General features: G+C 39.4%; 2 protein-coding genes, 3 long non-coding RNA genes and 1 pseudogene across 11 annotated transcripts in view; 3 read left to right on the forward strand and 3 right to left on the reverse strand.

Annotated features, from left to right (window-relative positions):
* Window positions 1-17,012: 17,012 nt before the first annotated feature.
* On the reverse strand, window positions 17,013-18,289 carry LOC119877454 (annotated as a pseudogene).
* Window positions 18,290-32,065: 13,776 nt separating this feature from the next.
* On the reverse strand, window positions 32,066-71,428 carry MRPL3 (mitochondrial ribosomal protein L3). Of its 4 annotated transcripts, XM_038570849.1 has the most exons (11): window positions 71,167-71,427; window positions 69,989-70,173; window positions 68,601-68,692; window positions 66,204-66,302; window positions 57,482-57,581; window positions 54,874-54,934; window positions 43,113-43,221; window positions 38,351-38,428; window positions 36,638-36,715; window positions 35,179-35,221; window positions 32,370-32,527 (listed from the first exon to the last, which is right to left on the reverse strand). In XM_038570849.1, the coding sequence occupies exons 1-11, from the start codon at window positions 71,256-71,258 to the stop codon at window positions 32,514-32,516; spliced, it is 951 nt and encodes a 316-aa protein (XP_038426777.1). In that variant the 5' UTR covers window positions 71,259-71,427; the 3' UTR covers window positions 32,370-32,513. The 4 variants fall into 4 exon arrangements, with proteins under 4 accessions (XP_038426776.1, XP_038426775.1, XP_038426777.1 ...); XM_038570847.1 differs by lacking the exon at window positions 35,179-35,221 and having other exon boundaries at window positions 32,073-32,527; window positions 71,167-71,426; XM_038570850.1 differs by lacking the exon at window positions 38,351-38,428 and having other exon boundaries at window positions 71,167-71,428.
* A 16,015-nt stretch (window positions 71,429-87,443) lies between these two features.
* On the reverse strand, window positions 87,444-416,461 carry CPNE4 (copine 4). The gene is given in 17 exon segments (XM_038570851.1): window positions 87,444-89,204; window positions 95,163-95,399; window positions 101,157-101,290; window positions 102,421-102,472; window positions 105,708-105,762; window positions 114,857-114,990; window positions 124,729-124,788; window positions 127,582-127,668; window positions 133,484-133,582; window positions 199,479-199,568; window positions 202,625-202,708; window positions 212,634-212,708; window positions 219,401-219,472; window positions 245,185-245,211; window positions 245,213-245,365; window positions 415,694-415,874; window positions 416,338-416,461. Coding segments are annotated over 17 exon segments (1,791 nt in total). The 5' UTR covers window positions 416,454-416,461; the 3' UTR covers window positions 87,444-89,069.
* Window positions 116,430-120,192, forward strand: LOC111091932. 2 transcript variants are annotated; one of them, XR_005377024.1, is made up of 4 exons: window positions 116,430-116,631; window positions 117,662-117,828; window positions 117,913-118,448; window positions 120,144-120,192. It is a non-coding gene; the product is annotated as an uncharacterized LOC111091932 (long non-coding RNA). The 2 variants fall into 2 exon arrangements; XR_005377023.1 differs by having other exon boundaries at window positions 116,432-116,631; window positions 117,913-120,181.
* On the forward strand, window positions 330,662-332,586 carry LOC111091933. Its single transcript, XR_005377025.1, has 2 exons — window positions 330,662-330,866; window positions 332,137-332,586. It is a non-coding gene; the product is annotated as an uncharacterized LOC111091933 (long non-coding RNA).
* A 149,791-nt stretch (window positions 416,462-566,252) lies between the features above and the next one.
* LOC106557647 overlaps window positions 566,253-576,716 on the forward strand; it is a 23,876-nt gene continuing 13,412 nt past the window's right edge. For 2 of the 3 annotated variants that reach the window (XR_005376722.1, XR_005376724.1), the window contains exons 1-3: window positions 566,253-566,373; window positions 572,357-572,499; window positions 573,112-573,225. This is a non-coding gene — a long non-coding RNA (uncharacterized LOC106557647). Of the gene's footprint in view, window positions 566,374-572,356; window positions 572,500-573,111; window positions 573,226-575,804; window positions 575,931-576,716 lie in introns of all 3 variants that reach the window. The other variant, XR_005376723.1, reaches the window with a different exon arrangement.

Below are 576,716 nucleotides of genomic sequence, written 5' to 3' on the forward strand. Positions count from 1 at the left end.
CTTGGGCTTGCTCTGCAAATCTAGAGCCAGGCAGTTTGGGCAACTCTACTGAAGGAATTGCAACTGGACTTTGAAAATTATTATTTTCTTTCCTACGTTGAGGCTTGGGAACCAAGCCAAGAAAGTCTACCCACCACATTTAACCTAGAGAACCTGTAAATGTGGTAAATTCTTCTCTCTTTGACGTCCTTTCAATGTTTTAGATGTCCTGGCTTGCCAGAATGTGAGCTTGGTTACCACCTGGGAGCCTGAGACGTCATCAACCAAGCAGCAGGCCAGTCTGCCTAGAGCTTTGAGGGTGCTGGCTCACATGGAAAGCCAAACCTTAGCAAAGTGTCTGTTGTATGTGACTGGGTATAGAAATGGCTTCGAGGCATACTAGTGTGATAATTCTTTACAGATTATGCAGGAAAGCCTGATGTGCCTCGAAATCTCCCAGTTTTCAAAACTCAAGAGGTGTTTTCAACTTTAAGTAGCTCCTGTTTTGGGGGATGCCTAGATGGCTCAGTGGTTGTGAGCGTCTGCCTTCAGCTCAGGGCGTGATCCTGGGGTCCTGGGATGGAGTCCCCACATCAGGCTCCCCACAGCCTCCCCTCTGCCTGTTTCTCTGCTGCTCTCTCTGTGTCTCTCATGAATAAATAAATAAAATCTTTAAAAAAAAAAAAAAAGAGTAGCTCCTGTTTTCTCCTCTGTCTACAATAATCCCTGAGGCAAGGAAATGTTGAGGATCTAGACACCAGTTTAAAACTGGAGGAGAGGCTTGTAGAATCCACAAACTATTACCTAAAAGACCCTGTTGAGGGCTACAGCGGTGCTCAGATTGTTTCAATGGTCCCATTGTATCAGTCTTTGACTGTAACTAGGTGACATTTACATAAATTACATCATAATATAAATCATGTCTCGAGTCAAGGGGAAGGGGTTGCAATACCCATGTAGTGCTATAGTGACCCAGGTCACTATAACTTGCTTATATGAGACATTCCACATCACTGCTCTTCAGAGAGCCAGAGGAAACACCAGGAACTCCAGCAAATTCTGGGGTCCATGCCCCCTGCTGCTGTATGTTCCAGATGGCAACATAAATAGCAATAGAAAAGGAGTGTTCAAATGAGAGATCTGAGAACTGGTCATTTGAAGAGACACGGCAAAGGTCTTCCGCTATTTTCTAGAATTTTGCATCCACCTCGGAGAGAAGTCAGCATGGCATCTGCAATCTGCCTTATAGTAGGGGAACAAATTAGTACTATACCGTCAGAGGCAGTGTGGTTTGAATTCCCTCTGTGCACTTACTTTCTTTATCCCAGCTACATCTGTACCCTCTTTGCTGTGGAACAACATAAGTAACGACTGGGTTTCAGAGACAGGTGACAATATTCAGTGTATTCTCAGCTCATTTTCAGTCAAGATTTCAGCCTGAAAATGGTTTTCCTTCTCCCTGTCACAACAACACTCAGAAACGGATTTTGCTGAAAGCCATCTATTTTCATCACTCTGATTGCTTTATTTATGTTGCAAATCACTGATTTGGTGTTTGGGAAATTCCCATGTTTGGGCAGCAACATTTTTAGTTAATGGATAGATGAGTTTCAAGCTTATTTATAAAATACATTTTTTTTTTTTTAAGAGATCCTTAGAGTTCTAAGTCATCATTCAGGGTAGTGATATGTTCAGGATGGTGATAAACAGTGACCTCTTTTATCATTTCCTTCAACTCTTGGTGTCAAATAAAAACTGAAGACCGTATTTACCTAATAGCCACTCATGAACATCCTGGTATTTGCCTTAATAACCAGTTTGGATAAACTCATCTTCTCTCTAAATCAAAATCTGAATACCTTCTTCGCTGAATACCTGATCTTGTTGAATGGGATGTAATGAGATAGAAATCAGAGTTGAGTGCTGATTTTGGTTCTGCCATGACTTGGTTATTTCACCACATCTTGACATTTTGTGGCTCTGTTTCTTATCAATGGATTAAGAAGTTGGATTAGATGGTTGCTTTACAAACTCTCTTGTTTGCTGTTGTTTTGTTTTATGCAAAAGAGTTTTTCAAATGAATTTTTACTTGGAATTGTACTATGTAAAAGAGTGTATTGGTTTTCTATTGCTGCATAACAAATGTCCCCGAAACTTGGTGGCTTAAAGCAACAGTAATAATTTTATTATCAGTTTCCACAGGCTGAGAGAATCTGGAGGCACCTTGGCTGAGCTGTTCTGGCTTGATGTACTGAAGGCTTGATTGGGGCAGCAAGATACAAGGATTCCACTTCTAAGGTGGCTTACTCCTGCAGCTGGCAGGGTGAGTGGCTGTTGGCCAAGGGCCTCAGTTCAACCCATTTCACATGGGTTGCTTGAGTGTTTCCACAGCATGGCAGCTACCTTCCCCTCAAGACTGTTTCAGCCCTACCTTCTTCCACCTACCTTCTTCCAACCTTCCCCTAGATACAAATGGTCTGTGTGCCCGGGGCAGCAGGCTTTCAGGCCCACCCCCAGTAGGGTGAGGTGGGGGGTGGAGAGCACAGGTTGGTCTTGGGTGGCTGGGCTCCTTTTAGGATCTCCCACACATTTACTCTTTGGTTTCAGGAAAGCCCTCAGCCCCTGTTGGATCCTTGGGAGGTACTTTCAAATACTTCTCTTCCTTGAGATCACATTCTGCTCCTCCTGCTTGCCTTTCTAGTTGACTCAGGCAAAAGAACAAATTGTGGGGAAGGGCTTGGGGTTCTTTCAAATGTAGCCTGCCATCAGCCGAGAGCACATTTTCCGTTCCAAGCACTTTGTGCTCACCCTCTCCTCCCTCCTTTAGGACTTGCCTGTATGCACAGGCCTGCCATCCCCATCTTGCTGGGGAGGAAACGGTTCCTGCTTATACACAGTCTCCCACCTTGCAGGTGCTGGCGGCAGCCTTTGGACCCAAGGCTGTCTCGTCTTTCCACTCTAGGCTGCTCCCTCGGAGCCAGGGCAAAGGAGTGCAAGAGCACCTGGCTCCCAGGGCCCCAGACACACCTAGTTCAGTCGCTCGCCACTGAAGAAATCCAAAGACAGAGAAATGAGAGGTGGTGAAACAAGAAAGGCATTTATTTCAGTGAAACCAACACCAGAAGACAGGGGACTGATGTCTCAAAGACTGTCTTCACAGTGCTGAGAATACTTCCAGGCTTACATGAGGAAAAGGTGGGGCAAAGGTGAGTGGGCAGCAAAGGCCGAACCAGTCACTGTCTTGGGGTCAGTCTCGGGTGGGGTTTGGCCGGCTCGGGGCAGTCTGTGTTGCTTGAGAGGGTAGTTTTGGTTCCCAGCAGAGGATATTTTACCCTCAGAGTCTCCTGCCAAGAGAACCAACTAGAAAGTTCGAGGTCAAAATGGAGGCAGTCGAAGGCCTCCTCATGTCCCGCACCTTGGAAGACCACATTCAGGGGGGGACCAGGGTGGTGTTCGCTGTGAAAACTGGGAATAACCTGTTTAGTTTTTCTGTGCTGTCAGGGGCAGGGGGGCAGGGGGGCAGGGGGCCAGGGGCAAGGGTCTGACCACCTTGGGCCATCCCTCAGCCAAACAGACACCCCTCCCCTACCTGCCTCTTCCCCACACGCAGGAATAACTAAACAGGTTCATTTCCAGGAGGAGGATGTGAGGCTCTCCCTGCCTGGCAGACCAGGCCTTTGGGGGACCCGTGGTCTTGCAGCTTGAGGGTTAATAAATCCCCTTGTTTTTTTCCCTCCAGGTGGCTGCTCTGCAGAGATTTTCATCAGCATGCAAGGCCTGCTCCCATTAAGTATTGATGTCAGGAGCTTTTATTTTTATCGTTGTCAGAGAAGGGAAAAGGTTAGGTCCAGGCAGAGTTCATTCATATGCATGGTTCCCTCCAGCCCTGGGCAGCTGGCCAAGGCTGGTCCTAAGGGGAGGGGGAGGTTGAGGCAGCCCCAGGCCTGGAGAATTTTCCCTGCCTGCGCACACAGGCGCACACGAGCCCCCAGGTGACGGGGTGAGGATGTGTCTCTCCCTCATTTAGGGGACCTGGTTGGAGGAAGCCCAGGCTGTGCTTGTCCCGGGGCCTGGCTCTCCTGTTGCAGGGACGTGAGCACCGAGGAGGAGGCCACTTACCAGTTTCCCGCCAGCCTTTGCCAGCACCCCCTGGATGGCTCACGTCCTCCAAAATCCTGACCTCCTCCATACATGGGGAGGATTTTAAATGCACGTGTCTCTCCTGGTTATCACTTACTCTGATTTCCTGCTTCTCCTGATGTCTAGATCCCATTTTGGCTCTTGTGGCCGTTTCCTTCTCTCTGGCCTTGCATTTGTCCGAACATCCCATGGGCTTCCCTCCTCTGCCTCCCCCAGCACCACTCACACCGTGTGCAATCTTTTCTACTGAAGGTTTGCAGATGACCATAGGTCAGGTTGGGGGCACTTGGACCCGCAGAGCAGGTCGGTTAATACCAGATACTGGGCATCCCTGTCCCCAGAAGTCCCTCAGCCACACCTGGCCCCTGTGCCTCGCCTCTCACTGTCTCTTCTGAGCCCCATTGCCTTCTTGCTCGGCTTCCAATCAGCTCGTCCAGTTTCTCCAGTTCCATTCCTTTCTCTCCCTCCCTCTGGGGCTCCCACAGAAGCTCACAGTTCTTCCAACTTCACGAGCAGTGCAAGCTCATTCTTCAGTCGTGCCCTAGTTTGGTCTAGAGTAGGCACTGAGGGTTCTCTTTCCACGGTGGATATAAATTTTTTTTTTAAAGATTTTATTTATTTATTCATGAGAGACAGAGAGAGAGAGAGAGGCAGAGACACAGGCAGATGGAGAAGCAGGCTCCATGCAGGGAGCCGGATGCGGGACTCGATCCCGGGACTCCAAGATCAGGCCCTGGGCCTAAGGCAGGCGCTAAACCGCTGAGCCACCCAGGGATCCCCTAAATTTTAAAATATATAAATATATAAGTAAATATCTAAATCTGTGTTCTCCCCGAGACCCCCCCCCCAAAACCTCCAGTTGCTAATATTAAATTAGTAATTCTTATTTTAGCCCTTGCTGCTTTCGTAAGGGTTTGATGTCAGAGAAGGAGCCACAGGACAGAAGGCTGTGCCCTGACGTAGTTAAAACTCTGGCTTCCCATTCAGGAAGAGCACACTCCTGGGTCTGTCCTTTAAGACTCTGTTCTCTGTGAGTTGTAAAGAGCACTGCATTTCTGGCCCTTCTGGCCACCGCATGTGGGGGTTTCCCCCAAGCCAACCAATTCTCTGTGACCCCAGGTGGGTGTCCTACAATTCAATTCCATTCTGACGGAATCAGTGCTGACCCCGCAGGTTAAGGGCTCAGTCCCCCAGGGCAGCCTTCATTTCAGATGTCAGTGGCACCCAAGTAGTAGTCCCCAGGTCACCCACAACTTCTGTCCAACTTTCCTTCTTATTGGAGGTTCCCATGATCCCCTTCTTGGATTCCATCATTTTGCTAGAACAGCTCACAAAACTCAGGGAAACACGTTTGCTAGTTTATTATATAATAGAAGATATGATAACAGATATAGATGAACAGCCAGTGACACAGGTTAAGGTCTGAAAGGGTCTCAAGAGTAGGTGCTTTTGTCTCTGTGGATTTGGGGTGTGCTACCTTCCCGTAAGTAGAAGTGTCCACCAACCCCTAAAGCTTCCCAAGCCTGTACCATGGAGGTTTTTATGGAGCTTGATCACATGGGTGTGATGGAACATGAACTCCATTTCCATCCCCTACCCCCTCTCCTGAGAATGGGGGGTGGCATTAAAAGTTCCAAGCTTCTAATCACCATTTGTGATAACACGTCTATCTGGTGACCAGCCCCCATCCAGGAGCCCACCACGAGTCATTAGAACAAAATTAGAACAAAATTCATTAGAATTTTGAACATTAGAACAAAATTCTAGTGAAGGGAAATTCTGAGCTCAATGTCAGGAACTGGGGCCAAAGACGAAATATTAGAACAAAAGATTTTCCTAGCACCCCTATTTATAAGGGTCTTAGGCGCTCTGTGTCAGGAACCAAGGGCAGAGATCAATACATATATTTCTTGTTATTTCACACTTCTGGATACAGAGAGACCAAATTTGTTTTTTTTTTTGTTTTGTTTTTTGTTTTTTGAGAGACCAAATTTGAATCTTGGCTCCACTACTTGCTGTGTGAACTTGGGCAAGTTATTTAATCTATCTGAGCCTCAACTTCCTCAACTATAAAATGGTGATATTAGTGATAACCACCTTGTAGGGTTCCCCTGAAGATTAAAAGGGAAAATACATATACATCCCACTGTCTGCTGTTTAATGAGCACTCCGTATGTAGCTCCTTTCTACGAATCACTGTGCAAAGCTGAATGGACAATGAGATTTTTGCCAAAGGAAGTTATAATAATACTATTAGCATATGCCGTTAGAAGTCCCGGATGCTTTCCATGCACTAGCTCACTGAATCCACACAATAACTCCGAAGGAGAGGTGGTTATTTGCCTCTCATAGATGTAAAAATTCAAGTCGTTTATCGAATGCCACACAGCTGGGAAGCAGGAAGACTCAGACTGTGTTTATTTAACTCTCATGATGTTTATCAGCTCAAGGCCTGCTGAAGCAGGGGAAGGAAGCAGGATAGGACAGCAGAAGATCTTTGGTGTATGACTGATAAAGCTGCAGCCAGCCTGGTCCCTGGGAGCTCTGGAGCATCTGTGGCGCTGGAAACATAATTTTCAACAGAGCAAACCTGAACCAATGTTACCCCAGGATGGAGATCAGTATTAAGAGGGTTGTATCAGTTAAGAACTGTATTCTCTAAGTATCAGAGACCACTCTTCCCGTCCCCCTCTCCCTACACTGCAGGAACAAATTAGAGTCTGGATTTTTCCCTCACATAAAAGAGACCCGAAAATCAGCAATATCCATTCCTATACTCCACAATCTAATCAGGATACTTCCCTCTCTCCTAGCTCCTGGTCTCCAGCCTCAGAATCCCTTCAGGTTCTAAGATGGTTGCTGAAGCTCCGGCCATTACATCCATGTTTCAGAAAAGAAGAAAAAGAAGAAGGGAAGGATTAAAAGAAAAGATGTGTCCCCTACAGAACCAGTCCCTCTTAAAAAGGATTTCTCAGAAATACCACCAGCTCGTCCCTGGACTCCAACCCCCTGATCATTTGGTCTTTCTGGTCACCAGCCCCATTGTCAGGCTGTCTAGGGACCTCACCCTAGACACCATATTCACAGGAACTCAGATGTCACCAAAAAAGACTCATTGAGGATAATTTGCAAGAGTATCTCTATCAGTATTTATAAGTCAAATGTGTATTTGTTGTGACCCAAACCAAGTAACATTTTCCTTTTTTGATTCTGCATTTGTAAACAGCACTGTTTGAAGCTGAATTGCATCATATGAATTTGCTATACTTCTATTATATGAAAATTGTAAAAAAAAAAAAAAGAAAGAAAGAAAATAAAAACAAAGCAGAAAGCTGTTATTTATTCTGCTGTTCCATGCCCATTGCTAGCGGGCATACATACAGACTGGGGACATAGTGCTTCTCTACAAAAAACTTTATATTCTCAACCATGAGCTTATAGTTGCCTACCCTGTAAGTCATCCCCCTGTCGAAGGATTGTCATGTCAGCATGATATTGAAGTGTGTATAGTAATTTGCTAAGTGATAATTTAGTAATTTATTTATTTAGCAATTATTCTTGTAGCTATTTCATGGTAATATCAATAAAGATGCCTTTATTTTCTGGGTGCCTGGGTGGCTCAGCCTGTTAAGCATCTGCCTTTGGCTCAGGTCATGATCTCAGGGTCCTGGGATAGAGCCCTGCATCGGTCTCCGTGCTCAGCAGGGAGTCTGTTTCTCCTGCTCCCCCTACTTGTGCTCTCTGTCAAAAAGAGAGAGAGAGAGAGAGAGAGAGATACCTTTTTTTCTTTTCTTTTCTTTCTTTTTTTTTTCCTAGTAATCTCTACACCAAGTGTGGGGCTCGAACTATAAGCCAGAGATCAAGAGACACCACTCCACCAACTGAGCCAGCTAGCACCCCAATAAAGATATCTGTAACTAACCCCCTCAAAAAACCCCAGGTACTTTACATACATAATCTTATTTCACCTTTACAACCAGGAGGAGACGGTGTCTCCAGGATAATGATGGCACAGAGGTGCAGAGAAGTTAAGTTACTTACTCGAGATCTCACAGCAGCAGAATTGGGATTGGAAACCAGGCTTTACCACGATGGTAAAGCCCCGTGTCCAGTCTACTCTACTGTATGATTTCTGATTCCTTTCAGGCCTTGTCTTCATTTCCTTGTCCTCAGTCTGCCTTTGCAGCTTCTCCCCTCCACCTCCTTGATGATGCCTTGGGTTTTATTTTTAAAAAAAATTTTTTTAAAGACTTTTATTTATTTATTCATGAGAGACACAGAGAGGGAAGCAGAGGGAGAAGCAGGCTCCATGCAGGGAGCCTGATGTGGGACTCGATTCCGGGTCTCGGATCACGCCCTGGGCTGAAGGTGGCACTAAACCGCTGAGCCACCCAGGGATCCCTGCCTTGGGTTTTTTTTTAAATGCAGGGTAAATAAGAGGGACAGATGGAGAAACACTGTGGCCAGACAATGCTTGGACACCAGGCTTTGATTTATGTTTTTCAGAGGAAACTGCATTTTTAGTCATATTTCCTGTAGGTCCAACAACTATAGGCAGAAGAAAAATAAGACACAATTTTTCTGTAAAAGGAAACAGTTAAAAGGAAAGAGAATATAGAGAATTTATCCATCCATCCAATTAACACATGGCACATGTATTTGGGACAGGCAACTCTTCTAGGTCCCAGACACGGTCCGGTGTGGGGCTCAGGACAGAGTCCCCAGGGAGCCAAGGGGACGAGGCTTTAAGTGGATGAGGGGGGTGATAATATCACGTGGACTTTTAGATCATGATGAGGACAATGAACACAGGCAGGGCAAAATACGAAGGTCGGGTCTTTCCAGGTTGGGCCGGCAGGCACGAGCCCTCAGGAGAGGGGTGGTGTGGAGCCCTATTGCTCTGATCGCAGCTTCCTGAAACCAACGAGAAAATGTGAGGAAAGAAATACTCTGAAATCCTAATGGTGGGTGGGTCCATTCAAGTGAAGAGTATATGAATTTTTTTCTTCTTCTAGTCTTGATTTTACAAAGTTTCTGTAAAATGCTTACGTATTTTTTTTTTAAGATTTTATTTATTCATAAGAGACCCAGAGAGAGAGGCAAAGACATAGGGAGGGAGGGAAGCAGGGTCCCCATGGGGAGCCTGATGCGGAACTTAATCCCAGGACTCTGGGATCATGACCTGAGCCAAAGGCAGACGCTTAACCACTGAGCCACCCAGGTGCCCCAGGCTTATGTATTTCAACTATGAAAAACAACTGCTTGAAAGAGAACAGTTGGTTTAAGGGATCCCAGACTCCTTCAGGGCATGGCAGGACGTCCTGGGAAGGACCTCTTGGCTGTCTGCACTAGGAGTAGGTCTCAAAGGCACAAAGTGTTTTTATTCTGTTGGAAGTTTAGGTGAACTCGGGGATTGTTTGAGAAAAGGAAGGGGCTTTTTGCAAAAGATTTCAGGCTAGACCCCAGTGCTTCCAGCTTCTTCTAAACTGACAGCTCTCAGGAAGTAATGTCAACTTACCCTGGGCCAGCCTTGGATAGGTACTTCCCCCGCTGGGCCTTCCTCTCCTGTCAGCCCCAGGTGCCATGTTTGCCTCACCGAACACTGAAAGTTTGCATAGGCCATGATATTTCAGGAAAGGTCACTTCCCTGAAGGCATTCCCTGAAAATGACTTCTACTCCAAAAATGGTCCCCCCAACCCTATCAGGAAATGCTAGTGTGTAGCTGAGGGCTTCTGGGCTCATGCGAAGCCACGAACTTTCTGCCTCCCATTGGGTAGTGACCCACATGACCCAAGGCCAGGTCAAGAGTAGAAATGCTGGCAAAGACCTGCCTAGAATCTGCTTTGCTGCTCCACACTCTTTTATTTGTCTTTCTGTGTCTCGCCCCCATTCATGTGCTTCTTGGTGGGCTGCCCACCAGCTCCCTCAACTCTGTGACCCAACAGGAAAGAAGTTGGGAAGGCACTTTCTCAACTCCACATCCCACTTCTGGTGGAAGCCACAGCCAGGGGAGAGAAAGGTGCCCCCGTACCCTGTGCATCAGTGTCCTAGGGCTGCCGTAACGAGTTACCACAGAGCTGGGGGCTTCTACAGAAGTGCATTCTCTCACAGTTCTGGGGCCACGGTCCAAGGTGACAGCAGGGCTGTGCTTCCTCTGGAACCTCTAGGAGAGGATCTGTTCCTTGCCTCTTCCAGCTTCTGGGGTCTATTGGTGTTCCTTGCCTTGTGGCTACATCCCTCTGGTCCCTACCTCTGTGGTCACAATGCCTTCTCCTCCTCTGCCTCCCTCTTTTGTGTGTGTGTGTGTGTGTGTGTGTTTTATTATTTATTCATGAAAAAAAAAAAAACAGAGAGAGACAGAGGGAGAGGGAGAAGCAGGCTCCCCGAGGGAAGCCCGATGTGGAACTTGATCCCAAGACCCCAGGATCATGACCTGAGCTGAGGGCAGACGCTCAACCACTGAGCCACCAGGTGCCCCCTCTTATAAATGCACACATGATTGCATTTAGGGTTCACTAAGACAATTCAGGAGAATCCCCTCATCTCAAGATCTTTACTGTAATCACATCTGCAAAGTCCTTTTTGGCCATGTAAGGTAACATTCACAAATTGCAGAGATGAGGACTCCTGTGTGCAGGAGTACATATGTCAAGCATATATATATGCATTTAAGATTAAGACTTATTTGAGAGAAACAGAGAGAGAGAGATAGTGCGAGCAAGAGCTGGGGCAGGGCAGGGGGAGAGGGAGAAGCAGACTTCCCATTGAGCAGGGAGCCCTACACAGGGTCCCATGCCAGGATCCCGGGATCATGACCTGAGCTGAAGGCAGACACCGAAGTGACTGAGCCACCTAGGTGCCCCGGGACCCCTGTATCTTTTGAGGCACTGTTTTTTGGTCTACCACACCCCCCAAGAAAGAATGCGTCCCTACTACTGAGTGGAAGCATTAACACTAGGTGCTCTGAGGCTCTGCCTTGAGCAGAAAGGCTTCCTTTATGAACACTGAAGGTATATTTAGGGAAAAGGCTGGGGACAGGGCTGGCAGGGAGGGTGGGGGTGGTGCTCAGAAAGCAGGCATCTCTTGGGAGAAGATTCTAGAATGTCTCAAGGTAGGAGGGAAAAATAGGAGAGGTGGGAGCCAAGGACAGAACAAAGGATGTGGCGGAGGACTTATGGGACAGGGGGGAGGAAGATTCCACGCCTGCCCACGGCCTTGGTAACAGCGAGGCAGGGCTCTCCAGAGACTAGGCCACTCCCCCTGCATGCAAACCACAGCACTAAGCTAGTTGGTGGCACTTTTTTGTTAAATGAACCTCCTTCTGAAATATCATAAAAGGGCTCATAAATAGGATGACTGGGATCCTGGGGGATGGGTTGTAAAAGGTCATGCTCCAGACAGGGATTTGCTCCTTTCTGTTCCAGAGACATTCAAAATACCACTTTCTTCCACTAGAAGCCAGTGCTTCTGAAGATGACATCCTCATTCCTGATTCCTCCTTTGTTCCTTATTTTCTCCCTCAGGACCTCTCAATTCTACCTCAAACTGCTCTTCCCATCCTTAGATTTTGAGGCCGCTTGGGGTCACCACCAGGAAACGCCCCCTGCTCCATCTGTCCCATACCCTGAAGCCACGTGTGAGCGGCCGCTGACGTTGGTGACCCCGAACTTCAGGGGGAGCGATCAACCCAGCGCGGTGATTTTCTCCAGCAACGTGCAGCGGCTGAGGCCAGGCCTGGGGAAGATGGAAAGCCCAGCCCTGCCGCCACGGGATCGATGCCTCTGAGATAAGGTGTCTGAGCTGGAATAGGAAGTCGTGGTCAGGGGATCCCTGGGTGGCTCAGCAGTTTAGCACCTGCCTTTGGCCCAGGGCATGATCTTGGAGACCCGGGACTGAGTCCCACATCGGGCTCCCTGCGGGGAGCCTGCTTCTCCCTCTGCCTGTGTCTCTGCCTCCCTCTCTGTGTCTCTCATGAATAAATAAATAAAATCTTTAAAAAAAAAAAAAAAAGGAAGTCATGGTCAGAGAAGAAGGGATATGAAATCAGGAATGTGGGGGGCTCATCAACTGTCAGCGGCTACTAGGCACTAGGGGCATTCTACGGTCAGATGCCTTAATAAATCTTATCTAGAAGGAAGGCTAATAATGCAGGACTTGGCAACGAGGCAGAGGTCGCTCCTCTCAGCCAGGATAGCGGGATGTGTGGTCATCTCTGTGGTTTGGACAGTGTTCCTGTTCTGTGTGTGTTCAGACGTGTTTGTAGAACGTTCTCGTTTTTGCCTCTATCCATCAGGGTCACGGAGAGGCACCGTGTGGTGCAATGTTCTGTGCACCAGGCCAGCCTTCGGGTGTCAAGGACTGCTTTTCTCCTTTTCACCCCACACAACTGACCAAACATTAAGAGAAAGAAAATCCCAGCTTTCAAGAAACTGGTTCTGCGATTCTGACATTCCGGGGAAGGGTTAACAAATCTCCCAAGCTCCCAGCAGCAGACATACGATGACTTTTGAAGACAAATTAAAATTTCATGTCAAAACCATTCAAATGCAAGAGCAGTGAAACATTTGAGTTTCACTTATTATAAGTATGGTCTAGAGACACGTCCCCAGAAGCTGACCTACTTTAAAACTGTGATAATCTTTGGGGGGATTATCTCCTGGATGCTAAATAATTTACTTTTAAATTCTATTACAGTTGCTGGTCTTTTATTAACAACAAACTTCCTGTTCTCATAACCTCGAATATGTTGTGGCCTCCCAACATGACAGTTACTTTAGCAAATGAATACATCTGGAATAAATCTATGATTTCCAAATTCCTACTATTTAGGGTAAAAATAAAATAACACAACGCTGAAGACCAAAGGGAAGATATCAGGGTCCTGATCGCCAACATCACCAAGCTAGAGTAGAAGTAGGGCCCTAGGTCCCTAAACTCAACTCCCGGCTTCAACTGCACGTGATACTTCCCTCTGAGTCCCTAGAACGTCAGCTCACATGGGTAGAGACACGTCCTGTCTGGTTCATGACTGGAACCCCAACAGCCAGCACAGCGCTTAATGAATTATAGGTGCTCTATAAATGCATAAATAAGTTTTGTTTTTTTTTTTAAATAGAGAAACAAAGCACATTTCTGGAAAAACAGCTCTAAGGGACTTCTAGACCTTGTGATTCAAAATACAGTCTTTGGAACAGCAGCATCAGCATCTACTGGGATCTTGTTAGGAATGCAGAATCTCGAGTTCCACCTCAAATTACTGAGTCAAAATCTGCATTTTAACAAGATTTCCCAGGGGATCAATGAACATGTTAAAGTTTGAGATGTGCTGCGGTAGGCGTATCTCCACCAACGTTTCTCAACTTTGGCTGGCTAACACGGTGGGGAGCTTTTGAATACATCCTAATTCTTGGGTGTGATGTTCAGAGATCCCGATATACGAGCGGGGTGGAAGAGGAGCGATGGTAGCCCTGTAACCTGCGTGACTTTAAATGAGCTACTTAGTCTCTCAGTGCCTCAATCTGCTGGAGGCCAAGGACCCTCCAGCTAACGGCCATCAGGAATAGGCTGTTGGTGAACACAGTTAATTTAGTGGATTAGCAGCAAGGAGAGAAATAGCACTCCACACAGGGCCAGGAGGCATCTCGGCAAAGGGTATTAGGAGGCGGTTGTCGCAGGATTTGAACTCTGGTCGATGGTTTGGGAGAGAATTCAAAGAAGTACGGTTTTCGCTGGTGGCTGTGGTTGGGCAGGAGCGAGAGCAGGAGACCAGGGCTGGAGGCAAAACTGGAAAGGGTGAGGGGGGGCAAGAGCTGGGCTACAGGGTCCCGTGGGCCACACCAGGGGCCACGGAAGGGGTGGCCGCTGCTGCCTGCACAGCCACGCACAGCCACGCCAGCTGAAGTGCCTCACTACCGTCCCGTGGGTTGTGGGTTGGCGGCTGAGGCCTGCACCATCTCAGAGCAAAGCTGATCACCCCGGTGGTGAGGCTCAGATTCCCTTCCCAAGGCTTCCGTGGCCGGGGTGTGGCCGGGGGTGGCGTGAACTGTCACCTCCATGAATCAATGATTGAGAAGAGGGGTCAGCAGAGAACTGCTTAAGGAGTTGTTTTAACCAATCCTCTTCCTTCCTGTGAGTGGGACAGAGGGCTCATGGGGACATGCGGATTTTTAAAAACAGTTAAATGGAAAAGCATAGTTACTGCAGATGTGATAAAAGAAACATTTGCATGTTCTTTGAATGGAAATTTGATGAAAACACCTTCCCATGTGGCAGCAGTTGTGTGTTGATTGGGTTACTCCCATCTGTTTTATACATAAAATGGAAATGATAAACCATTTCTTAAAAAAAAAAAAAGAAAGAAAGGGCAGCCCTGGTGGCTCAGCGGTTTAGCGCCGCCTTCAGCCCAGGACCTGATCCTGGAGACCCGGGATCGAGTCCCACATCGGGCTCCCTGCATGGAGCCTGCTTCTCTCTCTGCCTCTCTCTCTCTCTGTCTCTCATGAATAAATAAAATCTTAAAAAAAGAAAAAGTGTGGTTTTGTTCTGTTGGATGCTGAGACTGAGAGTGATTCTCACCTTTATAATCTTTATCACTCAGAGGTGAGAGGAACAAAAATTAATAAAGAACAAAAATTATTTGAGCTGGGAGAGGTAAATACTTATGTTTATTTTTATTTGTTCTCAGACACAATTTTAGAAGGATCTTGTTTTTTTTTTTGCCTTGCTCCATGATAGTCACAGAGTAAGTAGCCTGGTGTGTTTGGGCAGATGAAGTTGTCTGTGCCCATAAATACTATTAATGGTTAGCTTTTTTGTTGTTGCTGGTACTAAGTTTTAGAACTCCAGTGTGTTTTTTATGTTTAAACCCCATCTCAATTGAGACCAGTCACATTTCAACTATTCAAGGGTCACATTTGGCCAGTAGCTTCCATTTTGGAAAGTTACAACCTTTGAGAGTTTGAAGATTAAGTTAGCCAACGAGGTAGTTAGTCCTTGGCCTGGCTCAGTAAATTTTAGCTATTCTTATTGGCACTGATGCAGGAAAGGGAGAAATGGCAGGACCCTCATCTAGACTAAAGCTGGAATGAATTTCCCAAAAGAGAGTAAAATATTCATTAACGCCAAGAGGAGTCCAGAGGGAGTTTTGTGCTGCCGAGGAGTAATGGCTCTATAAACATCCATTAGATTAAACTCGTTCATTGTGTTGCTCAAATCTCCTGTGTCCTTCATGATTTTTGTTTGCTTCTTTATCAGTTTAACATACCTGATAGAAATACGTTCAAATTTTGTCATTTTGTACTATGATCACAGATCTGTGATTTTCCCCTTTGTAATTCTATTTGTATGTGCTTTACATACTTTGAGTTAAATTGTGAGGAGCACACCATGCCATGACAGAGCAATCCATTCTCGTTTCCCTTCCGTCTGTTTCCGTGTTGAATAGAATTTAAATTTTAGTCATCTCATTGAGCATGCTGGATGCATTAATGTTCAGATTTTTGTTGTACTGTTTATAACTTTAATTTCCTTTTGGGGGGATTCATTCTGATTGTTGATCGCATTGGCTTTTTCTTAGTATTTGATTTCTTGTGTTTTTTAGAATTTTGGTTTTGAAAGGGAGACATTTTATTTCCTCTTAAAAATGTATTTTCTCTTTCTATCTTTACCTCATTGCTCACCTGTCTTCATCTGATGGTTTTGTAGTTGCTTCTACTTCATTTCTGGGGTTTTAGTCTGAAATGATTTCAAGGGACGCCTGGGTGGCTCAGTGGTTGAGCATCTGCGTTTGGCTCAGGTCATGATCCTAGAGTCCTGGGATCGAGTCCCACATCAGGCTCCCCTGGGGAGCCTGCTTTTCCCTCTACCTGTGTCTCTGCCTCTCTCTCTATGTCTCTCATGAATAAATACATAGAATCTTTAAATGATTTCAAAAGATCCTAATCTCTGGAGATGTTGCACATCCAGGTACTGGGCCAGGGGGAATTTGGTATATCTCTTGGTTATAAAACTTAGGCTGTAATCTCTGACACATAAAATGCCATAGACAACATAGTTTTGTTTTTATTTCTTTTCCCCTGTCTTCATTTGAAGAGGATATTGAAATGGTAAAGGCCTTCTTCTAGCTTCAGGTAACAAGTTCCATTTTGGTCTCCCTTCTTGGTCCAAGCATTTTGGTCCCTGTAACCCCATGCTCTCAGTTTCTTTCTTATCCATGTCTTAAGAGACTTATGCTTCGGTTTGTTCTCTGTTTTATGTTGTTCACTTCTTCCCTCTTTTCTGGTTTATTTGTTGCAGAACCAGGCTATACCAATTTACTGTATTTTGACTATCATTGCTATGTGTTGGAGCAGAGGGGGTGAAAAAAATGTGATCTCATTTAACTTTGCTGATGAGAGGTCCCAACTGGCCATTTGTGATATGCCTCTTTGTTACATAAGCCCATGAGTGTTTCGGCAATTCAAGGGCAGGTGCTGGGAGCAGCACACTTGGTGTCTCCAGAGTTAGCACAGTGTTGAGGACATGGGAGAGGCTCCTCCAGAAGCGTAGATCTAATGAAGTATGCTGACATGGGTCTTGCCAGCCTTCTCTTGCAGCCCCAGGTTTTGAGAATCTATCATCATAGTCCTTTTAAAAACCTTCTTTTTAAAAAAGATTTTATCTATTTATTCATGAGAGACACACAGAGAGAGAGAGAGGCAGAGACACAGGCAGAGGGAAAAGCAGGCTCCCCGAGGGGAGCCTGATGTGAGACTCGATCCCAGGACCCCGGGATCACGATCTGAGCTGAAGGCAGATGCTCAACCACTGAGCCACCCAGGAGTCCCTTAAGAAACTTCTCCTCAGGGAGATGACATACACTCACTTATTTCTTTGTCCCATAGGTACGGCTTTCTTCAGTTCTGTATCTGTGCATTAAAAAAGACCAACCAGTTTCAGAGAAAGGCCTCACAAATGTAAACTTACATAAATGGTCAAAGAAGGGAAATTAGGAAGATGTATAGTGTACACTCTTCTCCAATTCCCACATTTCGGGCCAAGCCTCAGTTCAAGTTCCCTGGAGTTTTTCCTAACCCACCTCCTTGCGGATCTTTCTGACCTGAATTCCTTCAGCGGGGATGGGTAAGTTATAGCCTCCTATTGCATGTGGTTCTGTGGAACTCTAAGATCGTTTAGTTGTTTCATGTGTGAAGGCTCTGAGGCAAATTTTGAAGCTATTTCCTGGTATCATGCCTACCTCCTTCAGTGCGTCCTTCACTTCCTGGTTCTATCCTTTCTTGTACAGGTTTCTTGCTCTCAACTCCCAATCACATTTTTAAAAATTTAATTTATAATCAAGGTATAATGTGTATAAGTACACACATTTTGAGTCAACAATTCACACATTTTTACATATAGATATATGCACTCACATAGCCATTACTGAGATCGAGATATGAGATGTTTCCAGCACCACAGATGGCTCCTGTGAGCTCGTTTGCAGTTGGTATCCTCTCCCCTCTCTGCAGAGGTAACCTCCAGGTTTTGTTTTGTTTTTTTGCAATCTCAGTCTTTACTGGCTGCAGGGCCTCGCACACCCAGGCCCAGTGCTGGGGCTCAGATCTTGTTGAAAGCAGCAACGTCCACACTCTGCACGTGCCCCTGGAACTTGGTGATCTCCTCCTCCAGCAGGTCTGTCCCCACCTTGTCGTGCTGCACACACTGGATCTGCAGCTTGGGGATGCCATAGCTCACCGGCACCAGCTTGGAGGACACCCCCCCACCCCCCAAGGTCAGCCAGTCTAACTGGATGGCGCACGCAGGCCTCCAGCTGGGCCATGTCTGTCTCATCGTCCCAGGAGGATGGAGGACTTGGCCACCAGCGCCGCCTCCTCGTCCTCGTCCTCGTCCTCCTCCTCCTCACTGCCAAACAGGCTGATGGCATCGTCCTGGTCGTCCCAGGAAGGCAGTGGCCGCCTTCCTGGCCGGGGGCTCCGCTTGGCTGTGGGGGACACTGCTGGGTCTGAGGGGCTGCGCCCGGTGGGTGGGTGGGTGAGCGGTCTCAGCTCTTCTCCAGGCGCTCGGCCGGGCCTGCGGCTTGGAAACCGCCCCCTGCAGATGCTGCGCGACGCCTCGACGCCTGCAGGCTGCTGTCACCCCGGCCTGGGCTGCTCTTCTCTCTGGCTCCTGCCACCCCCGGGGTCACACGGGCCGCTCTCCTGGCTGAGGAGCCGGCCTCCCGCTCCGCAGCTCCTACAACTTCCTTTCTGCATCCTCGTGTTTGAACTTGTCAAACCAGATCTTCTCGTGTACCGAGAAGTTCGTGGCCATCTCCCTGGTGGCCAGGGCTGCGGCCACCAAGGCAGAAGGCTCCGGCCGGGCAGCTGGGGAAAGGCCCAGATTTCTGTCCTGACCTCTTACATCATCTCTGAGTTTTGCATATTCCTGAACCTCACATAAATGGAACTATAACTGTGTATACTCTTTTAAAAAAAAGCCTTTTTATTTGGAAAGAATTTCAAATTTATGGGGAAGTTACAATAATGGTACAAAGAACATCCATGTGCCTTTTACCCAGATTTAGCTATTGCTGATTTTCTCTATCATCATCTATCATCTATCCATCATCTATCATGATGTTGTATCTTCTATCATCTATCTATCATCTATCATCTATCTATCATCATCTATCTATCGTCTATCTACCACCTAGCTGTCATCTAGCTATCATCTATATAAGTATTTTCTCCTGAACCTTTTCATGAACAGTTAAGAGTAAGTTGTATTCCCCGTGGCTCTTTATCTCCAGATACTTTAGTGTGCATTTCCTAGAAATAGAGAAAAAAGAAGAAAAAGGAAAAGGGAAAGAAAAAAAGGTTGAAAAAGGGGGAAAAAATTTCTCCTACATTACTACAGTAGGGTGATCCATTAATGTAAATCTGACATTGACCCAATATCGTAAAGTTCATATTCCAATTTTACCAATTGGCTCAGTATTTCCTCTTTCCAACATAGGGTTCAGTCTAGCATCAGGTATTACATTTGGTTGTCATGTCTCTTAATCTCTTAATTGTGGTATTTGTACTCAGTCTTTTTCCTCTTTCATCTTTTATAAAACTAGACATTTTGTGAAGAATTCAGTCCTTTTGCTCATTTGGAGGCAATTGCCTGACATTCCTTAATGATTAGATTCAGGTTAGGCCTTCTCAGCTGGGCTATTACACAACGGACATTATGTCCTATGTATTATAGCTGGTGATACATGATGTTCATCTGTCCCTCATTGGCGATGTTAATTTTGATCACTGGCAATCACTCTACAGTTGGTATTTTTCCTTTCAACTAATAATCTCCGGGGAGCTACTCTGTCATGCATATATCTTGTTCTCCATCAAAATATATCCTCCCCTCCTTTGATTTAGTGTCTATTGACAAGATCTTATCCAAAACAGTCTTTATCATGTTGGTCTTAAAATGATAAGGTTCCGGGATCCCTGGGTGGCGCAGCAGTTTGGCGCCTGCCTTTGGCCCAGGGCGTGATCCTGGAGACCCGGGATCGAATCCCACATCGGACTCCAGGTGCATGGAGCCTGCTTCTCCCTCTGCCTATGTCTCTGCCTGTCTCTCTCTGTGTGACTATCATGAATAAATAAATAAAATCTAAAAAAAAATGATAATGTTCCACCTCTGGCACTCCTGCCCTACTCCCTGAACGTTGCCATTCTACATTCTATTGCAAGTAACCGTTTTCCCTTCTCTCATTTACTTATTTTATTATTGGTTTGGACTCATGGATTCCTCTGTCTTCAAATGGTTTAAAATTAATAAGCTGACTTTCAAAAACATCTTTCTATGCTTGTTTTAATAAAAAAGAAAACCTGTTTATATCTTTTGTCAGTATCACAAGGACATTGTTCATTCTTTTTTTTTTTCCTAAGATTTATTTATTTTAGAGAGAAAGAGAGAGAGCAAGTGCACACAAATTGGGGGAGGAGTAGAGGGAGAGAATCTTTCAAGCAGACTCCCTACTGAGTCCAGAGCCTGATGCAGGGCTCAATCTCATGAACCATGAGATTATGATCTGAGCTGAAACCAAGAGCTTAACTGACTAAGCTACCCAGGCACCTCAGGGCTTTGTTCATTCTTAAAGCAGTGTCTATGGTTTAGAGTCTGGAAAGATAAATTTTTCCATTATTCATTATCTAGATTTTTAAAAATATTTCCTCCAATTTATTACTCTGGATGAATTTTAGAAACTTTCTTTCTCTTTCTTTTTTTTTTGAATTTTAGAAACTTTCTTACAAAATTTTGCTAACTATGCCTTTTCTCCTCACTGACTTCCCTCAACTCTGGTGGCATTATGATAGAACCGCAGTGGACTTGCAAATCAATTTAGAAATAACAGCCAACTTTGTGATACATAGTCCTTTTACCATGAACAAGTCTGCTCTCCATTTATTCAAGCTTTAATCTGACCAATAACATTTATAATGAACACATTTTCTATAAACATAGGGTACACAGATGTGCTATTGCTCTTGTGTTTTCTCAAATGATTTTAGATTTTTATAAGTTTGTCACTATGGTACTGGAGTCAAACGAGAGAAAAACAAATAAAATAATCAAGGACATGTAGACAGAGAGACAGAGAGGGAGGGGGGAGGGAGAGAGGATACTCTTCAATATGTCAATTTTATTCATTTACCAAATAAGCCTTCTGAAGGAGGTTCTACTTGTCACCTGCCAGGCACTGTGCTAGACATGGGGACACAGAGGGGAAGCCAGACCAGAGAAAAGCAAATGAAGTCAAATGGATAGAAGGAAAAACTAAGTCTTCAACATGCTCATTTCATTCCCTTCTTGTATAGCGCCTTTTGGAGGCCCAACATGTCACCTATGAGACACTGTCACCTGTGGGGACACAGAAATGAGCAAACCACAGACCTTTCCTTTGAGAGTTCACAGGAGACTAAGGAGCTACAGGGTTGACACCTAATGAAGTGGGGATGGAATGATAATGAACTTGTCTATCAAATTTCAAAAATCTTGACTACAGTGCCCCTTCCTGGAGCTTGAAGTCAGTGGTCTTAGGCAGGTAATAGGATACCCTGCTTGACACAGCAGGTGGTAAAGTGCTGGCTGGAAAATTAGTAATGTAGTCTGATGATGAGCTTCAATAAAATGTTATATGACTAATTCATAATGTGTTAACTTACAGCCTGGGGAAACTGCACACATGCCAAATAAGAACATATGAGGCAGAGAAAAGCAAGGAGAGTATATCTGATGACTTTTTTTAAAAACATCTTCTTGAGAAAAATATAATTTAAAATCTGGAAACTTTTCCTGAGAGCTTCACTCTACATCCTGTCCCAAGGGACAAAACTGTCCAGGAAGGGCAAGGACTTCCAGTGACATTACTTGAAAGCATTCAGACCTCTGCTTTCTGTGCTCTGCAATATATAATTAAGATCATTGGACACCACTGGACGTTACAATGAAGGGGTCTGAAAAATACTCAGCAAATTTCTTTAGGCTTTATTAGCTTCTCAGCACCTTTTAGGCAGCTGTCAACTCCTGAGATGTGGCCTGGATCACTTGTCGCTCTGCCAGTCTAGGCCTGAGCCTCCCAATGCCAGTATTATGCACCTGGTGGGGAGAATTGGCCAGGGTCACTACACAGCGGTTATTCTAGGCTTAGGCTCTACCTGTGGTTTAAAGTGATGTCCTTAGGCCATAACTTACTTCTCGTTCCTTCTTTTCTTCTTCTGTCCTCCTTCCTTCCCCTTCTCCTTCCCTCCCTCCCACAGTATTTGGGAAACACTCTAGTGTCTTTTTAACTTCTGTACTGAACTCTTCAGCAAACAAATTTTAACATTTATTTTGTCCATCCAGTTCTAGGTAAGGGGAAGGGAGTAAATCCTTTCAATTATTTAAGTAAATCAGAGTGGAACTTGAGCCTCACAGTTCAGCTTCGAATTAACCTCTCAGGAAATCCTCCAGCTTAACTCTTCTTTCCTTGCTTTGAGAGGGTGGTATGACTTACCCTAAGAGATGTATTCGGAGTAGGACTGTATATATCTGCAAGTATAGACCTAAATGTTGATTGCCACACAACATTTGATTGCCATAGGAAGATGGGGGGGGGGTGGTGGGGTGAAGAGAGATAGCTATCCCAGAAACCAGGCTAAAAATAGTTCACTTTTACTCTTTTTTGGGGAGTCAAGGTAGAGGTGCAGGAAGGATAAAGCCTACCTTTGCCTGATTCAAGGGATCATGGTCATTTTGACTGGAGAGAAATGGATCTTTCTAGTATTACTCCCTGAGAGGATGTATCATGCTGTCCCCTGTATGAGGAATGTGGACCAATGTGCTCAGCAGCAGGGCTTGCTACAACACTTGCTCTCTTTGGGCCTCACAGACATGGTTTACTGCACATACACCCCATGGTTGTCCAGTGTAAATGCCATTCCAATACTGCCAGCCTGAACACCGCCTTTCACCAGGCAGGCCTGTGAAGCCAGCCTCCTTCCTCCCTTGCTAGGCAATGGCACATTCTTCCTGGGGCTCTCTGACGGAGATTCTTGGATACACCCAATATCACAAGTTGAAATGATATGTGCTTTTGCATTCCTCTCTTCTTGCCATGCAGTGGCCTAATAACATCACTCAGGCATGAGCTCTTCCTAGAGATTCTGGAAATTCCAAACCGGTGTTAAGAGATCTCATGTGGCTCACTGAGGAGGTAGATCCTTAGGGGTGGAGGGAGAAACATGAAATAAAGTGAGGTTGGGCTCTGGCCACTCTGGAACTTGGGAAATGGAAGGATAAAAGCAACATTCCCAGGTGAACCCAGGAGAGAAATAGTAGGGCAACTGCTTGAGGAGGACACCCACGCACACTTCATGTCAGGAAGTGAGGGATTGGCCATTTTTGTCTTAAGTAAATAGAAGATATTTTGAACATATTTAACGTGAAACAATGTTTCTGAGGGGCAGTTTGATGTTACATATCCTTTGAACCAGTGATTTCGCTTCCAGTAATTTACTTAAGAAAATAATTAATGATGTCAACAAAGATTTAATTATAAAGATGTCCATCGTCACAGTGCTTCCAGTTGCAAAACAAACAAAAACCCCAAACCTCCTAAACCTTGATGACATGAAAAGATATATTATCAACTGAAAAAAACCACTATGAAATAGCATGCAGTGTATAATCCTATTACACAAACATACACATATGCAGGCAGGGAAATTCTAGAAGATGTCAACAGTCTCAGTAACTCTGCAAGATGGGATCATGAAGTGCTTTTCTCATTTTCTAAGTCTGCACAATAAACAAATATTACTGCTATAATGCAAAATAAGCACTTTATTTTTTAGTTTAAAAACTCTTAATAATCATTTTCTTTGGTGTACTCATAAAATCAAACTGAATGATCCATCCATAATGATCTTTTCCAATATTTACTCATTCAGTTCTCTGAATGTCTCTTTAACATTTAAGTCAAAACAGGAAACTAAGTCTGATTCAATATAGACTCAACAAACCAAGAGGCCAGGAAGTAACAAAGACAATTCCACACAGAGACCAGCAAAGACAAAACAGTGGAATTTCCATGCTGTGGGGAGCACCAAGGTCCAGAAAGTTCAGATGTTTTCCCATTTGATGGTGAAAGAAAATGATCACTAGAACATTCTTAAAAATCTGCCAGATTCTTGACCTTCTATGGTGGATAAATTAGGTCAGCTCAACTTACCAAATAAGTAGGAGAAATGACTTCCACAGACATCCTTCCAAACCTGCCCACCCATGAAAAGGAGTCCAATTCACCTTACCACCCATGAGATGGAGAAAAAGTTGGGATAGGGTCCATAAAAAGCTGTAAGAGGTCCCTTTTCAATTATAATTTTAATCAATGCTTATTTGCTTATTTTTTTAAAAGTTGGTTCAACAGTTTTAGTTGGTGTGACCTCTTAGACATTCTGGAAACTCAACGATTTTTTTTTTTTTTTTTAAGATTTCATACTTCTTTACTGTCTGAAGTTATTTATAGTTCTAATCAGTATCTGTTAGGCTTAAGACCCTTGCTCAGTTAAAAATAATCATTTTGGAGCTGACTGAGAGGGTAATATGGTTGTCTTGACCAGTGCTGGGAGTAAAAGGGCAGAGCTCTCATGCCCCCAACCCCTCGTCCCTCTTTCCCTTTGAGAATGGAGAAGATAACCTTGCTGGAAGAGCAATTTCACTCCATTGTGAATAGGAGGGGCCTCCACCAAAGTTTCATGGTCTGGTGTCAAGAGACCCCACACTCATGCCCCATTCTTCCTCTTGCACTGACTTCTACCCTATGTGGGAGAAACTACCCCTCAGAAAATTTATCTAAACATATCTACAGATGCATCAAGGAGGCACAGGGCTCCTATCTCCTCACAGTGGAAGAGTGGGTGAACTCAGTGGTATCCACCAGAATGCTTAGGAAACTCAGGTGCCTGGAAGGTGCAGCTCTGCCTAGAATGCATGAGTTGGAGTCCAGGGGTAATCTTCATTTCCTGTCCCAGTTCAGTCATTTACTGGATATTGGACTTGGAAACGCTACATAATCTCTGAGTCTCAATTTCCTTGTGTATAAAGTAGAGGTGATAACAAATACCTGGCAGCGTGGCTCAGGACTGAACGAGACCCCATGTGTAAAACATCTGACACTTAATGGGTGTTCAATACGTGTCTCATAGCTCTGACTGTTAACCTTCAGGTCATGAGGAGGAGGAGCCCTGATGTGGCCTGAGGGGCAGGAATCACTGACCAGTATGTCAACCCTTAAGGAATATGCTGGCACAGCTTTACCCATCTCCACGTCAGCTTCTCTGGAGTTGTTCTGAAACATCCAGCCATGAAAAGAAGTTTTGATCTATCCCAGTTTGCAGAAAAAGAAACTATACATAAAATTGTCTTCCTTTTTTTAGATTTTCTGTCAGTAATTTTTCTGGAAACTTGATACTTGCTGTAGGTGCAGGGCAAGTGAAATAAAGAAAACTAGCAGATATTGACAACAGCAATAACTAACTCAAACATTCAGACATGCTGAGATTGACAGCTTGTTTCATCTGTGATTTTTTTATCATTGAGGTGAGACACTAAAGTAACACATTTTCCAAAGCAACCTGAAACAATTTAATATGTATTTGTGTATGAGGCTGAATCACAGTTCATAATAGAGGAAACCAAATGTATCAACATTTTAGGTTCCCTTTAAAGATAGTCATGAATCTCAGTTGTGTAGAGGGATGAGGGGCAATCAGGAGCCCTGATTTTAGTACAAGATTTGCCAGGCACTTGTTTAGTGAGGTCCTACACAAGTCTTAGATTTCTCACTCTGCTTATTTTCTCAGTTATAGGAGATTGATGATATCTAACATTTGAATAGTTTTACAAGCTATTAAGCATTTTCCCAGGACAGTACTTTCATAAGAGCATAAAAACACAAATTTTATGTTCAAATACAAAGTACTAGACACATAAAATATTACTATTATTACGTTTTTATAAACATTTCTCCCATGTGAAAGGCTTTAAGGGGGGTTCACAAATAACTGGCCTGGGTATCACAAATGACTTGCTTGTCTATATACATCACGTTATTCTAGGCCAGTGGTTCTGAACCTTGACTGGGCATTGGTATTACCTGAGGAGCTTTAAAAAAGTAACAGATGTATGGGGTTGTGGAGCCCCAGAGATTCCTAGAATGTTGGACTAGGGTTCTCAAAGCCCTCTGCATGGTTCAGATTTGCAGCTAGGGTTGATGGGCATATGTTAGGTGAAGGTAAGACCTGTCTTTGTAAACCACTGTGAGAATTACCTATACCTGATGAACTCCCTTCCAGGGCCCTGTGGCTTGGGTGGGCTTCACCATCCATCAGCAGTTCAAGGGTTCCTGGGCCACAGCATTTTGAGCTTCTTTCTTTAGCGGTGTCTCACAAAGTGCTTTGGATCATTAAAACGCAACCTACTTCCCATGGCAGAGGTGCCCTAATAAGTTTCTGGCAAGGGAATTGAACATGCACGCTGGAAAGAGATACTCTCTGTTCTAATTTTACAGGTAGAAAAAGGTTCGAGTTTTAATAGAACAGATCTTTTCCTGTTTACTTTGTTTTTACCAGTTTTTGGTTTTTTTTTTTTTTCCTTTGCTTACTTCCTCAGCTTTGACTCATGTTCTCTGGAATACCCATTTTTCTCTATGGATACTGTTGCCTTGGTTCTCCTTCACAGATACCTTAGCAGGAGGCTGGCTGTTATCAGCAGCTTGTGAAACTCCCTGAGGAGAGGCAGGATGCCCTTCGTATAGGCCCCAGTACTCCTGCATGAGGGGAGGCATCACTTCTGTGTTTCTGCAGATAGCAGAACAAAATGGACCATCAGCCATCCGCTGTTATGCCATCTTTGCTTCATCACTGAAACACATCATTTTAGATGAGGAAATTTATGCTGGATGTCCAAGAAAGCCATTTATTATTATTTATTCTGACACGGTCCCTTTTATACGGTCATCCAAGCCTCTTTGTCAGGATTTGTGATGCAGTATTTAGTTAGTTCCTTCTCAAATAAAGCAGATTTGATGCACAGTCAGAACTTGTTATCTTATCCTTTTTCTTTAGAAACAATGGGCTTGGGACACCTGGGTGGCTCAGTGGTTGAGTGTCTGCCTTTGGCTCAGGTCATGATCCTGGGGTCCTGGGATGGGATCCCACATCGGGCTTCCTGCAGGGAGCCTGTTTCTCCCTTTGCCTATATCTCTGACTCTCTCTCTCTCTCTCTGTGTGTGTGTCTCTCATAAATAAATAAATAAAATCATTAAAACACACACACACACACACACACACACACACACGGGCTTTTACCCTAACATATAACTGATGCTCGTATAAAATTGGCTTTAGGAGGATGGAGGTCACAACTGTCACTTTCACTCCTCCGGTCAAATGACAGCAAAGAACAATGATGCACCTCCCATGCCAAGAAGATGCTCTGGCTAGCTGAGTTAAAGTCATCTATTTGCTTTTATGGTGTTATGAGTTGCATTTGTTGAGATTAATTTGGCTTGTCTAACTTGCATGGGCCACCTCATTAGTCTAAAAAGAGTGAAAAAGAAGGCATGGGGTGGACTCCTCTAAGTTCCGTAGAACAACATTTAAAAGCATAAAACCAAATGATGAAATGAAGCCTGGCAACCTGTGCACTCAGGACTCTCTGGCTGTTTGCTGGAGGGGTGAGGACACCCTGAGTCCTCTAATTTCTGGGAATCCCAGGCAATAGCTAGAGGTAGAATCTGGAATGGCAGGCACATTTGTCTTGTAAGGCATGCTCTAAGAGACCATAGCCAGTTCCGGGGCCAACCTCTCACCTGCTCTGCTAGGAATTATCACCAGAAGCTGGCAGGTGAGGTCATAAAGCATATAGGGCACTAAAACTGGGAACTGAGGGGGAAATGTCTGTTGTTACAGTAGAGTCCACTTGGTAGGAAATTCCCAAAAGTGGAAGAAAACCATCATCAGTCAAAAAAGCTCTTATGTGAGGAACTTCTTTCTACATAGAAAATAGGTGGCCATGAAGTGACACGTATGATTATAAAGTCCCTGAAAATGTTTGCCCAGGGGGGCCTCACAGCACCATGACCTACCTCTCTGTATTTAAATGCTCGCTGTTGGATTAGCAAAACTGAAATCAGCGACATGCCCTTCCCTGTCAGGAAAGTGTTCCACTACAGAACTATTTATAAAAACAAGGTAAGAGGGGCAGTCCTGGTGGCTCAGCGGTTTAGTGCCGCCTTCAGTCCAGGGCATGATCCTGGAGACGTGGGATCGAGTCCTGCATCAGGCTTCCTGCATGGAGCCTGCTTCTCCCTCTGCCTGTGTGTGTCTTTGCCTCTGTGTGTGTCTCTCTCGTGAATTAATAAATAAAATCTTTAAAAAAATAAAATAAAAACAAAGTAAGGGACGCCAGGGTGGTTGAGAGCCTGCCTTTGGCCCAGGGTGTGATCCTGGAGACCTGGGATCAAGTCCCTGCATGGAGCCTGCATGGAGCCTGCTTCTCCCTCTGCCTGTGTCTCTGCCTCTCTGTGTGTGTCTCTCATGAATAAATAAATACAATTTAAAAAAATAAATAAAAACAAGGGAAGCAGTAGAAGTCTGTTCTCCTGCCATGCTTCCTGCAAGAATGGAGAGAACTTCCAAAGTACTGAGTGCTGGCGACACAGGCAGTAATGGAGCATTTTGAGTAATAACAAGAGGAAGAACTCAGCCAGGGAAAAGCAAACGACAAAGTAGCTGATGGAAGGCGTCGCACTGCAGGCTGGACCACGCTGCAAGGCGGGACGGCCCGAGAGGCCTGGCCCTGTACTTACTTCTACTGAGGAGCGATAGAGACATTTCAAGGCCTTCACGCGGGCATCCGGCCCAGAGCCCAGCAGCGACCTCACGGCAGCCGTCTGAGCGCTGCTCTTCCCCCGCAGGGCGGTTACTGTGACACAGCCAGCACCATCTCTTTGGGCAGTGACGTAGGACCCAGGTCCAGTTTCACTGCAAAAAGGAGAGGCTCTCATTTGGACAATTTTTTTTTTCCCTCAAAGGACTAAAACAGAAGTTGCTGAACGTAAGACAGTGCTCCCCGCCCCCCCCCCCCCCCCCACCCCGACTGGTGAAACTTAGCCTGCAGTATCAGGAGCCCTGACTGGCTGCTTCAACTAGTGTGTGTCCTAACACTTCACATTACAACAGCAAAACCCCACCCCAAACCGCATAGTTGGTACATACCTAACCATACATTCTCAGGGGCACTCAAGTTCCATCCACATATTTACCTTTGAAATAAGCCGTGAAAGTCCTCCTTAAATTCTGCCCCTTGTGAAAATTTGAAAAGCGGGTCTGTATCTCAGCACCAAAGGTTACAGAAAGCACTATTCATTGACTTTGTAAAACTTAATCTCCTTGCAAATTATATCCGTACATCTGCCGTGGGTAAGAAATGCTTTCGTTGACATTTTAGTGTTTGTGACAGCTTGTCACTGTCCAATTTTCACCCCATGCCAGGGCCCACTGTGGAGACAGGACTAATCGGCATTAACATTTCAGCTTCAGCTACTCTAATAAGGTTAGGGTCCTGGAAAGGAAGCAGGACAACCAATGCTTAATGTAATTCTTAAGGCAGATGTTCCTCGACCAGTTGGCCTTCCTGAGGCCTATACAATTTATACAAGGTTTAGCATTTATCAATTTTGTAACTAATAGTACCAACTAAAAGGCTGGAACAAAGGTCTAATTTGAATGAAGTTTAGTAATAAAAAGGTTCCCAATTCAAAACAAAGCTAAAGTAGTAAATCAAGTTCCAGCCCAAATCAGGACTGGAGCGGGCCCCACTGCTGAGAAGGAAATTGTGTCCATATCCATTCAGTGGCCAGTACTGCTCAGGAGAGGGCCCCTTTAGCCTGGACTCCAAACAGTGAGGTGAGCGGCCAGTGTCCACACTGTGCACTCCTTATCTTTGGTAGGCTGAGTTCTATTTTCCTCAAGCTGAGCCTTTGATGACAGGCACTGTAGCCAAAGAATGACCCAAGGTTCTTAGCAAATTACCTGTCCTGCTGGATCAGGCTGACTCTGGCTTATGTATTCCATAACTGTTGAGGCTTCCTCCTTTTCGACCTGGGTCCGTAGAACACAACTCTTCTGGGCTACTGAAATAAGTTTGCAGGAATGATCTTCCTCAATAGGTAGGTACTGGTACAAGACCCTGGCAATGGGGAGTAGGTGAATGAATGAGAGGAAGTGGGATGCTTTGCTTCCTGACTCTAGAAGATGGGGTTCACACTCATTATCCTAAAAGGTGATCAGAAATTTTCTCCTTAAAATTCAAATGCAGAGCCAGTGGCCACTTGGAAGACTCTATAGACAAATGGTGATGGTTCTAGGGTTGGCCCTCTCGTGGAGAGGGCTCCCTGCCTTCTTCAAAACATTGCATGCCCCAGGCAAATGACTGCTAAACAGCTCCTTGGTCTCCGGTCATCTCCTTAACTTCAGGTGCTAGGATTCCTTTCTACCACTGCACTTTATACAGAAATAAGATTTTATGTTCTCCCACCAATAATTGTTCATTTGTCTTACAAGGTAACAACTTAATTTATTATTAGTTTATTAGCAAATTTCAAACATCTCTAAGTTCATTAAAATTCTTCTCCACTATTTCTTTTATATCCTTCAACAAAGTTTTATCGTTTCCGTAAGACCCCAGTGTTTGTTAGGCCTTTTACCCCCTAGGTAACTGCTACTGTGAATGATATCCATCCTCCCACAAACACACCCCATAAAATTTCTCAGTTAAATATTGATGTTTATAAATCTTGTTTTCAGTCACCTTTCTGAACTGTCTTCATTGGTTCTGATGCTTTGTCAGTTGGTTGTCTTTAATTTTCTAGGTAGGTATTTCTTACAAATAATATTCTCACTTCCTACTATTTATATCTTTACTTTTTCTTGTCTTAGTAACTGTACTGACAAGGACCTCCAAGAACATTGCTGAACAGCAGTAGTAAAGGGTATCCTTGTTTGATCTCTGATAGGACTGTGTTTAATATCTTATCCCTGAATATGTTCGAGATAATCTTTTAATAAGTCCAGGAATTTCTAGTTTGAGAAGTTATTTCTGTTAATTAAAAAAAAAAAATGGTACAGTTACCAAGACTTACTTCAGTTTAAAACATTTCCTCTTGAGTAACTCATGATTAAAATATATAAAAGACCAATGTTCTACTTTGGTACCCACACAGCTCAAACTGAGTATAACTGTATGTCATATTCTGCTTGTCTATATTGTATTGTCACTATTCTTTCCCAGCTTCCCACTAATTTTTTTTAAAGGTTTATTTTAGAGAGAGAGAGAGAGAGAGAGAGAGAGAGCACCCATGAGCAAGTGAAGGGGGGTGGTGGGCAGAGGGAGAGGGACAAGCAGACACCACGCTGAATGCAGAGCCCAATGCAGGGCTTGATGGCATGACCCTGAGATCATGATCTGAGCCAAAACCAAAAGTCTGACACTCAATTGAGCCACCCAGGCACCCCTTCCCACCTATTCTGGTTTATATTATTCTTTGTGTTTTCCTCTTCGTTTACTTTTTACTGTATGGATTTCCTGTCATTTGCAACAAATCTTAATGGAATTAGGTGAAGAATAAATAAAAACCTTAAAAAAGATGTGACTACATTTGGGTTTAAAACGAAAGAAATAAGCAAAAAAAAAAAAAAAAGTACTGTTGGATTTTCAAAAACAAATCCATTAGCTATCAGGAAATTATATGGAGATCTAACAGTATGATTAATAGGTCTCTTCGGGTGACCATATAAATCAAGTCTCAGAAAACACCTGTAGTTAAGTTGGATTCTGTGGGTCCTCAGGAATCTGGTCCAGAGGAAATCTAGTAATTCAAGGAGGCCTGCTTATACCTTCATTGTTAAGCTTGATTATATGATCTAAGTAGCCATTCGTAAGCACATTTAATTTCATACACTGAAGGAAAAGCCAGGGGCCATTCACATTTCAGAAATAGATGATTCTCAAGTTTGTTGGCTGTACAATCCCAGGCCATTTCAATCCTTCTAAGAAGGTATCAAGGAAAAACGATTAAACCTATCTATAGTTGAGTGATCAAACTAAAAATATTCTTCCCAACAGAAATATAAACAGGATCCAAAATTTATAATTTTGTTGTTTTTCCTTTGTCAGGCCTTTAACTATGACAAACATACTTCTGTAATTTAAATAAAAATCTTACTTCATTTCTCTGTTTTAGAGCTCTAAAAACTGCAAGAATGATAACAATGAATTTTAGAAAATGGCTTCTTTTTCTGAATAGGTTACACCATAATTCCCGAATGGTTTGCCACTGTTCCACAACCACCCCTTCACAAAGACAGACAAATCTTTAATAAAAGAAGTTTAATTTATAAGCATCTTAAGATAACTTGGTAAAAAAAGAATGAAGCTCACAATTACAAAGATTTTGCTCATATGCAAACTGCCGGTCCATTTAAATTTGGCATAACTGATCTGGTTAATGTGGTAATTTTTTTTTTAACATAATTTAGTTTGGAGGATGAATGATGTATTTATGCCCTTGACAAAGGGGATAAGTATGGTATTGTGATTAAGAAAATATATTTCCTGGTTATATTATTGTTCTGGCTCACCAAAGCTCATAAAATAAATTAAAGTTTGCCATGTCCAATGAGGTTAGGTAAATGTAATAGAAGGTGCGCTGGGTTGACACACATTTTCATCATACAAATCTTCTGGTAGTTCTTCTTCATCTCCATCAGGAAAGTATGTAGGGAATGGTAGATTTTTACAGAAGTCCTTATATGCAGGCAGATTAGAATCTCTGATCTGGAGGGAGAAGACAAAGGTCTTATTAATCAATATTACCAATTAAGTTGCTTAAAGTCTGCTTTAATTATTAATAATTAAAGAATATCTATTCCCACAGTTTCTAATGCAAATAACACAATTGTTATATGAGGTAAAAGGAATTCAATGTATTCTTTTTATTCTAATAAATTTAATTAATTCAGTGACAGAAATACAGCCTTCCTCAAGTTAATCATCTACTCATAATAAAATTACTCTGGTTATTAGTTTATATCTTATCCATAACTTATAAATCTCTAGAATGGCCCAAAAGGATAAACTGTATTTTACAATTACTAGTTATCAATTGTATCCAAACTATGTACCTAAAGCTATTAGTACCTAATTATTGATTTTATTATCTACTCATTATGTATTTTTATTATTTTATTCTCTACTATAGATTTTTTTTTGAGTTGCAGTTTAAAAAAATAACACCTAGTATTTTTGTTAGTCTTAAATGAAAAGGGCATATAACCAAAAAATCAAGTTTTATTTATTTTTAAAAAGTTTTTATTTATTTATTCATGAGAGACACAGAGAGAGAGATAGAGGGAGAGACACAGGCAGAGGGAGAAGCAGGCTCCATGCAGGGAGCCTGACGTGGGACTCGACCCCGGGCTGAAGGCGGCGCTAAACTGCTGAGCCACCAGGGCTGCCCAACATCAAGTTTTATTAAAGAAATAAACTTACATTTAACAAGTACCACTATCATTGAGAAATTAAGGACAAGATGATATTTAGCAAAAACAGTAACAATCAATCCACAAGCTCTATTAATTCTTTATATTCTAAAATATGCTAATTATATCTGTGAATTCATAAACCAAGGAATAGTTCAGATATTGATATGATCTAAAATGTTGGGCTTTATTTTTGGAAAACATTATTGGATTCCTCAAAGCTTCTGACTCATTCTACGGCTTTCATTCAGGGAGAAATAAAAAAAATTACATGTAATTATACACACAGAGTAAAATAACGCATAATCATTTTGGCAATAAGAAACGAATAATTTGGTTTAAATAAGTACACAGCTGCTAGGAATAGCTAAGTACAGAAAAACATCTATTTTAATCTCTCCCATTAAAATTGTACCAAGAAATTTTTCAGTAAGTTGCTGAGAAGAAATAAACTCGTTTAATTTTTTTTTTCCAATTCACTAATCTTGGGTTGAACTGTAGCTTAAGAAAGTCATTTTCTTACCAATTTAAACTGTCTCAGAACTTAGAACTCAAGATAAAATCCAAGCAAATAAATAACAAAACCAACAACAGCAAAATTTTGTGCTAATTTGATAAATGTGAAAATTTGGTCATAAGTGATCTAATTAGCAAATTCTCAGTTGCTTTTACATTTTGATAGATCTATCATCCCCAAGGAACATTCCAGACAAAAGCACTGCTTACATATTCTAACTGTAAATGCTATAGTACTATATATTCATTGATTTGAAACATAAATGATGACATTTGGTGGCTCTAAAGCTGAGGGCCAAGAACTTGCATCTCATCCTTAACAAATGTGTGAGACTCCATAGTATGTATTTCTGTGCACTTAATCTAACCTCTGGCTTCATTATTTCCCTCCCTTCACCAAAACTCCTTTAATATCCAGCTCATTCTTTTTATATTTCTGTACTGGCAAACCAGTTCAAGTCCTTTGAGGAAAGGTGAGGGGTGGGACACACACACACACACACACACACACACACACACACAAACTAGGAAATCTAGAATAAACTTAGATTATAAATTAGGATATAGGAATGAGCACACATAAATAATAAAACATACACTACACAATGCTGTAAACAGGTTCTTTCTTTAGGCTCTCTTAATACATTTAGTGAATCCAACAACGACATAAACACTTAGAGTGATTAAACAGGCTGGTCATCCCTAAGACTATCTTTACTAACTGGAGAACAAAAAAAAGTTATTGGTAGATCTGTAACCTGCAGAGTGCGTGTGTGTGCATGTGCGTGTGCACAAAAGCTCTTATGGGATGAGAGAATGTTAAAGAGGCCATCTATTTGGGCCTCAATCCCCATGGGCAAGGGGGCTCTTTCACTTGCTATGGAATCAGCTGGAAGAATAGAAAAAGCAGAGTGAATATTTTCAAAAAGTGTACCACACTTCTGACGTTTAAAACACAAGCCCACAAAACACTCCCCAGACCCATTCTTAATGTTTGGGATAGACATTTGTGTAAGGTTACAAAAGACACTTATTTAGACACATTATATTTTAGAGATTTTTTTTTCAAGATGAGTTTTTTAAATCAAAATATGTTTCTTGCAAATACATTCATTAGTGTGTTAATAATTCAAAAATTCAAAGTGGACTAGATATTCTTTGATGCTAGTTTCTTGAAATATACTTGGGACTCTTCTTTTGGAACTGCCTTTGGTATACCTTCTCAATGTCTTCAGTAATGGTAAGCCATGATACTTTCAGAGAGTCGAGTTTTGGGAGGCAAGTTTTTTGTTGAAGTAGGTGGAAGAGTACCAAATGTTGTTGACTCTAAACTGTTTATAACAACCAGTGAGAATATCACTGTACAAACAGTTTTTCAAGACAGTTGACCTGTTCATCTATAATAGCATCCAAGAAAATGCTGAGGTGTACCTGAGAAGTCATAGCAGCAGTAAGGTTCAGCTGGAAAGCCAGTCTAGAATTGTATATGCAGTAAAATGGGGAGAAAAGGGAGATTTGATAATATTTTGTCAAAATTTAAAAGTTAATCTGCTATACAATATAATTTTATTATGGAAAATAAACATTTCCCTCTTTTCTCTTTTATTAGGTTGTAGTATTAGTAAACATGTATTAAACCTGGAATGTGGAGGGATACATTTAATTATTCAAAAGCCAAAATGTTTTACGAAGTAGAATGACAACCTGCCAGCCTCAGCAACCCGTCATTGTGTATATGACTAGGCCACTTGGAGACTAGGAACCTATTTAAATCTAAAAATATGCGAAGTAAAAAAAACAACGAAGAAAAAAAACAAAAAACCTGCAAAAATTAATAAGATGTATTTTTTAAGAAAAATGAGAATAATCCAGTCAAAAAGTTAACTGCAGAAAGGGAATTTTAATTACTGTAAGATTAAAGTAAGTATATACTTTATGCTAGTAATGGAACCTATTTTAAGAAATGAAAAGAATAAAGACCCAATCTGAAAAATCTGAGATTTAAATTTCAACCTATTTTTGTTGTTACTGTTGGAAAATTAATAAAGAATACATTTCTGGGAACAGCTAGTATCACTTCTACTATAAATTTATTTTCAGAACGGAAGACTCAAAATTCAAAAGTGATTTCTCATGTTGTATTATGTTGGCCTCAATCCCAGGAAGAATATTTATTTTCTATTTTATTTGATAGAAGTAAGACTGTGAGAGTGTAAGAGGTTTTTTTTCATATTTATCCTATACATTTGTTTCCTTCTTTTACTTGTTTTTGAACATTAAAATGAACATGTATACTTTTAAGAAAGACACTAAAAAGTATAATCAGAGCAATGCTAACAACAATAAGGAATCCCTCCTTAAAATGTCTACCTTCTACCACCTTTTTAAAAAATTTAATTTTTTAGTAATCTCTATACCCAATGTGGAGCTTGAACTCATGACCCCCAAATCAAGAGTCATGTGCCCTTCCAACTGAGACGGCCAGGGCCCCTTTATCACCTACCTTGTTGATTCTCTCACTGAATTTCCATTTCATGTATTTCTAGTGCCTGTGTCAAACTATTTTTAAAAAAATTAAAAGTTCTTTTTTGGAAAAATATTGATATTTTGGCAATAGTTATCCCATTATCCTTTTTGTATTTCTAAAGAGCCTCTATTTATTGATCCTATCCTTTTTGTAGGTTCGTGATTTTATAAACATCGGTTTTGGCTATTTTGTACAATTTTTTCAGTCAGGTGCTACTGAAAAATGGAAAAAAAAATTTAATTTAGCAGAGAATATAGAAAAACAGCCACTTATTTTCAAGCCACATTTATGGGTGAAAAAAGAATTTATGGCACACATTCATGTATCCAAACAATGGAAAATAAAGACAGTTTACATACATACCTTTACTAAGCAATTTCTATGTCCTGGTACAGAGCCATTTACATAGATTATATTGTTTTTTGTGTTTATTCTCCATACCTAAAGTAAGAAATGAAATCAAATTTTAAGGGTTAAAAACTTGAGAATAAACTTGAATTAAAACAAACAGTATGTTACTAAAAGCTGGGGCTATAAGTAGCCTATGAAGTAATCATCATATTAACCTTCAAAATGCTGAATGAGAATAGTAGGAAAAATTCATATCGTGTGGATGGCTTATAATATAAGATTATAACAGGTATGTCTTATGGAAGTGCTGGCATACTCTCATTTTTAAAGATTTATTTATTTTAGAGAGAGAGAGCATGAATGGGAGGGGCAGAGGAAGAGCAAGAGAGGCTCTCAAGCAGACTCCCCGTTTAGCACAGAGCTGGACTTGGGGCTCGATCCCACAACCCTGACATGATGACTTGAGCTGAAACCAAGAGTCAGATGCTTAACTGACTGTGCCACCAAGGCACCCCACAAACTCTCACTTTAAATATAAATGTGAGTGTAGAATAACCAAGACTGCTTGGATGTCTCAATGGACTCTGTTGGCACCATTAAAAAGTGGAAATTCAATTTTATTTTATTTTTATTTAATACTAGCTTGCTCCAACTAGAAATTGAAGAAGCCACAACCTCTCTGGGTCTGATTTTCAAAATAAGTGTGCTGAGCAGACGGCCCTCATGTGGGTGGCCTTTTATGTGAAGGAAAAAGCTTATACAAATGGGGGAGAATGGTCAAGAAATGGTAGTGAAAGAACAAATCATGTGGGGTGAAAATCAAGTCTGACTCTCATAGCTAAATGTTAAATACTACAGAAATTGAAATATCTCATACATATGCATGTGCAAATACACATGTGAAGAAAATACACACAAACAGGTAAGACTGGGTGATCTCCCATAGACGTAAAAGTAATAGAAGGGAAAAAAAATCTTAGATTTAATTACATAAAATTTAAAAAGCTCTGCTGGTCAAAATTTAAAATAAAATGTATCTAGAATAGAGGCTGGAAGAACATGCACCAAAATGCTAAGTGTTTATTATTGAGAGGAGCTATTTTCTTCTTTGTACTTTCTATACTTTGAAACATAAACATATCCATATACAAATGTTATTTGTCAAATTCCTCACATTAGTGAGGACTGAATTTAACTCCTCCCCCCCTTAAAATATATGTAATTATTTTATAATGATGGATACACACCATAGTCCCTTCTTTAGTACTATCTTTTCCCTCCTGTTTTGATGGTCCCCTCTTTTCTCCTCCACATTCACTTCTATCCACCCACACATTCCACATATAATCCAAAATACTCTGGCATGTAATTCCACTTTTCTCTGTGCTTATATAATGGCACATATAAGCAGGGAGCTTTTGTTCATTCTTTTATAAAAGGAGAGTATTATACATCATGCTCTAGAACTTTTTTCATGCACCCTCTTCTTGTGGAAATCTTCCAGATCAAACAGTAGGTAGGTGCCTTTTTCTTTTCAATGGCTACACATTCCATAGCTTGGGCGTTAAATGAACATACTACCATCGTTATGGCTACAACACACACACATACATTTCAGGTATTGGAACGATTCTCTGCAGACACAAATGCAGTACATCCTCTGGTTCCTTCACATTCAAGTATTAATTTGACTATTCCTAAAAAAGAGCCACTTCAGAAACTTACTTTCAGTCCATACTCTGTCCTATCTTTGTTTCCCATTTGTCCAGGCATTTTAGTTCCAGGCCAGACTCTAGCAACATCCTACATAAGAAAACCAAAATCAGCACTTTTAAGTACTCTCAATTTCCAATAGCACTGATCAAAGCAAAATACAACGTGAGATAGGAGTTATTAAAATGTTTTACTTTTTCCTCATTCTGCTCTGGCCCAAGGAACTACATATGGATTTAGATACAATTATCCCAGAGGATCTCCCTTCTAAATTAGATCAGAGCAACAAAGTAAATACAGACTACAAAACAGATGTAGGAGAAAAACTCAATAACAACAGAGTAGCAACTGCACTAATACTGGTTGAGAAGTAGAAAAGAAAAATTTTAGGACATAAACACACATCGTAGTATCACCACTCAAAGAACAAACTTGACTGCCTGGTCTGTTTTCATGAATCTTCTGTATTAATTCACTTAATGGACTCCATCTAAATTCCTGCTGCTGTTACTTTCCTTCTCCAGAATGATTAAAGGACAGAGTTAGTTACTAGAATACTGGGTTTGTTTGTCCAGCCCTGGTTGTCTCTGATTCACATAAATCAAACAGCTTCTCATAGTTTCTCTGATTTTGGCTTTGATAATGGATAATACTACATCTAAAGAAGCATATTTGAATTACATCTAAAATGGGAAAGCTTCTCATGACATATGAATTCCTGGAACACAAACACTTCTGTATCACTACTCCGACATTAACAGGCAAAACTCCCAGTGGAAGTAGCTCACCATAGCATTAGAGTTGGTAACCAAGTCAGATTAAAAGACAATTCTGCATGTCATAGACTAAATATCACTCTAATTTATTCTACTAACATAGTCTGTGATAGGCACACCTGGCTTAACATTACATTACTAAAAAAGGACTCTGCCCACCCCAATTAAATTTATATTCTCATTTAAAGTACACCCTCTTAGGATTATAAAAGTATTGACTAATACTTAATGACAGTATTTACAAACACAGAACGGTGCATTTCATGACCATAAACTGGAGTTATAACAACAGGTTCTTCTATATGCCTAATTTTTTAAAAAAAGATTTTATTTATTTATTCATGAGAGACACAGAGAGAGGCAGAGACATAAATAAAAGGGAGAAGTAGGCTCCTCGCAGGGAGCCTGATGCGGGACTTGATCCCCAGAGCAGGATCATGCCCTGAGCTGAAGGCATGATCACCTCAATCCCCAGAGCGGGATCATGCCCTGAGCTGAAGGCATGATCACCTGCTCACCTGCTGAGCCATCCAGGCATCCTTATATGCCTAATTTTTAAGAGAGTTTTATTGAGGTATAATTCACATACATATCTTATTCTTTTTAAAGTATACAATTTAAAGATCTTAGCATATACAAGGATTTGTGTATGACCACAATCTTAGAACGTATCTTTCCATCTAAAACAGAAATTCCAAATCCAGCTCCCCCAGCTCTATGCAACCACTAATCTTAACATCTTCACAGATTTGCCGAGGATGGACATTTCATGTAAACGGAAATCATACAATATGTAGTCTGTGACTGACTTCTGCCACTTAGCATGTTTTCAAGGTTTGTCCATGTTGCATGTATCAGTACCTCATTCTACTTTATTGCTAAATAATATTGCATTAATTTGCCACATTTTAATTATCTAATCAGCCAATTCATGAACATTTGGGTCATTTCTATGTTTTGGCTCTTATAAATAATGCTGCTATGCATGCACAAGTGTTTTGTTCATGTTTTCATTTCTTCTGGGCATACACTTAGGAGTGAATTGCTGGGTCCCATGGTGACTTTACACTTAACATTTCTGGCAACTGACAAACTTTCGCAAGGCAGCTGTTAATCATTTCCACATTCCCATAAACGTATGAGGGTTCCAATTTTTCCACATCCCTGCTAACATTTGTTATTATCCATCTATCTTTTAAATTATAGTCATCTCAGTGTGTGTGAAGTGCTACCTTATTGTGGTTTTGATCTGCGTTTCCCGAATGGCTAAAGGTGTTAAGCATTTATTCATATGGTAACTGGCCATTTATATATCTTCTATGGAAAAATATTTAAGTTCTTTGGATTGAATTGGATTATCTTTTTATTTTTTAAGATTTATTTATTTTTGAGAGAGAGAAAATCTCAAGCAGACTCCATGCTGAGCATGGAAGCCAACATAGAGCTCAATCTCAGAACCCTGAGATCATGACCTGAGCCAAAATCAAGAGTCAGACACTTAACCAACTGAACTACCTAGGCGCCCCAATGTGGGTTATCTTTTCATATTCTAGATTACCAACTTTAGCAGATTTATGATTTGCAAATATTTTCTTCCATTCTGTGAGCTGTCTTTTCATTTCCTTGACTGTATTGTTTGCAATAGTTTAAATTTTGATGAAGTCTAAGTTTTCTGTATTTTCTTTGTTACTTGTATTTTTGGTGTCCTATTTAAGGCTTCACTTAAGGTCATGAAGAGTTACTCCTACGTTTTCTTAAGAGACTTTTATAGTTAGCTCTTAAATTTGTGTCTATGATCTACCTAATTTTTATAACAACTTATTTTCATATAATTTATAACTGTGTAATTTCACATTTGTAAAAAAGTTATAAAAATAATACAAAAAACTCTCATACTCTTGACCCAAATTCACCAGGTGTTCACGTTATCCCATTTGTTCTACCATTCACTCTATCTCTATATATGCACATGTTCTTCTGTACTATCTAAAATTTGATGGTAGGCATGATGCTCCTTTACCTGCAAGTATTTCAGTGTACTTCTTAAGAACAAGAATATTCTCTTATATTACCACAGTACAATTATGAAACTCAAAAAATTTCCTATCTAATCTGTAGTTCACATTCTAAATTTTGCGCCAATAATCCCACCCCCGCCACCAAATCCAGGATCCACTTCAGAATTCTACAGTATAATTAGCTGTCATGCCTCTTTTGTTTCCTCAAATCTGGAGCAACGCCTCGGCCTTTGTCCTTCACAATCTTGACATTTTTGAAGCCAATTATTTTGTAGCCAATTATTTTGTAGATTATCACTCACTTTGGGTCTAATGCTTTCCCACAATCGGATTCAGGCGATGCATTTTTAGCAGGAATCACCACAGAAGTGATGATGTGTTCTTTTCTGTTCTTTTTGTGTTCACTAGGTTAACCCACTCTACAGGTATTATCTTTACCTTTATAATTAATCCAGGAGTTGTTTTGGGACTCTGTATATAACTTGTCTTCATCCAGTTTTCACCACTTGTTTCAGGATCCACTGAATTCTTGGCTCAATCAGTTATTCCTTTGATGGTTGTCAATAGTGAAATTCTAACTCCATCATTCCTTCTACATTTATTAGTTAAGATTATACTGCAAAGAGTAGTCCCCTTTCTCCCATTGTTAAACTAAACATTCACTTTATCCATCTGTATCTGAGTGAGATCATCAATTCTAATTTTATTCCATGAATTGTCATTTTTTTACATTTTTCAAATCAAATTGTTCCAAGTTTTACAAGTGGGAGCTCATTTTAACTAGCTGCTATGTCCTTTTCATGTGCTATCATTTTTAAAGCACTTTCTTTCTTCCTTATTTTAATTTCTAAAGGAATCTTTTTTTTATTGAGGTCTGATTGACATGTAGCATTTTATTAGGGTGTACAAAGTAATGATTTGATATTTGTATATACTGTGAAATGGTCACAATAACTCTAGTTAACATTCATTACCATATGTATTTACAAAAAACTTTTTGCCTTGTGATGAGAACTTTTAAGATCTATTCTCTTAGCAACATTCAAATATGTACTATAGCATTATTAACTATAGTCACCATGCTGTAAATTACATTCCTTGCTTTCTTGAACTAGCTATTTCGGGTTCATCTTGTACTCTTCCTGCCCCATGGATGAAATTCTCCACTTTTCCAAAGGGCCCAAAGTTCCTTTCAGTGGGTCAATGATATTTAGAAACCAAGATCTAGGTAGGCTCTAGGTGTGGCTCGCTGCTATAGATTATCTTTGCTTTTAGGTTCTTTCAGCAGAGAGAGCTAAGGAATAAATATATACACACATATCTATATCTATTTCTCTGTCTTTAAATACATGCATATAATAAACGTATACTGACACCTGCAATCTGAATTCAACACTACAGGGTTTATTCTAATATCCCTCCTTTTCATACCTGAATATCCTTTTCTAGTAGTGAGAAACTTGCTCCCATTATCAATATATTTACTTATCCACTCAATCCTACAACTTACAGAAAATTATTTCAGAATACAAAAGTCCTTCTCCATTTTCAATGCTCTTATTGTTTCCCCATTTCTTCTCTAACTACTTTTCCCTTGCACCATGGTACTGTCCTTGACAATCTTTCCCAACTGTCTGTGTTAAGGCAAAAATGAACCTGTAAAGGAACTGGTGGGCAGATGGAAGGGCATTCTAATCCCCAATTTCTTGCAGCTGAGGGAGACAAGATGGAAATGAGAAAGTAGGGAGGAAAATACTGAGAATAACTCCTAAACTTACAGTATAGGGGTTATTACTAAATGACTCAAGTCTGGCTCTGGAAAGTAAGTGAGGCCAGGACCCATAAAAATGTGATAAGTAGTGTGATCTACCTGCAGTCAGATTAAAATTATGTGACCTGACCCCAACGACAGACTAAAGCAATCTATATGTAGAAGCTGAATATTTAGTATTAAAAAGGGAACCACTAAGTTATACTTACACCAGTCGAAATAGCTCCAGGTCTCCTGTGGGTTTTTGTTTGACCATGAGTAGCAGGCTGGCCTTTAAATCCCCATCTTTTCATGACACCTTGAAAACCTTTACCAATACTGAACAAGATAAACATTAGAATTTACATAATAAACAGAACACAGAATATTCCCAATTGTGCATTTTCTTAATAGTACGTTAGAGTTTTAACAACGCTACTTACCTAAATACCTAGGAAAAGCTATGCAAGAAAAATTGCAAATGAACATTCCTTTATCTATGTCCTAGTCTGCACCCCTTCCTGGAGCCTCATGCCATATAAAATGATTAATTCAAGATAGTAAGACAAGAGCAAGTTAAGCAAAGCAAGTTCTATCTGAGCAGGAAGTTTTATCATCCTAATCCTGTGAAACAACACCGTAAAAGTGGTGAATTTTTAGAAATCCCCAAGTACTTATAAGCTATGGGGCAGGCAATCATTAAGATCCCCATCTCCTGGTATTCATGCCCTTGTGCCATTACCTCCCCTGGAGTCCGGGTGGACCTAGGAACTCATGCCTAAGGAATAAACTATGGCAAAATGATAAGATGTCACTTCTGACATTAGGTTATAAAAAAACCTATGGCTTCCAGCTTGGCACACTCTTCCTTTGAGGCTCTGAAGGAAGTCAATGGCCATTCCTATTGAGTGGAACATGGCACTCTATAGGAATGTCATATGGCAAAGATGTCTCCAGCCAACAGCTGTGGTCCTGAAGCTTGCCAAAGACCACGTTAGTGAGCTTGGAGGCAGTACTCCCCTAGTTGAACTGAGATGACTGGAGCCTTGATTGATGGCCTGACGGCAGTCCTGCGATAGCTACAAGCACTCGGTTGAGTTGTACTGGGATTCCTGACCGTGGACACTGTGAGGTAATAAATGTTTATTGTTTTAAGCTGTTATGTTTTGGAGTAATGTGTTAGGTGGCAATAGATAATATAACAATAAATAAAACAATAATAATGCCATAATGCTGGACAAGTTTTATAAGACATCAGAAACATTTTAGTCTCAAGGTTTGAATAGGAAGCTCACAGAAAAATGGAATCAGAGATTAGCAAATTTTTTAAAATCTAGTATTTCAAATTTAAATGAAACCACTCTATTTTCAAATTCCACTAACTGGAGAAACATTCTGTGTACAGGTAGAAAATGGAAAATACCTAAGGTTCGAGCATTAATAAAGTTTATCTCTGTCAAATATATCAGTACAAAGATACAATAAAAGGGCTAGAATGAATTGCACAACTGTACTGGACATATTTTTATACTCTTAAGGTAACACCTTAAGATAAAAACAGTATGAACTACATTTAGAACCTAACAGCAGAATTATCAAGTCACACACCAAAAGTTACTTGTATATGAGTAATTTAAATGTAACATACACCATTTTCTTCACATTAATCAACTGAACACGTCACTTATGGTATGCACATAATTATGCTTTGACTCAAAAACTCAAAATAATGCGTATTCCTGGTCAAAGAGCTAAAACAGTAATTTAACATATATTAAATGAAAAACCCACTATAAATTTTGCAAGGAGATTAACATCTAAGAACAGAAACTATGATAATCAAATATTTTACTGAAATTTTGCTTCAAAAACTTAAATATTTCTAGTTAACGCTGAATTTTAGAACACATTTGAAAAATAAAAAGCATGGCAATTTAAAAATAAGAAATAACTACAAAGTTATTTGAGTCTATGGATATTGTCTGGCAAATAACTTTTAAAGATAAAAAGAGAGGGGACTGGCAACACTAATCTAAACTGAACATGTCTTAAAAATACCACATTCTAACACTGGCCATTCTTAGTAGAAAGTGTACTAGCACCTTCTGAGTCCTAAAATTGATTCATCACTTATTTAAAAAGAAAGCGCTAATGTGTGCACCAATAAAACAAATGCCAGGTAAATTACAGAAGATAATTTAGCTCATTTTAAGAGTAAATGCTTATAAGATAAAAGTGGTATCCTGAAAGTGCTAATTATCTGTCAGCTAATTACAGACTGTTTTTCAATCTAGCTCTAGAATGCACCATGGTGTTATATTGTGTACAACGGGAACCTCTTCAATAAATAACCTTTAAACAAAAGGATAAATGCAAATGACATGACAAATTATTGGCTTAATTCAGATTATGGAGAATAGAGAGTGCACCTGTTGATCTACGGGTGGTTCAGGTATCTATTCTACTGTTCCTCTCCATTGTCACCCAACATGAGAACAAAAACAAAAGCTAAGAAGTGAACTGATCTATACTTAGCATAGCCAGGCACATTTTAAATATAAGGTTTTCACAGGTCACATAAAAGAAAACCTTTATTTTACTAAAAATGATACACAGCACATAATACACATACTTTATCTCCCTTACCCCTTTTCTGTTGCTGATTTTAGTTAGCAGGAAAAAAATCAAATAAAGGAAAATTCAAGTCATAAAGGACACAATGTGAGAAGTTCCACATTTAGTGAGACAAAACAGAAAATTAGGAAAACATAAAAATATATTTTATTTAGAGCATTTATACTTGATACAAAACCAACAATTCATTTAAAAACTCAGAGATTCTATTTAAATTTAGGAGACTCTACTGCTCTTGTTTCTCAGTCCATTATTCCCTTAGTGTACTTTAAGCTTATGAAGGGCAGGGGATTATTATTTAATCCAACCTAGAAAAGTCCGTGTTATTTTGTTACTGGCTATAGTTGTGTCTTCGGGAGATACCTAATTATTTTCTTTTATTTCGTTCTTTGGTTTCCAAATGTTATGTAATGGGTATGCTTTTTATAAAGTTTAAGAAGATGGTATTAAGGGTGGGAGGAGGTTTAACGGTATGACAGTCATAGGTATCTTACGGAAGAAAATGCATAATTTAATGTTACCAACTGAATTCTAGAAATCTTTTGAGATTACTGCTTGTGAATTTCATTCCCTTACTATACTGCATCAAAAGCACAAATGTATACCAGCAAACATATAGGTTTTAATACAAACTCATCATGTATTTCCCCATTTTGCAGGAGTCCCCTTGACTGCACGATTCTAGATATATTTGTATAGGGGATAAAACAAAATGTCCAAAGATGAGGAGTGCTCTCAATTCCATTCATTCTGAGTCCTTGGAATAACTTCCCCCCAAATTCTCATCATTGAGGCTTTCCCTCAACATGGGCTTCTATCTCTCTCCTTGGTAACCCTCTTTCTCCATTTTGGGAAACAAATTATGCTCCCTTAATTCCGAAATCCAAAGCCTTTTACTAAAATAATTTTTTATTATGGAAATTTAAAAAATACTCAAAAGCAGAGACCTAGTATAATGAATCCCTATGTATCCCACCACCTAAGGTCAAAACATTATCAACTGAAGGCCTATTCTGTTATATCTATTCTCCTCTTCTGCAACTCCAAAGGATTATTTTTAAACAAATTCCAGATATCATACTATTTCATCCCTAAATATTTTAACATGGCTCTCTTTTAAGGATCCTTTTTAAGAACAAAACCGCAATGTTATTATCGTAATCTAAAAAAGTTAGTAATTCTTTAATATTAAATACCTAGTCAGTATGCAAATTTCTAAGGCTTTTAAAAAAAATAGAATAGTCCTCTATCGTTCCTGTTTACCACCCTCCCTCCCACTACTCCCAATAATCATTTCCTCCCTATTTTCCTGCTTCTCTAATGCTCCTTGACATATTGCTTTCCCTTTGCTGCTACTTGAAAAGATGGTCTTAGAGACCTGTTGCTGACCCTCTTTTGGAGAGTTTATATCAGGGGTTGGCAAACTATGGCCTCTAGTGGCCACCTGTTTTATGTAAATAAAGTTTTACTGAAACACAGCCATGCACTTTTATTTACTTATTGCCTATGGTCGGTCCTATGGAGCTATAATGGTAGGGCTGAGTAGTTGCAACAAAGAACATAATGCTTGTAATTCTCAAATGTTTATTATCTGGCCCTTTGAGAAAAAGTCTGCTGACTCTTGAGCCTATTACTAATAAGCTGGAGTTCCACAAACCTGGCCCTCTGGCAAGAATTCTGCTACTATTCCATTCCACAGATGTACTGACTATATCCAACCAGAAGTATCCCAGCCATTCAATTATAATGTTCAGAAACTGAACGTTTCTCTTTAAGCTATCCTCCTTCATAGCCACAAGACTGACATTCCTAACAATTTTTTCACACAAGCTGTGCCTTGCTTTAAAAAGCAAAACAGGAACAACAAAAAGAAGCAAACAAACTAAACCATAACCTTAAGTGGTTCTCAGTAACTTCATTTGCTGGGGCATATAAAGGCCTTTTATAACTGGATCCAGTCTACCTTTCAAACACTGCTCATCACAAGTCCTTGTCACAGCAGATTATTCCGTGAATCCCTAAGTATGCCACTCTCTTTCTTGTCTTTGCTCATTCTGTTCCCGCCTCACACCCCCATCTCATTGCACTGTTTCTCTACTTACCATGAAAAAAGAACTAGAAGTATTTGTTATCAAGTGTCACATCAGCTACAAAATACTTCATTTTCTTTAATAAAAAAGAGTAAGAATCCATACTGCAAGTAGAGATTTTTGTATCAGAACCATTTCTAAATTGAGCTTTAATGTTCTCTCTTTAGCTGATTTATTAAAGCTGTAAAAAGTTCAAGTCACTTGTACATAATGTCTCAGAAAACCAGTAACTGAGTACTGAATGGAAGAGAGGACTCCTGACTTCTCTAGGGATGCCCCAAGATCAGGCTGTATTTTTAAGGAGGTGAGGATGGGAAGATGAAGAAATCGTTGGTTTAGAATCAGCTTCTCTATGGTTAAATGTTATGTATGAATACAGGGAAATGGAGACTCACATCAGGTTCTGGCTAAAATCACGACTGGGCTACTTCTTTATGAAGTTGAACCACTGAGAACAGATTAAGTAAGATGGTATCTTTACTTGTGAAAAAGCAATGTGAAATATAAAGGGATAATGTACAAATCAACAATCAAAAGAATTTCTTTTAGGATATAATTTAACATTACTTTGCTATGTTTTAGAGTCAAACCCCAAAAAGGTTTTTTTTTTTTTCCAAAAAGGTTTTAATTAAAAAAACTTTTTTCTAGTAAACAAAAAAGAAAATTTTTACTAAAATAAATTACATGCACATAAAAGGTCCTATTAGCTAATTCACTACCTCCATCAGGATAAGCTTTTAATTTATGATAAATTAATAAGGCACAAATGTTTTAATCTTTAATTATAGCTTCTCATTTCAACAAACTCATGCAGATAGATGTTATCTACCTACGTTCATCTCCACACATTCCAGGGATAAAGCATCTCTCTGAAGACTCCTATAAACTCTGGGAGTCAATTCCTACCCAATTCAGTGCTGTCTAGATCTATTTACATCTAGTGATGTACAGCTCCTGAGCCCATAAATAAGGCATGGTGGAATTTTTCAGTTGCTTTATGTTATATCACATTTAGTTAAAAGCTGGCATGGAATAGCTGTGTGGCTGTTACTCTCTAGAATGAGTTTGTGACAGCATGACCTGAAATGTAGAATGTATCCTGTTTCTGTCTAAAAACCATAAACCTCCTATCAATATCTGGGAACATTTTTATCAACAAATGACTGCTAAGAGTGTACTGCTTATAGCTTCCTGATTTCAAATCTAGCTTATTCAACAGTATAAAGAACCAGATGAACAGGATTCCTTTGAGTCCTCTTATGAAAGGGAGCATTTCCTGGCTGTCCTAATAAATAAACCCAGAAAACCACATTTGCTGTCCTAAGTTAAATGGGCATTTCTCAAAACAGAATGTCAAATAACTATATAATTTTACAATATCAAGGAAGAATGTAATAGTTTTCTGCAGGTCTTTAGCCACTTTCTTCAACAGACCAGGAGACCATTTTCTATATATTGTTGAAACTACTATTATGCCTTAGTTCTTCATTAATATAGATAAGAGTGAGCTATGTCATTTCGAAAACTGAGGGATTATTTTTTGTAAATAAATTTTTGGAACAAAAGGAATCTTAGAAACAACACAGTCCCATGCCCTTATAGTAAAGAAAATGAAATCTACACTCAGACAAGTTAAGCCCAAGGACAAATCCCTGGTAAATGGAAGCATCTGGTCATGCTCTCAACCCAGGTCATACTGCCTTTTGGGAAACAGAGGAGAGCAAAAATACAAACATATCCATAACATCAGAGTAGCAAGAGCTTCATTACTCTGTAAATTCTATATTTAGCAGTAGTATGTAATCTTACAATTACCCAGAGTGCTTTGCAAAGCTACAACTTTCCTAGACAAGTCAGTCTTAAGAAGGCAATAATTAGATGTATTAGAAAATGCCATAATACAATTCCTAATGACTTCACATTTTTTTCATTTTAAAACATATTTCCTTTTGAAAAAAAGATTTTTCTTTTTAAAATCTGAAACAAGTTGAAAAGTAGTAATATCGACAATAGTGATAGTAGCCAATACTCCTACTAAACATTTAATACATGCCAGGCCTTGAGCTAATAGCTTTCTGTGCATTATCTCATGTTAAAGATGAGCCAACAGAGAGGCTGAGAAAGCTATCTAGGTCACATAGTTACTGAGAAGCAAAGCTTATGCTTTTGGCAATTTCCTAGATTGTCTCATTAGGTCTTAATTTTGCTGGTTTTGAGTTAAAAAATGCTATTTCATAGAGGTAAAGTGAGGCAATCATAGATGACTACTAGATAAATTTTTAAAGCAACAAAATATAACTCTAAAACATCACCCTCACAACTCTTTATCTTGAAATATTCACTGACTAATTTAAGAGGGATTAGTCTTTAAAGAGATTATTCCTTCTAAAGTTTAATCACTCATTTTGAAAACTATTTCACTACTACGCTTAAAAATATACTGCTTTGAATAATAGTAAATAAAGTAACTTACTAAAAATGAGCTAAAATTGAAAATGTACATGGCCAAACAGCAGTTGTATACTGATGGGTAACACATGCCTTGTTTTCCCCTCCTAGAGTTCAGAGCACCCTCTAGAAAGAACAATGGGCTAGTGGAGAAAATTTCTGACAGAATGCAGGACTGGGCACAGAGCCCAAAAGTCTTTGCTCTTTTAAGAATCCATCTGTCATTTTAATCACCTTAAGACTGATGGGCAACCATATTTCTGTACATAATGTGATATTTTAAAGAAAGAACCCAAATTAACCAAATCTCAGTAAATGTCCAAAGGTACTCTACAGTCCTGTAATCTCCCCTACTCCTTTATTTCTACTACCAGGGATAACATCATCAAGGTAAGTGCCATTTTTTTCTATTTTGACACCAAAGGGCAATACGAATTGAAAGACTGACAACTTTAAAGTCCTAAGATTATGTCTGAAAATATATGGGTTGTTCTAATTAATTAGCCTAGACTTGTAGACAAGGTTGTTAGATTATCCAGAAAGAAAATTATCTTGTAAGTAGCTGAATAAAGTGTTCCTGACTTCAATCTAGGCTTCAGAATTTCAGTAAATAAGGGTATAAATAAATTACAGACAACCAGAAAAAAAACCTCTAACTTCAGTTATGCCACTGTCATGAAGTCAAAGCTTAATAAAACACTTGGCAGGAAAGTACACCATGCCCACTGTTACGGAGGTATCACCACTGTTGGGGTCCTTCAAGTCCTTTCAGACAAAGACCTAACCAATTTCCCTTAATAATGCAAAATACATTTTACAGTTTTCTTTTATTGTTTGTTTCATTCTTTGCTGGTTTCTTTCCTTTAAAAAAAAAAGCCCACAAAATATAAAAAGCACCATTAGGATTCACCAGAAAACAATGGGCTATGCTGAAGACAGAATCAACAGTCATACTGTATCTCACCCACTATTTATATATTATCCATAGCTGTTTCTTCCTTAAAACTGAGAGTGAAAGAAAAGGGAGAATGTTAGGCCCCAAAACATCATCTCTTAGAAGTTACAGTCGATTATAACCACCATTACAGAACAAGAATAGAAACTTTAAAAGGGTGCCAGGGCAGGGTGCAAGGAACACATTATGACGCACGCTAGTCTTAAAATTGTATTTAGAGTGAATTATACAAAACCATCAGGTTTCAAAGACAGGGCTTTCATAGCTGTTAAGAGCATAACACAACTAAAAAATTATCCTGCTAGAATAGTTTTATATATTAGATGTAAAAATCTTTCCATTAATCTAAATTGAAATTTAGATTCTCAAACCCACTGGACAAAAAACTATTTCTGGTATAAAAGTAAAAATTAAAATGAACTCTGGTAAATATGTATTTACCTCACATTCCAAAGTGACACTGGTAAATACTTTTCTGTATAGAAAATTACACCTAAATTCAGCACAGGTAAATGCAATGTATCTGTCAATGCAAGCAGATTTCCCAATGCAATTAACAGAGAAACATTTAAAAATTTTAAGAAAATCTTAAAGAAGCAGCTGTTGTTGGTCATTGGTCACTTAAAAAAATGCAGATAATTTCATTCTCAAAGTAAATAGATTCTATTAATACTTTATTTTCTTAAATTATATAGTATTTTGTTTTAAATTTTCTTACTTATTCCTAAAATATATTTAGTTGAGAAATTAAATTTGAAGGCATAAGGTAAAAAAGAACTTAAAATACTCAAAATATAAGTGTACATTTAACAATTATATATAATCATTATAGTACGAGAAAAATGAAGATTTTCAATTAGAATCTAATTTGAGATTTTTCTTTTCTAATGGAAAGATGATGATGAAGCCAAATGATTACTAAAGAGACCAATTTTCAGTTTTATGCTAACTAAAATGTGAGTACTAAATAGGCCTACTTTTATTGACACTGTTACTTGAAACTGGATTAAATTTGCTTGCTTTAAAACAGATATTTCAATGTTATAATTTGAGTACAGGTTTCGGGAAAGGAAGGGATTTGGATTCTAAGTTGGGTAAAGGAGTTGGAAGGAAAGCAGTTCCACTGGTGAGCCCTTGACTAGTCTCTAAGCCAGTGGTTTTCAAAGTGTGTTCCCTGGACTAGCATCATCCACATTAGCTGGGCAGTTGTTAGAAATGTAAATTCTCAGGTGTTACCCCTGATCTACTGAGAAAGAAGATTGGGGGGGAGGGGGTTGTTTCAGAAACCTACTCAAGCAAGACAACCACTGCTCCTGCCTGTAAATCCATATCCCTCATCATTTGACCTATCCAGTCACCATATAGTTTTTTCTAGCAGGATTATTGATCAGGAAGATGGGGCTCAGACATTTCAAAACATGTGAAACAGGGGCTGGAGATGGAGGACAAAGTAGTAAATTATTGGCTGTTAGTGAGCCACAGTAAGGGACTGAGAGTACTCGGGAGTCTATTCCCAAAGATGATGGTTCAATTTACAGTCAACAAGGAAAAGAACATTCTCACTGGCTGTGAAGAACTTCAACTCCCCAAAATGGGATGCATCAGGAAAAGGAGACAGAATTTAAAAAGGAAAAAGCAAAAGCAAATGCATGTGTGTGTTCGCTACAACCTGTGGGCAAAGAGAAGAGGCAGCAGCAACTAGGACTGTATGCAGCTGAGGATCCAATGCTGCCCTGGGAAGGAATTCAAAACAGCTTTCATGAGAAGGACAGAGTCCTACATATTTACAAACACAAACATCCTGAGGCCTTAATAACATGCTAGCTATAAGAGTCACTGGAAATCTTCATCTTTTAAAAAATCAAAGTCACCTGATCTCAGGTAATACCACATAAAAACATGCGTACCAGAATAAAGCACACCCATGTATGGGGCAACTCTCTCCCTGTTACACGGCAAAAGTCAAACAGAACACTGTACTGCAGTCCACACAATAGTGAGGATTTTCTCAAATGAAGGTCCTTCTTTTTACCAAGTTGAATGGCAACTACTTTAAGTCCCAGGGCTAGTTATTTTCCCAGCTCTTATCAGCCACCAGGTCCCAAGGCAGGCACCAGTCTTGTTTTCTAGGTACATGATCTTAAAACTAAAATACTTTCCTTTTCACTTTATAGTCAACAAGAAGGAAGTTTAAGTTAAAAATAACTTTTAAGAAGCCAATGAAACTCAACAGTAGCATATGCAATGAAGGCATTTGCTGAACACATGTATCTAAAAAGCCTGGCTCTAATCCAAGCTAGTCACAAATCCCACCACAAGGGATCTGCAAACAGAGGTCCCTGACTTTGTAGGACTTCTTGGAATATCCCATATAAAATGTAAACTAGGTAATAGAATTCGCACACTATTAACTTTGTGCAAATTAACGGAATTACGGAGGTATTTTATTATATGTAGTTAATTCAGAAATTAAAAAAGTAAAATCATCAGATTCACAATACACACATCTCCCCCCAACTAACCAAACCAAAGCTTTCCAGCTCTAACATTCTGAGTTCATGACAAGGGAAGGCAGAACAGAATTACCAACTGATTTTTTTTACCAAGTAAGTAGGAATGAGCCTGCAACAATCAGGACGCAGGGGAAAACAAGGGAGAAGTCCAGTTTCGCTAAGAGGTGGACCCACTGTACTGTCAATTTATCTGACTCCATTTCTGAAGAGCTAGTCAAAGGTAAAGCCATTTGCAATAGCTCATTTGAAAGCAGGCAATAATGGTGTGGAAATAAAGTATATCTAACTGACCCCATTAAGAAAACTAATGCTGGTGCTCATCTGGTTTCCTTGGATAAAAGCTCTTTGGCTCAGTCACTGTGACTGTAAGACTACCTAGAGCATATGTGGACCACTGTCAGAATGACATAGGCTGCAGACCTTATCGGATGACAAAAAAAGGAGGAAATCGAGGCACACAAAGAAGTAAAATCATCATCTGGGTTGACAGAACAAGAAACAGGAATAGCCAAGAGTTGATATTTGGGAGTTCGGTTTAGACTAGTCATGCAGATTCTATTAACATATACTGAACACTTTCTACATAAACATCTGTAAGGACTCAGTTACTTCATTCTACAGTGAAGTAACCTTAACCAAATTTAAAAAAAACTGCTTTTCTTCCCACTCTGGACATGACTCAAAGCCAGTATTTCTGTTAGTGTTAAAATTAAGTGTTGATTTCTACCAAATTAAACCCTTGTTGGGATATAAAACATTTCTGTTTTTATGAAGTCTCACTTGTCTAGTACTGAGAGACAACACCATCTAGTAGAGGCCTAAGGTGTAATACTACTTCTTCCTGTTTCTGATAGGCTTTTCACACAGTTAACAAAATGTTTTATAGTTACCCTAGGGGAACCTTAAGCAAAACAACCATCACAAACAGTATAAAATGTTTCTAATTTAACTGTTTCCTACAGTTGGAAAGAACCATCAATTACTAGAGGACACAATCTCAAAAGAACTCTGTAACATTGTTCATTTATATTTCACCATCAAACCATATATAGCCTTTGGTCTTAAAAATAGAAGTGGGCCCAAGCCACAAAGAACCTGAGTAATGTGACCTTTCTCGTAGTCCCATTTCAAGAAGCATTACATCCCAGTTTCAAACCTTGTAACTTGATGTTCACATACAACTAATCCAGTGCAATTTAAAATCCAGTATAGTGACATTATAGAATTACAGATGAGAATAACAGTTACTTAATCTTTATTCAATGACGTGAAAGACTATACTTAGCCTCACTCCACTACATTTTAATATATAAGGAAAACAAAAGGAAAAGAATCTGTTATATGGACCTACGTTTTGGCTGTGACATCCACATACTGTCCTGGGCGAAAGTGAGCAGCATAAAGAGGAGTGCCTTTATGAAAAGAAAACAATCAGTATGAAATTTGTCAGAGCAGAAACAACTTCACTAAATATAAACTACATCTAGGAAGCCTATCAGATTTAAAAAAAAGTAGAAGATTCTATTCTGCAATTATAATTCCTAAAACATCAACAATAAAGTAATAAAATTGTTCATCAAACATGCCTTGACTGTACATGGGCTGAAGAGCAATGTGTAATGTGTCCCAGGACAAGGCACATGGTGCTGGAGTGAGACCAACAGACCACAGGTGGCTCATGGGCTTGTACCCTTATGGAGGCCAATGTGGTACTGGCTGAAATGGGCAATTCACATCCTGATAAGCATAGTGTTCTTGTTGGTAAATACACGAGTTTGATAATTCTTTGTTGTTTTGGTGAATAATATAGTGACTTAAGATACCTTTCCGATTGCATATAACAAAATAAAAATAAAAGAATGACTCAAAAATGTTGTGGCTGGATCAAATCTTTTTTAAACATTAGAAATACATTATCCAAAAATAGGAACTTTGACTGTTTGATCCCAGGTCCATTGACACTGGGCAGTGATTACAGCATCTATGATATCACATAAAGCCCATATATGTCAGATTTTTGGTAGTTTGGTCACTGTGCCAATAAAATAGTTATTCCAGCACATGACTGGATAATTTGGAATTCTGAAAAAGTGTCATTATCAATACTCCCAGTTTTATAGACTAACATTTCCAAAACTAGTTGGTGTAAATAGAATCTTAGTTAAAATGCACAAGAAAAACATGTTATTTAGAGGAATTTTGTATGTGAAAGCCCTTTACAACATTTTGTTTGCATCAATTTGGAATTGACTCTATGAGAACTATCTGACAATCTGCAAATATTTATAGGGCACTTACCATATGTACAGTTAGAAATAAAATAGATAAGACATGGTCCTGACCTCAAACATTTATTATCTAGGTGAAGAATCAACATTAACATCAACAATTAAGAGACTTCTTTTTTCTTTGAAAAAAAAAAAAAAAAAAAAAGCCATAATAGTAGTAGTAGAAAATGCAACTGAATGCTAATTATGGCTTGTTTAAACAGCAAGTCAGGCAGCCCAGGTGGCTCAGCAGTTTAGCGCTGCCTTCAACCCAGGGCATGCTCCTGGAAACCCGGGATCGGGTCCCATGTCAGGCTCCCTGCATGGAGCCTGCTTCTCCCTCTGCCTGTGTGTCTCTGGGTCTCTTTCTCTCCGTGTTTCTCATGAATAAATAAATAAATAAAATTAAAACAAAACAAAACAAAACAAAAAAACCCCCAGGGAGTACAGTACTATGGAATTTCAGAAGGTAGTATCCTTTAATGTAGGACCTAACCTAGATTTGTATGGGCAAAGAAAAACCCTGAATTAAGAAAAAATAGGCGAGATTAACACTAACTGAATTTCTAGGAGGTTGAATGACCTGTACTGCTGATATTTGACCACTTTCACCCACTGAAACAATTTCACATGGCTTGAGCTACAACAAATATTAACAGGGACTTAATTTTTACATTTGTTACCTCAGTTCTGCTCACTTTAGCTTCAAATTACAAAACTTGCACTTCAAAAAATACTTTTAATTCTAGCTTATATCAAGACTGATCCTCTGTCACTCCAATTAAGAAGGCTTATTGCACTTATATTTTACTTCATGAAATTCTGTCCAGATATTAAAATACCAAATCTTAAAATATCCTTCTACTATCTACTTGTTAGAACTCAAATTCAAGAGATCAGGAAGCTTTTCTTAAGTTCAAAGATGTCAAAATGTTGTCAACTACACAAAACCAATGCAATAACCGTGTTGCCAAATCATACTTTTTGACATTTCAAGGAGTAGGGAAAATACTTTGGAATTTTTATTTTTTTTTAAAGATTTTATTTATTTGAGAGAGAAGGAGAACAAGTGACAGGTAGGGGAAGAGAGAGAGAGAGAGAGAAAAGGGGGCGGGGGGGGGGGGGGGAGGCAAACTCCCTGCTGAGCAGGAAGCTTGAGGTGGGGCTCAATCCTAGGACCTTGAGATCATGACCTGAGCTGAAAGCAGACACTTCACTGGTTGAGCCACCAAGGCGTCCCACTTTGGAATTTTTAAGTAAGAATCTCTACATCAAGGTGCTATGGTCACCTTCTTGTTTCCTATTTTCTCAAATTCTTCTATCTCAGTGAGAGTTTAGCTATTCTTCACTTATTAAAATGACAGCCTACACAGAGTGAACTTCACATTTTAAAGGTTTATTTTAAAGTTAAAAAAATAAGTTAGTGGCTTTTCCAAATGTGAAACTCTTTGTACATTAAAAACAAAAGTATTCCTCCCTCTTTAATGGAAAACAAAGTTCTCTATAGTTCTTCCCAGTCAAAAAAGAAAAAGACTTGTTTGTCCTAGTGATTAAATCAGATAACTGCTTTATATTTAAAAGTAAATGTTTGGGACTTTGTATTGTGGATTCAGCTTTACTGAAAGGCCTAACATTAAACAAATCATGTATTTGGGTATTTTTGCCTCCCTCCTCTCCCCAACCTCAGATTACCTGGCTTAATCACAGCATTATCTGTTACATGAAATATTTTAACTTTCTGTTTTGGCGGCAATCCAAGTTCTTGGTAAAATTCCAATACAGATGTAGATTTCTAGAGGAAAAGCAGTACACATAAGTAACCCATTATACTAAAGGTGGAGTACAATGCACAGAGATCTAAACCAAATTATTAACAACCGGAGAACAAATCATTAAAAGCATTCTGTTCCCCTAATGAACAAAGAGCACCATACTCCCCTTATTTAAGGGAGGTGAGATTTTGATCTATAATCCATTACACCTAGAATCTAACCAGAGGCATGGTGGAGCTCATACACACTACATAGTGAAAGATCTTTACTCTGCAGGAAAAGAAACAGAGTTGTGCTAAAATCTGAATTCTGAATGGGGACTATAAGTATCAAGAACCCCAATCCTGGGAAATTCAATTCTGTGTACTCTGCACCTGCTTCCGAGCAGCTGGAGGAAAATACACTGAGTCACGTTCAAATATATGACCACAAACTTCAAAGTGAGTCCCAAAGTGGTCTGGCCAAACTACGTTTCCCTATTTAAAATCCTTCTCACATTCTCCAAAGTCACAAAGTCATGACCTCTTTTAAACCCTCCTTCTCCCCTCTTTGAGCTTCAGATTTCACTAAAAACACAGAAGAACAGGAGCATTTCCCCAAGGTCTTATCACCCAATCAAACTGCCTGCATCAGCACTTACCTACTGTCATCCCCCATCCCACTCCAGACTGAATGAGATGCACATGGGGCACTTTTAGAAAGTGCCAATGCCAAGGGCCTTCTGCTTAGCTTCACTGGTCTAAGGTGTCATGTGGGTGTCAGTATGTTTTTTAAGTACTCTCTATGATTCTGATGTGAAACTGGGGCTGGAAATTACAATGGTAAGTGCACTGTCCACGCTCTTATTAGAAGCCAAATCCTTCACTGTGTACTCATCCCATCCCTCTCCCACCTATTTAATGGCTTTACTCTTGACTTGTCCCCATTGCCTTCTGAGTCACCAATTTCCCTTTCTACTGGAACTATCTTATCAGTATACAAAGATGTCACAATAACTCACATTAAAACAAAACTTTCCCTTGACCAGATAGTCTCCTTTAGGTCATCTTTCCATTCCCACTTACGACAATGCTCCTTGAAAGATTTCTGCTGAATCTACTTTCTATCTTCCCATTCTCTCAAACCCACTATAACAGGTGCCTGCAACCCCTAAACACTGAATGCAAAGTGCTTATCTAGGTCACCAACCATCTCTGTGTGGCTGAATACATTGGTCAATACTTATCTTAATGGCTCTATCAGCAATGCTTGGCATAGGTGACAGACAACTCTCTCGTTGAGACTTTCACTCTCTCAGTTCCTTCCTATGCTAATAACCCCACATTTCTAACCTCAATCACAAATTCTACTCTGAACTACAAATTCATTTGTCTAACCACTAACTCAGTATCTCACTTTGATGTCATACAGCGACTCAGGTCTGATATGTCTAAAATTGAATTCAACTTCCCCCTAGAAGCCTGCCTTCCCCCGGTTTCCCAAATCTCAATAAATGGCAACTCCATACCTCTGTTGGTTGGACCCAAAATCTTGTGGTCTCCTTTGACTCTTTTGTCACATCCCATGTCCCACTCATCAGCAGTTCCTACAGACACTACTTAAAAATAAAGCCCATATCAATTACTTCTCACGTGCACCCCAAATTTTGCCTGGATTATTTTAATAGCCTCCTAATTGGTCTCTAAAGTTCCACACACCTGACCCCATGATCTATTCTCCAGTCACAGGCTGGCATGATCCTTTTAAAATTCAAGCTAAAACATGTCTCCACATGGCTTCCATCTCATACAGAATCAACCCTAAATCCTTTAATGGTTTACAAGGTTCTATACCATCTGACCTAGACCACTCTCCTGGGTCATGCTGCTTCAGGTACAATGCACTCCTTACATTCCAAGAACACATTAAACAATGACCTCAGGTCCTTTGTACATACTATTTTCTCTGCCTAGAATGCTTTTCACATTTTTGCAGGACATGCTCCCTCAGGTTATTCAGGCCTCCATCTAAATATTACCTTTCCTGATTATTCCATCTAAAATAGCACCACTTTGTCACTCACAATCCCCTCAGCACACTTTATTAGTCTACAAAGCACTTCTGTTGTGATATACATTTTTTTTTTTTTTATTTATGAGACACACAGAGAGGCAGACATAGGCAGACGGAGAAGGAGGCTCCCTATGGGGAACTCAGGGCGGGACCCCATGATCACTCCTTGAGCCAAAGGCAGACACTCAACCACTGAACCACCCAGGCGTCCTGTGATACACATTTTTTTATTGTTTATCTTCTATGCCAGTCTCCCTGTTTCATTCCCAATCCCACCAAAATATAAGCTTTTTGAGAACAGAAGCTTTAGTTGCTGCTACATCCCTAGCTCCTGAAAGGTCCTGCTGCCTGCTCTTCCCTCTAACCCTGCCCGTTTTTCTGCTTCTGCAAATACCCTTGAATAATTCTTTTAAAAATATTTGAATAGAACACTTTATGAATATCTCATTTCCTTAAAATAATGTCCCGGGTCTTTTTTTCTTTTCTTAATTCTTAAGACTCTTGATACAGATATAGACACAAAAGATGGAAGGCAGACATCCATCCAGGTGTGAAGTCCTGGTTTGCCTCTCCAGGTACCTTTCCACTCTTGCTGCTGCATCAGTTCTTGGCACACAACATTACTGTGTTACAATATTATCTTCAAGTCCAATTATTAAAAAATTATAGGCCTAAAATAAAGATCATGACTTAGTCCGAGGATGAACAATCTTTAAGAAACTAAACTACTATGAAATCAAACCGAGAGCAATTTATAATCAAAAAAGAACAGCATCAATTGAAAGACCCTAACCAACTCAAGACAACGCTGATGATTTACTGTTAACCAAGCATCTTGGCTCCCAATCTGACAGATTATCTGTGCAGCCAGTCTTAACTACAGAATATGTGAATATGTAGCAAACTTCAGTTACTCCATGATTTTAGTTTAAAATGTAAATTGTTAGTGCCACTTTGTAACTTACTGAGAAGGCTGCCTTTGGTTGACATGAAATCGGGTGGCACTGGCCTATAAGCATAGAATGTGAATGTCTGGATTAGCCCACAAACCCTGGGAATGTCCCTGGGGCTCCCCAGAGGAACCGTGTGGCTGATGCTGGGAAGCCGTGCTCTGGACGCCCACAAAAAGTTGTTTTCTCAAGAAGCTATCCCTCCTCCTTTCCTCGAAGAGGGAGGACGTAATTTCATCCCAGTCATTCCCTATAGTTTTTCCCAGGTGGCTCAGCGGTTTAGTGCCGCCTTCAGCCCAGGGCATGATCCTGGAGACCCCGGATCGAGTCCCATGTCAGGCTCCCTGCATCAAGCCTGCTTCTCCCTCTGCCTGTGTCTCTGCCTCTCTCTGTCTCTCATGAATAAATAAATAAATAATCTTAATTAATTAAAATAAATAAATAAAAATATGCCTCTGGGCAGCCCGGGTGGCTCAGTGGTTTAGTGCCGTCTGCAGCCCAGGGTATGATCCTGGAGTCCTGGGATCGAGTCCCACATTGGGCACCCTACATGGAGCCTGCTTCTCCCTCTGCCTGTGTCTCTGCCTCTCTCTCCCTGTGTCTCTCATGAATAAATAAATAAAATCTTTTAAAAACAAATAAATAAATAAATAAAAATGTGCCTCCTTGCAATTATTTTCCTGATGTATCAAATTTAGATTTACTACATTTTAGAATGGACTTTAAATTTATTTCTGAGATTCACATATTCTATTTTATTTAAAAAGCATACTATTTTATTAATATCAGTTTCTAAGTACGGGAGGAAGCCTCTAAGAAAAAACTTTTACTTTTTTCAGGAACACAAAATAAGTAAGATAAACATCTTGACCTAAGTAACTACAGACTGAAACATACAAGGTAATAATACTTGATTATATTCCAGCGTCACTAAAATTGAATACTTTAATTCTTTCATTTAAAAATCAAAATATCATAAAACTAATTAGGCATCAGTCGTGAGAAGCGCTAAATGCTTGAGTTGAGTTGAAAGTAGCAGCAGTATAACAGAAGTGTTTTTTTTTTTTAACTTCCAAATAAATGATTTCAAAAGGCAATTTAAAAGACTGACAACAGTGTCACACTTGGATAATCCCATCTATGAGGCTGCATTTTTTTTCTCCTTCTTCAAAGTTCTCTGCAATTACCCTTCTCACAATGAAAATGCTTCTCTGCTCCTAAGATGAATTGATTTAATCAACTTTTAAGGCCACTTAACTTCCTATGTTTTTATTTATAAGAAGTTACAAAAATAGCGAAAGCAAAACAGTCTAATTTCTAGGGGGCCTAAATTCTTTAGAGAGTTAAAAAATAAAACAGTTCTAGCCCTACTATAAATTGATTCAATCAATTCATTTTAGAATCCTTAACTATTTGATATTTTATATTCATAGGTCTACTTGTTTTTAAAAACTATAACTGAATCTATTCTCAGTTTCTCTGAGGGTTACAACACACAAGAGGAAATTTGCATACTTTTAGTTTTGAAAATCCTTTTCTTTTCTGAACCCAAATTCTTTACTTATAAAGAATTTTTAAACCTCATTTTCACATCTTATTCTGAAGAAAGGTCATTCAAAGACAAAGCTTTTCTTTAATATTATAATACATGGCCTCTAGACCTAGAAAATTTATATTTCTTTTTTTCTTGAAAATTTATTTATTTATTTTAGAGAGAGAAAGAGAGAGGGAAAGAGAAAGAAAGAGTGATCATGGGTAAGAAGGGCAGAGAGAATCTTAAGCAGACTCTGCACTGAGGGCATAGCCTGATGTGGGGTTTGATCCTATAGCCCTGAGAACATGACTTGAGCCGAAACCAAGAGTCAGTCACTTAACCCAGGCACCCCTAGAACATTTTTATCTTGAAGAACAAAAAAGATCTTTATAGCATTTCCTATACCAGAGAAGTAAATTAAAAATGTGTGTAAGAGGGTGCAAGTCCACAACATAGTATAGGACCTGTATCACCTTGCTGCGTTCTATCACTGCATATATATATTCACTGAAGAGAATGAAGTTTAAAATGTGTAGACCACAGTCTCAAGTACGAAAATACTATCATTTCTGAATTTTTAGAGATTTAATTATTTGAGAGAGAGAGAGAATGAGAGAGAGCACAAGCAGGGGGAGGGGACTTGAAGGAGGAGAAGGAGACTGCCCACTGAGCAGGGAGCCAGACTTGGGCCTCCATCCCAGGATCCTGGGATCATGACCTGAGCCAAAGACAGACACTTAACTGACTGAGCCACCCAGGTGCCCCATTTCTGAAATATTTTAATCATTAGTATTATGTTAATAAAATCCGTAAGACACTTTTCTCAGTAAGTAAAATAGAGTAAACTGAGCTGCCAAATACATTTTTGGGTAGAACTTTAATTTTTTTTTTTTCTTGAGAACTAAGATACTAAAGAACCAGGGTGAGACGTTTAGAACTAAAAGAGGATTTAGCAACCATCAAGTCCAATTCCTGGTTTTCATGTGTAAGAGAATGGATGTTAGTAGAAGTCAGAATTAGAACTCAGCTCTTCTGACCCCACATCTACTCGTTTTTCCACTGTCTCATAGTTCTGGGAAGTAATGTTAACAGATCTGTTGGAGCAGAATGGACTATCCCAACATCATGTTTAATTTATAAATATCAAGGCAATAAAGTCATGAATTTACAAAATCAGTAAAGAAAATAAAGATGATGGTGCTGAACAACAAAAACACAGAAGTACAGTTAATGAGAAAACAGTAGCATCTATCAAATCAAAGAATTATTCACATGAGGACTGGCATGTATTTACCCATTTAAAAACTCAAACATTTGAAAAAATCTGACTTTTTAAAAAGTTTCCATAAATATCTCAGTTTGCTTCATTACTGTGAAATTACTTAAACCCTAAAATTATCAGCCAATAAACTGTCAAGATTTAATAGCAGAATTAAAATATATATAGACTATACTACTGTAATATGTAAAAGTAGCTACCTTCTCTAACACTTAAGAGACAGGACTAAATGGCCTCTAGTCCGATCAACCTATAGGACTCCCATGATTTTAACCACTTCGAACTCATTGATCAGTATACCCAACTATTTATAGTAAAACTCCACTTGAATTTTCCGTAAATACTTCACACATTTCTTTTGTCTATAACTTTCCTTTCCTTGTCACCATTTCAGGTTATAGCTTCTGCACTGAACCAAGTACTCAATAGGCTCCCTGCATGGAGCCTGCTTCTCCCTCTGCCTGTGTCTCTGCCTCTCTCTCTGGGTCTCTTGTGAATAAATGAACCAAGTACTCAGGAACTGCTGTAAGCCTGTGTCCCCTCACCACATATTCACCCAGTCTTGTACAAATCCCTCCCCTCTCCAAGTCCAATACAACTACCTTGGTTCAAAAGCCTTTTATTGACACTTCCCAGTGCTTAAAACAACTTCCTAAATGTCCTCCCTGCACACAGATTCTTCTCATTTAGTTAACCAAGTTAAGGATTTGACCACATCACTGTCCCAATTGGAGAATCCAGAAAAGCTCTTGGGAGTCTACAGGATGAAGTCTAAACTCTTCAGCACTCTACCCAACAGGTACACTTTGCACCTTTACTGTCTTCCCCCATTAGTCCCCCACATACTAAGATCTCACACACCACACTTCTCTTCCCAAGCACACAGGCTCTTTTCAATGTGTCTCGGCAGTAGCTACCTGGAACAAGTAATTTTACCCTCTAAGCTGCAGTTTTTGCCCATCTGCAAAATGGGGATAAAAATACTACTTATCTAAGAGATTTGTTACCAGGATGACATGAGATTTTTGCAATATGCCTGGTATGTTAACAGGTATTTCCTGCTGGTATGCTTTTAACACCCATTTTCTTTTCTGGTTTCCTTTGCGTGACAACTTCTGGGATCTCCCTAAGCACAACTGGCTCTTCCCCATTCCATGCTTGTTGCATGTGTAATACTATATAGTGATGGAGGATTTATTTGTTCATCTTCTCCATTAGCCTATGAGTACCCAGAGGGGTGTCAAGACACAAGAAATAAGTCTCTAAAATCTGATCGCCACTCTACCTCTCACCAGTGGGTGGCCCTGAACCTCTTTAGCCTCCTTAGCCTGTTTAGCTTCAGATGCTGAGAAGATTAAATAATAGGCTTAATGCTTATGTATCCTAGCATATAACAAGTGCATATAACAAAGTTAACTATGACAACAAAATAGGAGGCACACAACAAACACTTGCTAGTTTTGACAGTTGTATAGTATAGATCCTATTTATCATCCATGTTAATTTCATAAACAATTTACGACAGAAAAAAAATGTTTATCTTAAAAATAAGTAGTATGTTTTAGTAAACTAAAGATGTTTCATTACCTATTAGTGAAAAGGATCACCATTTCTAGAAAGATGTTCTCCGCCTTTAGTCATCCAATAAGGATACTAATTGAACAGATTTTTCAAATTTAAGCTACATACTCAGCACCCTAACAGTATTCTATGTGTGTGTGTGTGTGTGGGGGGAATGCTTTATTTGTAAAAACCTGATGTGGGTTTGAATACAGCTGTATCCAAAGTACTGAAGAAGTTCCTTCTAGGGAGGGTCTGAACTGGGTGCTTCCTGTGTGCTCTAGGGACTTAAAAAATTTTCAGGACTTAGGATTGTCATGTCATACTTTCTACCCACATTTGAAATGTTATCGATTCTCTTCACATTGCAGGGAATTATGCCGAGGGTATATAAAACATGGGATGGTTTAGGAAGGTTAGACCCAAAACAATGCTGTATGTGACACCAGTGAATTATTTATTATTAACGTTCTTGTTAAGATTATGAATATAGTTTACTCCTTCTTGTGGTTGTGACTGGAAAGGACTATGTTTTGCATCTTATGAAATATAGTGTTCGCAAAAATACTTGAATTGGTATAGAGAAAGCTGTAGAATTTGTAACTTATGTGGAATTTCAATGACTCTTTTAGTTTTCCATGTGTTTTTTAAAAAAATTACAAATTTTGATAGTGAAATATACTTAGGGAAATATGCACAGCAGTGAAGATAAAAATGACTCATTGATTGTATGATATACTGCACTGTATTTTCATAGTTATAGTGATTTCAGATTTAAGAAAATTGCACACACACAAAAAGAAAGTTCCTTCTAGTATATACAAATTAATCCTCACATGCTGCTGGAGTCAGGTATTAAGACAATTTAGAAAAAAAAAAAAGAGAAATTTAACAAAAACAACAAAACATAATAGCTACCACCTATTGAGTATCTTTGACATGCTAGGCATGTATGAAAAATCTCATTAATTCTGGTAACAGAGTTCTTAGGTTAAGTAGTATTTTTATCCCCACCATACAAATGGGCAAATACTCAAGTTTAGAGCAAAAAGTTGCTTGTTTCAAAAACTGAGAAGTACTAGAACAAACCCAAATTTCTCTCAGAATTTTGGGTTCAATGGCTTCACTAGACCACCGTCCCTCAAATCCACAATTTACCTCATGGACAAATACAAATTTGTGACTATGGAATAGCCTCAAAACTTAAAGAATTCAGATCTGAAACTAATGAACTGTACTACTCTAAAGAATGAAAATACATTCTTACATGGAAACGTGATACAGTTTTTCCGCCTACAGTTAGGGCTGCCATTTTTCCATTATGGTTTTCCTTTGGAGTATATTTTAGAACGTGACAGTCTTGTACCTAAGGAAACAAATATATAAAAAAAGTAAGTATGTGCTAAGATATATTTTAACATATCAGTCGTGTTGAAGCCGTATCACAATTAAGAATTCCCTAAAGTTAATTATCTCAATATTCCTCTAACACTAATCACAATCTTCAAATATAGAAGTAACTTTTAAAAAAAATGTCAAATACAGAGCATATAGACATCACATAGAGAAAAGTGCCGAGGGAATGCCTGAAGGGCTCAGCGGTTTGGCACCTGCCTTTGGCCCAGGGCATGATCCTGGAGTCCGGGGATCAAGTCCCACATCGGGCTCCCTGCATGGAACCTGCTTCTCCCGCTGTCTATGTCTCTGCCTCTCTCTCTTTCCCTCTCTCTCTCTGTGTCTCTCATGAATAAATAAATAAAACCTTAAAAAAAAAAGTGCCTAAAACATAAATCTACAACATGAGTATTTATGAAGAAAATATGCATTGACCACCACCCTGGTCAAGAAGTAGAATCCACAAAGCCTGTGTTTCTCCTTCCAATAATCTCCCTCCCCACTTTTTTTTTTTTTTTTTTTAACCCCTAGAGCAGAGCAGTGGTTCTCAAAGTGTGGTCCTCAAACAAGCAGCATCAACATCACCTGGGAACTTGGTGAAAATGCTGATCCTCACGCCCCAGGCCAGATCAACTGAATCAGAATCTCCTTTTTTTTAAATAAACCTTCTAGATGATAGAGGCTCATTAAATTTGAAAAGCACTGCCCTAGAAGTAACTACTATTCTTGACCCTTATGGTAGGTAATGCTTTACTTATTTTTCTTTACAACTGCTTTTTTTTTTTTAAAGATTTTATTTATTCATTCATGAGAGAACACAGAGGGACAGGCAGAGACACAGGTAGGCTCCTCATGGGGAGCACTATGTGGGACTTGATCCCAGGACCTGGGATCACGCCTTGAGCCAAAGGCAGACACTCAATCGCTGAGCCACCCAGGTGTCCCTACAATTGCTATTTTTGAAACCATCTAGTTTATTGTTGCCTGCTCTAGATTTTGTATAAACAGAATCAGACTGTATGTACTTGTCCATGTCTTTCTTCTTTCACTTGTTTATATTTCTAAGTTTCATCCATATTGTTGTGTGTAACACTCTTCTGTTCATTTTCATTGCTATCCAGCATTCCATTCTGTGAATACCATGACTTATTTATCCATTCTGCTGTTGGACATTAGGATTATTTCTAGTTTTGGAATATTAAGAGCAATACTGCTCTTTACTGTTGTAAAGTAATGAAGTTCAAATTTTCTACTGACACTCAGGAGTGGAACTGCTAGACTACAAGGTTCACCTATCTCAGCTTTACCACATTATTGTGCTAAATTGTTTTCCGAAGTGGTTGTACCAATGCACAATCTCACCAGTACTCCTGAAAGCTCCCAAAATTTCTTACAGTTTTAGAACCCATAATCTTCTTTGATCATTGAGTCAATAAAAATGTCCAAAGGCTTGCAGGCCCCCTGGGCCTATGTGCATGAGCTCTCATTTTAGTCACCAGTATCTGTCTAATCATTTTTCTAAGACTAGTCCCCAAAAATGAACTCAGGCATCCAAAGTGATTTGGGGAATAAGGATCTCCTAACTCAATCAGTGATCTTTCTCTAATAATAATTGTAATGACAACAGCAGCTAACGTATATTAAACATTTGACACTGTTTCAGAGTGTGTGACATTTATTACCTTGTACAACCCTCACAAAAACCTTAAAGGTAGGTAATATCTATTTCTTTTTACCAAATACAATTATATCTTTTGCAGAGGAGACACGGTTTTAAGGAACACAGTTGGAAGTGGTGGAACCAAGATATGAAGTCAGGTTTTCTGGTTCCAGGGCCCGCTTCTTAACCATTAGAGTTTGTCTTATCTCAGAGAACAAGATGCTCCCTCCCCAGACAAGAAATGTTACATTCTAAGTTAGGAAAGAGATCAAAATTTTAATTTTGGGTTGAAAGAATGAAAATAAGATGGGACTGAGATTTTTTTCCAATGATGAATTGAACTGGTACACCTGTGAGAAGCTAAGTTACAATCTTTTTTTAACTCATTGTTGTAGTTATCCCTATGCCAATACCAAGAAGGCCACCACACAGGCAAGAGTGAAATATTCACTGAAACACTCAGAAGTTCTTTAATAGTATTTATGCTTATCATTAGCCCATTCTTCATCACAGAGTTACATGTTTCAGGATACAAATATTGCCCATTCAGGTTTGCACTCAGATCTTGGCACATGTACACATCTGTTACATCTTCTGTTTCTTTCTTACCTGAAGTAATGTGACCACATGCCTTTTACCATCTTTGGTCCATAAAGGCATCATACCCAGCTTCAGTGCAATAAGTCCTACTCTAGAGGAACCTGATAATTAAAAACAAATCAATGTTATTACAAACTTTTTCAACATTTGCCAAAATGAAGCAACAGTATTTCCTATACTGTGGTTCCAATATGAGCAACAGGCAGGTAAGAAACATGCTAATATATTCAGAGTAAAACATTACTGTTCCTTAGAGATATAACAGACTTCAAGCATGGCTAGGTAACATATTGTTACTTAATAAATCTCTATATAATGAGTAAATATAGGAAAACTGTACAAAATAAAGAAAATAGGTAAACTGATATATTCTGGCTTTAAAATAATGGTATTAATGGAGGGCATGATAAATCCATCATTACAATTTGCTTTTCTAGTATCAATTCATATCTAAGTGCATTAATTAGAAAATATCTGCTCAAATTCTAAGAACTTAGCTGGTGTTACAGGGATGACACAAGTGGTCAAGTGGCTAAATATGTCAGCTTCCACCATGCCACTTAGATTTCTTGCACACGTTAGTAAAGTTGCTCCACTAAGAACTTTTTTTTTTTTAAAAAGATTTTATTAAAAAAAAAAAAAGATTTTATTTATTTATTCATGAGAGAGACACAGAGAGAGAGAGAGAGGCAGAGACACAGGCAGAGGGAGAAGCTCCATGCAGGGAGCCCAACGTGGGACTCGATCCCAGGTCTCCAGGATCATGCCCTGGGCTGAAGGCGGCGCTAAGCCACTGAGCCACCCAGGCTGCCCTCCACTAAGAACTTCAGATCACTATACAATTCAACTGTCACAATAAACTCCAACTAGAGACCACATTCTCAACAGTATAGGCCTTATTCTCAGTCTCACTACACATGGATTTAGTACTCTACTGGACACAAGGAGCTGATTCTGGGGTTAAGCTTGGCAAACCTGGAGTGCTTGGATATCCCAACTGAAAACATCTGTGTGACACACTGTAGTTTTATTTATTTATTTATTTATTTTTCACACTGTAGTTTTAGATCATACTCCTCTAACTTTTCTTCTCTGGTTTATTTTATACATTTTTTTTTTAATCTGAAGGAAACAAAAAACATATGCAGAATGATCTTCCCTTCACCTACGAAACAGTTTCTTGAAGAAGTCTTGATTACCATCGGATATTCACTAATAGTAAACCAGCATGCTAGACATAACCTTGCAAACCAAACCTCAATTAAACAGACACACTTAAGACATGAAAAGTAAATTCATGACATGATAAATTCATCAGGCAGTCACTATGATTTTGGATGTGCCAGCCACACACAGTAATTAGGAAAATGAGAGACTATCAAATATAAAATAACTACCTGGTTCCCAAGGATGTAGAGGCCAGGGTTCATCTTTCAAAGGACACAGTTTACTTGCTAACTGGGCTTTATTTTCATCAGAGGCCAACTGCTTAACAAATGTGACGTTTTCTTCCGAAAGATGCTCATCCCACCATGTACCACTTCTGCCATGGAGACTTCTAACCAAAAGCCAAATGTCTGTTCTATGAAAACAAAAATTAGAAAACCAAAACATAAAAGGCTTCCCCCATTTAATGCGGGGGAGGGAGGTCACATGAGTTAGAAAGTGTAGTCTGGGCCTTAGGAAAAGGATTTGGAGTCCGTGCAAGTCGCGCCCCCCCCCCCCCCCCCGGACATTCCTTATAATAATGGGCTTCACACTTAATTGTTTAAGGGATGACCCTAGAGTAAAAGGCCTTCATCCCCTCTGCTGTTATAAACCAACTTCTAACAGAACTGTCCTACCTAGACACAGGAAGCCCTGATCCATTTGTAGGTGGACCTTAATAGTTTAAGCCCAGCGGGGGTAACAATGTGGGATGCTGATCTCTCTCTCTCTCTCCCTCTGACAAGCCCACCTCTTCCCAGCAATGACAAGGCCTAGGCTCAGAAGATCCGTAAAAGACATGATCTCTCTGAGAACCTGAACGCAAGAAAGACCTTGTGTTGGGAAGGAGGTAAATTCTTGCACGGGAGGGTCAGAAAAGTTAAGACTCTCTGCTGTCTATCCACCTTTCGTGGTCGGGTACATCCAGGTCGGAGTCCCAGCTTTACACTAAGTTACTTCTCCAAGCTTCTGTTTTTATCTGCAAAATATCATCATGGCAGTGTCTGTAAAATGCATAAGGGCAGCAATTCTACCTCGTGAGGCTACTGAGCTAAGGCGGCGCCTAATACACCTATCAAAGCATTCGGTACATAGAAAACGCCCACTAATTGGTAGGTGTTAATCCTGTTGGTAATGCTCCCTGCCAGGCGCTGGCTCATAAATGTTAAACATTAAAAAAAAAAAAAAAAAAATCCCCCCTCACTCCTTCAATGGGCACTTGCTTGGAGTAACGCTCTGAGTCCCCTGCGCCTGTGGTCTGGACGGAGCCCCTTCCCCGTCCACCCAGGGCGCACCCGTCCGCACCGGGGGCCAAAGCTCGGCTCCAGGTGTGTTTTGCAGGGACCATACCTCCCCCTCCCCCACCCACCTGTTTGCCGAGCCCCGGGCAGCACCCGGGCCGCCCGCGCTGCAGCCCAGCACCTGGGCGCCGGCCTGGGCCAGCAGCCTCCAACCAGACATGGAGTGGCCGGGAGGGCTCGCCCCGCTACTCTTCCTGGCGTCCCGCCGCTCTGCTTTCAAGGCGTCCCCGCGCTGCAGCCGCCAGCCCGCCTCGAGCCTCCCAGGAACGTCCCGCCGGCTGCCTGCCGCTGCCCTCGGGGACCGGAAAGGAGCCGGAGGAGCCACTTCCGGTCCGCTTCCCAATGCGTCCCGGGCACTAGAGTCACCCCGGGAATTAGAGTTCCGCCTCGGGAGAGTCCTACTTTGGGTCTGAGTTAGAGTAGGGAGGGCAGGGACTGACTCACTTGTCTCTCCAGGGGTTTAAAAGAAAAAAAAAAAAAAGAATGTTTGGAGTTTAGACTTTGCAAGAATGAGGCGACCCGGGGACAGGCTCCTTAAGGAAGCGAAATCACTTAAAAATAATGCACACTGTGTGGCAGCTCCTTGTACTGAACAGCCCTTGATATTGTTCTACTGATTTATGTTCAAAACAGCCCCGAAAGGACATTATTTTTTATTTTTTCGTTTTTCTAAAAAAAAAAAAAAAAAAAAAAGATCATTTATTTATTCATGAGAGACACACAGAGAGAGGCAGAGGCAGGCTCCCCTTGGAGAGCCTGATTGGGACTCGAACCCAGGACCCTGGGAAGACGACCTGGGCCGAAGGTAGATGCTCAACCGCTGAGTCACCCAGGTGCCCTGGAAATTGTTATTTTTATATTACAAATGAGGGAACAGGGACTCAGAATTTTGGTGCTGGTCCACAGTAGTACATCTGGCAGAGGGACAGAGCTGGTACAGACACAGGGCCAGCATGTATTAATAATAGGGCATGGCCAAGGTGATGTTGTGTGACTTGCAGGGCAGGGTCATACAGGGTATTGCTACTTCTGTCTTGGTCTGTTGGAGTGCTCCCTATGGGGAAAGGCAGCGGTCCTGTCCTGCGGACACCCAAACAGCCCTGTAGAGAGGCTCCTTTCCAGCTGGAAGCGAGCCACCCAGAATTGGACCCTCAGGTCCCAGACCACCCTTCAGGTGACTGCATCTGCTGAAAGACCTTGAGCCTGAACTGCCCAGCTTGAGCCTGAACTCACAGGTTCCTGACCAGAAGAAATGCCAAAGAAAATAAATGATGACTCTTACTTTGAGTAAGTGTTAGGGTGTTTGTGATGCAGCAGTGCCTACCTCATAAATCTTCTCTACAAATAAAGCCTTGTCCTGCGTCCCAGACCCAGCCTAATCAGCATGTGTGTGCCTTGGGCACTCATTCTACTTCAAAAGTCCATTTCCTTATTTGCTTAATGGGTGTTGGTAGAAATTTGGGAATAAGAGCTTTAAAATTTAGCTATTTCAACAGCCTCTTTTTATTAGTGATCTGGCTAGCCTGGCTTAAGATATCCAGGCAATGATCAATTCCTGGTTACTACTTGGAATTAAGTAGGTTCAAAATCTTCGCTTTGCTTGCTTTTCTATTCAACCAATTGCTATTGTGTTTACCCTGGATACTTCCAAATAACACTTAATTAAACCCATGTATGTTGCTTTAAAATTCTTTGATGACTGAACAAAAGTGTTAGCAATAGACAGTGGAACATCACATGCCAGGGGACCAAATACTTTAAACCAAAGGCAGGATTCTTCTTCCTGGTCTTTCTCCTGATGCCAGTATAGTTCTGATGGCTGGAGTGTGGCTCTAGATCAGTGAGTATTCTTGTCACCTGGAACCATGGTCAGGGTGTCCCCTCTGATCCCAGAAGATAAAGTCTTGAGAAATTCCTGGAGACTGAGTTCATTTGGGATTTTGATTATTCTTGGAAAATGAATACCCAGAAAAATGAGAAATAGCTAACACCTCACTCTTGCTGAGTGGTAGGCACTCTCCTAAGTGCTTTACATACGTTAAGTCACTACTCACCTGTCATGTAGGTACTACTGTTCTCATGCTCACTTGCAGATGTGGAAGTTGAGGCACAAAGAAAACAAGCAGCTCATCCAGGTTCACAGACCTCAAGTTTGTTACGTTAAGTGGTAGTTTTAGGAGTTGATCCCAGGCAAGGTGACTCAGAGTCCAAGTGCCTTGACTGCTCCCAAGAAGAGAAAGCTGTACAGCACAATATTAGAACACCAAACTTGACATTCAGAGGTTGCCCCAGACAAAAGGGACTGGGAATGGTTGTGTTCAGTCTGCATCCTTAGAGGTTTAATCAGCCTGGATCAGAACCAGTTGGGCTCAGGAGAGAGTGATGTGGCCAAACTGCTTGAGATACTTACCCATTGATCGTGTACAATTTTCTTGTTAGGAAAGAAACAGGAGGCTCTATGATCTCCTAGATCAGTGCCTTTCAAACCTAAAGGTACTTAAAAATTACTTGGGGATCTTGATAGAAATGCAGAGACTGATGTCATAGGTCTGAGGTAAGGCCTGAGAGTCTACATTTCTAACAAGCTGGAGGTCATGTAGGTGATGGTAAGTGGGCCAACTTTGAGTAGCAGAAAGAATTCTGAGCTCAAAGTCAAGAGACTTGGGTGTCCAATCTCAGCTTGAAACTTAACCGGCAGTGTCACACTGAGTAAGTCACCTCTCTGTTTACCTCTCTGTTTCTTCATCCGTGAGATGGTAGAGGAGCAGGGTTTGTTCAGCTGAGGCACCTTCTAGGCTTCTTAAGTGAAGTTCTTTGTAGAAGACGGAATAATGCTCCCCAAAGTTTTCCATATCTGAATCCTTGGAACCTGTGACTGTGTTCTGGCACATGGCAAAAAGGACTTTGTAGATGTGATTAGGGTTAAAGGCCTCAAGATGTAGAAATTATCCTGGGTTGTCTAGGTGGGCCCTAAAGGTAATCACATGAATATCCCAATTTCAGTTCGGAGAACCTTCCTGGCTACAAGAATAGAAAAATTTTGCAAGACAGATGTAACGTGGAAAGGATACAGCCTGCCTCTGCTGGCTTGGAAGATGGAGAAAGGAGTCCACATGGCAAGGAATGTGAGTGGCCTCTAGAAGATAAAAAAGGCAAGGAGTGGGTGCTTTCATCCACAAATGAATGCAGCCCTGCCAACACCTTCAGATTAGCTCAGTAAAACCTGTGTTAGACTTCTGACCTCTAAAAATGTCAGATGATAAATTTGTGTCTTTTTATGCCACTAAGTTTGTGGTAATTTTTTATGGCAATGATAGAAAATGAATATAAACCTTTAAGCCCAAAGTCCTAGATGCTGGTAATTCATAGAATAAACAGACCTTGATTTTGGATCTTTTTGGGATATGACAAAAAGATAAAAAAGATAAAAGATAACTTGTATTTTCAAGTTTACTTTTGAGTTTGAGAAAAATAATTCTGGGGAAGAAACCTCATATCCATTGCTAATTGCATTATTTTGTACATACATATGTTAGAAATATTTATTGAATATCAACTATAAAATATATAGTGCTTGGCACATAGTGGGTGCTCGGCAAATATTGGCTGGCCTAGTAAATGAATTTGAATCACACTGTACTAAATGCAGTGATAAAATAGTAATAAAATAATAATGGTAATGCCTGCTCTTTAGGGGGCATTTTACATGCCAAACACTGGGCTCAGAATAGATACCGTCAAGATTGCTCCTGACAATAATGAAGATATGGTCACCATTTTACATTTTACAAGCAAGACAAAATAACTTCAGTCCTTAAGGAGCTTACAGTACAGCAGGCAAGGCAGGGGAGGTAAAGAACCAAAATGATAAGTGCCAAAGTAAAGGTATATGTACAAAGTTCCCCAGGTGGGATACAGAGAAGCTAATGTCTGAATTACACTTGAGAGGAGAATAAGAGTGCACAGAAACAGAGTAGGGAAAGGACATTCCAAGTAAAGGGAACATGGTTCCAGCTACTATTGCTGAGTAATAAACCACCTCAAAGTTTTTGGCTTAGAACAACCACCACTTTATTACTTGTGTGGCTTCTGCTGGTTAGGAATACAGAAAGGGCCCAGTGGGGATGGCTTGTTCCTGTGTTTGGGAGCTCAGCTGGGATGACTTAGAGACTGGAGGTGATGTCGGCTGAGGGGCTGAAATCATCTGAAGGCTCATTCGTTCCATGTCTGTTGCCTGATGCTGCCATCATCCAGGACCTCAACTAGGCTGTTCTCTGGAATATCTATATATGCTCTTTCCATGGGACTGCTTGGGCTTCTTCATAGCATGGCGGCTGGGTTCCAAAAGCAAGAATCTCAAGAGAACCAGATGTAAGCTATGTCGCCTTTTATAACCTACCTTCCTAAATTACATGGCACCACTTCAGATACAAGTCAGCCCAGATTCAAGGGGAAAGAACATAAACCTACCCTTCAGTGTGAACATGGCAAGATCACCTTGTAGGAAGAGCAGGTGGGATGGGAGACATTGTTATAGCCATCCTTAGAAAATATAATCTTTTTGCAAACACCATGTGCATTTAATTCCATGTGAAAGAAAGGAAGGCATCTCAGTAGTTGTAGGAATTGACCAGTTGCTGACACATTTACCATGACAACTTTACCCTGTAAAAAAAAAGGTCTAGATTATGTCTGGGTTGTTTTATAGGAAAGAAAAAGGGTTTATTCCAGATTTTCTTCTGCTCCCTAGTACAGCTTCTGGGTAAGTGTCTACTACATCCTCCATTCAGAGAGACAAAGGCCAGGCTTGTAGGACTGTGGGTGCCCAAGAGAACTTGAATATGGCCAGCGTGAACAACACACTCTGGAATGGAAGGGGAGACTGACCATCCAACAGGGTGAGCCACTGACCCTGAGGGCCATCCAGCTGTGCCTGTGCCCCCTAGTGGCAAGGACTGGGCAGCGAGTGCATCCAGGAGGAGAGGCAAACTGCAAGGGGCAGGGAGGGCCCTGACAGCCTGACTGCTCAGGAGTCAGGAAGTGACAGCCGTTCCTCTATCTGGTATTTCTACTCCAACCAGGCCTGGCAGGGTCGTCATGGCAACTCGCCTGTCTGCGCGGCTGAGCTGAGCCAGGATTCCCTTAGTAACCGAGGAGCCCAGGAGATGATGCTTAAAATAATCTTCGATGCCCAGGCAGAAATGCCTTTGCAGTTTTATTAGCCACGAAGCATCACGGGGCATGGCTTTCACTCCCACTTTATTTCTAAATGGAACAAAATGGCTTTTTAAAGCAGGAATTTCCAACCCAGGGCCAAATGCTGTCTTCAGTCCACGAGGCGCACATCCTGCTGCAACCAATGAGCGTCCCCGCCGAGTTTCTGAGAGGAGCTGCTGGTCACTATTACATAAATTACCTTCAAATAGAGCAGGCGATCTCTCGCTGAAATCACTGGGCTCCATCTAATCTCTTTTCTATTTCCTATTGAAGTCTCACACTGTCTTTCAGGAGGGCACATAGTTACGCTTGGCAAGACTTGAACACTTGGGCCCTTTAGCCCGACAGCCCTTACCTCTGACACCTTCCCAGCTCATGCGACCTCTTCCATTTTCCCTCATCTGCAAGGTCTGCTCCCCGCCCCCCCCCCCATGGTAATCTCCTCCTATGGGCAGCCGTGCCTGTGAATTCCTCTCCTCTCTTAGCATCGACCATATGCACACATCTTCTTACACGGTATTGTTCTCTTTATTGGTATAAGTAGTGAGAAGCCTCAAGTTAAGAAACCAGGTCTTCTTGACAAGACTGCAAACTCTTTAAGGGCAGGGTAATGGATATTGTCTCAGCTCTCCCAGAAATAGTTGGAAGTTTTAGCAGTGAGAGTTGCAAAACTTTGTGAATAGACCAAAGTGGACTGGTGTGTACACTTTGAAAGGGAGAATTCTCTCGTATGTGAACCAGACCTCCTGAACAAGACATTGAAAATGTATGGAAATCTGATGTGAAATCCTGAGAGTGGACACACAAAGCAGAGTACAGGCAATATCAGAGCCATTATTTTGTCCTGGCGTGCACAGCTGGGGTGAAAGAGCCTGAACTTGAGTCACCAAATGTCTAACAGGAGAAAAAGGGCTCTGGCTTGCTCACAGACGTGTTCCTTCTGCTTCCTCCTCCACTGGCAAGAGGAGAAGCAGAGGACTTGATACACCTGCATAATGGCTAGCAACAGTCTTGTTTGAGAAGTCGGACAGTCTGGGTTCAGATCCTGTTGCTGCTACTATTTCCATACACCCGGGGGAATCACTTGGATCCTCTGAGCTTCCTCATTCATAAAATGTGATTTAAAAAAAAGTGACTTCTTCTCCAGGCCACAGTATCAATTAAATGAAGTGATGCGCAGGGTGTGCTTAACACAGTACTTGGCACAGAGTAACAACTAAACAAGTGCTGACTACTTATGTTATTAAAAATGTTATATTCACTTTCTGTTAGATATTACAGTAATCGTGAAAAATCTTGACTCATCCTTTTTTTGACTTTCTCATTGGCATTTTCTCCATGAACAATTTCATCTTGATATGATCATGCCAGATTCCTAACAAGACATTAGGGGATCTCTTCATCATTCTTTGACCTCAGGTTCCTTTATCTCTATGTTTGCTGATGTCCTGTTAATACCACAGAGGTGCAACATGTATAAGAATAGTGTTACTGGGGATCCCTGGGTGGCTCAGCGGTTCAGCGCCAGCCGTTGGCCCAAGGCGTGATCCTGGAGTCCCGGGATCGAGTCCCACGTCGGGCTCCCGGCATGGAGCCTGCTTCTCCCTCCTCCTGTGTCTCTGCCTCTCTCTCTATATGTCTATCATAAATAAATAAATCTTAAAAAAAAGAATAGTGTTACCATTATTTGAAGACAACATCGTCGTCATCATATCAACACCGCCAGGATGGAACCAGGACTCCTTTCTGGACAAGACGTGCATGCTAAGCTCACTCATCTCTCCTCTTTTCATCTCCTTCTATTCCTTTCTTTCTTCTTGGAATTTGCAATCTCCAGTCCAGGACACTGCAGAGAATGCCAGGGGTAGGTCTGCAAACTTTGCCTTAAAGGAAAACAGTCTCCTTGAAGGGAGTCAGTCATGACGGAAACAGTCATTTGTTTGAGAGAACATGTGTCCTCTGGAAACTAACTGCTGTTATACCCTAACAGTAGCAATACTAGGAATGAAAGTGCTCGTAATAAATTTATTTTAAAGCTGTTTATATGGTGTCTAGTGTGACACTAAATGTTTTGCAAATATTATTTCATTTAATCCCCAGAGTAATCTATGAGGAAAGCACTGTGGCCAGAGAGGTTAGGTAAGTTGTCCAAGACCACATATGTAGTAAACATCCCTAGCAAGGCATGCACCTAGTTCAGTCTGGTTTCAGACCCAGGTTTCCCAATTCCCATTCTATTTTTCTAGTCTACATGATGCTGGGCCTTTGGTTTGATGTTTTGGATGAGTGAAAGGAGAAGTTATTTGTAAAATGTCTCCTTGCTTAAGTTGTGGCCAGCAGGATGGGGGGAAATGATCTTTAAAGTGAAATATCAACAGATTGGAAGTGTCTAATGTAAAATGTCATTTCAAGTATACAAGTCCTCTGCAAAAGGGAGTTTGGGACTTGGTCAGGCAACCAAATGGAATATATTAGAAATGGATTCCTGGGGGAGTTGATTCTGTGGAGGGATCTTCAGGGGAAGATCCCTGTGCTGGGCAGTAGGGAGGCCTCAAGCAGTAGAGCAGTTGCTAGTCATAATGGATACTTTCTTCGACTCACAAGTAAAGTGGCCTTCCTTGAGGAGAAAAAAGCCAACTTACAGGACAAGGAGTCATTCTCCCTCAAACTTTCCTCAGTTCCCCCCATCCCCGACTTCAAACTTCCAGCAAATTCAGAGAACACCTTCTTTACCATTTCCCTCCTGCTTCCAAGAATGTGAGAGGGATTTGATCTTCATCTCTCCATTGTTCCATGTATATACATCCAAGTAATCTCATTCCTAGTCTTGAAATGAAAAATGCAGTGACTCATCATATAATGAATGTCAAAGGGAAATTGTGAGTCGTGGTTAGAGACTATCAGGAAGGAACACAGTGGGTTTCCCAGAGATGGAGGAGAGACAGACACTATAATTGCCTGTCTTTTTGCCCTTTCCCTGCGGTGGCAGCTCAAATCATTTTGTCCAGTCTAGGAACAATTTATCTGTATCTCCTCTGTTTCTTTTCCATCTAATATAAGAAGGGCAGGAGAGGCTGGTTGAATGTTCATTTCATCCAACAAATATCCAAATACTTTCTATGTTCCATCTGCTATCTGTGTGCTATATCCTGCAAGGAAATAAAAGATGAAGTTGTTCTCCAAGGTCCTAAGGCAAATACTTACAATAAAATATTAATAGATAAGTAATATATTAATTTAGATACCTCTCAGCTCTACAAGAGTTCAGCGACCAGAAAAGAGTCGGGGAAGTGGGCTCTCTGTGTGGCTGGTAGGAAATAGAGAAGAATGGCCTTGTAGCACTGCCTACCCCTCCCCATGCCCTACCATCATTCCTGTCTGCCCAAGGTCGAGCTATGTTAGAAATCTTCAGTTGAGGGGCGCCTGGGTGGCTCAGTTGGTTAAGTCTCTGCCTTCAGCTCAGTTTATGATCCTGGCATCCTGGGATGAGTCTTGCATTGGGCTCCCCGCTCAGCGGAGAGTCTGCTTCTCCCTCTCCTTCTGCATGCCCCTCCCCCTGCTTTTGCTCTCTTGCCCTGTCAAATAAATAAATAAAAATCTTAAAAAAAAAAAAAAAAGAAATCTTTGGTTGCAACAAGAGAAATCCCACTTCAACTGAATTAAGTGAAGAGAGAATTTATGGACTTTGGTGGCCGAAAATTCCAGTAACAAGGTGGGTTTCAGTGGCTGAGAGAGGTTATCAAGTGGATATCTTAACTCTTTTTGCTATTTAAGCTCTTAAAGTTTCCTCTGTTTTGTCCTCATTCCCAAGAGGTGGAGGGAAGGCATCCTGCCCCTGCAGATTCATGCCCTCGCAGTGTAGCCACATCAAATGAAAGCTACTGTCTGCTGAGATCTCCAGCAAGTCCTGGGTTTGGATTTTCTGGCCTGGTGCAGGTCACATGCCTATCTCTAAGCCAGTCACTGTGATGAGGACCATTAAATGCTGCAGGGTTTTGCATTTTTTCAGCCTACATTAATTATTAACATTATTATTATTGCCATGCTTTTGTCTTCTAGCCTACACAACTTGCCTGGTATGCTACAAATAATGACTTGGCAACCACTTCCTGTGTGCCATCTACTGAGCCCGATGTCTCAGAGATGATCTCCTTAAGTCTTCACAAGCACTTTAAGTGGTAGAGGGTATTGCTTCCATTTACAGGTGAGGAATCTGAGCCTCAGAGAAGATAAACTCCATTTTATATTCTCTGGGAAACATATTTCTGCCTGACACCAAAGCTCTTGCTCCTAATCATCTGCCTTCTTTAGGAGGGTCAGGCCAGCTTTTTAACTCTCCTCGCTACAATGGATAAACGTACGTCCCAGGATGAACTGAGGTCTACACAATGGCAGCTCAGCTAAGCTGGTTCTGATCCTGTGGATATTAAATAAAGAGGCATAGACTGAATGTGTTGGTAATTTCTGGACTGCAGCTTTATTTAATGATATTTTTAGTCCTTTCAATTCATTTGATTCCTATTAAACTCTAAATGAATTAGTTTCAATTATGAAATTATTTTCTCAGCCTAATCCAGTCTCTCCGGGTGTACATATTTTTCATATCCCACACTCCGGTCCACCTGGGTTTGACATTTGGTGCTCTGATTGCTTTCCGTGATGCAAGGATTTCAATCCCAGTGGATCCCAGCGTGTTGCCAAGGATTTTCCTTTGGATCGTTAATGAATGCAGGAGGTCCTTCCTAGCATTTTTATGTTACTCAGAAAAATCATTCGGTATGTGAGAGAGAAGACAAGATCTTCCTTTTGAAAAACACCATGCCTTTTAATCATCTGCGAGAAAACTTCCTTTCTTAGTAATCTCACCCTGGCCGCCAGGATGGGAGCAATACAGGGGAAATCGTGTTTGTTCATTTTAGAGCAAGCCTGCCAACCTTGGGTTCTGCTTTCAATTTTACAAAATGGAAAGTTAATGAATATATGTACATATATGCATAGAGGGAAAGGGCACCCCCTATACTGTAAGAAACCAGTGTTTGTTTGAAGCTTTTTTTTTTTTTTTTCTTTCAGAAATTCTTGTCTAAGACTAGAGACATTATTCATCATGCCAGAACTTGAAGCTGTATTTACTTTCTGGGGAAAAGTATTTTTGTGTTCTGTCAACAATGCTGCAGTTTTTGGATACTCTTGTGCTCCCAGGAATTAGAGACACAGAGAGGAGTAGAATGGCAGCCTGGTACTCCTTTGTGAATCCACATTAGGCTTTTAAAATAGAAACCACTGTAAGTTTAATCAAATAGGAAATGCATACAAAACCTCAGTGTTCTTGGGCAAAAACTTCAGAGTTACATTATTCACCCCGAAGACCTGAAAAGATCAGGATCCCAAGCATAGTTACAAATCCCAACATTTCTTTGTGGTGCTCTGAGTAACTGCAAATGGCAGAAGAACTTTAAAGCCACAATGTGAAGAAGGCTCAGATGTATTTTGACACTGAGGAAGAAAGGAGAATGGGATTGTGGGTATAAATGCATGGCATTGTTAGTGAATATGAAATTTTTGTAAATATTTAATGAAGTGTTTCTTTTCCTCCAATGAGTTGTTAAATTAATGATGCATTTTATAATCCGTGAGTTCTCAGCGCAAACAAGGTATCCAGTTTTAAGTGTATCTCCTCGTTAAAATTTCCTTTGTTCAGTTAAAGTATTCAGGAAGGCTTCTGTTAAGTAAACTGCTCTGTGTTCTTGGCTTGACTTCAGGGAGTTCAGCGAGGGAACTGTGTCTGTGATGGGGGACGTGGCAGGGGGTGAAGTATGATTTAAAGAAAAATTCAGCAGCCCAGAAATGTGTTAATGAGATATGAGTGGCAGGAGGTGATTAGCAGAAGAATCTGGAGCCTGGTCCAAAGTGAGAAGTGAGGCTGGGTTTGGATGGGAAACCTGGTGAATGACTGGACTGCCTGGTAATCAAATAAGCTGGGGGTATTAAAGCGTGTTTTGTTTTGCTTTAAGCTGGGGTGAAATGCACATAGCATAACACAACAGAAAACCAGCCATCCTAAAGTGGACAACGCAGTGACGTTCACACTGTTGGATACCACCATCCCTACCAGTTCCAAGACGTTTCCATCATTCTGTCCTATTGTGGGTTTTAATGAAAAGCTGAAGAAGATTGGGAGACATCTGGATTATGGAATTATGGAATTATGGCACTGGCTACATTCTGTCATGTTCTAAGTTTGTTGTCCTTAATGGCCTTTGCCTGAAAATATTTGTGTTAAACTGAGAATTTCGGTGTAATGGAAGTTAATGCCCTGGAATCTGATTTGTGATCGGCGGCTGCATTTCTCAGGAGATGACAAGGTTTTATCATATACCTCACTCCCTCCCATCAGAATGTACCCCCCCGCTTCCTGATATATTCCTGCACATTCTCATCATGAATCGAGTGCCAATAGTAGGATGAGGAATGAAAAGGTGGATGAGACAGGGCTCTGCCCTGTAAGAGAGACTTAGTTCTAGTTGGAGAGAGAGGTTCTGACAGAGGCATGTACAGGCGAAAGGTGGGACTGGAAGGATGAATACTTGGCTGAGTCCAGAGGCTTCTGAGGGGAGCTGGAATCTGAGCTGAGACTTCAAAAATGAGTACAAGCCAACTGAGTGAAGGGATGGCAGGGGATATTTCAACAAATGCAACAAAACAAAACAAAACAAAACAAAACAACAACCCACAAACCCCAAAAAACAACCAAAACCCAAAAAAACCAAATGCGGTGTGAAGAGGTTGTTAGATCCCAGTGTGAGGTGGGGTGGCCAGAACAAATGGGCAAGGATTGGGCAGTGGAAATCAGATGTAAGATGTGTTCACACATGGAAAAACAGACTCGAGAGATAATCCAACCCTTAAGTAGCAAAGCTTGGATTTGGATCCACTTATCCTGGCTTGAAAACGCTAGGTATTTCCACTGAACCATGCTCAAGAGGAGGGCGCAGGGTATGGAAATATTTAGAAAGTAGAATTGTTGAGGACTAATTTGGAGATCCATTGCATGGTGGGGCAAAGCAGAGGATGCTGCTGTGAATGGCTGGCAGCCTTGCTGTTTCTTTTCACATGTGTCCCTACCTGTTACCTGTCTCCCTCGACTCTTCCACTTTCAATACTCAAGCACATCTTCTTGAGGAAGTCTTTAGATATTCTATGTCTTAAATGCTAAGGCATGTGTAATATGTGCAATAAGATTCCAAAGTCCTAGAACAAGAGAGCAGCTCTAGGTTGCAAGCACAGCAGACACCATGTATTTTTCCTCCTGCTTCTTCCAAGCCTAATCCCTGCCAACCCCCTCCCACTCCTCATCCTCATCCTCAAGCCTAGTGCAGAATTGGTATTTAGCAAGTGCTGGAAAGACTGAAAAAGGGAGGTATTCAAACAGATGTAGAATGAGCTCTCCCGGGCAGAGATTTGGAATCAGTGGATATTTTTACCACCACTCCTTGACCTCACTTATATTCTCTGTCTCCGTGGGTAGCCCTTTTACGGTTCTTGAACACACCACATTTCCTTTTAGAATCATCTGGCAATATGCTGCATTCTCTCTGTGGCAGGCAGAATGGCCACTCAAACATTTCCAACCGTTAATCCCCTGGAATCTATAAGCATGGGATATTTTAAGACAGCAGGGGCTTCCCTCACTGCACTCTACTCCTTTGAAGAAGGTAAAGGAACCGATCTCAGGCTAGTGAATCCTGGGTTACCTGGGTGGTCTAGTCTAATCACGTGAACCCTTAAAAGCAGAGCACTTTCTGTGGCTGGAGTCAGAAGGATGCCATAGAAGTTGGAGAGATTCAATGTTTAAGAGGTTTGGGACCTACTAGTGCTGGAAGGGCCATTTGGAAAGCATGAAAGGGATGTGGAAAGTCTCTAGGAGTAAAGACCACTCCCCCTCCTGCAACTGACAGCCTGTAAGGAAATGGGACCTCAGCTCTACAACCACACCCAACCCCCTGAATACACTTGGAGGCAGATTCTTTCCCAGAGCATCCAGTAGAATGCAATCCTTGATTTCAGCTTTATTGAGGCCTTAGCAAAGGACCTAGCTGTCTTCCTGAACTTGCGACCTACAGAAACTGTGGGATAATAAATATGTGTTGTTTCAAGTCACTAAGCTTGTGGTAATCCGTAATGCAAGAAATAGCAGACAAACATACTCTTTGTAAGCGGTCTAGAGCAAGCAGTTCTCAAAGTGTGGTTCTCAAAGGTCTCTGAGACCCTTTTAGGGGCAATGTGAGGTAAAAACTATTTTCATAATAACACGAAGATGTCATATACTTTTTTGCATTGTGTTGACATTTTCTCCAGTGGTGCTAAAGCATTGGTGGGCAAACTTTTGGAGTTTTAGCTCACATCAGGAAGGTGGCACTACACTTTACCAGTGGCCATTTTATTTTTCACTGCCACGCTTTTACAGGAAAGAATATGTGGTCTCACTTAAGGGTGGTCTTGATGGAGCAGAAAAATTAATACTTTTATTAAGTCTTGACCCTTGGGTCCATGTCTTTTTCCTAATTTGGGTGATAAAATGCAAGGCACCCATACAGCATGCCTACTGCAGTCCAACCAAAGATGGTTGCCTCCAACAAAGGCACATGTGCCCTTGTGTTGTGACATAAACTGGTTGCTTTTTTGTTTTTTCACAGAATACCATTTTTATTTGGAAAAAAGACTAATATAAACTAGTTATTCCAATGTGGGTATCTGAGAGATACTTTCTTGAAAATGAATGAAATGCATCTGTCACTTCAACAAAAACAACAAACAGTATTTGTTGCCAGTGAAAACATCTGAGCTTTCTAGCAAAGATTAAAAGTTTGGAAAACCAGAGTCTGCCACTATAATTTGACAGATTCTCAATACTTTGTCTGATGAGATAGGCAGTGATATTATGCAGCAAAAGAATGTGAGTTTTTTGATATTATAAAATAAACTAAGTACTTAGAACATCTAAATAAGTTAGTGGATCAATATTTTCCAAGTGACTAGTGCATGATGTTACAAAGTCATGCATGGGTAAAAGCACATTGAAAAATGCCAAGAAGGGTTTACTGGTATGATTTTGTATTCCACATTGCAACTAACCTCTAAGAAACTTGTCGAGATTTGGTGCAGTGGAAAGAATTAGCACAATTGTCTGAGAAGGCTGAAAATACTCTTCCCCTTACCATACAAGGCTAGATTCTCTTCATTGTACTTCAACCAAAACATCATTACACAACAGGATCAATGCAGAAGGAGATATGAGAATCCAGCTGGCTTTTATAATGCTGCTTGCCTCGTTATTTTTGGTTTTGAAAATTCATTCATTCATTCATTTGTAATCTCTACACCCAACGTGAGACTCAAACTCACGAACCTGAGATCAAGAGTTTCATGCTCTTCTGACTGAGCCAGCAGGCACCCCAGAAATATAGTTTTTAATTTAATTTTATTTTGAAATGTAGTTTTTTAAAGTAAAAATATTATATTTATGTTGGTGTGCAATGGGTTTGTTATTGTTAGGTAAACGAATTAATAAATATTTTCAGCTTCAATTTTGAATACAGCAAATATCGGTAGATATAAACCACAGAAATAAAATCTCTTTGTGATCCCCAAGAATTTTGGACTGTATGTTATCTACTGAGGCTCCGTGGAGGGCAGACCACACATAGATATAACTCAGTGGTTCCATATTTGCCCTCTAAGCCAATTTAAGCTCAGAGGTATTTTTCCTTTGGCCCTTGTGATATTTAAAACAATTGTTGAACTCTGAACGAATTTACCATATTTACAAATTGGTAGGTTTTATGTGAAATACCACATTTCCCAATTCTCTTGAGAAACTCATGGGCTGACTGCATTGGGCCCACACTCTTGCAGGGCCCCCAGAACTGGACCTTCTTTGGGACACATGCTTTCTGGTTTCTCTCCATCCTCACTCCACTCTACTCCTTATGTCCCTTGTTGAAACCTAGTCCTCCTCAGTCGCTCATATGGCTCACTCAGCTCCTGGGAGCATTGTGTTTGTAATGTCTGACCTCCTACCTTCATGGCAGGAAGTTGGGAAGAAATGGTTGAATTCCGGGGCTCTTTCCCTGCCCCCGGGGGGGTGTTAAGTCACAACAGGCCAAGAGCCCACATCAAAAAGCTGAGATCACCAGGTGAGAGAGAAATTTCTGAAATGGAGGCAAAGGTCATGTTTTAAGCCTCATTCTCTCAAATGGTCTAATTGTTTACTGTTTACTATGGCAAGTAGATGGGTATCGTGTCAGGAGGGCAGCTGAAATTGGGATTAGGAAATGGGCTCAGGAGCCAGGGTGTTCAAATTCTCGCTATGGCTTTTGATAGCTGTGTGACCTTGGGTCAGTTAACTAACCTCTCTATGTCTCAGTTTTCTCATCTGCAAAATGAGACTAATAATATTATCTACCTCATAGGGCCATTGGGAAATTAAATGAGATGGTATATAGCAAGAACTTGGAACAGTACCTGGCACCAATAAGCCCTCAATAATTATTAGCTACTATTTCTATTATTCTTTGAGCTGGGCTTCAGTCTGGGTATGAAAAGTTAAGTAATCTGCCATAAGGTTCTGGCCAGGCAAATTGGACTCTGTCTGTCACCCTATCTCACAGATCCCAGGGATCCTGACGTGAAAGTAATAGATCCCAACAGATATTTGGGGAATGACATAGTGCATCATTTTGATTGGCAACCATACACTTAATTCACCTGTTAAATCTACAATAGATTTGAAATCAATCATGAGGGACATTAACCACTCTACTCATTAATTAATTCACTTAATTAGCCATCTCTTTATTTTTTAAATACCTATTGAGTGCTTACTATGTTCCAGGCACATTGACTTGGAAACAGGTGTCTCGGTTTGGGATTAGAAACCACCATCAGGTAATTCTGTACAAGAGGGTCTAAATATTTTAATCCCTTGTTCGTTAAAAACAATATCCTTTTGTTTCTAGGGGACTGTGAAAGAGCTAGTCCTAATCCGAGGTCATGTTGTCTACATGAAAGAAATCACTATTAGTGAATTGCCTTGAAAAGAGAAACAAGACTATAACTCTCAAAAAAAAAGTTCTGTAAGTACCCAATTTATTAATAAAACAATACAGTTTAAATATTTATGATTTATTTTGGTCATACATTTTTTTTACCATCATTCCCAAAATGTTGTGCATTTGGCTGACATGTATTTGCAAGGTTAGGATCTATAATTATAACACTGGAAACCATACAAGGCATTTGATTTGCTTATTAATACTTCCTCCCACAACAAACAACAAACAGATCTATTTTGCCTTGTGATTTACTTCCCTATGTCTCTAAAAATAAATTCCTCCTAATGCCTTTTATACTTGCAAAACACTTGTCCATTTCTCTGTGAGAACACTATAAAAGCGAAACATTCATTCTTCTGGTTTAAGACTGGCCAGTTCATATCAAAATAAAACACCTCCATGCAAAACAATGATTCTAGGCATTTCTGCTGATAGAATTTGCTCTCAGGAGTGATACAAAGAGGCAATAGGAAGCCCCACGCTAAGCTTAAAGATCAACTTGGTGGACCAGGTTTCTGGGGAACCATACTGCATGGCCATTTGCCACTGACAAGTTTCTGTTGTTGCGATCCCACCAAAGACTCTTTGAGGTCATTCCTAGGGATTGACATAAAAGTGGGACCATTCCACTAGGGTTCTGTGATGCCTCCTTTAAGAGAACAGAGGCTGGCCAGGAGGAACACTCCCTAGTCTGTTTAAGGAAGAGGTGTGACTATAAAGCAGTGATACTGATTTGGGGTATGCAGCTTCTGGAATCAGTTTCACTACTTTCTATTCCCACCTCGGAGACTGGCGGGACTTTTGTGCTATTGGCAGGGGAGAAGTGCCCTTCTCAAGCAGACTAGGTGCTTCCCTGTGTCAGATGGTCTCTGGGGTGGTACCCTGGAGTCTAGAACCTCAGGACTCTTAGATGTGGACTGCAATGGCATCACCTGAGACCTAATTAGAGATGCGGAATCTCAGGCCCATGCATACCTGTTGCACCACAGTCCAGATTTTTAACAAGATGTCCAGGTAATTTGTGTGCACAGTAAAGTCTGAGAGGTACTGGGCTAGGTGCCCCAGACCCACTTCTAGAAGACTATGTCTAGGTGGATAAACCTCTTCTTCAATAAAGAGACCATTCTTAGCAGGGAGGGATTATAGATAACAATTGCAAAAACAGTGTGGGTTTTTTTTTTTTTTATTTTAAACATGCAAAATACAGTCCATGCATCTGCCATTTTGAAAAGTCTCTCATCCTGTAGCAGATAAAACCAAATTATGTTTTGGCTATCAACGTTCAATAAATGTGTCAAAATGCTTTACAGTGTAAAGATAATAAGAAATTTAGCAAAATTTCAACAAACCTGTATAAAAAACGGATACAGATAACATTTTATTTCAAGGCGACATGCTGTAATGTAAAGAGTAAGTTATAATTATCCATGTTTCTTTGTAAAAAGTCTTTAACAGTACAAGAGCTTAACAGATCCAGGCCTCAGGGCTACACATGCAAAAAAAATTGTCAGTTAGTTAAAAATCACCAAAACGTGCTATTTTTTAAATATGTATGTGTGTGTGTCTTTTTAAGTACAGGAGTAGTAGAAGTATTAAATATTAGCAGGTATAGTATTTCAGAACTCTGTAAAAGTATGTGGAGTTCATGGTGCCAGTGTCCGGGAAGACTCATACATTTCTGATGAACATTTTGGCTTAATCCCTTTGCCATTGTAATAGTCCACGACTTGATTTGGGACTTCAGCCAACACGCTCTTTGCCAGGGCAGCTGGAGATGCCTGCAGGGAAGAAGAAATCACCGTGACTTTGGCACCTGGCCACAGGAATCTGATCCAGAGTCAGCCTAAAAGACTGCAATCTTGCTCTGAGCACCCAGCCTCTCTCTCTCATTCATTCATTTAGTCATTCGATATTTGTTGAGCATCTACTCTAAGCAAGATTGTCAGATTGTTGGAAAGCGAACTTTTAATTTCATAATTATATTTTTCAATGTCTGTCTCAGAATATAAACTACTCACATCTGGGATCCCTGGGTGGCGCAGCGGTTTAGCGCCTGCCTTTGGCCCAGGGCGCGATCCTGGAGATCCGGGATCGAATCCCACGTCAGGCTCCTGGTGCATGGAGCCTGCTTCTCCCTCTGCCTGTGTCTCTGCCTCTCTCTCTCTCTCTCTCTGTGACTATCATAAATAAATAAAAATTTAAAAAATTAAAATAAACTACTCACATCTGAGGACGGGTGAAAGTTGGAGGGCAGAATGAATTTTCTTTAAGTTTTGTTCCCAATTTGGATTCAATTCCAAGCACTGTGCTAAGGGTTTATGAGTTTGTGGTTCTTGCCATTAAGGAGGGGAGCCTAGTGTGGCCAAGATGAACTTCACTGTGAGATTGATTGAACACAGTACATGCTACAGACCAGCAGTATCACTTCGCATGGGAGCTTAATAGAAATGTAAATGTTAGACCCCTTCTAGAGCCACTGAAGCATAATCTGCATTTTACCTTGATACCCTGGCATGATTCCTATGCATACTGAGATTTGAGAAGCACTGCTCTAGAGTCACAAACACCCTGGGACCAGAACACAGAAAATGAAAAGATGGCATCATTTTAGAGAAAATCACAGCAGGCTTCCAAGGGGAATGGCATTTGATCATTCTCAGCACAGTGAGTAATCTGATGGGGCTGAAGGAAGTGTGTGTGTGTGTGTGTGTGTGTGTGTGTGTGTTGGGGATGCAGGATTGTTGGAGTATTCCAGTTGGAAAATAAGCTTGAGGTTAGGTGATAGAGGGTCTTTAATACCACTAATTAATGTAGTCTTTATCCTATCAGCATTATGATCTCACTGTATGATTTGGGGTAGAGGAAGGTGGAGGTTGGTTTTCTGCATGGACTCTGGAGTCATATAGAGCTGGATCTGACTTCTGGCTCTGGGATTTGGTACTAACTTTCCAATCCCTGGGCGAGTAAAATTGCCGGAGCCTCATTATTAGCTATTATTGAAGTTGAAAACTTGAAACCAAGGAACCAGTTAATGAGTGTCTGAGATTCCTTAGCAAAGAAAAGAAAGGGCTAGACTCAATGTCGAATGACCTGGTTTCTTGCTCTTTCTTTCTTTATGTGGCTTGCCACTCAGCCATTAAACTTGGCTAAGCCCCAATGTTCCTAGAGACAAAATAGCAAAGGATAGGGATTGAGTTTATCTTACACAGTTTCTAGGAGGCTCAAAAGAGAGACATGTATCTTAAAGACAATCTGAAAACACGTCAAGGAGTTTTTCTAAAGTTACCTCTCACATTTTGAAGATGTCATGACATGTTAGGCACTTGGCATCCATGAATGCTCTTTTAGTTTATAAATGTCTATTCAGGGTTGTGTGTTAGAGCATGGTCCACATGTACACTGGGGTAGCTATGAAAGTCATTCCTATCGTTTTCTCTGGCCACAGTTCACATAAAGGCTAGAAAGTCAAATACTTAATTTCCCAGCCTCTCATGCATCTAGGGATGGCCATATGACCCAATTTCTTTGTTTCTTTTTAAATTTTTAATTTTAAATAAGTCCCATGCCCAACATGGGGCTTGAACTCCTGACCCTGAGATCAAGAGTCACATTCTCTGCCAACTGGGCCAGCCAGGCACCCCAATATGACCCAATTTCATCTTTGAAACATAAGGATTGTTTCTTGGAAAGCTTTTCTTTCATGGTTAGAGGGGACAGACATGTCTCCCTTTCCTCTTCATTTCTTCCTTGAACTAGAATGTAATTCTTGGAGCTATGGAAATTGTTTTATCATCTTGAGTGAATAGCAAAGAAAATCACCAAGTGCTGATACCATCAAATCTCTGAAAAAAAGATGTGGGCAGCTGCCAGTCCCTAACTTCTAGTTGCATAAGAACAACATATTTGTATTTATACAACCTAGGGTTTCTCACTTTTGGCTCTATTTCCATTTTGGGCCTGATAATTCTTTGGGTGGGGAACTGTCCTGTGCATTGTAGGATGATTACCAGCACTCCTGGCCTCTACCCACTACACGCAAATAGCATCCAAAGCTGCCACCATCATAAATGTCTCCAGACATTGCCAAAGTTGTCCCTGGTAAAGAACCACTTGTGCAATCCACTGTAAGATGGATTGGATTCTTAGGTGAAGCCAAAGATAACCCTGAACAGTGCTGTCAAATAGAACTTGGTATAATAATGGAAATCTCCTACATCTGCCATGTCCAATGTGGTAGTCACGAGACACGTGTGATTATCCAGCCCTTGAAAGGTGGCTGGAGTGACTGAAAAACTGAACTTTAAATTTTATTTAATTTAAATAGCCACATGTAGCTATTTGTTGCTGTATGTAGATGGCACATACATACAGTCCTTCTAAATGACTCTCCCAATTCCTTTGCATTATCTGGGTTGGTGGCTCTGGTGAGCAATTAGAGCTTTGGGGGCATTATCTGGTTGGGAAAGGGCCAAAAATGTGAAGGCAGCTGTATTTATTAACCCCCTACAAGGACCAGGTGCTGTGCTAAACTTTCTATAAGACCACCTTTATTCTTCCAAATGTGTGTGTCATCTGCCTCATTTTACAGACGAAAGTCTGTGGCACAGTGAGGTTAATTAACTTGCCTGGAGCCACACAGCTCAGAGTCTGTGCCCTGCCCCCTTCCAAGATCTGAGTTATCATGTAAAGGGAGGCAATTCATGGGTTACTCGCTCGTATGAAATGATGTCAGCTTACCTTCCATTTCGTTTACTGTGTATGAATTCAGAGTAGATACGTTCGGATAATGATATGGTTTTCAAGCTCTAATCTGAAATCCATGAAGATAAGGGGCATGATTTGCTTCTGGTGTTGTCTTTGTAACCCACAAAGCAGCTGGAGACCATGCAGCAGACACGTATGAGCAGTACCCCACTCCTTTGACCTGGTTAGCGCGCTTCCTTGTTTCTGAGGCCCCTTCAATTCCCTGCCCACTATGGATTTGTCCTTCCTCTTACCAGCTCAAGCTATGAGGCTTTCCTCAGGGCTGTTCCTCTCTGCTATGAAGTCCTACAGTGTAACATTTGAACCCCTTTCAACCACCCGCAGGTTGCTTAGCATGGCAGTTTCCTGCTGCCACCTATGTTCCAAACGTGTGATACTCCAGTAAATTCCTTGAGGCCTGGACCCGTGGTTTTATCATTTCACTGTGGTCCCAGTCTAGCATGTGCCGTACCCACAGCAGGTGAACAGGATGCGGCTGGGAGAGAGGCAGGAACTTGCATGGCTCTGTGGCACTGCTGTAGCACACAGATGTGTGTGTGTTTGCAGGTGTGTATGTATGCAGGGACAGGAAGAGGGTGGTTTGGGGAAGTGCGTGACTCTCCTAGGGGATGAGCTCTTTGACCCCTCTTCACTCGCACAAAGTTATGGGTGGTGGGCAGTAATGTGACTTTTTCAGTCTGGCTGACAAAATGGGGCAGGAAATGAAAATCTGGAAAAGCCACCCCCTCTCCCCACCTTGGGCAGTATGCAAGTAAGTAGCTTCATTGATGATCACAGTGCAGCAAATTGAGCCTGTTCTAGCACATTCGTCCAGGCAGTAGATACCACTTCTTGCTGTCTACATGCAGAACACCTGAGGGCTTGGTGAGCCTTTTTTATTTAGTAAGTGGTTTCATTTGGAAATACCCTCCTCAGGCAAACTGAAGGGGGGCTGTGGTAGCACAGCTAGCCCTCACCCACGCTATTGCCCATGTGCTTGTTGGGGGCTTGGAACTCCCTTTCCGCTCAACACTATAGCCAGGGATTGATTTTAGGCTTCTCTAATGATTCTAATTACACACAGTCCTCCTTAAAAAGAGAATTGCAACTGTGTGGCAGTACAGTTATGAGCAATACCTTATTGTGTGGGGAGCCCTGGCGTGTTCAAGGATCTCACTAAGTGGTCCCAGCAGGCCAAGAGATGTAGGGTTCACTGGAGGCTGCTGGGCTCACTATTTATCTGAATGTTTGCTTTAAAGCCTGTCCCCAAAAGGTGGCAAACAGCAGTTTATGAGAAGTATATGCCAAAGGCTCTGACACTGGCACTGGGACGTGTCGATAATAAATAATGATCCATCCATCCTTTCACTCCTATACTTGCCTTACCCAGTGTAGCTGGGGTCCCAGTGTGAGCCCAAATTGGGATTCAGATGTTTCTGGACATACCTGGTAAAATGGCTAGGAGAGTGAAAGCAATGCATCTGAATGAGGGCTTTTGGCTTGAGGAGAAAGGCTTTTCCAGAAAATGTCAGGAGGGAAAGCTCAAAGTGGATGGCACAGTGCCTATTCCTTCCTCACCCTGCCTCTAATAACTGACTTCAGGCCTGAACGTGGAGGAGCTGGACAGGAAGCTAAAGACACTTGTAGAAGGGATCCTGCAGGTGTAGGGACACAGATTTCACTGCATTAACGGTCCAGGTGACAGAGGGGTCTCTGTAGCATGAAAAGGAGGGGACTCCTGTCATTCCCAAGGGGACTGCAGGGTATTTGCAGGGCACTGAGGATTTTCGAGATTCCCTCCTGCTGGGGTAGCTCCAAGCCCTGGGAGCAGTATCACTGGCACCATACACACAGCAGAGGGCAAGGCCTCAATGGATAGCAGGGGGCAGGGATGCTCTGCCCTGGAGTGGCTTCCACAAGGGTCACAGAACAAAAGAACACAGACAACTGTCTGTGACAACCTACGTGAGTCACAGATACTGCTGGGGGAGGCTCTGAAGGGTTCCTCAGGGCCATGACCAGCACAGAAGGAGACTTTGTGTGTGAATCAGAGAAGAAAGCGTCACTTGGGGCAACTGCAGCCCTTCCAGGTACAGGGTTTGGTTATATTTTAAAGGTGCCTCTTCTTCTCTGCAGTTGGTAATTACCCCAAATTTGGAAATGCTGAAAAATTGGTACGGAGCAATTTCTCGATGTCACGCTAGAGCATTGTCTGATGGGCCTACTTTAGGGTCATCTTGGGACTGTCACACTGCTTGACCTACTCTTTGTTACTGGTGGAAATCCAAGAGTGTAAAGCTAAATGTTAACTTGCAGAAAACTAGTAAGATTTCTGCCCTGTAGAGAAGGTAATCTAAAGATGATGATGAAGAAGGTTTTTTACCCTTTGGGTCATTAACCAGTTTCAAATCTGCCTTAGGAAACCTGGTCTAGTATTCCCTCCCACTGACCATCAGCAACTATTTTATTATCCTCCTTTGAAGCAGCTTTGCCATCTTTCTGGTTCCCTCATTAATAAGGTAAAGAAATCTTTGATGCTGCTTAGTGTATACTTGTAGAGGATTTAGGTTTCTATCATTTCAAAAATAGACTTTTCCAAGGCAAACACAGGCTTCTCCTGGGGCACATGGCTTGACAAGGAGAACCTGGGCTGAATTTCAGCTTCTCTTTGTCACTTCAGCCGGGCACCCTTAAGCAGGGAGCAACCTGCCTAACTGTACATGGCAGCCCTGCATACACCAGAAAGCCTAAATTATACGGATGAGGGCAGTGCCAGTGAAATGCTGGCTGCCACAGTTAGCATGACTCCTCAGCCATTGCTGGAATTATGCATCTTGTTCCAAAGAGTGAAGCTCTCTACATATCCTGAGTGTGAGATGGCCCGGCCTGGGCACGGATGGCTGGCATTGCTTCCCCCCAGACATTGGTGGGAAGTGTGGGAGGTGCTCGCTTGGGCTCTGCTCTCCCACGGGAAGCCCCAGAGATATGCGTACGTGTTTGAAGTTCCTGAAGGGCACGAACTGGACGATGTCTCGAAGAACAGGCTCTCCCTTCGGTGACCTCAGAATGCCATCGTCACCGTCCAGCATCTGCATGTCACTGAAGTCAGCGTTGCCCACCCCGACGATGATGACCGACATGGGGAGGTGGGAGGCGTGGACAATGGCCTCCCTGGTGTCAGCCATGTCCGTGATGACACCGTCGGTGAGGATCAGCAGGATGAAGTATTGCTGCCATTGACCGGAGACCAGGTGAGCACGGGGACCGAGGGGTGGGGGAGACAAGGACAGTACCAGTTATGCACCGGGGCTGGCTTCTGTGCATACTGACCACGGTGACAGTGCTGACAGACTTTTAATGAGTCCTGTGTTGACGGCCCTAAAGACTGGAGGTGACAATGAATGGAGCTTCGATGCAGGGATAATAATTGTGGGTTAATTCTAAGAATCACCTTAATGGCAGTTACACAGTACAGTGTGGTGGACAGAGCAGCGGAGGGGAGGCAGGAGGGGCCGGCCTCGAAGCCTCCACTCTCTGAGCTCCTGGGAGAACTCCTTACCTCCTCTGGGTCTACACCCCTTCACCTCCTGAGGAGTGGAACTAGACTGTTTAACCCACCCTCTTCAGCTGGGGGATCTTTCAGAGCCTGTAGCTGTACTGCCCAATACAATAGCCACTAGCTCCACATGACTACTGAGCCCTTGAAAAGTGGCTAGAGTAATAAGATTTTAGTTTTATTTCATTTTAATGAATTCAAATTCAACCTTCAAAATGAAGACTTGATTTGGTTATTGGAAACCTTTTAAGTACGTTTGGAACAACTCAGGTATGTGAATCTAGTTTCTCAACTATTAATCCTATCAAGTATTTGCAGTGATTCTAGATCTACAAGTATTCTAGATCTACAATCTAGATCAAGTATTTGCAGTGATAATTTAGTATCCAGCTTAAGTTGATGTCAGTATAAAATACACATGGGTTTTGAAGACTGAGTACAAAAGAAAGAATGTAAAATATTTTATTAATAACTTTTTATATGGAACACATATTAAAATGAGGATATTGTGGTTGTATTGGGTTAGATAAAAACATATGATTAAAATTAATTCCCTTGATTCTTTTAACTTTTAAAAATGGGGCTATTAGAGAATTTAAAATTGCATATACAACTCCGTAACATTTCTGGTGGACAGCACTAGTCTAAAGCATTGCTAGCAGAAGGTGTGGGTTGCTGCCTCTTCCCCTGAAGGCCATGCACCATGGTCTAGTTTGAGTGTGCTTGTGGGTGCTGAGCTCCTGTGGCTTCTTGCTCCAAGTCCCAGCTCCCTGCATGCAGCCTGGCTGGCCTCCTTCCACCTGGGTAGGTTGGCAGGTGGCACATCTGAGAACAAGACTGGATAATATATTCTGTATTCATCAGCACAGGGAGGGCTTAGGACTTGCTATGGGGTCTGGAAAAGGCAGGCCATCAGAAGTCATCACTATTGTTAGTTGTGAGTGGCGTCATAATAGCATCTGCTGTGAGATGGGGGGGAAGCAGGGCACTGGGATGCTAACTCATGTCAATCTAATGTAATTTTTGCAAGATGCCCAACATCTGCAGGGAGTAAACGTAGGATTAGTAAGTCATTCCAAGTTGCCATTCTTCAAAGAAGAGAGGCTGGATAGAATAGCCACATTATGAAAACACCTGGTTCTGAGAATCATACTTAAAAGGTTGTGCATAGATTGTTAAAGGTTCCCGCTTCTCTCTGTAAATCTGAAAAAATATTTTAAACAAAATAACATGTCAAAAGTGCAACTGGAGGCACTGAACAGCAATTCACACTATGATGAAGATGGTCACATGTTCTAAATGTTTTCCATGTATTTAATATAAAGACTAATTCTGTTCCATGTCCATTAATTAACTACCCACCCCTAGTTCTAGGTGACCAACCAATTTTCAAATGCATTTGAGTTGTACATTTGTATCCATACCCATGCTCTTTGAGTCTTACATAGTCAGAAAAAAGGTGGCCTGGGAGTTTGGAGGAAGGTTTTAGTAGGATGACCTGATGGTGCAGCTAGGGGCAGTAGGAGGCAACTTGATGGTTGGGACAGAGGGAAGGAGTAGAGAATACACCAAATCATAAATCAACTCCCTAAGTTGTGCCCTGGAAGGCCAGGTGGATGCCACACTTGGAGGGAGACTGTTTCTTTTTTTTTTTTTTTTTTTTTTTTTTTTTTTTTTTTTAGGGAGACTGTTTCTGACTCAAAAGCAGATGGGCCTTTGTGTGAGTCACACTTTTGTGTCCTCCTCCTTCTTTCTCCACATCCCCCAACTCCCATTTGATCTGATCTTTGTGGACCAGAGGTTGGACCCCCCTACCTGCTCAATGCCTCCAGGAACAAAAACATCTGATAGCCACCTTACCACATCAAGAAGTTTTAGAGTTGAAATGGTCTAGAGACAGGGTTTGGAAAATATTTTCTGTAAAAGGACAATAATTAGTATCTTAGCCTTTGCAGGCCACAGTGATCTCTGTCCAACAACCTAACCCTGCTAGTAGAGTGTGAGAATAGCCATATAGCCATATTCAATATTTAATATGAACAGGCATGGTGATGTTCTGATAAAACTTTATTGATGGATACCAAAGTTTGAATGTCATATAATTTCCCTGTGCCATGAAGTTATTCTTCTTTTGATTTTTTTCAACCATTTAAAAATGTAAAAGCCATTCTTCGCTTGTAAGTCATTGAAATACACTGCAGAATGCAGTTTGTTGACTTTTTATATAGAGCAGGGATTTTATTTTATTTTTTAAAGATTTTATTTTTAAGTAATCTCTACACCCAACATGGGGTAGAATTATACAATCCCGAATTTACAACCCTGAGATCAAGAGATGCATGTTAGAACATGCATCTGAGCAAGCCTTGGGACCTTAGAGCAGGGATTCTTAACCTGGGCCTGTGGACTGCTGAAAGACTTCAGACAGTTTGTGAACTTCGGATAAATTACATTTTAGTTTCACCAACCGAAATTTATAATTTTTTCAATTATAACCAACAAATAGAATTAATTTTAACTGTACTCATGACTTAGTCACCAAAAGAAATCACAGAATATTTTCCTGTCATATTACAGCAACTGCAAATATCTTACTATATCATTTATATCAACACTACTTAGAATTTACAGAATTATTAGACTAGTTATTGGTTCTCATAATTTAATGTTAATAAAAGAAGCATTTTATTACTATATTTATCATGCTTCTTAGCCACACTTAAAAAATTTTGCTGAATGCATTTCAATATATTTGGTTTATTTTAATATATAGTTTATTTTGTGTACTCAAAAGCATTTCTGAGGAAGGGTCCTTGGGCTTCTCCAGCTGTTAATGGTGTTCAGGGAACAAAAAAGGTCCAGAACCTCTGATCTGAAAAGATTGTCAGGATTCGAGAATCTGATCCTTCAAGGTTCAATCTAGCTAAAGGTAATAGGCTGAAGACTGCTGGATCAAAATCCTGATGGAAATTTCCAATAAAGCAAGCAGTAGTTTCTTCCAAAGTCAGGCTAGAAAATGTTCACAGATGAAATATCATAGTCTCTGAATGAACTTGAACGAACTTTGTAAGGAGGGGATTTTTTTTTTTCAATTTGTGTAAGAGTTCCATAAAATTGAGAAGAAAGTCTGACAGCCATGGACTCCCTGCACAACTTGCCAAAGAGGTTCAAGGTTAGAACCCTTAGCAATCAGTGATAACAAGGGCCCCTAGACCATGCACTCTTCAAAGAACAGGGAAAATCTCTGGGAAAAAACATCAGTGTTTTTGGCCTATAGGATAAATTATTTGGGGCTATATGGATTAGATGCTTCCTCCACTGATTCATTATCTGTGCTTTCAGAGCAGACCCACCTGACCTTGGGAGAGTGAGTCATGGTCAAAAACTCATGCTGGCTTATATCAGGCCCAAATCCTGACCAATGTCAGTCATGTTCTCTTTTTATTCTTGTAGATCTCAGTATTCCAGAGGAGCTGGGATCATTACGTTTTCAAACTGGGCTCTGGGGAGCCCTGGGGATACCTTAGATGTTCTTGGGGATAAGGAGGTAAAGGAGAACAGACAAATTTGAATTTCATCCCTTAGTCCAGATTTAGCAAGAATAATCTATTTTCTTAAAATCTATTTTAAATGTTGGGTTTCTGAACAATTATCATTTGAAGAGTTTGAATTTGAAGTTCCAGTGATGAAAAAAAGTAAAAAAAAAAAAAAAGAAAAAAGAATAAAATGATATTACTCAGCCATTAGAAATAACAAATACCCACCATTTGCTTCGACGTGGATGGAACCTGGAGGGTATTATGCTGAGTGAAATAAGTCAATTGGAGAAGGACAAACATTATATGGTCTCATTCATTTGGGGAATATAAAAAATACTGAAAGGGAATAATGGGGAAAGGAGAAAAAATGAGTGGAAAATATCAGAAAGGGAGACAGAACATGAGAGACTCCTAACTCTGGGAAATGAACTAGGGGTGGTGGAAGGGGAGGTGGGCGGGGGGTGGGGGTGACTGGGTGACGGGCACTGAGGGGGACACCTGATGGGATGAGCACTGGGTGTTATTCTATATGTTGGCAAATTGAACACCAATAAAAATAAATTTATAAAAAAAAGAATAAAATGAAATACTGATCCTGTCCAACCCTTATACTTAAATCTTGCATCAGTGAGAATTCAAATTTGCTCCATGGCCTCTGTATGTTTGGCAAGATGGAGGTGCCATTGACTGTTAGAAGTATAATTTTCAGATGAATGTTGAGGAGGAAAATCTGACTGGCATGGGTGGATGGAGACAGTGAGATAGATTCCCTTTTGCTTTGAAGGAGAGTAAAGTAAGGGACGGTAGCTAAAGGGTAAAGTAGTGTCAAGGGAGAGATTTTAACTCAAATAGATATAGTCTGTTTTATTTGCTAATGGGAATGAGTCTGTTTTATTTGCTAATGGGAATGAGCCTTCAGTAGAAAGGGGAAATAGATGATAAGGAGAGAGGAGGAACATAACTGCTGGGTCAATGTCCTTGGATAATTGAGAGGAGATGTGTTCCAGTACACAAGAGGTTAACATCAGATATGAGCATGGTCATCCAGCTATTCTAATATGAGGAAGGCTGAGAACCTGGGTACAGTGCAAATAGCTTGGATGAGTTCATGTCAGCAGTATATGATATCTTCTTCATGCAAATGCAGTATCTTGGAACCCAGGATAAAATTAGAGAAAATTTCAGACATCAGCAACATTCTACTAAATCTGAAAAAAAAATTAAGAAAGCTAGAAAAGAAGTATATTGGTATCATCAAAAATGATATATAGAAAAGTTATTATGAAAAAAAAAAAAAGAAAAGTTATTATGGTAATATACTGAACTCTAAAATTTTAGGAGAAGAAACCAAATTCTGTTTGGCCTTGTTACCTTGATTTGCAATTTTCTTAAGAAAGCCATGAATAGAATGTGAAACAAATATTTGCCATGATATTTTGTGCTGTTGCATTTGACTACCAGGGTCAGATTTATCCATTGTTTTACTTCTGTTTAGCTTTTCTTTGATCTGTAGTATGGGTAGTATGGGTATATGGGGAAGAAGATTTTTGGATGTCCCCCACCCCCACCCCACCCCCAGGATCATGAGGTGGCTAATGACCCGTACTCTGGTGACTATAGTAGCTTCCACTGTTGAGTGTCTCCTGTGTTCAGTTCAGGTAATGTTGCAGACATTTGAGATGTGTCACCTCTAAGCCTCACAATAACCCAGCAGAGATGGGTATGATTATCTCTATTTTTCAGAAAAGGAGATTGAGGATAGGGGAAGGTTAAGGCATTTGTCCAAACTCACACAGGTAGAGAATGTTTGGATTTGTTGCCAGAGTGGGATGGATGCGATGGCCAATATCCAGGTAAATGCCCATTAGCAGGAGGACCAGCCCTCTCCTTACCGATGCCTCCTTGGTGTTAGTCTCCTCTGATGCTGACTTGGCAACCTTCTGAATGATGGGGGCGATGTTGGTAGGACCGTAAAGCTGGAGTTTAGGAAGGCAGCTCTGATAGGCTTCCACAACTCCTTGAATTCCTAAGGTGAAATTGGCAAAGATCAGAAGTTCAAGTAGTCCTCTCAAATACATGTGTAATCAAACACACAGAGAAATAAAGCGTTTAATTGCCCCTAGTCATCCTTATCAACATCACATTTATATCCATGAGGTAAAAAAGAAAACACCACATCCATGGTGGTGTTGCCTATCCTCCTGCCGAAGTCATTCTCTTTCAAAGCTCAAGTCAAGCAACCATTTCCACAAACTTTTCCCTAATGTTCTACTTCACACATACGATTTCATTAGATCCTCATAGCACAATGAAATAGATGTTATACCTCTTTTATATGTGAGAAAACTGAAGCTCAGGGAGGTTAAATGATCTGCCTTAGGTCACACAGCAAGTGAGTTGTAGTCTTAGGATTTAAGACCAGGTCTTGTCTGGCTCTATCTAGGGGCTGAACTATTAGCCACTAGGCAAGTCAGCTTTACTGTTTCTCTAGTTTTCATACCACCGACTGACTCTCCTCTAGTATACACCATCCTGGGCCACCCCTAGGAGTCATGTGTACATGGTTTCATCATCATTATTTAATGTAATATGCTGAGGAATTTTTGGCTGGAAATAATGCAACACTGACCAAAGCCTTTGAGAAGGCTCTTTCTGGCACAAAACCATAAAGGTACTTGTTTGAAGTCACTGAGGTCATATCCTTTGTCAGCACGTTGATAGTATCAAATGATTTCCATGTTTCCCCTTCTCCTTATTCTTTCACGGAGAGGAAGTTTTGAAAAAAAAATACCTAATGAAAACTTGGAAAGCAGAAAGAAGGGTAGCTAATCACTGCCCATGGGGTAAATTTCTCCCCCCTGTTTTTGTTTTGTTTTTTTTTTGGCCAGAGAAATCCAGAATTGGCATCAATACTCTTGGTGTAAGCTCAAGATCTCTTCTGCATTCTGTCTTTTATAACTATTTTTTTTTCTCTGTTATTGGCTTTTCATTGTCTTTGGAGTAGCACAGTTTATTTGGAACGAGGGAGCCTACTTCTCTGCTGTGGACAGATGACTGTGGATAACTGACACACTGCATCGGAGCAGAGAGACTAAAATAGGAAAGGTAAACACAGAAGGGCTGTGAGACCTCAGCTTTCTTTTATGTGTGATTTACCTGCACATTCTGGGTTGTCTTCATTAAAGTTGATTGCAAAGTCGTGAGAGACCTAGACACCAATTAAAATTTTAAAAAAGGAAGAAAGGAGAATTACAACTTTAATCCAGTAAGGAGGCACTGGGGTTTAGAGTTTGCAAACAAATGCCCATTACATTCATTATGTGTTAAGCAGCAGGAACCATTTTAAGCCTTTACACAATCAATCTGAGATGGAGGGTGAATTCTAAGCTCCCTGTGGTGTTGAGGTGACAGGAAGACTTTCCAGAATCAGATAAATGCTGGCAGGAGAGGAGAATAAGGCAAATAAAAAAGAAATCGAAGAAAAGATTTCTGAAAAATGTAACTCCAAATAGCTTCCAGATTGAACTGGCCACAGCCTAGAGGCTTAGATTTGGCTGAGCTCTATTTGGACCCAGTGATAAAAACAATGATAGCTCAATAACGCAAGCTGTCTGCCCAACATGGTGATGGTTATGAAGTCTCCAGCTAAGCTGTTGACATTTAAGAATCATTCTAACATGATATGCAGAAATATAGGGCAGGAGGATTTTCACATATACACAGTTAAAATAGACTCTACTCTTGGAAAAGTAATAAAGCAATACTTTTACTTTTCCAACACAAATTCCCTTACCTGGCAGGACCTATGCATAAGTCCGAAAAAGGTATTGTTTCCTTTTTTGTTTCTAAAACCTGATAAACAGGAGGGATGTTCTGGCATCTGGACATTTTTATTGGATCTTTTGAAATTATACAGAGATTTCCATTTCAAAGGTGATTTCCATGCCCTGACTCTTTTGGGGGCTAGAAGATAGGTCATCTATCTATAGGTGTTAAAAGATGCCTCTTTTCTTAGTGTTGGTGCCCTATCCCACATTTCCTTGTCCTGAGCACATCCAGGCAAGTCAGCTGACTTCCAACCATCTTACCTTCTCAGGCCTCCGGAGCCTGCTTTGGCTGCCTAGCTGAAAATGTTGAGAAACTAATGTTTTTGGGGAGCAGCCCTTAATCACTCAAGGGATGACAGGACATGGTGTATCAATACCCCAGCTCTCTTACCCCTTAGGGTCTGTGCATGCCCTACATTGTCTCCCTGGGGCCCCCAGAAGAATTAAGCTCTAGCTGCCCACAGTGGTAACTGGCTTCTTAGCACACCCTATGTTGACCTCCCCCCTCCATTCTTCCACCCTCTGTTGAGGTTTCTTCCACCTCTCAAATAAACAACTTGCAACCAAATCTTTCTTTCAAAGTCTATCCCCCAGAGAGTGCAAGCTAAGACATTAGTGCTTGTGGCTCAGTTTCAAGGCAAACTCAGATTTTATCCTAAAGAAGTCAATTGTGATAAACTTGCTGGATGTATCTGACAGACTGAGACCATTGGTGCCTGTCAGGGCAGAGGGGAAATTAGGCATGGAAAAGGGGCATTTGCATGACTTTTTGAGAGCAGCGATGAGGAAGTGAGAGGGATGCTCTTTAAGACAGCAGGAAGAATAAGTTAGCTGACAGGCAGTGTGGAGCCAAGGGATCAAATGAGCATGAGGACTTCAGGAAACAGCAAAAAGGATGAGTTACTCCAAAAGGGGGGCCAGGCAGGTGTCACAGATGAGAAAAGGCCTGAAATAAGTGTACTGCATACCTTTGGCCTTAGTCCTGCTGGCCAAGCTGAGACCAGAAGACTACCTGGTGGGGATGTGGTGAAAGATGCTCAAGCATCTCTGGATAATTGGACAGGTGATTGTTTTTTTGTTTTTGCTTTTTAAAAATATATTTATTTATTTGAAATAGAGAGAGGGAGGGGGGGAGAGGGCAAGGGAGAGAGACACAGAGAGAATCTCAAGCAGATTCCCTACTGAGTGTGGAGCCTGACACAGGGCTCTATCTCATGACCCTGAGGTCATGAACTGAGCTGAAATCAAGAGTTGGACGCTTAACCAACTGAGCCACCAAAGAAACCCATGGATTGGTGGTTATTGAGGCACATCTCATTTTCAAAGCTCAGGAACTCTGGGAAGAAGGTTGGTACCCATTTGCCCACATTCTGGAATTGATACCCCACTGAAGGGGCCAGCATCCTCAGTTTTAATTCTTGCATTTGTCATCTTTTAATCTTAGTGTTGCCAGGTCTTTTAGTTTTTCCAGAGAGGTGAGAAATCTGACATTGTATATGAAATTGTTTAATTCTTTAAAAAATTGTGTCCAATATAATACATTTGTGGCCTGAATAATGTCTACAGGTCACCAGCCAGTAACTCCTGTCCCATGTTCTTCCTCCCCATGTGCTCAATTTCCAACAAATACTTCTATAATTTTGTAGCCATGGCTAGCAGGGAAGATAGTGTGGGATATAAGGCAAACAAGAAAGAGGACAGGTCAGAGAGACACACCACTCCATCCACTGCTCTTCCAGCAGTAACAGGGGTATGGATTCTTTTCTTTCAAAAAAGTACACAAAAGGGAAAAGTGCTTGGTCTGGCAGCTCTGGTGTGGGAGAAAATGTCAGCATTTTTCTCCTGCCCTGTGACTCAATCAGTAAAAGGGAAACTGATGACTGAGCAGTATTGCTTCCACTTAGCTTGTACCTCAGAGGAATTGGTAAAGCTGGGGCAGGGACTTTTCTGTCTCTCCAAGGCCCTTCTACTTGTGGGAGCAGAGTTCTCTGGGGAGAGTGTCCCACAGGAGCATCTGGTATACCACAGCACAATGCCTCAGCTCCACTGCAGTGCAAATCTCTCTTCACAATCTTTGCCTTCCTTGTTTGTGAGAAATGACTATCAAATAGGACTCCAGTGTTTTCACAGAAACCTTTCAGCTTCCCAATACTTGAAGCCACAGTGGTTATCATTGGAACTTTCAGGACTTCTCTGTGTCTCTCCCTCACACAGGCCTGTTGCTCAGAGACTTGGAATGAGGGGCATCTGTAGACATTATTGTCACAGACTTTCACAGTTGGCATTGTTGGTAGGACTTTTATCTGGGGGATATCTGAATAGATAGGTTCTGAGCCAGTGGAGAGCAACTACCTGAGTGTTTTCTCAGTCTTTGACCATATCTGTTAAGAAGCTCAACATGACCCTTCATTTGGACCTCTGAGAAGACCTATCCAGAATACCAGGAGATTGAGTTTTATCAAAATATAGGCTCCAGTGAGCTAATCTCACTAGTTCTGAAGACCATTTCTGAGTTTTGGGGCTCTACTTACATAGTTTTATCAAGGGCCAAAAGTGAACTCCTGTGAGAAAAGTGCAAGTTATTCTTTGGCTACAGCAAAGGATCTGCTCACTCACCGTGTACTCTGGGGGTATCCTGGCACCAAACCCAAAGGCTGGGAACATCTTGTCACTGTAAAAAAAAAAAAAAAAAAAAAAGAAGTTGCTTCATTTGTTCATCTAATGAGGAAGAAAAACATGAACCTTCATTACCTCACTAGGACGTTACTATGTCAAATGCTGACTCATGCTTCTTGATTATCTATAGTAAAAAGGGATAGCAGCAGTAGCACGGGTAATTAAAATCAAGAAGGAATCCCCAAAGTTCATTACAGTCATTAGTCTGCAATGTCTTCCCATAACTTTTTGCTAGATTTGTTACTATGGAATAAAATGGCCCAGGATTGCCTCAACTCTCCTATGCCAATTTTCTTGAAAAGTGATCATGAGTTACATAACTCCAGTGGTTGACTGTTAGGGTTTTGATATATATTATCCTTTAAAATCTTTGTAGAGAGATATCATTATTCCCATTTCCCAGGGTGGGGAAATGCCTTGGGAGGTAAAGTGATTTATACAAGATCAGGCTGCTAGTTAGAGCCAGGGTTCAAATCCAGACAAGTCTAAATCCAAAGAGATATTAAAAAATCAGTGGGAAGCTTGTAAGGCTAGCTAACTGTCAGAGCTTGGTTCCTTCTACAGGACTCATTGTGTCCATTACTTTAACTCATACAAACAATGATACATTGTTTACATTTTTTTTTTGTCTCCTGAATGCAAAAGGATGCTGTTTCTTTTGGCATTAATATCTTTACATCTCCACTGCCTTTCTGTCTCAAACTGTCCCTTGCCCCTCTCTTCAGCATAATACTTGCCATAGAGTGTGTGCACAATAAATATTTAATGACTGGATAACTCATGATTTGAATCATGGCTTGGTTTATCTTATGCATATTGAAATTCTCTTAATTTACTCATTCATGTATGTTATATTAATTCCTTACTATACTATAGGTGAGATGATGGAGAGAAGAATTAACCTTAATTGCACATATAATGTGCTGGGTATGATGGTAGGCAATGTACATTTTTATTTGATTCTCATGCAATTCTTGAAGTTCCACTTACTTATTATTCCTGCTTATAGGTGAATAAACTGAATCTTGAGAAGTCTAAGAAAATGGCCTAAGGTGTTTACCAGGGAGGATTGTGTGATTCTAAAGGCCATGTCTTTTATGCTGTCCCATTATGGTTTAATGATTGTATATAGCATTAAATGTGACTTCCTTCTGGAACTTGCAGTAATGGGGTCCCTTGGCCAAACTATAAATAAGACTCTCCTTAGGCAAATTTTGTTTCAATGGGGCTCTGGAATTTTGCTCTTGGCAGAGGCATATCCTTCTCATGCCATCTTCCTTTTATTTTCTCTCCCATTAAAAATACAGCTGAGATTTATTCTTGGAACAATCCCTACATTTCTCTGTTCTTTGCAGAGTTAGCCAAAGAAAAAAGGAAATTCAGATTAGGTCTCACGGTCCCTGAATGGCTCTGTCAACAAAAGGGGACCCCCTCAAGGCTGACAGAGAAGTCAAAGTACAAAAACCAGATTTTTACTCATCACCATCAGATTTAGAGGTCTTTAGTAGCCAATGAAGGCTTTGATAAAACTTCACCAAAATGCAGCCAAGCTGAGCAGATTTGGGGTAAGGGTTAGGAGATACAAGGAAGCCAACATTCTTTAAAATTAGTCAAGTTTGCCAGAAAACCACCAGCTCTCTCTTTTCCTCACTGTTGTGTAGATACGAGCTTTGTGGTACATTGCATCTGGCATATAGTAGAAAAGGTATTAATACTGGTAAATAGAAAAACACAACAGCTTATAAAGGATTAGCCACAGCTCTGAGAAAAAATACTTCCGGTCCTTGGAAATACTGAAATACATTGCCTCAATAATTTCTCCTTAACCAAGACAAGGGGAGCAGGTATGGATAGGAATCTGTGAGGGGGAGTTCAGAGGTACTTTTGGGGTAAGTCTGGAAGAAAACTTTTCAGGGTGGCGAATGGGTCCTGGTTCTTCCAACCCGGAGATGTCTCAGAAGTCAAAACAGAAACCTGAGTCTCCACACCTTTTATTTTTTTTTCTTTGATGAGTTTAGGAAGGGTGAGATCTAATATTCCATCCCTTTCTAATCACCAAACCAATGTTCCAGCCTTAATGATATTCTTTTTATACCTTCTAAGCCACCCTTGGGGATTTGAAGTTTGCTGAGCATGATGCACTGTTATGTAATTGAGTTTCAAGAGCAAGGAGGTAGGGAAAATGCCTCACCTACAAGAAGAATAATTAATGACCCAGGAGGACATCAATTCTCTGAAGTTAGCCACCACAAAGTCTCTAACTAACAAACATACCAAAGAAAAAATTTTAAGCCTAAGCACAATGGATTTAAACATTCATTATTCCTGATTAAAAATAAAGTAGGTAAAAAAAATAATAAAGTAGGCAGATAGGAGTCTTATGCAAAAGGCAAGAGAAGGCAGGTTGAGCACATAAGCAAGCATTGGTATGCCAGCACATCAAAGAACTTGAGATTGAATCCACCTAGCACTGAGTAAAAGGGCCACTCAGCAACTACTGGGAAAATGATGGGGGGAACTTGCCAACTTGGAAAATTCAATATTACTACGTTGCTAAAGGCAATATTTCTTACTATTAGAATAAAATACTATAAAATACAATAAAAGAGCCCATGTTCTTCAATGGTAATGAGCATGTCGTCCTGAACTTGTTAGTTCAGGACTACTGGATACATGTTAGAGAATGACCTTGGTCAAATGATCACCAGATGGAAGATTCATTTTCAAATACCATTTTTACCCTCCTGTTAAGGAAGACTTTGAGATGAAGAAAGAGAGTAATAAAAATAAAGACAAATTACCTCATCCATAAGGGAACAGAGGCTGACTCATAGCAAAATGGCATTTCAGAACACCTAGACATTTAATTAAGACTATTCTTTAAGACAGTGGTCCTAACACTGGGGTACATGGAAATACAAAGCTCTTCTGGGGATAGGAGACCTGGTGTTTTTTTTTTTTTTTTAAAGGAAATCAGTATTCAGTTTCTCTACTTTCATATATATTCTCTGTTAAAATTGATCTTCTGGGAACACCTGTAATAGAAAGACCTGCTCTCAATTCACACCTTCCCTTTCACAATTATCCTTCTCCTTACCCATTCTGAATCTTAACCACAATGGTGCATTGTTCCAGAGTATAAAAACTCTGCAGTAGAAAATAAGAGAATTAGGAAACAAATCCTTTTGCAAGTCAGGTAGTTGCCAGTTTTTGCTTTGAAAAATTGTAGGAAGTGTTGATATTAGCTGGTAGATCATTAAAAATACATTTTGGTGATAAACCATTATGTGATTTTTTTGATCTATAAATTAGAACTGAAAGAAATGATAATACTGCTAGTCAAACTCTTTCCATTACCACGCACTTATTTACAAGAACAAGTTTCCTAGAATTTATATTTATAAAAACAAAAAATTAGATTATAATTGATGCTATTCTATTCTAGTATTAGCATTTTAGCATTTATTTACAGATATGTAAACTACTTGGGGGAAAAACTCCACTATTTTTTTCATTAAAAATTTTTTTTATTTTTCATAGACAATAACTAGATATTGACATTTCCAATATATTTATGTTATTTTGATCAATTATGCACTAACATTGGTTGTGATACTCAAACAGAAGATTTTTAAAAATATTTTGAAACTTTTCAACACAGAATTTTAGAAATTAGAAATTTTAAAATTTATATTCATATTTTTATTATAGAAATCAATAAAAATTTTGAGCCCAAATCTTAAAGATACATTAGGATGAAATTCTTTGGGGGAGGGGAGTGGAAATACAATTTCATGAAAAAGAAGAAATAATTAAAATTCTCAATTCCAGCTAAAGAGCTTGTTCATGCGTTTTTTAATGGATGATGGTGATTATCACAGAGCTATGGCATTTAGATCCTACTGGATGCATTTACAAGAATTATGTGAGAGTTTTATTTTTAATTGTCCATATTTACAATACACCAGGATTTTCAGTCTTTGTCATTGTTTAAACTCATGATAGAAAACACTGGATTTCAATGTAAGAATGTGTGAGATTACACATTTTTATAAAATTCTTTTCAGGGCTATGTGCTCAGAACCAAAAAGTAAAGGTCATTGGTCTACAATGTTCTTTAGATTCGACACTATAATCCCTTTTTCCTTTTGTGTTCAGTTTATTTTTTATTTTTTTTATTTTTTTTATTTTTATTTTTTTTGTTCAGTTTATTTTTAAAACTAATTAAGAGTATCCAAGATTATAGCTTCTATCATTTACTGACCATAACAGGCAGAGCATGTGCTAGCTAGCCATGTCATGTCTATCCCTACAACTGCTCTGCAAGGCAAGTTCGATAAATCTTCCATTTGAAATCAAGGACACCAAGGCCCATGGAATGGAAACCTCAGAATAGAGGTAGCAGGGCTGGGGGCTGAAACCAGGGTGTTCCTGTCACTAGGACCCCATGTTCTTTCATATTATTTTTAATAATTAATTAATTAAATAAATCAACGAGAGAGAGAGAGAGAGAGAAAGCAAGAGAGAGCACAAACACAAGCAGGGGGAGCAGCAGGTAGAGGGAGAGGGAGAAGCAGGCTCCCCATGGAGCAGGGAGCCCGATGTGAGGCTTGATCCCAGGATTCTGGGATCATGACCTGAGCCTAAGGCAGACACTTAACCCACTGACCCACCCAGGCACCCTAACCTGATGCTCTTTCTATTACCCCTGTTGACTCTGCCCTTCGTAGGAGGCTGGTCTGGACTACAGATTAAGAATAATAAAGGTAAGTCCATCCAAGTTCTAATGACAACAAAGGACAGATTCAGCAAAACTCTGAACATCCCAGAATTTGCCATCCCCAGAAGGCCCCCACCTTGACTACCTCTTCTCCCACAAAGGATAAAGTTTAATCCTTCTCTCTTGATGCAGTCCCCATCCTTACACAGGGCAAGGCTACCCTAACCTTGCCGGGCTGTGATTTATTTACATACATTTACATTCTCCCTGAGATGGTGAACCAACTGGGGGAACATTATGCTTTATTAATTTATCTCTGTCTTTACCATGTGAGGTGCCTGGCAGCCAACAGAGGCTACATAGGTCCTTAGCCATTCCATCTCACTCATCTCACTGATTTAACTCTGGATCTCACCTTGGGATGCCATTAGAAAAATGCCCATGAAAAAATCCTGATTCCTCAGGATGTACACCAGACTAATTAAATCAGGCTCTAGGACGGAGCCCAGGCATTGGCATATTTTAAGACTTCCCAAATGAGGGATCCCTGGGTGGCGCAGCGGTTTGGCGCCTGCCTTTGGCCCAGGGCGCGATCCTGGAGACCCGGAATCGAATCCCACATCGGGCTCCCGGTGAATGGAGCCTGCTTCTCCCTCTACCTGTGTCTCTGCCTCTCTCTCTCTCACTGTGTGCTTATCATAAATAAAATAAAATAAAGTAAAAAATTAAAAAAAAAAAAAAAGACTTCCCAAATGTTTCCAGGGTGCATCCAAGGCTGAGAACCACTGACTGGTGTTGGTAGAGTGGAGGAGGTAGCACTGTGATACAAACCTATCTTCTGATTCTAAACCCAATACCTGTCAGATTGGGCATCAGACCTAAGTCTGCCTCTTAGCACACCATGCAGGAAGACTCCTGCCTCCTTCACAGGTCGCTGACACCTGGGTGTCATTCTGGGGTGGCCACATCCATGAAATGGCAGTCTGTGCTTCCAAACAATGCATTCAGTATCTATACTCTCTTGAGAGCAGATAGACCAGCCTTTGGTTGGAGGATGTGGCAGGTGGTCAGAGACCCACATGTCTGCAGGGCCCAAGGAATGGATGTCACCTTGATCTTGAGCAGCTTGACCAGAACGTTCACGGGAGCTGGGCAAGTGCTACAACCAACAGGGAATACATGAGCTTGTGTGTGTGCATGTGTGTGTGTGTATGTGTGTGTGTGTACCTGTGTGCATGCTTGGGGAGTCCAAGGGGAGAGTATGGGCAGCGTTCTCTTTTTCAGAGGCTCAGGGACAGAGCGGGACTGTCTTCTAGGCTTAGAACCAGGTATTGTGGAAAAGCTTCCCCTTCAAGGCCACCCTGAGAGGGGCTTTGTGCATCTCACCAGCTGTTCTACTCCATTGATCACCTCGTGCTGACCCCTCAGCAATGACTGTACAAGGCAGAAAGAAAAACCCTGGGCTGTCAGAGGCTGGGAGCCATTCTAAGGCTCACGGGGATTAAACACCACGCTGTCGCTGCAGGGGGGGGAAAGACGCCTTCTGTCAGTTTTTATTCAAGTGTTTCTTTTGAACATCAACCTCAGTGACTTTGATGTGAGAATAAATTAATTCCAAAGCCCCAACTTGAAATTTCCTGACTCTGCCTGTCTATTGTCTATCCACCCACGCAGGGGGGGAACTGCCCAACCTTGTCAGTTCTCAAGCGAGCAGCTTGCATTACACGTTCTTCCTGGGAGGCTTTCACGAGAGGCCTGGGCTTCTCAGGCCTGGGCTTCCTTGGCTGTCTCCCCCTTTTAATGCTGAGCTGCCTTCCCTATACATATATGTATACGTATACGTAAAGCTCCACTGAGCCGCAGAAGCCTGATTTTCCTGGACAGTTGGGCCGATCGCTTCGGTATTATCCTATTAAAAAATTTTAAAAGAATCATTTACAATAACTCTTCATGTAGCCCCCAAGGTGTCAGATCTCATTTTTATATCGAATCTGTATTTCTGCATGAATACAAAATGCTCTCTAGGCTTTGCCTGGCTTTTGTTATAAGGAGACAATAGCTCTAAAAGATGCACGGGTCACCCGGATTGTAGTGTCCGCATGTTGCATGTGAGGTAACCAGGAAACGGAGGAAGTTCAGCAGCCAACTCGAGATCATCCCATAAATCTGCTGCAGAACCACAGCCAAGGCTCTGGGCTTTGGCATCTTAGTTTCTGGTCAATTCACCAATCTTTTCTTTGGAATTCAGCATTACACTGCCTTCTCCCCTGAAGAGTCAACTTTATTATTAAGCATGAATTTATTGTATTGTATCAAGTGATTTACCTACTTTATTTCTTTTATGAGCATTTCAAGATATAAAAGTTATTAGTAATCCAGTGGATATCCCTCCACTGCCTTCTTTCTTGCTTCTTATGCATTCACCAGTATACTAAATCATTTGTGTGTGTGTGTGTGTGTGTGTGTGTGTGTGTGTGTTAGAAAGGAGAGAATGACTGTTTTGGTGTCTTGTGGATGTCTGGAGAGTTTCTGGCAGTGGAGATGCGATTTGTCAGTTTTTTTCTTTCCTTGGTGGAACTCTCTATATGCTATATACCCTCTCTAGGAATACTCCCTGTATTTGGGCCAAAAGAAAGCAGAGCTGAAATTCAAGTTGTCTTCAGGGTCAATATCTCAAGGTTAAGTCTAAGAAGTATCACTTCAACAAGGTAATTTAAAATGCTATTGCCCTCTGTTCTAAATTTTTTAAAAATTTTTATTTATTTATGATAGTCACACACACACACACAGAGAGAGAGGCAGAGACGTAGGCAGAGGGAGAAGCAGGCTCCATGTACCGGGAGCCCCACGTGGGATTCGATCCCGGGTCTCCAGGATCGCGCCCTGGGCCAAAGGCAGGCGCTAAACTGCTGCGCCACCAAGGGTTCCCCTGCCCTCTGTTCTAAACATACAAGAAGGCAAGTGTCAGCAAGGGCCTGAGTGTTTAAAGCTGTTTGACTTTACTGGACCTGTTCATTCAGTCCCTGGTTGCCCTCATACCCAGTTGAGTTACTGGCAATGACCGAGCCGAATCCAGAAAATCACCAGCAAGAAGGATACTGATGAGACCTTGTGCATCACCTGTCCTGTTGGTTTCTCTGCACATTGTGGTCACTAGATTGTCTCATTCCTTATAGTGCCTGGGGCAACAGGTTTTGAATATAACTCCCATTAATCATGAGACTAGAAAAAACAGAAATCATGCTATCCCATACAATTTCTCTGAAACTGGAAGACAGAGCCACTTAATTTTCCTGATTTAAAGGGTTAGTTCGTTGCTTCTTATCACTAACTAGCCTTGTTTTACAATCATACTAAGGACTCAACTGAGATTTATCCATATTTATATTTACATTTATATTTACATTCTACCTCAAAGAACCTTCTCAGACAGGTGAACAACTTCACCTCAACCTAGAAATATTGAAAAGGCAAAGTAAATTCAGTTTAATGTAATTTATGTAAATCACAATTCTCTTGGTGGGAAAGGTCAATATTTACCATCAAGGAAAAATAAATGTAATACTTATCTGATCTCAAAATCATGTTTTCTGTATACACACCCCCACACACACATACACACACATACTTCCATGGGCACACACACACGCACATGGGCAGACACACACTCTGCTAGTATTACCAATAGCTTTGAAGTCAGTGAAACACTGTGGTTATGAGATTAAGCAGTGGAATGAATTAGATCTGAGTTCAAATCCTACCATGGGCTGATGCACAGCCACAATGCACAGCCACAATGCACAGATTACTTAACCTCCCTGTGCAGTTCTTTTCTGTTAAATAGTGCCTACTAGGTAAGGCATAATGTGAGGGTTAGATTCAGTACTGTCCAATAAACTGGTGCTTCTCAAACTCCAAAATACATACAAATCATTTGGGAATCTTGTTATCATGAAGATTCTAATTCAATAGGTCTGGGGTGGGGCTCACAATCCTGAATTCCTGGGTGGTGCTGTGCTGCTAGTCCATGGACCACTTTGAGTAGCAAGACATCCTGAAACTTCACAAAATGTAAAGTGGTTTTGCAAGCCAAATAAGAAAGTTGAGAAAGGGTGTGTGTGTGTGTGTGGTGTGTGGTGTGTGTGTGTGTGTGTGTGTGTGTGTGACCAAGGTGAACATGGCATGAACTCAAGTTTCTCTAGGTATGGAGAGGATAAAACATCTGGGGCAGCTTTTATCCTGTTCCTTCATGAGCCTCAGTATGGGTAGCTGCTGGGTTTCATTTCCGTTTTTCTGCCGAGGATCAGCCAGGGAACCATCAGAACCCACAGAGAGATGATAAGGCCTGAGCCAACTGGAAGTCTTGTACCTGTCATAGTCTTGGCAGATCTCCCCCACAGCCACCAAGGCTTTCAGATACTCGTTGGGCTGGTAAGGGTGGATGTAGTGCAGGGAACAGCTGTTCCTGGGGTCTCCGTTTGAGGCTGTGAAATCTATAGCTACCTGGAAGAGAAAATAGGAGAATGGGTGGATTTAAAGTGAATGCATCCTATAGGAATTGTAATCCGCCAACCACACAAAAGACATGGCTTGAGATGGAAAAAGCAGCACATCACATACCCTGCCAAGAAGGAAAGTAAGAGAAGTTACTAATTTGGTTGAGGCCACTTCTGTAGTCTTCCGTTCTCCTCTCCCCCAATGCCAAAACAGAATGTGAGATTGACACGCAGGTCAGAAAGCGCAGCCACTGTTTATCCACATCACCAGGCAGCAGGAGTAAGGGTGGAATATCTGCTCCCCAGGTCATAATTCACTAAGAAACCACTTCTCTGCTCTTCAGGCAGGACAATTCCATCTCAGAGGCAGAGGTAAAATCCCTTAAAACTAAATTCTGTGATAAAGATGTGGTCTATATAAAAATAAGCCATTGTCATGTTTTCATGTGTGGTGAGTTGCAGAGCAACGTGCTGAAGTGGTTATAATACATTTTCTGCAAGAAGCAGCTTCGGGTGAGGCATTCAGCTTTTGGTTTCCATTCATGTGGGAAGTCCTGCCTATAACAGAGAGGAAGCCTGAATGCTATGGCATCATGACTCGGAGGTAGAGAAGAAAAATATCTGTCTTGCTGCCAACTAGATATTATCCTTGAACTTCTTAATTTTTTTCTGACCCCCTAGCATCATTATCTAAATAAGAATTGACTCCTTAACACCCTTAGCAACACCAAATAACAACAAAAGCCTCAAGCCTGGAGAGTGCAAAAATGAGAAGGAACATTTCTTCTGTCTCCCAACATTATTACCGTTTAAATAAAAGTTAACCCAGCAAACACCTCTAAAAAAAAAAAAAAAAAAAAAAAAAAAGCTTTAGCTTGGGAGTGGGCAGAGGTAGGGAAAAGATAATGGGGATTAAAACAAAAGGAGTTGTAGGAAAAGAAAGAAATGTTCATGTTACGTCTTTTCTTTTTCTTTAGGGCCTGTCAGCATCCACTCACAGGCTTACTAATGTCAGAAAGGCTTTATTTTCTCTTATGATCTTGTGGGTGGGAAATGTTATTTGTACATCATGTGACAACATTCCACTATGCCACATAATTGGAGTGTCCCATTGGATTTATTGGGGGAGGGGATGTTACTTCTGGAAGAACAGAGAAAAGGTACTATGTGTTCTGTTTCTGCTCCTAAAAGATCAGCCTGCAAGAGTCAGGTTAATAAGGGACAATGTCCCCAATTCCTTATAATGCTGCCACCAAATCTAAGTGACTAGAAGAGGAAAAAGCTATAGGCTAACAGGAGTTCACTTATAATCTTTCTTTTTTTTCTTTCATAAATTTACTTTCTTCATCAGTGATTTTGTGTCCCCTTTTCTTCCTCACCCCTCCCCAGGATTGTGTGGAAACGGAATTTAAGCAGGATTCAAATTCTATTTTCAGAATACCCTGATGTTTTCAACAAAGGGAATACCAACTGATACAATGCTGGTACTAACAGTGTTTCAAAAGGAAAAAAGGTCATGTGGAGAGAAATCACACGGTATTTCCCTAACCCTGAGATGCCCTCACTCAGATAACAAAGGGAAGAAAGAGAAGAGTAACCTTTGTTAAAACCCTACTCTGTGTCAGACACTATGTTATCTGCTTTCCAGGTATTTTGTTATTTCATTTTCCCTAAAATCTCTGGTACGAAGAGATTGTCATTTCTTTTTATTGATGGAGATCCTGATGCCAAAGGTGATGAAGTTTGCTGGAGACAGAGCTGGGTTAAAACCCAGGTCTATATGGCTCTGAAGACTGCTCCTCTGTTATGCCATTATACATCTAAGAGAACATATGTGGCTGTGGCTAACATGCCAGGATGTCACATGGGTATGTTAGTTCCTATGAAGAATGGAGGGGTTTAGCCTGGAAGTAGTGAGACTAGCTAGAGGCAATAGAGTAACTTAGGAGAGATGAATGGCCTTGAGTGAAAGTTTTTTCTAATCAGAACAGTTGTAAAAGGTAGGCAAAGAGCAATTAAAGTGTGTGTGTGTGTGTGTGTGTGTGTGTGTAATAGGAGAATGTGTTACTGAGGATGACTGGAGGTGATCTAAGAGGACCAGTAAAATCCAGCTGGGAAAAAAGAGAGACAAGAGGTGAAGGTCCTTTTAATCAAGGACTGTGATGAAAAGCTCGAGTGTGGGGGGCCTCCATGTATTCTGTGAATGAGAAGGAGGTGTAAAGCCCTTCAGGACCCATGCATGGGGCCTCAACCAGACAGAGGTCCAAATACATGCAGATTATTTCTGGAAAACTTCTCTAAGAGGAACACCTGGGAGGTGCTTGAGAGATAGTGTTCAAAGAAACCATATATACCTAGGGTCCTCCTGGTTCACGAACCTCAAGCATGCAGAGCCACCACTTAGGCCTTTTGGTCCTGATGAGACACACTTAGGGGTAATGGCACCTCCCACACATATATATAGGGTTTAAAAGGTAAAAAAAAAAATGCTGGGAAGGCCAGGTGTAAAGCCACCTCTTTCCTACTAAAGAAAGCATTTTAGGACTCTAGAAAATTCTAGAGAACGTGGGAATGTTGTTATGGAGATAACCTTGATTCTGCTCTAATTTATCTAAAATGCAAATCATTGGAGGTGTCGAGATGTTGTTATTAATAACCAGTACCTATGGCTCACATAGGTCTGTTTATGAAGTTCGTCATCATGGATCACCACAATCCTCTGCCTGTGCTTCTGGATGCTGCAGTTGAAAACTGTCCCATGCACTGATTACCTGAGTGTCAAGGGTATTCCATGGTGACAAACACAATGCTGGTGTCTTGATAGAAAACCAGAGAATGAAACCAGGTAATACAAAGGCCAGAAGGGAAAAACCTCCATAAAGAAAAATGACAACTCAAGAAACTCAAATGTTCCTCTTTTCCTCCCCAGGCATGGGCAAGATCCTCCAAGTACGCAGGCAGCAAGTGGCAGCATTCAAGTCCGGGTGTATCACCTGAATGAATATGTTGTGTTATGGGGAGAAGTGTGTATAATGTCTGGATGAACACACATAGATTTTGGCAACAATATATTTTAAAATAGAGCAACATATCATAGAGTTGGGGCGAGTGGAAGGCAAGAGAGGTGACGAGGACACAAATTCAAGAAGGCATTCATTGCCTGCTGACCCTGCACTTGCATGATCTCGAGAGTGAATGCCTCCTTTTAAAGTTTGCGCCCTAGGTGCCTCTCTTGCTTTATCTTCATTCTGGCCTTGTTTGTATTTTCATTTTCTATCAACTCTTCATCCTCGGGTTTGGAATAATTCCCTTCTGTTTAACAAACTAGTGTGGAGCAGGGGTGAGAGTGAGAAGGGGGATTGTGACCAGAGAGATTGAGGATAGAAAATGAAGAGCACTTGGTGACTGATGGCTGACAAGATGACATCCTGAGGATAGTGGAACCCTGAAGACCACTGTTAGAAGGTCGGTGTTGGGTTGTTTGCTCTTGGGGTGCTGTGCAGACATATGAATAGGCCTGATGGAAATTTTACTTTTTTTCTGCAGACAGCCCTCTGGGGGCAGGGGAGGGGGGTGGAGGGGTTCCACTTTTTCCACAGGGATGGCCCCAGTGTCTATGACAACCACAGAGGTTATTCTAGCTCCAGAGACTCTGATAGAGCTTTGGGGAAAGGTATGAACTGAAAACTTACCTGGACAAAGAGGAAAGAAACCAATGATCCTTACCACCTACCCCTTTCTGTAGTTCCCACCGCTTATAATAAAAATATTTTATCATTGGCTAGACAGCAAGATAGTCTTAAGTATACAGCAGCTGAAAGATCTTTTTCCTCGCAAGTTATGGTTTCTAATGTCTCCCTGATGAAGCTGGAGATGAAATATCTATCTTCAGGAGGTGGCCCTTCTACCAAGAATTCTCTGTGCTCTTTAAGTTAGCATTAGTGGAAAGAGAACAGAGCGAAAGGTTAGGTTTATTTTAAAAAGCAACAGGGAGGCAGTGAAAGACGGGAATAAGCTGAGAAATAAAAGCAAAGAAAATGACTGAAAAATACCAGTTTGTGGAGGTGGCTACCAACGCCTGGCTTCCTGAATGCTGGTGAGCTTGTGGGGTGGCCACGTTTTCATTTTCTGATATGAAGCATTTACAAAAGCCTGTGGTTCTGGTATGTGCTCCAATCTTCTCAGCAGGCAGCCTGGGAACAGGCGCCCGCCCGTGGCTCTCCCCTTCTGCCCAGGAGGCCTCGCTCATCATTAAGCAGAGCTGTGGAGCAGCTTTGCAAACCCTTGTCAAGTCAGACTGTGCAATGTTCCCTCTATTGCTACCGAGCCTCCGGTGCAGAGCTGCTTCCCAGAAAAGGCTGGAAGCCAATCAGAAGCATCTATCTTCAGACATTCTTAGCTTCTTATATGAAATGAGCCCACTCCTCAGATCCCCTTCTCTTCTGTGACAAACAAGCCATTTGAAACCTCCCGGATATTTTCTAAGGGAAGCTGCTGTGAACCACCTTCTGGTTAGCTGCCTAATTTCTCTGCAATCAATCTGCAGTCAACCTTTGTCATATCATCTGCTGGGGCAGCGGTTTTCTTTCTTTTATGTTTTTTTTTTTTATATTTGTATATAGTTTGGACCCGTATAATAAGCCTGATAGGTAGAGATACTGCTCAGTCTAGACCATTTCTTAAATGACAGGTTAAACTCTTGTGCTTTTCAATTTCCTCAAAACTCCACTAGGGGCAAAGAAATGGGACCCTAGGCTAGATGGAAGGGATCCCCAAGGTCACCTGGTTCATTTCCCACAAACTGCTAAGCATTCCGCTTTTCAACCCAGGGCTCATTCTCATTTCTCAGAGGTCTACACCAGAGTCTGCCAGTATTTAGCTTGGGATATAATGTAGTGATTTCAAACTTAAACTGGGACACAGTGTAGACAGAGGATGCCCGGAAGGTGTTAGGGACTGGGCAGATTGCCTGAGAGAATTCGTAATAGGTGATCTTTTTCTTTAGGCTGGAAGGTTAATCTGGGAGGAGCCCCATTCAGATTATTATATTCTATTACCAAAATGTAGACTATAAAATTGGAGAAAAAGCAAAGCCATACTGTTCTATTTATTTATTTATTTATTTATTTATTTATTTATTTATTTATTTATTTATGATAGGCACACAGTGAGAGAGAGAGAGGCAGAGACACAGGCAGAGGGAGAAGCAGGCTCCATGTACCGGGAGCCCGACGTGGGATTCGATCCCGGGTCTCCAGGATCGCACCCTGGGCCAAAGGCAGGCGCCAAACCGCTGCGCCACCCAGGGATCCCATACTGTTCTTAATGTTAAAAAATTATCAATAATAAAAATGGCCATCTGATAATATGAAAAAATACATTTTGAAGGTCACCTGGACCACTTAAGAATCTGATACAAAATTTATGTCCTTTCATTGGAAAATGCACATACCTAATTCTGCACATAATTTTGGGAGTTCAGGGATGCCCCACAGAATGGGGGCATGATCCACAGAATTGTGGATCCTAGGCTAGGATTCCACTAGCTTAGCCAGTCATGTTTCTTTTTCCTTTCTAGATTTCCCCTCTCTCTCCCTCGCCCCCCTCCCCTTTTTCTCTCTCTCTACATAGACACACAAATATTTTATCTGGTTATAATCATAGAGTAGCTCTGCTTTATGTTCTTTTTTTTTTTTTCAGTTAACAATAGGTCATAAATATGTCTCCATGTTATCATCAATCATTATAATTATCATTTAGAATGGCTGTATCATAATCCACCTAAATGAGGTACTGTAATTTACATAGCCATTATCCTATTGTTGGACATTTAGGGTGCTTGCTGTTTGTCTCTGAAAATCTGCTTTACAAAGTACATTTTTTTCTTTTTTTTTTTTTTTTTTTTGCATCTGGAAAAGCAGTAACTTTCAAAGGAAATAGTGAAGTTTTCTACCATTTTCTTTCCAAATACCTTATGGTGTCTGTCTCTTCTATGCTGCCTATAATCTTGTGTTTTGTGTGTGAAATTCTAGTATCTAATTTTATTTTTGCCTGCTGTGCCATGTGCCAAACACAGTGAACTCCATCTCCCCCTCTCTAGTCTGTTTCTCGTCCACCCACCTCCCCCGGCCTCCTCCAGGACTGCCATGTGACAGTTGCCCTCAAATTCTTAGCACTTGAGGATTCACGCGAGGAGATAGAACGTCCTCAGGGGCGCCCTTGGCCTCTCGAAATTGTGTGCAGAATCAGGTGTGTGCATTTTCCAGCAAGAGGATATAGATTGTGTATCAGATTCTCAAGTGGTGCCACTGACCAAAAAAGAATCATTGACTACGGCTCTTTTTAGCATCTTAATCTCTTTCCCTCCCCTGGAGCTGCTTCTCTACTTGTAGTCAGATTCTAGCCTAAAACTTGCCCTCTTTTAATCCTCAAGTTGCTATCCTCCTTTCCCCCTCTTGCCACCTCTTCACTGCCCGCCTTCCTCAATGAGTAGTTATACCCACTGTGTTCCCTTCCTTACTTTCTGTCTACACCCTAACTCCTGGGTCTCCCTGTCTCACGCTGCTAAAATTGCTCATTCAAAAGATGATACGTGCCTCTTTATCACATGCCCCTGTTTTTTATTCATCTTCTAAATTCTCTTTCACATATGGGATTATTGCCCTTGATCTTATAAAATTTTCTTCTTAATCATTTGAAGTTCTGGCTTGTCCTGGACCTTTCCTCTGGCATTTCTGCATCTATTGGTTACCCCTCTTCCCCTTGCCGCCCACCGGAGATCTATAATTTTCTGAGACACCTTTTTTCTCTCTGTATTCTTCTCTCTGGCCATCTTATCCAGACCCTTATGTGTGCAGCTTCTACCTCTCTCCTGAAGCCTACGACCATTGTTCTAAGAGCCATCTCTACTAGAAGACCTGAAAGTACCTCCATCATGTACAAGTGCAAATCCATCATCTCACTGGCAGCTCCTCTGGATTTCCATATTGTCATGAATAGGCTCGCCATGCGTTGTCAGTCAGGCGCAAAAGATTTGAGTCCTCTGGACTCATCATTTTCTCTTGTCTTCCGTTGCCTCATTGCACAGGCCAAGGCTTATTGGTCTCTCTTGCTGCAGTGTCTCTTCCTACTGCTGCCCTGCTGGTTTAGCCTCTTACTACTTGTTACCAGGACTGTTAATCTCTCCTTGCTTCATCTTCCAGAGTGCCCTCACCACCTCCGATGCCTTCCACCAAACACACCCAGTTTAGTTCCCTAATGCATGTCCCCAATTGCTTCGATGTCCTGCTCAAGATTCTTCTGAACATTCCCTCATTCACCACCTTACTTCAAAATTAAAAGCCCTTCAAATTCTTAATCCAAACCACTTCTCTAACACTCCTCTGAATATATCATGTTTATGCATATTAACCCAAATATGGTTTCAATATTTATCAGTAGAATATGTGTATGCATAAACATTTAAGTTCATAGGGATGCTTTTTTTTTTTTAAAGAGAGGTGGAGGTGGGGAGGGACAGAAGGAGAGGAAGAGAGAGAATCTTCAGCAGGCTCTGCACCTAGTGCAGAGCCTGACATGGGGCTTGATCTCACAACCTTGAGATCATAGCCTGAGCCAAAATCAAGAGTTGGACACTTAACTGACTGAGCCATCCCTGTAGGGATGCTTTTGAAGGAAAAACCTAGTATCATATATATCCATCTCATTTCTTGTTTTTCCTAAATCTTACCTCTCCGTTAAGGTTTAGGGTTCAATCCACTATAATTCAATAACAGTAACTAATATACATCAGCCTGGCATCTGAAGGGAAAGATGCTCCACTTTTGACATCTTAAGGTTGAGTCAGAAATACCAGGCATCTGTGGAAAGTGCAAAAGCTTTCTCTGAGCCCCTGTTTGTAACAGGCACTGGTCAGAGCCTTGATAGGAAACAAACAGTCCCTTCAAAAGGATGATTAAGAGAGCTTAATAAAAGGACAATTTGAAAAGTTGAGGGACACTAAGTCGATAAGGTAAGGGAAGAGGAGTTAGAACTGAGGAGGTGGTGGTGAGAGCCATTAAGGTGGTGCCTCTCAGCAGGGGAGGACCAGCAGTAGTGAGAGAGGAGGGGAGGGTCATCCTTCTGTTATCAGGCAGGCCATGTGGACCCAGCATGTGGAGCTGGGGACCCTGTGGGGTTAAACTTCGGATGTTCATGGGGGCTGGTTTTTGCAGCATAACTCCAAGTGCAGAGCAAGCCCCTGAAGGTTGAATAAAGAGTTATTCAAGAGCATGGAATCTATAGACTCTAAAACAGACCCAAATCAATAGAACTTTCCCTTGAAAATCTATAAATAGTTTCCTGAGTTGCTCATTTGCCTAAGATTGTGGAACACTATTTTCAGTAGCTCTCTTTTATGATACTGCTGGCTTCTCTACTTCCATTTGTGTATATCCAGCACAATGAGCCCACAGGAGGCTAGAGTTAGGTGTGTGTGCTTAAAATGAGTAGGTTTGCTCCTTTCCATATGTGCTGCCATGCATGCGGGAGGGCTGGGTGGGTGCACCTTTAGAGAACCTTAAACTTTAAAGAAATGACCAAATTCTAAAATTAACTCATAACTATTGAGGGGTAGGTGAACAATGCTCGAAGGTTAGGGAGGACATAGGTAGACACCTCTGAGATTAGAGTAGAGGACAAGCCTCTAGTTAAGGAGGGGTCAGCCTGTCAAACAGCCCTAAACTCATTCCTTTGGAACTCCTTTTAGTTCTTTGAGTACCACCATCCCTGTCCCAGAAATACATTGGTCCTGTCTTCTCTCTTGGGCTTAAACCTGGACAAAAAAATTAAACCATCTGCCTTGCTTTCTTCATATGACTGAGCCAGTCAGGGAGCTAAACAGGGCTGAACTTCATGACTATGCATCTGTAAGATGAGGAACAAAAGCTGTTCAGATTGTATTTGTCTTGTTTGCCATGTGGCTTTCCCATAGGTTTTTAGCAGATCTCTCTCTCTGGCCATCTGAGGATGCTCTTTCTGGAGGTCACATCTGCCCAAACCTAGGAGGGTTTCGAATATTAAGTTATTCCAGGGCAGATGGACTCATAAGCTTGGTCTACCAGCATCTTAAAAAGACCCAGCCAACCCACCCAAATACATATTTGGAGCATGTAATTCCCATGTGTTCACAGATTACATGTAGGAGATGATCCCTGATCCACCCACTGAAGCTAGGTACTGTATTTCTCAACTTTGAAAGACTAGTTCTCCAATATTCTGAAATTCACCTTTTCATTGTTTAATGAACCACTTGGATGGCTTACTCTTGGCATTAGTGCTTGTGTTTGGGCTGTATCTGCCTTGGCTCAGTGAGACTTACTTCCTTGCCATCCTACTCACCAGGTGATGGGATCTGGCAATATGCCCACTACTCCATGCCTCATATAGTTACTGAAAGAATGGGAAGCATTAGGAAGGTTCTCAAATCACCTGAGTTTGAGTGACATGAGTTTCTTGATATGATTGCGTGACAGCCATACTCAATGGAGAAAATGGAAATATGAACTCACTTTAAAAACATGATACTATAAAAAAAACAAAAAACATGATACTATGCAGTATTTTAGCAATGAGAACTGAACAAAGCTGACAAAAGTTGATTTTGTTGTTAAGGGTTTTAGTAAACTTTTGTCTCCTCATTCCCTCAATCCATCACCATCCCCCATACCTTGCTCCTTGAATACAAACAAATGGGGAAACAACTTACTGTAAACTGGATTTGGCAGCCACCCATTATGTAGTCCAAGAAAGAATGCATCTTGTGGATCTGCATGGGAGAAGGAGAGGAAATCGTTTTAGTAACAACACAATCTATTTCCTTATGGACTGGAAGCTTAATCTTTGGGGTTGGGCTGCTAACCTAGAATAAGGAGTAGAAAGAGCTCTTTGGGGAAAAAGGGGGTCAATTGATTTTGTTATGTTAAGGAGAGAAAAAGCAATGCTCAGTTTAGATGGCCCTGTGAGGATTGCAACTACCCATGCCCTGCTCCCCTCTCTTGGGTAATGGTATCTCTGGTGAGAGACTAACAGTGTATTTTCCAAGTGTCACTCCTATTTTGGAATCCTATTTTGGAATTAATAAAGTCTCACACTTGGCTTCGGTTTTGCTCCCCATGTCTAAGTCCCAGTCCTGGTACCATTCTTAATACCACAAGTAATCTAGATTGGTGGCTTCAGGATCGCAATGACCTGAGAAGGCCTTTACTGACAGTTTCCCATTAGTTACATTCCTTCCATACCATGAAAAATGACTAATACTTATGAGCACTAACTCTAAGCCAGGGACTCAACAGCCATAATTTCATTTAATTCTTAGAACAACCTTATAAAATTGGTACTATCATTATTCTTGTGCCATTTCGTGGAGGAGGGATTTGAGGCTAAGATCTCCTACCTAGTAAGTAGGTGGTGGAGGTAGGACTCTAATGATGGCAGTCTGGACTGCATAGTCCAGTCTTTGGACCTCTGGGCTGGGAGTCGGCGTGGTCCCTGCTTTCTATCCAACCATGAACATCTGTGTTCTCATGTGCCTTACCAATTTCTGGTCTTCATTTCTGCTTCCATGATTCTTCTGCTTGACTCAGGGTGATATTCATCCATTTATTTATTTAACAAGGATTTATTGAGCCCCCACTATGCACTAGATGGTAGGGATATAGTGATGAGAAAAGGGGACATGATCCCTGTAGTCATGGAGCTCACAAACTGCCCGTTTTTACCTGTGAATTCTGACCCTCAATTCTCGTATTCCATCTGATACTCAGGGCAGCGTCTCAGAGACTGACTCAAGAAATCCTGTGTTGGTACCACCTCCAGGTGGTACACATCTCTTGGCAGACTTCTCAGGGCTAATGTTCACTTGGACCCCTAAACAGTGTCTACTCCAGGCTTCCTTCTGGCAATGCTTTGCTTGATGGTTGAGACACCCTCCTATTGTCTTGTATATCGAGGAAATAAGAACTTGGTTGGGAATGAGTTGAAATAACGTTGGCCCCTGAGCACTAAATTATGAGATCAATTCATGGAGGATCAAAACAAATTTAGACACAGTCACCTACAGGAGACAGATAACCACTGAACTGGTTCATCTAGATCTTTTCTCCTTCCTGCTTCCCTGGCTGTGAGGATGTTTTGAAAGTGCCTGGGATTTGATTTGTAAGGTAAGATGATCAGAGACAAATGCCTTTGGAAGCAGGCACAGCTCCCCAAAGGACTGGAGGCATGTCACGCCACTCAGAGGCCACATGGAGAAGCATGAGAGTCAGTCAGAAGGCAGAAAGATTGAAAGGAAAGTGTGGGTAGAAGTCCTTATTGTGTTTTTTCGTGTAAGGAATGAGAGGGTAGGGTAAGCAGTTAAACTAGTTTCGGATTGGAGAGTTTCAATAATTTTGGTGGCTCTGGAATATAGAGGTGCCCTCTAATTATCTGAAGCCTGTACGTGGGATGATATAGGGCCACAGAAATATTGACTGTATATGTGAGAGCTCCGTAAAGGAGGTGGTTGCAGGTATGGGCTCTGGATTAGTAGGTCTGCATATTAAAGCTATGCTCACAAGCAAGTTGTTTGCTATCTCCAGGAATTAGCTAACCCCAGGAGGAGCAGATCCTACCTGGGTCTGTAGGGCCCCAAGACATTAAAGAATCAAAAACTACAGAAAATAAAAGACACAATTAATACAATGATCCCAGTTGGCCAATCGTCTAGTTATCCCCTAGTTCCACTGACTGATTCAAGGGGTGGGCACATCTGTCTTTCCTTCCCTCTTTTTCTTGCTATGAGAGGATGTGCTCCTGCAGCACCCAACAGCCATGGAAAGAAAAATCTGGAAGAAGGAACCTGACACACAAAAAGAGAAACTAGATGGCATTTAAGTCTTCTATGGTAGAGTCAGACAGGCATAGGTTAAAATCTCAGTATTTAAACTTACCACATGTGTGACTAGTTACGTGATCTCAGTTGACAGCAGAAATCTCAGGGTTATGATACAAGTTAAACAGAATTCTTCATAGTTACTCTCACATAGTAAATACTCAACCAGTGCCAAATCTTAGGTGTGATTTAAGAGATTTGATTATTAGCATGTAGGATTTTCTGTGAAGTTAGAGCCCTTCTGGGAGGAATTTCTAGGCCCTTGTGATCTTTCACCATTGCTTTGTGTTTATAGCACCCCTTTCAGCATGGGTGAGCTGCCACATACAAAGCACTGAACACTGTGACTACCACATGGTAGGTGCTCTGGAAATGTTGGCTTACCCTTTTGGGGGATCTCCCTCTGATGCTGTTCTGGACAGAGAAGAGCCTGACACATGACAAGGACTCCTCATCTTTGGGGGTATGACTATCTTTGTGGAAGGAAAGTGGCATTGAGCCACCAAAACTCCAAGGCCACCCATGCTTACATTTCTCATTGCACATCCTTTAATACACTGACTTTCTGATTTTTATTTTAAAAAACACCACACCTCCTTGATATCCTTTCCCACTGACCATACAACCTGAGCTCTTCCTCCCAGACAGCCCTAGCTTCACACTCCTGGGAGAGAGGGACTACATACGTACCTTGCACAGATTCAAAATCACCATGCCCGAGTTCTTATAATTCTTCTTCTTGGCTTTGTATTTGGGATTGATGCACTCCCACTGCACCTGTGACAACATCACATGCTCAGGGAGAAGTGGAGTCATTCAGGGAGGCCCAGTCCCCAGGTGCTGCAGCAGATGGATATGAAGGCTGACAAATGGTCTCTGCATGATAACCCTTGCATCCCGAGGGACTGTACAGAGGTATGGCTGAGTGAGACTGACATCAGGTTGCCTAGTTGAATCCCGGTCATACCAATTTCCTGGAATGTGACCCTTAGCAAATTACTTGATTCCTCTATGTCTTAGATATCTCCTCCATAAAATGGAGCTGATAATTGTATCTATCTCAGGATTATTGTGAAGATTTAATTTTTTTTTTTTTTTATTCACAAGAGACACATGGAGAGAGGCAGAGACATAGGCAGAAGGAGAAGCAGGTTCCCTTCAGGGATCCTGATGCGGGACTCAATCCCAGGACCCCAGGATCATGACCTGAGCCAAAGACATTCAACCACTGAGCCACCCAGTGCCCCAATTATTGTGAAGATTTAATAATTAATCCACATAGTACATTTAAAACAGTACCCAGCACTTTTAAATGCTTTATATTAATAGGGTCATATCAAGCAACAGAGAGAAGGAGACATCTGGAGACACATTCCTAACACAAGTGTTGAGTCTTAGTGCCTGAGAAATAGCTTCAAAGCTTGGAACATTGAGAGACATTGAATGCTGGCTACAGGAAGTTAGTGGGGATGATGATTAGTTTGCATAGAACCTCACTGAGAACTAAAATAATAGAGTGATACATATCACAACAGTGACACAACAGATCTCCCATGGGGCTTCTCTGAGGGATAGTATCAGACCTGCAAGAGTGGCTGAAATTGAGGGAGTGTCTAGTGGAAGAGATATCAACCCTTCTGGCCTACAAGAGACTTCATGTGACAAAACCAACTACAAGTCAAACATCCAAGAGCTACTAAATGCTCCTGCCTACCATTCTAGGGGAGCTGGATCCTTGGATTTCTAGTTAGGAGACAAATTTTCACATACTCTCTCTCTCTGACAGTTAAGAGTATCTGAGAATAAAGGAGTTTCTGAGGCAGATGTGAGTTGGGGTAGACTGATACAGCATTGACTCCCACTGATTCATTCTTCTTAGGGTCCATGCATTTGAGCAGTTCCCTCCCACAATGACAGTGAGCATACTCATGTGACTTGTTTTGGCCAATTGGATATTAGCAAAAGTGATATGAGCAGAGGATTAAAAAGTGCTTGTGCATTGGGGCTTGCCTTCTTCTTGCTGCTAGGGAGTTTTTGCCGCCATGTAGAAAAGCTTAGGCTGATCTGGAGAATAAGAGTACACGGAGAAATGTCCTGGCCATCCCCATTGCTGAGGCATACATGCATGAGTGAGTTCAGTCGGCATCATGTAGAGCAGAGAGGAGCTGCCCTGGGTGAACTCAGCCTATATTGCCAACCCAGGGAACTGTGGGCAAATAATGAAACAACAAATTGTTGTTTCAGCCAGGAAGTTTTGGGGTAATTTGTTCCTCAGCAACAGATAATTGAAAACAATAGTTTCTCAATACTGGGAATTTCCAGTAGGCACTGAGTAACTATGTAAGGGTTGGGAAGAGAGGAATCCTGTACTGTCTAAAGGTCCTCTAAAACTCCTTCCATAAAAGGAAGGAAAGAAAAAGAGGAAGGAAGGAAGGAAGGAAAGAAGGGAGGAAGAAAGGAAGGGAGGGATCTAGGGAGGAAAGAGAGGAAGAAAGAAGAGTCAAATTGAATCTCCAACCTTGGTTTTTTTTAGAGGCCTAATCCTTCCATCTTCATGATGGTTGTCTTTCTTCCCTCACTTAGGCTCTCTTCTCACTTGCTCTCCATGTGGGTAGCATCTGATCAACAAGAATTCTAGCTTGTCTCAAAGTAGATTTAGTATTTTCTGACCAAGCACCCCAAATTCATCAAAACTGAAATTGCCTTTCCCCCAAATATTCCTCTAATGTCACAGTACAAACAAGTAGTGTAGGAATTTCCCTTTCACTTGGAAAGAAAAGATCCAAAATAAACTGTGATGATTCCTTTGTCATTTCTAATAATTTCTATTAACCTCAATTTCTTCAGTCAAGCAGGACATAACGAATGAAACTTTGAATGAGTTAAATTTCAAGTTATATTAAGAATTCTAATGATAATCTATGAAAAGCCTACTCATTTCCATCACAGGCTAAGGTGGATCAGTAGTGGAGGAGGGTTGATGCAGACAGATAAGGGCTCCAAGGAAGCAGGTACTTGGGGCTTTCATGCCTGTTGGGTGGGAAAGGGATGCTGATGAACCAGGTCTAAGTATTTTGCATCTTTCTTGGGATAAAGTTTTCATGTAACTATAGACTATGTGCTTTACATCGACAATCCCACTTAACTCTCTCACAATGCACTTTTAGAGATAAAAGATGGGTCTCAGGTCTTATGGGTGGCAACTGGTAGAGCTGGGATTCACCGCATCAGTCTCCCTCCAAAGCCTGGCCCAGTGACACAGCGCTTCCCCTGGGGGGTCTTACAGGGGCTCTCCTATTTGTTCTTGCAAGTTTCTCTTTTGGCCACCTCAGTCTAAGGCTGTTCATGAAGGCCCCCCAAAATTAATCCAAGCTAATCAAGAATTGACCCTGCAGAACCATGACTCTCACAGGAAGGAGCTTAAAAGAAGATGGTTCCTCGTTTTGTCTCTGTTTCTACTTACTGAGGTTCCTCAGGTTCCCACCTCCTCTATCCTCTCTCCTTATCCTCCATTCTCTTGACATTAACTACCTATTCGTTGGCAGCTCCAAAAATACATCTCCAGGGAGGCCTCTGTTCCAGTTTCCCAAACCCCATTTTTGAACTTTCCTTACAAACTAGACCTCCCTGAAACAAGACTTCCTTACTCAGGAAATGGCACCAACATTTACTCATCTATCCCCCTCATAGCCAAACTCTCAACACATCATGTAGCTCTTGTCTCCAAAATCTACCTTAAATCACTCTGCTTCTCTCCATCTCTGTTATCACTTTTTAACCCTAAGTCATTATCACCTCTTGCCTTGCCTGCAAGTAGCCTCTGACAGATCTGCTTCACTGTCTTCTGTCTCTCTCTCTAATGGATTATCTACACAGTGGCCAGAGGCATTTTTTTAAAAGTTAAAACTAGTCATGTTATTCTCTAGCCGGAACGTCTTCACACCACTGTCCAGTAGAATTTTCTGCAATGATGGAAATATTCTAAATCTGTACCAACCAATATTGAAGCCACTAGTCACATGAGACTATGGAGTACTTGGAGGGTGACTAGTGTGGCTGAGGAATTGAAATTGAAACTTAATTTTAATTAATTAAGACTAAAACACTCACATGTAGCTAGTGGCTCCTGTCCTAGCACAAAGCTGTCTCTCATCACTTTTAGAAGAAAATCCAAACTCCTTTCTTCAAACTATTAGAATGTGCTTTTTCTGGCCCCTGCCTTTGTCTTTGACCACATTTCATCCACTCTCTCTGCTCCAAATATACTGGTCTCTTTCCATATCCTTAATCACACCAAGCTCTTTCCTCCCTCAGGACTTTATAATGCTATTCCCTCAGCCTACATGCTTGTCCCTTGCTTGTTACATGGTTGGCTTCTTCTCATCTTTAAGGGACTACAACTTAAATGCTGCCTTTTTAGATTATCTTCCCAGTACCATACCTTTATACTAAACTTGTTCAGTTTTTTATAGCATTTGTCACAGGCTGTAACTACATCTTAATTTTCTGTTTGATTCATGTTTATATTTTACTCTGATCCACAGTCATGACACACCTAGAGCTTGGCACTTAGTTCCATAATAAATACTAGTAGAATCAATAAATAAGAGAACATTTCCCACAGTGCAAATGTGCCCAAAAGGGGCTGAATGATTGGACTAAATAAAATCTTTCTGGTATCTCAGTGATACAGAAAAGTACATAGCATAGCAAAGATTCATTTCCTCAGTGGGACTTAAAGATTCATGTCTGTTTGTTTGAAAGCATCAGACTTTGGTGTTCTTCAGTTATAATACATGCTATAATTTTACTTTTAATACCCTCTCAGGAACCTAAAGATGAAATTTTCCCCCATTTATTGATTTGGCTATTTCTGCTTATAGAGGAAAACAGGACACAACTTTGTGAAACTTTTTAAACTCTAATACATGGTATCAATAACTCATTGATTTATTAGCTCACTAGGGCCTGGTTCAACAGAGCAACCACTTCTCTGACTATCTTGTTATCCTGGGTGAAACTTCACTTATAATTTAGTGTTGGCTTTTTGTTTTTAAGATTTTATTTATTTATTTGAGAGAGAGGGGGAGAGAGAGACGAGAGAGGGAGAGAGCATGAGACACTGGCAGAGGGAGATGGAGAAGCAGACTCCCCACTGAGCAGGCAGCCTGATTGCAGGACCACATGGGATAGAGTCAAATCCCTGGGATCATGACCTAAGCCGAAAGCAGATGCTTAACAGACTGAGCCACCCAGGTGTCCCAATTTAGTGTTGGTTTTGACTGTGGCCCTGAAACTCTGCATGCCTGCTTGTGGTAGAGGTCTCTCCATGTTTCACACCTTGCTTGCAATACTAGATATTTAATAGAGCATATATGATAGGTTCTGTGGGAGCTATGTAGAAAGTTGTCCTTGATTTTCTAGACCAATTATAAGTACTTGAACAATGGTCTGATTCAGATTAAGCTTCCAGTTCTAAAGAATGTTAGTTTATTCCCATTAAGCCTAGGTATATTTTGACCTTATATCTGAAAGAAGAGACCTGAAAAATGAGTTGTGACATCCTCTGTTATCAGCATTTCTTTTTTTTTTTTTTTTGTCTTTTAAGATTTTATTTATTTATTCATGACAGACACAGAGAGAGAGGCAGAAACAGAAGCAGGCTCCATGCAGGGAGCCCTATGTGGGACTCAATTCTGGGACTCCAGGACCATGCCCTGAGCCAAAGGCCGATAACTGCTGAGCCACCCAGGAATCCCTGTTATCAGCATTTCTGAGAGGGCCAGGTATAGGATCTTATCTCTAAGAGAAAGAGCTTTCTCAAAGCCACTGAATGCTCAGCTGTCACTCTTTTCCCAGAGTAAGAATGTCAGGTATTTTGGTTTGAGTTCCCTTGAGACAAAGATTTAAGTGTTAAGTAGTTCATTTAGGAGGCAATACCAGGAAGCACCAACCGAGGAGTGGGGAGTTGAGAGGCAGAGGCTGCCACAGAGGTGTGCAAATCGGTCACTGTGGACAACCAGGGCTCATTGCTGCTGGGAAACTCTAGAAAACTGCATAGAACATGCACTAAGAATTCTGCACCCTGCAGGGTCAAGAGAGCTGGGGTATTTATACTTCAACCCCTATTAGTTACTTGTTGAGGGCTGCTCCCTGGAAGGAGCCTGATGCAGGACTTGATCTCAGGACCCTAGGACCACAACCTGAGCCAAAAACAGATGCTCAACCACTGAACTACCCAGGTGCCCCATCACCTTCATTTTTTAAGTGAGAAAACTGAGGCATAGAGAGGTGAAGTCACTTGTCCAAGGCTACACAGCTAAAGGAAATTAGAAACATTCTCATCTGACCTCTGTTTTACTGATAGAGAAGCTGTACCACACTAGAGCAGTGTCTTCTGCAAGGTCACACTAGTTGCTTTGGGTTAAGTTAGTACGAGAATCTAAATACTCAAATCTCACCATGCTCCCTACTCATTACATTAAATCAAATATTGATATCTCCTCTCTAGGTGCTCCATGTGTAGTGGGTGCTCAGGATGCATCATGAGAGAAGTGTCTGGGGGAAATGCCATGTGTGGTTTAGCACCTACCTGTTTCCCTTCCATTGCTCCCCTCATCTCCTTGAATGTTGAGGTGAATTCTCCAATGAAGTCGTGTTTGCCGTTGGAGTCCCAGTCCCATACTATGCACTGCAAGAGAAAGAAGTATCGTTTTGTTTTTTGTTTTTTTTTAAATTAAGAATGCATCCACAGTAGCTGAAGGCAGTGCAAACTTTATGAGGAAGAACTGATAAGAGATGCCTAGTCTTGAACAAAAGCCCAGCACTCTAGGATTGTGGCATGTGGAATGTAGTATGCCCTTGGTTTCTATAATTTTTTAAGTAGATTTTTAATATTAATTCCAGTGTAGTTAACATACAGCGTTATATTAGTTTCAGGTGTACAATATAGCAATCAACACTTCTATACATGACTCAGTGTTCATCATGATAGATGTACTCTTAATCCCCTTCATCTATTTCACCTATCCCGATCCCCACCTCCTGCCCTCTGGTAACCATCAGTTTGTTCTCTACAGCTAAGAGTCTGTTTCTTGCTTTGTCTCTCTCTTTCCCTCTTTGCTTCTTTGTTTTGTTTATTAAATTCCACATATGAGTGACATCATACGGTATTTGTCTTTCTCTGACTTATTTCATTTAGTATTATACTCTCTACATCCATCTATGTTGTTGCAAGTGGTAAGAGCTCATTCCCAGTGATTTCTGGAGTCTTTACTTAGCCTTATTGCCACAATCTCAAACTAGTCACTGTGATTCAACAGTGACGAATAATCTGTCCATTTTTCCAGATAAGGTTAACAGGACCAAAAGGATATGAGTGACTCACCAAAGGACCATCTAGTGAATGGGAACCTGGGATGTGAAGGCAGATGTCCTAACTCCACTTCCAGTGTTTTCTACATAGTAAAGCCTCCCTGGTCTACAGGTGGAAACGCATGCCTGACTCCATTATCTGTAGCTCATGTTTAATGATTTGAACAGGACCATATTAGTCACATTTTCTTTTTTTATTTTATTTTTTTCTGAAGGCAAAAGGGCAATGCTAACAATAATGAGTAAGAAGGCAAATAAGTGAAGTCTTTAACTGTACCCATATGGAAAACAGTGACAGATAAGTCACACGGGTAAATATCAGGCACCCCTCACACATGAGATGGTTGCTTCTAACATGAGGGCTCTTTCTAACAATATTAAGGCTAAATTCTGGGCTCCCAACCAACACTCTGTAGAGTGACTCAGATTAAATCAGTAGCCATCATTCTGTTTGGTTACATATTCTTAGGCAAAGAAGGAGTTCTGCATTTTGTTTCCAGGGTAGAGGTTGTGGAGTAGGGTCTCAGGCACTGTGGATATAACTTCTAGATCTTAAGCTAGTGATTTGCGCTGAGGAAGTCTCAGATCTCAAATAAGACCAAGGCAGCAAAGGAGAACTTTTACTGCAAAGTTTCCTCTGGAACATTTGGGTTCTAAGAGGTGGCCTGGTCCTTCCTCAGGATGCAGATCCCATTGGCCAGTCCTGTCTGAAAAACCTGACTTGAATCTATTCTCTGATCCCGTGAGATGACCCAGACCTAAAATGAAATGTGTCCAAAATGAAACATGATTTCCTCCGTGAATTCATTCCTGCTCGTTTATTTTCTGCCATGGTGAATTTTACCAACACTCATCCAGTTGCTACAAGGAGAAAACTGAGTGTCATTCCTGATATTCCACTCTCCCTTGCTCCCACATCAACTCCAGTGCATTCTATCTCCCAACTATGTTTGGACACCAACACTGTCACCTGCATTACCAGTCTGGTCTCCTTCCTCTCCCCAGTGTGTCCCCCCTCCCCCCCCACCATCCATAATCCACCAGTCAGGCTCATTTCCTGCTTAAAATCAAAATGCTTATAGGCTAACTAAGGTCTTCTAAGGGCTTTCATGATCTGACTTCCTGTATATCCCCAAATTCACCCTTTATGATCCACGTGTACAGTATTTTAAATACTGTAAAATGAATTAAACATTTTAATATGAAGTTGCTTGGAATGAAAAGCATTTGCTAAGAAGTATTTGCAAAGAACTTTTTTGAGGCATCTGTTTTTTTTATTTTTTAAAGATTATATTTATTTGAGACAGAGAGTGTGCAAGAGAGAGAGAGCATGAGTGGGGAGGAGGGAAAGGGTGGAGCAGAGAGAGAGGGAGAAGCAGGGTCCCTGCTGAGCAGGGAGCCCAATGCAGGGCTTGATTCCAGGACCCTAAGATCATGACCTGAGCCAAAGGTAGACACTTAACCAACTGAGCCACCCAGGAGCCCCCTTTTTTGAGGCATCTTGGAAAAAAACAAATTTCTCAACTTTTGCTTTCTCTTTCAATATGGAGGCCATGGTAGATAATTCTTCTGCATGGAAAACATTCATAAGTCCTTTGACTATGGAGGAGATTATCTTAGAATAAATCAAAATGGAAGAGGTTAAAACAAAGGGAGCTCAACTGCTCTGCTGAATAAAGTAATATCAAGTTGAGTTTTCCCTTTGCAACTAGAGACATAGACATAGGATCCAGGGGTGTGGGTTGAGAAGAAGTTTGGTAAGGATTCATCAGAGGGCTGAAGACAGACCTGACATTGGAGCAGGAGGAGGTAGAGACAAGTAAGGAACTTTGAAAATGGTGAGGTCTAAATTTCAAGGTTAGGTTGTTTGGATATCTCTCCCCTCATGTGTCCTCTCTACTTCCTCCTCTCCTGTTATCCCTGAGACTCTAGTAAATCTGCCACCCATACCATTATGCTGGTGGTGACTTGGAGAATAAAGGTGAGGGGCTGTGTCCATGTTTTGGGACAAGTAGACCAGAGAGCGCTGTGATATGTCCAATAGGGATTGCAGACTGAGGGGAACAGGGCTGTGGAGGGAGAGCAAGACAGATTACTCCTAGGAATGGAACCCACAGAAACCCTGGTGAGGGTATCAACTTCCACAGTACATGGAGTTAGAACTCAAGATATCTTATCTAGATTTTGAAAGAATCTTTGGCTCCAGGAAGTTGGAGAATTACAATTAACATTCAGCTGAAACCATGCAATTTACACTAACTTTTTGGTCACTACATGTTTACTCCATTGATAGATGCTAAAAGTAAACTACTGATTGTATCTGTTACGTGAATCTGAGTCTCTAAGTGAGAGAAATGCACAGCAGAGTCCCCGGATGACCCAGGATGGACATTTGTATCTACAAGAAATAAATCACCGCTGTTGTCAGCCACTGAGATTGCCACAGCATAACTCAGTCTGAGAACCATTTAAGTACTTAAAGTGCTGTCGTAGGGAAAGGTATTTCAATTTACTTTGTTGGACTCCAAAAGAAGGAAAACAATTTTGTAGGAACGTTACAAAGAAGTAACAAATAAAAGAATTTCTCAGGAATTAAACTGTCCAGAAATAAAGTTAACTGTTTGTGTAAGAGTGAGTGTTTTATTGTTGGAAATGTTTAAGAAGAAACTGGAAGACTATGCCCAAAAAATGTGGTAGAGAGAGTCAAGCAGAGAATGTTATAGAGGATTTGGTGGGATATTCTTTGCGTTTTCTTCTAACTCGGAGATGCTAAGATTAGTTGGACTTGTATAGATTGAAAAATAATGTCAATGAAAGGCTTAGCTCTTTCTGGTTGAAATGCTAAGCAATGTGATGTATATAGGAGTGATGAGAACCCCCTTTTTCATTCAGAGTAGGACAAAGTCCTATCTGATTTATTACAATGAAGAGTGGAACCAATCAATGATTCATCCATTTGGAAAAATCGCTCAGACTGTGCATTGTACATACCACATTGTTGAACACTGTCAGTTGATCTGTGGTTACTACAACCAGGTGTTTTTCTCCTTGCTTGCCAGCCCCTCCTTACTTACTCTCCCACCTTACACAGGTATGACCTGGGCCTGGACACAGAAAGAAAGAAGGGTAGTCCTTGGGCCCCTGTCTTTACAGCTCTTAACTCTGCCTGGTAGTGAATACAGCCGTGGGACACCTGAGACTGACACTCAGATACTCTTCTACCTTGAGGAGCAGATAAAAAGGCAGAGGGCAGAAACACATGAGAGGAAAGAAGTGAAGCAGCCATTTAAATTCTTTTCTGCCTTGGGAAAGAGGTTGCATCCCCTTCTTCCTGCCTCCCTGGTCATAGTAGAATATAGAAAAAGCAAGAGGGGATGCACACAGTACTTCAGTTTGTCACAGAATCTTAGGCAAAGACTACGTCACTCCTTTTTTGTCCTCCCTTAGGTTCCCTGTCATGCTGTGGTTAGTTACTTTCCCTCCTTCCACCTGCCATCTGCAAAATTCAGGACATTTGTAATGTGCCATCTCTCAGGGGCAGAAAAGGAGTGACCACTAACCTCCATGGGCTACAGGGTGAGTCAGGTTTGACAGGACTCTAGTCCTGGCCTCCCAGGGGCAGGCCCTGCCGCTTACATGGGCTCTGCTTCTTCGATTGGCTAGCATTTCTCATATGGCAGACGCAGAAATCTGTTTTGACCTATCTCAGAAGGGACCCTAAAGGAAGGAAGACACAGTGAAGCAGAAAAACAAAAACACTCTTCCTGTCTCTCCCTGCCACAGAGCTGGCTTGTGACAGCTCTGATGCGGTTGGGAGAGGAATGCATCTGGGTGAAAAGTAAACAGATCAACTGCCCTGTAGAAAAACAGAGACCAAGGCAGGGTTCTTGGTGTGAATCAATAAGGAAGCCTTGACAGATCTGTGAGAGATCAGCAGCTGGAGACTCTCCAGGAGCCAGAAAGCTTCTCAAGTCCCTGTATCCCACAGTGGAGTTTAGGATGCAATCTTATGATGTCTGAGGTCCACAGACATCCAAGCAACTCCCTCATTTTACAAAGAAGGAAATGGTGGCTAAAAAGTGAAGTGGCTTCTTTGAGTTCACCCAGTGCAGGGCTGGGACTAAAATCCAGGTTTCCCAGCTCCCTGATTTCCCAGCTGCCACGTGAATAGCAAATTATAGTAATTAAAACATATATAGTGCTTACTGTATACCAGACATTGTCCTGAGCACTTTGTTTTATGTATAAAATATACATCTCTCAACTCATTTAATCCCTGCAACAATTTATTGTTATGCTCATTTTATGGATGAGGAAACAGAGGCACAGAGAGGTAAAGTAAGTTTCCCAAGACCACCCGGCTAACACTAGATAATTTTTGAACTAAAAGAAGTTCATAACTTGTCTTAACTGACCATCTTTTATGAACCTATGCCCCTTGGTTTATGGTCTTTAATCCTTTACGACAACCTTGAAATATCAGTATTATTATTACCATTCACAGGTAATTGTCATTCACAGGCTTAGAGAGATTAAGTGACTTGACTGGACACCTAGAGAGTGACGAAGATGAGTCTGAATCCAGGTTTCTGGTGCCAAAGCTGATACGTTTTTTGTTATCCCATACAGCCTCTTAATGGAAGCAGAAATTCATAGTTGAGGTCTTCTTAGTTTGCTCTGTATAAAAAACCCCATTCTGTGATTGAAACTATAAACCACTAGGATTCTCTGAAGATCAATGAACACACCAAGCAACAGAGAGAACCTGTTCACTATTTCCATGCAAGAGGCTGCACAGACAGCCGCACATGCATGGTCTCTGGGGTCTTTAGCTCTGCCTGTGAAATGCATGGATAGATGTCTTGAGAGTTTTCATTACTCCATCCTGTTCTTATCTTACATTTGTATGGAACCCATTATAAGAAAGGTATGCCAACTTATTGTTCATTAGCCTTTTGTGATGGTCACTTTTACATGTCAACTTGGCTAGGCTACAGTCCTGTTATTTAATCAAACACTAATCTAGGTTTGCAGTGAAATTATTTTATAGACACAGTTGATCAGTTCATAATCAGTTGACTTTAAAATAAGGGGAATTTTGTGGTTCCTTATGAATTTTAGGATCATGTTTCTATTTCTGTTAAAACAACAATAACAAAACACCACTTGGATTTTGATGGAGTTAACACTGAATCTATAGACCGCTTGGAGGAGTATGGGTATTTTGAACCATATTAAGTCTTCCAACACATGAACATGGTATGTCTTTCCATTTATTTGTGTCTCCTTTAATTTCATCAGTGTTTTATAGTTTCCAATGTGCATTCTTTTGCCTTCTTGGTTAAGTTTATTCCTAAGTATTTTATTATTTTTGATGCTATTGTAAGTGGGACTGTTTTCTTTTCTAAATTCAATTAGCCAACATATTGTATATCATTAGTTTCAGAGGGACTGTTTTCTTAATTTCCTTTTTGGATGGTTCATTATCAGTGTATAGAAACACAACTGACTTTTGTATGTTGATTTTGTATCCTATAAGTTTACTGAATTTGTGTATTCTAATAGTTCTTTTTGGTGGAGTCTATGGGGTTTTCTACATATAGGAATCATGTCACTTGCAACCAGATCATTTTACTTCTTCTTTTCCAATTTATATTTATTTTCTTTCTTTCTTTTTTCTTTCCTAATTGCTCTGGCTATGATTTCTAGTACTGTATTGAATAAAAGTGGCAAAAGTGGGCATCCTTATCTTGTTCCTGATCTTAAAGGAAAAGCTTTCCATTTTTCACCATTATGATGTTATCTGTGGGCTTGTCATATATGTCCTTTGTCATTTTGGAGATATATTCCTTTATACCTAGTTTGTTGAGCATTTTATTATGAAACAGTGTTGAATTCTGTCAACCCAGAATAGCCAAAGCAACCTTAAAAAAGAACAAAATGGGGATCCCTGGGTGGCGCAGCGGTTTGGCGCCTGCCTTTGGCCCGGGGCGTGATCCTGGAGACCCGGGATCGAATCCCACGTCGGGCTCCTGGTGCATGGAGCCTGCTTCTCCCTCTGCCTGTGTCTCTGCCTCTCTCTCTCCCTCTGTGACTATCATAAAAAAAAAAAAAAAAGAAAAGAACAAAATGGGACACATCTTACTTGTAATTCCAAAATATATCACAAAGCTACAGTGATTAAAACAGCATGAAATTGGCATAAAGACAAACCTGTAGGCTAATGAGACAGAACAGAAAGCTCAGAAATAAATTCACACATGTATGGTCAACCAATTTTGGACAAAGGTGTCAAGAATGTATAACGAAGAATAGTCTCTTCAACAAGTGACATTGGGAAAACTGGATATCCAAATGGAAAGAAGGAAAGAGAGAGAGAGAGAAAAACTAGGTCCCCATATTTTCTACACACAAAAATCAACTCAAAATGGATTAAGGATTTAAGCATAAGAACTGAAACTGTTAAAACTACTACAAGAAAACATGGGAGAAAGCCTTCTTGACATTGTTCTTGGTAATGATTTCTTGGCTATGAGACCAAAAGCATAGGCAGCAAAACCAAAAGTAGACAAGTGGCATTATGTCAAACTAAAAAGCCCCTATTTAGAAAAAGAATCAACAAATGAAAAGGTATCTTATTAAATGAGAGAAAATATTTGCAAACTATGTATCTGATAAGGGGTTAATTTCCAAAATATACAAGGAATGCCTACAACTCAACAGCAAAAATTCAATAGTCCAATTAAAAAAAAAAAAAAAAAGGACAAATGTCCCGAGTAGACATTTCTCCAAAGAAGATATAAAAATGGCCAACAGGTATATGAAATGATGCTCAACATCATTAATTATCGGGGAATGCAAATCAGAACTACAATGAGATATCACCTCACATCTGTTAGGATGGTTATTATTTTAAAAAACACAAGAAAAAAATAACAATTGTTGAAAAGGATGTGGAGAAACTGGTGTTTTTGTACACTGTTGGTGGGATTGTTCAATGGTGTAGTAGCTATGGAAAACAATTTTAAGGTTTCTTAAACAATTAAAAGTATAAGTATTGTATGATCTAGCAATTCCATTTCTGGGTATACATCTAAAAGAATTGAAGTCAGTATCTCAAATATATCTGCACTCCTGTGTTCAGTGCAGCATTATTTCATAATAGCTAAGATATGGAAACAACCCAAGTGTCCACAGACAGATGAATGAGAAAGAAAATGTGACATACACGCACAAACACAGAGGAATATTATTCAGCCTTTAAAAAGAAGGAAATCTTGATATTTGTGACAACATGGATGGACACTATGCTAAGTGAAATAAGCTAGTCACAGAAAGATAAATATGGCTTGATTCTACTTTTATGAGGTATCTATAGGACTCAAACTCATAAAACAGAGAATACAAAAGTAGTTTCTAGGGGCTCGGGGGTGGGGGAATCAAGAAGGTGTTGTTTCATGGTTATAAAGCTTCAGTTGGGCTAGATGAATAAGTTCTAGGTATCTGCTGTAAAAAATAGTGCTTATAGTTAACAATATGGTATTGTGTACTTCAAGACTTGTTGAAAGAGTTGATCTCATGTAAAGTGTTTTTGCAACAAAGGATAGAGAGCATATTGGGAGGTGTTGGATATGTCTATCAGTTTAATTGTGGTGATGGTATCATGGATATTTGCATATGTCTGAATTCATCAAATTGCATACATTAAGTATGTATAGTTCTTTTCATACCTATTACATGTCAATAAAGCTGTTAAAAAACAAAGTGAAGGAGATTTTCCTTGATAATCTGGGTGGGCCTGATACAATCATTTGAAAGGCCTTAAGAGCAGAATTGAGGTTTTGTTGTGGAAGAAGAAATTCTGCCTTTGGACTGTAACTCCAGCTTATGCCTAGGAGTTCCAGCTTGCCCTTCCTGATGGCCTGCTCTAGGCTCTAGGGATTTCAGACTTGTCCAGTCACCCCAACCACATAAGCCAATTTCTTCCAATAAATCTCTTAAAATATATCTCTCACCAGTTCTGTTTCTCTGGTTAACCATGACTGGTGCACTTTTCTTCACCTCCTCCCTTGCATTCATGTACCCACACTTAGAAATGAGTTTTCAGTGGTCTTCCCATACTGAGATGCCAACATTTATTAAACATGTACTTTGTCCCAGGCATTTTTCTAAGCACTTCACATAGTCAAACTCATTTAACCTTCACAGTAACCCTACTACTGAAGAGCATTGTCTAAGGTGTGGCTGACTTTGACATCAGAGTTCTCAGGGTTAGAATCTGATCCAGTTCCTGGTGGGGATGGGTGAGCTGTCCAAACTGTGATCATAAAACTATAACTGCAATTGATCACTGCACAATTCTCATGGGCAAAAGAAATCTGTTCTTCCCTTGACTTCTCAAATTTTAATTTTTCATAAGCTCTGTCAATTTGTCATTTGTTCAGGTAAAGCAGAATTTGCTGTCAAGTTTCTCCTGGCTCCCTAGTCACACCATCCCCTAAGCTTTCACCTTATATCTGCTTCAACATCTCTGAATACATGGTCATCACTGGCCTATATCCACGACTTGAAGGAAACCCCTGAGCACTCAGATTTTTATCAGGGTTTAGCACAATTCTTGGGCACAAGTAAAAACTTGGATAAATATTTGATAAATGAATGAAAAAGCTCTCTCTCCCTGAGTCAAATTGATGGCAGTTCTCTGAATGTTTTGTCCTGTCTACACACTGCAAAGGGAAAGGAAGGTGTTGCTATCATCTTGTTATTTTTTACGAAATGAGACAATTGAACTGGATAATAAGCTTTGGTGATTGTAGAGATGGGTGTAGGGATGCAAAAATGGGATATGGACATAATTTAATGATTGCAGTCACAGTTGCTAGGGGCTGGGAAGTAGGAGAGCTAAGTTCTAGTCTGAGCTCTGCAGGTAGTGCTGTGTGACCTCGGGAAGGCTTCTCAACCTCTGTGCCTTGGTTTCCTTCTCTATAAAGTGGGTGTTTGGGGAATGAGAATTGCAACAAATGTTCTGTGAGGTCCCTTTCAGATCCAGAATTCCCTAATTACATGGCATTGCATCTTTATTCCTTTTTCAGCTTTCTGTTCCAAAGTCTGAGACTATTATATTAAAGCAATACAATTCTTAATTATTAATACATGGTTAATGTAGCAATACTCCCTTTGTTCTCTTTTGTTAGGTATAATAATACACTTTTGAGAGCTAAAAGTCCATTGTTCATTGTCTCATGGTGATCCTCACAAAAGCTCTCCCTTCCCCAAGAAAAAGGTTCATTTTTACAGATGATCCTAAAATATAATAAAGCAATGAAAGGCGGCTTATTCCCAAGTGCAGAACTAGCATGAGTTGAATGAGGCTGTGAACCTGCCTTTATTTCTCTACATCCAGGGCCCTCGTCATACCACATAGCTTCACAATATACTCCTGCCAGGTGCCTTTCCAATGGAAAAGCTTTTTTAACCTTTCCTTTCCTTAAAAAATTTTTTTTAAGATTTTATTTATTTATTCATGAGAGACACACACAGATAGAATGAGAGAGAGAGAGAGAGAGAGAGAGAGAGAGAGAGAGAATGAGAGGCAGAGACACAGGCAGAGGGAGAAGCAGACTCCATGCAGGGAGCCCGTTAAGGGACTCGATCCCGGGATCCTGGGATCATGACCTGAGCTGAAGGCAGATGCTCAACTGCTGAGCCACCCAGGCGTCCTTTAAATTTTTTAAAAAATAATCAATTACTTCATGATATCTGACCGACCTCAGGGAAGAATACACTTATATACATTTTTAATGTTCTCTTTGATAATAAGAACTCTTCAAAATTGCCCAGAATGATTAATCTTCGGAGGGGTCTTACTGGGTTCATTTGAAGGTGGAATTTTAAATTGAGACCATCAAAATTAAATGCTAACAATGTACGAACCAAACTGTGTTCTCGCTTCACTCAGTCTAGACCAGTTTTCTAACCATAGCTTTTATTTTATTTATTTTATTTTTTTAAGATTTATTTATTTATTTATGATAGACATAGAGAGAGAGAGAGAAGCAGAGACACAGGAGGAAAGAGAAGCAGGCTCTATGCCGGGAGCCCGACGTGGGACTCGATCCCGGGACTCCAGGATCACGCCCTGGGCCAAAGGCAGGCACCAAACTGCTGAGCCACCCAGGGATCCCTAACCATAGTTTTTAGAAAATCAGGAAATATTCTATCACTTTGAGGAGATTTTAGGCAAATACATACAATCATATTTCAGGTCAGCCATGATTAGGAATTTGTGAGAATTTCATCCATAATTTAGTATTTGGGATCACTTCTTTTTTGTAAAAATACAATGACAACCCTTAACACAAAATTGGTTTAGTGGTTTATACAGCACTCTAATAATCTACAAAAAGGATATCAAACACATATTTGTTTATTTGATAGTTGTGACTTGGGCATAGGCAGACCTTGGCTGAGCGTGTCCATGGGGAGAGGATCCAAGCTCCCTTGATTATCTTTTAATTACTTTACTGTGATTGCTCATTGCAGATCTGGCAATAACCATTTGATATTGACCCAGCTGTTAGGACAAGAATTAAGAATTAAAAGTAGCTGCTCCATTATGACATGAATACTCTGATTTGGACTTCTGTGTTTGGGGGGGCAGAGTGCCACGTTGAGTAAAGACAGAGGGCTTCAGAGTAGAACTGAGACTGAAGCTGGATTCAGTTAGATGGTTATATGCATGATCTAGATGGAGGGGAGAGTTTCTCAAATGAACATGTAGTTAAAGCTCCAGAAGTGACAGGCAGAGCTGAGGCCTCGACTATGTCCATCTCTGAGAGCTACCTTTGCTGGAACGGTGGGCAGGACTAGTGGAAATCTGTCCATATGACAGCCCAAGTATCTTCTGAGGGACTCTAAGGTGAGGAGAGAGAGTAGGCTGACAAAATGGGTCCAGGAACAAAGAATTGGATTTTACAGGAGTGGGGCAAGGCTAGTAGTCTGGTGACAATCACTCAGGTTTTTCCACAGGCCTTGCCCCCATGGATTCATGTCTGAGTTCTAGGGAGGGGGTTTTCAGTAGGCCAAGAGAGAGAGAATGGTTTTGATGCACTGAGAATCTCAGAAGACAGTCCCAGGGACTCAGATGCACTTCCATGCAGTACAGGCGTTGTTTGGGGGCTGAGGGAGGAGGGATGGTGGGGGCAGCAGTAGCAGGAATGTCTGGACACCTTAGAGGGCACAGCATTGGTATTGACACACTAAGGCATCTGTGCACCAAGTAGCAGCAGCAGAGAGAAAATTGTGCTGGAATCTTTGGGCTCCATGGAATATGATCCCCCTTGCCTTGGGATTAATACTTCTGATACAATGAAAGTGGAGGAGGGCCCTCAGCTGGCTTCAGGTGTAGCAGAAGCAGGAGAAAATGCACAAAAGAGGGTGGAGGGCGGGGCAGACCAGATGGCTCAGCGGTTTAGCGCTGCCTTCAGCCCACGCCTGATTTTGGAGACCCGGGATCGAGTCCCACATCAGGCTCCCTGCATGGCTCCTGCCTCTCCCTCTGCCTGTGTCTCTGCCTCTCTCCCTCTCTCTGTGTCTCTCATGGATAAATAAATAAAATCTTTAATTCCAGCGGACCCTGTAAATGAGGCTGTGCATAGTCATCTACCATCTGTTTTTCCCTGCCTGGCCTGCCCTCACTCACTGATCCCCACCTCAAGCGGAAACACAGAGCATCTGGGACGTGAATTTTAGATGTAGTGGGGGAGTGCTCTGTGTTCCTTTTCAGTACTGTATGTCCAGAATGACAGGACTTCCTCTAATCCTGAAACTCAGACCAGGTGCTTGGTGGGAGGAATATCCCAAAGCATGAGTTCCCCTTGTAGACTCCGGTCAGCGCCATTTAACTCAATCTGCTTTTCTGGTTCTAGACTCTCTTGCTGTCATCTGCTGCTTTTTCTTCCAAATCTGCTCTCAATTTATACTTTGCATTTGTCTCATTACATTTCTAGTAACCAGATCAAACTGTCTTTTCCAAAATTAGAGATTGGTTAAAGATGTTATTACCTCCAGGGAGGGAATACCTTGACCTTGGGGTCAATGTGCTAGTGGTTTGATAATGGTAGAAATAGCAGCACTCTTGGAGTCATTCGTAATTTAATTCAAATGTCTTCCCTTTCATTGGGCAAGTGTGTAATCATCCCCAAATCACTTTGCCTTTTTCTATCCAGTTTATTCATCTGTAAGGTAGGGATGATAATTCCTCTCTACTCTCTAGGTTGTTATAAGAATTTATTTGACACATATATATTCTTTCTTTATCACCTACCATGGACTAGAAATTGTGCTGGCAATGGGTATAAAGAGATGAAAGACATATCTCCTGCCCTCAAGATGCTCACAGTTTAGTGCAGGTGATGCACTTGCAAATACATAATAGTTTCACAGAGTGGGCAAGGCAAAACCAGAGGGTTGTGCCAAGACTGTCACTGTAACAGTCAGGAAGGCTTCCAAGAGCAAATAAGAAAATAGCACCTGCTAAGTGGCATTTACAAGTATAAGAGCTCTTTAATTTATTTATACAGAAGGATAAATGGCTAAAAACAGATCCTTTCATGAGCACAAAGTAAGGACAGATAGAGCAGAAGAGCACTCTGGGTGCCTACAGGGACAACTGGAGGACACAGAGCTACTTTCTCCTTCCTCTTGCTTACCCTTGAGACTGCACAGGACTGGAATGCAATCTGCCCAGGTAAATCTCTTGTCTCCCACATGTTACGTGCTCCAGAGACACTGTAAGCGTCTCAGAGCAATTCCCTGCAGGAACTTGTTCTATGCCATGCTGAATGCTCCAGGATATGATGTTGGAGATGTGGTGGTGAAAAGGACAGATTTGAGAAGGCACAGAGGTGGATCCTGGCCTGGCCTCTGATGTTAACCAACTATGAGACATTAAGCAGGTCATTCTACCTCTCTGGGCCTCAGTCCTCTTCTGCAAAATGATTGGCTTGCATTAAAGGAATGATGATAAGAAAATGTTATGCCTAAGGATTAGTATGCCTAAGGACAGCTTGTTAAGTTTCAGATTCCCAGGCCCTAACAGAAATTTTTGACTCACTTTTCTGGGAAGGGTCCCAAGAATCTGCCGTTGAAACAAGCAACTTACCAGTTTGTATGCATTTGGTCTCTAGACACACTGAAAAAACAATAGACAGAAAATCCAGGAGTCTAGGACAAATGGCAATAATCACATTTATATCCTGGCTCACACTGGCTTCTTCAATCCAATAAGAAACTTGACCACAAACAGAAAACAACATTCAAGGGCCATCCTGACTCCGTAGTGATCGTGCAATGCAGCACTGTCTAAGCAGACAAGCAACATCCTCAAATGTTATACTCATGAAAGTGGGACTGAGAAATTCCCAGGAGGGAAGGGCGATGTACACGTTGGTTTTATCTTGAGTTCACACAGCTCTTCTTCTGGCCTGCGGCCAATCCCTGAGACATCCCACAACGAAGTATGTCACTCTTGGAAGCTTTCATTGGAGATTTATGGCTTTGGGAGGCTTGGTTAATTCAGATAAGCTTCAGAGGCTCCCAAATGCTTGTCCAAACCTCTTTAACTTCACACCTCGCTACTCTTTAGGAAGATTGAAGCTTCCATGGTTGTGTGGGCAAAGTGAAGAGGCAGGCTTTGACAGTGACTTATGCCTCAAGCTTTCAGCAAGAGCTCTATCTTCATGATCAAAGTCATTCTGAATTGGTTCAACCTGTACCACTCTTTTCTACCAATTTTACAGGTGTAAGATCTATCTGAGAAACTGATATTCAATCAAGGGCTGATGGGTGTTGGACTCAGGAAACTTCCTTATGTGAATTGCAAATATGAACACAATCTCTACTCAATGCATGTATATTCAATGATATAAGTCAGTCCAGTAGGCTGTTGGGGTATGATGTATACTATCCTTAACATATAATGAAGTATGGTTCTCCTTGAGGAGTTCTGAAACTATAAGGGCCTCTTCCGTACTCCCCCTGGCTCCCAGTCTCTCTGTCTCTCTTCTACGTCTTTACCTCCTCTGTATATTTTCTGAAACCTATTGCAGATGAATCTGATATATTTGACAAAAGGAGATTGAAAAAGTGACTATGGATTTTGTTTTTCCATTTCATTATTTTTTTTCCATTCATTATCACACCTTTATTGAGTATCTACACTGGCAAGAAATAAGCTAGGTGTAATACATAAAGCAATGAATAGTAAAGATAGAAGAATTAATTTTTACTCACATAAAGCTTACAGCCTAGTCATAAAAACAGACATTAATTACATATGAGAAAAGTGAAAATTAAGGACTCAACTGGGTAAATGAATGAGTGAATAAAAAGAACATGTGAATCCCATCTTTTATACAAGAATCCTGGAGCACTTTTCACAAATGGTAAATAGCAATTCCCTCCCAGTGCTTGGAGGATCTGTAGGAACTGATACTGAAATTAGAATTTAGATTAGGTATATAATCTATTTCATTTAGAATTTAGATTAGTTATATAATCTCTAACTTCATAACTTTATAACTTCAGAGTTGTAAGACAGAAAGGCCATTCCAGGGCTCAAGAATCTGAGACACTTTATCCACAGTATCTGCTGTGAAAAGAAATAGAAGTCTACCTACATCTCATGTTGGAGAGATACTGAGGAAAGAGGCACTTTAGGGGGAAAAAATCTCAATATTCTGAATAAAGATTTGCTTTTCACCGAGCCACAGAAACAAATGTTCTGCACAGCTCTCAGTGGGAGGAGTTCTAGACAGAGTCAGGAGATGAGGGCTCTTGGTCTCAGAATGGCCATTATCTTTTTAGGCAGATACTTTAATTTCTCAGGGGCTCAAGGCTATTATCTAGAGAAAGAAAGGATTAGACTCAATGCTCCTTAAGTTTCTGTCCTACTCTTAAAATGATTGCAAAATTAAGTGATTTCCTTCTCCTTCACTAGTGTCATTCCCACCCATCAGCAGGATCATATGTGATTAACTCTGGGAAGAATGACTGCATCATGCTTCTTGGGTCATTGCATCCATTCTAGACAATAACGACTCACCAAAGTTGGAAAGCAAATTCTAAAATCTTCCATTTGATTTTTACCTAATACAGTCTAACTCCAACAGGGATTTATATTTCACCTGGAAATCAAACTAAACTTTCAAAACTATAAAATCCTTATTTGATATTGGAGTATCCTCATGTTAAATTCACTGTTAGATTTCCATCTTAGATTTTTGGAAAGCTTTTGAATTCCAGTTGAGTGATGAGCTCTGGGTAAATGTCCTTTGACTGATGTTCTGAATAGAGGTGAGATATGCAATGTAGGCTTCAAGTCTTGGAGGCCAGAGGTCACAAATCCTCAATTGTCCTTATAAAGTACCCTGTATAGGTGATGCCTAATAATGACATGTTTTTGTTCTGTCAATTTATTTGTTTTTAATACAGTTAGCATTTGAGTTATTTTTGATTGCAAAGTACTCATTGGCCAGGTTCTCAAAGCACATTTCACTTATCCTCACAACAAACCTGCTAGGCAGGTACTGACAACAGTTTGAAAATAATTGAAGCCCAGGTACATCAGGTAGCTTTCTTGAGGTTACTCAGTTAGAAGTGGTAAAATTGGGATTTGAACCTTGCTCTCTTGGGGGCGTCTGTGCTTTACCATATACCATACTGCCTATTTAATCATTGTTGAATGAATATTTACTGAATATCTACTATGTTTCATGTGCAGATACTCGGGACACTGATTACCTGACAGTTGGGATAGGGTGCTATTTCACTGTTTTTATGAAGTCAATCCACCCCAGCATTTGTCAAGCAGAAGAACATTCTATAGAATTCCTTTGTTGAATTAGTCCTCTATAGGCAATGTAGAGAGATCACTCTGGCTGCCAAGTGGAAAATGAATAAAAGGGAGGAGAAACAGAAGTCCAATGAGAGCCTGAAGTAAACCTGTGGCATTGGAAAAATTATACAAATAGTAAGGAAATAGAACTATAGGTCTTAATCTCTAAGTAGATGTTGGCATTGAGGGAGAAGAAAAGGAGGAAGAAAAAATTAGAATCGTCTTCAAGATTCTGGCTTGGGTATTTTGGTGTACCATTCGTCTACATGGGGGTCACCAAAAGAACAAGTTTGAGGGCTAAGGGATAGTTTAGCATTTGGCCATGTTGAATCCCAGATTTTTGCTCTCTAATAAACACCACGATTCTCTGGACCTGTGGTAAGTAATCACTGTTTCTTCCAGCAAAATGCTGTGTCTCTGTTTCTAAATGAGCCGTGCTGCTTGTGGTTTATTGATTGTTATAATTTGATGCCTAGAGACTACCTTCTGCTGGGTCCCTGAGGAGAAAAAGGGTCTTGAAGACCAGAAAAGAACAGATGACTCCATTTGTGTTGCTTAAATGGGTCTGTAAACCACAAACTGGTAATGTAGGACTCATGGACAGCTAGGAGGAAATCTTGGCACAGCCAGGCAACCTGATTACTGTGTATTCCCAATGTAAACTTATATACTCGCTACTCTTGTTTAATTATTGCCTATGCAACCATCATAGGTGTTCAAGACTTGGAAGTTTTAAAATAAGGGAACAAAACAGATCCTAAAAGCATACAGAAATGAGCCACTCCTAATCAATCACATGAAATGATCATCAGAAAACAGTTTTACTGCTGCCATGTCCAAACTGATTCTGGGTATTTAAATTGGATTTATCATCTATCCATTAGACAATATAAAACAAACTTACGCATTCTAGCCAGATTTGCAAAAATTGTTCTGGATCCTCTTGCTTCATTACAACCACTGATCTTTGTCCTTCCTCTGTTCCAGTCTTTATAATGTTTCTTTGATTTGCTTGGGTGTCTAGTTTATCCTTTAAACACAAGCTTTGGCTCAGGACTCTTTATGGTCTAACTAATCCTTGGGATACTCTCACTCATGACTCGTTTGGGCAACCATCACATCTGACCCACATCCGGATCTTGGGTCCTGACCCTGGAATTAGCTTCTGATTGGAGCCTTATGTAGACTTATTCCAGCCAAGCTTAGGTAAATTCAATACTTATTTTCCAAAATTTCATCTTGTGTGTGTGTGAAAAGGTCTCTGTCACTTAGCCTTCCTCCATAGACTTGGCCATTCATGATCAATCTGTGCCTCACTGAGTTATGATGCTTACTTACATAGTGTGAGATAGAGTTTGGAATTTCCTAGATAAAATGAGAAAACCAAAAGTTTGACTACGTTGTTAGCCTAAAATTGCTACTGGTGAAACTCTATTTGTCAAAGAGACTCATTTCTCCTCTTCTAAACAATAATTATTATAGACAGACTTTTGAATAGAACATTTTCCTGAGAGATAGAACTTGGTTGTATGAGTCACCCAGGAAGACACCCTATTCTTTTCATCTGGATGGAGCCAGACACACATTTGCAAGATGGACAAGCTGAGAGCTGAGATTTTGACAGTGGTAAGCAAGGCCGCTGACCTATCTTATCAGCCTTATTACCCAAGTAATTGAACCTTTCTTCTCATTCTATTTCTATCACTGGACAGACCAATAGCTATATTTGTCTCTGGGGAGATAAAACAGAACTTCTTTACCTGGAGGTGTAAACCCATCCATTCACTGATGGGAATGGACCTCCCAGTAACAGCTTCATCAATAACTACTTTGGGAGGTCAGGAAAAGTAGTGGAAACTAGTTATAAATTCTTCTGGCTAACCTAGTAGTCATTGTATTTTCAATGGTTGTTTTTGATGAATAGACTCAAGTATCTAAATTTCACAGTAAGGTTATCATTTGAAGGAACAGAAATAAAAATTTATTAATCCACATAGTAGCAAAGCATTTTAAAGTTCATTTTATAGAGTACCAGTTGTATGGGAGGTTAATAGTGAAAAATAAAAAAGGGCTGATCCTCAAATAAGTTTGGGTTACTCTGGGATAGTAGATGTTAAATATCCTTCTATCAGGACATTGGCACGTGCTGTTCCCTCTAACCAGAATGGTTTTCTCTCCAACTTTTTCTAGACAACTCTGTTTAAATTTCAGGTGTCAGCTTAAATATTCTTTCCTCAGGCATTCAAACTAGATCTAGCTTGTTTTAAACCCACCATTTGCTTCAACATGGATGGAACTGGAGGGTATTAAGCTGAGTGAAATAAGTCAATTGGAGAAGGACAATCATACAGTTTCGCTCATACGTAGAATATAAGAAATAGTGAAAGGTATCATAAAAGAAAGGAGGGGAACTGAGTAGTAAAAATTAAAGAGGGAGACAAACCACGAGAGACTCCTAATTCTGGGAAACAAAGGGTTATGGAAGGGGAGGTGTGCGGGGGATGGGGTAACTGGGGGATGGGCATGGAGGAGGGCACTTGATGGGATGAACACTGGGTGTTATATGTTGGCAAACTGAATTTAAATTAAAAAATGTAAAAAAATAAAAATAAAAAAGAAATGCACATTAAAACAACAATATGAATATGATACCATTTTCAACTATCAAAAAAATAAAATATCAACAAAAGTAAATAAATAAAAATAAACTTTCTTCTGTCCCCATACTTATTCTGTATTATACATTGGGGATTATGCATTTTCATGTTTAATTTCTTTTTTTCTCTATGAACTATAAATTAGCTCCTGGGGCAGCAACCACTCTTGTTTCGTTTCCCATTTTATTCCCTATAGTGAACACAGAACTTTGTGTACTTTAGGTGCTTAATAACTATTTCTTGAATGACTATGTGGCAGAGTAGGTTAGCTACCCAGCACACCATTGCTGGATGGGCTACATTTCCCAGCCATGTGACTGGTCACCAGCAAGGGATTGTGCTGTGTTTCACCTCTGCATTGAAGGTTAAGAAGTGGGTGTGCTTTCACACTCTTTTATTTTCCACTGGCTGGAAGGGAAGGACTTTAAGGTTTCAGATGATGGTAGAGCCACAAGATGGATGGAGCCTGGATCTCTGAATCACTGTATGAAGACTGCCCGTGGAACACCAATTGTATTTTCCTTGACTGAGAAATAAACTTCCATTTTACTAAGCCACTTAGAAGGCACATGATGTGATGAACACTGGGTGTTATATGCAACTGATAAATTATTGAATACCACATCTGAAACTAATGATGTACTTACTATATGTTGGTTCATTGAATTTAACTTAAAAAAAGAAGTCAGTTTTAAAAGAATACATGTAAATAATACATGAGAAAGAATGAATGAAACGTTAAAAGCAATCCAGATGTGATCAGAATAGAGCTGGTTGTCTGGCTCATATTAGCTAAGGATTTTCAACATTAAATGAAAGGAACTAAGAATTAATAGAAATCTTGCTATTGTCATATTTATGTCTGTTCCGATAGACTATGTGGTAAAATGATCACAGCCTTCACTTCAGACTCTGGATTTGATTATTTTCCTCTCATCCATTTGATTTAAGAGCTCCCCCTGAACTGTTACAAATGAATTCCTGACTGAATGGACCATACCTGACTTTTAGAACCAAGATTCTCATGCTCAGAATTAGTGAAACCACATCAGCATAACCCCTTTAGGAATGCTGTTTTACCAAGATTTGTGTTTGCTTGAATGTGTGCTACATTATACTAGTGTAATGTATAAACCTTTCATTAAATCAGCTTTGCTCCTGCCTTCCCTATTTTCTCTCCTTTCACAAATATTGTTTGGAGACTAACTGTGGGCCAGCTACTGTGCTAGTCACTTTTGATAAAATGAGGAACAAGATAGTCATGGCTTCTGCCATTTATAGAGCTTACGATCTAGTAGGAATGACGGACAATTAAGCAATTGCAATGCAGTATGATAAATGCTATCTTATAGAGGGTACAGAGTGCTATGAAAGGCCAGTACAGCAGACACTATCAGTATATTCCACCCATGTCACATTTGATCCAATGTGGGGCACACCACTCCTGATATTCTTTCTTTCCCAGCACTAACACTTAGAGGACTGTCCTCAAGCTGCCAGACTGTTTTTCCCTGTTTGTGTAGTACTCAAAATTCTTAGGATAGCCCTTAGCCAGTGACTGCCACATGCAGAGATTTAAGTGCTATCCTTGATTGAGACAACTCTGAAATGTAACTACATTTTTAAAAAATATATATTCCTGGCAGGATTGGATGAAAATTCCCCTCTTTGAGACTTTCCTTGATATCTGATCCTTACTTTGCCTCCTTTCCTTCTGTGGTCCTATTTGCCCACTATCTATCAGTTAATCCTGGGAACACATTTATGTGAATCCCTGTTTCAGAGTCATCTTCTGGATGACCCAGATTATGATGGGAGTCTAATCCAGTTCAGAAAGTCACAGAAGACTTCTTGGACAATGTGTCACTTAAGATGATGTCTGATGGATAAGTAGTCAACCAGGTATATGGGGCGGTCGGGGGTGGTGGTGTGGAAAAGAAGGATGTTTTAATCGGGGTGGACAGCACATTCAAAGACTCCTCCTGGAGAGGCTGTGTTTGGATGCAAATTATTCCTTCAGAATCCATCTGACTTTCCCATTTTGGCAAGTTTTATGGTGAGCTCACATTTCCCGAAGCTCTATGTCAGTGATACAAAGTCCCTGTTTCCACATGATCAGTATTTATCAGGGGATTAAAAAAACCCCACAAAACAAAATATATTTGTTCCTCCTTTATTGATGGATTCATTGCTTGTATCAGTGTGAATAATGTCTTGGCAAAACTGGGAGCGGGATAGCCCATTACGTTTAGTGATATAAATTATCCTTGATGGAGAAGGTCCTTGTTCATCAATACTGATGTGGCTGTGTCATCAATTTAATAGCTGAACGCTAAGGACCATTAAATCTAGCACTGTTTGCCATACCGTTATTTATAATAGTGCCCAAGAGTAACATGTAATTAACTCTGTGACTGATTGACAAAGTAAATTGCAGGGTAATCAATCATATTGCATAAACACTTGTCAACAGGCCACATATGGGATGTGAAGGTTGACTTGTGAAGTTTTGGTGCTTCCCTGTCTAAATTGTTGTTCTGGGCTAGTGTGAGGCTTAATGCTGATAGGGACTTTGTTTTCAGATCCAGATTTAAAGCTGGTTGCTGCACCTTTACATTCAGTCCAATCCTGCTGCTTAGCATGATTTTGTCATGTTTTTGTGGCTTAGCTTGATTTTTAACTGATGCCCTTTGAGAGGGTAACTAATGAAGATCATTCAGTTCTTTATCTGGAATGACTTTCTCTTTTTAGGTCCCTCCTACTCATGGATTATTCCTTTGCCTACTAGTCCCTCCTTTCACTTAGTTTTCCTTCTGCCATTTGCCTTTAAAACAAGCAATTTACACTCTTCTGCAGTAGTCGTCCCTTATATGGCCATTTTGTAACTTGTTCTCCTCTTTGAGCTGACCAGCAATGAAAAATGCCTATTAAATTCACCGTGAGCATGGGTAGATGGGACCAAGTCAGATTTTCCCTCTCATTTATTGGCCATTTTGTAAATGTTAATCATCCAGAAGGATCAGATATCTCTGCCTGTGATAGCTACTTGTAAGTTCAGAAACTCCAGGTTCCAAGTGGCCAAAAAGAAGCTCGAGACAACTGTTGAGATTCTTTCCAGAAGGAAAAATGGTTAACAGAAAGATATGACTCCACCATTAGTGTGAGTTTCTTCTGTGTAAATATCAAGGCTATCTTGTGGTTAGGTGAGGTCTTCCCTGAAATGGGAAGGCATTATTTTAAGTATCAGCCATGGAAAAAGAGTCAGGTCCTTAAAGACGTGAAAGAAAGATTCTGTACCTATCTTGTAGAATCACTGTCTTAGATCTGGAGTAGGGTGCAATTACCCTGCACCAAATACCCTGCATCCGTCCCTCCCACTACTCCCTGCCCATCCTCTTATCCTCATCCATTGCAGATACCACCAATCAATCATTATGTTTTTCCTCATTGAATCGGGATAAAACTTTGGAACCCTCCTCAATCCAGCATCCCAGTTGGTCATTTTCTATTGATCAGAGTTGGAATATAAGATTAAAACCAATTTCCTTAGTGTTTTTTTCAAGTCCGATATGTCAGGATGCACATACATCTAGTACATACTGATGGGTAGGTGCCAGGAGGGAAAGAATTACCTGAAGATCCTCACCTTACCCATTGGAGCAGGACTGTGAGCCCTGGAGAATGAATCATATCTTGTAAACCAGATTATTTTTCATGTAACACTACTTCTCAGGTTTATTTTCTCTTTGTTCTCACCTTTCTTTCAGTGACATTTGATTTGAATGGTCTGGCCTTGTCATAGATGGGCCACAGACTGGCCAAAGGAAAACTGTGTGTCCATGATAGGGACAGAGTTAAATCGAAAGCTGGGTTATCTTGAGGCCAGAGTACACCTGAGACTGCTAATTAGTGACTACTTGTAGCAAGTGTAGGTATTTTTAATTCAGCTGCTTTTCCTTCCTCTGAGATTCTTCTGCCTACTGACAGCTTTAGTGATTCTCAGTGTTATTTTATTTAAAAAGGTAGCTTTCATTTTTTGTCACCTTAAAAAGACAATCAAGAACTCACAATAGGTAGCAAGAAGTTACTTCATTCACAGAAATTATCATTCCATCTCTCTTCCTCTCACCTATCCTTTTCACAAAGCCATGTGTTTTCCATGGCAAGTTCTCCTAGTTTTGTATGTCACTAAAGCCACATGATAAAGTAGCAAATATCAAAGTCTTCTGATGACTGAAGAGCTCAATATCCCATGGATATAATGATGATATTGAAGATGATTTCCCCAGCATGAGAGCCACAGGAACCTTGCCTTCTTCTCATTCTGTCCTTACTTAGAAGCTTAGCTTTTAGGATACTCTCTAGAGCTTTGATCTATGAAGAGGTGAACAAATTAACAAACATGGACCTTCTAATATATTATTATTCAAATTTGCAAACAATCACCTTGGCAAGCTGGTATGTGCTTTATAGACCTAAGTATTGCTTTGACATGTGAGTCAAAGAGAATTTGTAAAAAATAGACAGCTGCTCTTAAAGAATTCAGTGTGGCATGTAATCTAGTTCAGTTGAAAAATTTGGATATATAATCACTGCTAAAGAGACCACTGCTCTCCTCTGTGTCTCTGGGTCATGTACAAATCATTCATTTGGCAGGTTCTTTGTAATTTCACTAATTAAAGGCATCCAATTTATCCTTTTGGCCCTGAGTCAGGATTCTACAATTTTTTTCAAAGCCCAACCAAAAGTAAGGGAGGTAAATAAGGCCCAATATTTAAGATTTATTTTTTAAATTTACTGAAGAGTTCTGTGATTTGGCATTTGACTTGGTAGTTGCCCTAGTATGTGTCTGGATTTCTTTCCAGCCCAGCTAGTGAAATATGAACCTATCTTTTTTTTTTTTTTTTCAAATCAGTTGTCATTAGGATTTTATTGGTTTTATACTCTAGGTCAGTGGGTAAGGATAGATCAAAGGGCAGAGGAAGAAAATACAGAGAAGCTTACTATGAAAGTATAGATTCCATTCTATACATGTCTATACTATTGTTCCAATCATAATCTTATTCGTTCAACCCAACAGCATGCCCCCCAATATGTGCTCAGTAGGCTGCCAGGAAACATATTATATATAATGTGAGTTTAAAACATGCATCACTGCCCTTTAGGAGCTTGCCATCTAGGAGGAAAGATAAACTGAAAGTAACTAAAGCTAACTGAAAGTAAGCTAAAACCAAAATGAAGGTGGGGGGACAATTTGTTTGGAACTATAGAGAAAGGTTTGCATAAAAGCAAAGAAGAGATCTGTTGTGTGCTCTCATTGGATGTGAGAACAGGGGATGGAATCTTTGTTAACTTGTGCCAGGAAAAAGGTAAGTGGTGAATAAATGCTTGATGAATGCAATTGAGAGGGAATATGTCCCAGGGAAAGTGTCCTGAAAGAAGTCATTTTTGAAGCAATCTGGAAGGAAATAATGGAGTTTGGGTTGAGAGAGAGGAAGTAGGAGGAAATTCTACTTAGGAAATTGAAGGAGCTTAGAAACGTAGGCAAGCAGCCTGCTGAAGCAGAAGGGAAGAACAGAGAATAGTGGAACAGGTCCAGTGTACATTGATGGCTTTTATCCTTACTTTGGGCTTCCTCCCATATTTAACCCCCATTCAGAAGTGACTAGAAATATAATACAGCCTCTTGTTTCTAACCAAGTCATGCGGCTACTGCATTATTCTCATGGGAAATGGAGTCCTCCTGGGATTTCTGAAGCTCACAGAAGTCTTAGATCAGTATTCTCAATCTTTAGTATACACAAGAATCTCTCAGAAGGCTTGTTAAAACACAGATTTTTGGGCCCCATCTGCAAAGTTTCTGATTCGGTGGACTTGAGGTGAGGCCTCAGGGTTTGTACTTGTAACAAATTCTCTAGTGATGGCAATATGTTAGTTCCGTGACCACAGTTTGAGAACCACTATCTTAGATAAATACACAGTCCCCTTTCCCTCATATTTACACCATTTCCCATGACATGGAAAGAATCAAAATGTCATAATATGGTTGTGATGAGCAGAGACCTTTTTAAAATGTTTGCCAAAAGTGGCTGCTTCAAAGATGCTTGATATAAGATTCCTGGAATAAAACTGCATTAATTTTCAATGTAGAAATTATTATACTCCAGGAGTTCCCACTGTCAGTTGAATGTTTGGAACTCAGAACATTATTTTCCTGCAACAAATTTGTAAATAGTTGGTCACCAGCTCACCACAAAAGCCCAAGTCACTTGGGATAAATCTAATGCACTTAGTTCTGCAATAGATTATCACCATAGCAATACCTATGGGTAAACCAACACAACCTTGAACATATGTGCTTCACTTTGTTCAATAAATACGTGATCCTTAGAAGTGATATAACCATTAAATTTTGATAAATTAAAATTGTATTTTAGCACATTCAGAATCTCACTAATTGAATGATCTTTAATTAAAGAAGAGACTAGGATAGAATGAATTTTAAAATAATGAAATAGGACATAAAGGAATTCTCAAAATCTTTGTGCTTTTTAAGTTGGAGTGGGTTTGTTTTTGTTCTATAAATCATAGGTACTGGGGGGATCCCTGGGTGGCTCAGTGGTTTAGTGCCTGCCTTCGGCCCAGGGCATGAACCTGGAGTTCCGGAATCAAGTCCCACGTCCGGCTCCCTGCATGAAGTCTGCTTCTCCCTCTGCGTGTGTCTTTGCCTCTCTCTCTCTCTCATGAATAAATAAATAAAATATTACGAAAAAGTAAATCATAGATACTTATAGGAAATAAATTTGGTTTATATAGACATCCCAGCCTCTCTTACGGCACTGACTTTGAACCCTTTACTGAACAGGCTAGGCTTCAGAACATTTATTCCCTCATTCCTATTCTGAGGGTTTCTCTTCATACAACTTGCCATAAGGGCACCTCATGCCCATCCTCCCCTGAAGTAGACACCTTGTCTAAAGATGGCCAGTTTGTATGTAGGTTGGCCAGGAGTCTGTGGATGACTTGGTTTGGATATTTTGCTCATCAGATACAAAGGGACCAATCAGAACTTGACACAGAGAAGAAGAAAGAAGCAGTTGGTTTTGGGAATAGCAGCCAAAGGGTACAAGAAGAATAGCTGAGTTGTCATAATGGTGGAGCACAAGAATATTTGTGAATCCTTGCTGCTTAGGAGGTTGACCAGATGACCTAGTCACTAGTACAGCACTCAATCCTGAATGATTTATTGAGTCTTGAACTACTTAATAAGCTCTGTGAGAACTGGAAGTTCAGCTGTTCTTGGAATCCTGGGTCTGTAGCAAAATCCTTTTTTTAAATCTTCCTTTTTTAAGGTGAATTCTTATACAACTCATGCAAACTAAAGGTCTCCAAAATTCCTTTTAATAAAGATAGTCTAATCAACATAAACTCTTATGGAAATCCTCTAGTGACAGATTTGGCACATAGCTGATGCCTACTCTCCAATCTTCATTTGAGGTCTCTGGGCTCAGGTTTTCTATTTGTAGAATTGGGATAGTATTTCTCTCATTTCCCTCCCGATCACTCCCTCCCAACTGATGGATTAGTAAGTTAAAATCTTCACAGCTTTGAATTAATCAGAACTGAAGGCACATGAAAATGCAAAGAATTAAGGAACAGACAATACATAAAAGAGAAAGAAGAGTGAGAGTCAGGGAAATCAGCCCTCATCACAAAGGAAGGTGCAAAGCCTTTGATGAGCTACATCTATAAATAATTAGCTCTGCCAGTCTCGGTAAAGCTTTGGCCAATTGGTCCAGGTCCACTAGGGATAATGAAGGCTGGGGACATACTGTCAACAAGCTTAGTTGTAAGAGGACAATGTGCTTCAGATACTTACCCCGCACCCTGTGTCATGTAGATTTATAGGGTCTGAGCACTATTCTGATGAGTGCTGGTATCTTTAGATTCATTACATGGGAACTTACTCACTATGCCTTGCCTCAAGTTGGTCGTAGAAATCTTAGCATCTTAGATTCATTGGCAATTTGGGGATCATTCTACTCTCTCTAATTTTAAGGGTAAGAAAACAGCTTGTAGGAGGATGAACAGTACAAAATTTACTCATGATATTGTTGCTTTTAAAGCCTTGCTCTACTTTCTCTTAGCTTAGAGACAGTATAAACTTCATCTTGCCAACCTATTCAATCACTTATTTTGTGGGACCATTTATAATAGCCCCACTGCTATCACCTATCAGTCTCATTTGGGCCTCCCGACAACACTTTGAAATGGGCACAGGTATCATATTCATTTTCAGATGAAGAAGCTAAAACTGAGGCTAGGCCGCTTTTTGGAAACCCAGATCCTCTGACTTCTAACACTTAGGCCTCCTCTATAGATAGTATATTTGATAATAATTTATAACCTAAATTTTGAAATGGAAATGCTGGTCTTTATTATAATGCTTACCTTCATCCTAATGCCACATTTCCTGGATTTACAGCAAAGGTTCATTATTAAGGACAATGTTTTCTTAGTATCTTTGGTTCTCTGTGAAACACTTTGCAATTACAGGAATTCTCTTCAAATTAAGTCAGAATTTCCACTGGATTAAAACAGGATCCTTTTGAATGGTGGTAACTTTATTTGATTCCCATCAAACCATTCTGAGCCTTCACTTAATCACTGTGATCATCTCCTTCAAAGGCTTCTGTGAGACACCAACATTAACCTACTATCATCAAAGTCATTCATTCATTCATTCATTCATTCATTCATTCACTATTTCCTGGGCAACTACTATGTGTCAGACGCTATGTTAACAGTTAAAGATACAAAGATAACAAGGCATGGTGCCTGTTTTCTCAGAAGCTTATAATTTTGTGTGTGTAGGGAGTTGAGATGCTGGGCAGAGGAGTGGTAAAGAGGAAAGACAGGCAAACACCAACAGTTGTGACAGAGTTGAGCACTTGCTATGATAATTATGAGGACAGAATGCTGTGGAAACAGAGAAGAAGGTTCTAAGTCAGAATGAGGGGTCAGAGAAGGCATTTTGGATGGAAGGAAGGATGGGAGGGAGATGAGAAGAGAGGGAAGAGAGAAAGAAAGAAACATAAGAAAGGCACATTCACTTTTATGAAGTAAGAAGGAATGACAGGGGAAATCCACTGAACATTTTATGGAGCCATTAATTCCTGCCTACCATGTCTCCACAACTCCACCTTTCTTGTTAAGTGGTGATGAAACTCTGGCCAGCAGGGACTCCTGACTAGGGTCCACTTGTAACCTTAGCCTGCTGAGAAGTAAATCTGTCATGCTTCTTTTTCTTGTAGAATAAAAGTCAAACTTTTCCTGGAGCACTTTCTAGGACTATGGTTGACACAGCTGTGAGGAAGATTAGCATTCTTTGTACAGCTGGGTGAAGAAAGGGGAACCTTTGTGGACATTTCCTCATGAATGGGAGGAAGTACTATGGCAGGGAGAGCTTTGAAAGTCCATGTAATTACACGATGAAGTTAATGACTACGTGGGTAGGGAGGTCCTGGCAAAGAGATTAATCCAGTGTTGCTGGTTGTTGTTCTTTTTTTTCTTTTTTTTTTTTTCCACTGCTGGTTGTTGTTCTATGACATTTGCAGTCAGTCAACATTTCCCAACTGTGAAAACCACAATATAGCAGGTACTGGTGGGAGAGGCATGAAGCTCAAGGAGATAAGATAATTCACAATTACTGAACTCTAGGGCTCTATATACAGTGAAATGTACTATAATCCTATTCAATTCTCCAAACAACCTATGCACTCTTCATTGCACAGGTTCAGAGAAGCTAAGTAAAGCTAAATAACTAGTTGAAGTTCACCAGCTTGAAAAATGTTCAAAGGTGTGCCTGATTTCCAAGCCCAGCTTGTTTCATCATGTCAGTCTTGCCCATCGTTGCCTGAGAATAAGAATCACATGGATCGGGGGGCAGTGTTTATTACACACATAGATTCCAAGGACTCTGCCAAGACTTAAAATCAGAATTTCTAAATGAGATGCCAGGGAATCTGCATGTTTAATATGCATCTTAGATGGTTGTTAGGATCAAGTCATTTGGGGAAAACTTTGCAATGTATTGTGCTGCCTTGACAAGTAGCATGAAGTTAAAGAGGAAGGGGGAATGGAAAAAGATTAAGGAAGTAGAATCTGCAGGATTTTATTGATTACAGGAAAGCAAAGTCTTCAATCCCTGAAGACTGTCCAAAGTTCTGTGGGTTGTAAGCTTCTGCCTTACAACAAAATCCTCCTCTAAGTAAGGCAAAAGCAGCAAATGGCCATCCTACCACAACCCCTTGGGTGTGAGCACCCCAGGAGAAATCCACCCAGAGCTCCAGTGTGAGAGCATAGCAGCATGAAGGTGTACTGCTCTGGTTGCATAATGTGTTAGAGATGATTTCATAATACTCATAGGTGAAAAGGAATGTAAAAGCATTTCTGGGAGAGTAGCCAACTATCGTGTCCCTGTTTTCAGAACACAAAATTTACTGTAATTGGTTGATTTAAAAAAATAATGATGATGCTATATTGCAATGAAATGATTTAAAGAGTTTCTTAGAGCAAGAAATTATGTTAAAGTTTGTAAAGGTTTTAAATTGACAACATTGTGCTAGGGTAAATCTTTTTCTTTTTAGCACAGTGGGCCATTTTTTTTTTTCCTGAGTCCCTTGGGTCCAGAGTTGCCTGACACATCTAGGCCACATAAATGCTTTTTGTTTTTGTCCTTCACTGAAGATGCCACCTATGGCAGAATAATGGTTCTTCAAAGATGTCCACATCCTAATTTCTCTAACCTGGTAATATGTTACTTTACATGGCAGTAGGGACTTTGCAGATATGATTAGATCTTGAGATAGGAAGATTAGCTTGGATAATCCAGCTGAGCCTGATGTAATCACAAATGTCTTTATAAGAGGGAGGCAGATGTCAAAGAAGGAGATATGAAGGGGGAAGCAGACGTTAGAGGGATGGAAAGGGGTCATGAGCTAAGGAATTCAGGCAACCTCTAGAAGCTGGAAAAGGCAAGGAAATTGATTCTCCCCTAGAGCCTCCAGAAAAAAATGAAGCACAGCTGATACTTTATTTTAAAAATATTCATTTTGGATTTCTGACCTCCATAACTGTAAGATAATAAATCTATGATGTATTAAGCCATTAGGTTTCTGTTATTTACAGGTCGAGCAGGAAGGCACTTGTGGTCAAGTGAGATTCTTAGGAAAAGCCAAAATAGGGGTCAGATTAAGACCCAAGTTTAAAGTCTATGGTTTTGTTCCTGGTTTACTACTATCAATTGGCAGATAAGCCCTAATTCCCTCCTGTGACAAGATCCATGGTTTCTATTCCTTGTAATTGCCAGTGACAGTGCCCCATCTCAATGCCTTTGCTAGGGTCATCTGTTCTTACTTCTGATGTTATCACTTTCAGGTGTCCTCTAGCCCATTATCCCTTAGAAATTGCAACCCTCATGGCCAGCTTCAGAGAATCTTCCCCATTGGCCCTTACAATCTGTAAATCTCATTCGGAGGAAATTAGGATAATGTTTGCTAGAAATTTGGCCGTTAAATGGCATGTGTCTGGGTGTCACATTCCAGTGTGTTCTTTTCCAATGATAATCAACTGGCTTCCTAAGCTGAGCCCCCTGTCTTATGATTCTTCATACCTCAGAGAAAATTTCTTATTTGTAGGCATCACCTCTGGGCCTGGTTGCTATCCACTATCTGGTTTCACCACTGTCAGGAACCCCTTGTAATTTTACTTCCTTACTCCTGAGCTTAATCTCAGGGAGTACAGTTGATTTACTGCTATGAAGGAAATTTGACTTGCTATACTATTATAAGGAAGAGTGGCAGCTTGATTTTGCTCAGCTTGTCAATAAATTAATTAAATCTGATCACCAACATGACCTTAAATTTCCAATGGATTCCTGTCCTAAAGTGTGCCCCATTTAAAAGTCTTGAAGGCTACCTCCTACTCCTATAGACATGATATGATAGATGCATCTTGAATGGCTTGTTTGATATGTGAGTGCCAAATTCCAGGGATATATATGGCAGTATCTGCCTATGGGAAAAGGAGTATGGTGTCCTGTATACACACATTAGGCAACAGTCCTATAACATAAGGAAAGGGGACATAATTGGTAGGAAAGGCGGGCACTTGATAGGGCAGGTTAGAAATGACTGTCTTGTGCACAGTGGCAAGGAGCAGATTATCTGCAAAGACCATATTGAAGTCAGAGATATGCCTCCATGTGGATTTGCTTCTATCTATGGTACTGAAGGTGCTGGTTCTAGAACGCCATCTCCTCACACTCAAGTTGGGCTTGATTCTGCATCATTATCTTGGCCTGTTACTTGGTGGCTACACCTAGGGGCATCTAGAAGAGACAGAAATATGTATACTGTAAATCCAGACCACATGCCACACTTCGCAGAGGATAATAGGATAATAGGTACAAGGATAGAGGAAAGACTGAGTAGTTAATGGGTTAATGGGTGACTACGAAGTTAACATAATAATTCTGTCTACAGAGTTCTGATTTCTATCTGCCACATCATTAACTTTATTTTTTTTTAAAGATTTCATTTATTTATTTGACAGAGAAAGAGCAAGAGAGCACAAGCAGGAGTGAATGGCAGAGGGAGAGGGAGAAACAGACTCACTGCTGAGCAGGGAGCCTGATGAAGGGTTCAATCCCACGACCCTGGGATGATGACCTGAGATGAAGGCAGCCCCTTAACTGACTGAGCTACCTAGGTGCCCCCATCAACTCTATTTTTATATCACCTTTCTATATCACTAAACTCTACTGTAGTTATATAGCCAAACTAAAAAAATAAGCGTGAAGTTTTATATTTATGCAACAAGACAAATGGAGTGTGGTGAAATACCATTATTATTGGGTAATGATTTTTGTGCACGTTATGAAGTTAGGATGTTTCCTATGGAAAACCATTTTACAAATTGCTATCATCCTCTAATCTGCATGTATAATCCTAGGCCACCAGGTCTCCTCCTGCTGGCCATTGGGCTGTCGGCCCCTTCTGTCTCAGGAGAGTTCCCCAAATCACTCCTCTCAAGAACTGGCATTCTTGCCCAAACTTCACTCCTGTACTCCTGGAACATGCTTTCTTTATTTCCACTTGCAGTCCTCCCTCTTGGAATTGATTTTTGCCTTAACACAAAACTGTTATAAGCTGCTGAACCCGGGCCCTTGCTAATCAAATGGTGGTATGGGTCAGTGTATCTGTGGATCAACACCATTGTGATCACAGGTGTGTTTGAAATGCAGATTTTCAGCCCCTTGCCCCAGACCTACTGAACCAAAACCTAGATTTAAACAGATCCTCTGGTGATTTTTGTGCACATAAAAGTTTGAGAAGTACTAGTTTAGGCTATCTGAACTAGTTAGATTAGTTGCTGAGACCTGAGCTCAAATTTCTAGGAATTATTGCTATCCCTAGAGATTTCCAAGGTTACACCTTGGAGAGAAGTAATTTGCTCTTACGTAGGAAAATAAAAGGTCTTATTTTCTCACCATACGCAGAAAATCCCTTCCTCTAGAACTTCTTTTTTCTCTTTCTCAGTTTAAGTGTAACAGCAGAGTAAGGAAACAAAACTGGAATAGCAAATGGGTATATTTTTTAGAAAGCCTGTTAACTTTCCACATTCTTTCCACTCTCTTTTATCACTGACAGAACTTTCTGTATGTTCAACTCAACCCCAAATCCAAGTAGATTTAATTAGGTTGAAGCTACAGGCTGGAACCTAGAGCTCTTAATTTGGGGTAATTTTTTATAAGGTGAACATCATTTGTGCTTTCTTCTTTCTTCAATGGGATAATGTTTCACCTTAGATTGGCCCTATTTAAAGTATGCTCATCCCCCTACAATCATATAGCACTTTACTAGATTCCTATTCTCTTGCTTGATGATACAAAAACTCTTTGAGGTCAGAGAGTGTATCATATCCCATTTTCAGGTGAGGATATTGTGGTTGGCAGGTTAAGTGAATTCACCAAGGTGGTGAAGTTTTGCTAGTATTGACCAAAACCCAAGCTTTCTCACCCTAGGCCAGGGATGTCTGTTTGGAATGCCAAATACCTCTCTCACATTTCGGTATCTAATCATCCAGAGGCCAAAAATGGACTATGTACAATTCCAGCTTTATGTCTTGGGTCCAATAGGCTTATGGCTTTCCAGAAATTAATAGTTTTTTATTTACATTTTCTGGATAAAATCTGTATGGATTAGATGAAAAGGGATATTTATTGTTATTTTCCTCTGTAATTTAAGCTTCAGTTTTGAGAAGAACTAACTCAATTTCTTCATTTCCTCCCCTCTGATGATCTGAATATTCCAGTTCTCACCTACTCTTCAACTGAAGTGAGGTCCCACAAACACTGTTACTAAAATCTTGGTAGAGCTGAGCTCCATGTATTCAAGCAGAAATGAATGGTCACTTGCACGTTTCCTTTGCAGTCACCTTTATATCTCAAGTATCTTAGAAAGTCTTTGAACTTAGAAACCAACCTGTCCAGTTTCATCATCAAGGGCCACAGGCACTTTTCTTAACCTCTCCCTAACCACTTAAGGATGCCTCATAATTAGAGTTTCCATTTGTGTCCAGGATGACACCTGCACTGAGGAAAGTGGCCTTCAAAGTTCTCAAAACTGCAAGGTGTAGGGTCTAGAGCAGGACTAAGTTTTATAGAAGCAAAGAGAAGGACCTTCTGCTCATTGTTAACTGAATTAACAATGTCCTGCAATGTTAACTGAATCCCAAAGCTGCACGTGTGCATGGAGTCTCATAAAGAGGTTTATGAGGGCAGCCCGGATAGCTCAGTGGTTTAGGACTGTCTGCAGCCCAGGGCGTGATGCTGGAGACCCGGGATCAAGTCTCACATCAGGCTCCCTGCATGGAGCCTATTTCTCCTTCTGCCTGTGTCTCTGCCTCTCTCTCTCTCTCTTTCTCTGTCTCTCATGAATAAATAAATAGAATCTTTTAAAAAAGAGGTTCATGAAACAGTGTCTCACTTATACAAACAGGGCTTTAGCCTAGTTCAAAAGGCCAGGCCAAAAGAGATGCTGTTCCATCCATCTATGGCTTGTCATCACTTTTCTGCCAGGACTCTGACTGATACACTAGTTATTAAGCCTTTCTTTCTCCCTGTACCCTATCAGCGTCTCATATGCATATTTCCTCTCCAATTCTTTTCTTCTTCCATCCAAACAAAAGTTAGCATGCATTTAACCATCCTCCCCACAAACATTTAAGGGGTCATAGGACCATTATTATAAGAAACACTCAAACTGTATGACCCTATTTGGCCTTCCCTCCCTTCTCTTTCAACAAACATTTATTAAACTTCTACTATCCATTAGAAATTACATTACCATATTTCATTGGCTCTAAGTTATTGCTGATTGAACAAAGCATAGTTATTTTAGATTTTTATATAAAAATAAAAAACATTCAAGATGAAGAGTTTAATAGGAGACTTCTACGATGCTGGGACTCCATATTGGGTTATCCTGAGGGTAAGAGCACAGAGGGGAAAAAAACAAAACAAAACAAAACCATCATGTAGGAAGGGACAGCAGGAACATTTACATATCTTAATTTTCTAAGTTGAGAGATGAAAACTTCTTCTGAGAGTCTGAGGCCAAGCTGGTGTTCACTCAGGTCTATGGTCTAAAATCATAACTACCAGAGCAGTCCAAAGAAGCCTCAAGCAGAGAATTTAATTTAAGGGAATCTCAAATTGGTCATTCCTCAGGTGAGTGGAAGAAACAAATGTAAATCCTTTCTGGAAGAATTCAACTTGTCCAATATGGTAGCCACTGGCCACAATGGCTATGTAAATTTAGAATAATGAAAATTAAATAAAATGAGAAATTCACTTATTTAGTTGTACCAGCCACATTTCAAATACACAAGAGCCATGTGGCTTGAGGTGCCTGTATGAGGCAGAACAGATACACAATGTTTCTATCATCACAAAGAATTCTTTTTAAAAAAATGTTTAAAATTAAAATTCCATTTAATTAACATATACCATATTATTAGTTTCAGATGTAGCATTTAGTCAGTTGCATTTATCAGATTTATCAGCTGCATACAATACCCAGTGCTCATTACCTCAACTGCTGTCCTTAATGCCCATCACCCAATTACCCCACCCCCCACTGACCTCCCCTCCAGCAACCCTCAGTCTGTTCCCTATAGTTAAGAATCCCTTATGGTTTGCCTCCTTCTCTGTTTTCATCTTATTTTATTTTTCCTTCTCTTTCCCTATGTTCATCTGTTTTGTTTCTTAAATTCCACATATGAGTGAAACCATATGGTATTTGTCTTTCTCTGACTGACTTATTTCACTTAGCTTAATACCCTCTAGTTACATCCACATCATTGCAAATGGCTAGATTTCATTTTTTGATGGCCAAGAAATATTCCATATATATATATATGGAATATATAGTAGAATATATAGTATAAATATATACACTACATCTTTTTTATCCATTCATCTGTTGATGGACATCTGGGCTCTCATATTTTGGCTATTGTGGATATTGCTGCTATAAACATTGGGGTGCACATGCCCCTTCAGATTACTATGTTTGTATTCTTTGGGTAAATACCTAGTAGTGCAATTACTGGGTCGTAGGGTAGCTCTACTATTTATTTATTGGACAGAGAGAGGGCACGAGCAGTGGGGAAGGAGAGGGATAATCAGGCTCCCCACTGAGCAGGGAGGCTGACATAGGGCTTGATCCCTGCACCCTGAGATCATGACCTGAACCGAAGGCAGACGCTCAACTGACTGAGCCACCCCACAAGCCCCTATTTTTAACTTTTTTTTGGAACCTCCATACTGTTTTCCAGAGTGGCTGCACCAGTTTGCATTCCTACCAACAGTATTAGAGGGTTCCCTTTCTCCATATCCTTCTGTTGTTTCCTGAGTTGTTAATTTTAATAACTGTTCCAAGCTGGACCACTTTCTTACACCATACACAAAAATAAACTCAAGTAGATGAAAGACTTGAATGTGATACAGAAATCCATCAAAATCCTAAAGGAGAACATAGGCAGCAACCTCTTCAACCTCAGCTGCAGCAATTTCTTGCTAGACACATCTCCAAAGGTAAAAGAAACAAAAGCAAAATGAACTTTTGGGACTTCATCAAGATAAAAATCTTCTGCACAGCAAAAAAACAAAAAACAAACAAACAAACAAAAAACAGTCAGCAAAACCAAAAGGCAACCTACAGAATGGGAGAAGATATTTGCAAATGATGTAGTAGATAAAGGGTTAGTATCCAAAAATCTATAAAGAACTTACCAAACTCAATACCCCACAAGTAAAAAATCCAGTCAAAAATGGGCAGAAAACATGAACAGACATTTCTTAAAAGAAGACATACAAATTGCCAGCAGACACATGAAAAAATGCTCCACATCACTGGTCATTAGGGAAATACAAATCAAAGTATTCTTTCAGATAGTGCTGGCTATAGTAACATGCCAGTATGATGTGACCTGATTTCTGAGATATAAAAATTAGAGCAAGTTGCATTTCTTCAACTTAATGAAATACAGGAGATGCACAGGTAGGGGGATCAATTAAACTTCTCTTCAAGGACTCGGGAGATATGATAACCAGGCTGCCTGGGAATCACTTGGGACTGAGGACAGCTAGAAGCTAAATCATGGAGGATTCCTCTTTGGCTTTCTGAGCTGTTATAGCAGTCAGGAGCCACTTAGACCAAGAGCTCACTGTGTGTGATTAACTGAGGGATTAGCACAAAACCTCATTACTTGGATGAACTTCTGGGACCTCTAGTTCTATGGAAATTAGAATTGAATGCAGAATGACATGTTTTCAGAGACCTTTTTTTCCCACAATTTTGTTAACTTTGACCTTTTGAAATTAAATTCATTTTTATAAAGTTACTATGCAATCATTAGAGTAATATATGATCATTTTCCCGAGTCCCCAAAGAATATAGTATCAGTGGGAGATTCCAGAGTAAAAGGTTTTAAAGAGTGATTTTCCACTCTCTAGATTTCCAACAATCTCCATGCTTTGATGTGGCTCTCTGAGGATTCTGGCTTTGAGATTTTGGAATACAAGAGTTTTATGTGGGGAAAATATGCAGAGCTATAATAAACCTGGCAAATGAGGCTACTGTTTTAGGTTTGCACAGTTTCAAAACTGTAGAAAGACTTAATACATAATGCAACTTAATAATACAGTATTTAACTTCATGAGAAATTACTTTGTGATTCTGCATATTTTCAAACTGCTACTATTTCTCTCCCAGTCCAATCTATTAGCTAATACAGAAAAACTCGAATTATTAACATTGCCCTTTCCTCTGTTCATAATAAGGGATAAGTGAAATATGGTGCCCAAGAAGAAGTGAATTTTAATGAAAGAGTTGCCTCATATAAGACTAAATAGTACCTAGAGTATGATAAAGCATTGAGGCTGTAGGTTTGTGTTTGGGGGAGGCATGTAGGAAGAGAGAAGTTGGAAATAAATGGAACAGTTGTGGAAGGAGACCTTACATTATATGAATGCCTACTATGTGCCAGTTCTCTGCTAGGTGCTTTACACACATTGTTCACATTATCTTCTGCAACTCCATGAAGTAGATTATTATCTTCACCTTATGACTGAAGAAATAAAAACTCAGAGAGGCCAAGTCGCCTTGCCCAAGGCCACTCAGTGACCTTTTGCCAATACCACTCTGCTAAAACTGCTCTTGTCAACATGAAGGTCTTGACAATGACCCAAGGCAAATTCCAATGATTACTTTTCAGTCCTATCTTTTTTTTTTTTTTTTTAAGATTTTATCTATTTATGCATGAGAGACAAAGAGGCAGAGACATAGGCAGAGGGAGAAGCAGGCTCCCTGCAGGGAACCTGATGTGAAACCCGAACCCAGGACCCCAGGATCATGACCTGAGCCAAATTCAGACAGATGCTCACCACTGAGCCCCCCAGGTATCCCTGGTCCTATCTTCTTGACCTATCAGCCACATTTGACACAGCCAATCTCTTTTTCCTCCTCCATAGACCTTCTCTACTTGGCTTTTTAGTACATGATACTCTTGGTTTCCTTCCAATATCACTGGACATACACCTTCAGATTCCTTTGATTATTTCTCCCCATTTCCTTGAACTCCTAGTAAAGAGTGCTCGGAGCTAAGTCCTTGAGCACATTCTCTTCTCTAGCTATCCTGGTGTCCTATGTCAGGTTTTATCAATCTTAGCACTATTGACATTTTAAACCAGATGCTTCTTTGTTGTGATGGAATAATCCTGTGCATTACAGGATGTTTAGCAGCATCCCTTGCCTCTACCCACTAGGTGCCAATAGCACCCACCCCAGTCAGCTCCAGTTAAGAACCATGGGTTTAGGTGAGCTCATCAATCTTTATGGCTTTAAAAACCACTGATAAGCCCCAAATTCCCAAGTTTATATTCCAAGCTTATGTCTTCAGTTCACACCTTCCCCCCACCTATTCTACCTCTCCATTTGCATGTCTAACACATATCTTCATTTGAGTCTCCTACCCTAAATTTGCTCCATCTGCAGTCCTCCCCAGCTCAGTTAATGACATCCATCTCTTCCAATTGCTCAGGCTAGACTTCTCTCTCTCCCACTCCACAATCCTCTAGGAAATAATGTGGTTTTACTTTAAAAATATATCCTTAGTCCAATTATATCTCGTCGCTTCTACTACTATCTCCCTGGTCCATGTCACTATCTCTTGCCTAAATTAATAGCCTCCTAACTTGATCTCTTTGCTTCCACCCTTATCCCTCTATAGTAATTCCATTCACCTCCCCACTGCTAACCCACTATGCCATAGGAATCTATTCTAATTTAGAGAAAACATATTCTTCTCAGTGCATATAAAATCTTTATGAAAACTGACCTCTTGCTAAGGCTAAGTCCCAAAGTGAGTCTCAGAATAAGTCTAAGAATCAGTATAATACAGATCATGTTCTGTGACTACTGCTAAGTTAAAAATTGATTTTAAAAAACAACTACAGGGGTGCATCAAGGGCACAGTTGGTTGAGCATCTGACTCTTGGTTTTGGCTCAGTTGTGATATCATGGTCCTGAGATCGACCCCTGTGTTGGGCTCTGGATTCAGCAGGGAGTTTGAGATTCTCTTTCCCTCTTCCTTTACCCCTTCCACTCATGCTCTTTCTCTCTCTCAAGTAAGTAAATAAATCTTTAAAAAAACACCAAACAATTACATCTCCATGTATCTAGTTAAAAAAATTTTCATTGAATCACTCATAAAAAAAGAAATAATAATGGAAATTGAATGTAACTTGGAACTAGATGGCAATGAAGACACTAAATATCAGAAGTTGTATGATGTGGTTAAAATGATCCTTCAATAAAAAGTTAAAACCTTAAGTGTTTATATTAGTAATGAAGAAAGATGAAAAACTATATGGAATTTTTATATCATTGTATTGTACACCTGATGCTAATATAACACTGTATGCTAATTATACTTGAATTAAAAATAAATAAAAAAATTTAAAACCTGACAAGCCAACTGTTCAACTTAAATGAAAAAAGAAAAAAAAGAATAGAATAAACCAAAAGAAAGTAGGAGGAAGGAAAAACATTTGTAGATGATTTTGGTTCAACCTTCACCCTTTCCTTACCACACCCCCCACCCCACATGCCTTATCTAGAAACTTTGTTTTGCAACATTACTTTTAAAGGGTAAAGAGGATTCCATTATGTATATTGTTTGTATTACCATTCATCTATGTTAAATATTTTTCATTTATAAATATAAAATCCACGATGATTTATATAGAATAACTTAAAAACTAGAACTCTGAAGCTAAAAAAATTTGTACATGTTTAAGGTTTTAGATATCTTTGGGGATTGTTATGGTTAACCACACTGACTTCAATTAATCTTGCAAGTTATATCACAAGCCTTGATGAATTTAATAACAATATACTCTTCCAACTCTTGATCTTGTTCTTTGTGAGGTATAACAGTGTATCCTTCCTATTAACAGGAATATTTATCCTTCAGATATTGGAAACACATTTAATAATCTCCTGAACTCTGAGCATCCATTAACTAACTGACTTATTAACTTTAAAAGATATGAATGCCCCGATTGGGCAAACATTTTGCCAAGGCTTTATCCATAGGAAATCCAGATTTGAAAGAGTGCTTCACTTTGGAACATTTCCCCAGGTAGAGCTGTCAGAACCAATCAAGAAAGTAAGTAATCAAACTCACTTATTATCCTAATCCAATGTGGCTGAGCTTCAGTTAGCAAAGCAATTCTAGGGACAATTAAACCTGGATCTCTAGTTAAGGGGCTAGTAATATTCAGTAATTTCATAGTCCTTATTTGTTCATCTCCATTCTTGAGGTGAATGTTTTAGATTGAGTAAATATGATCACTCCTACTATAAACCTACTTTGACCTTCCCTATTGTTCTTGAGCTTGACAATGCCTTATAATTGGAAGGAGATTAGAGAATAAGAAGGTAACATTGAATCAATGTTCTTTCTGAATTCAAGTGAGACTAAGGGTTAAAGAATTTCTAGCTATGTTTTAAGAAAGACTATTCCTTGGTTTTGTAACATTACTTCATAAGCTGAAAATAAGTGGAAAATAAAGGGAGGGGGCATTGTTTCTTTTGGGAGAGGAAATTTCCAAACACTTTAAGTATCTGGAAACATGAACTTGACAATATATCAAATAGTACTCAGATGCAGTCACATATGAACTTTTAAACTTCAAATTTTTTATTGATATATAACCTTTTTGTAAAACTTGATAATGATAGCTTTTTAATGGGTGACATTTCTCAGGATCAAAAATGAATTTAGATATTTAAAATACTTTTGTATGACTTCTGTTGAAGAACTGTCAGTTGTACATTCTATGATTTCCTTCAAACTTGAATCTAGCAACATTTTCCTATTTAAAATGGATTATCAAAGAACTGAAGTTGTAAAAAGTCTCAGAAAACTTGCTGGTCCCAGAATTATTTAGTCCCTATCATGAATGAAAGGCTCTTAACTTTATCAAACTGTCCAAATAAATGATTTAGACATAATCACTTTTGGACTGGTCCTGAAAGTGGTCCACCAATTTTTAAAAAGGTTATTGTAGATGATCAATTTGTAAGTTTTCTAAATAGTCTTGAAAAGTGTATAATCACTTTTCTATTGAATCAATTACTGTGTGAGACATTAGATTGACCTATCTAGACTTGCACTGTCCAATAGGGTAGCTACTAGCCACATGTGGTGATTTAAGTGTAAATTTTTAAAAATATTTATTTATTTATTTATGTTAGAGGGGGGAGCATGAGAGGGAGAAGGAGAGAGAATTTCAAGCAGACTCTGCACTGAGCACAGAGCCCAACACAGGGTTCAATTTCAGAGTTCAATTCCAGGACCCTGAGATCATGACCTGAGCTCAACCCAATACTTGGGGGTTTAACCAACTGTGCCACTCAGGTGCCCCCAAGTATAAATTCATTACATTCATTCAATAAAATTAAAAACTCAGTTCCTTTATTGCCCCAAATCACATTTTAACTGCTCAATAGCTATACATGGCTAGTGCATGCCCCATTGGACAGCACTGACAGTGAACATTCTATTGAACACAGAATAGAACATCATAGAAAGTTCTACTTCACGGTGCTAGCTGACACATCTACCTACTACTCTGCATAAAAAGTAAATTTAGTAGCAAACTCAAATGTCTTCAGAGACCAGGAAGGTAAAATATATGGCTAAAGCAACATGGTATAAGACTAGAGAGAGATTTAATATCTCTGTTGAATTGAACAGTGTAGTGTATATGCTCCATCAAGAGAAATATCTGCCTGCCACCCTGAATCCTGCTTTTTTCAGGCAGGTCTGTGATTCTACAGGGCCCTGAGTACACTTTTGCTAATTTGAGTGGAACATCAGACCTTTAAATACATTAGTTTACCTTGTCCTCCAGGTAAAATAAAAGACTTGAAATTCAAACCTACTTGTGAAATCCAAACACAATTTCACGTATTAGTGGTCATTTAATGGCCATATATAATCAAGGTACGTGATTTTGGCAAAGCCTGTACTATAGGTTCTCAAATTTGAGCATGCATTAGAATCACCTGTGGGGCTTGAATTTCTGCTCCATTAGGTCTTGGGTAGAGTCTGAGATTTTGCATTTCTAACAAGTTCTTCAGTGATGCTGGTGCTAGTAGTTAGAGGACCACACTTTGAGAAACGCTAGTTTAAGTACTTGCTAATAGTTCTTTACAGTTTGGGCCATTTTCCAGGTCCACATGAAAATGAATCACATTTCTGTTTATGGGAGAAGAGGCTATCTGTAGAGGAAGTGAAATATCCCAGAATAAGGAGTCAAGAGGCCTTGTTTCTTGTCTTAGCCCACTGATTGAATATCTGTGGCTTCAAGCAAGTAGTACCATCCTCTGCGCCTTAGGAGAATGAGAAAGGTCCAAGCTTGCTATGACTTCTAGATAAAATAAGCAGGAATACGAGAGGGGCATAATCAAGGAACGTGAAGAAAAACTGGGCACAATCTGTAGCTCAATAAAAAGCACTTTTCAGATAAGGAGCACTTTTCAGATAAGGAGGACTAAGAGTGATGTCATGCTAATAAAAAGTCCCTGATGAACTGGGACTAGGAATCACCTGTCAAGAGAGATCCTGAAAGTACCAAATCATCACTGCTTACAGGAGGAAACAGGAAAAGCCAGAAGACTGAAATTGTGTTGGGGAGAAGTTCTCCAAACTTAAAGGAGATGGGATAGCTTAAATGATGCTTCCATTATTGCCATCCATCCACTATGCATCTGCGATGTCCAAACTAACTTTGCACCTACCCTGAAATGAGACCAGGCCTTCAACACTAAGAGTTAGAGTTATGACCTATGTTAAAGACCTCTTGTTAACTAATTGCAGATAGTATTGCCACATCATTCCACTTTAGCCATTTTTTTTTTTCTTGGAAATCCTGACACTCTTTAGAGGAGTGGCTGGTACTTTGTGTACATTTAATTTCATTGGGTTTTTGGCCAATTAAACATCTGAATGAATGATTTATCATAATGTCTAATACAGGTAACTTAGCCCATGCTTCTTGGCCACTTATTACATGCTGTGTGTGTTGCATGTATTTCCTCCTTTAATTCTTACTGCAGGGCTATGAAGCAGGTACTATTTTATGCCAGAGGTCCAGAGAAGTATCTTATACCCTATCATATGAACTAAACAAGACCCAAAGCTTCAAAGATAGCATCTTGATAAAGTAAGCAATAAGTTGATTTTTCTTTCTTTGAAGTCTCAACATTCAGAGCCTTTGTGGCATATGTCTGGCTGCCCTATGTGGCCCTGATTGCTAAGAAGGCAATACTAAAATAGCAGGTTGCTTAGAGCAACCCAAAGTGCTTTACAGACTTTCTCATTGATGCAAAATAATGTTACCAAGAAGTGAGTTGGGACAGGCATCTTTGTTTTGTAGATGATGCAATTTAAGTACAGGAAGGTTATTTATCCAGTTACAAAGAAGAGTTTCAGAATTGTGAGTAGAACTCAGACCTTGACCTTGGAGAAAGACTCAGGAAACTGAAGAACCTGCCCATGAAAAGCCTCTTTTACAACAGCTGCAGAGTATCCAATTTCTAATGCAGAGGTTATTTTGTGTAGAAAGCCTCCAAATCTCTTTGTGTGATTCACTAAGGACACAAACTTTGCTGGACAAAGGTAACAAATTATATACAAGTAGAAGGAAAAAGAAAGAGAACCTTTCATTGCGTATCAGGCAGGAGACCGAAGGATCTTGGGTACATTTCTCTCGAAACATACAATGCTCCAAGAATTAAGAGTCAGGTCAAAGGGCTCCCCATCCCATATGTTTCTTATTATAAACTGGAATCAACAGGAAAATATAATTTTCTTTAGGTAATTTTATTAGTTTAATTGAAACCACCTATTCTATGAAAATTCTTTCCCTTACATATTATGACAGCAGAAAAACTCATGAGGTTAAATTCTGTCCTCAGGAAACTTCATCACAAAACCTCTTCTATATCACAAAACCTCTTCTATATCTCCAAGGAATGCCACGGGGCTAAATTCAGAGAGTGAGTCCCGTTGAAGACAGTCACAACATATCCCGTGTTAGGAAACCATCCCAACTCTGGGCCATTTGAGTCTTTGAAATGTTCTTTGGCAATTTGGAGCAGTAGTAAGTGGGTAAGTTGAAGAAAAAGAGATATGCAAGCATGTCAGGATGAGGAAAGGCCTGAGGACAGGTGGGTACCATCTCTGGCTCCATGGCTGCTAAAGAATGTACCTCAAAATCATGATGACACAGAGCTTAAATCCACAGCTGGCACACTGTTCTGTCATCTGAACCACCAGCTGAAATAGGAGCAGAATCTCAGAAAAGATGGGGGAAGAGGAGCTTTTTTTACTTTCCCCACAGTCGTCTCATAACTGTTGTACAAATCCAGAGGAAACTTTGAGAGGTAAAATAGCTTCCTTTCACTGTCTAGATACTGGTTTGGTCAGACAGAGAAGTTCTGCACAGCAAATGTCCATGGAGTGAAGGATGGAACCTGGGAATGCTGGTAAGCAAACAGCAAACCATAGTTCCCAAATTCTCATCTCTTAAGTGATTCCCTTTGGAACACATCTGATACCTCCCCAAACCTAGAAATGCCATGAGCCATCCCAGCAAATCTGCCTGCCAGCAATCACTGCAGACACTGCACATACTGACCTACAGACAGGACCACGTTTCTGGGTGAACTCTTAGAACTGTGCACCTGCTGGTGGAGAAGAGCAGTGGGAAAGAGGTGCTGATGCTGGAAGGAAGGAAGTCTGGTTGTCAGGCCCCACCCTTTACCTGACCTCCACCATCTCCAGTCCTGCCACATCCTTTCTTTTCCCTTTTCCCATCTAATAGTTCAGGATCTAAGAAGAGGGGCCTGTGGTCAGACTAATAGGAAGATCGTGGAGAAGGCTCAATTTATAGTAGAAAAGCATGGGCTGGGATCCCTGGGTGGCGCAGCGGTTTGGCGCCTGCCTTTGGCCCAGGGCGCGATCCTGGAGACCTGGGATCGAATCCCACATCGGGCTCCCGGTGCTTGGAGCCTGCTTCTCCCTCTGCCTGTGTCTCTGCCTCTCTCTTTCTCTCCGTGTGACTATCATGAATAAATAAATTTAAAAAAAAAAAAAAAAAAAAAGAAAAGCATGGGCTTTGAAGTCAGGGTAGCGTGGGTTTGAATCTTGGCTCTGATCTTACTAGATACTTGATATTGAGGCTCCCTGAGTGAATGGACAATAACAATACCTACCCTGCAAGGCTGATGAGAGGAATTAATAAGATGATTCAAGCTAGAAATTGGAGAAGACTCTTAATTCCTCCATTTCCCTTGTCCTCTTCCCAACTGGTATCTAGGCGGTCAGCATTTCCTGCCAAATTTATTGCCTTAATCAGTCTCCAGATGACTCTTTTGCTCTCTTACCCTCAATGTCACTGTGCTTCAAGGCCTCATCATCTCTTGTCTGGACACCTCAGTAGCACCTTCACTGTTTCTCTCCCTTGTTCAAGTCTATGAAGCCAGATTAACTATGAGAGGTCCAAATCTAACTGTATCTTTCTTCTCTCATACCTCAGAATGGGTGCACTATGAATTTTTCTTCCCTTGGTATTACTGCATATTAAGAAACATCTGTCTGTTTCTGCATTGACATCAGGCTTCCCTCTCACACTTTGAATGTCTTGATGGTGGAGATGTTCACCTTTGTGATTCTAGAACCTACCATAGTGCTCCATAAGAGTAGATCTTAAAGAGGGATTTATTCATGACTGAATGATTACATACTTAAAGTAGTCAAGCGAGCTGCTACTTAAAAGATATTCTGCAAACAGTTATCACCTTTAAGGAATAAAAGGCTTAAATAATTGAAATTGAGATGGCTCCGAAAGTTCTGGGTTTTCTCCTTGATGACAATTCTTAAATGTGGATTCTTTTTTTTTTTAAATAATAAATTTATTTTTTATTGGTGTTCAATTTACCAACATAGAGAATAACACCCAGTGCTCATCCCGTCAAGTGCCCCCCTCAGTGCCCATCACCCATTCACCCCCACCCCCCCGCCCTCCTCCCCTTCCATCACCCCTAGTTTGTTTCCCAGAGTTAGGAGTCTTTATGTTCTGTCTCCCTTTCTGATATTTCTTAAATGTGGATTCTTAAGGCTGTGTTGGCACATGGTAGGCAATGTAAAATTTGTTGAATGAATGAGTGAATGAATAAGTGAATGAATCAATCCTAGAATAAGGGCAGGTATTATAACCTTCACTTGACTATTGAAGAAGCTCAGAGAGGTTGGTACTAAGCTCTGAGAAACATCCAAAGGGGTCCAATCACCTGTAAGTAAGTGGAAAAGCCAGAAACAAGTACTAGTTATCTACCTGCCTTACTTGTTTTGCAGAAGTCCTTTCTCCCTAGAACAAAGTGACGACTAGCTAGGCAAGAATGGAAACAAAAAATTGTCGTACTCTACTCTATGCTCCTGGGTTTGATTGGTGATGATTTTGCAGGGCCTGGAACCTGAAAACACAGGGACAACTGCTGATAGGATGGCTGTGTCCAGGTGAAAAACTGATTTGTAAAAAGCAATAGTTTTTTGGCATGCTGCTCCAGTTTAGCACACCACAGTAAAATGAAAAGGGAGATCGTATCAGATTGCCTTCCTAAACTCCAAGCTCCACCAAGGCTGAATCACTCAATTCTTTGAACTCTCCAGTCCAGTAGCTTTATGGTCCTGGTAGATGGTTCTCATATAGACTCCTTCTCATGTTTAAGAAACAACTACACCCAGAACCCACTGTGTCACTAAAAAGAGGCCATACAAAGAAAGCATCAGTGCTAAAGTAAGAGCATTCAGTAGACTGTGCATGACATTAATGGAAATCCAATAGAAAGACTAGTTGAGAGCTGACTTCCTATTAGGAGAAGCACCAGTAGGAGAGGGGAGCCTCAGGGTATTTACCTCCACTGCTTCCTGGCCACACCAAGGCTTTGGCAGTTACCTGTGTCCCTTTACAGCCATAGCTCCTAGAGGGAAGGGGGGGGTGGTGAGGTCCACTTTAGCTCTCTGGTAATCTAACTTCCATCTCCTTGTCTCTTTAGACCTGGGGTTGTAAAGTTCCTGCTATTGTTAGTTGCTTGGCACCACTTTACTGTCCCTTGTTTTAATATCTGTGATAGTCCTTTACTAAATGCCTGGCTAGAATCCTGATGAGTACAGAGGAGAAAATAGCTTCTTGGCTTTTCTTCTGTGATATCCTGTGCAAATTACTTAAATCTATGTCCTAGGTCCTAGTTTCTTCATCTGCAAAATGGAAATAATCGCCTGTCTACCTCCTAACTGAAGGTCTGATGAGAAAATGTTGGGAAGCATTTGGAAATAGATTCAGTACACACAAAGTAGGCAGAAAAGGAAAAGAGTTTTTATCATCTCTGATTTTGAACTAAGAAAAGCAAAAAAGAACTATTCATGGTAGTATCTCCTTTCTGCCTATATAGGGTCCTCCCAAGAGATTTAATGTATTATGGAACTCCCTGGTTTTTTTTAACAAGCTTACAAAAATCCCTGAGGTTCTTGTTTCCTGACTGATGGGTGATACTAAGTTGCAGGGATGGACTGACATTCTCCTCTTCCTTGATCTTTCAGTCAAGGAGAATGATGGGTAAATAAATCTTCCATTTTGTTTTTCCTTCTACCTTGGGGACAGCGATTTGATCTCCCCAGGGGATCGACATCACTTAGCCCAAGCATCACAACAGTGGATCTACGGAAGATAGTGTGGCCTGATAAAAGGACCATGGGGCTTTAGGAAGCCTTCAAACCTGGGCTTCAGGTTCTGTCCTTAGGAGATCTGTGAATTTTTAGAAGTGTATTCAACTCTTTGAGCTTTAGTGTCCTTCTTTGTTAACCTTACAATTTTGTTTTGTAGATGGAATGTGGGAAAATATCCAGCATAGGTCCTGGCACATAGTAGGTGCACAATAATGGCATACTGTCACATACACTTAGAGTGTAATATAAAGGTTGTAACTGTAGAATGAGCAATGCAGAAATGTGGTAAATGATACTCATTTTAGAAGCCAATAAAAGTATATAGAAGGACAGCAGTCTCCTCTGATTGTTTGACTTTGTCTCACCAAGCAATTGCTCTATTGCCAGGTTACATTACATCTAAGAAGACACTGGACTTTAAGGGGAGATAAGCCAAATTGATTCACCGTCTATTTTCTAACTTTGTATCATGTTACTATACCAAATTAAGATATGTTTGCTATCATCAGGAAAACCCTCTGGGACTTGGAAAAATAATTTCCATTCTGCTTTTTAAAATAAGAACTAAAAAGTCTAAGCAAATATAGAAAATTGGTGTTGATATTAAAAATTGTGTTTTTATTATTTATTTTTTAAATTGTGTATTTTAAACTAGTGTTTTCTTCTGGTTGCAAAAGTGTGTTCATGCTTGAGGTAGAAAAATTTAAAATGTGGAATTAAAAAATCTTTTAAATCTTCATTAGAAGAATAGATGTGCACTTGGAATAAATGTGCACTATTAACAGTTATTATCTTGGCGTGTTTCCCTCTAGTCACATATACATGTGCACTTGCATGCATATTCAAAAATGCACACATGCACATACACACACACATCATACATTTATTGACAACTCTTACACTTATGCCTGGCCCAGCTCTCTCTTCTGAGTCAGACTCAAAGAGGCAATTGCCAGATTGTTCAACTGTCCTGGTCTGCCCAAGACTGATGGTTTCCTGGGATGCAGAACTTTCAGTGCTAAAATTGAGACAATCGTGGGCCAACAGCCCACTGGATGGCCCATACAAACTTTAAATTTAGTAAGAACAAAACCAAACTCATCATTCCCACCCTGAAACTCCTGCTTCTTTAATGGGAACCCTCAGTGCCTCCCATTGCTCTCAGGATAAAAATCTAAACTCCTTAGCATGACCCACAAGGTTCTGTTTACTCCAGTAGCTTTGCCTTCTCTTATCCTGCCCTGTGATCTCTTTCCCAGCATATTCAAATGTGACAGCACTATGTATATTAATCACATACTTCTGGGCCTCTTTACATATCTTGAAGGTCTTGGATTAGATGCTACACTCTTCCAGGAAGCCTCCTTTGAAGCCTGTAAATATTTTGTATTCTTTACAATAAGTTTATATAACGTACATGTCAGCAGAAATTTGAAGACTCCTTGATTCTAATGAAACTTACTGGAGTTCTTGCATCGGGCTGCTGTCTCCTCAGTACCCGTCAGAGAAAACCAACAAGGGGCTCAATCTTCTTAGTTTATTGAGTTGAGCAGTAGTTCTCCACTGTGTGTGCACATTAGAATCATTTTGGCAGCCTATCAATATTGCCAATGCTTTGTCCTCATACCCAGAAATTATTTAATTGATCTGAGATGGGGTCTAGGAATCTGTAATTTTTAAAGCTCTCCAGGTGATTCCCATATGTGTCCAAGGTTGAGAATCCTTGTCATGGTTATGCTACTGCAGTGCCACCTGGTATCAACACAATTGTTTTCTGCCCATGCTAAGGTTAACTGCGGGCTTCCTCAGCTATTGTTAGTTATAACTCAAACCTCTCCGAGAGGAAGCATTCCTTGATTTAGCAGCAATGAAGTGATAGTTTGATCTCCAAGTTCTTGAATTCCATCTTTATTTCTCAATTAGACCAAATTCAGGAAGGGATGCCATGAATTTTCACTCTTAAACCCCAACAGAGAGGGAACGATTAGAGGTACATTTGTTGTTGGCAAATCAAACTCTAATAAAAAAACATTTAAAAAAATAGAGATAGGGATCCCTGGGTGGCGCAGCGGTTTGGCGCCTGCCTTTGGCCCAGGGAGCAATCCTGGAGACCTGGGATCGAATCCCCACATCGGGCTCCCGGTGCATGGGGCCTGCTTCTCCCTCTGCCGGTTGTGTCTCTGCCTCTCTCTCTTTCTCTCTGTGTGACTATCATAAATAAATAAAAATTAAAAAAAAAATAGAGATACATTTGACTAGAGTAGTTCTAGACCAGGGGCAATTTTGCTCCCAAGGGGAAATTTGGCAGTGTCTGGAGACATTTTTGGTTGTCACAACTTGGGGTATGGGGGTGTGTTACTGGCACCTAGTTAGTGCAGACCAGGGGTGCTGCTAAATTGTCTACAATGTATGGGATAGCCTCCTAGAGCAAAGAATGATCTGGATCAAATGTCAGTAGTGTTGAAGCTGAGGAACCCTGATTGAGAGACTAGATGATCTCAAAGCTTCCTCTTAGTTTTAAAATACATGTATCAATGACAAGCTGTGGAAGAGCCTTTGAGTACTGTAAGGAACTAGAGTGAAGTGGGCAGAGGAATAAACTAGTTTCAGAAAGAAGGAAACAATGGATGCAGATATAGAGTACTTTTAAGATGGAGATTGGTGACTTGAGGGAAACATGATGGTGAAGTTGTCTCTTGACTACTTCTTCAATATCAGTAATTCTCCACATGTGAACACTGGGCCAGCAGCATCAGCATCCTCTAGGAAGTTGTGAGAAATGCAAAATCTCAGGCCCTACCCCAGACCTCCTGAAATCAGAAATTCTGGGGTGGTTAGGGCCCAGAATTTTGTGTTTTAACAAGCCCTCCAGGAGATTCTTATGCATGCTCAAGTTTGACAACATTGTTCTAGATCATATGTTGACCTGTCATAAGGTCTGCTGCGTTTGGTACATTGTATGCCTTCAAGAGTCGGTTTCATTACTGGGAGTGGCAGGGGTGAATGAATTATAAGAGTGCTTATGAAGAGGGCCAGCTGGTCGAGATGAGCTGGAGGTAATGCTTCCTGACAAGTCCATTTAGTGATTTGACTCTTTCATGGGATAGCTGTCATAAAATGTTTTAAATGACAGTGCAACCAGGCATGCGGTGGTCAACAACAATAATATTGGGTAGATGTTTCATTGCCAGGGAGAAGGGAAGGAGAAAAAAAAAAGACAAGTAAATTACAGAAAAGGCTCTGAGGATCAGAACATAGAGAATGGCCCTTTCTTTTGTCAGCCACTCTGGGACTTAATTGAATCCTGCTTGTCTCACCCACCCCACCACTCTCCCACCTCCCCTCCAAATCTCATGGCTTAACGGTAGGCCAGCATTTATCATTCCTAATATGAGACTTAGTCCCCACTATTTCAGAGATGGGTTGAAGGAAATAAGGTACCTGACTGTGAATTATGCAAGTGAATTGAATGAGACCCGATTTTTGGAAAATCTACCAGGCTGCTTTCCTTCCCATCCCTTTTCTGAGAGGAATTTAGGCCCCTTTATCCCCAAAAGCTGTGCTGTGAGAGCCAGGTGAGGCCAAGACACTGTCTCTTTTTCTGAGACTTTCATTGCAGTCCCTCACTCCTGGAAGAGAGTCTTTCCTGGCTGGTTTCCTCCTCATCCAGACTCTTCTCTTCCTTTTTTTTTTTTTTTCTTTCCTTCCTGCAACCTTGGGGTTGGTAGAAGGAAAGACGTGTTTAAATTCAATAGAAAACCTGTGAGTTGGGGGGTTATATAATGATAAATAGGCTGCATTTGGGTGTTCTCTAGAACACTGACAATAAGGAAAGAAGCTTCCATAATGAATTTAGACTTGCCTTGACAGGAGCTGTCACAGGTCAAAAGTGATGTGATAGGACTAATAAATTAATCAGTAGTGTCAATATACATGAGGGTAAGAATAAGTGGACGAGAGGAGTATTTTTCTTAGGGCCTTTAAAAGGGCAGACCAAATAGCAAAAACCTGGCCGAATGGCTTCCATAGGCTCTAGCTAATGTATATACATATATATTATATATATATATATTATACATATGTATATCCATCCATCCATCCATGCTTCTGCCCATTAGTCAGATATTTATTAAGCACCAACTATATGCAAGCACTCTTTTAGGGGCTGAGGATACAGAGGTGACTTAGGCCAGTTCCTTTCCCTCAGACCTTGGTATTTGCACAATAGTAACCATGTAAACAAATAAACATGATTACAGACGATGGTAGGTGCCATGAAAAAGACTGATAAGGTGATAAGATGGATTCTAACTGAAGGAATGCATGTATGACTAATGAAGCCTGGAAGCCATCTCTTGGTTGAGTGGTTGAGTTTTGAGCCAACATCTGAAGGTTAAGAATGGGCCAGCCATTCAGAGGTGGAGAGGGGATATGAATAGGAACAGTAAGGGATTTCAGGCATATATCAGGCTATAGAAATGTGAACTCAGAGGCTATCTGAGCTTATTAGGAAAAAATATCCATAACTTATCTAAAAGTGTGACTGCAAATCCTTTCAATGGCATGCTGAAGCTTTAACAGGCCCACCCAAGGATGATTCATTTTCCTACATGAATATACCATTGCTTATTATCTATGGACTAAGAGCTCAGACTCCATGAAGTTATACATGGTCAACTTGTATATGACACAGTGATTTCTGTCTGGTAGCAAAGATAACCCTGAAGTTTATGATTTATTGCTGTGAAGGACATTAACCAATTTTATTTCTAGAAATCTTAGTCCCGTTTAAAGAAGACTATGCAAACCTGATTCTTTAAAATGCTATTGGAAAACAGTTTAATCATCTTATTGGTTTCCTCATTAATGAATGAGATGAATAAAATCTTTGACATATGTTCATTTGATAGTTGGATGAGAGTCATGCTTTTAACTTTTTGAAAATTATACTTTGACAAGACTCACCATAGCTCAGCTCAGAGGTCTGGAGTCCAGAGATCAGCTTTAATGAATTCACAAAGCCCCAGAATTATATGCATTTTAAAAGCAAATATCCTATTAACTTAATCAGACTCTCCAGAGGGTCTTTGTGTCAAATGGCTAACGAAAGTAGAATCTCTTAAGACCTCACACACCCTTGCCTTGATTTTTTTCCATCTTTTTGCCAAGTAACTTTCTGCTTCACAAATGCTCAGATATCAGGGAAGGGGAACCTTGTATGGAGCACAAGGATTATAGTTCTTATTAAATTAATTTATTAAAATTGTATTGAAAGTTTTGTAATTTAATATATTGACCTCCTGACTTATGCATCTACCCCTACTATGAGTCAATTTTTCTAGGTCTCATCAAGTGAGGGTGATTGGACAAAGCTGCATTCCTATATAAGCAAAGAAGTTGCAGACTACACCAGGTAAAATGGAACTCTAGCTGGAGCAGTCCAGCTGGAGCAGCCTCTGTAGGCATCATAAGGAGGTATTTCCAGCTTGTTTCTAACTCCATTGTGCAGAAGCAGAGGAGATGATCATTCTAGCTTTCTTCTCCTTCTTGGTGTGGCACAAAAGCATTTGTGTCCTTTCTACAACGAGTCAAAGGACACAGGAAGAAAGGTAATTTATATACAATCAGGGAATAAATAATTCAATTTCTTACAAGGTCACTCAATCTGTTGTCCCCTGACATGAATTTCATGTGCTCCCCACATACGAAACCCTGGCTTTCCCTAACATCTTTCTGGAAATTCAAGCATTTTTGCAGGCAGCTGGGATCTCATAAGCAACATCTCCATAAGGAGATGCTGATACCTCCTCTAGTTCCTGAGGAGGGACTGTGGCATCCTATCAAGCAACCTAAAAAGGGGTCATTTCTCTTGGCTTTAAGGATTCTCTCTTTATAAAAGTTATCCTTTCTAAGAGATGGCTCTCTTACTGTTTGGTAATTTTATTGAAAAGATCTTCTAGAGAGAAATGCCTAGGATGGCTGCAGATTACAATACTTTAAACAAATTTCCTGCTTAATGTGACAGAGTAGCTGAATGTTCTACAGAAACTGACTCAATGCAATGGCCTCTTGGGATGTCAACTCAGTTTGTGGAAGCCTTCCTATTGACAAGGCTAGGTTTAAAAACAACATTTCCCAAAGTACAAAAAATAAAAATTGAGCTCTTGAGGCAAGTTTTTCAGCTTTAAAATTAACAAAGTAATGCAATGAATGAGGATGTGGCTCTCATTAACAAACAAATAAGTCGACAAGTGAATATAAGCAACAGCCCAGGATAACCAGCATCAGTGAATGTTTGGGTCACCAAAATACAATGTCATTTGGATAGTGCAGTGACTGCACCAGTTTGAATTATGCCACAAGGCTGCATCAGGGGATTCTCAAACTTTCTGCTTATAATATTCCTTCCCCTTCATCATTCAACAGCTTTGTCTAGCTTCCTAGTTTTATTCAAACATCCTTCCAGTAGTTAGTTAGTACTGGGTGTCAGGTCTGACCTCCTTGCCCTGCCGCCTACGGTGCTCCTTCTTCTCCAGGACCCATTCACAGCTCTTCCTCACCACCCCGTGGCATGCAATCCTGTATGGGATCCTCTCTCGTGTGAACATGGACTCCTGGACCTCCTCTTCCTCATTACTCTCGTTACTCTCATTCAGGGGCTTTGGCATAAAGGTCGAAGGCCCAGAAAACAAGCAGAGGTAGAACTTCTTTGCCTTGGTGCTATTGGGGAAGTCCACCACCACGCCACCAGTGAAGCCAGCCTTGGTGGCCTGGATCGTAATCAGCTCCAACTGCTCGGAGTTCTCCAGGTATAGCTGCAGGACGGCCCGGGCTCCACAGACCAGCACAGAGTAAAGCGAAGAAAGGAGAACTTTTTTAAACAATGTGGAGAAACCTCCTTTCCATCACAGCAATTGTGACTTATTGAGATGGAAGTTCTCTCTAGTGGAGAAATGTCCAACTTGGATGACAAGAGGGTTCCCTCTGCACCTTAAATTATCTCACTAGGGCACTGATAAGTGTTTATTTGATGCTTTTAGTTCAGAATGTCAAAGTATCTTCTAAAGGTGATTTCTTACAAAATATGATCTGAGTTAGTCAAAGACAGAGGAATCGTTGGGACAACTGTCCCAACAAAGTAGTTTGACCAGGTTATGTCACCTCCTTTTTTTTGTTTTAGATTTTATTTATTCATTTATGAGAGACCCAGATAGAGAGGCAGAGACATAGGCAGAGGGAGAAGCAGGTTTCCTGTGGGGAACCTGATGTAGGACTTGATCCCAGGACCCTGGGATCACAACCTGAGCCAAAGACAGACACTCAACCACTGAGCCATCCAGGTGACCCCAGGTCACCTCTTTTACATTCTTTATTTATAGTGGTAGTGAAAGGGCAGACTACATCTCCCCCCCCCCCACCCTTAGAAGGGTTTCTGAGAGGGAGGAATCTGGGGTGAGGAAGCTCTTAGAAACTGTCATACCCTGATTCCAGATTGTTGAGACAAGAGCCGTCATAGATAAAGTACCAGGTATAGGTAGATATCAAATGCTGCTAGTACAATAATATCTAGTAGTTCTTTCGCAAGGGGGAGTTCAAAATAATGGTAACAGGAAGAAGGTTCTTTTTCTATAATTTATTTTTTATTGTAGTAAAAGATATGTAATATAAAATCTACCATTTAAATTATTTTAAGAGGATTGATAGCTCTGTGGTACTGAGTGCATTCACATTGTGCAACCATCACCATTGTCCATCTCCAGAACTTTCTCATATTCCCACTGAAACTCTATATCCATTAAACACTAACTCTCAAGATTCTATTTTTTTAAAAAATATTATCTATTTATTCATGAGAGATACACAGACAGAGGCAGAGACATAGGCAGAGGGAGAAGCAGGCTCCATGCAGGGAGCTCAATGTGGGACTCGATGCCGGGACTCCAGGATCACACCCTGAACCAAAGGCAGACATTCAACCACTGAGCCACCCAGGTGTCCCACAAGATTCTTTTTTTAAAAATAGGAGACTAGATTCTGTGGTTAAAAAAACCCACCCCAAGCCCCATAACTGTTGACCCATTCCTTCCCCTTTGGAATCATTAAAGACTGAGCAGAAGAGTGCTCCCATTAGCAGCAGAAGCCTGACACATGAAGCGGTAGAATTTTCTCCTTGGGTGGTACTGATTGGAAAATAAAGGGATGGGATCCTAACATGAGGGGACTGAAAATAGAAAGATGGCTTAAAGGAAAAGAGAGAAGAGAGGTTGGGAGAGAATTGTTCTGGCCGCATGTGGGTAGTGGCTACTCTTTTGGACTGCACAGATACGGAAAATTTCTATTATCAGAAAGTTTTATTGGACAGTGCAGCTGTAGAGTGTAGTTTCCAGAGTTAGACAGACTTGATCCTACCTATGTTGCCTGCAAGCTCTGTGAATTTAAGCCAATTATTTCATCTTTCCAAGTTTGTTTTCTCATCTACAAAATGGGAACAAGAAACAGTGTCTTCCAGTGGAGGAGCCAGCTAGTTGGTCACCAAAAATTTGTTTTCTTTTCTAGGCCCCAATGAGATCAGATTTTGTAGCCTCCCTTGCAGTTCATTGTGGTCATATGACTGAGTTCTAGTCATTGGAATATAGACAAGCAATGCTAAGTGCTGTTTTCCGCTAAAAGAGGACTGAGAGAGTCCTCTTTTCCCTTCTGTGTGCTAAATGCAAATAGCAATGAGGCCCTAAGGTATGGGTGAACCATAAGATAGAAGCAACTGGGTTCTCAAATCACCGCATGGAGAAGAGACAACAGATTAGGAAGATTTATCTATGATTGTTACATGAGCTAGAAATAAACTTTGCATGGGTGTTCTTGGTTATTGCAGTATTGTTCAACCTAGGATAAGTATAGGGTTGAAGGAGATCATTTAAGCAAACTATCCAGCATAGTACCAGGTAGCTGGTGAATGTTATTCAGTAAATGTTAGCTGTCTTTCAGCAGTGAAGAGCAAGGACCACAGAGCATGAGAGACCTGCATATAAATCAGGCTGTGCTACTTAGCTGTGTATTCTTAAACAGCCTTGAATTCCTCATCTGTAAAAAAGGGGAAATATTAATGAAAAATGAAAGAATTATTAAAGTTGAGAAAGAATGTAGTTTTTCTTCCATTCAGAAGCCTCTTTTATTCCTGCATGAGTTCACACTATTTAAGCTGGTTATTGCTTTCCCATGCTGCAGTATTGATTACAGATCTCAGTAGAGGCAGCCTGCAGGGTCAGGGATGCCATTTAAGTGGAGTTAAGAATTCCTGTGCCATGGCTGATCCAATGTAGAGAATCATGGATGAGTCTGCAATCATCTGGTAATTGTGGGACATTTAGGCTGAGTGAACTATTGACAGACACAAACTCAGAAGCCCTTGAGCCCAGAAGAAGCCCTTGAGCTCAGAAGACCATTAAAAAAGCACTTGAGGGGAGATCCTTGGTGGCTCAGTGGTTTAGTGCCTGCCCTTCAGCCCAGGGCCTGATCCTGGAGACCCAGGATTGAGTCCCATGTCGGGCTTCCTGCACAGAGCCTGCTTCTCTCTCTGCCGTGTCTCTGCCTCTCTCTCTGTGTCTCTCATGAATAAATAAATAAAATCTTTTTTTTAAAAAAGCATTTGAATTTTAACAGATCTCAATATAACAGGTCCATGGGCCATTCAAGCTCTTTTTTTCCCCTTTCAGTTGTAAGGTAGGTAGAGAGAGAATTATTATTCTGTCTTTATTGCAGGTGTTTCCCACAATACCTAGGACCCCTCAATTCCACCTTCCTGACTTCCTGTGTTTTGTACCAAGAATCAGAAAATGTTGGTATAACCCATGGAGTATCTAATGATTGAATCTCTGGATTTAGAGGAATTAAGGGGCTGAACTGGGGCCACTGTCAAGGACAGAGATCTGGGGATTAGAACTGAGATTAGTGGGTTTTTTTCCTTTTCAAGCAGTAAGAGTCAGAAGGTTTGTTAGAGAAAAACAGGATGAAGTAGAAAGAAAACAAATTTGGTAACTAAGCCCAAAGGATCAGAAGAAGAGGCACTTAGGAATCAAGGAGTTAGGAGTCACGGGGTGTTGGGAGTCAAAGGGGGAAGGTCTAGACAAACTCTAAAAACCTACTCCTGGAGTCAAGTCCATTGGGCACTTGTAAGTCAGTCTGGCTCAGAGAGTCCAAAGTAAAGACAATGAATTTATAGTGAAAATACAATTTCAGTTCAAAATGTCCTGGTCACACTTGAGAAAGGGAGGATACCATTAGCAGTCTGTAACCAAAGGACAAATGCTAAAGATTTCATATAGAAGGAAGAGTAGAACGTATACATACGTACACACATTGCTTTGCAATAAAAATACTGACCTACCCAAAAGAAGTACCAGCAAGTCAGTTAGGTTTGGAGAATCAGTAGGAAGACAGTGTTTCTCAATGTGTGCTTAGCAAATGGCTTGCACCAATATTGTTTAGGAAAGTTGCTAAGATGAAGCTTCCAGGACTACTGTGTTTAGGATCCTGATTCAGTAGAGCATCTTTCTGATTGGCCAGAGATCCAACTTTGGGGGTGTCAGACGGGGGTTCATGAACATAGATATTCTAAATCCATCATGCAAGGCTACAGAAAAGAGAAAGCATAAAGTGTGTGTAAGATGAATTGTGGGTGAAAATGTCATTTGTTGGTTGCTCTGGACTGTGGTGTTCCTCTCATGCTGTCATGGGCTCTTGAGTCCTATAATCTTTGCTTGGACTTTGGAGACCTGTTTCTCCTTTTTTTTTTTTTTTTTCTGTTACTTTTTTCTGCCTGGTTGTCTTGCTTGTGCCCAGTGCACCATGACCTCAGTGAAAAACCTGACCCTCTCTCATGCATAGGCATGGGGACAGATTAATACAGAGATCACTGTAGATCATTTTCCAAGGCAAACCACACTCAGAAAATGCCAGATGAACTCTGCATGGAGAAAGTGTCCAAGTTATCTCTGTGGCTTGAGAATTAGAAAAGGAGACAGGAGACAGCCTTGAAATAGCTTATATCATGTTTTTCTAGATTTTCTAGACTTCTGTCATGGAATTTTCCCATAGTACCAGGTACAATTAGGGTGTTAACAATGTGTCAATAATGCCTGCTGATAGTGCCTTCTCATCCTTTTCTCTAACACCCCTTCTGCTAGAATCTATTCTGAATACTAGCCTTGCCTTCTAAAGAATATATGCTGGATATTAATAATGTACTGATCAAATCAAAAGAAATTATTAATACCAGATTTCAGAGAACTTAAGAGGCATAGATTTTCTTATAACCACATATTGGTAAGAAAGCATTGCATTATGGCTTCATTAAGAACTTTTTTCCCCCTTAGTGGTGCTTTACATAACTGGTAGTTTCTCACACTTCATGAGATATGTTACGCACATACAAGTCTCGTTTCTGTTAAACATTAGAATGATGGTAAATAAAACATTCTGGTTGGTTCAGAGGTAGGTGATATGCTTTACCAAGATGATTCATTTTCTAAGAAAAACAACAAAAATAGAGACAGAACAACTCAATAAAAAGGGCATTAAAATTGGCATTTGATTGCATGAGGGTTTTGAGCCTCAGTTTCTTCTTCATCTGTAAAATGAAGATAATGAAAACGATCTCATTGTATGGTTGGAAGTAAATGAAACTATGATTTTTGATATGTCGTAGAAATCATGGATAAATTCATTAAACAGCTAATACTAAGTGTTAAATATATATCTCATTAAATAGCTAATATTAAATACAAGCCTACATCTATTCAGGAAGTAGAGCAATGACTTTTGTCTCTAGGGTTACCAAGCAAACAAGAATCTTCTCCAAATGCCAGCACAGGACTTTAAGTCTCAGGAGACAGGGCTAAGAAAGCACTAAGCCTCTGATACCTTCATAATCACTTCAAAAATTAATCTCAGTCAGAATGACTGGAAAAGCACTATAGAATTTTCCACTATGAAAAAAATAATAATAATAAAAAATAAAAAATAAAAAAAGAATTTTCCACTATGGTGATGAGTAAGACAAAGATGTCCTTTCCTCTATTATTCAACACTGTATTAGGAGTATTAGTCCATGCAAATAAAGAAGAGCAATAACTAGAGCTATTAGGATAAAAGTATGGGTAAAAACAATCTCTATTTTCAGATGATATAGTTATGTAGTTGGAAAATGCTTAAAAAACAGAAAATTACTGTAAATAATAATAGAACTTAATAAAATAGCAGTTTAAGAAAACAGACAAAATTCAATAACCTTTATATTGACAAATGATACAAGACATCATGGAAAATTCCATTTATAAGAGTTAAAGGAACAAATAAAAACTGGGCATAAATTGAAATATAAATGTTGGAAACCTATAAGAGAAAAACATTAAGCACTTCTGTGTATATGAAAGAGACTTGAACAAATGGGAAGACATATTCTAGGATAGGAAGATTCAATATTAAAGAGGTTTCCTTTGCAATATCAATAAAAATATCATCAAGTTATTTCCTGGTACTAGTTGTTTATAAAGCTAAATGGGCAGAAAAACAAGCGAAATGTCCAGGAAAACCCTTAAAAAGACAAGGAATACAACAGAAGTGGAAGGAGCTAGCTCTGCCAAGTATTAAAGTGTAGTACAAAATGATTACCTGTAAAAGAAGACAGTAAAAAGTGGAAGAGACAGCAATGGAAGCTACATTTTTCTGAATATATTTGTTCTGTAGTTTTGACTTTAGAAGCATGTAAACATTTTATATAATTATAAAGCAAAATTAAATTTGTAAAAAAGTCCTGGAAGCTGAAAGCAAAATGAAACAAATGAACTGAGAGTCCTAGGGGGTAGAGGTTCAGCTATGGAGAAGAAATATTTCAAGAGACTTTAATATACAGCTCAGCATCCACAGAAAGATAGATCCGATGGATAAAAAAAATTCGAAATTTCAAAATTCATGAATTTTAAAATGTGTACCAGAAAGCAAGGAAACTATAATATACTACCAAGTTTATGTCAAAAGAACTCGAGTTAACTTAAAGCACTTTTCATTGGTTAAACATGCAGAAATTTAAGATTTCAGAGGAATAATAATAACTGAAATAGATCGAAACTCTCAGATATATTTTAAAAATCCATAAATTCTTAATAATGCTGGGGTTCTTCACTAGTCATTTATGGAGCATGCTAGAGAAGTAATTTGTTATTCTGAAAATTGGTTTAAAAAGAAGGAAAAGTAAAGTGTTTTTTCTCTCCTATATGAATCACAGCTAGGAAATTAAATAGGTATAAAGGGAAAGTTTTTCTATACAGAAGACATTAAGCAATAGATAAGTAATGATAGAATTAGAAAGTTGCCATTTGGGAAGCCCTAACAAACGAAAGAATGTAGGCAATGTTCTTCAAAGACTGTTCACATCACTTAACACTTTTGTAAGAAAGCCACATCACTTAACACTTTTGCTAGAAAACAGATCCCAAATCTGATCAAGCCCAACTACTCACTAATAGGAAACAAGAATGTGAGAAATGCTATAGGATAAATCAACATGGTTTCTTCAATAAGTAAATTGCAAGGGGTAAAAAAAGGAGAAAGAACTAACAGATTAAAAGAGACTTCAGAGGTATTTGGTCTAATGCAATGCTTGGACCTTATTTAGATCCCAATTAAAAAAAAAAAGAAAAAGCATTTTTTTTTTTTTTTTAATAAATGAGGCAGGCCATCAGTCAAGTATGAATAGTGGCTGAATATCTGATAATATTAAGGAGATTTGGTTAATATTCTTAGATTAATAATCAGATATTATATAATGGTTTTGTTTGTAAAATGATTTAGAAATACATGCTGAAGCATTTTGGGGGTGAAGTGATCTTTGAGATGGGGCCACACCATGACCTTCATTGGCCCTCAGCATTTTTACCCCCTCCCACCACAGTAGATTTTGGGGATGTCATTGCTTTCTGAGGTGAGAAAAAATTAAAAGCATTTTATTCAATCTTACAAGTTCAGTTTTTCCCTTCTAATCTTAAAAGAAATTAAAATGTCTTCGTGGAGTCCTGAAAGTCTACTGGGCCCTGGCATTGTGCTTAATGGATGAATTTGCCCTGGTCTGGGATTTGCTTCAAAATAATCTGGTGGGAAGAGTAGGGGGGAAATGACTATTACGGGGTGTGTGTGAAGTAAAATTGGCCATGAGATAGTAATTGTTGAAGTTGTGTGCTGGGCATGGGGAGTTATCATATTATCTTTCTACTTTTATATACGTTTGAACATTTCCATAATAAGTTAAAACATCAGTATCTGAAAAAATGCTTCTTTGAATGCTTTTATGTTTTACACAAAGGAGCAGTACAGAATAAATAAAAGCAAAATAAAAAGTCAGTTATTTGAACTTGGTGTTCATGTGGGTTCTGAATAAATGAGATTTAAAGATACTAAGCCTCATTTGAGACAAAGACCTAAGTGTTAAAATTTTGCCAAGATTGAAAATCTCACCTGACAGTGTGTTTTTAAAATTAAAAATTTTTAAATTCACTTTCTAATTTTTGGGGAGATAGAAAGAATGACACCCATATGGACAGAAATGCTGCCTGCCAATATGGTACCGTTTTATTTTGGAGCAAGCTGGCTGGGGGCAGAATTATGAGAGTTTCACAGTGGCCTTTGTGACAAAATAATGAATACATATACAGGGCAATACAGAAGTCTATCCCACCCTTTAGACAAGCTGCATTTGGATAGTGTAAGCAGATGAGCGCAATATAGGCTTTGTGACCTAGTAAACTCCACCATACCAAATACTGACATGGATCATTCTCTGCCTCACATCAGTCCCCGCCCCAGTAAGGTCAGACATCCCCTGCTGATCTCTCAGTACTTTCCTTTCTTCCTCTATCCATTCACTCAGTGAGAAGTTACTGGGTATCTGCTCTGTGCCAAGTCCTATGCTAAACACCTTTATACGCAGTGAACGAAACACTTCTCACCCTGAAGGAGCAAACTGGAAGAACAAGTCAGCTACTGAGGAGACAGGATTTAAACAGAAATTTTAAAACAAGACATTTAAAATGTCTTTCATTTAAAATTTTCAAAACAAGTTGAGAGGTATTTTAATGGGATAGGTAGAGAAGGCTAGAAGCCATCCCACAGAAGCAAAAGAAAGTTTTCTGGAGGTGGAGGGAGTTTTAAGAGACCTGAAAGGAAGTGACATGTTTCAAGAAAAGCAGACTGAGGAAGGCATCCCGGACAGAGAGAAAGCTGTGTGCAAAGGTGTGTGCAAAGTCGAGATGGCTGGGATAGTAGAGATAGGTATGAGTGCCAGGCAGAAAAGCAGTGGTAAACGGGAGATTGGGTGCTGGAAAATGCTGTGGAGACACTAGGCTATGGGAAATTGGTCATGAAGAAGCACACGTTGGGGCGCCTGGATGGGACAGTTGGTTAAGCGTCCGGCTCTTAGTTTCAGCTCAGGTGATGGTTTTAGGGTCACAAGACAGAGCCCGATGCTCAGTGCAGAGTCTGCTTGAGATTCTCTCTCCCTCTCACCTGTGCTCTTTTTCTTTCTCTCAAATAAATAACTCTTAAGAAAGAAAAAAAAAGAAGCAAATGTCTACACCAGCGTCCTTAAAGAGTAGGCTAAAACCGGCTGCAGCAGCATCACCCAGGAACTCATTAGAATGCAAAATTCTCAGGCCCACCCTAGATCTCCTGTATCAGAAACTCTACAGATGAGGTTCAGCAGTCTGTGTTTTAGCAAGTTGTCTAGGTGATTCTGATGCTTACTAAGTTGGAAACCATGGGTCCTCAAGCAGGAGTAATTAGACCTTTCAGGAAAAATTTAGCAATGTCTGAAGAGACTTTTGGCTGTAAGACTGATGGGGGTGGAGTATCCTAGCATCCAGTAGCCAGGAATGCTGCTAAACATCATAGAGTGCATACGAAAAGCCCCCACAACAAAAGCCAAATGCCAACAGTAAAGCTGTTGAGGAGCTCTGATCCTTCTTCCCTTCTTCCTTCTCCTTCTCCAATACCCTATTTCTTCTCTCTCTCATTCTTATCTAGCTATCATCCACTATCTATCTCCTTTATTCCCACTTGTTTCTCTACTGCAGAACACTCACAAGGCCATAAGTGCTTCTTTTCTGCATTTTAATTCATGCTATTACAGACAACCCTCCCCTTTTATTCGATTAATAACTCCCTATGACAAAGTTGATCTATGGCTAGTAGGCATATTATTTGATTTCTGCCCCAAATAGGGCCAATTATCTCACTGGAAATGAGATGGGGGCTGCTCAGAATACAGGCGATAATAACCACCCCATGCCTGAGACTGAAACTCTTGGCATTCTGCATATGAGCTGACGTGTGAAGTCCCAAACAGCCAGGAGGCCTGGTTTTGACATGAAAGACAGTCCCGATAGCAAATAAGGCATAAAATATCTTAGGTTTTACAGGAGACAAGATATTAGGGACAACTTTGAGTTGCTCCTCAAGAGCATGGAGGTAAGTGTGTTTGCTGAGAAGTCAAGCACAAAGTCCACACAGAACAGTATTAGGCAAAGATATATAAGGTCACATTAAAGAAGGCAGGACTAACCAAACATACAGGATTCTAATCTGACAGCACTGACAAATCAAAAGAATTCTATGAGAAGGTTTGTGGGCCAAAACGGTGAGGAAAATGTAAAATTACAAAGACAAACATTGGCAAAGTCCATCTAACAGTTTCCAGGGGAGTAGGTGCCCTGAGAGATCCACATGAATGTTTAGTCTGCCTAACGGACCTATCTTTGCATAGTGGAGGTAGGGGTCCCAGGCTTTCAGAGTCTGAAGCCATTCCCCATCCCAGTTATCCAGCAGGTTCTGCTATCCCTGGCTCTGTTTTCAGACTATTACAGCAACCTTCTGACAGCTGGCCCACGTAGAGAAAATGCCCTGATTAAGCTACTGTGAATGCTGAATCGGCTTGATGGGCATGTTTCTCATGGGACATGATTAATTGGCCTTTCAGTTTATAGGCTCTGGTCTCTACTGAATTAACTTAATCGTCCTGAATTGGTAGAATCAACTCTGGGGCATGGATAACCTGGAGTTTCTGGACTTCCAAGGCAAAAGCAAGGTCAGACCTTAGATTATAAAAAATGCCTCCTGGAGTCTGCATTCTGTCTCTGGTTGTCCTTTGGTCATTCTCACGATGTGTCTTTTCTTCCAACTTGTTTATTCCCATGATATCCAAAAAGCATTTGTGGTAAATTGGACAAAAAAAGGCCACCATTACTTCACAACTCCTCTCACCAAGAGGCAGTCTACTTCCTCACCCTTTGAATCTGAGATAGCCATGTGACTTTCTCTAGCCAACAGAATGTGGAGAAAGTGACCTCATATGGAGGAAGTGACCTCATATGAGTTCTATGACTAGACCATAGAGACTTTGCAACTTCTGTCCTTGTTCTTTTGGAACTGTAAGGTCACTGTGTGCCCACATAGTGGGCACCCTTAAGCCATGGATTTTGCCTCTTAAGATAACACAATCAGGATTTATCTTGGACTATCTCATAAGCTTCAGTGGCTCCTGCAGAAGAAATAGCTCCTGCATCTTCCATCAAGATGCTAAGAGATTTGGGGAAGTGGTACAGAAAATGTTGGGTTTGCCAACATTCACATGAGGAGAAAGAAGAGAGTTAAATACATAAACAATTGCATTTCTCAGACAGATTTCTGACCTTCAGCCGGCGGTCTGGATCTCCACTGCATAGAGAATTGACTGATACTTTGAATGATTTCCAGGCTGGGCTTAAGTTATTCATCACCACCTGAGAAAAGAAAGAAGTGCTGGGTTGGGGAGGAAATGCTTGACATTTTCATATTTCAACATAAAAACTGAGAAGCATTGTGGTGCTTATGAAAAGGACAATTGCCTGGAATAGTGTCTTAATAAAAACTTGGGAGTAGCATATCTTTTAAGGGTGCCCACTATGTGGGTCATTATGGGAAGAACTCCTGTGGTCACTGTCCTGGCTGTTGTCTCATAAATAATGACAGTAATACTGTCAGAATGTGGATGCTGGAGATGACCTGTTATACATCAAAGGGAGCTAGGATTGAGGAGGCAGGGCTGCCTCTGGCCTCTGATAAAGGATCTCTAGTTCTATAGGACTGTCATTCCCATGGCAGTATAAGTAAAGACTTACACTCAAAGACTAGTTGGTGTATGGAGTGTAGTAGGTCATTTCTACTACTAAAGAACTAAATGGGTTTTGGTAACTCGTGAGCTCGAGTTTGAGCAGAGTGCATGTCAGAGGAGTTCTTAAAAGAAAAATCCCAGGAGAATATTTATCCCAGCTATCTAGGAAGGCATAATAGGGCAGATCTTCAGATCTTCAGTGTCACAAACTAAGTCTATAGTACAGCGAAATCCTTTTGAAAGCAGCTTACTAATTAATCCTGCCCAGGGGTCCATACAAATCAAGTCTTAGCCTGCCATCACTATGATTCAAGTAATTCTACTGGGCTTAGAATGGAGGAGAATCCACTCTGTGCCTAGGAGTGTACTGTGTACTTTAAGATAGGGGTTCCCAAAGTGTGGTCCTTAGAATAGCAGGAGAACCAGCACCACCTTAAAAGTGCAGATTTTTAGGTTGCACCCAGACCGACTGACAGAAACTCTGGAGATGGGTCTCCTATAGGATTCTGAGGCATGAAATTTGAGAACGACTGACTGTTCTAGGGTACTTACAAATGAAGTCAAATAGAACTCTATTATATTGATTTTTCTTTCCTATGAAATTTTTAGTTAGAAGAAGTCAGCATTATAAAAAAATTTAATTCTCTATCCAAATAACATAATTATTTTATAAGTGATTCTCTCTTCTCCTGGATTCCTTAATATAACTATGAATTATTGATTGTATCATGGACTCATTATTAAATTTCTTTTAATGCATTAAAGTATAAAAATAATGCTCCTGTGAGGCTTTGTCTTGGGCCCTGATACCCTGGGGATGATCAGAGTGATAGTGAGAAGAAAAGTTAGATAAAAGTGTTTGAGTTAAAGTTCTTGTCCTTATATAAAAACACTAAGAAGTGATGATATTTCATTGCAGTGGTCTTGAAAATCTCAATAGCAGATCAAAGTTGCAACTAGAAATTTCCTATGAAATTAGAATCTGTATGTGTGTGCATGTGTGTGTGTACTTCCCCCAAGAGAACAGTATTGCCTAGTATTTATTTCATATCTGTTGAATAAGAAAGACAAAAAAAATCACTGTTACGTTGCTGTCTTACTGGAAAACTTTGCAATCACATTTCTTGTGAGACTCCAGAAGCCCCTCAGCAATGAGGTATGGGAGGAATTCTAGAGATTTTTGGGAATGAGAATTTACCAATACCAATAATGAGAAAAGGACTGCTGTCAGGAGCAAAGGAGAGGGGGATCTTGTGAAGAAATCAATTAAATACCCTCTATCTCCTTTCCATCTGCACTTTAAAGCCCTCATTCACTGTCTGGAGCAAAAGCACGAATGGATATACCTCTTCCAGTTCTTACCAAAGTTTACTCACTTCTCCTGAAAGAAGTCTGTCCCACCACAGAAATCTGTATGTGTGAAAAAGACTCTTTGGTGGTGGCAATTAGGTGCCACTCAGGGAAACTACTGCACCTCAAACCAATCCTCAGGGATTAAATTCCAGAGGATCACATTGTACTATAACATGTGGCAGACATACTATCTATATTTCATTCATTTATTCAGCATGTTTTATGAAATGCCAACTATGTACCAGATATCCATAGACTTTGCCCATTCAAGACTACTTAATTCTTGTCTATCTTAAATAAGACACAAAAAGTTCTCCTAAAGCTACTTGCAGCTCTATTAATTCAGGAAAATGGAAATGGATTTCTAATACGGGGTAGTAGCGAACATGGCACCCTCAATATCATCCTATGAAAGTCATGAGGATTCCTTCTTCCCTACCCCACCATTGGTGTGTATGTACATGTGTATGTGTGTGTGTGTGCACGCACGTGTGTGTGTATATCCAACAGTCTTCTCTCAGCTATTTCATCACAACCACCCCACTTCCTCCTTATCAATGTATTTCTCTCATCTCTACAGACTCTCTCTGGGACTAGTTTGTAAATAAAATGAAATAAAAGTAGAGAATGGGGTTGGTTGTTGAGTGTGTGTGTGGTACCGGGTGGTGGTAGGGGTAATAAGGGATAAGGTTTGGAGCCCCAGGGAAAAAGAGGAGAGAGCTTGAGAAGGAAATGCAGCTAGACCAAGTGGCAGCTGAGATAGGACAGCTGTTCATACAATAGGCCTGACATCAGTCCACTGTATGAACTTTTACTGGGGAGGCAGATTGGCTTCCTAAATTATAGTGAAGTTCAGGCCAAACAAACTCAGTTCAAACTTCTGCTCTATCTCTTGTTAACTATTGAGAACTTGGAAAGTCACTTGACTTTCCAAAGGTTCAGTTCATCATCTATAAAATGGGGGTAATAATAATCATGTCAAGGGATTGTTATGAGAACTAAACAAAATAATGCATATAAATCACTTAGTACAATGCTTGGCATCTAATCACTCTCATTGAATGTTATCTAATATTCATATTTTTATTGTTAATAAGTTGCTGGCTGTTTGTATTAAAGGTCAACAATGAAAAATTTAGGTGAAAGGGTCTTCTAACATCTAAGTTGAGAATTAAAAAAGGTACAAAAGGCAGAGAGTCCTGTTAAAGACAGTAAAGACTCCAGGTCTGAATGTGTAGCTACAGACATCAAGAAATGTAAGAGGTTTCTCAAAAAAGGTCAATTTATCATCTTAGGAGATAGGACGGTACAGCTGAAGATGACTCTTCTCACCTCAGTTCGGTGTACAAGCTGCTGGGTTGCATCATCATTCATACGAAAAATTTCCAGAAATGGGTCAGATTTACTGAAGAAATCCTAAAATAGACAAACAAAAATTAATTATTCCCCACCTACATATATTTGATCATGCGTTGAATCACATACCCCTGGATTTGACCCTTCCCTGCTTTGTTCTTCATCTCTGTAATCTACCTTTAGCTAGAATGAGCTACATCTGAACCCCAAGTCCCTAGAGAATCACATTCTTGGTTGAGTTAAATCCAAAGTATTCCTCAAAGATCAATTTCAACGCTGGTTGTTTGAAAAACAATGTATCTGTTGTCTTAAACATATTAATTGTAGTTATTGTTAAAGCCTATGTTTGATGACTACAATATCTGGATCACCTATGGATCTGTTTTTATTATCTGTTTCTTGTTTCCTCTTGGTATACCAGACACTGTGTAAGAAAGATTATAAAGGCTTCAGATGAGTCTTTAGCTTCTGGCAAGCAGTTAGAATTGGGCAGTTACCTATATCCAATTAGGATTGAGCTACTTAGAGATTGGTTTCTTCAAAAATCTTTATAGACACAATACATTTTTTATTCATTTATTCTTTGAATATTGTCTTTAAAGGGCTATAACTGAAAGGCTTTGTATTTATAAGGGCTGTTGTTCCTTGACATGCCCTCGGTGCTAATTTTTGTGAGACTTTCAAAGGATCTGTTCAGCACCATAATCTCCTGGCTCTAGCTTTTTGTTCAGTTTCTCTTTATGCTGCTATTTGTTAATTGGTGATTGTCTTGGGAGGATAAGACACTCAGACTGTTTTTTTCCAAAACATCTATGAATCTTGAGCCCTAGCTGTCTCAGTAACACAGAACTTCAGTTTGCTTCTCTAGGCCCACGAGACGACAAAGACTTTGGCTCAGTTTCCTTATTTCTTAGAAACTATTTTCTGCTAGGCTTCTTAGCCTATCTACCCATGGTGTTTTATGAATCAGCCTTGAGAAAGTGCCTTGAGTGGAAAATCTGGATAGAATGTCTGAATTACTTCAGCGGATTTCTCTCCTCTCCATTTTTGGCTCCTCAAAATTTGACTGCCTGAGGATGCCCAAACATATGTCTCTTGTATCTTATCCAGTGTTTCTAGCCATTCTCAGTGGGAGAATAATGTAAAACAAGCAGGTACTTCATTACTGGAAGTAGACATATCCATATCCTTCCTTTAAACTTATTTTTCCCCCAATGGATTCTAAACTTTCAGAATGGAGGAATTTGTCTGATTTTCTTTTATATCTCTACCATTTCCTCATCTTCCATGTCTAGGCTTTAGTGGTACTCAGTGTTTACTGAATGTATGAATGAATACATATGTAAGTGAATGAATGATACGAACGCCTGGTGTAGAGTAGGAGGCTCTCTGGGAAACAGCCTTAATTACCACACTTTTATTTAATATTTCATCAGGTGATTCCCTCCACCCTGAAATTCTAGCCTACAGCAAAGCAGAATGAAGCCCATAGTCATTCTAGTCTTCAGCTCAACAAAATAGTCTCAGGAAATATATTGATCATAGAATCTCCATACTTGATGTTAATGTATAAGGAAGGATAAAACTTGGTTTCAATCCTCCAAAGTACCATCTATTTTGGTGGTAAGACAAGTACACAAATAAATATAACCCAAGGCTAAGTATGAATGAATGAATGTACAATGGAAGAGAGAAGGAGCTGAAGCATTTGCACTGGAAAATATGGTTGTAAAGAGGATATTTCTAGGGAGAGAACAGATTGCACGAAGATATGAAAAAGCAAACAGAGGGGCACACTGAGCAGGTTAATTCCATTACAACCTAAGAAGTCTATACATCTGGGTTTGTTTGAGACAACCCTGGCAAAGTCAGCTCCATGATATGAAGGGCCTTGAGTACTTATCCAAAGATTTTGCACCTGCCCTGGGAAGCAGTTGGCAACCAATGACAGATTTTGAGCAGGAAAATAATATGACTGGCTCTATATAGTAAAGAATATTAGCTTGGGGTTCCTGACTGACTCAGTCAGTAGAGTATGTGACTCTTGATCTTGGAGTTGTAAGTTTGAGCCCCACCTTGGGTGTTAAGATTACTTAAAATCAAAATATTTAAAAAAAAAAGAATATCAGCCTAGAAACTTCATAAGGCATCTTAGAAAAAAGATGGGAGGTAGACATATCTATCTTCCCCGTTGTAGTCCTCCCACCCTAGCCCAGAACTAAGCACCATGCACCATAACACCCAGAGTCCTTCTGCTCTATTTTTAAAGGTACCAAATTACCACAGCCTTTGTCTTGTCAAGAACCCCATAGTGGCTGCTTTTGTCAATAAGTCTGTCCGCAAACCTTGTTTGTCTACCTAAATGGCCCGTTTCCCGTCCAGACACACTGCTAGCTGATTCCTACCTCCACATGTTTACTCAAAACATTCACACACCTCTCCCCCTTATTTCTGCTTCAGCACTCATCTTAAAAAATTGGAACCTCCCTCTTACCGTCCTTTGATAATAGATATAAGCCACATTAGCTTGTTCCTAGATGCCCTTAGATTCCTCTCTAAGAGCTTTAGGCTTTGTTTCCTTAAATAGATTGTTGCTCCCTCAGGGAATGTGTTGGTGAATTGCACTTAAAATTGCTGACCACACTTTTTCTTTTTCCTTTCATTGATAATTTTAAACTTTTGTTATTTTTATTTAAAAATAGAAAATATAGAAAAAGAGAAGGAAAAAATGGCCCATACTCTTACCCATAATTTCACAACTATGAATAACATTCTGGTAAATATTTTTCTAGAATCTAGACAAAATTTTCTTTTATTTCTTTAAAAATATATTTGAGGGCACCTGGGTGGCTCAGTGGTTGGGTGTCTGCCTTCGGCTCAGAGTGTGGTCCTGGGGCCCGGGAATGAGTCCTGCATAGGGCTCCCAGCAAGGAGCCTACTTCTCCCTCTGTCTTTGCCTCTCTCTCTGTGTGCCTCTCATGAATGAATGGATGAATGAAAAAAGAAAAAGTATATATTTGTAATCATACTTTACATACACTTTAATACCTTTTTTTTCCCCTCTGGGGAGTATATTGCAATGCTTTTTCTATTTCACTTTACATCCTTTTAAGATACTATTTATTTAGAGTTAGCACAGAGATGTTGTCAGGTGGACGTACTATAAAGCAAGGAAGGAAAGATCAGATATGACCTCTGCCCTCAAGTAACTCAAAATCCAATATGGGCACACTGCCTTTAGAGCTGCTTTCAGGGGGCAGCCCAGGTGGCTCAGCGGTTTAGTGCCGCCTTCAGCCCAGGGTCTGACCCTGGAGACCCAGTATCGAGTCCCACATCAGGCTCCCTGCATGGAGCCTGCTTCTCCCTCGGCCTGTATCTCTGTCTCTCTCTGTGGGTCTCTCACGAATAAATAAATAAAATCTTAAAAAAGAAAAAAGAAAAAGAAAACAAAGAACTGCTTTCAGGGACACCTGAGTGGCTCAGTGGTTGAACATCTGCCGTCAGCTCAGGGCATGACCCTGAAGTCTCAGGATCAAGTCCCACATCAGGCTTCCTGAATGGCGCCTGCTTCTCCTCCCTCTACCTATGTGTCTGCCTCTCTCTCTCTCTCTCTCTCTCTCTCTCTCTCTCTCTCTGCCTCTTGTGAATAAATAAATAATTTTTTTTTAAAAAAAGAACTGTTGTTAAATCCCGATTCCACGTTATACAATCTGCATGATATGGAACAAGATATTTAATTTCCTCAAGTCTTAGTTTCCTGGTCAGTAATTGGAGAGAATGACACCTTTTGCCTCCTCATACTATGGAAGAATTAAAGGAGCTGATCCATGCAATATGTTGAGTCCAACACCTGGCAGTGATAAGCATTCAAAAAGTGTGGAGGCCATGACTATTATCAATAAAAGAGACAATGTGCAAGGGCAGTTTGTAAAGTACTACACAACTATCAGGGATGATTACTACTAAGAAGGCATCTGATTCCCGGAAATAAAATAATTCGTGAGCAGCTCAAAAATATCTTAAATGTACACTCAGAAATTTGTAGTTTAAAAATGACAACTCTGGTCTAATTGTACAGTTATGTGACACAATCTGGAATTTTTGTCTTTTTTTGTTTGACCATCAGCATTAAGATGGCCCTTGGGACAGCTTGATGCAAGCAAGGTTAATGATATAGGTACTTTACTGAAGTTTTGCTATGGTGAAATTTTTAATAACTTGGAGGCCATATCACTCTACACTTTTAGCTCAGTATGAAAGAAATTTAGTCATGTAAGAGGGCAATAAGCACTCAGCTGAGGTTTGGAATAGAAAAGGAAGCAATGCATTTCTATGATGGTGATCTTGAAAATGGAATCTTAGAATAAGAAAAGATAATCTGAAAGATTTGGAGTCATTCCAAACTCTATACCTTCCTACCCTTATGACTTTGGGCGAGCTGTTTAACCTTACTATGTTTCACATGTAAAGTGGAAAAAATAATTTCTACCTTTGGGAATATGGTTTTGAGTTTTGAGGATAATATAGGTTAAACACCTGACACCTCCTATACTGTAGATGCTCATTAATTATAACTTGCTATCATCAACTCAGGCTAGCTTAGTTTTTAGGCAGGCATACTTGAATATAGTGAAATCAGCCTAGCAGGGAGAGATTTAATGGTGCTTTGGAACAGGGGTTCCCAAACTCTGATGTGTGGCCTAAATCCTGCCCACTTTTTTTGTTATTGGAACACGGCCACACTCATTCATTTATGTATTGTCTATGGTTGTTTTCATGCTTCAAGGCAGAGCTGAGTAGTTAAGACAGAGACTATGTGGCTTACAAAGTCTAAAATACTTACCATCTGATCCTTTACAGAAAAAGTTTGCTGACTTCTACTTTAGAGACATATTTGTTTGTCTATACAATACCCCATCAGTCTAGCATTGTGGGAGCACTAAAAATGTACTTTATAATGATACTAATACAGATGTGGTCTCCACATACCAACACGAATACTTTCTAAGGAAAGAGAGGAGAAAGAACATTCTTTGTCAGCTTGAATGTTCTAATGTGATTACATTCATATCTCTACTTACTTATTAGATTAATTGCCAACTCACTGCTAATGTAATAAAAGTGCTTTAGAAATTAGAAAGCCCACCTCTCCATTAAGTGAGCTGCATTAACATTAGGTAAATAAGTTATTTGTTGCAAACTTAATCTATTTTATTTGTGGCTGCCATTGAAGACAGATTTCAAGGACTCTGGATTTCCAACATAGGTAGATGGCTGCTGGTCTACTGACAATATTGGAAAGGCAAGTTTAAAATGACTATTTCTATCAAAAGAAAAGGGGCATTTCTCTCTCATTGAGGTTTGCAAAGTACTTAGTGCTCCCTGGGTATCCTACAATAGCAGTTCTCAAACTCTTTGGTCTTAAAACTCCTTTACACTCTTAAAAATTATTTAGGACCCCAAGAAGCTTTTGTTTACATAGATTTTATCTATCAATACTTACTATTATAAACTAAAACTGAAATTTAAAAAATATTCATTTGTTATGTCATTTTGAAAATATAAAAACAAACTCAATACACCATAACAAAAATAGCATTTTTTAAAAGATTTTACTTATTTATTTATGAAAGACACAGAGAGAGACAGAGACACAGGCAGAGGGAGAAGCAGGTTCCATGCAGGGAGCTTGACGTGGGGCTGGATCCCAGGTCTCTAGGATCACACCCCAGGCTGAAGGCTGTGCTAAACTGCTGAGTCACCCGGGCTGCCCCCAAAATAGTGTTTTAATGGAAAATATTATATTTTCTAAATTTAAAAATAGTTGGAAAACGGCATTCCTTTACATTTGTACAAATCCGTTTAACAGGGGCACCTGGGTGGCTCAGTGATTGAGTGTCTGCCTTTGGCTCAGGTCATGATCCCGGGTTCCTTGGGATCAAGTCCTGTATCAGGCTACCCGCAGGGAGCCTGCTTCTCCCTCTGCCTATGTCTCTGCCTCTCTCTGAGTCTCTCATGAATAAATAAATAAAATCTTTAAACAAAACAAATAAGTTTAACAACTTAATGGCTTAATAGAAGGCAGTAGGATTCTTGTATCTGTTTCTGCATTCAATCTATTGTGATAGGCATCAAGCTACTTTCAGAAAACCACTGTCCACATATGAGAGAATGAGAGTAAAGAAAGAAAATAATATCATAGTAATATTATGAAAATAGTTTTGACCTCATGTATTCCCCTGAAAGGGTCTTGGAACCTTGGACAGCACTTAGAGGACTGCTGCCTACCTCATACCTTCACCTCCTTCCTCCCTGGCTTCCTATTTCCCTGAAATACATGGGAACATTACCAAGACCTCCACACCTAGAGACCATTTCAGCTTGTATTCATTAACCCTTTGCCCTGAAGAGAAATTTAGATTTTAGTAAGGCAAACTGATTTGCCCATTCTGTCCTATTCTGTCACTGATTATTTGTGTGTGTGTCTGTGTGTGTGTGTGTGTGTGTATGCGTGTTTATGTTTGGCCTTGGGTAAGTCATTTTACATTTCTGAACCTCAACATTCTCATCTGTAAAAGAAGGCAGTTGCATTAGACCAGAGGTTTTCTACCTAACATATCTGGATATCTAATGGTTACCAGAATGATAACAGCAGGGCTGGGGATCCAGATGTCCTATAACCATTGTCTGAATTGCATGTAACATATTTATACTGGAAATTCCCAAACACATGTAGAAATGAGTCTCATGATACTAATTCATGAAATTTAGAAAATGAAGACCTTTACCTACATTACTTTTAGTGATGACACATTTTCTCAACTAGTAGTTGTAAGTTCAACTGCTAACATGTACATAGCAACAACATCATTGAATGCTAAAAGCTAGAAAGACGTCCTCTTTCATGAAGTCGGAAATATTTTTCCAGCTATGACATGAAATAATTGTACTATCTTGTTCTGATTCTATCACCCAAAAAACTGTGGCAAGTTGAATTTTCCAGAGATGGCCACCACTATGTCCATTCTCCACATGCTTTTCTATGATATGACTTTCCTACCCCCCATAAATGTGTGGAGTCAAACTCCCCTCTCCTTGACACTGAGTTGGCCTTATGACTTACATGTGACTAACACAATGCAGCAGAATTGATGCTCTATACTCTCTGTTCTCTTAGGATGCTTTCTCTGGGAAAAGCCAGCTACCGTGTGGGAAATGTGAGTAGCCCAAGACCACAATGTAAGCACTCTGGTCAACCAACCATGCTGAGCCCAGCCTTTTAGCCATCCCATGTGCCAGGCATGTGAGTAAAGCTAGACTGAATTCTCCAGATAAGCTCCTCTGCCAGCTGAGTATCACTAAGTGACTTCTGTCAACATCATAAGAAGCAGAATTGCCCCATTGAACCCTACCTCAATTTCTGACCCTTGATATCATGACATGTAATAGAAGAATTAAGGCACTAGGTTTTGAGATGGTTTCCTATACAGCAACAGATAACCAGTATTATCTATTAACCAGTATTATCAGTAGTAGTAATATCTGAGTAAGTCATTAGACCTTACTGAGCCTTGGTCTCCTAAAGAGATTGTTTGACGTGATCTTCATGGTATCATTTTGCTCCTTAACTCTACAACTTTTCCCTTTTTCCACCTGAGTCCATTCACCATTCAGTCCAGAGAAGAACAAAGGCCTCTGCTTTGTTCTGAACAGGACCTGATCCTCTCTGGATTATGAAGGAGCCTGGGCAAGATTATGAAGGACCTGGAGTCTACAGCACTGGGACATTGAGGCTCAGCAGTGACCAGGGCCTTGGATAATCAACTCAGACAAAGGTGGAAATGCCCACCTAGAACCATATTCTGTGCTGTCTGAGCCTTTTACAGTTTTGTGAGCAAGTGCTCATGTGAATGAAGGGAAAGTGTTCAAACACCTCAGAGCTAATGGGCCCACTAACAAAGCCCCAAGTCCTCTTGTGCTATAACATAAGTCAGTTAAAGGGCAGATTAGAGGTGCTTAAGAGACTATTAAGTGGAAAGAAGCCATTATAAACCATTAACTGAGTAGCTTAAAACTGCTGCACACTGACCCAATGGCTTATAATAGCACCAGAAAAGATACTACAAAGCAGTTTGGTGAATCATTCCAAAACCTGGGGAGATGATGGGGGAAAAAGACCATAATGACCAATAGGAAGTGAGAATTAAAAGCTTACATCCAACTGACATCAGTGCACACTGGCGTTTCCAGCACCTAGCTCATGCTAATGGCAAGAGGCAGCAGTTCACGAAAATTTCACACAAGCTACTCAGGACACTAAAAACAAACAACTATAATTCATTCATAAGGATAAAGTCTTTCTGATGTCTCCAGGCAGAATTAACCTTCTCCAGACAGTCGTTATACATCACTTATCACATCTCATCATGCCTATAACAGTATTTTAAAGCAGTTTTCACTTTATGTTTAAATTTACATTTCACTAGTTAGATGGTGAATTTGAGGTCGTGGGTATGAGAATGGTTTAAAGCATGTCTTTATCCCACCACCTGATGGGTGGTGCATGCAACAAATATTGGTGAATGTATGATGAATGAAGAATGAATGAACAAATAAAAAATAAATTAATGAACTTATTAATGGGCTGAGTGCTGTTCATATGTGAAAGTGAGTGAGATATGCCAGGATATATGTGGCTACCTGAGACTTTTGGGAATTGCTTTACTTTTTTAGGCCTAATACCTGTCAGCAATTTTTGAAAAAGTGATACCCCCCCAAAAAAAATCCCCTCTTCTCTGGTTGTGCTCTAGGAAAACAGAATCCTTTGTGAATACATTTATTAATGTGATGTGTTTTTTTACTTAAAGCTATCTTTGGAGGGAAAGCACAAATATATGGTGAAGTTGGACAGCACAGTCCTCTCTCCTCTATATGAGGTGGAGACTGAAGAACTTTTCTGTAAATATAAGATTAACATGGCCTGTCATTGGGTAGAAGTTGTCAGATATAATAGAAAGAATAGAAAAATATATGAAACTGACATGGAAATGAATCCTCAGTTTTAGCCACTTACTAGAAGGATATGGTAGCCAAGAAAACTGCTTTAGAGAGACACCTCCCACTACAGGGAGTGTAACTGACTGAGGGCCTCAGCTGCTGTGCCCTGAAATACATCCCTCTACTTGCACAGAGCCCTGGCTTCCCATCAGCCGCTCCCAGCTAGAGCCTGCCTGTGCAGGGGATATTAAGGCAGGCATGGGGAACATGATACTTTCCTGCAGGCCAATATTGGCCCTAGGACTCCCTGATGGCCTTGCTTAGCCTTCTTTCGACCGAATGGCATTCCAGGACACTGCTACCCACCCTTTCCTCGCTCTCTCCTTTACTCATGGTCAGACTTGCATTATGGTCTGCAGATTTCCCTATGTTCCTAATAAAATCTAATGAATAATTCTGTCTTGGTATCTGTTTCTTAGATTATCTAGACTAACACATGGAGTGACCTTAGACAAGTTACTTCTTCTTTGGAACTGTTTCGTCATCTGCAAAACAAAGTTACTAATGCCTGCTACATGGGAGTTATAAGAATGATTAAATGTGATGATGCATGAAAAGCTCTTAACTCTGTGCTTGGAAAATATAGGTGCTTAATAAATGTCACTTCTCTCCCCTTTCATGTCATCTGTTTTCTTATGAAATGTCTCTAGCAATGGGGTTAAACCATATTTACCTGTGCTTATTGACCTGTGGTGTTTGGGAACAAATTGGTGTGACATAATGGTCTTCTTTTAATTATAGTCCCTTCCCCTTCTCATCAATTGCTTCTCAATTTGGGGAAGCCTTACTTTGCAGACCTCTCTGAAATCTTTGATCTGTTTAATAATGTCGGTTGAAAGGGAAAAAACAGCTGCAGGGGGAAATCTGATTAAACTTTGTGTGCTAGCTTTATTACTTCCTTCAGTAAGGTTAATGCCAAACACTTTACCTTGTCATCCAATTTCCGGGCATTGAATGCAAGTTCAACATAGTCATCATTGCCAGATAATTCTTCAGCAATCACCTAAAGGAAAAAAGGTTCACATATTTTTATGCGTTTTCCAGAAGCTGTTGAAGCCATTGTTCTAATCCAAGGACCAAGATTAAGAGAGGTATTTAAATATTTAAAATTAAGAGGGAAAAAAATAAAAAATAAAAAAATTAAGAAGGAGAGGGTACCTGGGTGGCTCAGTGGTTGAGCGTCTGCCTTTGGCTCAGGTTAGTGGCCCTGGGGTCCTGGGATTAAGTCCCACATCAGGCTCCCTTCAGGGAACCTGCTTCTCCCTCTGCCTATGTCTTGTTTCTGCCTCTCTCTGTGTGTCTCTCATGAATAAATAAATTAAATCTTTAAAAAAAATAAAATTAAGAAGGAGATTAAATTTGTCTGGGAAGTGTGAGAAGCAAAATCTTCAAAATGTCTTAGAGTAAAAGTGGCAAGGTTAGGTATTGTTCTTCTGGGAAAGAACAAAGGCCAAAAGCAAATCTCGTATCTGGGTTCACCATGCCAAAGCTTCTCTGGGTTTGGGCGCTTTGGGAGTGAGCCTTTGGATCCACGGCTTTTTAGAACACCAATGGGGTCTTCAAAGACTCTTTGAACTATCTGTGTAGATTGAACATGGAAGTCAAAAAAAAAAAACATACTTGATATGAATGCCTCATTTAAAATATTCAAGCAACAAACTCAGGTAAGTGCTTGTGAGAGTGGTCATAACTTACACCACAGGGAATCTTTTTGAATTTTCCCCTTAAAAATGGCTTTAATACATTTTCTTAAAATGAATCGGTCACTTTCAAGTTAAAAAGGAATGTTCAAAAGAACTCAGGAGGTTTGCTACCTGGCAATTTACCCACGCCCAGCAATTCAGATTTTCCTGGTACATTTTTCTACCTTTTTTTCCTTTTGTCTACACAATAATTAGACCACTTTCTCTACCTTTCTCAAGGGCTTTATAACAAGATGCCAAAGTTTCAAATACTGGAGTTTTACTTGAAATTTTCAAGGTTTTTTGTTTGTTTGTTTTAGAAATACTTCCAGTATTACCCAAGTGAACATTATATGATAATAGAAATGTTCTGTAATCTGCACTGCCCAATACAGTAGCTCCTATTCACATGTAATTATTTTTTATTAATTCTTAAAAATTCCAGTTAATATACAGTGTTATATCAGATTTAGGTATACAGTACAATAATACAATTCCAAATATTACACAGTGCTCACCATAGTAACTGTACTCTTTAGTCTCCATCTCTTATTTTACCTCCTTCCCCTCTCCCCACCACCTGCCCTCTAGTAATCATCAGCTTGTTGTCTATATTAAGAGTCTGTGCTTAGTTTGGCTCTCTCTCCTTTTTAAAAATCTTCTCCTTTGTTTTTTGTTTCTTAAATTCTACATATGAGTGAGATTATATGGTATTTGTCTTTCTTTGATTGGCTTATTTCACTTAGCATTATACTCTGTGGCTCCATCCATGTCGTTGCCAATGGCAAGATTTCATTCTTTTTTATGGCTGAATAACATTCCATGCATATATACATATCACCTCTTCATTCATTTATCCATGGACTCCTAGGCTGCTTCCAGCAAATAATGCTGCAATAAACACAGGGGTGCATGTAACCCTTCAAATTAGTATTTTTGTATTCTTTGGGTAAATATCTTTAATTTTTTGAGGAAACTCCATCCTGTTTTCCACAGTAGCTGCACTTCCAACCACTTGCTGATTAGATTTTTTGTGTCAAGTGTCCCTCTGCCCATGGAACCTGCTCTGTCTTATTGCAGGACAGGAAATACCAGGGAATAAATACCTCCTCACTTCCCTCCAAGGGCAACTCTCAACCAGAGACAGTTTGCATTCCCACCAACTGTGCATGAAGGTTCCTTTTCCTCCACATCCTCACCAACATTTCTTTCATGTGTTTTTTATTTTCGCCAGTCTTACACATGTAAGATCATATATCATTGTAGTTTTGATTTGCATTTCCCTGATGATGAGTGACATGGAGTATCTTTTCATGTGTCTGTTGGCCTTCTATACATTGTCTTTGGAGAAATGTCTCCTATGTCTTCTAACCATTTTTAATTGGATTATTTGTTTTTGTGGTGTTGAATTGTAGAAGTTCTTTATGTATTTTGGATACCAATCCTTTATCAGAAATGTCACTCGCAAATATCTTCTCCCATTCAGTAGGTTGTTTTTTGGTTTTGTTGATCATTTCCTTCGCTGTGCAGAAACTTTTTATTTTGATAAAGTCCTAAAAGTTTATTTTTGCTTTTGCTTCCCTTGCCTCAGGAGACATACTTAGAAAACAGTTGCTATATCCAATGTCAGAGAAATTACTGCCTATGCTTTCTTCTAGGATTTTTAGTTTGAGGTCTCACATTTAGGCCCTTACTCCATTTTGAGCTTTTCTTTGTGTATGGTGTAAGCCAGTGGTCCAGTTTCATTCTTTTGCATTCAGCCATCCAGATTTCCCAACACCATTTGTTGAAGAGGCTATATTTTTCCCATTTCATATTCCTTCTACCTTTGTCAAAGATGAATTGACCATATAAATGTGAGTTTATTTCTAGGCTTTCTATTCTATTCCATTGATCTATGTGCCTATTTTTGTGCAAGTACCATACTGTTTTGATTACTACAACTGTGTAGTATAAATTAAAATCTGGAATTGTGATACCTCCAGCTTTGTTTCTCTTTTTTGAGATTGTTTTGGCTATTTGGGGTCTTCTTCAGTTCCATACAAATTTTAGGATTGTCTATTATAGTTCTGTGAAAAATGTTGTTGGTGTTTTGATAAGGATTGCACTGAATGTGCATGATTGCTTTGGGTAATATGGACATTTTAACAATATTTGTTCTTCTAACCCATGAGCATGGAGTATCTTTCCACTTGTTTGTGTTATCTTCAATATCTTTCATGCTTTTCAGAGTATAGGTCTTCCACTACTTTGGTTAAGTTTATTCTTAGGTGTGTTATCTTTGGTTCAATAGTAAATGAGATTGCTTTCTTAATTTCTCTTTCTGTTGCTTCATTACCAGTAGGCTCATGGATTTCTGTATATTGATTTTGTATCCTGCAACCTTACAAAATTCATTCATCAGTTCTAGTAGTTTTTTGATAGAGTTTTTAGGGTTTTCTTTATATAGTATCACATCATCTGCAAATAGGGAAAGTTTTACTTCTTCCTTACAAATTTGAATGCCTTTTATTCATTCCTCTTGTCTAACTGATGTGGCCAGGAAGTACAGTACTATATCAAACAACAGTGGTGAGAGTGGACATCCTATCTTGTTCCTGATCTTAGAGAAAATGCTCTCAATTTTTCACCACTGAGTATAACATTCATTAGCTGTGGGGTTTTTTTTGTATATTATGCTGAAGTATGTTTCCTCTAATCCTAATTTTTGAGAGATTTTATCAGGAATGGATGTTATATTTTGTCAAATGCTTTTTATGCATCTATTAATATGATCATATGATTTTTATCCCTTCTTTTATTGATGTGATGTATCCCATTGATTTGCAAATATTGAACCACACTTGCATTTCAGTAGTAAATCTCATCTGATTATGGGGAAAGATTTTTAAAATGTATTGTTGGATTCTGTTTACTAGTATTTTGTTGAGGATTTTTGGCACCTATGTTCATCAGAGATACTGACCTGTAGTTCTCTTTTTTTGTAATGACTTTATCTGATTTTGGTATCAATAGAATAATGGCTTCATACAACGACTTAGGGAATTTTCCTTCCTCTTCTATTTTGTGGAATAGTTTGAGAAGAATAGGTATTAACTCTTCTTTAAATGTTTTGTGGAATTCACCTGTAAAGTCATCGGGCCCTGGACTTTTGTTTACTGGGAGTTTTTTCATTACTGATTCAATTTCATTGCTGGTAATTGGTCTGTTTAAATTTTCTATTTCTTCCTGATTCAATTTAGGAAGGCTATATGTCTCTAGAAATGTATTCATTTTTCCTAGGCTGTCCAGTTTGCTAGCATAGAATTTTTCATAATATTGTTATAATTTTTTTGTATTTCTGTGGTGTCAGTTGTTATTTCTCTCCTTTCTAATTTTATTTGAATCGTTTTTTGGGGGGTCTGGCTAAAGTTTAATCAATTTTATTGGTAAGTCTAAAGTCTGGCTAGAGGTTTATCAATTTTATTGATCTTTTCAAAGAACCAGCTCCTGGTTTCATTGACCTGTTCTATTTTTTGTTGTTGTTGTTTCTATCTTGTTTATTTCTGCTCTAATCTTTATTATTTCCTTCCTTCTGCTGGTTTTGGGTTTTGCTCATTATACTTTTTCTAGTTCCTTTAGATATAAGGTTAGGTTGTTTATTTGGGACTTTCCTTGCTTCTTGAGGTGGGCCTGTATTGCTATAAACTTCCCTTTAAGAACAGCCTTTGCTGTATCCCAAATATTTTGGACCATTGTATTTTCATTTTCATTTGTCTACATGTATTTTCTGATTTTCTCTTTGGTTTCTTGGTTTACCCATTCATTGTTTAGTAGCATATTATTAAACCTCTGTGTATTTGTGTGCTTTCTATATTTCTTCTTGTGGTTGATTTCTAGGTTCAGAAAAGATGCATGACCTGATGTCAGTCTTTTTGAATTTGTTTAGACTTGTTTTGTGGCCTAATATGTTACCTATTTTGGAGCACATTTCATGTGCACCTGAAAAGAATGTGCATTCTACTGTTTTAGGATGGAATGTTCTGAATATGTATGTTAGATCCATCTGGTCTGGTGTGTCATTCAAAGCCACTGTTTCCTTGTTGATGTTCTGCTTGGATGATCTATCCATTGATGTAAGTAGGATGTTAAAGTCCCCTACTTCTATTGTATTACTATCGATTAGTTCCTTTATATTTGTTATTAACTGCTTGTATTTGGGTGATCCCATGTTGGGTGCATAAATATTTACAATTTTTGTATCTTCCTTTTAGATTGTACTGTTTATGATTATAATGTATCCTTCTCTGTCCTTAGTTATAGTCTTTGTTCTTTTTTTTATATAGTCTTTGTTCTAATGTCTGCTTTGTCTGACATAAGTATTGCTACTTTAGCTTTCATTTTACTTCCATTTGGATGATAAATGTTTCTCCATCCCTTCACTTTAGTCTGTGTGTGTCTTTAGATATGAAATAAGTCTCTTACAGGCAGCATATAGATAAATCTTTTTTTAAAAAATCTACTCCATCACCCTATGTATTTTGATTGGAGCATTTAGTCTATTTACATTCAAAGTAATTATTGATCTGTGTATATTTATTGCCATTTTGTTACTTGTTTTATGGTTGCTATTGTAATCACTCCTGTGCTTTTCTTCTTGTTTTTTTTTTTTTTTCTCTCATGATTAGTTGTATGTCTTTAGTAAAATACTTGGATTCTTTATTCTTTTTATTTTGCATATCAATTACTGTTTTTTGATTTGTGGTCACCATTCAGTTTATATATAACAGCCTATATTTAGCTGATGTTAAATATATCAACTTAATTTTGAACTCATTCTTTCCTCCTCTCCCATTCACGTATCAGATATTTGGTATCATTATTTTACATCCTTTTATTTTGTGCTTCTCTTGACCAATATTTACAGATATACTTAATAATTTTTTTTTTTTTGCTTTTGTGCTTCCTGTTTTTCTTACTCTTACTTGTAGTTTTTGTTTTCTACTCACAGACTCTCTCTTAATATTTCTTGTAAGGCTGGTTTTGTGGTCATGAATTCAATTAATTTTTGTTTGTCTGGGAAATTCTTTATTTCTCCTATTCTGAATGATAGCCTTGTTGGATATTCTTGGCTGCAAATTTTTCCCTTTAAAAACTTTGAATATACTGTGCCACTTTTTACTAGCCTGCCAAAGTTTCTGCTGAAAAATCAGCTATCAAGCTGATAGCCTTATGGAGTTTCCATTGTATGTAACTGCCTTCTTTTCCCTTGCAACCTTTAAAATTCTTTCTTTATCACTATGTTTTGCCATTTTAATTACTATGTACCTTGGTGTGGACCTCCTTGGGTTGAGTTTGTTGGGGGGGATCTCTGTGCCAATTGAATCTGGATTTCTGTTTCCCTCCCCATATTCACAGCCACATGTAACTACTGAACACGTGATATATGGTTAGTGTACGGTATGAATATTTTCTTTTATTTAACTTTGAATAATTTTATTTAAGTTGAAATAATCACATGTGGCTACTGGCTACCAAATACAATAACATAACAAAGAGGAGAGCTAAATGGTGAGCTTTCTGGTCCTTAGAAAACAAATCTTGAACTAATTGCTTTTAGTGCATATTTTTAATTCTCAAAAAAAAAAAAAAAAGGCAAGGATAGGTAGTTTGATGATTTGAGAACCCCAGACAATTCCATATTCTTTTTGTTCTCGACAACTCCATCTTTGTCCCCCACTAAAACATTTATTAATTGCAGACATGCTTAGTAGAAGTGAATAGCCTCACTTTCAAATGCTTTTTCTATCCCTTTTTCCTAGGGGTAGAAGGATCAAAATTATATTGGCAAAAAGGAAAAAGAAAGAAAAATAGATAAGAAGGAAAAAGAAACAAAAAGGAGAGAAGTACTTTGGAAAGCTGAGCAGTTGTGGTATCAACTCCCAATAGTCAGAGGGTCTGCTTCCCATTGGCAAGTTCAGTCCAACCACTCCATCTGGGCACCTGGACAGAGGGCTGCTAATGGAGGACTTACCGTGATGGAGGACTTCCCTGCTGTGTTCCCATGCTTCAACAAGGATTTAGACAGTTTTCTCTGGGAAACGATCTACATAAAAGGAAATAAAAGATGGAGATATTAGTTATATGATTGTAGGTCTACTTTTTAATTTTTCCTTTTTAAACTACATTCACAACTCTACTTGAAATTGTAAAACTATGTCTACTTATTTTCTAGAGTTTCTCCATGAACCTCTCCTAAATATAAGTTATTATCTTCTTTTTTCTTACAGTATGTGATATAAAAGAGTGAAGGCATGAGAAATTACAGATGATTCAGTCAATTAGCAGGTGGCTTAATCTGAAGTATTACAACAAAGTTATATGGGAAATGTTGAACAGGTATATTATAATAAAACAGATAAAATTTCAAAATGATCCCAAATGGCACTAAAACCTCTGTGCAATGTGGGGGATAGGCTACAGGGAGGAAAAGAAACCCAAGGTCTAAATATACACTTCTATATCTATAATCTCTAGGGTTCTATTTTTAATATAGTCATTAGGAAGCTTTAAAGTCAAACATTAAGAAACTGATGCCCAGACAAGCCAAAAGGAGTAATTGAGGTCCTTTTCATGATTCAGTGTCAATGCACAACATGCAATGACAACTAAAGTTGCTATTATATTGGGAGCTATTCTAAACAGAACTTGGCCCACACCCTCTTTTTTCCTTTTTTTGAAGGAAATGTATGGCAAGGCATTGAGGTCCTGATGGTGATGCAGCCCATAATTCTCAAAGGAGAAAAGGCTTAAAAGAATCAAATGACAGCTGTGCTCTTGCTGAGGGAGAACAAAGTCACACCTTGCAATAGACAGCTTCTCTCTAAGATGGCTCTCAATGGTCCTATTCATGCCATTGTGCAATTCTCTCTCCTTGAGTGTGGGATGGATCTAATAACTTGCCTCTAATAAATAGAATACCAGAAAAGTGATGGTATTCTTTTTGAGATTAGGTTACAAAATGAATCTGACTTTCTTCTTGATTTCTTTTCTTTTCTTTTCTTTTCTTTTCTTTTCTTTTCTTTTCTTTTTCTTTCTTTTCTTTTCTTTCTTTTCTTTTTTTTTTTCTTATCATCATTTCTTATTCTTCTCTCTCAGAGCCCTTGCACTGAGGGAAACAAGTTGCAATGTTGTACGTAGCCCTACAGAGTAGCTCAGATGGCAAGGAATTGATGTCTCCAGCCAACAGCCAGTGAGAACCAGAGGACTGTCAACAGGCCCATGATGAGTTTGGAAACTGGTCTTCTCCCAAGTTGAGCTCTTAGATAACTTCACCTTGACAGCAGCCTTGTGAGAGACCCTGATCCAAAGGACAGAGCCACCCTATCTTCTGGTTCTGTGAGATCATAAATGCTGGGTTTTTTAAAGCTGTCAAGTTTAAGAATAATTTTTTTATGTAGCAATAGGTAAAAATATACATATTACTTACAGAATGGGAAAAGAAATCACTGTAAAATGTAGGGAGACAAATCCATTCTCTGATATCCTTATATCTTTTTGTGTCCGTGTTAGAGCAATGAAAATACTAAGAGTGTACTAGTGTCTAATGCAAAAAGTTCACAGAACTTTCCTAAGCCAAGCAGATTTAAAGATCCTGATTCTCAATTGGCAATATGAAGAGAAAAGAGTATTTCTGTAAGAAATCACCTGGTTACTAATGATGATGATGATGATGATGATGATGATGATGATGGTAATGATGCAATGGGAACTCCCATTTAAGGAGTACATATTCCCAAAATATTTACTTAGCTTTCACTATATGCCAGCCTTGGTGCTAGGCCCTAAGAATAGCGGTAAGAAAAGTCAGATGCAATATTTGACCTCAAGGAACTTACATTCTAGTGGCAGAGATAAGACAAATAAACAAATATAACTCATCACAAAAGAGAGATGCATTAGCTGTGATGAGAACAATAAATGGATTGATGGTGGGATGGATGAGTAGACCATTTCAGAATCTTTTGCAGTATTCCAGGCAAGAGATGGTGGTGGTCATGGAAATGGAGAGAAGAGGGAGGAATTTGGAAATGGACTGAATATGAAGAAAGAGGGAGGTATGATAAATGATAAATGCATCATTGGATTAAGTGGTTGTGCCATTCATTGAAATAAGGGACACTAGACGAGGACATTAAATTTGGGGAGCAAAGAATATGTATTCAGGTTTGGGCAGAAAACAGACTGGAGTAGGCTGAAGAGGAGAGAAAGAGGGAAGGAAATGGAGCAAACACATGAAGACAATTCTTTCACTAAGTCTAGCTATAAAGTAAGGTAGAGAGAATAGAATCTGAAAGAAATGAGAAATTGAATAACGTTGTTGTTTTAGTGGTCACTTTAATGTTAATTTTATTTCCCCCCAAATTTGGTATTATTAATTTTCTTTTATAGGTGACAAAAATAGGGCACAGAGAGTTTAAGTAACTTTTCCAAAGCCACAGGGCTAAAAGATAGTGTGGCAGAGATTTGAACAAGGGTCAGACTCCATAAATTGATCTCTAGCTTCATTTGACTGGCTCTCATGAAACAGATTCAGAAAATTTTCACTGCTGGATTTGCATTCTGTGTTTGCTTTCAAGCCCTGGATCTCATGTTTGTGTGCCTAACCCTCAATATGTAAACATGAAGAAGATTGTAAAGAAATGATTAAGTTAAAAAACAAAAAAAAATTTTTTTTAATTTTTTAAAGAAATGATTAAGTTAAACCTCAAGAATGGAGAATTCTGAAGACACTGGCTTTGGTTAAGGGCAGTATAGCATAATGATTAAGAACATAGTTGTTGGCTTTTTAAAATTCACAGCTGGCTATCAATAAAATTACATGAAAACATTTCAGATGATAAAGGAATTGACATTCCTTCCTATAATTACTTCTGAATTTAAATTCCTCATATTTTCCCACCCTATTTTCCCACCCTACTCATTAAGAAAGTTCCAGTAATTCTTCTGTAGTCAGAATCATTATCCCCACTCCCTCCCCATTCACAGATTATCACTGGTTTTAGAAAGGCTACCATTTCTTAGAAAAATGTAGACATCATTTTTGAACTTGAGATGAACCAAAACCCAGAAGAAACACAGGAAACAAGGAGCAAAGGGACATTAGGAACACTTTACAGTTTCTCTCCAGGGGGTTTTCAGCAAGGAGGAATAGGATAAACACATGAATAAATGACAAAACAAGGGTCACTGGTAAGTAGCAACCAGGCCAACATCTAGCTAAAGTAAAGAAAGGCAAATACTCTATTTCCCAAGTAAATTTGGCCTCCAAAATACTTCCGTCCATAGTCACTATTTCATTCATTTTGGTATCCTACCCTTATGACTCCAAGTGACCCCAACAATGCTCTCAGCATTGTGAAAACCCACTCATTGGATTACTAGGTGTGGGTATGGGTACACTGTCTTTACAGACTGTGTCTTCCAAGATCCACATTTTCATTCTTCAAGCAAGACCAAGGGAGACTTAACTTACAAGCACTCCAATAGTCACATTCTCTTTCCTCACTCTTATCTAGAAATGCCAACATTCCCATTTGTTGTGTGTGAAGAGAATGCTATTGTGTTCCAGCTCCTGACTTTTGTTCATGCTAAGAAGATAATCAATCTCCCTAGAAATATTCCTTCATGCATTTGGGTATAAAATGGCTACTCAAGGAGGCAATCAAACAAACTTATTTTATAGCCCCCAGCCCCTCATCTCCAAAGAATGAGTAATAATTAGGGTTTCAAGGCTTTCATTGTAATAAAGATCGACAAACAATGATCTTGCCATTCTTAGGACTGTTGTGCAAAAGTGGTGGGGATGGCCAGCTGTGTCAGTGATTTATAGAGAAAAGGCTATTTGTTGCAAATCCCACTTCTCATGTAGGCTCTCTTGCAGCTGAGGTGACTGCATCAGGCTCATAAAGGCCTTAGATCTTGTCAGAGGACATTTGAGGCCAAAAAACAGCCAGCTCTGCCTGGCAAGAGGATATACTTGTTAGAAGTCCTCTAATTTAAGTAATATGCCCGACAGAGAATTTAAATCCATAGATCATAAGGATTACTCACTGGACTTGAGAAAAGAGTGGAAGACCTGAGGGAGGCCCTTACTACCGTGATAAGAAATAACATAGCAGAGATAAAGGGCTCACTGAATGAATTGAAAACATGCTTGATGGAAGGAACAGCAGGATGGAAGAAGCAGAGGGATGAATTAATGACCTAGAAGAGAGAGTAATGGAAATAATCAGGTTGAACAAGAGAGAGAAAAGAATTATACAAAATGAGAACAAGCTTAGAGAGAATTCAGTGACTCCAGCAAAGGTAATAACATTCATATTATAGGACTCCCAAAAGAAGAAGAGAGAGAAAAGGAGGCAGAAAATATATTTGAAGAAACAATAGCTGAAAACTTTCCTAATCTGGGGAAGGAAACAGCTATCCAGATCCAAGAGGCATAGAGAACTCCCACAAAAATCAACAAAAGCAGACCCACATGAAGACATATTGAAATTAAATTTGCAAAATATAGTGATAAAGAAAAAATATAGAGGCAGCAAGACCAAAGAAGTCAGTAACTTACAAGGGAAAAATCCATAAGGCTAGTGGAATATTTTTCAACAGAAACTTTGCAAGCTAGAAGAGAGTGGCATGATATATTCAAAATGATGAATGGGAAAAAACTGCAGCCAAGAATATTCTATTCATTAAGGCTATATAGTATAGAAGGAGAAATAAAGAGTTTCCCAGAAAAACAAAAACTAAAGGAGTTTATGACCATTAACCCAGCCCTACAAGAAATATTAAAGAGTGGAAAGAAGAGAAAAAAGATACAGTATCAAGGAAGGAAACACAAAAGCAGTAAAAATGAATATTTCTGTAAAAAAATCAGTTAAGGAACTCACCAAAAGGATATAAAATATAATAAATCGTATCTAAAATATGAAGAGGAGTGGAGAAAGAATGGGATCAAACTTTAATGACCATTAACCTAATATAGACTGCTATATGCAGAAGAAGTTATATACAAACATAATGGTAACAATATATAAACAATACAATAAAACCATAAATAAACAATAAAAACCATAATAAATATGCAAAGAATAAAGAGAAAGAAATCCAAGTATATCATTAAAAAAAAGCAGCAAAACATGGAAGAGAGAAAGACAAGAATCAGTAAATCTTCAGAAACAACTAACAAAACAAGTAATAAAGTGGCAATAAGTACATCTCTATCATTAATTACTTGGAATATAAGTGTACTAAGCACTCCAATCAAAAGACAGAGGATGACAGAATGGATAAAAAAACAAGAATCCTCTATATGCTGCCTACCGGAACTCATTTTAGACTAAAGATAGAAGCTCTCTAATTTGATTCTTTTCCACCCTACAGTGGGGTCATAATTGCAAACCTTACCATTCAACAAAAAGGTGAAGTATAGGGGGAGGAAATAGAAGTTGAAACATTCTTTTTAGCAAAGTTGGACCAGAAGGACATCAGTGCCATGTGTGCTCTGCATTTACAGATGGATCAGGGGAGGAAGTGCTTCTTTCCTTGTGAAGTGGAAAATATTCTAACAGCATGGGTCCTCATTTTTTCAGGAAAGTCCACTGTTTCATTTGGGTGAACAGTAACAAAGCCAGGAGAATAAAAAGTACTTTGGCCAATATTTCAACAAGTGTACATTCAACTGAACTTTCTTTCAAAGTCTTTTAAAACAGTCATTCTGGGATGCCTGGGTGGCTTAGTGGTTAAACCTCCCTTTGGCTCAGGGTGTGATCCTGGAGTCGTGGGATTGAGTCCCACATGGGGCTCCCTGTATGGAGCCTGCTTCTCCCTTTGCCTCTCTCTGTCTCTTTCTGTCTCTTATGAATAAATAAAGTCTTAAAAAAATAAAACAGTAATTCTGGGGACTAGATAGTCATTTTTTGTGAGACTGCTTTTACTGAAAATGTCTTCAGATTCTCTTTTGAAATTTCTTTAAGACTCTGTTGTAACAAAAAACATTTACTGAACAACTTCCCTGTGCCAGGCACTGTTCTGAGGCTATAGTGGTGAACAGATGAGAAACCTCCTTACAGTATTTGACAGTCACATCTCTGGTCTGAATCAGAATTGATTACCTCCAAAGCATGTATCAGAGAACTTTTATTTCTTAAAAGGAAAGTACATACAACAAGAAAAAACTCTGTGGAAGTAAGTCTGGAAATCACAGGATCAGAAAAAGTTTGATAGCTCAACTGCAGGACATCAACAAAGCTTTATTTTCAAATGCCCCTGAGTACATCCAGGTAAGAAATATTTCTTACACTTGCCTGATACCACAACCTTTAGTCAAGGAGCATCTCTAGTTTTGCAAACTAGCAATTACTATGACCACCACTACAGAAAACACCCAAAGTTTCCTGATGGCTCACTAGCAGAGAGAGAAGACATGCCCAGATCCTCTCAGGCTTTACTACTGCAAAGCTGGCAGCACTTCCCACAACTGGCATTGGCATCTCCTTGCCTAAAGATTTTTTTTTGGTATCCTTGCCTGTTGTCTACAGGTGCGGCAGGCTGAAAGTGAGGAGGATTAATACCCTTGGCAGTGAACGTCAACCAATGACTGATGGACTTTGGTACAGAAATCCCCCAGTTCTTTTGTCCCAGGGAGGTGGGGGTGACTCTGTGGTATCTGTTCTACATAGGCACTGTGTTTCCCATCTGGGATGAAGCTCTAGTTGTTCCAGTGGTGATTTGTTAGACAATGCACCCTTTACTTTTGGCTACTTCTCCTTTCCTGTGTCACTTCTCCACTCTCCTTTTGATTTTTCCTTCACCTCCCAAATAATCTACTTGCTCTCGAGTCTTTGTCTGCTTCTGGGAAAGACAACCCAAACTTTTCCTCTGTGCTAGATAACGTGTTGAGTGCTTCACACATGTTATCTCTTTGCTGTCATTTAATGATCAACACTCTTTCTTCCCCCAAGCAATTGGAATGACAGAGGCAAGGCTTGGAGAAAATACGGAGTTTTATCTAAGGTCACATAATGTTATGGGCTAAATTGTGTCCTCTCAAAATTCATATGTTCAAGTCCTAAACCACAAAGTGCTTGTATTTGGAGGTAGGGACTTTAAAGGGATAATTAAGGTTAGATGAGGGTGGAGCCCCCCCTCATTTAGGGGGAGCTCCCCTAATCCCATAGCACTAGTGTCCTTATAAGAAGAGGAAGATATATTGGAGAACTTTCTCTCTCTGCATATGTACACTGAAGAAAGGCTATGTGAGGCCATAGAACACAACTGCTTGTAAGTCAGCAAAAGAGGCCTCACCACAAACCAACCCTGCTGTCACCTTTATCTTGGAAGCCAGTCTCCAGAATTATGGTAAAATAAATGTCTGTTGTTTAAGATACCAGTCAGTGGTATTCTGTTATGGCAGCTCTAACAAGCTAAAATACACATACCTCATAATAGTTGAAGCCAGGATTCATTCCTTCATTGAATAAATATATGTTGAATATTATGTGATGGGCATTGAAAATATAGTGAAGACACAAGGCAGGCAGGGGCACTGCCCTCTCAGAAATAGCCACACAATACACATGACAAATTTGCAAGGAGTAGCAAAATCATGCCATGAAGTAAGACAGGCCTGATCCAGGAGGTCAGGTAAGGCATTTCTGAAGAAACTACTCCTGACCTGAGAGCTTCTGGAAGAGAACTGAAGAGTCAAAGAGGGGAGGGATGATGCTCTGAGTGGCAGGAACTGTAGGTCAGAAGGGCATGAGTATGAGGAGACTGGTGAGTATGAAGACAGAAAGAAGACCTTTAATTTATAGAGACTAGGCTCTTGATGGCTTTGCACTCTGACACCAAGTGCTTTAGCATTCTTGGCTTATGGTAGGCTAAAAAATGACCCCCCCAAAGATATTCAGACCCTAATTCCTAATATCTCTGTATATTACCTTATATGGCAAAAAAAAAAAAAAAGTCTTCATAGCTGTAATTAAGTTAAGGATCTTAAAATGGGTAGATTATTGTGGATGGACCCTAATGCAATCCCAGTGTCCTTATAAGAGAGAACCAGGGGATGGGGAATATGATAACACACACTCAGAAGAGAAAAAACCATTAAGATGGAGTGGGGAGAGATATGAAGACACTAGACATTGGACCCTGGACATTTGGAGTCATGTGACCACAAGCTAAGGAATGCTGGCAGCCACCAGAGGTTGGGGAAGGCAAGGAATGGATTTTTCCCTAAAGCTTTCAGAAAGAACATAACTCTGCTGACACCTTGATTTCAGACTTCTGTCTCTCCAGAACTGTGAGAGAATATAATTGTACTATTGTAAGCCACCATGTTTGTGACAATTTGTAATTATAAACACAGAGAACTAATGGATGGAGTTAGCCCATGATCAGGTTCAAAGTTCAGGAAAGGATGCAATGATGCCTTAGTGATGACTCATTTTAGGTAATCCCCACCTATCCATTTTCCTCCCCAGGACTTCTGGGCAATATCATTTCAGCTGGTAGAAATCAGACCTGCTCAAGATATAGATTATGCTAGAAGGGATTTCTCTTGTTGTTCTCCCTCCATTTCCTGGTTGTCTTGTTCCCACTGCTGACCTAAAGGACCCACAATCTTGTCCAAACAGAGTAACTCCTGAGATCTTTGGCCTCTCCTATGCACTAAATGAAAAAACCTTCAACAAGTGTGCTTTTCCTTATGCTATTCCCTCTGCCTAGGATGACTCATACCCTCTCTCCTCAGCTAGCAAATCGTATTCATTTTTCAAGACCTACATTAGAAGTTTTCATTAGTTGCTGTGTAGGAGGCAAGTGGTCACCTGTGGGACATAGAAGAGCTTCTCCTTGGCTCTTTATGTTTGACATCCCTACCTTAACCTACCTAGCACCTTCCAGCAACACCAGCAGCCACATGGCCTGGGAATTTGTCAGAAATGCAGAATCTAAGGCCTACCCCACACATTCTGAATCAGAATGTGAATTTCAATGAGATCCTCAGGTGATTTGCATGCATATTAAAGTTGAGAAGCACTGGGCTAGAAAGTGAGAATTGAATGTAGACAGTTTTATTACAATACAATCAGATTTTAAAGATTTGGAAAAGGGCTTTTAAATTAATCTATTCTGATGATTTAGACTTTCATTAATGGGCAAAGTTGTAGGAACGAAGAAAGGTACATGCTGAAGCTTTATCAGCCATTCAGGGGAGAGGACATGTGACATGCGTGTGTGCATACATTTTATGTAAATTCAGTACAGTCCTTGCTTCCCCAGGGGAGATCTACAGAAGGAAAGCTCTGGGGTGAATGATTCAGAATGACAGGAGCAATGGGTGATCTACTGGTTTGGGCTTCTCATCTTAAGCTTTCTATTAAGCAGGATTCTAATTACTTCAAGTGTAATTACAGGCTTTACCCTTTCTCTGACTTCTTTAGCAAGGGATGGAGTGGAGAGAGAGTTTCAGAGCGGGATTTAGGACTGCTGTGTATTCCTTATCCACCTTTGCCTCTGATGATGAGGGTAAAGCCTCCTCCTCATCACAAGTGACCTGGCTCAGAGGCCACCCTCCCCAGCCCCCAGCCATACTACACGGCAATCAAGAGAAAGAGAAAGACCTGCCTTCTCCAAAGCAGCTCAGTGCCCAGGACAGAGCATTTTGTCAAGTCAAGGGTACCAGGCACCTTTTCAACCACCACATTTGGCAGTCTGTGACTTGTCTTCAATGAGGTTTGCAACCAAATTAGTAGTTCATGGGACAGAAGAGGATTGGAGAAATTCTTTGACCATTTCTAAGTGAAAGAAGCAAACTCCAACTTTGTGGTTGTCAGAGTATTTTTATTACTATTCAACAGGTGAAAGAACCAGAGGATCAAACATAACTAAGGTCACACAACTATTACAGTCATAATAAATACTGCTTCAAGAGTACTTAATAGGTGCCAGCTACTGCTCTAAACTACCTTATGTGTATTGATTTATTTCTCATGACAGCCCTATGAAGTAGTACCATATGCCCATTTATGGATGAGAACACTGGGTATAGAGAGTGTATTAGTTTGCTAGTGCTGCCATAATAAACTACCACAAACTTGGTGGCATAAAACAACAGAAATGTATTATCTCCTGGTTCTGGAGGGCAGAGGTCTGAAATCAAGCCATGTGGCCATATTCCCTCTGGAGTTCTTAAGGAGATTTCCAAAGCTTGTCTCTTCCAGTTTCTGGTACCTGCCATTGTTCCTTGACTTGTGGCTACATCCCTCTATTTCCTTCATGTGGTACTCTCCTTCCCCGTCTGGGTCTGTCCTCTGGTGCTTTTCTACAAGGACACTTATTATTGGATTTAGAGCCTACCTGGATACTCCTGGATGATCTCACCTTGAGATCCTTTACTTAATTAGATCTGCAAAGACTCTTTGTTTAAATAAAGTCACATTCACATATTATAGGGTTAGGATGTAGACATACCTTTTTTGGGGCCACCATCTGGCCCACTACAGAGAGGCTAGGTAGTTTGTTCAAGGTCCTACAGCCAGAAAGCAGCAGAGTTGGGATTTGAATCTAGTTAGTCCAGCTCCATTCCCTTAACTGCAGTGGCAGTTGCTACCATGTTTCTATACACATATGTGGCACCTTGTGTCAAGGACCTTAAAATGTGTGCCTGAATATTCCACCGCTATTAATTTATTTTTAAAAAATCGGTATCAGAGAGCATGAGGATATATAAAACACAATGCTTATTTAAGGGCTGTTTATGATTGTGGAAAACTACAAACAGTCATAGTGTCCACTGTATGGGACACTTTACATGATTTACCTGGTTTTTGCTATCATGGAATACTGTGTAGCCCTTAAAACAGTTAATGTAGAAATACATACATTAACATGGAAAGACATTCATGATGTATTTTTATGAGAAAAAAGCAAGCAACAAAAGGTATGTATAAATGACCAAATGGTTATTTAAAAAAAGAACTATATGTATGTGCTTACATAGAAAAAATCTGGAAGAATATGAACCAGAATGTTTACTAGCTATCTCTCCATGTTGTGAAGAAGGATGGTTTTATTATTTATTATTTTTATGTATTTCTGAATAGTTGGGGTTTTTTAATTTTTAAAAACTTTTTATTTATTTATTTGACACAGAGATAGAGCCAGAGAGCACAAGTTGGGGGAATGGCAGAGAAGGAGAAGCAGGCTCCATCCCAGGATCCTGTGATCATGATCCAAACCGAAGGCAGGTGCTTAACCAGCTGAGCCACCCAGGTGTCCCTTTTTCTGAATAGTTTTTAAAATGGGCTTGTATTGCCTTTACATACAGAGAAACAATGAAGCCACTCCTTACAAATAATGAGGTGGAGGGATGGAAAATCTTGCTTGTTTTACAGGGAAGTTATGTGGAAGAAGTTCTTGCGTGTCTGGAAGAGCCTGAGATGTGGGCCCTGCCACAGAGTTGAGGGAGGGTCTCTGGAGCAAAAGTCTCTAGAAGTTGCCACAGTCCAATATCTGGTGTACCCGGGGACATAATGATTTAAACTCCCCACAGTTGTGGTGGACCCATAGGCATTCTTAACTTGCTCCTTACTAGCATTCCAAACCTTCTTGGGTCTCCTCTGTAATCAAAAGCATTACAAAGGACCAGAATCAGAGGGATGATGCAAGCTTTGTATCATCTTTCTTAGGGATCATTCTCTCAATCTTGCATCAAAAGTGCAGGCAGGGGCTCCTGGGTAGCTCAGTTGTTAAGAGTCCGACTCTTGATCTCAGCTTAGGTCTTGATCTTAGGGTTGTGAGGTCAAGCCCAGTGTTGGGCTCCACACTGGGCATAGCTCCTACTTAAAAAAAAAAAAAAAGTACAGGCAAGTGTTGCAGACTGGCCAAGGTGTACAATTGCTCAGTAGTTGCAGTGGGGATGGTGTCTGGGAGTCAGGAGGTCTGGGTTTAACTCATGGCTCCTGCATTTAAAAATGGTGTGCACTTAAGCAAGTTACTTGAAGGTTCAAGTGGCTAACAGAAAATGAGGAAATAATGGTACTTTCCCCACAGGGCTTTTGTGAGGATTAAAGGAGATAATGTATGCAAAGTTTTCAGCATAAGGTCTGGCAGTACAATGTAAGAACAGCTGCTCTGCTTTCTGCCTGAAACTCTTTTCTGTATTTCTTCACATGGCTTGTACCCATACTTCATTCTCGTCTCTACTCAGAAAGGGCCCTCCCTGACTTTCCTATCTAAATTAGCACCCGCCCCCTGCCTACCACTCTCTATTCTTTATCCTGTTGGAGTTCCCTTCATAGCACTATCATTGTCTATTAGATTATGTAGGAATAGATAAACTCCATGAGAACAGGGCTTTATCCCCTTTGCTCTTGGCTGATGCCCTAGTGTTTAGAAGAGTGTCTGACATGTAATAGGTGCCCATTAAATGAATGAATAAATTCATACATAATTATTTGGATGAGTGAATAAATGTATATAAGCTTTTAAATTATTATTGCTAGCATTAAATGCATTATTCACTGAATGAATGCATACCAGTTATTTAAATCTGGTCGCTATCCTTAATTGGTATATGAACAATAGGTCCATGCCAAGGGAAGGATGAAGCCTAAACACTACAAGCTGCTCAGACTCTTTGGTCCAGGAATATTTCAGAGAAATACTAGTGGGGTGTCTATTTGCAGATGGATGTCACAGGTCTCCCTGAGCTGGGAGAAAGAGACTATTTAGATAAAGGAGTCAATTTAACAACTCATGAAAAAGGTTGCTTCCTTCTTGACCTTGGTTAGCAGTCTTACGATGATAGCATTTAGGGAGAATTGCTACCTCACTTTTTCCAATCTGCAAATGGTTGTAGAAATTGAATGTGGTGCAGTAGGCAATATGGTATAATGGGAAGGCAAGTACTGAAATCAGATCAACTCAGGTGTGAATCTTAGCTCTACAACTTGCTGTCAGCATGATCTTGGATGGATTAGTTGAGCTTGTACAGCTGAGTTCTTGATCTAACAAATGGAGAAGATACTGGCTTCATGTAACCTGGTATCTGGGATATTAAAAGGCCCCCAGAATATCAGTCTCTTCCTTGCAACTGACCACTAGTGAGAAAGTCAGTAGGAAGATTTGGGAGATCTGTAAAGGGATATAGACCTTTTTCTTCCTGAGTTGTCAAATGGAAGCCCAGAGGTAGTATACTTTAGGGGCTTGGGGGGAACCACTGAATACTCTGAATGTGACTCCAAATGCCTGTTGTTGCATCTTGACTTTGGCCCTAATGACACACATGTAATCTTGGCCTAGTGATGATAGCCATAAGGATGATGGTGATAATGTCATCAGCACCAAGCTCAGAAATGCCTGATACATGATTAGGACTTAGTAAATGTTAGCTACGGAGGTGATTTATTATCACGAAGGGACCAAAAGCTATATTGCCTAAACTTGGACAATTTGAAAATGAAAGGGGACAGTGTTAATAATTAAATCCTGGCAATGGGTATAAACTAGGATGACCTGGGCAAATGCAGTCATAGGTTACCATAACGGTATCACAATACCTTACATGTAAGGATGAATCCCCCTCTCCTTGGAAGTAGTTAAGCAGAGGCTTAGAAGCACCAGAGAGCAGAATCCCACTCATCCAACAAAACTCAACCTTGCTTTTGTTTTCCTCCCCATTTCAAGCTTTTCTGATTCTACCGGAGTTCTGTCTGCAAATTTACTGTGATACAAATTTTCTTGGTTTGATTCTCACTGGGGAGAGAGAGGTTTGGAGCAATTCTACTCCCTTGTTTCCACCAACTGGCTTGGGAATATGTGCTGACCTAAGCCTCCAGTGGGCAGACGCCAAGGAAGTGTGGGTGAAGCACATTAATCAGCACACTCACGGTCTCACCTGACCTGCCCTCATGTACAGAGAAGCCCCAAAGGCTCACATTCCATCTAAAACAAAGTTAATGAATTCAGATCTGGTCTCATTTTGTCCTTGAATCTGAAACCAAGACATCTGGGAATGATTTTGTAACCCAAGCAGTTACTGTTTCTTCTCCCCTTAAACTTTATCAGGTTAATTCAACATAAAAAATTTTTCTTTCCCAAATTAGACTTGAACTGGAGATTCTAGGCTTTGGGGGAATGTCAGAACCTCTCTGCAGTTCCAATGATGCTTCCTTGACTTATTCCTTATTAGTGCTCCAAGCCCTCCATGGTCTCTTCTGTAATCAAAAATGGTATTACAGAAGATCATAGTCAGATTACCCAAGTGAACCTTCCTCCCTGTGGGAACTGGAGTGGGGTGGTGGGAATGAAGCCTTTACCTGAAGCGTCTGCAAAATGCTCACTCAAAAACATAACAGCATAGCTGCACAAATATCTTGCCCCAAAACCTTTCCCTCACACTTCCCAAAGTAGACTTCCTTATATATTCTAAAGTTCTCTGAAGTTTATCTATATAATACTTCTGCATCATAGTCATGACACAGAACTCATGAATATGAGTTCTCTGAAGTCAGAGTATAGGACTTATTATGATGTTTTTACTAACATTTATTGCAATTTTTTCTGCTTATAGAGGTGATATATATTCCTTTTAGAAAATACAGAAAAACATGGAGGTGACACTAAAAATCACTCACAATCCCACCTCCCTGCCATCACTGTTGTCATCTAAAAATACATCCTCCTAGTCTTTTGGCCTGGGAAGAAATGGGCACTTTAATAGCTAGTACCATATTTTTTTTTTAATTTTTAAAAAAATTTATTTATGATAGTCACACAGAGAGCGAGAGAGGCAGAGACACAGGCAGAGGGAGAAGCAGGCTCCATGCACCGGGAGCCCGATGTGGGATTCGATCCCGGGTCTCCAGGATCGCGCCCTGGGCCAAAGGCAGGCGCCAAACCGCTGCGCCACCCAGGGATCCCAGTACCATATTTTTTTCTCACCTTTGGGAGAGAAGACAAAAGAGAATTTAGTCTTCATATGGCTACAGTTGATATTCAGAAAAGTTTGTGAAATCAGTTACTAAATTTCATAAGCAGCCTAAATGAAAAGAAAAGCAGAAATCTTCACAAATTTTAAAATAATTGTACCATACTTTATAAAGAGTCTGAATACCTTATTTTTGGTAAGTAAAAATATTTACCAAAGAATTAACATTAGAGCTACTGTTCTATTTGGTGAATCAAATTTTTGGTAATTTGACTTCAGCGAATTGGCTGTTTGGCATATTGATAATTCAGTTCATGTGCTACAGTGTTTCATGCTTCAGGGCCAAGACAAGTACAGGACATTTTTATTTAAGGCACTTAGGATGCTGATAAGTAAGAAAGTACAGCAAGATAACTTTTATAGGAGAAAAGCAAAGGCCAGGTGGTGGAGAGAGCATTGCAAACACCATCAAGACAGGGTTCAGCTTGAATTTTTGAAGGTCAGTAGTTCTGAACTGTAGCAAAAAGGACTGGAATGAAAGCTGGCTGGAAACAAGCAAGAGTGGGTGCTGTGCTAGAGGTCCCAGGTGGCTGCCTTCAACTCAATTGGCGTATTTGGCTCCCTATGGGGAAACAGGCCCAGGGGAAATTGTGGGGTGAGCTGGGGGATGCGTGCCCCATTCTGTCCTGGCTTAAAGAGTTGGGATCGGCACAAACACCTAGAGTTGCTTTCAGCGGTGACACATCAGTTCTTTCAAATTCTCATCCATTTTCCTGATCTCTTGTTCTTTTCTCCTTACTCATTTGGAGCCAGTAGAGGTATCATATTACTGTCAATGTGTGGAACAGGGCTTGTAAACACAGGCCCATTTTAATTGCCACTAAATATATCTTTTAAAAACTATTTTTGAAATTAAGTAGACATGAGAAGGTGCTTTCCTGTGGGGCACTTAGGTGGGAACACAATGTGTGGCTGAATGACATCCATGACTTTGCAAGAAGGAAAGACCTCATACTAACAGATGATGTGAGAAGGGCCTAGGGGTGGGGAGGTCGGGGATGGAAACTATCCTGAAGAGAGATGAGAATGCAGGAGGGGATGCTTGTTTTCAGAGACAAGAGGAAGAAAGAGATGAATAAGAATCGCTGACTATTAGAACTGGAAGGAATTTAGAGATTAATCAGGACAAAACCTTCCCTTTATAGATGAGGTCACCATATCACCAAGAGGTAAGCAAACTGCTCAGTGTGACATAAGGAGTTGCTGGCAGATCCAGGACTCCAGGGCAGAACACCATAAAGGAGATTTAAAGGTACAAAAGGAAGACTCCAGACAAAGCAGAAAGATTTTCCTAGGATCCGAATTTTAGATTTGCTTGTCAGACAAACACAGAAAAAACAAAAAAAAAAGGCAAGAATTAATGTTACTCTCCTTGGAGAACTGAGGGCTTGCTCACCAACAATCACCCTATGTGAATCCCACCTGCCTAAGTCAGTAAGCATGGAGAGACCACTTCCTGGGACTTCTCAGCCAGCCCACGGTAGCTGAGATGATGGTATTTATTTATGACATCATTTATCACTCATGTGGTTTCTGCCTGCAGTAATTCTGCAAAGTTAGGGAAAGCTTTTCATGTGAGAAGCAGAAGGGAAATGAGTTACCTGCTGTAATGTGTAAATTTAACTTCCCTGAGCCATCAATTTTATGCCATGAGAATATTAAATGTTATGAAACAAAATACCAACCTGTGGAATCTCAATGTGAGCATTTCAATGAGCTTGGATAGCACCTTCTGCACTGTTACATTTCCAGTGTCAACTGGTTGGGTCCAACCCATCCTGAAACCAAATTCCCACTGACCATTGACAACTTTTGATCTGCCAATCCTTTCAGGGGCCATTGTGGTTGATGTAATCCTAACATTCACCTGTATCAGGAAGGGAACCAGTGGTCCCGCTAAGAGGTCCATTCAACTACACTTAGCGGAGGGGAGTTAAGATCTTTAAGAAAGTAAATGCTAAATTCCTGTATGTGATCCTATGTAAAAATTATGAAGCAACTTTTTTCTGCTCTCTAGATGTTTTCTTTGTCCTCCTTAATTTCTCCAGACAATTGCCCTAAACATTAGTTCTTTCATAATTAAAACTAGTGATTCAGTGTCCAGGAGACTTATTAGCATTCCTCCTGCAAGACCCTGGGGGAGTTGGTTCTCAAACTGTGGCCCCCCACCAGCAGCATCCTCATCACCTGGCATCTTAGAAATGCAAATTATTGGGCTTTTTGCTAAATCCACTTAATTAGAAACTCTGAGGGTGGGGCCCAGCACTCTGGGTTTTAATAAGCCTCCAGGGATTCTGATTAGAGCTCAAGTTGGAGAACTGTTGCTCCGTGGGAAGGCAGTGCATGATTCCTCTCTCATGAATGAGGGTTCAGAGCTTCCCAGACTGCACAGGACTCCTTTATGGGATCATAGATTTCTCTGCCCTACTTATGATGACAGAAAGCAGGACATTCTTGGTTTTAACAGATGTCCTCTGTCCTCTAGGGGAAGAATTACATTAAAGTATAGCTACATGACAATGAAGAGAGGACAGTTGTAACTATACTCTGAGCCATGGAGAAGAGGAAATGCCCACAAGAAAAGCAATGATGAGACACCCAGGGAAGGTGGGGGGTGGTGTGCAATCACTGAATTTGAATTTGGTTAGTGGGTGCTCAACTCAGTTGAGGGTGAAAAGACCAGGAGGAGGCACTTTCTGGGTGTTGATTTTATAAGGTTCTGGTTTGGGGAGGTTGAAACATTGATACTATTTAAGAAACCATGCTGTATTTAGAGTAAATTCAGTATGCAGACCTGAAGGAAAGAAGACCAAGGTGGTTTTTCTTTTTTTTGCAAGACGATTCCTATGTTGTCTCTATCAGCTTCACATGAGGTAAACAAACAAACTTAAAAAAGAAACAAAACAAGAAAACAAAAATCTAGCTAGGTCAGCTCTGTGCTTTGCATTGATACTACATTCCAATTTATACTGGTCAGTGACGAGCTGTGATGGGCTTTGGAGCCAAACATATCTGCCTTTGAGTTCCAGCTCCACCATCTACCAGCTGTGTAGACTTCAATAAGCCACTCAGCTTTATTCAGTGTGTTTCCTCAAATGTAAATGAGGATAATGGTAGTGCCTACATCCCAGGGATGTCCAGCTGATTAATTTAAGTGAGGTTTTGCAAACGCCTAGCCCAGTGACTCGTAACTACAAGTACCTAGGGAAAGGTAACTGCTACCTTTACTGTTCTCATTATTTCTGACTCAGTGTCCCCACTGCATCTGGTGTGCAAAGAAGTGGAAGAATTTGAGGATAACTGGACTAGTTAGAAAGCAATGAAAGAAAGTGAGGGCACCCCTTTAAAGAAGGTCTACTTGCTATTCTTAGATGGTGAGGGATCATCTTAGCTCTCCTTGGCATGCCCTCTGTTGGGTGCAGCAGGAGAGGGGCTTAGCTCCTAGTCTTCTTTCTGCCAACAGAAATCCAAGGACAGTCTCCAAGCTCACCCAGAAGGAGAACACAGCTTTCTGGGCCCCCTACATCTCTGTGATTCGCCCCCCTCAACCATCTGCTGAGAACACACAGTTCTGCCTAGAGTGCTCTTGGAGGACATGATCCTTCATTTGGCATTATTGCTTGGTGCTAAGTCACTGGCTGTGCTTGTACTCAACTTCATGGCCAATGCCCGTTTCTAGCATGCTGAGGGCTGCTATTTTCCTTTGCTAAAAGCCACGAGTCCCACTGTTTCACATGGCAGAGTGAGAATGTGGCCAACTCACATGGACAGGGCAAGTACCTGTAGACAGCTTTGAGGAGACAGCTCTGAATGTGTGACTTCCAGCATGGGGTTTGGGATGTCACTTTCTCTCTCCTTTTGGGCCTTCGTTGTGCTAAGACAGGAATTAGAATACCTGACCCCAATTATTTCAGAGATCTCGGTAGAAATGATTTTTACTTAAAAATAGTCTGTATAGGGGTGACTGGGTAGCTCAGTTGGTTAAGCATCTGGTTCTTGATTTAGGGTCAGGTCATGATCTCAGGGTCCTGGGATTGAGCCCTGAGCTCATGCTCTCTCTCTTTCTTAAATAAATAAATAAATAAATAAAATCTTTAAAAAATGGTCTGAATAAAGTTACACACACACACACACACATACGCACAGAGAGACTCATTTGACTAAAGTTTTCAATAAACTTGAGGCAAAGTCCTAACTTCGGTTTTACTAATTGCCCAGAACATGGGTGTTTTGTCAGAATGTTTTTATCCATTTCGCTTCCACCTTCACTCCTGAAACAAAGCTGGCTCCTAGATATGTTGATTCTTCCCATCATTTCCTAGATTCTCAAGACTTTAATCATAGCTTCCATATTTTGAATGCTCCTTCCTGCTGGGGACTCCACTAAGCACCTTATATGTATTTTCTCACTGGATCCTTACAATATTTCTTGAGGCCAACCCTATTATTATCTCTACTTTGCATATGAAGAGGCTGAGGCTTAAGTGACTGCAAGAATTTGCCTGTGGACATACGACTTGAGAGCAGCTGAGCTGGGATTTGACTGTAGTCCAGGAGGTTCCACAGCATGTGCATTTAAGCATTATGAAACAGTGCTTCAGACCCTGAATGTGCCTTTCCCCCAGCTGCTCCACAGCTCCTAAATCTAGCCATTCCCTGCCTAACTAAGCAGTACAAGGAAAAAAAAAATCTTCTTGAACTACTGAAGTGATGAAGAAGGAAAGTATTGGCATTTTCTTTTTGTGTTTGTGTGTGTGTGTGTGTATGTTTTGCTGGATCATACTAGAGAAAAGAACAATTTAGAAAAAAAGAGAAAGCTTTCATTCACACCCATATTTAACATCAAGTTCACATTTGTATCTGAAAGAATGTAGAGAGAGATGTCCTTGCATATTCAACAATTTTTTAAAAATCTTTTATGATTTGTTTGTATATGGCATGTTCAGTGAATTTCCTTTTAAAAATAAGGATCTCTTTGAGGGATCCCATCCACTTTTAGGCTACCTGAGTCATAGGGGGTCCACTCTCAAATCTATATCATTTCTAGATCCACGTGGTGGAATGCCAATTGGCAACCTCTTCTGGATTCTCCACAGATATCCTGAGTTTGACAAGCCAGCATCACGTTCTATTCCCCACCTGATTCCTCAATTTGATTCCTTTAAAAGATAGGCAAATCACTCCTCCAGTAACCTGAGCCAGCTTCCTGAACACTCCTCCCTCATCCATTCTCCAAAGTTTGTTGATGTTGCACTTGGCCAAACTCCGCCCTAGGCCTCCTCAACTTCCATCACCATTGCCCTCTCATCTCTTTCTTGTTATGGCCTGAGCTTCCTAACTGGTTTCCCTGACTCCACATCCACTCTCCCACTCACCTTTCTCAGGAACACTAAAGTGGTCTTTCTAATATACACCCCATATCTTGTCCTTCCCCTAGTCAAAACCCTCTAGGACCTCCAGTGCAGCACATTTGGTCTTTCCAAACTTTAGAGAACGGCACTTAAGTCCTCCTTCTCTGGCTGGTCTTCTCCTGTTTAGCCTCCTCTATCCTTTTTCCACCCTTACTTGGCCATCCAGCCATGTTGAGTCACTTAGAGTTCTTTGTTTTTCTTGTGCTGCCATGCCTTTGTGTGTCCTGGTCATTTTGTCCAGAGAGTTCTTATTTCTTTTCTCTGCTGGTGAATTCCTACTCATCCTTTGAGGTTCAGGTCCAGAGTCATCTTTCTTATGAGACCTTCCATCCCTTCTAGGAAGAGATAAGTTTTCCCTCATCACTCCTGGAACACATCTCTGTTGTGGCATGAAATAACATGCATTTTAATTATTTATTTACCAGTCTGTATCTCCCAGCTAATTGTAAGCTCTTCTGGGGCCAGGCCTCTGTCTTTTTCGTCATGGGTACTTGGTGTATCTGGAGCACTTGCTAAATGCTTGTTGAAATAATGAACATGTGATCGAATGAAACTTACCATGATAAATAAAAGTTTTATATTGATCTAAAATTTTCAAAATGAACTCATCAATAAATGTGGCTGAGCCTGTGTGATATATAAAGCATGGTGTTGCATTAGACATGAAGAAGTACTGATTATGGCCTCTGCCTTAAGGAACTTGTAATCTAGCTATGGGGCCAAATGATATATATAAAAATAAATGTTAATTAAGAGAGAAATGATTTTAATGAACTAAGAAAAAGGAACTTCTTAAGGCAGTTACTAAATGAGTGAAGTGGAGATGAATTATAGGATGTTGGAGTCTGAAAGCGGTCATTATGGCCTAGAGCAGGAGTTTTATGGAATATGACTTGATTAGTTAGAACTCCACATTGCAAGTGGCAAAAAGAATTAGCCCACAATAATTTAAATAATAAATGGAAGCTATTGACCAAAATTCCCAGGAATGACTGGCTTCAGACAGGACACCATCTAGCATGCAAATAATATGATCTGATTTTTCTCTATTTCTCTGTTCTTCCCTTTGAGGTGACTCTTCTTTTTACCCACATTTTGTCATTTTATCACCCTTCCTTTCCCTTCCCCAGCAGCTCCATGTTCTCTCCTTGAAGGGTGCCATTTCCAGACCTCACAGCTTTACCTTTCTCAGAAGGCTCTAGCAAATATGTATATACATTTCACTATCTCTGATTAGTTATATACCTTCACTGAACTAATCCCTGCAATGACAAAAATGGAATATTCTGATTGATTTCAGCCAATTCATGCCTACCTCAAACGTATGGAAAGTTTAATCGCACTATCACATGGCTGATAACATTAAAGGGTAGTCATCCATGAATATACAAGATACCCAGAGACACTAGGGTGTCACCTGGGGTCGGAGGCACAGTAGTACAGCTTGGGAAACATGGTTTAGGGCTACACTAAACAAGTCTGACTTGCTGCTCACTTGCTTCACCTAAGCCAGATGTTAAAAGAGATCTTAGAACATGTGGCCTCTCTACATTATCATTCTTTAAATCATGGCAGAAGAAAGAGCTTTGGGTTAGGGACCAAAAGCTTTTGACATCTGGTCTTGGCTCTGTCAGGAAACTGAATCTTTCTGATCCTCAGTTTTCTCAGCTATAAAAGGCAGATGATGATACCTGTCTTCTCAACATTGTCAAGAGTTTCAAATGAAATGGTCAATATGGAAGTTCTTTCAAAAGTATCAAGATATATTTAGAACGTACTATTTGTAATCTCACCCTCAGTGCTTATATATTCCTCATCTTAAGGGTTCAAAAAATTTAAGCCAATGGACTTCCCCAGTTCCCCCACTCCAGACAGTCCATCCATTTTTCACTGATATGTTTTCAATGGTATACTCTATATCAATTATGGTGCTTTTAGCTGAAGGAATGGAAAACCCCATCCCAAACAACTTTAACAACAGGATACTTTATTCTCTCATAATAAGGAGCCCACAGATACAGTGGGCCCACGTACAGTATATCAGCCAGTGCCTCCACCTCTCTGGCTCTGACTTTCCCTTAAGGTTGTGCTCATCCTCACCTTTGCTACAAAATGGCTACAGTGGTTCCAGTAATCATAGACAGAGAACTCTTTTTTTCATATGCGGATCTCTTTCTCTCTCTCTCTCTCTTCCTTTTTTAGGTTAGAGAAGCTTTCCAAGAAAAACTATCATGTCTTATGGATTAGAACTGGCCACAAGCCCACCCCTAAGCCAACCAATCTCTGGCAAATGGGAATGGGATTCATGTGATTGGCTGAGATTACTCAGGATTCACCCTTGGGCTAGGGATAGGGCTATTTTCTACACAGCTACATGGTGGAAAATGATCTGAAAATGATCAGGGCCTGACAGCTAAAAGAGGGGAGTGACTGGCTCCTGGGTAAGCAGCCAATAGCATCTGTGTCACAGATGCCATCAATACTCTGCTCATTTCCCCTGGTCTATGACTTCGGTGCACATCACTGACTTTTGACCACTAGCACTTGTATTTCTTTGCTTGTAGCTTCTTGGGCTACTCAGAGCCTGCTTTGCTGCCCATGCAGTAAGCCAGAAATACTCAAGGATTGATGTTCCCACCCTGGAAATAGCCCTCAATGACTAATGAACTATATACCTGGAAGCATATAAATAGTAAAGTTCCCTCATCTCTAGGGTGAGATACTTCTGTGATGTTTGCTCTACACTGGCTTCCAAAATTTTCCCTGCAGAATTAAGCTCCAGTTGGCCACAGTGATAGCTGGCTTGACGACACTCTTACAGGCTGCCTTCCTTTTCCTATCTTACTTTCTTGTTCTGCTATGGCATCTCCTTCACCTCCTTTGACTTCCTGTCTCAGAGTCAGCTTCTTGGAAAACCCAAATGAAGATACTATGTACCATATGCCAAACTTCTTTCTGAATCCAGAGGCTTTGTATATAATTTTCTCATCTGCTTGGAATGTGTTTCCTCTTTCTTCTCAACTGAAACACTCATTCTCCCTTCAAGTCCTAGTGTAAATGTCACTTCCCTTCAGAATCTTTCTTTGATCTCCTCTCCACCTGACACCATTCTCTCAATCTTTGCTCTCCTAGTCCATACTTCTCCTTAAGAATAATTATAATGGTTGTACTTTAATTAATTATGTGCTTCCCATCTTTAACCACAATTAGACTGTGAACAGCCTGAGGGCTGGGATAATGTTTTTGGCTCAACACTACACTGCTGGCCTCCAGCACAATGCCTGGCATAGAGTAGAGGGTCAAGGACTTACTGGCTGCTGGAAAGATGAGGGTTGAATCTTTTGATGAAAAAGATCTTTGATTTATATGACTCGTGCATGGATCTAGATTTGTTTCTTAGGGTAGTATATAACTTTAATACATGAGGGGATGTCCATAATCTAAAAAAGAATCTTGGAGTGGCTAATTTATATCTATAAGAGATGCTACTTTAATCACCTTATTTTATTTATACATTATAGAATTCTACCTCAAATCCATCATTCATTCATTCATTCATTCATTCATTCATTCATTCATTCTGTACTACTTATTAGGCATTGTACCTGACAAGACCTTAGCACTATCTGCCATCAACTTTTTTCAAATCATGAGAGAAATAATATTTATGGAGAATATCCCAGGTTCCTTCTCTCCCTCCCCTCAGCCATAGTTCTACATTGGGCTTTTGGCTTTTACTAAGGGAACAAATAATCTAATGAAAGTAATCATTATATCTGCTTAAAAAGGTATCTGAGAACATTGTCTGTTTTGTTACTCAGTGCTCACATGGGAGAAATTAGTGATAAGTGGCACGAGGCACAGTTAAAGCAAAGAAACATGCATGCTTGTCATCTCTTTGCCAGGCAGGCTCTTTCTTACTAATCCCTAAACCCGACCTTTGCCTCTGCATAGGATTGATGCAGGTTTTATGGGACTTGAGGTTTATATAATTTGGAATGCTTTGAGAAAAAAGTTCAAGACGACAAATAAAAATGTCACACAGAGCCTTGGAAGCATTCTACCCAAGTGAGGGGCTCTGAAACTCAATCATCAATGGTTTTGCAGTAAATTGGCATCTGACCTTGATTCAAGGAACCTGGTGTCCTTTGTCTCTTACTCCTACCATGGTTGTTCTCACCTCTATGCCTCTATATATTGATTTCTTTTTTTAAAAAAATATTTATTTATTTATTTATTTTTATTTGTGATAGACAGAGAGAGAGAAAGAGGCAGAGACACAGGAGGAGGGAGAAGCAGGCTCCATGCTGGGACCCCAACATGGGACTCAATCCCGGGACTCCAGGATCACACCCTGGGCCAAAGGCAGGTGCCAAACCGCTGAGCCACCCAGGGATCCCTATATATTGATTTCTTACTTGAAAGTCCTTCCTCCTCCTTTTTCAATCTGTGAACCATATTTTTTTCAAAGTTTGAATCTACAATGCCTTCTCTGATTCTACCTAGCACAAAGCTCACTCTTCCTGGACCACAACCCTATGACTAGTCCTGTCTCTTTATGGTTTACATTGCATCATGAATTGCCCTATTTTAGGTGCATAAAGTGTGCCCTCTTCAACTAGAGTGTCTACTTTTGGGCATAGGAACTATTTTTTCATTTAGATTTCTCCTCAGCACCTATTAAAGTTCTGGGTAGAGCAAGAAGGGAAGGGAAGAAAAAAGGAAAGGTGTCATGAAGCAGAATTACAGGGTTTGGGATGAAGCCAACTTCGTTTGAGTTCTAGTTCTGCCACTTATTAGTGTGGGGCTTTAGGCTTAACCACTCTGAGTTTTAGTTATCTCAGTGATAAATCGATACAATAATGATGTTTATTTCACATCATTTTGAGGATTAAGTAAAAGCATTTATTCATTCACCAAATAGCTATTTAGCCCCTCTCCTGGGCTATTTTTGGTACCAGAAGCTTGGAATACAATACTCTCTGTATGGGGACTTTCATAGTTGAGTTGGAAGATGGAAATTTATAATGTAACAGAATAAGACTATAGCACCCACAATCAGAGTGTAATAAGTATTCAATAAATAATTGTGAAATAACTGATAGAATGAAGGAATTCAGAAGAAAAAAAATGGTTAATTTTGCAAAGTAAGTAGGTCTTCCCATATTTGCCACATCATCCTTGTGTAAGTACACTGTCAACTATAATGGATATGACATTGTATGGGAACTCATAAAATGCTACATGTAAAGGAAAAATAAAACCAAAGGAGAAAGAATGCAGGGATAGAGGAAAAAGAGGAGGAAGAGAGGCCACAAGCAGGCAAGGAATAGGAAGGGACCTCTGTGGACCCACCTGGCCGAGTGTGCACTCCATGCCACCCTAGGAAGTCGGCCTCCTTCAGTCCATTGTGGTTGCTGCTGATGTCATGAACCTCAAACCGCAGGCGCTGCACCTCTTCAAAGTAAAAGTCCACAGTGAACAGTTTTGAGTACACCGGGTTAATGCAGGTGCGAATCACCTCTGTCCTGTCAACCTGCAAGGAGAGAAGAAGAGAAAACCCACCGGGGATTAGGGCTTTTTATTACTACACTTTAGGTGAAATAATCTTATGGTGCTTTCCCTCCTTCCAAACCATAAATGCCCTCCACTGAGTCACCAGAGTGAGCAGTTTGAAAGTCTGCAAGGAAGCACCTTCAAGAGAAAGAGCCATGGTTCAAGGATATAGATAGAATAGTCTGAAGCTTTGTATTTAAAGATTTAAAACATGTTGTATTGTTAGGTAATAGGGCAACAAGATGGATCAATCATTAGTGACTGCCTGGAGCCCTAGGATGAAAAAGAGTCTGAAAGCACAGCTGGGCTCAGAAGGAAAGAAATCTGTGATAGGTTAGTGATGTCTGATGGGCACAGTAACAGTAATGTAGGTACTGGCCATGTAGGTGCCCCATTTTAGCTAATCCTACTCTAACATAAATTACGCAACTCCGGATTCCTAGCATAATGAAATGGAAAGGCTATGAGAATAGGAATGAAGATGACTGCCTTTGGTATCAACTATGCCTTTTATTGGGTTTACAATGGTTACACAGTCATTTTAGTCCCCTTTGCCTCAGTTTCCTCATCAATAAAATGAGGATTCGAGGATTGGAAGGTGAAAAGCCTCTTCCTGCTCTAACATGCCATGAGTTATGACTCTCCTTGCCTTCTGTGATATTAAGTCTCCACTTGTCCCTCTCTCTCAGATCCATATCTGTCATTCTCTACCCTACTCTTGCCCCTGGGGGCTGATCTCTATGGATGGGACTTCCTGGGCCTCCTTGCCCTCTAGGTTCTGGTTTGAGTCAGGCAAGGGGATGACTTAGCAGGAGATCAGACAGTGGGAGGATAGGGACGGGCTGGCAGCAGCACCATGCCTCTGCGCACACAAGTCTGCTAGTAGACTCTGTTCTGCAGAAGGAGCTTTTGCTGGGTTCTGGTAACACAATCTCCTTTCCCTCTCTTGATCCTTCAGATCAAGGGGTGGTAACGACTTTCTGCTGTTGTTATCCCTAATAAGCCTCAGCATCCTTCATTGGCCTTCCTATCCCCGTACATGCCCATAGAAAGGATCCCTCCATAAAGAGTTTAACCCTCTAGATGAAACTCTCTGAGTATGCCACCTGCTTTTTGCCAGTACTCTGACCTCTAAGGTTCTTTTCCTTCATGTCTGTCACATGTCAAAACGCCATTTACAACACCATTTATATTCTGAGAAGCTAACCCAAGATCTTAATGACAACTAACTCAAATTATAGCTAACCCAAGATCTTACAGTATCTCCCAACAGGAGATACTCATTACTCATAGTTTATAAATCAGCTGGAGCCTATATGTACTTTTGGCTTTCTTTTTCTTTTTTTTTTTTTAGATTTTATTTATTCATGACAGACACACAGAGAGAGAGAGAGAGAGAGAGAGAGAGGCAGAAACACAGGCAGAGGGAGAAGCAGGCTCCATGCAGGGAGCCGGATGCGGGGACTCCATCTCGGGACTCCAGGATCACGCCCTGGGCCAAAGGCAGGCGCTAAACTGCTGAGCCAACCAGGGATCCTCAACTTTTGGCTTTCAAATAGAAACATGGTCTATTGGATACTTCCCAAGTGTCATTCATTAGCACAAACTGGGAAAACCATTTCCTGTACTTTCATTAGAGTACAAGGAAACACTCTCAAAAAACTAAAGGGAGGGCTGCCTTTAACCATATCATGCAGATACATGTTATCCAACAAAGAAGAAAATCAATACTTGCTGCAGTCTCCCCTGACATTCTTGCATTCAGTGTTTTGTCCCTGGCCCCAGCCCTCCCTATGGACTCTGTGTGAAAGAGAGTTGTCTTGTCAGGAACATCACCTGCTATTCCTGGTGGGTGGACCATACAGGTTGTGAGGAGAAGGAGAATATGATTCTGGTTATGTCCTTGTCCAATGGACAGAAAACCAAATCCCAAACTACTGTTGATTAGCATTTTACAATAAGCTATTGTTCAGACTAATGCTTATTTGACTATTCTGGCTTCTCCTGAAGGCTCAGCTTCTATTTGAGCTGAATTTTACATTTTTAAAATTTAAATTCAAGTTAGTTAACATGTAGTGTAGTATTGGTTTCAGGTATAGAATTTAGTGATTTATCACTTACATAAAACACCCAATACTCATCCCATCATGTGCTCTCCTTAATGCCTATCACCCAGTTAGTATATCCTCTACTCTTCCAGCAACCCTCAGTTTGTTCTCTATAAATAAGAGTCTCTTATGATTTGGGGTGCCTGGGTGGCTCAGTTAGCTGAGCATCTGAGTCTTGATGACTAGCTCAGGTCATGAACTCAGGATCGTAAGACTGAGCCCCAAGATGGGCTCTGTGCTCACTGGTATGTCTGTTTGAGATGTTCTCTCTCTTCCTCTCACTCTCCCCTCACTTCCCCATGCTCACTCTCTTTCTCTCTCAAAATAATAATTTTTTGAAAGTCTCTTATGGTTTGCCTGAATTTTACATTTTTATATCATATTCATTCTGTAGATTAGGACTGAAAGTGTCATTGGCTGATTGTATAGGTAAAAGGATTTACTGTATTGACATAATTTTTTTTGACATAATTTTTTTTTCAATTGTTTAAAGATGATGGTGTAAATCAGAGGTCACAGACTGGCAGTCTGCAAGTTCAAGCTGACTTGGAGGTTTTTATTGGTCCTATTTAAAAGTACTTTCTCCCTTAATTTGCCAACATAAAAGGCAACAATAAATAAAAAATCCCATAAAAGGGTCTATTTCTATTGCCCCTCCCACCTTTGGGGAAAAAATCAGAATATCTGGTAACGTGGGGCCACATTCATACCTTGCAACAATTGGGGACTGCCATTCAGATGGGGCAGTCACTCACCAAGCTCTTCTGCCTCAGTGAGTTTCCCTGCCTGACCCCTAGAGGTATTTTTGCAATTATCTGGCCCAAATTCACAGAATAATGAGCCATATAAGAGATTTAATAATATTCATGTGGTGCCTTTTGATAGAGGATTTTGAAATAACCCCCAAGAACTAACTAATAGATCAATTTGACACACAAATCTCTTTAAGATCTTTAAGACACACAAAAGGAATCTTCTCTCCTTATGGGTGAAAGAATAGCCCTAGGTGGGTTGAGATAAGAAATAGGAGATGGAAATTCCATCCAATTCTAGTCTTTGTTCCCCTGCTTTAGCCACACAGATGGCACAAGGGGCTGATGTGCCCCAATCCTGCTGCTTTTCTTCTCACTTCTTGATTCTCAGATGATCACATAGATGTAAAGTTTATGTTGGCATCAAGCCACACACCTCAGACAATCTTTCCAAGGCAAGCTGCCAACATGCAACATGGAGTGACTTGGTTTTTTGAGGGAAATGACTGGTTGGATAGAAATTTTAAAATACACATTTGCATTACTAAAATAATTTCCACAGATAGTCTCGGGGCCAGTAAGAATCCTAAGAGCATAGAAGAGCTCAGAAAAAGGATGATGGTAGAGAAAGTGCTTGCAATACCAAATGCCTATTTAGAAAATGTTTTAAAACTTACTGCATTCCCAGCCATTATGGGAGGTGCATTATCTTTTCCGGAGACTGAAGCCAGGTTTAATCTGAGCAATAGAGCTGAGGATAGCTCATGTTTCGCACTGAGAGGCATCAAGGTCAAGGTGATTGTTTCCAAAAGATCGTCTACTGACTGGTGCTACCAGGTACATCAATCCATTGGGCAGCTTTTTTTAAAAGCTCAGATTCCTGTTCTCTACCACCAGTGATTCTGACTAAGCAAGTATAGGGTAGAAATCTGCATTTTAAGGATGTTCTAGTAGATTCTGATGTGGCAATATCAAAGTACTGGAATTTTGGAGATGTAGGGTCCTGCTCTTCTGTAAGGTTTTTTTGTCAAGTTTAATCTTGGTGGTCTTCTGTTACCCTGTTTCCAAAAGTCCGCTTATCTCCTTTCCTCCCTAGTTGTAGTAATTGATATATTCATGATGCTTTATAATTTGCAGAACATGCTTATGTCCAGTTTTTTATTTGATTCTTATAGCAATTATGTGATATAACTTTGAGTATTTTGTGTATGAGAAAAATCAAGGACAAATGTCAGCACAAGGTACTGGATGATAGAATGAGCACTTGAACTCATGCCTTCTGACCTCAATGCTTGGACTATTTTCCTTAATTCAAGTTTATTTGTGAGAATGCCTTGAAAGAAATGAAAAATGCTGCTAAGTATGGTATGATGGTGATAGAATCAATTATTGAGTACTGCTTTTGATGAGAGGCCCCTTTAAAAATTTCATCTGAAACACTTTTGAGTATAATACTAGAGTGTATAATAGTTAATAGTTATAAAAGGTCAGCTGTGCCATAGACACTTAAAAATGCATTATTCAGGTATAATTGACATATAATAAATCATATTTATTTAAATTATGCAATTCAATAAGTTCTGACATATGTACATACTTGTGAAACCATGACCACAATCAAGATAATGAACATAGCCATTGTCCCCTCCAAGTTTCTTCACGTACCTCTGTAATTCCTTCCTCCTGCTCCTCCCTTCCCACCCCATTCCCGAGAAACCACACTGACCCACTTTCTGTTCTAATAGATCAGTCTGTATCCTCTATGATTTTATGTCATAGCATGCAGTATATAGTCTTTTTGTCTTTATTCTTTTATTCAGAATAATTACTCTGAGATTTATTCATTGCCAAGCACATCAGTAGCTCATTTTTTAATTCTTGAGTAATATTCCATGGATGGCCATTTGGATTATTTCCAGTTTGGCTATTATACATAAAACTGTCATCACTATTCATGTACAAGCATCTGTATGTATATAATATTTCTTCTTTTGGGTAAATACCTAGGATTGAAATGAGTTATGTTAACTTTTAAAATTCTAATAGGTGTGTAGTATGTGATGATAATTTCCATTTTCCCAATAACCAATGATGTTCAACATCTTTTTATATGCTTCTTTGCCATCTGTATATCTTCTCTGATGAAGTATCTGTTCAAATCATCTACAGGCACTGTCTTTTCATCCTTATGACAACATTTTGAAGTGAGTACTATTATTATCCCCTCTTACTGGGAGGTAGAGAAGCCCTATAATTATCCCAATTTCACAAAGCTTGCATGAGGTAGGATTTAAACCTAGGTAGTCAATTTCCTAGGTCTGTGTATTTCACCTTTATGGTATATAGTCATTCAAATTTGAAGCTTTTCCACCTAAATCCTGTTGCCCAGAGTAATACACAAGCCAGATGACAAATGTAAAATGTGGAAGCTAGAACTGGACAGTCCTTTTACCACCTGATATGGCTCCAGGCTCATGTCATTCAGAATGGACGGTAAAATCACATCACCTTGGCTAGCAGTATGCCTCAGAAGTAAATAAGATAAGCATGACCCTAGAAGCCCTTTGGAGAGGTTTCTAGCATCACAATGATGGGTTCTGGGTCTTCCTCTTTCTTTGCTGACCCCCCCCCCCCAGTCCCTCTAGGCTCCTGGCTCCATCCATACAGACCCTGAGCCAATTCTGATTCAAATACTGGCAAGGGTCTCAAATATGTCTTCCTGTGCTGAATGCCTCTATGTCCTCCACAGCTGCTCCTTTTCCCAACATGAGTACCCAGTTTGTGTGCCTTAGTTTTCTGATTTCTACTGAACATCCCATTGCCTTAAACCCCAGCCCTCTTAGCTTGGGAGTTTTGTCACTGTACTAGTGCTATATAATAGAAATGTCCATTATCATGGAAATGTCTTATATTGCATTGTCCAGTATGGTGGCTACTAGCCAGATGTGGCTATTGGGCACTTGAAATGTGGCTAGTGGACCTCAGAAAGTGAATTTTTAATTCAATGAGAGTGAGGCTCTCATAAATAGGATTAGCATGCCCTTATAAAAAAGTCCTAGAGCACTGCCTTGCCCCTTCCACCATGTGAGGACACAGTGAGAAGCTGGCAGTCTATGAATCAGGAAGAGGGCTCTCACTAAGCAGTGAATTTGACAATGCCTTGATCTTAGACTTCCTAGCCTCCAGAACTATAAGAAGTAAATTTATACTGTTCACAAGCTACACATTCTATGGTATAGCTAGACTACCCAATAGTTTAAAAATCTTAACCAATGCACACAGTTCAAGTTTGAAAAACAGTAATATTGTATTACCAACTGTTATGTCTCAGCCCCAAGGCATACAGAGACCAAGACACAAAGTATTGTGGGATCTACTCCGAGTGTCACACCCCAGCCCCTGGATCAGACTTTGTGTGCTGGTCCATCTCCACTTTTTTTGGAAACTGCCATTTTGACTATTGCTCATTTTGCTATAGGACATGAAGACTTAGTGAAATAACCACATTATGGGTTGATTTATTTGGATGTCTTCAACTGAGCACTCCATTAATAGTGTGCTCCCAATTTGTGAAACAAGAGTTAGAGAATGTGGTGGTTATTCTCCTTTGCATCTCTAGATCTTTCTGCTCTGTTCTGTGTCATAAGAAACTGGCCTGCATGCATTGCTTCATTTGGATTTTTCTGTCAGCTTGCCTCCTTCAGCCACTGGAAGGCACCAGTAGGAGATCATAAAGTGGGAGGAAAGAGAGGCTGGTGTGTTTTACCTACCCCCTCCCTGCCCCATGTTGCAATTTTGGCAGACTGTCTTGCTCCTCCTACTAGAATCCCTCCCTGTGAGGCTCTAGCTCTTACTGGATTCTGGTAACATTGCTACTTCTGCCTACCCATAAGCCCAGTGGTGTATTTTTACTACTGCTAGTCCCAGAGCATCTCAGCATTCCTTGCTGATCCCTCTAACTTTGTCCATGCAGCTATAAGTGGTCCCTTTATTAACATCTCTTTTTTTGGCTGGAACTCTGATTCAGATATGCTGTTAAAAATGGTTCAAGATACTGCAAAACGTAGAAGAGCCTTCTGTATTCTAAGGGGAGATGAAATTGTGTCCAGTCTGATGGCTCATGATGAGTGAATTCTATGATATTTTAGGACTTTGAAAAGTGGTAATCCATATGGACTCGTGGTAACTTCCTTTTAGCCACAATATCCTATTCCCCAACTGTGTTCAATAATCGGTCATAAGGAACATTCACTGAGTACTTAATATTCACCAGGCATTGTCCTAACCACTTCACATGTATTATTCCACTTAGTCACCCCGACAACTACAGATTACCACTACCGCTATTTTACATATGAAGAAACTTAGAATCAAAGTGGTTAACTTGCCCTAAGTCACCAGCTATTAAGTGATGGAGCCACTTGGGATTTCCCCTAAACCTTTTTCCTAGGACATGGCATCTCTCTTGAAGAGAACAAATCTATTTAGGTGCCCTCTGACCATAGCAGTTTTAAGAAGTGTCCTTCTCAAACTCAATACTCCAAATGCTCTTTGAGAGGAAAACAATCTTTAACACCCTCAGCTGGGCGACAGACCATAAAGTCTTTTCATTGTGACTGTTGAGTGTCCTGTGCACCTTTCCCAGTCTTCAAACTTTCTCTTCCCACCACTTTTGTATTTTGCTCTTCAAATTTCCTCCACTTAGCTAGAGCCACTTTAGAATGGCTCAGGAGAAATCTGGATATTCTAAGCCAAGAGGACATAAGAAGATTCTGTAACATAAATGGTGTTTTTTAGTCCTAAATCAATTGCTTTCTCCCTCCCACTCCAGCTGTAAGCTGGCACATAAATATCAAGCAATCAGAAACTGCCTCACAAAATTCACGCCTGCCTGCTAAAAGCAGGCAGAGGCTGCCAGAATCAGGAGTGGGAAGGTGTTGGATTGCAGGTCACCCCAAGTTGCAGCTACTGTCAGATCCTCCTCATACAGGAGCTTGGAGGCTAATCCCACACAAGTGTAAAGCAATTTGCACTTCACTCAGATGTTGGTTATTAACAGGATGTTCCTACCATCTCATCTCTCTGTCACAGCTGTGGAGTCCTCTGGAAAAGTCGTCCAAGACTGGCAATCCTTAGTTTTCTTATTAATTGATGTTTGTAATAGTGAAAAGAAACTCATCTGCAGGGTGCTGCTTACGCATCCCAAGTCCAACATGCCCACCAGCCAGCACACTGTGAAGGTGAGCACACCGAGGCCTGCCTCCACCCTCCTCATAAGAGGTGTCCACATGCAGGGAAGAGGCGATAGGAGGTTGTCCATAGCTTGGGGTCAGCCCCCTGGCTTCCAATTCCCTCCTTCACAACTCCTTTAGAATTACCAACATCCATACTGCTTGTAAGTCAGTTCCCAAATGTCCAAGTTATGAACCAGTCACATGATCCAAGTGGCCTTTCTCCACATGCCACTGGGTAGGGAGGGGCACATCGGCCTTATGCCCATGGCACTCCCTCATTAATCCAGGGGTGATTACCTGTCCTTGACACTTTGCTTTTTTCATGAAGCATATGTTACCGATAATATACAATAATAATCTCAGATCTTTGATTCTTAGTTCATCAAGCACCAAAATGGGCAGCTGCTTTCATCCTGCTCTCAGTTCAGAGTAATTGGTGGGAATGTGGTATTACAAAGGTACCCGAGGCTATCTCTGTGTTTAGTGAAAAGACTGGTCACTATCTGCCCTGCTTGTAGGAGGGGGTAGGAGTGGCTAATGTGTCATATGTATGTCATTCTTCTTCTACTCTGGTGATTCAACATTTAGCAGAGGAAACTGAAGCCCATAGATATTAAAATGCTATTCTTAAATTCACGAAGCTACAAGCTAGCAGCGGAGATGTGGATCCAGCTAGATTCTCTGACTCCTGGTACAGTGCTTCATCTCACCACATCACACTTCTTATTCCATGACTTCCTATGTAACTACACAACTTAGAGGTTCCAGAGCCCAGTGTTTTAGCATCAAAGTTTAACACACACACAAACACACATATGCATTCAGCTGTTTGTCTGCTTGTTTTAAAGATTTTTATTTATTCATGAGAGACAGAGAGAGAGAGAGGGAGAAGGAGAAGCAGACTCACCTTGGGTAGCCTGATGAGGGACTTGATCCCAAGATCCCAGGATCATGACCTGAGCCAAAGGCAGACGTTCAACCACTGAGCCATCCAGGCACCCCCTGGATGTTATTTTAACAGATGTGTGTGTGTGTGTGTGTGCGCGCGCGCGCATGCACACACACACACACACACACACTGAAGGGTTGTTTATTTTTGTTTGAGAGGAAGAGAGAGAGAGAGCGCCCATGCACAAGGGTGCAGGTGGGGAGGAGGGGCAGAGGCAGAGGGAACGAGAGAATCATAAACAGGTTCCATACTCAGGCAGAGTCTGATACAGGGTTCAATCTCACCACCCTGAGATCATGACCTGAGCTGAAATCAAGAGTCACACACTTAACTGACTGAGCCCTCCAGGCACACCCAGTCTTTTTTTGTGGTTTTATCAATGAGAACTAATCCCCCACAACATCTAAAACAAAATTCTAAAAAACAAATCCTCTGAAAGGGCAACACCATGGAACTAGGCCACACCAAGAAATGGGCTAGCCCAGATGCCTCCCCTACACCAGCATCAAAGAAGTCCTTGAACCAAGCCAGACATGAATGGTCAGCTAAGAGAGGGGCACATAATCAGACATCACTGACTGTTTCTTGAATGGGATGACTAATACTTTCAAGCAGCATTCCTGAAGCATACACTATAATATACTAACTCTATAAACAGCTCCTGGAAATAAAGCATTCTACAGTCAAATGAGTTTTGAAAGTCCTGCGTACTCTACCCTTTTTTAGAAAGGTATCATGCAGGATTAAAGTCTCTTGACTTTTGCAGCAAAGAAATATTAACTTTTCTTATATTTCCCAAACTTTTAAAATTCCCTTTTTCTTCTCAGAAATACATACATTAATATCCAACAAAACATATTTAAGGAGTTTGCATTAAAGTGTTAGGAAAATAGGTAAAGTAATAGAGAGAAATGAGTTTCTTCTCAACCTGGAGTGGATTCCAATATGTCCCACAGGCTTCTGACCCTCCTTACACAGTTTATTTATTTAATTTAATTAATTTATTTATTTATTTATTTATTTATTTATTTACAACTTGAAAATATATAATATTAATATATTTCATATACATACAATGATATAAATATTTATTTTTAAAAATTTAAATTCAATTGGCTATTTCAAAATAGTACTTTCTGCAGTCAATTTAGACCAAACAGCTTTAACTCTATGTCACAGTCCCTGCTGGGTGGCGAATCTGGGATGTTGCCCATCTGACAGTTACTAGTTACATACCTGGATTCTCTTTTCACATAACCCAATATCCAACACCCACTCCTTTTGCCCCATTTCTCTCTCTCTTTCTCTAGATCTATATCTCTATAGACCTCTAATGATATCTATCATCTATCTATCTATCTATCTATCTATCTATCTATCTATCTATCATGTTTTGCTTTACTACTTTCTAAAAGATTTCTTCTTGGGCAGCCCCGGTGGCGCAGTGGTGTAGCGCCGCCTGAAGCCCGGGGTGTGATCCTGGAGAGCCAGGATCGAGTCCCTGCGTCAGGATCCCTGCATGGAGCCTGCTTCTACCTCTCCCTCTACCTGTGTCTCTGCCTCTCTCTCTGTGTGTCTCTCATGAATAAATAAATAAAATTCTAAAAAAAAAAAAAAAAGATTTCTTCTTAAACCCAAGGAATTTCCAACATTTTACTATATTTGTTAACTTAAAAGTTCCAGCTGCTCACACATGGTTGAGAGAAGACATGGTAGGATGGATACCCCAAATTTTAGAAGCACATTCTCTTTGTTTAATCCTGATAATCTGGGCCTTGAGTCTACCCTTCAGTAGGCTGAATACTAGAATGTTCTAGACTATTATAAACAATGACAACTCTCCCTTCACCCCAGAAGATTAAGCCATTCCACATACCACAAAACTCTCCAAATGTTTATTTTCCCCCTCCTATTCCTGTTTCTTTCCTTGTAAACAGAAAGAGAGAGAGAGAGAGAGAGAGAGAGTTTTTGATAAACGAAAAGGATTGGTAATCAGAAAATCTCAGAGGATTTTCAATTCACTGCCAACCACACAGGTAGACTGATTCCTTATGGCAAGTATTTTAAGGCTGTCAAGATAATGTCTTTATTAGAAGAGGTAAAAATCCTCTTTCTTTTTTCTCCTTCCATTCCTCAACTTCCACTGTCTTTACACACACATGTACATACAGCACACAATGCTTCTTTTACAGAGCATATGTCTATTTTAGAGGTATCTTCCACTTATGTTGTGGCCATCGCTCATACATTTGACAGTAATTTTGGCATACTGAAGAGCTTATGTTTCAGTATGCTTCACTAGATACAAGTGCTATTAGTGAGTGGAGCCAAATCTCTAAGTGATGAACTTTGCCATTCACACTATCATCAGCATCATTAAAATGATCATCAATAATCAATATTTATTGCTGGCCTACATTTTTTAGAAACACAGGGTTGGGTATTCTCATGATTATGTAGAAGCAGCAAGTCAATAATATCTGAAGTATGCTGACAGCTTATCAGGGGCTGTGTGTTAAGTTCCTGATGCTTATTCTCTCCCTGAAGCTACTCAGTAGACCTCTGTTGGCTCCTTGCTCAACAGGTGAGAGGGCTCAGGAAATGAAATCCAAAATATTGCTTTCATGTAGCAACATCAGTGATTTCAGTGCCTAACCTTTGCCCCACGGAGGACTGTGTTTTCACTTCAAATAGTGATCCAAACCTTCTTTTCTTAGGTCTTATTTATTCAACTAAAGTAAATTCTGCACAAAGGCTTTTGATTAGCAATTTCTACTCATTTCCATGTATTCTTTCATTCCCTCAATGAAGATTTAATGAATGCAGGTGATTTTTCTAGCACTGAGCTAGGTCCTAGGGTTTCAGCCTTAAACTAGATACAATACCACTCACCCCAAAGCAGTCCAATGTATAATGGAATCCAATTTGTAATATAGATGTCCTACCCAAGGTCCCACTTATTCTGTGGAAAATCTTGAGTGCAGAAGAAGGACATTCAGTGTAGTGGTGGCCATTGGCAACACTGTAGTACCCCGCAGTGGAGGCATTCCCACTCAGAGAAAGCAAGACAGAAAACAGATTCTCATAAGTGACATCTTTAGATGTACAATATGTGTGACAAACACAAGTGGCTCTTCATCAGTTCTGAAAGCCCACCATGCACATTTTATCTGATCTGGCAGCTGTTTTGGGAGCCAGGCTAAACATTTTTTTGTATTTGTATCGCAAGACATCAGACTTTCAGGAATTAATAGGCCGAGGCCAAAATGAAGCATATTTTGGTTCCATACAGAGAAGACCTTTCTTATAATCAAAAAACCTGAAGAAGGAATAAGATACCACTCAGCAGGAATAAAGAAGAGATTTAAACAAGAGACACAGGAAAGGGTGAGAAATAGACTATTAAGGTTTCTTCTATCTCTGGGATTCTAATTCTATGCCTGAATCCAAATATGAATTTTTTTTAACTGGCTTTGATGGCCAGAGAATGGATAGTTTTTAATTACCTAGAGAATAAGTTTAGTGGTTATGGATTGTCCATGGTTCATTTCCAGCTCCCTGGTTTTGCTTGAGCCACTGTGAGGTCTATTTTTCTTGGTCTAATACATATGCATACACATAAACAAAACAGAATGAATGTATTAATCATGACTTTTTATTTTCTATATTTTTTATGCTTTGACATCTTGGGGCCTTGCTGACTGCAGAGCGACTGTCCCTGTCAGGGCTGGCTAATTGTTGATACTACATTTGATCTTAGCCAAAAGGCCGAGAAGTTGATCTGGCTAATTCTTAGAGACAGTAAAGAAACCTGGATTGTGCTCTTCATAAGCAAATCAACCAGTCCAGTGCCCATACCTCCAGTGACCTCCGTTGTGCTCTAGGCCATGATTCCCCTATCTTGATAACCCCAGGGATAGGTATCAGACAACCAGGGTTAGCCTCTATTCTCTGGACCTCACTGAAATTACTCAAATTAGTCAATCCTAAATCTGTTTACCCTGCTTTGTGCATCCTTCTCTATGAAAATCACAGTAAAGTCTCTAGCGCATGCTTCCCCTCACTCCCTCTGCCTGCTGACTGACCCCAGTACTTCCCCATGTTGCCTGGTGTGGCAGGAAGCATGTCTTCTGTTTCTAGGGAAACATGAGTACAAATCTCTTTCTTTGTGAGTTATCTCTGTGTCTATGTGTCTTACTACATCTGATTAAAATAAATCCAGGTACTCTTGAAACAACATAACTATAGGTAGGCAGATAGTTTGATAGAAAAGAAATAACTAAAATGGAAATTTAGGTATTATTCTGTGAATTTATTTATTTATTTATTTATTTATTTATTTATTTATGATTTTATTTATTTGAGAGAGAGTGTTGAGCAAGGGAGAGAGCACGCATGGCGGGAGTGTTGTTGCGGGGGGAAGACTCCCCTCCTAAGCAGGGAGCCTGATGCGGGGCTCGATCCTAGGACCCCAGGATCATGACACTTAACTGACTGAGCCACCCAGGTGCCCTTCTATGGATTTAATAGCTTTTTCTTGGTCTCTATGATTAGTAAAGGAAAGAAGCTGACATTTATTGAGCATATACTTCATGCAACTATACTCACATTATATCACTTAAGTCTCAGAACACACTAGCATTGCAAGGTAGATATAATCAAATGCTTTCACTTTAAAGACCAGGAAATTAACACCCGAGGAAGTGAAATAAAGCCCAAGTTCCTGGTAGTGCTGAACCTGAAGCCAAGCTTTCTGTTCCAGGTTTTATTTGTTTTTTAAACCATACCCTAGTTACCACTTTCTACGCCAAATAACATCAGAGCAGCCAGCCTTTGATTGTCTTCAAGGTAGCAAACACAGTCAGAATGGTAAAGGATTCTGCTCATTTCCTACCCAGAGAGCCAGTTGGATCCTTGAGACAACAGCATATGCTAAACTTGATGGATGAAAAAAAGCATGTTTCTAAGTAAGTAATATGGGTACAGGATAAGGCATGTGAGGTACTGAAACTCCATCTGTCTAGTATGGCTTCAGATGGTCCTGATGGAGTCAAGTGTTTCCTGGCCCTAGCCTCAGCCAGGACTCTTCTATTCACAGCTAAATTCCTTAGCTCAGCTTTCCAGGTTGGGATGATCCATGGCTTAATTCTTGGACTTTTTTTTAACTTTTTATTTTTATTTTATTTATATTTTATCTCTACACTGTCTCTAATCCTATTTTTGAATAAGACTGATTAATGATTTCCAAAGTAATATCCCAAGCCTTGATGTCCACCCTGAACGTCAGACACACAAATCTGTCTTCACTGTCCCCACCCCCACCTTGGTACAGTGACACAAAGGTTCCGCCCAAGGGGAGAGAAGCAAACCTTAAAGAGGAGTGCTCTGCCAAAGAGGGCTGGCTTTATTTTGAATAAAGTCTGGAGAAGTTCTCCTAAATGCCTTGATGTTGAAAACCATGGAGATCTCATTGATAAGCAGTTAAGAGAGGGCTAGGAGTGCCATGATCCTAATAGCAACAGGCCACCTGGCGTACCAAGCCAGAATCTTAATAGAACCAGGGAAAGGAAAAGCCAGGAGAGTCCATGAGGGGAAGAGGATGGGTGGGTTAGGAAGGCTGGGGCTCACTCTAAGCTGCACCCATTTAGGAACAATCAGAGCAGAACAATGGGGCAGACAGGAAAGCATCTCCTAAGCCACTCAGAGATCCATCAGCAAAACAGCAAAACATGGAGGCCTTATGAGCTCAAGGGGATTAAGCACAAATTCAGGCCAATACCAGCTAAATATTAAGCTACTCTGACTCAGAGATGACTCCCAGGAAGCCAGGCTTTAAAAATAAAATCACACTCATCCCTGATGGTCTGGGAGACTGTGTGCATACTCAAGGTTCACGCTTTAGGGGCAGACTGAAGAAATAACCTCAGAACTGCTAAATAGGAGGCAAAACTGAAACTCCTGGAGCTCTAAAAAGAGTCTCCAAGGCCTCTACCCACTCCCCCTGGTCTCATAACCCACATGCCAACGTAAAGTGTAGAAATCTAACTGCACAAGCAGATTTAAGCACAGATTCAGCTGCCCCCTCTGTCTCTCCAGAAAACATTTCACAGGTATCTCAAACTTGACATGTCAAAACAGAGCTCCTGATAACCATTCCTGATTACTCTAAGGAAAATTAGAAAGAAAAAATTCCAAATTAATGAGGGGACATGTATAGCGACTTTATCATGTGAGCTAACATAAGGAAAATGAACAAAAGGCAATAACAATGCAAAATAAATAAAAACATAAAATATGATGGAAGAAACAAAATGTATTGAACAGTCATTGCATAAATGTAAATAGACTGAATTCTCCCACTAAAATACAAAAACTGTCTTACTGGCTTAACAAAACTGGTTAATGCAAATTATAAGAAGCATAGTTAGAGAAAATAAAGATTAAACATAAAGGGATGAAGTCAGTAAGATATAAATTTAATGAAGGCAGGTTTGGTGGCAGTAATAAGAAACAGGATGGAATTTAAGGTTAAAGTACTTATCAGAGTAAACAGAGGAGCCATGTATTTATAAGTTGCACAATTTGTAAAAAAGATATGCAAACCTGAATTTATCCACACATAAAGATCATCTGTACATATGTGAAATAAAACTTATGCAAGAGAATGCTATAAAAATACAATTACTATGGGAGATTTCAATACACCTATCTCAGAATGGACAGATTTAATAGATAAACAATATGATATATAAATAATAAATAAGGCCACAGAGGAATTGGTTAGTACAAAAAAAAATAAGTGTGTATACATACACACACATAGAATGCATATGTGAATTAATACATATATACATACATACACATGTATATTCACATATGTATGCATACATACATATCCTCATTAAATAAGAGACTGTTTTTCTTTATGTCTATGGAACATTTATGTAACTTTATAATTAGCCAGTGAGTAAAGCTTAATACAGTTTAAACAGCAGAGATTTTATATGACAAAGAATCTAATAAAAATAGAAATGAAGAATTAAAAAGTACCAAAAAGCTTAACTGCTTTGAAATTTAAAAACAAAGTTTCATAGATAATCTTTGTGTTAAAGGGGAAGTAAAAGAAATTTCAAACAATCTAGAAAGCAACTAAAAGAACACTTATCAAAATCTATGGAACTCTTTGGAAAAAGTGTAGCCTTAAATGTTTTTATTAGTAAAGGATAAAAATAAAAATTCAGAAACTTGGTATTCATCTTAAGAAACCAGAAGAACAATTAATAAATCACAAGAAGGATGGATAAGGATAGAGGGAGAGATAAATAAAGCTATAAGCTAATCTTGGGGTGCCTGGGTGGATTAAGTACACATAGGGCTCCTAGTTTTGACTGAGGTCATGATCTCAGGGTAGTGAAACTGAGTTGCCCAATGGGCTCCACACTCAGTATGGAGTCTGCTTGAGATTTTTTTCTTTTCTCTCTCCCTCTGCCCCTCCCCATGCTCAAGCTCTCTCTCTCTCTCTAATAAGTAAATAGACAAAGTCTTTAAAAAAAAAAAAAGCTAATCTCAACAAAACAGAAGACAGAGGAATACAAATATTAGAAAGGATAAGTATATTTGAGAGGTGGTCTTTGAAAAATAGTGTAAAATAAAACAGACTAACACCTAGCAGTAGGAATATAGATAAAAGGAAAAGAACAATCACAGATGTAGGAAAGATTAAAAGAATATTACATGCAAGTTATTTCCCAAGGGAAAATGGTTGTTTTGGCAAAATATAAATTACTCAAACCTATTTAAGAAGAATGGAAAACCTGAGTAGACCAACAATTGTAGACAAGCTGGAAGCTGGTGAAGGTGATTCTAGAACTATTACTGAAAAGGGCACTAGGAGCAGATGGGTTCACAGCTGAGATTTTTCTAACCTTTATAGACTAGATAATTATCATGTTACTTCAACTGTTTCAGGCCATAAAAAAAAAAGCTAGACAGCTCCCCAATTAATTTTATGGAATAAGCATAAATTTCATACTGAAATCTGATAAAAAATAGTAGAAACATAGAAAAACATATCCAACCTCATTTAGGAATAGAGATATGAAAATTTTAAATAAAACATTGTCAAAAGAATCCAGCAGTGTATACAAAAACATACTAAGACCAAATAGAGTTTATTCCAGTGATGCAAATGGAATTAAGTACCAGGGCACTTATCTATATAATTTATTATATCAATATATTAAAGGAAAGAAACCATGTGATCATATCTTCAGATGGAGAAAAATAATATTAAGTAAAATACGAATGGCTAGAAGCTACTTAAATAACTACAAGCAAACCAAATCTAAACATAATAAATAAAATAATAAAACCATTTCATTTAAAATCAGTAATTAGACCAGAATCTTATTACTATTATTTAATATTATTTGAAAGACTGTTTCAAAACAATAAGAAAATTAAATAACTGAGATACATTGAAAATTATAGTTAAAATGACCTCTTTTTTTTTTTTGCCAATTACTATTGTATATCTACAAAGAATCAAGGCATTCCAATAAAATCTACCAGCATTAATAAGAGAATTTGTAATGTGCCTAAAGATAGAATATAAGAATTAAATACAAAAGTTTAAAAAGCTATTGACTTTTCTCTACTTAACAGTAAGTACCCAGAAATGGAAATAGGGGAAACAGTCCACTTATAACAGTGATAAAAAAGGTCTTTTTTTAAAGATTTATTTATTTGAGAGAGAGAGAGCATGTGAGGGGGTAGGGAGGTGCTGAGGGAGAGGAAGAGAGAGACTTGCAAGACCCTGCTGAGCCTGGGGTCCAACCCAGGGCTCAATCCCACAACCCTGAGATCATGACCAGAGTGGAAATTAAAAGTCTCCTGTTTAAGCAACTAAATAAGGCACCCAGGTGCCCCAACAGTGACAAAAGATTAAAAAAAAAAAAACATTGCAATTAAATGTATTTTTATTTTATTTTTTTAAGGATTTATTTATTTTGGAGAGGGAGAGAAAGACAGAAGCAGACTCCCTGCTGAGTGCAGAACCTGATGTGGGGGCTCAATCTCACAACCCTGAGATCATGACCTGAGCCAAAATCAAGAGTCGGAAGTTTAACCCGCTGAGGCATCCAGGAGCTCCAGAATGTTAACAAAAAAAAATTTTTTTTTTAAGATTTTATTTATTTGAGAGAGAATGCACATGAGAGGGAGAGGGAGAAGCAGACTCCCCACTGAGCAGGGTGCCCAACGTGGGGCTCAATCCCAGGACCCCAGGATCATGACCTGAGCTGAATGCAGATGCTTAAGTGAATGATCCACCCAGACACCCCTAAAAATTTTTTTAAGTAGGCTCCATGCTCAGCACCATGGAGAGCTCAACGCAGGGCTTGAAGTCATGACTCTGAGATCAAGACCTGAGCTAAGACTAAGAGTTGGACCCTTGAACGACTGAGCCACCCAGCTGCCCGAGAGAACATTTTCCATCACTACAGGGATCAGTCATATTAACCCTCTTATAGCCATACCTGCTTCCCTCCCTGCTCCCCCCACACCTTTCTTAACTGCCTGCGTCTGCTAATCCGTTTTCCATTTCTATTATTTTGTCAATTCAAGAATGTTGTTTAAATGAACTTGAATAGTATGTAAGTTTTTGGGATTGTTTTTTTTTTTTTCCCCTGAGCACAATTCTCTGAAGATGCACCGAGGTTGTTCAGCAGTTTGTTCCCCTGCATCTTTAAGTAGAATTCCATGATATGGATGCATGCAGTTTGTTAAGCTATTCACTCATGAAGGAACACTTACATTGTTTCCTGTTTTCAGCAATTGCAGATAAAGCTGTTATAATATAAACATCTGTGAGCAGGCTTTTTTGTGAACATAAATCTTAATTTCTCTGAGCAAATACCTAGGAGTGCGATTGCTGGGTCAGATTGTATGTTGATTTCTAAAGAAACTAAAAACTCTTTCCCAGAGAGCACCATCTCATGCTCCCCTTATAGTGATCCAGTTTTAGCAAATCACCCACAGCATTTGCTGTCATTATTTTTTATTTTAGCCATTCCAATAGGTATGTAGTGATATCTCATTATAGTCTTAATTTGCATTTTCCTAATAGCTAATGATGCCAAACATCTTTGCAAATATTTATTTGCCATCTCTATGTCATTTTCAGTGAAATGTCTCTTTAAGTCTTTTAACCATTTTCTAATGGGATTGTTTGTTTTTTACTGCAGGGTTTTGAGATTTTTAAATATATTCAAGATATTAGTCCTTTGTTGGATATCTGGTTTGCAAATATTTTTTGACAGTCTGCAACTTATCCTTTCATTCTCTTAAAGAGTCTTTTGTACACCAGTTTTTTAAAAAAATTATTTATTTATTCATGAGAGACAGAGAGAGAAAGGCAGAGACATAGGCAGAAGCAGGCTCCCCATAAGGAGCCCGATGAGGGACTTGATCTCAGCACCCTGGGATCATGACCTGAGCCAAAGGCAGATGCTCAACCACTGAGCCACCCAGGAGTCCCCCAAAGTTTTTAATTTTGATTAAGTCTAATGTATGAGTTTTTCCTTTTATGGATCATACCTTTGGTGTCAAGTCTAGGAATTCTTCATGTAGCCCTAAGTCCCCAAAATTTCTTCCTAATTTTTTTTCTAAAAGATTTATGGTTTTATCCTTTACATTTAAGCCTTTATACATGTTCAGTTAATTTTTTTAATAAGGTGTGAGATTTGGTCAAAGTTCATTTTTTTGGTCTATTACATCTCATTGTCCCAGCACCATTTGTTGAGCTACTTTTGTCAAAAACCAAGTGGTCACATTTGTATAGGTATATTTCTAGGTTCTTTGTCTGGTTCCATTTGTTTATGTGTCTACCCTACTGCCAATGCCACACAGTCTTAATTTCTGTAGCTATATGATAATTTTGAAATTGAGTAGAATCATTCCTCCAGTTTTAGTCGTCTTTTTTTTTTCAAAATTGTTTTTGTTATTCTAATTATTTTGCCATTAGAATAATTTTATCTATGTCTACAAAAAAAATCATGCTGGTATTTTGATAGAAATTGTGTTAAGGCTATTTATCAGTTTGGGGGAAATTAATATCTTTATTATGTTGAATCTTCTAATCCATGAGCATGGCATGTGTCTTCATTTATTTAGATCTTTGATTTCTTGTATTCACATTTACAGTTTTTAACATACAAGTTATGTTCATATTCTGTTAGGTTTACACCTGAGTATTTAGGGTCTTTTTTTTTCTTTGACAATTGTAACTGGTATTGTATTTTAAATTTTGGTTTGGTTACAGAATGATAATCCAAATGGCCAACATATTTTAGAATGTTGAAATCCACTACTACTCAAGAAGATGTAAATTGGAACAACAATAAGATATCATTTAATTCCCATGAGCCTGGCTAAAATTCAAGAGTGATAACACCTACTCTCCTTAAGATGTGCCATCAAAGATCTCTCGTACATTGTTGGTGAGAATGTAAATATTATGGCAGTTAGGGAAAGCTAAATAGAAACATTTAAATATTTTAAAATGTGAATATGCTTTCAATCCAGCAATCTCTGAGAACATATCCCCTTTAGAAATAAAACCACTGTTATATAAAAAAATATGAACAAAGTTGTGGACTGCAGCACAGTTTTAGTGCCAGGTAAATTGGAAAACGTGATGAATGCCCCCAACCAGACCAAGGCTGAATAAACTGTGTCTCCCTCACACCAAAGGATATTATGCAGATATTTGAAAGAATTTAATAGTTCTGTATCAACTGACTTGGAGAGGTTGTCACAAGGTACTTCTTATTTTAAAAAGCAAGATACAAAAAATGATATAAATGGGTCTCCATTGTGTAAATCAGTGACAGGGTCCATATTAGTGTATATCAGTATCTGTGTAAGATTACATGAACAAAGAGAAAAACCTAAAAGGTCATCATGTTCTAAGTTGTTTAGAGTGAAAAGATACTATAAAAGAGAGAGGAGGGGATCCCTGAGTGGCTCAGCAGTTTGGCACCTGCCTTCACCCAGGGTATGATCCTGAAGTCCCAGGATCGAGTCCCACATGGGGCTCCCTGCATGAAGCCTGCTTCTCCCGATGCCTGTGTCTCTGCCTTTCTCTCTGTGTGTCTCTCATGAGTAAATAAATAAAATCTTTAAAAAAAAAAGAGGGGGAGAAAAGGGGTGCCTGGGTGGCTAGGTCAGTTAAGCATCTGCTCAGGTCATGATCCCAGGATCCTGGGATTGAACCCAGCATTGGGCTCCCAGCTCAGTGGGGAGTCTACTTCTGCCTCTGCTCCTCCTCCCTGATTGTATTCTCTCTCTCTCTTTCAAATAAATAAATAAACTTAAAAAAAATAAATAAAAGACAGTGGAAGATAAAGGTGGAACCAAGTAAGAAAGTACAAGAAAAAGAGAGACTACTCTTAAAAAGGTGATGATGGCATCACACTTACACATTTACATATATAAAATTATACAGATACATATGTATATTTGTGTGTTGAGTATCATGTATTTGAGAAAACTTTAACATTTAAAAAATATTCACAGCACGTGCAAAATATAGATATAATATCTTTCAGTAAGTCCGAAACAATACCTTTTCTTCCCATGTTGGAATCAATTCTGATTCTTTAAGAGTGAGTTGAACTCATTGATTTACATGTAGGGACCATGCTGTGTTAAATTTATGTAACTCTGAACACAAGAATAGTTTGTAGCAGCAAAATAGTAGAGTTGTATAAGGTTGTATAAGGTTGGTGCCTCTGTGACCTGAAACTATATAGATCATTGCTCTAAACTAAACACTAGAGTACTCCGAGGCACCACAGTGAACTCATGAGCAACATGGATATTTTCGAGAGAAATTCAGGGATATTTGACATCTGTTGGTTATCCTGCAACCTACTAATTCGAAGTAGTTTGCATTTCAACCATTGATCATACCAAATTTCTTTCAATGTCGTGATATCCTCATGAAACTAGATTTTTGGCAGTTGCTAAAATGTGGAACAGGAGATGAGAGTGGTATGATCCAAATATTATTTCAAGGTTTGAGAAGTTGGGTAGTGCCCAACAGGCACACACATTCCATTATCAAGTAACTATAGTGATTAAAGAGTACAATTTTAAGATTTGTTTTTTCAATTTATTTCATCAGTTGTGTGGACCTAACTCCTTAATAGACGGAATGGGAAGTTACTTCTTTTAGCTTAAATCCACTGTAAGAGAATTACTAGCTACTAAAGTCACTGTGAGTGCATTGTTTGCTACAGGACCACACATACTAAGCTAACATCAAACCTCCACAGGGAGGAAGCAATGGTTGCAACTACTTTGAAAATAGCTACATGGGCCTGTGACAGATGACCATTACTTAAATTCAATCAACTCTTTCCTCTTTCTGTAAATTTGTAAAAAAAAATATTTAAAAATCCCCAAAGTGCTACCACTGATTTTATTCATATTTACCTCAAGAAGTTAATTGATATTCCACCCACTACTTCCATTACAACTTGCAGGGATGAAAGAATACAAAACAATTACAAATCGATTACTGTTACACTGGGTTTTCAGGAGCCATAAATCTGAGAGCTGCCTTGCTAGGAGATGCAGTAAGTTTGACAAGTTTCTTAATATTCAGAAGCCAGGCATCAGATCTATTCAGAATTTGCACATTCTAGTGTTGATTACTTCCTTTGTGTGTTTATAATGGGATTTGTTAAATACAAAGGCCACTTGTCTACTTTATTATATCATTATTAAATAAATCATATTAGGATCATTTGTCCCATCACATTAGGCATTCTTATTCTGGAGACTGTCAGGGTTGCTAGTATAGTAAAACATTTTCCAGAGAGACTCTCCAATCCAATTTCAAAATGCAAAACTCCCTGCCATGTCCAAGAGAAATTGTTGATGGTATGCTTGCATAAAATCTCCATTCCCTCTTGAGAAAATGACAATAAACTCATCTAAGTCCACTTGATGCAATAATTATCATACCACCAAGGGCAGTGTTGAGCATTACAGTAGGATTTTATGGGTGTCCATTACAGACAGTGGGTTAAAAAAATGCCACAAAGCTTTGGTGTTTAAAACACTTTGGCATCTCTTTTGTCAAACACAAAGAAGTGTTAATATTGTCTTGGAAAGATCTGGAATCTGGCCACTTGGCCTAACCTCAGGAGCCCCCTGCCCTGCCCTCCCCTCCAGGGTATTTTACTGTTTCTTTTCTACTTGTGCACATTCATACCAGGGAGGATGGTTAATAAAAAGAGGCTGTGCTGCTGAAAAAAACAAACATAGTCTTGATAATTAGGCCTCCAAGTATTCATTAATGCTAAAGCAAAAACAACCTTGTAAAACTAACAATTATATTTTTCCCTTGCTCAGTCCTCCCTTATCAGATTCTGAGAAAAGGGTAGGTTTTTCTTTATAGTTGTTCTTAGCTCAGTCTTCCATTTTCACCCCATCAATTCTTAAGCTTCAACATCCACTATGCTCATAGAGGAGCCTACTTGAATGTAGTTCTCGCTGTCCACAGCCAGGATCTAGGCATACCATTATAGGGTAGAGCTTCTACTTTGCTGCTACCCCTGTTGTTCCAAAGTGCCTTCACCTAGAAAGGTAAATTTCATTATTATCCCTCCATGCTCTGCCTTGGAATGATAAGGATAAATGGAGAAGGTCAGCTTCAGTTTTGGCCAGGGTACAGCCAGAGAGGGCCACCCCAGTAGAGATGGCAGATGCTTACAAAATCCCATTTGGGCCATAATTGACAATTCTTGGGGATTTATCAATTTAATAGCAAGAGGCTAAATTGGAGGCCCAGGATTGGAAGCTGAAGCATGCCTAACTCAAAGAGAGAATGAGCTAGATTGGGATGCCAGTGGAGTCTAGCCAGTCCTACTTAGATAATGGGAATGGCAGAAAACTGAAGAAGCCAAGCAAGAAGGAAGGAACAAGTCAAGAATCATAGCACAGGTCACGGGCAGCAGGGAACAGATCAGATGGATGCTAAAAAGCTATTGAGCCTGGCAGGCAACAAATTTGTTCTGGAGCTACAGGTTAAAGCTTCCATTTATGCAGAGTAGGTTTATTTATTTATTTTTTTTTTATTTTTTTTTAATTTATTTATGATAGTCACACAGAGAGAGAGGCAGAGACACAGGCAGAGGGAGAAGCAGGCTCCATGCACCGGGAGCCCAACGTGGGATTCGATCCCGGGTCTCCAGGATCGCGCCCTGGGCCAAAGGCAGGCGCCAAACCGCTGCGCCACCCAGGGATCCCGAGAGTAGGTTTAATATCCCATGTTCCTCTCCTATGTTAGGCTCTCATCAGAACCTTCACCAACATGCGATTGGCCCAAGCAAGATATTAGATCAGATCCCAAATAAAAGTGAAGAATGGGAGAAACATATGGAACTACAGTAAAGTACTAACTCTGTTTTATTTATCAGGCAATGTCAACTGCTTCATCATTGCTAGGATAATAAATAGAAAATTGCATAAGGGCTGAAGGAGAGTTTATAGATTCTTTAAAGTATATCTGCAGGGAAATTCTTTAAGGAAGTGATTAACATTAATGAGAAATGAGAAAACTTCAGCACCATTCCTCCTATAGATGCAAATAAATCTATAAGGCACTTCACTAGCTATTCCAAAGACTCACTCTAATGTACCTTAAGTGCTGTGGAGGGCAGAAGGCCATCAATGTTATAGCTTTTTCGGGTATTCATTTTACAGAATCAACCTTAGATAGCTTTGCCACTTCTGAAACAGTACTTCCTCCATTACAGAGAGAAGGCCTGGTCGTTGTGACCTGCTATGAAACCCACTTATGTAAGAATCTTACTAGCAACCTTGATGCATCTTGGTCAGAGTGAAAATAGTGTGGATTGAAACAATTCAAACAATTCCAAAATGCCACCACCAGAGCTGTTAATTCCAGAATAATCTTATTGAAATGAAATGCATGATAGTGAAGGCTAAGTTATGACTACAGGATTTTATCTGATTTAGGGGAGAAAATTATAAGACTGACATTTTTTGAGACCTTCTTATATATCTCTATATAACTTAATTCTCACAATATGCCTGTAAAGTAGGCATCCTTCCCCCTGTTTTGCAGAGGAGGGAAAAGAGGCTCAGGGAAGGATACTTAATTATTAAGTTGCAGCTCTGGTATTTGAATCCGATGCTTTTTTTAAATTGCTTGTAAAATCAAAACTTCTGACAGTTCCCCATTCACTAAATAAACCCATATTCCCACATGATGTGAGTCTAAAGCTTCACTTTAGGTGACTTAAAACTTAGCCCCACATGTAGGAGAAAGCCTAGACCTTTCCCCATTTTCATTCCCTAGATCACCTCAGTCACCTTCAAGGTGTAGGGTGCATACCCATTTGTATATTTCATTGGGTGGGTAAATCATTTTGTTCTTAAGGATGATTTGCCAAGCCAGGCTTTGGAAGTTCTCATTTGCATTCCATGAGCAATCAGACACATCATTCTGAGGAAAGATTCAAGATGTGACAAATGTTTATTTTCAAAAGGGCAATTTGGAAGTGAAGATAGTAGGAGTCCTTTTCTCTAAAATGAGATTACTAGTTCTGTCCATTCTCATGAGGTGGTGATTTCAGGTGCTGATTAGAGTGAAGGGATGGTGACTCAGATGGGGGTATGAGCTTGGTCAAAGCAAGGGTAGGAGATTCAGGGAAATGGTTTACTTTTCTTGGCAAGAACCCCCTGAAAGAAGAGACACACCTTCCTCATTGAGAAGATGTAAGTCCACTTAGGGGTAGAATCTGAGCCATTAGGGCCTGGATGAGGATAGAACTCTCAAGCCTGAGACTTGGGGTAAGATTTACTTTTTTTCTTCAAAAAGGGAGGAAGCAGTCAGGGAAAAGAAGACAGGGAAGAGTGTACAGCAGATGAAATGAGGTATGCAGTGATATGGAGTGATTCCACTTCAACGACCACCCTCATTTATAATCAGGTTACCAAAGTCACAAAACATTTGAGAAAAAATGGCAGTTTTAAATAAGAGTTCATGAAAAGCCTGGGCATATTGTCTAGAAGAATAGAATGGCACTACAGGAAAAAAGACTGGGGGTCACAGAAGTAGAGCTCCATAAGAAAGAAAGCTTCTGAGCACTCTTATCACTTGGTGATGGGAGGGAGTGGCTCTAGAACCCAGAGGCCATGGAAGGGTTTGGGTCAAGTTCAACCAGTACCTGAGGCAGCTGACACACCTGTACTTAGGAACTTCGCAGTTCTGTGCTCTAGCTGTTTTTTATTCCACTTGCCTCTCTTAGGACCCCAGGACATTTACCACCCCACAATGATATCTTGGGTTAGTTCTCAACGACTCTGTGAAGAGGAAGAAGCAAAGACAGATGCAGAAACAGAAGCAGGTAGGATGTCTGGATGTTTCCTAAAAAAAATGTGATTCTCCAGCTGAGAGGAGATGAAAATCTGCATTAGTATTGCTTTAATGCTCAAATGAACAAATTGGGAGGCCTTTTGAGTGGAAATAAATGACTGGATTACTATTTATAGTCAATCAATTAAGGAGCAAATGATAGCACTCAAATGAGGTTTCCCTGCTTGGTGATATATAAATAGTGACCCCTCAGGATGCTCATTTTTATTAAGGATCTTTCTAACAACTTTGATGTTCACTTCAAAAGGAAACTCATTTTTAGAATAAATGACTCCTGCCCCTTCCATCAAATCTTCACTCTCCCATTGTGGTTAAACTCAATTATCTTGGAGAGTGAAGCCTTAGTTGGTTTGAAGTTGTCCAGTTCATCCAGTGTCCGAATGTTAGGGGTACCCAGGAAGACAGTGTCTAAATCTACTTTATGATTTAAGTGAACCCAGTGGCCACTCAAATTAATAGTTACTAAGTATTTGCCAGGTTCTCTATTAAATATTTTATATATCTGATCTCACTGAATTCTCACAAGAACCTTAGAATGAAGGTAGTGTTATTCTCATTTTGCAGATGAGGAAACTGAGGGTCATAGTTCACTTACCCCAGTTCTTCCTTCGTTTTTTCGCTCCTTCCTCCTTTCTATAACTTTTTATAAAGTGCCTATAATGTGTCGCCCACTATTCTAGTTGCTGAAGATACAGCAGTGAACATAACAGAAAAATAAGGCAAGATTAAGGATAGGAAACATTAGCAGGGGTGGAAATTTTAAATAGGATTAATTAGGAAGGCCTTACTGAGACAAGTGACAGGTTAATGTGGGCTCAAGTTCTTTTCTACTCCTCCTTTTAAAAAAAAAAGGGGGTCAATTTATACCCTTTTCCTAGAATCTGGGCTATTTTGTGTCTTCTTTAACCTACAGCATTTGGCATGAGCTATGCTATGCATAGTAGCTGGCCTAGCTTCAAGAGGACTGTCAGCTTCTACTTTGGTCTCCTGGAGCTCAGAACTGTCACGCAAAGACTTTTACTACTTTGAGAGTGCCATGCTGTGAGGGAGCCAGAGTTAGGCACTGGGAGAAGCATGTGAAGAGAGGGAAAGAGTCCCAGCCATCCCCATCTACTCAAGTCACCCAGGAGGGGCCCCAGGTAGTAGGGTGCAGAAAAAAGCTTTCCTTTCTGTGTCCTGGATGAGTTCCTGCCCCACAGAATCATAAGACATAACAATCGTCAACTGTTGTTATTTAAGCCATTAATTTTGGAGGCAGTTTATTACATAGTGATAGAGAGCAAACAGAAAGTGACTTTTGAGTAAAGACACAAAGTGGGTCAGGGAGTGAGCTGTTTTAGAAAGAGCATTCTAGGGGATCCCCAGGTGGCTCAGTGGCTTGGCGCCCACCTTCAGCCCAGGGGCTGATCCTGGAGACCCGGGATCGAGTCCCGCGTCGGGCTCCCTGTGTGAAGCCTGCTTCTCCCCCTGCCTGTGTCTCTGCCTCTCTCTCTCTCTCTCTCTCTGTGTCTCTCATGAATAAATAAATAAAATCTTAAAAAAAAGAAAGAAAGAAAGAAAGAAAGAAAGAAAGAAAGAAAGAAAGAAAGAAAGAAAGAAAGAGCATTCTATGCAGAGGAATGCCATTTCAAAGGTCCTAAAAGTACCTGGAAGGCCCAACAAATGGCGCAGAGGCCAGTGTGGCTGGAGCAGATTGAGTGAAGGGCAGAGTAGAATTAGATGAGGCTGGGGGATAAAGAGGGAGGCAGATCATGAGCAACTTTGTGGGCCACTGGAATTATAATGTTTTACTTAACTATTATTCTTTAAGGATCTATAAGTCAGGTGCCTAGGTGGCCCAGTCAGTTAAAGCCTCTGAGTCCTAGGATGGAGTCCCGTATCAGGATCCCTGCTCCACGGGAAGCCTGCTTCTCTCTGTCCCTCTGCCTGCCGCTCCCCTGCTTGTGCTCTCTCTGTCAAATAAATAAACTCTTTTTAAAAAAAGGATCTAGAAGCCAACAGTGTATATATACTGTTAAATAAAACCAATTAGATATTGCCCTCATTAAATTTAAAGAACACAGCTGTTAAGTGACAGAGCAGATACAGGTCAGGGCTGTCTCAACCAAAGGTGGTGCCTTTAATCAGCGCACACCAGCCTGCTCAAATCACAGATTGATACACTTTTCCATGACATCTCATTTCTTAGCGAAGTTTTAGTATCTTATGATTTTTTCCCCCTTAGGACTACTTGCTTTTTTTACTCAAGTTGAGAATATTGAATAACATGTGAAAAGGAAGAAACCAGAGGAAAAAATATTTATTAGCTAGGATCAGCTATTTTTTAACCACATGTGAGGCTTCATGTTAAACCAATTCATTCTATGACTGCTCGAGGGGAAGATCTGTTTTGAGTAGGATGAACCGGAAAGAGATGGCCTCAGGCTGAGCAACAATTCTACCTTGAAATTTCTGTGTGAGCTTGAAACAGTCATTAGCCTCTCTGTGTCTCTAATATCTCACCAGTACAATGAAAGATATTTTCTAAATGTAATTTATGAAACATTAATTGATAAAATATTCTGTTAAAGAAAAATTGTGTGCCTGTTTGGATGTGTATTTATTATATGTCTGAGAGGAAGGGAGTGGGGACCTGTGCCAAATAAGCTGGGAAATTCTGCATATTATTATTATTTTAAAGATTTTATTTATTTATTTATTCATGAGAGACACAGAGAGAGAGAGAGGGAGGGAGAAACATAGGCCAGATTTTGTGCCCTTCAAAATCTTAACATCCTTCACACATCTATTTCTTTCTTTTTAATAAGATTTTATTTATTTATTTTAGAGAGAGAGAGAGAGTGCATAAGCAGGGAGGGGCAGAGAGAAAGGGAGACAGAATCTCAAGCAGATTCCCTGGTGAGTAGGGGAGCCCAACGTGGGCTCAGTCTCACAACCCTGAGATCATGACCTGAGCCGAAACCAAGAGTGGGACACTTAACCAGCTGTGCCATCCAGGTGCCTCCACACATCTATTTCTCTCTTTTTTTTTTAAAGATTTTATTTATTTGTTTGTTTATTTATTCATGAGAGACAGAGAGAGATAGAGAGAGGGGGCCAGAAACACGAGCAGAGGGAGAAGCAGGCTCCAAGCAGGGAGCCCGGTGTGGGACTCAATCCCAGGACTCCAGGATGACACCCTGGGCTGAAGGCAGATACTCAACCGCTGAGCCACCCAGGTGTCCCAAATTCTGCGTATTATGGCCCCTTCTTGAAGCACCACAAGACTAATTAGCAAATTAAAGACCCTGATAAGTTCTGTAATGTACTTGGTGACTGCTGATAAGTTACACACCTATCGTCTTTGTTGATCTCAATGATGCATTTTTTTGTCTCCAAGACAGAATATGTATTATCTTATCTCATGGTTGTGACCTGAGGTTAAGTCATTTATCATATATTAGCATCTCTGTTCCATAGTTGATGTTGAGTTTCAGTCTTATCTCATTCCTTTTCTTTTTCTAGGCCTCTGTTTCTTGATTAATAAGTCAGAGTGAATAATACATGCTTTGAACACTGTAAATGACAGATGAGTTTACTGTTGTGCTGCCACCTTATAAACACTCACCTTTCCATCTGTGTGGTTTTGGGGAGTATCAGAGATAGAGGTTAGCCCATCACCTCATTTGGGCCAAAAGCTACAACCTCTGTCTTCAAATTTTCTTACCAGAGCAACTTAAAAGCAATGATATAATGACATGCATGTTCTAACTCTTTTTCTCAGGAATTAACTAACACATTAGTAGTCAGCACATGACCTGAAGCATGTAACCAGAAAAGCAGAAAGTTGACATCTCAACATTATTAAAAAAGAGCTAGATAATGAACGACTCTTTGAAATAAAAGCTTTGATGAGTATAATTTTATTCCTTTCAGTGAAAGAACTCGGGAAACAACAAAAACATCAACTTTCCCCCCTTACTTTAGGTATACCTTAATTTTTTCCTTGGCCAAGTGACAATGGGTCTAGGCTTATAGTCTTTTCAATATTACAATTAAACTTGTACCTGTCAAGGAAAGAAAAAAAACACGTGCATGCACACACACACACACACACACACACACACACACAGAAGTGACTAGACTGACCCCAATGAGATTCCTGTAGGGAAAGAGGTAAGGCAGGAAAGAATATATATCACAAAATGATTTATTTTAGGAAATAAAACTCTTTCCTACCCAGGACATGATCACAGAATCTCCTCCAGATACAGTAATGTATGTTTCCTCAAGAAATTCCAGGTTGTTGCATGTGTCCTTAATTAAGACAAAGCATCCAGTATTGGACTCCCTTGCACAATGAGATTTTCCACTTTAAATTGGACAAGTAACAAAGTATCATGATAAATGTGATTTAGCAACTGACTTAATAACTGAGATAACATGAACCACAGCTGCCACATTCACGCCACCTTCATTTGATGCAGCTGATCTGAAGTATACTCTTTTGAAGGACCAGTCATGATAAGCCTGTCCAATGCTCATTGTGTTCATGTGGAGTTATAATAAATTAGGTTGTTATTCCTCCAAACCTTCCATTTATTTCTGGAGATGTCTCATTGTAATTTAGCTCAAGTTAATGATAACCCAAAATGCAATATTACTAGTTATTATTTCTCACTTTAAAATAGTGCCTAAGTGGATAATATTCTCTGGTATAGATAAAGTCCTGAGCCAGCTAATGAGAAGATTACGATGGGCAGAAAAGAGAGGCCACAGGAAATTGTGTCTCTGGCTAATCAGATCATATTTACCTCCCAGACTTTACCTGTCTCAGGAAGGCAAAAAGGATCTACAGGAAATTGGTTGCTAACATCAACGAAGAAATAGCACTCTCTTATATTGCTTGTGGCATATACTTTTTGGAGGAAAATTTAGCAATATGTAACAAAAGCCTTAAATATGTATGTGTCCTTCAACCAAACAATTTAATATCAGGAAATTAACTTTAAAAATGTTCATCCCAACAGTTTTTGTAACAGAAGTAAAAAGGAAACAACTGACATGTCTAATAGTATGGGCTTAATTAATTATGGCACACCTCATATAATTTCCAGCAAATAGGATGTGCCAGACTCTTGGAGTATTACAAGTTTTAATTTACTTCATCTCCAAAACAACCCTCCGAGGCAGTGTTATTATGATCCCTATTTTACAGATCAGTAAACTAAATCACAGGGATCTAAATAATTTCCCCAAATCACATGGCTATTAAATGGCTTACTTGGCATTTGAACCCAGCTTTTGGGCACCATAGTCTACATTCTTTTGTTTTGTTTTGTTTTGTTTGTTAAAGTATAGATGACACACAATGCTATACCAGTTTCATGTGTATAATATAGTGATCCAACATCTTTATATGTTCTGCTATGCTCACCACAAGTGTAGTTACCATCTGTCACCATGAAATAATCATTTACTATATTCCTATGCGGTACCTTTTGTCCCCAAGACTTATACTATTTATGTTGCCTCCATCATAATGGACTAATGTTCTGTCAGTAGTATGGTATTAAAGATAAATATTTCATGGAAAATTTTTCAAAATATGTGGGTGTGTGAAAATAGCAGGTTACAAAATAGGTCAGCGTGACCCCATTTTTATAGAAAAAAGGAAAAATATAGGTAGAAAGAAACCTAAAGATCTTTCAAGATATATCCAACTATATTAATAATGGCTATTTTTGGGTGGCATCTTTAGGTGCTTCCAAACTGTTGTTTGGTTTATCTCTTAGTTCCGATCATTGTTACAAAGCCCATGTATTCAAATGTTAAGCCTCCTTAGAAATCACAGAAATGTAAATGTAAATATGTGAGATAACCTTATAATTAAATTAGAGCATACATATTTTGAATCATAAAATCTAATGTTAGCCATACTGTGATGGAAACAGTACACTTGTTCACTGGTGCTGGCAGTATAAATTGCTATGACCCTCTACAGAAAGTAGCCGGCACTATAAGTCAAGAGCCATGGAATGTTCATTTCCTGTTACTCTGGTTCTACTTTTAGAAATGATCCTATGTTCATGATCCAAAAGAAGAAAACTGCCTCATGCATTTAAGAAGAATTATATAAATGAAATATTTAATTTGTGCATCTAGGTAGAGCCCTGAGAAGCCAGACCAACTACCAGGGTTCCTACTTGTACAGTCTCTCCTCAGACTTGTAAGAGAAGACAATGACCAGAAATACTGCAGAACTCTAAAGTTGTTTAGCAACTCCTGTCAGCATGCTGGGTGTCACTAACACCAGGATGTGCACCAAGAAAAAGTGTAAAATAGATCTAAATCCAGGAACACCAGTGGTGGTAGGAGGGAAAGCCTCTGGAGTACCCAGCTCTGTGTGATCACTGGTATTGTCTTCAGGGACTAGTTTTGGGCTTCCATCATGAGGGCCTGTGAGAAGTGGCCCATGGCCTTGTCTTTGGCAACTCAGAAGCATCAGTGCAGAAAGGGCCTCTGCCCCCTGAGAACTGAAAATATCACACTTCTCTCTCTCGTATAAACAACACTGGGAGCAAGCACTTTTCCTCTTTCTGCGCCAAACATTACTGGGAAGAAACAAAAGTGATTTAGTTAATCACTTTAGAGAATACTTGCATCGGGAAGAGGAGACCATGAACCAACATAATCGCTTATTTATGAAGACTAATGGCTTGCTTATTAAGAGTTGCTGTAGGCCACTCACCTGACTGTGTCTACTAATCATAAGCTCACACAGTGGCCCCAACCCCAATCAGTTGCCTGCCTTGAAAGATCTGCCTTATATCACCCAGCCTAGACCCTTAAAACCTTTTAAATATCCTCTGAGACACCACTAAAAAGACTCTGCCTGGGTGGTATTCTCTCTCACTGCAATAAGGCAAATACAGTTTGCTTTCTTTCTTTTTTTTTTTTTTTAAAAGATTTTATTTATTTATTCATGAGAGACACAGAGACAGAGAGAGGCAGAGAGAGGCAGAGACACAGGCAGAGGGAGGAACAGGCCCCATGCAGAGAGCCTGACGTGGGACTCGATCCCGGGTCTCCAGGATCAGGCCCTGGGTCAAAGGCAGTCACTCAACCGCTGAGCCACCCGGGCTGCCCTACAGTTTGCCTTCTTGATCAAAAAGCTTTCTGGTGGCCTTTTGCTGACGCACAAGGCGACTCCTCCCTGGTTCAGGAATAGGAGAAGACAGTGGAAGCCAGAGCAATTGATGAGGCAACAGAAGTGATGTGGCTGTGGCAGAGGTGAACGCTAGGACCCTGTGAAGGATGCCCCATCGCCAGAAAGGCAGGAAGGACAAGCAGGGGAAGCGTGAGGAAGGAGTGCTAAGTCTCTGAGCGTGGAGAAGCCATATCAACTTCTGGATGACTGGAGCTGAATGATGCACAGAGGGGAATAGGCACCCTGAGCCAATCGGCCACCAGCAGCTTCAGGGCTGCCTGGCTTCGGGATGGCCAGGGAGAGTATGTGAATCCTACTGGGCTTGTGACAGAGAAGGGAAGGGCTTGGTAGGCTAGGGTTTCAATGTGGGGGCTCAGTGCTGGAGTTCTAGGGATGCTACTGACTGTACTGGGGTTCAGAGGATGAACTCTGGCCCGACAGCCTGCATTCAGATCCTGGCTCCACCACTCACTAGCTGTGTGACTTCGGGTAAACCACTCAAGAAGTGTTGGCCTTCATTTATTATCACTTCATTATCATCATCCCACTAGTGGAACTCTTCCACGTGCCAGAAGGGGAAACGTTGTGGGGAGGGGTGCTGAGTCTAAGATGCTCATTATTGCATTATGTCATATACTAGAACAATTTAGAAATAAGCAATAGAGTGCTGGTAAATTTGTTGTGTCTGCCAATTTTCATGGTGTAAAGACTACCCGTGGCCAATTTTAAGCTGCCAATGTGAACCCAGAGTAGGGAAGAAATGTGCACAAAGGGCTCCCATAAGCTGGTACCAGGCAGCTCAAACACCACTTGGTAGAGCCTTAAATATTTGCTAAAGCAAAATAATCAGTAGAATGTCCTTTGATAATCTAATAGGATGCTATGAAAATTAGAATTATGAAGATTGCCTACAAAATGCTTATGATAATAAAAAAATCAATATTCAAAATCACATCTATAATGAGATGATAACTTAGAAGTTTCCTTGATTCTAAGATGCAGTTTTCAGTTTTGCTGATTTTCTGTGCTCAGGATGCATTTTACAATCTGCATTTAGTGCTCTTTAATTTTTTTTTCTGAAAAGTGGTTAATAAATCAATGATGCTCCTCATAAGCAATGCTATTCTAGAATCAACATTAAATGCAGACAGATTGATGACAAAATCAGGAGGGGGACAGGAAAAGAATACAGCAAAGTGAGAACAGTTTGATTTGTTGTTAAAGCAATACTTGAAGTGGATTTTTTCCTTCATTTGTATGTCTTTTAATGTTATACAACATATCATAACAAAACATTGGAGTTTATGCATATGTGCAAGGAAGAGAAAAAGGCTTTCCTTCCTTTCCCCTTCCCTCCCACCTGTCTGCCTGACTTCCTCCTTCCCTCCCTCTATCCCTCTCTCCCTCCCTCATTTTCCTTGTTCTTTCGTTCATTCTTTCTTTTTTTCCTTCCTTCCCTCCTCTACTTTTGTCTTCAACAAAAGTAGCTTATTTATAAAAACTGATTATGTGGTAGTAAAGGCACTATGTAGAATGTGCTCAGTGTATGTGTATGCGCGCGTGTGTGTGTGTGTGTGCGTGCTGTACACATATATTTAGATATTTAGTAAAAGACCTCCACTACTTCTCAGCTTGGTTTACTGTCTATCCATCAATGATAAATACTGAGACATATATTTAGAGCTGCCCCTTTAAAAAAAGCCAGAGAAAACCAGCTCAGATTGATTAAAAAAATATGCAAAACTCCATAATGAAGGGCTAGACCAGTCTGAGTCTAGTGAGTGATTTTTTTTTTTTTATACTAACAACACAGTTGGTTTCTTTCAGTGTGGCTGAGGCACTGAAAGGGGGTTTGGGGGGACAATCATGACCCCTTTCTCCTTTATGCAAGGAGAGAACATTGTTCATAATTTGTCAGAATTGAAAGGGAAAAAAAAATCAATCACAATTTTCCCTGCTTCCCCAGTGAAGATTTTTTTTAAACCAAGAGGTTCAGATCCAATCTGTCCACCAGAAAGGATAACTGTAGGCTAGAAGAATTTCTTTTCAATTCTCCAAATCCCCTCTCCCCAAACACCCACACTCAGACTTCACAGTTTTTAGCAGAAACACATTTTGAGTGTCTTTATCCAGAAAGTCAAGTACCCTTTTCAAATAGAGCTTACACTCTACTATTTTATTTGGAAACCCTGTCTCTAGTCTGTGGCTTATTTGGGTTTTAGGATTTTCTGCTCCCTTGCTTTGTTTCTCCTTCCAGGTGTGGTTAAGGGAAAGATAGGGGAAAGAAGAGCAGCTTCCTGTAGCTATGGCTCAGGATATCTGGAATCTCAAAGCTTGGTGGAAAGGAGGCTGAGACTTAATGGTTATAATCAGGCTGAGATAATTTTGCATATATCGCAAGTTTTGATCTTCTCCTACCTCCATTATTTCTGCAGAAAAATAGGAGCTGGTTTTGAGGAACATTTGTACCCACTTATTCTAGAACTCAAGACTGACTTCTACTGGCTTGTTCAGGTCACTAAGGATGCCAGGAAAGAATGATTTCTGTCAGGGCCCAGGAATTCTAGTTTCTCACTCTGCAAGGAGAGGTGGAAATAAAAATGGACCACTAGACAGGCTAAACTATACAGGAGAGACTTGAAAAAAATCCTATCATAAATGTAATATCCTGAGCCCAGAATGTGTCCATCCATGGGAATAGAAATTGAATCAGGAGTCCTCCTTTGTGTAAATGCCCTTCATGTTGATCTTTTCTTTCTAGCCAGTGCTGTTTTGGTATCAAATAGAATCTCTCAATTTTAAGAATTGTAGCACTTTAAGGACCTTGAACTGGCTGAGACTCCGCCAACGCTGTCTGCAAAAATGGCTTTAATCAGAATGGTCCAGAGGGATGTTTGCTGAACAGCTTCATCATAAGCAGGATGGGGACTGGCTCCCTCTGATCAGCTGTCGAAAAGCCTGGGAAAAACAGAACTGATTTCCTTCTGCTGTTGAGGATGATTTTGCCTTGTTTTTTATCTGTTGCACCATGAATTCAATGCCACACATTCCCGCAGTGCAACCAGATTGTGCATGAATACTGAATGAGTCCCCTGGAAGGAAACTGAAGCCCCAAACTAGTCTGGTTAGAAAGGCTACCTCCATTCTTCTCAAAGCAATTTGCTTATACAAGGGAAATTCTAAGTTCTCTGTATCTTACATATACTAGAAAAAAGGTATTCTGAATATTTCATAGTCTTAAAGACTGGGCAGAGTAAATTGTTATTATATTTTTCAGGTATATGCTGGCACAAGTGTGTTGATTTTGATCAAATATCTATAAACCTTGAGCTTGTCCAAGCTTGTGTTCATCCACTAGTGCTGTGAGAAGTACCCACATCCTATTGTCCATGGAGTTTTCCAGTGCTTTTGGATGCCCTAGTGTTAGGTGATATGACACATCCATTTACTTCAATGATCCTCTTTTTGAATATTTATCATCAGAAGGCAAGCTCAGGGATTTGGTTTGGGGGACCTCTAAAATAAATTTGCTACGCAAGTGAAAATGGAGAAACACTATTTGTGGGTGTCTCTCTCAGGGTTGTGGAAAGATGTGAAGGCAACTCAAGTGCCTGGTTTCCTTTGTCTGACAAACCATGAGACATGTCCATCTATAAACGAGGGTATACACTTGTGTGAAGAACATATATGCTTTAAATCTAACAGTTACTTTCATAGACCAGATAGTGCACAGCTGATTGGTCTACACTGTAAAGATTGGAGCTTTTTCTTATGATGAATTTTTGAAGAGCCTAGATGTGAAGAATGGTTGCCTGAAATCTCCAAGTCACAGTGACGATGGGGAGCAGAGGATAAAAAAACCCTGCTGTCAGCAAGTGGTCGTAAGACAACAGAAACAAACAAACAAACAAACAAAAAAACCACACACACAGCACACAAGACTGTCTAAGAAACCTCTCTCACATTCTTACCTGCTAACTTCCTCCAGCCTCTCCTTCCTGGATGACCAGTCTTGCTGGTCTGAGAATTTACGTGGCAGCAGGGGCAATCCATTTGGCTACTCCTGATGGGATGGGGGAAGGAGGGAGTTCTCCCTCTCCTCTATTTTGAGTTGGACTGTGAATAATTATTTGTGTGTCCTATCTTTTAAACAGCATTCTGTAGAAGTCAAATAATTAGAATTGCATTATGAGATGAGCTTTGCTTATTTCCTCTTAGCTACATTTCTTTTTTGCCAAATAGGGCCAGAGATAAACCTTCAATTTATTCTTAGAGTAACACTATTTCTGGTCTGAGCTACAAAACACTTAAGATGAATTTGCATAGTTCATGATGCATTCACTCCAACAACAAAGCAGAAACTTTGAATGACTTCGAGTTATTCAATTTCTAGACGTATATAATTTTTTGTTTATTTTCACAGTATAAAATGTGTTTTGTGCACTGACCAGCCACCATGTAGATTTATAAGCAATCATTTAGTTTTAGGATTGTGTTAGTGGATTACAAATGTGAAAGGATTTTACGTGGGACTTTTCCTGTTGCTTTGGAATTACCTCAAGCTGAGAACACAGATGTTAAGTATCCCATATTTTATTTATTTATTTACTTATTTTTTAAGATTTCTATTTATTCATGAGAGACACAGAGAGAGAGGCAGAGACACAGGCAGAGGGAGAAGCAGGCTCCATGCAGGGAGCCCAACGTGGGACTCGATCCCGGGTCTCCAGGATCAGGCCCAGGGCTGAAGGCGGTGTTAAACCACTGAGCCACCGGGGCTGCCCCAGTATCCCATATTTTAAAGAGAAGAGTAAACTAGGGGTCAGCCGCCTCCTCTGAGGAGACAACCAAATCCCTAACCATCGCTGCTGCCTCTGATAGAAATTTTACAATTGGCGAAGAAGGAAGGGAAGGTTGTGACATCCTGGAGTTGTTCTGATTGGCTGATAGGGAGTGTTGTGACTTTCCTTTCCCCTCTGAAAGGGAGGTAAAACTTCACTTTACAAATTCACTGGAGCAGAGTCACTGTGGAGAGCTCTTCTTAAAACTGTTGGGGCTGGCAAGGAGACACAGATAAGATTGCTGGTTAGGCACTTGTTTGTGCAGTGGGCTTGCTAGTATTTCCTTGGTGCTTCTTTGGGCAGTAAAAGAAGAGCATTGTAGGAGAGAGCAGGAGTATTAAGGATGTCCACCATTTGGTGTGGCCAAGAGGGTGATTTTTCTGTTAGTCAAATGGCTATCCTGGAAGGCAGATAGCATTGGGCTATCTTGCATGTATCCCTTCTTGAGGTTTGACATCTGGAGGAGTCCCAAGAAAGTACAGAGTAATTACCTAGAGGCAGGAGTGAAGGTAGAACTTAAAGAGGGCTGGGGTCCTCCACCCAGTGCTTTTGACCACCTGCTGGTATATAAGCCAAGAAGAACATTTTTTAAAGCTGGTATCCTGAGATTTCTGCCACTTTAGGACCAGCTTAAGTTGTCTTTGCCACTGAAAGTTCTCATCTTGGAAAACCTCCCTGGCCTATCTAAGTTAAATGTCATGAGAGGGATCCCTGAGTCTAAACTGCTGAAGACTCTACACCACTCACAGGACATTTACTAGAATTGCCCACCCGCAAAATATGGAGAAATTACGTGCCTTTTCAGAAGTTAGATATTCCATTTTACTGACCAAGCCAGAACACATGAAAATCTATTTATGAAAGCAATGGCTGGTAACCATCATAGTCTTTATCTTGATTATAATTCCTTATTTCTATATGCTTATTTATTAAAGTTTTGCCCCCATCATGTTTTAAGCTCTATGAAAATGAGAAGCATATGTGACTTCTTTAAATCTACCTCCTCAAGGTCTAGCACAGAGTCTGCCACATAATAGATGCTCAATAAATATTTAAGAAACAGCAAATCTTTAAAGTGCTACACATGCACATATACAAGGTATAAGGGACACAATATTATTTATTTATTTAGCCAGTGATGAAGAAATTTAGATCTGGAATCCATATCGATTTTTCAAAATCCCCGTTCTGATTAGGGTGATACTATCTGAAAATGGTTTCATGTGCTTCCATCTCAGACTCCCACTGCACAGTTAGAGATTAGCATTAGGCTTTAAATTATTTTCCAGTGGACACATTTCCAGATATAATCATTCCTGCCCTGGGATCTACATTTAGTTGAACTGATTTTAAGGGAGTGATGGCCCTTTTCTGAGCTGCCACCAGCACTCCTCATCATTAATGAGCAAGTGACCAGGCAACAGATGGAAATAAGCTACAGTGAAGTTCCTAAAAGGAGATGTCCTATGAATAAAACATCGAGGGCTGATTGAAAAGGATATGCATATTTCTTCTTCATAGCATGTTCTAGAATTTTGGTCTAAAAACTTGGTTATGAATTTGTGGCTCAGCTCCTGGGAGGAAATGATTAGCATATTTATCAATGAGTACTTTTATTTTTCTTCAACAGTTGTTATGAATTAGGCTAAACTGAGAAATTGGTAGTTCTTAAAGTGACATATTTTTCTTTTACATTTTACTAGTTTGCATTTGCAGTGGTCTGCTTGTCTCACGGAATTAAACTTAGAATAACAGAACTGATTTTTAGAGCTATTGAGATTATAGTTAGCCAGGAAGCAGTCATCTTGAGTATTAGAATTATAAAGTGTGCTATGATTTGTTATCAGTATACTGCTTACTACCTTAAGACTTAGTGTTGTAACCTGTGTTTGGAAATGCTGCTACTGAGGGTAGACTAGCAGCACAGAATTTATTATTACCCTTTTTTGACAAACTATGAAGAAAAAATATGCATCTCCTTCTCGACCAGTCATCAATATTTTATTCCTTTTTGATAACGAGTACACTATTTACACCACATGTCTAGTTAGCATTGAGTGCCATGTTTAAAAAGATATAATAGAGAAGCTGTATCTTTGAATTAAAAACGCCACAGGAATCATTGGATTCTAAAATGAAAAACAGACCTTTTACAAAAGTATAGAGTTAGTTAGACAGCTTATTGGGTATCTAGTATTTATTAGAATCCAGAATGTCATAGAATCCAGTGCAGGCAAAATCACTTGACTCTCAATATGGGATCTCATTGTCTGCTAAATGAGGCAGTGTGATGGAGGACAACTGGCTATATGGTTTGTTAATCCAGGATCTTGATCTATAGAGAGAAATGTAAAGATTCTTAGGGAAGATTCTCTAGCTAGTTTTAGTAAGGACATCCTTGTTCTTTCATTTTAATAAGTGTATACATTAATGTTCTTAAAATAATAAAACAATACATGATGATTGATGAACGTTTGGAAAAGACTGAAATATAAAGAAAAGTATTAACTATATGTGCTTTAAGCTACTGTGGATATTTATACCCAAATATATCTTCAGGAGTTTCAAAACTTCTAAATATTGAGATATCATGGGAAGGTGGTGTGGAGAAGGGAATAAAAGCTTTGCTTCAAAAAAGATAGCATCCAGTAGTGAAAATACTCTATACATAACACTTTACACTGAATATTTCTTGAACCGTTTTTCAGTGAAATAAGAAATATTGATAGAACATATAACACAATGTCAGTGTGACTTTACTTTTTTGAGAGAAAGAGAGAGAGAGCAGAGGGTGAGGGAGAAGCAGGCTCCCTGCTGAGCAAAGAGCCTGATGCAGGGCTCAATCTCAGGACCATGAGACCATGACCGAGGCCAAAGGTAGGCACTTAGCCGACTGAGCCACCCAGGCACCTTTACATTTTCCATTTTTAAGGACAATTCTGTTTTTTTTTTGTGTGTGTGTGTGGTGGGAGGAGGGGGTGGGGAGCAGAGGAAGAGAGAGGGAATCTTAAGCAGATCCCATGCCTAGCATGGAGTCCAACACAGGGTTGATCTCACAACCCTGAGAATATGACCTGAGCTGAAATCAAGAGTTGGACACCTAATGGAATGAGCCACCCAGGCACCCCCTTAAGGACAATCCTGATTTCATAGGATTTTTTTTTTTTTTCCATAGGATTTTTAGTTCTTTCAATTTCAATGAAATTTCAATTTCAATTTCTTTTTTTTTTTTTTTTTCAATTTCAATTTCAATGAAATTTACCAATTTATTACTAGAGAGGACTACAAAGCATTTATAAGAATGGTCCTACAGATTCAAGAAACTAAAAAAAATGTCTCTCAAGGTAAGTCTCTTAATGCATAACATATGGAAGATGAACATACTGTGTTAACTCAAAACCAGAATATAGGGTCTGATAGCAGCATTATGCACACATCAGATGAAAATTACTTCTCCATTGGGTGATTTGTGTCCCTCAGAATAATGGGACAACTTTCAGTTTGGTTTTGTTAAACAAGCGATTCACTATCATTGTAACTGCACTGGACTTAATACACTGGTATCGCAGAAGTCATACTTGAATCTATTATTTTGAAGAGATGGGTAAGTGGCTTCACTAGAGTTTTGATGGCAGAAGATTCTGTAACTTACCAGAAGGAGGCAACTGAATTTCATGTGCAAAGACACAAGTCTTTATTTAATCTTCCAGCCAATTCAGAACTTTACAAGGAAAATAACACCTAACTATCTTTTCTGAGCTTCTTGCTGATTTCACCTTTCGTGGATCTTCACAACAATCTTGTCAAATATGTTTTGTTCTCCCTCTTTGTCAGATAAGGAAACAGGCTCAGGATCATCAGACACTCAACTGCCTGCCCAATAAACAATTGTCTCTTCTTCCTGGCTAATAGAACTCTAGCTTTAACCAGTAGGCAGAGTCCTTGTGGAAGATGGGTTCCCACTCAGAGGTGAAGCATGTCTGGACAAAACCCCAACTGGTAACCTCATTCTCTTTGGTTAATAATTGGCATAGAGGTGACCCTCTATCGAGTTCCATCCAAAAAATACAGCACAGGAAGTCTGTTGAGGGGTTTCTACAATATGTTTCCACCTTGAAAAAAAGAGAATCAGAGAATCAAAGGGAATCAAAAGAGAATTTTCTTTCTCTGGACACAGAAGAGGGGAGAAATATGTCTTGAGCTGTGGTCACCATCTTATTATAATGCTGAACCAGGGCAATCCTGGTGGCACAGCGGTTTAGTGCTGCCTGCAGCCGGGTGTGATCCTGGAGACCCAGGATTGAGTCCCACGTCGGGCTCCCTGCATGGAGCCTGCTTCTCCCTCTGCCTGCGTCTCTGCCTCTCTCTCTCTCTGGGTCTCTATGAATAAATAAATGAAATCTTAAAAAAAAAATGCCGAACCAGCCTGAATGTGAAAGCCAACAGGCTTTGGATGATGAAAGAGCCTGGGTTTGGAGGAACATTAATAATAATAATAATTAATAAATAGTTGAGTGTTCTATTACTTGTGGTCAAAAGCATTCTATCTGGTAGAGCGATAGAGATGAGATTTAAACCCAAGCCTTACTGACCACAAAACCCACAAAATTACCAAGGTGATGATCTGGTGGCCCCTGGGATCCCTGCTCTTTGGTGCTTCAGGGGCTGCTACCAAGAATGAGATGAAGCTAGTCTGGAGAGACCCCACACTGCCCTCCACCACCTACCTCTCCCCCAAACTCACATCTTAACATACAGAGGCTTGAGGTTAGATATTGCTCATAAAAAGTTTTTCCTGATTTTAATAGAAAACCATAGCAACACACTATGCAGCCTCTTTGAAGATGGATTTTTTTTTTTTTCTTCAAGCCAACTCTAAACCAGTGGTTGTCTTTTGCTTAAGAGAACCTTTCTTAAAATCTGGCCTAAAGCTTGCTTCAGTCATTTTGGCTGGTAAGGGATGAAGCAGAAAGGAAGGAAAGATGAAATCCAAAGGCAACTCAGAAACCATCCTTTAACTGAACTGGTCTAATTTCTTCTTTCTTATCTAGATCTCTTCCCTTAGACGATTAAAAAGCTAAGTCAAAAAAAAAAATTAAAAAAAAAAAAAAAAAAAAAAAAAAAAAAAAAAAAAAAAAAAAAAGCTAAGTCAACTTGTTTTCACTTAGCGCTTTTTTTTCTTCTTCTTCTTTGTCTTTTGTCTTTTCCTTTTTATCATTTTTCACTTCTAGGGAAGATCCTGATGAGGAGTGCATTGGCCATGGGTCCTACAGAGGAAAGTGATTAGAGGATGAGGGACAGTAAAATGTGTACTGTGGTAAACAGCTCAAAGCAGTTCTTCAAAACTTTTGGTTCTCCTCAAGACAGGTTTACGTGATCATTTTCTTTTGTTCCAGAAAAGTTAACCATCTTTGGTGGGGTGGAATTTTAGTTCCCACATAAGAAATGTCTAAAAGATGCTAGAGGAAAAAAAAATGGAGAGGAGGAAGGAGGGAACAGAGAGAAAGTGCTCTAACCACTTCTTCCATAAGTTTAAATGCCACTGAATTCATACTTCTTTGGAAAGTTCTAACCTGAGTTCTCTAGGTTTATGGTATACAGGTAAAAAAGAGAAACTGGAATGGCCCAAGAGTCCTGAATCTTTGGGTTCTATTTTCTGTGGATCAGAGTTCCTCCTGACAACTTGCACAGAGCCAGAGAGAGCAAGTTAAGAAAAAAATAATAATCTGGAAATGTTCCAGCTGGATAAGGGAAGAAAGTTCAGGGCTATTTCCTTTTTCTTCTTCTTTTTTAAATTTTTTATTTATTTATTTTTTTAATGAATTTATTTTTATTGGTGTTCAATTGTTTTTCTTCTTTATATGTCTCAATCCAGAATCTCAGGCTTCAGAACTAAAAGGTGACAGAAACAGTGCAATTTTCATGGTTTCTCTGTGTTTGGGGAAGATCACAACAGGGTGATAGAAGAGCCCTTTGTGAACAAAGCACATCATGAAAACAAATGCCTAGTATATGCACCAGCCTCACTAGGCTGCAAGAGCTTCCTAGACCCGTATGCACAAACGTGATCCTACCTCCTTCAATAAAATCGTCTTCCTTTTCGAAGTTCAGGAAGCCAGGACTCAAACATTTTAAGGAATTTCTGAGTTCCACTGATAGCAAATGGCAGACCAGAGTTCCAGCCGGGAGACTCTGTGTTCTTTCCATTGCCACAGGACTTTCCAGAGCCCTGATTGGAGGTTGCAAGAAACCAGAGACTGCAACTGGAGAAGAAGGAGGCTGAGGGCATCTTGGCTGAACATTTGTCACCTCGGCATTCTATTGCCGCCCACAAGGGATAAGGAGAGAGTGTGATGATGGGAACTTTCTTTCAGACAAAACCATTCCAGTCAGCTTCAAATTGATGCAATGAAGCCAAGTGAGAGAGATACCTCTAGAGATAAAGCAGATGCCAATTTTAGAAAAGTGCTGCACAAAAGCACTTAGACTAGAAGCAATCAGCATCTCTGAAAGCCAACATATTTTACACAAACCATTGAAAATGGGGCCACTTCACCTAATACACTGCCTCTATTGCATCTTGTTGGACAATGGCCTTTTGTTCATCAGGAGCTGACAGTTGATTAAGGACTTTTCTTCAGGGAAAAAGCAACTCCCCTCCTCATCCTCCACCTGCCACACAGATATTTAGGGAGACCTGTCAAACATTAAGGAGTACATTGAAACGAGTGTATAGATTGAATTAAAGGGTGACAGTGTAATTCATGGAGTTTTATATTGGTTTACTGTGACTCTTGTCCCCTAGTAATACAGGAAGGTACAAGAGGTGGCTGTACTTTCATATTTTCTAACTGGAGGTGCCATGTTCCTCCCATCTTCAGAGCATAGCCACTGGACTATACCCCACCTACAGACTGCCTCATCCAAGGTATATTCTAAAACACTCTCGAAGCAAGGGTTCATCTTACAGTAAAGATGTATCTATAATATGGAAGCCCTTTTTTCTCCTGCAAGGTTATGTGGTGAGATAATACTAGAATAATGCATGTGTCATTCCCCTACAATGACTTCCTCACTTCTCCCAGAACTCACAAAGCAAGAAGAGCTTTCAACATACACTGTCCTCAGGTAGATCTATAACGGTCCTAGAAACAAAGGGAAAATATGAAATGTGTTCAGCTTTGAGTGTTTAAGTCAAGTTTGGACCAGTAACAATAGCATTTCAGAAATATTTGTTTCAGTTTCAAGAACCTAGCAATTTCAAATAACGAAACCAAATCTTTTTTTTTTTAAAGATTATTTATGTATTTATTCATGAGATAGAGAGAGGGAGAGAGAGGCAGAGACACAGGCAGAGGGAGAAGCAGGCTCCACGCAGGGAGCCCGACGCGGGACTTGATCCTGGGACTCCAGGATCATGCCCTGGGCCAAAGGCAGGCACTAAACCACTGAGCCACCCAGGGATCCCCAAGCAAATCTTAATATAAACAGTAGAATTGGGGAGAATTAGCTAAAGAGTAGGAAGACCTTCCTAGAGAGTAGATAAGGGTTGTCCCACTGGGGGACAGATCACATTGGAAACACAGGTTGAAAGGGACCTAGGAGCAGACTCCGTGCCATTCTAGGGATCACTGTGCCACTGAGACTCAGGATGGACCCCACGATTTTGCACAATTCCATTGGTCTCACTCTTTATTGGCAATGCCTTTTCCACATTTCCAGGAGAATCCTACACCCTCCATGACCAAGGATGGTCCTTAGACATGTGGAGGGATGATGAGCACGTGGAATGAAAAACACCTGGCACATGTCCTTGGGCAAGAAATTATGTGGAGAACTCCCGAGCAGGCCTGGAGGTGACATACACTCCTTTATTGAAGCTGTTATTTAACGAAGGTATGTTGAGGGAATGGTCTTCAGAAAGGGGATTCACACACTTCTTTATGATTCTGATGCAGCTGTCAAAATGGAGTCCCACGACAGGATTGAGTTTTGCTCTTCAGTGACTCTCTCCCACTTGCATAAGGAGCCCACCTTTGTCTTGCCCTTGTCTTCTAGATTAGAGTCTGGCTGATTTCCAACATCAGGCCTTCTCTGCAAACCAGTGACGGGTCTCTCACAAGGTTCCCTTGTCTACTGGAGCTCCTCATAGTGCCCACTCCTACCTTCTGCCTTTAGGTACACTGTGCTGCCTTCTCCAGGCTTCCCAAAGGCCAGCTTCTTGCATGATGTACTTCATGCAAACCTACTGCCCTACTCCCCAGTGTGGGCCCCTCCCAGACATGTATTTCTAGTGCAGGTTTTGTGACACACTGCCCGTTCTAGACAGAGTATGAATTTGGAGGAAAGTTCAAATCCTGGCACTTACAAGTGATGTGGCATTAGGCAAATCACATAACTTCCTTAAAACTAAGTTTCCTCATTTAGAATATGGGGATTGTAGTACCTATTAGACAGGAAGTATAGTAGGTTATATATAAGTAGCAGATATGATCTGCCCCGCACTATAGACAACCTTCTTGTTTCAATTCTATTGTGTGATAGATCAGAAAATCTGTTTCTTTTGTCAAGAAAATCTGTAGCACATCCTAGAAAACCTGTAAAATTCCTAGGATATATAGACACCGTGTATAGCAAGCTTAGAGATACCTTCTCCCTGACTTGTCTTATTTTTCCTGCTCAGGAAGTGGGTGGCACAGGACCATAGCTTATTGAACTGAAGGTCATATAAAAGCAGTGCCTGGGATCCCTGGGTGGCACAGTGGTTTGGCGCCTGCCTTTGCCCCGGGGCACGATCCTGGAGACCTGGGATCGAATCCCACGTCGGGCTCCCGGTGCATGGAGCCTGCTTCTCCCTCTGCCTATGTCTCTGCCTCTCTCTCTCTGTGTGTGACTATCATAAATAAATAAATAAATAAATAAATAAATAAATAAATAAATAAATGCATGCATGCATGCAGTGCCCAAGGAAGAGCACTGATGGGCAAACAAATGAAGCTAAGCCTGTCTTCAGGTGCAAGGGGAGAAGCATGGAGCCAGAGTTCCAATGTGCAGCCTGAGGTCAAATGGATGGATGGATGGATGGGAGGCCAGGGAAGGGCCTGAGAAGAGAGAAGAATATGGATCTTGGCCATGGTGAAAACCAGTTTGCTCAGGGTACCCAGAAAGTTGCATGAGTGAGTCTGGTTGGATGTTTGTCTAAGGTAGGGAGAAAGAAGGAACAAAATTCCTTTTGAATCCATTTATTCCTGCCTGCTGGTAAACCCAGGTATGGATAAAATGAAATTGAGTCTAACTTTGGCCCGACTCCTATCAAATAGTCAAAGTTCCGGGACACCTGGATGGCTCAGCAGTTGAGCGTCTGCCTTTGGCCCAAGGTATGATCCTGGAGTCCCAAGGTCAGGTCCTGCATCAGGCTCCCTGCATGGAGCCTGCTTCTCTCTCTGCCTATTGTCTCTGCCTCTCTCTCTGTGTCTCTCATGAATAAATAAATAAAATATTTTTAAAAAGTCAAAGTTCCAGAGTGAACAACAAATACAAAGAACATTTCTCCCAGTGTTTGCACAAATTGCCTGGATATGGCTAGAAGATGACAACTTTCAGGAACAAAAATGCTAAAAGAGCAGAAAACCTGTTGGAAGAGACATTTCTGTCCTGCCTTCCATAAGGAAGATGATGTCATAAATCTGTACCCCATCTTGTGTTTACCAGAGTTAAAGTTTCAAAATTTGCCCTCGTCCTTTGAATATATAAAATGAAGAAACCAATGAATAATAAACATGCATAGGCCATTCAGAAACTTAATGGCAGAGCAAAGTACAAGGTGTTCTAAAATAAAAGACCAAAAAATTAAATTTAAAGTATTTGCAACAAAGATACACAGAGGAGTCCAAACTCAGGTAGAAGGAAAGAAAAACACTGAGATAAGAACACACAGGTGAAAATTCTTGCATATTCTCTTCTGAAATTTCTCTTCTGGGTCATCATTGGCTCAAAAATCAACATTCCAGGTCTACATGCCAAGTGAAACCCTTACTAAATGCACTGTTTTAAAACAGCTGAACTGGGATCCCTGGGTGGCGCAGCGGTTTGGTGCCTGCCTTTGGCCTGGGGCGTGATCCTGGAGACCCGGGATCGAATCCCACGTCGGGCTCCCGGTGCATGGAGCCTGCTTCTCCCTCTGCCTATGTCTCTGCTTCTCTCTCTCTATCTCTCTCTCTCTCTGTGTGACTATCATAAATAAATAAAAAATATTAAAAAAAAAAAAAACAGCTGAACTTTTCACATAAGCCCCAAGACATGGTCAAAATTTCAGTCCTGCCTTCCTTTATTCAGAGCACACAGAAGGACCTTACTACCAATGTTATAACCCTGCTGCCAGAGTTTCTTGAAGCAGAGAAAAGTTTTTGAAATCTCCACCTCCAAGAGGCTGCCAGAGATCCTGGCACGAAGAGGGTGCCTCATTGTCTGGTAAATGAGGATCTAAGATAATTGACATGGGATACTTTGAAATGGTTAAGTGACTTTAAAATACCACTCCTTCTGCCACTCTTCATTTCTTCCTTTCAGTATACTCTTAAGCATCTTCAAAATCTTAAGTAGATGGGTACTTCAAACAAAGGAAGTCATACTTTGTTGTATGTAAGTGGAACTATCAATTTGATCAATTCTGAAGATGACAGTTTCTAAAGTTCATAATAAAAAAATATATCTTAGTGAAAATGTTAGCATATACTATGACCATCTCACCTCTACTCAGATTAATTGTGCACTGACACATCAGACCTTACAAATACTTTATAATTATATAGAAACATTTAATAAGTTAGTGTATACCCTCCTAATAGTCAGTGCACTTTGAACACATCTGAATAATTTCAATTTGGTTTTTATCCCATTTAGTTAAAATGACATACACACATGCGCACAGTATCATTGTTCCTAGCTATTTTTTTCTTTTCTTTCTTCTTTTCCTTTCTTTCTCTTTCTTACTTCGTATTAGGGAAGGAAGGAGGAGGGAGGGAGGGGAGGGAGGAGGGAGGGAGGAGGGAGGGAGGGAGGGAGGGAGGGAGGAAGGAAGGAAGGAAGGAGGAAGGAAGGAGGGAGGAGGAGAGAGAGAGAGAAGGAAGGAAGAAAAAAGGAGGGGAAGGGAGAGGGGGGAGAGGGACTTTTCCTTCCTCTCTTTCTTCTCTTCTTTCTTTCTTTCTTTCTTTCTTTCTTTCTTTCTTTCTTTCTCTTTCTTTCTTTCTTTCTCATTCATTCATTCATTCATTCATTCATTCTCCCCACTTAATGTGGAACCCAATGCCGGGCTCGATGTCACAATCCTGAGATCATGACCTAAGCTGAAATCAAGAATCAGAGGCTTAACCATCTGAGCCACCCAGGTGCCCCTGTTCCTAGTTAATTTGAAGGATTAATTTTATTCCAAAAAGGCCATCCATGTTTTGAGAATTAACCAACTAGATTTAAACTATTCCAAAAGAGAATATAATATATTATGAAAGAGGTAGCAGCTAGAGGGCCAGAGATTCTAGGACCTTTTGCTAGAGATTGATAAATGGAAATATAGGTTTCTCAGTCCTTCATGTACTGCTAAAGTTTCATCTAGGAGGAAATGGTAAAGACTCTGGACTTTGGGAGCCATGGGGGCCCTTGGGGGAAGGCAGCCTGGAGGTATGGTGACTTATCACTCCAGAGGCAACCCCTAACCAATGAGAGTCAGGTGAATGTTCTAGTACCTCCACTTGTAGAGGACCAATACTGAGGTGCACTTCACACAATTCCTTAGATGTTCTCAATGATGAGCCCTGGTTGCCAATAGTAGTTAGAATCTTTGCTGTCTTCCTTTTCCTCCCTGTCTTTTTCTTCCATTCCTTCTTTTCTGCTTTCTGGCATCATCTCCCAAATGAAATAGCTACATTCACATCTTTGCCTGAGGCTCTGCTTTGAGGGAAACTCAAACTAAGAATCCATTGTTGATGTATGTGGTTCAGGACAAGAAGAAAAACAAAACTACTGCTGCTAATTGCCTGCTGTATGCCCATCACTGTGCTTGGCTATTCTACATGAAGATGAAAGAACTTGGGCTTTGGAGACAAAAGGGCCTACATTTAAACCCAAGCTGTATTTCTCACTATCTTTGTGGTCAAGGTGTTTGACTTGTAGAGGCCTCAGTGTTGTCATGTGTAAAATGGACATAATAAGACCTATCTCAGAGGCTTCTTGTGAGGATTCCACAGCAGACAGAATGGATCTAAAGCAGTGTTATTCCATAAATATGGGTTCTTTGCTGAATTATCTAATCTTTCCCCCTCTGAGAAGTAGGTATTCCCTATTTTATAGCTGACAACACAGAGGCTCAGTAACTTAACTCTTTCTCTTAACTCATTCCCTTCCAGCTAAACTGGCTTCCCTCTTCACTTTCCTCAAACATACCAGCCACAGTCCTATCTCAAGGGACTTTCTTTGTTCTCAGCACCTGGAACTCTTTTCTCTGATACCTGCTTGACTAACTCCCTCACCTCCTTTGTGTCTAAGCTTGTTTGCACCTTCCCCAGGAGGCCTCCCTGATCACCTTGTTCATTACAGTCCTCCTTCCTGTAGCTTCCCCCAATCTCCAAAGCTTTTGTTTATATTCTTATTTTTACCTTATTACTTCTCTCCTTTTAGCTCCTTGTAGATTTTTTAAAATACTTCTTCTAAAGTTTTTTTTTCAGACTGTCCTATTATCTCCAATTTTTTGAGTACAAAATTGGCAGTTTGTTTCAACACCAGAGATTGGATAGGGATTGGATCCGACAGTCAGACCCTGCAGCTTTATGAGCTGATCATCAACAGCTTCTGCCAAATACTCTTTCTTCCCCTTCTTCATTTCTGGGATTGCTTTGTTTTACTTTCAAGTTCAGCTCTGTATGTAATGCTGTTGTAGATTTCATCTAGCATTTCTTTGTGTTTGGAGAAGCACAGGGTTCTTTCTATGTCAGATCAGTTTGCCAGAGTGACTGCCAGAGGGAAGATTCTCATATGTAATGAAACATACTTCGGACAACATGGAAATTCATGTTAGAAACCTAGGAAATAACAACACTGATAAAAACAACTGACATGCAAAGAGTTTCCTCTGTGGCAGATAAAATGCTAGAGGCATTATATTGTGTATACAACTCTATGAGATGGGCACCAGTATGCCAATTTTAGAGAAGGAGCAGAAGAGGTTAAAGGAAATTTCCCAAGTTACACAGCTGGTTAGTTGCCAACACACCCAGGATAAAGTAGTGTTTGGGCAGCTAAGGCACATATCCAGTGTTACCACTTATCATGTGTATGACTTTGGGCAAGGTACCTAAACTTTCTAAGGAAAACAGGGATTGAATCAATAGTGTTGAATATGCAGATTAAATGAGAATACCCTTAGAAAGTGCCTAGTACGGTGCCTGGTAACTAGTATACTCTGCAAATGTTAGGTGTTATTATACAGCACCCATTTAGAAATCATACATGTATTGTGCAGGGAAAACAAAATCCTCTCTCTGGACAAGAAGGGATGATGCTGTGCTTCTTTCTTCATATCCTAAGAAGTCAGCACCAGCACATACTCTGACTGCCAGGCGGTTCCCTGTACACCTTCTGTGAACACATCACTTATTACCAACTTGAACTTCTGCCTCTCTATTTGTATCTTCACACATTTAAAATTCATATTACTTGCTAATTGATGCACTCATCATGCTCCAACTCACTTCCTACTGTACCAAAGTCATTTGTATGATTTCTCCTAAGTCACCAGAAGTTTCTTTTCTTTTCTTTTTTAAGATTTTATTTATTTATTCATGAGAGACACACAGAGAGAGGCAGAGACACAGGCAGAGGGAGAAGCAGGGTCCCTGCAGGGAGCCCACCATGGGACTCAATCCCGGACCCTGGGATCACGCCCTGAGCCAAAGGCCAACACTCCACTGCTGAGCCACTCAGGCATCCCCAGAATTAAGTTTCTATACACACTTTCAAAAACCTGATTTGACCCCTCAGTTCAGGCTAATACATGGAGGAAAGAGAAGGTGGATGTCTCAGGTTAGCTTCTCTAGAGGCAGATGTTGAAGAGGTTTTGCAGGTACAAGCTATTTACGAGGGATTAGTACCCATGAGAAGAAGGGGAAGAGGCAGAGGGAGACGATAAATTGCAAAGCAGGGCTGATAAAGTCTTGGCAAACCCGAGGGTAAATCTGGAACAGACACTGCCTGTCAGAATTACCCTGCATTAGGCCCAAATAACTAGGTTTTTATGCCCTGGTCTTGCTTAGTTACCAGATGGCCCTGAAAGGGCATGTCCTTGGGTGAAGTGTTCTTCAGCAACACATTCAGACCCAAAGGGTCTAATAGCTGGAGGCTCTCTGATGACTGTCCTCCCCACTGCTGGGTATCAATATTCCTTGAAGAAGGATCTAGATGGTGCATTTCTGCATCTTCCACAGGGGAGATTAGAACTAGACATGAGATTTCATCAATGTTCCAATAGACTTTTAGGCCATCACCAAAATGACTCCTTCCTTCTTCCTTGCATCTTGAGAATTCTTTCAGTAGCTTGACTTTCCTACACTTGGTTATAAGTTCCTGGAGGGCAATGTTCATACCAGTATTATCTCCAATAGCCAAATTATGGTAACCGCCCAACTGTCCATCAACTGATGAATAAAGAAGATGTGGTATCTAATGCAATGGAGTATTACTCAAACACAAAAAAGGATGAAATCTTGCCACTTGCAAGAACATGGATGGAGCTAGAGAGTATAATGTTAAGTGAAGTAAGTCAGTTCAAGAAAAATACCACGTAATTGTACTCATATGTGGAATTTAAGAAACAAAACAAACAGAGGGAAAAAAGAGAGAGAGAGGAGGAAGAGAGAGGCAAATCAAGAAATAGACTCTTAACCTTAGAGCACAAATTGATCTTTACCAGGGGACAGATGGGTATGGGAATGGGTGAAATAGATGACAGGGGTTAAGGAATGCACTTGTGATGAGCACTGGGTGTTGTAGGGAAGTACTGAATCCCTGTATTGTACACCTGAAACTGATATTACACTGTATGTTAACTGACTGGAATTTAAAGAAAAACTGAAAAAAAAAAAAAAAACATTTTCCTGGAGGGCAGACTCTGGGAATTATGGATCTGAAGACATACACAGCCCTTACCACATGCCCTTTATATAATGAGGGTAGAGCAAATGTTTGTTAAATAAAAAACTAGAAGAGAATTATACCAAAGACCACAGGGGAAAGGATAGCTCAATATATCACTTTTGAACAACTATTTGAGAAAAACAGACTAATTAGCACCTACATCATACCATGTACCGAAATGAATGGCAAGTGTATTAAAGTCTTAAGTGTAAAAACTGAAATTATAAGTCTGAGAAAACATAGGTTAATATGACTCTGATTTTGAGGTATCTGAATTTTGAAAGCAAGGAAGGAAATCACAAAATAAACTCATAGCTTATTCATGCAAATTTTTAAACCTCCCTATGTAGAAAAAAAGGAAAAACATTTAAAGACAAATGAACAGTTTGGAAAATATTTGTAACACATTAAGTAATTTTTTTTAATAAATAAAGAGATCAGAGAAGTTGACTAAGGTAATAAAAATACCCTAATGGGAAAAAAAGCAAAATATATGAAAGTACAGCTCCAAAAAGAAGAAATACAAATGACCAAGAAATATATTGCAAAGGTCTAGCCACTTTAATAATCAGAGGACTACACTTTTAAAAGAGATAAGAATGTTTTTCATCTACCTAACTGACAAATTTAGAAAAGATAATACCATAAACAAAGATTGGGGAGATGAAATTTACATATAGATTTGGTGGCAGAAAAAATCTACACTATTTTTCTTGAGGACATTTTCACCATTTGCATAAAATCTCTATGACACAACTATTCTCCTTTAAAGAATTTTCTGTAAAGAAATGATCTGAAAAAAAAAAAAAGAAATGATCTGAGATTTAAATATTGATAAATATCCAACAACAGAAAAGTTAGGATGAACTAAATTATAGTTTATCCAGTTACCGTGAAGCTTTTAAAAACTGTATCACTGAAGAGAATATTTAATGAGATTGAAAAATGCTTCGGTTATAATGTTAAGTGGGAAAAAAGTCACACACAGCAACGTGAGTCTCAACTCACTTATAAAGACATTTATACATATATACATACACATATATGTTCCTAGAAGAATAGAAATTAGCAATGATGATGTTGGGAGGGTATAATGATGATAACTATAGCATTTCCTTATTCTTTTCTCCATTTTTAATATCTTTACACTGTGCCCATATGAATTTTATATTCAGAGAACTCAACCAAACACACACTTCTAGTCTAGTCTAGTCTACTCTATTTTATTTTATTATTTTTTGTTTCCTTAAGCAATCTCTACGTCCAACGTGGAACTGGAATGCATGACCCTGAGATCGAGAGTTGCATGCTCTACCAACTGAGCCAGCTGGGAGCCCTCACAGAATTTTCAATAAGGGGCAAATAACAGAGAGAAGTTCAGCCAGCTCCTGGCCTTCTACCAGTCACCCATCTTCTACTACTCTCCCTACATTCATGAAGAAAGGATCCCTACATTCTCAGTTTCCAGAGTCAAAATGCTTGAGATGACTGTTGCAGGTCTGAGTGTGCAAACTGCTGTGAAGTTGAGAGTTGCACATGTTTGGGTCTCAGTCCTAGGCCAGCCAATTACGAACTGTGTATCTTGGGCAGCTCCTTGTACTTTCAGAGACTTACTTCCCCTTACTTTCTTTGCAAAACACAGCTATAAGGTTATAAATACCCACTTAATAGTATTGTTGCTAGAACACTATGTACACCAGTTCATAGCACAAACTCCAGTGTCAGGTTGCCTTGGTTAAAATCGCAGCACTGCCATCTACTAGCTGTGACACTGAGGCCAAATTATTTAACTTTTATGGGATGTGATGGCATCCTATTTAATGGGAGATAATAATAGTGCCCATGCTGCAGAGTTTTAGGAGAACATAGGGGTTAACAAGCACTTAGAGTAGTCCTGAGCATACACTCTGCCAGTGTTTGCTATGATCATTCAAAGAGGCATCTAACATAAAACACCACTGAAGATCTGCAATTCTGTTAATTAAGAATTTAGCGCCATGGGCTATGTACCAAGTCCTTATTAGGAACCCAGAACACTAAAATATGTAAATTCTGATTTTGAGAAAGTCATGACTTTTAGAAAGAGGTATACATCTGGAAGGAAAAAAGAATCCTAATAGAATAGAATAAACCAAGTTGGAGTTCTGTACAGGGCACTCGAGGAGCACAGAAGGGGCCCTTCGTTATTTAGTCCATGAGTTGAATGTAGGAGATGATACTGAGCCGAAGCTTAAAGCACACAGTAGGCACTCAATCCATGTCCATTTTCTTCCTCTATTCCATTTTCCCTTCTAATGACCTCCCTTTGTCAAGTCCTTAAGGGGAGACTGGATGACAAGAAATTGGAAAGAGAATAAGGGAAATCATGCTCATTCTTCCAGTTCCACTTACCCACTCCCATTTCAGGAAGCCTGACAGTAAATACCAACTTGCACTTATATATGACATACTTTTGACATTTCAAGGTCCTTTCTTCTGTTCCTGCCAGCCAGATATGGAAGTTATATACTTTTCCTCCATGGGTTTGTTTGACCTTTTGTGAAAGGCTATGCTAACCCCTGTGCTCACAAAGGAGTAAATACCCATGTCTTGCTGTCACAGAGTTCTAAGAACACAGGGACATTTGAAAATTAACTAAGCTGCTTAGCCAAAACCTACCCTCCCCAGGGGAGCTTCTTTGTTCTGTAGGCTAAGTGGGACCTATCTGGATACCCCCCACCCCAACATAGCTGATTTTGTTTGCCAGTCACTCCGTGCCTGGCTCTAATTGGCACCTTCTTAGGAGTTTAATTTAGAAGTTCAAATCTCCAGTACAGGTTGAGAATGAGCCAAGCCTACTGAGGGCTATCTGGGAAGGCCAATTGTGCCCTCTGACTAGAAATCCTGCCCTTCTTTTCTTCATCTTACTAATTCCTGCTTGTCTTCTAGATTCAGCTGGGGCATAATCCCATCTGAAACTTTGTCACTCTGCCTCTTGGCTCAGTTAGGTATGTCTCTAACATCAGCAACAGCACTTATCCCACTGGTAACATTTAGAATAATTCTCTTTCCCACAATCAACACTGAGGGCTTTTTTTTTTTCTTTGAAAGTAGTTATTCACCTTTTACTTATAGCCCAGTGCCAGCATGGTGGTGACCTGCCATGCAGTAGTGTCTTGAATGTTTGATGAATGAATGATGAATGAGCGAATGAGCAAATGAACTTTCCAGACAGGTCAGGTATATAACTTCATGTAAAGATAACAGGAAATCCTAGATAGAAAAATGTCCTCATAGACCTCCTTCTGGACCATGTCTCTCAGTGCTTCAAAGAGGGCCACGCTTAGTCAGCTAGAGTTGAGCAGATAGCTCATCTCCCTCATTAAAAGGCATCCAAACTTCTTTTGTTTTTGTTTTATATATATATATATTTTTTTTAATTTTTATTTATTTATGATAGTCACAGAGAGAGAGAGAGAGGCAGAGACACAGGCAGAGGGAGAAGCAGGCTCCATGCACCGGGAGCCCGACGTGGGATTCGATCCTGGGACTCCAGGATCGCGCCCTGGGCCAAAGGCAGGCGCTAAACCACTGCGCCACCCAAGGATCCCATTTTTTTTTTTTTTAACCACATAAGGAATACAGGATTATCACAGGTTTTTTTTTTTTTTTTTTTTTTTTTTTTAATGCAGGTAAATAAAACAAAGAGCCCAATCATTGCTAACATTTTCTAAATCAAATTCATTCCAATATCTGCATGCTAGGAGGTATTTCTCACATGGGACTTAAATGGCAGCACAGAGTAAACAAAACTCTCAATCAAAGTTATACAGAAAGTAAGATAAAAAGTTCCATGTATCTGGTTTTCTCTTGGCAAAGATCAATCAGTTACAACTCACTGATGATAAATATTTGAGGTGAATAAGTAGTTTTTAAGAACATGGCGGTGATGGGTGCACAACGTGAATGTACTTAATGCTGCAGAACTGTAGACTTGAAAATGATTAAAATGATACATTTTATGTTATGTATATTTTACATATATAAATTCCCCTCCCCCACCCAGCGGTCACTTTTGAAATTATCCTGAACTAAGACTGCAACACCAATGCTCAGTGGCCTAAGAGTGGCCATTTTTTAAAAAAGATTTTATTTATTTATTCTGAGAGACACAGGGAAAGAGGCAGAGGAGAAGTAGGCTCCCTGCAGGGAACCCAATGTGGGACTCTATCCCAGGACCTGGGGATTACACCCTGAGCCAAAGGCAGATGCTCAACCACTGAGCCACCCAGGTGCCCCAAGTATCCATTTAGAATAAAGATTTGTGTCCTTAGCTAAAGAGGAACCTAAATGCCCTATAAGAAGACCCACTTGCTCTACAAGAGTCACCTAACTTCATTGTTTACATGCCCCCTAAAAAGCATTCTGAAAAGCTATGAATCCACTTAAACACTTGTAAGTTGGCATCCAAAGTATTTCATCACAGGTGTCACTAGCTGCAAAGAATATAATATGCAGCTGATTTCAATTCTGCCATCTTGTAACTTTGAAATCCAAAGAGTAGCAATGTGATGCCATAGTGATTTAAAGCTATTATCTACTGAAAAACATACATGGACAAGCTCTTTTTAAACAAATTTTATAAACTTCCTTTCTCCCTTCAAATTGTATTTCCATTATATTTTCCTCATAAAATTTTATCTTAATAAAATATAATTTTATGCTTTAAAATATTTTATTAGGGCAGCCCTGGTGGTTCAGTGGTTTAGCGTTGCCTTCAGCCCAGGGCCTGATCCTGGAGACCCGGAATTGAGTCCCGTGTTGGGCTCCCTGCGTGGAGCCTGCTTCTCCCTCTGCCTGTGTCTCTGCCTCTCCCTTTCTTGGTGTCTCTCATGAATAAATAAATAAAATCTTTAAAGAAATAAAAATAAAATAAAATATTTTATTAATCAGTCTTTCCTACCTTTTTGTGACAAAATATATGTCTATAAGTGTAAATCTTTACAAAAGGTTTTCTGTAACCCTACGTGTTAAGGATTTTTTGGATTGAGTTATCATTACAATTATGAGTAAAAAATTATCAAAACAATAAAATATCTTCTAAATTCAGATTAAAAATTACTAAAGTTAAAATTATAATTCAAAATACATCTCTTAGTGAAATGAATGGCTACTCCTCCTGTAATTACTTCATGTATTCAGGGATGAATATAACCAATCACTAGGATAAACGAGATTCAGCTTCAATTGCATTCCTGTTTTTCATTTTTATAAATGCTTAAAACTGAGAAACTTTTTCTCAGAAATAAATAGACATGAATGGAAGTTTTATAATAGCACCGCCACTCAATTTTTTGTACCCCTTCCTAGTTTTATGTCAAAATCACATGGTCATTTATTATCAAAAATTATTTTTAATGGTCCAGTAACTGACAAGTCCATTAGGTTCACCTTCAGTTATGTACAAAGCAAAGAACTAGACCTGACTTACAGAAAGATTTGTTGATTACTGAGTCAGGATGGTCATCTATTTTCTTCTTTCTTTTTTTTAAAAAATATTTTATTTATTTATTAATAAGAGACACACACAGAGAGAGAGGCAGAGACACAGGCAGAGGCAGAAGCAGGCTCCATGCAGGGAGCCTGACACAGGACTCGATCCCAGGTCTCCAGGATCACACCCTGGGCTGAAGGCGCACTAAACCGCTGAGCCACCTGGGCTGCCCTTTTTTTTTTTCTAAAGAGAGAGACAGAGAGAGCATGAGCAGGCAAAGGGGCAGAGGGACAAGCAGACTCCCCAGTGAACACAGAGCCTTACTCTGGTTCAACTAGGAGCTCGATCTCAGGACTCGAAGATCATGACTTTTGAGCTGAAGTCAGACCTTAACTGACTGAGCCACCCAGGCACCCCAGGATGACCATTTTCTCAACACCTACACTAGTATTTCAAATGGCCCTTTGTCCAGCACTTAGGAGGTTTTGTAAAACACCTTCGTCTTTAGATAAAGTAGGAAGGTGAGTTCCTAGGCAGCTCAATTTTGGGAAATAATACAGGTCAAAGTTGACCTGTAAATTAAGCCCTGTGTACTCTTCAGAAAACCTCCATGTTTTCCTAAGAATGTGCCTTTCCAGGTTTGAAGAGTGCTGCCTAAGTCAACAGTCAACAGACCATAGGGGATTAGGGAAAGACACAAATTACTGACATGCTTCTGGGATGGAGAAATCCATTAAACTTCTTTGGGAAGGTACCACTGACAGCCATTTGGTGCCCTGGAGCCATGTTGGTGGCTGACTTCACCTCTCCTGAGCCATCTGCAGCCTGGGCTGCTCCCACCATGATTTCTTTAACAACATGACATTTTCACCATTAAGTATGGTATTAAGACATCATGAAGTTACTTACCATACTGGATTATAATTATTCAGTGACAAAACTGGCAGTTTTCTGCTTAAATCAGGAAACCAGGACCTAATAGTACTTTCCTCTTTCCTGGCAGACAGAATCAGGCTGGGATGAGATTGGAATAGTATACAATGTTTACCCTTTTAGATGTGCTGTTGGCTGCCATAGTATGAAAGGATCTCTACTATTTTTTTTAAAGATTTTATTTATTTATTCATGTGAGACACAGAGAGAGAGAGAGAGAGGCAGAGACACAGGCAGAGGGAGAAGCAGGCTCCATGCAGGGAGCCCTGATATGGGACTTGATCCTGGGACTCCAGGATCATTTACCAGCCCAAAGGCAGGTACTAAACCGCTAAGCCACCCAGGCTTCCAAGGATCTCTATTATTACCACAAAAAAGGCTATTCCTGTCCTCCACCTTCATACCATCTCACACCTGTTTCTATTCAATTTCCTTCTCAAGAAAAAAAATCAACCAATAATTATATATCAGCTGTATATAAATGTATATAACATATTATATACATAGATATAGGTAATATACATTGTTGTTATATATATAACATACTCTTTACTTCCATTTTCTTCCACTTGAGATTCTTTTTCTTCTTCAGGGAAGGTATTTTAATACTAGGTAAGGATGTTCTGCATAGAGACCATTATTCTCAATTTTAATTCACCCAAAAAGCACCCATTTGCCTTAGTTACGCCAATAATTTGTTTACATTGTCTCAAGAAAATCTCAATCTATGGCTTGAAATACCACCAATATACTATATAAACTCACAATTTTCTATGCATAGCCTTTTTCTCTCCTCTAAATTCCTATTGTGAATATCCAACTACCAACTAGACATCTAAACTTGGAAATCCAACATGTAGCCCCAACATAATATTCCAAAATATCTTTTTTTTTTATTCTGCTCCCTTACCCTACAAAAATCTTGCGTTTCCTCAAGGTCCTGTTTCTGTAAATGGCACCACAATACACTAAGTTGCTCTAGTGAAAAATCTGTTGGTCATTCATCATTTCCCATTCTCCGAAATCCTAATCCATCACCAAATGAACATTTTTAGAAAACATGAAGGACTCCACTTTCCCATTTTCCCTATCTATCCACTTCTCTCTCCACTAGAGCAAGCCTCTGTGAATATCTGTCAAGGTTTTCTGATAGTTTCCCTCATTCTTGTCACCTTTTACTCTTTCAATCAATTCTCTGTACAGGAGCAGGAATGACATTTTAAACATAGAAATCATATCACGTTATTTTCCTGCTTAAAGTCCTTTTTGGTTTTCTATTATTCTTAAAATAAAATCCAAACTTCGATAAGAGCCTATAAGGCTCTATATCAGTTAATTTTAACCTGTGATTAAAATCCCCTGGAAAACTAGGGTACCCTGGCTCAGCAGTTGAGTGTCTTTCCTCAAGGTATGCATAATCCCAGGGTCTTGAGACTGAGTCCCATATTGGGCTTCCCCACAGGGAACTTGCTTCTCTGTCTGCCTATGTCTCTCTCTCTCTCTCTCTCTCTCCCTCCTTCTCTCTCTCTCTCTCTCTGTGTGTGTGTCTCATGAATGAATAAATTTAAAAAATCCCCTTGAGAACCTAAAATAACAAGAGTGGCAACAACAACAAAAATCAAATATCAGCCCCCTCCCCAGACTAACTGAACTGGAATCTTGGCAAGTAGAGCACCTCCATTTAAAATATATATATATATATATATATATATATATATATATATATATATATATACACACACACACACACACACACACATGAGCAGGGGGAGGGGCAGAGGAAGAGGGAGAATGAGCAGGGAGCCTGATGTGCAGCTTGATCCCAGGCCCCCAGGATCATGACCTGAGCCAAAAGCAGATGCCAAACTGACTAAGCTACCCAGGTACACCAACCACCTGCATTTTTGATACATGCAAGACTTGACAACCACTGCCCAACATAACAGGACTTCTCCCCACTGTTCTGGCCATTTCTCTCTCTCACTGAAATCCAAACCTATCAATCCATTTCTTTTCTTGAACACATCAAATTTGTGGCTGCCCCAGGACCTTTGCACAAACCATTTCCTCTTTCTAGAATGTTTTATATCCAGATGATCAAGTTGACTGGCTCCCTCTCATTGTTCAGGTCTCAACTCAAATATCACCTCTTCAATGATGAGAGAGTCACACAGAATTGGGCAGGAGACTTGCAAACCTTCTTGTCAGTGTACATGAGAGCAGAGTTATTATCTTGCATTCTCCAGTTACTCACATATCATGTGTCTGTGTCCTGTTTCTATGAGCTTGTTGTCAGTGGCTGCTCTTCTGTTACCTTGTTTAAAGTGTGCAGCCATCCTAAGAAGTGTGCTTGGCTAAGTGAGTGTGTGAGGGATAAAAGCCAGCCATTCACCAAGTCAATCCCCCTGCAGGGAGTCATTCCAGAGGAAAGGCTGGTTTTCTCAAATTCAACCACAAGAGGGGGCATTTTTTTCTCTTTTCTGCAAGGTGCCACCTGTGGTGGAAGCAGTCCTGGCAATACTATTATTTTTGTTTGTTGTATACCTATTGTTTTATTTTGCAGATGACAACTCTATTATTCAGAGGTTCAATACTCTGTCCCAGTAGAAACTATTTCTGTGAGTCAAAAATCTGTTAGTGAATTAACAAAGTATCTGGGGATCTTTCCATGATCAGCATTCTTACTGCTACTTTGGGGGATGCCTGATTTGAAACCAATGCTTACAGGGCAGCTGTTGGATACGAGATTCCAGAGCAAGAGGGCGCCATCATTAAAGCATAGAGAAGTACATTACTAGTAGCCTCCAATTCCATGGGAGTCATTTAATTTCTTGGGGTTCATTTTTCCTTCCTTGGAAATTGACAGGGTGGACTCAGCACCAATCCAGCAACTTAGATACTAGGATCTAATAACTTTGGCTCAAGAGAGCAGCAGAGCTTTTTACAAATGAAGAGTTTTCTTTACTCTTTCATCACAGTCGGTCTAAGGTTGCTTAAATCAAAACCTTCGTGTGAGACAACTTCTGTCACATTAAGCCATTTTGGAATTATCTTCAGACTCATTAACTACTTAAGGGGGTCAGTTTGGTCACTACCCACCTTCCTTTTTATCAAATTTGCTGTTGAATTGAATTCCTAACTTGGATGAAGTCAGATGTCCCCAGGAGCTTAATTACAGACGCATTAATTTATTCTGGACCTGCCCCCTCAGGTCAAGAGCACACAACCACCCCCATAGCTTTGTGCTATGGACATGTTTTCCAAGCCTTGTCCTGCAGTCTTTGGAGGAAATGATGAAGGTTGGAGGAAGGATGCAAACAAATACATTTCCTCCAAGTCAGTTCAAAGTAGAGTAACTCATTGCACACACCCATCTGCCCCTTCCTTTCCCTGGCTCCTGCTTCCCCCCAGACCCTCCATCAGTAAATGGATTTAACCTCATTTGCTGTTCTCAAGGGAGAATGCATTCAACCACAAGCTTCCCGAGGTGCGCTTCCGTTCCTGGTACAAAAAGCTGAAAATGTCATCACATTTGCAAATGAACAGAAACCTCCCACTCAAAGAGCATCAATGCCACTGTAGCTCACAGAAGCAGACGGCAGGAGCCTTCCTCTTACTGCCATTGCTTTATTGTTAGAATAATACATATATATTCTTTTCATCTAATGATGTTGGGCAAGTTTAACTTTCTTTGCAAAGGTAACAACTGTCTCTGCCTCCAACCAGAAGACTAAAGTCTTTCTCTGGAAAAAGGGGAGAATGGTTCCTATTCACTCCAGATGGTGTTAATCACCTCCAGCCTCTAGACATGTATTTATTTACTTAAGCTTTACCCCACACTGTAGGGATCACAGCGGCTTTGGTATTCTTCAGCTAAGGGAGTCTGAATTCTGGATTGAGGTGGGGGTCATCTTTCTAGGCATTCTCAATTTGTCAAGGAGCGATGAGCTGAAAGCAGAACACTTTATACCCTCATAATCTGCAATGACCTTGGGTTTTAGTTTGTTTTCTTGGATTTAATATTTCCTTAGCAAGTAACCCCAAATTGGCAAGGGGGGCGGTTCTGGATAAGACAGTACAGAATATAACCAATTTACTATGCATCTACATGTGAATAAGCCATGATGAGGACTGCTTCAAGCCACTAACTAAGCAAGACTAACTGGCTTATCCATTCACAGACCCCTCCCAGGAATGCAGACAAAGGTAACCAGACATTCCATTAGAAACTTTGCAATTAGACTGTGTTACAAGCTTATCAAATGAACATCCTAGAATGATCCAATACTCAGGATACCTATCATATGTTTTTGTCCTATTCTGCAGGAACCAGGGATATGGAAATGAGGGGCTCTAGTTATTAACCTTGTTAATACTTAGAGTCAATGGCTACAGAAAATGGCTTTAGCATTATACTCCAGTTAGGAATGGCAAACTTGTTGGTCACTGTTTACTAAAAACGAAAGTAGATGTTCTAAGATAGATTGACTGTCTTATTCAAACATAACACACCAATGCCTTTTACATCAAAAACCATTGAATGAGCTATTTTGAAGCCTGCCTTTTAAGTCCATTGGGTGAACGAAATTGCCCAAAAAATGGACATGTGGCTTTAGATGCTCTACCACTGAACCTCTACCATAATTAGAAGAAGAGCACTCCTCAAAAGGCCTCAGTCACAGACTTCTGCCAACGAAGATGATCTATGAAAATTTAGACAATGACTCATTCAGGACTTACTCTGTTCCATGCCCCATGAAAGACAATGGGAAGATAAATAGGGTACAGTTTCCACTCTCAGGAATATTATAGTATAGCAGGTACGGCAATCCCCTCCTTAACCATGGAAGATGAATTCCAAGACCCCCAGTGGATCTTGAAACCACAGATAGTACTGAACCCTATATGCAAGTGAGGCACAGTAAGAGATTAAAACTAATAGACAATTATAATATACATAATAAAAGTTAAATGAATATAGTCTCTCTTTCAAAATATCTTCTTGTACTGTATTCATCCTTCTTCTTTTAATCATGTGAGATGATAAAATGGCCATGGATGAGATGACATGAAGTGAATGAAGTAGGCACTGGGATGGAGTATAGGCTACTACTGACCCTCTGACAATATCAGAAGGAGGAGCATCTGCTTCCAGACTGCAGTTGCTGCAGGTAACTAAAACCTCAAGAAGTGAAACTGTGGATGGAAGACAAGGGAACTACTGTATAAAAGAGATGTATAAGCTGATACTTACAAACAAAAAAAATAATGTAGTCTGATGTTGAATATATGCAGAGTGATATGAAAACTGACACCTAGAGGGCAGCCTGGGTGGCTCAGTGTATTAGCGCCGCCTTCAGCCCAGGGCATGATCCTGGAGACCTGGGATCGAGTCCAATATCAGGCTCCCTGCATGGAGCCTAATTCTGCCTCTGCCTGTGTCTCTGCCTCCCTCTCTCTCTGTGTCTCTCTCATGAGTAAATTAATAAAATCTTAAAAAAAAAAAAAAAAAGAAAACTGATGCCTAGAAACATCATCTAACCTAACCCAGTAAGGGGTAATAAAAAGATACTTCCTAGAACAGGTGGTTCTCTTTCTCTCTCTCTCTTTTTTTAAAGATTTGTTTATCTTAGAGAGGGAGTGAGCAAGCATACTGGTAAGAGGAGAGGAAGAAGGAGAGAATCTCAAGCAGGCTCTGCACCCAGTACAGAGGCCCATGTGTGGGCTTAACCCCACAACCCTGAGATCATGACCTGAGCCGAAACCAAGAGTCAGACACTTAACCTACTGAACGACACAGGTGATTCTTAAGTTGAGTGCAATGTGATAGTTTTATGAGGTAGTTGGGAGTCTAAGGAAATAGTTTTCCAGCCTTTCTATTTTCCTTCAATTAGACAAGAGTTTGGGTAGCCCAGGTGGCTCAGCAGTTTAGCGCTGCCTTCAGCCCAGGGCCTGATCCTGGAGACCTGGGATCCAGTCCCACATCGGGCTCCCTGTATGGAGCCTGCTTCGCCCTCTGCCTGTGTCTCTGCCTCTCTCTCTCTCTCTCTCTCTTTCTGTGTCTTTCTCTCTTTGTCTCTCATGAATAAATAAATAAAATCTTAAAAAAAAAAAACTAGGCAAGAGTTTGGAAGAAAGAAGGCAGCTATTTCTTATTGTCTTATCAGCCTGATGAAATAATTAGTTGAACTGGGACACTTAAATGGGCATTAGGTGGTGTTCATATAGCATTCATTAGGTGGTGTTAATATGGCATTAACATTACCAGCATCATAGCTTGAATTTCACAAAGAAAAGTGATGCTTGGAAGTTTTTATTTTTTCTTCTTTGTCCTTTTAAATGAAAACCAAGAAGAAAATCAATAAGATAAAATTGTGTGGAAGGCTTAACTTCATTACATTTTGGAATTTAAACTGAACTTCTGTGCCCCATGGTCAATTAAAGACACTTTTCTCCAAACTCTCCTGACAAGACATTTCCAAGAGCTTAAGATATACTTACTCACTTTGTGGAATTTTGAAAACTAGTTCAGAAAGAAAAAAAAATGCCATGAATACTGCTGTAGAGATGTTCTTAACTTTTTAAGTTATCCCATGAGAGACTAGATATAATTGAGTTAGAACAGACACAGACAGCTGGGCCAGGACTTGCTCCTGAGGTAAAAATAAACTCATTAAAGGTTAAACTCTGTGCAATGTCTTTAAGACCAAGGCAAAGAGCGGAGCTACAATACTAAATGGAACCATCATAATATTGTCATCCAAGATACAGGACCCAAGGAGTCAAGTTAAGCTCAGAATTCTTTCATGTAAGCTTGCAAAGATGTCATTGAATCTACTCAATAGACAAGAGACAGTCACAGAATTATTATATATGTTGAAATGGGATCATTATTTTTACTTGCCTGTTTTTATTTGTGTTTTCTAATATTTTCCTGTTACTCCCCAGTCCAAATTCAGGTACGAAATAGGACTTCTTCCATAGTCCTTTCCTTTCCTATCCCTCAGCTCCCATGAATGATGCTCTATCACTAACATTAGGGCTACGTACAATTGTGGTTTTAAATGGCAGCCTGGACTCTGTTTACCTAGTGCAATCCCTGGTAAAACATACCTGGAATAATAATTCAGTGGCCTGCAGATTAGCTCAGGGTTAGTGAAGAGGTGGTCAGCGCAGCAGCCAGAGTTACTGCCTTCCTTATATTAATGAAGAACAAAAGCAAGGCCTAGGAATGGAGTAGGCTTTAGTTTCCTTGAGCCCAAAACATAGCTCTCAGTCTTCACAGGGGCTGTTCATTGCTAGTGTGTGAGTATTTCATGTTTCCTCCCTGGAACCTTTCCTAGCCACCCCAAGAAAGTCTGTGTTCCCCATGTAACCATTAAGATTGTTATGGCAGCTCTCATAACACATAATGACACAGTTCTGTGTACAGTTCTCTACCACCATTGCATAGGCAAGCTGCTTGAAAAAGGGGCCTACTTATCTGAAAAACCTACAGATTCTTAGCCCCCTGCCAGTACCCAGTATATAGTGGTTGCTCGATACACACTTACTGATGATTAGATGGATGGATAAATGGTAGAGCACATGTTGCTTTGGGGTTGTAGACTCAGGGAAAATGACATAAGACATAGTTTCGCACAAATCTGACTACCTTGCTAATTCTCTCACATTCTATCAATCCACTCCTAGCAAAAAAGGAAACAATATTCAGGATTCTGATCCTAGAAGTACCAACATTTTAATTTTATAGACACTTAAAATGTCAGGGATAGAACAGATCTGGGCCATTACTTGCCAAAATACCTGATGGGTGAGAAGAGTAGAGCCTCTTAATTTTATTTATTTTATTTTTTATTATTTATCTATTTAATGCAGTGAGTTTTATGGGGCTATTAACCATGTGTGAGGCCCTCCTAGTGCATCTCCCACTGATGCTCCTCATGTGTGGGCTGGGAAGGCCTGGCTGAAGATAATCCAAGAAAGGAACATTGGGGTCACGATTGAGGAGGCTCTGAATGTCAGCCTAAGGGCATGGCCTTAATTTCATGATGAAGATTTTTAAACACATGGGAGAGACAATTGGATCTACGCTTGGAATGAGCAACACAATTCTATTTTGGAGAATTCTGCTATCAATGGGAGAAGGCTGAGGACAAGGCAGCCACTCAATCCTCTGTGAGAGAAATGAAGAAGACCTCGATAAGGGTGAGAAGAAAAAAGAACTTGGGATTCAGGGCTGTTTTAGAGGTGAACTCATTACATCATCAAAGAAAGGGATCATCTAGAACTATTTCCAAGGGATTCTGTGTTGGTTGTAAAAACGAAAACAGAGAAAAGGAAAAGGACAGAATGCAAAATACCAGCAGGGGCTTACATCAAGTAGCGTAAGGACCCAGAACCCTGTAATGGTGTACATGAACATACATTTCCTCAGATGGTGCTTGCAGGCAGCTTCCATCACTGATTCAAGGGGCCTGAGAGAAATGACCAGCTTCTATTAGCAATGCCCACAGCAGGCCAATCAGTCACCATTCAGGCAGTGCCTGAAATTTTCTAAAAAGCTCATGCTGCTTTTGTGATTGAAATGGGGTCAGGTTTATTTTTGCCCTGGCCTGTGTTTCACAAGAACTTCCTGTCTAGTAACTCCACATCATGCCTACCACTGCAGAAGAGTTGAATGTATGAGATGAAGGCACAAAGTTGTCTTGGGACCCTAAACAGAACAGAAGTGGATTTAAACCCAGATGTTCCATCTGCTCAGGTCTTGGCCAAAGTTATTTGTCAGCAGAAGAGAAACTGGGGAATCTTGAGAGCTATGGGCCATTACTTCTTACCAAAGACAGGACTCAACCCTGGGTTAAATCTTTCAAAAATGATATCAGAGTGCAAAAAGTTCTGGAATATAAAATGCTGTATACTTTATTATTAATATTTTCTCAGGCTTGTATACTTATAGGTATTTAGTAAATACTCTGTGTTGGGGCTTAGTCTGGGTAAACTGACTAGTGGCCTAAGCCTAAGCCATGCTAGTATTCCAAAGAAACTAAACCAGAAGCCAACAGAAATGTAGAGAGGGAGAGAGAGCATAGCATTGCTAGGATCCCCAGCTGAGATGGCAATAAACTGATAAGCCTATCTTCCAGGTCAAGGAAACAGGGTGGGGGAAGCTCAAGGAAAAGATAAAAGGAGTGTCATTTTCATACCAAATCAGGCTATACACCCAGACTGAGAAAGGAAACTAATAATATAGAAAATGTCCCACAAGGACTTTGAGAAGAATCAAGACCCCACTCATTTGGTCAAAGTAGAGTGCAAGGCTTCCCTTTCAATGGGTAACAGAGACTCAAGGTCGTAGAAACATCAGGTCCTCAAAGCAGAAAACATCAAAAATATGAAGGAATATCATTCAAATGCCTCACACCTAACATCTCAGGTGCAGAACAGTAGACTATTACAAACTCTTCTAGTTTGCACAGCAAAAAATGTTGATAAATTACCTAGCTGCTCCCTCTGGGTTCCAAAGCTGATGTGGAATGGGAGAGTCAGCAGATGCTGGCTATGCCTTGAATGTAGCTGGGATGGGGCCAAGACGGTGCACACAGGCACTATTAAATGGAAAGACCTAAGTCACACTGCACTGATCTCACAGCAAGGTTGTGGCGGTGAATGATGTCAAAGAACAGATGTTTAAACAGAGCCCCTTAGCAGCAACCTCAAACCATAAAGTGTTCATAGAGGGAAACCCTGGAACCTCTCTCAAATCTGTTCATGTATTTGGAAGCTAGGAACTGAATTAAACAGTGAAGGTGAAATACTCAGTTTTATAGATATGGAAAAAGATGCTGCTTTCCCCCTATCTGCAAAGAGGAATCAGGTTATGACAGCACAGGGCAAAAAGCATAAGAACAGATCAGCAACCCACAAGGATAATTGTCTCTAAATGGGTACTTAGAACTTTGGGTTTTAACTTCCTGGCTTCAGACTGAAAACTGTGATGAACATAAGACTGGAATTAAAGCTCTAAGGTTGACTTCCTGGAGTATTTTCTAAGTTATATGTCCAATTTGGTTTCCAGGGAGGCAGTGAGAGGTAAAGCAAAGCAAAACAAAACAAAATACCCCCCCCCAAAACAGAAGTGTTTTGAAATTAGACAAATATGAATTCAAATTGTGGTTCTACCATTAGCCAGCTGGTGTGGTGCCCTTGGGATCAGGTGAGTTGCATAATCTCTCAGAGGTTTGGCTATGGGCACAATTTCATCCACATCTTGGGTTTTGTGAAGGTGATAGGAGATGATGCAAGCATCATGCCTAGCATAGTGCCTAGCACATAGCAAGGGATGTGAAGAGCCAACTCTCTCCTCCTTCTCTGCATAGTCAGTCCCATTCCAGTTCAGTTGCTTATTTCTTGCCAGAGAACAAAAGTATAAGTTTACCTGATAATTGTCTCTATCAAGTTTTTCACAGGGAAGAAAATTGCATATGTGGCTTGTTCTTCTTCTCAAAGGAAATATTTGGATAAGAACACTTTTAAGGCATAGACATCTGGAATCTTTCCTGAGCAAAGAATTTAAAATGTGAAGAAATTTTAGACATTGAAAGATATTAAAAGATATTAAAAAACATTGTTAGCCACCTACTCTGTGCCAGGCACTGTTCTAGGCACCAGAAACACATACAATGAACAACTCTCTGCCCTCCTGAAGCTTATTTGCAAGTTGGGGAGGACATATTCTGTTTAGAAATGTTTACTGAAGCACTATTTGCAATGATGAGAAACAAAACACAATATAAATATTTAACAACGAGGAAACAGTTAAATAAATTATGTGCTTCTAATTGCTGGAACATCATGCAGTAGTCAAAATGATACCTATAAAAAGAATGGACCACCATAAATAAGGACTAGCCTCTTACCAAATAAGAAATCATGGTTCTTATTAAGGTCGAATATATCTCTGTACATTTGAGTTTGTAAGATACGGTTCCCGCACCACGAAAACCAGCTCATTTTTCTCACCTTGCTTTATGTTTTAGGCCTCATAGTACCTAGAAATAAATCTCTCTGTCACTGTCTCTTAAACACACACTATGGTTAATTAATCTAACCTATCAGAGCTGATGTGGTGAGTTGAAATTCCCTTCCAGCACTGCAAGTTTGAGAGTCTTTGATTCTACCATCAGGTAGAAATTCTGAGAGCTGATATCACTTCTGCATTTCCGATCCATTCACATTGGGTTTTATCATCACCAGCATTTATATCTCTGCAGAACTCAGTTGTTCACCCTAAAAAGAATCCACATGATTTAGGCAAATCAAATCAGGGTACTGGAGAGGAAATGTCAATACCAAGGAGTAGACAAGTATTACAAAAATACAAATTATAAATATCTATAGAACATGTGCTTATAAATGGAAGTGCATCTTCTGTGTACGACTTCAGCCTTGTGAATAAATGCCTGCCTCCAGCTAGATTGCCCTTCAGAGCCTGGCCCACAGAATTATTATTAATTTTTTGTAGTTTTTTTTAAAAAAGATTTTATTGATTTATTTGACCGAGAGAGAGCACAAATGGGGAGCCACAGGCAGAGGGAGAGGGAGAAGCAGGCTCCATGCTGAGCAGAGTCCAATATAGGGGCTTGATCCCAGACCCTGGGATCATGACCTGAGCTGAAGGCAGATACTTAACCAGCTGAGCCACCCAGGTGTCCCTTGGTCCACAGAATTAGCACAAAGGTTTGTACTATTGGCCAATCAAGACCAGGACTAAGACATTGTTAAGGTGGACTTTTTTTTTTTACTCTTTCCTGTGCCAACACCTTTTATAATGTGACTTTTCAACTTACTTCATCAAAAGGTATGGAGTGTTTCCCCATTCCTTATATCTGGGCTGGTCCTACTTTAGCCAATGGAATGTGATGGAGGTGGCAGTGTGCCAGGTCTAGGCCAAGGCTTATCAGATGCTTCCATGCTTCTGCTCTTTCTCTTGGAACTATGCCACTGCCATGTGACTAATCCCAGGCTAACCTGCTGAAGAACAAGGGACACATTGCCCAGTCATTCCCATTGCCTCCCTCACTGAAGTTGAGCGCATTCACATGAGAAAGTTCATATAAGACGAGAAGAACTGCTCAACTAAGCATAGCACAAATTGCTGCCCACATAATAGCAACTTAAATACATGTTTGTTTTTTAAGCCACTATAAATTGGATGGTTTATTATTGAAGGGAAATAGTCAGAAGCTGACTAGATGCTAAAATGAACAGAAATCTGAGCACTTCTCGGATTCATTTGCCTTGAGTCCAACCAGAAAAATTCTAGTTGCCCATTCTGTGAGTTTTCTATCCTCATTCCCATCGAATCAGTCCATGATTGAATTACATAGTACCTGTAAAACTAAGAGATGTGCATTCCCCTGGGAAGGCCATCTCTTACTTTTCTTGGTGTCCTGGGGAGATACATTATTCTGGATAGCTAGTCTGAAGAATAATTTTGCAGAGCTGTATGTGACAGGAAGTTCTCTTGCTTTCCAAGTATTTATGGCAAGATAAAGAGGTGGATGAAAAAAAAATTAGCATCTGGAACTACAGTGAAACCACAAGCAGGTGATTCCAACAACTTTGACACCTCCAGTTCAGGGCTGTTTTTGTTCCTGGTCTGTTCCAGTTTTCTGTCTGTCTTAAAAAAACACCCTAAATTTAAACATATAAAAAACACCCAACCATCACTTATTATCTCCCACAGTTGTGGGCATAGAGTAGGCTCCACTACATGATTCTCATTCCAGGTCTCTTATAAAGTTGCAGCCAGATTGTCAGCAGAGTTGGAGTTATCTTGAAGACTTCCTTACCCACTTGACTGGGGTTGATGTTTTCTATTGGCTCAAACACCTACAACTGATCTCTTCACATGGCCTGGAATTCTCCAAAGCACGGTGACTGGGTACCCAGAACAAGTGTTCCAAGAGACAGCTAGGCAGAAGTTGTATCTCCTTTAATGCCTCAGGTGTCACATAGTGTCATTTTCATTATGAAGTAGATTGTGTTGTCTATTCCATTCTATTTAGTCAAAAAAAGTATGCCTACGCACAAGAAGAAGGGACACGGATCCTACCTCTCATACCTATGGGTGTAGAAAGGTCATATTTAAGGAACACATGGGGTGGAAGATACTAGTATGGCCTCCATTAGAGAATAAAACTTCCCAAATGTGTGCATAAAAATGGGGAATGAGGAAATTCCAGAGTCACTTTATTTTTAGTAATAGGCAGGTAAACTCACACTAGCTAATGACTTAGACATTAGATACTGTGTGGCCATATTCAGCTAGGTCTTGGATATAATTAGAACTTGAAATTTTCCCTCTCTGAATCTTCCTAAAAAGCATCTTGGGAAGTTAATGAGAACATTTCTGTTGGCAGAATGCCATCCTTCCACACTCAACTAGATGATATTTAATTGAAAATATAAACTTCACCTTAAAATATTAATCAGAACATAGTAATTCTGCAATTGTCAGCCTCTGCCTCGAACAAAAAAACCCACAGCCAGCTTGGTCAGCTGATATTAAGTCCCAGGTGCAAGAAAAAGGTGAAAATTCACAAAAATCTCTGAGATACTTTTAGAAGCCATAAGCTATAACAAAGCTATTCCCTCATTTTCTTACTCTCATTTCGTATAGGTGGTCTACTCCATGTCCCTTGCCTCTGAAGAAGGATGTAGTAAGGTGGAGGGAGAGTGAGTGGCTTGCAAGAAATAAGACGTGTTTCCAAAAACCTACCATCCATTCAGAGAGATGGGTAAGGAGGGAGAAAGTTTGGTTTTCACAAAAAATCCTACATTGAAGCAGGTGAAGGGGCTCTCTTTATTCACAATTAGAGTCTTCCTAGGTTAGGAGGAAGAGAGAAGAGAAAGAAAGGTATGCATAACCCTGGAGCAAGAAGACACATTCCTGGCCAGGCCATGGATTGCCAACAAAGTCAGAGAGGTGAAGGGGAGTTTAGAGACCTAGAGCCAATGCTCTGAGTGGCCAGTGTGTTGGGGCACTGGAGAGAAGGGCCACAGCAAATCTGTAGAGGATTGGTGGGCACAGGCAGGGGGCAGATGACACCTTGAGCAAAAATTTTCTTGCCCCACACCAGACACTGAAGCTTCGTGAAGTCACAAGCCCTCAAGGTCATGAGGCAAAGGATGTCTCAGGGACCACCTCTGTGGTCCTTACCTAACTCTCATACCACCTAGACAGGGAATTAGGAGGGCTGGGGGAGCCACAAAAAAGACAGATATTAAAGTTTCATGTTGGGATCCCTGGGTGGCGCAGCGGTTTGGCGCCTGCCTTTGGCCCAGGGCGCGATCCTGGAGACCCGGGTTGGAATCCCACATCAGGCTCCCGGTGCATGGAGCCTGCTTCTCCCTCTGCCTTTGTCTCTGCTTCTCTCTCTCTCTCTCTCTCTGTGACTATCATAAATAAATAAAAAATTAAAAAAAAACAACCAAAGGTTAAAAAAAAATAAAGTTTCATGTTTGTGGGACCAGGATAGTTAATATTAAATTGTATTATAGAAAATAGTGCAAGTTATATTTCTTACTCATAAGATTCATCACCATTGCCTTATTTGCAGATAAATGATATTTTGGTCATCTCTATTTTCTTAAGTTCAAAAAAATCAATTTCACATTAGTGGATAGAAACTTAGGGAAAGGGGCACCTGAGTGGCTCAGTCAGTTAAACATCTGCCTCCGACTTGGGTCATGACCCCAGGGTCCTTAAATCCCCACATCTGTATCCGGGTTCCCTGATTAGTGGGGAGCCTGCTTGTCCCTCTGCTCCTCGCTCCACTCATGTATGTGTGTGTGTGCGCGCGCGTGCTCTCTCTCTCTCTCTCTCTCCCTGAAATAAATAAATAAAATCTTAAAAAAAAAAAAAAAAAAAACTTAGGGAAAGAAGGAGGAGATACGTTTCTTCCTAGTTTAGTGGAAAGAACATATTGAGACAGATTGTCTGGGGTTCAAATCCTGATAACACTGTGGACTGGATGTGAAATTATAAGCATTTAATTTGTTCTCAGTTTTGTCATCTGAGATATGGAAAAAATTATGTACAGAATTCTTGAATAGCTTAAATATGACAACACACGTAAAACCTGTTATAAAATAGCAGCCTTGTAACTGCAGATATGTTAGTCTTGTCTCCTATCCTCTTTGCATAATGTAGGCAATCGTGAATAGTCAATTTAAATGCATTTGAAAGAAAAATAATGGAAAACTCAAATTCTTAACTTCCTGAATATATCATTAAAAAGTGACAGAAATCATTCTTACCATCTAATCTAGTCTGTCCATCACTTTCTTTAGTAATGTGGCTAAAAAACAATGGGTTGGAAAATAACCCTGTGATGGTAGGCCTCCAAAATAATTTCCAATGTTTCCCAGTTCCTGGTAACCACTTTCCTGTGGAGCTTCCTTCCACAATAAATAGGGCCAAGTTGTGCAATGGACAAAGTATTGTGGAAATGAGGTGTGCCTTCAGAGCCTAGGTAATATAGGATTGCGCAGATTCCACCTTGCTCTCTCTCAGATCACTTACTTTAGAGGAAACCAGATGCCAAGTCATGAAAGCACTTACATATTCCTACAGGAAGGTCCACATGATGAGGAAGTGAGGCCTCCCACCAATAGCCAACAGCAACTAACTATCTACATAAATGGGCCATGGAAAAAGCAAATCCTCCAACTTCAGTCAAGGTTTCAGATGAATGCAGCCCTGACCAATATTTTGACTACTCTCACAAGAGACCTTGAACCACCCAGTAACACCTCTCTCAAATTCCTGACCCACAGAAATAGGGTGAAACAAAAAAACACTGTATTGTTTTAAGCCACTAAGTTTCAAGGTAAGGTGTTACACAGCAATAGATAATATAAAGCTCCGTGAAACCATTCAACCACCTTAGAGTCCATTTTATATTTTTCTTAGTCAGTTCTCTTTAGGTATAACATTTCCTGCTAGAACTGAAGTTGTCCTCATGTACTGGGGCTAAGTGGCACATTTGCTCATTTGAGATTAGAAATACAAGTTCAAGTTTGGTTTTGCTTTTGACTTTTAATAGTCTCATATAATGTCAGAGCTGCAAGAGATCTTCAAGTTAGCTACTGTAATTATCTAGTTGCTCAACTCAGGAACTCATGTGGATATCCATTTCTTAGGGAGTATCTGAATAGTGGGTTTATGAGGAAATACTTCTCCCCCAGCATTACTCAGATCTGTTAGGTGAAATACTCATATCTGTCTGTTAGTTGAAATAACTACAACTACTCTTCATTTAATATTGCTTTTAGATCACAAACCATCTAGATTTCTTTCTTTAGTATGTTCTTCTGTTTATCAGCTTATTTTTTGGTATTTATCCTAATAAAATTTTGTGGATATTTGACATTGAGTGATTAATAGAGGACACATTCCCTTCCATATATATATGCATAATTTCTTTTCCACTCATATCATGTTCTTGGCTTTTACTGATCTCACAGCTGACAAACCCGTAGGTTAAATTTCAGTTGAGTCAGGTCTCCTAATTCTATATCCTTGCATATTTGACTCCTGGAACATAAGAGTAAGCCTTCATTTTCACTGCTAATCATTTCATCTTGTTGATTCCATCTCATTGTTGTGATCTGAAGTGATGATGCCAATTTTAGATGCTATTAGTAATCCCTACCACTCCTCAAAGCCTTGGATCTTTTGAAATTCCAATGAAACTACCTTTTAATACTATTATCAAATCAATTACATAAAAAGTATATATAGATATGGAAAATATATATTAGGGCTGAATATAGAGTCCTATAAATTTTCTCCAGGACAGCATCAGTGGTTAAATCAGCTTAGTAGTCCATTCATTAACTAATATATTTATTTTCTCTACTCCAAAAGAAATATTGTAATATGTTTTCATTTTTTTACCTTTCTTGAGGAATAATTGACAAATATAATTATATGTAAAGTATACAATGTGATGAGTTGGTATAAATTGTAGGATAATTACCAAAGTCAAGATAACAAATACATCCATCACCTTACATAATTAACTCCTTTGTGCGTGTATGTGGTGACAATTCATAAGATCTACTCCATTAACTCTAGTCACCATGTTGTACATTAGACCCTCAGAACTTATTCTTCTTATAACTGAAAATTTGCTCTCTTTGGTTTACATAACTCCATTTACATTTTCAGGTTTCATTTTTTATTTTTTTAAAGGGTTTAAAAAAATTTTTAAGTAATTTCTGTATCCAATGTGGGACTTGAACCCACAACCCTGAAATCAAGAGTCACATGCTCCACCAACTGAGCCAGCCAGGAGCCCCTATATTTTCAGTTTTCAAATATAAGGATAGGTCTAGGGAATATCACATATAAAGTAAAAAATTCCTTAACTACCACCCAATTCCCATTCTCTCCCAAGGGTAATCACATTTCTCAGCTTTGTATCCTTTCTAGACCTTTTTCTATGAATAAACATGTACACATATGTATCCATATAAATAAAAATTATAGCTTGTGGTTTTTACAAGTTATTTCTTAAAAGGTATCAGATTACACATACCATTTCACACCTTTAAAAAAACTTCTGTCTTAGAATACTTAGGTTACTATATATAGATCTACCCTATTATATCTGTTGCATATTACTTCATAGTACAGACATAAAGTAGAATATATTTGCCCATGTATAGATATTAATTTTCTTCCCCAATTTTTTCCTGAAACAATGTGGCAGTGAATGTGTCCTTGTGACAGTCTCCTTGTGAACATTTTCATGTATCATTCTAGGGGGAAAAAAGAGAAATCCCTGGGTCACAGAAGATGCATTTTTAAAAATATGTATTTTCAGTCTTGCCTAATTATCCTCTGAAGTGGGTATGGAAATTAACATCTTAATCTGCAAAATATGAAATAACTTGTTTCCACATATTCTCATGTATACATTTATTGTTTTACAAATATTTCTTAAAATTTATGATGCATTTTAACAGAAAAAGAATGAGTAGGAAACACTGGCTGTCTTATTTTTACATATGTAGAAATTTAAACAGTTCCTGGTACATGACAGAAGACATTTAATCAGTAGTAACTGAATGAATGAGTGAAAGAATGAATGAAACATAGAGGAGGATGGAAATAGAAATGTATTTTCCTTAAATCTACTTGAAATAAAGAATTCTACTTAGGATGTTGAAAACTGAAATAAACATTACTTCTACAACAACAGTCAGAAGAAGCCAAATAATCTAAACATTCATAACTTTTCTTAAACCCAACAGAACTGAGGTAATGGGGTAACAAACCAGCTCCAAATCTAAGGAAAGACAGTGCCTGAGAGGAGAGATGGGGTGCTGACAGAAGCACACTTGTGGCAGAGCATGAGAGAAAGAAAAGACTACCATAAAAATAAGATTTTACCTAGTATGGTATTGACAGGAAAACACACATAGATCAATGGAACAGAATTGATAGCAAAATAAGCAAGAATATAAAATGGGAAAAGGATAGTCTCTTCAATAAATGGTGCTGGGAAAACTGGGCAGCCACAGGTAAAAGGTGAAAATTAGACTATTACCTTACACTATACATAAAAATTAACTCAACATGAATTAAAGACTTAAATGTAAGACCTGAAATCATAAAATTCCCGGGGGAAAAAAAAAAAAAAAAACATAGGTAGCAAGCTGCTTGACATTGGTCTTGGCAACGATATTTTTGGATCGGATTCCAAAAGCAGAGGCAACAAAAGCAAAAATAAACAAGTGAGACTTCATCAAACTAAACAGCTTCTGAACAGCAAAGGAAATCAACAAATGAAAAGGTAACTTACTCACTGGCAGAAAATATCTGCAAATCATATATCTGATAAGAGATTAAGATCCAAAAAAATAAAAAAAATAAAAATAAAAAAATTTAAAAAAATAAAAAATAAATAAAAAAAGAGATTAAGATCCAAAGTATATAAAGAACTCATACAACTCTGCTGAGAGAAAAAAATCTGTTTTAAAAAAATGCTCAGAGGATCTGAACATTTTTTCCAAAGAAGACATATAAATGTCCAACAGGTAATGAAAAGGTGCTCAATATCACTAATCATCAGGAAAATGCAAATCAAAACCACAATGAGATTTCACTTTACACTTCCTAAAATGGTTATTATCAAAAAAACAAGAAACAACAAGTATTGGTGAGGATTGGATAAAAAGGCACGCTTGTGCCCTATTGGTGGGAATGTAAATTGGTATAACTACTATGGAAAACAGCATGAATTTCTCAAAAAATAGATAACAGAACTACTATATGATCTAGCAATTCAACCTCTGAATATTTATAAAAAAAATAATAAAAGCACAAATTCAAAAAGATATATGCACCCCAATGTTCAACGCAACACTGTTTACTGTAGTCAAGATACAGAAATAACCTGTGTCCATCAGTGGATGAATGGATATAGAAGATGTGATATATATGTGATGAAATACTCTTTAACCATAAAAAGAATGAAATCTTGCCATTTATGACAACATGAATAGACTCAGAGGCTATTACACTATGTGATGTAAGTCACACAGAGAAAGACAAATACTGTATGATCTCACTCACATGTGGAATCTAAAAACAAAACAGAACAAAATAAATTAAAAAAAAAACAAGCTTTAAGATACAGAAAACAGGTGATTTCCAGAGTGAGGGGGTGAGTGGTGGGCAAAATGGGTGAAAGGAATCAAAAGTGGAAACTCCCAATTATAAAATAAATAAATCATGTAATGTATAGCATAGTGACTATAGTTAGTAATATCGTACTATGGGGTGCCTGGGTGGCTCAGGCAGTTAAGCATGTGACTCTTGATTTTGGTTCAAGTCATAATCTGAGGGTTGTGAGATCGAGCCCTATGTCAGACTCTGTGCTGCTTAATATTCTCCCTCTGACCCCCTACTCACTAAAATAATAATAATAATAATAATAATAATAATAATAATAATATATTACATATTTGAAATTTGCTAAGAAAGTAAATCTTAAAAGTCCTCATCACAAGAAAAACAATTTTATAACTACATATGGGGACAAATGTTAACTAGATTTATTGTGCTGATCATTTTTCAATATACAGACATATTGAATCATTATGTTGCACACCTGAAACTAGTATCACATTATATGTCAATTATACTTCAATTAAAAAAGAATTTAGCTAAGATTTTTAATGAATTGCTAAAGCTAAGTGTGGGATTGGTCTAAAGTGAGTATATAGAACTCCACAAGCCACAGACACAAGAGAGAATTCATATCCATTTACAGGTTTTTAGCTATGACCTCCACTGGCTGCTCATGAGAACAACTAAAGGCAGGCAGTAAACTCAAAGACAGACAGGTCAACACAAACTACCTAAACTGAAACACAAAGAGAGAAAAAAGAAATCTTAATTGAAGAATGGTCACTAAAATGTGGTAATAAGCTTAATTTACTATAAATAATTTGAATTTTTTAAAAAAATAAGCTCATTTGTATAATCTTTAAAATATTTTATTTTATTTTATTTTTAAAATATATTTATTTATTTATTCATGAGAGACACAGAGAGAGAGAGAGAGAGACAGAGAGACAGAGACACAGGCAGAGGAAGAAGCAGGCTCCATGCAGGGAGCCTGATGTGGGACTTGATCCAAGGTCCCCAGGATCACACCCTGGGCTGAAGGCAGCGCTAAACCACTGAGCCACCTGGGCTGCCCTAAAATATTTTAAATAAATCTATTCCATATATAATTTGTGAAATTAGACAACTTAAAATAGTAAAGACAACTTCTGTGAGAAAACCTACTTAATAAATTTAGTATTGAGGTTCCTAACATCCAGAACAAAAAGGAAACATGACAGTTTGCCAGTTTCTATTCTGATATGGAAGAGAATGAACTTCTTTGCCCATGTTTTCAGAAGAATCCATCGTATGGGATTTTGTAAAAGGGGAACTAAGCACTGTAGTAGTAGTTTTTTCCAGAAGGAAGGTACCTCCACTAAAAGTATAGATTTTTATACCTTCTGAATGAACAGATCTTATATCTTTGATAATATTAGCCTGTGGTTTTCCTAATGATATGGGGTGCATACATGCATGTGGTGTGCATGCACTGTGTGTGTGTGTGTGTGTGTGTGTGTGTGTGAACTTGTGATTGTGATAAAAGGTTCCAGATGGAGTTAGGTTGCTAATAGTTGGCCTTAAAATAGGCAGATTATCCGATGTTTTTCTGGTGGGCTGAATGTAATCTCAAGGGTCACTAAAAGTAGAAATGGGGGGGCCAAAGACTAGGTCAGAATAATGTGATATGAGAAGGAGTCAACCCATCATTATGCTTTGAAGATGAGGGAAAGGGGCCATGAGCCAAGGAATGTAAGTGGCCTCTAGAATCTAAAAAAGAAAAATGAATTCCCTATTAGAGCTTCCAGATCTGCCCACACCTTGATTTTAGTTATTGAGACTCATGTCAGACTTATACAGAATATAAGATAATAAATGTGTTGTTTCAGGCCATTATGTTCATGGTAATTTGCTATGATAGCAATAGAAAATGAATATGCACTCTCCCCTCATCCACTTCAATGGATGCAATCCATTGCTTCAATGGATGCAAAGGAGACAGTGAGACAGCAGAATATGAAGGGTCAACCCCAACTGTGTGGCAATAAAAGTCAGATAAGATTGGCAATAAAATACACCAGGGTTAATGAGAAACCAATGGAACATGTGCTAACAGGAAATATAATGTGGACAAACAGATCATAAGCTACAGTGTTTACTCGTAAGAGTGTTAATAGGTCATAATTGTCTGAAAGATTATTGTAGAACTTTGCAAACTTCACACAAAAGGGAATAAATAACTAAGTAGATTATAAAAAGGCAGACAGTGTTTCTTAAGTGTCAAAAATTATTATCTTAGGTTAGTCTAAGTAATCAGGATAATAGGTTACATTCCTGCATTGGCCAAAAATCTTGTGAGACACACAAGAAAAAATGTTTTTAAGTCAAATGATGAAGAGAAAGAGTGGGAGGGGAAGGAGAAGGAGGAAGAAGAGAAGAAAAGGAAGGAGAAGAAAGAGAAGAGGAAGAGGAGGATGAAGAAAAGAAGGAGAAGATAGAAGTATAAGAGACAGCAATGTATTAATACCTAGAAATAACCTAAATATATAGGGAACACTAGGACATGGATAGAGAAATGACAGAAAGACAATTCAGTGAATGTCTTCTCAGTGAAGCAACACTGTCATCTGGCACAAACTGGTTTCTACTATGTATTTAAAGCTATCTTTCAAACTCTTCCATTTTTTCATTCTGTTCCAGTCTTGCCTCTAATTCTTTATCTGAGAATGTTATTCAAATTAGCCCTTATATAAAAGTTTTCAGTCTGCTGATTGCCTCAGAGGGAGGGTATTACATAGATCTTCTCAAGTTAATAATCAGTATAGTGAACCAAGATGAGCATAATTCAAAATAAAGAGGACGTCAATACTTACTTGTAAGAGCTGATGTTACATCAGGCACCATGGCAAGAGGTTTAAATATTAAATGCATCATCTCATTTAACCCCCTCATCTTTATTTCGTAGCTATAATTATCCTAATCAGGAAATTGAGTCTCAAAGGGGTAAAGCATGTTTCCCAAGATCATATAGCTAACAATCAGCAAAATTAGAAATGTGGCTTTTCAGAAAGGTGGTGTTGAAGGCTATTTCTTGGTATTCAAGTAATGGAAAGTCAGCTGTCCATAAGGAAGGGCTCAGAAGTCAGCAGCCCTTGCTAGGAATTCCCGTGTGCTCCCTGTCTAGGTCTTTAGGTCTATGAAAAACAAGTGAGACAAGTTTATTCCTATGTCCTGATGGTAAATCATCCAGAATCATAATTCACTTTCAGTGTTTGTGGTTATCCAATATGAAAGAAAGAAGATGGAAATTGAGCTGGCCAAATTGGGAGGAAAAAAAAAAAAAAAACCTCACTAAGTCTGGAAAGCACAACTTTATTCAAAGAATCAATAAAGCTAGAGACATTAAGATGAAAAAAAATCCTACAAAGAAATTTAGCTTGTAAGAGGAAGAAAGGTACAAAAGGAATGCTTGAGAAGGAGAAAAGGCAAAGACAAATATTTAGCACAGTATGATGCAAAGCAAGATGAGGAGGATCCAGTCAAGGTAGCAACCAGGCTCAGGGAAAAAAACAGATACTGGAGCCTGCTGCTCTATTAATTAGCCCAAACACAATTCCCACTTATTTAAACAAAAACAAAAGAATCTGAGCTTCTCTGAGCCTTGTCTTGTGACCAACAGCCCTGGCAATAAATATCAAACACATGGAAATGATATGCTCCTGAGAGTGTGCTCAACCTTTTTTCATTCCATTCCATAAACATATATTGAGCACTTACTGTATCCCAAGTGCTGTTGACAACACTGGTGATGTAGAAAAGAATAAGATACAGCCCTTGCCATACAGCAGCTCAGAGGCCAGTGAAAGCAGACTGGTAGCCTAAAAATTTCAAGATGTATAAAACAGTATTTCAAATTATGAAGAGTGTTGTGAGGGGACCCTGGGAGTATACTGGATATCTTCCCAAACAGGGGACCATTTCAGCTGGATCTCAAAGTATACACAGGAGTTACCAGACAGGAATAAAGGGAAGAATCAATATTTTAGGCAGTAGTCCCATAGCTGGGAATATACCCCAAGAAAACAGATTTCTAAATACATGCAGAAAGATATGTAAAGCAGGTTTATTTTGAGGTTCAAACCTGGAAACAATTAGCATGTTCAACCACTGAAGAATAGGTCAAAAAATTATGTTGATTCAGTAGTTTCCCATCTTTTAACTCAGTGGAATTTCAATCTAATGAAAGCTTTTCCAATGAAAATGAGAGAAAATCTGTGTAGAAATAAAGAACTCATGAAATAATGACAGGTAAAATACAAAGAACAAAAATTCCATGTGTAATATAAGCTCCAGTCTGTGAAATATGTTTCCATATTGATGAAGATTAAAAAGAAAACAGAAACGAGAGCAATTGTTTTAACAGAATAGCAGAAGCATGGGAATATTGGAAATCCATTCATGTTGTTTTAATACGTGTGTGTATAATCTATGTCTGTATACATACCGACACGTATATGTAAATTTAAAGTGTGGTGAACCAAGGTGACATCAAACTAATTAGAATCTTTCTTATAAAAGCAGGTTAGTATGTTATCTAAAATACTCCATTTCATCTAAGTATGAAAGAAACAAGTTAACCTATTTCTCAGGAGGAAAAAAAAAATTTCACTGATTTCACTCATAGATAGAAATATCAAATAGCAACCAACTGAAGAGGGGAATGATTTGCATACTATGAAATAATGGGTTCTAGGAGGAAAAATCCCAGAACACATATTTATTCCTGTCACTGTCACAGTATCTGAATCCAATATGTGATGTGTTTAATTACACCTGACACGGCTTTGAAATTTTTCTGTTGATGATGTAGAGGATACTTAATTTTCTGTATTTTGGGTCTTTGGCAAGAGGTTCCAATTGCGTTATCTCTTCTAGACCTGATTTCTGTCCAGCTGATAAATGGCAAAGGTCTGGATGTAGGCATCATTGCTGCGATACTGTATCCAACCGACGTCACCTGTGTTCACATACTCAAACAACTAAAACAAGTTGCTGAGTATAACATAGACACCTAAATACATGGGAGCATTGGAGGGTATCTGTCAGAGTTGTATCAGTCAGGATAGGCTAGATTATTCCACAGTAACAAATAGCTCTCCAATCTCAGAGGCTTAAAACAACAAAACTATATTCTTTGTTCTTTTTACATGGACATCATAGCTTGGCAGAGGGGTTTCAGCTCATTGTAGTAACTCAAGGAATCAGGCTACCACAGCTGCCAATGCCTTGAACACTGGCAGTCACTGTTCTAGAAGGAAAACAACACTCTGGAAGGTCTTTCACTGGTGTGGAAGTGACTCATTACTCATATCTCATTTGCCAGAATTAGTCACAAGTCTCTACCAATGATAAGAACCCAGGAAGTGCAATCCTATTGTGTGTTCAGATGCCAGAGGACTGGAAATGTTTGACAAACATCGCCAATGACAACCACAAGAATCCTTCTTTCCGCTTTGTTTATTTTTAACAGAGGCATGAGGCACTGAGATGTGATGCTAGCAGCCTTCAAATATCATCTCAGAGTGACAGTCTGCAGGGACACAGGGCACCAACAATCAGGAGGAGGTCTAAAGAAGAGCAACACAATTTTAAGAGACTGGTGAGTCTGGTGGATAAAGGAAGATTAAAAGAATTAAATATGTATAGTTTGGCTGAGCAAACCCAGTAGGGAGCGACAGTGGGTGGTAGAGGTGGACATGGCAGCAATCTAAAAATATTCATGAGATGTAAAGGATAAGAAGGGAGAATTACTTTGCATGAAAATCAAAAAGTATCACTAGATATTGTGGAGATAGATATGAGGAAATAGGCTCTGGTATCACAAAATTAGACAAACTGGGAACAGTATAAAGTGGAAGAAATAGAAGCATTATGGAATATTTTTTATTTGTGAAGATAGGAAAAGGAAACTCCAATAGATAAGGATTGGATGAAAAATAGAGATGTCCAGGGATAGAGATAAGCAGCATGTGGGGCAAACCTGACCTCCTTCCTGTATTCATGCTAGAGATCTCTTTTTAAGATCCTATTTATTTACTCATGAGAGACACAGAGAGAGAGAGGTAGAGACATGGGAGAAGCAGAGGGAGAAGCAGGCTTCTCACAGGGAGAGCCTTCTCCCTGTGAGAAGCCTGATGCAGGGACTCAATCCCAGGACTCCAGGATCACAACCTGAGCTGAAGGCAGATGCTCAACCACTGAGCCATCCAGGTGCCCCATGCTAGAGATTTCTGATTTCTAGCCAGATTCCAACTTTAAGGAACAGGATAGAAGCAGATACATCCTCCTGATAACATCTCTGAGAATTGAAGTTTAACTAAACCACGGACCACTTCACAACAAGCCCTCTCTCTATTCCAAAATGGGAACATTCCAAAACCTAGTTATAAATAAATACCTGGATTATGTTTGGGAAAAATTCCTAACATCACCTATAATATAGTTACTTAAGGTACTTCTCTAAAGATTTTAATATTTTTTCCAAGTCTAGAACCGTAGGTTTTATTTAATATGTCCAGGACTAATATTGATACTGAGGTACTAATAGGCCTTCTCAAACTTTCCATGCTGTCATGGTGGCTGTTTCAGAGGTGGCAAAATTTAGATTTGTGTCTTCTCTTTTTTCATCCTCACATCAGAGGTTTGCTTTTCTCTTATTTCAAAAAGTTTCAAACTGAAATTGGAGAAGGTGGGACTGGACAACTTTAGATACCTGAATATACACATTTGAGGAGTTTCCTAGCTGGTTTCTTACTAGTCATTTCTGGTACTAATATGAGAAGAGTTTAATTATTTACTTTTTTCCTAATTTGTTTTCAAACAGAAAGAATGAAAAGAATTATTTCTTTGTTTCTGTTTTTGTTTTCTAGATAAAAAAACACATGTTTTTAGAGTTAAGAAATTCTAATCCACATCTCCTTATAGGAGTGAAACAGGGATCAACTTCACTTCGGAACAACACAAAACTAAACTGACCTGGAAATTTCTACTTTTTCGGTTTCTAAGAGTAACTCTGCAAATAAGAGAAGAACTAGCAAGGCCAATGCAGATTTGTTGACACTAAGGAATTTGCTCCAGTCATTTAGAGCCAGAAGGAGTGATTTGCATGATATCAATTTGTACTGATTTCTTCATCCACACTTGGAAATACTCCAAGGAAGAAATTTACCTTCCTAAATGCCAATTACTACCTCTACTCTATAATATCAGCCCACCCCATGCCCACTCCATTTCCCAAAATGGACAATTACATTCTTTTGAAAAATCAACTTTATTGAGGTATAATCTATATATAGTAAACTGTACCTATTTAAAGTGTATAGTTTGATGAGTTTTGTAAGTGTGTATACTGTGTAGCCACTGGCAAAATCAAGATGCATAACAGCCTTAACTTTCCTTTAGGAAAAAAAACTATTACGACTGTTTCTGAAGACTTAGGTTTGCCTAATGTGGAGGAGAGGGAACTTTCAGTCCAAATCAGTACTGTTGAAAGTGAGGGGGGGAGGTAAGGACTGATTTCTACTGCAACTGTAGTTTGCTGCATAGGAACAGAAGGTTATTAGCCCAATGATAAAAAGAAAAACCTGGGGGAGGGGTTGGGAATGTAGGAGTGGCCATGATTTGCAGTTCGCAATATTAAAAAAGTAGTTTGGCAAGCCTCCCTTGAGAAGGTAAGACTTGGAGGGAAGGAAGTTAGCCAGGCTGCTCTCAGGGGATAAAGACTTCCAGACAAAGGGGACAGCCCTAGCACAGGTCCTAATGCAGAAATGTACCTGGTATATTCAAGGAGCACCAAGGAGACCAGTGTGGCTGCAGTGTGGTAGATGAGAGGTAAATAGTAGGACAGGTCAGAGAGGTTTTGGAAGAGGGCTTTGACTATTGTTATTCTATCTAGCATATCATAAAGGAGTGTGGAAGGAGAGCCTGGGGCCAGCAAGGTCATTAGCCAAGGAAATAATGGCAGATCGGTGGTCCAAGATCCAAAAAGATGGAGCACCAAAGGCTTGCTAAAGGGATGAATGACTAAAGAAGGCAGATCAGCATGCCTGGGTTGTTCAGTGGGTTAAGCATCTATCTGCCTTTGGCTTAGGTCATGATTCCAGAGTCTGGGGATCAAGCCTGGCTTCCAGTACCCTGCTTAGTGGAGAGTCAACTTCTCCTTCTGCCCCTCCCCCCCTACTCATTTTCTCTCTCTCTCTCAAATTAAAAAAAAAAAAAAGTAAAATCTTAAAAAGGAAAAGAAAAAGAAAGCAGGCCAGAAGAACACAGAAATTCGAGGAAAGAAGTCAGGAGGCCCAGGAGACATGAAATTGTGTTGCAGATGTTCATGGCAGAAGTTAAAGAAAGAAGTACTCCCCTGAGCCACCGATAAAGGAATGCTGAAAAGTCCTTTCCCAACCTTCTCAAAGAAGCAGCATTTTACCACCTCCCCTAAATGAAGAGTATAAATAAAAGAAACACCGCCTACCCATATCTGAAAGGTTGCCAACTCCTGTTTTGTAAGAATCCAGGATCTTTTCAGCAAGGGGCTGCATTCAAATCTCAAAAGGCACCATGTTGTTTTGCACGATTTCAACCATTTAGGTCCTCTAAGCTTTTGAGCCACAACTCCATTTCAAACAAATATCTCAAATCCAATTTTAAAAAATATAGCAATATGATAAGTCCATCTAAAGGAGTACATTCCTTAATGCTTTACTGTCAGTGTCAAAAAAATCAGTTTCTTTACAATAAAACATGAAATTGCTTTATTAGTTGAATACATAAAAATGCCACAAGATTTACGTTCTTTCTTCGACACATGCTTGGGTAACTCCCATTAATAGCAGGAGTTGCAACACCTCCCATAAGGGAAAAATAGAAGCTTCGCAGTAGTAAGGCAACAATAAGCAGCAGAGACACCCAGTGGTCATCTCGATATTGCATGATCTGCTTGTCCATGGCTCAGTTTCTCCATCTGGCTAATAGGTATGAATTTTGTGCTCTTCTGTCAAAAAGCATAAGATAACTAATGAAGGGTTCATACTAATAGCTACAAATGCACTGACCTCATACTGTGTATAGAGCATTATCTTACTGTTAAAAATAAGTTCTTACTGTTCTTACTGTTCAAAGTGTGGTCCATGGACCAATAGCAGCTGCATCAATTGAGAGCCTGTTAGAAATGCAGAACCTTGGGCCCAATGCCTAATCTGCTGAATCAGAATCTGCATTTTAACAAGATGTCCATTTTGCACATCGAAGTTTGAGAAGCACAGTGCTAAGTTTGCTTTAAACCTAATTTAATCCATGTGGTAGACAAAATCATCCCCATTTTATTGATGAAGGAGATGAGGCTCAGTCCTGATATAATTTGCTCTGAGTTAATTAAAAGGTGAAATCGGGATTCAGACTCAGTTACATATCTGGTTCCAAAACATACATGCTATTTCCAATAATACTTCACTGCCCCATGATGTAAAAATGGCCATGAAAACAAGACTGAGGGAGGAAATAAGGGGAAATCTTCATGCTTCACTTTACTGTGATGCTTAAAATAAAAGAAAAAGGTCACTATGACCATATAGAGAAGCCATTTGGGTGTGTAAGAAAGAAATACAATATTAATATAGGCCAGATCTAGTAGGAGAAATTGTAATTAATGAAGAAAGAGAAGTCTTCTAGAAGATCAGAAACCAAGACTCTTCCTCCATCCTATGTATCTTGTAGAGTAAAAGGACATACACACACACATACACACACACACACACTTTCCTTAAGAAAACCAAATCCTGCTCAGCATGAATATGTATAATTAGATGTTCCCTGGGAGTGAGAAGTAGTAATTAATTCAGTGTTAAACATCACAATCTATTACTTGAACTCCATAGCAACCGTGGTTGCCAATAGAGGGAAAACAAAATTTCGGAGCCTATTTTTAAATGATTACATTGAAATTTTTGAAAATGTGTAAAAGCTGATACTTGCTATTTTTAGGCTAAAACAATAGCCACAAACTCAGGGAGTAAAGTAGATGCCAATGAATAAAGGCAAAAGGAAGGGAATCTAGTCTGAACCAATCAAGAGAGTTATGTGGACAGAATGATTCTGACCCTGCCCAAAGCATGAGCTCAGCTGCTCACTCTGGGAGAAGAAAATTTTTCTTTCGGGCCAAGAAGAGATACATTAATAATTTCTCAAAACACAGTCTTTGCAACCAAACTGAACTAGATTAGAATCTTAGCTTGTTATGTAATGTGCTTCCTTAGACAAGTTGCTTACTTCCCTTAGCTTTAAATCCTTCATCTGTTATAATGGGAAAAATAATAGATATTTCATAAGATCCCTAAGAGAATTCAGTGTAAAATGCCCAACATAGGGTGTTGTAGATTGAATTTCCCTGAAAGCTGATCTTGAGTTTAGTGTTCAGTGTATTTATTAGAGAATGCCCCTGGAATCAACGTCTGTGGAAGGGAAGGGAAGAAAGCAAGATAGGACAGAGGAAGGCCCAGCAACAGGCTTGGCTGCCCTCCACGGGAAGCTCTGGAGCTAACATGGCCTGACAGAGCTGTCTCACAGCGGGCTGGTATGGCCAGGGCATTTGTTCCTCCTCCATCGGTCAGTCAATAGACAGGCTGCTCAGGGCAGAACTTGACCTTGGGTACAGGGGCAGGCTCTTTGCAGCTGAGTCAGTCCTTGAAGGGACTGCCAGTATTATCAGCAGCTAGACAAATCCTCTGAAGGGGCATCTGTGTGTCACATCTCTACATCCAAATACATGCTACACAAGTAATGTTTGCTTTACTTCCTTTGCATATGTAATCCTCACAAACACTTACTAATAGAATGGTTTCTGGTGTCCAGAAAAAAAAACATTATGATTAACAATTTAATAATTTCCACTCTCTAAAATAATTTTTAGTACTTTCTTATGTCCTGAGCTTAGAAACCCATACTTATCTTATTGAAACTTCTCAATAATTCTGTGAAGTAATGTTCACCTCCATTTTACAGTTGAAGAAACAAGTGAAAATAGTTAAGTAGAAATAGTCAGTCCTGACAAGCAGTTGGTAATGAAAGGACACTATATAGAACAGGTTTGTAAAGGCACTTCTTGCCACACCATTGCTGTGACTGTTCAATGTTAATTCAGTCCACCAACAATTGAACAAAGTGTCAAGGGAGCTGTGCTCCCTTTCTTCCCATTGTTGAGACAGGTGACTCATGTATCTTGCCAACTCACTTAACCTTTACGTTACAATGTTTCCCACAATCCAAGGATAATTAACCCATGTCTCACCCCACATTGTCCCTAAGAACTACAAAAGAAGAGGTGGTTAGATTACAGGACTCTAAAACCCCTTTCAGCTTGACAATTCTCCACCCATAATCCCACGGATTAGTTGATGGTTTGCAATGCACTTTGAGACAAGTTTAGAATAAAGGACTAGATCAGTTATGGTTTCTTGTTGCAAGCAGTAGACACTAGTTTTGGCCAATGTATAAAAAAGAGCATTTGTTGGAGAATGGATTTTAGGGGATCAGTGGAAGGCTGGAGGACCTGGCTTTGAAACTGCCAGGACTACATAGCCTTGGGAGGTTAGCAACCAGGAAGCGAGCTGTCTCATTGCAAGACTGGACAGACGCTATCCATTCTGCTAGGGTAACCATGTGATAAATGACTCTCAAATACTCCATCCACCCTTTGTTACTCACTCAAGATGGAAGGTCTGGAGAGAAATCATCTGCTGGATACCCACGGCTATACCAGGGAGAGGACAGAGACAACATGATCCCTTTGGTTTCCACTGTTAATGAAGGTACATGGAATATTTCTCCCACCAAGGCTACACAAGCTGGAGGAGATTTCATTTCACAAGAGGAAACAGATATATTTGGAATGGGAGAATGTAGCTTTGTACTACAAAGCAAATTCCACACTCATTACTGCAGCTTGCTCACTCAGTCTTATGTCCACAAACTAAATCAACATTTTCTGGGTATTATTATGCTATTCAAATCCTTTCAAAAGTATCTGGCTTCTCAGATCTTTAGGTAGCTTCAGGGGTTCTTATACCTCCTATTTATATATTTTCCTTTGGAAAATAGGAAAACTTGATAATCAACCCTGAGTATCTCTTCAAGGGATTACCTATTCCCTCATTACTAAAAGAAGTGTAATGTTAAATTACATACTCAAAAAATAAGGACTTGGTCAAGATTCCCATAATCTGGGGAAATTTCCATTTTATATATACTCCTAATAACCAAGGCAGGGGAAGCCAATTAATTCTCAAATCCTGCAAATTCAGAGAAACTTGATTTACAAAACAAAGTAGAAGTAAATGGAGCTGATGCATCAGTTATGCAAAATGAAGTCTTTTTTTTTTTTTTTTTTTTCAGTTTCTAAAGTAAACTACTTAGATTTTTAACCACCAGTCAGGCTAAAACAAAAGAATTTGGTCATATCTCTGTAGGAATCCTACCAGAATTCCTTTATAGGATTTGGAATTTGGTTATTTGTCAAGAAATGCGAAAAAGGGATTTTTATGTGTTCCTTATGCTCGTTGCCCTGATCCTTCTATCAGCACAGACCAATGACTGTTAAGTCTAGCCATAGCTCAAATGGATCATTTTCCAAAGTAATAAACTAACAAGGATTAGAAAATAATCAACTTATTCTTCCTCTCCTTAAATATCTGTCCTATTCCCACATTTCCACACAATTCAGAATTCATTAATTTACCAGGGTAGAGAGAATTTGACCTTGAGTTAGCTATTCTGCTATCAAGGATAATGTCTTTCCCTACCTTCGGGAGTTGACTGGCTTTTCTAACTGCACAAAGAACTAAATGCCTGCCCAGACACAATTTTATTGTCAGCAGGTACCTTGTTCACATAGATGTAACAGACATCGAGGTCACTGCCTCACTTCTGCAGTTCCAGAAAAATCCAGCTACCTAAAACATCATTTGGGAAATATTGATGTTTCATATGCTTCAACTTATTTTCATCCAGTATTGAATCTCCAATATAATTTCCCCATTTCTCAGTAAGGAGGCAGGAATAAGAGGCCACTCACACATCACAAGTTTCCTTACACAGGAAAAAAGAAGGAAAGTAACTTATTGAAAGCCTACTATGTGTCAAGCATCACGCTAGATACTCCACATATCATTCAATCCCCATTGGAACCCGGCGGGATGCTGTGTCATTTTCACTGAATGGACATTTGGAGATGTTAGTAATTTGCCTAAGATCCTATAGCCTGTACTTGAATTGGTAGAGCTGTATTTGACCCTAATTCCATCACTCTTGAGCCTTCCACTATGGCACAGCCAGCAAGCCACAAGATTGGTATCACCACAGTTCAGAAATAAGCTCTTAGAGACTGTCATATCTATATAGACACCACCACTATAAGTTGTTGGGATTAAAATGGGACATGTGTTCTGAATACAGACAGGGTCAAGGCTTTCATTTTCAGTGAGCACACAGCAATTAAATACCTTCCTGAAAGCACATGATGGGAAATGAGTTTTGGAACGTCATTGAGGTACTTTCTAATGAATGCAAAAATGACTGGAGTTGTAAAATCATGTTGCAATCACACCCTCTCTGAAAGTTAGGCATGAAGGCCAAATTGCTTTCATCAGCCACATTGCAAAATATTTAAGGATAAGCACATGTTGCGGGGTTTCAATAAAACCAACATCAAAACTATATTCTGTTTTCAATCTGGTATCACATGTAGCAAGCCAGATATTTCTTTTCTTTATTTATTTAAATGAAAAAAGAAATGGAGGCACTGATGTGTACATTGGAACTTGTAACTAGATTGTAAGGTCTGGATACAGGAACTACTTCATGATTCTTTGGAGCTCTTTTATCAGCACAGAAAAGATATACAACACATTCTTCTTCTGAATGAATGAATAAATGAATGAATGAGATCCTGTTTCCTTATTCAGAGGCCAGAGGACAGAATCCAACACTGACTAAGAATCCCTAATATGCTAAGCTCTCAGACTAAACATGGGTCTAGAAGACAGAAAATCTGACTTCTACAGCCAGCTAGCTGAGTAATTTAAATCCTCTGGTCTTTCATACTTTATCATGAAAGGTTTGAAAGGCCCTGTTTAACACTGTGACTCCATGATTCTATGAAATAGAATCAGTTATTCAGACCATACTTACTCTCTGATATCTTTCTTGTTATCCAATAACATAGGAGTTTGATATAAATGTGGCTTAGAAAGAAATGCAGAACTCAAAGTTTACAAAAAAAGGGGGTCACCTAAGTGGTCCAGTCAGTTAAATGTCTGCCTTCAGCTTAGGTCTTGATCCCAGGGTCCTCTGGGATTGAGCCTCATGTTGGGTTACATAACTCATCAGGGAGTCTGCCCCTCTTCTTGCTCATGCTCTCTCTCTCTCTCTCTCTCTCACTCTCTCTCTCTCTCTCTCTCTCTCTCTCAAATAGATAAACAATAAAAAAAAAAAAAAAAAGGATTGAGGCGCCTGGCTGGCTTAGTGGTTAAGCATCCAACTCTTGATTTCAGTTCAGGTCATGATCTCAGGGTTGTGAAACTGAGCCCTGTGTTGGGCTCCACTCTGGGCATGGAAACTGCTTAAGATTCTCTCTCTTTCCTTCTCCCTGTGTCCCCCCCCCCCCCTCACACACACACACACACACTGCACACATGCACATGGACACGCGCTCTCTATTTCTCTTTTAAAAAAGGACTATAGCTCAAAGACAGCTTGAGGACTCTTGAGTATATGGACAAAGGATGGAATTCAAATCTTTAGTAGATGCCAGTAACCTTTGCACATGTGATGTGCCTTGCTGCCTAGCTTATCCTTAGTTGTGTATCATGGGAAAGAGGGTAGAATTGTTGAGGTTAATTCAAGTTAGAGGTCTGATCAGGTCTTTTAATGTTTCTGGGTTCCAGTTTTATCCATATTTAAGTAGGTAAGCCTGTGTAATGTTCTCTCACAAGAAAGAAAACAGCACATTACATAAGTGAAAGCAGATTAAGCATAGGAACCTCTTCAGAAGAAAAACTTTTCCAAGTTATTTGGTGTGTGCACTTCCTTCATATATGGAGAATTGGGGAAAAGAAGAGAAATCAGAGGAGACAGTATCCTTCTTCTCATTTCTAGGGTAACTTGGATTTGAAGAACATCCTTGGTGAGGGGTCTGGAGTAGACAGCAAGTTAAGAACAGGAAGTTACACAGGCCTGATATTCTTGAAAATTTTTCATAGCAGCACAGAATCTTGAAATCTTTGTGGGATCACCCAAGTGGAGTCTCTAGTCCTATTCTCATGGAATGTGACACTTGACCTTCTACTATCAATGGAATATAAATGAGCCATTTGGTTTTGCTGAAACAAGACTTGGGGAGGGGACCTAGGAACTTCAGGGAAACATGAGTGATCTATCTAAGACTCCTTAGTAGCTTTTGGTGTCATAGTCACAAATTATTCCAAATATAATCCAGAGTGAGAAACAGGGACCATGTGAATGACTTCATAGTACAGTCTTAAAAATGATCCTTAGAAATGGCAGCTACTTGGGAATCCCTGGGTGGCTCAGTGGTTTAGCTCTTGCCTTTGGCCCAGGGTATGATCCTGGAGTCTCAGGATCAAGTCCCACATCAGGCTCCCTGCATGGAGCCTGCTTTTCCCTCTGCCTGTGTGTCTGCCTCTCTCTCTCTCTCTCCCCCCCCCCTTTGTGTGTCTCTCATGAATAAATAAATAAAATCTAAAAAAAAAAAAAAAAAGAAATGGCAGCTACAATTTAGCAAAACCATTTTTTGCTGTTTTGAGGCCTGACCAATAAATTGTGAGTAGTCATTTCTAAGGTACAGCTTAGTCTCAAGAAGAATGTGAGAACAAATAAATATGTAAGAAGACATCCTTTTTCTACCAGTGTCAGCTACTTCTTGGTCATGTCCTGATTTGCCTTGAATAACATAATTTGAGTATTAGCAGGCTAGGATGTATCTACTCTGTGGAGGTTTACATTGAAAGTAGTCATAAAATTCTTCCCCAGGCTGATGACTATGATTCAGGTCATTGGAGAGAGGCCCAGTGAAGGTCCTTGGGCTTCAGAAAGGCTATAACACACAGTGAACTCTCGGTCATTTCATTCATTGTATGTTGGGCAATACAGCAGACCCAAAGGCACAAGCCATCTGTTTTTAGCATGGCAGCTGATTACCAAAACATGACCCAGAGCCCAGACCCTATGCCCTAGGTCTTTGATGGCCATTGTGTGAAGCCAGAAATAATAAAAAAAAAAAAATGCAAGGGGCCCAGGGACGTTTATGATAAAAGCAGAGAACTCCACAAAAGTTCTGGTGGAATCTATATTTAAGTATTTTCACTGCTGAAGGGGAAAAAATGCCTGAACTAATATTTCTGTAGACTCCAAGAACATCCCAAACCTCCCACATACAGACAAGCACATCCTAGGCACTCAACACAAGTGCTGGATTTGCATGAATAAATAAAGTGAAATGAGTATTTTAGGGAGATGGGCTCTGGAGTCTAATTCTGTTTCATATAAGCTATATCCTGGGTAAGCTGCTCCCTTTCTTCCCTCCCTGAAAATAGGGAAAATAATACCTATTTCACAGGGTTGTGGGTGATGACGAAATAAAATTGTGTGTGTGTGTGTGTGTGTGTGCATACATGTATTTAGTAGAATGTTTAGCTTATAGCAGAAAGTGAAAAGGTATATTTGTTTGGCTCTTCAGGGCCTTAGGGAGCTCTAGAGAACCTGGGACCTTTTAGTCAAGAGTAACACAAATGACTAAAGGATACAAACTATACCACATGAGTACAGTTGGGCGGATTGGAAAAAAGAAAGATTACAGATAATTTCCTAATTGAGAAAGATTCAAGCCAGAGTCACAGAAAGTCAGAGGAAATTCAGAGAAGCCTTATTTGTGCTTTTACAGATGAGGGCTCTTGGGACAAAGATGTATTTGTCAATATCATGCAACACTAACCCCAGTTCTTCTGACTGTGTTCAGTTACTTCTACCATCCAGAGTTGCCTCCCCATTTTAGAGCTTGAGGTAAGCTACTTTTCATACAGTACCTTACATCATAAAGTTCAGAGTAAAAGGAAAACTGTAAGATGAACCTGGAAGAAAAAAAAATACTTTCTCAGGGAAAATTCTCATGTAGCTTTAGAATCTATGTGTTTTTTGTTCTCTCTAGCTCATCTGTAGGATGAGCTCCCTTGCGCCACTAACTAACTCAGAATTGAAGAAAATGAGGTATATGGGAGAAATTTATCACCTGTTCTTTTAAGCTAACATTCTTCCCGAAAACTCATCCTAAACATTATTTTTGTTGAGCAGGGTTATTCACTGAGATCTCAACAGCCACTCCTACCTTATAAATGTAAACATACACAGAGGTACTGTATACTCCACTGGTACAGTATACCCCACCCACCACATTAGGACTTCTGGGTATCTCTTTCTTAAGTCACCAAAATCCAGTGAGCTCTCTGTCTCCACAAACAGTCTGAGTTTTTCTTTCTTACTGTTCTTGAACTTCACTGTTTTTTAAAATCAATGCCAGGGGCATCTTTAAAGATTTTTCCATGTAATTTGAAGTTATAATATATGTTACATCTCACTTTAAAAGGGAAGAATTTGATTATTTGATTATTTATAATAGACAGGATATGGAATATGAAAGCAGCCCAAGTATCCATCAATAGATGAATGGATAAATAAGTAGTGGTACACACACACACACACACACACACACAGTGGACTATCACTCAGCCATACAAAAAGAGGAGGTCTTGCCTTTGGTGACAACATGGATGGAGCTATAGAGTATTATGCTAAGTGAAAGAAGTCAGATGGAGAAAGACAAATACCATATTATTTCACTTATGTGTGGAATCTAAAAAACAAAACAAACAAAAAGCAGAAACAGACCCATAGATACAGAGTAGAGGTGGTGATGGAGTGGGAAAAATGTGATACTGTAATAGTGATGTACAGTGACAGATGGTACACTTTCAATGAGCATAGCAGAATTTATAGAGTTGTTCAATCACTATTTGTACACCTGTACCTAATGTACACCTAATTTGTACACAGTTGACACTGTGTCAACTATACTTCATTTTTTAAAGAATGAACAATTTGAATTATGTTTTGTAATTCTCTTCTGAGATTCAAAAAAGATGCAGCTAAAAATTTAGTGTTAGAGATACATACTTGACAGAAGAAGATAATGTCTCTAGGTGACCATTTTAGAAAAAATACCATCAAGCTTGATCTCTCAGATCCTAATTGCTTTTGTGCCCAACCACAGACATTGGATTACCTAAAATGTATTCTAAGAAGAAACCAGACTTTTCATTGTAAAAATTATCTATTTATTCCAAACCTTGGCTTTGCAAGAAATGGAAACCTGCATTACTATACACATGACTTTAATGTTCATATTATATATATGGATTAATGCCCTTTATATATATAAAACAAGACATATTAAACCAAGTAGAAAAAGCAATCCATGGCTGCTATGACAGTCTCATGGGCTCATCTTCAGTAGCAGCCTCTAGTCTTATTTCATTTGTATTTTTAGAAAACAGCAGCAAGGGACAAATAGGATACAGCTGGTAGCACAGCAGGATATAAAACATTTTATGATTTAAACACAATAGCCATAATGCCAAAAAAAGACAAAGAGAGGAGTGAATCCAATCTACTAGTGAATTCCCATATTTTTGCCACAGTGACTATTATGTTTTAGAGTATTTAATTTTAGTCTTTAGACTTATTTCACAATATCGTAAGAAGAATGTTGAGTTGGAACTGAAATATAGAAAAGTGGTGATTCTTCAAGTTGGAATTTGTAATAGAAACAACTGGGAACTTAATAGAATCAAATAAGATTAACTGTGATGCTAACCCAGATGGAAGCATGGCATAAGTATACAGCAGTCCTTCAACAAATCTCGCAGAAGTGGACTGGTACCTTTGATAGTTTTCCTAGGCTAGGGACACAATAGATTCCAAGAAAATACTTAATGATATGCATTCAACCAAGGTGAATTAGGGACTATGAGCTCATATTTCAGTGAGGGAGAATGAAGTAGAAGCAATGATTAAAAATAGCATAATATAGTAAATAATACATATGGGGGTAGCATCCTGATAAGGCTAGGGAAAGCCAATATAACACCATATTGCTCAGATTCTAAATCTGCTTGGTATAATTTTCTGATTGCTTGATCTTCAAATATTATTTTCCCCTCTCACTCTTTTTTAATTGAGATATAATTTACCAGCAATAAAATGCATAGATTTAAAGACTATGGTTCTTTTTTAAAAAATATTTTATTTATTTATTCATGAGAGACACACAGAGAGGCAGAGGCATAGCCACAGGGAGAAGCAGGCTCCTGGCAGGGAGCCCAATGCAGGATTCAATCCCGGATCCCGGAACCATGCCCTGAGTCAAAGGCAGACACTTAACCGCTGAGCCACCCAGATGTCCCAAGAGTACAGTTCAATGAGTTTTGGCAAACATGTATAGTGATATAACCAATACTATAATCAAGATATAGAACAGTTTCATAATCTAAGCAAGCTTCTCCCTATACTGATTTCTATCACCCTAATTTAGATTTGCTTATTTTTGGTTCATATAAATGGAATCACACAGTATATACTTTTTTATATTTGGCTTTCTTCAGTAAAATAAAGTTTATGATTATTGTACACATTCATAGTTTGTTCTTATTGCTGGGTGGTGCTCCATTGTACAAATATATCATAACTTGCTTATTTATTCTTACATTGAAGGATATTTGGATTGTTTGCAGTTTGGACTGTATAAATATTATATGAATATTCTTGAATAAGTCCTTGTGTGGATATCATTTTTTTCATGGATAAATATGAAGGAGGAAATTGTTGTGTTCCCACATTTTATTCTTGAACATTCGCTCTGATTCACCTCTTGGTAATCTGGATTACATATTTGAATGCTTTTTGCTGAAAAGTTTTGTGTGTGATATATTTCTGAGAAATGGTTTATTTCTTGAGAACTTAAAAATGCCTTTATTTTTTATGTACATAGATAATACACTTTTGAATTCCATCTCCTCTCTCATCTACTATCAATATCATTGCTCTAGAGTAGGCCTATCATCATTCACCTAGAATACTACAACTTGACGTATCTTGACAGTATCTCCTCATCATTATGATCCCAGTGCCTGGCACATGACCAGAGTTTAGTAAATATTTGGGAAATGAAACATGTGCTTCTGCTGAGTCACCTAAACTCACATATCACTGGTATAGTTAGGTAACTCCCTCCTATCCACAATCCAGCCTCATCAGTACAAGGTGTAAAGTTATAAGAGGGAAGAATTAACATTCAAATCCCAGATGGAGCTGCTACGGCAACAAATAGAAAAAAAAAAAAAAAGAAAAGAAAGATGCCCAGAACATCAACTACACAATCCTATAAAATGATACTGTAACTATACTATAAAAACAACAAATTAAGGAGTAAAGAGCCCAATGGGACATTGCTTGACAAATGTTGAAAGTACTAAGCTAGAATAAATCACAAGAGTCACCCCTTCAAGAGAGGACGGGAAGAACTTGGTTGGATTTATGTGTCATCTGTTGTTGAAATAACTTCATACACATCACTGCCACTGGGACTATATATCAGCAGAATGTGATAATGCATTTCAATGAAGCCCCAGGTTATAGCTTTTAGAGGTGGAAATTAGCAGATCCTATGTGCATGCAAACACACACACATGCACATATACACCCTCTGAAATTCAACACTATGGGAGATTCTGGCAAAAAAATGTTGGTCATCGTTTAGATTTACTTTGCTATACGAGCAAAAAACAAGTATCTTATAGATCTTTTCCCTTGAATTAAGCACATAGTTAGAGCTTAGAAGATTCCATTAAAATATGGCTGCCTAAAGACCATACTCCTCTCCGGATTTATGTCTTTGCCACAGTGATTCCTTCCCAGGTATTCCATCCTATGCTGTCCTCTTGCTGACAAGTTCTTTTGCCCTCTACATCCAATTCATTAAGAAATCTATCTACCTTCAAAATATATCCAGAGTATTATGACTTCCCCCCGTCTCCCCTAGTCCAAGTTGTCATCATTTCTCACCTATATTACTATAACACCCTTCCCTCTGGTATCCCTGCTTTCATCCTTGTTCCTGATATACCCCAAAGTGTGCAATGCTTACTTAGCATGTAGTAGGTACTCAATAAGCATTTGTGGAACAAATAAATAACCTTGCATTAGATGCTTCTGAAAATGAAGGTCTTCCTTGAGGTTAACTTCAACATGGCAAATTTAGAAAATAAATTGAAAGATACTGTTAGAAGCATTGTTGTATGTCAAATTTTAAATTCTATGTAGAATTCTACGTAAAAGTTATCTTACCTGGAAGCAGAAGAAGGTTTTTGTTTTGTTTTGTTTTTATTAGGATTTTATTTATTTATTCATGAGAGACACAGAGAGAGAGAGAGAGGCAGGGACACAGGCAGAGGGAGAAGCTCCATGCAGGGAGCCTGACATGGGAGTAGATCCAGGGTCTCCAGGATCACACCCTGGGCTGAAGGCAGTGCTAAACCGCTGAGCCACCAGGGCTGCCCATAAGTTTTTTAAAGGAAGAAAAATCTAGTTTTTCCTAGCAGTTCATCTAGTATATAACATTATTAGAAATTCCTCAAAAGTGAGAAAAATAAGTTTTTCTTTCTGCAAGAAAAATGCTGTCATGTTCTGACACTGATATTTCTCAAATTCAGTGGTCCATGTCACATGGGCTTAACGTTGTGCCTTAGAGGAAGGGATTATATATCATGTTGTTCAAGCACTGACACTGTTCTAAGAATTTATAGCATGATATCCAAAACAAAATGTGTGCTTCCCACATATTCATCTTTCATATACTACTATTACTTGCATCTAGATACTTTTTCCTTAAGTTGACATATTACAAAATTAAGTATATCTAAAAAAACTGGAGCTTTATGTCACTACCACAAATGGAAAATTAGTACCACTTGCCATAAATAGAAGAGATAAATAAACATACATATAATAAATTGTAAAGTTATTTCCAGATAGATACTATTGCCGACCCAATACTTTGAGTGTGAGGTCTTTTTTCTCTTTATTGAAAAATGGAGAACATAGAATGTTAAAAAAAAGATATGAAAATATAAAATACCCCCCAAAAAAGTTTCTTTTGACCTTATCAGTAGAAAGAGAATTTTAAGATGCATCTCAACATGTGACTTAATATTACTCAAGACTGTGCCCAGATTTCCCCTATAATATCCTTGTGTCCCTTGTGCCATATGGTGGTTAGCATGGACTCTAGAGTGCAATGTCCGGATTTAAATGCTGACCCCATTACCTACTGACTCTGCAACCTTGAGCTAGACACATAATCTCTCCAAGTTTCATTTTACCACATCTGTGAAATGGGGCAAATAGGCCTATTTTGCAGACTGATGTGACAGTTACATGATAGAATATGTGAAACCACCAAGCCACTGCTTTAAAATGTTCGTTCCCTTCTAGCTCAAACAAGATTCTTGGCCTTTAATTTCAATGACTAAAATCCTCCCTGTTCAGGGCACCCATGAGTCTACACTACCAAGGGTTCAAAGTTCCCTCTAATGGATTTATGGCTTATATTTTGTAGTTGACATTTATATCAATATGTCGTCATAAGTTTAGGGGAGGGAGCACTTGTTACAGATATTCTTATACAGAAAGCACAATCAGTTTTGAATGGAGACTGGCAGTAAATGATAGGTCAAGTGAGGTCACTTTGGGTACAAGGATGATCTTTCAGCTAAAAATGCCAGAGGAGGGCTGGCCCAGTGCATCAAGATATGAAACTTAGTTGGGCTGACTAGCTCAAGAAAAATTCATCAAAATTGGAGAAATTTGCAAAGGTCATCACTGACTCATCAAGAGCATCCAGTATTTCCAATTCTCTCCTTTACCCCACATTTCACCCTGATTCCTTCTTCCACTATGAGAGTCACATACATTCCAGCAAGAGGAAATTAGCATTTGGAGTATATTTACACCATTTGTCCAAAAGTAAGGGCAATTGAGGGGCTGATGTATATCTTTAAATTTGTATGGCTATTAAGATAGCCAATTAAAATTATTTGAATAATTCAAAGAATTTAAGCAGGAAAACAAGAAGTATCTGCAAATTAAGAAAGATACAGTAATTTTATTTCTCCATTAAATACCAACTTTAATTCTCCATTTAGAAAGATAAGATGACAATAAATACTCATATGGTTTGCATTTTTTTAAAGACAAAAGCTAGGGAGAAAAATGCAAACTATAGTGAAAGCCTGTGGTTTAAATTCCCTCTTCAGATTTTATAATAACTGTTATCTTCTTGCATTTTCTCCCTTTATTAGTATCATGGGACAGCCAGATTTCATTATCTCTTTTTAAATTATGTTTCTTATTTCTTTGTTTGGCTCATTTACTTATTTATTCCTTTAGATGTGGATTGATGATGGAGGAGTGGAAAAGTGAAGACAAGAAGATTCTTTCTGTGTCACCTTTTATGAGAGAAGTTAGATTTTATTTTCTTACTTAGATTCCAAGAAAGGCTTCATTAGGCTTAAAGATGTGGGTGGTAAAGAATTTTTTCTTTGAGGGAAAAAGGGCTTATTCATTCAATAATTATATCTGTTAGTAGAAAAGGAAAGGATCACATAAACAAAAATGCTGAGACAATTAACTATTTTGAAGAAATAAAAATCAAGTTAAATCTCTTTTTACCACAGAATAAAAATAAATTCAAGATGGACTATGCTTTAAATGTGAAAAAATAAACAAATGAAACTGAAGAAAATATATCTATTTATCTGACTATAGAATGTAAAAAGAAGAAATCACAATAGAAAAAATAATTATAGATTTGTAAAAATAAAAAAATTTAAAAAGGAAAAATTACTTTATAGTAAATAAAATTATTGTAAGCAAGTAATATATACAGAGGGTTCCTATTAAATAATAAAAGAAGCATTTAAATCTCCTTTGAAATTGGCCAGAGGACATAAACAAGAAATTCAATGAGGAAATAAAATAATAAATACAGAAAATAAATTCTATCTTGCTAGTAATGAAAACAAAATGATGGCTCTGGTTCTGTTGAAGATGGGATAAGCAGATTCTACTCTACTTCTGCTGCTAATTACAGATAAAATCCTGGACCCACATAAAGCAACTATCAGAAGATGCTGAAAGGTGGAATCAAGAAGATGACTGGGCTACTGAAGAAGGAAGACTTGACAGTGACTTCCCTGGGGCTTATTTTTTATCTCATATATGTCTTGGCCTGGGTGCTGAGCTGCCTGCAACAGAGAATCTCCAAAGGGTACAGTAAAAAAATTATGTCCCAAGAAAAATCCACTTCCTCTATCCAGAGGACAGAGAAGAGAAAGGCCCTATAGGATGGATCCCTGTTACCCTACCTACCCTACAAACCCCACAAAAGAAGCAGTTCCCCTTTTACCCCATTACACAGATGTGGCAAACAGGCAGTGTCCCTTTCTTTCTGTGCCTCTCTCCGGTGAGTGCATCCACCAAAGAGTCTTGGAGAGGAGGCTCAATCACTCACTTCTCACCCTGAGCAAATGCCATAAGAGATGTGACCCACCCCACCCACTGATGTGACAGCTGCAGATACAGTGGCGTGGAGCTCTCTTGGACTATCCACGCTCCTCACTAAGCAAATATAAGCAGAGCCAACATCTCTCTTCTTCCCTCCTCACCCCAGCTAGAGAACACAGAGAGGATGCTGAGAAGAGGAAGATAGGAAGGAATCATTTATATCTGTATTTGAAGTCCCAGGCTTACCAAGAAGGGGTCCATGCACAAATCCAACTGGGATGAATATGGCAAATGCTCTGAGAACTGAATTATGGTATAAAATATCACCCAGGTTTCAGGTTGTCCTCCAGACAGTGTGCACAAGTGAGGCAGACCAGAATTACACTACTAGAATGGAAGTGAGTGGGGGATAGGACAAATAGGTGACAGAGATTAAGGAGTACTCCAGTTATGAGCACCAGGTGTTGTATGGAAGTGCTGAATCACTATACTGTACACTTGAAACTAATATTATATGTTTCATATATTAACCAACTGGAATCTAAAAACTTTAAAAAATGATGCTTTAAAAGAAACTGGCATTTAAACCACAGCCTTCACAATCATAGATACAAAAACTTAACTAAACATTAGTAAATACATAAAAGAATAATGTATCATGACCAAATAGTGTTTATTCCAGGATACAATGTTGGTTCAATACTCAAAAATGAATTAACTCAATCTGCCATATTTATAGTCTAAAGGGGAAAAATCTATATGATCATATTGATTGAGGCAGAAACAGCCTGATAAAATTTAACACCCATTCATGCTAAAAACTTTCAGCAGAGTAAAAATAGAAAGAAACTTCCTCAATAGGGTAAAAAGCATCTATAAAACGATGTTCAGCTCACATCATATTCAATGTGACAGACTGAATGCTTTCCCTCTAAGATCAAGAATAAGGCAAGTTTGCGTACGTTCACCATCCTTTCCAACATAAGGATGTTCTAGTTTGTGTGATAGGGAAAACAAAATAAATACCATTTGGAAGAAAGGAAATAAAAATTTTCCCTTAGTTACCAGTGGTTAGGCAAAGAGTTCTTAGATATGAGATCAAAAGCATGATTCATAATAGAAGTGATAAATTAGACTTTATCAAAATGAAAAACTTGTACTGCTGAAGGCACTGCTAAAAGAAGGAAGAGACAACTACAAACTGGGAGAAAATATTTGTGAATCAAAATGGAGAGGTTTTTTTTTTTTTTCATAATGGAATTTTTAAGGCAGTCTTTAAAGATCATATGTATATAGACAATATAATACCATGGGAAGATGCTTATAATATAAAATGAGTTTAAAAACCAGGGCACAAAATTATAAATACACATGTATTATATATTAATATATTCATATTTTATTTAGTTTATCCTATTTAATATATATTTAATTACTAAAATTTGACATGCCTTTATTTACATATAGGTTACTTATTATCTTACGTATTTTATTTATATGTCAATATATTAAATGTCTTTTATACATTTATATATTTACATATACATACATTAATACAATGTTGATCATGATTATTCTGAATAGTGGGATCACAGGTTGCTTTTATTTTATGCTTTCTATTTTTGTCACATATGGGAGCATTTTCACATGTAACTTGTGTAAATGTAATAATATCATATCAGAAAAATACTATGCCTTGAGAGTAAAGAGACCTGCTGGCTAGTTGCTGGGTTGCCACTAACCAACCAACCGCAGGCAAACTGTCAAAACCTCTTCCTTTTCAGTTCCCTTACCCATTAAAGGAGGAATTACATGACGTCATTTCAGGGTTCCCAGGCCTGTCATTCTACAGTTCAACTAGCAAGCATGCATGAGGCACTATACAAGGCAACACAAGATAGAAAAGATGGACTTAATCTCAAGGACCTGAATGTCTAGTCAGGAGGAAACAATGGTTTACACATAATAATCTGTCTAGCACGAGGGAGAATCTGGTGAGTGCCATGAGGGATTAGCACAGGAGAAGCCACATCTGGCAGGGTGAGCAGAAACATTTTCATGAAGGAGTTAGCATAATCAGCCTTATCTCTTCCACTCCCAGTTCAGCTGATTTTCTCCTCTATAATTTTCTCAATTGGCTTCCAATTTTATTCCATTAGTCGTTTGGATCATTATTAGTTTTTATTTCAATTTCCTCTGCAGTGAGCCCTGTCAGCAGCCAAAGAGTGACATAAAACCAGTGAATTGGAATCCAAAAGAACAAATCGCAGCTCAGTTAACAAATATGTTGGCTAAATGCCGGCCTCAGTAGGAAACAGTCAGCCAAAATATTTATCAACAGGATTTTAATTCTACAGTTTGATTTAAATTTCTGCTCAGCTGAGTGTGGGGTATATCTAGCCGGTTAACTCCAGAATTCTAATCAAAGGACCTTCAAAGCAGCAAGACAAATATTTGTGTTAGTATTTCAGTTGCCAACCTTAGGTGGTATGGCTCTTAAACACTTGGAGAACAACACCCTGAGTCCTTGGCAGCCCTTTAAGAAGTCCCAAAGTGAGACGTCTGTGTGACTCAATGGTTGAGTGTCTGCCTTTAGCTCAGGTCATGATCCAGGGGTCCTAGGATCAAGTCCTGCATTGGGCTTCCTGGTAGGAAGTCTGCTTCTCCCTCTGTCTTTGTCTCTGCCTCTCTCTCTCTCTGTGTCTCTCATGAAGAAAAATAAATAAAATATTTAAAAAAGAGTCCCATAGTGTGTTATCTAGCTTTTTTATTATGCCAATTGAATGCCCTTGCATCCCCAGAGTGAGCTTCTAGAGCACAAATTCTGGCTTGTTAATGACCTGAGCTTGGTAGGAAATGCACTTGGAGTGGTTTTCTCAGTAGTTATGATACAAATAGGCATTCATACTATCTCAGGAGAGCCTTCTAGGGTAACTATTTAACTATTTATCTGGATATGGGGCCACTTACTGTGTCATCCCCTTGAGGAAACTTCTACTTCTCAAGAAGTAGGACAGCTTCCTTTCAACCTTTTCTGCTGTTCCCCTCCTGCCTGTACCTGCTTTATGCTTCTGAACAGAGTTCTTCCCCAACCCATCACTAGCTAATAAGGAGGGGAAATGCTGTCTATCCTTCCAGTTCCTGAGAAAAGTGTAGCACCTGCAGCATCACACTAAGCTTGGAATGGCTAGAAAGGAAACATCAAGATACTGCAACGAGAAGGGGAGTTAAGTGGTGTCACACAGGGAAGTATCAGGTCTGACAAGAGTATAGGAAATCAATTTTTGGTTCAGATTCCCATGAGGAAGTGATTGCACCTTACCAAAGGAGTATAAACTGCTCCTCCTTTCACAGCCACCAGACAAAGAAATTCCTACATAGGAAAAGAACACTGGGTATGTATTTAGATATGCATAGGAAGAAAGACAAAAGTGTATCACTAAGAAAGTTTAGAAGTCATCCATCATTGTAATGGACATGGAGATGCCCCACCCAGATTCTCCTTTAAGGAAGGAGTTGTTATTGTAGCAGTTGGGAGTGCTAGCAGAGACAGTCCTCAGTAACAGCTTCTTTGGAGACCACCTCAGCCCCAGAGCCAGCTACACACCATGCAGGAGGAGACATTATGGTATAAAAGCAAAGGTGGTTTCCTGCCATGCTGGGAAGAAATAAAAATTCTGCCCATGTTAAAGAAGCCTGGAGGGATATATATATAGATAGGTAGATACATTTATATATAGATCTATATCTAAAAATTCTGTCTCTCTCTCTCTCTCTCTCTCTCTATATATATATATATATATATATATATATATTCCATCATATCTGTCTAAATCTAAATCTAAATCTCTATCTCTATCTATGTCTATTCTATATATAGACAAAGATACTGAGAGAGAGGGGTGTTGAAACACAATTTGAAGTCTGCTCCATGTCTCTCTCTTTAGACATAAATAGAATGAAAACATAGATGGGCTTGGGGCCTTCTTAGAGTGCCCCTGACCGACTTAGGCTACTACAATAGAATAAAAATAGAATAGCATTTTGAATGAGAAGGGAGGGGTAAAAATACATGTTTCAGTTTCCCAATACCTGTATGTAGTTTGTAGAACTTTCTGCAGGGAATGGAAATAGCTCAAAAAGGTCAATCGCCTGGGGAAAAAACAAAACAAAACAAAACCTACAATTGAGATGATGAGGGAATAGAGAGAAAGTATCAGGGATCATGAACATCAGCAGGTGCTGGAGCTCTACTAATGGTCCAAATGGGATCCATTTCCCAGGGCACTCAGTACAATGGATAGAGACATCTACTTCAGAGGTGGCCAGGAGGGATCCAGGATGACCGCATAAAAGCCAGACACCCATCCTCTCATGCCAGGCACCTATCTATGCAGTGTCCACCTGTACCCAGGCACCATACTGGAAAGAGAAGCCTCCTTGAGAGAGAGGAATTCCCTGGATAGGAAGTATCCTATGGTTGCTCTTTGTTCCAATCCCACCCCTTCCACCCATATGCAACACTACCTTGGGCTGCCTTTAATCATCTCTGCATCTCAATTTGCTTGCTAGGAAAAATAAATAAAACCCAATAACATTCATCATAAAACATTTTAAAAAGTGAAATGACAATAATTAGATTCAGAGAAAAACAAATATTATCTCCACCATCCCATCTCCACATACAATGCCCAATATGATTCTGAGAGAAGGGGGGTTGGCAGTTGCTGACAGAAATCCAGAAAATCTGCAAATTATTTATGCAGGAACTGAGTGGGACAGTGCTTTTTGAATTATGCATGCTTCTGTTTTATCAAATCCATCCCTCCCCACACATATTATAGGAGTTGTCATCTCTTATTTACACAGCACAGGGTACATTGCTCAAATAAAGAGGGCAAAGCGATATGGTGCACAGAAAAGAGTGTTTACACTGAAAAGTATAAGTATTTATTAATCGAATTCTACACACTTTAGATACATTTTTTAAAGATGATATAATGTGGGTTGACAATGTCCATGATTAAAAAAAAGTTGTTGCCTCCTCCGCTATTCAGCAGGCTACTTGGACAAGCAGCACATTATTTCTAAACTATAGTTTCAAGTTGTGTACTAGTTCTAGCTTTGTGATCACTCTGAGCCTCATTTTTCTCTTGTGCAAAATGGGGATAACAAGACCTTGCTCGCAAATCACTGTGAAAATGAAATGACAGGCTGTATTTACAGCACTTGGTGTGAGTCTAGCATGGTAAGGACCTTCTCTTTACCCCTGGATCCCCAGTGTGACCCTGAGGCCTGATTTCCCTAGCCTGGGATTTTTAAAGGGGACCAAGGAGACTTATTGCCATGAGGCAGTTCAAATAGCATGGACTCTTTTTCACTGATCCGGTCTGAGTACGGCCCCAACAAAACGCACAGATGAATGTTTCTTGAACACAGCAGTGTGAAGACATGGGGAAGGGTAGTGGTATGGAAGCAACACAAAGATGTAGGGAGAAAATTAACCAAAATAATATTTTTCCTCTATTTCCTTATCTTTGGTTACCACCTCTGCACACACACACACACCCTTCCCTATCCTCTGTGTTGGCCCCAGTCTGTGTTCTAATTACAGCATATACAAATGTCTGGCTCATTCTCTAAGGTCTCTGTGACATTTTCTTTGAGTCCTCCAGAAAGACAAAAGCAACTTTTTCCTATAAATGATCCTAAGGATCCCTGTATGTCCTATATATCTGCCATGTTCTCATAGCTTATTTCAAACTCATTCTAGCCACCAAACTGTAGCTCCTTGAAATTGATATTATGGTAAAAACAATTATTAATGTGTTATTACTGTTAACTATATGCAAATGGTTTTAACAGATATCTTATAAAATATTTATAACAGTCATTGTTTTGGATACTATTATCATCCCCTTCCTACAGAGAAGTTGATTATCAGGGAGGATAATGGACAAAGGGTCATAGATCCATGAAAGAACAGAATAGGTATTGGGTCCAGGCTGTCAACTCAGTAGCCTAAGCCTAAGTTCAGTAGCTGAACTATGCTGTAATGTCCATACCTCATGGCTCTTTCCACACCAGAATCCCTCATGAGGCTGGCATAGTGTAGACACCTAATTCAGGCTAGTTGTGTGATTTCAGCCCTGAGAATATGGAACAAATGAGATCATGGAAAATATAATCACTTTCTCATTTTTTATTTTTTAATTGCACTCCCTATATATATGCATATATATACACATAATAACCTATTATAATTTATATATACTCTATATTAAAATACACACACACACACACACACACACACACACACACATATAAAAAAGACAATGTTACATCTTTCCCAGCTTCAATCTTCCTTTCTCTTTGGAAGTTCTTCAGAATGGTTCCCACATGACACTGAAGCATATTCTGTACACTGTACAAGTCAATACTCTTAGAAATGTACAATTACTATGAGCTATGACTTTTATCCCATCTGCTACTTCTAGTTTATACATTCACTATTTAGTAATAATCACTTTCCTTGCTAGTTCTTTTATATATTTAACATCAGGAGAGATAAAAAGAAGATTTGGGGAAATATCTAACAGAAAAAAATAGACTCTCAACGTTTTGATTTCACTTGTGTAGGTTTAAGACTTGCTGAAACATTTTAGCAAATTGACTTAAAATATTGACTCATACTGTATATGACTATAACATCATAACCACTACCATCATTACCTTATATTGAATACTAATTCTGTGCCAGGTTCAATGCTCAACCATTTAAATGTAGTCAAATTTTCTGAAGACTAACATTAACTATAGCACAATTCCATTAGTCTACTTAACTTCATGAGGAGAAACACACCGTACCTTTAGGAACCCATGACAGTCAAGAGACACAGAGATGGAACATGGTTCCAAGGCAGTTAAAAATATGTCTAAGGGCCAGCCCGGTGGCTCAGTGGTTTAGTGCTGGCTTCAGCCCAGGGTGTGATCCTGGAGACCTGGGATCGAGTCCCACGTCAGGCTCCCTGCATGGAGCCTGCTTCTCCCTGTGCCTGTGTCTCTGCCTCTCTCTCTCTCTCTCTCTCTCTCTCTCTCTGTGTGTGTGTTTGTGTGTGTCTCATGAATAAATAAATAAAATCTTTATAAATAAATAAATAAGTCTAAGGATATTTTTCTTCTACTTGCAAATACTTCCTTTAACATAATGGGCACCTAATAAGCATATTGACTGAGTCAATGAATAAATGGTTGATGAAATCACAACTTGACTAGGCATGAAATTATTGGTCCATATCCTTCTTGCTCAAAAACTATAGATTATTCAGTTTCTTGGGCGTTTAATGTGGCAAAAATTGGACACAAGTTTGGTTTTGTTTCCTTCTAGGGTATTTTAAAAACACCTAGATGTTTAAAAACTTTGTATTTTTGCTTTGTGTCAAAATTTTAGCCACACTTAATTGAGGATTGAGTCTTTCTCCATGACTTTTTACTGAAATGGGATAAACCTTTTCAGTTAGCATCCTTGATTCTATTCTCATTTCTGGAAGGTTAACTGGAATTAAATTAAACACCTGAAGCTTGATAGCATAGATGTCAATAGCCCAAGGATTTAAGCCAGACTGCCTAAATTCTAATTTGTACAAGCTGTGCAATTTTGGGCAAGGCACTTAAATTTTCTGTGGCTATTTCCTATATATACAACAAGGGGAAAAATGTTAACTCATGGAGTTATAATGAGTTAATAAATGTAAATCACTTAGAAGTGCTTGGTACTTAGTAAGTTTATATTCTTCTAGAACATCAGTATAATTTTCAGGATCCAAGAGACATTCATTTAGCACAGATGCTCTGGAATGAGCCGGTGTTATCTTCATAGAATGTAACAAAAATCACTACCTCCCCACCATGTCCAGCTACATGCATTCTTCATTTACCCATCAGTTACTGTGTTTTATTGCCATTACTCTATCTTTAAAAACACTTTGCATCACTCCAGTTACCCCAGCACAGCCTGCTTCCTCTTACCCACATTCTTTGTTGATGAGGAAAAACAGTCTCAGAATAGATGTAGTAAGAGAGGTACTAAGGGCTTGGCCTTATGCAGGAGGTAGATAAAAGTAGTGAATCAGCTGAGAATTTACTAGGAACATTTATAGAAGGCATGGCAAGGATAGAATAAACTGACTGCTTCATGAACTCACATCCACACAGTAAAAAGATGTTCAGTTTTCTGTCTGGTTCAAACCCTAGAAGGAAAGTGAGAAACTATTTCCTTACTTCTTTCACACTGGTGAATGGCTTCAGATGGCAGGCTGCCTCCTGAGATTCTCAATTCAGCTCTATGAGATTTAAAGTGTGTGAAACTCTTCTAGAGCAAGTCTTTCTCAATGTTTGGAAGAGTTGTGGATTTTCTTCTCCTGTGCTTTCGGTGGTATTGCAGCATGGAGTTACTCCTAGCTAAATGTCACTTTTATGTCAGTTGATTTGCTTTGTTTTCCCCCTTCTTTTGCAAACAACTTGATTCTAGCCTTTGAGATGCAGCCTTGTCTCTGCACCAAATTCCCAGACTTTGGCCATCTATGTTCACACCTTCCCTACTCCGATTTCCATACCGTGTATCAAACATCCCACTCAGTAAGGTATATAGTCACCATTTGAACATGCTCATGGATTGCATGAGTTCCTCACAGCATGATAGCTGAGTTTCAAGAACAAATGTCCCCCAAGTCTGAACCAGGCAGAAGTTCTATTTCCATCTATGATCTAGCCCTAGCCTTAGAAGTCACATAGCATCACATTCACTATGCTCACAAGTCACAACCTGGCAAGGAGGGATGTCAAAGACCTATTTTGGAAGAGCATGAGGAACGGTCAGTTACTGTGGCCATCTTTGGAAAATACAATCTGCTACACTCCTCCTCAGACTCTAACTAACTTGGTCTAGTGTTCTCTCTCCAGGATAATACTTGGTCTAGTGTTCTCTCTCCAGGATAATATCTCATCCCTCGCTCCTCATGGTCAATGTCCCTGCCATTCCTTTTCCAGATGCTGGCACCTTATGGCTTTCATCTCATTTCCGGCCATGGCTAGGTCCTGGGTCCAGCTGCTCACCTGTACTTGCTTTTGCTCATCACCACTGTTTCTACTGTCGGTCTTGTCTGATCAAAGTTTTTTATATATGCCCTTCACTTCTCTGCCTCTTCTCCAGTAAAGAAGCAAATTCCATTCATTTCATCATTAGTCATAACTTGCATTCCTATTTCCAGAAATTTAATGATTTATTTTCCTGCACCTGTGGGCATATATGATTAAGTAGAACTGAATGCATTGCTGACCCTGTCTATTCAGAGAATAAATCTGGTTCTTTTCTGACTTGAGGCAAAACTGGAAAGAGAATCATGAATCAGTAGAGGTTAGATTCAAGGCTATTGCTAATCAGGTGTTAAAATGTCAAAATAATAGGGTTTCACTCAAATCCCACATACTAGGGTTTGTCCAGGTGCACACAATGAACATTAAGAGCCAGCTCAGGAGCATGGAGATTACCACCCTCTTTAGAAAGCCAATTTTTAAAAAATACCTCTATTTCAAGATAGTACTAAAAATTCAAATAGAGAGAGGAAACAGATATTAACTGCAACAGATCGGCTATTGTTAGATAAAAGAGAAAAATGATGACCATGGATTTAAAAAAAAAAAATTGATTACGAAAGACTACCTAGAACACCAACCACAATAAAAAGAAAATTAAAACATCCCATTTGCTTATAACACGCAGATAAACAGTATATACATTTTAGTCAGGTTTTTTTTTCTGGTAATTTTATGCATGTAGCAACATATATATTTTTTCATAATTTTAAGAGAAATGGGATATTACCCCTCCAGTTAAATATCCTTCTTTTTAAACAGCATGATTTCATGACCTATATCATTAAATACTATTTGAAAATCTCATTTTAATTGAGATTTTGTTATACATGTAGGCTGTTTTCATATTTCACTATTATAATGACATTGTAAGGAGTATCTTTCTCTATACATAAAGTTTAAATGTTCACTAGATTCTATTTCTACTGGCAATTATAATGGGTTTAGAGCATCCCTCTCTTGCACCCTCAACAATACTGGATATTATCATTTAAAAAAAAAACCTAAGTAATTACGATGATTGAAAAATTGTAACTTATTCTAATTTATACTTATTTGATTATTAATAGAGTACTTTAATGTAATTGTTGGCCATTTAAGAGTCTGCTTTAGGAACTATCTGTCCATAGTCTGACCATGTATCTATTGGGGTATGATAATATTTGTCAGAGTTCTTAATTGTAAGGAAAGAAGCGTAGAGATAGAAAGAGAGGGAGAAGAAAGGAAGGAGAAAAGAGAGAGTGAAGGAGGGAGAGAATTATGTTTATAGGATTTGAGGTCCTTCACAGAAGTCTGTAGGAAGGCTTAAAAACCAACCTCGATGCTAAGCAGCCAGAAAACATGACTAATGCCTCTCCTTTTTAAACTGATTCTGGTGAAGAAACTACGGCCCCTATGGCAACAGCCACCAAAAAGAAAGAACTCCTATCCCTTGTGTCTCATTTCACTAGCTTTTAATTCAGCAACAGCATCACCAATTTACAGAGCCTGAGACTTTATAGGCAGAGGAGGTTTATGTACCCAAACTTGTAAGATGGAGATTTCCCAAATACAAAAATAGGTGTGGCCCCTGAACCAACTGGGAAACACCTACTATGCTTTGTAGTATGGGCCTCACTAACTCTTTGCAAGGCCATGCAGCCAGTGGGCCAGCCTAATTGAGTCAGCAGTGACTCTAGAGCCACTGGAAACAAAAACCTATCACATAGTCAATCCACCACATGGTTTTCTTGCACTCTCCTTCCCCCTACCTTGCAGAAGCCTTTCTCCTAGTGCGCTAATGATTTTTCAGGCTTCTATCACCTTAACTTAATCTTTTCACAATTTTGATATTAATATATTTAACATTTCCTGGGCATCCACCATGCATATGTCCACTCAAACTACTCCAAGGGTTTCAAAATCTACATTATTGCTGAATATGTTGTATGCTACCTAAAATTTATGCTACGTAGGTAGTTCAAATGCTTTCAGGAAGAAATCTCAGAATTGAGTGCTTCTGTTCTCTCCTCGTGATCCACCCTACCTTTCACCATCCTGCCCTCGTGCTCCAAAGCCTGACTTTGCCCCACAGCTCCTGGGTGGGTTTGGCTGGGTGGAGCACAGCAAGAGTCCAGAAGAAGAGACATGGAAGGCTGGTGTCCACTGTCAGGCAGCCCTCTCTACACAGCTCTGTCTCTGGTGCTAGTGAACACTCTTTTCTCTTACTCCACGAGGTCCCAGAATGATGTTGGTGCCTCACTGCCCCTGGGCACAGCACAGTTCCATCTTTGTTAATGGCTTTCAAGTTGTCTGACTTGATACACTATCTCTTTCCTGTCATGATCCTCAGACACATCAAGTGATAATACAAGAGTATTATGTTGCTAAAGAAATAACTCTACATTTAAAATATCTCATCATTATGCCTGCAATGTACTTTGAAGTACATTTTTTAAAAAGATGAGTTGATGGATAGAAATGTGATAAAGCAAGTATAGTAAAATGTTAATGGTAGAGTTTTGGTAGTGGGTATATGGATGCTCACTATAAAACCTTTTCAGTATTTCTGAATGTTTGAAAATTTTCATGATAGAATGCCGAGGAAAATCTATCGCCACAAATATGGAGGAGATTTAAGAAACTACAAGGGCATATGACAGGTTTGATGAAATAGACTATTGATGAAAAAATAGGAAATAAGAACAAGCAGACGGGGATGCCTGAGTGGCTCAGTGGTTGAGCAACTGCTTTCGGGTTCAGGGAGTGATCCAAGGAGTCCCGGGGGGGGGGGGGGGGGGCGGGATGGAATCCCACATAGGGCTCCCCACAGGGAGCTATTCTCCCTCTGCCTATGTCTCTGCCTCTCTCTCCCTCTGTGTGCCTCTTATGAATAAATAAAATCTTTTTAAAAAGAAGACAATTGGAACTGTCTAATCACCATTAAATAAATTGGAAAAGTTCTCAAAGTATTGCTCCCTAAATCATGCTAAGTCATTATAGACTTACAGGTAAGTTCTTTAAAGAATTGAAGGAATGAATAAACCCTGTACTATTTAATCAGTATAATTTCTATCTGCATTTTTCATTGTTTCTTTAGGAAGTACCCTCCAAAGTGAAATGACTGACTGGTTTAAAGGGTAAGAAAATAAAAAAAAATTAAAAAAAAAAAAATAAATAAATAAAGGGTAAGAAAATGTTTGTACATCTTGGCTCTCTTGACTGATTTATAGTAGGAATAAGTAGCACTGTATTATCATTTGCACATCTTACCACTGTCTTGAGGTTAATCATATATATATATATATATATATATATATATATATGCTTTTTTAAAAAAGATTTCATTTTATTTATTCATGAGAGACACACAGAGAGAGAGAGAGGCAGAGACACAGGCAGAGGGAGAAGCAGGCTCCATGCAGGGAGCCTGGCGCGGAACTCGATCCCAGGTCTCCAGGGCTGAAGGCAGCGCTAAACCACTGAGCCATCAGGGCCACCCCCAAATAGACTTTAAAGACTGTAGGGGCACCTGAATGGCTCAGTCGGTTAAGTGTCTGATTCTAGATCTCAGCTCAGGTCTTGATCTCAGGGTTTGAGTTCAAGCCCAACTCTGGAGCCCAGCCTGGAGCCTAGTTAACAAAAAAATAAAATAAATAAGACTGTAATGAGACAAAGAAGAATACTATATAATCATAAAGGCGACAACCCTACAAGAAGGTATAACAATTGTAAATATTTATGTACCCAACATGGAAGCACCCAAATTACATAAAGTAGCAATTAACAAACACAAAGGAAGAAATCAATAATAATACAATAATAGTAGGGGACTTTAACACCCCACTTACATCAATGAATATATCATCCAAACAGAAAATCAACAAGGAAAAAGTGGCTTTGAATGACACATTGGACCAGATGGGTCTAACAGATATATTCAGAACATCCCATCCTATATGATATATATATCACCTCTGGATTTGCAGGCAGTGCCAATGCCATCTTTCCTCAATGTGCTCTTGCAAAGCACATCACTTACTTGTACATATTTTTGACATTTGTTGTGATACCTATCGCTAATTTGAGAGGAAAGTAAACAGTAAATAAGGATAACTCACGAAGAATTAGAATGCAGATAGCAGTATGATCCTGCAAAGATATAGTACAGAACTGCTTTGAAGACCTGCTTCCTAAAATAAACAGGTTATGAGACACACACACACACACACACACACACACACCAAACTTGTATCTAGATTGTTCTACCTTTCTTTAACATTTTTTATTTTATAGGCTAAGCAGCATTTTCAAATTCTCTCAGGTCTCTTTACTCTAGCAAGGCTTCATAATAGCTATACATAATATTTTACTCTATCATTGAATCCTCAGATTTTAATTCCACATGAGTTTCCTAAAAATAGAAGTGGGACCAGGGAAAGTATGTTCTGGGAATAAGCAACACAATAAGAGGGACTGTTCCACAGCTTTCATATAATAGAACCAATCAGGCCATGCCATGATAAAGAACAGCAACAGTCCAGAGCGATTTGGGAACTTTCAGTACTTAAAGAGAACATACCTGTACCAAATATCATGTATTACCAAAGTCAATATTAGCTCACATGAGGGTGGCTCCCTGGCACTGTCACCACTGCCATTTTCCAGAATATAAATAAGAGGCCAAAGTTCCTATAACAATCAAAGGGGCTAGGCCATGCTTTGTGTCTCTGGGAATGATGTGCATGAATATTGGAACCCATATGCCTCTATCCTGCACTGGCTGGATCAAACCGCAGGAGTCAGCCTACAGGCACATATGACATCAAAGAACAGATATGCTGATTTCTCCATCAGCCTAGAGAGAAATATTCACTAAGCCATTATAAAAGGGGCAAGCAAAGCAAAGTGAAATAGAAATGCAGGGCTTAGAAGAAGGAGGGAATGGAGAAGGGAAATGCATGCTGTCACAAAGAGTCTTAAAATGCAAGCATAAATTTTGGGACACTATCAATAAAGAATGAAAGCACATCCACTCTGGAGTTAAGTCTATATTAGAATCCCAGTGCTATCACTTACTACCCGTGTCACACTGGTTAAGTTACTTTTAAGTAAGCCCTTCTGAGCCTCTGGCTTCCTGTCTATAACTGAAATACCACCACTAAAGTCACAGGCTTTTCTGCAAAAGTTATTTTGCTCAAGTACTTGATATCCTGCTGTCATTCAGATATCAGCTGGGGTCTCAATGCCCATAGAGTTTTAAGGGCTCCAAGTTCATTCACTATGGAACTCTAAAGACCTCTCCATATTTCTTAAATTTTCAGGAGTGTGTGTGGTGTGTGTGTGTGTGTGTGTGTGTGTGTGTGTGTGTGTGTGTTGGGGTGAATGGGAAATGAGGAGATTTAACTCTATAAATCATATTTTAAAAATGTAGTTTCTTTAACTTTCTATTAAATCATCTCATCTTTTTCCCAATTTTGAGGAAAACATGCATGTGTCAGTCAAAAGTGACATTCTTCACATTATAGTCTCTAGTTATTTCCACCCCTTTGGGTAAATACTCTGTCAATTCATCAAATTCCCCCATCAAAGGTGTTTTTCTCTGTTCTTGAAGGATCTCTCCACCTTTCCATCTTTATACAAGAAGTCTGGGAGCAGGAGGAAGAGATGTCTGGTCCTGTCATCCTTCCTTGTGGTCCCTGATGAACTCAAGGCTGAGGACAGTTCACCTCAACCAGGATTTCAGTAATGGGCTTCTGTCCTCAGTGCAATCACTGCTTCACAGCTGGGATCACCTGTGGTTGAGACCTGGATTCTTCTTGCTGACTCTGCCATCAGCTTTTGCAGGCTCAGCTGATCTTCTGAGCTCTGACTCCAATTGAACAGCAGCTTGGCCAGCCCTCTTTGAAGTCCTTGTCCACAGGGTCATTTTAGTCAGACTTGCCAGAGGATACCCTTCAGATATCTACATATTTTCACTGAACACAGAGGTAAAATGTGGTTATTTCCTCATTATCCACAGCTATGGGAACAGTGGAGTGAGTGTTAGTGGGAAAATAATATCAAGTCTTCATTCTATATTCCCACAATGCCATTTCAATCCTACTGTTTCCACATGTTGCCATGAGACAGCTTTGCCATGATCCCTCCCAGACTTACAAACAGGATATGTTCTCTGCTTTTGGCTTCTTCCTCAATCTGCCTGGGGTTTCTTCTCAGTTCCTTTAAGCTAAAGCCCATGGAAAGGAGAAACTGGATTCCTAGTGGGGCAGAGTCCTCACCTTAGACTCATCTCCTCAACCATCTCTTTTCTCACTCTGCTAAAGACTTCCATGCCACAGCTTGCCAGATGGTACCTTCCCTATGTTCATAGTCTGAATCTTCTCTACACCAGAGTTTAGAAAAACATTCTATGATCAGAACCAGATAGGCCTGACTCCCGATTTATAAAGGAGAGCTTCTGCAATTTAAGAAATCCTTTTAGTCTTTAAGACAATAAGTAGTTGCACACTGACTCTGATTGTTTTAATAATCCCAGCACTCCTTGAAGCAAAGGAGAGAGAGAGAGAGAGAAAGGCAGAGACACAGGCAGAAGGAGAAGCAGGCTCCATGCAGGGAGCCCGACGTTGGACTCGATCCCAGGACTCCAGGATCAGGCTCTGGTCTGAAGGCCGTGCTAAACCACTGTGCCACCCAGGCTGTCCCAAGTTTTTTTGTTTTCTTTGCATCAACATCAGCAGCCGTCAGTTATCTGTGTATCCCTAACAGAAAGCACATATTACCAGTGGCCAGTCTTATTTTCTGGCTGCTACCTTATCCGTTCCCTCCACTTTTTTCTCTCTACTTCATTTTATCCCCATCCCAGAATACAGCTCATTTAAGAGAGCATCTGTTTTAAGCTGACTTCCTTCAAGCCTGCACCATATAAGCAAAAATGACAAATACAGAGGCAAAGACTTCTTGTTGTTAAAAATAAGAAAGGAAAGGGAAAAAAAAATACCAACCCAATGAGTTGGAGTTTGCCAGGGAGGCTTCTATATTTGTTCTGCTGTGAATTCAAACTGGGACACCGGGAACTTCATATCTTAACTACTTTATTAGGTGATTAGTAATTAAAAATGCCTCAAAGAAAAAAAAAAAGTACTGAAGAAGATTTGCACCCAACTCCTATTTTGGCTCATCTGAACACAGAAGCACTTGAGAGATGTAAAATTCTTTAATCACTCCAAATTGCTCAAGCACAAACCAGGCCAAGAGCGTCAATTGCTTCTAAAATAAGATGCAGGTGTTCTGAAAATTCTAAAGCAGCCTGCTCATTTTAAATTACTCTTCACTCCATGTGCCCATCGGGGAGGGAGGATTGAAGAAGGCATTTTCCATCACAGCCTCACTAGTGAAATGATAGTGGTGATTCCAAAAAAGAGAGAGAGAAAAAAACAAAAACAAAAAAAAAACAAACAAACTGAGATACCATCCATCTCCTCTTTCTGTTTTAGCCACCCAATTGAGGTTGGAGGAGTAGATACATATCCTCAGGGGAACTCTCACTACAATCCTAGTGGTAGATTGCATCATTGGTCCCAGTTTTTCACCCTTCATGATTTCATGCCTGATTCCATGCCCTCTGCCAGTGGTTTTTTTCCACCCTAAAGGTAGAGTGTATATCTCCACACTTTGACTCTGGTTTTGTCCATGTTACTTTGATGATAGAATGAAGCAGAAGGGACAGTGTGTTAACTCTGTCTTGAGCTCAGGTCTTAAGAGACCTTGTGTAATATTTCCTGCTTTTTTAGGACTTTCATCATTACCATGATAGAATGTGTCCTGAATAGTCCGCTGGTCCGAGAAAGAGGATGAGAAATTCAAGGAACAGAGTTGCCCCAACCAAAAAGGACATTAAGGAGCCCTGCCTCAACCATCTGGCCCTCAGCCAACGCACAAACACCTAAGCTACATAAAGTCCTATTTCTAGTGCCACTGAGCTTCTGTGGTTATTTGTTCCACAGCATCACTGTAGCAATAGCAAACTGATAGTACTAACCCAGGCATTGAGGGTTGGGAGTAAATACTCTGTCCTTGGCCTGTTGCTTACATATCTTTCAGTGTACAGATGCTATATTCAATTGTGTATAAAATTTGGAGTACTCTGGTATCTTCTTAATATCTGGAGTACCAATTTAGTTGATATACTCTGCACAATTCACCAATTCTGTTTTTTTTTTCTGATTTTTAAAATACTTTCTAAATTTTTTGACTAAGATCCAGGACTCCTATCATCTGTTTAATATTAACTAAATCTTAAGGTAGTGACTACTTTTAAAACAATGTTTTCTGAGGGTTCTTGATACAGGGTTAGGACACCTCAGAAAACGTATACCTTCCTTCATGGGGACTGTGTCTATAGTAACTGAAGACATTCTGCTGTGTGTCCTGGGAGAGTATTCATTGGATCAGAAAGCAAATAACATTGAATTTGAATTATAGTTTGCTAGTTGTGTGGCCTTAGATAAGTTACTTAACCTCTCTGAGCCACAATTATTTGATCTATAAAGTGAGACCTAATAGGGGAGTTAAATTAGGTAAGGAATGTAGGATACCCAGCATACCTGACATATATCAATAACATACTCAATAGATATTCATTTTTCCCCCATTTTGATCCCACTTCTCATCTTATGCAAGGAGCCACTACATTGAAGAATAGTCATTTTGGTGTTAAACTAAGACTGTTCAATAAGGATATCCTGAAATCCGAATACATGCCAAATGCAGTACTTTACTAGGGATATAACATGAGTAAGACATGGTCCCTGGCTTCAGTGAACTAAAGTGTAGAGGAGGACACATTCTAAGTGCTTCACGTGTATTATCTTATTTGCCTTCTGTAGCAATCCTATGAGAGCTTATCCTCATTTTGCAGAGTAGTTAACAAGGCCCAAATCACACAGCTAGAAAGTAGTAGAGCAGGGATTCAAACCAGGATAGTCTGATTCCATAGCCCATATTCTTAACCACTTTGCTGTAACATTATTTAACAAAATTGAATATATGCACGTTGCATGATACAGCAATTCTACTTCCTGTCACTCTTCCTTGCACCCGTGTACCAGTCAACATGTATAAGAACTTTCACTGTAGAACCATTCATAATATTGATTAACCGACACGGAAATAATTTTCAATATATTGAAAATTGTGCATCGCATGGTGCCATTTATATTAACATTTTAGATTTCTTTAGGTGTACGTACATATGTAAATACACAAGAATAGTCACTAAATGGTTAACATCTTAGGAAGTGATGAAAAGAAGGTGGTTGGTTTAGAAGAATTTAAGTATTGACAACAAAGTTGGGAGTTTTAAAAATGAGACTATATTTGTATATTACTCATTCAATTAAAAATTAATATTTTTAATCCCTCCTTAACAAAAAACACAATGAGAAACTCCAAAGGTGAGACTTGAAGAATATCCTATGAGCTTAGCACCAGCTATGCAACAGATGGGCAGAGGAAATATAACTGAAGCTGAAAAAGTGAGGACTAGAACATCATAAAACATAGATAGGACCATTACTATTCAAATGAATCATACATACAGAATGATTCCAAAGTGCTGAGGGATTAACATATCAGCAAATAAAGATCTGAGTATACTTTAAATATCTTAGAATTTTATTTGTCAATTATACCTCAGTAAAGCTTAAAAAAAGTAAGAGTTTGACTTCCATTCTCACATTAATAGAAACTATATAAGAAACCTTGTAGAGTCACTTCATGGGAGTTGGTAATGGAAGAGAACGAGAATAGGCATTCCCTTTTTCTGAACATTTTCAATATGAACCTTCAAACAAACAGCATTGAATAGTTATTATTAGAAAGAGGAAAGTAGGGATGCCTGGGTGGCTCAGCGGTTGAGCATCTGCCTTTGGCTCAGGGCGTGATCCTGGAGTCCCGGGATCAAGTCCCACATGGGGCTCCCTGCATGAAGCCTGCTTCTCCCTCTGCCTATGTCTCTGCCTCTCTCTGTGTGCCTCTCATGAATAAACAAATAAAATCTGAAAGAAAGAAAGAAAGAAAGAAAGAAAGAAAGAAAGAAAGAAAGAAAGAAAGAAAGAAAGAAAGAAAGAAAGGGAAAGCAAAGCCCTCCAGTGGAAGAAAGAGCCTGAGAGCCTGCTTGGCCTAAGACCTGGTGTCTATTCTTGGCCTCCCCTCATTGGGTTGCAATGTCTTACTTTATAGATGAGGAAATGGAGACACAGGCAGAAGTGGGTTGCTCAAGATCTGGTGGAAGCAGAGTCCAGACTAACATCCCATCTAGAACCTTTTCCTGATCACTATAGTCTCATGGAAGAGCCTCCACTCATGAGTGAGAATGGACAGCTGTAATGACAGCTATATAAGAGACTCTAACCTATGCAGAGGAGAAGATTTTAAGCCTTTCATTAAGCTTTTTAAAAAAATTATTTATTTATTTATTCATGAGAAATGGAGAGACAGAGAGGTAGGACACAGGCAGAGGGAGAAGCAGGTTCCATGCAGGGAGCCCAACATGAGACTTGATCCTGGGTCTCCAGGATCATGCCCTGGGCCAAAGGTGGCACTAAACCGCTGAGCCACCCAGGCTGCCCTCATTAAGCTTTTTATTAAGCAAAGCCTACTCTTGAAAGAGACACAGAAAAACCAAAGCACATACATTTGTTTATTCATGAATTCTTCTATTCTTAAAATACTTTCTATGTATTTATTGGATACCATGAGTATAATACAGTGATGGGCACTTTCAGAGATTAGAAATAAATTGTCTTCTCAAAAATTAAATCCAGTGACAGAGTATGTGACTTTGTATCCTCTGAAATATTAACAATATATAAGCAATGTAAAAATTGCAACAGGATATAAGAAGGATAATACATCATGACTAAATGGAATTCATCTCAGAAATAATACAAGGTTGGTCTAACATCTGAAAATAAATCGATAGAATTTACAACATAATTTAACATAATAAAGGAAGAAAAACATTGTCACATGAGGTACAGAAAAAGTATTGGACAAAATTCAAAAATGTATTCATGTTAATACCTCTCAGGATACTGGAAACAGAAGAGAGCTTCCTGAGTGCAATAAGGGACATCTATGACAGGCCTAGAACTAACGTATTTAATGGTGAGGCACTGAACACTTTAACCTAATACTAGGAACAATGCAAAGATTTCCATTCCTACTACATCTATTAAGAGTGTACTGCAAGTTCTAGACAGTGCAAGAGGAACAAAAAAAAAAGTGAAAGGATAATTATCTTACTCATGGACTTTATTGTTGTATAAGGTGAGAAAGTCCTGTACAATCTAAAAAATTAATAAAATTAATGAATGAATCAGCAAAGTCATGGGATATAATGTCAATATATATAAATCAATTGTATTTGTATATATTAATAACAAATTTAAAAGATTAAAACATAAAAATTAAATACTTAGAAATAAATGTAGCAAAACATATATAGTTAAACACTAAAAACCATACAAAATTGTTGAAATTTTTAAAAAATGAAGAGATATGTCATGTTAAGAGAGACATATAAGTTGTTAATTTTTTCAAATTGATATAGATTCAAAGTAATCCCAATCAAAATACTAGCAGAATTTTTTTTAAATTGCCAAATTGATTATAAATTTTTGTCAAGGTGCACATGATCTGGAATAGTAAAAATGATTGTGAAAAATTAGAATGTTTGAGGACTCACATCTGAATTCAAGATATACTATGAAGACAAAAAATAAGAAAATATGATACTGTTCTAAGGATAAATAAGTAGATAAATGGAACAGAATAGAACCTAATCTATACAAACATTTTTAATTGCTTTTCAACAAAGGGACCAAAGCAATCTAAATATGAAACAAACAGGAAAAAAAAAGTTAAAACAAAATTTTTAATAACTGGCACTTAAATAGCTAGATATCTGTACAAAAAATAATTTCAAATCCTACCTCATTGTATAAACAAAAATTCATTTGACATGGATGATAAGCTGAAATAGAAGATATGACCTTTATAAAGCTTCTAGAAGAAAACAGGGGAGTATTTCTGTGACTTTGGAAAAGACAAATATTTATAGATAAGATACAAAATGCAAAAGACATAAAAGAAAAATATATATTGTATTTAATCAAAGTTTAAAACAACTTTATATATATTACTAGGAAATGAAAACATAGAAGATAATATTTGTAATATGAATATTCAGGATATACAAAGAACTCCTACAAACAATGCAATTTATAAAGATATGGGCAAAAATGTGAAAGAAATTTCACAAGGGAAGATATATGGTAGCTAATATGCATATGAGAAGATGCCAATACAATTTAATCAGTAGGGAATACAATTTAAATTACAGTAAGATAATATTTCAAATCCACCAGAATGGCTAAAATAAACAAATGCCAAATGTGGGCATCAATACAGAGCGACTGGAACTCTCATTCATTCTTCAGAGTATAAAATGGTGTAACACCACTTTGAGGACTGTTTCTTAAAAAAAACATACATTTGCTCTATGGCCCAACATTTGTGTTTCCATGTATTTGTCCAAGAGAAACAAAAACATCCATCCACCAAAACATCATATAAGAATCTTCATAGCAGCTTTATTCATAATCATTGAAAACTGAAAATGGTCCAAATGTCCATACACCGGGAAATGAATAAAAATATTTTGGTATATCCAAATAAGAGATAAACTACTGATACATAAACAACAGAGGTAAATCCCCAAAACCTTATGTTGAAAGGGAGAAGCCTGGGGATCTCTGGGTGGCTCAGTGGTTTAGAGCCTGCCTTCAGCCCAGGGCGTGATCCTGGAGTCCCGGGATCGGGTCCCATGTCGGGCTCCCTGCTTCTCCCTCTGCCTGTGTCTCTGCCCCTCTCTCTCTCTCTCTGTGTCTCTTGTGAATAAATAAATAAAATTTAAAAAAAGAAAAGAAAAGAAAGGGAGAAACCAGACACAAAGGAATACATTTATATGAAGTTCAGGAACATGTAAGATGAATATATGAAAAGCACGTCTGAACGATGGTTGTCTTCTTGGAAGGCCAGAGATTGGAAGGAAGAGAGATTTGAGAGGACTTTCTAGGGTGATGAAACTATTCTACATATTGTTTTGGGGAGTTGTTAAATAAGTGTATTTAATTGTCAGAATAGTATGCATTGACACCAAACTGAATAGATCTGTGTATTTCACATGCAAACTTATTTTTAGAAAGGGTTAAAAAATGGTTCCCAAAATCGCAGTGAGAAAAGAGTTTTACATTTCATTTCAAGATGAAGAACTAATCTTTGCACTCCCATCCAAGGTAAAACATCAACATTTTCCATTCCAATACCAAAATAGAAGTATTCAACATCACTAAGCAGGGTCTCCATTTCTTTTATTCTCTCCTTCCTTCCTTTCCTGCCCCCCTCTCTCTTTCACCTTATTTTTCTTCTGAAGGTCCCTAGAAAACTGGAAGAGCTTTAGAACACAATTCCACTCAAACCAAAAACTTAAATTCTGTATGACCAAAGTGCAACAAACATATCCAACTGCTTGTCTATCAAACTTTTCTCCTTGGGCCTGGACAACCCCACAGGGGTTCTCGTAGCTCTTTTTGATCACCAATCCAATGAAAAGGCAGGTTTAGGAGAAACTAGCTTTTGTTTCATGTCAGTGTATTAGCCTCTTTCCAGGTTTTAGTTTCCAACACTCAAGAGAGTCTTCAGTAGGCCTCTCAACTGATCCATTTCACAGTTGGGTTTTTTCTTCTCTAGTCCTCAAGACACATGTTGTTCTATCGAAGAGCAAGGGCTCATGATTTCCTAGTTGGACAAAGATTGGCCTATGTGACAGCCAGGACACTTGGTCCTGGAACTAGTTCTTTACCACCAGAGCAGTACTAGGCTTGTGCCCACTCAGGTTGGACCTAATCGGCTGATATAAAAATGACAAATACCTAAGACTGCCCATCTGCAGTTTCCAGGCACAGTCACATATTTTTGACTCTTGACTTGCCAATAATTGCACCATCTTTCACAGCATTCTGTAAAGTTGACTCTGCCTCTGTTTCAGGAAGGTCCTACAGGTGTTTGAAAAGCGTGTCTTCCCTCCTGCAGCTCTTCCTTCCTTTTCAAGACTTGGATTGGTTTCCAACATCATTGTTTTCTTGTCCAGCTCATACTCATTAGTTGCACAATTAAGTAAAGCATGAATTTCTGAATTTCTATTTTGAAATGAGTAGGCATTTATTCTCCCAATTGTGAATTGTGAGGGTGTGTGTGTGTGTATGTATGTGAATATTTCAACGTTTTAATTTTGAAGAATTTGTTTGGACCTCCTTTGATAAGGCCTTCACTTCCAGACTCTGCTTAGTTAAATCTATCATCATATGTCTGGTAATATTTGTCATCATTATCCCTGCAGCCAAGCCTGATCTTTTCTAATAAACAGATATTGAGTTCATATAAAATAAAATTTATTGTAAGTTTCTTCCTGCACTTGGTCTCATATATCTGCTTTTCTGAGTCCTCCCTGACTGAAACTAGAAAATATATTTGAGATTCAAGCCAATAGATGATTTGTTTAGACTAGTCTCAATTTGCCAAGATATTATGCATTCCTCCAACCAAGGCCAGGAACTTTTGATAACATAATCTGATACAGATAAAAGGAAGATGACCAATCATGTGGTTCTATCTACAAAGTCTATTCAATTCAGAAAATATCTCTGGGGGCACCCAGTATATAGAGTATCTCAGAAAGACGTAAACATTTCCATTTACATCATTTCTATATAATTGTTTTTCATAATGATCATGCACTCATCCCACCCAAGTTAAGATGTTTTTATACAAGGCAAAGTTTTCCAAACTGCTGGTATAAATGACCCAGAAAATGAAAGGCATTACACATTCTAAATATTCTATAGATTTCTTCTAGCTCTAACATTCTATGGTAGTACAGCATTTTGATGAATCCAGACAACAGCAAGATGGGACATTCACATGCAGTTTCTACACTATGGTATTGGAAGAGTTGAGGGAGGGACCCATACATGAATGAGAAACATAAGGAGATAGGAAGAAAAATCTACTGAGAAATGATGGAACTTTGGAGAAGATAACCACAAGAGGACTCTCCAGGCGTTACCTTACATGGCTGAATATAACTGTTAATACTTACGAATGCCAGGTACTATTCTAAAGCTTTGTGTATCTTAAAACATTTCATCTTGCCATGAGGTAGGTATTATTGTGCCCATTTTACAGATGAGCAAAATAAAACACAGAAAACTTAATTACACACAGTGATAGATGGCAAAGTTCAGGTTTGAACTTGGTCAGGCTCCAGAGCCTATGCTCTTCCCTAAGATGGTACCCGATTTCCTTCACTCAGAGGAATAGGAGGGTATAGTTTTCGTCATTATTTCTCTTTACAAAACATGGTAGCTTCCCTTGATTTAGATCATGTGTTTATTCCACCTGGAAGTATATGTCAAATCTTTGCCTGCAAGGATTACACAAGAAGAGAAACAAAGATCACAAGTCATGTTCTTTCATTCATGTGCTCCTTCATGTGCTCCCTACTCTTTAAACAAGATCTTGCTAAGAGATACTTTGTTCCAATGCCGGTGCCAGACTCCAGGGTTTCAAATCTATGTTCTAGCAACTTACCCTTTGGGCCAATGGGTACTTTATATTTTTGGCAGCACAACTGATTGTGGTTTCTTTCTCTAGTCTGAAAACCTTCTGTAGAACTCTGACACATAGATAAAAGTGAAGAGTGGGTCTTCTAGTAGCAGCTCACTCACTCACTGTTTGACAAGAATGCTTCCTCATTTGTAGAATTTCCAAACAAGTCAGTGGAGCCCTGGTGTTGGTAAATGCCTGGCTGGACAATAAGATGCGATGCAAAGAACAATGAATGAGGAACTAGAAAATTGAATTAGGTTGATATGAGAACATTTCTGTCTCCCTGGGCCTTACTTCCTTCATTTTACAGAAAACAGGTGTGGGTGGGTTGAAATTCTCTAATGCCTAGATATAAGGGCTATAAGAGGGTTTCCCTCTGCCATTCTGCAGACATAAGATGTCTTTCATTAACCCATCTCCAGGAAGTAGGGACCCAAAAGAACATTCCATCCTGATAGCCCTTACTTACTGCCTTTCCATCTCTCAACCTCTTTGCTACTCAGTTACACCCTGGACTAATTATGTTGTAGAATCCACCGAGGAATCCAATACAACCCTAATTTCTCCTAACAACACAGCAATTTCAAGCAGGTGCTAGGTGGTTAAAAAAAAGAAAGAGCACAGAAACTCACACCAGATGTAGCCCATATAAATACTACCACACAGGTGTTTGGAGGGGAATAAGTTCTCCAAATTATGCAAATTAGTATCTTTTCTTGACAACTCAACTTTTTAGAACAGCTATACACATGTCTTCAGGGATTTTTATTAATTTTAAAATATCAATTTGTCAAAAAACATCAATTTGTCGTGTGTGAGATAATTCATGCAATTAAATCTTCAAACTTCTCTTAAATTTTGAAAGCCAAGAGAATTAAAGATCTGACCATGATTTGTTCCTTCAAAACATAAAGAGTGAAAAACGTGACTGAATTGCATCATACAGATAATGTAAAACTACCACTTCAACCCCAGCTTTACACTCTCCTCTCACTCAACCCTATCACCACACCCATTAATTAAAATAGCATTTGAGTCTGGTTTCTCCTTCTTTATGATGTTCCCTACTTTGATGGACTCTAATTACTGCTCAAAAAACAAGCAGCCACAGGGTAAGAGATAAGAGAACAGAGAAACACTGATTATCTACACAGAGCCTTGAACTTTTAAAGTTGGCTATTTGACAAAGAGGCAGTGTTTATTATTTACTGAAAACACAAAGAGAGATGCTTTTCTTGTCATCCATAGAGAACCTTTTACACATGGGAATCTTAGAGTAATATTATGGACTTCTAAACGTTTTACCAAAGGGGTTTTAGATATTTTCTCCTTTGTCTACCATGATATCAGTGAAGCATTTGAAAACAATTCCTGCCAAAGTGTTCACAAACCTATAGCAACTTAAAGATGGTGAGTCTTCAAATCATGACATAATGGTCAGATAATTTTAACAGCAAATGGAACAAAGTATATCTAGGAATTGTAGTCATAAAGCAACAAGATTCACATAAACCACCACAACCCATCTTTATACATTGCCACTTTTCATCAATCCACCTTCCACAAAAGGATGCAAACACTCTGAGCTTGAGCAAACCCAATGGCAACCTTGCAGCACATTAGAACCACTTAGAAAACTTTAAAAGATTTATAATGTCTGGATTCTACTCTCAAAATCTGAATTTTTTGAGGATGGGGACCAGGTATTAGCATTTGTTTTTAGAAGTCCTAAGTGATGCTAATGTGCAGCTAAGGTTCAGATCCATTGTTTAAAGAAGGCTGGTGGAGCTGTGCTATGATATTATCAGAGATCAAAAACATTAACTACTTTCTACTTATAAAAGATACGTTTAGCCAAATGTTCATAGTATCAGAAGTGATGAATGAGACTCATAATAAGGGTGACCATATATCCCAATTTGTACAAGATAATCTTGGTTAATGCCTATTATTTAAGTGTAATTATTAGTTGCACTTTTCATTTTTAAAAATGTGTGATTTAAATGATAAATTATATATTATCTATGAAACATCCCCCCAAAACTGGTCACAAACCCCAGCTTGGCTCCTGATTTTGCTTCCCCTTCATCTGCTGGCATCTCAGTGGTCTACAAGATGTTCTTCTCTACCCCATACCCAAAATTGGAAACCACCTGAAGTTGGCCTCCTTTTGGCTACTTTTGCAACTCAAGCCAGTCTTTGCTTCTGGTCCTCTTCCATACTATTTCCCCCCAAATTTAGCATCTATCTCAGTGATTTTCAACCTCTATCAGAGCAGTTCTTAAGCTGCACATTAAAAACTCCAGGGGGGGAGGGTAAATATTCAATCATTTAGGTCATATCCCAGGCCAATAAAAGTGGAATCTCTGGGGGGTAAAACTCAGGCATCAGTATTTTTTTAATTATTATTATTTTTTTAAAGATTCTATTTATTTATTCATGAGAGACACACAGAGACACAGACATAGGCAGAGGGAGAAGCAGGCTCCCTGTGGGGAGCCTGATGCAGGACTCGATCCCAGGACCCCAAGCTCATGACCTGAGCCAAAGGCAGACACTCAACCACTGAACCACCCAGGCATCCCAGGCATCAGTATTTTTTTAAAGGTGATTTGAGTGTAGAGTCAAGTTTGAGAACCAGTACTATTCATGTAATTCCAAAAAGCAACTCTTGTTGCCAACCCCTAAACCCTGTCTAATTTAGATTAGTCTTTGAAACTTCTGATATCCAAACCTCTTTTGTTCTCAAAAACCTTCTTACATCAAAAGGCAAAACTTGTGTCAGATGCCACAGGGGAAAGATGCACAGAGAAGCACTGATGCTGCCTAAAGAAATTGTAATGATTTTGATCTAGTAGAACCTAATCCAGAAACTAATAGAAAACATCAATGCAAATCCATCCACAGAATGATCCATCATCCCCTAGTCTATCCTTTCTCACTCGGCACTTACTTCCTCATTCCTTTCCTTTCTCTCAAGCACATCACCTTCTCCTGAAGTTCACCTTTCTCCTGAATTTCTCAGTTCTCCTGAGTTTCACCTTTCCCTCATGCACACAGAATTATGACATACCCAAGTCATCATTTAGACAAGCAAAGGCACTTGGGTCTTTATTTTTAAAGTCAGCCTTTCTGTGTCTACACAGCAATGTTAGCATACCACATAACAAAGCGTGATACCAAATGCCTCAGAAGCTATGTTTGGGAAATAAAGGTGGTCATAATAAAGATCCAATCCATCAGACTTTGTAGTTTCTAAGGCTGTGGACTTACAAAAGTAAAAAAGTATTACTAAGTTACAGTGATAACTTTTTAGAAATAGTTTAGATAACTGAGGAGAGAACAGAACCAGAAGAGAGAAGGACCAAGATATGAAGAATCAAAAAGTAATTGGGCCCATTTTAATTACCGCTATGAAACAAAGAAATTGCAGGATTTGAAGTGGGAAACAGTTGAGACAAAGTCTGCATATTCCCCATGATTTCCTGTCCCTGGGATGGATGATATACTAAGAATTAAGACATCTGAAAATTGTATTTACTTCCTTTTATTGAGAATTTGGGTGCCTGCACACATTTTTTTTTAAAGATTTTATTTACTTATAATGAGAGATACAGAGAGAGAGAGAGAGAGGCAGAGACACAGGCAGAGGGAGAAGCAGGCTCCACGCAGGGAGCCCGATATAAGACTCGAACCCGGGTCTCCAGGATCACACCCTGGGCTGAAGGTGGTGCTAAACCGCTGAGCCACCAGCTGCCCCCTGAACACATTTTTAATGAAGGATTTTATGGAAACAGTGTGGACTTGTTTTAAAGAGTACAGAACTTTGAGTCAGTTAGACCTAAGTTTGAATCTGAGATCTAGGTCGTGTGACTAAATCAGTCAAACTCAAAGAATCTTGATGTTTTCATTTGTAAATGGGGGTTATATTGCTTATGCCACGGGAGATGCTGGAAGGATAAATTAAGATAACTCATATCTTCTGTGTGCCAAACAATGCAAAAGCAACAATAACAAATGACATTACTTAGCCCACCAAAGAGGTTCACAAATGATAGTTGAATGTTTTTGAATGAAAAACACCTGTTTCGGGACACCTGGGTAACTGAGTGGTTAAGCATCTGCCTTTGGCTCAGGGCGTGATCCTGGAGACCTGGGATTGAGTCCCACATCGGGCTCCCTGCATGAAGCCTGCTTCTCCCTCTGCCTGTGTCTCTGCCTCTCTCTGTGTGTCTCTCATGAATAAATAAATAAAATCTTTAAAAAGAAAAAAGAAAAACATTTGTTTCATCAGTTTGCCTTTTAACACCTAAGGGGATAGAACTCTAGAATTTCTGGACATCAGTGCATGAAACTATTAAGCTGTTAGATTCAATATAAAAAATCCCATTTTGGTATGTTCTGCTGCCTGTGTCACCACTGACTTCAAGCCTTTCTATACACCTGCTATAGAATGAATATTTGTGTCCCCCTCAGATTCTTATGCTGAAGTCTAATCCCCAGTGTGATGGCATTAGGAGATGTGGCCTTTTGGGGATGATTAAGTCATATAAGGGTGGAGCCTCATGAATAGATTAGTGCATTTATGAAGAAGACCCCAAAAACCCCTTGCTCCCTCTTTCATTTGAGAACACAGCAATAAGACAGCTGTCTATGAACCATGAAACAGGTCTTCACTGGGCACCAAATCTGCTGGTGCCTTAATCTTAGACTTCCCAGCCTTTTCTTGTGTAACCACAAGAAATAAATTTCTGTTATTTATTTATTTATTTATTTATTTATTTATTTATTTATTTATTTATTTTTTTTTTTTTTAAGATTTTATTTATTTATTCATGATAGTCACAGAGAGAGAGAGAGAGAGAGGCAGAGACACAAGCAGAGGGAGAAGCAGGTTCCATGCACCGGGAGCCCAATGTGGGATTCGATCCCGGGTCTCCAGGATCGCGCCCTGGGCCAAAGGCAGGCGCCAAACCGCTGCGCCACCCAGGGATCCCCAATTTCTGTTATTTATAATCCACCCTGTCTATAGTATTCTATTAGAGCAGCCTGAATGCACTAAGTTTATACCACCTCATATAAAAGTGAGTTTGGGTTTCATTGCTCAGTAAAATCAGAAAGATATTAACATTACCTCATTTTCAGTATTTCTGAAACCCCACATTTGGAGTCAAGTAATGACTGTAAAGTATCACTTACTGAAGAGGTTCTTACAGGCTTGGTTCAGATCCATTTGATCTAGTTCAACACAAAGTTATTAAATGTTTACTCCTCACCAAGTCTCTCAAAGACAAATAAAAGAGCTCTCGCTTTCAAAAAATTTATAGAATAAGTGCTTCTATTGCAGAAAACTTTCCCAATTCAAGGATTCAGGATTTATGATTACTTTCTGTGAAAGCCAGTCACCTTATGACTTTGGGCCATCCTACCTTGTTAGAAGGAAATAAAATGTCAGAACTGAGGAGAACCCTACTTTCCCTTCAGTATTATAGAGTTCAAGGGCACAGAAAAATGGGCAAGCTTTGGCCAGTGAGTATACAAAAGAATAAGGTCTAAAGAGTAGCCTGGAGTTTTCTAGAATCATCAAAGGGAAAATTATACTCCCTTAATGAAGGGAGTGGGGACACAAATACTTATTCATCATCACTCTGTTCAGGATTCAACAGTATTTGTTCCAGTCCCACTAGAAACAAGAGCTGTTTTCCTGAGGGTCAGTCCTTTGCCATTTTTTCTTACATTCTATAATCTATCTTTGAATAATATCACTCAAATGTATAGTTTCAAGTAACACAAATACCTCAGTGTATTAGAAACCTACATTTGCAACCCAGAGATGGTTCTGTGCGCTAGAAATTTATTTCAAGTTGTCTTCTAAATGTCTCTGGTATCCTAAATCTCTCAGTATTCTTATCCTGGCTCTTGAGACTACCATGACTATCATCAGCCAAAATTCCCAGTCATCTTTGATTCCTTCCTCTTCTTTACTACTCACATAAATCTAGACTCTGAACCCTGTTAGTTTTCCCATCAAAATTTCCTACGTCCATCATGCGTTCTCTGTACCCACAGTACCTGCTCTAGTTCAGTCTCCCATTATAGGTTGCATGGATACCGAACAGGCTCTTTCCTGGTTTGCTTATCTCTGATTTCTCCCTTCCTAACCTCTTGTTACATGGCCACTAATTAGTCTTTCATCAACCCTCAAATTTTCATATAACCTTCACTCTGATACAAACAAATACCAATGATTTCCCAAAATTTTTATGTGTTCCACTCTGTGGTTTCAATTCAACCTATCTCCCTTCTTACCAGAAAATCATTTGTCTTTTTCCAACAAGCTATGCCCTTTCAAGCTCTTACATTTTTAAATATATACTCTTCTTTTTTTAAATGCCCTTCACTTCCTACTTTATATGGTAAACACCTCCAGATTCAAGACTCCTCTCAAATCTCACATTCTCTGTGAAGCCTTCACTGGCATTCCCAGGCAGTTTTCAATCTGCCCCATATATTCCCACATAATCAACCCTATAGCTAGACTCACCACACCCAATGAGACGTATTAGTTTACCTCTCTAACTTTTTCACTAAGACCAGGGCTACTTCTAAATAAAGACTGCGTCTTATTCATCTTTGTGCCCCCAATACCCCACCTCCACCCCCAAATCACCAATCAAGGCATAGCATAGACCCTGGTACTAGCTAGGATATCACTACACATCTGTGGACTGAAAAGCAACATAGCAGGTATCACAGGTTGGGTTCTCTGAGCAACAGACCCAGAGACAGAGTCTAGTACAGAGGTGTGCATTTAGGAGTGCTCTTGGGACTAGTACCTTTGGAAGGGAAGGGAAGAAATCAACACAGACACATAAAAATAACAATTTTAGAGCAACAGGAGTATGAACTAATACAAGTTTTGTAAAAAATGCATAACATGGAAATTATAATTTTTATAGCTGGGAACAATTGGGACTCTGCTATCCCCCAAAGCAGAGTTTTGTTGGTGAAAAAAAGGAAGAATGGATATTAGACAAGTAGGGATTTCTGCTATATGAATCCAGGCTGAAAAACCCATGTTCAAAGCAGAAACAAGTGACATGTAATAAAGACTGGATAACATAGAGACAGGGTAGATTCATAAAGTAACTATTGTTTTGTAAACTGACGGTTTCCCACTTAGCACAGCAATATTATATGAATTAATTAAGCTTGCCAGAGGAGATTAAGGAGAGAGAGAGGCATAGAGTGCCTGACAGGACAGAAAACAGATTGCTGGGACAAAGAATCAAAGTCATCTTAAATTAAAGAGGGCAAAAAAGAGAATAACAAAGAAAAGGTCCAAATAGAAACAAGACACCACCAAGCATTAAAACAAAACTGCAAGCATAAGACACAAAGCACAAGGATCTCAGCAACTAGTCAGCAACACTTGTTAGCAATTCAAGTGAGAAGTCAGAAAGGCAGCTGGTGCTGCTGGGAGTGTGTTAAGAGTTTGTTGCCAATGTTCATAAAAGAAGCTAAAGGTCACATTTTGAAGACAGAAATAGGTTTCTCTGATGCGAGGGAAGAGATGGAAAGGGGGTTGTGACACTCAGTAGGAACAGATTCCCCATCTCCCTTGGGGCACAGCTGTTACAGGAGTTACAGCAGTAGGTAAGAAAAACTACCAGGACAAAAAGCCCAGGAGCTGATAAACTAAGAATTCTTAAATTCAGAACGCAGCACCCAAAGGACAAACGAAATGCTAACCAGATTTCAAGAACAAGACAAAACAGGAATCATAGTGTAGCCACCGGGTGGCCAATAGCAATTTGTGACTAAGAAACAAAAGGACACAGACAATTTGACTGAGCCACTGTGAATTCTAACTCTAGTCATGAGGAAAGCCTGGGGCTGAGGTCACCAGCCCTCCATGCAAATGCCCAGTTCCTTCCATTCTCAGAAAATGCCTGCAACTTCTGTATGACTTCCTTCCAAAGTTTAATCACCCTTTATTTCATTTATTTTTATTTTTTAAAAGATATTATTTATTTATTAGAGCGAGAGAGAGAGCCCAAGTAGAGGGTAAGAGCAGAGTGAGAAGCAGACTCCCCACTGAGCGGGAAGCCTGACACAGAACCCCATCCCAGGACCTGAGATCGTGACTGAGCCAAAGGCAGGTGCTGAACCGACTGAGCCACCCAGGTGCCCCAGCATCCCTCATTTTACAGTTGATCTTCATTTTGAGGACGTAAGGTTGTACAAGGGACCTTGGGTTGTAACTGGCACTGCCATTAACCAGCTTTATGACCTTAGAAAAACAACATCTCTCTTTGGGCCTCATCTGCAAAATGAAGGAGATGGACCATCTTTCTCTCAGGTTTCTTCATCCTCTATATAGATGGACAATGAATGGTAAGTGTAATCCTTATAATAATGCTTCATAAAACAGATCTCAACAATAACTTTCTGCAAAATGAAACTTCACTAGCAACTGCCCTTTCAGAAAAGGACAACCTTAATTCCTTTGTCTTTATTCTTTTGAATTCCCACCCATAGGAACAGTACTACTGATATTTTAAAAATAAGATCTGTCAAGGGTACAGATGGAAGAGTTTATGAAATACATTTGTATCACTTAATCTGCACCATGAGGGAAGGTGATGGAAAGACTTGGTAATGGTTCCCCAATACCCATTCTTCTTGTCTGCAGAGGAATAGGCCCCTAATTTTTATCATAGCCCATGGCCATCTAAAATAAAGGTTGCCTTTCTAGCCTCCACCCACATCCCCCACGCCTCCCACCCTGCAAATAGGGATGACATCTCTCTAAGTTCTGGGAGAAACTATTAACATTTCCACAATGTGCCCTCAAAAAGAAGTGATTGGGCACTTCTCTCAATCTTCCTCCTTCCTGAGGGCACAAGTACAAACTTCACTTCCTGTGAAGCTCAAGAAACCTCTTAGACCATGGGGGAGCAGCTCCATATGAAGGCTGGCAAAGCAATGGAGAGAGCACCTTGATTCCTAATGAATCCATGAATCTGCCTTAGCAGGCTCTGGACATTTTTAATGTATGAGAAAAATAAGCTTCTATCTTGCTTGTTTGTTTGTTTATTTATTTATTTATTTATTTTTAAATTTTTGGGATCCCTGGGTGGCTCAGTGGTTTAGTGCCTGCCTTCCGCCCAGGGCGTGATCCTGGAGTCCCGGGATCGAGTCCCACATTGGGTTTCCTGCACGGAGTCTGCTTCTCCCTCTGCCTATGTCTCTGCCTTTCTCTCTCTCTCTCTCTCTCTCTCTCTCTGTGTAATTTTTTTATTTATTCATGATAGACACACAGAGAGAGAGAGAGAGGCAGGGACACAGGCAGAGGGAGAAGCAGGCTCCATGCACCGGGAGCCCGACGCAGGACTCGATCCCGGGGCTCCAGGATCATGCCCTGGGCCAAAGGCAGGCATCAAACCGCTGAGCCACCCAGGGATCCCCTTCTATCTTGTTTAAATAACCAATATTTTTATTTGCTTTACTTGCTGCCCAAATAAATCCTAGCTGATACAAATACAGGAGTTATTAGTTTTATTTTACAGATATAACAATTTGCTGAAGACTTTCATTTGAATACAGGACAATTTTGATGCCTAGCCCAATGCTCTCCTTACTTCGCTATAAAGAGACAAAAGCAACCAAAAGCAGATGTAAGACAAACCCCCTAAAAGAGAATTCATCGGACCCTAGAACATCTCAGAAGCAGCTCATGTGGCCCTTCACATGTAAAAACATTCCTGTGACAAGTTAAAGGGGACAATTGCCTCTCTAGAATTAAGTAGGGGATGTAGGACACCACTTTTACGAAGGATTCTTATTCTCCTCAAAGTATCTGAGCAAGGACTAGGAAGAAATGAGAACACAGTATCAGAAATAGCAGCTAAACAATTTGCTAAGTTGCCATGAGATGCATTTCAAAGGCATTTGAGAACTAAGGCAAAGCTTCAAGAAGAATTTTTCAGGAGACAAAGAGGTCCTTACCTCTCCTCCCCACCTAACCTCTCCACAGCCTAGCCCCAGTCCTAAAACAGTTGGATAAGTCTTATCACTTCCAGAACGCTAAGGGGTGGGGAGGTCAGTCTTGCTTCTCCCTGTGCTCCGTGAGACCCGAATTTCACACTCTCTTGAAGTGCTATTGTGCTGAAGTATGAAGAGTAGGACACCTTATTCCAGAACAGGTTTTATAAGAACTATTAATTTCTTTTGTTGTTTTTACATAAAACTCAATGTTTCTCACAGTAAACATATCCTCCTCTAAGAAGTAGATGGATGGCATCTGTGATGCTCCAAACAGTTGGGACCGCCCCTTCCCAAAGAACAGCAGAGGCAGCCAAAGCCCATTAATTAGCCTAGCTTTTCAATTTAAGGAAAATTTGTGGACCATGCATCTTCTACTTCTGCATATTTTATAGTAACAGAATATTTTTAGATAAAAGCATAAATAAAAGATGTTGCTGGATTTTTATACAATGCATTATATCTGTTATATTCTATTGTGGTTTTATTTTTTCACAGCACAACCATAACTATATAGATGGTTATAGTTCTAAATTGGGGGAAGAAAGGGAGAGAGAAAACTATTCTAAGACCCACAGGAGAAATTCTGTTTTTATTAATCATTCATATATACTTTTATTCATATTTATTGGGAGCCTACCATATACCAGGCATTCTGTTTGGCATTTGGGAATACAATGAAAGGAAGATACACATGGACCTTTCTTTTGTGAGTCCTATGATTTGAAGGTGAATGTAGATAATAAACAAATGGTAAAATATGGCATTTCCTGTGTCATGAGAAGTATAAAAAAAGCATCTATAGGAGTCCCTAGTTTGGTAAGGAAGGGAGAGCAAAGTTTGGTGGGGGGGAGTTAGGAAAGGTTTCTCAAGGAAATGACAGCTAAGTTAAGACCTATCTATGATGAGTACAAGATGTCCTGGAAGAATGTTTGCGGCAAAATAAATAGCATGGGCACCTGTCCAAGAATATCTCAGTAGGATCATGACAGGATACCATCCTGGGTCCCCTTTGGCTACCTTAGCCAAAATGGTCAAAATAACACTACTTACTAATAATGTGTTCATTCAGTCAGTTATTAAATATTCACTGAGCACCTACCAGGTGCTACATACTTTGCTGTCATTAAAAAGAAAACTACTGGCCCAAGATGGAGTCACTTGCAGCAAAACATGACTTAATTGCAGTTTCAACCACTCCGTGAATGAAATTTTAAGAAAGCAATCTAGAATTTTCTAGTCAGCACCAATGAGGTAATCTGTAATATGGGCCCTCCCTATCCCTTAAAGGAAGACCAGGTAATCTTTGTGATACCACTCCCTGTCCTTCCCCTAAGGGACAGTGACCCTACCTGAAACAATCCTTTTTCTTTTGGTAATAGCTCCTTGTCCAATCCTCCTTCCCACAAAAACCTTCCATTTTGTAGGAGCCCTTGGAGTTCCCCTCTACTTGCTGGATGGGATGCTGCCCAATTTATGAATTGTTTTAAAAAAAGCCAATTAGATCTTCAAATTTACTCAACTGAATTGTTTTTTAACATTATAATTACAGAACATAAAGGGATAAAATAAGGCATGGTACCTACCCTCAAGGAGCAACCAGTTTTGCCAACAGAAGCAATCCTTGCATAAATTGGTGGTATGAGGGCTTCAGCTACTAATAATCAGGCATGAATAGGACAGAGTGTAGACATTAAAAGACAACTAGTTATCATTCTGAAGGGAGATGACCAGAAGGCAGTGGGTGAGAGATCAAGGGACAGCAAAGGAAAGGCAAAGAGAAGAGAAAAAAGTTTGATAAACGGTCTGAACAGTTAGTCAGCAAGGGCTGCATTTAGTTATTCACTTATTGTTAAAGCAACCAACTTCTAAACTTCATCAGCTTTGTTGGGAGCACATTGTTCTCCCAACTAGCTTCTTTTTAGATGTTCTGAGAAAGGATGCTAATTAACAATGGTGTTAGCAGGTTTCTATTTAGAAATCATTTGACTCAGGACATCACACTGAACTATGTTAGAGGAAGCACAGGGAGCCACCCTCTGGGGAAGTGAGATCATTCAGTCTGAAGAAGAGAAGGTGGAAAGGTAATTCTGTAACCTCCTTCTAGGAAAATCGAGGCATTTGTTGAACATCCTCTGTGAAGAGGGCCTAGTGATGTCTTACGTAAAGTGAGGGATGGGGAAAAGATAGTAGTTTAGGAGATCAATGATTAAACCACCTCAGAGAAAACGTCCTAAGAGACTAAAGACGGAGTAAAGGAAACATAAAGGAATAAGAGAACTGCAAAGATAGAAACTGTCCCCTGGATAAAGCAGGGAGGGTAAAGGAGAAAGAATCAGCGACATCAAGTATTTATTAGTGGCACTTTCAAGTTGAAGGCAGCCAAATGCCATATAACTTCCTACACTAAAAACAGAACAGGAAGGTGTGTTCCCTCTGCCCTAGAAGGTAATGAGTTAGAAAATAAGAGTCAGTTGGGGTTTTTCCTTATAAGAGTTAAGGGGATTAAAATAAGATATATCAATGAATGTTGAGAAGTCTTCCTAGAGATCTTAAAAATAGGATTGTATTCGTAGATGTCAGTACTGAGGATGTTTTTTCAGAATTCTGCAGGAATACCATTACCTCTATGAATCATTTTGACCACCTCCTACCCTAACCATAGGCTGAGATAGATCCTGTAGCAGATTACATTTTCCAAGATGGATATACCAATATATGTCCTGTCCCACATCTTCTTCTTTTATCAAGACATTGACATTTTTCCATCAAGAGGTGGAATCTTTGTTCCCCTATCTTGACCTGGGTACTAGATCTTTGTAACTGGCTCCAACAATACATTGTGATAGAAGTGCATGATTTCTGACGCTAGATCACAAAAGGTGACATGGCTTCTATCTGGCTCTCTCTTGGGATAATTGCCTTGGAACCCAGCCACCATGGTGTGAGGAAGCTCAGACCACATGAAGAGGCCATATGCAGATGTTCTGACCCCCAGCCAAAACACAATCCATGTGAGTGAATGAGCCTTCAAATGATTTTAGCCCTTAGCCTTCAAATTTTCTAGCAAAGACCCCAGACCTTGTGGAGGGACAAACTAACCCAGATGTGCCTTGTCTTCATCATTGACTCACAGAAAATGTGAGAGGTAAAAATGATTTTTGTTACTTTACCCCCACTAAGGTTTAAGGAAAAGTTTTGAACAGCAGTAGGAAATGAATAGAGATACCATCTTACATGGCCCTACAGTACCCACTTTAATGAAATCATAGCTTTTATCACATGAAGTAATTCATAGTGTAATTCATTTACTTTATCTACCACAAGATCAGGAAATCTCAGATGGCTGAAACCACATCTTTTCACTTGTATATCTCCAAGACCTAGCACAGCACAAATAAATATTTGCTGGCCAGATGAATTTTCAGAGGACCCATCTCACTTTGCTCTATCCATCTCTGACATCTTCCACCCTGTATGACCCAAGTCACATAAATAATAAAAACTGATATCCACTGAGTCACTACTAACACAAGCAGAGGCTCTAAGGGTTTTATGGGTATAAATTTATTTAATATCCACACCAGTCCTTGCCCTATGAGGGAGGTTCTTTTACTGAAAAAAACTGAAAGAACTGAGGCACAAAGAGGCAGAGAGATTCTTGCCTAGACGGTACTAGAAAAGTCAAGATCCAAACTTTAGGCAAAATTCAAACTTCCACAGCCTGGAACAGCCTGGAGCTTAACCACTTCTCAATATTAAAGATCACAGGGTGAGAACTCAGATAAGAACAGAAAATCTACTCTAGATTTCTAGACCTACCTAGGACTGCTGGTAGGATGAGGATGAAATCTATTTAAGTATTAGCAATAGCAAATATAGGAGCTTAGGTCTCTTGTGGGATAATTGTAGACAGCTCATGCTCATTTGACTGACAGCTTTGGGAAGGCAGGTGGGTATGCCAATTATTAAACTCTTGTCTCTCAGTTTCCAACCCATGGTTCTATGTTACTTTGTGAGGCTAGGGCTGGGAACTCTGAGAACTGCTTTTTGCTTTGGCAGCCGGATTCCTGCTAGGCTGTACCAAGAGAGGTCACCAGAGGTGACTATGAGGCTGGAGAAGGAAGAGGAAAAGACCTGCTCCTCCGTGTTCCAGTTTTGCTTCTTGTCCCATGAGCATCAGCAACCTTCCCCAAGCAAGATTTCTCACCCTGGCAATGTCACTTCATTCCCTTGGAAGCTGCTGAATCCACTTTGCAGTTTTTCCAACACTCACAGAACCAGCCTTGTTGCCCTCTTCAGACACATAGCACAGTCTCCTCAAAGGTCTGAGGAGACTTTTTCGTCAACTTTTCCCCCTTGTTCTTCCAGCCCCAAGGGCAAAAGCTACTCTGCAGTTACTGTCATTTTGATACTTTCATGTCTCCTATTTGCCTTTCCACATCTTTAATTCCTAGTAAACAATTCCTTACATTAAATTCTATTTCTTAAAATAACTCGTAGTTTCCTTTTTTTGACTAGACCCTGACTGACACAGAGGAGGATGAAAATTATTACTCTGGCAAAGCTAGCTTCTGAGATTCAGCCAGAGGTACAAGGCTAATTCCAGGAACCTGCTAATACTTCCTCCTCCCTTCATATACCCAAATCTTTTAGATCAAGCTCTACCTCCTTGGCTCTGTAAGTAGACCCTGAGAAAACTCTGAGGTACCTGGTACGTCTAGAACTTCACTTACAGAAGATATAATTCTTTTGCATGAGAAACATTTCTTTTAGTATATCAGTGTGCCCTATTCCCATTCACAAATATCTATGAAATATTGACTTTCAACACATCATGTTGTACAACCTGTATATAAAAAGTATATCAACTTTTATTTGTTAATCATAGCTCAGTTAAGCTTGGGGAAGGGTGGGGTGGGAAACACTATCATGCTAAGTGCTGGGAATTCAGCAATGGGAAATGCCAAGTCTCTATCCGTGAGGAGCCTACACTCTAAAAGGGTGGCTAACCAGAAACGTATCATCTCAGTTCAGCACAGAGAGAATTATGGACAAGATAGACATTGGGCATTGGGAGCAGCTGGAAAGTGGAAGTGACCTTTTTAACTTCTCTGACTCCATGGCTTCTTTTTGTACTATCTGCCTCTTTTTCCTAATCTCAGGCACTCTTGAGGACATAGTTGGCCCATAGGCTGTGGGAACAGTAAAGGATTACTAGATGTCTCTGCCAATCATTTCTGTCTACCTGGCCTTTGACATCCACAGTAAGGTGACTGTCAATATAGAATGTACCATTTGATCATTTAATCTCAATTAAAAATCACGTTAGTTTTAAAGCTATTCATTCATCCAGTTGCTCATTTGATAAGTGTTTCTTGAGTATCTACAGCACTCTGGGCACTGGACCAAACACTGAGGATAAAAGATATATACAATCCCAGCCCTAAAGATGCTTTGGTGCATTTATAAAATAGATTATTTTTAAAAATTACCACTTGTTTTCCTTTCTTAAACTCCAGAAGTGCTCCCGGGTTGCTGCAGAGTTGAAGGTAAGAAGACCCCTTTTGTTGGTTTTGTGACTTTGGTTTCCTCAGTTACAAATAAAGGTAATACCATTAATTTGGCAGAGTCATTGTGAATATTAAGTGAGTTTATGTATATGAAGCATTATATACATATTAGATTGAATCTAAAAATGATGCTGCTTCATTTTTTTGTTATATTTAATATGTTCATTTCATTTACAAAATTATTTCATTAAAAACTATTAATTTCAACTATATAGTAAAAAGCGAATTTAAAAACTCACATCTGGAGTTCCATACAAGGGGAGAAGTTGGAAAGATTTCTGCTAAGAGTCAAATAAGAAAAAAAAATAAAAAATAAAAGTAAAAAAAAAAGTCAAATAAGGCAAAAAAATTACATGTATGTTATTAATGGATATTTCTCACATACTTACCTCCACTGTCAGACTCAAACTTTCTACAGAATATGATACCGTTAGAATGACATTTAAGGCCTTTGCTGGCCTTAAATAAGGAGATATACCAACATCATATCATTTAATTGTTATAGCAAACCTATGAGATGGGCGCTACTATACAAACAAGGTAACTAACAACTGAGATGCTGAGTAACTTGCTCAGGCTTATTCAACAAGTATGAAGAAGATTTGGGATTCCATCTTTAAACTGTTAATCTCCAAAAGGAGGAAGATTGACTTCATAACATATGGCTTTGTGAAAATCACTAAATACATACTGGATCTCATACACACAAATACAGGCTAAATAAAAGTGTCTTTGTGGGTCCTGAAAAGATATAAGCTATGTAAGAAACCATTTTGTTTTTCTTTTAAAGATTTTTATTTATTTATTTTTGAGAGAGAGAGAGAGAGAGCATGGGGGTGGGGTGCAGAAAGTAGAGGGAGAAGCAGACTCCTCACTGAGCAGGGAGCCCAATGCAGGACTCGATCCCAGGATCCTGGGATCAAAACAGTATGGTACTGGCATTAAAAACAGATGCATAGATAAATGCAACAGAATAGAGAACCTAGAAATACACACAACCACATGCAGACAACTAATCTTTGCTAAGGTTCCAAGAATACACAAAGGGAAAGCATAGTCTTCAATAAATGATGTTGAGAAACTACAGATTCACATGCTAAAAAAGAAAAAGAAAAAAGAAATTAGTTTCTAATCTTACAACATTCACAAATTAATTTGAAATGGATTGAACAAAAAAAAAAAAAGAAAAAAAAGAAATGGATTGAACACTTAAATATAAGACCTGATTATAGAATGGCAATTGAAAAGATCAACAAGGGATCCCTGGGTGGCTCAGTGGTTTAGCACCTGCCTTCAGCTCAGGGCCTGATCCTGGAGACCTGGGATCGAGTCCCACATCGGGCTTCCCTGCATGGAGCCTGCTCCTCCCTCTGCCTGTGTCTCTGCCTCTCTCTCTCTCTCATGGAACCTGCTCCTCCCTCTGCCTCTCTCTCTCTCTCTCTCATGAATAAATAAATAAAATAAAAATTAAAAAAAAAAAAGATCAACAAAACGAAGAATTGTTTTTTCAAAAAGATAAACCAAATTTACAAATCTTTAACTAGACTATCCAAGAGAGAAAAAAAAAGAGAGAGGACTCAAACAAAATAGTTTCCTAAGACACTGCCAGGGTGGCTCAGTTGGTTAAGCATCTGCCTTTGGATGAAACCATAAAACTCTGAAAAGAAAACATAGCGGAAAACTTCCTTAACATTAGTCTTGGCAATCATTTTTTGGATATGACACCAAAAACATAGGCAATAAAAACAAAAAGAAACAAGTGGGTCTACTTTAAGCTAAAAAGCTTCTACATGGCAAAGGAAACAATCAATGACATGAAAAGGCAACCTATGGAATGAGAGAAAGAACTTATATCAGATAGTGGATTAATATCTAAAAAATATAAAAAACTAATACAGGGAGGGGATCCCTGGGTGGCTCAGCAGTTTAGTGCTGCCTTTGGCCCAGGGCGCTATCCTGGAGTCTTGGGATCCAGTCCCATGTCGGGCTCCCGGCGTGGAGCCTGCTTCTCCTTCCTTCTGTGTCTCTGCCTCTCTCTCTCTCTCATAATATAAATAAATAAATAAATAAATAAATAAATAAATAAATAAATAAATCTTTAAAAAAATAATACAACTCAATAGTAAAAAAACAAAAAATCCAATTTAAAAATGAGTATAGAATATGAATAGCCATTTTTCAAAAGAAGACATGCAAATGGCCAACAGGTATGTGAAAAAATACTCAATGTCACTATCATCAGGGTAATACAAATCAAAACTATGATGAGATATCACTTCACACCTGTTAGGATGGCTATCATTAAAAAGATGAGATAATGAGCATTGGCAGGGTGTAGGGTAAAGGGAATCGTGTACACACTATTGGTGGGAGCGTAAGTACAGTCACTATAGAAAGCAATTTGGAATTTCCTCAAAAAATTAAAAATAGAATTATTATATAAAATCCTGCAACCCCACTTTTAGGTATATATCCAAAGGAAATATCATCATTATCTTGAAGAAATTTCTGCACTCCTGTGTTCATTGCAGCATTATTCACAATAGTCAAGATATGAAAACAACCTAAGTGTATGTCAATGGATGAATGGATAAATAAAATGTGATTATATGTATATCCATACACATATATATGAGAATATACATACACATACATACATATACAATTTATTAGACAAATGCCTGACTTCAGGTGTGATTGCAGTGACATCCACTTCAAAGATGGCTATCTTTGAATGTATATTCGCCAGTCACGTGGCTGGATAAAGAATCAGGACACTCCTAACACTGAAGAGCCTTGCCTTTTAGAGAACTTGGTTGAGTTCAGTAACTTTCTCAGCTACTTGTTTTCTTTCTTTACCTCACTTTAAATTCCCACTCTTATGTTTTATATTCACCAATTTAGAGTAATAAGCCCATGGAATCCTTGGCTCCCACCTTTGACCCCCAATAAAAGCAGAGCCCCAGGCCCCTGTGGCCCCCTTCTCTCTCTCCCTCTACCTATAATCTCCCTGTGTGGCCTCAGGTATGTCATTTGCTTCCCAGAATCTATGAGTAATAAAAAAAGGTTTATTATTCTTCAAAGTTTCCTGATGATTGTACTAAAGGACATCTTTCAGTCACAGTAAGAACACAAGCGCTAGTCCAGCCACAACATTGGTTATCAATAGGCTAAGACTAGCACACGAAACAGCTATAAGAAGAGAAGGAAATCATGCCATTTGTGACAACATGTATGAACCCAGAGGACACTAGCTAAATGAAATAAGCCAGACACAGAAAAATAAATACTGTATGATCTCACTTATATGTGGAAACTAAAAGAGTTGAGCTCATAGAACCAGAGAATAGAACAGTGGAGGGTAGAAAGTTTCAGTCACAAGAGGTGCAATTTCTGGGAATCTAATGTGCAACATCATGATTATACTTAATAATACTGTATTGTATACTTGAAATTTCCTAAGAGAGTACATCTTAGGTGTTCTTACCAAGAAAAAGAAATAACTATGTGAGGTGACATATGTGTTAATTGGTTGTGGTAATCATATCACAAAGTGTATATGTATTAAGTCATCACACTATATACCTTAAAAATTCATGTTGAACATTATAAATGTATACAATTTTTATTTGTCAATCATTCTTTAGTAAAGCTGGAAAAATATTTTTAAAAAAACCCTTTTGGGGACGTCTGGATGGCTCAGTGGTTGAGCATCTGCCTTTGGCTCAAGTGGTGATCCTGAGGCCCTGGGATTGAGTCCTGCATCAGTCTCCTTTCAGGGAGCCTGCTTTTCCCTCTGCCTGTGTCTCTTCCTCTCTCTCTCTCTGTGTCTCTCATGAATAAATAAATAAAGCCATTAAAAAAAAGAAACCATTTTGTTTTTTCCCATTAGAAATGTTCCTGGGGTTTTGAAAACTTAAACAGGTTGTTTGGTTTTGGTCAGTTGGTATTTTCATTTTACTTACTCATTAGTGCACTTAAAAAAAGAAATGAGTTACTTTACCAGAGGCAAACAATAAAAAGCAAAGCAAATAATATTTATCTATCTATACATAATTCCAACCACAACCAAATGGAAGGCCTGCCCTTCATTGAATTGTGAGAGCTGTTTATTGCTATGAGACATTGTTTTTCCCCTTTTCATGGAGTGTGTGTGTATATGTGTGTGTGTTATCATCAATTTCAGTAAAGGTTAATCTGTGTGGTAACTGACAAAAGGAGGCAGAGCCTAATGAAGCATGTGTGCAGTATCACTAATCAGAAGCAACAGCTAGGGACAATATGGCAAGTGCTCCCTAAATCATGCTCCAAGCACCAGGTATAAGGTGAGTGAGAATCAACAAAGGACATTTTCTGTATTTCAAAAAGCCATTCTAGTGCTACTTTTTTCAAGGCTAAAGAGGAGTCAATGGTATCATGCTGTCTGTGGCTTCTTTCCTTGAACAGTCTACAGCAGACACTTTTTGTTTCCTTGACACCAAACCTACCATGTCTGGTATTTTCGCCATAGGCATCTTTGCTGCAAGCATTTTTGTTGCATAACTAATTGACCATAAGTCAATTTTGCCATAAAAGATAAAAAGACAACAAATAAGAGATATTCATTATAAAGGACATAATGAAACACAAAAAATGAATAACAAGATTAGAAAGACTTTATTGTGAAGTATTTGAATACAAAATATTTGAATACATTTAAAATGTGTGTAGATTCATAGCAATACTGCACAAATAGAGGATTCTATCTTGTGGGTTTTACCTAAGCCTTCGTCTATGTACACATAGTGGTTACTCCTGGCACATGTTGAGAGGTAGTAAACTGAAGGAGGCACAGACTGTACACCAGGCTAAAATTGATGTTCTGTTTCTCAGTCTGGGCGCTGGTTTTATAGTTGGATTCATTTTCTGAAAATTTCTTGGGCTGTGCACTTATGATTTGTAAAATAAAAAAGTTTACCTAAAATGATTATCATTGGACATTCCTCCAAAGACAGATTTGAACAAAATTTCACTCCAGTTAGATGTTTCAAATAACAAAAAGACATATCTTTGACCCCATTTGCCATCAATAAATAAGATATTCCATTAAGAACAACTGTGCTACAACTAGATAGGATGCACTAATCTCTACAGAAGAACTTCTAAACGATCAAATTCAGCACTGATAATATGCCAACAATCTCTATAAGCAAGAGAAAACCTCATTGATCTATACTTTCAGGTATTTGTTTACCATCTACCAGGTACTAGACACTGTTCTAGGAACTAGAGATTCAATGATGAGTAAGATATATAAAAATCTTGCCTTTATGCCTTAGCAACATATTTATAGATATATCTCCTCAGGCAAAAGAAACAAAAGCAAAACTAAACTATTGGGTCTACAAAAATAAAAAAGACTTTTGTACGGCAGTGGAGAAACCATCAACAAAGCAAAAAGGCAACTCACTGAATGAGACAAGATATTTTCAAATGATTTCTCTAACAAAGGTTTAATATCTAAAATATATAAGGAACTTATACAGCTCAACACCAAAAAAAAATACATATATGATTAAAAATTAATAGAGGACTTGAATAGACATTTTTCCAAAGAAAACATATAGATTTCCAATAGATACATGAAAAGATGATTAATTAACATTACTAATCATTGGGGAAATGCAAATCAAAACCACAGTGAGATATCACGTTACACTTATCAGTATGGCTAATCAAAAAGACAAGAAATAACAAGTATTGGTAAGGAGGTGGAGAAAAGGGAACCCTACATGCACCCTTGGCAGGAATGTAAATTGGTGGAACCATTATGGAAAATAGTATGGAGATTCCTCAAAAAATTAAAAATAGAAATGCCATATGATCCAATCATTCCATTACTAGGTATTTGCCCCCAAGAATACAAAAACACTAATTCAAAAAGATAAATGCACCACTATGTTTATTGCAACATTATTTACACTAGCCAAAATACAGAAGCAACTTAAGTGTTCAACAATAGTGTCCAATGATACACACACAGACCCACATGATATAAAACTATACAGCCATTAAAAGGGATGAGATCATACCATTTACAACAACATGGATGGACCTTGAGGATTGCGCTAAGTGAAATGAGTCAAACAGAAAAAGACAAATATAATTTTACTTATATATGGAATCTAAAAAACAAAACAAAAACAGACTCATAAATATGGAGAACAAAATCATTTTTGCCAAAGAGAAGGGGGTGGGAAGATAAATAAAATAGGTAAAGGGTTAGATTAAGAACTACAAAATTCAAAAAAAAAAAAAAAAAAAAAAAAGAACTACAAAATTCCAGTTATAAAACAAATAAATCACAGGGATGAAAAGTACAGCATAGAGAATATAGTCAACAATACTGTAACACCATTGTATGGTAACAGATGGTAACTACACTTACAGTGGTGAGCACTGAGTACTGTATAGAATTGTCAAGTCAATATGTTGGGCACCTGAAAGCAATATAACCTTGTATATAAGCTATACTTAATAATAAGCTATACTTAAATAATAGTTTATATTTTATTTATACTTAAATAATATATTTTTTAAAAGTCTTGCTTTTATAGATCTTATATTGCCCCACCCTAAATTGCTGAATAAAGAATACCTAGGAAATCCATTTTGTTTACTCTGGAAGATTCTATCAGAAGTATGACTGAGACTATCTCCTACTATTTAACTCCTTGAATGAGTTTCATTTGGTAAGTTCACTAACCAGAATTAACTATGAAGTGAATTTTAGATTCACTTCATAGTTAATAAGGGTGTGCGCTGTTGGTAAAAACATAAACTCAGGATATTTCCTAGAGTTTGTCAGTGAAGGCAAACCACACAATATGTGAGATTATCTAAGAAACAAAAATGTGATTACACGAAGTGAATGGAGTGAGTGTGGAACACTATAGAAGTGTGGGTATGAGTAAGGGTGTGTGTAACTAATGCAGAAATCTTGTGACTAACATAGATCTATTTCCATCAATAATTTTTTTCTTAAGTTTCCTCCATGTTCCCCAATATTTCGTGATGTAAAAGAAGTCAGCTGTTTCATCTGACATTACCATATCCAGTCTCCTGTGGTATGCTCTTGGGAAAAGGTTGGCACAGAAGCAATCTAATTCAAGTTCAAGGCTGCATCAGAGTTATTCTCTATTCCAAGGATTAAACCCTCAAAACTGGCCCCTGATCCTTCCTGGAGCATCCCTTCCTCTCCCCACTGAGAACTGCTGAACACCATCTGTGCTAATAGGCTCTGTGACTCAAGACCCATCCACCTCCTAGGATGACTGTGGACTCCTGTTCTCAAAAGGTCTTTAAAAATAGAAGAGATATTCTCTTCTGGGGGTATGGCTTAGGCAGAGCTTTAGCCAAAAGGATGACGGTCCTTTCATAAAGTCTATCAAGAACCATTTATCATCAGAATTATTGAGTTTGGAGATGAGGAGGGGTATTTGCCTCCTGTTAAAATCTGTCCTGTGTTTATAGCATTATTTTCATTTTTAAACAATGTTATTCCTTATCTTATCTACCTGGCGGAGTCGGCACCCAAAATCTAGTTTAAGTAGCATCTTCCCAGTCTAGAGTTAAATATACTTTCCTCTGACCCCTCCAAGCTTTTAAAGAATATTCTGGTGGATCCCTGGGTGGCTCAGTGGTTTAGCACCTGCCTTCAGCCTAGGGCATGACCCTGGAGACCCGAGATTGAGCCCCATGTCGGGCTCCCTGCGTGGAGCCTGTTTCTCCCTCTGCCTGTATCTCTGCCTCTCTCTCTCTCTCTCTCTCTGTCTCTCATGAATAAATAAATAAAATCTTTTTTTAAAAAAAAGAATATTCTGGTTCATGCAGTGTCCTGTCCTTTAAGGAATATGAGGTTTTGAAGACAGAGACCATAATTGTCCATTCTCATGTCCAGTGGCAAGGAGGGTGCATGGCACGCAGTAGGTATTCAATAGCCATTTATTGAATAAACGCCAGTGACCAGGTAATACTTACAAAATGGAACTTTTGGAAAATAATTTTCCCCCAAACACAACTTAGGAGCTTAAGCCTTATACTTCATCTTAAAAAAATTCTCCTGTCCAGCTCTCTTATAGAAACTCATGCCCTATCTGATAGACTCAGAGTTCTTCATAAAAGAGGCTGTAAAAGGAGAGATGAGCGGAACTTGAATGTCTTTAAAAAAGCTCTTGGGAATTTTCTCTGCAACTGATCAAGAGATGAAGAAAGAGTAGAAGGGAAATTCAGGGTTAAATTGAAGGGAAAACAATAACTTCAAGCATCCATGTGCATTGAACATAATAAATATTATTATTTGGATAATAAGGAAAACATAGAAATAAAAAGGTTATTTTCATAACCTTTTTAACAACCTTTATAGACTTGTTATAATTGATACTTTGCTTAGCCAACAAGGTGGTCCCTTGTTAAGATGTTTTTGAAGTAGAACAGCTTAACTTCAAGGTTTCACTCTGAGCAAGAGGAGAGTAGCCCCTGGCATCTGGGAGCTGACTTACTGGTCTGACTTGGTGCTATCAGCTAGGCCTTGTGTTGCTAGGAGCTGGCCTGGCACATATAGCTTGGTTTTAGTGTTCAGTCAAACAAAAAATATTTCACAGAACACCATTATAACACAAGGCCACTTTATACACATGATGGAGCAAGACAAAAACTAAACTGCCCCACAGTCACACTTGAACCTGACAAAAACATAAACACCATCCACACCACAAAAATAATCAAATATCTCCATCCCAGTTAAAATGAGTGACTGCTGCTTCTTTACCAATTATAGCTTTAGCCTTGGTCTATTCTTCCCTCTAGATAAAAATCTGTTAATGTACTCAATTATAAAATTGCTCTTGGGATGTCTGGATGGCTCAGCAGTTTAGCGCCACCTTCGGCCCAGGGTGTGATCCTGGAGTCCCAGGATTGAGTCCCACATCGGGCTCCCTGCAGGGAGCCTGCTTCTCCCTCTACCTGTGTCTCTGCCTCTCTCTTTCTCTGTGTCTCTCATGAATAAATAAATAAAATCTTTAAAAAAAAAAAAAGTGTTCTGGCTCTCTGAAACCAAACAAACCAGAGTAAAGCTGTCCTTCCTTTAATTTTCCTGAAAACACCTAGCAATAACCCAAATTCTATGTCTTTCTTAAACTCTCTTACTGAGATGCTTCACAGTTCCCCAAGGAGAGTATTCTCTCTTGTGGCAATAAGCAATAATAAACCCAACTTGTTCAGCTCTAGGTGTCTTACTAGTGGCTGGAGGTTATTTTTCCCTAACATTATTTGTTCACTGAAGTACAAACTGACTTCTCCAGGATGCCTGAGTTAACACTAAGATAGTAAACACTCTTGATTAATCATTTTATAATTCTATCATACTGTTATCATAATTTGTTGTTATTCCATCCACCTCATTTAAATAGAATCTTTTAGAAGCCCACAGAAGAAATGATGATGGAATCAATTATTTTTAAGGAATGAAAAAAAAATGAACAATTGGAATTTCTCTTTTCTTGCTCTCCTTGTATAAGAAAGAAAAACAGCCTTCTATAAAACAGGGCTGGGATATAGTGGTCAAATTCATTCCATGGAAGCCATGCATTTTCCTAAGATCCTCAGCTCATCACCATAATTTCTACCAATTCTCTCTGCACAGAGATTTCTCCATGGAACTGTCACAATATTTTTCTTCCCACTTAGAATACCAGAGCATTTTCTCTTCCCAAGTTCTTCTTGTGTTGTATAATGTGACAGGCTATTAAATCAATTTCTCTTCCTCTCTTTAAATAAAGCACATGCAGTGATCATTCAGAATTAAAGGTGACAACCTGGAGATGTTTGGATTCATTCTTCAGTTCTAATACACACACATATGCAACTCACATCTCTCTCATGCATGTTCTCACTCTCTTGCAAACTCACACATACACACTGTGCATTAATAAAAACACATTAATAATTAGTTGTTTTAATTATGTTAGTATTTCTTAGATCAGTCATGTTGTATTATAGTAAGAACTATAATGCATACTCATGTAAAGATAATTTTGGAAAGAGGACAGAAAAGTGATTAGAAATCACTTAGGTGAGCTCAAATGATGCAAAACCAAGGAAAGCCTCATTTTGTGACTGGGGCAAGAGAGGATGACAAAGGTTCAGGGAGCCTTTATATTAAACTCTAAATATTTCAAATATTTTTAAAAGAATTACCTCTTTTGTATCTCACAGTTTGCTGGCAGGGGCACATTGGTATGATTATTCGGATAAGCAATCATATAAGCTTAAAATATATGTATATCCTTTGACCCAACACTTCCCCTAAGAAAACAATCATCAATGCTCACGGAATTAAATTAATAATAACAGTGATGGCTAGCAATTAGGTAATTCTAAGTGCTAGGCACTGTTGTATGTTAAATCTACAAACAACCCTACGATGTAGGTACTCGTATTGTCCCCATTATACAGATGGGAAAATGGAAGAAATTGACTTGTAAAAGATGTTATAACTGGTAAATAATGGAGCTGGGATTAAAATATAAACAGTCTGTAACTAGGATTACACTGTATACTACACTGTCTCTTCCCATTAGAAGTACATTCATTGCAGAATTATTGACACGACCTACTACTCCTCCCTTAGTATCGCCCATCGTAACTGACTCAGTTGCTCAGACCTTTCGAATAATTCCTGATTTCTCTTTTTCTCATTCCCTAGATCCAATACATCAGCAAATTTATAGAGTATACTTTTTAAATACCTCTCATTTCCAATTACTTCTCATCTTCTCCATGGTTACCACCTGATCCAAACTATTACATCTCTCATTTGGACAAATACAGTAGCTCCTGAGTCGTCTCCAGCATCTGTTCTTGTCTCTGTACACTGTCTGGCACAGCAAACAGTGTTATCTCTTAAAATGCAAATCACTTCCCTGCTTCAAGCCTTCCAATTCTCCCCTCTCCTTCATATTTAGAATAAAAATCCAGGATCTCTACCATAGCTTATCAGGCCCTACACATTCTGGTCCCTAGCTGCCTCTCCCACATCATTTCCTCTCTCTTGTCTTCATATCCCACTGCTCTCTAGCCTTCTTGTCTCCCTGCTATTCCTTAAATAGGCCAAGAAATGTCTGTGCCGTGGCCTCTGCTCATCCTCCTGTTAGAACACTCTTTCCCTACATCCATATGTCTCACTCCTTTCCCTATTCAAGTTTCTGTGCAAATACTGCTTCCTCAGATAAGCCCTCCCTAACCATGGTTTTTAAATTAGTCCCTCCAACATTCCCTATATAATAGATTATATACCCAAAAAATAAACTTCCTTCTTGCCAGTAAATTATTGTGAAAATATTTATTTGTATTGGAAAATATGGTTGGGCAAGTTTCAGGGTAGTAGGTAGGGAGTGGGCAAGAGAAGAATCAAGTAGCAAGAAGACAGAGACAATCGTGTTGCAGCTTTGGTGGCTCCCATAGCCATGGATGAGTGCAGTGGCTTCTATGAAGGGGGCAGGACTTGGAATAATGGGCACCAGTGGGAGAGGACTCAAGGTAGAACCAAAGGATCCAAAATTTGAAGCAAGAGGATTTTAGAGAGCAGATTCCACATGTACTGACCATATAATCTTGGAAATATTGGTACAAATCCCTTTCAGTTCTCTCATCTGTAAATTGTCAATAAAAATTATAGCACTGACTGAATTTTATAGACTGTTCCAAGGAATCAATGAAAGAAAATGTGGGAGGACTATTAGATACCAATGACTCTTATTTGTTCCTTCTTCTTTGTCATATCTAGTGTTGGTAGCATACATACACATTATTCCTTAAACTGGTGTTTAAAATCAAGAGAGAGATTTCAACTTATAGTTTCTTTCTGTTGTACTTCCTGAGGCTATCCATTTCCTAAGTTTCACACTCAGAGTAAAAAGTCATTCCTTTTAAATATTCTGTATTTGCATCTTTCAAACTTTTAAGATAATAGCATAAATGGGAATTAAGATTATAAACATGCCCACATTCTCCCTATCTACACCCTTTAGGATAATCATAGATTCGTGTAAATAATAAGATGAGGCTTTTCAAATAAACAATATTTCCAGATACAGATTTTTTAACTGTGTGGCAAGCATTCAACACTCTTTGCATGAAAGGAATGGGTCTCTGTGCTTGGCCTGAAACTGCCTGTGCATGGAAGGCCACATGCAGATGCTCTAATCGGAAGTTCCAGGGGTGCCTGGGTGGCTCAGTTAAGCAGCTGCCTTTGGCTCGGGTTATGATCCTGGGGTCCTGGGATTGAGCCCCATGTTGGGCTTCTTGCTCAGTGGGGAATCTGCTTCTTCCTCTGCCTCTCTCCTCTTGCTTGTGCTCTCTCTCTCAAACAAATAAATTAAATCTTTAAAAAAGGAAAAAAAAAAAAAAAGTTCTAGCTTTTCATGAGAGTAAAGACACCTTCAGATGATTTGAAATCCCAGACTTAAATGACTACTACTAGCCTTCCAGGCTTCCCTACTGAGACATTGGACATTGTGGCACAGGGATAAGCCATCGCCACTGTGCCCTGTATGGGGTCTCAACACACAGAATCCAGGAATCTAATAAAATGGTTATTTTAAGACATTAAATGTTGGGCTAATTGTTATGCAACAGTAGTCATTAGAACAAACTGGCTGAAGTATATCTTCAATAGGAACAGATTTAAGTAGATTCCCCCACCTTAAATCCATTTCTCAGAAGCTATTTTGAAAAGGCTAGAATTCACCAAAGGAAGGTTAAAAAGGTATCAGAATTTCTTGCTTCGATGCACAGTTCCAAAGCTGTAATCTTTCCACAAGAAGAACTAGTCTCCACATTCAAGAAGAAAATATCTAAGCCTAAATTCTCAGATGAGAGGAAGCACTTGAAATATCAAGTGTTTGAAAGCAGACTAGCCAAGATAGAGAGTTGAACATTTCTGAGCTTGAATCAAGATAAAATATTTAATTAGCCTATAAACTGACCCCAAGAACATCTGGAGTTTCCAGAAGGGAACATATTTCTTGAAACTTCTTCTCTGAGACTGCCAAATAGTGGGGGCTGGTGTTGGCACAAAAGCAAGGATGGAAAAGTGAAGATGGAAAAGAAAGGTTATCGGCATGGCCTCTCTGATTCCCGTGCACAGATAAGAGAGCGTGGGCAAGCGGAATGAAGTCGCTCTGAGTCTATCCATCTTCTTCAAAATGCAGAGAATGCAGGGGATGAGGAGGCTCAGATAATTCCTGACCAGGGGAGCTGAAACCAATCGATCAAAGTGGTTAGTCAGAGACTTGGCAGAAACTTAAAGACTTGCCCAATTTCTCACTGAAACTTCTCTTATTTTATACAGACAAATGGGATCAAGAATTCTTGCTGGGCTGGTGGCAGATGAAAACCCTGTCACCAGCATTAAACATACCTTGAAGTAGGCATTTCCTGATAATATCTTCCATATAGTGAGCACTATGTGATGTGCTAACCACATTAGTTTTTCACACGTTATCTCCTTTAAACATAATGGCACTTAATATTTATTAAACACTGGCATTTAATATTTATTAAGTACTCACGATGACCCAAGTACTATGTTAAGCAATTCTTATGCATCATCTCATCTCATCTTTATAATAAACCCACGGAATAAGATTTTGCTATTGTTGTTGTTGTCTCTGTGTTCCAGATATTGAAAATACCCAGGCCCAGGGAAGCTGTTCCAGATATTGAAAACACCAGGCCCAGGGAAGCTGATGCATTTGCATAAGGTTACATGGATAACCCAAGTGGTCTGATTCCAGAATTCATAGGGTCAGCCAGTTCACTGTCCTGCCAGCCAATCGCTTAATCCTGACAACAACTATTTAGACACAAGGTAGTAGGAGAGGCTCAGAGATGTTAGGTGACTTTCTCAGGTCACACAGTTAACCTGTGCTAGACCTCAGTCATATTTCCAAACTGACTTCATATCAAGCCTGGATGCAATAGCAGCTTCCTAAATTGTCAGCCACAGGGATTTCAGGTTGATGGGAAGCCTGGTGAGTCAGCATAAATAATTTAGTTTGATTCTGGGCTAAACCAGCTCTGGGTCTATTTTTCTTCTTTTCTGTGGTACTCTTTCTCTGACTTTTAGTTAAGGAACCAAATGTTCCTGTTTTAAAAATCTTACACAGAACCCCAATATACTCAACAGATAAAGGTGATATTTTTATTGGTATAAATCTATTTTATAAGTTGAGATTTCTGTCACTTACTATGATGTCAATCAAGGGGAACATAATGCGTGTTAATGGTTTCTGATGTGTCGAAATTTAACTATCTATGTTGTTTCCTGTTATATGTTTTAAATATTAATACATATTCTAGGAAATGTTCTATATCTTGATTTGAATGGTGATTATTCAAGTATGTATATATTCGTCAAAACTTATCCAACTACACATCCAAAATGGCTGCTTTCGGTTGCATTTTATATGCAAATTGCCTCATCAAAGTTGAGAAGCAAAAAGTTATATTTATATTTATATTTCAAACAAATGTTTGCAATACCTCCAAAGTGGCTAGCCTCCCCCCGCCCCAGAATACTATTTATAAGTCTTCAAAGCAAACAGTGTGGTGACTCAGAATGGGGAAGTTGAGAATTATTTGTGTCCTAAGGTTCAAATAAAGACACTGAAGAACTTCGATCTCATTCCAGGAATTTCTATGGCTTAAAATAAAAATGATTTAATCCCTGAAAGCCAACAAGAAAAACGTGCTACCTCCTCTACATTCAGGTTGCTTTTGAAGCAGACAGGAGAAAACTAGGTGGAAGGAAATTATGTTTTCAGCAAATAATTTACTCTCTTTCCCCTATTGTCTCAATGAGAGACCCAGGAGGCAGATAAATCCAGATGGAGCCTGGGGTGGAGGAGGGAAGACAAAGGGAAACCCCACCAACGCTAAGCACAGCTACAGCTCTCCTTTCCCCTCACCACTGCTACTCTCTCCCCATTGGAAGAAAAAGAGAGAAGAGAAAAGAAGAGGAACACAAAGAAGTTTAAGATCAAAAAGATATAAGGAAGGAAACAGAGTCTAACAGAATGTGGTTACAGGTTATAAGCTGCTACATGGTCTTCATCCCTCAGCAGCAGGAAATGTCCTTCAAGCATCATCCATGTCTCCATCAACATAGTTACTATGCCAACTGTACACTTTACATAGGAACATATAAAGAAAATCCCTTGGGCAGCCCGGGTGGCTCAGCGGTTTAGCGCCACCTTCAGCCCAGGGCATGATCTTGGAGACCTGGGATCGAGTCCCACATCAGGCTCCCTGCATGGAGCCTGTGTCTCTGCCTCTCTTTCTCTCTCTCTCTCTCTCTGTGTCTCTCATGAACGAATAAATAAAATCTTAAAAAAAAAAAAAAATCCCTCTAAACAAACTTCTTGCCTCAGGTACCAATAATCCAACCTCCATGTGAAAAGAGTAAGCCTAATCGTGTAGGTGAGTTCTAATCAACTGAGTTCTTATTCTCCTGAATGAGAATAGATGTTCCTCAAAAATCCAAGGGTCTTTAGAGGTGAACAGGGAGAAATGGACCATGAAAATGAAATCTAACTACTGAATTCCAAGCATCTATGTGTCAAGCACTATGGTAGACACTAGGGATGCAAAATCATTAAAATGGTGACAGATTTAGTGCTCCAGAATTTACTTCTCCAATGACCTCCAGATACGTCTCTACTCTGCCTCCAGCCACAGGGCAATATTATTTGCATTAGTCCTCAGAAAACTTGAGGACCAAAAAAAGCACATCTTTATTTAGATAACAGTTCTTGAAAAATGACTAATGTTCCATAATCACAGCACTTATTGAGCACTAACTCTGTAGTACCAGGTACTATTATAAGCATTCTACAAGCATTGAATCATTTAAATGGTAGGTGGGTACCATTATGATACCCATTTTATAGGTAAGGAAACTGAGGAACAGAGGGTTTGGGTAACTTGCCCACTAGCACAGCTAATGATGGCTGGACTAGGCCCTTCAATCTAGTCTGGCTCAATAGCCTGAGCTCAGGACTCCTATGCCATGCATCACTGGGAACTTTTAGGAAGTCAGGCTGAAAGCATATAAATTGGAGGATGCGTAGGCTGTTTTAAGTATTTACCAAAATAAATTTAATTTCTGTTTAAAAAATGCAAACAATTTTAAATGAATTCTTGGATTCTCTGAGGAGAGGAAAACATGTTTATTTTATTTTTTAAAGATTTTATTTATTTACTTATTTTTTTATTTATAGTGCACATGAGTGGGGGGGAGAAACACAGGAAGAGGGAGAGAGAGAATCTCAAGTCGACTCTGTGCTGAGCATGGAGCCTGACATGAGGCTTGATCTCCAGACCCAAAGGTCATGAATGACCTAAACCAAAATCAAGAGTCAGACGCTCAACCAACGAAGCCACCCAGGTAACCCAAACGTGTTCATTTTAAATGACTAGTCACATTATATGGGGTTACTCTATCTCCACAGAGGCCAGGATGAGGGAGACACAGAGTTATGGAGATAACATGGGCACTGGAGTCAGACAGCCTGGGTTCAATTTGTCGCAGCTCCTCTTCTTACTACTTGGGTACGCTCTGAGCAAATTACTTAACCCTTTGGTGCCTCTTTATAAAATATATATGGAGCCCAAATTATAAGGTTGTTCTGGTAATTACATATGATGACACATATGAAGTACTGAGTAGATTACCTGATACAGCATATAACTACTCTCAACATATTTTAAGATATCATCACTAATAAGTCACCATTACAATGAGTAAAAAAAGAGTAAGTGGACTGAAATTACAAAGGAAATAGGATTTTCTTAAAGAGATGATTGTCAGCAGTGTGTCAAGTTAAATATTAAAATAGGAATCTAGGAACCATGTTGAAAACATCTTGGAGATCCTGAAGGTGGCTTAAGCTAGAGGCAGAGTGCTCTAAATCATAAATGCCTCCTGAAGCTCTTTTCTTGGTCTGCAATTTCATCTTTCAAATACTCATCATGAGACGCAAGGTCTTATAAAAAGCCATGGCAACCAAAGCTCTGTCTTAATGTCCAGAGTGTGGCTCACCAGTTCTTCAAGTTAAGGAAGCAATGAAGCCCATGTCATGGTGCTTTCCCCCCTGCAGGAGGCCAGACATTATTCTTCCAGCTGATAAATCATCTCCAAGGCACATAAAAGAAGTCAATCTAAGATTTCAGTTCAAACTGTTTTTCCTCATTTGCAGCCCCAAATTTCCCATTTTGTGCAATTCCACTCTTAGACGCCATGACATTGACAATTTTGAGATGTCATTGATAAGAAAGCCACTTAGCATCTTATGCAATGCAGTTTGCTTCTTTCCCTTTAGTCAAGTGCATCACTTACAGGGTGCACATCAGGCAACTGCAGTCTCTGGTCAAAGGGATGTGACCTCAGGCAGCAGGGAGGAAATTTTTTTTTTTTTTTTTGGCTCTACTGTTTCATTGTGTTTCCTATTCAGTGCTTGGAGTAAGATTCCTAATATCACCTTTATAAAGGAAAGAAATTATTCTTATTAAGGATGTGTTAAGGGGGAGGTAGAAAGCAGCATCAAAGTTTTCCCAAATGGGAGTTTGATGCGAAACCACAGTGAAAACTTTGTGAACAACTGAAGAAAACTGTTGTTTTTTATCATCTGTCATGCTAGGTGTTAGCCACTGAAACACTGCAAGTCAGCGAAGTGTGAACAGAAAATCTTTTGAAAAAGGAAGTTTTTTGTGATATCCAGAGGGAATGCTTTAATTGACTTAATTCTCATTTCTCAGCTCTTGTCTGGGTCCACAAATGAGAGGTTAGCTATGTTTCAGAGACCCGGCCCAGGCAGGTGTGGGAGTAAGGTCTAAACTCAAATACTTCCGGGGCCACACTAGTAGGGCAAGTGAGCGGGGCAGGCTGGCTAGCAGGAAACAAGAAGACAAACTCATATTCTGGATATGGGCACCTGCTACCCACATCCAGTTCACCACTGCACAAAGACTAAAGGTTCCATGTTGCCAGGTTTTCTGGTTACTCAGTAGTAGTCTGGAGTTTTATAAAAAACTGTCCTGATCTTTACATTTTGTTAAATAGTACAAACTTGCTTGAACACCAATAGTACAAACTTGCTTGAAGGCCAAACAGAATATGTGTGAGACTAGACATAGGCCTCTAACTTCAAGTCTATAACTTCCGGTAAGGTGAAGAAAATACAGGTTGGTTCGTGCAATCAACCAGATTCCAGCTTTACTACTTACTAGCTGTGTGACCGTGGATGATTTATTATTTCTGCTCAACCTCAGTTTCCTTACCTGGTTAGTAAAGTCTCCCTTGCAGGGTAGTTGTGAGAATTAGAAAGAATATATGTAAAATGACTTATTTCCTAGCTGGTATCAATTAACTTATATAGATGGCTACTTTATTTTGTCATCACCCAAATGTTCGTATTGCCTGACCCATTTTTATAACATTCTAGCACTTTGGAGCAATGGAAAATTGATTACCTCTGTTACAGGTTATAGATAAAACTACTATTTTGGGCTTCATCTTCCTGGCTCATACAAAAGGGTGATGGCTCACTACTGTCCCAAGCATTAAAGAGACTTGTTCCATAGAACTCTTCCATGAGCCCTCTAGCCAAAAGCAAATTGCTGAGAGGTTCACATTTCATTTATTTGGAAGTGGGCAAGTCCATCCTATGGTCTCATATTTTCCCTCATATGCTATTGGCAGGATGTCAGGTCATATGGCAACTACACCCTACATCTAGGTGGATAGGGAGTGGGGAGAGAAGGTGGAAAATAAGGAGAGATGAAGGAGTGATTTATTTTTATCCCTATCCCACATAAAGGTAGTCTATGCACCCTTGAGATGGTCTGTATATAGGCCCTGTAGTATAGGCCCTGATGATTGGGGATTTTTGTTGTTGTTGTTGTTGTTGTTGTTGTTGTTAAGCAGATGCCTGGTTTAAGCTCCTATTGTTGAGGCTTTCAAAGAGACATCCACTTCAAAGAGGACTATTTCTAATAAACACAGAGCCAGCCACAGGACTTCATAAAGAGGCAGGCTACCTTCTGGCACTGATGCTCTTTTATTTTAGGTATCGTGATTGATTTAAAAAACTGACCATTTGGGCCCCATGTTTTTCCCTTCCTGCACTTAAAATTCCCATTCTTACATTTAAAATTCATCAATAAAGAGTGAGCCTGCAAAACCCTAGGCCCCCACCTTTAACCCCAATAAAAACAGAACCCCAGGCCTGTGTGCACACTCCCCTTCTTTCATTCTACCCAAGACCTCACTGTGTGGCCCCAGGTGTTCTACCTAATCTCTAGGTTGTGTAAGTAATAAACCTTTATTTTTCAAAGTTCCCTGATGGTTATTGCTGAAAGACATCTTGCAATAATAATAATAACCACATGTGAGGGTCCACCCACTACATTGGTTATAGATAGGCTGAGACGCCATTAAACATCTACCCACCACACATTCAAGGAAAAGGAAGAGTTCATTTAAGTCCTGACCTTGTTTTAGTTCTCTTCCTCAAGGTCATATGACCTCCTGAGCCGCTAAGATAGAATGAGTTTTTCCACTAGACTCTGAGGTCTTTGAGGGTACAAATCATATTCTTTCATGATACCCAATACATGCTGGAGTTAATTTCAATGTCTGTAATAACCTTTTCATAAGACTATTGTAAGAAGCAAATGAAATAATGTAAGCAGAAGGTCTTTGTGAATGTTAATATATGGATATATTATTATAAATAATAATAACTTTACGTCAGAGTCCACTGATAACTTTTAGATATAACCACACTAATTATTACTAACAATTATTACTACAAACAACCCATCAAAGCACATGATTTATATAACATGTTTCCATGGAATTGATCCAAGGGTAATTAGTTCTCAGAATTACTTGGAGCTTCCTATGAAGGAACTCAATAGCTATGCATTAAAAATAAATGTAGAAATGTAATTGAGGTGATCGGAGCAGCATCCTAAAAACGTGGGAATAATTTGGCTTTTTCCAATGAAGACAAGTTGCCAGGATTTATAGGATTTCTGCCAAAGGCCATGGCATTGTGGCCTTAGCTCTGCTTCATGGAGGACACCCAATGTGCCCAGGGGATAAAGCATGTGCTCCAGGAAACTGAATAAATGTCTTTAGTTCTCAGGGTCCTTGTCTTTTGAATCCCTGAGAAGTGTTAATTTTTCCCACTTGGCTATGATGTTTAGTTCCAAAAGTTAGTGAATATATCAGTATTCACCAGAAGGTAGGAGGAAATTATTTCCACTCTTCATTGGAAAATGAGATATGATCTAAATACACACCATCACACTGTACTGTACCATATACTTTTGCCATTATGTGACCAGGAGTGGGTGCAAGGAGGATTTTTTTTTTAATGGCTATGGTCTCAAATTAGGGAAATTAAATCGTAAGTCTAAAACTCTCAGTTTGGAATGCATTTCCAACCTACAAGTATTCTTTTCCTTCCTTTCTGATAGTAAAACCATGGCCACTAAAGAAATACCGAAAGTTTTACCCAACGAGAACACCATCCTGTCTCCATATTCTGGAAGGAAACAAAAGTATCCTCTCCAACTTCTCACTCCTCATTATATTCATCCCAATCTCTGCTGGTCTACAAAGAGCAAGAGTCTCTTGTGCATTTCAAGACCAACTGATTTCCAATATTTCAAAGACAGATTTATCCTCATTGACCCTTAATACTATTAACAGCACAGAAGGTCAGACTGTAGGTCTTTTTGAGTCTAAAAATCAGGTTTACAGTTTCATGATCACTTCAGAGGCCAATGTTCTTTTCTAGGGCTAACAGGCTACAGCCAATTAAAAAAGCAAACAGCTCCTCTCCATATGGAAAGACCATCTAAAGGCACTTCTAACTATTGTAGTAATAATCTCAGCTGTAAACCTGGGCAAAATGGGCCCTCTCCCTGCTGTGATTCCATTACAAAAGCACAGGCCAGCAATCACTATAAAAAAGAAATGTCAATCCCTAGTTACTATCTCTCCCAAAACCACTTAAATTTAAAATTAAGAGCCTACCATAACATTTTTACAAACTCCCTTTCCTCTTCTTCCCAGCCCAGCCAAATTCTCTAGCACATCAGAGACTCTGGAACCACTCTATTTATATTAACCCTTAAATTAATTAAATTAAATATTTTAAAATCTTAGTTCCTCGGTTATACTATCTATCTTTCAAGTGCTCAGTAGCTACATGTGGCTAGTGGCTACCTTACTTGATGGCACAGATGGAGAACATTTCTATCATTACAGGGAGTTCCACTGGACAGTGCTGATCTAGAGAGAGACTCTTTTGCCAAACTTTAAAATTCCCTCTGGGGTATGCCTGGGTGGCTCAGTGGTTGGGCGTCTGCCTTTGGCTCAGGGTATGATCCTGGGGTCCTGGGATCGAGTCCTGCATCGGGCTCCTTGCATGAAGCCTGCTTCTCCCTCTGCCTGTATCTCTGCCTCTCTCTCTCTCTCTCTCTCTCTCTCTCTGTCTCTCATGAATAAATAAGTAAAATCTTTAGAAAATAAAAAATAAAATTCCCTCTGAAAGATAAGCTCACCTTGCTTTTTTCTCATCCTGACCCTGCCTCCCAATAATCTCTTCATTATGCAAATCAGCTTCGCCTCTCTTTTTTTTTTTTTTTCTTCAGTTAGGCAATTACTAGACTTCTCCATAAAAAAAGACATGGGCAGAGCCAACATGAATTCTCTTCTGCAAAGCTTTCTTTCAGTTCTGAAACTGTGTACATAGAAATCTCTCTGTAAATCCAGACATGTTGGAAGGGCTAGACATAGGAAAATGTATGCCTCAAGAAATGATATCCCAGTGCACTGTCCATGTTTGCTAGCCTTCATGGAACATAGATAGTAGAAGCCAAATGGTTTATTTTTTTATGATTTTATTTATTTATTCATGAGAGACACAGAAAGAGAAGGAGGCAGAGACACAGGCAGAGGGAGAAGCGGGCTCCATGCGGGGAGCCCGATGTGGGACTCAATCCCAGGACTCTAAAATCATGCCCTGGAGGGCACTAAACCGCTGAGCCACCCAGGGTTCCCAAAGCCACATGGTTTAAATGGACTGTCAGATGCTTTTAACTCGTAGCACAGGTGTGCTTCTAACTCTCAGCATAAGACCACTTGCTGAATTTGTACTGCAAAGTAGGTGTTAGCACTAAACAAATATGCATTACTTGCTGAGAGGGTAAATTATTATCTAAGTTACCATGAGCTGTCAAAGGTTTATGTGCTGGTCGTTTACCTCTTGGCTCTCAAGTGTATTTCTATACCCTTTCCCTGTAAACCTTGTCAACAGGCTTCCATCACAGTTTGGTCAGTGGGAGGCACTAACGGGGTACATGAGAGCAACATGCAGGCAGATGCTGGGGTAACCTCATCTCCCTTTCAGATCACATTTACAGCATCATCTGCATCTCCTTTATCTTCCTGGCTCCCACCAGACAGGCCCCCTTACATGGATCCAGCTTGTGCTAGATGGCTCTTTGGTTCTGGCCCTACTATCTCCCTCTTTGGCCCCTCTTGCCCAGTTGGTGTGCTGGTAAATGTTTAACACTTGGTTCTGGGTGGGAGGTGAGCCCTGATTTGAAATATTTGCCAATGCTTGTGTTGTAAATACCCACATCAAAACTGCTTGCAAAGTTCCGAATACTTAAGAATCCGCTTTCACAAGCCTATACAAGCTGGCCTCAACACACTATTGCCCCACCCTAAGGCTTTTGTCATTAATGCCTGGGTTCCCTCAGTGTCCCTATTTACTTTCTCAGCATTTCTAACTCCTTTACTACTAATTACCTGAATTAAATACTTTATGAGCTGCCTGGCATTGGCTATGTTTTTGTTTTGTTTTTTGTTTTTTTTACTGTATCCTGAATGTATACTGCTAAGAGTGTAAAGTATATTACAGAAGTGTTTCTCCAAGTGCCAGATTATAAATCGGCCTATCACTATGTATGCTGGAAGTTCAGCTGACAGTATTGTTTTTAAAAGTAAAGCTTTTAAAATGAAGGAAGCAGCAGTGAGTCAATTTACATCAGGGAGCAAGTTTCTTGTCTGTGCACTGTAACAGAGTTTGTGAACCGGTGGCTGTGTGCAGACCATCCTTTGAGTAACACTTACATAATAGAGCACTCTAGAAAAGCAACATAGCAATACATACCAAAAGCCCCCAAAGTTTCCTATCCTTTGTACCAGTTCTTCCTGGTACATAGTGTACCATAGTGTTCTTCCTGGTACATAGCTCTTCCTAGTACATAGGAGATAATGTCTCCTAAGAACTCATTCAAAAAGGAGGGAAAAGCCTTATACATAAAAATGATCACTGCAGTTTAAAATAGGGTATTTTTGGAAGCAACTTCAAAGTGAAAAAACAGGAAAACTATTAAATAAATTCATGGGATATTATGCAACTTTTAAAATTATTATTATGAATATTACAGCAATACAGAAAAACATACTACTAGGTAATAAAATAAGGAAAGAAAATTTTATATGCCTGATAAGAATCATGTAAGACTATGAATGCCAGGGGCACCTGGATGGCTCAGTTGGTTAAGGGTCTGCCTTTGGCTCAAGTCATGGTCAGTCTCCTAGATGGAGCCCTGCTTTGGGGTTCCCTGATCAGCAGGGAGTCTGCTTCTCTCTCTCCCTCTGCCCTCCCTCCATCCCTGCTCATGCTCTCTTCTCTTGCTCTATCTCTCCCAAATAAATAAATTTTTTTTTAAATTTAAAATTTAAAAAAAGAATATGAATGCCAGAAGGGAGAGCCATATATACAAATAATAGTAGACTAATGTAAAGATGGCATTAGGAGATGAATTTCTTTCTCATTTCTTTCCTCTAATTTTCAAGGTGTGCTTTTTTTTCTAATGCAGGCTGCCATTTCATTTTGTGAAATAAAAAACAGAAAACAATAAAACAACAAAGTCAGTGAGACTGTTTAGAAGGAAAAAAAGATATTACGCATTAAGACACCTATGAATGCTGTTTTATGTTGACAATATAAGCCCTTGATAAGTCTGAAGTTAAAGACTCCCAAACTGCTCATCTGTCCTGCATTCCCCCATCCAAGTTGCCTCCACCTGAGTTTCATCTGCTCATTCATCAAACATGCTGCCTCTCAGGTCTTTTGAACCTTCTTTCTTCTGTGGGATGGAAGACTTTACCCACTAGAAGAGCATCTTCCAGCTATTTGCAAACAAGTGGGAGAAGTACTAAAGACTCGAGGATTTGGTTGTAAGGGATCCAAAGCAAGTAGCTGTCTACTGTTGCTCTGCACAGAATGGCTTCAAATCCCTTCTCCAAATTCCACAGAGTACCTGGTTCCCTGTGAGATGATAACTACTACTTCCCGGGCTGCACCTCTTGTTCCTCCCTATCTCACCATTCACCTCAGAATGGAGCTTTATAACATTGCTCACTCAGACAAGTTACCTAAAAGCAAAAAGGAAAAATCAAAACCAAACATTTAAAAAAACAGTCCTCATCCAATCTGTTTTGACTTTTAAATCAATGAACAAAAGCCAACTGCGGAATCAACCTGCAATATTGCCACCAAATTGCCACACAAACCACCAAGACCACCCCGGTGTCCACCATCAAAGATAAAATAGCAAGACAGAGCTCAGGCTCTGGAGTCCAACAGCCTGAGGGTAAATGTGAGAGTTTTCCATTCAGGAGCTGAATGATCTTGGGAAAATCCTTAACCTTTCTGCATTTCCTCACCTGCCTCTCTGTTCCTCAGAGGATTATTGTGAGGATCGGCTAGTTATTTTACCTAAAGTACTTAGAATAGTACCTGACCCTTGATGAGCACCCAATAGAATGTAGCTAATATTAAGTTTTCACTCCAAAAAAAAAAAAAAAAAATGTTGCATGATGTGGCCTCTGTAAGGCAGTCCTTCCCCAGGGATCACTAAGTCCATAATGAGCACAAAGATTAAGGGTAAATGTCAAAATATCCAGGGCATTAAAACCGCTGCATCAAAACATCATGGTACAAACAGAAATACAGTCATATTCAGTTCAAGAATTTTCCTTCTCATCAAAATAAACCACTTGAAGACAGGAAATGCAAAAATATTTTTGAATCAATCCCCCAGTCATGCTTCTGTCCATTTCCTTGGACATGCCTACCTCAAACCACTGCCCGTGGGACTGCATTTTGAGGATGACACAGGGGTCTGGTTTGGAAAGAGCATCTCTGTCAGAAATGCCTTTGCATGCCACACGCAGCTCAACTTTGGTCAGGCAGGGGCTGTTAAAGATTCCCAGCGTATTGGCAGCTGACTCATAAATGTTGCTCATCTTCTTCATTCTGTTTTAGGCAAGAAAAAGGGAAAAAGGTCAATCACCATGGTATTTGTCAAAGGAGAAAGCCTTCCAATTACCTTTCAAGATATTGTTCAACAAACAATTTCAAATCCTGAATGTATTTATTATTTCACTTTCCACCATCGTGGGACAGTTCCAGTGAAACAAACAAATGAACAAACAGAACCAAAGAAATGACAAGAACCCCCACAGGTGCTGGTGTGCTTGGCTAAGGCTACTTTTCTATATGCTTTGCATGCATTAGCACAGTAAAATTTTCAGTTTGTGAAATAAAATTAATGAATTACTGTAAACTGTAATCCAGCTCTACATTAAGTGCATGGTTTGTGGGAAATTTTACAGATTTATTGGCTAATCAATTTAATCACAGTTCAAGTTTCTAAGACTCCCTAAAAATCCAGTTCTTCTCTTCCTTCTATGTGATGACACAGAGAATGGTTTCCTACCTGAAAACACTGTCCAAAAATCCCTTTCCTAACCCTGGCCCACCCTCTCCAGATGCCAACCACCTCCAGGAAAGAGACCCAGAATCTGATTTTCTGCCCCAAATGTGGAAGTCCATCCTCAGCTTTCTTCCCTTTTACCTGCCACATTAGAATTCAGAACCCAAAGGGGGAAGTAGGGGTGCCTGGGTGGCTCAGTTGGTAAAGCGTCTGCCTTAGGCTTAGGTCATGATCCCAGGGTTCTGGGATAGAGCTCGGAGTTGGGCCACCTGCTCAGTGGGGAATCTGCTTCTCCCTCTGCCCCAACCCCATCTCTCTCTTTCTTTTTCTCTCAAATAAATAATCTTTAAAATGGGGGGGGGGGGGTAAGGGGAAGACAGGAAAGACATGGCCTCTGATTCTGAATTCATGGCAAAAGCAGCCACAATAAGCATTGTAGGCCCCTTCCCATCTCCACATGATAACCTTTACAGTAACACTTTGTATCACGGAGGCCTGGACTATGGGGATCCCCCTGAGGTCACCAACACTCTCCTCCTTCTCTGAGGAGGACTGGACCTGTAATGACATTGGAAGATTCTCTCAGAAGTGAAATTCAATATCCTCCTCATGGAATTCAGTTCCTTGTAGAGTCCCTAGGAAAATGGCAATGACTTCCTCAATCTCACATAGTATCAGGGCCCTAGAGTGGAATTTCTTCATCTGCAAAGTGAGGGTGATCCCTCTCTTCCCTCCCTTCTCCATAAATATTCAGTGAGTTTCCCCTTGGTACAAAGCACCATACTATGTTCAAGTACACAATACCATCTCTTTCATAAGGTGATAGGTGTGCCTCAGCATTACACACTACACACACTACACACACACACACACACACACATACACCAAATGGTCTCTCCAAACTTAGCTGCTAGCTCCATGCCAAAACCAAGCCTTTTCCAATCTGACAATGCCACTCTCTCATGGCAGATATCGCCCAACCTTCTCTCCCAATGCCTTCACAAAGCTCTCCACTCTTGCTTTCCATTGTTCTTTCACTTTCGTTCCTTCCTTCTTTCTTTTCTATTTTCTCTCTCTTCTCCTTCCTTCCTCCCCTCCTTTTTTTTTCCCATTCCAACTCTCCAGTGCCCTATTTATCTAATTATTGTGAACATAGGTTTTTCCCTATAAATACTGAAGGGAAATTGTAGTGACTGCCACAAAGTTATGTCCTCAAATAGGAATGGACAAGTTATGTCCTCTGTGTCAAATCTGGCTCACCCCCTGTTTGGGTAAGTAAAGTTTTACTGGAACACAAGCGAGCTCACTCATTTATGTACTGTGTGTGGTTGCTTTCACTACAACTGCAGAATTGAGTAGTTGCAACAGAGACTGAATGGCCTGCAAAGCTTAAAATATTCACCATACGGCCCTCTTTAGAAAATGTTTTCCAAGCTCTACTCTTAAATATCAGGTAAGGGCAGTTTACAGTTGGGAAAAAGTTGCAATTCTACTTTAGTATCTGTTATGGGGTCAGTTTGAGGATGAAACTTGCTCTATGCTCAACCATACTGAACATTAACAGGTATTTGAGGACATTCTTCTCTACATATGGGAAAAATCAGCACAGAAAGAACTGGCACCTTACCCATGTCACACAATTATTCTAATCACAGAGCTAGGGCCAGAATGCCTGTTTTCTAGCCCCTAGCCCAATGGTATTTTTAACACATGTAATATCTTTAGCCAGAGAATTATTTGAATCTATCAAGGAACAGTGGATAAAATATCCCTGATTTATTTCAACCTCCAGACAGAATCATACTTTCCTTCTATTTTTGAATAATTTTTTCTTAGAGAATCTATTTTTAGAGCAATTTTGCATTCACAGCAAAATTGAGATGGTACAGAGATTTACCATATGACCCCCTTTTCCCACACCTGCATATTCTCCCCATCATCAAAGTACCCAAGAGTATATCTGTTACAATTGATGAACCTACACTGACACATTATTGTCAACCAAAGTCCGTAGTTTATATTAGGGTTCACTCTTGGTATTGTCCATTCTACAGGTGTAGACAAACATATAATGGCATGTAGCTACCATCATAGTATCCTACAAAGTAGTTTCATTGCCCTAAAAATCCTCTTTGTTTTGCCTAGTCATCCCTCCCTTCCCCATTACCCCTGGCAACCACTGATCTTTTTACTGTCTCCATAGTTTTGCCTTTCCCCAGAATGTCATATAGTTGGAATCATAAAGTGTATAGCCTTTTCAGATTGGCTCCTTTCATCCCTCTGCTTTCTTGACCCATTGACTCTTTCTATAGAACACAAGCTTTTTCTACAGAATGAGACATCTTCTCCAATGTCTAGTCTTAATTATGAGGTATAATGGAAAAAAAGATTTCATCAAGGAGACATAGAGTTCCTTCTAGGTTCAAATTCCAGCTTCTCCACTCACTAAGCATGTGACCGTGAGCAGGGTACTTAATTTCTCTCATAGTTATACCTGTCCTGAAGAGTTACTATGATGAGCAGATAAAATAATGTATGTAAGGTGATTAGCACTGTGCCAGGTATAAAGTAGCTGCTCCAAAAGTGGAGCTATTATTATTATAATCTGACTGCTCTCAACATTAAATAATTCATTTTCCCACGGCCAACTGGAACTCTTTTAGAATTCCCACTATTACTTTAAGATCAGAGTTTTACTAGACCCTTTAAATGTATTGTCTTTCCAGCCCACACCTTCCAGGCATAGCACCCTCCACTGAAGCACACAGCCACCTCTCAGATCAGTAGCTTGAAGATTAATACACATTAACTGATAACTCTCACATAATCACAAGGCAGTTAGTAAAACAATGGTAACAATCTCATCACTGTGCCAAAAGCTGTCCAAAATTTTTTAACTATTAAGCTTCGTAAAATATGCACATAATTTATGTATATAATTATTAATGATATATCCTATAAGTGTACATAGTATTCAGAGTTATTTATTAGTTGGTAGAAAATTTAAATAGTTTATAAATGAATAAACAAATGAAATGGGGCCCATGCTCAGAGGTTTTTTTTTTTTTTTCACCAATGAGGTACATGATCCAGAAATTTTATGAATCATTCCTTTAGGCAATGGGAAACACTTGGAAGATTTAAAGCTGGGAAAATGGACATGAGGAAATAAGCATTTGATAAAGACCAATATGGTATCAATATGATGGTTGGACTGAAGAAGAGAAAAAGTCAGAGATTATCTAAAGGCAGCTATGCTGGTCATTACCCTTCCTCATTGATTCTTCTCCCTTCTTCTCCTGCTTAGGGACCTAAAAGGCTGGCCTCTTTTGACTGCCAGCTCATTGTTGGCTACTTTCCTATTGTTATGGTCTGAATATTTGTGTGCCACCCCAAATTCAGACATTGAAATCCTAACCTCCAAAGGTGATAGTATTAGTAGTTGGGGACATTGGGGTGATAAGGTCATGAGGGTGGAATCCTTATGAATGAAATTGGTACTTTTATAAAACAGATTCCACAGAGCTCCTTAGGCCTTTCCACCATGTGAAGATACAATGAGAAGTCAGTAACCCAGAAGAGGACCCTCACCTGACCATGCTGATCTTGAAGGCCACCCTAATATTGAACTTTCAGACTCCAGAACTGTGAGAAATAAATTTCCATTGTTTGTAAGCCAAATCTATGGTGCTTTTTTTGCACCATAGATAGAAGCTCAGACAAAGACACCTGTTGGGTTGAAGGGAGGCAGAGCCAGAGAAGGGAGGAAGGAGAAAAGAATAGATTTCTTCCTAGATCCTACCTTGTCCCTTAGCAGTGGCAAGTCCCTACATGACTCTGGTACTGTCAGGCAATTCTGTCTCCAAGGTTCTAACTCTCACTGTACTTTGGTAATACTGTTTCCTCCTTTTGCTTCATCACATCTATGGGTAGTATTAGCTTCCTACAAGTCTTAAGTTGGGCATCATAGAGGCAGAGCCTAAAAAAGGAATCTAGATGCATTTGATTAACTGAACAGAGGATAGAAAGTGAAGGAAACAAGAAGGTAGTCTCAGCAGAGGTCCAGCTTCAGCACGGTTCCAAGGAGGGCTCTCTAGCATGGAATGTGCCATGGGTTTGTTCACCTTAAGTAAAGAGGTCTGGCCTGTTATAACCCAGGTCAGTCAGTCTTGCTTGGGTAGAGAAAGCATAACTTCTTAATTTTGGTACTCACGCCCCTGGCTGAGAGCAGTCAATTCTTCAGAAAAGAGATAGCTATAAGCCATTAATGGCCAACTCTCATCACTTTTGGGGGATGGATCTACTAAATTGATAAAGGGATTTGGGCAGAGTATCAACACGTCTATTTCACCACAGTAGTTACTCTCTGGAGATTATATATATATATATATATAATTTTGCTTTATTTTTTTCCTTTAGGTCATACACTATGCCCCACAGCATCTCCAATAATGTTCATCTTGATAATGTTTGTAGACTGGTGATGAAACCAATATAAACCTTCAATTCAAATGAGGGGTGGGGAATAGAGTATAGAAGAGAAATATAGAGATGGTAAAGATAGATCTCCTAACTTTTCACAATTATGCCTAGGTCCTAGCTTACCTTCATGTGCATGCACAAATGAAAGCCCTGACCAGATATCCTGGAGTTCATGAGTTCTCCAGCTGCCCACAGAGAACAGTAGCCCTGACCTTGACTTTGGAGGTGGTGCATAGGCCAGTGAAGTCAAATTGTTTGGCTTTGGTCCAGCTGAAGCTCACCACTGAAAGGTGATCACAAAATATGGCTCTGTCAGCGAGTGATCAGCTACCTCCAGCTCCAGATAAGTGAAGTAAACAACTAATTTCACACTCTGTTAGAGAACAGGATTAATATGACCAGATTATCAATACATTTTCTGAGGCCTATTTAAATCCTCTTTGTTGCCTTTCACACAATACCCTGGTTTCACAGAGACTAATGTCTGCTGAGAATTATTTTGATGAAAGCTGACTTTTGGCCAATTTTAGAAGCAAATTATAATTGTCCTTTCACTCAGATAATTTAAGTTACAAAAAAAAAAAAAAAAGAAAAAGAAAGAAACACCAACTCCACCACTTCAGCATATCCACACACTCTCTAACAGGACAAACTGATCCTGAAACTTAATTAGGTTCTGAATGAGTTGCAAACAACGCCAAGACAATAGAGAGCTCAAGAGAGAAAAGAATCAGCTTGAGTTCACAGGGGAACCAATTGAGCAGAACTTGTCTTAAAACTGTGTTAAGAATAAGTGCATAATCACTGTTCTGCTTGCTTTGGCATTATTTGGCCTTTTTAAATGTCACAGCATATCCAGGGAAGGCTAGTGTGCATCTGGATGTCTCTATCGCACCATCACACAACATTTCCATCTCTATTCAAGAACTATGTATGGAGCAGCTGCTATGTGCCTTGTGCTGTGCTGAAATCTGGAGGTACTGAGCATTCATTCATTCATTCAGTTGAAGATAAACCAGGTGTTATTCCACTCTGACTCATTAATTTATTTCCTATTCAACATTCCTTGATTTACTTTTAATGGAGAATAATACTCAGAGTGCCTGGCTGGCTCAGTCGTAGAGCATGCGACTATTGATCTTGAGGTTGTAAGTTCAAGTCTCACTTTGGGTGTAGAGATTACTTAAAAATCTTAAAAAAAAAAAAAAAATCTACTCAGGTGGCAAGCACTGTGAGGAACACGTAAAGGATGGAGACATAAATAAGGCAATCCATCTTTCTGAGGGTCCATATTGACTTTGATAGGATCATGAATCACCTAGGGACCTTGTTAAAATATAGTTCCTATTTCAAGAGTCTGGGGTGGGGCTTCAGATTCTGCTCTGGGTCGCTGATCCTACTAGCCTTTGGACCACACTTTGAGTAGCAAAGTTGTTGCATATAAACTAAGCATTTATAAAATAAGACAAACTGTTCCACAGGTTGTTTATCTTAAGATCAGATATTCACAAAAGAGATGCAGAAAGGCACAGAGAATAAGAGTGTGAAGCATTAGAGATAAGAGTACTCATTAGATGGAGTACTACTCATTTGTGGGACTATGGGCAAGTTACTTGGATCCTCTATGCCTCAGTTTTATCATGCGTAAAACAGGATAATAAAAGTCCTTATCTTGTAGAGTTGTCTTGAGAATTAAATGAATTAATCCACAAAACTCCTCAGAAGAGGAACTTCTCTCCCCCTTATCTACAGTGAGCATTCAATAAATGCAAACCATTACTGTCCTTTTTAGAAATTATACAGTAAGTTCAGGTAACATTTATCAAGCTCTTCTGTATCTGCCAAGCACTCGGCATGAAGTCATCCAATCCTCAGGAAAATCCTTCACTTGATCCCCAGAAGAATCCCATGGTCAGGGCTGTTAGGATGCCCATTTCCCAGGAAAGAGACCACAGCACTGAGAAGTGAAACAATTGCATGTGGCTATTTAGGCACAGAGTAGGACAAGGATTTGAACCCAGAACTCCACATCTAGAATTGGGGCTTTTATCCATTCTGCTACACCTGCCTCCCTGTGGGACAGCTACTTAGGAAGACTTAAAACAAGCATAAGACACTTCCCCAAATTTTCTTGACCCACCTGGTTCCTCTAAATGTCAGACTGCAGCTGCCCCTCCCTCCTTCTGTCTACTCCACAAAACCTGCCTCACCCTTCTCTCTCAGGCTTCTAAGCTTTTAGATCTTTTTTTTCTTCTTCTTTCATAGAGAGTCCTTTATTTTGTAAATTAATCTACCCTCTAGGTTTCTCTCCTCTCACAACTTTAATCATTACTTACCCTGTCAGCTCCCACTTTGGCAGTACAAACACCGAATCTTCCCAAGAGGGTGGGAAAGGAAGAAAAGCTGTGAATATTTATATTTTCTATCCTCATCAAGCATATCATTTTCTATAAATCTCTTTTAAAAATAACTTGTTTGCCTAGCCACTAATGTTAACTATACTAATAACCAACTACATATATACTGTTTCATTTAATCCTTGAGACAATCTCTTAAAACAGGAATTGTTAGTCCTATGCTACAGACATAAAAAATGAGATTCATGGTGGTTAAGTAACCTGCCCCAAAGTCATAGCTGGTAAGTGAGAGAACCAGGAATTAAGCCTCAGTCTAATGGACTCCCAAACCTACATATTTGAACATTTCTTATAAAATGATTTACATTCTTCATTTGCTTAACAATTACTTTCTTTCTAGATGATGCAAAGGCAAATTTCAACCCTGTTCCAATCATATATCTCTAAGGCACAGTGTATGCATTAATGAGCTTGTGCTCTAACAGTCTTTAAAAATTCACTTTTCTTTTTTCCCTTACACTCAGGCAGCTCAAGTCATTTTTGCAACTCTGTCACAGTAGCCTAACCCAGCAAGCTGAGAAGTCTGGGAACCCAGTGTCCCTACTCTGATGGTTTCAAACACTGAGCATTTGCTGGATTATGGATGCCCCCAGCAAACCGATATAAAAAACCATGTGAACCACAAAGGGCCATGGTTGAATAAGATTCAAAAATGACAATATGTGTACATGAATGTTTTTCTAGAATATACTATGCCAAATCACTTAAGTGCAGTAAATTATTACTTCAGTCATTTCCTGAGCTTTCTAATTTGAGACAACGGAGGGACTAAAAGAAAAAATCCAGCAGAGATGCTATTTCCTGAAAAACAGCTTTCCTGGGAAAATGTGTATAAGGAATCAGATATATTGATGTTCTAGGAAATTTCAGGCTCACATTTTTGTCTCTAACAGTGAGTCATACAGATGAGATTTTTTTCTAGAAAGCAATTATGTCCATTGCATCACATTCATATTAATTTTATAGCACTCAAATGTCACCCAGTTTTAGGAAAAGAAGTGGATGTATAAATTTAACTGGATAATTATAAAGGCTGATAGAAACCTTTAGAAGTAAAACTTGAACAAAATATCAAAGGAAATCACATGAATGACTATCTCTTCCATGTCACAGTCCTCCTTTTCCTATCATACCAACTATAGTTCCTGAAGGAGAAAGAGCAAATTCAGTGTTGTTCTTTATTATTTTGGCACTGAAATAATTTCCTCCTGTTTCTCAGGCAACTACATTTACCCAGTAGAAACATCAAATCCCAGTCTTACTTTGTTCAGTTATTTTCCCTTTTTAATATAATCATAGGTTCGATTCTTCCATTAATGTCATGTTAACAGGAAGCTGGGGGCTCACAAAATGGATTTGGGTCTTCTGGTCTCATACATGTAGCTAAATTTAAAGGGAAAATGGAGCAAGACTACTTTTATATTCAACAGGAGAAACTAAGACAGCATATGAAGTCAGAAGCCAATTTCCTTGCGAAAGCATGATAACCGATCCACTGATGATCCCTTATCTACTCCTACACCTTCTCATTTAAGACTTGCTTCTGCTTTCAATGACATCCTAGCATTTATATGCTTTTGCTTAGTTGGAAGAGGAAAATATGATGCACTTTGGGAAAAAAAGAAGGGGTTAAGTAGATGACTAGGTGTAAAAGGAAATACAACCTGCAGTTCAGCTCTGCTCAACAGAAATATGTGTAATTATAGAAATGTTTTATATCTATGCTGTCCAATACAGCATACCTACTGAGCACTTCAACTGTGGTTACTGCAGTTGAGAAAGTGAGCTTTTAATTTTATTTCATCTTAATTTAAATTTAAAAAGCCACCTGTGGCTAGTGGCTATCATAATTGACATGTACTAGACATGTATTAGACACACTGTATTACACTACTATTCATAGATTTCTTTTCTCTTTTTTTTTTGTTTCTCCTGAAGACTAAAGCTAAATGGTATTGCTCAAAAATACTTCCCACTATAAATGCAATATCTAAGACCTCACCTTAAAGTGATTCATTAAACAGGACTCTTTTACAAGAGAAATTCAGCTGCCCACTATTTGGTGGAGACAGGATGTGGAAGTGCTGAAAGGACTTAACAGGTCCAAGTTTGGCTCACAGGCTTTCCTCAAGCGCTATTCCAGCTGACTGCCTGTGTTACTGCATGGAAAGAGTGTATAATTAATGATGGTTGCCACCCACATGCATGGCAGGGGTAAGTGGCAGCCTGTGGCTCTTCTACTGGTACTAGGATAGACCTTAAGGAAAATACTGGGGTGAGGATCTCCTTAGAACTTCTTTCTAATGTGGCATTACCTTTAAGTCTGATGTGTAATGTTTCTACTAAAAGTTTCAAAATAGCAGAACATAAGCTTTTTGGTAAATGGCCTTGCTAGAGCAGCTACAGATAAAAACAAAGGAGAGACAAGAATTAGATAGAAATAGCATGTGAACTGAGTATGTTTTTTTTTTTTTTTTGGGGGAGTGGAGAACTGCTTGATAGGGAGGACATTTTGAAAAATAATATCATATCTGTCTCAGAGATAGTCATATGACCAGCCCTCATGGACACATGGGTGATACTTTGGGGAAGAGGAAAGCCATGGTGCATGTGGAAGAAGTGGTATCTGCATGTCAGCATTCACACATGGACACACACACACACACATATTCTCTCTCTTTCTCTCTCTCAAACTTTCAGAGGACCAGACTGAAAGGTAGGATAGCTTTTACATACAATGTGAGAAATATATATTCATTGGAATTATTTTATTCTATTTTTTAAAAGATTTTATTTATTTATTCATGAGAGAGAGAGAGGGAGAGAGAGAGAGAGAGAGAGAAAGGCACAGGCAGAGGGAGAAGCAGGCTCCATATAGGGAGCCCGACATGTGACTTGATCCCAGGTCTCCAGGATCAGGCCCTGGGCTGAAGGCAGTGCTAAACCACTGACCCACCCAGGGTGCCCCATTGGAATTATTTTCAAAGGAAACAATCTCTCCACTAGCGCAGAGAAACTCTAGGGGTCCTCTGGTAGCAGGAGGGGATGGTCAAATTGATCAAGTCTATGTACCTGGGCAAGGCTTTATGGGAGACATTATTAGATGAGGAAGAAATTTGAAAGATGCCATGTGTGTGGCAGCTGAGAGTTCTGTGGATTTCCAATCCTCACCAAATGTGAGAAGAATCTGAGCACAGGAAAATCTGCAGGCTCCAGTGTGGGCAGAGACAGACCAGAGAAACAAGTTCTACACATAAAATAATAACAGCCACAGTGATACCAATTATAGCAACTGTTCTTGAATACTTATGTGTCCAGCACTGTGCTCAATGCTTTCAGTCCATCACATTTAATGTTATTCAATGGTTATATTGTTTCAATGGTTATAAAAGGGAACTTGATATTATTTTAATTTTACAGTTGAAAAAACTAAGATTCAGAAAATCTAAGTAAATAACTAGATCACATTACCAAAAGCTGGAAGAAGCAGGATTCAATTAGATTTTTTAAACCTTAACTCCAAAGTTCAGGATTTTTCTTCCATAATTATTGTTGTACACCTTAAGATCCAGGTTTAGATTCTAGTTCTATTTGAGTCCCTCGATGCTGGAAGTCCTAGAGTGTTATATCTCATTCATTCATTTATTCATAAAATATTTACTGAACACTTCAAGTATGTGCTGGAAACCATGCTGGGTACTGGGAGATACAAAGATGAAAAGACCGGATCACTACATTCAAGGAACTCACAGGCAAATGGGGAAGTAGATAAGCAGATATTTCTAATAGATTAATTTGCCTATCATGCCTTCTGCCATATTTCCATTAAGATAGCCATGGAGAAACTCAGAAGCTCACAATAGCACTAGAAAGAAAAAAAAGTAGCCAGGGGAAATTTCCTCTGGTTGTTTTCTACAGAGCACTCTGCTATGGAACTATTGTTCTACTGTATGAGGTATTAATAGGTAGTCACAAAAGAAGTAACTGGAAGATTTTATAACATAAAGTAGTTTCATTACATGGAAGTTTTTTGTCATTAGTACGTGAATGTGCTCTGTGAATCTCAAAAAAAAGGAGATAGGTATGGTGTATAAAGTTTCAAACTTACGTAGTCACAGAAAACTTTCAATGGAATACATCCAGAGATAAAGGATTAGCACAAAAGAAAAACAAAACCAAAGTTTGGAAAAATGAGGTTAAAGGGCAATAAATAGAGGCATATTGCATTTAGGCATAATTTGTTTCCCATGGGAAGTATGGTAATTGGGGGCCTAGACAAGAAAGGATCAGTGAGTGCAGTGTGGAAAGCACTGTCTTTCATGCACCAAACTACACAGAAGAATGGACTCTGAACTTCTGGCTGAGTCAGAGAGCTCTGGCCACAGTCTGACCAACCTATTCCAATAAATACCAACTGAGCTCACCAACTTTAGCCAGTACTAGATATCAAGGTGACCTTTAGACACTCTGATGAGAGGTGGAAGTTAATACTGAGTGGATAGTGAGGAGGATTAATGACACTCCACTTAGATTGCCTACTGGTAAATGCCAGATTGGGCAGATTTTTTTCCCAACCAACTCTGAATGAGTAACCAGAAAATAACAGGAACAGTGATTACATGTGATCTAAGGAAAGGATGGGGATAACTAAACTGTGGTCCATTCATTTGATGGGGGCCAAGGGCAGAATGCTCCAAAAGGGCAAAACAGGCTGCCCTGTGCTGAGCTGAAGGCAATTGACACTCTGCAGGCACAAGAGAAACTTTTGCTCCTTAACCACATGGAAAGATCTGAATTAGGGGTCTCTTCCAGAATAAGGGCAGCAGAGATAAAGTTTATCTGAATGACCCATCTGTATGGCAAGGCAAATATCTGCTCCTCTTATTGCCCTGTGAATCATATTCCCTCCCTCTGAAGTCCCACAGCCCTACCCTTTCCTCCCTAGTTCAGGATGACATATATACTTCATTTTGCCTGTCTTTGGAATTTCCATGTCTTTGTGGATTCCCCCTATGTACAAAATTAAATTTGACTTTCTCAGGTTAATCTGTCTCATGTCTATTCGATTCTCAGTCCAGCTAGAAGGACCTTTGAAGGGGACAGAAAATTCTTGCTCCCGACACCACATAGCAACAAAACTGAAGGACCTATTTTGATACATATCAGCATGGATGAATCTCCTAGACACAGTGTTGAAAAAAATATGCCAGATACAAAAGAGTACATGCTGTCTGGTCCCAATTATATCAAGTTCAAAAACAGACCCAAATACATTATAATGATAGAAATCAGAATAATGGTTACCTTTTGTGGAGGGAATGATGAGAGGGATACAAAAGAGGCTTCTAGGATGCAGAAATATTCTACATCTTGATTTGAGTGTGGATTTTTTGGTAAAAATTCATGGAGCTGTATACTTATGTGAACTCTATGTTTGTTGCACTTGGATAAAATTTTACTTAAAAAATAATAGATGGTATACATAAGACCAACATATTTAATATGGAGTTAAACTTCCCTTCCTAAAGGACTGAGAACCTTAGATTACCTTTAAAATCTAACTAGGTGATCCTTTTAAAGGAAACTATACTAAGTAAATGAATAGATAACCAAGTGAATGAGTGAATGTATGGGTAAAGAAAAATAGACAAACTCCAATTAAGAGAAAGTGGGGATGATAATTATGAGACAAAATAGATTCTAAGGAAACAAACCTTAAGTGAGATAAAAAGAATTATTTCTCTAATTTTCCCAAATCTAGATTCATTGTAATTTATTCCTCATTGCAATCAGCAACTACTAGGTTTGCAGGGGTGCTTGCCAAATTGTTAAACCCAAATTTGGTCACTCCCCTGCTCAACATCCTTCTGTGGTACATAAATTCTGCAGGCTAAAGTCCACATTTCTCATCTTAGAATCACTGACTTTTCCTATCTGCCCATCAAGTATACTATTTACTCTCCAGTCAACTTTAAACTGCTCTATTCTCACTCACTACTCTTTATCACTCATTCAAGTCTTTTTTGTCTATTGGAATGCCCATGGAATTATATTATGTTTATCACACAAAAAAGTCCTGATCACTTAGGCCTCCTTCATGGCCCCATTTTAATCCCCTGATAAAGTTTTCATGACTACCACAATACTCATTAGTCACGCCTTAATTTGTGTTCCTGTGGTCCCCTCACATCAATTATCACCTACGTGTTACAACTATAAGCTATCATGATCCTGGTAGGTAGGGACCAAGGACTGTTCAACAAAAGATGAAAGCAGGATAGACTGGGGGTGAAGCCTCCTCCGCTAGCTGATGACAGGCTGAAGCTCCTCAGTATTTAAAATGTGTGGCTCCAGAAGCTGATAAAGAGATCTCTAGAATCAGAAATAGGGACTCAGGTAGCCAGCCAGGCCCTCAAAATGCCAGATGACTTAGAAATGTAACAAGTACAATCTACTCTGTCATCTTAGAACTAAATATTACATCAGTGTGAGACTCTAAAGCATCCTATCCCAGAGGGCACATCACTTCCATTCTCCTTCCCTCTCTCTCCCTGCATTAAGCTTTTCACTAATACAGCCTGAGACATATTTACACAGTACAGGGCTGAAACAAAAAAATCATGGAGAGTGAGTAACCCAACGATCACAACAAAGGTTTCTTGCTCATGCCTGGGGTACTGACATCACTGTGCCCACATAGTTCATACTCATGGGGCTGCACCAAAGGGCAATAATTTCAATACTGACACTTTTGCCTCTGCATCTCAGAAATCAAATTTTCAAAGAAGAAATGATGTTACTTCTGGGTAGAATTCAATTTAGCCCTACCCAATTCATTCCTACTTCCACCACTACTGGACTAGAACAATTGAGCACATTCCCTAAACTCAGATCCCTCAGGCTCTAGTCTTTATGTTTGTCTATTTCACTGGAGCAAGAAGCCTAGGAAGCAAGCACAGCAAATTCTTTTAATCCTAGACCACTGGAAGAGATGCTCTTAATCAGGAAAACTCTCCTTTCACCCCTAAGATTCCTAAAATTCAACCTGACAACCAATTATCGTGCCTAATACTCTATTACATTCTACGAGGAGCACTGAAATACTAAGACATGATCACTGCCTTTGAAGAACTGTCAGTTTGACTAAGTAGATGAAATATTTTTTCATGGAAGACACTATAGCATGACATTTAAATATGTCACTAAAAAGTACACTTTTTAGTCAGACATCCTGATCTGAACCCTGGATCTATAACTTACTAACCCTATAACTATAGAGGAGATGTACTTGGTTTCCTCATCTGCAAAATGGAACTAATAGAAGGATCTATCTTAGCATTATTGAGGGTTCAGGGAGCAATAATGCAGATATAGACCAGAGATTAAGTGCTAAATAATTGCTATGGTATCAATATTAATGTGAAAACTATTTCTGCAAGTACAATATGATGAATCGCTAAAGTAATTAGCAAGGACAAGACAAATGATAAAACTCAGAAAAGAAACATTTCGGTCTAAAGTGTAGCAAAGAAAGATGAAAATCCATGCTTATCAAAAAGTCTTCTTTATGCCAAGGTGCACTGAACCATCACTACATCATCTATAAAATGGAAGAGACAGGTCTAAAGCTAAACCCAAAGGACTGATCTGAATTTGGAGAGGCTTAGAAAAGAAGAAGGGAAATGTCAATGTATATGTCCAGTCATCAAAAAAATGGCAAGAACATAGAAGTAGCATGCTGTGTCTGGAGGTCATGAGATGCTCAAATGGATAAAAATATCACCTGTGTGGTGCATGATAGATTTGGAAGTGTTAGGAACCAAAGATTTGACTCTGTGTCTTGGCTCTGAGATTTCTTAGTTGTGACATAACTTTTCTGAGCCTTAGCATTCTCATTCTGAAAAAGAAAATTAATATAGCTACCTCCCAGGGCTATCATGAAGATTAGAGCACATGATAGACATAAATGAACCAAGCATAATAACAACACAGGAGATTCTGGTTTCATTTCTCCTATCCTATGGTCCAGAATATAGCAAATGCCCAATGTTCTCCATACTCAAGTGTCAGATCATTGGAGAGAGTTATGATTTATAGATCAATCATTATTATAAATCAAGATTCCAAACTAAAAGTTCATGTTAAGTTATTCATGTATTTTGGTTTGGGTCAAAAACTTAAAACAAATAGGTTCAATTTATACTTGTTCATCAGATGTGTGACATTTTTTGGCAAATTCTGTAAAATAGCTAGCTTTGGGAGCAGTTAAAAATTAGCTAACTTCATTCCTACTTGAAAGTCAAAGTTTAGGGATGCCTAGGTGGCTCAGTGGTTGAGCATCTGCCTTCGACTCATGTCATGATCCCTGGATCCTGGGATCAAGTCCCACATCAGGTTCCCCATGGGGAGCCTGCTTCTCCCTCTGCCTATGTCTTTGCCTCTCTCTGTGTCTCTCATGAATAAATAATTTTTTTTTAAAAAAGCAAAATGTTTTTTAATTTAAAAGCCTGCTGTAAGTAACCTGGCTCTTTTGTGCTAATAGTAGGACTGAAGAAGCATAGATAAAAAGGTGTGTGTGGGGGGATGGGGGGTGGTATAAAAATCTCATCAATATTCCATGTGCTCCTTTAGCACTCTTGCAGTTAGGCAGAGCCATGTGACTGTTTTGAGTAGCACTGCACTTTAGGAAGAAGTACAGAAGAGTTAGTGCATGTCCTTTAGCAGTTCTTCCCCTTGTCATGTTGATCAAAAAAGCCTTTTAGTGAGATACTGGAGTGACAATATCAAAGCACCTGGAGATATCAAATCAACACTAAAAGACAGTAGCCACAGAGAAATATCTGGACTTAAAAAGGACTTTATATAAGTAAGAAATAAACCTTTGGTGTGTTAGGCATTGACATTTGGTTTTGTTGCTACAACATAAACCTAATCTATCCTGAACAATGCAATATCCATGTCAATTTCTTTTCTTCACTCAAAATGTATGAATGTAGTAGGGTTTAATTAAAAAGGAATTGAAAGAAAAAGTAAATGAGAATGTGTACTTGAGAATGTGTACTATCAGAGAAAAGCATCACTCTTTAGGAATGTAGACATGATTTACTACTGACTCTGATTGCCAGACCTATCTCCTAGACTCAGTTAAGGGTATTCCAGAGTAAGTCATCTATAATGAAAACTATAATGACAATCTATAACAACAACTGAGTGTTCTACCAGTGGCTATTCCTAGAATGGCTTTGAAGTAGAAGAAACTCTTGAAATTCAATCCTTACTTTTCATTAATCCATCCCTCAAATTCCACTTCCCTATAACTAGCTACTAAGTACCTGTCCTCCCAGCATTGCAGGGACACTGTCCATTATTTATGACTTCTCCAGGAAGAATTAATTTTCTGTCCATGAGTTTTATCTCTTATGCCTTACATAAGTTGTCAGCCACGTCTTAAAATACAATTTACAGTTTTCTTTTATATAAAGTTTTTCAGAAATTAAAGAAATTCAAGTTCATGGTTTAAAAATGGGAACTATTAAGAAAGCATAAGGAAACAAAAACAAAAAAAAAAAAAAGGAAACAAAAACCATTTGTAATTTCATCACCCAGACTTTAAAAACTATTATTATTTTGGCATATTTTATTACAACCATTTTTATGTTTATGAATTTTAAACAGAATCAGAATCTTACTAGCTTTTTGTAGTGCTTTTTTTTAAACACAGTGATTCAATAATATCATCCAGTGCTCATCACAACCAATGCACTCCTTAATCCCCATCACCTATTAGCCCATCCCCCCACACCCTTCCCTCTGGTAACTTTTTGTATTGCTTTTTTAACCTAAAGGTATATTAAAGAGTATATCCCATTGTCATAAGTTTTTATAAACTGAGTTTTAATAACTAATATTCCATTATATTGACATGTTAAATTCATTTAAAAACTCAGAACAAATAGGCTCAATTATAATTTAGACTGGTTCATTAGACATGTGGCATTTTGCTCCCAAAATGATGTTCTTTAAAGATATTCCAACAGACTTACATATATATATATCAGTGTCACAAAGTCCAGGTTTACTCCAGACATCAGCTTCATAAAATTATACAGTACCATTCCTTAAAGCAATCTGAAACTTTTGCTTTTTGATCACTGAAGTGAAATTGGGACCATTTCGCTTGTGAGAAGCTGAAAGAAATGTAGAGAACCCAATAGGACCATAGAGGGGTCTAGTAAAAAGATGTCTTAAGTAGATGAGTGGCTTGTGCCAGCCAAGTGCCAGGCCCTAAGGAAAAGGATTCTCATTTTTTTCCAACCTTTTCTTTCTAATTCTCCTCTCTACACCAAGAGTCAGACCCAGAGGCAGAGGACAAAAACACTAAGGGGCCAGATGGCTGCTTCTATTCTCTCAATCTAAATAACCAAAGGGACCCTCCTGACTCTCACATGGTCCAGCTCAATTCAATAGAGTAGGAGACTAGATAGGGATTTGGGTCTATGGTCCACCTGGTGATAGGATTGATTTGCAGTGTCCTCCACATATTACATGTTCCCTGGGGACTGGCCAAGGACACTGGGAAAAAAAAAAAAAAAAAGTCCTGAACCCATCTCATTAGAACACAATAACAAATAGCCACATGACATGTCCTATTTCCCTTTCATCCGTTAAGTCCTCATTTGTCCTACCCCCTGAACAGCCATTCATCTCCATCCTCACCCCAACTTCCAATCCCCCACCTCCTAACTTTGCAACTTCATTTTACTTGGAATGCCCCTTACTCTTTCAACACACACATCACAATTTCAACTGAAAGATCACCTACTCCAAGAAGTTGACCAGAGATAGCCCTAGGTTAAGTTGGTTGCCCCTCCTCACCACTCTCATAATACTTAGGGTTCATCACTGCACTAGTAAGTAGCTCATTTGATTAAAGTCATTGATTAATTTGCCTGCTTTCTCCACAAAACTGTAAGCTTCATGAAGGCACAGGTCCCCAACCCCCCATCTTTCCATGTGTAAATCCCCATCAGTTGGCACGTCACATAAAAAATAAACTATTAAATGCAAAAAAAGGTTCTGCTTGAGAGGAAAAAAAAAAGATTTTTTTTACCCTTCTACTTGAATAGCAAAAATATATCTTTAGGGATGGGGGGGGGGGGGGGAAATGGGAAGAGGAAGAAGAAAAAATATATTCTTATAATGTGCCCAATGCTATTCTAAAGTACATACATATGTAAGTGGGGCTCTTGCATCAACCACCCAAAGCATGTACTAAGACACTCAACAATGTATAGAATGCAAAACCTTAAGACTATTTGAGCAATTTCCCCAGGGTCACATAGCAAATGTGCACTTGAGCTAATAGACAAGCATAGGCATTCTGACTTTAGGTGATTCATCACCATGTTATCCTACATTTGTTCATAATTTCAGGGAATCTAGGGACATTTGACATGTTTTCTACCTGTCTGGTCAGGAAAGTAAAGAAGTCAGAAATAGGTCTGATCCTTTTATATCTGTAGATGGAGTAAGAAAGAGACTAGTAGAATGTAATAGTCTTCAGATTGTAGGAAATTTCATCTCTAAGTGGCATCCCAGTGCTAAGGAGATTTGCTCAGTTCTGGGGGGTTTCAATAGCAAGTAAACTATTTAATGAAAGAGGGAAAATAATTAGATATCACAGCAGTTAATTATTAGTAGCAAAAATTCTATGATCTATCTAATTGGATTTTTAAAAATACATACACACACAATTACAACTTATTGTATTCAAATTAAATGTTGTTTAATGCAATTTTTAAAAGGTAAATAAGAAGATAGCTAACTAGCCTGAAATGTAGGTTGTCTCCTCTAGGATCTAGAATCAACCATGGAGAATCTTTAGAAATAAGAGGCAGGTATGGATTACAGGTATTAATTTTAAAAACTGTGAGAAGCCCCAAGGGGGACAGGATGAAAAAAAAATTAAGTGTTTTGTCTGCTTCTCCCCCAAGTTAGCATGTGACAAGCACTGAAAAGAAAGACACTTAGCTATTAAATATTTGTTGATTTGAAGCAGAACTACCAGAATAGATGTACCAAGAATTTTAAATGAGTAATAATAATAATGATATTTATAACAAATATATTTTAAAAGATCTGATTAATAACATAAAAGAATTATAATAAGAAGAAACAATTGGAGTTATTACAGGATAAAAACAAAACAAAACAAAACAAAAACATGACTAAAACGAGAAGGTTTTTGAGGAGGGGTAAGAAGAGGAGAAACCAGAGAAGGAAGCTGACATTCCTGGATCTCTATGGACCTTCCCTTGGAGAAGCACACCCTGATTGTAGGTGTAGCCTTTTTAAGCAAGAATTAAACTATTTTAAAGCTCATATATGTAAATCTCACTAGGCAAAATGCCTGGGACTGTTAATCCCATTCCTTGAAACTCAGTCTCCCAATTTTGAATGAGAAATTTTCCATTTCTTTCCTGTTATCTAAAATCCCTTTACTACTCTACAGAAAGGCAATTATTTAAGTCAGGAGTTAAAGGATGGGTCTTAAAGCACACAAGAGAAAGAGGAAACAGCACACGGAGAAAATAGAGAAGGTTGAGCAAAGGAATGGAGGTTGAGGTGGTAAGAGGTTGAGGTTGAAGTGGTGGGAGGTGAGGGCACAGCACTGAGTGATCCATGTGATTAGAGATGGTAGAGAAGAGAGAGCAGACTGAACTGAAGTACTGGGCATGCCTTGCAACTAACAAGAGCTAGGGTCATTTACTGAACATTTATTAGGTTTCAGCAATTTTGCCTCACAATTTACTTTCTATATTAAATCTTTTTTTTTTTTTTCTCATTGAAATCTCACAACAAACTTACAGGCATTTATTATTCCTATTTTACAGATGGAGAAACTGAAGCTCAGAGAATCTTATTTCTTTTTATTTTATCTTTTTAAGATTTTATTTACTTATTCATGAGAGACACAGAGACAGAGGCAGAGGGAGAAGCAGGCTCCCTGTGGGGAGCCTAATATGGGACTCAATCCCAGGACCCTGGGATCACACCCGGAGCCAAAGACAGATGCTCAACCGCTGAGCCACCCAGGTGTCCTGAGAATCTTATTTCCTTGTTTGCTTTTTAGTTATTTTATTTGCTTTTCAAAGGATCATGTAGCTGTCTGATCTAAAATCTTGTTAGCTTCCAATTGTGCTGACCAAAATACAAAAGTGGTCATTTAACTCCCTTCTCTATAATCCTTTAGGGGATGGACTCCAGCACTTTCAGGATTAAGAACAAGCTCCACAGAGCCCTTCTCTCACCATATTCCACCAAGTGCCTTTCCCTCCATCCACTGCAATGACTTGTTATTTGCTACACATTCACAGGGCTCAATCAGAACCCAAGACATCTCATTGTCATTGGTGAATTATTCATCTGGTTCAGAGCCCAGACTGGGTGCTCTCTGAGGTCAAGGGTGTGTCCTATTTGTATTTTTATCCCATTGCCATGTACAATGACTGATTCAAAATGAGGGCTTAATCAATGTTTGTTGAAGGGATAAATGAATGGATCAATCAATCAAATCATCTTTGTGTTCCCCTATGCAAAGCAATCCTCCAAAAAATATTCAACAAGATAGTTTATCCCCTGATCTGGACATTAACTAGAGTTTCATTTTTCTTTGCCTGTCCCCACTCTCCACCTCCCCAACATGATTTCCTGGCTTTGTCTTTGTAGCAGGGGGTAGAAGTAGGTAGTTAGGTTATGTTTGAGAGATTGCTCATTCAAGAACAACCTTGCAAACAGGCAAGAAAAGTAATTTCTTTTTCTTTTCTGTTTGCATTCTTGACACCATTTAGCTTTATGCAAAAATATGTAAAAACCACTCAAATACATATTAGACACATGCATAGGATAAAAGCCTGGAAGAAAATATATTATGATGTTAATATCAATTTATTTCAGAGTCATGGGATTACAGGTGATTTTAATCTTCAGTGTTGTACATTTTGGAATTTTCTAAATTGTAGATAACAAACATGCATATATTACTTTTATAACAAAAACACAGTAAGGATTATGCTTTAAAGCATTAAGCAAACTCTGTAGATATGAATTTCTGTAGTATAATATTGATGTTCAAAATCTATAATAGGTACATATTAATTATACATACCATATCAGTGAATTAAAGTATAGATAACTGAAAACCTAGTCTGCTTTTGTAAAAAAAAATTGTTTGCAGATAAAAATTGGATTGTATTTAACACAAAAGTTTAGTGATTCATGCTTTAAATATATTTGGCTATGAAACTTATGGGCATTTCATCATGAAAGCAGTCCAAACTTATTCAAAGGAATAAGCCTTTCAAGCCAGTGACCCCCACAGCCCTTTTTTCCTTTGCCATTCAACAATTTGAGTTGCCCATCTGTTACAGACAAGGGTCTTAAAGGGCAACAGCATCCTAGCAGTGACTGTCCACAGCAAGCATTCCAAGCCTACCTCAAGACTTAAAGCCGTGTCCAAGCAGGTGTGCCTAAGGCGTGATCACCATGAGGAAATAAAAGCTGTGTCCGACCCAGGCCTGCATTTGGCCATGCTTGTTAAGGCACACATCCTGGAGTGATTACTTGGCTGTCCACACTCACTCCAGGCCAGATTGAAACAGATGGAAGAGCCAGAGGAAGCTGTCATCTGAGAAGCTTTTGTTTCCCTGACACCCATGTCAGAATGTGGAAAATGAAGAGAATGAGCAGCAGCTGGCTGCTCCAGCATCGAAGCCTGGCTTCTGGTATTGACAGTGAGTAACGAGGCCCTGGATGCAGTCCAGTGGAGACAGTCAATCCTAGCATTAGCTGAGGGAAAACAGAGCTAGGGAGTCTTCCAAATAATGGCTGCAAAGAAAGTCATTCTGATTTCTACTGTCCATCAAATGAGCCTTCAAGAGACAGAAGACTCCCTCTGCCTCTGGGATGGTTAAGATTTTTAAGTTCAGCCATACTTTTATGTCATATATCTTGCCACCCTCTCATTTCTTTGCCAATCACCAGCACCCAACTTGTCCTCGCATACTATAAAAAGATTTGCTATGTCCTGGAAAATACCAATGAGTTCATGGCAGCATTTAGTCAGTATTCATTCATGTGTGCCTGATAAGAATCATAGATATAATAACCTTAGTACAAATACTAAGCTCACCAGGGACCAGAAATCCCCATACAGACCAAGAAATGAATGACTTTTGGTACCATCTAGGTCTCTGTGTTCCTTTATATCATCATTGCATCAGTCCACAGGTGTTGACTGAGAACGCAGTAAAAGAGAGAAAGTCTCTGCTCTCATGGAGTTTTAGAGCACCAACCTCAATTAGTAGAATAAGATCTTGAGTCTGTTGTTCAATAAATTGTCATTGTCAGCATCACCAGGAAGCCACCCTTGACAGTATTCCAAACCAACTTAAATTTCCTGTCTCATCCCTCCTGTATTTTAATTATCTGTTCACCCACCTGTCTCCTCCACATCCGGTGAACTGAGTGAAAGTCTGTGATTGTTCTCTATTATAGACCCAACACCTCTTTCAGCAGTTTGCATGATGTACACACTCAAGAAATATGTGAATGAATGACAAAGGGGACCCAAAAATATGTTTCTGAGTTACACAATCTGGATCAGTTCCAGCAAAATGAATGGGTAAGGTTTATCTAGTAACTTCTTGGCAACTGCCAATAATGCCTCTTCTCTTTCTGCAATAACCATGAAGGCTAACAAAGAGGGAGCCCTTCGTGTATGCCAGTTGTGTTAAGCCCTTTACTTGAATTAATTTAGTTCTCACAGCACACCTTGAGGTATATATCATAATCATCATCATCATTTTAATTATAGATGAAACAACTGAAGCTCAGCCAGGTATTGCAATTTAGCCAAAGTCACATGATTACCAAGTATCAGAGTCTGATATCAGAGCTTGTTCTTAACCAACGGCCTTCCTTTCATGGCCCTTTCTACTCTACTGCACACCACCTTTCTCCTTCCATTCCATTTAAGGTAAATTCCTATTAAAACCATAGCTGTGGAAGGCAGGGCAAAAATGGCACTGATACTGTCCCTTGTAGTTCTTGGTAGCTCCCATCACAACCCTGGGCCTAATTTAAGGTATAAATAACTAAAGAATGGGTGCGCCCCCTCCAAAAGCTTGCTTAACTCTCCTATTCTTGTGATCTCTCTCATAGAAATCCCCTCCTGTTTGAGGATTCATAATAATCTGTTTTGAATTTCTTTTCAAATGGAAAAAAAATAGGAAATCAGGGTGACTCTTTATGATGAGGTGGAAGGACTAAACTCTAAGCCAAAAAGATGCTTTGCCAGAGATCTACAATGACATTATCCAAGGCCTCCAAGAGAAAAACCTGTAAGACACGTAGAGACCTTAGCTCCCCTGTCTCATTTCTTTTTTTTTTTTAATTATTTTTTTTTCCATGTCTCATTTCTATCCCTTCTTCATGTCTTCACATCTCATGTTAGGTAGTGCCCTTGCCCTCCCAGAACTTCCTCATAGAACCATACCATCTGCATAGGCCTGCCTCCTTGGGAAAGCTCCAAATGCTGCTCTAGACATTTTCTCTCCTTTATCAAAGTTGACCCTTTTCTGCCTAGTTACCTTGTTGGAAAGTTCTTCAACTAATTAGCTATTCTATCAAAAATGTGTGCTGATAGGATTTTTGTTTTGTTTTGTTTTAATCTTTAACTGAATACTCCTAGAGATGTAAAACCTTAGTGTTATTGTTTGAATCTGCATTAATGGCACTGGCTGCCTGACAAACATCTGGTAACAGAAAGACCCTTTTCACAGGAAATACTTTTCTAGTGTCTATTAATCAACAGTCACTTCAGGACCACCTATAAGATGCACATGCAGGGCAGGTCCTCTTGGTTACAAGTGCTATTGTAAATGTGCTGGGGAGATTTTGCAAGTAGGCACCTAGCACACACCACCCTGGATCCTCTTGCCAAGGACTCCACTTGACTCAAGAGATAGTCATGTTCAAGTATTGATACTTTTCAATGGGCGCTAACAAGATGTATTGGAAAGAACCTTAACTTTCTAGTCAGATAGACTTTATCTTGAAATGTAGCCTATATTAGCCAGGATTCCCTATAGGAAACAAATGTACAAATTAGGGACACAGCCAGCCCAGAGAGACTTTGTGGGAAGGAGGCAAGAAATGCATACCTTGACCTCATCCTTTCTTCTGATCTCCTGCTGGGGATTCCATTTAAAAAAAAAAAAAAGAAAGAAAAAAAAGAAAAAAGAAGCCAAAGGGTTTATTTATTGGTGTGGTTATCTACAGGGCAGTTGTAGTAACTATGATAATAGACAAGGATATCTCATTTCACAACTTTTTGGTGATACAATTTACACAGAGTTCAGTGTGAATGGTGCCCTCTGGTATCAAGCAATATGTCAGTCCTCTTAAACACCGTACACCGTACATGGTGCCTGAGTGGCTCAGTCAGTTAAGTGTCTGCCTGTAGCATGGGTCAGGATTTCAGGGCTCTGGTATGGAGCCCTACATTGGGCTCCCTGCTCAGTGGGGAGTCTGCTTCTCTCTCTCCCTCTGCTCTCCCAACCCCTGCTCATGCTTGCTTTTGCTTTCTCCCCCTCTCAAATAAATAAATAAATAAATAAATAAATAAATAAATAAATAAGTAAGTCTTTTTAAAAAAATAAAAATAAATAGAATAAATACAGTACATTGCCCAGCAGGTGATAAGTACTCAGTGAATCTTAACTCCTTTACTGATTTCAATTCAGGCAGACTAAATTTAAAGTTGCCAATTATATGTAGCTCTCTTTGGGTCCTTCCTTATCAGAACCTAAGGACCAGAGCTGCCACCCTTCAGTTCACCTCTTTCTGACTTATCAAAGAACTTACTGAATGTTAGGGAGCTTTCAAACTTGTCTCCTGTAATCATAAAATTTTCAGAAACAGGTTTTCAAACTTCCTGCTTCCTCTTTTGTGCCTTTGCCTTTCTCACAAGGTGAGGTAAGGTAGAGGAACAGATGCGAGGTGAGAAAGAATGAGCTCACACATAGGAAACTAAGGGTGTTGATTAGAAATATTTCCAATCAACGCATAGGCCAATACTTCATACTGGAAATATCACTACCTGATATTTTAGCAAAGGCAACTTACACTTACTCATTCCTCATAAATTTCACGGCAGTTTCAATCATGGCAGAAAGTACAGCCAATGATACTTGCTCTACCAAACAGACTGATAGGATCTTTTGCGATATGCTCCTGAAACCCACAGACCACTGAACAAAATCCTCAGCATATAAGTTGCAAAAAAATGTCTCAGGAAAGGAAATGAAAATCATTTCAGTAAAGGAGAAATTGGTGGACCAATTTAATTAAAAGGTCAGGGAGGATATGAAGTCTCCTCAAGTAGAAGAGTAACTTTATCTTGACCAACAGCACTCTTTTACAGAGGAACTAAGTTCAGAGAGTAAACACTACCCTTGATTACCTCAGCATTGCATATCATACCCATGGGTATGGCAACTGTGTTTGTAGGACCTGCCCCAGTTTTTATGGTATATATGACTTCTGAGATCCTCTTCAATTCTAAGGGATGAAGAACTTGAGTATTTCCCTCTGAGAGATGTTTTTATCCCCATCCCCATTTCATCCCTACCTTCATTTGGCTCTAACCTTTTAAAGAGTCAGGAAAAAATTCCAAGAAAAGTGATCTAAAGCCAGGATATTTTGGTTACTAACATAAATGCAGTGGACAAAGGTATCATGAAACTATGTGACATTAGAGAAATTACTTCTCTGGCTTTCAAATTTCTTATCTGTGCGACAGAGCAACAGATTTAGATTAGAGATATAATGTACTCCCTTCTAAGAGAGGGGAAATAATCCCTTTGGTTCTTACATCTTAAAGTTCATTATCTTTCACAATGCTACTTCTTTTTTTGTTCCAGTTTGGTACTATGATATAAGTGAGCACCCATCAGATACAGCTGCAGCTACCATAATGAAAAGGCAATATTTCAAATGGACACAATAGTCAGAAGACATGAAAGTTCAAGAAATTTCCTGAATGATGTGGCTATGAATATCAGAGAGACCTCACATGTAAGCTAATGGGTTTGGACAGGAGGACAGGAGATCTTGCAAACAACTGTCAGTACTGTAAACAGAAGTATACACATGCTGATAATTTGAAAGGCCTCATTACCATAAAATCAGCTGGTTTGGTTTCAAGGTCACAATATAGAATCCTGAGGGGAAACCTAGATAGCTAAAATATGATAGATTAGGCCACTAAATACCTTTATCTCAATGCAAGACCTAGATCCCCTCCCAATCATCTAGTAAACATTATCAATTGAGCACCTGCTCTGTGTCTTATTCTGTGCTAGGTGCTGGTAGTCAAGTGACTTAAGACTGACCTGGACTCCATCATCATGGAAAAGACAGACATTAAATAAATATCTATATAAATATATACCTACATGCTCAGGTAAGGACCATGAAGAAAGGGTAAATAGTGTTATAAGATATTATAAGAGGGGTACTTTTTGGTGTCAGAGAAGGATTTTCTGAGGTAAGAGCATTTAAATTAAATCTCATGAATGAGTATGATGAGCTATGGAAAGAGTAGATAGAGGAATATTTCAGTATATTCAAATCTCCAAGCTTGTTTATATTTGAAGTTAATCAATGTGGCTGAGGCACTGAGAACAGGAGGAAAATGAGACTGAGAGGCAATCAAGAACACAGCTTGTAGACCACACTGAAGATTTGGAATTTTAAATGTAGTGGTGAGTGGCATGACCTATGTAATTTCATGAAAGATCATTCTAGAGCAGTGTGAAGAATGGATTGGGAATAGCAAAAATGGAAGTGAGGAGAACAGCTAGATGGTCATTAAAGCTCTGAAGTCAGAAAACACCAGAAGCTTGGCCTGAAGCAATGGCAGAGGAGGAGAGAGATGGGCAGATTTTAGAAGTATCTTGGCAGAAAAACTAATAGGTTTTACGCAAACTGGAACAGAAGATTAAGAAGATGGCAAAATGGGCAGCCCGGGTGGCTCAGCAGTTTAGCGCTGCCTTCAGCCCAGGGCGTGATCCTGGAGACCCGGGATTGAGTCCCACGTCAGGCTCCCTGCATGGAGCCTGCTTCTCCCTCTACCTGTGTCTCTGCCTATCTCTCTGTCTCTCTCTCTCTCTTCTTTGCATTTCTCATGAATAAATAAAATCTTTTTAAAAATAAATAAATAAAAAAGAAGATGACAAAATGACACTGCCTATATTCATTGAGTGACCAATTATATATTTGGAGGTACATGCCGTCTTCCGAAAAGGGAGACACTAGGAAAGGAAGAAATACACTTCTTCCCTTGAGCAGAAAGAAAGGAAATGCAGGTTAAGTCTATGGACTTGGTGGTGGGAAGAAGGAAAGTTCTTGCTTGATGGCTTCTATTTCTGTGAAACATTTGACAAAGGTTGGGGGGAAGGAATTTAGAGATTTTAGGAGAATGAAGGAGACATGAAATAAGTTTAGTGATGAAGAAAAGGTTCAGTAGGTTAGTTTAAATAAGATTTTTTGGCATTGTCAAAGGCCCAGATAAGGGTGGATTCTCATGAATTGACACTAATATCACCCTTTCCCAATGTATAATTTTTCCAGAGGCCTACAGCTAGCTCTTTGGATATGGGCATATGGTTTGGTACAGATGGGCTGCGTTCACTTGCAATGATGGTGAGTAGGTAAAGGAAGTTGAAGGTATTTGCAAGAGAGCAATTAAAATGAAGAGTAATAGAATATAATCTGGATAGGGTAGAAACGAAACAAGAAGAGGCTAATAGAAAAATTGGAGGTATCAGTAGATTAGACCTCTCAATGAGATAATTGAGTGAACTGAAAAGTGGGATGATTGAATTAGCAATATTGGAGGTGGGGCACTTTGTATTGATGACCAAAGTAAAAAGTGAAAAATGGATAGGACAGATAGAGGAGAGTAGAGCAAAAGATCACTGGAGATAGGAAGGTCTCAGCCCTTTTGAGAATATTCAAGTATGTCAAAATCGAGGATGTCAAGTTTTCTAGGATAATGATAATCACAGAAAGTAGGGAACTGAAGAAGACTGAAAAAGTGTGACCAGGAGTAAGGGAATAAGACAGCATGGCTTGATAATATGGCTTTGACAGAAAATACTCTGCTTGAGAAGGCTATAAGGAAAGTTGTACCTTAGGGATTCAATCAGATGTCAAACTAAGTGAAATAGAGGATGAAATGTTTGCAACGGAAGTAAAAAAGATTGGAAGAAGAGTATTGTTTGGAGAATTCCAGGAAACACCAACTAGAAGTGGGGTTTTGGAGGAAGGGAACAGTGTTTGATGTCTGTGAGGAATATGTAATCCATATTAGTGAAGGGCTACGAATTTCCCTTTATGCATGAAAAAAACTCAGGAGTCATTTTAGGCTGGGACAGTGAGAGTTCAGTCCAAGAATGTGAGCCTCCTCTTTTGTTTTGCTTGCTTTGTTTTATTTTGTTTTGTTTTTGTTTTCTGTGTGTGTGGTTTTTCTGTTTTTGCACAAATAGCAATCAGAACTTCTATTAGAACAATGGCTGTGTAAATCAGAATTTTTACTCTTTTCCAAATAAAAATCATATAAAAGCATTTAGGAAAATAAAAAGAAAACTTTCAAATGCCATTTTTAGTGGGAACAAGAAACAAATTTAATCCACAGAGCCTCAAAACACATAAAAGGGCTGCCAAAAGCATCTGAGCAGAAGCAGAAGCTGCCTTAGAGGGGAATATATGAATAAACAGATAAGAGAATGCAACATCGGCAGATTCCAGAAAGGATTGGCACCTTAAAGGTAAGGGCATTACCTGAAAGGCAAAAGGTGTATCTCTGGTTTGCAATGATAGGTGTAAGTTGGGTAAGCGTGACTGGTAGCAGAAGCCCTGCTGTACTAAGTCTGGTTCAGAGAAGATGGGAGGGGATTACACAAGAAACACTAGGATGAGTGTAGCAACAAAAAAAAAAGAGAAAATCTTTGGGCTGGGATGTTTTTAAATTTACCCTCGACTCTTGCCACCTCAAAGAAAAAAAGTACTACACATAACTAGTCGAGGAAAATCCAACTTGCTCACTGAAGAGCAATATAAACTGAATTGGCAAAGACGATACAAAGAAAATATAAGAAAAATGCAAAAAATCTCACGTACACAAGAAAACTGTGATAAAAAATTTTACCACAAATTTTTAAAATTTTATGAACCAATTCCTTCTATTAAGACCAGAGAGCAATAATATAAATACTCAGAAAAGAGACATAAAAACAAGAGAAGAAATGAATAAGAACCTAAGAAACAAGCAAAAAGAAAAAATCAGACATAAATATGAAACAAATAAGGGACCTGTAGATAGGAATGAGAAAACAATAAACCAAAAAACAGGCACATAAATGAGTCAGGGACTAAATAATGAAAAATATGATAAAACTGAGGCACTTGTGATTTTGACTTAGATCATAATCTCGTGAGATCAAGCTCCACATCCCAGAGTGGAGCCTGCTTAAGATTCTCACTCTCCCTCTTCCTCTGCCCCTCTCCTTCTGCCCCTCCCCCAACTCCCTTCTCACTTGCACACATGCATTCTCTCTCCTTCTCTCTCAAAAAACAAAAACACAGAAAGAAAAATATGAGACAAGCAAAGATTCAACCTATGAATAATTAGAGCCCCTCAAAACTAAACAAAACTATACAATAAAACAGAATAGCTAATTAAAAATTAAAATATAATCAAGAAAACAAACCTATAATAAAAAATTTGAATGTATTTATTGAAAGGTGCCATATACACCAAAAAATGTATATGAAAGTAGTCAATATAGAGACATATCCCAAATTATCACATTTTATTTTTATTTATTTATTTTTAGGTTAGTGTTTTCATTTTTTTTGGATAAATATCCAGAAGTGGAATTGCTAAATGATATAGCAGTTCTATTTTTAATTTTTTGAGGAACTTCCATACTGTTTTCCATAGTGGCTGCACCAATTCATATTCCTACCAACAGTTCATGAGGGTTCCCCTTTTCACATCCTCACCAATATTTGTTATTTCTTATCTTTTTGATAATAGGCATTCCAACAAGTATGAAGTAATATACCATTGTGTATATTACTTCATACTTGCTTTACATCTCCCTGATGATTAATGATGTAGAGCACCTTGTATCTGTTAACTAGCTGAATGTCTTTTTTGTAAAAATGACTCTCCAGATCTACACATTTTTAAATTGAATTGTTCATAGTTTTTGCTATTGAGTTGTATGAGTGCTTTATATATTTGGGATATAAGTCCCTTATCAGATATATAATTTACAAATATTTTCTCCCATTCTTATAGGTTGTCTTTTCACTTTCTTAATGATTTCCTTTGCTATGCAGAACTTTTTAGTTTGATGTACTCTCACTTGCTTAGTTTTGCTTTAGTTACTTTTGCTTTTGGTGTCAGATTAAAAAATTATTACCAGGAACTATGTCAAGATTATAAACCTATGTTTTCTTCTGGGGGTTTTATGGTTTCAAGTGTTATGTTCAAATCTAATCCATTTAGAGCTAATTTTTATATATGGTGTAAGATAGTGGTCCATTTTCATTCTTTTGCAAGTGGCTGCCCAATTTTCCTACCATTTATAGAAGAGCTTGTCTTTTCCCCATGGTACATTCTCCTCCAAATTTTAAATAATTATCTGGGCAACCATGCAAAACTATAGAGGAAAAATCAGAATGGTGTAAGACTTCTCTAAAGAGAAATTCTATACCAGAATACAATGCAGTAACACTTACAAGGCTTTTAAAGAATGAAAGGATAAGCCAAGGATTTTAAATACAGCCAAACTGTCCTTCAGGTATAAAGGCCACTGGCTAGCATTTTTCAACTTGTAAGTTTTAAGACTATATTGTACTTACTTAAAAAAACTTAAGCCAATTATAAGATGACTGATAAAATGATAGCAAAAGGAATAGTGCATTGAATATATCTAATTCTCCAACAAAGACTAAAACATACGTAAGTATTAAGATGCCAGAGCAGAATGTATATATTAATATCTTGACCATATAAACACATGCAAATAACTGAAATTCGGGGGAGAAATTAGGAAAGCTTGGACATTAAGTGAGATTGCTATTTCCATATATGTTGTATCTGACAGGAAGACTGTATCATTTAAAGCTGATAAATAACAAAAAAATATATAGTCATATTTAATAGTACAAAGCTGATCAACAGGACAAATATTATTTTTTAAATTTATTTTTTATTGGTGTTCAATTTGCCAACATATAGAATAAAACCCAGTGCTCATCCCATCAATTGTCCCCCTCAGTGCCCGTCACCCAGTCACCCCCATCCCCCACCCACCCCCCTTTCTACCACCCCTTGTTCGTTTCCCAGAGTTAGGAGTCTCTCATGTTCTGTCTCCCTTTCTGATATTTCCCACTCATTTTTTCTCCTTTCCCCTTTATTCCCTTTCACTATTTTTTATATTCCCCAAATGAATGAGACCATATAATGTTCAGGACAAATATTATTGACTAAAATCAAGTAGTAAAAGAAGAGAAACCAGGGGTGCCTGAGTGGCTCAGTGTTTTTGGCATGGATAGTGATCTCAGGGTCCTGAGATCAAGCCCCACATTAGGCTCCCTGCTCAGCCCTGTTCAGAGGGGCATTTGCTTCTCCACCCCCCTCTTATCCTCCTTCCCCACCTCATTCTTATGCTCTCTCTCACTCTCTCAAATAAATAAAATATTTTCCAAAGAGAGAGAAACCAGAAGGAGGGAAAAGGGCCAATATGTTTACTTGTCACTAACTGATTTTGGTTAAGGAAATGAAGGACTGACCAAGGTGAGGACATAGGAAGCTTCTGACCTTCCCTCTTCCCACACATGCAGTAAATATACAGCTGCATATGGCTCAATTCCCTGAGAGAAATCCAGAAACTAGTTGAATGACTCTTACACACTGAGTGACTAAGAAAATATCCACACTGAAATGGGTAAGACATGCTGAGACACATTTTCACCATAAACCCTATATCTAGCACAGTGCCATATATTGGATAGGGACTTCCTAACTCCTAGCTTCTCCATGAGGAGCAGAAGGTTTGGATCACAACCGCAAGGCCGCCATCTCAAGGACAGATCCTAATATCACCAAGCTCTGAGAGCCAATGGGGTTTGAATTCACAAGTCCCACAAGACAAGAGCAAATGAAGAAGCAGCTGTTCAATGGTCACATAAGCACTCTTGTTGCTATACTCTCTAGGCTCAGTGCAGAAGGAGTAGGCAAAAATGCCCACCTGCTAGTCTCTTCCTGGAATGGGTTTGATTACATGCCTTCCTAGTTGCTGCCTAAGGCTCTGGCTTCTAATCAGCTTGAATTTGGGTGCAGACTGGGATCCTCGTGGGAGCCTGAAAGAGCTGATGGGCTCATCTCCTGCTGTCTCTCCTCATTCACTCCAACTATAAAACCAAGTGTCCAGCTTTTCCCTGGAAGTAGCTTGTCCACACATGTAGCACCCAATGGTTATGGCTGCTGCTGAGGAACTGACTCCCAAATTGGCTAGCTCTGGGAGATAATAGGGATCAGAATTCATGAGTTCCCCAACATGTAAAATAAAGAGGTAGTTCTGCCAACAAGCACTCCCAGTGACTATTTCTACTGGCTTAGCACAGATTGAGCAGTCAAAGCTCTTGGCTTCTCTCCGATAGGGGCTAGACTGCATATCTAAGGTCCTGGCTTTCCTAGCTGCTGCCTTAAGGTCAGGCTTCCAATTAGTACACACTACAGGGCTGAAGGGTCAGGCAATTAGCAGTCTTTTTAGAGCTTGAACAGGCATATGATCATTCTCCATTCCTCTATAACACTGAAAGCTCTTAGCATACCATCATCTACTGGGAGCCACTAAGAGAAAGACAGCAACTTAGACATTCACAAAGGTTTGTGAGGCAGCCAGGAATTCAGGCTTGGCTGATTGATGTGGTTCATTTCCTACACAGATCAGTTTTTCAAGACTAAGAGAGGTGGCTTCATTGTCTAATAACAGAAACCAACTCAGAGAGCAAAGGAAAATGAAGAAACAAGGGAATATGTTCTAAACAAAAGAACAAGACAAATCTCCAGAAATCAACCTTAATAAAATGGAAATAAGTGATTTATTCAATAAAGAGTTCAAAATAAAGTCATAAAGATTCTCACCAAGTTCAGGAGAACAGTGCATGAACAAAGGTCAAAGTTTCAACAAAGAAATAGAAAATATTTAAAGGTACCAAACAGAAATTATAATGCTAAAGAGTACAATAATTGAACTGAAAATTCAATAGACAGGGGTTGAAAACCAGATGGGATTCAGCAGAAGAAGGAATCAGTGAACTCAAAGACAGAGCAGTGGAAATCACCCAGAGGAAAAGAGTGAAGATAGTTTAAGGGACTTGTGGACATCAGCAAAGGATCAATATATGAATATATGCATCATAGGAGTCCCTGAAGAAGAGAGAGAAAGGGGTGGAAAGCTTATTCAAATAAGTAATGGGGCAGCCCGGGTGGCTCAGCGGTTTAGTGCTGCCTTCAGCCCAAGGTGTGATCCTGGAGATCTGGGATAGAGCCCCATGTCAGGCTCCCTGCATGGAGCCTGCTTCTCCCTCTTCCTGTATCTCTGCCTCTCTTTCTCTCTCTGTGTCTCTCATGAATAAATAATAAAATCTAAAAAAAAAAAAAAAAAAAAAGGTAATGGCTAAAAACTTCCCTAACCTGGGGAAAGAGACATCCAGATCCAGGAAAGTGTACAGAGCATAACAAATAAGATGAATCCCAAATACCACACTGAGGCACATCATAATCAGGTTATCAGAAGCTAAGACAAAGAGACAGTCTTAAAAGCAGCAAGAGAAAAGCAACTTATTAAGTACAAGGGAACCCTTATAATATTATTGGAAGATTTTTCCACAGAAATCTTGCAGGACAAAAAGGAGTGGGATGATATACTCAAAATGCTGAGAGGGGGCAAAAAACAAAACAAAACTAACTACCAACCTAGACTACTCTACCCAGCAAAGGTTTCTTTCAGAATTGAAAGAGAATTAAGTAGTTTCTAATACAAAAGCTGAGGAAGTTAATCACAAGTAGGCTGGCCTTAAAAGAAATATTGAGATGAGTTCTCCAACCTTAAGTGAAAGGATACTAATTAGCAACAGGAAAATATATGAAAGTATAAAACTTACTAAAAAAGGTAAATATATAGTTTATTTCATAATACTCTGACATGGTAATAGTAGTGGTAAATAACTTATAACTAGTATTAAGGCTAAAAGACAAAAGTATTAAAATAATTATAAATATAATAATTTGTCAGTGGCTTAATAGAAAAAGATATAAGCTGTGACATCAAAAACATAAAAGGGAGGATTGTTAAAATGTAGAGTTTTTGTATGTGTTTGAAGTTAAGTTGCCACCAGCTTAAAATAGACTGTAAGCTTTTGTAAGCTTCAAGGTAACTAAAAAACAAAAACTTATAGTAGATACACAAAATATAAAAAGAAAGAAATCAAATCATACCACCATAGAAAACCATCAATTATCGAAGGAAGAAAGCAAAAAGAAGAAAGGAACTACAAAACAGCCAAAAAAATTAACAAAATGGCAATGGTAAGTCCATACCTATCAATAACTACTTGAAATGCAAATGGACTACACTGTCCAATCAAAAGACACAGAGTGTTTGAATGTATTAAAAAAAAACAAGACCAAACCATATGCTGCCTACAAGAGACTCACTTCAGCTTTAACAACACATATAGACTATAGGTGAAGGGATGGAAAAACATATTCTAACACAAGTAGAAACCAAAAGAAAGCCAGGGCAGCTATACTTATTTTAGACAAAGTAGATATTAAGACCAAACACTGTAATAAGAAAAACAAACCAACAAACAAAAAACTGTAATAAGAGACAAAAAAGGTCATTATATAACGACAAAGAGGTTAATTCACAATTCTACATTGTATACACCCAACACCAGAGCAACTAAATATATAAAGCAAATATTAACAGATCTGAAGACAGAAAGAGACTGCAACATTTTAATAGTGGTGGACTTCAATATCCTACTTTCACAATGGATAAATCATTCAGACAGAAAACCAATTTTTAAAAATGGACTTAAACTACATGCTTGACCAGATGGATCTAACAGACATTTATAGAACATTCCATCTGACAGCAGAAAAATATATTCCTATTCATACATGAAACATTCTCAAGAATAGATCGCATGTAAGGTCACAAGGCAAGATTTAACAAAAGTAAGAAGATTGAAATCTTATTTTTGGATCACAGTATCACAGTGGTATGAAATTAGAAATCAGTTATAAAAAGAAAACTTGAAAATTCACAAATATGTGGAAATTAAGCAACATGCTCCTGAACAAGAATGGTCAAAAAGAGAAATTAAAAGGGGAATCAAATAATGTCTTAAAACAATGAAAATAGAAACACAATAAACCAAAACTTTTGAGATGGAACAAAAGCAGTTCTAAGATGGAAGTTTACAGTGATAAATGCTACACTGAGAGGGAAGAAAAGGGATCACAAATAAACAACTTTACACCTCAGGAACTGGAGACAGAATAACAAAACAAGCCTAAAGTTACTAGGAAGAAGAAAATAACAAAGATCTCAATGAAAATAGGCAAGTAGAGATAAGACTCACATTCAATCAGAAATGAAAGAGAAGGGATGCCTGGGTGGGCTCAGCAGTTAAGCATCTGCCTTCAGCCCAGGGCATGATCCTGGAGACCCAGGATCAAGTCCCATATCAGCTCCTTGCATGGAGCCTGCTTCTCCCTCTGCCTGTCTCTGCCTCTCTCTCTCTCTCCCTCTCTCTCTCTCTCTCTCTCTCCTCTCATGAATAAATAAATAAAATATTTTTAAAAATTTAAAAAAGAGTACTTGACAAAACTCAACATCCTTTCATGATAAAAACTCTCAACACATTTGATATAGAAGGAATGTACTTCAATATAATAAAGGCTGTATATGCGAAGTCCACAGCTAGCATTATAAACAAGTGAAAAGCTTTCAGCTGATCCTCTAAGATCAAAAACAAGATAAGGATGCTCACTCTCACCACTTCTATTCCACACGGTACTAGAATGCCTAGCCAAAGCAATTAGTCAAAAAATGAAAATAAAAATTTTAAAAATAAGACAGGAACATGTAAAATTATCTTTGTTTGCAGTTGACATGATCTTATATATGGAAAATCCTAAATAAAGACCCCAACAAAAAACTGTTAGAACTAATAAACAAATTCAGTAAAGTTGCAGGATATAAAATCAATATACAAAAATCAGTTATATTTCTACATACTAAGAATGAACTATCAAAAAAAGCAATTAAGAAAACAATCCATCTACAATAGCATCAAAAAGAATAAAATACCTGGGATTAAATTTAACCAAGGAAGTGAAAGCCCTGTATACTGAAAACTCTAAGACACTGATGAAAGAAACTGAAGAATGAAAGGAAAAATATTCAGTGTTCATGGGACGGAAAAAATAATATTGTTAAAATGCTTATGCTACTCAAAGTACAGATGTAATGTGAGTCCTATAAAAATTCCAATGACCTTTTTTCACAAAAATAGAAAAACACAATACTAATATTAGCATAATACCAGAAAAAACCACAGATAGCCAAATCAATTTTGAGAAAGAAGAGGAAAGCTAGAAGCATCATACTTCCTCCTTTCAAGCCGTCTCTAACAAAACTATAGTAATCCAAAAATATGGTATTGGTATAAAGATAGACACATAAATCAATAGAACAGAATAAAGAGCTCAGATATAAACCCATGAATATAGGGTTGATTAATTTTCAACAAAGCTGCCAAGAATACAGAATTAGGAAAGAATAGTCTCTTCAATAAATGGTGATGGGAAAACTGGATATTCACACATAAAAGAGTAAACCTGGATTATCTTATACCAGACACAAAAATCAACTCAGCATGGATTAAACACTTGAACCTAAGACCTAAAACCATACACTTCTAGAAGAAAACATATAGGGTAAGCTCTTTGATACTGGTCTTAGCAATGATTTTTTTTTAATTGACACTAATAGCACAGGCAACAAAAGAAAAAATAAACAAGTGGGACTATATCAAAGTAATAAACTTCTGCAGAGCAAAAGAAACCATCAACAAAATGAAAAGGCAACATATGGAATGGGAGAAATTATTTGCAAACCACAGACACAATAAAGGCTAAATATCCAAAATATATAAGGAACTCCTACAACTCAATAGCAAAACATAAAACAAATAATTTTAAAAATGCACAAAGGGCTTGCATAGACACTTTCCAAAAAACACATACAAATGGCCAATAGGTATGTGAGAAAGATGCTCAGTATCACTAATCATCAGGGAAATGCAAATCAGAAATACAAGAAGATACCACCTTACACCTGCTAGGATATATATTATCAAAAAGACAAGTGATAACAAATGCTGGTAAGGATGTGGAGGAAAGGGAACCCTTGTACCCTGCTGGTGGGAATATACATTCTAAAGCCACTATGGAAAATATGGACCTTCCTCAAAATTAAAAACAGAACTAACATATGATATAGCAATTGTATTTCTGGGTACATATCGAAATGAAATCACTCTCCCAAAGAGATATCTGTACTCCCATGTTACTGTAGAATTACTCACAATAGGCAAGTATGGAAATAACCTAAACCTAAAAGTATGTTTATGGATGAATGCATAAAGAAAAATTAAGTAGAGATAGATAATAATATTTCATTATATTCATGATCTGTTTCATATATTCATAATATAGATGTATATTCATGATATATATTGCTTGAATATTATCCAGCCTTTAAAAAGAAAGAAATTCTGCGACGACATGGATGAACTGGAGGATATTATGCTAGGTGAAGTCAGTCAGATAGAAAAAGATAAATACTGCATATCACTTATATATGGAAGGGGGAGGGAGAAGGGGAGAGGGGAGCGGAGGGGAGGGGAAGGGAGGGAAAGTTAGGGAAGGGAAGGGATTGTAATCTCAAACCCTGTGTCATGCTCCACACTCGGCGTGGAGCCCCTCCCCTACTGCACATGCACTCTCTCTCAGAAAGCAAAAAAAAAGAAAGAAAGAAAGAAAATGCTGTCCTTTTATAAAAAGGAGGAAAATAAGAAAAGACATGTATGTCTATTTGCTTGTGTATATATAAAGAAACTGGAAAATGTTTTTTAAGAAACTATTAACAGTGTGTAAGTTTTGGGAAGGGTTTGGGAGAACAGGGTGGATAGCTAGAGCAGATTACATGTCTTGGTTTTCTTAGAATTATCCTGATATGGCCCAGACCATCCTGGCTTACAACTATTGTTCCAGTCTAACTATTAGCAATGTCTCCTTTCACTCTCAAAATCATTTCAGTTTAGATGATAAATTATAGGTTACTATTAACTTGTACTGGCATCCCATGATCACAAACACTTATCTAGCACTTACACTATTTCAGGCACAATTTTAAATACTTTATGATTTAATCCTCACAGCTCACGCTGTGCCACTGCTACTGTAGTCAGTGTCTCACTCTTGTCCTGGTTTTATGCTGGCAAGACTGGACCACTCAGTTTTGAAAAGAACAGTAGCAATTTTTCATAGAGCACTCACCATACCCTAAGCAATTTATATGCATCCTATCATCATCTAATCTGGTTAACGATCCTTCCAGACAGTGAGCAACACTATTCTCATTACACATGTGATGAAACTTGAGGCCACAAAGAGTTGAAGTATTCCTACCCAAAGTCACACAGCCAGGCAATAACATAGCTGGAGTTTGCACCCAGGTTTGCCTGCCTCCAAAACATGTATGTATGCATTCAAACCTCCTCCCTGAAACTTAATAGAAGTAATAATATTGCTTGAAATTAAAAAGTTTAATTCCTCATAACTCAGTCATGAAAGTAAGGCATTATGATGGTTTACAGAGAAAAGAAAAACAGAAGTTTATACTCTGATGAAACTTTGTTTCCAACAAGCTCATCTATAGTGTGTGAATATTCTAGATTCATCATGGCACTTGACAGGATCCATGCTGAACACTAAACTTCATAAGTAGTATATTCTCAATTATGTAACTCACACAAACAGGAAATAATATGGAACTCACCAAAAAATAACAGTGGTTCTCTTTGAGTTGAGGAATTAGGAGTAATTGTGCTTTCATCTTTATATTTTTCAGTATTGCTTTATGCTTTTTATATTGAATATGTTTTATCTTTTATATTTTGAAAAGCATAAATAATCTGTAAAGGAAAATATATAGGCTCTAATACATACAGACTTCTTTTTTAAAAAAATAAATTTATTTTTTATTGGTGTTCAATTTGCCAACATATAGAATATCACCCAGTACTCATCCCATCAAGTGCCCACCTCAGTGCCCATCACCCAGTCACCCCCACCCCTCGCCCTACATACAGACTTCTAATCATTTGGCTTATAGTTGAAGATAAAAAGTGACTACATCAAAATTAATGAAGTGCATATTTTTCCAATATATGGTGGGAACACCTCCCAGACTCTCTAGCAAGGCTGAATAAAGCCATAGGTTTACTTCTCTGATAAGATCACTCTTTTTAGTTGGTTCTGGGATGAAGAAAAATGAATAACTATTAATCCAGGGAAAAGAGGGTGATGAATTCCAGACACATGGGTTTTGTGAACAGGAACAAATGTTTACAGGGAGACATAAGGACATCAATGCCTTTCTCCCTCATATCTAACTCCTCAGAGGACTGAAAGAAAGTGAATCATGCTAAATTTTCCTGAATATTCTGAATAATGCATCGATCTAATTTGTCTTTGGAGATAGTTTAAAACTAGAGATGTTGTCACAGACACCAAGGATGAGGATGGGGCTTAATAAATGATAAAATAAGAGGGGAGAAAATTAAGATTTAGGGAAGACCTAAGATGTTTCAAGGCACAATTAGGCAGTTTTAGAATTAATGATTTTCTTTTAATCTTCATAACACCTAGTGAGTAGTATGCTGGAGCTGGCTTGCACTGGCTCCAAGAGCCAACTTTTAAATTTTCAGGAGTTTTGCAAATTGGTTATTAAACATAGTCATTAATAAAAATTAAATGGTATAAACTTTATATTTAACACAAAGGTAATAAATACTCAAAACTCATTCCTTCCTGATTATTTTAGTATATTTCTGTATTTTACTGTTATCTATATTCTCAAGTTTATTTACATCTGCTACATATGTAGTAAGGGAGGAAATACTATATAACGATGCTTTGATGTTACCACTGTAGCTTGAAATCATCAATAGCAAGAATATTTACACCATAGAAATTAGGAAACACTACAAATTAGAGCTCTTCTTCCCCTTTTCTTACTTCCTTTTGAAGGCTGTTGGTTAAATATTTAGCAGCACACCACTAGTCATACTTCCATAAAATAGATCTCAGATTATAAAATAGATCCCTAAGTATATATGAGAAAACCAAGGCCAAAGAGGGATATTTGAAGAAATCATACAGTATATGTGATGCTATTTACCGTTCCTTTAAGGGAAAATATTATAAGGATGATTCGATGAAAGGTTAAATAAGGTTTAAACTTCTGGTTAGAAGATACCTACTTTAAAATCCAAGGTCAGGCCTACCACTTTATTAGATTCCCCTGATTGTCTTGGCACAAATCAGCCGCTCAATAAAAAAAATTGCCTCCTGTGGTTCACAGATGTATTATTGTTTACTCTTAATATGTATAAGCTTGACATAAGAAGACTTTCGCTCACTTACTAAAACCTAATATCAATAAAGTTAGGTTTTAGTAAGCTTTAAAAGACTGCCTAAATTCTGTAGTGTTATTAAAAATGTATTACATTAAGTATTGCTTTTTTTTTTTAAGATTCATTTGTTTTAGAAAGAAAGCGTGCATGCATGGGGAAGGGCAGAAGGAAACACTCTTCAAGCAGGCTCCTCACTGGGCTCGAAGCTGGATCTAGCCTGGGCTAGATCTCAGGACCCATGAGATAGGACCTAAGCTGAAACCAGGAGTAAGACTCTTAAGCTGCTGAGCCACCCAGGCACTCCAAGTATTGCTTTATTTCTACCAAACAATTCATTATGACCTGGAAATCTTTTGATTCCTTTAAAAAGTTGTTATTGCAATAAAATGAGCCAGGATTCTTAAGAAAATTGAAAAACACTTGAAAAACACAAAATAATTCCAACTAGCTAACAAAAATTCTACTTTTAAATGTTCCAATATTCACAGACTATTCGCGAATGGGATAAGAAAGTAGTCTATCGATTGAACATATGAAGTATTTACTGAAACTAATACTTATTTACAAGGTGCTTCCTGTTTTCTTTCTCCTAATATACATCATGGATAACAAAAAATATTAAAAGCATATTTTCTAATTATAAAAGTAAAATGTGGCAATTGTGAAAAATCTGGAAAACTTTAATAATCAAAACCAAAATCAAATATAATACCTTGCCACTTGAAGTTCGCCATTGTTAACATTTTGGCAGGTTTCTTCCCAATTTGCGTGTGTATCGTGTGTATATGCATGTGTGTGTGTATGTGTGTGTGCATGTGTGCATGTGCACACCATCATTTTATTTTGGTGAGTTAAAAACTGAGGACCAGAACCCTATCCCTATTCCTTTAATCAGGAGCTCCACGACTTTAGGCAACTATTATTATTCACCTCTACCTGACAAAGCTCAAACTGGCTACCAAATCTCTATCCTCAGAAACTTCCTCCATCATCCTAAGGGTTTGTGTTTTTTGGTTTTTTTTTTTGTTTTGTTTTGTTTTTTTCTGGCCAAAGGATTCAATTTAACTAACTTTGGTAAGAAAATGCTTCCACTCTTCTGATGCCTATAAAGCAAATTATTATTCACAGAAGCTAGTTTATTTTTAATTTTTTTAAAAGATTTCTCCATTTATTTTAGAGGGAGCACAAGCAAGGGGAGGGGCGAAGAGAGAGAGGGAGACAAACAGACTCCCCACTAAGCAGGGAACCCAACATGAGGGGCTCAATCCCAGGACTCTGAGATCATGACCTGAGCCAAAACCAAGTTGGATGCTTAACTCACTGAGCCACCCAGGTGCCTCTCACAGAAGGTTGTTTAAAAGAAACACAGTAGATGCCTCACCCATAAATTGATCTCAAAGATTTCTTTCTTTTTTTTTTAAGATTTTATTTATTTATTCATAGAGATGCAGAGAGAGAGAGAGAGAGAGGCAGAGACACAGGCAGAGGGAGAAGCAGGCTCCATGCAGGGAGCCCGACATGGGACTCGATCCAGGGTCTCCAGATCACGCCCTGGGCCGAAGGCAGGCACTAAACCGCTGCACGGGGGGCTGCCCCAAAGATTTCTTTCTGCCCACCTAAGCAGATGGTGCAGAGTGCAGGCTCTAGAGTTCAAAAAATGTTGGGTCTCCATCCCAATTCCGTCATTACCTACTTGTGTGCCTTTAAACAAATTGCTTCACCTCTCTGTGCCCTCATGTTCACAGCTCTAAGTGGTGACTATAGGTCCACAATCCCTTATCTGAAACCCCTCAGGTCAGCTGTGTTATGGAAATCAGGAAGACTTGGAATTTACAAAGGTAATAAAGTGGATATAAAGTATAATTTGTAAAGCCCACAGACGGCATCACATCATCTACTGTATATTTGGTAACATCTCCAGAAGGTTCTGCGGCAGCACTCTGTAATCAAACACATTTATATTCCTGTGGCAGAACATGTGGCCATCCACACTAGGTGACATAAATAAAACCTGTAAGCTGCCTCTTGTCATTTCAGGTCAGATTTTTTTCAAACAAGCTCAAAAGTCTAGCCAAGTTTTGCTGCAGATGAGTTTGGAAAAACTTTTTGTTTGGGGCACTTGAGAAATGTTAGAATCAGGGGTAAGGATTTGTAGCCCTTTAATCTCTCATAGCATTAGTGTAAATATAGAGACCTGCCTAGCACAGGGCCTGGTGGAGATATAAGGACTCAAGAAATGTTACTACAGCAACAACTTACTACTGTCATTACTGTTATTATCTCGTATTCAAAGGCTCTCTCATGCCACTCTCGTTGGCATTAATTCTGATTTTCATCTTTTCTCACCTGGAATCCTCTTTCGGCTCCCGACTCTTGTCTCCCACCCTCCAGGATTGCCTGGTGCACTCATCCTCAATCTATAAGCGCAAGATTATTCTAATGTGACCACACATCTCCCCTACTTTCTAGACTCACTGGTGTCCTATCACTCACCTCAATAAGTCTAAGTCATTTCATATGATCTACTACACCAATTCTTGCCCTGGTCCATACCTCTGGCTCCCACTTTGTCTCTTAACTACATCCCTCCTTGCACTTCACACTTTAGCAGTGCCTCTTTAAATCCCCTCAAACACACCATACCTTTGCAGAAGCTTTTCCTTCTGCCTGTGATGCTTATCTCTATTAGCTACCTGGTGAATCCATAGTTACTTCTGATGTCTCTTTTGGGCAGCACCTCCTCCTGGCAGCCTTCCCTGATGCACTCAGATACCCTATCATACACACCCCAAATCATTATCTTCTCTCTTGCCCTGCCATATTTCTAACTTAATTCCACCACATTTATTACAAGGGATTGGAACTTGTTTGCTCTTATGTCTCCCTCTTGGAAGACAGGGACCATCTTTTTTCAATTCCAAATTTCTAGCACCTAGCCACGGTCAACATTAAAAAAGTTTCCAAAAAAAAAAAAAAAAGTTTCAGAACTGGAGTGTGCTCAGTTCATCCAGTTCAGAACTGGATGGCTCAGTCAGTTAAGCATCCGACTTTGGTTTTGGTCTGATCTCAGGGTTGTGAAACCAAGCTCTGTGAAGGATTCCACATTCAGCATCAAGTCTGCTTAAGACTCTCTCTCCTTCTCCTTTTGCGCCTCCCCCATGCTCACATGCACACACACATGCTCTCTCTCATTCTCTCTCAAATTAATTAATTAATTGATTAATTAATTAAAAAGTATTTACAAAACAGAATCCCAGGACTACCACTGTGTTATAAGATTAACTAGGCACCAAATGTTTATCTCCTAAACACAACAAAGCTGAACCTATTTCTCTTTTTTAGCCAGGAAATAATCTGTGCGGGAAAAGCCTAAAGGAGTCCATTTGGTGCCATCTCCTCTGTAGTGGAAGCTGACAAATGACTTCATGATATAGGTAATTTGAGGAAGGGATAGTTGGGCTTCCACGTCCTTGAGTAACATCTGGAAAAGTACACAAAGTAAGACAAATGGCAGAAAAACCACAGGGTGTCCTGTGTGTCTTCCCTGACCACAGGTTGCTCCTGGCTATCAGGATTGTCAATACTTCACTTTTACCAATGTAATAGCAGCAGGGAAAATGAAGAGAGCTCAACTCACCCTCAACTGGGTATCTCTCATTACTGAGAAGCCCCAGATGAGGAGCAGCTGCTATCCATCTGCCTCTCTAAAGATGACGGGAGAAAAGGAGCCATTTCTAGTGTGGCAGTGTCAATTTGGTGGGGTTATGTGATGGAAGTGGTGCAATTGAAATGAAACCAATTTACATCTTAAGTTCTTTCCTTCTAAGATAGTGTTTATGAACAATGAATATTTAAATGCTGGAAATGTTATCCTTCCAAAAATTCCAAATGCCAATATGCATCTAATGACAAGAGAAGAAGATGCTTAGCACTTCTTATTGACATGAGGAAATTAAGTAAAAGCTGCATATGTGCAACCCCAGGCCTGGCAGATATTTCTCCACAAACAGCTTTATAGAATGCAGAAAGTACTCATGCAGTCCCTAGTTCCAGATTTTGGGAATAAAATCTTAAACATGTGCTTGAATGGAGTATATATAGGATGTGAGGTCAGGCTGGGTTTTAATTTTATACCTGTTACTTACTTACTAGTTATGTGGCCTTCAGGAAAGTAGTTTTCTCTCTCTGAGCCAAGTTTGCTCTATGCATAATGGATAACCACTTATATTCATTTCAGCTACCATGCCAGGTACTTATATTACTTATTTAGTCCTCCTAAAACCTGGTGATGGAAAGGACATTACCTCCATTTTGCAAATGAGTTTCAGAGAGACCATGGGACTGGCCCAGTATCACACTGTGATGACCAAGGAGGTATACTGCATAGATAGTCCTTCAAAAGAACCGACTGCAAAAGGTAGTTGGTAAACATCTTCTGGCTGCCATACCTTTGAATCCACAGCAGCATCACTGAGGCTATGTTTGCCCAGGATTCCTCCCAGCCAATGACAGAGGATGATTCAGGTATAAGAGATGAGCTATTCCACCCAAAAGCAGATGCCCCTGATGAGTAATCTTTGCTCTAGGGATCTTCATTGTCTGGTTGAGACTACACTGAGTCTGAAGTTCTTCCTAGCCAACCCTCCTGCCTTTTTGCTCTCCTTTCACAGGTAACAGACTTGCATGGTAACCTGGAAGCTCTTCTCACCTACTCTGTTCTCCTCTGCCTTTATTCTTTTCAGTTATTTACCTAAAATGAAGCTCCTGCATGTCTAATTCCAATTTGACATCTGCTTTTTGGAGAACCAAAACACACACATAGTGAATATGGCCCACTGAGTCAAGTCCTAAGAAGGTTAAATGAGAACAGGAATGGAATAATGAAATAATGTTTGTGAGAGTTTCCAAGACACTGTTGGCATGGAGGCCAACAGTTCACAGGCCTTGGTACACATCTGAACTGCTTGTGCTATATTTTCAAAATGGACATACCCATCTCAGTACCCATCTCAGACCTACTAGAAATTCTGGTAGCTGGTCATAAAATTATTTAGATAATTTATTGGACTGAAACTCTGGTTACATAAAATTAACCATTTTAAAGAGAATGGATCAGTGTCATTTAATATCTTCACACTACACACTTCTATCTAGTTTCCAAACATTTCCATCACTTATAAGCAAACTCCCTTTCCCATGAAACATTTTTTCCCCTATCCCCCACTCCTCCAGTCTCTGACAACCACCAACCTGCATTTTGCCTCTACGGACTTCTCAATTCTAATACTTCATATTAATGGAATCATACAATATTTGTCATTTTGTGTCTGGCTTCTTGCACTTGGCATAGTGTTTTGGAGGTTTACCTGCTTTGTAGTATATATCAATATTTCATTCCTTTTTATGACTGAATAATATTCTTTTTCAAAATTGGTTATCCATTCATCTGTTGACAGACATTTAGGCTGTTTCCACCATATGGCTACTGTAAATAGTACAATTCTGAACATGTGTATACATGTACTTCTTTGAGTGACTATTTTCAATTCTCTTGGGTATTACTTAAGAATAGAAATGCAGGGACAGGCTGGGTGGTTCAGTGGTTTAGCGCCTGCCTTCGGCCCAGGGCCTGATCCTGGAGACCCGGGATCGAGTCCTACGTCAGGCTTCCTGCATGGAACATGCTTCTCCCTCTGCCTGGGTCTCTGCCTCAATCTCTCTCTCTCTCTCTCTGTCTTTAATAAATAAAATATTAAAAGAAAAGAATAGAAATGCAGGGTATTTACACAAATACAATGTTTAACTTTTTGAGGAATTGCCAAAATGTTTTTCCATAGTAGCTGAACCATTTTACATTCCTATCCACAATGTACAAGAGCTCCAATTTCTCCAAATCCTTAATGTGGCCATTCTGTAAAACAGTATGGAGGGTCCTCAAAGGTTAAAAATAGGACTATGGTATAATCCAGCAATTGTATTGCCAGATATTTACCCAAAGGATACAAAAATACCGATTCAAAGGACGCATGCACCGCAATGGTTTACAGCAGCATTATTAACAAGAGTCAAACTCTAGAGAGAGCCCAAATATCCATTGACAGATGAATATATAAAGAAGATGTGATAGAGAGGCACCTGGGTGGCTCAGTGGTTGAGCATCTCCCATCAGCTCACAGCATGATCCCGGGATTGAGTCCCACGTCAGGCTCCCCATGGGGAGCTTGCTTCTCCCTCTGCCTATATCTCTGCCTCTGTGTCTCTCATGAATAAATAAATTTTTAAAAGATGAGATATAAACAAAATGGAATATTACCCAGCCACAAAAAAAGAATGAAATCTTGGGCAACCTGGGTGCCTCAGCGGTTTAGCGCCACCTTCATCCCAGGGCCTGATCCTAGAGACCCGGGATCGAGTCCCACTTCAGGCTCCCCGCATGGACCCTCCTTCTCCCTCTGCCTGTGTCTCTGCCATTGTCTCTCTCTGTGTGTCTCTCATAAATAAATAAATAAATAAATAAATAAATAAATAATAAGATCTTTAAAAAAAAAAAGAATGAAATCTTGCCATTTGCAATGACGTGTATGGAGCGAGAGTGTATTGTGCCAAGTGAAATAAGTCAGTTAGAAAAAAATAAATACCATATGATTCCACTTGTATGTGGAATTTAAGAAACAAAACAGATAACCATGAACAGATGAACAGGCGGGGGAAGAGAGAGGCAATCATAAAACAGACTCTTAACTACAGAGTAAAAATTGAGGGTTGCCGGAGGGGATGTGGGCAAGGGAAAGTGTTAAATACATGATGGGTATTAAGGAGTACACTTGCTGCGATGAGCACCAGGTGTTGTATCGAAGTGATAAATCACTAAATTCTACTCCTGAAATTAATATATTTTTTAAAGATTTTATTTATTTATTCATGAGAGACACAGGCAGAGGGAGAAGCAGGCTCCCTGCAGAGAGCCCGATGTGGGACTCGATCCAGGGACTCCAGGATCACGCCCTGAGCCAAAGGCAGGCACCCAACCACTGAGCCACCCAGGCATCCCCCTGAAATTAATATTATACTGCATTATAACTAACTGGAATTTAAATAAATATTTTAAACAACAAAAAATAATTTTTCTATATCCTCACTAAAACTTGTTATTTTCCATTTTTTAAATTATAGCCATTCTAGTAGGTATGGAGTGGTATTTCATAGCTTTGATTTACATTTCCTTGATGACTAATAAAGTTGAGCATATTTACATGTACTTGTTGGACATTTGCATGTAATTTTTGGAGAAATGTCTATTCAAGTCCATTGTGTACTTTAAAATTTGGTGGTTTCCATGAGATACCGCCTCACACCAGTGAGAATGGGGAAAATTAACAAGACAGGAAACAACAAATGTTGGAGAGGATGTGGAGAAAGGGGAAGCCTCTTGCACTGTTGGTGGGAATGTGAACTGGTGGAAAACTACTCTGGAACTACTCTGGAAAACTGTGCGGAGGTTCCACAAAGAGTTAAAAATAGAACTACCCTACGACCCACCAATTGCACTGCTGGGGATTTACCCCAAAGATACAGATGCAGTGAAACTCTGGGACACGTGTACCCCAATGTTTATAGCAGCGATGTCCACAATAGCCAAACTATGGAAGGAGCCTCGATGTCCATCGACAGATGAATGGATAAAGAAGATGTGGTCTATATATACAATGGAATATTACTCAGCCATTAGAAAGGACAGATATCCATCATTTGCTTCAATGTGGGTGGAACTGGAGGGTATTATGCTGAGTGAAGTAAGTCAATCAGAGAAGGACAATCATCATATGGTTTCACTCATACAGGGAATATAAGAAATAGTGAAAGGGATTATAAGGGAAAGGAGAGAAAATGAGTAGGAAAAATTAGAGAGGGTGACAAAACATGAGAGACTTCTAACTCTGGGAAACAAAGGGTAATGGAAGGGGAGGTGGGGTGGGGGCATGGGGTAACTGGGTGACAGGCACTGAGGAGGTCACTTGATGAGGGGTGAGCGCTGGGTGTTATACTATATGTTGGCAAATCAAACTTCAAAAATAAATAAATAAATAAATAAATAAATAAATAAATAAATAAGGTGGTTTATCTTTGTTGTTGAGTTGTAAGAGTTCTTTATATATTCTGGCCTTTATCAGATATATATTTGGTAAATATTTTATCCCATTCTGTAGGTTCTTTTCACTTTTTTGTTAATGTCCTATGATAAATAAAAGTTTTTAATTTTGATAAAGTCTAATTTTTTAAGTTGGTCACATTTTTGGTGTCATATCTAAGAATTCATTGCCAAAGTCGTAAAGATTTATCCATATGTTTTCACCTAAGAGTTTTATGGTTTTAGCTCTTATAATTAGGTCTTTGATCCATTTTGAGTAAATTTTTGTGTATGGTATGAGGTAAGGGTCCAACTTCATTCTTTTGCATATAAATATCCACTTATCTTAGTATCATTTGTCTCCCCTATTGAAAGATCTTGGCACCTTCGTCAAAAATCAATTGGCCAGGGATCCCTGGGTGGCGCAGCGGTCTAGCGCCTGCCTTTGGCCCAGGGCGCGATCCTGGAGACCCGGAATCGAGTCCCACGTCGGGCTCCCGGTGCATGGAGCCTGCTTCTCCCTCTGCCTATGTCTCTGCCTCTCTCTCTCTCTCTCTCTCTCTCTGTGACTATCATAAATTAAAAAAAAAAAAATCAATTGGCCATAGATATATAGGTTTATATCTGGACTTTCAATTCTATTCCCTGGTTTATATGTTCATCCTTGTGCTACTCCCACATTGTTTTGATTACTGCAGGCTTGTAGGAAATTTTGAAATCAGAAAGTTGTCTTTTTAAAGATTGTTTTGGCTATTTAGAAGACTTTGAAGTTCCATATGAATTTGAGGATCACCTTTTCCATTTCTACCAAAAAAAAAAAAAATTGACAATTTCATAGGGCTGCAATTGAATCTGTATGTTACTGTGAATAGGATAGACGTCTTAACAATATTAAGTCTTCCAATCCATAAATGCAGGATGTTTTCCCATGTTTTTTAGATTTCTTTCAACAATGTTGAGCAGTTTTTCAGTGAAAACTCTTCATATTTTTGGCTAAATTTATCCCTAGGTATTTTACTCTTTTGGGTACTACTGTAAATGGAATTGTTTCCTTAATTTCCTTTTCAGAATGCTTATTATTATCATATAAAAACATAACAAATTTTCATGTGTTGTTCTTGTATGCTACAACTTTGCTGAATTTGTTTATTAGCTCTATAACTTTTTTGTGGATTCCTTGGGATTATCTACATACAGGAACATGTCATCTGTGAATAGGAATAATTTTACTTCTTTCTTTACAATTTCAATGCTTTTTATTTTTCTTTTTCTCATCTAATTGCTCTGGCTAGGACTCCCAGTAAAATGTTGAATATCAGTGGTAAAAGTAGGCATCCTTGTTTTGTTCCTGATCATAAAGACAAAACTTTCAATCTTTCATCACTGAATATAATGTTGTTTGTTTTTCATAGATGTTTTTATCATACTGAGTATGTCATATCTTCTTGTAAAGCACTGAAAACAACTGATATAGGCTGGGAAGATTGTGGCAGGGTAGGAGGACCCTAGGCTTGCCTCATTCCATGAATATAAGTAGATAACTAACAAATCATCCTAAATACCCCAGAAATCGACCTGAAGACAGATAGAACAAACTCCACAACTAAAGGGAGAGAAGAAGCTACATAGACGAGAGAATATGTATTATCACAAAGGTTGGAGACTAGCTATGCCCCAAGCAAGCTAGAAAAAGTCCAAACCTTTACAAGCAAATCCTGAAAACAAGGTACATCAGAAACTTGGCAATGAATTAATGCAATTTCTGAAGTTGTAAAGAACTCCACTCATTCCATGAGAAATAATCCAGGCTGCAGCTGCTGAAGGAAACTCATCCTTTCTAGCCATCAAGAAATCTGTGTTGAAGCTGATCAGAATCAGAAATTGGCAAGGATGATTTTTTTCACTAATTTCTTTGAAATCACAGAGTTGACTGGATTTCTAGCCTATACTAATTGTATTTGGATGTGACCATGCAACTGGATTCTAATCATTGGAATGTGAGAGAAAGCAATGTGTACCATGCCCAGCTCATGAAAACCTTCCTCTTGAGATCCAACATGTTCCTTCACCCTTCTGGATAACTGGAATGGAAATAGTTCCTAGGACCATGGACACCACAGATTGCAGACAGCAGACCACAAGATGGAAGGAAGGAGATTGAATCTTTGAATCGATACTTGGAGAAAAAACATCTAACAATCAGGATCATCCATTTTGCAGTGTATATGAATAAGAAATAAACTATATAAATGTTGAGTTATTTAAAAAGGAAAAAACTGATATAAGAGCTCACCAAATAGTCCTACTAAATTGCAAACAATAAGTGGTTTCTCCTATCTGCTGATATGCTTTGGCATGTAGGTGCTGAGTATAAAATGCAGTATAAGCAAAAATAAACAAAAATAGAAAGTTCTGAACATAGTGATTGTGACTATAGGAATCAGTACTATTATGTGAAGAAAGAGCATAGGTTTTAGTGTCAAGCCAACTGGGTTGGAATACCAACTCTGCTATCATTCATGTTTTGTGACATTGAGAGATTTGCATAACCTCTTTGAAATGGTTTTCTTTTTCTGTAAAATAAAGATGATATCAACCTTACAGCATTCTGTTATGATTTCATGTAAATGACTACATTCTGTACCCAGAACATAATAGTTGCTGAACAAACACTAGCTAAGCCCATTACTACCATTTGCAGAGCCTGGAGCAACAGAACAAAAATGCCTACTTGACAAATACCTGCTTATTCGAAAATTACAAATCAAAGCAAAAATGGCACTCCCATTTTGAGTAAATTTTTGTGTATGGTGTAAGGTAAAGGTCGAACTTCATTCTTTTACATATAAATATCCACTTCACCCTCTCAAATTAAAAAATTACTGAGCATTAATTCATGCCAGGTATAAGGTTTGAAATTAAAATGTTAATCATAAAATTCTGGATAAGAATGGAGGAAAGCCAGGAATATCTAAAATACTTCTTCCAATTTTCCAATTGCAATACTTAATAAAACACACAAAAAAGGCAAGTTCCTAGAATGCTCAAATGTGGAATTATTGGACAATAGCCAAAATCATATTTAAAGGTGAAACATTAGAAGCATTCATTTTGTAAACATTTATTCATCATCTACTATTTGCTAGATTCTGAGTAAGTAATAAGAACATCTGCTATTACAATTACTATTTAATATATCTAGAAGTTCTACCTTTTGAATAGAAAGAGAAGATCAAATGATTATTATTTGCACCTTTGCAGGGAGGCATTCCCTAGCCACCCTATTTAAAATTTCACGGCATTCCACACCCCAAGACTTACTTGCTATCTCTTTTTTCTTAATTTTCCTCCACAGTATTTACTACCTTTTAACATAGTATATACTTTACGTAGGTATTTTTTATTCTATGTCTTTCCAGTAAAATGCTAGCACCAGGAATATTCCATTGTATGAATAAAACACAATATATTCATCCATTCCTCACATGAAACATTAGGATTGTATCTCCATTTTTTACCATTACAAGCAAAGAATATTCATATATGTCTCCTTGTGAATGTGTGAGTTTCTTACAATATACACAATCAATTCTTACAACTTGCAGTAGCTATGTTCCATGAAGTCACTGCAAACACTGAATTAAGCAGATCCTGAACCATTGCTCCTGGAGGATATAGAGTTAGGTCCCCGCAAGCCTGTGGTAACATTATTGTTAACGAATCAACAAATAACCTTGTTTTAAGTGTGTTTTGGCTTTAAAACACCTTACTTAATATATATTGTTGATTAGTTAACATTGAACTCACAGCCAATAGCACTTATTATAACTCATACCTGAATGAAGTTTACCTAACACATGCTTTTCTTTGTAGAGCACATCACAGCTTTCTTGAATTTAGGCATACCAGGAAGCACTTCAGCACTAAGATACTTGCGGGTCATTTTAAGCAATGAAATCACCAACAAAAAGCACAAAAATTACAAAAACATGGCACTAAATAGATCATGAAGAGGACATTTGTTTACAGCATGAGAACTCAGCTGGGATTGTACACATTGTGACTCAAAATTTTTTGCTATTATGCACATGTCTGCAAATGACTGTGAAAACACACTATTGAATATTGATTCGAAGGTTACAAATAAATTTTAGCAAATAGGCAAATTTGCAAATATGGGATCTGTGAGTAATGAGGATTGGCTAGAAGTAGTACTCCTAGTTTTAAAGTACAGCCATCTTTACAATTATTAGATTTTGGCACACTGTTACTCAAAATGTTTGTACCTATTTCATTTCCATCCTGTTTAATTCCATCCAAATGTTCCCACATCCTTTTCAACCATTGGTATTATTACTATTTTTAACTTCTGTCAATCCAATGCACAGAAAACGGCAACTTGTGTTTGATTGTTTAACTTTGTATTTATCACAAAACTACAGTGAGATATCACCTCACACCTGTCAAAATGGCTAAAATCAAAAACATATGAAGCAACAAGCATTAGAGAGGATGTGGCAAAATAGGAACTCTCATGCTCTATTGATGGGAATGCAAACCGGTGCAGTTACTGTGGAAAAACAGTATGGAGGTCCCTCAAAAAATTAAAAATAGAATTATCATATGATCTAGTAATTGTACTACTGGGTATTTACCCAAGGATATAAAAACACTAATTTGAAAAGATATATGCAATGTTTATTACAGCATTATTTATAATAGCCAAATTATGGAAGCAGCCCAAGTGTCTATTGATAGATGAATGGATAAAGAAGTGGCATATATATAGAATGGAATATTATTCACCCATAAAAAGAATGAAGTCTTGCAACATCATAGATGGATGTAGAGAGTATAACACTGAGTGAAAGAAGTCATTCAGAGAAAGATAAATACCATATGATTTCACCCATATATGGAGTTTAAGAAACAAAGGAAAAATAGACAAACCAAAAAACAGACTCTTAACAATAGAGAACAAACAGGTGGTTATGAGAGGGGAGGTGGATGGAGGATGGGTGAAATAGGTGATGGGGATTAAGAGTACACTTATCTTGACAACGTATAGAATCTTGAATGTATAGAATTATAGTAATGTATAGAATTGTCAAATCCCTATATTGTATACCTGAAACTAATATAACACTGTATTTTAACTATACCAGAATTAAAATAAAATAATAAAAAAATAATTTGGATTTATCAGATTACTAGCAAAATTAAGAATATCTTTTACATGTTTGCTCCTTGATGAATCCCTGTTAATGCTATTTGACCATTTTCCTATTTGCTGACTGTTTTGTCTTGGCTATCCTTAGACATCTACCTCAACTATAACTTTTAGAATAAATTTCCCCAGTTTTATAAAAAATATGTTGGAAAATTAGAACTGCATCAATTTTATAGGTTAATTTGAAGAGAATTAACATTATTAAAAGATCTATTACTATCTTCTTTTATGTATTCCAGAAATGGTTTGTGATTTTCTCTATAAGAACACTGAACTTTGTGGGATTATTTTTGGGGTTTAGGAGATGTCTTCTTTAGCAGTTGCTCTGTTGTCAAGTATATGGGAATATTAGGTCTCTGTAGGAAGAAACTTGGCCAATGGGAAATAAGAGGCAGGAGGGAACCAGACTGATAAATTCTTGTCCCTCTCTGACTGCTTCATGGTGTACTTTCCTCTTGCTAACCTTTTGCTAAACTGAGGGAATATGCCTTGATATCTTTGCAAGGTGTTTGGAAATTGTGGCCAGTATAGCAACACAATTGCTTCACATCTTTCCTTGCCTAACATTACCTATCTCCCTCACTGTTCCTGCTGAAACTCTCCAAGTGTCAACATTGTAATCCATACCCCAGGTTCTGCTTTCCAGCAGATCTAGCCTAGGGTACTCAGGCTAAAACTTACTGCATAAATTGAGCAATGTTAACATTTCTTTCTTTTAATCTCCTTCAGATGTGAATATGGTGAAATATTGATATATAAGTTGATACAGATCCACCTCTTACCCCCAGAATAAATTCTTCTTGGTTATGATATACTTTAAAAATAATGGGTTTTATATGCTAGTATTTAATTAGGAATTATTCATTTCTGATCCTAATTGAGATTAGTCTATAGTATTCTTTTACTATCCATACCTAATTTTAGTATCAAAGTAATATTTGTCTATAAAATGAGGTTAGTGGCTTTTTTTCTTTTTGTGTTCTCTGAATTATGCATAAGATGGGGATTACCAGTTTGATAAGGTTTGATGAAACTTGTGTTCAAATTTTATTGGTCTGATGTACTTCTTATATTTGAGAGATACAGGATTGATGGAGTATATTTTTAATCAGCAAAACTACTTCTTTAGTGGATATTGGCCCACTGAGGTTTTCTATGTCTCTATCAGTCAATAAAATCTTAAGCATTAAAATGGTTTGCATAAAAAATGTAGTTTGAAATTTCTGGAACAGCAAAGCACGCTTACGCCCTATAATCTAGTAAAATTCCACGTTTATGTAGTTCTTTTGCTGAAATTATCATAAATGTAAACAAAATTCATATTTAGGGATGGAAGTCCAATAGAGCATTTATTATAAAATCAATGATTTTAGAAATAATAGAAATATCAAAAAATTTGAGAATGCCTTAAACATACTAAATTGAATATCATATAGCTATTAAGTTAGATTCCTAAAGAGTTAAATAGGATATTATAAGAAAATACTATGGATTGGCAGGTGAGAAAAAGTTATATATTCTATTTTTTAATTTTGATTGCAAATAATGAGAGAAAGGATGAGCGAGAAAGAGAATAAAAGATTAGTAAGATATATCCCAAAGTTTTAACCTTGTTATAGTCTCCATTAAAATTTTATATTTTTATCATGAACATGATGATACTTTGTCATCAGGAAGAAAACATGTTATAAAATATTTTTAAAAGTCACTCTTGTATTCTAGCCACACTGAGCCAGAATGAAGTATTAGATCATTGTGCATACAAGGCATTCTCTCCTAGCTCAATGCCATGTCCTACTTAGACTGAGTTGGGATGCAACATTGCCCCACAATGGAACTCAGTGAGAAACTGTTGACATCTCTAACTGCTACCAGAAAACGTACCCTCTAGAGCCTTACCCTTGTCAGACTACATCTAGGGCATCCTCTAAACTAAAAAAAAATTAAAAAAATAAAAATAAAATTCAAGCCTTACCAAAGAAAAATAATGTCTCTATGCCTGTCAGCCTGATCCTGGCACAAGTACAATAGCCTCTTGAAGTGAGTCATGGGGATTCTGAAAAAGAAAAGACTTCATAGTGTACACTAGCACTCCCTGTGTTCCATTCAGGACCAGATACACAGCAAGGAGACCTTTATTGTAAAACAAGCTAAAGAAGAGCATGCACAGAGCCTTTGGTTTTCAGTACTGTTATCATACTGCTGACTGTGAAATCAGTTGGCCCAAAGAGTGTGGAGATATAACAGAAAAGACATGTATTTAAAAAAAAATTTTAATTCGAATTCAAGGCTTTTCTTGAGGAAGCAAAACTCATACCAGGCAAAGAATCTGCCCCAAGTGAAAAAATTCTTTCCAACCTCAGGCCTTTTCTAGCTCCCTCACATAGTAACTCATCAGATATTTGTTAGAGTCCTGCTAACTGTGGGAGGCATTGAAGAGGATCAAAGATTTGTTGCACATAGCACCTGTCTTCAAGGAGCTTATTCTAGAAGGAGAGTTCTGAAATCAAGTGATCCTACTGCATCTTCTGTACCATAAGGGACATAGAGCACAGAAGAGCTGGAGACAATGTTGGGTAGGAAAATTGCAAAGCCAGAGGGTTGCAAACTCTATCCTATCCATGTGGACCTGGAAGCTTCTAAATACCGTATTTCTGGTTGGAGGGAGAAAGATCTGAGCTAAGGGCAGTATTAGTTGAAGAAGAAGAGAAAGAATACCTCAGAATTTAATAACAACACAGATGTGATAAGCAAATAATGGGACTTCAAAAACAAAACATGGTATCTCAGAGGATGAGACTCACTAGCAGAGTCCTGGTGGTATGATTTAGCAAGAATGAGAATAAGTAACCTTATGGAATGACTTCTGGATTCTAGGTACTCTATTAAGCATTTGAAATGCTTTACATCATGTAATCCTCACTGCAAGTCTATGAGGCAAGTATAGATGAACAGTAAGTAACTGAGACCAAGTGATCTTCCCCAGTTCTTGCCCTTAGTAATAGAGCCAGTATTTGAATCCAGGCAGACTGGCTCTAGAAATCCATTTCTGACCACTACACCAGTGATTCTCAGTGCAGTCCTTAGACCAGCTGCAACAGCATCACATGGGAACTTTCTAGAAATACAAATTTCCAGGTCCCTTCCTCTAACCTGCTGATTCAAATCCTGGCACTAGGGGCCAGGAAGCTGATGAGCATGTCCTCCAATGGATTCTGACACACTCCATGCCTGAGAACCACTGCTCTATCCTAGGCTCTTTGAAATCAGAGATTTGGAGTGAAATTCCAGCTCTCTTCCATACTAGCTGTGTGATCTTTGGCAATCTATGTACTTTTCTAAGCTCCAGTTCTCTCATATTTAAATTAGTATTAATAATAGCTACTCTTGGATTCCCCAATCCTGGAGAGTTTTAAAATGAATAAAATCAGATAAATGCTGATAAATGCTCAAAGTGTTTAGAGCAGCAAAGTCTCTGTAAGCATCACCTGTAGCCCAATTTCCTGGCTGCAAACTGGCCACAGGTTGTGAATCAGGCTAGAGTCTTCTAACTGAAACCAAAAGACCAATGAATAAGAAAAGAAGACTGGAGAGACTGGGAGTAATGAATGCAGAGGTCCAGAGGTACTGGTCATTACTAAGACATAAAAAAAACCCTGAATAATGGGGAAAAGACTCAATGAAATACTCCAAGATCTAAGCAGTCAGGAGACTGCGAGGATGGGAGAGAAAAGACAGACGGTTTCCAATCAAAACCCATGAGACAAAAATCACAAACTCAAACACTGTTCTTTCAGAACAGATTATCAATCACTGAGGCCAATATGCTTAGGCCAAACAGAGTCCTAGAGGTGGCACCAAGGCACAGACACTGGCTTCCTAAACACTCATCTCAAGACCGCTGTGTAACTGTCGAATGCACAATCAGACTATGGAAAGATGAAACTGGAACAACCAATTAAAAAAAAAAATCTCTCCTCCATTCAGTCTAGCTTACTCGTGTAACCACCTTAATACCGAAGCATGATGGTAGCCCTCTGAAAAATAATGGAAGCTTGCAGAGAATGTTTTCACTCCCAGATGCAATTTAGGGTGATCTCATTTGCTCCCCTTTACCACACACCCCCACCCACCCACAGGCACAGCCACCTAAATTACACTGTCATATAGTGCCCTGAATTACAATGACAGTGACCTATGAATTTGAATGCCTAACAGCGACTTCTTTCTTTTGAATGACTAACCCCATTATCTTAAGAAATATATCTTCTGAATACTAAAACCCAATAGCAAATTCGAGCAATATGTCATAGTATGTGGTGCTTCTAAAGATTCTGGTCATTAAGATGACTCAAAAACAGCCTTGAAAAGAAAAACAATTGTGAGCCTGACAATTCACTGTGTGAGGCATATGAGAGAGACATAGGGAGAGAGAGCCATTCGTGCTGAATAGCATAATACATAATATTACTTCGGAAACCTTTATGGCTTTGAAAATGCTGATAATATCTTCTGACGGTGTTTATTTTCATGCGATACCTCATTTGCCTTCCAATCGAGAGTTGATTTCAAACAGTTTAGTCTCATTAGCATAATTTATATCAGAACAAGCAATGTAGCTTCTATTTAGTCAAAACTTTAGGGTACGGATAAAACGACCTCAGAGAGATGCCTTAGGAAACAGGTCCAGAAATGTTCAAGGAACGGCTCTGAGGCCACAGAGGTAGCTAGTTAGCAGCAGAAGTGGCAAAAGTAGGACAAAAATCTTGATCACCTGAATCTTTGTCCAGGGTACTTTCTTCCATGCATTTGTAGAGAGAATAATAACCAAAAAAACCTCTTAAGAAAAACTGTGACTCATAAACTGATTTCTTTGTTTTTCCTGAAGCAATCATATCAAAGTGCTGTATTAGAATTTAAACTTTCTTACATCATAAAGGATTGAGTTTCAGTATACTCCTCTGCAACCCTAGGCAAGTAACTTAATCACTCTGAGCCTCAGCTTTATCCCTGGTTAAACAAAAAGAATTCTGGTTAACTCTCAGTATTGCTATCCGGAACAAACTGTGTGTGGTATGGCCTGACACAAGAACCCATCCAAAGTAGTGCTCAGCAAATATGCATTACCACAGAGCCAAAGGAAATGGAGTTGGGCTACTTACACAGTGAGTGTGCTAAAGCATAGCCTTTCCAACAACCAGGCTGAAAGGAGACCACCTTTAAAATATGCATAAAATATGCATTCAATATACTACCCCATTACAACAAGCATGTCATGTTTCTCTAAAAGTATTCTCCTCTTTCCTTGTTGCCTATTTCTGACTCTCAAGACCCAAACCTAGAAGACTGAAGGCAGAATATTTAGAATCAGAGAGGGCTTATGGTCCCTTATTACAATCCCTAAGCCATACCCCTAAAGAAAGGCCAGCAGTAAAAGAGTAGAGGCCATGGGGACAACACCACCAGGAATCATACAAGCTAGATACCGCAAAACAACTTCCATTTCTCTCACTCTCTCCCTTCTGCCTATGGAAACCCAGGTCTGCCACTACATATACTTCACCAAGTCCTGCCCATCCTATTTCCAGAATGTTTCTAATTCATTAACATATCTCCATCCCAACTGGCCAAATCTAGATTGTGTCTCATTCATTCAGCATTCATTCATTCACCCAGCAAATTCACCTCCAACATTCTAAGCTTTGTACGGAGCATTAACCTGGGGGTTAGAGTTCATTGAAGCATATCCTTGGCCCCTGGGATTATACTCACTTTGATTACTACCTAACAGATCCCCTGGCTTCCTGTCTTTCTCTCTTTCTTTTTTTTTAAGTTTGTTTATGTAAGTAATCTCTATACTCAATGTGTGACTTGAACTCATGACACCAAGATCAAGAGTCAGATGCCAGTTAGGCACCCCATTTCTTACCACTATAATCCATCCTGTATGAAAGGCCATTATCATCTTCCTACTCAAAACAAACAAACAAACAAACAAACAAACAAAAAAACTGGATTTCTTAAAGCTCTCAGAATTCCATGCATATACAAATGTCCATGCCTTTGCTATTTCTGCTTGATTAGATTCTCCTTTTAACATGGCAAATTCCTTGTGATATATATATATATATATATATATATATATATATATATATATATATATATTATTCTACTTCCTGGGTCACAAATCCCAAAACCCTTGGAATTTCCTAAACCTTGAGAGTGATAAATGTTTTTGTTTTTTTGGTTTTTTTTTTTTAAGTCAGTGAGGTGGCTTTTGGAAACCACCTAAGGATAGGGCTTGTTTCCAGTGGAGACAATCACATGATTAGAGGGTTGAAACCTTTATTCCTACCCCCTGACCTGGGGTAGGGGACAGGGGTTAGAGATGGAGTTGAATCACCAATGGTCAATGATTTAATCAATTGTGCCTATGTAATGAAGCCTCCATAAAACCCAAAGGGACAGGGTTAGGAGAGCTTCCAGGTCATTGAACACATGGAAATCTAGGGTAGAGTGGCATGTCATGGAATCTCTGTGCCCTTTCCCCATGCCTTGCCCTGTGCATCTCTTCCATTTGGCTGTTCTTAAGTTATACCCTTTTATAATAAACTAGTGATCTAGTAAAGTAAGTAAATGTAAGTAAATGTTTCTCAAGTTCTGTGAGCCATTTTAGCAAATTAATCAAACCCAAGGTAAGAGATGGTCATGGGTTAGAAATACAGATAATAACCTGGCCTTTCAACTGATGTCTGAGGTGGGAGAGGAGGCAGTCTTGTGGGACTGAGCCCCCCAACCTGTAGAATCGGATGCTATCTCCTGGTAGATAAGTGTCAGCGTTGAGTTGAATTTTCAGACACCCTGCTAGTGTCTGAGAATGGCTTGTTGGTGTGGGGAAGCCCACCTTTTCCCCTGTCCCCACACAAACACATGTTAGAATTGAGTCCAGAAATACCCTTTACTTCTGGTCATTGTTCAAGGCCCTGCCTTTTCCTTAGCTCCCACAGAAATTGCTCATGCTTCCATTATGGCTATTCTCAAAGTGCACTGTGGTGGTTGTTTCCTTCTGTTTGTTTTCTTAAGATTTTATTTATTTATTCATGAGAGACACAGAGAGAGAGAGGCAGAGACATAGGAAGAGAGAGAATCAGTCTCCATGCAAGGAGCCCAATGTAGGACTCAATCCCAGGACTCTGGGATCATGCCCTAGGCTGAAGGCAGGCGCTCAACCGCTGATCCACCCAGACATCCCTCCTTCTGTTTGATCCATTAGACTAAAGTCCTCCCAAGATCAGAATTTTCCCTTTAATTTCTTTTCCCCCAGTATCCACCCAACAAGTACTTGGTGCTTAACAGGTGCTCATCAAGGGTGAATGATTAGACATCTTTCTCTCTCCCTTGGAATTTGTTACATGTTTCAACAACCACTCTGAGGGCCAACTCTGACAGCTATAATCAGTGCATTGCTTTATTTTCATTCAGTGTTTGATCTTCTCTCAGTTCTTCTGGGCCCAATTCTCATGCTAAGAACAACAACAAAAAATGTACTCAGAGCAAAATACAGACCATCCTTCAAGTGACAGCTACACAAAAAAGAGCATGTATTAGAGCTAAATGTCAAATATCCCTTCCTTCTTTCTATTCAATCACTCAACAGCATTTAATGAACACCTAATACATGGGACGTGCTATCTAAGAACCTAAACATTTATAATTGAATATTTATCTAACTTGTGGAGTCTTAAGCAAATGAATGAGTGGGAAATGCATCTGTGGGCCCCCTGAAACTAAAACATATAAATACATTTTCCTAGGAGAGATAATAGCTTTCAGCAGATACTCAAAAAAGTCCCTGCTTCAAAAAAATTTAAGAACCATTTTCTAAACTCTGCTTGGAACAACATACATTCAACCTGAACAAGTTCTAAGACTTTGCTATTTGTATATAAAAGGAATCCTTATTCTTTTATAAAATATCTTGTTCAAGCTTCAAGAGTTGCAGCAGGTATTAACTCACAAGGGCCCTTTAAGCGTCTGTAAACCTTTTTGTTCAAGGATGTCTCTTTTTCCTGTAGTTTAACAAACTCCACAAGGATAACAGAAGCTGTGTCTGATTTTTTCTTTTTCCTTGCAGACCAAGAGCAGCGCTCTGGACATGGGACCTGTAACTTGAAGCATAGGTCTAAGGGGGAAGGAAGCACAGTGCCTTATTAAGATCAAAATGGTCTCAAAATACAAATACAATTATTAAATTTTCCTCACTTCCTTTTGCCCTTTTAAGCTCTTAAATAATATGAATATGCTTGACAAGCATAGTGTCAAAAAAAAAAAAAGCATGACCCTGGAAATCAGACCTAAGGACCTGGGTTCCGGGCTCTCCTCTCCCACTACTAGCTACGACCATGACAGACTCAGTTGTCTGAGTTCCACAGGCTTTTTTTCTACTTATAAAATAAAATTTTGTTAGAATTCAGTGAGACATGCCTAGTAAAGTATCTGCTTCACAATAGATGCTTGTGGACATAATTGTTGCTGCTCACCAAAAGATTCTGGTTCTTCCTTTTTTCCAGGCAAACATCCCTGCCCTCTTGAAGTTGACTGCAGTCACATGATTTCCTTTGGCCAGTGAAATGGGAATGGATATTATCTGTTATACTCTAAATGAAGTTTTAAGAATCAGTGAGTGAACTGCCAATTCCCTTTCCAATGCTCTGGAGATGGTGAAAGCACAAGTGGAGGTGATACCTCAGTTATCATGTGTCCCTGAGTAATTTCAGTGAATACAAGCACACACCAACCTCAGTTGGGCCTACAGTATGAATGAGAAAGAAACTTCTCTTGTATTAAGTCACTGAGAGTTGGGGCTTGTTACAACGGCATAAGCCAGTGTATTCTGAGTGATACTCTGCTTAATAAATATCAGTTCCTTTTCCTGATTAAGTTTCATTAGCTGCACATTTCCTTGTTGTATTTTGTTCTTAGAAATTAGTCTAATCATGGGTAATGATCTCAGGATCATGAGATCTGGCCCCACATCAGGCTCTGGACTTGGCTAGGAGTCTGTTTGAGATTTGCTTTCTTAGCCCCTCCCCCTGCTCAGGCACTTTCTCTCTCATCTCTTTCTCTCTAAAAAAAAATAAACACAGGGATCCCTGGGTGGCGCAGTGGTTTGGCGCCCGCCTTTGGCCCAGGGCGTGATCCTAGAGACCCGGGATCGAATCCCACGTCGGGCTCCCGGCGCATGGAGCCTGCTTCTCCCTCTGCCTGTGTTTCTGCCTCTCTCACTCTCTCTCTCTCTGTGACTATCATAAATAAATAAAAACTTTAAAAAAAAAAATAAATAAACACAATTTTTAAAAAAATTAGTCTAATCAAAAGTTTAACACGAATAAATGTTTGTTTTCTTGAGGGAACACTAGGCAAGAAGCATATAATTTTTTTAAGAAGCATATAATTTACTATGGTTTCTTAAACTTTTATTTAAAGATAACTCAAGGTGATGAGGGTGGTGATCAACTTTCCTCCATGCTTCACTCTCTAGAATATTTGGTGGTACTGCTCTTTACTGCCTTCTCCATTTCAGAAACCGAAATCCAACCAGAATTCAACAGCTTCACATTAGAGTCAATTATCTGGCTAGATTAGCTTATTATAGAACTGTAAAGTTGTATGAGTTAGCATATGTGTGTATAGGAGTCGATGGGGAGTTATTGTTACTTCTCAATACTAATGTGAATATATTCCGGATTATCTATCGCCCCAAAATTTAAGAGGTTAAAACAACTATTTTATTGTATCTCACAGGTTTTGTAGGTCAGGAATTTGGGAAAGGTTCTGTTCTATATGGTATAGATGAGGCCACTCGGTGGTGTTTATCTGGCAGCGAGCCTGGTCTAGAGAGTCCAAGATGACTTTGCCCACATACCTGGCACCTTGGTGGGATAACTGGAAGGTAGGGGCTCACCTGGGTCTGTTAACTGAAGTTCCTGCTCCAATATAACATGGTAGACTCAAGGTAAATGGAATTCTTGCATGGTGAATCAAGGTACCCAGAGAGGGATGCCTGGGTGGCTCAGCGGTTGAGCATCTACCTTTGGCTCAGGGTGTGATCCCAGGATCTCGGATCAAGTCCCACATCGGGCTCCCTGCGAGGAGCCTGCTTCTCTCTCTGCCTATGTCTCTGCCTCTCTCTGTGTCGCTCATAAATAAATAAATCAATCTTAAAAAAAAAAAGTACCCAGAGAAAGGGTTTCAAGGCAGAATCTGCAAGGCTTCTTAGGACCTAGCCTTGGAAATCCCAGAAATCACTTCTGCTGAAATGTATTGGCTAAAAAAGACCAATTAGGCTATATTTAGTTCATATGAGGGGGAAAACAGGTTCTATGTTTAAGTGGGAGGGCTAGCAAAGCATTTATCATCATCTTTATTATATCATGAAACTGCTTCTCTGATTCCCTAAGAAATCTCTGAATCCAAAAACCACAGTGGCAACAATAAGCTTTGATAAGCAAAAAGTCATTCCCTTACAAGTTTAAATGTCTTCCTTTCCATCTCAGAGGGTGTACTTGGATTCATTTACAAAACCTCTACTGTTGGAGATATTGCCTTACCCCTCTACCAGATGCACTCTCCACCATTACTCCCTTGTTCTATTCCCTGAAAGTCTGACCTGCATTGGCCAAATCAGTGGCTCCCTTACCCTCTGGTTTCTCATTGGATGCAGTTAATGGGAGATGCTGGCAGCAGAGTGTAGGGAAAAAGGAGAGGAGCATTATTACCCAGCTTCCTCCCTTCTGGAGTATTTTGGTTGGTCATGTTCCTCTAGCTAGGCTGAGGCCACAGTTCCTTCAGGTATCACCCACTAGAGATAGTTATTTTCTCTAATCTCAATAACCCTTCCCACTCCTACCCCTTCAGGCCTAGGAGTGTTAGCAGCTTTAAGAGAAATAAAAATAAAATGCATTCAGGTTTCATTAAAATAATTTAAAATTAAATCTACTTGAGGCCTCTTTGAGTACAGTGTTGAGAAAAAGTATATTCTTAGATTATTTTTTGTGTTCCCATCAAAATATTTCTTAATGAGAAATCAATGAGATTATTGTTGAGTTCATTTCTTAAACTGACCCTATGTCAAAAAGCAACAACAAAAATGCTTACAAAAAATTTATCAACAGACCAGAAGATTTGAAATATTTCCTCACTTGGACTAGAAGACATGAAAAGTTCTCTCAGATGACAGGTCTGAAATACCTTACTAAATAATCTCCAAGTTTCAATTTTAACTCTGATTCATTTGAATTTTCTCAACATTTGTGAACCATTATCTGCTACTGAGCATACAATGGAACCAATTACTTACCTCTTTCCCACTAGCCTGTTGACTTTTCATGGTCCAGGATGGGCTCTTGATTGCCTTTGTGCCCCTTCATTTAGCTCTATGCCTGGTACTTAGTGCATGTTTCATGAATGTTTGTAGAATGAATGGGTAGATGAAGAAATGAATGAGAGACTAGCAAAGCACATATACTTAAGAGAAGAAAATGCACAACCCAAAGTTAGAACTGGGATTAGTGAGACTTCTTACCATCCTATCCAAGGAAGAATTAAAAGAAAATATAAGCCAAAAAGAAATGCCTGTCACCTCAGAAGAAAATACTGTTCTCTCAGATCAGAGTCTTTGAAGTCAATGAAAAGACTCAAGGTCTGATGGGCAGCCCAGGTGGCTCAACGGTTTAGCACCACCTTCAGCCCAGGGCCTGATCCTGGAGACCTGGGATCAAGTCCCACATCGGGCTCCCTGCATGGAGCCTGCTTCTCCCTCTGCCTGTGTCTCTGCCTCTCTCTCTCTCTCTCTCTCTCTCTCTCTCTCTCTGTGTGTGTGTGTGTGTGTGTATCTCTCATGAATAAATAAATAAAATCTTTAAAAAAAAAAAAAGACTCAAGGTCTGAGTCTTATGTCAATACTCCCTTGGCATGCAAAGGTCTCACTGCCACCATTAAGTGGCCACTCCAGTATGACTAAAAAAGAAAAAAAAAAAAAAGAAAAAGTTTATAGCTCTGTGCTGGGCGAATTCCCCAAGTTAAGCTGGCCAACTCCAAGCCTCACTCTAGCACTTAGAATCAGAGTTTCCTTGTCTGAAGTAAAGTAAGTACACAGAACTAGAACAAATGCCAATTCCCAGTGATTTCTGGTTCCCTTTTAAATAAATAGATGACATTACTGGGAATACAGAATGCTAGTCTTTCCTGTTGGAATGTCACAGGAGGAACACTGTACCCCACAGGCAGCTGCTGTTCTCATGGAACAAAGGATGTCCATGTCTCTCATCTCTGAGAAGAATCCTCTAATAGTGTCAAAGCATCATTCCCACACTTCAGACTAGGACCTGCAAGAGTATGACAATGGGGAGAAGGCCAAATGGTACAGAAGACTCAAACCGTAAATAGTTCTACTTCTGAAAGTTAGCTTTGAACTGGAACTCAGTTCTCATCCTACCTCTGTGACTCCCCCCACCCAGGTTACCCTGGACAAGCCACTCAGGTTTCTAGGCTTCTGCTTCTTCCTCCATAAATGGGTGGATTGGACTGGATGTTCCTAATGGACTTACCCAGATCTACCATTCTAAGATTGCAGGTTTCAAAGAAAGCCTAGCAATAAATCACTAATATATTAAAAAAAGAATTAAAGCATAACAACAGTCTGTAGCTTAGGTTATGTCCCATCTTTTCCCCCATTATTTGTGCACACTCCCTAACTCATCTCCTGGCTCCAATGTTTGTGTATTTTAGCACAAACTCCCAACACATCTGGTTATGTGGAGAAAAGTCATTTTATACAACTCATTAGTGGTATCAGAGCTACCTTAAAAGCTACCAAAACTTGTGCTCGCTTCGGCAGCACATATACTAAAAGCTACCAAAACCTGAATTTACATGAATAGCTGGAGCTTTTCAAATGTGTTCAAGAAGATTTTCAGGTGATCTTGAAAGAATGTCTATTATTTCAAGTTCTACCCGCCTCTATTCTATGGACTTAATTGTTTTCTTTATCTCCCCAGAGCTCATCTAAGTTTATAATGGAAAAAAATGTCAATTTTCCCCACCAAGAATTCATGTAATAATAACAGAAATAAGTAATGAGAAGGAGTAGGTGGAGGAGGAGGAGATCTCACATTTATATAGCCCCTAGTATGGAACAGGCATGGATTCTAAGTGCTTCATGTATATTAATTTATTCGCAAGTACAATTCTGAATGATAGAGAATATGTCATCCCACTGGCAGACAGGAAACTGAGGATCAGAAAATGTAAGTAATTTTCTCACGGTCTCCCACCTAGTAACTGGCAGACCTGGGATTCAAACCCAGGCAACTTGATTCCAGAATCAATGCTTTCAACCCACTGTATTGAACAACTTCTCCCCACATGGGAATGTATTCCAAAGAAATCTGGAAGGAATGTTTTGAATAGTTATAAGAGTGGAGAAATGAGTGTGAATGCTTATCTCTAAGGTCAGTTTAATCTGTATATCTATTTAACAATTACCTGGGAAGAGTAGAAATGTCAAAAGCACTTATCTTGTCAAAAGAAATTGGTTCACCAAGCATAGCATTGATTTTTTTTTTTACCCTAAGAATTCAGCACAGATTAGCAAGGTACCAAGCCACAAAATGTGCATTCTCTGGGCTCTTTATACTGACTATTTGAAATATGTTATCCCAAACTACAGGGCCGGTTGCTTTAAATCACCATGGCAACCAGAATCAGTGGAGATGCCCCCATGTAAACAGACAGGAGAAGGACTGTCATTAAAATCCTGTTTGTGGTAGAAAGGGGGTATTTGGAGAGAATCTGTCCTGCAGGAGATCTTTCACTTTAGGAAGAAAAACAACCTTGCTTTTGTCAGAACTTTCTGTTCTCAGATCTTAATATAGTTGTTTGTTCTTTTTCTCCCTGAAGGAGGTTTAAGAAAGCCCTTCTCTGCTGCTTCCCTTTGCAGCTACACGTTGTAAAATCTATTGTGTATATATGTATGTGCATATGCCCGCATTTATACATAAATACACATATGTGCATGTATGTATATACACCTTTACAGTAAATGTGCATTATATACACACATTATGTGCGCATTCATACACATCTAACAACCTATATACATACTGACTTCCCAACTTCTCACCATAGCACTCTCAGCTCCTCATTCTGACAGATGACTTGTTGTTCATCTGGAAGCAGATTCAGCTAAGAAAGAACACCAAGCAGCATTTTCTCTCCCCTGCCTCTAATGAGAAAAGGGCCAACTTGGATGTGATCTGACTCAGTAAGGTTGCCACTGGCAGAAGGAAGTCTCTACTCGCTTGTTCTTCCCCTCCTCCATGCTGTGCCAATAGCACCAGGCCTGCCTGCCCATCGTCTCCCCTGTCACCTCAGCCTGTTTAAAAGTGATGCAAGTTAGAGAACCATCCATTTTTCCCATGTTACACATTAATTTCTAGCAGTGGTTTTGAAAACTTGAGATTGGGGCTCAGAGGAGTTGACGAATGTCAAATTTTAACTAGGTTCTGGAGGTTGAATGAGATGGTGTCTAAATGTCCCTTTCAACTCTGAATTGACTAAGTCCAGAGATCCTAGTCAAGGTCATCATGAGGAGAAATAATAAACAGCAAAAGAGTCAGCCTGCAGGAAGTACAGAGACAAAAGTGAAGGCTTCCATGGTACAGTAAAAAAGCTCTGAGTGGCAAGATAGGAGGTTCTGCTCCTCACCACAGTAGGTGACTCAGGCATGAGACTGACTTTCCCTAGATGCCCAGTCCCTTCACTTTGAGAATGAGATGCTAGATTCAATTTCCTTGTTATCTCTCCAACTGCTTCCAGACCAGGTCTGAGTTATGACAAGCCCAGGTCCTGCTGGCTCCAACCTCTTCAGCCTCGTTCATCTCCTATCCAGGGAAATCATGTTGTTTCTGCAGGCCCCAAATGTCTACACTTTAGAAATAAACACCCTGACATCTACATCTACAGAGGGGAAATGCAAGGTGAGCCTGAAGAGGAGGTGGCTCTGTACCTATTGATACCCGCAAGGTCCTGTACAAAGTTAGGAAGTTAGGATACAAACTCCATGTTCCACGTGTTTCTGTTTGTATATACAAGTAGCTATAAACATATATCTGAATACATAGACATTTACGTCTAGTATGCATGGAATTTACCCAACAAATATATATATATATATCAAGTTATGAAGAAATGATATACAACTACATATAATCATTACAGTATGGCTTGTAACAGCCAAAAAGAATGAATGAATAAATGAATGAGTGGCTGAATGAATGGAATCACTGAAATGTCCACTGATAAAAGGCAGGTAAAAAGGTAAAATAAATTATAACTTTTCCACACAATGCAGCTGTGACAAAGCATCAAACAGACTTGAGAATCTAAAGATATACTGTTTGTAAAAAGAAACCTTAATTTTTTTAAAAGAAAATGTTCTCTCATCACTTTCTCTCTCCCTTGTCCTCTTTCCTATATAACATTCAATTCTTGGATTATAGAAATACTCTATAGCAGAAAAAGCTCATTAAAGTTCAAAATATGCAGTAAATTTTTGGAATTCCAGTGTCTTCTACCTAGACATTTACCCAGTTAGGAGTTGTTCAGAAACTTAAAATCAATATCATGTTATACATGTGGAACTGGATTAGAAGGTGGGAGGCACAGTGAGGGCACAGACACCTTCCATACCACCACACCTGACATGGTCACTCCCTGGATGTGAGAATGAAGGAACGAAGGAATGAAGGAGGAATGAAGTTATTTGGGCATTTGGCATGGATTCTTTTCCTTCATGTCTGAGGAGACAAGGAAATGTTCCAGAATCTCAGAGATACTGATATCAATGCAGTCTTCCCAGAGAAAGGAGCAAAGCAGTTGCAGCCACACCCTCCACCAAAGACAAGTGCTGCATGGACTCCTTGGAGCCAAGGGATATAACATCAATGTGTCTTACGTGCCTCGTGAGAGTCACTGTGTCTTCAGGCCAAAAATTACTTTATTTAGAAAATTCCTGAATTTGGAAAATTACTGCTTTGCCAAATAAAGATGATGAGACAGTTAAAGATACTAGGAAGTAATTATCTGATCTTTTTCTCCTTTAAGAAGGTTTTGTTTGCTCAAATCAGCATCACCTATCACCTCAGCAGGAGCATTGGAGGAAGAAGGCTGGGGTCAGGAGGCTGGAGTGGGAGGAAGATTTACTTTTATAAGGTTTAAAATCTTTTTATACTATGATCATGGTTTACTTTCCTAATCAAAAAAGCTCAGTTCAGGGAACCCCGGGTGGCTCAGCGGTTTAGCACCACCTTCAGCCCAGGGCGTGATCCTGGAGACCTGGGATCGAGTCCCACATTGGGCTTCCTGCATGGAGCCTGCTTCTCCCTCTGCCTGCGTCTCTGCCTCTCTCTCTCTCTCTGTGTGTCTCTCATGACTGAATAAATAAATAATTACATCTCTAAAAAAAAAAAAGCTCAGTTCATATAAAAACAAGAAAATAAATGAAAATACAATAATGAGAACAGAAAAGTTTAATAAAGTTTGCCTAACCTATGTTTCCTTTAAGAGATCAGCCTGTGTGCAGCAATTTGGGCCTGAGATGCTGTAAGAGAAAGAAGTTTATTGGTTGGGCTTTTTCATTTGGTTTTGGTTTTGTTTTCTAAAGAAAGGGCAGGAGGAAAAGTAGGAGAGGAGAAGAGAAGAAAAAAAAAGAGAGAAAAGTTTTCCCCTGAAGTAGTCTTTAAAATGAATGTCAGAAATTTATGTCTAGCATCAGGCTGCACAATACCCAAGAGGAAAAGTAATTAAAGGAAGCTGGAGGGTGAGGGATGGGTAGGAATCATACAAATGATCAAGGAAATTACTTCTGAGTTAGAGCCAAAGGAAATGACCTGGTTTCATAATGGCTGGCAAAGGATTTGGCAATTGGATTCTAAGTATCTGAAAGGAATAAACATCCAACACTAAAAAATGAGTAAGTGATAAAGGAAAAACATTTCCATTTTTGATAAACCCACTTTAAGTGAACCTGCTTTATTCTTTTCCCCAACAATCTTTGTAAAGGTACAAGTGAAGTATGAACTAATTCTGTGCAGCATATTCAAGCATTCTGAAGTTAAACAGATATAGTGAAGGAGACACAGAAAGAGAGGGACAAAAACGAGTCTCCTGTTATATATAAGAAACAGCAGCAGAGAACAGGTAAAAAGTGTGAGCTTTCCCCTAAGTTGCATTTCAATTGTTTAATAAGTAAACCAAATCACTGGGAAAAAATTTTTTTTTACTACATAGGTGATAATCAGTTCAACCAAGACAGCATTTTGTTGTTACAGTAATAATTCGCCATCACAACACCTGCTTTCATGGTTATGTAAAGTAGTACAAGACAAGAAAAACTCACACCTCAACCAAACCAGCAACCGAAGTGGCATCCTATGCAAAAAATACAGTAAATTCGTATTAGGCAATAAATTACCCAAGGAAGAAACTACCTCCCCTGAACCCACCACACCTGCCACACACACAAACCACTGCTATGGTATTAGCTTCAGGCATCTCCTCTAACAACGGTTCTTGAAAATGTTCATTGTATGATCACTGAAACCTCTAGAAACTTGTTACATCTCTGTCCCTTCACTTCATTTACCAATGTAATCTATGGGATAAATTCTCTTACCACTAAGACTTTATCCATCCGGATCTTTTAACAGATGAACCATTTTAAACTAGTGAAAAGTCTTAAGTATTTAATGTAATTTAGCAAAAATACTTGCAAAAACATAAATAAATTGTCATGGACATAAGTTAATGAAAATACCAGAATTCACAAGAGTCCAATCAATCTGCAGTTATTCATTGCATACCTATGCACAGGATGCAAACATATGCAGGTCTTCCAACTAGTAAAAATGAAGTGCTAGATTTAGAAATTGAAGTCACATAAAAGGATTAACTGGTTTCTCAGGTTTACTTGTTACAGGTAAAAACAACCTATTGTTTTTATCATGATTAGAATTTATGGTTCAAGGAAAATCATATTTCCACTTTATTTCATTGCTGGTATATTACTGGTACATGCTTATAAGAGTTTTCTGTTTGTTTATGTACTAAAAAAATTCATATTGATAGAAAAAAGAGAAAATACTAAGATTTATTTTCACATATATATATGTGCATATAAATGTAATACTCAGTAAACTTTGATGTGGCTTATAATGAAACTATATAATAATATCCTGTCGACATTATCTTCATGGATGCTCTGGAATTTATGCTTATGTTGAAGTGATAAATAGTACTGATTTGAGCAAACAAAAGCTTCTTAAAAGAGAAAAAGATGAGACAATTATCTGCTAGGAACTTTGTCCCATTTTTATTTTCCAAATCATTTCACCAAAATTTTTTTCTAAAAATTGACAGTAGAAAATACTGTAACCATGCTAATACTGAATACTTTTGATGAATTTGAGATTTTCTGATTAAAAAATACTAACCTATAAATACCTAAATTTTAAGATACTTGAGTTTAGGATCTTGGGAATTAACTCTAGTTAATTCTTGTTAATTGCATATTTGACTAAATTTATCTTTTTTTTTAAAAAGAGAGAGAGAGATTTAGAGTTATTTTTCTCTAACAGTAGGTTCATCCTCAAAATGTATATGATTTTGCACTGCAATTTAAAACAGCCTGACAGGACTAATTTACATTTACATCATACTGAGATTGTTTAATTGCTAGAATGCCACATTGCATCTTTAAAATATGTACATATTGTAAATTCCTTGCTTCCCTGTGGAATAGCAAGAAAAGACTTATATTGGATAACCTAATTTATAGAAAAAGAGCTCTTTAAAGTTAAAATTACACAGCAAATTCTTAGACTTCCAAAGTCTTCCACTTAAATATTTACCCAGTAATAATTTGTTTAGTAATTCAAAGCCAGTACCATGTATACAAGGAGGACTGGATTTAGAAAATAGGAGACATGGTGAGGGCACAGACACCTTTCACACCACCACATCTGACATGGTCGCTCCCTGGATTTGAGAACCAGAAGGAATGAAATTATTCAGGCATTTAGCATGGATTCTTTTCCTTCACGTCCGAGGAGATCAGGATATGTTTCAGAATCTCAGAGACACTGATATCAATACTGTCTTCCAGGAGAAACTCAGCAAAGCAGTTGCAGCCACATCCTCCACCGAAGACAAGAGCTGTATAGAATCCTTGGAGCCAGAGTACATACATCAGTGTGTCTCATGTGCCTCTTGAGAATCATTGCATCTTTAAATCAATCATTATTGTTGTCTTGTGGATACAGGAGAAGCATGAAGTAATCACCAACCCCTACAGAGAATTCAGGAATATTGTCAAACGTAGCCAGAAGCACCTGGCTTTGGTGGCTGATGGAAGACTTGGCCTCTCTTACATAGACCTTTGCATCTGAGACAACCCCTTTTTTAAAGAACTATTCCCATGGGCTCCTCACCAAACAAATTGACCAGGAAGGTAATTTTTTGCTTTCGTGAAGACTTGGGGAGAATTTGCTCCTTTCAAAGCCCACACAGATATTAAGTGACTGAGCCAAACTTCCACAAAGATCTCCTAACCCCACCTATCTCATTCTTTCATTGAGCCACATTGCCTCTAGACAAATGTATGTTTTATCATAGTAGCATTGAATGGCTACAACAGTACTGTTCTTCATCACCTTAGGATGAAAAGTAAAGTTGCATAAGGGTGTGGGTGTGCGTGTGATTTTAATCCAACAGCAGTAATGTTTGTGCATACACAAAGAAATATGCCATGAGACATTTGTGAAAATAGGAGCTGCAACAAGCCTTAAGGGATGAACTAATGCTCCTTTGACCATACCTTTGTTTTATCAGTAAAATAAAATTCTAGTATGAGAAAACTTCCCATATATAACAACTACTAATGAATGTTTACCATACTACCATAGATGTCAGCACTCGTGAGTCCTGTCCTTTTGGCCCTGAACTATTTCTGTGCATGTCAGTCCAACTTCTAACTTCTACTACCTACATTTCTTGACTTGAGGGCTTTCTCTGGTCCCTGGATTCTGCTCTGTTCATATACATGGCAGGCTGCAGTGCCAGGGAATTCAGAACCAACCATCATGACTGATGGGAGTTAATGGATTCATACATCAACTTCCTTTATCTTCAGAATTCCCCAGCAGGATTAAACTCCAATTGCTCACAGTGCAAATTTGTTCAATAATGCACCCTTTATTGGCTTCTCTCTCTTCCTGTCTCACCTCCCCACACCCCAGCAGTATTTCTCGAGAACATCGTCCAAATCAGATTTGATCATTCCTTGGATTTGAGGACAAGGAAAAATGAGTTTCACTGTGTTGGGTTTGAAGCTTAGTGCATTGTCTGTTTTATCTTAATCCTCACAACAATCCAACAAAGTATCTTTTATTCTCTTATAGATGAGAAACATGAAACTTACAGATATAGCAACTTGCCTATGGTCACCTGACTAGGAGAAGAGCCATGACTCAAACGCAGATCTATCTGATTCCAAAGTCTTGTCTTTAACCAAGAATCAACAATCCTTTATCAGTGTAGCCCCATGGGTTTCCATACCAAAAATCTGCAAAGTATCTTGAATCATTCTGTAATCAGTGACATTCAATGATCAATAGAGACTAAATAAGTCATATAGCCATTAATTCCAGGAGAATACTAGATTCACTGAAAATATCTTAAGTGAGATGCAGTAACGAATGGTATCTTTGACTTCTGCTATATTGTCCATATACTGAGCAGAACACTGTGTAAAATGGCCTAAGTAAGACCAGATCATGGTGACTATTACAAGCATGATTCTAAGGATTTCCAACCAAGCTGGATGGAAGAAACATAATCATAATGCCCATCTTTTTATAGTGGACACATTGCCAACATTACTTAACATAAACATATTATTAGCCGCCAAATGATAAGTTAGGATTGGCAAAAAGCTAGAGAAGACAACTGGAGCAAGCAGTTTACAACTACTTTGACTAGATTAAACCCACTTCCTTAGTAGTATTTACCAATAGGGAAGTGTGTGGTACCAAATCAGCTTTCCAGGAGGAGACAGGCGAAGGAACAGAACCTGATTGGTAGTGTTTACCAATTTCTGTGGTGTAAATACTCCCACCATGGCCAATTTCAAGCTACCAACGTGTTGTCATTGAATGTATAATTGGAAAGAGAAGCAGAAAATTTGCCTTCACAAGCCAGTATGAGCAAGCTCCAGCACACCACTGCTCCCGTGGGATGATGATAACAGAAACCAAAGGCTTAAATATGTCTTCTTTAGGTTCTAGGGAAGGTGGGAGAAAAGAAAAGCAGTAAACTGAGAAAGCAGGCGAAATCTGCTCTAGGCAAGCTCTGTTTCATTCTGAGAGGTAAACATTGTTCTTTCTCAGCATGGATCAGAGAGACAGGAGTTGCTAATGCAATATAGGACTTAGGAAGTAAAGAGCAGTGGTGTTCAATGTGGGCTATGTATTAGAGTCCCCTGAGGTCTGTGTAAAAATCCTGCTGCCCTAGGCCTCCTTCACAGTCAATAAGCCAGAACCTCTGGGAGTGGCACCCAGCCATCAGCTGTTATGGATGACAAGGCTAAGAATGAATGCTTCCTAGTAACACTTCTCAAACTCAAATGTACATACCACTCATCGGGGTATTTTGTGAAAATGCAGGTTCTTAAAATATTAAGTAAAAAATCATGGTACTATCTAAGTGCAGGAGCAGGAAAAGCTAATAAGCTAATTAATAGTGAGAGACATAAGACCAGTGGCTATCTCTCAGAGAGTACTGACTGGAAAGAGAAAGAAGGAAACCCTCTTGAGTGCTGGAAATGTTTTACATTTGATCTGGAAAGCAGTAACACAGGTAACACATTAAGTCTACTACATTTCACTGTCTGCATGGTATTTCTTAACAATAAAATAGTGATAGTAAAGGGGAGAAATGCAGAATCTGAGTTAGTAGATCTGGTGGGTTCTAGATTTCAAACAAGCTCTCAAGAAGATGCTGATGCTATTGGTCTGACCACATTTTGAGTCTCAAGGCTATGGAGTAGAGTCGGGTGATTTAGAAGTCAACTTGCTATAAATGTTTCCCAGTGTCTACAATGTGCCAGGCAGAGAGGTAGGCCCAGTTGGTGCATAACAGTAAGCCCATGAATAAGTCTCAGGCTGCCCCTGAGGAAGTTAGTCTGCTGAGGTCAAACAATTAGTGTAACAGATTTATTCACTGATTAAAAATACCTCAGTGAGTCTTTGCTGTATGCTAGAAGCAAGTGACATCGACATGAACACATCAGAGAGGGTGCCTGTCCCCCATCCTCCAGAGCTTATAGATGTCAGACCAGAAAGTGCACAAATATTTACTCATCCCAATTGAGATAAGTGCTATAAGAGCAGGGTGAAATTGAGTTGCTGAAAGGAGGCCAATGTGGCTGGAAGGTGAGGAGGGATGGTAAGTGGTAAGCACAGTTTGCTGATCTAGGCAGGTGCCAGAGAAAATAAGGCCTTGAGAGCCATGTTAAGGATTCTGGTCTTCATCTTAAGAGCAATGGGAAGCCTTTGAAAGGTTTTAAGCAAGGGAATGGCATAATCAGATTTGCATTTTTTAAAAAGATCACTCTAACTGCAGTGTGTAAAACCGATTAGAGGGGAGCCAGAAAGAAGGCTAGTTGAGTAGACCAAAGGAGAGATACCATTAGCTTGGACAAGGGTGATAGCTATATAGACAGAGTAGAGTATGATTTCCAGAGATTTCTGGGAGAACATGGACAGGGCTTGATGATAACTTGACTATGGAGGCATTGAAGGTGACTTTGAGTCTTCTCATTCACACAACTATAAACATGGGTGGTGTCATTCACAAAGCTGGGGAACAGCGTCCTCATTGTTTCCATATTTTCCAAGCTTGCCAAAAATACGTTTCATGCAAGTTTATTCTTTCCCAGTTAACATAATTAACCAAATATAAGCCATTTCCTAGAAATAAATCCACAAATTAAAAAAAAAAAAAGTTTGACAAGAACACAATCTCTTTTCCAATGGTCAGCATAGCCCTGTTGCTAGGTGAGGTAGACTCACACAGTCATGGACCACTCTAATGTCAGGCCCACTCAGATTTCTTTGTGAATATAAACCCCCAAAATTCAAAAATTCAATCCAAATTATCTTTCTCCTCATGCCTTCCTTCCTTCTTCTCTTTAGTGCCCATAAGACTATTGTATATGAAGACACATGCTTAGGAAATTGCTTATCATGGTGTGTTCTGCTGGCTTGCAGTGAGTCAAATTTATTTCCCAAAGAAATGTTTTTTGTTTTTTTTTTTTTTTTTGCTTGTGAAACTGTGGGGTATTTCTCCAACCTCACTGAGGTATACTTGACAAATAAAAATTATATTTATTTAAGCATACAACATACATTTTTAAGAGTACATTCAGAGTCTGCCTGAATGACTGCAGATGTCTTGCAAAGGGTGGTAAACGATAAACATGATCTCCAAGAGACAAGTTGCCCATGGATACGTTACTGTGCAACTAAGGAAATGAAACCTTTTGGTGGCTATTGAGATCAGATTCAACACCAACATGTGGGAGTCCAGGGTTGATTGTGGTCTCTGTAGGTTAACTCAATGGCCCTAAAAGCACTTAGGCTTATTTCAGGCACAAAATGCTGCTCTGGAATATAAAATGTTGAGTTTTCAACCATCACTATGGGTGGGTCACCAGAGGCTTTGGCTAAAAATGCACTTATTTTTAAAAAATAAATCTTGAGGGTGCCTGAGTGGCTCAGTTGGTGAACCTTCAGATGCTTCTTGGTTTCAGCTCAGGTCATGCATGATCTCACAGGCACGGGATGGAGTCCTGCATCAGCCTCCATGTTCAACAAGAAGTCTGCTCCAGATTCTCTCTTTCCTTTCCTCTCTCTCAAATAATAAAAATTAATTCTTAAAAAAAATACAATTGAGCATTAACAGTGGTCAAAACAGAATACAAGTTTTGGGGATCCATAAACCAAGAGTTCTACCCTCATGGAACTGTAATCTACCAGGGAGACAGAATAAAAGAAAATTCAAACAGAATGAAATTGGTCCTAAGAAGAGAGAGAAGCAATTTTTGTGAAAGATAGAGGAACAATATATTTTTTCTTATAGGGGAGACAGGAAAGGCATTGTAAAGACAATGAAATTTGAGGTGGTTCTGGCTGGGAAATAAATAAATTTCAACAGACAGAAAAAGCCTACCAGCCCAAGACAACTCAGCCTTCAAACCAAGAAATATTTTTGGAGAAAAAAAAAAAAAAAAGCCCTATGCTGTGTCAAAAGCAACAAGAAGCAAAACTGCATTTGGGTTTTAGGAAACAGCAGTTTAGTGTGAAGTTCGGTGGCTTCGGAATAAGTAGGATCAGAAATGAGCACAGAGGACACAGAATCCTGTGCTAAAGAGGCTGAACTGGGTGAACTGGGAAGCCGTTGAAGGTTATGGAGCAGAAGGGTTGTGGGATGATGAGAACAAAGTAAATATCAAAATATTATCAATTTTTAGTCAAAGCTCATATTCTCTCTCATTGAATTGTGATGCTCAAGGTTTCACTGGTAACTTTGTACATCAAGGAGACATTTAAAATTGCTTATTTTCATTTATTATTTTCTGTTTATCATTTAAGTCTCTGTAGACTTATATGACCATACCTCCAAGAGATAAAAATTTATCTATATTAAAATTTCTTAAAGAAAAGACATAACCAGTAGGGGTAGGGGTGGTTTGTGAAAGAATGATTTTGCTATCTAAATTTTCATTGTGCATGCTATAGGGGTTTCTTTTCCTGAAAATGTCTTGGTTTGAAGGCTGAGTTGAATTTTAAGTTTTAGCTCATTTTTTAGTGACTAAGTCCAAATGGCCATTGTTGATCAAAGGTGGAAGAAGTGTCTTGTATGTGGAATAAATGTTGTTTTAAGTTCTTTTTCTCTTTGACATCCCCCAGCAAACACAAAGCAATTGTACAAAGCTTTCCAAGGACATATTCAATTAAACATATAATAGAAATATTACTTGACTCTAGGACAGCATGATGCAAGTATAGAATGAGATATGGGAAGATCTGGGCTTCTTTAATTTCTTTTTTTTTATAGTAAAACAGATATCTGGTTTGGAAATGTGTACTTTAAAATGAATTAAAATACTCATTGGTGTCCCTCTCTCTTTATGTTCAAGTGGGGTTTATTTGTCAAGGATATCCACTGTTAATGACAAAAAAGGAGGATAACGGAGGTTGAAAAGGTTGAGGAGGAGAAAACATGTGGCAGAGCTGGAAGACGTCCCTTTGCAATTGGCCTAAAGAGGTATAAAGAACTGTAATAAAGAGGCAGGTCCACACAAAAATGTTCTGTTCTCTTTCACCTCACTGATAACGAAAGAATCATGGATGGTGCTAAAGCTCTTTTTTTTTTTTTTTAGATTTTATTTATTTATTCACGAGAGACACACAGAGAGAGGCAGAGACATAGGCAGAGGGAGAAGCAAGCTTCCTGCAGGGAGCCTGATGCAGGACTCGATCTCAGGACACTGGGATACAACCTGAGCCAAAGGCAGACAGATGTTCAGCCACTGAGTCACCCAGGTGCCCCGGTGCTGAAGTTCTAGAAGAAGAAAACTTCTGCTGTTTCCTTTGCTATGTAAAACTATGTTGATTGATAAATGTTACCCAGGTTTGGGGCTTTTCTTGAAGGGCACAAGTAGCTTATGATTTTTATGTCGTGCTCAGTATCCTTTTGAAAAAGCAAAAGATGGTCATAGAGAAATACTGTTAGTGATGACTAGTGTGGGCTGTCTGGGCAGAAAACACTCCTGCTTTGTACATAGGAATAGCAAGAGATAGCATTGCTTATACAGTGGTAAGCTTAAGTTCTTGGAATCACTAGCATGACTTTGCAAAGTAGGGCTGTCTGGGTCAACTCCAACATCCTAAAGTGAAGCAGAAGTAGAAACAAAATGCTTGAGTAGAAGATAAGCTCTAGAGAGGTTTCCCCAGAGAAGATTCTCTCTTTGCACCACAGAAACTATGAAAAAAAAATGCCTAAAAATATGTTAATAGGCAATGGGCTCACAGTTTAAGACACCACACTTAAATTTGCCTTAATTGTTGCTTGAAATAATACTCCCAGCTTTAAAAGAACTACTAAAGCACTCCTATTCAAAAATCACACTAAAGATTTTTGTTAGGGCAAAAATACAAGAAAAAAAAACAAAGAGCATACACATTAGAAAGGAAAAATTCATACTGTTTCTAACCTTAGACAAAATGATTGTCTACGTAGAAAATTCCAAAAGTCTACAAAAAGCTATTAGAACTAAAAGCAAGCTTAGCAAAGTTGCAGGATACAAAGACAATATTCAAAAATCAACAGCTCATCAATAGACTGGTCATGGAATGAAAAGTTAATATTTTTTAAAAGTACTATTCACCGTAGCACCCAAAACATGAAATCTAAATCTAGATGAAATCTAAATTTAGATGAAGGTCTAAATCTAACAAGATATGTCAAAGATCCACATGCTGAAAAATAAAAAATATTAAAGAGCAAAATCAAGGAAGACCTAAATAAATGGCAATGTATATGTCCATTTTGTGGATTGGAAGACTTGATATCCTTGTATAGGTGCAACTGGATATCAGTGAAAATATCAGTAAAGCAAGTTTTGTGGTTATATTTTGTTAAAATATGATCTTACATAAAAAAAAGTTGAAGAGAACTCCAAGCTTCAAGTGCAATGGAATTACAGTTTGAAATGCCAACTCCTTGCTTCTCAAAGTGTGGTTCAAGCACCAGCAGTAGCAGCTGCACCATCTGGCAGTCACTCCAGAACTGTTGAACCAGAATCTGCATTTTTAACAAGATTCCCAGGCAATTCAATTTATATGCACGTTAAAGTCTGAGAAGTTAGTGTGATTCTCACCTCAAGCCCTTCCCCCAAACAAATCACTGTTACCCAAAGATTCTTCTTGTATTTAGGCAATGAAGTGCAGGTAAAGGAAATTAATTCAATTCTTTCAGACGTTTATTTCTTTGGGAGAGTCCCGTATACAAGGCCTCTAAAGCTATCTCTGAGGTCTGAATGAGTTAAAGCAACTAATTAGCTCTGTTAACACCTACTGCTCCCTAAGAACCTAAACTTTGAGGGAGTAGCATATATACTGGAGGGCAGATACATAGTTGAAAATATATATACATTTTCTATAACAAAATTGGCGTTTGTACAGAAAAGCAGTTAATCAATGTTAGAAGAAGGATTTTAACCAAAAGCACAACGCCAAATATTTTTTAATAAAAATATAGATGCACTGCGCTCCTTACTTTTCAACTTTTAAGATGTCAGTCACTCCTACATCACAAAGTAATTTCCTCTAATATATCTTTTATTTTATCTGTTCTCAAAGCAAAATACACACACACACACACACACACATTCTTTTAAGGGAGCTACAACACATGGCTATTTCAGGGCTTGAGCATGGTCTTAGATATTTCTGTGAAATTACCAATTTTTCTTTAAGTTTGTGTAGATGTTTTATTTCTAAATCTAGGACCCAGGCCTTTTCTCCTTGTGGGTCTCTGAGTGCTATGCTCCCCTCAGGGTTCTTTGGAGGATTTTTGCCTCCCATATAAAGGTCCTGGAGTTGAACAAGCTTCTTCACTTTCCTTCAGAAAGTCCATTTGCAGAGTAGCAGAACTGGCTCTGGCATCATGGATCTTGACACTTGCACTTTCCTGGCCATGACATAAGCAAGATGTCTCAGGGTGAGAGAAGATACCATAAAATGAGACCACTACGGAAGGAAGCCAGCCAGTCTCTGGAAAGCCTGAAAATAACCTGTAAAATGAGGGAAGCCAACGAGAACTATTTGGCTCAGAAATGGCCCAGAAGCCTGGCATCATGGGAATCTCCCCAAACTCCTTCGTAGCCTCCCCATTCCTGAGACATCATCTACGCAAGGCACGTTGACTACTTCTGAGCACTTATTATTAAATAGTTTTGTACACCCATCGCCTCAACATAACCCCTAAGAGAAGCTCAATTCCCTGCTTCACCAAACAGATTATTTCTAACAAATGAATTGCTATCATGACACATTTGGCAAGTAGCAGCCCAGAATTTGTGGTATTTGATTATGTAAAAGAAACATTACAGAGAAAAATTATGTAGAAACCACTGGTCAGTAAATTTGTCAGCACACGTGTTACAGCAAGGACTTCATGCTGTTGAATTTGGGAGAAGCAGCATTCCTGTCCAGTCTTCGATGTTCATTAGCCAGCTCCATTTTTGTAATATGCTGTTGATCAAGCTAAACCTCAGCTTTTTCCCCTCTTGAAGTAATTGGCTGTGACTCATCCATTTGCACAGGATACCATGAAACGCTCTCTGTGTTTTGTAGAAATTAAGTGCCTGACTTAATCCATGTGTCTTCCTTTGGAGTTTTAATTATTCATTTCTCCATGAGAGCAAAAGGTTGGATGCTTTGGGTTATTTATAGCTGGGGGATTGTGGAAGAGCACAGAGAGTAGGAGGAGAGAGAAGAGAACCAAAGGAGAAATTCCATTAAAAATAAAGTGAACTCAGGCAGGAAAGTAGAAAGGCTGGAGACGAAAAAGTCAACAAGTAGGAGGGGAAGGAATCCATGCACATGGCCAAGGCAGGAAAGATGCGCACTAGAAGGAGAAACTCAATGTCAGAGGGAGATGGAAAAAATAATAAAGGAAAAAAGGAGAGAGAGCCCAGTGATTAGCAGATAGGAAAATCCTCACACCAGCAGTGAAGGTTTTTACTACAGTCTGGTACTTTGATCATTGCCTCTCAACTCTGCCACTGTCAGCCTACGGCACCCAAATGTGATCTGATCACACTGGTCTGATGGTTCTGTATGACAGCTGAGTTCACAAGTTTGGAGTTATTGTGGAATCCCCCGCTTCCTGGGAATGCACTGTCACAGTCCTACGAGCCAAGAGCTGTTTTTTGTTTTTTTTGTTTTTGTTTTTGTTTTTAGTTAGGAGGGGATAATGAAGTCACTGCCCCATCTCTTTGGAAAAGTACTTCTTGTCCAAAAATGAAGCAACCTGAATTCCAGGAGGCCAGAAAGTTTACACCAGCATCTTTGGAACATTCCAAAATGTACAAAGTATCTGCTCAAAGAATCATGGGGCCCTACCTGTTGCTGATAAGAATGGCTGAGTTACACCAAGAACTCTTATATGGAAATAATAATATAGGGATAAGTCTAGGGTGAAGGGGTGATCATAAGTGCTGACACGAGTTATTATTACTGAAAATGCCTCCCTCCCTCCCTCTTCAGGTGTGCTGAAGAGCCCCTCACTCCACTACAGTTTTGATGTAACCTATTTCCATATAATGTCTTTGGATTTCTAGCATCCCTCTAACTGTCTAAATTCACTGCCTGAAAAAATATTTCCCAGGATATGAAAAGTCTGTTTTTAGCCAACAGTGGAAAGGGCAGACCACTCGGGAATGAAATTTTCAGACATTGCAACAGCTACTGTTATCCTAAACATGGAAACAAATTTGACAGATCCGATTCTGCCCAAACAGTCCTCCCCCTCCCTGTGGCACAGACAGGTCCTCAGAGCTGAATATGCTCAGTGCTACAAGCAGCAGCGGACAGCACGGCTCTTGAGAAATGGTCTACTTACAGATGTAACTTCTAATATTCATTTAATTTTCCTCAGTATAGGTGCAATGTGACCTTGATAAAGTCTCTCAAATTCTCTGTGCCTTATTTATCTTCATTTATATGAATAAAATGAAAGGGCTTGCCTAGAAGAGAGAAAAGGCACATATTTTATAGATGAGAAAACCGGACCTTCAAGGACCCATGGCTACTATTAGTCAAACTAACACACAGCCCAATATCTGATTTCAAGCACAGAGCTGGAGCTTCTTCTATTATGTGCAATATGGAGAACATTTTTATAGGTAGAGGGAAGCCATGGTGGAATGGCCAGTATACTGACAGGTATGAATATTTTAAAAATTAGGTTAATAACAACAAAGTGATCCGATTTGACAGGCACTCAAACGTGAGGCCAGTGTCAGCAAATAGGGTCTTGCAAGCAGCAGAGAAAGAAGGTTTTTGAAGAGGAAAGTGGCATAACAAGAATGCTGTTTCATGAAAAGCAATTTGCATTTCCAGAGCAATGGTGATATCAATGACAGAAACAAGGCCATCAGGAAAATAGCCAGTTTGGAAATAATAAGGTGCGTTTGATTTGCTGCCTGTTGAGTTTGAAAAGTAGGTACACCACACAAAGAGAAACATTTCTTCAGAAACTTGAGATATTGAAAGCAGAGGAAGAGATTATGCCTACAAATATCAATTTAGGAATCACATGAGAATATGTCATTATTGAAACTAAGAGACTAGTTAGTCTTTTAATTAGCCAGGGTGCTTCAGTTGTAAGCAACAGAAACCCACTCAAGGCCATGTAACAAAGACATGTATTGGGAGGATATGAAGTAAATCACAGAATTAAAGGATTTCCACCCTTTGACATGATTGAAAGGATTATTAGACTGGAAATAAGATCTAGATTCTTATCCTGGCTTTTCCACTCATTACCTGTGAAGTTTTGATTAACTTACTTGATATTCCTTAGTTTCCTGGTTTGTTTGTTTGTTTGTTTGTTTTTTCCTGGTTTTTACAAAGAAAGAGGTAGAACCAGATAATACAGAAGATCAATTTTAAGTCTGGTATTCTCAAATATTTCTGTTTTCAAGAACTATTTTCTGTGATAGCGGGAAAGGGTTTTCCCAAGAAGGAAGAGTGAGATTTGGGAGAAAATGGAATTAAAGAGCTTTTACTGTAATGCAGGGGATTCTCAGTAGGAGTGCCTACTAGTCTTCTGAGTTCTGTCTCAATAAAGCATTAGCATTTCTAAGTCATGTAGTCAAGCTAGAAACAATCTCTTTTCAGAAAGCTCAATATTAGACATAAAACTTCAAACTTTCCATAGATGTTACTTCCACCATGCCCTAGCTTCTAGAGTTGTAGATGAGAAGTCTGATGCCAAACTGATTCCTTTGTTCTCTTGCCATTAGCTTCTTCCTAATTGGAAGTTTTTGATAGTTTTGTCTATATTTGAGGGAAAACCAGGAGCCCTAAAAGCATGTGCCAGATGTGTGGCTTTTTTATTTTTTAATTAAGACTGCTCAGAACTCAGTTAAGGATCTTCAATTTATTGACTCAAGTTTTTCTTTAAAGTAAGGAAATTTTCCTTTATTTATTTTTTTAAATAACTGCCTTTCTTCCATCTGCTCTTTTGTGAACCTCCTGGAATGCCTATGTTAGAGTCCTCAGACTGTCCCCTAGGTCTTTTAGTATTCCTCATTATTTTAATATTTTTATACCCTTGCTTTGTGCTTTGAAATACTTCTTCCCATTCATCTTCCAAGTTACCCTTTTAGTTCTTTTTTTTTTAAAGATTTTATTTATTTGTTCATAAGAGACACAGAGAGAAAGAGAGGCAGAGGGAGAAGCAGGCTCCATGCAGGGAGCCCAATGTGGGACTCGATCCCAGGTCTCCAGGATCATGCCCTAGGCTGAAGGCAGGTGCTAAACTGCTGAGCCATCTGGGCTGCCCACCCTTTTAGTTCTTAATGGCAATTATTTTCTTGTTCAGTTGAACTATCACATTTTTAACATAAAAAAACTTTAAAATTCCAATAACTTTTTTCTGCTGCAAACAAACTTTCTAAATACTCTTTGATTATCACTAGTCATTTCTAGGAGCTCAATTTCCCTAGGCAACATCTGTGTAGATACTTCATTGGGTCCTTTTCCCTAAGGACTATACAACTATTTCCTTTGACCAATCACAACTGAAAGTCTTCCATATTCCTCCTACTCTCCAGCAAATAGTATAATGTGTGGCAGTCACTGTGGCCCAGTAAAGCACCGATCAGTAACCGCCCATCTTTTATTAATTCTCCTAGGGGAAGCTTCTCTGCACCCAGATCTTCTGAATTGTAAGAGTTAGTAGTCTCTTAGACTCAGGGATTTGAATGATCTCATCCTGTACCCTTAACTTCCTGGGAGTCACTAAGAGTCCAGGAAGATCCATGAGGCTTAAAAAAATACACTTGAACTCCTTATTTAAGAAGGTCCTTTCATCTTTCCTATGTCAACATAGACATTTTGGGACTATTTTGGCCTTCTTTTGCCCCTGGCCTTTCAGCATTCAGATTTCCTAGAACTTGTCTGGCCAAACGGGAAATAATGTCCTGACCTTGCTCTCTTATCCAAAAATTCCGGGGAAAGTGGCCTCAATTATACCTCCAGTGTCTGACAGCTTGTCAGTCCCAAATGTTGCTCAGCTCAGTAGAAGTAATGGAAGTTAAGAGGAAATGACATAAAGGATACAAGGCTGCCATCTTCCCATAATCCCCTTTCCTAAGGTATCTCTTAAACTTAAATATTTTTTAAAATACAATTAAACAGATCAAAATCTACATTTCTAAAAGATATAATGCAGAGTGATTATTCACATTACAGGATAAACTCTGCTTCACAAAATATTGCAGTACTAGCATCTCATTTGAATTACAATAGCTTGATCTCATGAGTAGCTAGCATCTCATTTGAATTACAATTGCTTGATTACACACACACACACACACACACACACACAACCTCTATGGGTGCTTGGTTTTTCATGGCATGCCTATTGCAGAAAGAAAAATCCAGATAAATTTCCCCTCATCCTTTATCAAGCTGTTCTAGATTGTCTTAATACTATCAAATTATCTTTTCTCAAACCAAGGAATTTACCAGACATGGTTTGATTTGACTTATGTGTTGAGCAGTTTCTATTGAGAGAGGAGGAGCAAGTATTGAGTTAATAGTGAAAGGCACTTTGGAAGATGGCTGCTTGAGTCAGGTCTCCAAATAAGTGGATTCTCCACCAGGCACTGTGGCATCAAACTAGGGCTGATGGGGGTAGTAGCATTGATTTGGGAGCTATATACAACTTCAATCATAACTTGCCTATTTCATACCTCTGTTTACAATATTCAGGACACATGCCTACCAGGGGCCAATGGAAAGAGAAGCTGATACTGGGAAGATTCTACTCCAATGTCCCTATTGGTTGTCCATTTCTTCCATGGAGTATAAAATTCAGGGATTCCCTTCTCAATTCATATGATGAGCAGGTCCAGTTCTCTGCTCCTACATAGTACAAGGTCAGCTAGATTGAGAAAGGAAAGATTTGGAGGTAGATATCACCAGGCATTCTTTCTCTCTTGTCCTTCTCTCACACTCCAGGAACTCTAAGAGCATAGAAATGCTGATTTTTCCTGTCTTTGAACTTCAAAGATCCCCTGTTGCTCTGGCTACAGGCAACCTAGATAATAATCCATGAGCAAGACAAGAAAACCATGTCCAATCGCTAACCCCACTGTGTGTAGTAATTACCCTGTAAGGTAAGTGCTTGTTCTTTCACCTTTACCCTCTTAATTAGGATGACTACCAGGAACTATATTGGGAGAAATATATCTTAGCACTACTAAACATTAGATTAATGAGCCAATCTGGTCACATGACAGCTTACAAGTTTTCCAATTTGCCACCAAGTTCTTCCTGGATATGAAGGCATGTATGGCAGATACCTCACATCTCCAGCTGTGACCCATTTTTATCCAGATTTTGAATATGTTTAAAAGATTGAATTAACTGCCTTCATCTGATAATGTCAGGAAAGAAGGCATCTTCCAGAGTGGCATTTTCTCAAGAGTTTCTGATCCACCAAGAAATTGTTCCCATTCATTCATCCATCAAATACACAATGTGCCCTTGCTATGTGTTGGGTACTGAAGATAAAACAGTGGATAAGATGGATGGGGTTGTAGCAATTAGGAATTTAATTATTCATTCCTATATTCACTTCTTCATCAAATGTTTACTGTGTGCCTACTACATACCATGCCAATTCTGACCACAGGGTAGTCTAAAGCTATTTAAAACTATTGTCAACCAATTTAGATTATGGAATGAGAATAATAGGATAGACAGGCCCTATCCCTAGCTTATGTTATAATGGCAGAAAAGAAAATCATCAGATTGTAAGAAATGTATGCAGATTATTAATATAGAGCCATGTGTTGAAGATGAATGATGTGACTATTTAGGATAGATGGTCAGGGAAGGCTATGATCTGAGTGACTCCAAAGAGGCAGTTATGTGATAATAAGGGACAAAGGTATATTATACACAGAGAACAGCACTGCAGACAAAGGAAAGAGCTAGTGTAAAGGCTTTACAATAGGAAAAACCTTACTGTGTCTGAGGATAAATAAGAAAGACAATGTACTCTATGACCCAGAAGTCTCAATCCTAGATATATATCTAGGGTGAAAAGATATTTTTGTACACAAATGTACATGAACATCCACCTTATTGATAATATCCAGCAACTGATATAAGGACAAAGTGTGTACATCTATACAGTGGAATACTACTCAGCAATTAAAAAGAATGAGCTTCTAAAAACATGGATAAATCTCAGGAACATTGTATTTAGTGAATGAGCCTCATGTAAAAGATAGTACATACTGCATGTTTCCATTTAAATGAATTCCCAGAGAGGAAGAAGAAGTCTATGCTAGAAAAAAATCAGAATGGTGGTTGTAACATTGGACTCTAGTTGATATAATTAGAAGAAAATGTACTGTAATTTACTTTGAAATGCACCAAAACATAAGATGGATTAATAGAAGAGTAAACAAATGGATAGATATGTTATCTATTAGACTAAAATTGTAACAGTACAACTAACTGGTGTGTACACCAGTGTTTATTGTAAAGTACTTTTAACGTTCCCGATATTTAAATTTTTTCATAATAAAAGTTTGGGAAAGAAAAGAAGGCCAGTACAACTAGAGCACCCTAATGTGATAGAGACAAGTATCAATCAAATCATTCATACAAGTAAACGTATTTCACTATTGTGTTTTTTGGTTGAAAATAATATTTTTCCCATTCCATTGGTTTCATGGTTTCTAGTTCACAAATGTAGTCATATAGCATTTCCTTAATGCAGATTGATACAGAAACAATGTTCAGTGAATGCTCACTATGCCCTGGCACTATGCTGAAAGAACTAGGGAAAACATAGGAGTTATTCATTCCTGCTAACAAAAATCTTGCAATAATAGTTGGAGAGACTGGGCCAACTTGTATGAAATGATCAGAGAACAACCTGGGGGAGATAAAACAATAATGCTACCATAAGAAATGGTATTTAAAGAAGAAAGCTATTAGCAAAGAGATCTGAGTGGGCCTACAAAGACAGATAATTTAGCTGCAGAATTTAAATAATAAGTGGAAAAAAGGCAGTGTGAGGTCTCCCAGTCACAATGGGATGTTTATTAAGGACTTATCATGTGTTGAGCTGTGCTAAGAACATTACATTAATTTAACAAATACTTATTTTTATCCCCAAGTCTAGGGATAAAACAGAGCACCGTTTTTGTTTTTTTACTTAATGGACCTTACATTCTAATTGGTTGGGGGAAGAGAGTGTCAGTCAATAAACAAGATAAATAAAATACCCAGTTGTTAGACAATGATAAGAGCTAAGACAAAGAACGAAGCAGGAAAGGATATAAAGTGTTAAGGTGAAGGTAAACATTTTAGATAAGGGAAATCTCATTGAGAAGGTAATCCATGAGTAAAAACATAAAGAAATTAGAGAGTTGATGCTTAAAGTTTCAGAGAAAGAACATTCCAGGCAGACAGAACAAACCACAAGTGCAAATGTCCAGAGGCAGGAACATTTCAAATGTTAAACAAACATCACAAAGTAGAGGGGTGCCTCTGTGGCTCAGTTGGTTAAGTGGCCACCCTTAGATTGGCTCAGGTCATGATCTCAGCTGGATCAGTGAGATCCAGCCCACAAGGGGCTCTGCACTCAGCATGGAGTCTGCTTTGCCTCTCACTCTGCCCCTCCCCTGCTCTCTCTCTCTAAAAAAAAAATTAAATAAAATCTAAAAAAAAAAAAAAATGGAGAAGATATTATCTCACTTAATCTCACAGCTATCAGCCCTATGAGCTGCATCCTATCATTACCCACATTTTACAGATGAGAAAACTAAGGCACAGAAATGTTAAGATAGCCTCAACTCAAAACAAAACCTCAGTAAAATTAGTCAGGATCATGTCAAAACAAAGTTGCTTTAATGTATGAGTATAGTCTCTCAGATCTACACTTTATATTGCAAGCATTACCAGAAGAGAAAAGTCTAGGTCCTGAATATTAAAACCTGAGGAAGAAAGCAAAGCAAATTCAACTAAATCTTGATTACCAAATGATTTATTTGGCTGGCTAGAGAACAAGGTCAACCAGATTGACCGAAAGGTGACTTGATTTGAATAGATGAGGATTATGATTAATCTTAATGTCGAAGAATGAAAATAAAATGCTTTCCTAAAGGGGCAGAGGGAAAATCTTATCCAAGTATAATGAGTAGATAATGTCAGCAATGTGGTTGCTTTAATCAATATACCACAGATGAAATGATAAAGGCAATCTGTCTGCAAATGAAAACTACAAATACATCACATCATGATGTAGCAACTATTACAAACACAAATTCAAAGCCTACTGGCCTGGTTCAGAGGAAATAGCTGGAGCCATGTAGTCAGCATTTAAAAAAAAAAAAAAAGCCATCCATACAAGGTATATATTCCAAGCAACAAACCTTAAAAATAGCTCCATGACAAATGAAGAGGTAAAACATGGGCCTTAATCCTTTCTCCTTCCATGCATTCCACAAATGAAAAGAATATCCAGAGACACAAAGGATGAGTCCAGACTAACACGCACATCTATAGGTCATACCACTGGCTCTCCCCAAATTATAGAAGGTTATTTAAAGGCTTGCCCAGTGCAAGAAATCATTGCATGTTAACTCTGGTAGCCCATATGCAACTAAACTCATTTTTCTAGCTTCCCTAGATCAGTTGCTGCTGAATAAAATTTTTTTCCCATTTATGATCCTTTCTAAACACTTTTATTTTCCTTAACCAGGTTATGCTGTTCCCAGTGAGTCCTGGGCTCCTTTCCGAAGGATGATATCACTGCAGACACAGCAGCTCCAGCTAATAAAAATCTGTTAGGCTGCCAATCTTGTCATCACCTCTGGCACCCACGTCCATTGTGGCAACAGCCTCCCATGGCTGCTTTCTTGATTTTTCTTATTTGCCCCATCAGTCATCTCAATAGCACACTGTGGCGTTCAGAATAGAGTCTCAGAAGGCCAAAGACCAATTGCTGCAGAGATGGGGATATTAAATTAAACCAATGCCTTGGCAGAAAGCCTCAGTGGTACCCAGGAAGAAAAGGCGAGTGACAGAGATCAAAGTTCTCATTAATGTGTAGCTGACTTGTCACTTTTATGGGAGTCTTTGTAAGGAGTTGAATTCTGATTGAAACAGGAATACAAAGCAATGACATCCCAGATAAATTTAATTTTTCTTGCCACTTTTAACCCAAATACTTAAGCCTTTTTAATTATTTTTGGTTTTTGCCAATTAAATCACATTCCAAAAATGTGAAATATGACGAGAAAGTCTTTATTAAGCACCTATATACATAAAGCATTGGCCTTTTTTCTCCAGAAGCTTATAGTTTAGGAAATTAGGGAGGCAGATTTGAGGTGAGGAAGTGTGCCTCTGCCAGGCCTGCAGAAAATCAACCAGTGATGCCCATTTAGCAACTTTAAAAAAGAAAAAAAAAAAAAAAAACAATCATGAATCAATCCCTTTAAGAGTTATTTGTATCTCAAAAGCCATATTAAAACAATCCCCCTTGGGGCACCTGGGTGCCATAGTCCCATTAAGTGTCTGACTCTAGCTTTCCGCTCCAGTCATGATCTCAGAGTTGTGAGATGGAGCCTTGCATCAGGCTCTGTGCTCAGTATGGAGTCTGCTGGAGATTCTCTCTTCTTCTCCCTCTGCCCCTCCCACTTGTGCCCCATTGCTCGCTCTCGCTCTCGCTCTCTCTCTCTCAAATAAATCTTAAAAAAAAAAATCACCATTTATAATAGATAAAAATTTAAACAGAGGAACATACCAAGCAACATCCATCTGATAGGCTAATGATCCCCATGAAGACAACAGCTGCCCATTCATTAAACCATCATTACTCAATGCCTGGTCCTGCAACCAGCCATCTCAGCATCTCCTAGAAACATGTTGAAATGCAGAATCTCAGGCCCACTCCAGATCTACTCACACAGAATCTGCATTTTATCAAGATCCCCCAGGTGATTGTCTGTACACTAGGGCTTGAGAAGTACTGAGTCCAGTGAATAAGCTGTGGGTTCTGAATGGAATTCATGGTCACAGACACACTCTACTCCTTTGCTCAGTCATTGGCAGCAGCATGTTATGAACATACACACAACACTGTAAGCCTATGGGTCACAAAAACGACATTATGGTGCCACATGAGGGACACTGTGCAGTTAAGAGGTGTGTGAGAGAACAGTGGGGCCATCTATCAAAAGGCAACTTCTCCATCTATTTTGGATGAATTCTTCTAGTCAGGAGGCTCTGCACTATTAGTCCGATTAGCCTCTTCACAAAGCCCCTGTCAGCTCACACTCTACCAACCTCAGCACCTTGCCTTGCTAATTTATTTCTGGGGAACAGGCAAGCGGAGCTCAGATTCCCCTCCTACAACAGGCGTACAATGACCTCAAGAGCTGCAGGCTCACCTCTCTCCTACTTCACAGGAAGCCATCCTCACCTCCTGTTTCTGGGTGGCAGGCACTGGGCTCACCCTGAGTGCTCCCTATGAGGTGATGAGTCAATGGGGCTCAGACCCTAGCAGACACATCATCCATGCATTGTATGAACTATCCTAATGGCATCTTTTTAGCACATATCCTGAGAGGCAAGTGATTAAATTAAAATTCAATGAATATCTCCCTTTTCTACCCAGGTTTATTGGGATCTGTGAAAATAAGAAATTATTTGTTGGAAGAGAGTCATATAGGTCCTGATTAAAAAGACAAGGCTGCTGACAGCGAAGGGCCATGGAAGCTGAGATGCTGAAACTTGCCGGCACCAGCATTTTAATTGCAAGATGACATTCATCAGAAGATACCGAATTAACTAACCTGGAAGAGCAGAGGGGGACAGTGATGTGGGGACTGGCTGACCCTAATTAAATTGGATTTTGTGATGGAAATGATGGTCCCCTCAGTTCTGAATGACAGCTCTCTCCCTCCTGCTCTCTGCATACTTCTCTCAACATCGTCTATAAGTTCTACATGACTTCAAAAAGAAAACAGAGCAAGGGACTAATCTATAATGAGCACTACTTAATTCCATTCTGTGAGCCAGAATTGAAAAAATATATACATACTTTGAAATATCCATTCTATATCTCTATCTAAAATGTACTGTTTCTGCTTATTACATATCTAAAGAAAAGAAATGTTAATTTTTTAAAGTTGAATTTCCATATAAAAATTTTGTAAAATTCAGAAAATATAGAAAACTAAATAACCATTAAGTTCAGAGATTACAGCTATTAATATTTTGATGTATTATTGATTTTCAGTATGGGAAGAGGTGTGTGTGTATAGAGAGAGAGAGAGACAGAGAGACAGTGAGACATGGACAGCAATTATCAGAGAGACACAGAATTTGGGATCATAATGCATATAGTTTTATATTATGTTAATTTTACTTAGCATCATTTTATGAAGGATTATAACAATCTGATGGAAAATATTTTTAAACTGACATAAAAAAAAACAACAAGAACTCCAGGTAAGCCATCCCTTGAGACAGTATCAAGAAAATAGAACAATTTCTCAAAATAAAACATTTTTGATGGTGTACAATTTTTAAAAAAATATACCTACTGGTATAGCCAACATATAGAAACCTCAAATAGCCAAATCTAGACATGAGTCACTGTGGTTAAGCATATGGAATTAAATAACATCAAATGCCTAATAGAAGTGCAAGTCCATGAAACTACTCTGAAGAAACATCTTGTTAATATAGCTGTTACCTTTAATCATTTCCATGAGTCAATAGTAGAAAAAAAGTAAAGAACAATACCACCAAGGTAGAGTCTTCTGGAGCTCACTTATACGTACATTTCCTCTCCTTCTGAGTACAAGGGAGGATTCCTCTTCTCCACCTTCTTAGCAATCTGAGAGCATATGACCAATTTCAGTAAATAGGATGTGACTAGAAGCAATGTGTGTTTCTTCAATGACCACTGCAAGACAGTGCCAACACCCAGCTGCCCTGCTGTGGTGACTACCAAGGAGGCCTTGTACTGAAGTGGCAAAGCCAGAGATCAAGGCAGTATCTTGGATCACTGATAATGGAGAACTGCCCCAGGGAGCTTCTCAATAGTATTAAGCCATTGGGGTTATTTCTTAAGTTAGCACAATCTATCTTATACTAATAGAGTCACCCTCCCCCCCCCCCCAAAAAAAATGAAGGTTCCATTCCTATCATATGTTCTATTGTAGAAGGCAACAATCTGTTAAGGCACTCTTCTTCCCCATCTGCCCACCTGATAAAACATGATTGGTCAAAATGTGTGAAGGGACCAAAAGCACAGGTTGGAGAGAGCAGACCTCAGGGTCCATTGGCATTGACCCATGCAGGTGTCCAGTAGCTACCTACTATGAGAAAAACCACTTTGCAGGGGCTTCTAGGAATAAAGAAGTTAATGGGGGATATTCTCTGCCTCCTAGAAATGTAAAGTCTAACAAAGAATAAAACCATAAGAGTACAAAGATAGAGCACTTCTAACAACTGTGACCATGGGGAGGATATTTATCTCACTGAGTCTCAGCTTCATCATCTGTTGAATGGGGATTAAAAATAGTACCTTCCTCACTGTAGCACTGTGAGAGTAAAATATCTAGCACAATGCCTAACACAAAGCAATTACTCATTAAATACCCACTACAGTTGTTTTTTATTTACCTTTTAATTACCTGGAATATTATTATTAGCACAGAATTGTTTTTCCTTATATTCAAGGAGAGCAGTCCTTTCCTTCCTCCCAAGTGTTAAAATATACAATATTGTAGAAAGAGCACAGAATGTGCAGCATAGTCCAGATGTGAAAAACCTGAACATATACCTGAGCCATGTGACTTCTGAAGACCTCAGTTTTATCATCAATAGTTTTATCATTAATAAAATTGAGGTAATAATATCTTCCTTTCAGAACTCTTGGAAAGAATCAAGGAAATCAAGTACATAACTCAGAAATACACATTTCTTCCTCACTCCTCCCCTTCCTTATGAAAGATAATCAGAACAAAGGATGTAAAGTCTATTTACCACGGTAAATAGATTATTCCTAAGTATCCCACAGGGCTCTCAAATTAGGAGAGACGTGTACAGCACAAGAAGCAAGCAGTTTGCAAAGTAGGTATACTGCAATTCCCCTTCCAAAGTCATATAACTCGCAACCCTCCATTTTCTGAAAGTTTAAAACTGTATTCATTGTTACTTACATTTTTAAACCATACATAAATTTTGCTTTTACCTTTGTAGTTCTTTGGGTTGAGCTGTTATATTAAAAATTTGATTGAGAAATAAATTGTCTTTACAAACAAGGAGAAGTCAACCCCACCTCCCGTGGATTTCTGTTATCATATATAGGCATGAAGTGCTAAGACTTCAGGGGGACAGTGCGAGGAAGGACTTGTTATTTCACAATCAGCAAGTCTTGAGAAGACACTGACATGACATTGTATTACCCAGTTTACTGCTGATTCAGGGATGAAGAGACATTAAAAATGAGTTCTAGAAGTAATAGCACATCAGAACAGGATTCATCTTCCTGCCAGACAAGCTGAACCTATGCTTCAACAACTCCTACTATAACAGCTCCTCCCTTCAGATGATGTAGAGCTGTTACTTTTTGTTTTTATTAATAATACAAATGGTGTGCCCACCATCTCTACCAGGTGGGATGTTTGATCCAAGCTTCTTTTGAGAAGAGAAAAAAAAAGAGCCAAGAGTATGATGTGATCAGGTAGGAGAAAACAGGACAGGAGTCTTACAGAGTTTGTGAGTTTAAAGCCCAGGACCTGGAAAAGTAATCATTTCAGTATCTTCATTTCTCCTTTTTGACCCAAAAGACCTGAATATTTGGTTCAAAGGCAAGACAAGACCCAAGCCATCAAGTTTAATTTCATGAAACTGTTTTCTCCTATTTTCCAAGCAGGAACTCTAGAATCAGAAGAGTCTGAACTCCAACTGTGAGTCCCTCCCCCCTACATACCTTACCCCCGGCCCCCCCCCCCCTCCGCACTGACTCAATGCAAGTAATAACCTCCCTGAGTCCCAAATTCTGTGCCTGAAAAATGAGGAAAACACACTTATACAGTGGAGTGTTAGAAAAATTAATGAGACTGTGTATGTGAAGTACTTGGCAGAACCATTCTACATGACCACACAATTTGGACACTATCTCCACACTTTAAATGGCATGCCTTTAAGTTGTGCAGTATAAAACCTATACAGCCATACATGGCAGTCCTTTCCTTCATTCAATAGTTCCATTCATTCAAACATTCACAAACTATGTTCCAGGCACTATTCCCTCAACCTCCCTTAATAAGCCTTAATGAATTATTCATCCATAAATTTATTCTAAATCAGTTCTTGGATTGTCATGACACCTGTCATGATTTTATATTTTCTGTCTCACTATTGCTCACGTGTCAATTACTCAACACACCCACCATATTCCGTATTCTATTATTTCTGTTCATCACTACATCCTGCTTCCCTAAGCACCCAGCACAGAGGATGGCACAGAGTCTATTCACAATGGATACCTCTGATGGTGAATGGCACCCAACTTTCCTAATGGCATCGTTGAAGTGAACTTGGCATGTAAACTACCAGCAAACAAGGGTCTTTGTGTCTTTTTTTTTTTTTTAAGATTTTATTTATTTATTCATGAGAGACACAGAGAGACAGAGACGTAAGCAGAGGGAGGAGCAGGCTCTATACAGGAAGCCCGATGTGGGACTCGATCCGGGGACTCCAGGATCATGCCCTGAGCCAAAGGCAGAGGCTCAACTACTAAGCCACCCAGGCATCCCTTTGTATTTGTTTTCATTCTGAATTCCCAGCCCCTAGATCAGTGTCTGACACATATGAAGTATTTAACAAATGTTTACGGAATTAATGAAAAGCTTGAGCCCTTGGAAATGTTAAGTAGAAATAATTAGCAGTATGAAAGACAACTTATCATCCATATCAAATAAGGATTGAAAGAAAGTTCTTTTGAGATGGAAAGCACCCACATTTAGTTCCAAGTGGGACATGGAGTATCAGGCATAACAGCCTAATAACTGAAGAGTTATCCAAGAAAATCAGCTCTGTCTTAGATTTGGTATCTATTTTTCTTAATGGTTTAAAAACTGATATTGTGATAATAATAATGCTCATACTATTTATCAAGTACCTTCTATGCTTTGCAACTTCAAATACATTATAACCAACCTTTTACAACCATGCCGTAATATATGTACTATTATTCCTTCTTTTAAGGACAAGGAAACAGGCTCAGAGATGTTAAGTAACTCATCCAAGCCTTATGTGCAGGAAATGACTGAAATGGAATTTAGAACAGGCTCATCTGATCCTTCCATATGGAGAAATCAATATATGTGCACGCATGTGCACAGGAACATGAAGGTACAGGCATGTGTACACCTCAGGCTGTCACTACAGTTCAGGATATGCCCATTAATCCTTTCACGAAGAAGAGTTCACTGAACTAAATTTCTAAAGATTTTTCCTGGTAACTTTATTTAGCTCCAAAAAATTTATGTTCTTAAAAAGAAAAAAAAAAAAAAAAACCTAATTTAAAAACCCATTATCAATCCCCACAATGACATTACCCAGGAGAAAGATGTCTCACTCTAGGCATAATTATGAAAATTCACAAGCAGCCCACTTTTCTGGCAAACTATGCCAATGACCTCCCTAACCTTTTGCAACCTGGGATTATTAAGCTGGGCTGCTGAGCAGTTCAGATACCTGCTTTGTGACCAATACCCCAGGCTGTTTATGGGCCTAAAACTCTCTTGAGGCTGTGCACTCAGAAAGCAGTGGGTCACTGCTGAGCTGCCTGTGTCCTCTTACCTAATAGAAAGCATAGCTCAACAGGATGCCTGCCTGGAGCCAGAGGTAAGGGCTGGCGCTGGGCCACATGGCTGCTCTGGGTCTTTCTCTGCGGCAGATGTCAAGGTCTGCAGGGTGTTTTATTAAAGGAACAAAATGCAATGGCTTCAAGATACCAGCCCTCTTCACCATAAAGCCTTGGCCTGGGTGGAGTCAAGATGCCTAGGAACACCAGCTCAGCTGCTCCTGGGGGTGGGAGGAGTCTGTTTTATGAGCTTCTGGAGCTCAACACAGCCTGTCCCCTTCCCTCCATGCTTGTTAGACACCCAGCGTGGTTTTCAGAGGCCATGTTGATGCCATATGTTTATGCCACTGAAGCATTTTACTGCCTGAGCAGAGGCACTTAGCACAAAGAAGAGCACATTGTTTTCATAGCTGGCTGGCTCCTAATACTTCCCCAGGAGACTCCAGGCTCAAAGAAAGGGTGTCTGGGGAGTTTGGGAAGATGCCAACAAGGTAAAGGGTTCCCAGTGACACAGTTCAGAATGTCAGCCAGGCAAAGAGAATGGCCCAAGTCAATAGAATCTTGGTGCAACAGAATCTTGGTGCAAAAGAAAAAAATTAAGGAGGACAATAAAGAAATTACGTATGCAGAGCTTTTATTTTATTTTATGGCAAATTAACATTACTTTATATCAGTGATTCTCACCTGACCAGGGTCAATTTGGTCTCCTAGGGGACACTGAGCAAAGTCTAGAGATATTTTGGATTGTCACAATTGGGCAGAAATGAGGGTGCTACTGGCACCTAGTGGGTAGAGACAAGGGATGAGGCTAAATATACTACAATGCACAGGACTGTCCCCAAGAACTGAATTCTCTGGCCACAAATATCAAGAACGCTGAGGTTGAGAAACACTGGGGTATATTATCACTGAACATATAAGAAAGTTCCCTCTTCCTCTGCAACCTCATTGCACTAACAATTAAATTAGCCACATTCGGGGTCGCGTAGGGAGACATCAGGGCATAGCATTTAAAAGCCGTATCATCTGAATGTAAGATCTAGATATAAATTCTAGGTGGAGATCTTTCTGGCTCTGCCACCTTGGACAGCTTATCTAACTTTGGTGAGCCTCAGTTTCCTTTTCTGCCAACCACAGGCAGAACCAGTCACTCCTAACTGTATGAAGTTTAAATTACATGAGATGATAAGAAAGTATTTAGTACTATGTCAACACACAGCTACAAATACCCAAGTGATGATTATTAAGGCTCAACAAAGTGAGGGCAAAACAGAACAAAATAGACTTTTAAGAGAAATTTACCAAGTATCTTGGTAATTTGAGGAAATTGGGGTTTGAGTTTGAAAGATCTCAAAGATGCTCAGACCTGTCACCTCTTTCCTTAGAGGGTTCTTTGGCTCCAGTGAGTCCCACCACCATGTACTAACACCCCACAGGCCACCTTATTTGCCTTCCTTAACTATTACCATCCCATTGCTCAGACCAGGTAGCTGGTCATTCTTATGCCCAGGTCTCTACTGTCACAGGCCAAGCTTGACCCCAGTGATGATCTGGTCACAGAGAAAAGACTATCAATACCTGATACTCAAGCTCATGTTCCCCTTGTGCATGGAGACAGAGGGGCTCTGGTCATTCTCCTCTGTTCCAGTACTGAGCAGAATCAGGCCAGACTTAGCCACATCTGCCTTTGATCCAACACCCCTCTGACTTCTCCTATCCAATATTTGCCTCAACACTGTTACCTTCAGTCTTCAGAGCCCTGTCCTCAGAGCAACCCTGGAGCTCTCCTCTCTTCAAGCCCCATTTCCTGGAATGCAGTTTTCCCTGCTGGCTTCAAAGGCACCCCAGGCAGGGGAGCACCAGAGAGCATGAAGATAACTGCTTAGCCAGCCACACAGACTGCCTCAAAAGGCCTTCATATCAAAGAGTTCAGAGATGCCTTGGAAACCAGCTAGCATAATTTCCCGTAGCTGGTAAAACTGAAGCACAGAAAGAAAAGAGGACCAAGAACTGCCACTAACCCATAGGGCACCTTTGTGCAAATAAGAAATGGCACTGATCTGGATGGAGCCAATCCTGAGCCAGGGTGAATACAAAGCCTGACGAGTAGACGTGGCCTGGATCTCAGGCCAAGACAGGCCTCACAATGAGGTGCAGTGAACAATCCTCTGCAAAAGCTCTGGGAAGAAGTTTGCTCAAAATCACAAAAATGAGTTGTCACAGAACTGAGATCAGACTGACCACTTCTAAAGCAGAATCAGTTATATACGGAAAATAAGTGGCTCCTGAACTCCCTACTGTCCTTCAAAACAAGATTTATTGATCAAAAAGTGTGGATTTCACCATGTGTCTTCCTTGTGGTCCCTCTAATGACAGAAAGTAGAAAGGCAGACTACCTGCCATGGTGTAGGTTCCTTGAGGTACTTCATACATAGCTGGAGGCCCAGAAAAACTCAACATATTCAAAGGAGTAAGGGGGAGCCCAATTACCAGCTCTCAACAGCTGGGAGCCCAATTACCCAGTTCAGAGTCAACACTTAGGCAAGGTCAAAGCCCAAAGGATGGTTTTGTTTTGAAATTGTAATAGCCAGCATGGCATAGCTATGAAAACAGGAAATCATTTCAGAGAAGCCCATTAAATTTCCCACCACCAGAGTATTTCATATGATTTTTGTGATGAGAAAAATATGGCATATTACTAGGGGCAACTTCAATTGTAATTGAATGAGTTATTATATACTACAACTTAAGCAACATCAGTTTTCCTGCATGGGAACCAGTTGATATTGCCTCAGGACAAAACCTTCCCCTTTTCCTATGTCTAATCTATAGGTCATGGGTCAGCAGACTTTTGATATAAAGGGCCAGAAAGCACATTTCTTAGGTTTTGTAGTTCATAGGGTCTCTGTCACAACTAATCAACTCTGCCATTGTAGCACAAAAGCAGCCACAGATGATACACAAATTCATGATTGTGGCTGTGTTCCAATAAAGCTTTATTTACAAAAGCTGGTGGTTAGTTAGACTGGATTCATTGGCTGCAGTCTGCTGTCCCCTGCTCTAGGTGGTGCAGAGCATGAGATGGGGAGAACCTTAGCCCCTGCTCATTGACAGGTTATGAAAGCCACAAAGATGGGATGCTCCTGAACAAACAGAAATGAGAACCCAAGATGGCAAGGGTGGGAAATCCTTCCTCTGATTCTACCCTTGATCATCATGGAGTTGGGAAAAAGATTAAACAGAGAAAACTGTTATCATGCAGTAAGAGAAGGAACTCACTTGGAGCATGGATGTTTCATTCTTTTTTTTTTTTTTTTTTGGATATTTCATTCTAAGATATGCCCCAAACGCTAGTTCCCTTGGCATCTGTCTGGGCATCACAAGATTAAAAAATCAGTATAAGATTCTGAAAACCAGTCTGGTCTCTCTTCTACATTTTCCCAATATACCAAAGGGATACAAACACCAAAAAAGAAGGCCTCAATTGCAGGAGCATATTTCAGAATTCATGTATGTTGTATTTCTTTAGCCAATTATATGGACTTATGCCTGTATCACAAATCTAAACAAGATTTCTCAGAGGCCTAAGATCTGGAAGCCATTAACATGACTAGAGGTTTTACCTTTGTTAGGAAACAGGGAGCCTCTGCTCCATGCATGCCAGGCCATGAGGGGGAAGAGTAGCGTACACCCCCAGGCATAACAACTCATCCTTCCATAAATGGCAGAACACAAGACCAATTCCTGGGAGCCTGCTTCTCTCTCTGCCTGTGTCTCTACCTCTCTCTGTGCATCTTTCATGAATGAAAAATAAAATCTTAAAAAAAAAAAAAAAAGACCAATTGTTTCTTCATGAGTAAAAGATTGTTTTCCAGATTATACCATAATCCTTCCAGAACAGGGATAGTATTTTGTACTTGTCAGTATCATTACACCTTTGCCCAGTGTCCCCACAGGTTAAAGTAATAATTGCTAAAATCTAAAGAGCATTTATGCTATGTCAGGCATTATTCAGAGTGTTTTGAGTCCCTTCTCATTTAACAACCTCACAACAGCCTATGGCTTAGGTCCCACTGTTTTCATTATTTGATACTGACAAATAATGGAACTGGGACACAAAGGGATTGAGTCATTTGCCCAAGATCATGCAGCTCCAAGTGATGAAGCCCAGATTTGAATCCTGGTATCCCAGCTCCAGAGCCAGTACTCTTAACTTCTATGCAATACTGCTTCTAATAATCCAATCAATATAGGTGATCAATAAATGCTTGGAGCCAATGACAGTAGCAACTCTGAGAGATGGGAAACAAAAAAACAAAGTCTGAATTGGAGCTAAGCCAAATTGTGCATGATTGCCAGTAGACTCATTCTGAGCCACTGTCTCCTGAGGTGGGCAACACTGTACTGTCTTGTCCCCTCTCCAAGGGGAGCCAGGTTCTAAAAGTGGTAGATGCCATTGAAAGAGCTATAAGGGGCAGCCCGGGTGGCTCAGCGGTTTAGGGCCACCTTCAGCCCAGGGTGCGATCCTGGAGACCCAGTATCGAGTCCCACGTCGGGCTCCCTGCATGGAGCCTGCTTCTCCCTCTGCCTGTGTCTCTGCCTCTCTCTCTCTCTGTGTCTCTCATGAATAAATAAATAAAATCTTTTTTAAAAAAAAGAGCTATCTATAAGGAGACAGGTCTGCAGCTCTGTAAAGAAAGCCCTTTTTCAATAGCATCAGGCTAGAATGCCTTGGAAACATGCCAACAGCTAGAAATGACGCTCTTTCTAGGCACTCTCAGAACCTTCACTAAGGGGACAGGGTACAGAAAATGGCCCCAGGACAAATTCTCACTCTCATCTCCAAGATCCTGCTTCTGGGGGAATGCAGGGGTCAAGCATTCTGAATTTCCCAGTGACTGGGATGAGGACTAGGGGCAGCTGAGGAGGAAGAGGAAGCAGAGGCACTACCTAGCCGGGGTGAGAAATGATGGCTTTGTTCCTTAGACTACTTGTTTTTTCCTTCCTTAATATCCAGATTGTTTTGATTTTTCTTTTTTCTTTTCTTTTTCTTTTTTCCTTAAAATGTTTTTGATTCAGAAGCTATTTTAATCTGTTTTTCTTGTCTAACATTGGCATTTGGGAGTAGAAAATGTAGTCTAATTACAGTTTTCATTACATCTCATGGTATATAGGGAGGGTCACACTTCTATGGTCTTTTAATATATTGTATTCTTGGCTTCTGTCTTTCATAAAACAGTTATTTAATAGTTTCGAGCAACTGGATAGTGTTTAGGTAGCTTAGTATTCTCTACCTCTAAAGCCATTGTGTCGTGTTATAAGAATGTAGTGTGCAATAAGTCTGATTGCTTCTTTTTTTATAAAGATATTTATTTATTTATTTATTTATTTATTTATTTATTTATTTATTTATTTATTTATTTACAAGAGACACAGAAAGAGAGGCAGAGACATATGCAGAGGGAGAAGCAGGCTCCCTGCAGGGAGCTCGACATGGGACTCGATCCCAGGACCCTGGGATTATGACCAGATGCTCAACCACTAAGCCACCCATGTGCCCATCTTTTACTTTATTTAACTGAGAAAATTTTTACAAAAGACCCTGTCTTTGTGAAAAACCTTTATATCCTTGAAAAACATTTTATCCTCCATTTTTAAAATTTTTCTTCAAAATTCTGTTATATCATTCCTAATAAAATGTGGAACAAACTATTTGATTTATTCTATTGACCAAATATTTAATTTATTTATCATCACTTTCTTTGTCTAACATATTTCGGTAATAAGTTACAAATAAAGATTCTCTTTTCAAACTATTTCCAAGAGTCAGAGAATCTTTTATCAGATCCTGGTTTTCCTTTAATTTACTATAGATCTGGTCCAAATCACTTTGGCCTAAACCATTATATTTCTCTATACCTATGTTTCCTCATTTATAAGATGGAATTGAATAAAACATTTCAAAATTGACTTTTGACAAATGCCATTCTAGAATAGCTTATAGTGAGGCTTCCATTTACCACCAGGGCCATCTTGCCTCTTTCTTTCTGCTACAAGATAACTCTTTTAACCAGATTTCATCTGATGAAGAAAAGGAAGAAAGTCAAATAGACCCTAAGAATCACTACACTGTCCTTGAAGGAAAAGGAATTCTTTGTTCTAACTCCTCAGACACACACACACACACACACACGACATACGAGATGCCTGAATGTGAATTTTTAAATAATCAGTTGTAATTTACTAAGGAGAAAATGTCTTTTTTGAGCAGCCAACAAATATTTGACAAAAAGATTATTTCCTTTACTTAATGGCAAAAATCAAAAGGCCACAAGGCAAGGGGATTCCAGCCATCCTCTATCTCCTAAGGAATGCTGCTGATGAGGGTAAGCTGTTAAATACATTGCATGGAACAATCACAGAAAAATGCCAGCCTCAGCAGGAACAAATTTAGATTCTTCAACCTCCACAGCTAGACTGTCACCACTGTGTATCGGTCAGATTTCATTCTAGTCACTGCCAGGAAAGACCCAGACATCAGGCTAAGATCAGGGCTCATCAGGCACCTGAAAATAAAATACTCCTTCACAGACTGGAGATATTGGAAAAAAAATAGTATGAATTGCTTTCAGCTCATAAGATATACATTTACTATAGAAACATCCAAGAACACAGGTTAAATATATGTATCAAGGAGCAAGGAAAACAGGAGAGTTTCCTGACCTACAGGATTGAACAATGTAAAAGTCAAGACAATCTCTAAGATTCTTTGAACTTTGAGCTGCTGCAATAAAAGAAAATAAAAATCTAACAACATGCCAAAAGTTGGTCACATCCTGGATTGGACTCTACCATCTTAGATCAGCCACACTCGGAATTCCAGCTGAGATCTTTGACTTCCTGGCTCTCTGAGATCTCCAGCATGTCAGACATTAGCCCTAAGAGCGGTACTTTGGCTCACCCAAGAGCTGCCAAAAATTAAAGACTGGGATTTCAACTATGGCTGGGAAATAAGTTTCAAATGCTCTCTCCTCAATTTAGACTTCCATTCCAAATGGCTCTTCACATGCAGCATAAAGTAACCAATCTACTGATCAAGGCAGGGTCTGAGATAAACTGAATGAGTCCCCTGAGCCCACTGCCAGCTGAAGAGAAGTGGCACCTGGGGGAAAAAAAATGACAACTGGAGAGAAGGCAGTATGATCAGGAAAGGAGAAGCCTTGGGATACCTGGGTGGCTCAGCAGTTGGGCGCCTGCCTTCAGCTCAGGTCATGGTCCCGGGATCCAGGATCAAGTCCCACATCGGGCTCCCAGCGAGGAGTCTGCTTCTCCCTCTCCCTATGTCTCTGCCTCTCTCTCTCTCTGTCTCTGCAATCTCTCTCTCTGTGTGTCTCTCATGAATAAATAAATAAATTAAAAAAAAATAAAAACGGAGAGGAGAGGAGAAGCCAAAGGAATTAAAAGAGAGGAAAACTTTCCTGGAACTTTCCCTTGGAAAATGAAGGTGGGGTGGGGGGGAGGGAAGGAGATGCTGCTGAGCTTTTACTTATATCAGTCCCCGCTTCCTGGACTGACATTTTCTCCTCTCCAAATATGAAAATCCTATTTGGAACCCTAGTTTACATAACTTCTCTATAAGACTTCCCCAAACCCATCCACCCCACAAAAAAATGTTCCATTCTCTGAACCCAAAATGTCTCTCATTCTACTCATCTAGCAAGGATGCCCACACTGTCTTGCATCATCTCGCATTCTTGTTTTGTGGCATCATATAACTGTTACTCTATTATCTGGCTTCTCACATACACATGCCTCAATTCCTAAGTTTGATCTTAAGCTTTCTGAAAGTGAAGTCCATAATTATTTTACTTTTTTTTCCTAAGGCAGTAAATTGCACATAGTAGGTATTCAATATATGCTAGTGATTAAGGAAGACAAAAAAAGGAAGAGTAGGGAAGAGGTAACACAGGAGAAAAATGCCCCACAGTAGCCTGAGGGCGGGTCTGTTGCACCAGGGAGGAAATTGGAATTCCGTGCAAGCTAAGAAGCAAAAGACCCGGGAGACACCTGAATATATCTGTTGACTTAAAGGAAGGATGTAAGGATAGGAAGAATGGATGGAAGAAAAAGATAATAAAAGGAAAACAAAGAAAGAGAGGAAAGAAAAGGATGAAAAAGAGACGACAGAAGAAAGGAAGGATAGAAAGAAAAATGGTTAAAAGGGTAGAAGGAAGAAGGGTAGGTAGAAAAAAGAAAAGAGGGACAGAGGACAAGTCTTACCCTTGTACTTCAGGATCTTCCATTTTTTACACTATTCCCTTTCTTGTTCCAAAATATCTCTTGGTGCCTTACAGGGCACCCAGCACCTAGTCCAAGGCTTATCGGCGCTCCTGGATAAAGCTGTGTGTAAACCACCTCCAACACCGATTTGCTTCACTGGTCAGCACCTGCCATCTCCTGCAGGTACGGTGCTACTGATCCTGGGAAGTCAGCCCCAGGAAGGCTGCATTTACAGCCCAGGGCTAAGAGCTCTGGAGGATGTCCGGGCAGAAGCCTGAGGCCCCACTGGCCAGCACCAGGAGTTGCAGTAGGAGGTCTTCTCCTCTTATTTGTGCCAATGTGTCACATGACATACTCAGTCCACTGGCTCCCTGGGCAGCCCATCAGGGAATCAGGGCTCTGAGGCTCCACGGGGTGGGGGCAGGGGAGTGCCTCTGAGGACACGGCCTGGCACGCAGCCATGCCTCCCTCATTGCCAACCCCCTGACAGCACCTCCTTCATCCACCCCTGAGGACCCAGACACTCAATCTGGACTGTGCCCCAGACAACACAGGAAGGCTGGAGTCGAACTCTTGACAAATGCATAGCTCTTTGTGGTAACCAAAAAAAAAAAAAAAAAAAAAAAAAGACCCCAGGCAACTCCAGCTTCTCAAGATATCTCCAGCTCTACTGTTCCCTTTTCCCTCTAACAGAAATACCACAACATTATAAATGTTCATGTACATACTTTTTAAAAAAGAAATGAGTCAGAGAAAACACCTCTGTTGAAGAGACAATGAAAGGGCTGTTGGAGGGAAAAGGTGAAGGTTTACATCCGTAAACCCCGAAATTAGAAGCACACTTGGTTACAAATAGGTTGTGCTTGCTTTTCAGGTGAGACAGTCCATTAGCTTTCAGTAGATTCTCCAAGGGAACTGTGACCCACACAAGATTAAACTATCACCCTATGTTAGGCAAGTTGCTGGGGACTTATCAATCAGGAAAAGAAGGTTCACTGAGTTTGCCAAAGACAACTGAAATCATGAAAATGTATTTCCTAGAATTATTTCACTAAAATGACAACTGAATTTTAAAATAAGAGCTTTCTTCCCCTTCCACCCCACCTCTCAGAGGTGAACAGTCTTCATGACTATCTGTACCCACCAGCCCTGCAGCCTGTATCTGCTGGCGATGGCAGGGGAAGGCCATTTAAACTCGTGACACTTCATCAAGCCCATGCCCACTGCCATCACGACTCTAAATTAAACTAAACCAATTCCAAATAAGCAAGGCTTGAAATGCTCTCCCTTCTGGCCACCCAAATGCACTCTACAGAAATAAAATGAGCTGGTTTTAGGGGAGGTTACAGTTGGAATACACCACATCGTCTTGAAACTTAAAATATCACTGGAAGAATAATCAGGGGTATATGCGAAATATTGAACTAAGCCCTAATATAGCACTGCAGGGACACAAAGGGTAATTCGACTGCTACAGAATAAAATGAAGCTGAGAAAAAATCAGAGCGACGCACTTGAGCAAGCACCGAAACACAAAATAATGGGAAAATCTGCTTTATCACTTTATTTTTAAAAAGCCGTTAGCAGACTCTGCAGCTGTTAATCACTGCTCACATATGGCGTGGCTGTCACCTTTATGAATCATGTTTTATCTTGAAAAGATTGTCCTTTATTACCTTTCCTTTTGCACGTTCCTAAGGAGATGTGAAACAAGAAAAGAAGAAAAGCTCTGAGGTTCTCCGTGCCAGGATCAACATTTACAAATAAAGCAAGCAGGAAAGTATGTTAAAGTTTTAAATTATGTCCAATTTTGTGAAGCTGAATATTACCATCTTCATTTCCAAGCTGCAGAAACAGTGCCATCTCTTACCCAAAGGAACTTCTAACTTTAAGACTTTGCTCTGATAGCACATGAAATCTAAGCCCTAGGTATCGACTCAGATAGCTCTTGTTTTGGATGAAGGATTTAAATAAATTTGATTCAAAATAAAAGACATGATATTGCATCAATCTGTAACCATACATCTGAAAAACAGATTTGATGAGAGAAGACAACAGTAATGGGGACCCATGAAAATACACATTTAAAAGAATGAGGAACATTTACAATCACATGCATATCATTTGTTCACTTACTTTTAAAAACAGAATGAGAGCTGACCAGGATGAAACTCATGGCTCAAAAAAAAAAAAAAAAAAAGAAAGAAAGAAAGAAAGAAAGAAAAGAAAAGAAAAAAGAAAAAAGGAAAGGAAAGGAAAGGAAAAGAAAGAAAGAAAGAAAAGAAAAGAAAAGAAAAGAAAAGAAAAGAAAAGAAAAGAAAAGAAAAGAAAAGAAAGAAAAGAAAAGAAAACGAAACGAAACGAAACTCATGGCTCAGGAAAATTTGCCTCAATGCTCTTGCTTGACATAATCCTGACACTTTACCGAACTGCAATATTAGCCATACTTCAGCCGATCAAAAAACAGTCATTCTGCTTCCAGTCCCAAAACTAATGGCTTTCAGAAGTTCTATGTATCCTAATACATAGAAGAGCTCTCAGAAACTAACATCCTAGAAAGGAACAAATTCTGCTGCTCCTCGGCCAGAAGGATCGAGCAGTCTTCCCCTGCAACACACTTCCACCCGTGGAGCTTCAGGGTACCAGAGTCACAACATGGCCCAAACTGCATAATGCCAGTGTCTGCCCTATCTGGTCCTCCTCCCCTCCTCTTCCAGAGCAAGAGAAAGTGGTCTGGGACCTGCAAGTGAAAGCCAAGAGCTTGTGCGCTGGCTTTCCCCTCCCCGCCCCAGGGCTGCTTACAATCCTGCTTGCTCTCAGCTGTCCGACCTGCCAGTGAGTAAGTCACTTACCAGGAGGGGAGGCAGGCAGGCTGCTCTGAGCCCAGTGCTCTGGATGCTAGAGTGCCTAAAAGGAACCGGGTGCAGCCTGGGATGTGGATGCAGAGGCTGAGACTCTGCTCCATCTCAGCAAAGGCAGCATGTCACTCTCCCAAATGAATGAATGAATAAATGATAACCCCTTAGTCTAATCTATGGAACCGAGCACATGGAAATCCTGGCTATTTCCTCAGGAAAGGGGACAGTGGGAACTCCAGTTCCTAAAGAGAGGCACAATGGGGGTGTCTAGGTGGCTCAGTCGGTTAAGCGTCTGCCTTAGGCTCAGGTCATGATCCCAGGGTTCTGGGATGGAGCCCTGCATCAGGCTCCCTGCTCAGCAGGGAGCCTGCTTCTCCCTCTCCTTCTGCTGCTCCCCCTGCTTGAGCTCTTTTGTACTCTGTCAAATAAATAAATAAAATCTTTAAAAAGAGAGAGAGAGGCACAATGTATGCACTGAAGTAAGAGTTGGCCTCCCAAATCACGCCACAAGCATGACTCCTTCTCCTGGGATGACACATGTCCTATTCCTCTCCCCGCCAGGGGTGGAGGACAGTAAGAGCCAGGAAATTACCATCACCTCTTCCTCTTCCATCCCCCATGAAGTAATCAGTAGCTCTCTAACCCACCATATGACAATTTGGGAAGCCAGGGGGAATGTGATTTCCACCTATGATTTTGGTGTTTGAGCAGAGGGACATCGGGCACATCTGGTACGTGCCCAAGATTATACCAAGAGCTGCTGAGCATGAACAATAAGCATGTTCTTCAAGCCCATCTCCATAAAGTGACTCAGAGCAAGCATTTAGCATGATTTTGATGCTCTCAACTGTTAAATCCCCATGTCTCTCTCCATGTAGAACACCCGATAACACTGTGACAGTAGACTGTCATGCTTTTTGACCCTGGGTAATAATTCCAGCTGATGCTAAATGAACATGACTGCTGGTGACTCAAGAGGCTGTGGCTGTCACTTTGGCAGACTGGGGTACAAGGCACCAAGGGTGTCTTGCCTCATCTCTCTCTCTCTAATATGTAAAATAATCCTGCAAAAAGGATCCTTAGAGATCAAATCAGATACTTTGATTTTATAAAGGTGAAAATGGAACCCAGATCATAAACCATTCATCTAGAAATTCACAGTCATTCATCCTACAAGCATCTACTGTGTACAAGATCTTTACAATGCACAGCAACAAAATTCTATCATTAGATATTTGGTCTATAGTCCAAATTTCAGAATAATACTCCCTTGGATTTTTTTTTTAAGTCTACATATGTTTCCCCTCTGGAGATGGCTAAATAGAAATATGTTCCTAGTGCAGGAACTAGCAGACTTTTTCTACAAAAAGCAAGATAGCAGGCTGGGTGGGCCATATAGTCTGTCACAACTACCCAGTTCCGGCATTGTAGTATGAAAGTAACTATCAGCAATAACAGGTGTCACTATGTTCCAATAAAACTTTATTTACAAAAAAAAAAATCTGCATGCTGGATTTGGCCCACAGGCTATACTTTGCTGACGCTTGCCTCTAGTGAATCTCATTTGACAATGACGTTTTTTGGGCTGTAGATCTCAAGTTTGCTTCAATCAGGCCTTATTTAATCTCACACCTTCCTTAGATTCATAGAAGTTAAAAAAGCACAGAACGATGAGTTTAGAGAATGAACCTTATATTCAGCTATTATAACCATCCATAAAACACAGGGAAGGTATGGAAATCATAAATAGAACTGCTCCTGCCCATCCAAGCAAAAAGCGACAGAAGTTTTCATCTAAATGACCAAGCACTGAGCCTCCCTAATTGGATATTATCTCTTCTCCCCAGTTTAGGAAGAGAAGGGCAGGTCCGATCTTCCCTGAGTACATTCCCTGGGTAGGGCAGATGGGGAGCAGGGGGCCAGCATCCTTCCCTGTTTGCGTCTGCTTTAGAGAAAGGGGATCTCAAAAGTGACACCAGCAATCTGCAAAACCAACAAGGTTCATCACTTAGAATGAGTATGTGTTGCTCACCCAAGCCCGTTGAGTCAGAATTTGAGAATTTGGGGCAAAAACTCACAACTTAAAAATAGCATCAAAAACTTGGCTGAAAGGGTTCCCAGGACATGGCCTTCATGGAACATATTACATAGACTCCTGTTTGATGTAAGTGAAAAGAAGATGCAACTGGCTGGTACACTCATTTATGCCCTTGACCCTCCTCTAACCTGCCACTTTCCAGAAAGGGAATTCCTTTACAAAGTTATAATTATCAAGCGGAATGTGCCCTTTACAAAGAGATGCAGTGTGAAGGAATCTATGCTGCCTCCGGTCAACCCACAGAAATGCTTTGTGTCAAATTTCAGCTTTTAAGGAAGATGACAAATAATCATCTAGCAGCACATTTTTTTTATTTCATTTTTTTTATTTGTTTGTTTTGGCCATGGGATGTGCCTCTGTGACACCAAACATCTGGATAAACATTTTTAAAGTTTCTCCATGAACCAGTGATCTAGATTTTTATTGTCAAAAAGACCAAACAGTCAAAGGACTGGAAGATATCCTCTTTCCAACTTCTCATTCAAGGATCTAGATTTTTATTGTCAAAAAGACCAAACAGTCAAAGGACTGGAAGATATCCTCTTTCCAACTTCTCATTCAAGGATCATTCTACATCTAAATCACCACCCTAACACTGCTTGCTGCAGCATCTCCCTTAGTTCATTGGTTTCTATGAAAATAAAAAGAAATTTGAATTCATTGATCATCGGTTGAAAACCGCATTGAGTTATGTCAGCTCTGATTTGGTTGATTTTACTCAGTAAAACTTAACGATGCCATAAAGCATTAAGAGTCGGCCAGAGCATCAGTGTCTGAACAACCACGGACCATTAGACACCAAAGGAAGGTATCTACTAGGACTTCTCATTCCAGTTAGATAATGAATAAAAATGATGGGAAAAGGCAGTATTTCAGTCATTAACCCACAATTAAATACAACTTAGCTGCCAACACTACACAAAAGCCACAGCTCTGGAGTCTAATCGTTCATCTCTTCCTCCCACAGTAATGAGGCAGCAGGAGCAAGCCCTTAGCCTGTTTCCTTGGGCTTCCCTTTTGGTGGCATATGCCCTGGGGAACCCTGAAGGCAATACATGTCACAAACATTCATGAACCGTAGCTTTCTAAATTCCCTTGGCTGGGATAGAGATCCTTCGATGAGTAATAAAGCAACTATATCTCAGTTTGTTCTGGGATAGACACAGTTTAACTGTTGCTTTGCCTTATCGTAAATGCGCATACACATGCATACTTACACACAGAAAAATGTTAAGAAAGCAATTCCCAAGCAGGTCAGCCTTTTTTTTTTTTTTTTTTTAAGATTTTATTTTATCTATTCATGAGAGACACACAAAAAGAGGCAGAGACTTAAACAGATAGTCCTGATGTGGGACTCGGTCCCAGGACCCCGGGATAATGACCTGAGCCAAAGACAGGCGCTCAACTGCTGAGCCACCCAGGTGCCCCAAGGTCAGCCTTTTCTTTAGGAAGTTGCCATCACTAGAAATACAGGCTAAAGTTTAAGAGAGTCCCCCATATTAAAAAAAAAAAAAGTTTAGGAGGAGATGAGATGTATCTCATATTTGCTGGCTATAAAAGTCATCAAAACAAATTAAGATTGAGAATCTAAGAAAAATGCTACTACTTGCATCATGGTTTAGTGCAACAGTTCTCAAAAGGTGAACCATTTTAATTTCCAATATAGTAAATGTAGACAGATTTAACCTAAACAAACAAAAGCTCTTGGGACAACTGGGTGTCAGCAGTTGAGCACCTGCTTTCAGCTAAGGACGTAATCCTGGGCCCAGGGCAGCCCAGGTGGCTCAGCGGTTTAGTGCCGCCTTCAGCCCAGGGCATGATCCTGTAGACCCAGGATCGAGTCCCACATCAGGCTCCCTGCATGGAGCCTGCTTCTCCCTCTGCCTGTGTCTCTGCTTCTCTCTCTCTCTCTCTCTCTCTCTCTCTCTCTCTCTCACACACACACACACACACACACACGAATAAATGAAGTCTTTAAAAAAAAAAATCCTGAGCCCAGGATCAAGTCCCGCATAGGGCTCCCTGGAAGAAGCCTGCTTCTCCCTCTGTCTATGTCTCTGCCTCTGTGTCTCTCATGAATAAATAAATAAATAAAATCTTTAAAAACAAACAAAAGCTCCTGGGGGGGGGGTCTTTAATAATTTTTGAAGAGTATAAAGGGTCCTAAGACCAAAAAGTCTAAGAACCGCTGGCTTAGTGGAAGGAGTACACATTTTGGAGTAAAATCATTTTCAAGTTTGTTTCGTTTCCTCTGTCTCCCATTAGCTGTGTAACCTTAGCCAAGTTACTCAGCTTCTTTGGTCTTCCATTTTCTATGGATCAGACTAATTACCCTTATAATTTTCTGCTCAAGCAAGTTTCCCTGTTGAAACATGATACCCAGAAGGTCAGGGTTATGTCTGTGTGTTCACTCCATATCCCCTGAGCCTAGCACAGCACATGGCATGATACATGATAGGGTCTCAATAAATAGTTATGAATTGATTGACTGGACAGGTATGAGGATTAAATAAGATAATATGCATAAAGTGACCATTGAGATACCTGGCACATAGCAAATGTCATAGCCCTGTAAATATCAGAGCCCTTTCTTTCCTGCTAATGCTGTTCTCAGTTGTACTCCGCAGGATAGAAAATGCAGTTTGTCTATATAAAGTGAATATTTAAGACTTGGTTCTCAAACGGTGGTCCCCAAACCAGCAGCATCAGCATCACTCGGGAAATTGTCAGAGATGTACATTAACTGGCTCCAGTGCTAGACCCACTGAATCAGAACCTGGCAGAGGCCAAAAGACATTTACTTGTGTTGTAACAAGTTTTGTAGGAGATTTTGATTCGTCCTAAGCGTGAGAACCACAGCTTTGAGACATGCATTGTATCTCTCTGAAAAGAGTATTTTATGCTAGTAGCACTTTGGACTTTGATATCTGAGAGCACCCAATATGTCTATTGCTGGCTGCCTAGAATCCTTTTTGAACAACGGTAGATGATACATAAAGTCAAATACAATAAATATCTGTTGCTGGGCCTTGCAGGGCAGGCAGTGTGACTGATTTTGCATCCTGGCTGTGTATCTGGGGGCCAGTGCTAAACACAATTTGCATCTGAAAGAAAGCTGGAACCAGCAGAGACAGATGAAGTTTTATCTTAGAGAAACCCCAGCACAACCCTTGAGTCATTTTTGTAGCTAGGCATAAAATTTGTGAGTGGAAACAGAAGAGGGAGAGAAGAAAGGTAAATGGTTGTGTAGTAGCTGCGGAAAGCATATATTTTATTACTGATTTCTATCAGACCTTCATAAACACACTCCTAGTTCTCACAACTCCCTTGCAATATAGCAAACCACTGCCATTAGGGTAATTACTCATAAGCTCTAAACTTTGAGGGGTGCCACCAGCCAATACTAGTTACAATTTGAGTAATTTCCATGTGCTTACAACCTGATGGGCGCTTGGGAATACTACAGACGTGTGCTGTATCCTTCGAGGCTCGCAGCTATCCTAGGGCATAGGCACTATCATTACTCATTTTACATCTATGGAAATTGAACTTCAAGAGATGAAGCAGAGCTGGGATTCAAATTCAAGAATGCCTGACTAAAAATTTATGCTTTTCACTAAAAATTCTACCAACCTATATACACAGTACAAAGTATAGCCTTGTAAATATAATGGAGCACATTTTAGATAGGGACTATGATTCAGTGAATGAAGTAAAAATCACACAATGTCAAAATAATCCTCAAAAAAATCCCATCAACTGTTCATCAAGTATATTATATTACATGTACAATATCTACAGTAATATATACCTGTACAACTTCAAACATTAATTTAGATTATACGATATAGAACCATCAAAGTACAGTAAGAGTATTTTTAATAAATGAGAGAGGGTGTAGAGTTGATTTTGAGTAAGTTCAATATACACTGTAGCCCCCCACAAACTTGGCCCTCATACAGGATACATGTTTAAGGGAATGGGCATGCATACAGGGTGACAGAGAGTTATCTATGTACCAGAAGGTTCTGGGCACTCTGGAGTTATCACAAGACATGCACTATACAACGGTTACCCAGAAAAGCTTGTAATACACCAGGCAGTAGGCATGACCACACATGGTGATACTACACAGCAGGAGCCAGAGCCCAGCCAGGCCACAAGGGCATGTGAAAAAGAGGATCGGAGCCTTCGTGAGAGAGGCAGCTATAGAAGGATGGATAAGAAACAAAGATCATTCGACACATGGATTTGAGCAAAGCACCTTAGCTTTGGAACTGGGGCGGGGGCACCCTAGACTTGAGTCCTCCCCTGTTGTGAGTGCTTTGGGCTTGACCCAATTATTTCTCAAATGGGACTAATAATATCTAACCCACAGGATATTTTTATATTTAGTATTTTTAGTAATTATATGTTTATGTTTATACAGTGCAATAATTTTATTCTTTTATGCAAGATAAATGTGTATTATCTGAAATAAATTAAAATCACTTTTGAGAAAGTACTGTATCTTCCTTTAAATCTTCTCAGAGAAGAATGGAGAGGAGGAGTGGAAGACTAGGAAAAGGTAACACTTAGTGCACACCTATGATGCAGGTCCTTCGCTACCTTGTATGGTGTACATTTTTATAAACAAGGAAATAAGGTTCAGAGAGATTTAGTAATTTTCCCAAAGCCAAACAGCAATGGAGTGGCAAAACCAGAATGCGAACAGTCTTTTTACCTTCAAAGCTGAAGCCCGTGTCCTGACAAAATTCGGCAAATATTTGTCTTGACCAAATTGCATTGCAACCTAGTGATTTCTTGGTACACTCGGAAATAAGTGTGAGGAAGAAGGAAATGACATTGTTCATGCAGTCAACCAAAGCTTTTTGAGCAATGGCTATGTGCCTGGCCCCATTTGGGGCTTGGCAGTGAACAAGACAGAGAGAGTCCTGCTCCCGTGAAGCACAAAAAGGGGAGAAAAGATAGGTGTAGCATGAGCCAGGACAAAGAGTGCAGAAACCTCTGTCTTGCCCTCAATCAACCAGCAAACAGATTGTGAGAGTGATTTTACCATGCTGGGCCTCAGTTTCTTCATCTGAAAAATGGGAAAGCGGTGTACCTAATTTTATAGGATTGTACAGCTCTCACCCTCTCTGACTCCATAAGAAGCATTTATTTTCCATAAGCCTTAATGAATGTTATTAGCCCATCCTGCCCCCCTGCACCAAAGCAACTATTTGTGCCCAGCCCTGATGTCACATCAACAAGATCTCACATATAAACCTCCCTGACTTCTCTCCATTTTGTCACTGGAATTTTTGTCTCTTAGTTACAAGTTGAGACAACTGTACAAAATATAACAAAGACATCAAATCAAGTACCCTGTGCCCCTAGGGTCTCCAAATAACTTAAAAGCTTGTCTGTCACTTTAAAGACAATGATAAAACATTTCTTTTCACCATTCTACTACTACCCTTATTATTTTTCTTTTTTTTATTTTTTAAAGATTGTATTTATTTATTCATGAGAGATACAGAGAGAGGCAGAGGCACAGGCAGAGGGAGAAGCAGGCTCCATGCAGGGAGCCCGATGTGGGACTCGATCCCTGGACTCTGGGATCACGCCCCAAGCCAAAGTCAGACACTCAACTGCTGAGCCACCCAGGCAACCCTATTTTTCATTTTTATATATTGAATACATATTTCAATATTTTAAAAACAGAACTCTTATTTAGATTGATCCCAACCCACCACTTAGTGATGAGTTCCTTGTTGTTGTTATTGTTATACTTCTATCATGTTTCCTTTAAAACTCATTTTCCTGTTTAAATGGATTATGTCAATTACATAGACATTTATCTTATGATATAAATGAAGCGAAAATACCCAGGGGGGTGGTACAAGCTGACTGGATGTAAGAACCTCTCTCAACACTGCTGAACATACACACCAACCTAAGAGCACACTGAGTGAGATTTCCGCCAACCCCCATATTTCTATTCCTCAGAATCACCCTCCCCAGACCAGGTTCCTTGATATCCAGGGAGAAGCAAACATACCTGAGTATAAAGGACTTGAGGGACCACTCTCCAAGTTCTCTGAGACAAAGCAAATGATTCCCTTAACTCTTTTTTTAAAGGATTTTATTTATTTATTCATGAGAGACACAGAGAGAGGCAGAGACATGGGCAGAGGGAGAAGCAAGCACCCTGTGGGGACCCTGATATGGGATTCAATCCCAGGACCCGAGGATCACGACTGAGCCAAAGGCAGACGCTCAACCACTGAGCCACCAGGTGCCCCTGATTCCCTTATCTCTTAATCCACATAATTTGTTCATCTCTCTCCTTACACTTACCCTCCATGGGTTTTAATGTCTGTTCTCACGTACCTGCCTACCCCTCAAGCCCACCACTTCAAGATAGGAGCATCATGTTTATCCCCAGTGCCTACCACAGGTTTTGGCATAAAGGCTGTGATTAAGGGGAATCCCTGGGTGGCTCAGCGGTTTCGCGCCTGCCTTCAGTCCAGGCATGATCCTGGAGTCCCGGGATCGAGTCCCACATCGGGCTCCCTGCATGGAGCCTGCTTCTGTCTCTGTGTCTATCATGAATAAATAAAAATCTTTTTTTTTTAAAAAAAAAAGGCTGTGATTAATTATTATTCAACAGATGAATAAATGAGACCCTTCTGCTGAGGGGGAGAGAGTGTGGGAGATGGAGACAGGAGACAGAACCTCCGATGGAAAAGAAAGAATGGAGTTTTGGGGGAACTTTTAAGAGAAGGGACACAGGAACTAGCATTTGCCTGCCCACTGAAATACTGGACCCTATCAACACTCTACATTCACAGCCACCGCCAGCCCCTTTTCCAGATGCTAACACTAATGCAGGTGAAGTAATTTACTCTGTCAGCAGCTTGAAAACTCCAAGCCCCAAGTTCAAGTTGGGTATTTCTGAATCCAGAGTTCTTCCACTGGGAAGAGGCTCCAGTGTCAGGAAGCAGAGGGCAGGCAGTCAGACTCACAGCCAGTCATGCTGAATCCTAAGAGCAGGCAGGCTGTCCAGCTACTGGGCAACCCACACAGGCCCTGGAAGCACCCCGGTGGCCTTCTGAAGGCAAAATCTTTAGTCTTCTCCCTGTAGTGAGACAATTTGGACTGGAGAGTCAGAGGCGCCGGGAAAACCAATACTTCATACCTGAGCACATCTTTGGGGTTCAGTGAAACCCCATCCCTGAGCCTAGAAGTCAGGTCATGGTCCCAGGTGGGCTCTGCTGGTGCTCCGGCGCCCTCTAGCGACCGTCCACTTGAATCCCGACTCTCTCCAGCCCTTCCCCCTTGCCTCAACAGCTAGTAGAGGCGGTCCCCACCCTGGACTCCTGCGACCTTAATTTGTTCCTCCTCTCCCTCAAAGTGCAATGAATTGTCCTGCAGAGATGCGAAATCTCTTGGATCGGGAAGGTCTTTTAGTCACTACACCCTAAACCTGAGAAGGTTTCTGGGCTTCACCTGAAATACTTTATTTTCCCCCTGATGTATCCAAAGAGAAGAAATGTGTCTGGTTTTTTTTAAGTAATAAGAAATACAGAGTTAGAAATATTATGTTTCGAGCCAAAGATGGAAAAACGACATTTTAGAGTTTGTTCTTTTTGAATAGACCTCCAATTTAGAACAGAATAAAAGATTCTCCTGTGAGTTCCTGGAAGCGTAAATACTCATAAGATCTCTTTGCTTACTTTATTGATTCAATTATGACATTTAAAATAGCAAACTAAGACTGTGCATGAACAACTCTTCACAAAACATGCACATTCCGAAATGGCTGCAGACAATGATTTTGTACAAATTTAATCACATCTATTGGGTAAATATTGCATTGGCTCCGAGAGAGCAAAGTAGTAAGTCCCAACCCTACTCCTCCAAACATTCCAATGGAGGTGGAAGTCCCCCCACCCCACTATCAGGAAGATTATCAGTGCACATGACCCCAGAGACTGGCACCATCACAGTAATTATCTCCAGGGAATTTGAGTCTCTATAAAGAGAGGAGAGGGCTGTTGAGTGAGTCTCCTCATCTTGAGCAAGTCGCCTTTCAGAGGTTCAGTTTCCACATCTGTCAAATTAAACAGCTAGCGTCAAACAGATTATTGCTAAACTCTCTTCCAGTTCTGAGAGGCATAGATTCAAAGTGATAAAGTTGTTGCTCACAGTTTAGAAATGAGCCCACCACAGGCCAGCTCTAACTTGGCTCCTCCCCCAGCCCCCAGGAGTGAACTAAAATCATAGGACTGGAATAAACCTTCCCAAATAAGGCATCCTTACCACTTTCTTCCACTTTTCAAAACTTGCCTTCAATATTTACCGATGTAAAAGCCAGTGGTTGTCAAGAGGCTTTCCAAAGAATACAAGAGCCAAAGAAAGGACTTTCCAGGCTTTGCCAACTTAGAAAAAACATACACTATATATCATATATATATATAGTAATTCATAGACTAAACAGAAAGCTCCCACATAAATGAGATTCCTATGCAGAAAAGACAGAAAGTAGACGTAGGCACTATGATGTTTTTATTATGCAGTCACGAGCGTTAGGAAGACATCCACTAATCGAATTTAGTGCTGAGGCCTTCTATGTATTGTCTACTCCCAATATCACACAGAAGACAGCACATCATGTCTGATCCATTTATTGAGCTTGATTTTGGACTTACCACCAACCTCCACATAAAACACCTTATCCAAAGAATGGATTCCAGCCCACTTATTTTCATAACATGCTTCCCTCAAAAGAAAAGCCATTAAAGAATTCTTAGGACATCCTAAAAAAATTAGAGTCTTGTAATCTGTTATCATCTACACTCAATCAGGAGAAAGGCAGAATCAAATGCAACTCTATTATTATAGACTGGAAGGTTAATTCTAATGCACTGTAGGATGGTCTTGAACCATGTGACATTTTTACTTTAAATGCATTTAAAATTTTCTGTTTGATATTTTGTGACTCTGGTGTACCGGCTACCGTTGCCAGGGCAATATGACTTTGGGTGACTGTATAGATCCAAAGGGGTTTTTGTTTTGTTTTAAAATATTAACAAGGCAAAAATGGAAAGATCAAAGATAGAGAACAAATCCAGCCTTTTTTCTTCTTCAAAATGAATGAAATACAGATCTCCTGGCCATATCTCTGATTAAAAAATACAAAGACTCATGAAGTGACTTTTCCAATTAGTGTGGAGCCTTTTTCCCAACCTATCAGGTTGATGCTATCAAAGTACTCTTCTCATCCTTTGTTCTGGATTCAGATCCCCCTGAAAGTGTAATGACACACACTGACTGTTCACCTCCAACACATTTGCCTCTAAATGGAAAAATCCTTTATGTGAATAAAGGTGGTCATAATGATCCAGAGTGTTATATTTCAGGATACAGAAAAAGGCTTGGTGCAAACCATATGAAAACATTCAGTTGGGTTCCAAAAGACTCAAACACAGATGAAAATAAAGATTCCACTATTAACCCACTTTTTCCTCTTTTTTTTTTTATACTCACTTTATCATAAGGTTTTCAGTCATGGTGGACTCAAATCATCTGATGATAGGAAGAATCAAAGCATCTGTTTTTTGTTTGTTTGTTTTTTAATACTACCTAAAACTTCTTTGGAAACAGATAATGCCTCTTTTCCTACTAACTGGAATGAGGTATGTTTTAATCAGAAATCCACATGCAGGTCAAGAAACACTTTAATACAGGATACCTTTTAATTAAAACCTCTAAAAGCAGGATCCCCCTTAAAAAATCAATGATTCAAGCAAAATGCCATGTTGCTATCAGAGACCTAGAGATAAACAGGAAGTCTTTTAAGTACAATTAAAAAACAATGCACAAACCTCAGAACTACGGTTTTTAAAGAAATACTTAGGAGTTCTAGTAAAGTGGTTGTCTCATGCTGGGAAATTCACTGGTCCCCATCTGTGCCTGTTTCCAATAAATTATACTAGGAGTGTGTCCAGAAGGATAAAAACGAAGCTGACCACTCACAGGAAAGATCTAAGTTTGATGGTCATGAGAATTTTCACACAGTAACAAAGGATTCAGATCTTTGGTTCCATTGTAGGCAAGCTCTTCTCACCCAACCATTCAAAACTGCCCAGGATTCAACATCCACTCCTGCTGTAGACTGATACTTCCTTTTATATAATGCTCAAGGGAAATCACCTAGTTTTGATGTGATTGGAGTTTGATCTTGTGAAGCTGTCAGAATCTTCCCATCAGAGATAAATGAGGAGATTCTGGCCTCCATTAGTATGCACATTAACTCAGGTGTCCTATCTGTGTTTGCCAACCCTCCTATTTTGATCCACTTCCCTACATGTGAGTACCTTTGACCTACTCTGAGCTCAGACCCCCTGATCTGCTAGAGCAACTCCATCAGTCTTTCTTTAAAAATAGGCCAATAAGATGAATTTAACCTAGAAATAGCTTAGTAAGGGAAATGAAAACATCAGAAGTTATCTAATCACAGCAACAGCCATCCTGAGCTCTATCTGCTGAGTAATAAAAAGAAGTGGAACCTTCCTAAACTTGACGAGTATCATATAAGTAAAATTCTTGTTTGCCTCTGGCTCTTGGGGAGATGTGCTAATGCAGTTTAACCAGTGTATACTAACTACAAAACACTGTCATAGATTCAGAATACCTGCGCTCCGGGAAAGTTTTATTTTTTTCCTGGGGGGAGACGTAGTCTTGACATAGAGCCAAAAAAAAATTTTTTTTAAAGCTTACAAGCATCTTTGAGAATAGGGATTGTTAAGAGGTGCAGTCGAAGGAAGGAATGGGAAGAAAAGAATATTTCATTTGAAGTTAAGATGGTTTTTCCCTAAGACAACTAGGCTTTAGTCTCAGTTAAAGAACACGTTAAATACCTTGAACGGCTCAAAAATGCTGTTTAAGAAAATGAAAACCACGTGAGCCAAGAACCATTAGAGCAGTGCTTTTAAAATCCTTGGCAAAGCTACAATAGGAAAGGAGAGAATAGGGGCTAGTTTTGCATAGTTTTGAACACAGGTGCAAAGGAACGGAGGCATCTCCTCTCCAAAGGCACTGAAATCCTATAGCATCAGAGGGTTAATGTGTGTATGCTGGAGGGGGGTGCAGGGGGGAGAGTCTCTCCAGATATTTCTCTTACAAAGTTTCCCAGGATACTCACCCCTCCCTATCTCACCCACCCCCCGCTACTCTGCTCACCTTTCCTCCCTCCACCTCCGGAACCCCCAGGGCACGGATTTCCTAAGCTAGTGCACCCGGGGATCACCACTGCAGTCTGTGATATTTCCTGGAGCCTCCCAAGTTTGGGGACTGGAAGCCGGAGTCTCGCAAGGACGCGGGTTGGGGGTGCGGTCGGATCTGGAGGGCAGGGTGGGAACCGGCGCCTTAAAGCCCACCCACTTCCTTCATAGGGGAAAGGGGAGTGAATCTCCCTAAGAGTATTTCTGCCAATTCCCCAAGGGTCATCAACACTCAGTAGACTTGGCGTGGGCCACCTCCGAATTGTCTCCCTGGATTTCGCCCTAACAATCCACGGGCTCCTGTGATAACACAAGGGGTCCCGATCTCTTTAGTCCTGAAGTCCCTCCTGTCCCACCCCGGGCCCCAATTCCCCTCCTGGCTACTTTATCTAACAGAAGAAGGAGCGCTGAGGGACTTGGCTGCATCAAGGGACTTGCAAGCCTGCTGATGAGTTTTAAGCCCGAGAGCCCCCTCCTCCCCACACACACACACAATCACATATCAGTGGGACCCATTGCAAGGGGGGTGAGGGAGGAGGTGGAGAGGCTAAATCCAACAGCACCTGGGTCAAGCCACCGGCCCCCGCTGCAATTTCCCATAGCTTCCTGACGGTCAGGGGGGGAGCCGCAACTTCAGCCAGGACTGTTCCCCTCCCCGATTTCTACAGCAGCAATGCGCTCCCGCGTCCCCCACTTGCGGGACCGGCTCCCCGGCGGGTGCGCGACGGGCCCCTCCGCAGGCTCGCGCCCCACCCCGCGCCCCACCCCGCGCACCCCGCCCCAGCCCAGGCGCGTCGGGCGGACCGCAGAAGACGAGATGCATGGGAGGAAAGTTCCCCTGGATTAAAGGCTGGGCCCGTAAGCTGCTTCTTAAAACAACAACAGCAGTGATAAACAAGCAAATCTGAGCGAAGCCCAGCGCGTCTCAAAAGTTGGTCTTGCTACGCAGCAGCCCCAAAGGACTTTGCCATCGTGGCGCCCCAAGAACACGGGAATGCAGAGTTGCATCCTCGACTTACCTGGAGGTGCCAGCCGCGAGGAGCAGGCAGAGAGCTGAGCCCGGGACGAGGTCTGTCCCCCGCGCCCCCAACCCTAGGATGCAGAATCCGGCTTTGGAGCGGAGGCGGCTGGCGGGGTAGTTGGGGGCGGCGGGGGCGGGGCGGGGGGTTCGGAGCCCTCCCCCCTTGGTCCTCTCAGGCCAGTTTAGCAACAGCGGCCGCAAGGGATGCTGAGCGGAGAGTTTGGTCTCTCCGGAAACCCAGACTCCATCCTCGGAGGTGGGGGGCTGGGGAGGGGGTGAAAATGTTGGATGGAGGCGGAGGCTGAGCTCTCAGCGAACTCCGGGAGTAAGTGGAAGGTACGCGGAGGGAGCGGGAGGAGGCGGGAGGGAGGAAAGGGGGAAGGGACGGGCCCGCGAGGGTGGCGGGGAGACGGCAGCTTCTCGGGGAGATTGCCACCTTCTGACGAAACCCATGCGCCCGGCAAGCGGCGAGATCCTGGGGGGAACCTCGGCGCGAGCGCCCCCTGGGGGGTTGCGGCGGCGGCGAGCGGGGCCCGGGGGAGCGCGAGTCCGGCCCCGCCCAGCGCCGGCCCGGGGCGGGGGGCGGGGGGGCTGCTGCCCGCTGGGCTCCGGGGGGCCCCACCTGAGGTCTCTCCAGTGCTTGCACCTCGTCGGCACTTCAGAATAAAGCAACAATACCTGGGAGGGGGGGTGGGAGCGGTCCTTGTTTTTGTGCACGTTCAAGGAAACTTCTTGGATGGATGATGCTCAACAGCCACCAGAGATGAAGACAAAGTGCCCACCTCTGTATCTTCAGGGGCTCACAGAAGTGCCTGGCATATGGTAGGAGCCGGCTCTTGTGTGTGTGTGTGTGTGTGTGTGTGTGTGTGTGTGTGTGTTTAGTAAATAAATGCATGAATAATTGAATGAAGGGGGCTTTTCTTCATCACACGTCTTCCTGAATACATCCAGCTCACAAATAAGTAGGAGATAAAGAAATACTTAGAGAGCACTATGTTTAAAAATAGATATAAACATGCTGTCTTATGTAAGGGGTAACCACTGCCACATGGCATGAAGCACTTTGAGGAAGCAAGTGTGGCATTCCGCTTCTGAAACTTATTCGAAGTCGAATTCAGATCAATGAGCGATGGAAGGACATACTGGGCATTGTGTCTGATTGTTTGCACAACAGCAGATAAACCAGATAAATAAATAAATAAATAAATAAATAAATAAATAAATAAATAAATAAATAAATAATAAATAAACCAACAAACCAGACAACTATCCTGTTGCATATTGTAGCATCCTGTCACACCATCTCTCTCAGGTGTCATCAGAATCACATACTGGACCCCAGAATCCTTAAGGGTCAGAAAAAAAGGCTGTCTCTGACATGGAGGATGTTATAACATGCACGGGAATACAGGGAGATAGGCAGCTCTTTCTCCCCATCCTCTTAACAAGACCACGCTTCATGTGAAGAGGTTATCAGCCAAGAACTGTTCATCAACCTCGGAGTTCTCGATTGCAAAGGGCAGAGACAGAGAAATAATACAATAAGGAGCAGGTGCCCCTACAGAGGCAATTAGGAAGATCTTTGAGATTCAGGGGAAGAGCCCTCAGAAAGAAAAATAATAATAATATAGGATTTTTCCCTCAGCTCACCTCTCAAGACCTTCTGAAGTAGGATAGCACTAACCATTGACCCTAGGATCTTAGCGAGCTTGCCTGTACACTGAAGCTCCTCGGGTTCACTTTGGTTTGAAAAACTTGGGTCACGTGGCTCAACAGAAGCCAATCCATGTGCCCTGGGATACGGGATCACACTGTAGCACCAGGCCCGCCACAGTGTCTGGAAGATTCAGTGTGCCCCTTAGCACGCCTGGAGCCAGAGTGGAGTCACCAACTCATCCGCACGTCAACTCAGTGAAGCGCAGGCCTGGCTCTCCAACGTAGTCTCAGATCTTCCTACCAGGAGTGAGGGGACAGATGCTGAGTAAAATCAGCCTGTGTTTACTAAACATGAAAATATTTAGTCAGAAAATATTTCTTTCAGGTTTGAGTAATAGCCTCGGTAATGAAGTTTGAGCTGCACCGAACTTACAAAGATGAAGGGGGAGAAAAGAAAGTGATTATGCATTTCTTTGCATGTTGACTTTTGTTCCCTGGAATTTAAGTCCCACGGAGTGAAGATCTGTTTTGTCATCTTATCTGTGACTATGACCCGATGCCTGGTTCGACATCTGTCACTTAGCAGGCGGTCAATAAACATTCGTTAAATTTCTTTAAAATACCTTAGAGATCATTAACACAAACCTCTTATTTTATAGGTGAGAGAAGAGGAATTAAGATGTGCTGAGCATGCACTATTTCCAGGCAATGTGTTAGGCACTCTAGTGACCATCCCATCTAATTTTCTCCACAATCTACCCGGGGAGACTTTATGATGTCTACAACAAACCCGGGGTTTGGGTGGTCAGGAAGGCCAGACTAGGGCACACAACTAGTTAATGAGAGAACAGGTAGTGTTAATGGAAGCAGGCTCTGAAGGGACAATTAAGAATGGCTGAACACGCGAAACATGGTGCAGAAGAGAGTCAGAACTCCTAGGGAAGAATCCAGCACGATCATCTTTGGCCCCTGTGTTAAAAGCATAGACACATAAACTAAATGCAACACCACAACTTATGACAAATATGGTTTCCTCTGCCAGCAGGCTTCAGCTCCCTAATTAGAAACAAACAGTCGCCTGCAAGCCAGTGTGCAGAACACACGTGCAGCTTTTTTCCAGAAACTTGGTTGTTTTTTTTTTTTTTTTTCAAGGCATGACATGGAAGGTAAATTCAAAGAGACTCTTCTCAGGGCACATAAAGCAGAATTTACTCCCACCTCTCGTATGAAATCAACAGCTCATCTCTATAAGTGAAGACATATAACCAGCTAATGAACTATGGTTGCAATTACTGCCCCCACACCAAGTTTGCTCACCAGCCGGAGTCCCTTCAAAAATTGTGACATCAACATCCCCTTATTTGTATCACTCACCTTCTTCCAACTCTCCTTCTCATGGATTCTGAGCTGCTGGGTTCCACAGCCATAATCAAAATTATCTAATTCTGAGCCACAGAGTCACGGTTGCCACACTGGTGTCCCCAAGCCACGAAGGAGGCTCCAGCTCTGAGTAGATTCACTCGCCGGGTCTCTGTTTGATAACATAAGGGGAGACATCCGCTCACTGTCCTATGCCAATATGAAAGGCACCCCACCCATCAGTGTGACAAGGGAAATGCTGGAATGGAGCCAGGGAACAAAAGGGAAGAAATGTGGATTCTTCCCAATGCCGTTGATACCATTTTTTAAGGTAGCAGATGATGAAGGGGAAAAACAGGCAGAGAGTCAATGCCCTGCATTAAAAACCCCGGATCCTTCCCTGAATGAGTCAGGGTGAGCATTTTGTTTTGAAATTGAATTTCTGTTTTCTTTTTTTCTTTCAAGCTGTAGGATGGTTACATACTCAACGAGTCAAAGGGATGGCTGTAAATAACAGGATTTAGTTTTGAGGCTTTGGATCAAATAAAAATCTTGCATTTCCCCCCAGGGTTATTTATAGCTCAAAAAAAAAGTGTTCTTTTTTTTTTTTTCTTTTTCGTGTGATTTTGAGAATTGACTGATAGCTCTTCTGTGTTTCTGTATATGCCTGAAACAGGTTGTATTACTGGAAAGCAGAAAGGAAAGCTCTAAGAAAGCCCTTCTATGATGCTAAAAGTCAAGAGAGAAGTGATACACATGTTCCAAACTGACACAGAGATCAGATCTTCTGCTGTCTGGTCCTCTTCTCTATGGCACCCTGTGTGACCTCTGGTGCCTCACCCATCAGGAACAAGCTAATGCTATGAAGGGGTGCCTTATACTTTGGTCTACCAATAGGTGGCATCAAAATCCCTCTAGCTTTTCTTTATTACATTAAAAAAAAGAGAGAGAGAGAAGCAGAGAGCATTTTCTGAGATTTTGCATTTTACCATGGGTGATGTTCTAAAGGACACTAGATCAGCTATTATTTCAGAGCAGACTATCCCATTTATCTCTTAATTAGGCCTCTCAGCCCCCTAAGCCTCAGTCTCCTCATTATGAAAAGAAGGTATTTGAAGTGAACTCTAGCTCTGGGGTTCTGCTTTTTAGCTACATAATGTCTGCCCAGGCACACCACTCCTCATGTTTGTGATAAACCCTTTAAGACTCCATTCCTTTGGGTTTAAGGAACGTTAGTACGAATCTCTCACTCTGTTGCAGAGACTGCTTTTTGCCTAGCCTGTAATCATTTTTGTTTGTTTTTCCTTATGAAGAAAAGCACAATTTCATGGGAGGTGGCAATGTGCTCAGCCCCAAACCCACATTACTCAGCCTTTCTTGCAGATAGGATAGTCATGTGACAAAGGTCCAGCCCTGCACTAATATGGTAGGCACTAGACTCATGTAACTAAATTTAAATTTATTGAAATCCACTTAAATAAGACTAAAAATTCATCTCCTCAGTCATACTAGCAACATTTTAAAAAAATTTTTATTTTTGGCTTGAACAACAAGAAACTTATTTTCTCATAATTTTACAGGATGAGTGACTCAAATCGAGGTCCAGTGGGGGTCAATTTCTTTCTTTTTTTTTCATTTAAGTATACTTAACACAATGTTACATTAGTTTCAGGTGTACCACCTAGCAATTCAACATATCTATATGTTATGCTATGCCCATCACAAGCATAACTACCACCTGTCACTATATGCTATTACAATATCATGGACTATGTTCCCTATGCTGTGCCTTTTATTCCCATGACCTATTCACTCAATAATTAGAAGCCTGTATCTCCCTCTCCCCTTCACCCATTTTGCCTATCCCCTACTCCCCTTTCCTCTGGCAATCATCAGTTTATTCTGTGTATTTATAGGTCTGATTCTACTTATTTGTTTTGTTTTTTAGATTCACATGAGTGAAATCGTATGATACCAGTTTTTCTCAGTATGACTTATTTCATTTAGCATAATGCCACCTAGGTCCATCCATTGGAAGATCTCATCCTTTTTTATGGCTGTGTAATATCTCTCTGTGTGGGACACCTTCCTTATCCATTCATTTATTGATGGATGCATAGGTTGTTTCCATATCCTGGCTATTGTAAACAATGCTGCAATGAATATAAGGATACATATATTTTTTCAAATTAGTGTTTTTGTTTTGTTTAGGTAAATACCCAGTAGTGGAATTGCTGGATCATATAGTATTTCTATTTTTTATTTTTTGAGGAAACTATATGCTGTTTTCCACAGTGGCTGCATCAACTTCAATTTCTCCCAATAGCACAGGAGGGTCTCTTTTTCTCCACATTCTTGCCAACACTCATTATCTCTTGTCTTTTTCATTTTAGCCATTCTGGGATGTGTAAGGTGATATCTTATTGTAGTTTTGATTTACATTTCCCTGATGATTAGTGATGTTGAGCATCTTTTCATGTGTCTGTTGGCCATCTGTCTGTCTTTGGAAAAATGTCTATTTATGTTCCTTGCCCACTCTCAGTCAGTTTGGGTTTTCTGGTATTAAGTTGTTCAAGTTCTTGGTATATTTTGAATATTAACCCCTTATTGGACATATCATTTGTAAATATCTTCTCCCATTCAGTAGGTTTCCTTTTTTTTTCTTTTGTAAAGATTTTTTGAGAGAGAGAGAAAGGAGAGAGAGAAAGCCCATGTGCATGTGAGCAGGAGGGAGAGAGAGAATCTTAAGCAGGCTCCATGCCCAGTGCAGAGCCTGATGTGGGACTTAGTCTCACAGCTCTGAGATCATGACCCTGAGATCATGAACTGAGCCAAAATCAAGAGTCAGACACTTAACCAACTGAGTCACCCTAGGGACCCCTTGTTGGTTGCCTTTTTGTTTTGTTGATGGTTTCTTTCACTGTCACACTAGCCATATTTTAAATGCTAATAGTCACAAATGTCTAACCATCTCAGGTCAGACACAGAACATTTCCATCATCGCAGAAAGGTTTGCTGTGCAGCACTAGTTGAGATGGCAGTGGAAGTTATAGGACAGTTTCTATGACAGTCTTATGAGGGAAGAACATACTGATTCGGTTGATATGTATCTTTATTTTCTTACCTGCTTGCCCCTCCCTCCTTTCTGCCTGAAGGTAAAGGTGGGTCAGCCATCACCTGACTATGAAGCAGCAGGATTTGCCAAGGCAGCCTAGGCCGAAAGATAAAAGGAACCTAGGTCTTTGGTGACATGAAGGCAACCATGTTATCACCAAATTTATTATGAGAAAAATGAACCTACCAACTGATGCGAGCCACTGTTTCCAGCTTTTTAAAACAGCTGAGTAGTATTTTTAACTGATAAATCCTCAGAAAGTTACCTGGACAGTTTTCTATTAATGACTTTGGATAAACAATTTTCTTTCCAGTTTCCTTTACTTTGGAGAGAGTAGAGGACAAGATCTTGGCTAAAAGAAACAAAACAATGTCTGTACCCACAACAAGATAATTACGAATCATTCATTTCAATATGCCAAATGGGCCAAAAGGGAGGAAATGGGACATTCATTAATGGTACCCAAAATAATTATCCCATATTTTATAGTTTTCCTGGAGAAGAGGTAGATGTCTACAGAAAAAAGAGAATAATATGTGAGCCTGTTCTGTGTGCCAGAAACTTGGCTGAATGATTTAACAACATTATCATATTTAAGTCTCATGGCAACCTAACAAGGTGAGTATCACATCTTTTTTGTTTTGTTTGTGTTAGCAAACTGAGGCTGAGAGAGATTGAGGGTTGTGGGTACAGACATTTTGACCTTGTCAAAATCTACATAGCTAGTTAGTTATAGAGAGGAGTTTCAAATCCAGGTCTAGTTGGCTCTTGCCACAACTGCATAATGGAATTCTCCTTGTGAGTAAGGATCATCAGATTCTGATCCATATGTGCTTATTTCAAGGCTCTTATTCCAGTCTCTCTATCACTTTTTTCACAGTTTTGATTTTTTTCCTACCACTGCAAAAACTAAGGATATTTATCTTCACAAGCTATAGAAATTGACCAGACAGGTTAGAGCAAAAGGCTTTCCAAACAAGCAAACGACACAATGGCTCCAAGTGAAGAGCAGGTACAGCCTGATCAAGGAACCTGAAATAACTAAGTGATCCACTATATCTGGGGCAAAAAGGAAGAGAAAGGAGCAAGGGCTGAAGCAAACGCAATACTATCAACAGTATTGGTTAGATGGTTAGACATTTGTTTGTTGTTTGTTGTCAATCTTAAACAAAACAAGGAAAGATTGAGAAACTAACATAGACAGGAGGATATTAAACATAATAATAAATGTAATGTGATGCCCTCAATTGGATCCTAGCACAGAAAGAGGACATTAATGGGAAAACTGGTGAAATCCAAATGAAGTCTAGAGTTTACTTAATAGTAATATACCAGTGCTGGTTTGTGACAAATGTTCCATGGTAATAAAATGTGTTAACACTAGAAGAAAATGGGTGAGAAGATATGGAAATTCTCTCTACTATCTTTATAACTTTTCTGTAAATCTAAAATTATCCCAAATTAAAGACTTATTTTAAACACACACGCACACACACACACACACACACACACACACAACTTTCTCACTTGTTTCCTAAGGATAAAGTTATACACAGCTTTTTACCTCAACTAGTATAATTTTCAGGTTTTTGATGTTACCAGAATGATAATTTAATTTAATCCATCATTTTGGCCTATTTTGTAAGTAAAAACCTTACTTTATCTGCTTGTCATCTTTAGGTCAAATATCTTCTTGGCAAATTCCACAGGAAGACTCTCCCCATTTAACTCCTGGCAGAACTCAGAATATTGATGAGAAATGCCAGAGGACTAGGACCCAGCCGACTTTTCCCTGGCTTGGCTGGTTCTCAACTGGCAAAAGAAGTGACAACCCTACTCCCCATCTCAAAACAAACAAACAAACAAACAAACAAACAAAAAGAAAAATACAAAAAACCTTCTGGGAAACAAAGACAGAAAGTCAGAGCATGCCATTTTTACATAGTCATTTTTCTGATTGCAACTCCACTTTCTGCATTTTTCCAGCAGCGCAGCCTTTAAAGTGAATCACCGGTGATCAAAGGCAAACCAAAATAACACATTGTTCCTCTAGAGAAGAGAAGGTGAAGTCCTATCATTCTGAGGGTATTCTTGGGGGAAAAAGAAAGAAGAGCAAGAGAGAGACCACACTGCCTACTTTTTCTAAAAGCAAGGCCTATAATTTTGCTCTTTTGAAAATCTTTTTTAAAAACCCTTGCTGGTTGGGAAAGGCACAAATAATGCTGAGGCATATATTAAAAAGTTTATCTGTTCTGTTTCTGTCACCTCCTCCTGTAGCAGCATGCTGTGGGTGATCTACATCGTGTCTGATCTTGCTGTTGTATTTGTAGGAAGGGAGACATTAACAGGTGTTGAGCATATGTGCACCAGATACTACACTAGCCCTTACAGTATGTTCTCATAGATTTCTCCCACCTGTGCAGGGTAACAGTGTGGGAGATTCCAAAAAATTATCATTGTTCTTCCCCTCCCTCCCTACATCTACAACCCTTGCAATGTGCCTCTGCAGCAATTCCCATCAAGTAGGGAAGTATGTTTCTCTACCCTCTTGAATCATAAGGCTGGCCTTGTAACTTGCTTTGGCCAAGAGAAAGCAGCAGAAGTGAAACTGAGCCAAATCTGAGCCTAGACTTTTAAGAGGTCTGGCACATTCCACCCCACCTCCATGAGAACAAGCATAGGCTATCTTGTTGGAGGATGAGTGAGAGATGGGCCAGTGATGACCCACTGCAGCTGAAGCCCAGGCATGTGAGGCAGCCTAGGCAAGATCAGCAGAGCAGCTCCTAGCCAACCCTCAATTGGCCATAAACACGTGAATGAGCCATGACCAAAACAGCTGAGCCTGGGGAGAATTGTGAGCTAATAAATGCTTGTTATTTTAAGCCACCGAGTTTTGGAGGTGGTTTGTGATACATCAATAGTAAATTGATACATGAATAGTCATTTCTTTTTAAGATACAAGAAAATGGAGGCGTGAAGAAATGGAAAGATTAATTTTCCCAATACTGCAGAGCCGGTAAGTAGGGATAGTCAGAATTCAGTCCAAGGATTAAATGAATCTAAGGTCTCCACTCCTACTACAACCCCAGCCCATAGAATAGAACAAGAAGAAAAACAAACACAACCCAATGTCGTAGCTATGTAAATGTGATAAAACTAAAGTGGTTTTCTCAGCTCTCTTCTACATAATGTGCAATGTGTGTAGATACGTATACATTTGTAAAGAATTACCTATTCAATGGAGAGAATGAGCTAGGTAGCGAAATCTATTTTTTAACTTTAGCAACAATCTAAATCAAATGCATTCATCTTGGTGTTAATCTGTAAATTGCAGCGCAGCGACAGTTTGTAGGTGACAAGCTGACTTGTTTCTCTCCTTTCAGGAACTCCAGGGATAACCACTCAGCACTCCTTTTCTCCCTCCCTATGTGGCTCTGTCCTGCTCTTCCCTCCCTCCTTGTGTGTCTCTTTCCAAACCGTTTCCCTTTTACTCCTTGTGCTCACTCTCCAACTTCATCTGTCAAACCTGTACAATAGTACTTTAATTTATTCTAATAGTCCCATTTCCTAACTCCTGCATTTTTGATAACTTCCTCCACTGATCTTAAATCTGTCACCCTGCTAGTTCATTACTTCCAGATGTCTTCCTTTGGGTCAACAAGAGGGTGAATTAGATCATGTCATTCCTCTGTTTCATACCTTCTTATTGCTCCCAGGATAGTCTCAACTCCTTAACATGGCCTCTAGGTCCTCTGCATGATCCACTCCTTTCTACTTTTCTTGCTTGGGTTCACACTACCAATCTCTCCAGCTCTCTGTATCTGTGCTTTAACAAGATTGAATTTCTTTCAGGTCCTTGGACTCCTACTTCTGAGTCTTTCTACATGCTGTTTCTTTCGCGTGCTGGGAATTCCCTCAATGTGCATGTGCATGAGTGCATACATATACATGCTTTATTTTTAAAGTCTTACAAGAAATTTCCCTCCTGCTGAGAAGTCTGCCCTAAATCTCCTAAACAAGATAATATGGTCTTATTATGTGCCCACAAGTAGCCCGTACTTACCGTTACCACTCCATACTGTACTTGGTGGTTTAATTATCCATGTCCCCATCTATCTCATTGGCCATTGTATACCAGAGGCTAGAATGGAGCTTGGTACCTAATAGACTCTCAATAAATATTTATTGAATGAACGAATCATATGTTGGTTTTCTTCCTTAGGTATGCTTTACTCTCAAAGGAATTTTCATAATTTTTTATGTTCCATATACAAGAGAGCCATATTGGAATATTTTTGGTAGTAAGCAAATGAAAAATGAACATAAGTTAGCTTAAACAATCAAAAATTGATTGGCTTGTATATCTGGAAGACTCGAGAGGCAATACAATAATCAGGTGGTTTTATTCCATAACTCTGGCTGTTTTAGTCTTCTCAACCTCAGATCCTAAGATGTTACAACTGCTCAGATCCCACATTCATAGGTCCAGAGGATGAGAGAAAATGCTTTTGCCCAGAAATCCCATGCAAAAGTTAGAAGGTTTGCTCTGTTTTGATCACTTAGGCTGTATGGGCAGCAAAGAGCCAATGTTGGGGCCAGGAAAATGCAATATGCTGATGACTTAAGCTTCCCATTCCCTAAATAAGTGGATTGGGTGGGGAAATAGTGACCAATTAAATGAAAATTGGGGTATCATTAAGAAGAGAGTCACAGGGAGCACCTGGGCGGCTCAGTCGATTAAACATCTACCTTAGGCTCAGGTCTTGATCTCTGGGTCCCAGGATGAAGCCCCACATCAGGCTCTCTGCTCAGTGGCAAGTCTGCTTGTACCTCTGTCTCTGTAATCTCACTCACTCTCTCTTTCTCCCAACTAAACAAATAAAATTAAAAAAAAAATAGAGAGTCACAGGTGCTGGCTGTAGCTAATAATGACCCTGGATTTGTCACAACACAGTTTTCCATGGATTAATTCATAATAATTTATAGGATATATGCTCTGTATATGGTCTGCTTTGGATATGCAATCTTCACAGATTATACAGATTCTGACAAGCCTCTTCTCAACATCATTCTGTGATGAAACAGGCCTCATAACAGAGCTGCTTTAACAAAACTGGTAGAAACTTTCCAGCCTCTTGATGAATAATCAAAGTTATAATTTTAAATGCAGAGACTTCATCAACTATTTCTAAGAGTAGTTCTAATTCTCACTGCTGGTTGCTCCTTGTCTCAGGCACGGCTTCTCTCTCTTTGGTCTTATTTTCCATCTCTGTATTTCTCCCACTGGAAGCCTCTGTATTTCACCTCCTCTGCTTCTGTGTAAAAACATCTAACATTCTGCTCTTTAGGGACATAAAGAGTAGCTTTCATATTAGGCCCAAACTAAAAATACATCTCTGCCTTGAGCAGAAACAGGATTCTTTCTTTATGGACCACAAAACATTCTTTCTGTCTCTAGCGTGATAGAGATTTTACGATTTAACCCCTTGACTACCAATATTAGCCAGTTGTACAAGTAAAATAAGCACAAATAGGATAAAGAAAGATATCAGGTCATTTAAGGGAGCAGTTCTGGGGATGTCTAGGTGGCTCAGTGGTTGAGCGTCTGCCTTCAGCTCAGAGTGTGATCCCAGAGTCTGGGGATCGAGTCCTGCATCGGGCTCCCCAAAGGGATCCTGCTTCTCCTTAATGGCCTAGGAGACTCTCATGAATAAATAAACAAAACCTTTTTTAAAGGGGGGAGGGGTTCTGGCCATCAAATTTATATTAAAATAATTCTACACATCATAATATCTATGTTTTTTAAGATATCAAAACAACTGGACTTCAAGATCCATCTTTGATATTTTCCCATCCATAAAAAACAAAGACCAGGAACACACAGATACTACATTCCACAGCCTCTTATCAGAGTTGCCACAGATAGCAAGTCAATTTATTTGTGATTCATTTCTTTTTCCTGAATGCTTCCTTCAGGAAATATAAAGCAAGTACTGACCAGTTATTTATTCGTTCATTCAGTGAGTATTTACTGAGCACCTGCTATGTGCCAGGTATTCTGCTAGTCACTGGCAATAAAAGGAATAAATAGGTTGATATTTTCATGTGGTGATAGTCACGCAACAGATAAATCTAATAAAGCACGGTGAGCTTATGACAGAAAATGTGCAGGTGCTGTGGCAACACAAAACTGGGGGAGTTTAAACAGCTCTGGGAAAATGGAAAGTATTACCTCTTTAAGAGGTAATACTTTGGCTCAGAATAAAGAGTCAGTATGAGATGCCCAAGAAAATGGGAGTGAGGGAAGGGGAAGAGGCAGAGAAAGGATTGTGTGCAGAAGAAAAAAGGCAGGAGGAAAGCAGAGGTGGAGCTGGAGATGGGAAAGGGAGACTGACTGTTTCTGTGACATACGGTTCTAGGAAAATTATGAGGGGGCAAGGGGCTGAAAGGAGGCAGATCATGGAAGATATTATAATATCATTAAAGAGTAGGATTTACGGAGTCACTGAAAAAATTTTGAAAGGGGACTGGCATGACTTTATTTCCATTTTAGAAAGCTCCTTCTAGCAGCTGGATGGAGAACTGACTAAAGGTGAGCAAGACAGGAAGCAGAAAGACTATTTAAGATAGTGGCACTGATCTGGTGGAAAGTTGATGGTGGCCTAAACCCAAGTGGTGACAGTGAGGAGGGAAGAGCTAGATAATTCCAGAAATAAGATAAAAGTTCATATGACTTGGGTTCATTTAGCATGGATCCAAATTACCTAAATAGTTCAAATTTAGCATCAATTTATATGTGTTTTACTTAGCTGCTATTGGTATCCTGCCTCCCCATCTCTTGCCAAGCCCCCTCTGCCCAAATCTGAGGTCACCTGTAGACAGCTGCCATACAACACAACACAGATGGCTGCCAGCATTTGAGTCTGGGGCCATTCTCTGGGCACTGGCAAGGGGCAGGCCAGAAAACAAGCAAGTCAATGTCCCCAACAGTAACCTTAAACCAAAGAGGGAAGGAAACTGGTAGTCAAGTATCCCAACTTGCTCATCCTTTCATGGGATGACTCTAAGGCATGTTCTGTAAAGTCTCTCGAGAAGTCTTCATTAAGATGGAGCCTCAGTTGCCTGCAGGAGTAACCAGTCATGAATGATCTTTATTGGCTTTCTGACCTTGCATGTCTACTGCCTCTCCACTCAATATTGCTTCCTGGAATAACTTCCCAAATACACCACCTGCACCAAAATTCTTGTCTTGGGGTTAGCTTTTGGGGAAACCCAAATTATGCATTATATAGCTCAAAGAAAATTTTTTAAAGTTCATCATTCTCTTTTTTAACCTTTCAGTCTACTCCTCTCACTAAGCAGAGGCAAATCATAGCCAGATCCCAACAACCCCACTTCTCCAGAGGGCAGAGGAGTACTATGTTCTTGCCCTCCTTGCCAGGTCCTCTGTCTTTTCAGTTCTCTGCTGAGATTCCCTTTTCCTCCTTGATAACTGGGGACAAGCAGAGGAGATTATGCCTACCACAAATCATCTAAAAATCAAATACCTCGGCCTTTTTAATCTATATTTTATTAATATATATTAATTCTTGCTGGGGCCTTGTCAAGGGCCCTCCCTGGAGAACAATTAATCTAGTGTATAATCATTTTTATGACTTCCTGGATTTTATACAAATTGAATTTTAAAGGAAAGCATAACTCATTTGGTAGGGATAGAACAGAAAGCAAATTCTTTGCCACCTGCCCACCACTTCATCTTACCTTACAGGAGATCATGATATAAGGTGAGAAAAGTAAGTGTATGCTAGTTTCACAGACTCATTTCCTCACTAAGCAAAGAGGTCTCTACCCAACTAGCTCAGATCAGAGGGTCATGTCTGCAGATCAGGAAGGAGGATGAGGGAAGGGAAGAGAGAAATGAGAAGCAGCAGGAACTACCATTTCCCAAGACCTAAGCAATGTCAAGTGGTAGATCAATTCCTTGAATATGCCCCCCTCATTGACTTCTCCCCATTAATCTATACAACAAGGGATATGCTGCCATTCATAGATAAGGAATCTAAAGCTTCAGGTGGTTTAAAGAATGTGACCAATATCACATATGTGTGATGTTAGAGACTGAATTTAAATGAGGCCTGTTTGACTCCAAAGCTCATTCTTTTTTTAAAAATTTTTATTTATTTATTATTTGAAAGAAAGAGTGTGTGTGTGAGAGAGAGAGCACAAGCAAGAGGAGGGGTAGATGGAGAGGGAAAAGCAGACTCCCCAATAAGCAGGGAACCTGATGAGGGACTCAATTGCAGGACCCTGGGATCATGATCTGAGCTGAAGGCAGATGCTTAACTGGCTGGGCCACCCAGGCACCCTCCAAAGTTCATTCTTTTTCCACTTCACCTTTTGATTACAAGCCATGTTTACTCTTTCATGTGAATACTTTCCAAAAGCAGGGAAAGCTTTTCCTGGTGGAACTTTCAGTAAGAGCATTTCTTAGCATCTGGGCAATCTCATAAGGGACTATATCAAGAACTCCCCTTACTTTCTCCACCCCAAATTTATCAACATATCAGAAAACTATTATCAATGCTACGAACATCCAGCCAGGAACACTTCTAAATTTAGTAAAAAAACAAAAAACAAAAAACAAAAAACTTAACTCCTAACAAGATAAATGCTCTGGCAGGTAAAGACAAGAGGTCATAGATTCTCCTTCCCCTAAATAGACAACAATAACAACAACTACACATTATTTAAAAAGTGAAAAGAACCAGCACAATCAATATTAAGATATGAACTTATAAAAATGGCAGCTTAGTCAGGGGAGTAAGCTGCAGGAAATTCTGGTGCAGCTTACTTAGCAGGATCAGTGCTGGGTAAAGAAAATTAATCAACAAATCTGAGAATAATCACAAACAGCCCTCAAGTCAGCAGTTTGGGAAAGGTTATAAAAACTCTTTCAAGCCGTGTTCCTATCACCACAAGAACTCCAAGAGATGAGAGAAATTCCTAGTACTCCCTCTGAGCATCTTCCAACTGAGAGAAGTAAGAAGGAGGAAGGCAAAATGTTAGGACTACCTAGATTTGCCTCCAATAATAATAGGGACTTGCCAGGACAAGCCAAAATGTGTACTCTTGGGGTGTGTGTGCGAGTATGGGGATAGGGCACACAGGGAACTGCAGATGAAGACACAGGTCTCCACTTGGAGCTATGAATAAGGAGTCAAATCTCTAGATGCTGGGTTTGTTTTTATTTTCTTGTGGCAGGAATAGAAATAGGCCCTGGGAAATGAGAGGTAAGTGGAAACAGAATATGAAATAACCAGAATGGCCTCTCTGATGTAAGTACAGTCCATAATGACTTAGAGGGAAGAGCCAAAGAAAGATGCTATCCTTGTCCTCTCTCCCTTCCGAAAGAATAGAAAACAACCCCAACCAGGTGCAATGAGTCCTGAGAGGGGACATTTGACAAAGCTTCAGAAGAAAGAGAAGTCCCAGGTCCTCAAAACCTGGGACTCAAATCACACACAACCCAAGCCAACCTCTCTCCCAGTGGTCCAGGCTATTTCCCTAAACAAGCAGAACTCAAAATGTTCCAATCAAAGGACATAGGGTGACAGAATGTATTAAAAAAAAAAAATAGGACCCACCTGTATGCTGCTTCCAATAGATTCATTTTAGACCTAAGACACTTGCATATTGAAAGTGAGGGGAAAAAAAAAAAAGAAAAAGAAAGTGAGGGGATGGAGAAACAACTATCATGCAAATGGATGTCAAAGAAAGCTGAAGTAGCAATACTTATATCAGACAAAATAGACTTTAAAACAAAGACCAAAAAAATGAATAAATAAAACAAAGACCATAACAAGGGACAAAGGACACTATATAATAATAAAGAGGACAATCCAACAAGAAGATATAACAATTTTAATATTCTTGCTATATGCATCTAACACAAGAGCACCCAAAATACAGAAAATACTTATTAATAAACATAAAGGAACTAATCAATAGTAACACTATAATAGTAAGGAACTTTAACACAGCACTTACATCAATGTACAGACCATCTAAACAGAAAATCAACAAGGGAACAATGGCTTTAAATGACACACTGGAACAGTGGATTTAATAGATATATTCTGAATATTCTATCCTAAAACAGTGGAATACACATTCTTCTCAAATGCACACAGAATATTCTCCAGAATATATCACATATTTATGCACAAAACAAGCCTCAACCAATTCAAGAATATCAGCCATATTATGCATCTTCTCAGACCACAATGTTATAAAACTAGAAGTCAACCATAAGAAAAAAAATCTGGAAAGGCCACAAATACATGGAGATTAAATAGGATGCTATTAAACAATGAGGAGGTAAACCAGGAAATAAAAGAAGAAATTAAAAGTACACAGAAACAGGGATCCCTGGGTGGCGCAGCGGTTTAGCGCCTGCCTTTGGCCCAGGGCGTGATCCTGGAGACCCGGGATCGAATCCCACATCAGGCTCCCGGTGCACGGAGCCTGCTTCTTCCTCTGCCTGTGTCTCTGCCTGTCTCTCTCACTGTGTGCCTATCATAAATAAATAAAAAAAATTAAAAAAAAATTAAAAAAAAACTTAAAAAAAAATAAAAGTACACAGAAACAAACAAAATGTAAACACAACAGTCCCAAATCTCTGAGATGCAGCAAAAGCAGTTCTAAAAGGGAAGTTTACAGCAACACAAGCCTACCTTGAGAAACAAGAAAAATCTCAAATAAACAATGTAAACTTACACCTAAAGGATCCAGAAAAAGAACAAACAAACCTTAAACCAGCAGAAGGAAATAAATAATAAAGATTAGAGAAGAAATAAAAGGAAACTAAAAAACAATAGAAAAGATCAATGGAACCAGGAACTGGTTCTTTGAAAAAAAAAATCAGTAAAATTGATAAACCTCTAGCCAAACTTACCAAGACAAAAAAGAGAAAGGACCCAAATAAATAAAATCACAAATGAGAGAGGAGAAATAACAACTGACACCACAGAAATACAATTACAATATTATTAAAAACTATATGGCAACAATGTTATGAAAAACTATATGCCAACCTAGAAGAAATGGATAAATTCCTAAAAACATATAAACTACCAAAACTAAAGGAGGAAGAAGTAAAAAATTTAAACAGACCGAAATGGCAAAGAAATTGAATCAATTATCAAAAAACTCCCAACAAATAAAAGTCTGGGAACAGACAGCTTCACAGGCAAATTTTACCAAACATTTAAAGAAGAGTTAATATCTACTTTTCTCAAACTATTCCAAAAATATAAAAGGAAGGAAACCTTCCAAATACATTCTATGAGGCTGGCATTACCCTGATCCCAAAACCAGATGAAGGCACCACACACGCAAAAAAAGGGAAGTATAGGCCAATATCTCTGTGAACATAGATGCAAAAATCTTCAACAAAATACTAGCAAACTGAATCCAACAACACATTAAAAAAAATCATTTACTACAATCAAGTGGGATTTATTCCTGGGCTGCAAGGGTGGTTTAATATTTGCATATCAACATGATTCATCACCTCAATAAGAGAAAGGTTAAGAAACATGATCATTTCAGTAGATGAAGAAAAAGCATTTGACAAAGCATAACATCCATTCATGATAAAAAAAAAACTCAAAAAAGTAGGTGCAACCCAGAAAACCAATAATCCAATTTAAAAATGGGCATAAGGCATGAACAGACACTTCTCCATACATCCAGATAACCAACAGACACATGAAAAGATGATCAACATCATTTGCCATCAGGAAAATACAAATGAAAACCACAATGAGCAATCACCTCATACTCGTCAGAATATCACAACAACAGAAGAAACAAGTGTTAGCAGGGACATGGAGAAAAAGGAATCCTCATGCACTATTGGTAGGAATGCAAACAAGTGCAGCCATGTGGAAATGAGTATGGGGGTTCCCTAAAAAGTTAAAAATACATCTGCCCTATGATTCCACAATGGCACTATGGGTATTTACCCAAAAAATACAAAAACACTAATTCCAAAGGATATATGCACCCCTATGTTTATAGCAACATTATTTACAAAAGTCAAGATATGGAAGTAGCCCACGTGTCCATCAATATTGATGGACAATATATATTGTCTATATATATATATATATATATATATATATATATATATACCATATCTTCTTTATCCATATATATATTATATATATCCATATATATATATATATATTAGCCATAAAAAGAATGAAATCTTGCCATTTTCAAGGACATGGATGGAACTAGAGCATATAATGCTTAACAAAATAAGTCAGTTAGAGAAAGACAAATACCATATGATTTTACTCACATGTGGCATTTATGAAACAAAGGAGCAAAGGGAAAAAGACGAAACAGACAACAGACTCTTAATTATAAAGAACTGATAGTAAAAAAAAAAAAAGAACTGATAGTTACCAAAGAGTAAGGGAAGTGGGTATTTGGGTTAAATAGGTGATAGGGATTAAGAGGAGCACTTATGGTGATGAGCACCAGGTTATGTACAGAACTGCTGAATCAGAATCACTATACCATACACCTGAAACTGATATAATGCAGTATGAAAATTAACTGACATTGAAATTTTTTTAAATGAGAACTCACAATATTCACATGACAAAGTAGCTCAAAGGACGACAATCAAGTTACTTATAGGAGTGGAGGAGAATGGAGGAGAATCTGTCCAAGAACTAAAATTCTGGGTAGAGTTGTCCATATGAAGTAATGAAGATGAAAAGAAATGGTGTGGCATTAAGAGAACACACTACAGCTAAATGAGAGTAGGAGGGGCAGGGGGGGCAAATAGAATATGCCAACACTGGAAACCTAACATAGAAGAAAATTCTCTGGGAGTACTTCATGCTATAATCTTTCTATAAGATTCTGTAGCATATGAAATAAGACCACAAACCAAAGACAATAAAACAATGCCATGAAAACTGAGATTGCAACGATAAGGAAACAAGTCAAAGACCAAAACAGACCTATCATGGAACAAGGAGGATAAAACAAACAGCTGAAAACAATTACTAATATATAAGGAAGACTTAATATATAGTATAGGTAGAAGGGAAAAGACTCTAAAATATTAAGAAAAAATACAATAGATGCCAAAAACAGAAAAAAAAATGGCCCAACATAAGGCATATTATTGTTCCAGAAATAGAAAATTAAATAAATGAAACAAAGTGTATTAAAAGTTATAGAAAAACCTGTTGGACAGCCACATATAGAAGAACGAAATTGAACCACTTATTTGCACCATGCACAAAAATCACCTCAACATGGATTAAGGACCTAAATGTGAAACCTGATGAGACACCTGGGTGGCTGAGTTGGTTGAGTGTCCAACTGTTGGTTTCAGCTCAGGTCATGATTTTGGGGTCCTGGGACCAAGACCAAGATGTCAGGCCCCACACTCATTGAGGAGTCTGCTTGAAGATTCTCTCTCTCCCTCTCCCACCATCCCTCTCCCCACTACTGTGTATGTTTGTATATCTGTGCACTCTCTCTCTCTAAATAAGTAAATAAATCTTTTAAAAAGGAGCTAAATGTGAGACCTGAAATAATAAAGCTCCTAGAAGAAAACATAGGCAGTAATTTGACATCAGTAGTAGAAATATTTTTTCTAGATGTCTCTCAGGCAAGAGAAACAAAATCAAAATTAAACTATTGAGACTATGCCTAAGTAAGGAGCTTTTGCACAGTGAAGGAAACCATAACAAAACAAAAAGGTAACATACTGAATGGGAGAAGATATTTGTAAATGATATATCCAATAAAGGATTAATATCCAAAATATATCAAATACTTATACAACTCAACACCCCAAAATATGAGCAATCTAATTAAAAAATGGGCAGAGGACATGAACAGACATTTCTCCAAAGACATAAGATTTCCAACAGGCAGATGAAAAGATGCTCAACATCATTCATCATCGGGAAAATGCAAATCAAAACCAATGAGATATCACCTCATACCTGTCAGAATGGCTAAAATAAAAAAGACAAGAAGGTAATAACCTATAGGTGAGGATGCGGAAGAAAAGGGAACTTGATGCACTATTGGTGAGGAATGCAAACTGTTGCAGCCACTGGGGAAACAGTACAAAGTTTCCTCAAAATATTAAAAATAAAAATACCATACAATCCAGTAATTCTGCTACTGGCTATTTACCCAAAGAACACAAAAACCCCTATGTTTATTGCAGCATTATTTATAATAGCCAAGATATGGAAATATCCCAAGTATCTATCAATAGATCAATCGATAAAGATGTGGTATGTATATACACAATGGAATATTACTCAGCCATAAAAAAAAACAAAGAAATCTTTCCACTTGCAACAACATGGACCTAAAGGGTATAATGCTAAGTGAAATAAGTCAGAGAAAGATAATTACAGTATGATTTCACTCATGTGGAATTTAAGAAATAAAACAAAGGAAAAAAAGAGACCAAAAAACCAGACTTTTAAATAGAGAACAAACTGATGGTTATCGGAGGGGATATGGGTGGGGGAATGGGTGAAATAGGTGAAGGTGATTAACAGTACACATCATGCTGAGTAATATATAGAATTGTTGAATTACTGTATTGTATACCTGAAACTAATATAACCCAAAACTAATATATCTATAAAAAAATAAAAGTTATACAAGAGCCATTCCCTGAAATAAGGAAAAACTACAAACTGAAAGGACACAGAATGTTCCAGGAAAAAATAATAATTGTAAAAGAATTATTGAAATCATAGTTAAGTTATTGGACTCTGAGGCTAAAAGAAAATTCTCCAGGTATTTAGTAGACAAAAAAGCAAGTCATAAGAACAAAAAAATAGTCTGGCTTCAGAATCTCCCCAGCAGAGTTTAATGATAGACGTGACCAATGGCTACAAAGTTCTGAGTTCAAGAAACTCTGACCCAAGACAATCCTACAAGATTAAGATGTCTTTCTAGTACAGAGGAACCAAAATAATTGCTTTCACCATGAAAGAGTTAAGATGCTTGAGATGCCTTAAAACAAACAAACAAAAACTCCCCAGTGATTAAATCAAGCTGATAAAACATTAAATCAAAATACAGAATTCAAGAATAAAGGAACTATAGTTAAAAGGACTAACTCCTTTTAAATAAAGTAGAATTAAACAATTATGGGAATTATGCTACAAAATAGAAGTAAATTTTGGGTTTTTTTTAAAAAAAGCTTTTATTTATTTATTTGATGGAGAGAGAGAGCCAGAAAGCACAACTGGGTAAATGGCAGAGGGAGAGGGAGAAGCAGGCTCCCCACTGAGCAGGGAGCCTGACTTAGGACTCATTCCCAGGACCCCAAGATCATGACCTGAGCCATAAGGTAGATGGTTAACCAACTGAACCACTCGGGTGCCCTGAAGTAAATGTTTTCAACCTTGGTACGCTAAAAATAAAATACAGCTAAAGGAAATCAGCGTGTGAGGGAAAGAAAAACAGGAAAAAAATTATAAATGTGCTTTTCCCTGTTTCGTAGTAGAAAACAATCAGTATTGTATAAACATATAACACGTTAAAAACCATATTGACTCCTACCTGTCAATGTTTCTACCAAGTATTTCCTTAGAGAGAGGAAGTGGGTCTCAAATTTTAGGATCCACAGAATTCCCTTGTGGACTTGTTACAGTACAGATTGCAGGGCCCCACCTGTAGAATTTCTGGTTCAGTAGGTGTGGGCTGATGCCTGAGAACTTACATTTCTTTTTTTAAAAAAATGATTTTTTTAAAATGTATTTATGGGAAAGAGAGAGAGCACGCATGCAGGAGGAGAGAGGGAGAGGGACAAGCAAGCTCAGCACTGAACACAGAACCTGTCTCGGGGCTCGATCCCAGGACCCTAAGACCATGATCCCAGCTGAAACCAAGAGTCAAATGCTTAATCAGGGATCCTTGGGTGGCGCAGCGGTTTGGCGCCTGCCTTTGGCCCAGGGCGCGATCCTGGAGACCCGGGATCGAATCCCACGTCGGGCTCCCGGTGCATTGAGCCTGCTTCTCCCTCTGCCTCTCTCTCTCTCTCTCTGTGACTATCATAAATTAAAAAAAAAAATTAAAAAAATGTTTAAAGCAAACAAACAAATGCTTAATCAACTGAGCCATCCAAACACCTGGAGAACTTGCGTTTCTGACAAGTTCTCAGGTGATTGTTGATGTTGCTGGCCAAGGACCACTGCTTTTACACAAGGAGCTTTTAGGAACTAGATTCTCTTGCAAAATCATTGTTTTGGTTTTGATTTAAGATAGTTTAATAATTTTTACTTAAAATGACATATATAGCATGATCTCTTAATATAATCATAATTTCCATCTAACCCACTACTTTTTTCTATTGCATATGGTGAAAAGAGGGGAGAGAAATGTTTAGAATGATGGTTTATGTTAATGGTGGTTTATTCTCAGGTGGTGAGATTTGGAGGAGATCTTATTTGTACTTTTTTTTTAAAAATCATTTGAATCTCTTAGAATGAGCTTATGAGACATTTTTTACAAAACAGCAAAGTCATTAATAGCAGTAAACTACAAGATCAGAAATATAACTTATTCAATCTAGATTTCAGTTTCTCAGAGTGACTCCAAGACACTTGTTTGGAAGATCATGGTAGTTTCCTATGAGGTAAGCAATTCAGATCAAACACTTACTTCAGCTCTACTACCTCTTGTTACAAATCTCATGTTTAACTGTCTGCTGCATGAAACCATGCCTTTCTTTAGTGATCCTAGAATTGGCTCTTCCAATTTCTTACGGGTTTTGGTGAACAAGTTCCAATGTACAGCACAGGGAATATAGTCAATATTGTAGTAACTTTGTATGGTGACACGGTAACTAGATTTTTCTTGGGGATCATTTCATTATTTATAAAAGTATCAAATCACTGTGACATACACCCAAAACTAATAGGATGTTGTAGGTTAGTTATACTTCAATAAAAAAGTAAAAAGTAGAAGAAAATGGATAATGTATTTTTTAAAAAAAGATATTCTATGTCCTTTCAAATTTTACACCCCTTCATTCCTATTTTGCTTCAGCCTTACAAAAGATGCTTCATGGATTTTCTCACCCCTTGTCCTGACACCCCCAATTCCTCCTGATTCACTTTAATTACCCTTATCGGGGTATGTTTTGCAACACTACTACCATATATTGTTGGATACACTTAGCTATTAAATAAACAAAAGCCTTCTCCCATAGGCTTGATAAGTACAGTCGACCTTGAACAACACGGGTTTGAAATGCAAGGGTCCACTCATATGCAGATTTTTTTGGATAAATACAGTACTACAAATGTATTTTCTCTTCCTTATTATTTCCTCAATGACATTTTTCTCTAGCTTACTTTATTGTAAGAATAAACTACATAACACATGGAACATACAAGATATGTATTAACAATTATTTTATTGGTAAGGCTTCTATTCAACAGTATGCTATGAGAAGTGAAGTTTTTGGGGAGTCAAAAGTTGTACATGAATTTTCAACTATGCGGGTGGAGGGGATTGGCACCACTAACCCCTGCATTGCTCAAGAGTTAAGTATACTTTATGCTTTGGTTCAAGAGCTGGAAATGAGAAAAAAATAAAACAATTATGAGCTGCCAAATTACATTGCAACTTAGAACAACTTCCCATCATGAAGGAAATACAGATGGCATGACCACTACTGAAATAAGAGTAGAGGAAAGCACCAATAGCAGTGAATCACCATGACCCAATGTCAGTAGGTAAAAGCTTGCAATAGAATCTGATAATTGAACTGGAACTCCTTTGTGTGGTGGTGGGGTTGGGGGGTAAGGGGAGAGAAAGGAGTAAATGAATGGATGAGCCACTATGGCTACTAAAGAAGGACCAGCAGGGCCAATACTCCATCAGAGCAATTTAAAAAAAAAAAATGAGAGAAAAGAAAGGAAGAAAGGAAGAAGGAAGGGAGAGAGAGGAGAGAGAGAGAGAGAGAGAGAGAGAGAGAGAGAGAGAGAGAGAGAAAGGGAGGAAGGGAGGAAGGGAGGAAAGGATTTATGATCTGATCTTGGTTTCCAGTTTGACCCCTAATATGTGAATGGGGGTTGTGTGACCCTATCATCAGTTTCCATAACTCTTTAACTCACTGTTTTGTGGATCCTCCCAATTCTGATTTTTGAGTCTTTGATTGCATGTGCCTCTTTCTCTCTGAAAACCAGGGTATTAAAAACCATTCCCTACCAAGAGCTCCAGCTCTTCTCTTTGGCCACATTCATCACCAGCCAGCTGCTAGCAATCCTCACCTGAAAGATCTCATACTTCTCTCACTTGGCAGGAGGAGGAGACAGCCATCTCTGAGAGAGCAGGTAGTGTATATAGTACATTTTGCTGAAGGCTGACACAGGGTTTCTTCACTTTTCTCCTGGCATTGGACTTTCTGAAATTTATAAGCCAGCCAATCTTGCAAATTATCTCGATCTGTTCCCCATTCTATCCTGAGCAAGAGTTGAGTTTGCTCTTTGCACATATCTCCAGCATCTCAGCCTCACCCATCCTATTTTGTTTGATTCTAGACATTTCACTATGCCTTTTCCCAAGTGAGCTGTTTATCAATACTCTGGTCTGTTATCCCCAAACAGATTATCAATGGAGGCCTGGGTGAATGCATTCCCTTAGTCCCCTAAAACCTTCTTTTTTTTTTTGACATCTTCAGAATGTTACCATTTTCCTAGACTGTTTTCCTCCCAAGTTCATTTTCTACCAAGTTTGTCAAACTTGCTGAACCAAAGGAGGTGTAAAGAATGTTTTCATATGCTATACCAAGATTCTTAAGTCATAGAAGCAAAATACACACTAGGTTTACAATTGAAAGACTTGGATTGCAATACCATTTTCTACCTCTAACTAGTTCTATAACCTTAGATAGAGAGGTACAGCTGAATATAACCAAACCTCTTTGGGCTGCATCTTCTACATCTGTTAAAAGCAAACAAGAATACTCAAGCTGTGTTCTCACAGTACAGTTGAAGCAAGACAACGAATGTAGAGGTAATCCAGTATTGATAATTCCTCTGGAAAGGAAAGGTCATACTATGGTAGCAGACTGAAGAACAGTTCTTGAAAATAACCCTATTCCCTTTGTATCTTTAGTTTCTTTTATATTAAAGGAAGGGGGAGAAATAAGTGGGGAGAAAGACTTTGCAACTTGACCTCAGGTAATAGGAATTTATTGATTCAACTTTAATTATCTCTTGTGTGTATGCTTACAATATATCTATCATATGTATTGCTAAGTACAGTAGACTCATATTTGATTGAGATTTTGATCCTCACTCAAAATCTGAAAATTTAATTAGGGGCACAGATGAGAAAATAGACAATTTTAATACAGTGTGATAAGTGCCATGATTAAAACATGCATGCATCATTATCGAAAGCACAGAGTGGGCCTTTGGAACTGACCTAAGAGATAAGCTAAAGAAGACTTCTCAGAGGTGTTAATCCTCAGCCAAGTCTTGAAGAACCAAAATTTGAATGTTGAAGTTCATATTCTTGTTTGGTCTTCCAGCTCATGTAGAGCAGAAAGTTAGCAAGGGTGACAGGCAGTCATATTGTAGGTTCTGAAGGATGTGAGCCTACCTGCAGGGTATTATGACATGGGGAATGAGAAGCAAGAATGAGGCATTCACTGTCAGGCTGGAAATGAGCTCACTATGGCTCGGGGCCATGCCTGAAGGATCAAGAAGCAGACCCCAGCAGAACAAAGGGGGCAGCTTTGCAGTGTCTTATTTTCATGGATAACAACATTAACATTCAGAGGAAGATGAATGAAATTCATGTGAGTTAAGTTGAAGATATAGAGTTACAGAGTATAAATATAGTCGAATCATCAAATGTTAGACGTAAGAGGAACCTAAAAAAATGTATTAATCTAGTCCAACTCTTTATTTTATAGATGAGAAAGCAAAATCCATACTTGAAGTGACTTGCCTAAAGTCTCACATTTCGTTATTAAGCAGAATTGGGACAATCTACAAATAAAGCCACCATTTTCACTGAGTCTCCACTCTGTGTCAGATACCTCATCCTGGATCTCCAAGTTGGAGGAATTAGACAACTTCTCTTAGCTCACAGGACAAGCAAATCATGGGTCAGAGATTTTGATATTGGTCTGGCTCCTAAGAAAATCTGAGTTCATTTTGCTACATTGTGCTGTTTTAGGTCTCTCCCAAGGGCTAGAGAAATGCAGAGATTCACACAGCCCCAAAATGTCCACCTCAGGATTTGAACCAAAACCAATGCCTTTTCAGTACTCTGAATTTACTTGCATAGGCTTATTTTTTAGCCCTTCTGAGCTACTCTAGCCTGAGTCAGACACTATTCTCTAAAGTATGTGTGCCAGGAGGCCAGCATTAAAAGCTCCTCACCGTATTCCAGAGTAACAGTAGCTGAGATAAGGCTTTGTTTGACGCAAATTCAAGCTGCTTTTGTGACGAGGACATAAAGATATAACTTTGGACAAACGTTCTTTTACCAGCATACTGTAATTACACAATATCATGTAAATTGTCTTTCATTGGATTCTTTCTTTTCTGTACATATAGATATTGGATTAATGAAAATAATAAAAACAGTCCATCTTCTGCAAAGCCTCACTAGTTCACATCAGTTTCTCAAGACAATGGGGAAAAACTGTTAGAAGTACCAATGAAGAAGGAATATTGGCAATTCTTTAATAATCTTCTACTACTTTGGGCTAGTTGAGGAATAGGGTTCTTAGGTTAGTGGACATAGTGAGTCAATATGCCTTGAACTGAGGTCAATTCTGCACTGGCAGAGGAGGCCTGGGATCGAGCCCCTTGTTGGCTCCCTGCTCAGCAGAGAGTCTGCTTCTCCCTCTCCTCCCTGCTCCTGTTCTCTCTCACTATCTCTCTCTCTCTCCAATAAATAAGTAAAATATTTAATTAAAAAAACAACAACAAAGCAATAGATTAGTGGATTAAAAAAACACAATGTGTACAGCCTAGATGAAATTAGATAAGCTTCTAAAGGATCAAACAAATGCCTGTCGATATTCCCATTTATTCATCAAATGGAATGATTACTAAGTCAGTCATTACTATGGTGCTGGGAAAAATTATGAAGTAGAAAAAAAACAGAAACAAAAGCTAAACACTAGACTCATGGAGGTCTTATGATTGGAAATGGGGGAGAGCATATACACATATTTGTGCATACAAATGTCAGGTGACAGTAAATGATATAGGGAAATAAAGCAGAGGAGAGGAATGGGAAGAGTACCAGGGAGCTGCAGATTAAACAGGTTGTCACAGAAGGTGTCACTTGAGCTAGGACCTAAAGTTTCTAAAAAATCAAGGCATGTTGTTATCTAGAGATAGAATGTTTCAGGCAGAGGATAAAACATGTTCAAAAGTTCTAAGGCACAAAGGTTTAAGAAGCTGTTAGGAGCTTCTTGTAGCTGGAATGGAGTAAGCAAGGGAGAAAGAAGTGAGAAACAGGGCCAGAGAGATAATGAGAAAGCAGATCCCAGTGCCATTCAATAGAACTTTCTGTAATGATAGAAATGTTCTGTATCTATGCTCTCCAATACGGTAGGCACTAGCCACAGTGGGGCTACTGAGCACTTTAAATGGGACTAGTGTGAATTCTTAATTGTATTTAATTTTAGTATACCTAAATTTAAATTTAAATATGGCTTTCATTGTGGATAGTGAAGAGCCTTGTAGGTCATTGTCAAGATTTTGGGTTTTACTCTGAATAAGATGGGAAGAAACCGTAGGAGAGCAGAAGAGTAACATCATCTGACTTGGATTTTAAAAGGATCACTATGCTCCAATGAAAACAGACTGTAGGGTCAAGAGCAGACTCAGGGAAGCCTGACTTAATCCAGGTAGGATATGATAGTACATGCTGAATGATAACTCAGATGGGGTGGGGGGCTGTGGTGGCAATGGTTGAATTCTGAATATAATTTAAAGATAAAGCCCAAAGGATTTGCTGCCAGATTGGATGTGGGATGTGAGAGTCAGAGAAGTTCATAGGTTGTTGTCAGAGCATTCCACAGAGCACTGAGAGGAAAAGATTCTGAGAACTACAGGTTTGGAAGCCTCATTTCTTCTGTCATTGGTAGCCTAGAAATTTTTAGAATAAATTGAGATTATGCCTATGTTGCAAGGTCATTTGAGATTAAATGAGATCATATATGCAAAGTGTCTAGCATGAAGCTTAGCACACAGTAGGTCCTAACATGTTAGTTTTCTTCTCCAGGAAGCCAGAGACCCTTCAACAAGAATTCTATTGACTAGCAAGGGTCAGCACTTTTCCTATAAAGAACCTGATAGCAAATATTTTTGGCTTTGCACACCATACAGTCTATGCCACAACTATTAGACTCTATTGAAACAAAAGCAGCCAGAAACACAAAACATAAATAAATAGGCATGGCTGTAATAAAACTTTATTAGAACAGATGGATGGCTGTATTGGCCTTTGAGTCATAGTTTGCTAACCCTTGGTTTGGAAGAAATATTCATTTACTCTAAAGGGCCACTTTAGAGAGACATATAGGGTGGCCCATATGTCTCACTTATCAGCAGCAGTTCTAGTATACATCCACAGCTCCAGCATGATTATTAATACAGCCTCTTTTCACTGTCAAGAGTGTCCCAATTTGAACAATAAACTATATGGCTGCGGATGTACACCTCCTTGTCCTACATAGAGACAAAAATGGGTAGTGTGGTAATTCCAGAGCTCTGTTGGTAGTTATGCATTGTTTTTAACTTATGAAATAAAGCCAAGTTTTACTGAGTGCCTATTTTGCTCAATGCTCTAAAAAGGACCTAGAGGAAGACGGCATAATACATGTCATACCTCTCTCTTCCATACCCATAGCAGGCTTTACTAATTGATTGTGACAGTCCATTCCTAAGCCAACTCAAATACAGCCCCACCATTTTTTTTAAACACACTGCTCCTGGCAGCCACGACCAATAGTACCAAGATGAAATCTCGGTCATCTTGGCCTTAAAGCATAAAGCATGGCTCCTTTTCAACAATACTCACACTCTAGCTAAGAAGTGCAATATATATAATTCTAAAGTAAGTGCAATATTTAGAATTATATATATATTATATATATAATTCTAAAGTAAGTCTGACTATGATAAGTAGTACAAACAATAAATATGATAAGCATTCTTAGTGGAAATTCTCATTTTCTGAGCCTCCTATGAAATAATAGTTTTATTTCCCTTAAGGAAAGCACAAGAACTTCCCAACATTATGTAGTATTTCATGGTCTCTTTTTTAGAAGTTTAGGAGATTGAAAAATGTTACCTCAGAGAGGATAAAAGCAGCTCCATTCAATTTTTCTGCTGTTTAAAATGGTAATTTTTCTTCCTGCCATGCAAAAAAAAAAAAAAAAAAGAAGAAGTAGAGGAATTTGTTTCACGATTAATATGGTATCCTTTCATTCTCTTCACATTAAGATTTAGGGAATGTCCTCAAAGAGAAGCATTGAAAAAATTCTATAGTCTAACTGACCAGTTCTAGATACATCTGAGTTTCAAGGTTTGACCAGTCAATAAAAATATTCTGAAGGCACTTGTGCAAAGAACACTGAACTAAGAATTACAAAAAGATACAAAAGAAGTAAAATAAAAAGAATGATGAGCAACTCCCTACCTTAACCAGGTGCCTTATTGTAGTACATAGAACCTTGAGTTTATATGGCAGCCCTGCAAAGGAATCTATAGCACAGCTATAGGATGAAAAGAAGAATGTAATTGACCCTTTTTTACAAAAGGTAAGTTCGTCTACAAAATTTACCTCTCACCTAACATCATCTGTATTGTTTACCAGACTGCCTCCAATGTGCCAACGTGGAATAGTTTACTGTCAAGTACCAGAACCACACATTAAGCCTCCCCTTTCAGCCCTGGACTCATACAATATAGCTCTCTCAACTAAAAAGTGGTGTGTATGTAAAAGGTATCAACATTGTTAATTGCCTCACTCAAGGATTGTCTCCTCCTGCCATGTACAAACACACACACACACACACACACACACAAAACACATACACACAAAACAGCTGCCTCTGGGGAACCCACATCTTCCCTATCCTTTAATTTTCAAACAGAACCAACAGAGCCCTGACTCTACTTTCCATGGTAAATCTACCACCCACACTCTTCCTCTTATCCTTGCCCCCTACAGTGTTTCTGAGGATCCCATAGGTCTTAATCTGTCCCTTGGTCATCTCATCTTATGATCCAGTTTCCTGCTTTTCTGGAGTTTTCCATCTCTACTTTGCACCCCTCCTACAACTGCTCTGTCTTTTCTGCACATAGGCAGTCCCTTGGGAATCCATCCTGGTCCTTCATTCCACACAAAGCACCAATGACTTAGGCAGGCCTGTATAACCAAACATCACTCAAAGTTTGAAGCAATGGAATGGGGACTACAATAATTCAAGACATCTTAAAATTGAAAAGTAAGACATTTTTCTCTAGCTGTGTTTCTTCCTTTGGGCACTGGCTTCCTGCCAACTGAGGAGACTCTGGTTCTCTGTAGCTGTCTCCTTTCTCCTAGTTCCCATGCCTCTCACATACCCTATCCATTCCTGAGTGCCCCCTAGAAATTCAAAATTTCCCTCCTTTTACTAGGTTTATTATGCAGAGCAATCCTACTGTTTCTGGTAATACCCTCCACTCCTTTGAGATGATGCTCTGGGAGGGTGGGCACTCCAGTTTCACTCTCAAAAGAAGTTATCAAAGTAGATTACTAATGCTTCACCTCCTTTGATGTAAAATAAAACCCTCCCAGACTGGAAAAGTGACTACACTCAATTTTTCTGCTGTTTAAAATGGAAATTTTTCTTCCTGCCATGCAAAGAAAGAAAGAAAGAAAGAAAGAAAGAAAGAAAGAAAAGAAAAAAGAAATAGTAGAATGCCCTGAGAGAGAAGCATTGAAAAAAATTCTATAGTCCAATGGACCAGTTCTAGATATACCTGAACATAGATGCATGTTTCTGATGACACAAATATGCATTTCTGGATAGGGATTTTTTTCTAGCTTTATCAGTGTCATTACATATTGTTTTCTTAGATTAGAAAAACTGAGTCCCAATAATATCAGTATCTAAAGACAGCATAGTAGGAGGAATTGGCACCAAGAAGTTATAATTTGCAATTGGGTGCTGTCCTTAGATTGCCGTAGGTGTGTTGGGGGAGGTATATTTGTCTTTGCATTGTGATCTGAAGCTAGAATCAGAATAGAATAAAATTAGGAAGTGTTTCCTTCTTTGTAAAATGGAGGATTTCCAGACCCTGCCACCTCACCCTCACTGCCTAAGCCCAGAAAACAGAGAAAGCCTTACACAGAATTTTCAGGAACTTTTCACAGTCTACCCTTTGGGAATGGTCTTAAAGAATCCCATTGCACCAAGCCAAACAGTGAAGGTATGCAGGAAACATAGAACAAAGACAAGATTCTAGTTGACTTGAAATTTTCTGTAGTGTCAGGTCACTAGGAACAGGGACAATATTTTGAGGACTTTTTGATTCAAACTCAGGATTACTAAGTTATGAAGATGACACTAAGGATGGGGTAGATTTGAGGCTTAAAGACTGTCTTTTCCTTTCTTCCTCACTCAATAAAGGGATAATACATTTAGCTAACCTGTATCTACCTACTATTTGTCAAGCTGTGTGCTGTTTTATTTGTAATATATCATTTACCCTCTACAATGAACTCATGAGATAAGTATTATTCGGTCTTATTATTATCTCCATTAGATTGAAAACAACTGGACAAATAATCCAGTGAGTTTTAAACAATCTAAATCTAAACAGCAATTATGGATGGAAGGAGTAGTCCAGGGAAAACCCAACAAAGGGAACCTGAAGTAGAGAAGGAACTGCAACAGGAACCAACATTTGTGAGTACCTACTACACGTTGGGCAACAGTGCACATTTTCTTTATTTGCTCTACAAGAACCCAAAGGGTTATTATTATCTACATCTTACAAGTAAAGAAACTGACCGCAGAGAGATCAACCATCTTATCTATGACCTCAAAACTAGTTGGTAGGATTTGAACCAACATCTGTCTAATTCCATTGTACTAAATATTTGGGAACACAGCTGAAGGGCAGTCCTAATTCAACAGCTAGTTTTTCTAAGTCTTATTTCAAAGACCCAAGATTTGCCTGATGAAGCCAGAGAATTATGGAGCTATTCTTTTTTTTTAAAGATTTTATTTATTTATTCATGAGAGACACAGAGAGTGACGAGATATAGGAAGAGAGAAAGGCAGGCTTTTCCCCGACAGGGAGCCTGGTGGGGGACTCGATCCTAGGAGCCCAGGATCATGACCTGAACCAAAGGCAGATGCTCAACCACTGAGCAATCCAGGCATCTCTATGGAGCCATTCTTAGATATAGATACCTGGTTTAAAACATATAGATCCAGAATAACTATTATATATCCCAGTAATGACCTTGTAACTTAGAGTAATCTGATTCCAACTTCTTGCAATTTCTTTTTCAGAGAGCATACTGAATCTATTCTGCTTCTATTCAACTAAATGGAACATTCCAAGGATTCAATGGATGGGACCTTTCTTCTCAGTCATCCCCATGATAACAGCATAAAGTCACTGAGGTGGGAACACAGCTAAGGGCCCAGTCCCCCAGCCAGATGGCAACACAGCCTTTACATTTTGACTCCTAACCTTAACTTCTGGTCCCAAGATGACCCTTTCCATGTGCTGTCCTCTTCTCCCACCTCCCTTCTGACTTCGCAATCACCATGAACTCCCAAATCAGTATGCAGGCACCAGCACATGAGGTACCAATGCTGCCTCCTCAGGCGGCATTCTAAAAAGCAGTGGGGAAAAATATTTTTTTCAACATATGATTTAAAGAAATCATAACTCTGAGATTTTGGGGGGGAAGGAATGTCTGTATGCGTGATTGTATGTATCTATTTGCATGTATGCATGTGTATGTGTCCTCTGGTGCCTTAAATTTCTGTTCTAACAGATCTCAGGATTCATTTAGCAGATGGTCCGCCAAGAGCCTGATAGAACCTAACCTCCCACGTTAAATGTTTATGGAACTGCTGATCAGAGGTGGCAGTGGAGTAATGGGGAGAACTCAGAAAATCCCAGGAAACAATCAAGCCCTTTTTATTTAGAATATCAATTGGAACATTTATTTGTAGCACTTTATAGCTTATGAAATGCCTTCATACCCATCATGGCATTTGATCTTCTCAACCACCCTTCAGTGTATATATTTATTTCAATTCCATACATAAAGCAAATGAGACTCAGGAGGAAGGATGGGTCCAAGGCCACAGTTACTAAGTGGGAAAGAGAAGGTCTCCCCATCTCATGACCCTCAACTTCAAATTTCATGTCCTCTTTCATCTACCACAGTGCCTATTCCTGTCTTCCCAAGAGGCACAATGAGAATAATGAAATGGACACACAATCATCTTATATAGGACTCATTATCCTCCAAAGCTTTCAATACCCACTTTAAAAAAATTAGAATTAGATGGTGTTCTTCCCATATAACAATATTTTTTACCCTCCTAAACTGATTTTTAAATACCAAGGACACCTATCATAGAACAAATCCATAGAGGCAGAACAGTACATGAGAACAGGCTCATTTGTCAAACATTTTGGGAAGGCCATCTCTCCTCCACCAGGGTACAGCAGGAAGTTAACTATTTGTGGATGAGAAACTCTAAGACAACTCTTCTGCCAACACGTGAAACTTTACCTGACACTGTGCATGTGAGTGGTAACAAGGAGACGTAGTATGTAGGGTGTTTTATTAAGTTTATAGCTGTCTGTGAACTATAGCTGTATAATTCTTCTCAATCCATGTAATGAAAGGAGGGAGAAGACAGGAACCTCTGAATCAGAGGGCCCAGGAAATGTAGTAACCATTCTGAGAAAGGAGAATCTATAAAAGAATCATACACTCCATAGACCCAGATGGGAATCAGACTTACCAGGATCCTACAAGATGGTAGCAACCTGAAGGGAAGGGCTGGCTTTGAAAACTCTGGGAGACCCAACAAATCTCAATGCTAATGAGGTCTAATGAAGTAATAGTATATTGAAGCAGAACATCTGGTTATCAGGACTTAATAGATATGGTACTGGGAGGGAGATGTTGAGGAGTCTTCAAAGGTGGAGAAAGGGCTGAGGGAAGTAGGAATCAATATGACTGGATGATCTATATGATCCAAGATAGAATTGGACATCCACAAGAGTTCCTACTGTGTAGCTGAGTCATGCAGTACAGCTATATTAGTACCCACGAGAACATATACTCTCTAGAGAGAATAATGAGCCAGTAATTCTTTTTTTTTAAAAGGAAGGTATAGAAGATAACACAAAAGATCAGATTGTCCAATCAGTCTGATATGAAATCAGAGGCCTTATACAGTTACCAAGATTTTCTAATAATTTCAAAGATACAGATAATCACAAGGCACAGAAAAGCAAGGAGAGAGGCTTGGAGTCTTCTGAGATTGAACTCCCAAGTCTTTTCTTGTCACATCAGGTCATGCTCCATGTTCACAATAACCCAGGACTCTCTAAGCAATGTGTACAATTCATATCACTTACATAATAGGTAATCCTATAAATTCATGGATTCAGATTTGTTTAGGGTAAGAGTCCTAGAATCCTAATAGCATTCTAGAGATAAAAACTAAGCTTATTTTCCAAGGAGTCTGCCATTAGCATATTTACTAGGAGATATGACCAGGTCTTGTGCCTTCTTTCTTTTACAGGAGTAGAGCTCCAATAAAGAGATTGAATTGTAGGCTTTCTTCTACTAACCCTTTCCTTCCCAGTGTATGATGACACATTAGATAATGTGAATGGCGCTGCATGTTGGCCTTGACTTAGTTATAATGATTTGGTATGTTAAAGCATTGTCCCGTTTGTCTCCAGATTCTGGCCACTGTTATAGCTGGAGGTAGATGATCAGCTTAGAAGACAGATGATTCATTATTTAAATTGTTCTTTTTTACTCAGTAACTGTAATTCTTATTTGCTTTTATATACTTTTCACTATACAGAGCATTTCCACTTGCATTGTTCCAATGATATGTAAAACAATCCTAGAAGGCAGACAAGAAAGATCTTGGTTTAGAAATAAGGAAACTAAGGATCAGTTTCAATTAATAAGTGGGGGACTGGGACTCAATCCTAGGTGTATTTGGCCTCCAAGTCCACGCTCTGTCTGCGGCACAACATGACAAGTACTTGGAAGAGGAGACTGATGGCTTGACCAAGATGCAGAGAAAATTAAGTTTCCATGCTCTTAACCTCAGAGCAGGTAGACTGTTATTTTCTTCTTCATCTCTTATCTTCAGAGCATTTTACCCCAAACTCTCCTTGCACAAAACCTTCCTAGCTTTGCCATGGTTGTAGTAAGGACTAAGAGGGCTGTGATGGAGGACAACGCTGGCACCATGAATCACTTTTTAAATAACACACTCATATGGAGACAGATGAATGGGCTAGCCTTGGAGTCCTCTATCTCATGACAGGTAGGACATTGGACAGGGGGTTAGATGCACTTCCCTTCTTAGGTACCCCTCCCCATCCTCCATCCAACAGGGCATTGATGATTAGCTTCTGGCAGATAAATGGGCAAAGGGAAAATAAGAGGGATGGATGAAAAATTTCTCCCTAATCAGTCCATACATTCAAAAGACAGGATACCATGATGATACCAAACAGAAAACAAAAGCATGAACCACATTACCCCTGCTGTGTTCCTGGTCTAAAGTCAGGCCCACCTGTCTCCCACCAAGCACAACTGCTTCAACCTACAGCAACATCCCTTTGACCCCTCAATTGCCATCCTGTCCTAGGACCAAGACAGTTCTGAGCCCAGAGGTTATTTAAAGCTCTTGCTTAACACTCCATGACCCAGCATTGTCACTGTGGATTGTAAGGTAGCTTTGGCCTTAAACTCTGTTTAGGTTATAGAACTCCTCTTCTCTAAATCAAGTGACACCGCATGCCCTAATCTCATTAACTGGATTTCTGCCCTTTGCCTGCCTAGGATCCCAGTCTCTGAAGGGGGGCCTCAACCATCTTACCCCTTCCAGATAGA

This window comes from Canis lupus, chromosome 23 (assembly GCF_011100685.1).
Source record: "Canis lupus familiaris isolate Mischka breed German Shepherd chromosome 23, alternate assembly UU_Cfam_GSD_1.0, whole genome shotgun sequence".
Taxonomy (NCBI): Eukaryota; Metazoa; Chordata; class Mammalia; order Carnivora; family Canidae; genus Canis; species Canis lupus.

What these genes read in the sequence shown, in the direction of transcription:
- MRPL3 (XM_038570847.1), bottom strand. Translation starts at nt 71,258, where the DNA reads ATGTCTGGTTGGAGGCTGCTGGCCCAGGCCGGCGCCCAGGTGCTGGGC. An exon ending in TCTACATCCTTGGGAACCAG is followed by an intron (nt 68,693 to 69,988) that starts GTAGTTATTTTA and finishes TTTAATTATCAG; the next exon opens with GTTCCTCTAGAGTAGGACTT. An exon ending in GGACAGAGTATGGACTGAAA is followed by an intron (nt 36,716 to 38,350) that starts GTAAGTTTCTGA and finishes TTCTTACTTTAG; the next exon opens with GTATGGAGAATAAACACAAA.